This window comes from Zophobas morio, unplaced genomic scaffold (genome assembly GCF_036711695.1).
Source record: "Zophobas morio isolate AGI-343-1 ecotype UQ-CSIRO unplaced genomic scaffold, CSIRO_AGI_Zmor_V1 ptg000017l, whole genome shotgun sequence".
NCBI lineage: Eukaryota > Metazoa > Arthropoda > Insecta > Coleoptera > Tenebrionidae > Zophobas > Zophobas morio.
The window spans coordinates 11,435,412-12,012,127 of NW_026972122.1; the positions used below are offsets into that span (position 1 = coordinate 11,435,412).

General features: G+C 34.3%; 16 protein-coding genes and 2 long non-coding RNA genes across 26 annotated transcripts; 12 read left to right on the top strand and 6 right to left on the bottom strand.

Annotated features, from left to right (window-relative positions):
* The first annotated feature begins 11,328 nt into the window (after nucleotides 1-11,328).
* Nucleotides 11,329-19,661, top strand: LOC135129921 (titin homolog). Its single transcript, XM_064057190.1, has 22 exons — nucleotides 11,329-11,480; nucleotides 11,676-11,873; nucleotides 12,431-12,574; nucleotides 12,628-12,783; nucleotides 12,831-13,107; nucleotides 13,167-13,351; nucleotides 13,401-13,595; nucleotides 13,976-14,185; nucleotides 14,261-14,470; nucleotides 14,631-14,840; nucleotides 14,969-15,172; nucleotides 15,324-15,527; nucleotides 15,690-15,893; nucleotides 16,045-16,248; nucleotides 16,321-16,524; nucleotides 16,674-16,877; nucleotides 16,950-17,153; nucleotides 17,303-17,506; nucleotides 17,675-17,878; nucleotides 18,808-19,011; nucleotides 19,132-19,335; nucleotides 19,395-19,661. The coding sequence occupies exons 1-22, from the start codon at nucleotides 11,418-11,420 to the stop codon at nucleotides 19,659-19,661; spliced, it is 4,359 nt and encodes a 1,452-aa protein (XP_063913260.1). The 5' UTR covers nucleotides 11,329-11,417.
* A 4,965-nt stretch (nucleotides 19,662-24,626) lies between these two features.
* LOC135129922 (cytadherence high molecular weight protein 2-like) lies at nucleotides 24,627-76,725 on the top strand. Its single transcript, XM_064057191.1, has 10 exons — nucleotides 24,627-24,648; nucleotides 24,703-24,876; nucleotides 24,929-25,113; nucleotides 25,162-25,356; nucleotides 25,454-25,663; nucleotides 74,863-75,066; nucleotides 75,416-75,619; nucleotides 75,706-75,909; nucleotides 76,058-76,261; nucleotides 76,418-76,725. Exons 1-10 carry the CDS (start codon nucleotides 24,627-24,629, stop codon nucleotides 76,640-76,642), a joined length of 1,827 nt encoding a protein of 608 aa, XP_063913261.1. The 3' UTR covers nucleotides 76,643-76,725.
* Nucleotides 59,727-63,433, top strand: LOC135130032 (atlastin-like). Of its 3 annotated transcripts, none has more exons than XM_064057333.1 (11): nucleotides 59,727-60,006; nucleotides 60,145-60,342; nucleotides 61,062-61,205; nucleotides 61,259-61,414; nucleotides 61,462-61,738; nucleotides 61,791-61,975; nucleotides 62,025-62,219; nucleotides 62,318-62,527; nucleotides 62,609-62,818; nucleotides 62,956-63,165; nucleotides 63,318-63,433. In XM_064057333.1, the coding sequence occupies exons 1-11, from the start codon at nucleotides 59,944-59,946 to the stop codon at nucleotides 63,342-63,344; spliced, it is 1,875 nt and encodes a 624-aa protein (XP_063913403.1). In that variant the 5' UTR covers nucleotides 59,727-59,943; the 3' UTR covers nucleotides 63,345-63,433. The 3 variants fall into 3 exon arrangements, with proteins under 3 accessions (XP_063913403.1, XP_063913404.1, XP_063913405.1); XM_064057334.1 differs by having other exon boundaries at nucleotides 63,309-63,332; XM_064057335.1 differs by lacking the exons at nucleotides 62,956-63,165; nucleotides 63,318-63,433 and having other exon boundaries at nucleotides 62,574-62,743.
* On the top strand, nucleotides 72,920-74,749 carry LOC135130527 (uncharacterized). The gene is made up of 6 exons (XM_064057920.1): nucleotides 72,920-72,974; nucleotides 73,028-73,212; nucleotides 73,261-73,455; nucleotides 73,538-73,747; nucleotides 74,144-74,353; nucleotides 74,507-74,749. Exons 1-6 carry the CDS (start codon nucleotides 72,920-72,922, stop codon nucleotides 74,747-74,749), a joined length of 1,098 nt encoding a protein of 365 aa, XP_063913990.1.
* Nucleotides 76,726-86,733: 10,008 nt separating the features above from the next.
* On the bottom strand, nucleotides 86,734-335,985 carry LOC135130324 (zinc finger protein ush). Of its 3 annotated transcripts, none has more exons than XM_064057689.1 (4): nucleotides 335,949-335,985; nucleotides 215,774-215,830; nucleotides 87,888-90,082; nucleotides 86,734-87,826 (listed from the first exon to the last, which is right to left on the bottom strand). In XM_064057689.1, exons 1-4 carry the CDS (start codon nucleotides 335,968-335,970, stop codon nucleotides 87,227-87,229), a joined length of 2,874 nt encoding a protein of 957 aa, XP_063913759.1. In that variant the 5' UTR covers nucleotides 335,971-335,985; the 3' UTR covers nucleotides 86,734-87,226. The 3 variants fall into 3 exon arrangements, with proteins under 3 accessions (XP_063913759.1, XP_063913758.1, XP_063913757.1); XM_064057688.1 differs by lacking the exon at nucleotides 335,949-335,985 and adding an exon at nucleotides 305,802-306,136; XM_064057687.1 differs by lacking the exons at nucleotides 215,774-215,830; nucleotides 335,949-335,985 and adding an exon at nucleotides 122,647-122,911.
* On the top strand, nucleotides 150,052-150,834 carry LOC135130466 (uncharacterized). Its single transcript, XR_010280785.1, has 2 exons — nucleotides 150,052-150,183; nucleotides 150,396-150,834. It is a non-coding gene; the product is annotated as an uncharacterized LOC135130466 (long non-coding RNA).
* Nucleotides 335,986-342,481: 6,496 nt separating the features above from the next.
* Nucleotides 342,482-343,994, top strand: LOC135130333 (Krueppel-like factor 11). The gene is made up of 2 exons (XM_064057697.1): nucleotides 342,482-342,647; nucleotides 342,758-343,994. Exons 1-2 carry the CDS (start codon nucleotides 342,588-342,590, stop codon nucleotides 343,673-343,675), a joined length of 978 nt encoding a protein of 325 aa, XP_063913767.1. The 5' UTR covers nucleotides 342,482-342,587; the 3' UTR covers nucleotides 343,676-343,994.
* Nucleotides 343,995-374,795: 30,801 nt separating this feature from the next.
* On the bottom strand, nucleotides 374,796-389,892 carry L(2)gd1 (lethal (2) giant discs 1). Of its 3 annotated transcripts, XM_064058123.1 has the most exons (9): nucleotides 389,764-389,892; nucleotides 389,587-389,707; nucleotides 389,261-389,537; nucleotides 387,023-388,084; nucleotides 381,703-381,940; nucleotides 381,253-381,649; nucleotides 381,051-381,202; nucleotides 375,349-375,475; nucleotides 374,796-375,297 (listed from the first exon to the last, which is right to left on the bottom strand). In XM_064058123.1, exons 2-9 carry the CDS (start codon nucleotides 389,647-389,649, stop codon nucleotides 375,178-375,180), a joined length of 2,436 nt encoding a protein of 811 aa, XP_063914193.1. In that variant the 5' UTR covers nucleotides 389,650-389,707; nucleotides 389,764-389,892; the 3' UTR covers nucleotides 374,796-375,177. The 3 variants fall into 3 exon arrangements, with proteins under 3 accessions (XP_063914193.1, XP_063914194.1, XP_063914192.1); XM_064058124.1 differs by having other exon boundaries at nucleotides 375,349-375,439; nucleotides 389,587-389,892; XM_064058122.1 differs by having other exon boundaries at nucleotides 389,587-389,892.
* Nucleotides 389,893-391,042: 1,150 nt separating this feature from the next.
* On the bottom strand, nucleotides 391,043-393,763 carry LOC135130069 (mediator of RNA polymerase II transcription subunit 15). The gene is made up of 5 exons (XM_064057384.1): nucleotides 393,584-393,763; nucleotides 393,390-393,529; nucleotides 392,367-393,338; nucleotides 392,019-392,313; nucleotides 391,043-391,966 (listed from the first exon to the last, which is right to left on the bottom strand). The coding sequence occupies exons 1-5, from the start codon at nucleotides 393,640-393,642 to the stop codon at nucleotides 391,534-391,536; spliced, it is 1,899 nt and encodes a 632-aa protein (XP_063913454.1). The 5' UTR covers nucleotides 393,643-393,763; the 3' UTR covers nucleotides 391,043-391,533.
* A 113-nt stretch (nucleotides 393,764-393,876) lies between these two features.
* LOC135130070 (uncharacterized) lies at nucleotides 393,877-395,174 on the top strand. The gene is made up of 2 exons (XR_010280667.1): nucleotides 393,877-394,623; nucleotides 394,694-395,174. It is a non-coding gene; the product is annotated as an uncharacterized LOC135130070 (long non-coding RNA).
* Nucleotides 395,175-402,673: 7,499 nt separating this feature from the next.
* LOC135130033 (uncharacterized) lies at nucleotides 402,674-404,140 on the bottom strand. 2 transcript variants are annotated; one of them, XM_064057336.1, is made up of 6 exons: nucleotides 403,979-404,140; nucleotides 403,650-403,709; nucleotides 403,446-403,594; nucleotides 403,094-403,388; nucleotides 402,902-403,039; nucleotides 402,674-402,840 (listed from the first exon to the last, which is right to left on the bottom strand). In XM_064057336.1, exons 1-5 carry the CDS (start codon nucleotides 403,999-404,001, stop codon nucleotides 402,907-402,909), a joined length of 660 nt encoding a protein of 219 aa, XP_063913406.1. In that variant the 5' UTR covers nucleotides 404,002-404,140; the 3' UTR covers nucleotides 402,674-402,840; nucleotides 402,902-402,906. The 2 variants fall into 2 exon arrangements, with proteins under 2 accessions (XP_063913406.1, XP_063913407.1); XM_064057337.1 differs by having other exon boundaries at nucleotides 403,650-404,140.
* An 11,725-nt stretch (nucleotides 404,141-415,865) lies between these two features.
* On the top strand, nucleotides 415,866-421,026 carry LOC135129923 (uncharacterized). The gene is made up of 3 exons (XM_064057192.1): nucleotides 415,866-416,262; nucleotides 416,323-416,687; nucleotides 420,580-421,026. The coding sequence occupies exons 1-3, from the start codon at nucleotides 415,866-415,868 to the stop codon at nucleotides 420,952-420,954; spliced, it is 1,137 nt and encodes a 378-aa protein (XP_063913262.1). The 3' UTR covers nucleotides 420,955-421,026.
* On the bottom strand, nucleotides 417,074-420,590 carry LOC135130529 (uncharacterized). Its single transcript, XM_064057922.1, has 4 exons — nucleotides 419,663-420,590; nucleotides 419,534-419,611; nucleotides 418,282-419,475; nucleotides 417,074-418,230 (listed from the first exon to the last, which is right to left on the bottom strand). Exons 3-4 carry the CDS (start codon nucleotides 419,465-419,467, stop codon nucleotides 417,074-417,076), a joined length of 2,343 nt encoding a protein of 780 aa, XP_063913992.1. The 5' UTR covers nucleotides 419,468-419,475; nucleotides 419,534-419,611; nucleotides 419,663-420,590.
* Nucleotides 421,027-426,945: 5,919 nt separating the features above from the next.
* On the top strand, nucleotides 426,946-431,586 carry LOC135130446 (uncharacterized). The gene is made up of 2 exons (XM_064057831.1): nucleotides 426,946-431,318; nucleotides 431,494-431,586. Exons 1-2 carry the CDS (start codon nucleotides 428,139-428,141, stop codon nucleotides 431,503-431,505), a joined length of 3,192 nt encoding a protein of 1,063 aa, XP_063913901.1. The 5' UTR covers nucleotides 426,946-428,138; the 3' UTR covers nucleotides 431,506-431,586.
* Nucleotides 431,587-445,653: 14,067 nt separating this feature from the next.
* LOC135130289 (uncharacterized) lies at nucleotides 445,654-450,681 on the top strand. 2 transcript variants are annotated; one of them, XM_064057653.1, is made up of 4 exons: nucleotides 445,654-446,227; nucleotides 446,280-446,467; nucleotides 446,771-448,056; nucleotides 448,111-450,681. In XM_064057653.1, the coding sequence occupies exons 3-4, from the start codon at nucleotides 447,408-447,410 to the stop codon at nucleotides 448,287-448,289; spliced, it is 828 nt and encodes a 275-aa protein (XP_063913723.1). In that variant the 5' UTR covers nucleotides 445,654-446,227; nucleotides 446,280-446,467; nucleotides 446,771-447,407; the 3' UTR covers nucleotides 448,290-450,681. The 2 variants fall into 2 exon arrangements, with proteins under 2 accessions (XP_063913723.1, XP_063913724.1); XM_064057654.1 differs by lacking the exons at nucleotides 445,654-446,227; nucleotides 446,280-446,467 and having other exon boundaries at nucleotides 446,743-448,056.
* LOC135129924 (putative nuclease HARBI1) lies at nucleotides 448,315-449,471 on the bottom strand. Its single transcript, XM_064057194.1, has 3 exons — nucleotides 449,361-449,471; nucleotides 448,789-449,306; nucleotides 448,315-448,441 (listed from the first exon to the last, which is right to left on the bottom strand). The coding sequence occupies exons 1-3, from the start codon at nucleotides 449,469-449,471 to the stop codon at nucleotides 448,315-448,317; spliced, it is 756 nt and encodes a 251-aa protein (XP_063913264.1).
* A 70,265-nt stretch (nucleotides 450,682-520,946) lies between the features above and the next one.
* LOC135129926 (myb/SANT-like DNA-binding domain-containing protein 4) lies at nucleotides 520,947-523,779 on the top strand. Its single transcript, XM_064057195.1, has 5 exons — nucleotides 520,947-521,142; nucleotides 522,848-523,075; nucleotides 523,271-523,365; nucleotides 523,429-523,509; nucleotides 523,575-523,779. The coding sequence occupies exons 1-5, from the start codon at nucleotides 520,947-520,949 to the stop codon at nucleotides 523,578-523,580; spliced, it is 606 nt and encodes a 201-aa protein (XP_063913265.1). The 3' UTR covers nucleotides 523,581-523,779.
* Nucleotides 523,780-571,959: 48,180 nt separating this feature from the next.
* Nucleotides 571,960-573,114, top strand: LOC135130151 (heparan sulfate glucosamine 3-O-sulfotransferase 2-like). The gene is made up of 2 exons (XM_064057494.1): nucleotides 571,960-573,017; nucleotides 573,077-573,114. The coding sequence occupies exons 1-2, from the start codon at nucleotides 572,779-572,781 to the stop codon at nucleotides 573,084-573,086; spliced, it is 249 nt and encodes an 82-aa protein (XP_063913564.1). The 5' UTR covers nucleotides 571,960-572,778; the 3' UTR covers nucleotides 573,087-573,114.
* Nucleotides 573,115-576,716: the final 3,602 nt, after the last annotated feature.

Sequence of the window (576,716 nt, forward strand, 5' to 3'; positions counted from 1 at the left end):
ACACATATTCTACCTGTTCCATTATTCCAGTAAAGCAAAAAATTTTCGTAATCTATCATAGCTCCATGTTTAGCTAAAAAATCTGCTCCTATTACTCCATCCATTTCACACTCACACTCATTCATTACATGAAACTTATGCGTCAACACTTCCTTACCAACCTCAATGTCAATGTCAGCGGTTCCTACTGTGTAAGTAGTACCTGCTATACCGGCAATTTTTATTTTTGTACTTTCATCTACCCATTCATCTCCTGTCAAACTACTCTTAAAAATTATACTCAAAGATGCACCTGTGTCTACCAACAATCTCAGTTCACTCATTCCATATCTCACTTTTACAAAATTTAGCCCATTCGTACTAAGCACAACTTCATCATTCTCATTCGAAGTCCCGAAAAAACTGTAGTCTACTTTGTTCCGACTGATTCTCATCTGCAGATCCTACCTATTGTTCTTTTTTCTCAATTATTGTGTAAGCCTGACCTAGTTGTCGCGAATGTGACGCAGCATATAACCCACGACCACGGCTATCACCACTACGCTGACGATGCGAATTTCTGAAATTATTTCTTCCGCGTGTTTGACCTCGATTTTGTTCAAAATAAACATTTCGATTTCCATGATTATTTCCAAAATGAAAATTACCCCGGAAATTTCTTTGCCTATTTCCGAAACTATTTCTACCACGCGTATTTTGTCGTCGCACATTCTGATCTCGCGTATAGAATACTTGTTCCGAATTTTTGACGAAATTTGACTCTTCAACTGCACCATTGATAGCTTCTGCAAGAGTCGCAAATCCCCGCGCCCTGGTGATTAGGCGAAGATTTTCGTCTTGCAACCCATTGGCAAATGCCGAAATCGCCAATTTTTCATTGGTATTTGCTAAAATGCCGCTCGCGGTATCATTTCCATCTGCCTGTGCAATTGTTAAATTTAACATTATTTCTTCAATATCACGACCAAAGTCTTGCATCGATTTATTGCGTTGTTTGGCTGAAAAAAGTTGCCGATTTAGATTTTTTCGCGATAAGTTTTTCTCTCATATCTTTTATTAAATCTGAATTTGACGGATACGTTTTGTTTATTCGCAACTTTGCACTTTGTGACAACTTAGTTTTTAGCACGTACATAGTTAACAATCGTTTTCCTGCGTTCTCTAACATTGAATCATATAACTCAATACCTTCGATGAGTCGTAGTGTTACCTCTTCCGAATTATCCATATGTGGCAATAAGCCAGAGGCAACTTTCAAATCAAATTTTTCAGTCATATTTACTGAATTTTTCGCACTAGTGTTTTCCAACCTAATATTAGCTAACCTATGCTTCAAAATACTATCTATTTCCTCAATTAATTTACTAATACTACATACATACGTCTTGACTTTGGCAACGATTTCAGGGTCATGAGTTTCCTTATCGAACTTTTTTCTTAACTCCTCAAATTCTACGGTGAGTTTACTTAGTTTCTCACGTTTCCCGGTTATCTTACGAATATCCGTTCTTCTCTCGTGTGAATCTTTACTAAGGTTCCGCGAAAATACTCGTCATTCCTCTTTTAACTGTACGAATGATTCAATAATAAAACTCATTCTCCGTTTTTAAATTACTAACCATCGCTCCTTAAAATTATTCCTAATTTACCCTTTGTACTTAGTTAATCTACTTGCGCACACAGCAAAACAAAAATTTTTCGCTTACTAGTTTTAAACTCGGTCTCCTCCCAGGTCGACTCTACTCTTGACGATTTCCCTGCAAATCCTCTTCTCCAATTTCCTTTTGCACCTTTCATAGATGAGGAACGCCACCATCACCACCAATCCGAGAAACGTCACGATGCCCAATATCTCGAACGTCGAAATTGTCGCAGTAGCTGAAACGCCGCCACTGTTTCCTGCCTGCACGATGATGTTCTCTTCTTCTGTACCGTCTTTAGACACGGTTTTCCCCATGTTGTCAATTTTTCAAAATACGAACCGCCAGCTACTTTTATGGTACCAAGTCTTCAACCAGTGTTCCAAATCCAGGAGTTAGCAGGATCGCCATGTGATAACCTCTGTTTACCATGATGCCCTGATGGGTGGTTACCAGGGTGGAAACATACTAACAACTCACTTTCACATCTTTATTTCACTATTCTTTACTACACTAACAATAACTACTTCTATCACTCTACTTCTGCTTCTCCTACTCCCAATTCATACACACGCCTTAAATAAACTAAATATTGCTAACTCTACTATTTCATTAACCTAAACATTACACAACACAACAAAATCGAAACTTTTTGTTGTTGCATGAAATTTTTTTACTGTTTTTTACTCATTTGGGGTCGGTGGTTCCGAATCTACATTCAGAATTTTTCTAGCAGCTCGAGTTTTTGGGATATAGGTACCGTCTTGAGCTTTACTTATTAATCGATAATTACTATCAACAGCTGTCTAACTCAGCTAATTTCTGTTGAATTTTCATAATGTGTTCTTCAAGAAGGACGTGCTTGAACAGTCCCGATTGTTTTTGTGTGGTTTCCGCTTGAATGTGTCGGACTTTGTAAAACAGGCATACTTGGACTATTTTGGATTTCCATTGCTAACAAATGCCAAGCCCTGAGTACTTAGTTTGGTATGTAAAAGCTGTGTTGAGTCTTTGCGTTTATGACAAAAGTGAAAGAAGAGTATCCTACAATGTCCTTAGTGCTGGACAAAATCAAGTACATGGAACATAAGTGGGTTTTATGTGTAGATATAAAAATGTTCCGTAAATTAAGTAATGAAAAGTTAAAAGCCGGTATTTTGACGACCCACGAATCAGAAAGTTAATAAATGATAAAAATTTTATCAGCTATATGACAGTTAACAAGAAATGTACGTGGGAAGAATTTGTTTGGGTAGTAAAAATTTTTTTGGAGAATAGGAAATCTACGTTCAGCAGGTTGAACAATTACTAATGCACTTGCAGCGACTTGGATGCAACATGAGCATTAAGCTGCACTACCTCCATAGCCATCTGGACCGTTTTCCTGAAAATCTCGGTGACCTGAGCGAGGAACACGGGGAACGCTTTCACCAAGATATTCGTACAATGGAGGAGCGATACCAGGGTTACTGGAACATAAAGATGATGTCTGATTATTGTTGGAGCACTCAGACTAGTACTCCTAACAAGAAAATCATACAAAAGAAAATTTCATTGAAGCTAGATATATTTAACAAATTTTTATATCTTCAAGTAAGTGCATTTTTAGCAAAAACACTCTTCACCCCATATCTGTAAAACTAGAGCTGCTAAAGAAAAACGGTTTAATTATTTGGAATAAGCGTGGAAAAACTATTAGGATTCATGTAAAAAAATTCATGCAACAGACATGTTGTTTTCCTGTGTTATGCCACCTGATTTCGCCAGAGGGATGTACGGAAGTTGGCAGTTTGCTAACATTGCAACATTTCGTTTGTATTTTCGACACTACCGCATTCCTTACACTTTCTTTACTCGCTAACGGTCGAAATTGTCGACATGCATAACAAAATGCAGCATCCAGAGATTTGGAATATTCCAACCACTTAAATTTTTTGAACCAAACAGCTTGGAAACTTCTATTCTTATTTTTGGATATTCAGGAAATTTATGCTGAATTATGTCCGCCCCCAATTTTGCGAGATCATGAACATTATCTGACGAAGAATCAAAAGATCTGCAAGACTTTTCAATTGTAAATGATTTGGAAGTAGAAGGAATTTCTGAAGCTTGTGTTTTTGGCAAGGAATTTTCTTCTGAAAATGATCTTGAACTACAAGGTATTTCTGAAGCTGATGTTTTTACTTCATTTATTTTTATTAAATATTTATCCATGACCACGAATGCGCGCAACACCGAAGAAATTTCGCGACAAAACCAACTTCAACGATACAATTTAATCACGTCTTTCATGGGTGGTAGCAGAGATGCAACTGAACTGCGAAGCATTTATAAGCATTTTAAAGTAAATACGGACAACGCTTGTCTTTGTCTATACTGTACACGTGAAAATGAAACGGAGAAACTAAATCGAACGAATTTTTCCCCGAATTGCAATAACCGGATATAACACCGTTGTTCAGAATTTTATTGCTTCGACTTCCGCCTGTTAAATAAAACATTGTATTTTATTGTGATCTTCCATATAGTGGTTTGCATTTGGTGAATTATAACTTGTCTAGGTCTAGGGGAGGCAACAATTTCTCCAGGGGAGGCTCAGCCTCCCCTGGCCTCCCCCTAGCTACGGTCCATGCTTCGATTTTACAACGTGGTCAGGTCTCAGGTACTCCGTCGACCACCGTCTCCAAAAATCCTGGCGACAAGCCTCGATCAATTGCCAGCGAGACAATCGGTTGATGGGAATGGCGGTGTGGTCCCTCTCCATGGGGGCGGTTAAAGGATGCCCGATTAAAAAATGGCCGGGCGTAAGAGGCATCATATCGTTAACATCGTTCGACAGTGGCGTCACTGGACGCAAATTCAAAACGGACTCAATTCATACTAACAAGGTGTGCGATTCCTCGTATGTAAGATGATTTTCCCTGATAACGCGTTTAATATGGGTTTTAACGGATTTGATTTCCGCTTCCCAAAGCCCACCAGAATTTGGAGCTCGCGGGGGTATAAACTTCCAGATGATTTTTTTCTGTTTTAACCTATTTTGGAAATCTTTGGCTAGTAATAATTGGTTCAGTTCTTTTTTCGCGCCAACAAAATTGGTGGCATTGTCGCTTAGAATCTAGGCAACGTTGCCGCGGCGCGAAATTAGTCGTTTTAGCGCATTGAAAAAGGAATCAGATGTCAGGTCGCCCACAAGCTCAAGATGAACAGCTTTAGTACATAAACAAATGAAACGACAGATGTAAGATTTGACCGTCCGCTTTCCTCTACCTCTTCCTTCTTTAATTAGAATAGGACCTCCGAAGTCTACTCCAACTTTAGAAAAAGGGCAGGATGATTTTTACCTAGGCTGATTTTACCCAGTGGCGGCTCGTGGTGATTTTTGATGGGTGGGCAAAGCATTATAGGTAGGTTATAACATGTATGAAAAAAATTGGTCTAAAGAGTTTAGACAGTACTTCCCTCGCTGTCGGAAACTTGACGACTGCATGCCTATTGTGTTTTTTTTTCTCATTACATTTTTGTAGTGGGAATTTAAAAAAAAATTGCGATGACGTCATCAACATTTTTGCAAGGACACGTATATCAGTTGGGATAGATGTAGTGTAATACTAAGAATAAAATTATTATATTCTCAAATTTTCGGGAAAATGAATTGGGTCGTTTTGAATATTGATTTGTAATAATCAATAAAATAACGAAACAATTTACTCACGTATACGTATCAGAGGCAACTGAAAATCGTGTATGTATAAACATTCTTAATTTAAGATGACAGGCGTAACAGCATACGTGAGAGTCAAACAGAGAAACTGTAAACAAAACGACCATCGGTTTTATTGCTTCGACTTCCGCTTATTATATAAAACATTGGGTTTTATTTTAATTCTTGACGGTGAAATTCACAATTGGTTGATTATAAACATGTCTATTTCACATTCGCGGAACCAAGTGAACGCATAAAACAAATGCAGGTCTGTAATGTTAAAGTCGATGTAAATAAGCGTGCTACCCTTATGTTTCAACCGAGTTTTTCCTTTAACAAATTTTGTGTCTACCAAATTGGGTTGGTTGGGGTGTAATACTAATAATAAGTGTTGCCTTTAATTTAATCAATAAAATAAATTGACTTCATTAATTTTTTTGAACCACCTCTTAAGAAAATCTAAAAAATATGAATGGAATGATAAATCACAAGTACAAACTCATCATATTTTTTGCATTTTAGATAGGATTTATTCAGCAAAATTTAAGGGTGACGTCATCAATTTTTTTAGGAGGGATGAACAAATACATTTTGAACAAAAGTTTACCATGCTTATAATAACTTTAAAATATTCCCAAGATTTCAAAGCATTCGGTTTTGTAATTCCTGATTAAATCGATAAAATAAATTCACGCCTTCATTAATTTTTTTGAGTCAACCTGCATATGCAAATCCAAAAATATGAATGGAATGATAAATCACAAGTACAGACTCATCATATTTTGTACATTTTAGATACGATTTATTCGGCAAACTTTTGAGCTGACGTCATCAGTTTTTTGTAGAAGATAACCAAATATATTTTGACTAAAAATTTATTATGCTCTTTATAACCTTAAAACATCTGCAAGATTTCAAAGCATTCGGTTTTGTAGTTCCTGATTAAATCAATAAAATAAATTTACGCATTCATTAATTTTTTTGAGTCACCCTGTATATGCAAATCGAAAAAATTTGAATGGAATGATAAATCACAAGAAGAGACTCACCATATTTTGTACATTTTAGATAGGATTTATTCAGCAAAATTTTGTGGTGACGTCATAAATTTTTTAGGGGGGACGACCAAATACGTTTTGATCAAAAATTTACCATGCTTCAAATTATTTTAAAATATCTTCAAGATTTCGAAGCATTCGGTTTTGTAGTTCCTGAGTAAATCAGTAAAATAAATTTACGCTTTCATTTATTTTCTTGAATCACCCTGTATATGCAAATCCAAAAAATATGAATGGAGTGATAGATCACAAGTACAGACTGATCATATTTTGTACATTTTAGATATGATTTATTCGGCAAATTTTCGAGCTGACGTCATCAAGTTTTTGGAGGGGATAAGCAAATATATTTTGACTAAACATTTATTATGCTCTTTATAACCTTAAAACATGTGCAAGATTTCAAAGCATTCGGTTTTGTAGTTCCTGATTAAATCAATAAAATAAATTTACGCATTCATTAATTTTTTTGAGTCACCCTGTATATGCAAATCGAAAAAATTTGAATGGAATGATAAATCACAAGAAGAGACTCACCATATTTTGTACATTTTAGATAGGATTTATTCAGCAAAATTTTGTGGTGACGTCATAAATTTTTTAGGGGGGACGACCAAATACGTTTTGATCAAAAATTTACCATGCTTCAAATTATTTTAAAATATCTTCAAGATTTCGAAGCATTCGGTTTTGTAGTTCCTGAGTAAATCAGTAAAATAAATTTACGCTTTCATTTATTTTCTTGAATCACCCTGTATATGCAAATCCAAAAAATATGAATGGAGTGATAGATCACAAGTACAGACTGATCATATTTTGTACATTTTAGATATGATTTATTCGGCAAATTTTCGAGCTGACGTCATCAAATTTTTGGAGGGGATAAGCAAATATATTTTGACTAAACATTTATTATGCTCTTTATAACCTTAAAACATGTGCAAGATGTCAGAGCATTCCGTTTTGTAGTTCCTGATTAAATCAATAAAATATATTTACGCATTCATTAATTTTTTTGAGTCACTCTGTAATTTGGTAGACACAAAATTTGTTAAAGGAAAAACTCGGTTGAAACATAAGGGTAGCACGCTTATTTACATCGACTTTAACATTACAGACCTGCATTTGTTTTATGCGCTCACTTGGTTCCGCGAATGTGAAATAGACATGTTTATAATCAACCAATTGTGAATTTCACCGTCAAGAATTAAAATAAAACCCAATGTTTTATATAATAAGCGGAAGTCGAAGCAAAAAACCGATGGTCGTTTTGTTTACAGTTTATCTATTTGACTCTCACGTATGGTGTTACGCCTGTCATCTTAAATTAAGAATGTTTATACATACACGATTTTCAGTTGCCTCTGATACGTATACGTGAGTAAATTGTTTCGTTATTTTATTGATTATTACAAATCAATATTCAAAACGACCCAATTCATTTTCCCGAAAATTTGAGAATATAATAATTTTATTCTTAGTATTACACTACATCTATCCCAACTGATATACGTGTCCTTGCAAAAATGTTGATGACGTCATCCCAATTTTTTTTTAAATTCCCACTACAAAAATGTAATGAGAAAAAAAACACAATAGGCATGCAGTCGTCAAGTTTCCGACAGCGAGGGAAGTACTGTCTAAACTCTTTAGACCAATTTTTTTATAAATGTTACTTACAATGTCGGTCAGCAAGAACCAACGAGATCGTCGAAGACTCTTGCTAGAAGAGAAAAGAGGAGCAAAAAAACGGTTCGGCACATAAATAGATTTGTTAGGTGTTTATAGAACTATAAACTCAAATAATGATCCCAACATGTAAAGATTTTGAAATAACATGACGAGAAAACATTAAATTTTAAACCTTTGAGATAAGCTACACTTAGAAAAAGCAGCAATTTGGAAAATATGTACCAAAGTATGCACCAAATAATACATGGTGACATAACCTCACATTGTACCTACTGATGTTTTAGCGGTATTTGTGATTTATTGTTTTTGTGTGGTGTGTAATACATATTAAGTGTTTTATAATATTAAACTAACACTTAATATGTACTACACACCACACAAAAACAATAAACATCAGTAGGTACAATGTGAGGTTATGTCACCATGTATTATTTGGTGCATACTTTGACTAAGCGGGAACCGTTAATGTATACATTGACTAGTTCAAGCTTACACATCGTCCATTGTGAACACATTTACTGAGCAAATCAGTCAATTCCATACATTGGCTAGTCAATGTATACATTGACGTACGGTTTTGGCCAAAGTATTCACTGCGCATGGAAATGGATACTTTTACTAGTAAATGTATACATTCACTAGGCAGTGTATGCATTTACTGCAGTCCGTTAGTCAAAGTTTCAATAAAAAGAAATACTTAAATATCACAATTGAGGAGCTCAGAGAAGAAGTAGTACAAGTGACATTTTTATTAAAAATGAGTTAAGTGCTGAACAGTATATTCACTAATGCTTATGGAGAAATAGAAATAACATAAAAAGTTAAACTTTCTATGTTGTTCTCTAAACCTGTACAGATAAGATAGGATAAATGAAAAAACTTTCAGGAATTACTCCCACATGTAGCTAGTGTTTTTTAAGTTTGCAGATGATAATAAATTAATAAAAGAAAGGGTTAGCATGTCGAAATCGATAACGAAGAAGACAATAAAATAAACATAAAACCCTAAAACATCAGTAGGTACAATGTGAGGTTATGTCACCATGTATTATTTGGTGCAAACTTTGACTAAGCGGGAACCGTTAATGTATACATTGACGAGTTAAAGCTTACACATCGTCCATTGTGAACACATTTACTGAGCAAATCAGTCAATGCATACATTGGCCAGTCAGTGTATACATTGACGGAATGAACACTTTGACTGTAACATATACATTGACGGAATGAACACTTTGACTGTAACATATACAAAAAAGAATAAGAGAATATTTGACCTCACGGTCTAGAAGTGATTCAGTTAGTGCTCTATTTTAAATTTGAATATTGAATTCCTTAATCTACCTGGTGGTTCTCACCACCCTTATTTCAAAGTGACAGATGTCCCCGCCAGGAGCGCTAACAAACATAATACATAAAATATTTGTTTTGCCTTGTACCTCTTGAGATACGTCCCTGATGAAAGAACATAAAACTTAATTATCACAGTTTTTAAATACCGTGGGGAACAAACATAATTACCATTAGTTCTCAAATTACCAAAAATTAAGTGAAGCACTCCCTACATTTGTTTAATTTGCGCACAGTACTTTAAATTTAATTTTTATCTTTGCTATTGTTGTTTTATCATATAATAATTCATATATCAATAAATAATCTGATATTTTGTAAAATTAGGAATTGTTTTTTATCTGATTTCGAAATTTCACATATTTTTTTATCATCATCTTGAAAATCGTAAAACTTCAACCAAAAACTTGCTTAATCATCATCAACAACAAAAATACAAAAATGAACAGGGAATCATAGAATTAAATTTAATTCTGCGTTTGTTTGCCTTTTTGTTTTGTTAATCTGTACATCATGTGTCAATAGTGAATGGTTCTTTAATAAAATAACGATCACTAGTTAAATTAATAATTTTTTTCTACAATCGTGTAAAAAATGACTCATATGTCAATGGTTTAGAGTGCAAAAAGTGGCACTTTCTTGCACTAGTGCAAGAAAATTTTTATTGCACTCTAATGTCAATCTAATCAACGTCAAATTTCATGTTTATTCATATTTTCTTTCACCAAAAGGGAAGCACGTATCATGGAATATTCGGACTAGAGGGTAAAAGACTTTACCTTCGTTGACTGATTGGACAAATAAGCCAGAAGCACGGTTTCTGTTAACTACACAACATTTTTGTCCACACATCATTCTTTGAACCGGTTGTATGTCAGATCATATTGTTTTGTGGGATTTCTCGGGCAACAAATTAAATATTGACGCATTGGCCATCTCGGTAATTTCATTTTCACTCGAATCGCTCATTTTGGGGTCAGCACGGTTCAAAACACTCACTCACTACTTATTTCTGGTGTTTTATTTTACTTTGCAAATTGTTTTTTTTTTTGGAAACATTGTTTGGTTGTCATGGTAGTCACGACTAACTAACATAAGACAGCATGATGATACCTTTTGGTTGTTGTAGAATTTTATTCAAATCTCCAATAAAACTGGTGCATTATACCCACGATTGTAGAAAAAATGTTGTATGCAACACGTGCAAAAGTGTTCTTGCACTTGACGTATTGTCCAACTCGACCTTCGGTCTCGTCGGACAATTGTTACGTCGCGTGCAAGAATCAGTCACTTTTTGCACTTGTTGCATAAATAACTATTAAAGTGGTTTTGCGAAATTTTTCAGGGTGGCCGGTTTTTTTGCCGGTCAGTGTATAATAGTGCTTATATATATTTGTTACAGTTGTAGTTTTTTTTGCGATTAAAAATATGTACATGGTAATATCCGAAGATAAATTTTATACAATTTTGCAAAAAGTCATAAAAAAAAGAGAAACCATTCTGTAATGGGAATAATTTCCTTCCGTTAACAAATCATGACTTTCAGATATAGGAATAAAGAATAGTAAGTTTTAATTTTCAAAATAATTGCTTTTTAAAATTATTCCATAACAAACAATACATTTTAGTTTCAATAAAACAGGTTTCTTGAATTTCAAAGTAGTATTATAAAAAGAAATTCTATTTAACAAACATAACTGCCCTTAGATATTGCTTAAGCAGTAAAACAATAGAGTTGACGTTTAGTTTCACATGTAACGTTTACCGAAAAGTTGCGTCCTTGAACTATGGAATCATACGGCGATAATTTAATTTAAAGATAACTAAAGGCTGATAAAAAGAAATTTTTGAGTGTAAAAAAATAGTTTATGTGAAGCTCTTTTAAAGGAACCTGTGTATATATAATTGCGCCCGATTTCCTTGCTACGGAAATGAGCTAAAGAAAAGACACCAGCAGCAGCATTCTTCAGAATGGCTTCAAGTTCAGGTACTATGAAGAGTTCATTTACAAGTGTGTCCATCCTTCCAGATAATGTAAGTATTGAGCGGTGTCCTATCCTACATAATCAGAAATCTTAACATTGCACAAAGATATTAACAAGTGGTCGACTTAAATTAAAACAGCTTTATTACATCTTTACAAAATCAACTGAATCCTTGAATATCTCACTTTTTTATATTTGGAAATTAAATTTTACAAATGGCATATTTTTTGAATAATTTTTCCAGAGTAATCAACAAGATGCTATTCAAATATTCAAAATCGATGCAAAGAAGAGAAAAATGATATTTTACGAAGATCAACTGGAATTACTAAAAAGCGCTAAGTTCAAAGATTACAAAGTTTGCGTCATTTCAGTGACTGGAAGCTACAGGACAGGCAAATCTTTTCTTCTCAATTTCTTTTTGCATTTTTTGAAGAAGAAGGTAAAGTTTTATATGCTTAAAACAACTTTTAAAAATATTCCCTAATTTTTGTTTCCCGAGCCTAAATTAAAGAAGTAACAGCGTTGTATTTTAGGAATATCGTGTAGATGGTAAAACGGTAATCGAAAATTGTCTAATCATCCCCATCAACGATATGACGAAAAATTTCAAAATTTTGCGTTGTAAATGCTATTTACTTTTTATAAAGTATTATACTCGTAAACTTGTGTTCGGGTTCGATCTTCTCATGAGCCAAGTTTTTCTTAATTGCTTACATAAGATTTCTTAAAAAATATAAATTAATCAACTTATTTTCGAAGCAGCTGTGTTTGTTAGATTGTACTTTAGAATCGAGGGAATATGGTGCGATGAAATTAAAGTAGTACGATTAAAAACTGAACCAGAGTTGGCAATTAACTAATTTCGCAATCACGCGATGTTTACCTCGAAAGTATCTGCTGCCTTAATATTGTATTATTTAATTATTTTATCTATTAAAAAATTAAACTGTGTATTTTTTACATGCAGTGCTTTTCATGAATTTGTATATGTTTCAGTGTCAAAGTGTGGAACAAGAATGGATGGATGTCAACGACACCCTAACTAGTGGATTTTTATGGGAGAAAAGTTCACAGGGAGTTACAGATGGTATACTTATATGTCCCGAAATTTTTTTAACGAAAACAAAAGAAGGCGAAAAAGTAGAATCCTTCATTATGATTAACAAAAAAGAAGATGTGGTTCTATGTTTTAGATTGCTATAATTTTGATGGACACTCAAGGAATGTCTGATCACCAAACTTCTTACCCTGAGTGCACTAAGATTTTTGCCCTCAGTGCATTAATTAGTTCAGTTCACATTTACAACATCCAGAACAAACTTGATTTAGAGCAGCTTGGTGTTCTACAAGTAAAGTTTTAATTTCTACATACGCGAATTTATTTCTTTCTTTTTAGTTATTTGCAGGATATGGGGCGATGTTTAGCGACAGCGACAAGAAACCTTTCCAACATTTGGTCATTTTGATTCGAGACTGGGTAAATCATGAAGAGTACGGTTTCGGTTTTGAAGGGGGCGAGAACTTATTAATTTCCACTTTCAAGAAACACGAAAAATCCAACTTAAGTGAAATACAAAAAACTATTAGAGATAATTTTGCGAATGTTCGGTGCTTTCTGATGCCAAAGCCTGGAAGTAAAGTTGAGACAAGGGAATTTAAAGGCGGTTTTAATAGTAATTATGTTTTTTTTTTGTTCGTCGGAGAAATTATTTTCCGAATCTCCACTTTTTAGAAATTAAAGAAATATTTCGCGATCATGTGAAAACCTTTGTTGAAGATATTTTAACGCCCGAGAATCTAGTACCGAAAAAGATTGATAATAAATTTATTACGGTCGCAGAGTTACTTGGAGTTATTAATGGTTACTGGAGATGTATTAATGAGAATGATAAGTTATGCATTGAATCAATTTACATGGTACGCGTTTGAACTCCATGCTTTTCCAATAGTCATTTTCTATTTTTAGGCAACTACTAAGATTTCTTTTGAACACCTAGTGAATGGAAAGGTAGAAGAATACAAGAAACGTCTAGGGAGTTGTACAGATCGAACACAAGCTAACAATGAGAAAAGTGAAATTTTGAAAGCATTTGAAAAGCAAAGGGAGATGAAGTTGGGCACAGAAAAATTGCAAGACAGTTTTAAAAAACAGCTTGCACAGGTAAATATTTACTTTTAAAAGTTGGAAAATGAAGAAAATGAATAATTGTTTTCGGATTTGTTTTTTAAAGTAGTTGGAAAGTCTCCTTTTTCCAACTTATAAACTCCAGCCAACCAGATTTTAAATCGGATTTAATTATTATATATTTCCAATGACAATGAATAAATGTCAATTTTTGCATTTTAACTAGCTACAACATAAAACAAAATTTTATATCGAAAGTAATGAAACAGTTTCCACCTCGGTATGTAATGTACTATTTTAATTTAACTTCAACTCAATTTCTGTGTTAAAACATTTTTTTAAAACTTCCCACGAAATAGTAATTTTTCAGAACAATTTCGAGACTTGTTTAAAATGCCTACAAAAATTCTTTTTAGCTGCTTGATGCGCTATGCAAGGAGTTTCACAGAATTTTAAATCAAGAAGATGTACTAGGAAACGAATATATCGAACATGTAAAAGAATGTACAACTTTAGAAGAGATGGAGAAGATAAAGGACCGAATTTTGAAGAAATTCCAGAAATCAGCAAACATTTTTAACTCCCTCAAGGAGGTACAAGAACTGTCTGAGCAACGGTTAACAGGTGTAAGTTATAATATTTATTAAAATTTCATAAAGACAACTGTCTATGAAACGCCAATAATTCAAATTCCTTTTTAGCTACTTCATAAGGTGTATAAAGATTTTCATATACTTTTCGATCATGTGAATGTATTAAAAATGGAATACATACAAGTCGTTAAAGAACGTATAACATTAGAACAGACCTCGAAAGTGAACGAGACAATTCTGGAGAAATTTCGAGACAAAACCAAGAACATGGATTGCAATGACCAACTGCGAGATCGTTTTAAACAGCGGTTAACCATAGTAAGTTTTTTCGGTAGAAATAATAACACAAAGTAATCTTTAACAACTGAAAAAAGGAACTTTATGTTAAACAAGAGACACACGGAATATATAATATTCCACGATAAATAATTAGATAATTATTTTTATATGAAACAAGTGTAAGAAAACTCCCTTTCAGTTGCTTGATACGATGTATAAGAATTTGCACACACTTTTCGACCTCATGAATCAGTTAATAAAGGAATATTCCGAAAGCGTCAAAGAATGTAGAACTTTAATAGAAGGCCAGGAAATGATGAGCAGAATTTTGGCTAAATTTGAAGAAAAAAGCGACAACATGGATTGTGAGAACGAATTGCGAGATCATTTTAAGCAACGGTTAAATGAAGTAAGTTTTTATCAGTTTAATAATAATTAGGTAATTTTATCTGGAATCCTTGAAAAAAGAAAGTTTTTGTTAAATATCATAATCTTTCCCTAGATATAATTTCGACCCTGTAACAAAAGTATTTTTAGTCACTTGATAAGGCGTATAATGATTTTTGCATGCTTTTCAACCAAGTAAATCAGCTAATAATGGAATACTCGGAACGCGTTAAAGAATACAAAACTTTAGACCAAGCCAAGGAAGCAATGAAGAGAATTTTGGTGACATTTGAAGAAGAGAACTTGAACTGCGAGAAGAAATTACGAGATCATTTTAAGAATAGCCTAAATATAGTAAGTTTTTTGCAGTGTAAATAATTATATATTTTTAGCTGGAACAATTCAAGAAAGAGAATTTAGGTTAAACAATGGTTAAATGTATAATTTTCACAAGAAATAATTTTGACACTTGTGTCTAATGCGATTGTAACAAAAGCATTTTCAGCAACTTGATAAGGTGTATAATGACTTTTGCAAACTTTTCAACCATGTAATTCAACTAACAGAGGAATACTCTAACCTTGTTAAAGAATGCAAAACTTTAGAGGAAGCCCAGGAAAGGATTAAAGTACTTTTGGTCACATTCGAAGTAGAGAACTTGAACCGCGAGACGAACTTACGAGATCATTTTAAGCAGCTCCTAAATGCGGTAAGTTGTATTCAGGGTAAATAATTATACTTATAACATAACTTGAAACATTTGGAGGAAGATAATTTATGTTAAATATTAAAGCACACGTAATGTATTATCTCTTACAACAAATAATTTCCACATTTGTGATTAAAGTGACTGTAACAAAAGTACTTTTAGCCACTTGATGAGGTGTATCGTGATTTTCGCATACTTTTCAACCATGTAAATGAACTAATAAAGGAATATTCCGAACGTGTTAAAGAGTGCAAAACTTTAGACGAAGCTCTGACAGAGAGGCAGAGAATATCACTGATATTTGACGAAAAGAACTCCGACTGCGAGAAGAAATTACAAGCTCATTTTAAGAATCGTCTGAATGAAGTAAGTTTTTTTCAGTCTAAATAATTATATAATTTTATCAGGAACACTTGAAGAAAGGACATTGATGTTAAACATAAAAGCATACGTAGTGTATAACCTTTAATCATTTTGATACTTGTATATAATGCGACTACAGCAAGACTATTTTTAGGAATTTTATAAGATTTATAATGATTATCACAAAGTTTTTACTCATGCAAATCAACTAAAAGACGAATACTCCAACATTATTAAAGGATGCAAGGGCTCAAAGGAAGCCCATGTAGAGATGCAGAGAATTTTGATGAAATTTCAAGAAGAGAACTTGAACTGCGAGACGGAAATACGAGATCATTTCAAGAAGGCCCTAAATACAGTAAGTTATTTTTCTTTCATAACAAATAATTTTGACTTGTGTTAAAAGCGACTCTAACCGGAGTATTTTTAGCCACTTGAAGAGATACATAATGATTTTTGTCTACTTTCGGAACGTGTAAATCGACTGATAAAGGAATACTTCGAACGCGTTAAAGAATGCAAAACTTTAGAACAAGCCGAGGCAGAGATGCAAGGAATTTTGGTGACATTTGGAGAAGAGAACTTGAACTGCGGGAAGGAATTACGAGATCATTTTAAACAGCGCCTAAATGCAGTAAGTTATTTTCAGGGTAAATAGTTATTTAATTTAACTGAAATACGGGAAATTTATGTTAAACATAAGAGCATACGTAGTGTATAATCTTTAATAACAAATAATTTTGACACTTGTATATAATGCGACTAGAGCAAGACTATTTTTAGGAATTTAATAAGATTTATAATGATTATCGCAAAGTTTTTACTCATGCAAATCAACTAAAAGACGAATACTCCAACATTATTAAAGGATGCAAGGGCTCAAAGGAAGCCCATGTAGAGATGCAGAGAATTTTGATGAAATTTCAAGAAGAGAACTTGAACTGCGAGACGGAAATACGAGATCATTTCAAGAAGGCCCTAAATACAGTAAGTTATTTTTCTTTCATAACAAATAATTTTGACTTGTGTTAAAAGCGACTCTAACCGGAGTATTTTTAGCCACTTGAAGAGATGCATAATGATTTTTGTCTACTTTCGGAACATGTAAATCAACTGATAAAGGAATACTTCGAACGCGTTAAAGAATGCAAAACTTTAGAACAAGCCGAGGTAGAGATGCAAGGAATTTTGGTGACATTTGGAGAAGAGAACTTGAACTGCGGGAAGGAATTACGAGATCATTTTAAACAGCGCCTAAATGCAGTAAGTTGTTTTCAGGGTAAATAGTTATTTATTTTAACTGAAATACGGGAAATTTATGTTAAACATAAGAGCATACGAAGTGTATAATCTTTCACAATAAATAACTGTGACTCTTGTGTATGAAACGACTGTAGCCACATTATTTTTAGCAACTCGATGACGTGCATAAGGATTTTATCACACTTTTCAATCTTCTAAATCAACTGATAATGGAATACTCAGAAAGCGTTAAAGAATTCAGAACTTTAGAGGAAGCACTGGCAGAAAGGTTGAGAATTTTGGGAATATTTGACGAAAAGAACTTGAACTGCGAAAAGAAATTGCGAGATCATTTTAAGAACCGACTAAACGCAGTAAGTTTTTTTTTTTCAGTGGAAATAATTATATACTTAATTTAATGTGGAACACTTAAAGAAAGGAAATTTCTGTTAAGTATAAAATCATACGGAATACATATAATCTTTCACAACAAAAAATGTTGACACTTGTGTATAAAATGAATGTAACAGGAGAATTTTTAGGCATTTATTAAGGCCTATGATGACTTTCGCATACTTTTCAATCACGTGAATCAACTAACGCAGGAATATTCCAACCTTGTTAAAGAATGCCAAACTTTAGAGGAAGCCCACGAACATATTATGATGGCTTTGGTGGCATTTGAAGAAGGACACTTGAACACTGAAAGGGAATTAAAAGATCATTTTAAACAGCAACTAAATGCAGTAAGTTATTTTCAGGCCAAATAATTATATATTTGAATCTGAAATACTTAAAAAAAATGAAAGCTATGTTACAAACTTATGTTAAATATCTATAAAAGCACACCGAATATATATTGTTTTACAACAAATAATTTTGACATTTGCATATAAAGAGACTGTAATAAAATTATTTTTGTTACAAGTCGATTTATACACAAGTGTCACAATTATTTGCTTTGAAAGATTACGAATTAATAAATTAATGAAAATAATAAAATATGTGCTTTTATGCTTGTCATAATTTTCCTGTCTTCAAGTGATTCAGATTAAATTATGTTATACCCGGAAAGAAACTTACTGCAGTTACGCGCTGCTTAAAATGATCTCGCAATTTTTTGTTGCAGTTCAAGTTATCTTCTTCAAACATCTTCAAATTTGTCTTGATCATTTCCTGAGCTTCTTCTAAAGTTTTGCATTCTTTAACAAGGGTGGAATATTCCTTTTTTAGTTTATTTACACGGTTGAAAAGTATGCAAAAGTCATTATACATCTTATCAAGTGTCTAAAAATACTTTTAGCTACTTGATAATGTGCAAAATGATTTTCGCATACTTCTCAACTATAGAAATCAACAAATAAAATTATACTTCGAACGGCTTAAAGAATGCACAAGTTTAGAAGAAGCCCAGGAAACAATTAAGATAATTTTGGAAATATTTGAACAAGAGACCTTGAACTGCGATAGGAAATTACGAGATAATTTTACACAGCTTCTAAATGAAGTAAGTTTTTTCTGTGAAAATAATTATATAATTTGATCTGAAATACTTGAATAAAGGGAATTTGTATTAAACATAAAATCATCCGAAAGGTATAATCTTTTATAATAACTCATTTTGACACTAACTTGTAACTTGTGTATAAAGCGACTATAACAGAAGTATTTTTAGCGTCTTGATAAGATGTTTGAGGATTTTTCCGTACTTTTCAAAGAAGCAGAGGAACTAAAGAAGCTATATTACGAAAGTGTTAAAAAATACAGAACTTTAGGAGAAGCTATGGACAAACAGACAGAAATTTCGAAAATATTTGAGAACCGCAACTTAAACTGCGAGAAGAAATTACGTAATCATTTTAAGAAACGTCTAGATGGAGTAAGTATTTTTCAGTGTACATAAGTATATCATTTAATATGGAACACTTGAGGAAATGAAAATGACAAAAAATAATTTTGATACTTGTCTATAAAGCGACTGTAACAAAAGTATTTTTAGCTGCTTAAGGAGGTGTATACCGATTTTAGCAGACCCTGCGTACATTTCAATCGTCTAAACGACGAATACTGCAGGGATATTCAACAATGCAAAAGTTTAGAAGAAGCTGATGAAAAGTTGAAAGCAATCTATGTGACATTTGCACAAAATACCTTAAATTGCGAGGTTGAATTACGAGATAAATTTATGGAATATTTGAAAAAAGTATATAACTCTTTCCGTTAATGTAAATAATATAGTAATTTAATAAACTGCAATTCTAGGAATGTTTGCAGATATATAATGATAACAAAACTAAAATTGAAATGAAGAGAGTTGACGATGTTTCTAATGGTATCGTCTTCTGGGGTGGAAACATTTTAGCAGCTATTGGGGGAGTTACTGGTGGAATAGTAGGTGGTCCCGTGTTGGGTGCTCTTATGTCAGGAGCTGGTAAATCTGTGGGAAGTGCACTCGGTGCAACTTCACGTGCAATTGGAAAAGTTGTAGTAAAAGTAAAAAATTATAATAACGAGGCTGCAGAAGAATAATCCTCGTATTCTAAATTGGAAGTATTTTTCAATTGGAAACATTTGGCAGCTTTTTTGATTTGTGAAATATATTATTTTTTTTATTATATATATATTTTGTTTCTTAGCATTAAATCGTTTATTATATACATTAGACCACACAGTATGAGTTATGCAATTCGTGTTTGGGGGCATGCTACCCATAGCAAGAGAATTTTTTAATGCAGTTTTTTTTTATTCTTTAATTATATTTTCTATGTATTTTTTGGTAATGATTACTTATTCTTGAAAAGCAAACAAAAACTGTTCTTTAAGATTTATTATATTTTTTTATCATTGATATTAACATAATGTTAGCGCCACTTATGCTGGATGTCGCGACTCAAGGCTGAGCTTGTGATGAGCATCGTGCGATTGCGAATATGAGAAACGGTGCGAGGTCAGGAGGCAGGCAAGGAAACTACCACGGACTGGTGGATGCGTCTATGGATGCGTCATTCAATAGCTGAGCTTGTATGGGATACGTTGTAAAGTAGCTGCGAATAAAGAATTTGTTTTGACGCTGTGTTTTTTTAAATTTGGGGAAAAACAAGCTAATATCAGAAGTGGGATTAAAGACCTGACAACAGATTATAAGTTAGTGCTTAGTGATAGTTTGTGGTTGTTCTGAACACGAAAGTATGACCATTGCCGAAAGAACAAGGACAAACACCTGAGGTTGATGACGAGGAACCTAGGCGTGCTAAGGACAAAAGTCATCGACGAAGTCGTCCTTGTAGTCGCACTCGAAGTTGAAGTGGAGACCGGGAACCGGGCCTGGAGAACACTCTAGGAAATGAGTTAACTAAAACACAATTGTCCTTAAAGTGCATATATAAAATATAAAATTTAAACTGAAGTACTCAGCGTCGGACGCTCGGACGTCTTATATTTATCGCCCTTTATAAACAAATACTTAACAGTAAAATAAACAGGTAAAGTATGGGATATGGTCGTAATAATTTTTGCCTTAATTAATATATCGAATTACAACACTCCCACTCAAAAATTAAAACGACGAAGTAAATACAGGTATCTTGACTTGGTTACCAGTTATATAGCTTAAGATATTTATTCTTAACTACAAAGGCGTCCTTATTGTAAGCCTATGTTATTTCTCATGGCTTCAAATTTTGCAACAGGCACCGCTTTGGTGAAGATGTCAGCTTGTTGTTCATCTGTGCAGACATATTTAATGGTTATGTTGCCTTTTTCAAGTTGCTCTCTCGTAAAATGATATTTAATATCTATATGTTTTGACTTTTTGTTTTTTGTGGGGTTATTTGCAATGTTTATGCACCGGGTGTTGTCTTCAAAACTGACAACTGGATTTAGAACCCGTACACCGATACTATTTAACAAAGACTTAAGCCACATAGCTTCTTTTACACTTTCAAAAAATTGGTCTAAAGAGTTTAGACAGTACTTCCCTCGCTGTCGGAAACTTGACGACTGCATGCCTATTGTGTTTTTTTCTCATTACATTTTTGTAGTGGGAATTTAAAAAAAATTGCGATGACGTCATCAACATTTTTGCAAGGACACGTATATCAGTTGGGATAGATGTAGTGTAATACTAAGAATAAAATTATTGTATTCCCAAATTTTCGGGAAAATGAATTGGGTCGTTTTGAATATTGATTTTTTATAATCAATAAAATAACGAAACAATTTACTCACGTTTACGGCAACTGAAAATCGTGTATGTATAAACATTGTTAATTTAAGATGACAAGTGTAACAGCATACGTGCATGAGAGTCAAACAGAAACTGTAAACAAAACGACCATCGGTTTTATTGCTTCGACTTCCGCTTATTATATAAAACATTGGGTTTTATTTTAATTCTTGACGGTGAAATTCACAATTGGTTGATTATAAACATGTCTATTTCACATTCGCGGAACCAAGTGAACGAATAAAACAAATGCAGGTCTGTAATGTTAAAGTCGATGTAAATAAACGTGCTACCCTTATGTTTCAACCGAGTTTTTCCTTTAACAAATTTTGTGTCTACCAAATTGGGTTGGTTGGGGTGTAATACTAATAATAAGTGTTGCCTTTAATTTAATCAATAAAATAAATTGTCTTCATTAATTTTTTTGAACCACCTCTTAAGAAAATCTAAAAAATATGAATGGAATGATAAATCACAAGTACAAACTCATCATATTTTTTGCATTTTAGATAGGATTTATTCAGCAAAATTTAAGGGTGACGTCATCAATTTTTTTAGGAGGGATGAACAAATACATTTTGAACAAAAGTTTACCATGCTTATAATAACTTTAAAATATTCCCAAGATTTCAAAGCATTCGGTTTTGTAATTCCTGATTAAATCGATAAAATAAATTCACGCCTTCATTAATTTTTTTGAGTCACCCTGCATATGCAAATCCAAAAATATGAATGGAATGATAAATCACAAGTACAGACTCATCATATTTTGTACATTTTAGATACGATTTATTCGGCAAACTTTTGAGCTGACGTCATCAGTTTTTTGTAGAAGATAACCAAATATATTTTGACTAAAAATTTATTATGCTCTTTATAACCTTAAAACATCTGCAAGATGTCAGAGCATTCCGTTTTGTAGTTCCTGATTAAATCAATAAAATATATTTACGCATTCATTAATTTTTTTGAGTCACTCTGTATATGCAAATCCAAAAAATATGAATGGAGTGATAAATGACAAGTACAGACTCATCATATTTTGTACATTTTAGATATGATTTATTCGGCAAACTTTCGAGCTGACGTCATCAAGTTTTTGGAGGGGATAAGCAAATATATTTTGACTAAACATTTATTATGCTCTTTATGACCTTAAAACATCTGCAAGATTTCAGAGCATTCGGTTTTGTAGTTCCTGATTAAATCAATAAAATATATTTACGCATTCATTAATTTTTTTGAGTCACCCTGTATATGCAAATCCAAAAAATATGAATGGAGTGATAAATTACAAGTACAGACTCATCATATTTTTACAGTTTGGATAGGATTTATTCGGCAAACTTTCGAGCTGACGTCATCAATTTTTTGGAGGGGATAAGCAAATATATTTTGACTAAACATTTATTATGCTCTTTATAACCTTAAAACATCTGCAACATTTCAAAGCATTCGGTTTTGTAGTTTCTGAGTAAATCAGTAAAATAAATTTACGCATTCATTAATTTTTTTGAGTCACCCTGTATATGCAAATCCAAAAAATATGAATGGAGTGATAGATCACAAGTACAGACTCATCATATTTTGTACATTTTAGATATGATTTATTCCACAAACTTTTGAGCTGACGTCATCAAGTTTTTGGAGGGGATAAGCAAATATTTTTTGACTAAAGATTTATGATGCTCTTTATAGCCTTAAAACATCTGCAACATTTCAAAGCATTCTGGTTAGCAGATTAAAAATTAAATTTCAAAATGTTGTTTTATAATTTTGATTTTTTTTCCAAAAATCTGGACGTTTCGGGTGAAAAGTCGATTCAGAGTTGTAAACTACATGTGTAGGACTATGTTATTTTATACAATTGAAAACCCATTTACTATGTACAATTTTGAAGTGACGTCATCGCATTAGTGGTGGGGATGATTAGACAAATTTTGGTTAGCGTTTTACCATCTACATGATATTCTTAATATAAGTACAAAATTTCACAACAATCGGTCGAGTACTTTCGGAGATTATCTGTCTAATAAAAATCCGGGACGGCAGACGGACAGACGGACGGACAGACGGACGGACAGACGGACAGACGGACAGACAGACGGAAATGGGAGACCTATTTCTTCGTCTTCTAGGGGTCATGAAAGATCGAGAAAACGTAAAAGTAGAGAGTCGGCCGACGGACTCGATTACAATACTTCCTTTGCTTACGCTCGGGAAGTAAAAATGCTATGTATTCAGCTTCAGTTGATAAAACTGCAACTGTTTGTTGTTTTCTAGTATTCCAGGTTATAGTACAAGTAGTGTATAATTTGTAAAGATAGCCACTTGTACTTTTCCGGTCAATGTCATTGTTTCTCCAATCTGAATCCACATAGCCAATTAAAATGTTATTAACGTCACCTTTTGTATGTATTAATTCTAAATCAAGAGTTCCTTTGACATATCGTAATACCCTCTTTAAATATTGCCATACAGGACGTGTGCAAACCATTGCGTACATTAAACATCCAATCAGATTTTTACATGGTGCATCATAACCTTCGTCTGAATTTAAGCCTATATAATCGATTTTTTCCGGCAAGGGCGTTTTAGTAGACTTGCAGAGACTCATATTAAATTTTCGTAACACAGAGTTCCAGTAGGACTTTTGGTTTAAAGAAATTCTAGTGTTTCCCCTTTTAATTTCTATTCCTAAAAAGAATCGAACCTGATTTAGATCTCTCATTTCAAAACATGTCATGAGATATTTTTTACAGGAGAACATTGTGTGTTTATCCTGTGTGGCAATTATTATTAAATCATCTACATATAATACCATATAATATTTACTAACGTGTTCTTTATTTAAGTAGTAAAGACAATGATCGACTGCTAAATTTTGAAAACCTTTTGCTTTAATTATGGAGTCAAAATGTTCAAACCACCGCCTTGACGCCTGTTTCAGACCACATAACGCTTTATTTAATTTGCACACCTGATTGTTTGCAGTTTTAACACCGTTCGGAACTTGCATATAAATTTCTTCATTTAATGTTCCGTTTAAGAAAGCCGTTTTTACGTCCATGTGATGGACTAACAAATTAAACTGATTGGCAATTGCTAACAGTAGCCTGAAAGCGGAAATCCTTGCGACTGGGGCAAAAGTCTCTGTAGAATCAGTTGGATAAGTTTGACTGAAACCCCGTGCTACCAGTCGCGCTTTGTACCCTTGTGGATTTCCCTAAACATTTGTTTTAATAGTAAAAATCCATTTACAGCTAACTATGTTTTTATTTAGAGGTTTAGGTACGATAGTCCAGGTATTATTTGCTTGAAGTGAATCCAATTCGTCTTTAATAGCTCCCACTGCTTCTTACCTGGAATTATTAACTTCTACTTTCAAAGCACATCAACAATCCAACCTAAGTGGAATACAAAAAACTATTAAAGATAACGGTGAGAAAATTCAGTGTTTTTTGATGCCAAAGCCTGGAAATCAAGTTGAGACAAAGGAATTTAAAGGCGATTTTAATGGTAATTTTGATTTTCGTTAGTCGGAGAAATTTTTTCTGAACCGAGTTTTTAGATATTAACAAAATATCTCGTGATCATGTGAAAACCTTTGTAGAAAAACTTTTAACCTCTAAGAATTTGGTACCGAAAAAGATCGATAATAAATTCGTTACTGTCGAGGTGCTATTTAGATTTATTGATGGTTACTGGAGATGCATTAATGAAACTGAAGAGTTATGCACTGAATTAATTTGCATCGTTTCGTTTGAAACCAGTGCTTTTTCAATAGTCATTAGGTACTTTTAGGCAACTGCTGAGATTTCTCTTCAACATCTCGTGAATATAAAGGGAGACGAATACAAAAAGCGTTTAGGCAGCTGTACAGATCCAACACAAGCTGAAAATGAGGAAAGTAAAATTCTGAAAGAATTTGAAAAGGCACGGGAGATGAAGTTGGGCACAAAAAAAATGCGAGGAAGTTTTAAACAACAACTTACAGAGGTATACTTTTTTAATAAAATTGCAAGCTAATTTCTGCGTTAAAACCCAACAAATAGTCTCGAGATCTGTTTAAAATGGCATCAAAATTTCTTTTTAGCCGCTTGATGCACTATTTAATGAGTTTCATACAATTTTAGACTATGAAGATGAACTAAAAAATGTATATATCGAGCAGGTACAAGAATGTACAACTTTAGAGCAGGTCGAGAAGATAAAGAATCGAATTTTGAAAAAATTCTTGAAAATGGTCAAAAACTTTAACTACCTAAAGGGGGCACAAGAAATATCTAAGCAACGGTTAACACGAGTATGTTATAATATACCAAGTGACATAAACCTAAAAGGGGTTGAAATATTTTGCTTAAACTCGGTATACGAACTTGACATCAATAAAACAACGTACCTATGATAAAGTTTTCATAATTTTATTAAATGTGGTTACCGTCTTTTTGAGGTCGTTTGCTTTAGTTTTCTTAAGTGAATATTGTTTATTAGCAACACTTTAGTCATCAATTTATGCTTGTTCTGACAATCCTCGTATACGAAAACTTCAACAGTACTACTAGTCTGATGCATTTCAGCAAGGTCGAATAGTTGCCATGAGAGAAGTGAGAAAGTCTTTCTGTGAAATTGTCGAATTGTGAATCGCGACCCCTCAACTGTTTTACGGATTTGTCGGGCCTGGTTTGTGGGAGGATGAAAAACACTGGACGTAGGAGGCACACAACAACTCGTCAAGACAGGCTCTTCGCGACCGTTTCTTCACTACCGGGCAGGTTGCAGATCAATGGTTTGCTGAGGATGCCTACCGTCGTATTGCTGGTGTTGCCGATGACTCCAAAGCACAAAAGCCAGAGGCTATAACGGTGTAGAGAACGTCAGCAGTGGAATGACGAATGAAAAAATGTCGTCTTCAGCGACGAATCTCGCTTCTGTTTGGGGACTCATGATGGTTGTAAGAGAGTGAGAAAAAAAAAGGAGAGGAGAACAGCAGCATACGCAGTTTGCAGCCGAAAGACATGTACATCGCACTGTAGGGGTAATGGTATGGGGCGCCATTGCGTATGGTAGCCGATCGCCCTTAGTCTTTGTTAGGGGTGTAGCCCGGTCTAGCCAGACCGGTGTGGGTCCCAACAATATTAATGTGAGAATAAACAAAATGATTGCTCTTACCTTTTTGATGGCGGCGTCGACACCAGGTCACACAATTCACAGCTGATGTTCACGAACCGTAAAGAGGGGTTGTCAAAAAAAAAAGGAAGAAAACTACAGAGTAGTTTCGACCAGCCTCCTTTATTAATCGCACACGTTTAGAAAATTATTCAAAGCAAAACACAAAAACAAAGACAACCTTAACTATATGAACACAAACTGAATTTAAATTAAAAGCTGACAATTTAACACAAACCTACACAAAAACACAAAGATCAACCCGCAGGAGAAGTTCCCGACCGACCACTTCAGAACCGAAACAGTAACTAAATTTTTGGACAAAATTTTGAAGCCAAGTCGTACCTTCCTGAGTTCCTGATTAGAGGGGGTACTTCTTAGCCAACCACCTCCGTTCGGGGGCGGTTTCGCGCCGGGGGCTTTTTCCCACAGCTTTGACCTAAAAAGCGAGCAAGGACTTTGAGCGGGTGGTCTGTCGGCAAATTCGTCCAATTCATAGAAATATCCTTCCCGTACAATCGGCTTACAACAACAAACACAAGTTACAGATGTACTCTTCGCCCATTGTAAACGGTGAGAATTTCCTATCTCGAACCCTAATAAAAATTACCTCGCTTCGGAATTTGCTGGCCGATTTCTTCGGCCCATGCTCGAAGCGGCAATGCAAAACACGCCTCTACAAATCCGGAAGTGAGACAATCTGTCCGGCCGAAACTAAAGCTCTTTTCTCAAAAAACCCTATTACTATTTACAATTATCCAATCTACAATCAAGGAAAAATCATCTATCTCTACGAATAAGTTCCGCGTCAAAGACTGACATATCTGGTGCTCAATGGCTTCGATCAAGAACGTTTCAATTTTACAACTCTAAACGATGGGTTTCCACGTTATTGCTAGGGCCCATTGTATAAAGTGCATTAAACCGAAAACGTGCTCGGTCTATGGGGATTTTTGGGAACTTGGGTACGGACGGATATTGCAGGGTAATTTCGGAATTTTGGGCAGTAAGATGGGACGGAGTAATAAACCATTATTCAACAGAAATGACATCTTCGTTTTCTGGAAAAGTTCCCATCAGAAAAATGCGTCGGTTGCCTCTAATAAACGCGATGGTTTGCAAGTGTTACAGGGGCAACATGACATCTGTTTGTTACATAGACTATATTCTTCGACCGTCTCTATTACGATACCTTCAAGAGCTTCCAGAAGCTCTTTTTCAGCAGGACAACGCCAGTCCTCATATTGCAAGCGAAACAATGGCTGATATGCATAAAAATAAGTATTTACTACAAGTAAAAACTTTTAGTAAAAGCATCTATTTATTAGTAGTTACTTCAAGTAAAAGTATTTACTGAAATTCATATGCATAATCTTTTACTTATACTTATAAGTAAATGCTTGCAATTTTCCAGTAAATACTTAAAAACTGATTAACGTAACTGTCATAAAAATAATTTTGTGATTTGTGTCATACGTACGAATTTGGTTGCAACATGAGTTCCTCAGACTCCGAAACCGGTGAAGAAAGTGTCGAACCTACTGAAATAAACAACAAGCAGGAAAGATTTATTTCGATTTTAAAGAAATGGCCGATATTATTAACCAAATCACAAACACCAAACAGCCGAGAGAAAAAAAAGGCTGCTCTAAGTAAGTTCGCAAGCCAATACGCTATAGATTATGGAGAATCTATGACGGAACCAAAAATATTAAAAAAGATCAACAACATGAAAACAGAAATTAAAAAAAAGACCGACTTGAAAAAAACAGGAAATAAACAAATTAAATTAAAACGATGGGAGGAAGAGTTCATAAAATTATTGGATAGTGGTGACCGCAATCCCATTATCCACCATGTACCAGGTAAGTTCATGAGTACCTAATTAGTCTTTAACTAAATTTGGTAAATACGCATTATTATTTTTGTCAGGCGCAACAGCTGTTGGAGGGATCCCAAAAAACAGTATGGAGCACGAAATACCCCAAGAAAAACGGTTACCACTACCACCAACCCCCAAAAAGCGGCGAGAGCTTCCGGAGACTGAAGAAACCAGAAATTTATCAAATCATGAGCTGCAGCGGCTTGTACTCTTGGAGCAACTTAAGCTCGCCCGCGTGCAGCAAGATGAAATTCGGCGAAGACGAATGGAAGCTGAAAGTCCAAAGGTCTTCGAATTTTAAAATTAATTACGTTTTTTAGTTTTCTTATTGTAGTGTTTTTTGAAAGGGTGTAAATTAAACTCTATACTTAACATTTTAATGTTTTAAACTATCTTAAACCATATAAAATATGTGCCAATTCATTTCGACGGCGCATTCCTGCAATCCTAATATTAATGTTTTCATCAATATCCGCTAGTTCGTCTTGATCTTCATCTAACGGGATATCAGGAAAGTCACCATCATTAACAAATTTTGCCACATTATGTAAAACAAAACACGAAACAATAATTTTTGGAACTCTGTTTAACCGCACTCGAATTTCGTTCATAAGAATTGGGAAACGCTTCTTTAGTTGTCCGAAACACCTTTCAATAACCACTCTCGTTTTTTTGTGCACTTCATTAAAATTTGCTTCTACGGGGTTTACCGTATTCCTGTATGGCGTCATGATCCAAGGCGCAATGGCATATCCTAAATCTCCCAATAAAATGGCTTGTCCCTGGTACTGCGAAATTATTGGCAATATAGCAGAATTTCTCCAAATTCTGCTATCATGCACAGAGCCTGGCCACGTGGCGTCGACACTTGTAAACCATTCTCTGGTGTTACAGGTGGCTTGCACATTAATGGAAGAAAACAATTTTCGGCATATGTATTCATCACCATGCACATACGGTTTTTTTATGGGAATTTGGGTACAATCTAAAGCACCAACAACGCAAGGAAAGTTATATTTTTCCAACCACTGCTGTTTTTCTGCATCAATTTCTCCCTGTTCTGCTGGAAATTTGATCCATTGATGGGCGCTGTCGTAAATTTTATTACTGATTTCGTGGACTGTCCGTGAGACGGTACTTTGATGGGTACCACTATCTTCCCCAACACCCACTTGAAATCCCGGATCGCCCATGTATCTTAAAAATATTTCCATTTTCTGTTTTGCCGATAAAGCACCCCCACGAGTTTCAGCTTGATCATGCAAAAATACATCCGCTAAATACTGCACGTTTTCTTCCTCGAATCTGTACATTGCCTTGTACGTATTCGGATAGGCTTGTCTCCGGGGTTTATATAATTTTTGTTGACGAAAAGGAAGAACAAATAGCGCCATTCTAAACTGTTCTAAACTTTAAATGTCAATCACCTTCTTAAGACACACTGCACGTTGACTGAATTGAATTTAGTATAATCACTAGTCTACTAAAAAGTAGCTTGAAAAATTTTAAGTACTTACTTGCAAGTACAAGTAAGTACTTGTTATTATGCATGCAACTTGAAGTATTTACTGAAAATTTTTCAAGACCAAGTAATAAGTAAATACTTATAAGCTTATACTTATTATTATTCATACGAAAGTCAGTATTTACTTGTAAATTTCAGTATTTAGTATTTACTAAACTTTATGCATATCACTCAATGATCTTTTTTACAAATTCCCACGTAAGCCTCTTAGCATGGCCTCTCAGATCTCTCTTTCTATCGCCCATTGAATATATGTGGGATATGATGGGTGTAAGAATATCCCATTTAATCCCCCCCCCCCACACACAAACTTTAGCTTCTCTACAAGATGTTATTCAGGTAGCTTGGGATGCAATGCCAAGGTGAGTAGCTGAGTGCTTAAGGAAAAGGGGAGGTGCGAACCATTATTAACAATTTATCAATATTTTGTGTTTTTTTTTTGTTGAAAATTTTATCGTTTACTTGGTGTATGTTATTTAATATACCACCAAAAAATCATTATTATGTAAATTTCGTAACAGATAGTTTTGACATCTGTGTATAAAACTCCTTTTAGCTGGTTGATAAGGTGTATATGTACAGATTTTCTCATGCTTTTGGACCATGTGAATGAATTAAAAAATAAATAAAAATAGAACACGTTAAGGAATGTATAACTTTAAAGCATACCTCGAAAGCAAAACATTTGAAGAATAGATATTTATGTAAGGAAAGAACACTACAACAGTACCTAGTAAAATTTTACAACTGCTACTTACTTTGAGGAATTGTCGGACAATGCAGGGGGAAAATGACGCCAATCAAGGGAGCGTGCCGCCAGTGTATAGTGGGCTAGAAATATCCAGGGTAACATTGAATTTGTGATTTATGGTTTTGTGGGTCCAACCTTCATGGTTAACTCTGAAATGCCTATAAAATTTTCCTAGGTACTGTTGTAGTGTTCTTTCTTATAATAAGTATATAAACAAACCAGGGCATAATTGACAAGCCGATTTTAAGTAATAGACGAGGGAGCGCAGCGATCCAGTCGATAAAGAAGGCGAGTCAGTTTATGTACGAATTATACATACAAAGCTTTATGTCCGACTACAGCAATTATATCTTCTACATATACAGTGTAAAATTGCAAAAAAAAGAAACCCTTAGTCATTCTATAGGGATGTCAAAACTGACAAATTTGTGTAAATTTTCATTTATTTCGAAAAACTGTTTTCGCATGTTGTATTGAAAATCGTGAAATTGTTCTTTATTTGTGAAAAATAATGGTGAAAATAACAAATATAACCTGGAAACCAAAAGAAACACTCCTCCGAATAAAGTCAAGAGATTTATACGAAGAAATTTACGACGCGTACAAAAAGTGATCGCGGAAAGCAGAAAATCGGAAAAACAACAGAAGATACTACATTGGCTTATCTGAATATTGAACTCGCTTCTTTGGAATTGTCCAGTCTATGGACGAAATATTGGCCAATTTCCGACCACTATTCTCTATTTGAAAAGGAACGGAGGAGGATATACTTCAAAAAAGTATCTTATATTATGTCCAGAAAATGTAGATTCTTTTTTGTTGAATTCTGATGATAAAATGCATTTATTGAAAAAAATATGTTAGGAAGTTTATTTTATGGAATAATTACGAAAAAGCTCCATTTTCTAAGTTATCCTTTTTTTTTTTGGTGTAGCAGAGGTCTGTAGATGTCAGAAATTAGTCTCTTCTGCTAACATTTTAAAAGACCAAGAAAAATATTTTTTAGTTTGGCTGGTCTAAAAAAGAGAATTCTTTTGTTATTCTTCCAGGGGAAAATTATTTGTTGTTCCTAATTAGAAAATACATGGCGTTAAGACCAAGAACAACCTCCCACAACAGACTTTTTGTAAATTATTATCAGAAAGAAAAATGTACAAGTCAATTTGTCGGAATCCACAAAATTGGTAGCGTCCCCTGTATTGTCGCCTAATTTTTGGGTCTACCTAATTCTGATTCCCCCACTGGCCACTGCTTCCGTAGGAGCTGGAATTGATATAAGCGCTCAGCTAATGTAGTGCAATTTAACAAATTTCGGCCGCAAAATATTTCCGTAACAACTATATTATGAAGTCGGACATAAAGGGAATTTAAAGATTATACTGAATTTACTTATTTCATAACAAATAATCTTGACACCTATGAATAAAGCGACTGTAACAAAATTATTTTTTGCTTCTTGATAAGGTTTATGATGATTTTTGCATAATTTTCAATCATGTGGAGCAACTGAAAGAGGAATACTTAGAAAGCGTTAAAAAATACAGGACTTTAGACGAAGCTCTGGCAGAGAGGCTGAGAATTTCACTGATATTTAACGGAGAGAAATTCAACTGCGAGAAGAATTTTTTTTTCTCAGGGATTAGACAAAAATGTAATTCCAAAATATCAAAAGATATAGAAGAAAGGAGTTGAAGAAACTTTGAATAGGTTAGAAATTAAATTAGTTCTATAACAGTGGCTATATTTGAATTATGAAAACAAAAGAAACCATTCTGTGATGGGAAAAATTTCCTTCCATTAACAAATTGCGACTGTCTATACTTTCAGATGTAGGAATTAAGAATAGTGAGTTTTAATTTTCAAAATAATTGCTTTTTAAAATTATTCCATACCTAACAACACATTTTCGTTTCAATAAAACAGGTTTCTTCAAACATCAAAGTAGTATCATAAAAAAAATTGTATTTAACGAACATAACTGCCCTTAGATATTGCTCAGGCATTAAAACGAAGAGTTGACGCTTATTTTCACATGGAACCGTTACAGAAAAGTTGCTTCCTTGAACAGTGGAATCATACGATGATACTTTAATTAAAAGATAACTAAAAGCTGAGCGTAAAAAAATAGTTTACGAGAAGCGTCCTTTAAAGAAACTAGTGTATATATAATTGCGCCCGATTTCCGTGTTGCTGGAATGTCGGAAAGAAAAGACACCAGCAGCAACATTAGATGCAAGATGTAAATAGTGCAACAAATTTAAAATTAAAGTCAGATCGTTCTCATGTACTGTATTTCTTGCAGTAACTACTAAATTTAATGAGCAAATGTAAATAAAGTGCTTCAGAATGGCTTCACTTTCAGCTATTATAAAGCGTTCATTTAAAAGTGTGTCCATCCGTCCAAAAAATGTAAGTATTAAAAGGAATCCGTATCATTTAAAATAATAGATGTCTAAAGATTACACAAATAAATTATCTTTGATTGAAGTCGTCCAATCCGGGACCGACTTAAATTAAAACAGCTTTATCAGACCTTTACAAAATCAACACACCACGATTTTTTGGATTATTTTCAGAGTAATGGACAAGATGCCATCCGAATATTCAAAATCGATACAAAGTCGGGAAAAATGATACTTTACGAAGATCAACTAGAGTTACTAAAAAACGATAAGTTCAAGGATTAAAAAGGTTGCGTAATTTCCGCCAATGGAAGCTACAGAACCGGCAAATCTTTTCTTCTCAATTTCTTTTTGCATTGTCTTAGAAAGAAGGTGAAGTATTGTACGATTAAAACAACTTTTAAAAATATTTTCTAATTTTTGTTTCTTGGGTTTAAATTTAAAGTAATATTGTAATAGGGTCCATCTGGCGAACAGCTACTGTCATTTTCTCGACGTATCTTGAAATTGTTCTTTCGTTTCCGTCTGTCAATCTTCTGTCGTCTGTGTCAGATATTAGACAGATAATTTCCGAAACTACCCACCACAACCGATTGTTGTCAGATTTTATATGTATTTTAGGAATATCGTGTAGATGATTAAACGGTAATCGAAATTTGTCTAATCATAGTCACGAATGATTTGATGCCGTCATTTCAAAATTTTGCATGCTAAATACTATTTACATTTTATGACATAAGATACTTGTTTTCTTAAATTGCTTAAACAGGATGTTTAAAAAAAAATGAATTACATAAATTATTTTTCGATCAAGCTGTGTTTGTGCCGTGCGTGGAGACTCGTAAGGTGGGATGAGGAATCCTGGAGGTTGAGCCCCCCTTGGTGCAGTGTGTCACCAAGGCTGATCAACACGCCTCTTTGGCCTGGATTTCCACCAAAACGGGAGGTCGAGATTAACCCATCTCAGATCAATCGGCTGTGTCGTCGGGTCAGACCGCCGACAGGGTGAGTCCTTGGGGGAAGTGTAGTCTGAGCACGAGTAACCTCACTAGTTGAGGCTGCGTACTGCAGGATGAGCTTCCCTGGGGGCTATATTCTTCTGCTAGCCCTGACGTCGAAATTCGACGTCCCCTTGTTGGACTCCGTGGTGGGTGGGGACGCAGGAGGACGAAATCAAAATCCAGATCATGGAAAATAATAATAATAAAAAAACCACTGAGGAAGTGCCTTCGGGTGCACCTCAAACAGAAAACCCGGCCAATGTGGGGTCGCAGCCTCCTAGGAGGAGGCGAATCTGCGGGGCTGAGGTAAAAAGGCGGAGGAAGGCTCGTTTGCAGGCGGAGGCCGCGAATACCGACCCGCCGAAACCGGGTCCATCCTCCTCCGGGATAAACCCCAAGGGTAAAGGACAGGCTACGATAGCCAACCCTAAACAACCAGCGGGGAAAAAGACCTCAGGGTCAAAGAAGAGAGTAAGGTCTTCAACCTCCACACCTCCGGCAGCTGAAAAGCAAAAGAGGATGAGGAGGCAGGAGACTACCTCTAGAGAACAGAGCAACAGGGAGGCGGCTGCAAGTCATCTCCGTGTAGCTGTGATTGATGTGCAGCATCCACTTGGTAAGCTGTGTGGTAAGGTGGAGATAGTACAAAAGGACCTGATGGGAGCGCTGGACAGGCAACTTGACCAGTGCTTGGCATCGGGTAGACAAGCAGCCACTTTCAGGGGCATGAAGTACACAGGGGAAATCCTAAGGATAACCTGTGAAGACGAGTTGTCCCTGAAATGGCTACAACAAACAGTGCGCTCCCTAACACCCTTGTGGGAGGGCGCACAACTTAACGTGGTCCCCTTGGCTGAGCTACCAAGGCTGGTGAGGGCGACCCTGTGGATACCGGGACCACTGGTGGATGCAGGAGTCGTACTTCGCCGCCTGGAGGGTCAGAACCAATGAGCCCACGTCAAAAAATGGCTTCTTTTCCATCGCGAGGCCAAACCTGAGGCTGCCTCTCCAGGCCACCTCTTTGTGTTTGGTCTTGAGATGGAAGAGGCCAAGATAATCAGGGAGAGAGAGGGCAGAATCAACTATATGCTGTCCTCTTTCAACCTGAAACTCAAGGAGAACGAGGCGTCGGCTCAGGAAGGGCGGACCCCTATGGAAGAGGTAGAAACCCCAGGGGGTGAAGCCTCTACCAATGGGGGCGGGCCCGCCTGAGACATATGCCTCGTGTCTCCTAGGACAATTATGGGATTTTTTTGGTTGCAGAGATGGCGCTGCAGCAGATAAATTTCATTCAGATTAACCTGCAGCATTGTCGCATGGCGACGACTGTTTTGTGTCGTCGTCTAGACAAGATGCAGAACACTATAGCAATAATCCAAGAACCATGGATAGTAAAATCCAGGATCGCAGGGTTGAGCAATTTAAATGGCACTGTTGTTTCAGGTACCACAATAGAATCTCCAAGGACAGGCGTCTACATTCCGAGGAAAATTAAAGCTGTCCTCCTACCTCAGGTCAGCTCCACGGATGTGACTGCGGTAAATGTTAAGTGTAACATAGGAAGAGGCGAAGAGCAACTGGTAATAGCATCCGTGTACTTACCACAGGGAGCACAGGAACCATGTCCAACATGGGAAATGGCGAACTTGGTGGAACACTGTGATACCGGAAATATAAACCTCATCGTTGGTGCCGATGCGAATGCCCACTGTCTGTCGTGGGGGAGCAAAGACACTAATGATAGAGGAAGAACACTAGCTGAATATCTTTTATCAACAAATCTAGAGATTCTCAATCGAGGCTGCGAACCAACTTTCGTAACATCACGTAGTCAGTCAGTAATCGATATTACACTGGCTACATGGGATATCTCACAATATACATATAATGGGATGGCACGTCTCTAAAGAGGCGTCAGTGTCAGACCATAGATGGATCATGTATACATCAAAATGTATAGACATGGAGACAAAGATGTACAGGAACCCTAGGCTGACGAACTGGGCTTTATACAACGAAGAACTGGACGACAGACTGGGGACCTCCGTGCAGATCGACAGAAGACATAGAGAAAACCTTGACCATTACCAACGACTCTTTAATGTCAGCGTATGAGAAAAGTTGCCCCCTAAAGAAGGAAGGTCTGGGCAAAGGTACACCATGGTGGAACCGAAGGCTCAGCCTACTTCAATCGGGGCTAAGAAAACTTTTCAATAGAGCAAAAAACACTAAGAAAACTGAAGACTGGGAAGCCTATAAAGAGCACCGGAAAGAGTTTAAGAAAGAATTAAGAAAGAGGAAACGGGAAACGTGGAGATCCTTCTGCAGCGACATAACGTCGACTGCTTCAGCCGCAAGGCTGAAGAGAGTTCTCTCGAAGGACCACACACATCAACTAGGTTTCCTAAAGAAAGAAGATGGTACCTTTACAGCCACCTTAGAAGAGTCCGCAGAACTTTTGCTGCAGACCCTGTTTCCAGGCAGCACAAGGACTACCTCCCATTCCAAAAGGGATGTAGCCGGTACTCAACCTTCCCCGAAGGACTGGGCGCTGGCGGCAAAGGTAGTCACGGAGGCAAGACTGGAGTGGGCAGTGGACAGCTTTTCCCCATACAAATCTCCAGGAGTTGACGGTATTTATCCCGCCCTCCTGCAGAGGGGAATGAGCAGACTACGCCCTATTTTGTTGCCAATGCTTCGGGCGTGTCTGGCTTTCAGCTACACACCGAATGCATGGCGAAAAGTAAAGGTTATCTTTATACCTAAGCCAGGACGACAAGATTACACCTTGGCTAAATCCTACAGACCAATTAGCTTAACATCATTCTTGCTGAAAACGCTAGAAAGACTAAGCGAAAAAGAGATTCGGGAGACTGCTTTGAGCAAGCAACCTCTACATCCGAACCAACATGCCTACATCCAAGGAAGATCCACCGATACGGCCCTACACACAGTTGTAAACCGTATAGAGTAGGCGATGGAGAACAAACTCTTCACCTTAGGAATGTTTTTGGATATTGAAGGAGCGTTTGATAAAACGACCTTCAAAAGCATAGAGCTAGCCCTACGAGAGCACGACGTGGACTCCACCCTAAGTAGGTGGGTGGCCGGTATGCTGAGGAATAGGGAAGTAATGATTAATGTAGGTGGCACTGAGATCGAGGCTGTTGTAGACAGGGGATGTCCTCAGGGAGGAGTTCTCTCTCCTGTACTGTGGGATACTGTCGTTGACAGCCTGATACGACGCCTCAATGATCTTGGCTACCACACAATTGGATACGCGGACGATCTAGTAATTCTGCTAACAGGAAAAAACGCAGATACATTATGTGAGATAATGCAAGCTGCAGTAAAAATAGTCGAGGAATGGTGCAGCAGACATACCCTCTCCGTTAATGGAGAAAAGACGAAACTAATCCTGTTCACCAGGAAAAGGAAAATTGGCACACTACAGATGCCAAAAATATTTAACACAACGCTTCAACTTTCGGACGAAGTCAAATACCTGGGAGTTGTATTGGACTGGCGACTGAATTGGAAGAAGCATGTAGATGATAAAGTAGAAAAGGCACGCTCGGCTCTTTGGCAATGTCGTAGGGTGGTGGGAAGGTCGTGGGGTTTAAATCCCAAGATCGCTCTCTGGATCTACACGGCAATAGTCAGACCGATGCTGTGCTATGGAGCTTTAGTTTGGTGGCCCAGAGCCAAACAAAAAACAACAGCCCTGCAACTTGAACACGTTCAGAGAATGGCGTGTCTCAGTGTTACAGGAGCAATGAGCACCACTCCCACAGCGGCTCTGGAGACTCTTCTTTGCTTAGCACCTCTTAACCTTTACATAGAGGAAGCGGCAATGACGACGTCTCTAAGACTCCACTCTCTGGGAATATGGAACAAGCAAGGCCGCACAACGAAGCACACTCGGATCTTAACGGAGGCGTTCAACAGAATACCCTTGTTAAGGATGGGTTGTGACCGAATGGGCACAAAATTAATATATGAGAAGACATATAGAATGTCAATGAATGATAATTCAGAAGGACGAGCTGACATAGATATCTATGTCGATGGTGCCAAAACAGATAGTGGTTTGGGAGCCGGCATCTACTCCGAACAACTGAACGCACAAATCAGTGTACCTCTCGGCACCCACACGTCTGTCTTACAAACAGAACTGATGGGAATAATGCTGGGAGCTAGAATCATTGCTGAACGTGTAATCGGCAACAAATCAATACGCATACTTACTGACAGCAAGTCTGCACTACTAGCCCTGGACAGCTGTATGGTTCGATCCGGGCTGGTTTGGGAGTGCAGACAAACGCTAAAGTATGTAACGCAGAGGAATAGTGTGGAACTTTGTTGGATCAAAGTACACAGTGGCAACGAAGAAAACGAGAGGGCAGATGAGATGGCGAAGCGAGCCGCGCGCATGCCCTTCTGGGGACCCGAACCTGCAATCATGCCTTCGGTCGCCCTCTCGAACGAACTCGTAAAGCAATATACCCAGAGACGGCATGAGCAGATATGGGTGAAGTTGAGCAGCTGTCGGCATAGTAGAGCTTGTATGGCGACACCAGACGAGATTAAAGTGGTACGAACAAAAACCTTTTGAATCAGAGTTGGCATTCAACTAAATTCGCTATCACGTGATGTTTACCTCATATTGTTATGTTTATTAAAAAAATAAACTGTGGATATTTTTACATATGATGCTTTTCTTGAATTTGTGTATTTCTCAGTGTCAAAGTGAACAAGAATGGATGGATGCTGGCGATACCCTGACTCATGGACTTTTATGAGAAAAAAGTCCGCAGAGAGTTACATATGGTATACTTATATATCTCGAAATATTTTTAACGAAAACAGTAGAAGGCAAAAAAGTAGAATCTTTCATTATGGTTAACAAAAAAGAACATGTGGTTCTATGTTTTAGATTGCTATAATTTCGATGGATACTCAAGGAACGTCTGATCACCAAACCTCTTACGCTGAGTGCACTAAGATTTTTGCCCTTAGTGCATTAATTAGCTCAGTTCACATTTACAACATCCAGAATAAACTTGATTTAGAGCAGCTTGGAGTTCTGCAAGTAAAGTTTTTATTTTTACTTACGCGAATTTATTTATTTATTTTTAGTTATTTGCGGGATTTGGAGCGATGTTTAGCGACAGCAAAAAGAAACCTTTCCAAGATTTGCACATTTTGGTTCGAGATTGGGTAAATTTTGAAGAATATGATTACGCTTTTGACGACGGCAAGAAATTATTATCTTTTACTTTCAAAGCACATCGACAATCCAATCTAAGTGAAATACAAAAAACTATTGGAGACAATTTTCAGAAAATTCAGTGCTTTCTAATGCCAAAGCCTGGAAGTAAAGTTGAAACCAGGGAATTTAAAGGCGATTTTAATGGTAATTATGGTTTTTGTACGTCGCAGAAATTATTTTCTGAATCGAGCTTTTAGATATTAAAGAAAAATTTCGCGATCATGTGAAAATCTTTGTTGAAAATATTTTAACGCCCGAGAATTTGGTACCGAAAAAAATTGGCAATAAATTCGTTACGCTCGGAGCGTTACTTGGATTTTTTAATGCTTACGGGAGATGTATTAACGAGAAGGATAAGTTATGCATTGAATCAATTTACATGGTGCGCGTTTGAAGTCCGTGCTTTTTTAATAGTCACTTTGTATTTTTAGGCAACTGCTAATATTTCTCTTCAACATCTCATGAATGGAAAAGTAGAAGAATACAAGAAGCGTTTAGGGAGTTGTAGGGATCGAACACAAGCCAGCAATGAGAAAAGTGAAATTTTGAAAGAATTTGAAAAAGCAAGGGAGATGAAGTTGGGCACAAAAAAAATGAGAGGAAGTTTTAAACAACAACTTGTAGAGGTAAACCCAACAAATAGTCTCGAGATTTGTTTAAAATGACATCAAAATTTCTTTTTAGCTGCTTAATGCACTATACAATGAGTTTCACAGAATTTTAGACCATGAAGATCAACTAGTAAACGACAATACCGAGCAGCTACAAGAATATATAACTTTAGAGAAGGCTGAGGAGATAAAGAACCGAATTTTGAAGAAATTCCTGGAAACAACCAAAAATTTTAACTGCCTAAAGGAGGCACAAAAGCTGTCTAAGGAACGGTTAACACGAGTAAGTTATAATATTTATATGATCTGCGTGTCACTTGAAAAAAATTGACATTTATGTATATAAATCTCAAAATAGACAATTTTGACAACTGTACATAAACCGCCGATGACAAAACTCCTTTTTAGCTACTTAATAAGGTGTATACAGATTTTCACACATAGAACACGTTAGGGACTGTATAACTTTAAAGCAGGCCTCGAACGCAAAGGAGACAATTCTGAAGAAATTTCGATTTGACATGGATTGCAACGACCAATTGCAAGATCATTTTGTGTATAAAATGATTTTGATATGCTTTTCAACCGTGCAAATCAACTAAAAGAGGACGTGTTGAAGGATGCCAAACTTTGAAGAAAGCCGAAGCAGAGATGGAGATCATGTTGGTGATGATTGAAAAAGAGAATTTGAACTGTGAGAAAGATATACGACATCATTTTAAGAAACGCCTAAAAGCAGTAAGTTTTTTTAGTGTAAATATTTATAATGGGTGTTCAATTGGAAAACCACTCACAATAGGCGTAGGAATTTCATTTGACACTAACGACATGTCTATTCTTATAACATATAGCATGTAATAATATGTTATGTTTCTGTCAAACAGTTGTTATAAGAGTGCAGTAGACATGCCGTTTGTGTCAAATGGAATTCTAACGCCTACTCGAAATGATTTTTCAATTGAACATCTGTTATAATTTAACTTGGAACACTTGAAGAAAGGGAATTTCTGTTAAACACAATAACACACGATATTTATAAACTTTCACAACAAATAATTTTGACACTTGTGTATAAAGCGACTACAACAAAAATATTTTTAGTCACTTGATAAGGAATGTGATGATCTTCGCAAACTTTTCAACCATGTAAAAAAAGGAGTAGAGTATTACTCTAAACGCGTTAATGGATGTACAACTTCAGAGGAAGCCGAAGGAGAGAGGCAGAGAATTTTGGAGACGATTGAAGTAGAGAACTTGAACTGCGATATTAAATTAGGAGGTCATTTTAAGCAGCGCCTAAATCAAGTAAGTTTTTTAGTGTAAATAATTATGTATATAATTTAATCTGGAACATTTGAAGAATAGATATTTATGTAATAAGTACGAAAACAAACCAGGGCATTATTGACAAGTCGATTTTAATAGACAAGGGAACCCAGCGACCCAGTCGGCAAACAAGGCGAGTCAATAAAGTCGGTTTATGTACGAATTATACATACAAAGCTTTATGTCCGCAGCAATTATATTATATCTTTTATAAAAATGTAAAAATGCAAAAAAAATAAACACCTAGTCATTCTATAGTGACAAATTTGTGTAAATTTTCATTTAATCGAAAAACTGTTTTAAAAAGTTGTATTGAAAATCGTGAAATTTTTCTTTATTTGTGAAAAATAATGGAGAAAGTAACGAAAATAACCAGGAAAACAAACGAAACATTTCTCTCAATAGAGTCAAGAGAAGAAACTTATTCCGCGTATAAAAATAGTACGGAAAGCAGAAAATCGAAAAAAACCACAGAATATGCTACATATATTGGCTTATCTGAATACCGAACTCGCTTCTTTGGAATTGTCCAATCTATATATATATACTCTATGTTACGAAGTACAATTCATTTATAAGTATTTATGTACATTAGCAAATTTCCCAACATTATTTCCTATCTAAGAAGGAAGCGACTTAAAAATTTCTTGTATTATCTATAGAAAATGTAGATTGTTTTTTGTTGAATTCTGAAAACAAAATGCATTTATTGAACAAGGATGTTACTAAGCAAAAGACCAAGAAAAACACTTTATAATTCGGCTAGTCTAAAAAAGATAGGTGTTTTCTTATTCTTCCAGAGGAAAATGAGTTGTTGTTAAAAATTAGAAAATATACGGCCTTAACAGATCCCACAACAGATTTTTTGTAAATTGTCAGCAAGAAAAATGTATAAGTCAACCTCTGGGAATCCACAAAATTGGTAGTGTCCCCTGCATTGTCGTCAGTACAGTTTTACCTAATTCTGTTAAGGTGATGTTATCGGTTTAGTTTTCAGTGAATTTACAGTAGATTTTGTTTCACAAATACTAGACAACTACTTGGAATCTGAACCCAAATCTTTGATATGCTATTAGTGTCCGGAACATATAAAATTGGAGAAAAAATGACCTGTTTTGCTCTAATAAAATCGCAAATATGCTCAAAATCACGCTAATATTACGTCCGACTGTGCCGACTATAGTTATAAAATTCACATTAAAGGAAGTCATGGACATTCTTTGAAGTGTTTACTATGATATTTCAAAAAAAAAGCCCGATTTGTAAAACTTCATAATTTTGATTTAAAACTGATCATGTTTGAAGCTTTATTTTATTCGTTCCATTTGCTGTCTCTTACTGCAGTCTCACTCGGACCGGGGTATAACACCCACCGAACGTTCTTGGACCGATGGGATAATTTATTACTTCCGACATCTTTTCGATGACAAATTTAATTTTTGCATAAATTTACTTCAGTGTAGTTAGTGAACTCGTTGTGACCATTGAAATATATAAAGAGTAAATTTTGAAATGGGACGAAAGTCGAAGATTCCACTTTCAAAGCCACGAAAAAGTCGAAAAAACTTTTATCAGAATTATTATGTCAAAAACCTACTAAAACTACAGACAAAAAAATGCAGTTTAATCATCATTTGATTAGTTTTACTATTATTATGCTTTTATTTCCTAATTTCTGTACATATAAATATTATTGTTTTTTAGACCCGCCGCTGTTTTTATACACTTACATAAAGTGTAAGTCAATGTTACTAATAGAAATTTTATTATTGTTACTTTATATAATCACCAATCCTATTGTTTATCATCTTTTTGCCAAAGATCAAAGTGTATTACCTGAAAGAATTTTATTTTGTTGAATAAAAGATTACCATAAACCTTATAATTAGCCGGATAACCATTCAGTATACACAGGTAGTTTCTATACCTCTTTAGTTTGAACTTAGCCGATACCAACCAGCTAGGGAACCAGTTATAATTGAAATATGTAAACCAAATAATTGAAGTTTTAAGTAAAACAATTGGGTATATTTATAAATACGCATAAATAAAAACGAAACAAATATTGGTCTCTAGTTTATTTTATAATTTGCATTACATCATGACATATAGGTACATACGTACTGATGCAGAAATTGGTGATTTTCTCGTTGCCTTTGAGCATAGGGACACACTCAGTAGAACCATTTGGACACTTGAAATGGATTTTGTTTTACTTGCCACAAATCTTTTTAAGTGTTGCGCAAATGATTGTTTTGTGTCCGAAAAATAACTGCATTTATAATTATTCGGCTGAGTGCTTTTTTTGTTGTAAATCAATCAGTTTCCCAATTAGATTATAATTGCTTGGACTTACTATTTGTTGTCGTAATTTTTCGAAGTTCATTTTTGTACACATTCAGATTTTTATTTCTTATTAATTTCTTGTGGTCATTTTTATAAATTCGTATATGAAAATCGAACTGTTGACGAACAAAAATCGAACAATAATACACGACAAGCGGGTGCCGAACTGTTACCAGAGATTATGGGTGTCATAAATTACACCCCAGCTTTCCTGAGTTTCAACCAGCTTACCACTACTTCTCGTCTTTATTTTTCTACACGCAAACTTCTTGTGAAGACAATAACACGGCAAAATTAAAAATCCGATAGTTTTCTTTTAGCAAACATCCCCTTAATGTTTTGGTAAATTTTGGGGTTGATATGAGCGATATCATGCGGCATGGTGGATGGTGTTCAGCTAATATAGCACAGGGATACGTGGAAGAGTCGAAAAGCAAGAAAATTTGTAGGTACTACAGCAAAAATTTTGGTGAAGTCAAGTTGTTCTGGTATTGACAGTGCTAGGGACTGCACAAAAGAAGAACCAAAAATAAAAGAACCTCTGGGGATTTCGAGCAACATTAATTGTGTTATTAATATAAATAATTATGGTTACTTGTTTTTTATTTAATTTAATAGATATTTATTTTATTAGGAGTTTAAGTGATACTTTATGTGACGGAGTATGGACGATTAAACGCCGAGCGATAGCGAGGCGAATTAAGTCCATACGAGTCCCATAAAGTCACTTATAAAGTCCGAATGAAATACAATATTTTATTTTTAAACGATTAATATTATTTTGAAATGATTATTTCCTGTCTTCTTGCTTCATTAAAAAATTGCCTTGATTTGACTTACGGTTACTTACTTTGGTTTTAAAGTTTTAAAGTTTGGCATATTAAGTTGTTTAATAGACATCGGCAATTTATTAAATAGTTTCACACAAAAATAATTTACACTATTTTGATTTTTTTTAATCTAACCACGATGATTTTCACCTAAATTTATAAATCCGACGGTGTATAAGTTAGTGTTTTATTTATACTCTGGTGGTGTATAAGTAGTACTTATGCGCTGCTTAAACACGCTGTCATAGAAATTGCACTAAAACCCCATATCAACATCATATAAGTGTCAATTGTATGACGTTTGAAAATAAATAACGTTTTACTTTATGATTATGGTACTAGTCCATAATCTAATAAATTTCGTCCGCTAAATATTTCCGTAACAAGTATTTTATCATGCAATCGGACATAATAGTTATTTATGCATTAAAGGCATAATTGTTAAATAACTCGACTTTCAAAATGCAAACTGAATAAGCGGAAAACGTTTATTCAAAAGAAATTTTAGAAGATTTTGAAATCCGCGAGGGAATAATTTGATGAAATATTAGTTTCTCAACTTTAATAAAAATGTTGCATATCGAAGCATGTTTGAATAATAATTAAATATCTGGTTGACCGAGCTTCACTCGGCTCGTTTGGTAGTATTAGATCAGATTAGGACAGATAAATATGCGTATAGTATGCATTTTGAAGTACACGCGCTAATTAAAAATACACATTAAAAAAGAAATTCCATAAGCAGTCTTTGTTTTAAATACTGATGAGTGACATGTAGAGATTAAAGAATAGAAAACTGGAATTATTGTTTGACATTTATTAAAATCTCATTTGTTACCCAAGTTCTCTCTCTGTCGTTCTTTTTTTTTTTCCTAGTTCTCTCTCTCGACTCTAGAAAAAGGTCACAACCACATTCTTACTGCCAGAAGAATTTCGCCACTGGTGTGGTTAACATACTGAGTTACCGTGATCTTTTTCGTTATTCCTAATTTCTCAATAATTTCAACCCTGCTCCCGAAGATGAAGATGCCACTTACGAAAGTGTGCGAAACGTTGAGCCCAAAAACTCAAATAACACGGTCCCATCCCGGAGAACGTTGACATATTGACTCTGACCGTGGAACCTCTGAAATGAATGCTTGACAACATAACCTTAATTCAACGCACTTTCGTGTGCCTTTTATCCGCTCACTGTTTAGTTTTCCGTAAATTTTCTCACCTCAGAAGGTGAATTTTAACGTCCTCTATACATTGGAGTATGTTTCGGTACGTACAATTGAAGATAAAAAGGTACGTCAAACGTACTGTCAGACTGTCACCCAAACTTCTCTTATAAAACAATCTCGTGTTCTTGTAGTGTCATCTGACGTTGCCTAGCAACAAATATAATTCACTGCCTGAAAATTGCTGAAAATGAAGCTGTAATTTTCAGAAGTTAAAACTACGATCAATCGATTTCTTGAGCCAAAAAACCCCCAACCTGTAAATTTCATCGAAATCGTTAGAGCCGTTTTCGAGAAACCCATATTATATATATATATATATACAAACTTTGCTCGTTTAATAGTATAAGATTAATGTAAATGAATAATCAATTGTTGCTTAGCAATTTTTGATTGATCTGTGCCATTTATGCCCGCATTTGAGTGCTTATAAATAAGATTATGTTTCTAAAATAGAATAATAGTTATTTATGCATTAAGGGCATAATCAAGGAGATTGTGGCACGAGGGAATGTTAAAGCCCGACGAAGGAGGGCTTTTAATTTCCCGAGTGCCACAATTGACAATTATGCACGTGGTACATACAACGTTTTATTCTATTTTAGTTTCTAAACTATTTTTAACGAAATATTGAGTATTTTCGGCAAGCTGTGTGAATTGTGCCGATGCGAACTTTAATACATAGCTGGCTATTATTTTGATGTTGTTATGGATACCACGTTGATTATTTGATAATTTGTTTTCCAAAATGCAAATTAAAGAAGCGGAAAACGTTTATTCAAAAGAAAGTTTAGAAGATTTAAAGTCGGTCAGGTAAGATTTGATAAAATATTATTTTTCCAACTTAAAAAAAATGTTGAATATCGAAGTTTGTTTGAATAATTAATTGATAAGTGTAAATGAACAATCAATTGTTGCTTAGCAATTTTTGACAGATTTGTGCTAAAAAGGCCAATTTAAGCCTGCATTTGGGTGCTTATAAATGAGATTATGGTTCCAAAATAGAATAAAAGGATTTTATGTTAAACATAAAATTATACGGAATGTATAATCTTCCATAACAAATAATTTTGACACCCATGCATAAAAAGACTGTAACAAAAGCTTCTTAATAAGGTTTATGACGATTTTTGCCTACTTTTCAATCGTGTGGAGCAATTGAGAAAGGAATACTTCGAGAGCGTTAAAAAATGCACAACCTCGGAAGAAGCTCTGACAGAGAGCCTGAGAATTTTGGAAATATTTGATGAAAAGAACTTCAACTGCCAGAAGAAATTATCAGATCATTTTAGGAAGCGCCTAAAAAGTGTAAGTTTTTTTTAGTGTAATAATTATATATTTTAATATGGAACAATTGAAAAAAATGAATTTATGTTAAACATAAAACCATACGAAATTTATAATCTTCCACAACAAATAACTTTGACACTTGTGTATAAAGTCATTGCAACAACATTATTTTAGGCACTTGATAAGGTGTATAGTAATTTTCGCATACCTTACGACTACGTCAATGATTTAATCGTTAAATATTCCACGTTTGTTATAGAATGCAGAACTTTAGCAGAAGCCGAAGAAAGGATGGGGGAAATTTTAGTGACATTTAAAAAAAAGGAGTTGAACTGTGAGGACGAATCACGAAATAAATTTGAGAAACATCTGACGGAAGTAAGTAACTTTTTTCGTTAATGGAAATGATATAGTAATTTAATAAATTGCAATTGTAGGAATGTTCCCAGATATACAGAGAGTTCATAAATGATCGAGAACCACGTGATCAAAAATGTATGCAACCAAACATACACAATTGGCAATAGTGCAGATTAATGTCCCTAAATTCATTGGCGTCACAAAGGAGTTAAGAATAAAAAAATAAAGCATTTCATAAATTGTTTTTATTTAGGTATTTACAATAAATGTTGAAAATGATTTCCTTCGTTAGCAATACACATATTAACTTTTCTTTTCATATTATCAAATGCTCGTTGAAGAGTGTAAGGAGTTATATTTTCAATTTCATGGGTTATTGCTTGTTGTAGCTCATCAATGGTATGCAACCTATTTTTGAAAACATTGTTCTTCAAATGACCAAACAAAAAAAATCCGGCGCGGTGAGATCTGGCGATCTTGGGGGCCACAGTCCTTGACTTATAATTCGATCGTCATAAACTTCCTGCAAGAAACGAAGTGTGCTTCCTGCTGTATGTGCCGTCACTCCGTCTTGCTGAAAGTAACCATACTGGCATTCGTCATCATGCAGTTGTTCGAAAAAGGGTTGTAGAATATTAGTGCGATATCTGTCAGCATTCACCGTATCATGAAAAAAAATCGGTCCTATAATTCTTCTTCTTGAAATGGCTACCCAAACTCCAACTTTTATTGGATGCAAACTAGTTTCTACAAAAATATGAGGATTCTCAGTAGCCCACGTTCTATAATTTTAACTATTCACGTATCCACTCAAATGAAACCATGCCTCATCAGTGAAAAACAGTGGCGTAACAATCAAACTGTGGGCCTGTGTTCTACAACACTGTGGGGCCCTTAATGAACAGCGAAATAAAAATATTTAAAAATACGTATATAATGAGTAAAGTATGAGTAGAATGCAATTAGGGCTTACGTTTTTTTTAAATCATTTTACCTGAAACGCTGAATTAAAAAAACAAAATACAATAACTACCTGAATACATACAGTGCATCTTTTTTAAAAGCGGGCATAGGGATTCCCATGTTATATTTTATACCCCGTGTTAACTCACTTATGTTTGAGTAAAGATTCAGAGTTGAAATTTTTACTGAATGTAATTTGGGTCATCTTTTGTCGATTTTGTTAAAGGTTACGCTTTAAATTAAAGGATATTTCTTTAAAAAAATTAAAATATTTGGGTATTTTTATCTGTAATATTGTAGGCAGCCATGTAAAACAGACATTTACCTGACCTTTCTAGAATTTGATTACTCGTTCGATTACTGGTTTTTAGCGACCGAAATTTGTCAATATGCTGCAGTACACAATTAAAGAAAAAGTGGAAATGCTCACTGATGGATACATTAAAGCATATCCACATCATCCTACACCCGGGAAGAGCACAATTCAAAAATGTTACATAGATTTATAAACACAGGTTTTCTCGATCGCGGACATCAAAAAGGAAATTTCAGTTTAAAGCACAAATTAATAATTTACTGCAAAAAGTGGTAGTATAAATTAAAGCAGAACCGAAAAAATCATTTCTGGGTTTTCGCACTAACAATAGTTAACATGGGATCTAAAATTTAACATGGAAATCCCTATGGCCACTTTTAAAAAAGATGCACTATATAATTAAGATATATACATATTAGAAATAATAATGCCCATTTTTTTTTATCTCAAAATTGTTTTCATCTTGCTTTACAATGGGCACAATACGTACAAGATTTAACACATTAAACTTCTGGCAATTTGATTTTTAATTGAGAGATTCAGTGAAGATAATCTGCATTGGCCCATTGTGTTTCTTAAAAAATTTTTAGTCATTTTTATTTTCGAAAAAAATCTTTCCGGTGAAGCCACCGAAAGAGGTATTGTAAGAAAAATGAAACATGCTGTGATAATTTCAGTGGAACTAGTGCAGGTAGGTCATTCTGTAATAATTTCCCAGTCCAGTTTTTTTCTAGTTAAAAAATTAGTTGTAACATACATCAGATATATTTTATTATACCAAAAATGCACCACAAGTACAAAAGTAGAATAGTTTTGAAAATACGAAAGTTTTCATAAAACACAACTGAAACTGAATTTTTTTCACGCCTTATTACAGCATAAAGTTTCACTGAAGATCTGAGGACAAAATTTAAGTATTTTGTCATCCTGCGTCATAAATTAGTCATACTTTTATTGGATAAAGATTGGTAATTTACTACATGGGTTGTTAGATTTGCCACAATGCCACTGCGACACTGCGACAGGTTTATTAGAAACATTTTAGTGCTGCTGCAGTTCGGCCGCCGGTGCCGGTGGCTAAAACCGAGTTTATTGAGTCTATGATATTGAGATGCCGCCAGAGGTCCAGCCCTTTGCAGCGAAAAAATAGTAAATAGCAATGAACGATAGATCCTGGGATTATCGCACATTTTCGAATTTTTTATTTCGGGATCTAATTTGAGCAATAATATAAAAAATCCAATAAAAAAAAAGTTCATGTGACCGGACCGGGCCTTTTGAAGAAGCGGGCCCGTGTTCCAGCGAACACATGGAACACCGGTAGTTACGCCACTGGTGAAAAATGTTAAGTCTAATAAGGCATCATCATTTAAATTATTATTAAACCATTGGCAATAATTTATTCTTCGCTCAAAATCCGGTGGAAGTAATTCATGGACAACTGAAACTTTATACGGGTGCATGTGCAGAACTTTATGTAGTGCTTTATGGCAACTTCCGACTGAAAGACCTGCAACAATTTAACTTTTAAACTGTATCATAAAATCTCTTTAATTCTTATGAAAATATTAAAGCCTTTAAAAAATAAAAAATCTGACAACCAATCTTTACCTGTCTGTGCTGATAATTTTCGTATATATTTATTTCGACTTTGTTCTAACCGATGCTGGATGTCTTCTGTAACTTCTTCAGTCAAAACAGTTTTTCTGCCAGTTGTCTTTCCTTTGCAAATACAATTTTTAGTCTCAAAACGATGAACAAGGACCCCCTTATGATTTGCAAATGTTTGATACCCAACATTGGCATCTGGAAAGGCTTCCGTAAATTGGTCAATACACGACTGCAGTGAATAAGACCAGGGGGTCGATTCTCGAACTCGTTCGAATAAGTTCCGCATACGCAAGTGGCCAACTTCCGAACGGTTTTGAAGATTCGGTATTCTCGAAGCGCGCGCACACGTTCGTATACGCAAATGTTCGAGCGTATACGAACGTCAAGTTACGAGTGGGTAGATGCGATCGCATTTTGGTTTGCGAGTGGTGAAAGCTAACCTAAAACTCTGTTTGGTTTTGGTCGTTTTGTTGTAACTCAATATAATATCTTTAATATGATGTATCTGTTAATATACATTAATAGAAAGGGTTACCATTCCAAAAATACACAAATTGTAATGTATCAATTTGATTGTGGGAATTTTATAATTTCATTTACAATTTTGACATTTGTGATGCAAATTTAAAAATTTTAAATTGAAACAGCCGATTTCTGTGTAGTACACATAATAGCTACATATGTATGAAGAAACAACGGACTATTGCGATATTTTGGGTAATTTCTAATAATACACTAACACGTTCTTATTATGGTTGTAACAATAATTTTTAGGTGACTCTGGCTAGCCACTGGGAACATTTCAAATATACGTGCAGTTGTTTCAAAAATAAAAACTAAAATGAATTCTCAAAGATCATTTACTGTACAAAACGGTTGTAATGGTATGCATAAATATACCTGAATAAATATCGGGTAACCAAACGCTAAGAATTTTCTATAAACTAGGAGAGTACACGCAGCAATAAAGGTATTAATATGCAAATACCTGCTGGCTGCGGTGGTCCCACTCAAAAATAAACATTATTAAGTTTGTATCTGCATCATTGTAAAAAAATCACAAGAATTTGTATTAAATACGTAGGGTTGCATAAAATCATAAAATCAACATTTTTTTTAATCACGATTTTTTTATGTTTTTTTAGTCTGTCAATTATTTGGAATTAAAATCCTGATTAAAATAGTAAGTATCCGACTTAATGTCATCCTTGAGTCGTACTTCTTAGTTTTGAACAATAAAGAGAATTTATTGTAATTTACATTGCAAAAAAGGAATCGATAGTGTTATTTATAATATGTACTCCTATAATCTTTAAAATACAATTTAAAAGAATTATCGTTCCATTTTGTTGGAAATATTGTATTTTAGTTAAAGTTCAACTTATTTTGATATAAATTTGCATTAAAAAGGCCGTAATATGCATTGCTTATTCCAAACTGTAAAGAAAACTTAAAAAAAAACAATAATACTTTAAAGCAATAATTTAAATCGAGCCAATCCTGTTAATACGTGTTTTGCTGCTTAATAAATTTGGAGGCAACAGATTAAAACAGTCCTTCTTAGATTCAAACCGACACCGCGTGAGTTCTGCCAACCATTGCATTTAAATTTCCTCTGTATTTTGCCGCTGTTGCCATATCGCCACTCGAACAGAGGCGTTCGTATGCGCATCGAGTTGCTATTCGCATTGGATCTCGTTCAAGAAGACGGATTTTCGTTTCGAATAGCATCTTGGCATGCGCATCTATTCGTATTCGCATCTTTGCGAACGAGTTCGAGAATCGACCCCCAGGTTCCGTCTGGGTTTCGGGTTCCACTTCGAAAGTGAGCCATCAGAATGAAAGCATCCTGTTCGGGTGTGAAAACCATTGTTAAACAACAAGTTTTCCTGAAAATGTCAAAGTAAACGTACTTAATTTTATATAGACATTTGGTGTGAAACTTCACACAACGCACCATTCGCTTTCGCACAAACCGTTTCCACAGAACTCTTCTGCAGCACCCCCTGAACACGTTTCTAACCTTCAGATGTGTATAAATGACACCTTGTGTCAGAAAAACACAGTGGCGGCTGGTGACATTTTGAAATGGGGGGACACAATTTGATTGATGAGTTAAATATGAAGAAATAAAACAGGTTGTCATTACCAATTAATAGACGAAATTGTGTGACGGAAATAAATACAAAAATACGTTCAATAACAATAAAAAAGGATTTCTCCACATACCTTTTCGCCTTCGGTGTTCATGGCATCTAAAAGTTCATTTTGGACTGTTTTAGGCGTTCCTTTAAAAACCGTTGCTTCTTTCAAATGATTTGATAAAGTCGAATTCAGCCATAAAATCAATCAGACCTCGAAATATATCTGGATTTTGTGATTCCCTACTTTCGTCATGTCCACGTAAAGCAAATTCAAACACTCCACAAAATTTTATGTACATTATCAATCGGCGTAATATATGGCCATTTTTGTCGACCCTTGCGTTATGTGCCCGAATATTATTAATATAAGCGGTGTGTAGTTGTTTCCGAATGTCTGTATTACCGAGAAGATTATCCAAGAATATTTATCATACGTGTTCGCGCAGAAGGAAAATTAAAACCCGCAGTAGTAACCCAATCCTCCAGAGCACGATCACAATGGGCTCACAAGCCAGTTGTATCAGGCGCATATCAAGCGGCCACGACGTGTACTTTCCATTGCACCGGTGTAAACAAAACATCTAAATCGGTCATGATTCGGTCCATTCGGTCTCTGTGCTCGGCTTTTATCAGCATTTCATCAGAAATAACATATCATATATCCAAGGCACATCTTTAGATGCAAGTGGAAGTAAGTTTTGATACATTTTATACAAGTGGAGCGAGATAAAAAAATTAGTTTTGATAATTATGACACAAATTTCCGGATAATTTTTTAAATATTGAAAATTACTATTTTGCTATGTCCAGTGTGTTTGTAGACGTTGTAATTTTGGGGGGGCACGTGCTCTTGTGCCCCCCGGCACCAGCCGCCCCTGGAAAAACATATTCAGTGTTGGCACCCTATAGTTGCGGCCGATATAGGCCATACACTACACACGCAATTTAACTGGCACCAATTCCAACAACTAAATGATCACGGAGCAAGAAGTTCCACGTTAAAGAGTATGTTTGTGATGGGGTGTATGGCGCGAGGGGATAGTCTGTGGGCGCGAAGAACCCGTGTGTCTATTAAAAATCAGACATTACCCTTCCGCGCATCCACGCGTTGGTGACTGTAAAAAGTTAGGTTATATTAGCAACGGCTGATATTAAAGAGTGCAGGAATGCAAAATTTAACAATTTTTTGTGGCACAACATTTGAAGGTGAGGAACGTGATCAGGGGGTGCTCTAGAAGAGTTTTGTGCAAACAGTTTTTGTGAAATCGAACAGTGCCTGCGTTTTGTAAAATTTTACCAAATTTGATTACGTACCACAAAGTTGTTAATTTCAAGTGGTTAGTTCTGAAAAGAACTGATTTGTATGTAAGTAAACAATTAGAAAACACTAAAAACAGAACGAGAATGGGAATTATTACTACAAGGACGCTACTGATCGTAAATGACACTAATGGCAGATAAACAATAACAATTTAGTAAAAATAATTTATCATTAATCAATAATGCCAATCGATTTATTAGTTACAAATAATTAACTGGTCACGTGGTTCTCGATCATTAATGAACTCTCTGTATAAAAATAACAAAACTGAAATTGAAATGAGGCATGTCAAACACGTTGCTGCAAAGATTGGTAAATGGAGTTCACATATTTTAGGAGTAGTTGGGCAAGCTTATGGCGTAATAACAAACAACCACAAGTTGGGTATTCTACTGTCAGCAACCAGTCAATTTGGGGGAGATGCACTCAGTGCAGCTGCACGTGGAATTGGAACACTCGTAGTAAACAGTAAAACACTAATAATAATAATAATCCTGAATAATCTTCGTATTCTAGCCATAAGACATAAAATAATATTACGCAGCTTTTTTGATTTGTGAAACTTGTTATATTATTATTATTATTATTATCTTGTTTCTTATATTAAACCGTTTATTACACACTAGCTTTTTTTCGCAGCTTGAGCTCTCGTCTCGACAGACATAAATTCCTTAGAATTCTTGTCCAATCTGACAGGAAGCCGTCGAAAACGAGTCATTAATCTCATTAATCTAACAATATATTTCCTAATAACTCGAATTACACGACTAACTATTGCAGCGATTATGTACAAACATTATTCCGGAGAATTTCACTGGACGTTCTTGACTCAACTAACTAAATCCTCTTCTGTTCCCTCTATTTAAACCTATGCGTGCCTTTGTGGACCGCCGCGTCGACACCGTTAGCAATGATGACTCACCTACCAACGCCGTGGGTACGACCAGAAAGTTCTCGACGCCCATAGGCGTCGCACGGGTGTATTTCGTAACACTGCCCCCTCCTTAGTTCTGATCGTCCCGATCAGAAACGTCAACGACGCTGCTGTTGTACTTCATGAGGCAGCGTAAGTGAATAATCTTCATTTTTCTCTTCGGCCGTCGTCGAGTCCTGTAGACGACATCGTTGATCCTCGTCACAACAGTATAAGGACCTTCCCAGTCTAACGACAACTTCGGGCAACAACCATTCCTTCTTCGGGGGTTATAAAGCCAAACCAAATCTCCCGCCTGGAACCCTATTAAGTTGTCCCGAAGGTCATAACGTCTCTTCATTCTACCAGTCGTCGTTCTATCCTGTTGGTGCGCAGCATTTTTTAAACGCTCGACAGCTTCTTCTGTAAGCCATCCCCGGAACCTTTGACCTTCTTCGTGTCCTTGTTCCTTTCTTCGGGTATTGGGAGTGGATCCGCTACTTCTCCTGCAGTTCTTTCAAAAGGCGGGCCGACGTTTTGTGGTTGCATCGGCCCTCTTAGGTCTTTTAACCGCTGCACAGGTCCTACAATTCTTGCACCAGCTCTCGACGTCTTGCCGGTAATGGACCCAGTAGAGACTCTCCCTAATTTTGGAAAGCGTCTTGTTGATTCCAAAATGAGCACCAGAACCAACGTTGGTTATTTTTCGAAGTACTTCCTTGGTTGTAATGGCCGGAACCACCAACTGCATGATGGTATGTTTCCCATCTGGACTCTCCCAAGCTCGCTTAAACAATTCATTCTCGACACGATGGGAGTCCCACTGAGCTCATAACGCCTTGAAGCAGGATGACTCGTCTGTTATTTCCGACCTACCAGGCCGGTCCATCCCGTCTTCTTTCCATCTGAGGAGCGGCCCAATATCCCTGTCTTCGTCCTGGTCCTTTCTACACCGAGCTGTAGTTCATTCATCATCTTCCACGACTGCTTTCTTCCTGTGGTTGAACTGTGCTTTCGGCTGCTCAACTTTATCGCAGTGTTTGCAGTTCTGATAAGCGATCAATCTTGCAGGCTTCGCTTTAATACAACGGTGATTCAGCTTGAACTCTTCATTTTCAAGAGGTAGGACTTCCTTCACTGCATCAATTGTCAATCCATGCCGGCTAATCAAATCCATTCCCAAAATGAAGTCATCTTCCATGCTAGCCACGAGAGCCCTATGTCTTATTCTTAACTGAGGTTCTACATATTCAGCTCTCACGAGTCCTTGACGTACAATTGATACCTCAGCACCAGTATCGATGGTGATTGCTGGTGGATTTTCATAAATCTTCCCCGGTATAGTTGAACCACTACCTCTGGTGAAACTTCTTATTTTCACTTCGCGGGCGGCATTATTCTCACCAGTGAACCCATTCCCCAGAGTACTGGCTCTTTTTACATCTCGTTGAGATATCTGTTGTGTGCTTTTTCTTGGAGCTGGTAAGCGAGCACGACAGTCACGTTTGAGATGTGCCTGGCGCCCATCCCTATAGTATTCCATGCTTTGCTTACGAGATACATCATTCTTCAGTCGTCGAAAAAGGCCATCTATTTGTTCCAACAATTTTTCTAGCAGCTTCCCTGTCATGTTGTTTTCTTCTTTCTCTATATATGAACCAGTGGTTGCTGCATTTTTCATTATGTGTTCAAATTTCTTCATTTTACTCTCCACGTGATCTTGTATACATTTCTTTTTTCTTGCTTCCATTTTCTCGTCCATTTTTTCCATTTTCGCGTTCATTTGTTAGCTTCTTGCATCCATTTTTTGGTTCATTTCTTCCATGTTTGCGCCCATTTTTTTCATTCTTGCGCCCATTTCTGCAAGCATGGCCATGATCTTTTCCTCCATTTTCGCAGTTTGAGCTCTCGTCTCGACAGGCACAAATTCCTCAGAATTCTTGTTCAATCTGACCGGAAGTCGTCGTAAAACCAGTTATTAATTTCAAATCTCACTTCTGACACCAGTGTCATGTTGCGCGGCCGAGTAAAATCGGTATCGTAAAACTCAACAATATATTTCCTAATAATTCGCATTACACGACTAATAACTATTGCAGCGATTATGTACAAACATTATTCCGGTGAATTTCATTGGACGCTCTTGACTCAACTAACTAGATGCTCTTTCGTTCCCTCTATTTAAACCTATGTGTGCCTTTCGATAGATCCAGAACGCTGCTGCGAGAGTTTTCTGGGCCCGCAATCGAGATTTCCGGTAAGCCGTTCCAGACTTAATTTTCTGGACCGCTTACCGGACATATAATATTATTTCTATGGGTCCTACTGTATGGAAGGGCCTTTGGAAACGCTCGTGAAGCATAACGTCTTTATAGGGACACATTTTCGTGGACGAATTGTGCCCGATCATCACACATTTACCGCTACCGTTCAGCATCTTAGCGACAACGGTGAATATCGTCCCCAAATGACAAATCGTGGCCGACAGAGAACTAGAAGGACATTAGCTGCTGAACCTGAGATCTTAAATATGGTAGAAGAAAACCCAAGTATCAGTGTCAGAAGGCTGTCCTACAGAGTTGGTGTTTCCCCATTTGTCGTTTGGCGTACATTAAGAGAGCAAGGACTCCATCCGTATCATTTGCAACGAGTACAAGCTTTCAAAGAAGCAGATTTACCTCGTCGGATTAGGTTCTGTGAGTGGTTATTACAAAAAAATGATGAAGGTCAACAGTTTATTGGAAACTTGCTGTCGACGGATGAAACAACATTTACGAGAGACGGGTTATTAAATGATCATAACACAACGTTTGATGTGATGAAAACCCTCATGAAAATCATGGGTCATTTTCAACAACGATTTAGCGTAAATCAACGTGTGGGCAGGTATGGTAGAACATCATTTGATAGGTCCATATGTTTTACCTCCACGGTTAACTGACGCTGCATATCTTAATCTTTTGAACAATACGTTGGAAAATATTTTAGGGATGTACCTTTAGCTAGCCGGAGGAATATGTGGTATTTACATGATGGAGCCCCTGCCCACTATACACATGACGTGCGGGAATGGTTAAATCAAACATTTCCAAGAAAATGGATAGGAAGAAACGGTCCAGTAGTACAGTAGCCTTCTAGGTCACCAGATCTAAACTGTTGTGATTATTTTTTATGGGGACATATGAAGCAATTAGTCTATGCGGCACCTATTAATTCCACTGAAGAATTGACAAATAGGATTCATGATGTTGCGGCTACTATCAGAGTAAATCCAGACATGATATGAAGAGCGCAAGAATCATTAGTTCGTCGAGCTCGGGCATGCATTGCGAATGATGGTCGGCATTTTGAGCAATTTCTATAAAAAATAAATCGTTTTCGTTTCACTACTCGCTGCTGTAATTATTCAATCTTAATTTAAAAGGCAAGATTACTTTTCAAAATCCAAGGATTTTCGGCTTGTTAAACCTGACTTTACTTTTACTTACTATGCATTTTGCGTAGTCTTCGTTGATTCACTACTAATAATGAATCAACGAAGACGACGGCATTTTGATTCAAAATAATTTTAAATTCGTTGCTAGGTTTGTATTCAAATTAAATGCAATCAATTTACGTGGATATTTTCATCAGTGGTGTTCTAAGCAGGTGGTTAGAGGTGATTTTTTTCATCATTAAAAAAATTGAGACTTACTCAATTCGATTCCTTAAGGATGCCAAAGACCTTCATTAATTTTTGGTAACGTATTTCAAAAACACCCTGTACAGTGAAAACGTTTTACTGGCGTATTTTTTCCGATTTATCTAAAAAATGCTCTCCTTCTTCAATTTGATCGTATTATTTCATGGTGTGCGACGAAATTCCGGTTGGGACGAACAGTGACGGTCCGGAATCTCGCCGATAACGTGTGGTGGCGGCGTACCTGGGTGCCAAGCTTAGGGCCCACTAGTGTCGCTGATATAACAAACACGTCTGGCCGACCTAGCTTATGCGGCGACCTTCACGCCGCCGGGGGTGGCGCCTTCGGTCAGGAGCGGCGGTCGCTCGGAGACACGGATATCATGAAGTGAGCGCCCGCGAAAACACAAGAATAAAAATAAAATGGCAAGGATTTAAACAATAAATAGGGTTTATTCCCTGCCACCAGCTACACGGCTAAAATCATAATCTTACGGCTAAGTCTTAATTAACTTCAACAAATTTAAACAAAAAGAATTAAACGTCCGGCACGGTCAATCCTCCTGGGCGGCGACTTCCTTCAGGACGGGTTCCTCCTGGACTTGGGGGCAGCGACCTTGATGCTGGAAATCGCGCGAGGACGGTACGGCGACCCGGGAGCGGAGCGCGGTGGCCGTAACGACGCGTGCACGACGGTTTCGACTTGTGGCGGCGATCACAAAAAAAAAACCGGTGACGGTGATACGGTTTTACGCTCGGGGGCGGCGATTCCAAAGCCGGTACAAAAACGGGCAGACGACCCAAAAGCTACTTACGGAGGTCGAAGGGTCGAACTGCAGTTAGAAACTTCACACTTCCAAAAAACTCACACCTCAAGCACAGCACTTCTCTCATGAAGACTTCAGGTAAGAATCCTCTTCCGCCGCGGCGGCGCGGCGATCGCGGCTTTATCCCCGGCTCTCGCGGTGCGCGTCACGGTTTCCGGCCCGCGAAAATTCGCTTCGTTACAGGTGGAAGCAACCCTTTCACCAAAAAATGTCGACATTAGTAAATACAAGAAACTTACGGTTTTTTTAACACAAAAAGAAGAAATTATATTCCAAAAAAGTCTAAAACTCTTTCACAAGATGAAAGTCTTAGATTTCTTTTGTGTTCATTATTATTATCTGCTTACTTTGTTATAATAAAATGTAGTAAGTCATAATATTTCCATTATTTTTAATTATCAATTTTAAAGGTTGGCGATACAAATTTGTATGCACCAAGTCAGTAAAGGATTTTCATCGAACTCGCCTGTTACTCGCCTCGCTCGCTTTGCTCACTCGGCTCATAATCTCATAAAAAAGATAAAGAATCACTTTACTGACTTGGTACATAAATAACTATTAAAGATAACAAAAACTGATAAAATGAATTCTCGAGCGTAAAAAAATAGTTCACGAGATGCCTTCTCTAAAGAAACCAGTGTATACATAACTGCGCCCGATTTCCTTGTTGTGGAAATGCGCGAAAGAAAAGACACCAGCAGCCAGTATTCGGTGCGAGTTGTAAACAATGAAACAAATTTAAAATTAAAGTCAGATTGTTCTCATGTACTGCATTTCTTGCAGTAACTACATTTAATGAGCAAATCTAAATAAAGTGCTTCAGAATGGCTTCAAGTTCAGGTACTATAAAGTGTTCATTTAAAAGTGTGTCCATCGTTCCAAAAAAAGTAAGTATTGAGAGATATCGTATAATAGAAGTATAAAGATTACGTAGATATATTATCTTTGATTACAATCGTCCAATTAAAACAGCTCTATCAGATCTTTACAAAATCAACACAGCACGATTTTTTGGATTTTTTCAGAGTAATCAACAAGATGCCATCCGAATATTCAAAATCGATACAAAGACTGGAAAAATGATACTTTACGAAGATCAACTGCAGTTACTAAAAAGCGATAAGTTCAAGGATTACAAAGTTTGCGTCATTTCAGTCAATGGAAGCTACAGAACCGGCAAATCTTTTCTTCTCAATTTCTTTCTGCATTGTCTTAAGAAGAAGGTGAAGTATTGTTTCATTAAAACACCTTTTAAAAATATTTTCTAATTTTTGTTTTTCGGGTTTAATTAAAGTAGTATTGTATGAGAGTCCGTTTGGCGAACAGTTACTTTCATATTTTCTCGATCTTTCTTGAAATAAGTCTCTCGTTTCTGTCTGATGTCTGTCTTTTGTTGTCTGTATTATTAGATAGATAATCTCCGAAACTACCCAACCGATTGTTGTCAAATTTTTATATGTATTTTAGGAATATCGTGTAATGTAGTCGAAATTTGTCTAATCATAGCCACCAATGATTTAATAACGTTATTTCAAAATTTTGCATGCTATATGCTATTTACATTTTATAAAATCACATATTTGTGAAGTTGTGTTTGGGTTGGTTTCATGAGCCAAATTTTTAAATTGCTTATACAGGACGACTTAAAAAAAATATGAACTAAATAACTTAGTTTTCGAAGAAATTGTGTTTGTTAGAATGTACTTCAGGAGCGCGAGAAATTCTGTGTAAAGTCGTTAGAGCAATTTTCTATGATCCAGTGAAATTAAAGTGGTACGATCAAAAATCTTCTGAATCAATGTTGGAATTCAACTAATTTTGCAACCACTTGATGTTTACCTCAAAAGCGTCTATCTTACTATCGTATTGTTTTGTCTATTAAAAAATTAAATTGTGGATTTTTTTACATCTAGTGCTTTTCTTGAATTTGTATATTTCTCAGTGCCAAAGTGTACAAGGAGAATGGATGGATGTTAACGACACCCTGACTCGTGGATTTTTATGGGAAAAAAGTGCGCAGAGAGTTACAGATGGTATACTTATATATCCCGAAATATTTTTAACGAAAACAAAAGAAGGCGAAAAAGTAGAATCCTTCATTATGGTTAACAAAAAAGAATATGTGGTTCTATGTTTTAGATCGCTATAATTTTGATGGATACTCAAGGAACGTCTGATCATCAAACCTCTTACGCTGAGTGCACTAAGATTTTTGCCCTTAGTGCATTAATTAGCTCAGTTCACATTTACAACATCCAGAATAAACTTGATTTAGAGCAGCTTGGAGTTCTACAAGTAAAGCGTTTATTTTTTCTTGCGCGAATTTATTTATTTATTTTTAGTTATTTGCGGGATATGGAGCGATGTTTAGCGACAACGAAAAGAAACCTTTCCAAGATTTGTACATTCTGGTTCGAGATTGGGTAAATTTTGAAGAATATGATTTTGGTTTTGAGGGCGGCAAGGAATTATTAACTTCTACCTTCAAAGCACATCAACAATCCAACCTAAGTGTAATACAAAAAACTATTAAAGATAATTTTGAGAAAGTCCAGTGCTTTTTGATGCCAAAGCCTGGAAATCAAGTTGAGACAAAGGGATTTAAAGGCAATTTTAATGGTAATTCTTGTTTTCGTTTGTCGGAGAAATTTTTTCTGAACCGATTTTTTAGATATTAGGAAAATATTTCGCAATCATGTGAAAACCTTTGTTGAAAAACTTTTAACCTCTAAGAATTTGGTACCGAAAAAAATCAATAATAAATTCGTTACGGTCGAGGAGCTATTTAGATTTATTGATGGTTACCGGAGATGTATTAATGAAAATGAAAAGTTATGCATTGAATCAATTTACATGGTTTACGTTTGAAACCAGTGCTTTTTCAATAGTGATTGGGTATTTTTAGGCAACTGCTGAGATTTCTCTTCGATATCTCGTGAATAGAAAGGTAGACGAATACAAGAAGCGTTTAGGCAGCTGTACAGATCGAACACAAGCTGAAAATGAGGAAAGTAAAATTCTGAAAGAATTTGAAAAGGCAAGGGAGATGAAGTTGGGCACAAAAAAATTGCGAGGAAGTTTTAAACAAAAACTTGTAGAGGTAAATATTTTTCAATAAAATTTCAAGCCAATTTCTGCGTTAAAACCCAACAAATAGTTTCGAGATATGTTTAAAATGATATCAAAATTTCTTTTTAGCTGCTTGATGCACTATTCAATGAGTTTCACACAATTTTAGACTATGAAGATGAACTAGGAAACGAATATATCGAGCAGCTACAAGAATGTTCAACTTTAGAGCAGGCCGAAAAGATAAAGCATCGAATTTTGAAGAAATTCCTGAAAATGCTCAAAAGTTTTAACTACCTAAACGGGGCACAAGAAGTACCTAAGCAACAGTTAACAGGAGTAAGTTATAATATTTTATAATTTATGTATATAAATTACATTACAGATAGTTTTGACACCTGTGTATAAAACTCCTTTTAGCTGCTTGATAAGGTGTATACAGATTTTCTCATGCTTTTCGACCATGTGATTGTATTAAAAATGGAATACATAGAACACGTTAAGGAATGTATAACTTTAAAGCAGACCTCGAAAGTAAAGGAGACAATTCTGAAGAAATTTCTGTACAATACCAAAAACATGGATTGCAACGAACAATTGCGAGACTGTTTTAAGCAGCGGTTAACCAAAGTAAGTTTTTTAAATAATAACATAATTTAATTTTTAACATTTAAAAAAAGGAAACTTAATTTAAATAAGAAGTAGATGGAATGTATAATATTCGTTAACAAATAATTTTAATATCTGTATACAAAACTGGCTTTTAGCTGCTCGATAAAATGTGTAAGAAGTTTTACACACTTTTTGATCTCATGAATCAGTTAATAGAGAAATACACAAAAGCTGTCAAAAAATGTCGAACTTTAAAGCAAGCCCAGGAAGTGATGAGTGAAATTTTGGGTGAATTTCAAGAAAAAGGCGAGGACATACATTGTGGGAAGGAACTACTTGATAATTTCAAGCGACGGTTAAGTGTAGTAAGTTTTTGTCAGTATAAATAATTATACCTATAAGATAATCTTGAAAAACTTGAAAAAATAGAATTTAGTTCAAACATAAAAGCATAACCTTTCACAAAAAATAATTTTCACAATTGTATTTAAAATGACTATAACGAAAGTATTTTTAGCAACTTGATAAGGTGTATAATGTGTAATTCATATACTTTTCGATCATGTAAATCAACTAATAGAGGAATACTCCGAACGCGTTAAAGGATTTAGAACTTTGGAGGAAGCCCAGGCAGAGATACAGATAATTTTGGTGACGACTGAGGAAGAGAATTTGAACTGTGAGAAAGAATTACGACATCATTTTAAGAAGCGCCTAAAAGCAGTAAGTTTTTTCAGTGTAAATATTTATAATGGATGTTCAATTGGAAAATCACTCACAGTAGTCGTTGGAATTTCATTCAACACTAGTGATATGCCTATTCTTATAACATAATAGCATATAACATGTTACGTTTATGTCAAACGGATGTTAAGAAGAGTAGACATGCCGTTTGTGTCAAATGGAATTTCAACGCCTACTCGGAGTGATTTTTCAATTGAAGATCCATTATAATTTAACCTGAAACACTTGAAGAAAGGGAATTTTTGTTAAACGTAACAGCGAAATGTATGCTCTTTTACAATAAATAATTTTGACACTTGTGCATAAAGCGACTGCAACAGACGTATTTTTAGTCGCTTGATAAGTTATGCGATGATTTTCGCATACTTTTCAACCATGTAAATCAACTAACAGACAAGTACTTCAACCTTGTGAAAGAATGTAGAACTTTAGAGGACGTCCAGGGAAAGATTCAGAGAATTTTGGTGACATTTGAAGAAGAGACCTTGAACTGCGATAAGGAATTACGAAATCAGTTGAAGAAGCGCCTAAGTACAGTAAGTTTTTACATTGTAAATAATTATGTAATTTAATCTGGAATTGAAGAAAGGGAGTTTATTTTTAAACACAAAAACATGCGGAATACACTTGTACAATCATAAAGCGACTGTAACAAAAATATTTTTAGCCACTTGATAACGGATATAATGATTTTCGCATACTTTTCAACCATGCAAATCAACTAAAAGAGGAATATTCAAAACATGTTGAAGAATGCAGAACTTTAAAGCAAGCCCAGAAAGAGAAGAAGAAAATTTTGGAGACATTTGAAGAAGAGAATTTAAACTGTGATAATGAATTACGAAATCATTTTAAGCAACGTCTAAATGCAGTAAGTTACTTTGGGGGTAAATAATTAAGGTAACTGGACCCTATATGGCCTACCTAAATTTTGACAATGTTTTTAATTTTTGTAAGAACTTGAAATGGAATGGTGGGAGTTGAATGAGATTACATTTTTGTATATAATTTTCAAATTTCAGACATTTTTAAAATTATAGAGCCCAACAGTACCCGGTTTAGTTAAAGTGTGTCTTTAGGCCAAATTGAGTACTAGATACCAATATGGCCTACTTTAAAAAATCGAAAAAAAAAGCACACAATAAGGAGAAATAAAAATATCTTTTTCTACCGCCCACGTTTTTTGGTTTTCTAATAGAGCTATTAACGTACGCAAATGACGTCACAGCAGTTCGTTAATAGCGGAAAGGCGTTCTTTAATAGATCTGGTGTAATTTAGATCGGTAAGATTGGTAGCAGTGACGAGAAATGTCAGGTGAATGTCAGTGGCAAATCTAAACTTAAAATTTCCCACGTTTCCGGACGCGTAACTTCTTCGCAAGACATTTTAACCAATTTTAAATTACAAAAACTCGAATTGATTCGAATTACAATTGTTGTTGTGAAAATTCGAACCTCAAATATTTCGTGGTTAGTGTCAGACCAACTCATCACCAACCACGACAAAAGTCCCCAGATTAAAAAAAATGCAAATTTCAATTAAATTTTGGGAAAAAACGTGTGCGGTAGAAAAAATAGTATAAATAACTCGTTCATAAGGCCATTGAGGCACTCATCCTTTATATAACTCGCGGCTTCGCCGCTCGTTCTATAAACTTGGATTCGTGCCTCAATATTTGCCTTATGAAACTCGTTCTTTAATATACTATTATCATTTTTAGTGAGACCCACGCACTCCTCGTGTACGTATATATTTCTTACATATGGAGCATAATCTCATATCTTTTACAATATCTTCTTGGTACATCTCGCAAAAAGAATTTTCTTGTTTCTTTCGTGAGTTTGCTTTTTCTTCATAGTAATTTAAATCACCTTATTTACAAAAAAATCAAACGGGAACTGCAGCATGTACCCAACAGGCCAACAACCCATCTAGGCCATATTGATTAAACATCACAAGCGAACATGTTATCAGTAATCCCAACTGAAAAGCTGTTAAGAAAGTACAACTAATGCACATCATTTAGAAGCGGAAAAAAGGGGCTACACAATTATAGAAATATGAAATTGATAACTTAATTGAGATTAAAACTATCCAGAGAAAACTTGCCGGGATAAAATAGAGCGCATACTGACTCGTCAAATCAACATCACAAATAACTAAACGAAACGGTGTACTACTTTACTGATTCCTTTTATATGGTATAAAAACTTTCCAGAATATATCCCAGTCCTGATCTAGCACATTTCGTTTGAAACATATGAGAAACAGCCAATATGCCATATTGGGTACTAGACCATATTGAGTTCAGTTACCTTATATAGTTTAATCTAAAACACTTAAAAAATAAGAATTTAAGTTAAACATCAAAGTATACAGAATATATAATCTTTCACAACAAAAGTATTTTTAGCTTCTTGATAAGGTTTATGATGATTTTTGTCTACATTCCAATCATGTAAATCAACTAATAAACGAATACTCGGAATGCGTTAAAAAATACAGAACTTTAGAGGAAGCCGACGTAGAGAGGCAGAGAATTTTGGTGACATTTGAAGAAGAGAACTTGAACGGCGAGAAGGAATTAGGAGATCATTTTAAGAAGCGCCTAAATGCAGTAAGTTTTTTCAGTGTAAATAATTATACAGAGTGTCTTAGAAATAAGTACATTAACTTTAATCAGTTATAGACCTCATCAAAGTCAACAACTTTTTTTAATTAGCAAGTTAAATCTAATTTAATTTAATCTAGAACACTTGAAGAAAGGGAATTTATGTTCAACATAAACGCACACTCAATTATAATCTTTCATAAGAAATAATTTTGACTTTTTTGTATAAAGTGACTATAACGAAAATATTTTTAGCCACTTGATAAAGTGTATAACGATTTTCGTATACTTTTCAACCATGTAAATCAACTAGTAGAGGAATACTCCGAACGCGTTAAAGGATGTAGAACTTTAGAGGAAGCCGAAGGAGAGAGGCAGAGAATTTTGAAGACTGTGGAAGAAGAGAACTTGAACTGCGATATTGAATTAAGAGATCATTTTAAGCAGCGCCTAAATGAAGTAAGTTTTTTCACTGTAAATAATTACATAATTTATCTGGAACATTTGAAGAATAGGTATTTATGTAATAAATATATATTTAAAAAAACCAGGGCATAATTGACGAGCCGATTTTAATAGACGAGAGAGTGCAGCGACTCAGTCCATAAAGTAAGCGGGTCAATAAAGTCGGTTTATGTACGAATTATACATACAAAGCTTTATGTCCCACTGCAGCAATTATATCTTTTATAAAAATGTAAAATGCAAAAAAAAATTAAACACCTAGTCATTCTATAAGGATGCCAAAAGTGACAAATTTGTGTAAATTTTTATTTATTTCGAAAAACTGTTTTCGCAAGTTGTATTGAAAATGGTGAAATTGTTCTTTATTTGTGAAAAATAATGGAGGAAATAACAGTAATAACCAGGGAAACAAAAGAAACACTCCTCCCAATAAAGTAAAGAGATTTAAACGAAGAAGTTTACGCCGCATATTAAAACTGGTTGCTACAAACAGAAAATCCAAAAAACAACAGAAGATACTACATTGACTTTTCTGAATACTGAACTCGCTACTTTGGAACTGTCTAGTCTATGAAGGAAATACTCTATGTTGCGAAGTACAATTAATTTAAAAGAAGGTACAGATATTACCAATTTTCCCACCATTATTTTTTATCTGAGTTACTCTATGTTAGGAAGTTTATTTTATTATATGGAATAATTACAAAAGAGCTCCATTTTCAAAGTTATCCTTCTTTTTGGTCTACCAGAGTTCTGTAGATGTACGAAATTAGTCTCTTTCAACAGTTAACATTGTAAAAGAGCAAGACAAATATTTTTTAGTTCGCCTAGTCTAAAAAAGAGAATTCTTTTGTCATTCTCCCAGGGGAAAATGGTTTGTCATTTTGTAATTTTCCGTATGACATCTGTTAGTCTTTTGGCAAATTCTGCAGTTGAAATGAGTGCTCAGCTAATCTAGCGCAATGTAACAAATCGCAACCGCAAAATATTTCCATAACGATTATGTTATCATGCAGTCGGACATAAAGGGAATTTATGTTAAATAAAATTATACGGAATGTACTTATTTCATAACAAATAGTCTTGACACTTGTATTTTCAGGCACTTCATAAGGTGTATAGTAATTTTCGCATACCTTGCGTCTATGTCAATGAACTGATAGTTGAATACTCCACGCTTGTTAAAAAATGTAGAACTTTAGCAGATGCCGAGGAAAAGATGCAGGGAATTGTGGTGACATTTGAAAAAAAGAAGTTGAACTGCGAGGATGAATTGCGAAACATATTTGGGGAATATTTGACGGAAGTAAGTAATTTTTTTTAATGTATATGTTATAGTATTTTAATAAATTGCAATTGTAGGAATGTTCCCAGATATATGAAAATAACAAAACTGAAATTGAAATGAGCCATGTCAATGATGTTTCTGAAGGTATTGGTAAATGGACTTCAAACATTTTAGGAGCAGCTGGGGGAGTTTTTGGTGGAATAAGAGGCAGCCCCGCGTTGGGTAGTTTACTGTCAGGAGCCGGTAAAGCTGTGGGAGATGGACTCGGTGCAGGTGCACGTGGAATTGGAACACTCATAGTTAAAGGAAAAAACAGGGATAATAATAATCCTGAATAATCTTCGTATTCTAGTCATGAGACATAAAATAATATTTCACAGCTTTTTTAATTTGTGAAATTTGTTATATTATCTTACATATTATTAAACCGTTTACTACACATTAGATCACAGAGTATTGAGTTTAATTTTTTTTGGGTGTATGTTGCCCATAGTTGGAGAATTTTTACGACGCAGAAAAAAATGCTAATAATTATTGCGGTCTAGCTTTGTAATCAATTTGTGCTACGAAATTACAGAAAACAAAAACAAAAGCTCTTTTGTTTCGGGGCACAAGCTTGATTTTTTGACCCAAATCAATCACGTTTTCTTGTTGATGTGTGTTTCGGCTAGGTCTTTGAAGAAGTTTCTGTGCAGTTGTTTTTATTTCAGCCCACTTACATCTAGTATTAGATAGATTTAAGGGTATGTGGAGTTCAAGACTGCCCTTGTTATGGCGCAAATTATTATTTTTTTTTAGAACTAACACTAACCCGGAAATGATTACCACTCAGGAAAGGCTTCTATCGTTACGGGTACAGACACCAAGTAATGATATGCATTGTCCTAATAATATAACAATTATAGCATCCAAGAGCCTATGGTGTAAATTGTGTAATCTAGATCTCGATTTTTACTTATGACATCAGCATTGATTAAAGTTATGTAACATAATATATAAAATATTTATTTTGCCTTGAAGTAAGTACCTCTCATTGATCTAATAAAGGAGTGGATGGAGCCTTGTATACGTTTCCATACGCGAGTGAGTGTAATCAACATAAGAAAGAAATAGGTAGAGCGGTTATGCATCAGTGGGGAAAGAACGGGTGACCACGTATCACGTGCTGGGTGGCAAGAAACGCTTCTTTTAAACGGGAATTAATACGTTTTCTTACGAATTTGTTCAAACAATCAATTATAACAAACGTCTGTTAATGAAAACTATATTTTTACAGTTTACATTAAAATTATGTGTAATGTGAAACAACAAAAATCATGTTAAGTGGTGGAGATAGTCTTTTAATAAAATGAAATGAATAGAGAATCTACAATATATTACGAATTCAGTTAGTACAATAACCTTCTACAAGTTAACTAATCTTGTTGTGTATGTTCATTGGTAATTCTGAAATTTTTAGGATAAAAATAATTAAACTTTCGATAAAAGTGACAGGGTGCCTAATTAAATTAAACATATTAAATTGTGTGGAATTTTCTACTAAAATCTATTTTCTAAATCCACGTACAAATAACTAAAACAATAATAAATCAATAGATATAAAATTCCCTCTTTTTGTAGCAATAATCCTTTTTTTTCGTAACACGGAATGTTTAGGGAATCTAACAATTTTTTAATTATTTACGAAATCCTTCGTCTGTGTATGTGATTATTACCTATGAAATGAAACAGGATTGCTTTCTTTGCACGTTCTATTCAATTATACGCACAACACGATTTCATGATGTTTAACCAATAGTCCAATAAAATACAACTTAAGAAGACTGTAGACATTTAAATAAGGTAACTTGAGTCTAAAAAACGTAAATGTGCAAAAATACACCTTCAAACACCATGCGACAGTACGAAAGAAACCTCCAGAAACACAGTGCTCTGCAGTTTCGTGTCAATGTTTTGCCACCAAGAGAGTCCTATCTCTGTCCCACAGTGTTGACAACGCGCGTCTCTCTCAAAGTTACTTCCATATAATATTATTTCTATGGTACCTCTTGATACGTCCGTGATGAAAGAACATAAGAAGACTTGATTATCACAGTTTTTAAATACTGTGGGGAAGTTCTAAAATTATCAAAAATTACATGAAGCAGTCCCTACATTTGTTTAATTTGCGAACAGAATTTTTAATAGATATTTTTATCTTCGCTATTGTTGTTTAATCATGTATCAATAAATAATCTGACCTTTTTTAAAATTAGGAATTGTTTAATTATGATTTTTATCTGATTTGGAAATTCCGGATGGTTTTTTATCATTACCTTGAAAATCGTATAACTTCAGTTACAACTCGCCTAATCATTATCAACAACAAAAATACAAAAATGAACAGGTCGAGACGACAAACTGGCTTTTGAATTCTCTTAGAAACCAATCACACAGGGAGTCATAAAAAAATTCCCAAGAAACTTTTTAATAAAAAGAGGATACATTTTTCTCAGGGATTAGACAAAAATGTAATTCCAAAATATCAAAAGATATAGAACAAAGTAGTTGAAGAAACTTTGAGTAGATTAGAAATTAAATTAGTTCTATAACAGAAGCCATATTTGTTGCAGTTCTAGTTTTGTGACAATCTAAAATACCTGATGATATCCGAAGATAAATTTTATAAAATTTTGCAAAAAAAATCATAAAAACAAAAGTAACCATTCTGTGATGGGAAAAATTTCCTTCCATTACCAAATTGCGACTGTCTATACTTTTCAGATGTAGGAATTAAGAGTAGTGAGTTTTAATTTGTCAAAATAATTGGTTTTTAAAATTATTCCATAACAAACAACACATTTTCGTTTCAGTAAAACAGGTTTCTTCAACATCAAAGTAGTATCATAAAAAAATTGTATTTAACGAACATAACTGCCCTTAGATATTGCTCAGGCATTAAAACGAAGAGTTGACGCGTATTTTCACATGGCACCGTTACCGAAAAGTTGCTTCCTTGAACAGTGGAATCATACGATGATACTTTAATTTAAAGATAACTAAAAGCTGATAAAAGAATCTCTTGAGCGTAAAAAAATAGTTTACGAGAAGCGTCCTCTAAAGAAACTAGTGTATTTATAATTGCGTCTGATTTCTATGTTGCTGGAATGTCCGAAAGAAAAGAGACCAACAGCAACATTCGATGCAAGATGTAAATAGTACAACAAATTTAAAATTATAGTCAGGTCGTTCCCATGTACTGTATTTCTTGCAGTAACTAATAAATTTAATGAGCAAATGTAAATAAAGTGCTTCAGAATGGCTTCACGTTCAGCTATTATAAAGCGTTCATTTAAAAGTGTGTCCATCCGTGCAAAAAATGTAAGTATTAAGAGGTGTCCTTATGATTTAAAATAATAGAAGTCCAAAGATTACACAAATAAATTATCTTTGATAACAGTCGTCCAATCAGGGACCGACTTAAATTAAAACAGCTTTATCAGACATTTACAAAATCAACACACCACGATTTTTTGGATTATTTTCAGAGTAACGGACAAGATGCCATCCGAATATTCAAAATCGATACAAAGACGGGAAAAATGATACTTTACGAAGATCAACTAGAGTTACTAAAAAACGATAAGTTCAAGGATTACAAAGTTTGCGTAATTTCCGTCAATGGAAGCTACAGAACCGGCAAATCTTTTCTTCTCAATTTCTTTTTGCATTGTCTTAGGAAGAAGGTGAAGTATTGTACGATTAAAACAACTTTTAAAAATATTTTCTAATTTTTGTTTCTTGGGTTTAAATTTAAAGTAATATTGTAATAGATCTCATCTGGCGAACAGCTACTGTCATTTTCTCGACGTCTGTCAGTTTTCTGTCGTCTGTGTCAGATATTAGATAGATAATTTCCGAGACTACCCACCACAACCGATTGTTGTAAGATTTTATATGTATTTCAGGAATTTCGTGCAGATGAAAAAACGGTAATCGAAATTTGTCTAATCATAGTCACGAATGATTTGATGCGGTTATTTCAAAATTTTGCATGTTAAACACTATTTACATTTTATGACATAAGATACTTGTTTTCTTAAATTGCTTAAAAAGAATGATTTAAAAAAATAATGAATTACATGAATTATTTTTCGAGCAAGCTGTATTTGTCATTCTGTACTTTAGGAGAGAGGGAAGTTCTGTATAAAGTCGTTCGACTTATTTTCTATGATGAGATTAAAGTGGTACGAACAAAAACCTTTTGAATCAGAGTTGGCATTAAACTAATTTCGCTACCACATGATGTTTACCTCAAAAACGTCTTATAATGGTATTTTTATGTTTATTAAAAAAATAAACTGTGGATATTTTTACATGTGATGCTTTTCTTGAATTTGTATATTTCTCAGTGTCAAAGTGAACAAGAATGGATGGATGTTGGCGATACCCTTACTCATGGATTTTTATGGGAAAAAAGCCCGCAGAGAGTTACAGATGGTATACTTATATATCCTGAAATATTTTTAACGAAAACAAAAGAAGGCGAAAAAGTAGAATCCTTCATTATGGTTAACAAAAAAGAACATGTGGTTCTATGTTTTAGATTGCTATAATTTTGATGGATACTCAAGGAACCTCTGATCACCAAACCTCTTACGCTGAGTGCACTAAGATTTTTGCCCTTAGTGCATTAATTAGCTCAGTTCACATTTACAACATACAGAATAAACTTGATTTAGAGCAGCTTGGAGTTCTACAAGTAAAGTTTTTATTTTTACTTATGCGAATTTATTTATTTATTTTTAGTTATTTGCGGGATTTGGGGCGATGTTTAGCGACAGCAAAAAGAAACCTTTCCAAGATTTGCACATTTTGGTCCGAGATTGGGTAAATTTTGAAGAATATGATTACGGTTTTGACGGCGGCAAGAAATTATTATCTTTTACTTTCAAAGCACATCAACAATCCAATCTAAGTGAAATACAAAAAACTATTAGAGACACTTTTCAAAAAGTTCAGTGCTTTCTGATGCCAAAGCCTGGAAGTAAAGTTGAAGCAAGGGAATTTAAAGGCGATTTTAATGGTAATTATGGTTTTTGTTCGTCGGAGAAATTATTTTCTGAATCGAGTTTTTAGATATTAAAGAAAAATTTCGCGATCATGTGAAAACCTTTGTTGAAAATATTTTAACGCCCGAGAATTTGGTACCGAAAAAGATTGATAATAAATTCGTTACGCTCGGAGAGTTACTTGGATTTATTAATGGTTACTGGAAATGTATTAACGAAAAAGATGAGTTATGCATTGAATCAATTTACATGGTGCGCGTTTAAGTCCCTGCTTTTTCAATAGTCACTTTGTATTTTTAGGCAACTGCTAATATCTTTCTTCAACATCTCGTGAATGGAAAAGTAGAAGAATACAAGAAGCGTTTAGGGAGTTGTACAGATCGAACACAAGCTAACAATGAGAAAAGTGAAATTCTGAAGGAATTTGAAAAAGCAAGGGAGATGAAGTTGGGCACAAAAAAAATACGAGGAAGTTTTAAACAACAACTTGTAGAGGTAAATATTTTAAGTCAATTTCTGCGTTAAAACACAACAAATAGTCTCGATCTGTTTAAATATCATCAAAACTTCTTTTTAGCTTCTTGATGCGCTATGCAATGAGTTTCACACAATTTTAGAGCATGAAGATGAACTAGGAAGTGAATATATCGAGCAGGTACGAGAATGTACAACTTTAGAGCAGGCTGAGGAGATAAAGAATCGAATTTTGAAGAAATTCCAGAAAATGGTCAAAAATTTTAATTACCTAAAGGGGACACAAAAAGTATCTAAGCAACGGTTAACACGAGTAAGTTTAATATTTTTTGCCCTCCCGGGACTAAAATTGATATTTTCGTCCCTGTAAATCGGGACTAAAGCGGCTCTTTTTGACCCTAGGGATAAAAAGTGTTTACATGACAAGCAAAGTACTTTTTAACTTAAAGTGGTAATATAAACACATCGAAAAATTCAAAATGGCTCGTCTTATTTATACTTATATCGAATATTTTCTTTCAGTTTAAAATTTAGTATCTATAGTCATAAGAGGGCAAAAAATAGTATATACACCACAAGAATTCATTGCGATGTAATAATAAATTAAATCGTGCACTTTAGTCTCTTGGTATCTAATATACTATTACAATTTATGTATATAAATTTCATAACAGATAGTTCTGACACCTTTGTGTAAAACTCCTTTTAGCTGCTTGATACGGTGTATACAGATTTTCTCACGCTTTTCGGTCACGTGAATGAATTAAAAATGGAATACATAGAACACGTTAAGGAGTGTATAACTTTAAAGCAGATCTCGAAAGCAAAGGAGACAATTCTGGAGAAATTTCAAGACAAAACCAAGAATACGGTTTGCAACGAGCAATTGCAGGATCGTTTTAAGCAGCGGTTAACCAAAGTAAGTTTCTTTTAAATAATAACATAATTTAATTTTTAACATTTGGAAAAAGGAAACTTATGTTAAACCAGAAGTTGACGGAATATATAATATTCCATAACGAATAATTTTGATATCTGTATACAAAACGGCTGTAAGATAATCCCTTTTTAGCTGCTCGATAAAATGTGTAAAAAGTTCTATACACTTTTCGATCTCATGAATCAGTTAATAGAGGAATACACAAAAGCTCTCAAAAAATGTCGAACTTTAGAGCAAGCCCAGGAAATGATGAGTGGAATTTTGGGTGAATTTCAAGAAAAAGGCGAGAACATAGATTGTGGGAAGGAATTACTAGATCATTTCAAGCGCCGGTTAAATGCAGTAAGTTGTCAGTATAAATATTACATAAGTTAATCTGGAACACTTGAAAAAACAAAAGAATTTAGTTCAAACATAGTAGCATAACCTTTCACAAAAAATAATTTTTACATTTGTGTATAAAAGGACTATAACGAAAGTATTTTTAGCAACTTAATGAGGTGTATAATGATTTTCATATACTTTTCGATTTTGTAAATCAACTAATAGAGGAATACTCCAAACACGTTAAAGGATGTAGAACTTTGAAGGAAGTCCAAGCAAAGATGCATATAATTTTGGTGACGATTGAGGGAGAGAATTTGAACTGTAAGAAAGAATTACGACATCATTTTAAGAAACGCCTAAAAGCAGTAAGTTTTTTTAATTTAAATATTTATAATGGGTGTTCAATTGGAAAAACAGTCACAGTATGCGTTGGAACTTCATTTGACACAAACGGCATGTCTATTCTTCTAACATACAACATATAACATGTTATGTTTCAGTCAAACGGATGTCATAAGAGTAGACATACTGGTTGTGTCAAGTCCAACACCTAATAGGAGTGATTTTTCACGTGAACATCCGTTATAAATCAACCCCGGACACTTGAAAAAAGGGAATTTATGTGAAACATAAAAGCATACGAAATATATAATCTTTCACAATAAATAATTTTGACACTTGTGTATAAAGCTACTGCAACAAAAGTATTTTTAGGTACTTGATAAGGTATGTGACGATTTTCGCATACTTTTGAACTATGTGAATCAATTAATAGACAAATACTTCAATCTTGTGAAAGAATGTAGAACTTTAGAGGACGTACAGAAATCGATTGAGAGCATTTTGGTGACATTTGAAGGAGAGATCTTGAACTGCGATAAGGAATTACGAAATCATTTTAAGACACGCCTAAACACAGTAAGTTTTTTTCAGTGTAAATAATTATATAATTTAATCTGGAATTGAAGAAAAGGAGTTTATTTTAAACACAAAAATATTTTTAGCCACTTGATAACGGATATAATGATTTTCGCATACTTTTCAACCATGTAAATCAACGAAAAGAGGAATATTCAAAACATGTTGAAGAATGCACAACTTTGAAGCAAGCCGGTACAGAAAAGAAGAGAATTGTGGAGACATTTGAAGCAGAGAACTTAAACTGCGATAATGAATTACGAGATCATTTTAAGCAGCGCCTAAATGTAGTAAGTTATTTTCAGGCTAAATAATTATATAATCTAAGCCGAAACCCTTGAAAAATGGAAATTTTCGTTAAACATAAAAGCATACAGTATGCTCTTTGACAACAAATTACAGTTGAGTATAAAGCCACTACAGTAAACGTATTTTTAGCTTCTTGATAAGGTTTATGATAATTTTTGCCTATATTTCAATCATGTAAATCAACTAAAAAACAAATACTCGGAATGCGTTAAACAATACAGAACTTTAGAGGAAGCCCAGGCAGAGAGGCAGAGAATTTTGGTGACATTTGAAGAAGAGAACTTGAACGACGAGAAGGAATTAAAAGATCATTTTAAGAAGCGCCTAAATGCAGTAAGTTTTTTTCAGTGTAAATACTTGATTATATAATTTAACACTTGGAGAAAGGTAATTTATGTTAAATATAAATGCACACTCAATGTATAATCTTTCACAAGAAATAATTTTGATTCTTTTCTATAAAGTGACTATAACAAACGTATTTTTTAGTCACTTGATAAGGTGTATAACGATTTTTGCATACTTTTCCACCATGTAAATCAACTAATAGAGGAATACTCCGAACGCGTTAAAGAATTTAGAACTTTAGAAGAAGCCGAGGGAGAGTGGCAGAGAATTTTGAAGACCGTTGAAGAGAACTTGTACTTCGAGACTGAATTAAGAGATCATTTCAAGCAGCGCCTAGATGAAGTAAGTTTTTTTCACTGTAAATAATTATATTATTTAATATGGAACACTTAAGGGAAGATATTTAAGTACATAAACCGGGGCTTTATTGGCAAGCCGATTTTAATAGACGAGGGCGGTTTATCTACGAATGTAATAGTAATTTTTTTTGTCATTCCGATGTATTCTTGTAATCAATAAAACTTAACAGTTGGCGGCCTTTTAAGAGGTGGCGCGATATTTTTAAAATACCAAAAATATTTGTCACATTATTTAGGGTTTAGGAGAAATGACGATTCGCCTTTCACCGTACCATTGCCAGTACAATGCTACGGGGCTGGGATAGGGGCAGTGCAAAAACTTTTATAATGAATACATAGCATCACAAGATTTTTCGCAATTTATGGCTGATAGCCATACTACCGTGCACTTCAAGCATTTGGAAAAAAAAATCTTTTGGAGTGTGATATCTGATTCGCGAAGACTCGCAGAGGTTAATGGGAAACTCACCTGTGCATAATATTCCATCATGGTTATAAAGTTGGCGGGATCAGATTCGGATGAGCCAGAATTTGAGTTTGTGGACGAATTCAATTAACTTATTTAGACTAATAAATAATTGATAATTTATGGAGAATTAATCATTCGGCTTGACCTTCTAAGCCGATTTTAATGTGGAAAAATGATGTCCATAATTACAATTCTATGCAATGAAAAAGGGTACAACATATTTATTTAGACTACTGAAAACAAAAAAAGTAATCTAATATTAATTAGCCCATATCATCCTTGTATTCAACTACAGTTTTAAACATGCTCATGTGAGTATTCTTGAGAAAGTTCAAATTATTTCGAGATTGGAAGACGGTTGGTCAATTCGAGCTGTTGCAGCTGATCATAACTTAAACAAAAGTACGGTTTTAAGCATCAAAACACCTTGGGAACAGGACCGGTCATTCCGACCATTATTAAGAACAGCTAATTCAGGTAGGGCTAGAATATCTAATGCCGAAGAAGATGCTGCTCTTTTAAATCAGTTAAGAGCCAATCCTTTCCACTCTGCGAGACAAGCTGCTACTGAAACAGATATTCCCGGGCCTCAACCAACAGCTTTCCGTAGAATTCGGGCATCAGAACTTATAAATCGTGTTCCCGTCAAAAAAAAATTTTCTTACAGAAGAACGCAAACAATGACGATTATTGTTTGCCTTAAATTATATAAATCGTGATTTGCAATTTTGGGAGTAGATAATATGTACTGACGACCAGAAAATGCAAGGTTTCATGAACGGTACACAAATAATTTACCATATCAATCTAGCCGCTTTTCAGTTAACGTGTGGGGGTGGTTTAGCTTCCGTGGACTTGGAGTGTGATGGAGGATAGACGACAGATTTACTGCTCACAATTATGAAAGTATTTTGAAAAATGTGATGCTGCCATCAGTGGAACAGTTGTTTCTAAATAATGAATTTATTTATCAGCAAGATAAATGTCTAGTGTTAAGACCAAGAAAAATACATTTTAGTTCGGCTAGTCTAAAAAGAAAGTTCTTTTCTTATTCTTCCAGGGGAAAATGACTTGTTGTTCCTAACTAGAAAATACATGGTGTTAAGACCAAGAATAACGTTTCACAACAGAGAGAAAAATGTACAAGTCAATCTGTCGGAATCTACAAAACTGGTAGTGTTCCCTTTATTGTCGCCAAATTTTTGGGTTTACCTAATTCTGATTTCTTCACTAGTCACTGCTTCTGCAGGACATCTGTTAGTCTTTTGTCAAATTTTGGGATTGATATGAGCGATATCAAGCGGCATGGTGGATGGCGCAGGGATACGTGGAAAAATCGGAAAGCAAGACAATTTATATGGCAACAAAAATTTTGGGACAGCCAGGTTGTTCTGCGATTGACAGTGCCAGGGACTGCAAAAAAGAAGAACTAAAAATAAAAGAACCTCTGAGCATTTCGAACAACACTAAAGTGTTATTAATATTAACAATTAAATAAATAAATTGGTTATATTTTATACATATTAATTAATGATATTGACAGGTGGCCGTTTTACTTTATCATTGTGGGCTAGTCCATAACCTAACAAATTTCGGCCGCTAAATATGTCCATAACAACTATATTATCATGCAGTCGGACATAAAGCGAATTTTTGCACAATCGTGTGTTTTCGAATAGTTGTTTCCCAGGCGGTAGGGTACGACAGTCGATTGGTAAAGATTTTTGTTTTTCATGGGCGGTCCTACATGCAGGTTTAAGTTGACACTGAATTGAACAATTATTTTTTCTACTCCTGTTGAATAATGTATGAATTATTAAACAGTTTTTAGTTGGCAAAGGCCACCGGGTGACGATACCAGTGAGTAATAATTCTGAAAGCTTCCTATTGGTTCTTGCTAGTGAGTAATTATTTATTACTCACGGGGGGCGTGGCCAAATCATTATTTTCGAAGTCTCAAACTACGCGATTAATTAATTGCAAGACCATGGGAGCCCGCACATCGCGATGCGGCAAACCACCGCGATTGCGATTCGATAATAAGGCAACGGGAGCCTTGCGAACTCGAACTTCACAAATTGTTTGTAAATTTGATGGGTTATTAAATTGTTGTAGAAAAAGTACAGTATTTTACTCACTCAGATGAATTATACACTCGCCATTCGGCTCGTGTGTAAAGTCATCTTCGTGAGTAATCTCCATTAATACGCGCTCATTGAATAATATACAGTTGGCTCCAGAAAAAACGGGAATGGAATTTTACCTGTCTCTTACTTGTCAATTTGACAGATCTGTTAAATATTTGTCACTATTTTGACACAGTTTGTAATGTCATTACTGTTCTAACCTACATATTTCAAAATAGTCCCGTTTAAAGTAGGAAAATTCACACAGTAATCTGTCATGCTAACTTTCACAGTTTCCGTTTTTTCTGGAGCTAACGGTACTATTATTTTGTCTCAAATTGTTATAGTAACTATAACTCCTTAGAGATGAGTTGCGTTAAGGTACATTTAACAGAATTAGTGTTGTAAAAAAAACATGACATTACCAATTTTTATTATCAGTCACCTTTACATTTTAATACTAAATGAACAAAAAACAATATAATAGTCTCTAAAAAAAAAAGGGGGGGGGGGAGAGGGAGCGAGAGAGAGAGAAAACTAGGGAGAAAAAAAAAGAACGATAGAGAGAGAAGAAGGAGGGCGAGCATTCGGTCTGCTTGCAGCTGACATAACTTCAAATAGCTTCCTTTTTAAGTGTCACAGATTTGACAGTCAAGTCTGAATTTCTAATAGATAGCGGAGTGAGTTAATTTATGGATACAACTCTCTAACGTTTGCCATCTAGGTTGCGTAGACATCCGGTAGAGAGCGTAACTACTGAGCTACAGCTAGTGTCCCTAGATTTTCTAAATCTAGGGACACTAGCTACAGCAACGCGTGGCTGGGTCAGCTAGTAATCAGGAGGGTATTCTATGGCTAGTAATGATTTATTTTAATATCGAACATTTGAATCATATGGAATTTATAATCTTTCACAACAAATAACTTTGACACTAACTTGTGTATAAAGCGATTGCAACAAAAGTTTTTTTAAGGAACTTCGTAAGGTGTATAGTAATTTTCGTATACCTTGCAAGTCTGTCAACGAACTGATAGTTGAATACACCACACTTGTTAAAAAATGCAGAACTTTAGCAGAAGCGGAGGAAAAGATGCAGGGAATTTTGGTGACATTTGAAAAAAAGAAGTTGAACTGCGAGGATGAATTACGAAGCATATTTGAGAAACATTTAACGGAAGTAAGAAACTTTTTTTATTAATGTAAATAATATAGTAATTTAATAAATTGCAATTGTAGGAATGTTCCCAGATATATAAAAATAACAAAACTGTAATTGAAATGAGGCGTTTAGGTGACGTTTCTGCAGATATTGCTAAATGGAGTTCAAATATTTTAGGAGTAGTTGGGGTAGCTGTCGGTGGAATAACAGGCGGCCCCGTGTTGGCTGGTCTACTGTCAGGAGCCGGTATACTTGTGGGAAATGGACTCGGTGCAGCTGCACGTGGAATCGGAACACTTGTAATAAAAAGAAAAAAAAACGGATAATAATAATCCTGAATAATCTTCATATTCTAGTCATAAGACATAAAATAATATTTCGCAGTTTTTTTGATGTGTGAAATTATTATTGCCTTGTTTCTTAGTATTAAACCGTTTATAATACAGTAGATCACAGAGTAATGAGTTTAATTCTTTTTTGGGTGCATGTTGCTCATAACAGAATTTTTACAATTCAGAAAAAAATGCTAACAATTATTGAGGTCTAGCTTTGTAGCCAATTTGTGCTACGAAATTATAGGACTAAAGTGTGCTGAATCGTTTCGGATTTTTCTTTACAAAGTCGAGAACAATATTTTCTGTTATTCTTGATATTAATTACTTGGTCTTGAATAGTAAACAAAAACTCTTGTTTCGGGATACAATTCTTGTTAATGTGTGTTTGGTCTAGGTCTTTGAAGAATTTTCCATGTTTCAGCGCACTTATGTCTAGTATTAGATGGATTTAAGGATGTGTGGTTTAATTCTGCCCTTGCTATGGCGCGAATTATTAGTTTTTTAGACCCACCACTGACCCGGAAATGTTTGGCATTCAGGCAAGACTTCTTTCATTACGGGTACAGCGACCAATGGAAACACCGAAAACACAAAATATTTGCTGACGAGTTTCGCCAACCACGTTTAGCTTTGTTTTCGTAAAGGCAAAGCCAATGGCTTAACAGGCGAAAAGGAATCATAGAAAAAAATTAGTTTCATTTCAGTTGAATACAAATTACAAGTGGGGAGCAAACTAGTTAATGGAGAATATAAGGCATAATATTGATCACAGTAATCAATGTAAAATAAAGAAGCAAGTCTGTTTGCGTATTGCGGCATATTGAATTTTATATAATTGAGAATGTCCAGACAGTCACATGAGTTATTTAAGAATTTGTATATAAAACACATTTTAGAAACACTCTCCGGTTTTGTAATGTACTAAGTCCTAAGCAGGTTTTAGAGATGTCATAAGAATTTCCAAGAGTAGCTGGAATATGATTAGAGATAGGTATAATTCATAAATTTATTTAAATAATTTATTTTGAATCGTTTCAATCCTTTCTATATGGTACATGTGGTACGGAGACCAGACTATTCAAGTACAGGTCTTGCCAACGAGGTAAGAAGAACTGTAAAAGTACGTAGACTGTGCAAGTCTTTACCATACTTTTTGATGCAGCCTAGAGTTTTTATCGCTTTGGAAAGGATATGATCCTAGTGAACTTTAAAGGAGAATTTGCTATCTAATAAAATGTCTTTAGCTAATGAAGAGATTTTGATTTTGTTACCGTTGAACCGGTACACTGGAACTGATGGAGCTAATTTACGAGTAAAATGAATCACAAAACATTTGTCGTAATTTAAGATCATTTGATTCATTTCACACCAATCGAATAAATATTAAGATCATCCTGTAAAAGTTTGACATCTTTTAAACTACGAATTACTCTGAAGAGTTTATTATCACCAGCGAAAAGACTATATTCAGAGGAAAATTTAACGCCAAGATCGTTTAAATAAATTCAGGATAGTATTGGTCAGAGTGTAGAACCTTGAGGCATTCCTGAGAGTACGCGTCGAGTAGTGGACACGTAGTTGTTCAGTTTCAACTTGATGAGTTCTATTGTGAAGATAACTTCTGAACCAATTTAGAAATACCATCTGCTGCCATTTTTTCAAAAAATGTAAAATGAGTGATTGTGTTAAAAGCCTTGCTAAAATCTGTATACACAGCTGTAACCTTCATTCCTACCATTCATAATTTTAAAGATCTGTCGTTAACATCCTATATCATAATCTGTGTTAAATGACTAGGATCAATAGAAACTAACGGTTGATCACACATGACTAGTTCAAAACTGTTACAGTTGGAGAAACAAGTTCTAAGACATTATTATAACAAATTTTGTAAGTTCCAGAATTGACCTTGATTACACGAGGAAAAGCCATTGGAGATGCATGTCTCACGTCTGTTACCTGAGTAGCAAGTTGGAAAAAACTCAGGGCTGTCATGGATTGGATAAAAGCGGAACCAGACCTGGCAATTAACTATTTTCGCAACAAAAGTGTCTGCTGCCTTAATATTGTATTGTTTTATCTATTAAAAAAATTAAACTGTTTTTTTACATGTAGTGCTTTTCTTAAATTTGTATGTCTCACGTCAAAGTGTGGAATAAAAATGGATGGATGTCAATGACACCCTAACTAGTGGAATTTTATGGAAAAAAGTTCGCATGGAGTTACAGATGGTATACTTATGTCCCGAAATTGAACATGGATTGCAACGACCAATTGCGAGATTGTTTTAAGCAGCGGTTAACCATAGTAAGTTGATGATATTTCTAATGATATTAGTGTCTGGGCTGGAAAAGCTTTAGCAGTTGCTGGGGGATATGCTAGTGGAATAATAGATGGTCCCGTCGTGGGTACTGTTCTGTCAGCAGCTGGTAAATTTGTGGGAAGTGACCTCGGTAGAGTTTCACGTGCAAGTGGAAGAGTTCCGATAATAGCAAAAAATTATATGGACAAGGCTGAACAAGAATAATCTTCGTATTCTAAATTAGAAGTATCTTTCAAGTGGAATCATTTCGCAGCTTTTTTGATTTGTGAAACATATTATTTTTTTTATTATATATTTTGTTTCTTAAGTATTAAACCGTTTATTATACATTGGATCACAGAGTAATGAATTATGGAATTCGTGTTTGGGGGATGTTGCCCATAGCAAGAGAATTTTTTAATGCAGTTTCTTTTTATTTTTTGATTATATATTTTTTCTGTATTTCTTGGATAGAAAACAAAAACTGTTCTTTTAGATTTGTCAACTGGTGTTTCCTATTTACATATATTTTTTTATCATTGATATTAATATAACTAGTTTATCCAAGCGAATTTTATCTATCACGAACAATATACACGTGAAAAAACACATACCAGACTTTCTGTTTTCCCAAACGATCAACAGAAATTTAGTTATTCAACTTATTAACTTAAGTTTTACAGCAGATTAAGATCTTCCACCGCACACAATAACATAGAACTAAAATACTGTTAATAAATTCACTGTAACAGACAACAATCAACAACATAGGTGCTAAATTAAAAAAAAAAATGGTCGACACAACTTCCCATGTCCTTGAAGTATAGCCCAACAAACCCCGTTTCTTTCAAAAATGATAAAACTTGATTTCGCGATTTTCATTTTATGATAACCTCTATAAGTAAAAACCAATAGTTTTTTGCGTCACGGGGGCGCAAATTCCAAGGAGGCGCGGTCCATGCAAGTGGGGAAAATAAATATATAAATTACAAATGCAGGAGCATGTTACTTTCTAAAATGTAAAAAACTTTTATTCAGCAAAATTATAAAATGACGTCATCATTGGAGAAAAATTTTTGTTTAAATGATGATTCACATTCCTTACGATAACGAAATGTTTGCAAAATTTCAGAGCACTCGGTTTTAAAATTTCAACATTGCAAAATATTTTATACAATTTAATTTTTTGTGATAACTCCGATAAATTAAAATAAAGAGATATGTGTGGCCTGTTAACTTACGTATAAAATTTGACCAACAATCAGTTCGGTAGTTTCGAAGATTATCTATTATCTGCCTAATAAAAGTTAACAAAGGCAACAGATAGAAAGACAGGCTGACGGAAACGGAGACTTTAGGGGTCCTGAAACGTTGAGAAAATACAACGCATATGTCCTAAGCTTACGCTTGAGAAGTAAAGATTGATTTAAAGGTGTTTTTAGACAGAATTTCTCTCGTGCCTGAAGCACAATCTATTTATAAGAGTAACTTTTGTTTTTTCATTCTTAAATCTTTAATAGAACATTAATTGTTGATTCATCTCGAAACTAGCATAAATTTAGATTAACCCAGCAGCTTATGCTTTACTGAAATCCGTGTCACAACTTTAAGTTTCATTGGAAGTTTTTTCTTGTTGCAAGAATGCTTCGTAGACATCGTGCATTTTTCAATTACGTGGCGTTTGTTTTGCTACTTAAGCCATCTGACCTCAAACGCACCTTGCATGAAAGATGCAAATTACCTCTATAGATTTTTATGTATTTTGCATAAATATTTAAAAAAGAATCTAAATTACTTCTTGCGTTATTTGAAAATAATCTCGTTGATCGATTCCTTTGTTATTTCACGCACTTACAATTTATTAAGCCAATTACGTAAGTAATTGTAAGTACTTATTATTAGAGAGTCAAGTACAACATAAAATTCTTTGTTCAAGCCTATTATCGCGGGATCAGTTACATTGAAGAGAGCAGGTAAATCTCAATAAATATCACAATCTTTAATCTTTCACCTTTAGATATGTAAATTCTGAAAGTTCTTAACAGTGTATTATTATTCTGTTTGTAGCTTGTCTTTTCATAATTTAGTCGTGTTCCCCAGGAATGAACACTTTGTGATGAAAAATAAATGCAATTATTTTAATATGTTTTAGAGAACCGCAGTTCAGGCACTAAATATTACAGGAGTGACAATCTGGGTCTCATGAGTCGAAAGAGAGGAACCTAGACTAAAATCAAGTATTAAGTACCAAATTAATACTTTTTGCATTGTTGATTGGGCAGCCGTGTCGAGACAGATCGCTGTGTCATACGCTGTTTGTACACATCCAGTGAGATCAACTGTGTGATTAACTGCAAAAGAAAATAGCTTGTGTTGTAGAGTGTGGTTTCATCACTCATCTATGGTAATTTTTTTTACAATTTTAAAATATTAATTATTTAAAACTTATTTAAGTTGACGGCTGAGGTGGATGTCAATTTACATCAAAGATAAGATCTTGTGCTACTATTTAGCTACATGCTATCAGTATTATGGAAATTACGGTATTTTGTAATATAGCGGAAACGAGAGACCTAGTTTTTCATACTGTATGAGCTATGAAACGTCTAGAAAATATTAAATTAGTTATTCGCTAAATGAATCTGACGCATAAACAATTTTTTTCAAAAATTAAGATCACAACAACCTTTTCATCGTTAGTATATCTAACCCGTATCTTATCGCAAAAAGTAGAAACTTCTCCGAGCTCAAAACTGATAATAGAATTATTGTAAAAGTCAAAATTAACTACTAGGTAACCTGAGAAATTTCAGACATGAGTGATCTAGAATCAACAATACATAATCAAATGATACTTTGATCAATCTTTTGCTGAGCGTCAGTACAAAACTACTTTTATTTAAGTTAAGAATAGGTACAATAAGGCCGGATAAGAAGAAAAGCGAAGTATATTCGTTTGCGTATGTAGGCAAATACTATAGTCAAATGAGTTATCATTTATTTGTTGTTTAAGTACCTATTCGATCCACTCAATTTTATGAGCTTCTACAACTTTACAGTCAGTTCTTAACTCTTAATGGGCCTTAAAGAAACACATTGACGCATTTTTGATAATCTTATGAGAGGTAAATCTGTTTGCAATAGTGGAAAAATAAAATTCGTTGTACGATGCGGCTTCCATGGACTGCTCAGAAAAGAACAAGTATGGTACAAGTGGTGGAGGCGCCGGGTGAAAATAATTTTGTGACAACTGACTCCGTATATCGTCTTATCAAGATGAAATTGCAGAAATTGAAACTTGGTTAATACATAGTGGGTTTATAGGATGTGTTGACTTTGACGTTACTAATATAAATAAACTATTTTAAGTAGAATTTTAATAATATCAAAAACCTTGGAATTTATGTCTATATGCATTATTAATCTTATACTTACCTACAACAACGTTGACTCATGCAGGATAAAATGTAGCTTCCTGGTTCCTTAATAAACTATGTTGTCTTAAAGTTCTTCGCAAATTTTTGAATATTTTTTAATTATTAAAATTGCAAGTATTTCAACACAATCTACACATCAAATTTTTCAAGACCGTCGCTCATTAAAGGCATTGTTAACCCTAGCCTCAAACCTATCAAGTTGTTTCAGAAGTGAAAGGTTCATTTTCTTTAGATTACTTCTTTTGTTGCTGTTCACAATAAAAATAACGTTCTACAAATAAATAATTTATTGTCTCCAAGAAGGGTAATCACTGTATATTTATATAACCTTCAGTGGGTGTTTTAAACACCAAACAACTATATAATTATATAACATGAATTCACTTGTACATTATCTATTTCCATTGCAACTCAGACATAGTCCCTTAAACGATATGAATAAAAGAGGCTTACGCTTATGTATGTCCCTACAAAAATTTCGACAAGGAAAATCATACACTACAGCTTTGGCATAACATTATGTTATTTCATATGATACAACTTAAACCTATAAAAAATATCCATAAATCTTTACTTTATACAAAACAAAGCTTAAAAACTTATCAATTTTTACACTCAGTTATATTAACGTATTGCGATTATGTGTCGCTTTGCGAAAATCTACAAGATACATGATAACAAGTACGCGTATACAGAGGACTGGCCCAGATTTCAACACTTAAGAATCACTTGTTTCTGTCACTATAACACTAGATCGGATGCTTACAATACCGAAGTTTCTGCTGCTCTTGTGGAATTGTTGTTATTATTCGTCGAGGCGGCGGTAATTTCGCCGGCGTGACTCGAACAGTAGAATTTTTTATGCGCGATAAACGTCGAATAGTAATTAAAGGATATATCACAAGATTTGCAGTACTTCGGCCCGGCCTTTGAAGCTTCCTGTAGAATTTCTTCTTCCTGCTCTTTTTTCTTCGCAATTTCCTCCGCAATCTTCTCCTTCGGCGAATCTTCTATGGGTGCTATGATCACTTCTGGTTCTATGGCTTCCTTCTTGATGATGATGTCGTCGTCATCTAGCGAGGGCATTGATCGGGTAGTGGCTTTGTCAGAGGAACCGTTGACTGTGACTTCTTCATTCTCGCGAGGACTGTGGGCGATTTTCGCGTGTCGGAGGACGTTCGCTTTGTAGGGGGAACTATACATGCATTGGGTGCAATGGTGCAATGGCTCTACACGGTTTTCCGAGCTTGGAGATGCCGCCCGATCGTCGATCACGCCGGGGGCAGCGGCCGCCGGAGACACGTTTACTTCCATTACATTCGCACCGTCGTCTTCCAAGATGTAAGTGATGTACTTCTCCTCCTGAAACAAAGAAACCACTGTAAAATGACAGATTCCGGCCCTAATATATTTAAAAATGTACCTGCAAATCTGGAGACCTCTTGTCGAAATGCATTCTGATGTGAGTACGCATTCCTCTCAACGTATTACCCTTGTATCTGCATATTGTGCACCTGTACGCCTTGACACCAGTATGCGATTCCATATGGCGCTGAGCAGCACTAGCAGTCGGACTCACCACGTCACAACACGGGCACTTCCATCCAGACAAAGTACCAGCAGGTATACACTGATGACCTGGTTCGGCTACACCTCTACATTTGCCACATCTCCTGACCTCCAACTCTCCACGTTTCAAACAATAGTACGCTTGATGTGCGTTTAGATTGTCAAGAGATGTGAACTTGATTCCACAAGCTAAACAAATTAGTTGCTGGTACTGTCCCGCAGGGCTCGTGGTACCAGCGCTTCTGGGACTTATAGGCGGACTTCCCGAGGTTTTTGATCCATCATCTTCCTGGCTTCTTGCTGAGCAGTAATGTTTCTTGTGAATGACGTAGTTCTCATGTTTGCAAAATACTATGTTACACTCTTTACACTTGGAAACCCCTTGTTTCACCAGAACCTGAGGAGCTACTGGAGGTAAACTCGGAAGGTCGGCTAGTCGCATCTGGACATCTGAAAAGAGGGATAGAGGACCAGCTCGCATCAAAAGAGGATGAAGTACTGGTGGAATGTCGAATAAGGTTGGATTGGCTTCGGGACTAGTTCTTGAACGTTCGTTCGTGGAATTGGACTTCGGAGTTGATCGTGACAGTCGCGGACTATTGCTCCTGGATGTTTCATGTTCGTGTTTGCGTTTTGGTGAAACGCTCAAAACCGGAGAAGCACCTATCTGTGAGACTGGAGTCGAAGGGGGTGACCCGTGTATGGATGGCACGCATTCAATTTTCTCAGGTGTCGGCGACCTGTGTTTTAGATTTTCCTTCTCTTGGTCGTCTCCCAAATCTATAACCAAGTTTTTTAATTCTGGCGATTTCCTTATGCTAAGATCTAGAGGTGCCGCTGAAACTTCCTTGTTGATTGAATTCTCTTTGGGCTTGTTAACAGCTTTCAGAACTTCAGGCGGCTGCGGCGTGGGATTGTGATTGAAAGCTTGGGTCATCGGTTGCAGAGTTCCATTAGGTAAGAGAAAGCAGGGTGTATCAGGATTTGGAAGGCCCGCTGATGGAAGTAGACCCGGTAGAACGCTGGCACTACGAAACAAGGAGTATGGCACAATAATGATCGGATTTGTTGGTAACGCTAAGAAGGGTTGCTGTGGTGGAATCTGGGTACTTGGAGACGGAGGAGTCCGACATGTCGTATCTACTGGTGACGTCGGTGAAGATCCCGACGTACAACTCGACGTAGTTTTCGAAGGGGCGTTCGCAGACGACTTCACTACGTGCCTAGAATTGCAGTAGTGCATTTTGTGAGCCCTATATGTTTTCTGGGAGCTGAAGCGTATGTCGCATTCGGCACAGTAACGATCCTGATTATCATTGGACGCATCTCCATTAGGAATGGTTGTGGTGGCCACATTGACGGGACTAGGCGATACAGTATGCATCCTCATGTGTCTGTTGAGACTGACTTTTTTATCTGCACTGTAAGTACAGTGAGTACAGGTGTATTGTTTGCCGGTGCGGATGTTCTTTACTGATGGTTCCGACGGATCTTGGTCTGATTGACTACCGCTCGCTTCGACACCGGTGACTGATTTGGCATCCTCGTCGACAGGTTTGTTAGCTCTATGAGAACAATAATACGTTTGATGCGCTTCCAGAGTGCTCAACGAAGAAAAGCGGATGCCACAAGGCGGACATATGAAAAGAGGAACGCTGGGTTGCCTGGCGACTTCGGCAGTTTCGACCGTCCGTGCTTCGGATAGATTAGGTAAAAAGAAACCTCTGGAAGCTAGTGCGTTTTGAATGGCGGATGGCAACGCCGCTAGATATTCGCTGGGCGACTGACTCGTTTCGATTTCGGTTTTTAGGCTAGGGATGGTGATGTGCTGCGACTGAAGTGCTGGATCTGTGGCTAGGTTGGCTTTGAGTCTAATACGAGGCGGCGATGAGTCAGCTTCGGTTTTGATCGTGGTATTCTTCGAATCGTCGTCGTCTGATCTATCGGGAGTCTTGCTTTTGGCCGGAGGTGTGGCGGAAGAAGGTTTATCCGTCGAGTTGGTAGTGGCAGTACTGTTTTCATCTGTGTTGTTCACCCATTCTTCCTCCCCTGAAACAAAATGCAAATGTTAACGGACGAACGTCGACGCTTTACCAGGAAACATGAGGAAAGATAGCATCGGGAGCGAGTACTTGATACTCTTAGGTGATAAGTAATAAAATACTGCTCGGTCGGCTTAAGTTATTGCTGGTCTCCGATAGATGGGAACGGGAGAACAGGTTGGTACAAATGCATCAGTGATAAGAGCGAGCAGTACACGGGTCGCGCATGTCGCAGCCCTCTTCTAATGAAGCAGTCCGTCAGGGCTGCCCACGCAACGACCCGTACACAAACGTACATACATCACTTTGCCACCAAGTGTTAACGACGCCCATTCCGAAAAGCGATCGCCGTGATTGAATCTACTTTAAACCTCCCAGAAGTTTCCATTGTTGTCAATTTGGAAACAATGGCAATAACACAAGGCAAAAATGCTGATAGCGTTCGAGATTAAAAGATATTAGGAATTAATAAGACTCTGGATGGGAATTCTCGCGAACGATAACAATCTTTAATTAGAGTTCGGAATGTGTAGCCGAAGAGATTGGGATCTGTATAGGTATAGGCAGGGTTGGCTCGTTCGGATGTGTATGTGTGAGACTGGTGCGTATGTGTGTGAACTGTCGATAACATCGAAAACTGTTATTAATTACATGGCCTCCGGCTTGAACCAATATGTACAGAGCCGCCGTACGTAACAAACTGCATTAACCGGTGTCAATCAAGAATGTCGCCGTGATGTGGTTTGTTTCTCGTTAGTACCGTTTTACAACTTGTTAAGTGTCTCGCTGTTTACGTCAACAATTGTCCGACATGATACTACACAATAACATTTAAATATGAAAACATCACAATGCTTAATTCATCACAATTTTTTTCTAACAATGACTCTGACAATGAATTATTACACTTCCTAGTATGAACAAAGCTTACAAGTAGGTAAATATGGATATCAAAAACTATGTCGATGTTGGTAACAGTAAAAGGTAAGAGATGCGTGTCTGGGGAGATCTAAATTAGAGGACAACTTCATGTGTACATCAGTAATAACAGACTGGTTTCACTGTTAATTACCCATGTGAAGAATCTACATACGTATTGCACTAACGAAAGCATAAGAATATGATTTTAAAAATAACCCCGTCGACATAACCAACAAGAAAATCGAATACGATACAAACATCCAGCCCATAAGCGTGTCAGTTAAAAAGTTCAATCGAATGGGCGTAACAATTTTTCACTTTCAGCCAGCTGCTAAAACAATGCTTTCCTTTCAATCTACTAAAATCAGCGCGACGGACGTTACATTACGAGGTGTTATCGTAATTTCAGCGGCAGCCATCAATCTAAATTACTTTATTTTCGCAAACTGACCAGTCTCATGAAAATGTAATAAGCAGCAAGTAAATGATTGTGTTGTGGAATGAATCTATTGACTTAATTAGAGCGGTAGCGGTGTGTCGTACAGTGTCGTGCGTCACGATCTTTCGCATTTGCATATCGCTTGGACGTCGCGTGGCCCACCTCGAGACGCCATCAGGGCCATACGTATAACTACAACCTCCGACTTCCTCCAAATAACACACGAAACTCACTTTCAATAAAAATTTACACTGAACTTTGCGTCGTCCGCTAGTGCTGAAGGGTCAGTCTAATTTAAACTAGTGCGACTGGTAGAGTCGTCAGAAGTCTAGCTGGAGACTTGAACGGGCGATAAGTACACGATCACATCCGCTCGATAATCGCTTGTAATGGCTCCTGCAAACGTTATTCGTACACGCACAGCTTCCTCGCAGGAATGCCTGCTAGTGCGATCTTGGAATTGCCGGTTACTGCAACTAAGATCGGTAAAGCGTGGGATAGTCGTTGCACACGGAAGCGTGTGCAGTTCGAAAAATCAATAGGAATTAACAGATTCATCGTAAGCATTGTAAGAAATGTTAATAAGTATCGGATGAATACGTCTTTGTTGGAATTAGAAGAGACGATTAAAAGCAATTTCGCATTTAAAATGTGTGTGGAGAATATGTTTAAAGTGACGGTTAACCATCGTCCTCTTATTTCTCTCTCTCCTTACGTTCACTTTTGAGATTCCTGAGGTTGGCAAATCAGCACGGGCCTTTTCCCAAGGCGCCGAGAAGCTTTATTGACTTTACATCGTCAGTTCGTCCATTTTCGTCGAACAGTTTATTTTTCTACTATCGTTTCAGTAAGTCATTACTACTTAAGTAAAGATACTCTGTACCTCTGATAATCTAAATACATAAGGTGATGAACTTACTAATTAGTAATAACGCCCCGTCCATAAAAAAGTTACTTATTCATCAGTTAAATGTTAACAACTTCGAATCTAATAACGCTTTTTATTAAACACAGATTTAGCTGTTGCCCATTATAGTTTTTTTTATAAAGCTAGACTTCAGTCTTCTAAAGCTAGGTAAAAAGTTTTCCACTTGACATTTGACATTTACTTACATGCTTCTATTTATGAACCTTTATCCTGTCCGAATTGACGAGGGTGAAACTACGACAGCCGTGTCGACATGTAGTTGCTTAAACATCATAAATCGAAATAAAATCATGGCCATATACCGAAATGGTTGTCTCTATTTTTAAGAATGTCGTGATAATGGTGTTACTATCATCTCTATCAATTTTTTTTTATAACAAAATATTCGATTGGGAAAAAAGGTTACTTCTGAGTATTCAATATCTACGTATAGTGTGCAATAACTAAAAGTGGGTAAAATATGGATAATCTAGGCTTTAGTTGTGTCAGTGTAAGACCAAGGAAACACTAAAATACTTTTAATGCAATAAATCTGGCTAATATGTGAAATATTTCAGGATTTATTACTGTTACTTTTCGAATAGTGAAAAAGGAAAAAACAACAGGTAGAAGCAAAAATATAAACGACTATAGTGGTTCTAATAAAAATAATACACCACTTACCGGTAGGCAAATGTGTTATTGAGAAAAAATGTTGCAAAAAAAACTCAAGAGTGTAAAGTGGTAGTTACCTGCGACAATTATGTATGTCGATTAGGTTTGATAAAACTTAATACAACGACTAACGAGCCTTTATCTGCATATTTTATAAGCCATGAAAATTGCTTCAATTTAAAAATAAATTGCTTTCGACATGTGTTCGTGTATGGGAAATTTTCGTAGTTGTGAACGCGGTTCGAATCTATTGTAAGTAAAACATGTGCAAAACTCTAATTGGAAGTAAACACTGAATTGGGGTAGCGGGGCGTCGTGTGAACGAACAAAGCGAAACACAAAAACGTGCTGGCTGTTGTGGCAAAAGCGCGAACAGCGCGAGCATTCAGGTCTGGTGGAGGAGGCGGCAGGTCGGTATGATTTGTGAGGGTAAGTGGATGTTTCCTCCAATTCATGAAAAAGTCCGGGTTGAGCGGCGCGGCGGTGGCGGCGGTGCGGGGAATCTTACCGTCGGTATAATTATAAATCAATGTCTTATGCTAATGTAGCGTGATCGATAGATGGTATCGAGTGCCGCCGCTGTATAAGAGGAAGTTATAAATCGTTTCAAATCTAAAATTGATCTGTGAATTCTATCCGCATTAAATCGGCGGGCACACCTCTGTCATCTGCAGACATTTTATGCGCTATCGAGCTCACCAGCGAAACTTTTTTAAAGGTTTAGGGAGATAAGGTGAGAAATGTGTTAAGGGATGATTAAAAGGCCGGAGCGACGCTGCCAGAGCAGATAACACCGCCGGGTATGGTTTATTCCGTCGCACGTATCTCGACGGGACTCAATCACTCTCTCTCTCCGGTTGAGCTACTAATCACCTGGCCCGCCGCGCCGCCGCCCCCGACCGAGCGGACTTCTCTCCTTACATAATGGACCCCGCAGCCGAGGTCCCGATAATGATAACGTTTTTTGTTGAATTAATCCTCACTGGAAATGCATTCATACTTCATATCTCGGCTAATGGACGCCGTTTTTCATTTGTCCGGACAACGTGCTCCTCCACCGCATCGACGCACCGCCCCTTCAAGATCGTTTAGAATCGGGCGCTCGCCACCCCTCCGCCCTTTTTCCCTATTCGTGGCTCGCACAATAGACGTGTGCTTAATTACTTCATTCCAACGGATGCTATGCGGTCAAAACGGTGTCCGTACAACCATCACCCTAGTCGTTTTTCATATTTCAATTCCGATGCTACCACCGAGGATAATAAGACGATATTCATGAACTGATTTCTTCTTATCGCACAGCTTTGGATCGAATACCAATCGCCGCTGATTGCTCCTTTGCCATTTTCAGTAACGCCTTTGGAACGTTTCGGTCGGACTTAATTGGCAGCAGACAAAGCGGTATCGTCATATTGCAAACGTATTGACCTCGTTTAATTTTATATCCACTTGTATAACTCGCGAGATTACCGATAGTGATCGAGAGTGTTCCTTAACAGTCTTGGTGTGATGGTTTCAATAGCAGCCGGCGCCACAGTAAAAGAGTAGTAGTCAGTCCACCATTCCTCCGACGAGATAATAGAGAAAAATTTCGATAAGGGACCATAAAAGCATTTAAATGATTAGTGGTAACGTCGATTTTTTATTTTTAGTCGTCTGGATGTTCGTTTGCGCCATCATCGATTGAATGAGATTCCATTAATCAAGCAGTAGTAACGAATTCTCTTTTTGGTCCGAATGACCGGGAGCTGTGGACTAACACGTGTTCCGGGGAAGGTTAAGCTTTAGTGACGTTAATAATAGTGCGGCTGCGACACGGCCCACTAATAGTGGCTACCGTTCAACGCCCATCGCCGCAGGACCACTCTCGGATTAACATCACGAGATTTAAAATGGTTTATCCCGCAGGCACGCAACTAATTTCTGTAGTAGCACAATATATCAAAATCGGGAAGAATGCATAAATACTTTCCGTCTTTGCCAAAACTACTACCTGATCATCGGGCGTGTTACACAAAACGCATATTTAACTTAATACATCGTTTGTTTTCTAGGCGCAGCAAATGGCTATAAATACAGGCACACCACGTGATACGCATCTCATTCATTGTCTGGTTGGGCACACACATGGTATCTCGTCATCTTCGTCGTAAGGTCTGTCCGCCAATTAACATAATTGTAATTATACCGTAGTGTCACGCAGTGTCAGTGCGATTACACATCTCCTTTAGTGAATCAACGGTGAGTTGAGGACATAACGCCTTCGTCGCGGTGAGAGGACGAAGGAGTTGCTAACAAGGCTGTCCACACCTGCTGAGTGCGCTCTCCTTATCAATCAGCAATCGTAAATTGTCAGCGCCGTACAACACTGGAATTAAATAAAGGAAGCACAGTAGTAGTCCGCGACAAGCACCTCATAAATTTCGTCCGACAATTTATTTTGACATAGAGAAGCTCTAAATTTTAATTACCGCCAAGTTATTAGACCGATCAACACCTGAAACCGACAATTTGCATTTTTGATTGGATCGTACTGGTCTCGCGATAGATTTTTTTTCTCGAAAGTCCAACATAAAAGTGTTATCTCGACACAGTGGACTTAATAAATCTAACGAAGTTGCAGGCTGGATGGCCGCGAATAACATCTGCGATTTTGAGATATCACCACTCGATTCGTCTTCTTTGACATTTCTGTTTCGGTCAGGGGCGACGACAGTTCAGTTTCGTTTAATTTTGGCGTGTTTCTGACTTTTATGAATTATTTATGTTGTGTACCAACTAACACGTCTATTTTATGTCGTGTCTTTACTATCACACCTGACGATCGATTGGGAATGCGTAGGTATTGCCAATGCGGACCCGATTGGATGTTCCAAGAATGAAGCGTAATCACTGCTAACCCTCGATGCTCGTATACCGTCTACCGTTTAGTGGTATTTGCAACAGCCACACACTTTGACTTTAAATTAGGGAAACGTTCTCTCACAACTTAATAATTTACGGTTGCCCCGACGCACTCTCCGCTGTTTCATTGAAAACGGCATAAATGTAAATTTATAACCAACATATACACGTTTTTTAATGAAACAAGAAGCTAATTCCACGTAAAACTGTTATCATTCGCAGCTGCTTTACTCTAATTATCATCTCCTATAGCACATACTCATTTATGTAGTAACTTATGTGATAAAAGGGTTGACTTTAGCTCCGGCTCGAAACACGGAAGACGGTTAGGTTAGGTTAGTATCTATCTATACAGTAAGTATCATATAAATTGTCTAAAGGATGGCACGTAGCTTTAAGTTTAACACGTCACATAGCGAGCGTTTTTTAAGGTGAGATTGTTAAAGAATTAATTTTATTGCAATATTCGCATTTTTCAGGTCACGAATGGCTAACGCAATGGCCTGGCAGTGAGCAGTTCAGGCGTGCGATTCCGGTTAAAAATGCATTCCTCACACATTGTTAGCTCGCTCCGTTGCAATTTGCTCCACCTGGTAATAAATACAACGGGATAAATACGGCCACCGCGTATAATAGTCTACAACGCCATAACTCAACGATCGACTATTACTTTGAGCATACAATTACGCAGTCTGGGAAACGCGAGTCGATCTAAGATCAGCATAGCCACAATAGCTATTTGTAAATAGCGGACTGGACCAAGATGGTAGCGCTGATAGGTAATCTCCGCGTTGCAGGCTACATTAAAAAATCGATGCCGATATATGGCGGTGGTCCGACCATTGTATGTTAAATGGAAGGACAATTAGAACGGCAACAGCGTTCTTTGCCAACTCCGCCACTTCAATATGTTACTTTGGCAAGTTGGACGACATCGAAGTTTTTAATTGCCCCATAATCTGAGGCACCTTGCGATGATGGATTAGACAGGTCGACCGACGAAATTAATAATACCACGAGTCTTCCTTTTGAGCGACGTCGCCTTATCGTCCATCACCTAGACTCGAATTAAAACAGTAGCTGGTTATTCTCGCTGCTGTATCAATGGGAAATCAACTATAACCAGTCATGTCAGTCGGAATAATCCTGCGGGACGTCTTAATCAATTTGTACAAGAAACGGAATCATCTTTTATGGGCGACAGGCAATTAGTTGGACGGTTAAAAACAGATCATAGCCCAGAGGAGATGGAATGGTCACCGGCCCCGCCGATAACTGATGCAGACTGCCAATGGCCAAGGTGGCCTAATTAAAGTAGATTCTCTGGGAAGAGATAGCATGCGACTATCGGGGGGAGATAAGGAAGCCAGCGACTTCGAACAGCGCGACTGACAGCTTCCAGACGGAGCTCATTACAGTGGGGCTCTATCAAGATGGAAAAGAGACACTGGGTGGGTGACTGGCCATCACCGGTTCGCTAACGTTGCTCACCACTCCTCTAATTACGCGTTTGTTTACAAGGTGAGGAGAGGCCTCGCGGGACCGTAATTTGGCACACGCTGAAGCGGCAATCATCGGCATCGTAGTGTCGATACGCTTTAAGGTGGAAAGTGCGAGAATCACGCAACAGGCAGAACTCCTTTCGTTAAAGATTACACGCTCCAAAGAGATTAGATACTCTTTTTAGATGCATTATTATTTAGACAAAAGAATTGCTATGAATGCTTGTTAAAGGGTTTTGTTCTTAGGAGATATTATGCTTAGTTTTTGTATGTACTATTTTTCTTATTTGTTATTCTTCAAAAAAATTTAACGAATATTTTACACTCGTAATAATCATGTCCAATATGTTCTGTTTTTCATAACTAAGGAAAATAAAATAATAAACAAATTTTGATAGAACTTTTATTTTTTATCCACCAACACAGTAATTTCTGCGTAAATATAACGTTGGCAGTTTTAGTGATTAATTCTAGTGTAAAATCATTTAATGTTATGTTTTATCTCATTTTTATTGCAAGCTTCTCTTTATTATTTAACTTCAAATTGACAAGTTGTGACAGGAAGTTTTGTAGTGATGACAATATTAGAGTAATTAAACAACGTAAGTCCCGTTAAACTATATAATCTGTTTTTTAACTGAATTCAACAAGTGCTGGGTTTTTGATTCTGGAATAAATTATAATAGTACACTACAACTGCTATTGTTTTTATTAAACATGTTATTCGTGACAATCTCCTCGACTAAGAAATTCAAAACGCAACCAACAATACAGCTGCACAGCAGTCACTGATATTTATTATTATAATTTTTTTATGAAATGTCAATTTTAACATGGTAGTTACATCAATGTTGTTATAACAAAACAGATAGCTACGGTTTGCCTCTTTATTTACTATATGAAATATCGAAGATGGTTTTGAAGTTGTATTTCTGGTTGCGTCGTAAATTTTTTAGACGCGTAGCTTCTCGTAAATAATCATTGTATACATCAAATATCAGTTAATAGGTTTGTAACCACAAGCTGATATTATACAAGAAGATCATACAGATACGTTGAGCGATTATTTAGTTCATCAACTTGTTACCTATTGGCAACAGAATCAGTGATATAAACATAAAATTTTCCTTTTTATGTGGCTGAAATTGTACTGCTATCAATAGTGAGATGATCAAATACTTTTCCTTAAGTAAAAGATTTAGGTGTTCAATTGATAGAGAATTGTTCACATATTTCATACAGCGAGAAGCCATTTGGAACAAATTTACTAAATTTGTTTAATAAACATTTTTCTGGTCACGTTAACAATCAACTAAGAATTTTGGTACGACATTTCCGTCAGACATGTCAATTAATTTTAATCTTAATACCCATTGACAGTGTGATATGACATCACAGAATGGGACTACCAAATGGAATATTATAATCATAACCAGCTTTAATTCTTTGTTCGTCCGCTATAAGTGTATATTTTGACAAATAGTGTGCGTGTGTTCTGAATATCCCTCCTCGGGGTTAAGACGGAAGCTTGTATATCAACCTTCGAGGAAGACAAATGATCAAATTACGAGGTTATTTCCAGTTGGAAGGTGTCTGATTGTTGTCCATACTCCGCAGCCTGTAATTCACTTCGGTGTAATAGCCGAGTAAACACGTCAGAATGGCGGCACGGCGTTCAAAAATCCGCCTCGAGCGAGACACCCACAACGTCAACTGATAACGAACTCATTTTTTATCGTGGCCGTGGAATGCTTAAAGCATGTATGATTTATAGTTGTTTATATTCCCCGCGGTCGATGCGTTTATGTAACGATTTTGATGTATCGATTGGACACAGTTCCTGGCCGTAATGATAACCTGTTCGCATCTGATAACGAAAATGTGCATTTACTAAACGGGCATTTATCGAGTTTTATCCGCGATACCATCTAGAGAGGCTATGTCAATAATAAGTGCGCAGTTGGCGGTCGGGGGGAAGCGGTGATGATCCTGTTTCTTTTCCTCGAAAGATTTAATTATCGTGCGGTTTATTCGAACGCCTATGGAACAAGATACAATTTGTCTCATTAAATTTCCGAGACTGTTTTGTGCCGTTCCGTTCAGGGTAAATCCCTAAAACAAGTTAATTCATTTGCTACATTCCGGCCCTGGCTTTGTTATGCAGATGCGTTATCAAGAGCTTCTATTCTCTGGTGTTCCTGGCGGTGATTCCGATCGCCTGGTCGTGTTTATCTCTGTTCAAAAAACTTTCCAAATATGCTGTTCCTGGTTCAGATAGCGCGAACCGGAATTCTCGTTAACGCGCTACCAAAATGAATCTAATTTTTGTAAAATAGTCCTTCGGTTCGGTTAGATGCCATAACCGCGATTTCGTAAAACAGGATTGTCTTGTCGCAGCGAAACGAGGACGGAACGCGTCCCATATTCAAACTAATCTTTCCACGAATCAAAACACTTTTAAAATATTATATAGCGGCATTTTTCTTTTATTCCCTTCGTTTGTTTGTGCTTTTATCTTAGTTTAGATATATTTGAATTTTTAAACGCGAGATGACTAAAACGGGAAGGAGATATTGTAAAATTGTTGAAATAATTTCCAGTCCTGATGTTTATCAAACAAAGAATGATCCAGAAATGGAATTCTCATATACATAGAAACAACACGCAAAAACACAAGAAATGTTTTATCAAATCCTATCAGATCGCCGCTATTTTAATTGAGCGGCCTCAGGCCGGGAGCTACCGCTTTTTCCAACTTCTTCGAATACATTTTTGCAATCGATAGAAACGCATTCGGTTCATAGGTGCGGCCACAAAATTGTGAAACCAGCTCTCTGTCAACAAGATAAAACGATAAAATGGCCAAACTGATGGCCGATAAGGTATTATTGTGAGTTTACAACGGCGCGATGCATACAAACAGACTGACATCCTGTGTCGGTATTAAATCTTCATATGCGATAGTTATACAATATTTACAAAATGTTACGTAAGTCTGGCTAGATCGAATGGCTCGGCACTGAAAGCCAATTTCGGTGGGAACTCTGCGATAAATGCACCATCGAGATAAACACGAATGCAACCATGTGCAATTTTTGATTATGGCGATTGTGGCGTGCCATAATAATACTATCGTGCGTTTTTCCAACGATTTCCTTTTGCATTGTTTTCGTTGCGGGGCCACATTTCGGACTCCCACCGAAAAATTACGAGCCGCACCGGCAGTTGTCTACAATTGCGCCAGATAAACTTTTGCCTTCTCTCGAAACAACCTCGCACTTTTTATAATGTATCATCATGTGGTTTGTGCTCTAACAATACACCACCACACACATTCACTTTGAAATTTTGTCAACAATTAACAACGTGGAAACTGTAAGATATCGTGATTTTCGTGTCACAACAAAAAGTGTAGGTCACACTCTTTCTTATAGCATTAGATTGACTAGGAAATGGAGAGGAGATTTCCAAAGGGGGACGACAGGAACCTTTTTGCTAAAATTTTGAGAAGGTAGTTTTCGTCATAAATGTTTTTAAATTTGGAATAAATAAGTATGGCATACATGAGCGTCATATTACATTATCATTTTTGTAGAAGGATGGGACATCTGAAACCTTCAATGAATACACATTCATCACTGTAAGACGACACACAAGTCAGGTCAGAGGTGTATACGGGTTGTATAATGTATATATCATAAAAAGCAAGTGAATGATTATGATACAGTAGAAAGCAACAATGAACAAAACTGGCTGATCAATCAGTGACAATGCTTTTGCAAATCACATACATCTGTAGTGCATGAAGTAATTTTGTGTAAGAAATAAACAATTTATTCAAAAGCTCAGATTAAATAAATATAGGAGTAATACTGAAAATTAAAAAAAAATGTGTACAAAAGGAGGAAATAAGCGCTTACACAAAGAAGTAAATATTTGAAGACCTAATCAAGATTTCCTCGAATAACGGAAAACGCAATGAAATAGATATTACGAGGTAAAAAAACCATGCACCCTAGACGATAGCCTGGAAATTTTATTTCAGCTATTGAAATTGAAACGTCTTGGAGAACAAGCACGCATATGGGAAAACATTATAAAGAAGGAAAAGTGATTAAATGTGTATATATCTTAACTGGAAATATTGTGTGTAATAAAAAAAGTGTGTGTGTATGAGACAGCGAAATAAAACTTAATTATTGTATAAATAATGAGAATAATAAGACAATAAATTGCACGATAGTTTAAATTTGTCTGCCTGTTGTTCTTCCAAGTTTTTTCATATTTCATTGCATCTTTCTCTTTAATTTCTGTGCGTTCTTTGTTTACATTTATGATTGTAAGAATTCATGTAATTCTATTTTCTACTATTTGGCACTGGCTTTGGATAAAAATTCTTTTAATATATTTGTCTTTATTTTGAATTTTTTTGATAAATAATGGTATATTTTCTTTGATGTTTCTTTCGCTTTTCTATTTTTACTTCTCGACGTTTCATGCCCCCTAGAATATGAAAAAGTAGGTCTTCCGTTTTCTAATCATGTGTTGTAAGGGTCATTTTTTGTTAGATCCAAAACTCAGAATTGACCGAATTGTCAAATGTTATATATATCATTCCTACCCACATGTACTGATGCCACTTTTTTCAATTTTGCTTTGTACACGCCATTTGAATTTTCTAAAATAATATACTCCTGTACTTGTGTTGTATGAATCCGCCTTGTTCTTGTTTATTATTTTGAAAATTTTTATTGTTTCAAACTCCTTCTGTAATCACATAATACGTAGCTATATGTATAGGTCGGCTTTGCAGATGAAATGTCCGAGGTTTGATCCCCGGTGGCGTTTCCAATTTTTTTTATTATTAGTGTTATACTGCACGTGTCGGAATTGACATACGTGCCCTTGTTGAAATATTGACCGGAACATTTTCCAATGGGAAAACGAACTAGAAACACAGCTATAGCCTTGGCTTTATGACTTCATTTTTATTTTTGGAGCAATTCTTAATCGAGTCTTCGTCTTCTATGTACACAGTGTGTGTTCGAACATAATCAAGGGTAGTGGCGGAGTATGGATGGCTAAAGTATGACAGATTAATGAATTCAAAAAACAAGTTCTATACGTTTTTTTTCTTACAGTGTAAATGGTAATATCTATACTGTTGTTTTAAACAATTGGATTTATTTAAGTGTACTTCAAGAACAAGGGAAGTTCTGTTCAATAACATAAGATCAATTTTTTGTTCATTTACATCAAATTTTTGAACTGCTTTATTTTCGAATATGACTCCTTAATATCTAAATTCTTTGATTTGTTTTATATTTCTATTTTCGTTTTTTACTGCTGTGATTTCTTTCGAATCGTTCATCTTCTGCACTTTTCTAAAGTTTAGTTCCAAATTTTTGGATATGATACTAGATCTTTTTTTGTATTAGTCAGTTAACTATGTCACGACAAAAATACACTCAATGGCTTCTCATGGTTGAACATTTCTGTAGTTTATGTTGAGCTTTTTATTTTATCCTTGTATTTCTTTGTATTTATAACACCAGTATTAGTACATATAAGGTTTTATTGTAGTCATTTCAACATTTCTGGCAAATTGTACCTTCATCGTGTTTTAATACCGTTATTTCCTTCTATTTCTATTTCTGATAGTACTTAAAAGGCATATTTTGTTTTTCTGTTCGAAATTCTTTTAAAGACTTGTTTGCTTTCTTCAACTGTTCTGTCTACTTCTTTTCCAACTTCTGCTTGAGTTTGTCACTTTATTTATTCTTTTCTTATTACCGTGTTTGCGATGTTGCCACATTGGTTTATGACTTTTTTGTATTAAGATTTTGTCTTTTTACTTTCCGAGTGTACTCGTATTAGGGTCCATCCGCCAAATTGTTACGTTCAGATTTTCTCGACGTTCCATAACACTAACAATACGAAAAAGTATGTCTCGAGTTTCCGTCGGTTTGTCATCTGTCTGTGTAGACTTTTTGACTGATAATCTCCGAAATTATTATAGAACCAATTTTTTGTGTATGTTAAGAATATCGTGTTACAAATGCTAACCACAATTTGATCATCCCCCACCAACAATTTGATGACGTCCTTTCAAAATTTTTCATTGCAAGTAGGATTTAAATTTTACAAAATAACATACTCCTGTACTTGTGGTTTATGAATTCGCCTTGAGGTTTTTCCCTAGGCATCCAAATTTTAGCAAAAATAGAATTTCTTACTGCAATTATCTACAACATATTTTAATATAGTTATAGAGGTTACCACAAATAAAATTTTGTAAAATCTAATTGTCCAATTTTTTTAAAGAAAAGAAACAAAAATTGGTTGGATTGTACTTCACGGGACAATTTTTTGAACTTTTGAATTTTTCGAACTTATTATTGATATTTGGTAAGTACTATATATTTTTTTTATAGTCTATAATGGTAATTTGTTATCTAAATTCTTTACGACATTTGGGAAGATTTAATGTTCTAAATAGTGTCTAGGAAAATAACCGATTTACAAACTTTTTTGTCCGTTAATACGTGTCTCGAATCAACAACATTGCCCTTTCGTGATAGACAAAACTTCGTTCGTTTTCTGACGTATAGTGCAACAGATTCAGCTTTTGACAACAATCGGTTCGGTAGTTTCGGGGATTATCTGTATAATAAAAATCGACACGAGCAGACAGACACACAGACAGACGAAAACGGTAAACCACTTTTTTCGCAATCTAGGGTCATGGAAACGTCAAAAAAACATGAAAGTGCCCAGTCTGTCGATGAACTGATTGATATAGTTGTAAGTAAGAAGCTTTAATAAGATAAAGGGGTTTACATAACAGTTGTTACACTATTATTTTTAATATTCGTGTTTTTACGTGAGTGATAAAAAAATCATTTTGCGATGTTCAAATCTCAGTTATTGAATTTCACATGCCAGAAAATTAAAACTGATCAGAAATAATTTCAATAGTATTAGATTGGTTTTCTGTCTTGCTGAAGTACACGTTTGATCATATGTAGAACAACGAATGAAAATTATTGATAAGTTTCAAGTCACTTAACGACGTCTAGGTATGGAATGGAGTTTAATAGTAACTGTGGAAGTAGATTTGAATTTAAGAAAGGTCAGTATCAACGGCAATCGATGCCTCAGCGCACCACGTCTGGCAAACTAAAATCTATTCGCCGAATCTTGCACCTGGAAATTATTTTCTTCTAAGCAATTACCCGCAGCTTCTGGACACGTTGCACGTACCTACATTAAAAAAGTGCTCCTTGTAAAATGTAGCAACTATGTATAGTTGCACGCTGGCAGTGGTGCAGGTCGTATCAGTCGTTATCTCTTTGCACCAGCCGCCATATTACTTTCTTATCTTGCTGTCTCGTTTCCTACTTCCAGGTCGTATCTTTCGCGCTATCGGACGGCGAACAGGCCCGTATACCCCCAACAGCTACACCCCCACATGGAACGGTATCGCCGCCAACATCGCCCCACATACACATACGTGTGTTTATGTGCCGTAGATAACGCCCCGATTAATACCGCGACATCGGAGAAAACAGGAGACCAAGGCGGCCCGCACTCGTAATTCTGGAATGGCTGGCTGTTTTCGGAGCTCGAATTATTGAAAGCTGGTCTACGTATGTGGCTTACTTGGAAATGGTAGCGCTATGAAAGTTGTTCTCAGATAAGTATAATTTCTGGAACTTATCTGATTTTTTATACGGTGAAAACGACGGAGGTGTTGGAACTTTTATCGCGGAGATGGTATCTCGTTGTTACATCCTGTATTTAAATCAGTCATTATCGCTGAGTGAAGGACCTTCACAACAAGATTGTAGAAGCCAAAATTAGTTTTTCTTGAAAGTCATTTAGACAAGTTTCAGAGATCATTGCCATTAGTAGTGCGATTTGCTCAAAGCAACAACCGCTGCCATGAAAAGACCTTTTCAAAATTTTAGCTTAGTTGCGGCAGTTTTGGCGTACTTTACGGAGATGCTTGCTCACTTCGAACAATTGTAATTAATTTATTTTGTACGCTTGCATTGTTTTCATATAAGCCATATGAAAACTAAGTATCAAAAATTTGTGGCATACGGTAAATTTGAAAACCAAAAATTTTGGAAATGAAGTGAGTTATTGTGTTTATGTTTAATACCCCAACTGCTACAGTTAGTTACTTTTAATTTAAAATGGTGTCATTGTAATGCTATTTCCAGTTTTACTTGAAAGAAAGACAACTCTTCAACTCTTGTTGTTTTACGTATTACATCCTTTTTTTAAGAGTCTAGGAATTCCTCGACACTCAAAAAAGGTGTTGCATTGTAAACTATTCCCACTGTAAAATTATATCAAACCATTTATCCTTTGACGTAAAATATGAAAATTAAGTGTTTTTGTTAACCTGCATAACTGATTGCCTGCAAATACGACTTATCATTACCAAATCAATTTCAAATAATCTCAATTTTCATCATTAACATGAATGACCACTTAATCCTATCTGATTTTGTAGCAATTTTGTTCGAAAACATCACACATCTCAACCTGCTTTGGGTACAGTGCGTTGAACGATAAACAGTGCTCCTTCTATTATTTTTTTGAAATTCGTAATCAGTGCCAGTTAACTACAAAGAAACGCTACCGAGAAATGTTCTTACTTCCTCTTCAATTGCCTTGAAATTGTCTTTGACGTGTAACTAATCATCGTAATCTAGGTTCTGATGTCTTTTCAAAGTATCAATTTTCAATATGAGGTTTTTGATTTCCTTCGGCAACAGTTTCTTCCGTTGATTTCTTGAGCAACTGTCAACCCTTTGAACAGATGTAAACCACTCTGTCTTCCACAACAAATTGTGACCATTTGGATCCCTTTCTTTCACTTTTAAACCTTTTCTTAGACTTAGACTAAGTCTTAAAAATTTGTCAGATGACTTACTATAACAATTTTGTTACTATATTTTCTTGAAAAAAATTTTTTTGTATATCTTTTAGCTTCTAATTTGTTTCCTGTACAGTTTGCAGCTCTAAGGCAATGTTTATAAATCAAATGAGATGAAGCATCCGGTACATAAAACGTGTTTTCTATACATACAAGTAATAAATTAAATAATTCTTTTATATTACCTAACAACGACATTTTGCTAATTCTGGATACTACATGTTAATTTAAAATTCAGCCTGGTTATATACAAGGTCATCAAAATTGATTGAGAGAGTTGTCAAATTGGGTTACTAGGTTGTGGAACAATTTAGCTGAGCTCGATAAAAACAGTTAACAGATTTGAAGTTTCTAATTTGAGATTTATCATTTCTTCTCACTCAAAACCCTTAAAAATTCATTTTGAATTCTGAAAGTTTAAGTGTGGGCTTAAATTATTCTAGTACTCTTTTATCGCGACATAACGTTAACAAATTTGACGGCAAAAATACGGAGTACCAACTCTCTCAACCAATCTTAATGATTCGGTAGACGATTATCGATTACTTCCGTGTCGTCTAAACGGGAAGTCAAATTAATTTTTTCTCAATGATTCATTTCTACACTCATTATCCATTTAATACACTTATCTACACAAAAAGATGTGTCTTGTCATTGTTTTATTGTTTGTTTGATTAGATTAAGTTCATTGATTGCCATCCCTATAGTATTAAGTGTATAAGATGTATCTGTAATTCTTGTAAATTTTATCGTATTAATAAATCTTACGTTGATAAATTCACATACACTTGATGTTGCTGCACGCAGAACGCGTGATACTTTTGTTGTCATTTTCGTTGTCAGATAAAAAATCCGCATAGGGTACAAGTACAAGAGTATGTTATTTAATGCAATTTAAATAATATTCATTACGCAAAGACATTTTGATTAGTATTTTACCGTCTATACATTATTCCGAAAGTGCATATAAAGTTTGACAACAATTGGTATAGAAAGACATACAGACAGGCAGATAGACAGATAGACAGACAGACAGACAGACAGGGAGATAGACAGATAGACAGACAGACAGACAGGCAGATAGACAGACAGACAGACAGACAAGCAGACACACACACAGGCAGGCAGGCAGAGAGAGAGAGAGAGAGAGAGAGAGAGAGAGAGAGAGAGAGAGAGAGAGAGAAGCGATAGATGACAGACAGTTAGACGGAATATCAGAACTATTCTTTCGTAATCTTCATCAATGTTAGTACATAATGAAAACAGTACGTCACATAGAAATCTGAAATAAATAGTTAATTAAAAAAATTAGACGAAGGTTCTTCGATAGAACTTTCCTCGTCCTTTAAATACAGTCAATCACGTTTCTTTGAAATCTGATTTTGTAATTTTTGTTTTGTGATCACCTTCATAAAGCAAAAACAAGTGGTGTAAATGACACCCCCACGTCCACACAAGTGCGGACAATATGAAATATATTTGAAACAAATAACAAACGTAAAAACCCGTTTCCTCAATATCTCAGTACATGGCGTAACTTCAACTGTTTATGTTTATACTTCGAAAAAATTTGACTATTGGCACGTTTCGATAACCAGCATCTGCATTAAAAGAAAATGAAATTCGATTATATCTCCTTACAACAGAGAATGGACTAATTTAATTAATTACGGGGCAAAACGAGCCAAACATAACTTTGGTTGAGCTGTTTTTGATTCAATCCCCGGATCTTGAATCTGGGAGGCGTGTGCGCTGCCAATGAACTACACGTACTATGTGTTTAAAGAATAAAACGAATTAACCAATAAACAATATAATAATAATAATAAACAAAATCCAGAAACCAGAAGTTACTTCGGGGAAAATAATCTATTTAGAAATAAGAAATCATGCACGTAAATTTACACTAATTAAAATCTGAATTTGCTTGTCATATCTGAAAACAATATTGTGAACACGAGCACGTGAGAAATACTGCTTGTTACGGGGACACAATTTCCATTGATCGTAAAGTTTGGTGCGTGGCCGTCAAAATCTTATTTAGTTGTGTAACTGAGCCATCAGGTGTATAGCAACCTCTTTGACGTCAAAGAAAACGGCCTGTTTTATTTCGCCTGAATGCGGTTCCGGGGGTGAGAAGTTGTGGTAAGATGTTGGAACGTGTTCCGGGGAGTCCGGTACGGTCAAGTGGTGGGGAGACGGCCGGAGCCGCCGTTACCTGTGTAGGTGCGCGCCTCTTACAAGTCTCGAAACGGCAAGCGAACAGCGGCCAGAGAATACGATGTAAGATATGCATGTCTTCAGACAGACCACAGAATAGTTGGCGATGTGTAGATAAGGCGCAATGAGAACACTGTCCCGTGGTATATTCAACATTCGAGATAAGATTACAGTGTGCGCTCTTCCCCATCTCCTCCCAGGACGGACTCTTCCTCCCGCAAACTTGGAGATAAGTAACCTATATGAAAAGTTACAGTTGAAGTGTGCGCTTGTTTCCGATAAAAATGCCAACTTTTATCTCGCGCCCTTGTTTACCGGGTGAGTTGAAACTTTTGAATAAAGCGCTGACCGACTGACATAACTCTCCGTCTTGTTCATCTCGAGGACTGTTATGAAGGCGATGCAAGACCGAGATAAATTATGGAGAGATTTGGGTCAAGAGATTAGAAACGAGATTGCAACGAGATGTTTGCGTAACTGCGGTGTATACCTGATGTTTTCCAGATATAAAAACGCTCAGACTCTTCTAAAACACATAAAGCGACACATAAAACGTGCGGCGTACACAACTATAACCGGACGAAATTACCTTGTTTTATAAGCCTGGCGAATTAAATATGCATGCAGGACTTCCAGACGTTTTCACCGTTCCTGGGTACGTGGACGCAGTACAAGCGAAGATATAAGTTCGCAATCAACACAGGAATATTTGATCGCTTTCTTCACTAGCAACAGATTGTTGTTTGTCAAGAAAAGTCAGCAGTGTGACCAGCAATTTAGACAAAGTTAAGTGGTAACGGAGATTTGCGTTGTGCTGACACAATGAGGTCGTCGACGAAAGTGTATCTCCCAAAAAGTCTGGGGTCGACCATAAAACAAGAATTTTGCTATTATAAGTGGGACTTTAACTTGTCAAATGCATTTACTATGTTTTATTTAAGAGCGACACCCCCGAATAAGGTGATACTGTATAGATATTATCATTGGGTTATCGTCTATTGCGCCGCTGACAGTTTCTTCGTCGTAGACGCTAGTTGTTTTAAAAGTATTTTTTCAGTTGGTGTCTACAAATATTGCTTGAAAATGGCAGAACTGTTACCCCACTCTACTTTCTCTTGTCAAAATTGACATGGTTGACAGCGGCGAATTTAATTTAAATAAAAATTTGTTATAAAATGATCAAATTATCTATAACGTTTTAGTGAATTTTCTGAATTATCCTTTTTAAATTGATTGACGTAGATTAATTAATGATATTTTGCACATTTTATCCTTTGGAGTATATGTCGACTGAGCATACAGTATTTCATACCTGATATTGGAAAGCAGTAAAAATGAGGAGAACAATCTGACAAAATATTTTTAATTCATTCATAACTAGGATTGAAGAAGGCCGGTGATAGTAAATTTTGTGAAAAATGCCCGAAAACAACTTTAATAAATTCATGCATAAAAGAGGAAAATGTTGTCTGCAAAGCATGTGGGAAAACAACGAGTGTATAATTTTTAGGATCGTGCTATAACTGAAGGAATTAATTTAGTGATATTCGCTAGGTTGAAACAGTCTTTCTAAATTATCTCTTGGGTGTTTCTACAATATAAGCGGAAATGGAGACCTGAAGTAGATTTAAGCGCGATCGATGTAAAATAGGTGATTATTTAGTATTATTAGTCACAGCAGTAACCAAAATTGAAAAAAAAGACAAATTATCACTGTCGCAGTGATAAGGATATCCTCCAAAACAATAACCGGTGGCAACAATAACCTGGATCATAAATATTCTAATCGATGGGTGTCAGGCGGGTGCAGAGGATATCGTTTTAATAAACCGTCATGGTTGGGAGCTGCTAAAATAAGAGCGAAAATGTGATCTATCTGTCATCGCGTTTAATGACATAATCAAAAGCTGAACGCGTTAACCTCTCGAAAGCTGGAAAAGGTAGATTCGACATGCGCCCTCTTCTAGATGGATTTATCGCAAATCAGCACCAATTTAGGTCGTAATTATTGTGCTAGAGAGATGGAGCCACTCGTGGGGACTTTTGCAAGTTTGCACTTTTTTACTGAATCTACTCTTTTGCAATAAATTGGTTAATTATTTGTTAACTAGCGTGTTAAGCTTAATGTTTGGCGAGAGGTAGTCTTGTAGTAGAACGGGGTTGTTACGTCATGTGCTGCATTGCATAGATTACATGATGTGCATGTTGATAATTCGGTATTATGCCTTGCATTCGGTTATAACGTCTTGGGCTGAATACCTCCGGCGACGAGACGCCCCCAACGTAGCACTGATAACAGGCCAGCCATTGTCACGTGGCCCTTGTCTTCTTACCTGATACGACAACTATATAGCTCCATTCAAATATTATTACATTTATAACGTTTCTAAGTTTGATGTTTGTTTCGTATCAAAATCTCATGTAACATATAAGGTGGAACATATTTATAGATGCCCTATGATCTGACGTGACTTGGTCAACAATTTCTGACGAAATACGTCTTCCAACATTCGCATCAATTGCGGCATTACAGGTCCCTGTTTCGCTAACGTTAAACGCGGGGTTTGTGTATTTTTCGGAATTTTTAATGGTGCTCCAGATAACATGAAGAAAATATGGCAAGGTGTAACAAAACCTTGCCCCCAGCAGTACATAACTAACAATTTAAAATCTGATTAAGCTGCTCCCTATTTTCTTAAATTACTTTGTTTTAAGATAACACCCTGGCAGGCCGATCTTAAGCATCCTTCAGGGAGTCGAAATCTGCGACTTTTTATCGAAATAACGCAACACTGGCTTTATGTTAGTAGGGTGCGAGTCTAGCTTAACAGCAAATAAACCTGTGCAAAGCCTTATCGGCGGCTTTCCGTTATTTATTTAGTTTGTTAAAAATATCGAACTAATAGTGTATAATCATATCGGTCACGCTATCGTGCCGTAAAATTATGAAACATAATCGTCTACAAACTAATGGATTTCGACAATAAAAAAAATCGGCGGCACGACGCACCGAGGTATTGTCCGCCGCACTCTAATAAACATTTCTGCTCATAACTGATAACGCTCCATTGATGAATATAAATAAGGCGGTGGCGGCAACGTTATCGCAGCAGTGCATTGGGGGCGGCGGGCGACAGGAGGCGGCGTCCCCGAGCGGACTCGAGCTAAGGATATTTAGATATTCTAATAGTGGCGGCGCTCGCTGATAACATGTATGGTAGTGCTGGCCTGGCGCGATAAGCGCCGCGACGGAGAGGTCTGCTGCTGATAAAGACGCTCTGCGTCGCTGTTCTGTTTCTCCGACGCGATAACGGCAGATATCGGCCGCGCCGCAGAAATAATAAGGCAGCCGGAATAAATGCGGCCTTCCGTGCACTCTCTCGACGTCTACCAACACCCACTAATCCGAAACCATAATAATTGAATTAGCAGATACGCCACTGGCGGATTGGAATAACACCGGCCGACCTGGGTCCGTGCGGACGATTGTCATGCAAAATTCCGGAATACGGATCTCTTGACGATTCTTTCCAGTTTGACGAAAACCGGAAAAAGTGAGTCTGTATCTGACCGGATAAGATACGCCACCTGACAAAATCTGTAATATGCCCCTTATGGTTGTTCCTTCTGAGAACTGGCGTCTATTGACAACCGGGTGGGAACTAGGTGAACTAGATTAAATTCTGGAAGTGATAAGATACATCATCTGGGTTTATCTTTGCAAAAATATCACACATCTTGCGTTGTGTATCGAGACTTATTGTCTTTATCTGCATGAACTAGTTTACGGTGAATCAGCTGAATCATAAAAAAATGGAAAAGTTTGATAATCTAGATTCGCTGCGGTCGCTTATCTTAAATAGTATTATTTTCGGCGAAAAACTTGACGGCGCCGGATTTTTGGAAAAATGATGCATTTGTTTGATATGTAAATATCCAATGTCTTATTTGACATTTATTCCAGTCCGTTTTAAAGTGGTTGCGTTAGATTTAATCTGTATCAGATTAAATTGGGCGAAGAGAAATTAATTTTTGGCATGAAAAGATATATTCCGTTTGACTGCAGTTGGCAATTTGGTCTATCAAGGTCAGGTCAGGTTTGAAGGTTAAAATTAATTGACATTTCTATGACGATAGAAATTTTTACGGATCAATGTGACAAATAGCCTTTGATTTTTCGTTTTTACTTCCTGAGCGCTATTTGTTCGTTTGTCTGGATGCATATTAGAAGTGGTAAACGCTAACCAAAATTTGGCTAATTATCTCTTCTAGCAATGTAATATGAATCCGTGTTGAGTTTTCCACCTAGACATCCACATTTTTAGAAAACAAAAAGTCGATTATCCCTTTCAAAAAATTGATCCTCTCTGGATAATTATATCAATGAACTCATTGTTTTCAGAATTTTTGAGGACCCGGGTGGGTTAGTTAGCCCAATACACCTTGGGCCGTGGGTTCGATTCCCGCCTTGCCTCTGGGTGTTGGGTCTGTCATGTTTCCTGTAATTGGGCCTCCGGCCTGTTGTAATTTTCATTTTGATCTTTTTAATTCCCAATTCGTTGTTTCTTCTATTGTTCGATTTTTGATATTTCGAGTTCCCAATTCTCGATTTTCCGAATTCCCGATTTTTTTTAATTTTCAAATTTTTGACTTTTCAAATTTCCAAGTTCTCAATTTCTCGATTTGAGATTTTTAGGTGTTTCAAAATTTTCCTTTTTTGGTTTTTCGAATTTTCGATTTTCAATTTGCCGATTTCTCTTTTCTCAATGTCTCCATTTTTTGATTCTGCATCTTCTGATTTTTTGATTTTTCAAGTTCTCTATTTTCGCTTTTCGATTGTTTGATTTCTCAATTTCTAGATTTTCAGTTTCTCGATTTCAGGGTGGATTTTTATTAGGCATATAATCTCCGAAAATATTGAACCGATTGTTGTCAAATTTTGTATGTACATATAGTAGGAACATCAACCAAAACATCCCCTCAAAATTTTCAAAAATAAACATTTTTTAAATTTTATAGAATAATATACTTTTACATTTCTAATTTACGAATTCGCATAGATTTTAATCACAAGTACTTTACAAAAATGTTCCTAAAATATTCTTTGCGTGTTGTATATAACCGTTCGAATGAGGTCTGCACGAGTGAGTTCGAATATCATTCTCGTTTTTTTTTAATCAAATCAAGAACGCTTTACCCCATTTTTTCGAAAATTAGTCATGTCGCTCGCGCCCGCTTATATTTAATAATAATAAAATTATTAATATTACAACAAAGCTTCACACTCAAAATAATATTCGGACTATTTTGCTTCATTACAGCTTAATTAATTAGTCAGTCCTCTCCTCTGTCGTAAGAAGAGAAAATCAAGCAAATTTCATTGTCTTCCATGCGGCCGCTGAAGATGCTTAAAATGGGAACATGCTTGGTGTCGAATTACTTCGAAGTATAAGCATAAACACTCGAAGTTAAGCATATATTAAGTGTATATTTTTGAATGGATTCAGAGGTTTTCACGGCAATTGTTATAAAGACATTTTTCGGGTTTGAACATTAAAATTTAAGGAAAATTGCAATAGGGTCCAGGTGGCGAACGGCTACTTTCGTATTTTCTCGACGTGGCCGTAGAGTATGAAGAAATAGGCCTCATGTTTCCGTTTGTCTGTCTGTCCGTCTGTCTGTCATCTGTGTCGATATCTATTAGACAAGTAATCTCCGAAACTGCAGGACGGGTTGTTGTCAAATTTTATACCGTATAGATGGTAAAACGCCAACGAAAACTTGCCCGACTATTTACACCAACAATTTGATGACGTCGCCTCAAAACTTTGCAGGATAAATGCTATTTAAATAGAACAGGTTGTTACTTGTGGAACTTTTGACACTTTTTTATAACCCCTGCAACCTTGGAAACCAAAATTCGGAAAAAGTATTAGTTCGTGGAAAAAATTGGGGTCTTTTGGTAGTTTAGCCATATCTTCTTTCTAAATGTTTCTATGTCTTTGTTTCACAGCTTCATTTGTGATTTTTTCAGTTAATGACTCCAAACTTGAGACAAGAAAAAATAGCGTCTTAACTTGAACAGCTTCATACAAAAAGTTTTGAATTTGTTACAGAAACATCGATCGAAGGAAAAATTTTTGAACAGCTTTGTCATGTAAGTATATTGACATTTTATATAATGTACTTGTTAAAAAAACATTTATACATTTGTTCTTTCGTAAATAATCCAGAGTGCAGATGTTAATATTTTGTCCTCATAAAGATTTAATGTTTTTTACCCTTTCTTCGATTTTAATTTGCAACAACTCTTAAGTTTTAAGTCCAGTAGTACAAAAAATTCCTACTAGAGACACAGATTCCATTTCTTTGTATTCTAATGTTGTTAAAGTTCGCGATGATCGACGATCTTTAGATTTAGAACTCTAATTCAGAGTCTAGATACATCTATAATAGTACACACCGAATGTTGCTGATATATATTTCCATAACAATAAAGATGATAAAAATCTAACGATAAATTGATTACTGATGAAAGTCGTCTTATAGTGACAGTTATTCGGCAAACACAATACCAGTGATATGATAAAACCGCCGCAATCACCTTCTCAGCATTTTGATAGATCATCCTCAGATATAAGTGAGGCAAGTCAAGGGTTATCACTACGATCTGCAGAATAATACTGACGTAATCCTATGTAAGTTTTCGTAAACCCGCTCCCGTTGGAGAGAGAAACAAAGGCATGCTTTATTACCCAGAGTTTCCTGGGTGTGTTATCGCTGGCTGTGGAAAAATCGCCGTATTCATAATTCATAAAGTATAACATGTGATAGAGGGATCGAGAGGATGTTCAGGGCATCTACTTATTCGCCGAAGAAACATATAGCCAGTACACATAAGAACCGATACGAGGCTTATCACAGGCCGTGTGTATAAACGTGTTCGGAATCACTTAGTTCCGACACATAAAGAACAATACCCAGAATACATCATTAGAGATTCGGGTCGTGTCTAAAGCGAAGCGATCGCTATGCTCGTAACTCGATGCACTTCCCTTCCCAGACCGGGCGACGACTACCGTTTCTTGCATTGTACATTGGCCATTTCCATTACGGGAGATTGATTTAAACGGCAACCAAAATACTTGATGGTTTAATCACATAAAGGCAATGAATCAGTTGCGGAAAAAATGGACAAGTGATGAACTGCACTGGTAAGGTGTATCTAAAAAGGAATCTTAATTGAAAAAGATCGATAAAAGGGATACTGAAAATTCTTCGTAAGTAGGCCGAAACATGTGTTCAGCGTCACAACTCCACCGAATTTCGTGGAATATCAGATAATAAGGGTGTGACCTAAAATGTATCACGGACCACAGACAACAGGTGGTCCTCGTTCTTTCATATTTTCTTTTTTGGGCTGAATCATGAGAAAGTTGCGCACTGACCTTACTCGTGTGGAGACAGTGTAAGAATGGGTGAATGATTTTAAAAAGCTGAATCAATGAGGTATTATATTACCCTCTTTTTTGTAAAAATGCGACTAAGACTAACAACAAATAAAATCGTGTCGTATTAGACGCACTTTATTTAAATCGTCTGTTCTTTCTGGTCAATTTACACTGCGATCAAGTTCCTCTACAAAAAGTCATTAATCTGACCGAAATTGTTTTCTTAATGCAAAAAAAAAACTTAAAAACCTGCGTACGATAAGTATGTAAATTAGTTACGAAATGTTAAAGAAATCAGCATTCCTTTTACTCTCACCACAATCATTTTCATCAATTAAAAATATTAGCGAGCAAAATCAGCTAGTTCAAGGTTAATACTAAAAGCATGTTTTGTCATTAGTAACGTTGTACGATAAAATAGATCTTTATCTTGGTTCACACCAATTATATTTTAATCCTTTTTGCTGACGTCTAATTGACATAATTATCACGCGTCTCCTACGCGTACGTTCAAGGAATTTTTTGTCATGAATAATTTAGAAAAAAATCAAAATTAATGGGCGTTCAAGGTTGTGCCTATTATTATTATACTGTTTTTTCGACATTTTCTAGAGTGTTTGCGATAAGTCTAAGAAAATTACTAACGACATTTTTCCTAATTGAGCACTATAATGTTACAAGATTATCATGGTTTGGTAATAAATACACTAGTTTGAAATATCTAGATAAACAAATTTTTATACAGTTTTGCTTTTAATAGGCCTCTAGGAGTTCAAGTTATTAGAAAAAACTATGAGGATTGATTTTGGCAATTTATCACACATCATGGAGCAGTTATTTTTTCGCTTGTAGAATATCGACTACGTCTCAGTTTCCTAAACATTTGAAAAGTAAAAATAAGAACTGTCCACAAAAACTGTAAAAATAAACAATGTTCATTTTATGCTTCACACTTGACTTCGTTTATCGAAAGAATTCGATTATTAAGTACGTACAGATAACCAGCATTAGCAGCGGCAGATTTAAGTATGCATTTGTGTTAAGAGAAACTTGATTGATTTTGTCTCTTCAAAACAGAGGAGAGGACTAATTAATTAATGAAGCTAGAATGATAAAACAAAAAAATATTTCCTCATTTGGCGTTAAATTTTACATTATTTTTTCTTGTCTAAAAGCAGCACGTGCGTTTTCTATTATCGAACCTACTACACGATCCTCAAAGAAAAGTCAACGTTCTAATAAGTTCTAATTTTACTAGTTCTATAAGTTGAAATTACACTTTCTTGCGTGGCTTCTCTTACGAGTGGTCTGCACGTGTTTAAATTGTAAAACGAGTTCATATTCAAATGAAAATCTTAAGTAGAATCTAGCGTAATGTAATTATAGTCATTAAGACAGTGTCTATGATAATTATCAAATGCTTTCTAAAGATTAATCAATTAGCTTGATTTATGTAGATATCAATAACCCATTAAAGCTTTAAGGCGCAGTTCTTATCAAGCCGCTTTTTTTCAACTTATATTCCACACACTAAATCTCGTTTTGATTCGAATTTTTCATTCGGCCCGAGATAACATTTCTTTTGTTGTAAACTCCTCAATATCTCGGAAACCCGCATAACGTAGCGACCGATACGGACGAAAGCAATCTGAGATGATTTTTGTCCGTTAGTCTTCTCATTATGGGTCAATAATTAGTCTGCGAGTTCCATCAAAGCTCTCGATATCGCTTTGAGTCGGAGCAGACCGCGACAGAGCTTTATATCTCCCTCTTCGTCCAGAAGAGATACCACCAGCACCAGGCTCCGCTAATGCGATCCACAGATAACAATGTACTCAACTCGTGGAACTTTTATAAATCTGACAGGCGATAAGTCAATGTATTTACATGAGCCACTCGGTTACGCCACCCCTTCGCCGCCTCCGCGTCTTCTTATCCGTCACGAAAGGGAGCGATCGACGAGATCCCACCAGACAGTGACAACTTGGCAGGCGTCCTTTGTGGCGAAGGAAAAATGAGCGGTATTGAATATTTATGATTCAACTTTTCGGGGATTATCTTGTCTTTTTTCCGAGATGATGAGACCGAGATTATTAACGCCATATGGAGGTACAAAGAGGTAACCGCGAAGTCAAGAACTCCTCATATGCTGTTAATTCTGCACCGAAACCCCGATCTGAAGATAAACCGCGCCGTTAAGATATGCATATTGCGATTGTTGTTGAGATCCGGTGTTGCTTCCCATTCCATCTTTACTTAACCACAATACATTGTATGTGGGTACATACGCAATGTCTTATCAGACACGGGATCGTTCAAGTACGAAAACCACCCAAGCAGGCGACTTATCTTTTTACAAGTTTAACATACAAACTGTATGTCAAGGAGAAATTTACAGTCAAAACCGTCGAACCTGCTTGCAGATAAATTATTTATGATTTTTTTTTGTATCAATTATTTATTTGACTTCACCACAACGATGTGTCGTTAAATATTGGTATTTGATGGGTTTATCGCGGCCAACATCGCTTTATTGCAGGCTGATAGGCAAAACATACATCGAAACCGTTGACACAAGATAAAAGACTCACCGGGTATCTTGTTTATGAGAAAACTTTACGACGACGCATTTAAATCATCATACAGAATAATATTTTAACGGTTGAAAACGCGTATCAATAATGCCAGGTGTCGATCCACCGATTGGTGATATCATTAATATAATATTTAATTTTCCGAAAATATGAGACCAAGGTTACTTTTTCGGTCTATACGCACAATGGTGTTGTACATTATAATGCCTGTGTAAGCATGTTAATGATAAAGTATTGAGAAATACATATATTGCAAAATACCTTTTTTTATTGCGTCATACATTGTTCACAGTGTTTTATACACTAAGAACAATTATAAAAACGTTCGCCTTTTAATTTCTTTATTGTTTAGTTAATAGTTGATATCTACATGTTCGAACGTTTTGAGCGTCGAATTAATTATGAAATTATGTAGTAGACATTTTCTGTTTTTAAAAAACCATTTTTATGTATAAAACATGAAATTTTGTTTGAGATATAGGTAAATCTTTCAAAGAAAAAAATATTTTTTAAAAATAATAAATATCATCACCATCGATTACGATGTGAATTTAAAAATACTAGAAATACTTAAGTTTTTATAAGTGATTCGCCTTAAATATGACATGAACAACTCTTATTTCCTCTGCTACTATGGATAGCTATTAAAAACATGTTATGTTCAAGAGCGATGGTTTATCAGTCATTATCAATAAGTATTGATACGTTCTCAGGACCAACCATGGAACGTACAATATAATTAGTTCTCACTTTCAACAACGACGATCTCTGCACAATCTTATGACACAAAACAATAAAATCCAAGAGTGCCTATTTTTCATTATAAGATATTAATTAACTCAGTATAAAGTGGCTGACTTGTAAGTAGTTAAATTATTGTTTTGCTGATAATCACCTCAATCTGACAACCGCACTCATTTTTTCCGAAAAGTACAACGCAGTTCATTTTTTAAATAAGCAACGTATTTTTTCTGTGATCCTACCCATGCATAGTACGGTCCTTAGTGTGTGGTATTCACTATTTCAAAACGGGAACTATAGTCGACATTTATTAAAAGTTTTCAGCACCACCGAAGAAAACCAACACGTTTCCATTGAATTGTATGACTCCGCTGCACACTATAATAGGTTTCTAAACCACAATAACTTTACTTATCGGGTGATTTCGTTAATAAAATAACACCTGTAAATCATTAGGTGCTTGTTTTGTGCGCGATAATGTGACTTTTTCTATTGTGTCATGTGTGCAATTCAATCATAAAACTTTTTTTGTTAATGTTCAGTGCATTCATCATTCACTAGATTATATATTACTGATTTTAATAGAACTACAGTCGAACTTCAACAAGTAGAATCTGGAAAGGAGCGTAGAGTTATTTCGAATTAAAGAAACTTCGAAGTAAAGAAAAAACAACTTTATTAGAAACTGAGTTTTGTTATGAGGGATGCTCCCAAACTAATGTATGTCAATTTAATTTTTTTGCTATTTGTTATACATATATAATTTGTTTAAGGCATTATTCTTATTCAGTAAAAAATATGTCTGTATATACACAATGAATGAAAAATCCTTAGTGTTACTATATGACTAAATGAAATTGTGCATATTTAGACTAGCAACGGAATTTCCAGGAAAACTCCTATCATAATTGCCATTGCTGAGTAATCGAGTAAAATGGTCGAGTTGGAAGTTCCTGAAAATTTACTGGGAAAATTTTTTCAATTTAAATAAATTTTCATGTCAATTTGATTGAAATCCATAGGGAACATAGTCACGTACGAGTTATAGAGAAATTCGACTAATGGAAGTTCGATTGTAATATGTTATGTTCTTCAACAACGTCTCAAATGTATTTAAACTGCTTTTTATCTAATCATATTATACCCAGAGAGTAACAAAAAACACGATCGAAGAGAGCCCTGGATTTCTGAAAGTTTGTCTTTAAACGTTGCATTTTCAATTCAAACTTTAAGTGATGGTAATCTGACAAAACAACTATTCTATCAAAGACAAACCTTCAAAAAATAACAAAAAATCTCCTCTTATCCGTGCATTTTAAAAATGCGCTGTAATTACTTAAGCACCTAAAAAAAGAATTCTTAACGTCTGGTCCATAATGATAAATCCCTCCCAATCAGATAAAGCGAAAATAAATATAGCAACGGCGGTAATTTGGTATGTACGGGAACACGCCGTATATTACGTCGGGAACACACGTTGGGCAGGTTGCAGAGTTAAAGCGTTACGTTATCTATCGGCAGCACCGTAATCAGAATTACATGAAGAGACCGCGCATGGAGACCACAATGATTTATTATTTTTATCTGGCGTTTAGAAAAAAGTGCTGCAGATTACCTGGGCCCCTAATGATCTGCCATTAGTGGCTTCCAGACTCGGCTCCGGTCGAACGTTCAAAAACTCCAGATATACTCTTCCGATTCACACATCCGAATGTGTATAAACATCGATTACTTTGCTTCCCCTGAATTTCCAACTGATCGCTGAATTGTGAAGCGCGTTCAATCATATTTCCTACTCCAAACAACCTGAATTTATTTGTGCCTATTTGAGACGCGGCAATTATATTCACTGCCTTCGCAAAGGGATGGTTGTTGATCCGGCTCGAAGGAGCACGAGCATGAACAAGTAGAATTTCGTGTACACGCTGAATGCACTCGATGGAGTCGTGGAAAGTATGAATATTCATACAATGCGTATATTTCTTAGTAGAGCATTTTCCCATGGAGTGATAAAAGAAACAAAAATGCCTATCGTAAATGATAAGTGTTGTAAAATAAGCATATACTTTTAAATTCTGACACGTGTAGTTCAAGAGTAAACAAAAAAATATTTGCAAATTAAAATTGCGATAAGATAACGATTGAGAAAATCTAGTTTAGGGAAATAACTGGTGCACAATGCTAATATGTAGCTAATTAAAGTTATTGGTTATTAATTAAGAGGTGACAGCGAAAATTTTTGGCAAGGTTTTATTCTTTAATATCATGATTATGATCTTGATAATACATGACCACCAATAGATAAAAACTTGTTTATGTATATATCAATCAGGGTACACTAGCACCGAACATTTCTGATTAACGCGAATAATATTAATCTTGAAAACAATCAGAGATAGATAATTAAAAAAAATGGATAATATCGGAGATTAAAGTGGATTATTTTATTGATTTCTGGCTATATCTTTATGATAATCATCATGAAAACAATATTCCCTGACGCGCCGATAATCCATTTGAAGAATATTTCCTGTGGTGTTATTTATCTGGTTTTCGAAAAATTTTCCCGAAAATATCACTCCGGTAATGACAAATGCACTAATGTCGATAAATTGCCGCAGATACGAAACACGAACGTCAAGATTTATAGAGTTGTGAGGTATTTGCGGCAGAATGTATAAATCAGTCGGTAAAGAAGCGAGTGTAAGAACCGGCAGAGCGTGATTCACATTACCGACCGAGTTGGCGTGATATAGGAAGGAACGTCTCTCGTAATCATTTTTGCTATGCCATTGTGATATGATATATATACCCCGGTCTATCTGATTGTGCTTATCATTGTCTGCAGGGTGTTATTACCGCACCTCACACGCCGCGACGCCGAAAGCCGGGATCCCGGCGTGCTGTAGAAAAAGACAGAGACGCTCCGTCGCGACGATTATTACGTACTCATATAAGCGGGCTTTTTTGTCGCGCGCTCCTTTCGTTGGATATAAATTTGTTAACTGCAATTTATCCTTGTCGAGTCGGCGGTAAAAAGGACTTCATTTGTACTTCAGGAGCTGAAAAAGCCGTAACGACGATCACGTGGACGCAGACTTCAGATCCACCACCAAAACAAACAGATAAATCCGATAAAGCCGCGAGGAAACAGAAACGCAATTTATAAAGTCAATATACAAATAATGAGGGAAGATTAAAATGTTTGCATAGAGCAGCACATATGTCGCTTTTTACAATGGTAATACGTAGCTGTTGTGGACTTACCATAGAAACCACTCTTCTTGATCCTAGCAAACTTGTGCGAACCGGATCGCAGATACCGGTTCATCAGAAGTTTGGTAGGACCATGTCCGGTCTGCCAAGTACTGCACGTGTCTAACATTGTTCACTTTTCAAGTTATCCACTTCCGAACTAATGTTTCAGGGCGGTCAAGTCCGTACGACACATCCAAGAACAGTCTGATGCAGAGTATACTCATAGCCGAAACTAGTTGGCAAATATCAACTCTACTACTAAACCGTTGTAACCGATACCTCACCTTTATATAAGTTTCTTATCGAGTGATAAAGCGATAAGGGATATTAGTTTTAAGATGCGTCTTCACAAACAACTCTCAAGCGACCACTTTTCTCCAAAAAAAAACCTTATTTGAAAGCTGCTGATATAACACAACCCACATTTCCAAAAAACTATAGCCAATACTACAATTTACAATACTTTGACGTTTGTTATAATAAAAACATATTAATTTTTGTAAACACTGCAAAATCAAAAAATACACACAAACGATATAAGTAAAAAGTACAATAATCTTGAAAGAACAGAATTTTTTGTCCAAATAAATCAGCATTTGATCCCTAGAGCCGGATCACCCGTCACACAACGTAGGTAACACACACTGTTCTCAGGAAATTATAATTATTACCAAATTATCACATACATGTTTTTCTAAACCTTGCAGATAACACATTTCTTAAGCCTTCAAAGCCTCTAACAAACTTTGGTAGTTGCCTTTGCCGCAGTAAATTTCCCGCGTATTAGAATAATTAGGCGTTTTATTTTGAATTTCCCCGTAACAGTGGCGTATATTTTTACATTATCGAGTTTTTAATCTCTCCGTTCCGTGAATGCGGTCTCATATGAAGCAGGGGTGTAAATAGGGTTGGCCGCTGATAAGCTGATAGGAATGTTATTCCCTTTGATAACAACAACCTTGGGAACGACCGACAACTGTCCCATAAAAGCAAACATCGTCCTGATATTACGTATGAAACCGACGATTAAAAAAATACAAGCTTTTATAATAATTAATTTTGTGACAAACGAGCGCCACGAGAAGAAAATAAAGCGATAACAATCACGATTGTTAGTTAGATTAAATTGTGAAACCAATGTGTGCTAATCGAGTCGTTTGTCTTTTTTGATGTTTAAGATTATAAAAAATTCCATCAGATAAGATAAACGTGAGTACATCGTAACATGTATGTGTGAAGTAAATAAATAATAAAAGTGAATTTGCTTTTTTGGTAATCTTGAGCAAGTTTTCTTATAGTGACAAGTTGAAATAAATAGAGGTCTAATGGTCTTTTTAGAGAACTGAACGTAAGCTGTTTTTGTCGTTTCTCACGGTTAACCTTGCGGAATCATCTAAAAAGATAATTGAACTATTTCCTATCGGGACATCTAAATTAAGTGCGAGATATAGTAATCCAACTGAAACCAGATCGATCTAATAGCTACTTGGAGTATGTCCCCTGATAATATCATGAATCTTGATCAACGGTTCAAAATTTAATGAAAATAACAACTATAACAGAATAACAACCATGCTATCGACGTTCAAGCACTTTTGAAACAAAAAAATACTTTATTAAAATATAATAGAATGTTACCAGATGTGTTTAAAAATCAACGTTTGATATTTATCTGGTGTGTTATCTTCGTGATTTGAATATCTAAACATACGAGTTCAATTAAAAAAAAAACTATTATTGAGCAATAAATAACTATCTGTCACGTAATTTTTCTGTTATGTATGAAAAATAAGGCACGTTTAAATTCACTTTGTACAAGGCACTTTTTTGGTTAACTGTGTATGCAATTTTTGCAACGTTAATAAAATAAAATATTGAATATAATTGTTAGAAATTTAGTTTAAAATGCCAAAGTGCTTGGCACATATTAGTTGACAGCATTTTTCATTTAAGATCTTTAAAAATCAACAGTAAATTCTTGTCAAAATAGCGGCGATTGTCACATAATGCCATTACCAACAGAGAACGTATTACTAATAATATATGCAGCTTGTATATCCCGTATTTTTGATTTGACAAATAAATGCTTTAGTACGTATCTGAATTATCAATGTTTAAATTGATTGATGTAGATTAATTATTGCATATTTTGACGAACCATTGCATATTTTGTCGGTTTGAGAATATGTATGCATATTTTTATGTGTTTTACTTTGTCATTTGAAAAAAAAATTCAAACTACCTCTTTTCTGAAATATACATAATGCATATTTTTTAATATGACTGTTTTAATTTGTTTTTGTCTTGAAATAGAAAAAAATTAGATAACATGTGAGCACAAGTTCCAAATATCACAATGTTTCAGTACAGAAAGTGTCAAAATCTCCACGAATCAAAACTGTAGCAAATTTCCTTGAAGCAATCTCGTGCCGGAACTTCAAAGAAAAATGAGTAGTAAGTATTTAATTCAGATGTATAAAAAGTGATGCTTAATGGCAATATTCCCCTTAAAAAGTTGCAAGACCCTTGTTTCAAATCCTTTTAATGAAAATATTGTTGAGTGTTATACCTGACGAAATTTTGCTACGAAAAAATGATGTACCAGATATTTACAACGAGACTTTTCTGTAAATAAAAGAGATACTTAATAAAAGTACTGGTTACAACCTCTTAGAAAATATCGGTTTAATTTTAATTAATATTAAGTGGCGAATCACTAGTTATTAATGTAGAATTAAGTCCGGGCATTACTAGTGCGTTAAAATTTCAGCGCTTTCCAAATTTACAAAAAAAGTATTTTTCTTAAATTCAGAGACGTTATGAAACAACACTTTGGATTGCTACTTGAGATAAGACATAAGCTTCATTTTGATCTAACAAATTTTACTGTAGCATTATAAATGGTACTAGAATGACAAGGTAAGTGGAAAATTTTCTTTTAAAACAAATTATTCTAGACATGAAAACAAGAAAAATGATTTTTAGTATGTATGCAGTTGAGACAATGCTACTGCGCTCAAATCTTGGGAAAAGAAGTATATTTGAAGAAAGCAACCTTACAGACTGTATTGATACTGTCAACTAGATCGCTCGAAATGTTTTTTGAAAGAACACTAAATAGTGAAAAGTCATCCAGAAATTTAAAAAATTTATAATCAAATTTTGATAACAAATCTGACAATTCTATGAAATTACCTTGATAAAGAGAGTTTTGTGATTCGTCATGATTTCGAAATGTTTGTTCTTATGTAGCTAAGAAAACTATTAGGAGTATTATATATAGATTACCTAAAAGTTTAATAATGTGCCTATTTTTTTAACTGCCTTATTCTGCTTTCAAATATATTCAGGATAGGCTGAATTAACAGAACTCAGTATAATTTGATTTCACTTTTCAAGTGATTTTTAAATCCAATGAGGCAAATTCTTCTTTTTTTAATTTCTCGTGTTTTTATTTATAAACCGCCATCGACATGTTGTATATCCCTATAACCTATAGATTCCAAAGAGGAATTTCCAGCCGTTGCAAGGTACTTCACGATCAGTGGTACCGGGCAGTATTCATTTTTTATCACGTGTGAATAAATCAGTTAATGTTGTGTATATAAGTGTAAACAAATTATTATTCAAGTTTGTTGTTTTCATATAACATCATAAAATTCGCCATCGTAATTTATTAACATTTTTTATCCTTCGAGCCGAATTAACATTTTGGTCCGTCGAACCGGATTGATTGATATGATTAGAAAAATTATTTATTAATTTTAGTACCGCTATTTTCTATAAATAATTATAATTCAAGCATTTTGACATAATAATTATTTCCTTTACCAGTAGTCATATTCATTAACATAATTACCTACTTATTAATAAAACAACATCTACCTGAACTACTTGAACATGTAGGTATCGAAAATATAACTAGTTTAAAACCAACCGTATATTGAAAAGTATTGGTTTTAGAAGGTTGGAGAATTCACTAAGATCAGAAAGACAAAAATATCAAGTGTGAAAAATTCTTATTATTCTCTCCATTTTTCATTTATGTCACATTTCGCGATTTTCTTAGATGTCCTATTTTTCTTTTGTCAGATGGTTTAAACGGCCATTTTTGTGGGATATCTATTTACATTCTAAATAAGAAGTGGTGGATCTATTTGTTGTCATTTCCTAATATGGTAAAACATCTTAGGCAGTCCATTACAATTAAGTTTCGTGTAGTTTCTTTTTTATTTCAGTATTTAACCTCCAAACTTCACAAAGTTCTTTAGTTCTTTTAGTTTAATTTTGCAGTCAGATAGTACGCACTAGTCACTTTATTCTCGCTATAGAACTGTATGCCTTTTCTAGGTTTACAAACAGGCTATGAATTTCCTCCCAAGGGTTTTTTCTTGATCAGTTGAAAGAATGAAATCACTTTGGTTTTCACAAATTTTATCATCTGTTTGTACTGATAGTCGAACTTTGGTTATCTTTCGAAAAAATTTACACATGGTACTACTAATACCTAGTTCTGCACCATTTTTTGAATCGATTTTTTTTCTTTAACCATAAATTTACCAGAGTCGTAATCCATTTAAGAGAAGTGCCCACCTTTGGCTCCTATGTCATTATAAATACATTTTCAGGACGTAATATTTCTATTGTTAACAAATTTTTGTTATGAAATTTTAAATACATATAACATGTCCACAACTTTCACTATACAATGCTGGGTCAGTTTTTTTTAAACAGTGTATGATCATTTTTTTTTCATTTGATTGAAATTTTGGATTACGTATTTTTAAAAATCAATATTTCAGTTATTTATGGAAATTTTGGAACGCAGTTTCCATCACTGTTTTCATGTTACAAAACTCTAGAAACCGTACCTCATACATTGTAGACCTCTTTTTTTATTTATTTGTTTAGTTTGGTCAAAAAGAGAAGAACATAACGGGTATAATAAGTATTCTGACATAAAATTCATAAAAATTCAGTAAGTTAAAATATTTCTAAAATTTGACCTTTACACTGCCAAATTTTTAAATTTGAATAGTGAAATTGAAATGAGAAATATCCCTCATTGCACTAAGCAATTGAATCCAAGGATAATTAAAATTGTTATATGAAGTGAAAGTTTTTGGCTTGTTATGATTGAAAATTGACATTATTTTCCTATTTCTAGGAGGTGAAAAAGTAAATTAAAATTATCTCTACAACAAGACAAATGAAATAAAAATTCTTTTGCGTCCAACTGTCAACAATTTTGATTTTAAGAGGAGTGCCTTTTAAAAAGTTGGACATACTTAGAAAGCATGGGATGCTGGATATTGTATTGGGGTTTTTACTTACGTAAGGTGATATGAATTGTGTGCAATCCTTACCTGTAACAACAAAATACAAAGTTAAACTTGATTAAACACTAGAAAATACATGACAATTGTAATATCAGGATTAATAAAATAACAAAAACAGGTACACTTATCGAGTTATCTCCAAAAACGAAATGTACGTGCTTACAATAATAATAATAATCATCATCATCTTTGAAACAGATTATAGTAGTGGTTTTCCAAGGTTTAATATATAATTTTTTTGTAACTGCAATTACCATATAAAATTACACATCTACTACTTGATGTAATTCATGATCACATATTCTACTGACTCTACATTAGTGCATCTTCCATAAAAATATCACATACAAGTAGTACCTAGATATTAATTATTATAAATAACAAATTAACTTCGTTAGTTAATTTTATACAATAGACGTTCGTATTATCAATATTATTATTATCTACTAGGTTCTCGTTTGCCACTTATTTTTATCTATCAAACATCTATTATTTGCTGATTATTACAATTGTTGTAAAATGAACAGTTAAGTGAACATCGTTTTTTTTGCAATCTGAATGAATAATCACAACAACAGATGGTGCATACAATATGCACTCTTCTTTTATCGCCTCTCATCTTATTTCACAGTCTATTTAGACCAATCTTCAATTAATTTATATTAATATATCAATTTTGCCAATCATCGCAGCAAATGAACACTTTTTGTTCACCAACCTCTCCAAAACCTTCAACACATGTATGTAATTGGCTCAGTAGGACAACCATTTAAAGAAGTTGCCTCAACCTAGCGAAGTGTTTTTCTTCGTAAAGTAGCGTCATCGAGTCTATCGCGAAAAGTATCGGTGTCATGCAACGGAAGTTAAAATCGGGGTTTTAGGAAAATTCATCAGTTGCGAGATAGCGTCATACAATATTCCCATCCTACTCATAAAATTGACCGATAACAATCAAAGATTTGCCAATTTGTGATAAGCAAAGAACAATGGCATCGTTTCGACCAAGGCAAATAATAATAAAAAACGAGTTCAGCGATATTTTTAGTGCGGTGGTCTGAATATTCAAAAATGCAGAAAGGTTAGGTGTATTAAAATGGGGGAATTAGAGGGACAAGCGGAAGTAGGGAGGAGGTGAAAAAGAACAAGACAGAAACAGAAATTTAGTTCAAGTTTTGGTTGGAGATATATTTTGTGACTGACTCATTTTCAGACATAAACTTATACGTCAAACGTTTTTAAAGCATAGTTAATGAGAATTTAGAAAAACAATAGCAGTAATAAATTTATGACTAACTGCTACTATATTGTATGAAACACTTGCGTGGATTGAGATAGCCGCGTTGTATACTTCTTCAAAACTTGTCTAGTTAGGAAAACAGACATCAAAATTTTCGCAGCATATTATACAGGGCATGACTTCGCTTTCCGGGATACCCCTCGTAAAAATCGTGTACGGATCTCCAGTGGTTGGAATGAAGTCCCCAGAGTGTTAATGGAAGGCCAGACTGTTCGATAAAGATCGCATATTTCTTTATCGTGCGTGGAGGGCGCAGCAAACAAAAACACTGGTTGAATTCTCACACTCACTGGCTCGTCCATCATGGTCAAATTAACAGGGCTTCACGCTGCCTCCTTATACCTTTTTAATATCACGTTTTGGGAAAACGACGGTATCTATCGGCCTAAATCACCGTCATCAGTCCGGGTTTCGGCCGGCCTTGTTTATTTTAATGTTTACGGGTTCATAATTTGGTCGAACCAGTTCCATTGATGTTATCTCGCCATGTAGGTGGCTTGTACCTCGAAGACCGTTCTTGGCTTAAATATTATTGCCTTAATGTCCCAACAAATTGAAAATGGCTCTGTTAGGAACAGATTTATAAGTAAGGTCTGACCACCGCCGAAATGAGGTGGAGAACGTTTTGTAGGCAGTATTTACCACCAACGGTCTATATTAAAAAGAGCAAGACTAATCTTTATTGCTTCGTTTATAGGACCTACCTGTAAATCTGGAGACTTATGGTTAGATGTTGAATATTAGCACTGTGACGCAGCCGTTTTTCACGGTACCTTGTAATGTGGTCCTATATTCGTATAAAACTTAAAAAAATAACTTTTTCTGATTAGTTCGGAGATGTGTTCCTCATGTAAGTATTTTCATTTTTGTTCTATGATATGCTGTGTGATTTAGGTGATTGTCAAATTAAAAGCATATCGGCCGTGGGACACTATAAGTACTACTTACATACGTAAAATTTGCTATAGTGAGAAATGTATATGTTATGTGAATCGTAGGTATACGTTTTTACAAGAATTATTTTTCTGCCCCTTTTGAATTTTGCACAATTATGAAAATTTTATCTTTTTTAAAAGTTGAACGCTTTTTTACAAAGTTGTCTTTTTTAGCTGGAGCTGGAATAATATAAAAACTGAAATGTAAGTACTTGAACTTAATTTTGCAACTGTGCTAAATGTAGTTTAAGTTTAAGTAGATTTAAACCACTTTTTGAAAATTAGGTTGCCGATCACCAAAACAAAAGTGCCTCGTGAGTTCACAGTAAGAGAAGAAAATTTCAGAGGCTTAAACGTGGTGAACATCCTTGGCAAATAGCGCTCACCTCATATTTCTCATCAGAGATTTTTTGTAAATTACAAAGAGGGAAGATGTATCTTGCAACCAGTGAATATCAATACCTTCGGTGGCCTTCCAAGTAAAATCGCAAATGGAACAATATACCGGCTATTGTTTCCGAAGGATTTCAGCCTCTTCGTTGGGCGACGCTGGAGTGGATACGTGGGTTATAAAGAGACATGGTACTTGCAAATTGTTAAATATAATTGAAGGATACATGAATGCTTCTTTGAGAACAAAAAGAAGATATGATGCAAGTTGATTGTGGGTGGAGAAGACAAAAAAACTTTCAGGTTGCGAAAAAGGTAAACTTATTAAATTGTTATTACTTCATCTTCAGGAATTCAGTGAAATGTTCCCATATCAGATGAAGTGCGTGCATCTTCTGGAAATGGTGTTTGTTTTTCTAATTTATGGAACTGCAGTTTTTATTTTAATTCTAAATAAAATTTTCTCAGACATCATAAATATTAATTTTTAATATGGACACCAGTTGCATATGAGAGTTTAATTTAGCACTAGTCATAAAAGGATGCCTCATTTAGCACTTAAAATGATAACAAAATGTCATATTGATTCAAACCTGCAAAAATTGTAGTAATTAAATTTTATTTTAACTTGATCCAGATTATTGGTTATTTATTATTCTAGTTGTAAAGAGGAAATCAACCTTGACGATCTTTATTGCTAAATTAAAGTGAGATTTTCAGTTCCCACCTACTTACCTACGTTACCAGCGTTTTTTTTTTCGCCTATAATAACATAATTTTCTGGTAGGAAAAAAATGCTGATGACGCCATACTATAACTATGAGAAGACCTACCATAAACATCTAATAATAGAAAAATTGGTCGAAGGTTAATTCCACAGAACTTCCCTTGCCCTTGAAATACACTCCCAACAAATCCCGTTTTTTAAAAAATTACAAAATTTGATTTTGCGTTTTTTGTTTCTTGAAATCACTAGCGTAAATAACACCCTCGCAGTTTCTGCGCAAGGGGGTGCAAAATTCAAGTGCGGATAATATTAAATGTATTTAAGACAGATAAGATAACCAACGGGAAAAAATGTATTCCCAATTTCTCCATACATGCTTAACTTCAACTGTTTATGTTTATACTTGGAAAGAATTTGACTCTAAGCACTTTCAGACAGCAAACATCAGCGGCAACATTTATGTTTAAGGAAAATGAAATTTGATTGATTTTGTCCATAAACACAGAGAAGGGGAATAATTAATCAAGCACGCTTGGTTTTTTTTCCCAAAAAACTGGATATGTAAACGCTCATAACTTTGAAGAACTTGTAAGATGACCTCGCCATTTGGGGGGAATGCTGTAATTTTTTTGATTTATGACGAAATATTCCAAAATACTTGGCGAAAACTGTGATTGGAGCTAAAGAAAATAGATATTAAAGACATTTTTGTTATACGCTATTCTGTTCCTTTGTGACTTTATGAGCAAATCGCAAACGGTCGATACCTGGTATAGCTGCTTTCAAAATAAGAGAGTAAAACTACCTGGAAAACTGATTGACTTTTAGGGTTTTCCAACCCTAAGCGGTAGATGGGCCAATAGGAATGATTGACAGCTTGTACCAGGTATAATGGATTAAGCTTATGGCCCTATTATAATATCCTAAAAGTCAAGTCAGTTTTCCACGTAGTTTTACTCTCTTATTTTGAAAGCAGCTATACGCAAGGATACATCTACCTAAATTGGAAATCTTTTCCACGTTTTAGGGTTTGTATAATGTTGGAGTCCCATTTTCACAGTATTATCTGTACAAAATCAAAAGATGTTATTTAAAAACTCACTTGAAACATACGCATAGTATGCTTTTTTACCTGCAGTTTTATAATCCTAGCCCTATTTAAAGATCATAACTGAAAATACCTCTAAACAGATAAGCCGGTCCTGCTTAGGAGAAGCGTGCCTGTTAAACACAACAAAGAGGTCAAACCCAAGTCTGAGGTGGTGTCATAAATTTCCATCTAAGCTGTATTATTCGTTGCAAGGGTGGTGAAGGAGTCAAAGTCGTAAAGCTACTATTTTCGGGGATGACCTATACATAGCTATAATAAAAAAATAAAATTCGAAGAATCAAATTTTATGATTTTTTTATTTTAACTTAAAGGTGTTACGTATTATGAAAAAAAATTAAATTTGCAAAATGAAGTTATATAATTTATTTAAGAAGTTAGATTTGTTTGAGTGTGTGTAAAGATTATCGTCACCTCAACATTTCGCAAACAAAATAAGCAGAGTGGTTTGTTCCTTTATTATTTAAGAATTGTGTTATGTCAAAAAATTAAAATTAATTAAATACATCTATATCAAAAAACGCCCTCAGTTGGTGTTTTATCGCATTTATTAAAGTTACTACAGATATTCCCCTCAAAAATTCTGTGACGTCATTTCAGTATGTAAATAAACCTTAAAAATACGGCCCAATATAATACAATACAATTGGTTGTATTATGTTGTACGATAGTAGAATTATTTATTTTAAAAATCTCAATAAGAGTACCAAATTACAGCGTAACACTACACTAAATTTAAGTCTATTTATAATTTATACGTATTTAGTTATTATACTTATGCGGAAAAAACGAAAATGGCCATCGGTGTTTAGTTTTATTTTTGTTTTCGTTATGCGGAAATTGTATTTGCTCTAAAATTAGTGTCCTATCCATGATTTGTCTTTACACAATTGGTTGTGAAAATACCTATAATATTTATCATGCGTTTCAACCCATATAATAAAATTATTGACAAAAGTAACGAGAACAGAAAACATAGTATAAGAATGCTATCACTAAAAAAATATTGTGATATAGGTAATAGTGTGTACACTGCAAATCTATAATTTATTTATTATTTACTTTAGATAGGAAATATTCAAAAGAAACTTTGTGAAGACTAAATATTTGTAAAATTTTAAATAAAAAAAGACGTATATACAATGAAGCATTTCATATAACAGTTTTGATATCATAGACTTTTGATAACGTACCTATCTGAGTAAACATCGACATAAGAAATGCACACCTTCTTTATTCTAACACGAAGTTATTGCGAAATTTGTTTCCTGTACTGATTACTTACTATCAGTACCAAAAGCGTCGAACTAAAAGAAAATCGACAAGAATCAGTATTACAAATATCATTTTCCACATGACAGCACAACCATAAAGTAATCAATAAGCACGGTGTTGGCCGTAGACCACCTCCACGTTACCACCAACACTATAACTCAGCGCATTTAAATTTGTCTTAAGCTTGCAACATTTAAAAATTTTACTGCCTCACATGAATATGAGAAAGTTACGATGATAGCAGGAATTTAAACAGCCCACCGCAGCGTCGTTAGTCGAGTAAAGATAAAGATCTCGTAGCAGTTCTTCAGATATTTAAGTGGCGAGCTTTTCGAAACAAAAACTGTTAAAATCTGAAAGGCGAGACTCGGCTTGAAGAATTCCTCGGCGATGGTGAGTGCGCGATGCATTCGAAACGGACCAAAGCGGATAGAATTAGATCGGTATCGTGCTCACCACGCCACCAAAAACAAACAAAAACCCACGAGCTGATGGCATACTATGGGCTTGTTTCCGCCCATCGAGATCATTCCGTCAGATCCTCTTTTAACACACATCATCAAAACGATGCGCAAACTGATTTATCGATCCGAATCTACAACAAACCGATTTCGGGGAAAAAAGCGTGAAAAATTCATGGGAAAGCGGGACGGAAAACCCGGACATGTGTGATTTTCATTTCTGAAAAGCAGGTAGGTCCGGGATTTAGAAGTGAAGTGAAATCAAGAGAAATGATGAAGATGTCAAAATATTTACGCTATATTTGGGAATACCAAACAGAAGTGACACATTTTATAATTGTCGTATGATTTATAATGCTCGAACTCGAAGGATCTATTTGTGTTTAACTTCTGGAGCATAAACTCAGGAAGTATTGTAATAGGGATCGTCGAATAGCATGGTAAACCTTATTTAAATTTTGTAAAATAATATATTACTGTACATGTGTTTAAGAATTCGCCTTGGTTGGACACTTTTTTCCTACTATTTTTTTTTATCTGATCTTGCTGACCATGCAGATGTCTAAATCGTAATTTCTTAGCGTTGCAAAATACGCAAATGTATGTTTCCTATTTCCACCTTTCTATCTAATGTGATCTATCTATTTACTTACGATTTATTAGACATACAATTTCAGAAACTATGATTACTTTGAAATTTTACGATTAAATAAGATTTAAAAATTATCGCGAAGAAAGTGAATTAAAAATGGATAATCCATTTCTTCTAAAAAGTGATGACTCTTTCCAATACATCATTAAATAAATATCACAGGAAATGTGCAACGTATTAAAGCATGTTCCAAATTTCCGGTTAATTTTATATGTGCAGAACTGGAGATTGTTAAAAAATACAACTGTTGACCATTAGATTTCAGAGATTGCATATCGGACTTCGTAGAAATTTTAGTAAGATATTAACATTAACCTTGAAATGACCGAACATTAATTAAATTTGATGACATCAATTTGTGGTTAAGTATTCTTTACAGCTTGCAAACAACTTCTTAAAATACGAGTAGTTGGTGAACTGGCTAAACTTATTCACTTCATATCAGACTTATGTATTTACTGTATCAAAAAAGGTATAAATCAGGGCAACTAATTATGACTAAGTTATTATCAGTCTTTTTGTTTTAGTAGTAAGGACATCAAACTACATATTAAGAAGATTTGTCTTTGATTGTTGTGAAGTTAAAAAGCGTTAATTTTATTATACGAAAAAGTGAGATTATTTAATAATTTTAGGTTTACCGTAAGCAAGCTTCATAATGTTTATAAAAAATCAAGGCCAATTTGTCTTTGTAATATGAGACATTGTATTTAACACGTATTTAATGGTACGTATTGCCATTTATATATTTAATCAATGTACAAAAGCAACTTGTGCCTTTAGTGTTTACAATAATTGTCTCTTAGTTTGTGATAACCGCGATAAATTCTAAGCGGTATATAATTAGTCTAATCAAAAAACAGCTTTTTAGCGTTTTTACCTTTTCTACTACTTTGAATTTAAGTTAAAATTTTTTTTAAAGAAGGCAATTTACGATGGATTACGCAGATCACGTTTGTGTCGACGTAGAAACAAATTGTAACCATTTACATAAAAACGACTCAAAGTCATACATACATTCCATTAAATGATAATGAGTTGAATTGATTTGTAAAATTATAGTAAATAGTCGGAATTGTTTTTGAAAACCATCCCTTTCAATCTTTTGTAATTTCAAAAATAGTCATCTAGACAGATAGTGTTACGTTGATCGGTGAATAAAATCGGCTCAACAATTTTATTTCTCAGTAACTTCAATTTACACGACTAACTAGACAGCGATTATGTACAGAATAATTCCGACTGCAATGGATTTGACTAGACTTCTCCCATTGTCTGGGCTACACTAACCCCTCCCGAAGGTGATTCCCATTTAAACAGACCTGTAGTCCTTCTCGAAGGTCTGCGACAATGAGTCATCAAAGCCGTACATACTAGAACCCATAGGCGTCGTACCGGGGCGGTGTATGGGTTTATTTCGTAACAATAGATTCTGAAAAGTCGTAATTGACTTGGTTTGCAAAATCGTTGTTGAGAAAAACCAATCGAATTTAGTAATAAAAGTAACAGCAAATTGTTTTAAAAATTAGTCTAAAAAATAAATCAAGTCCAAAATCTTGCCCCACATATTGAAAAATATTTTTTTAAAGCAAGATGTTTTGTCTGTTAAGCCACCTTCACGCTACAGTTTATTAAGTAAGCTAACAAGATGTAGACCAACATTTACGGTTGCTTTCCGTGTGAAGGCTTCGACTTCTCGTCATTTTAAAAATTTTTCGATTTTTCCTTAGCCTTTAATCGTAATTAGTAATAAAACTAAAGCGCCCAAACTTAATAAATAAGCAACACTATGTTAATAAAGAAGAAGAAATTATAAGTCTTTTTTTTTTATTATCCGTGTTGTAATTATCGAAACTAATGTTTTTATCACGCTCCATTTGTATGAAATGTCTCAAAACTTACATTCAAAGATGTGTCTTAGATATATGATACGTTGCCGAAGTGCTGATAAAAGCGGAGACCAAATCATGCCTCAGACGTTTTGTTTACACCGTTGCCATGGAAACCGTGCGTCTAGTCTCTGTATTCAGCTGGAATCGGGTCATGCTGGAATAGGGACCACTACCAGTAACTCAGTTGCTTGATTACATTGTCATTCTGCGCGAGCGAAATTGTTTGATTTTAAATAAAAATAATCAATTCAGTTGAATATTTTATAAAACAATCGTCCTCTGTCTCACGACTGTAAAATTTTGGTGAAAGATTTAGGGAGAACCACCCCCGATTTATTTATAAAAAAAAATGTTCATGGCAAACAAAAAGGTATGAAAAAACCAAAGGTATGTGGACAAGTAGTTTTTTACTTTTCTTGAATGTATTTTTGTATTTATTTCCGTCACACAATTTCGTCTACTTATTAATTGGTAATAACAGCCTGTTTTATATCTTCATATTTAACTCATCAATCAAATTGTGTCCCCCTATTTCAAAAGATCACGAGCCGCAACTGCTACAACATCTGTTAGGCGGAGATATGGAAGGCTAATAATAAATTCTAAAAATTCCTTTCTTTCTTTCTTTATAATAAATAAATTAAATTACAGTGATTCGTATTTATGCGATAATCACTTCATTACACGGAAAATCGAAAATCAGTTATGTATTTAAACATGAACAATTCAGTTAGCACTGATGTGTTGGTGTGTTTAGGCTAATTCAAAATTCGAAAAAAATATAATCATAATAATTTATGCATTTTGTGTTGTGTTGTGTTTTGCTATTTAGTTCATTGTGTCTAGCAATATTTTATAAAAGTTCATATTAGTAGATTAGTACTTATTTGTTCAATCCACGTATATAGTTCCTACACTACATCAGTACCTCATAAAATTTTATTGGTATTTAAAATTTAAAATTTTAATATCGTAATTTATACACAGAGTGAGTCATTACACCCAAAGTTCTATGTTTTTTTACGGAATAAACTCTAAAATTATTTTTAACTGTGTAGTGTTCTGCTTTTAAAGCGTAACACATAAGTTCGATTTATTAAATGAAAAGAATATATTTTTACATATTCTCATTAGTTTCTTCTTAGTTTTTATAACCACAGTTTATTTTTGAAATTCTGATGCGACATTACTACGTTATTCCAAATTTTTTTGAAATTTTTAGCAATGCAAGGTTTCGAACAAGGGTTAAAGCGTTAAATCACACACAATATTTTGTAGAAAAATAAATAAAGATATGCGCTTTGTTGTGATATAAATAAAATTGAATCTTTATACACAGAGTGCTGAAGTGTATAAAAAAAATATTAAAGTTTTCAAATAGGAATATTTCAGTTTTTTCCAATCGAACACAACAGGAGGCCTATTTTTCGTCTAGGGGCCATGAAACATCGAGAAAACATAAAAGTAGCCAGTCGCCCGTCGACTCGATTACAATATTTGCTTAGCTTACTCTTGGTAAGTAAAAAGTTAGGGTTATGAACACAATAATATATAATAAGAATTTCTTTAATCTTTTTATGATATGCCGAAAAATTCAACGTTTATATTTTCACAGAAACATAATTGAAAATTTTGACACAGTAATAGTTTTGTTTAGCCTTGCAATTTCTGTCTTAAGGCAATGACGATATCTGGTGGAGTGGGAATGCCCGATGATTTGTACTTATCTGTACTAGTGTGAATATATAGTAAACATTGTAAAATATATACACATGGAGCTGTTAAAATTTTACGAAAATTGCCTTGTAAAGTAATTATTTAGCACGCGCTCCCGGAGTCAATTTTGTGTCAAGAAAGTCATTTCTTACTTCTAGTTCGCTTAACGAAAAAATTATATTTTGGGTTTTATTTTGATCAGAAATTATTTTCAGTGAACCAGTTCACACTTCATTTCAGTATAATGTGATTTCAATTAATTTACAATTAGAATGTGCAATGCATATGGTCGTATCATCAGTGAAAAGATCTTTTAGCAGCTATTGCTTATGGTAAATGATTAAATTACAATAAAAATAACGACGGGTCTAATATAGAGCCCTGTGGAACCCCATAAGATATAAGCAATTTAGGCAATGTATTTTGATTTATATTTACGCACCATTGTCTATTATTGGTAAGATAAGTTTTGATTAGTTCAATACAATACTCTTTCGTTAATAAAATGTTTTTGATGAATAGATGTTTTATACGTATTATTAATTTCAATTATATTGATACTGTAATATTAACTTGGTAGATAGGCAACATCATTATTATTATTACTATTATTATTTATAGAACAGTTTTATGATTTCAATCTAACAGAATTCTTGATGGCAGGCTAAAGAAATGAAGATCACTGCAAAAGTTCTAAGTTCCGCAACTTTCTTTGATCCTTTGTCTAATTCTCTTAAATTATACCTCAAACTATCCGAACGTAAACATGCTAAACCACTTGGAAATACACTTTGTAATCAATCTAAGCAAGCAACAACCGGCGTAAACGACATTAATTAAGCACTTCCGCTCGACGATCCTTCGGAACGTAACACCAGTCAAAATCTCCGCCTTAGGTCAAAAACAAAAGCCTCTTTGAAGTGGATCGTCAGCTTCTGACCACCCACGATTAGCACGTGCTCAAAGTAAAACTTTTTCATGCGAATAATGTAAGGGAAGATGATACTCGAGGTACACATCCGCAGTCACAATCAAAGTAGGTACTTAGGCAGAAATCTTTTTAAGGAAGCTCTTTGAGTTTCATCCAAGCTCTATGAGTGTACACCTGTCGACGGCCGTGTTCATACACTCAGAAGTAATTAGTTTTCTGGTTAATAAGCGCTGTTAAGTGAGCAAGAAAGGCGCAATCGGCGTGGCGTGCTTCAGTGGATTAAGTTGTTTGACATACTAATGCCGGGTTAGGTTAAACAAGGTGTGGTTCTACCTTTGATGCAATTAATTATACTCAGGAACTAGTTTACTCTTGGCTGCTCCTCGCACTTCATGTCTTGAACATCACATGTACAGATAGAAAGGATGATAATGCAATAATTACTGATCGGGGTTCGAGGATGTCGAGAGATTATTGTTTGTATTGACTTAAGGAGAGTTGATATTGGGCGTTCGATTGCTGTAATTATAGTAAAACGAAATTGCAAGAATTATGAGCGATGGTAATCTTAAAATAAATCATGGTTAATTGAGGAAGACAACGAAGTCGTACATCAAATTTGGGCGGAAAATTAGGACCCACTACATACAAATTATATAGACCGGTAATTCGACAGTAATAACTGCGAAATTCAAAAAATTATACTTTGAGATTATGCAAATTTAAGGCAAAATGATTGCAGATTGTTCGAAAGCACTGTTATAAATAATGACATTTGACGTCCATATTAACTACGATTGAGAAAACTTATTAAGTGACTAACATTTATTAACTACTTACAAAAACAAGGACTACGTAAGTAATCGCTGTCCTCAAGAGTTAATTATCCACGATGTATTATTTTATCAATTCTAAACGAGTTTGGACTTCATCACGTTTTAAAAAACGTTTGTGTCTTCATCAGTCGTTGAAATCACTCCGTTCTCTTATGGAATATGAGTATACAAATTATGGTTTCTCGTTTCAAGGGATAAATGAACAATAATAAATTGAATCAATATGAGAAAATTAAACGAACATAGTTTTCCTCCATTTTATAAATAAATAATCTACAGGGTGATTCATCCAAACCTATACCTCATTAACTAAATTCTAACTTTTTATTTGTACAGAAAAAATAATAAAATTCGGACAATCTATATATTATCCAATCATGAATTGATAAGTACATCAAACGTCAAAAAATATCTTTTTCAATTCGGGTTGAGTCTTTTGTACATTCAAAAACATATGTGTTAATCGAAGGACAGAATCGACTGACATTTGTCACCATGGAACGATTTTAGGAAGAACGAGAACACAAATCTTATATCTTTGTAATTTAACGTCAATATTGACATTTGTCGGAACTCGGGCATTTTACAGTAACTTTTTGCATGGTTGCCAACTAAGGCTGTCAAAGTAACTAAATATATATAAAACTTTTTTAATGTTTCGTAAGGCATGTTAGGAATATGATTAAATTATGCGCATACTCCATCTTTTCGTAGCCAACTACTTTGTTTTCATTTTTATTTATTATATAAACTTAATACACTTTTTTAATTTTAGAATATAAATTGACAAAAAGGTATTTGTATTTTTAAGTTGCCTAATATTAAAACATTGGATACTACAATAAGATTTTATTTAATTTTAGAGTTTGTTGTTTTATTTTAGAATTTTTTATATATACCTACTTTTTCCGACTTACATTAACAGTGGGAACTTTTAAATGACAACAATTTAAGTTTTAAATTAATAAAAATATACGCATTATAAACCACTTCATAGATAAATATTACGTTAGACATTTATATATCTCCCTACCCGGCTCAAGAAAGTAGATAAAAGTAAAACGCCTTAAACCCACCTTTTACTGACGACACTTTGCTGATCGATGATAAAAATTTTATAACGTCAGGTAATACGTAGTTAATATTTCTAATTCCATTTGTAAAAGTTGAGAAATGCAAACACTTTATCGACGTTTAATCTCGACGATCTAATGTGAAAAACATGCATGTTTTTAGATAATTTTGAACAACCTATAACACCATAAGAAAAATGTGAAATTATTAAATAAAATGTGGAAAATGTGTGTACAAAATAAATAAATAACATCTAATAACAGCCAAGATCAGGAAAAGTGTGAGATCAGCGCAGTCTAAGCGAATACTTCGAAAGTTTGAACTTGTTGAAAAAATTGTTTATTGAGGATTAAGATCAGACGATAGTGTGTAAGGTGTTACTCGGAATTTGAAAAAGATTTATCTAAATAAATTCAACAAACGTAAGTTTATTTAACGCTTCGAAAATATTTTCGAATTTAACCAAAGATATGAAGGATAAGAAAGTTTCAAATATCAAAGAACACCGATTGAGCAGTAAATATTTCCATTTTTAAAATACTTGGGTTATCACTATCAGTGTAATAAGTCTGGTTGTGTAGCTAGCGAAGATTCAGACGAATTTGTGATAAAAAATATCGGCAATTAAGTTTATTGTTTGCTTTGATGAGACATTTTTAGGCTTAAAGTAGACAGATGTTTGAAGTGTTTGTTATAAATGTGTTCTAGAAATACTCGAATTATATTTACGATATTTTGATAATAATCTTTGTAGTGTTTGATAAAATAAATCATGATTAGCCTTTAAGGTTCGTTATATATTTAATATTTGTGCATTTAAAAACTGATTACTAAAATTATTCTCCACAAACATAACATTTACAAACGTAGATTACAAAAATGGCATGTTTAAATGTTTCAACGATAAAAGTATCTTCAAAATAAAATTTTCAAAAACATGTTATGTCGACATTTAATCTTTCGTTTGGGGTGGTGGTGCCACATAGGAGTACGTATTATCTGTCCGTCAGTAATTGGCATTTTCAAAAACTCATTGTAGCAAATTTTGCTAGAATTCAAATACCGATAAATTTACAGATTACTTCCAATAAAATCGGTTGTATCTGGTAATTGCAACCTTATTTAAATAACAAGTTCATAAAAGGCAATGAACTACAATACAATCACAATAAATCGATATAAGATAAAAACAGGATATGAGTGACCATAAGTTATATTTTTTTGTACTCTGTGTAATAAAATAATACGATATCTAATGGGATTAATCCAATATATGCTATTAATACCGTCTGCTTTTTTTTACTTATTTTGTCTACTCGACATTATTGCTAGAAAAATGATTCAACAAAATATCTGTTTAACAAAGGGTTTTTTATTTTTTCATCTTTGCCAGCGTTGTGTTGAAAAATGTGCCAAGACTTACATTAATAAACAATAATATCACGATAATATAATTAGAAAAGATATGATGAACATCTGCACAATAGATCTGTTTTGCTCGTTATATAATAAAAAATAATGAGTATGCTATATTTAAGATATCGCAATCAGCACAAAAGTGTGTTCCTTTTGTAATGTTTTTTTTTTTTCGAAAATACAATAGCTAGTAAAAAAATATCCATGATAACGTATTTATCAGACCCAAAAATCATGTATCATCATTTAGGTGCACCATTTTGGTTTACCTGTACATAGTGTGTAACAGTAACATTTAGATGTTGAAGTATTATTGAATTAGCAGCAATTTAAAAAAAATAACTAACATATTCGAATAAAACTCATAGACTTGTTCACATACCTTTTGAACATCGTAAGTGAATGGAAAGACGTAATTAAAAGCAGTTTTGAAACATTTATCTATGTATTATTTTTAGAGATCATGGTACCAGATAGTAATGAGTAAAACATCAAGTGATTCTGCGAAACTTATTATCTCTAATTGTCGCCAATTTTTTTTTAATGTAGACTCTCCTTGGCAATTAAATGATGGAGACAGTCGACAGAATGAATAATAAAAAAATATTTTAAAATATAAACAAGTTACCTACATAAACTGTAGGGTTGTTAAAATTCCATCATGATATGGTTACTGATAAGTGATAATATATATTTATTTATATTTAATTTTTTTATTCGTAAATGATCAAAGATAAGTTCCTAGTTTAGTTAATGTTGTAATAAAGCTGTTTAACCCTTTATTTGACAGTTGTGGTAACAGTAAATTGAACTATCGGTAGAAGTCGATATAATAAATGCTAATTTGTTGTATTTTACAAAGACAACAAATTAGCCATAATTGCCATGATCCTACCACATTAACTTTGGAGCTAAAATAATTCCTACGTATTTACTTCACGAAACATGTTTGATTTAGTTCCGTTTAAACAGAAAACTAGATTTCAATTTTGGTATTCAGTTTTTAAACAAGTAATCATACATTGAGTATCAATTACGCTTTTGCTAATCGTAGTATCACCTACGTATTGTTCAATAAAAATTGAGGCCGATCATTAACATAACACAAGAAAAGCACGGGCTCAAGATCGAGCCCCAGGAAACTCCATAACTAATTTTTCTTATGTCAGAGGAAATACCGTTAATATTTACTGCTTGAACGATATCTAAAAAATATGACTGAATTAATTTTGTGGCTGCCTTGAATATAAATCGCTGGCAAAGACAAATATGATACCTAAAATGTTTACACTATGAGCTGATTTTAAACGAGATTTAATTATTAGATTAGATTGAGATGTTCTTTTTGGACAAAATATAGTAAGCAGCATTTTTCTTTGGTGGATCAAAGTACACAAAAGATATAATCATGGTCCTAACAGTCATCCTTGCGGGTCGCCTGAACTAATTGTTGTTGTTTAAATAAGATAAGAAAAAAATTAATACAATATGCTTGCAAATCACATATAGGTATTCAAGTTTTGCATGGTTAATGCTATCAAAAGCTTTGGAATAATCCAGTGAAATTAGCGTCGCGTTAAGACCTCCCGCTATGATTATAATGCCTAACAAATACGTAAGTGCCCCTGTCGTGCTTCCAAAGTAAGTAATTAGAATTTGGCCCAACATAAGTCTTTCATAATCATCAAGAGCATCACGAACTTGGACCTCACTCAATTCAAATGAAAAATACATGTGATACTAGAATCTAAATTAAAACAGTATCTCCAAAATCTCGAAAATTACTGGACCAATTGTTGTCAAACGTTGTGTGTATATTAGGAACATCATGTAGATGGTAAAACGCTGACCAAAATTTGTCTAGCCATTTCCACCAACAATTTTATGACGTTAGCTCACTAATTTATCTACTTCACAGCTATACTTCGGGAGGGTTTGCCATCGTCGCTTTCGAGGTTGTTCTGGAGCACTTCCGGGGTTTTCTTTATTCGAACTCCGCCGCCACCGATAATGAGTCACAGGTCATCGCCATTTGCACTAAAAAACCCATAGGCGTCGGGCCGGGGTGGTATATGGGTTTACTTAATATTTAAATAAATAAGCGTTTAAAAAAAAATCGTTTTGACTACAATTTCGTTCATACGTTTCATTTAAACTACTTGTATAGTTTTAAAATTCACTCTTTGAGCTAGCGAATTTCGGCATTTTGTAGTTAGTTCCAGTTTAACACAAGAACTATGTAAAAGATTGCAAAGGGTGAATCTATTTCCACTAATAAACTATGACCAGACGTACAAGAGCTAAAAGGATTAATAAACAAAAATTTTTATTACAGAAACAAACCGAAATTTTACCAAATTTCTTTGTTTACCAACCGTTGAAAGACTTCTGTTCATAACCAGTCTCATTCGTACCTATGTACTTCAGTTCACTACCTGATCTATTCAATATCCAAAGGAAAAATCTTTTAGAAAGAAATATAAAAGGAAATTACAGGACATTACAATAAACGTATCCTATTCCATGGAACAAACCACTGATCGTTGCTAAACAAGAGTGTCTGTTTATTTCTAACTGTAATAAAATGAATGCCGATGTACTTTCAAGAATATCCTTGAGACAGAATGTTATTGTTTTGCTACTTTAACTAACGTTTTAGCTACCTCAGAACGTCGTAAATATATCATGAAAAATGATAATGGGTAAAAACAGTAATAAATTAAGAAATTACAACTAAAACGGCATAAAACCTAAATGCGAATTGAAAGCGGCAAATCGATGGATCTATACTTTTTAGACCACCTACGACATGAGAAACATAAACCCTGTTTTATGTTGTTCATTTGGAAAGAAACTACTTTGACATCTACAAAATTCAAAATTGAATTGAATGAATTGAATTGGACGATTTTAATACCCTATATCCATTAAAATAAAACAAACAAAAAAAAAAGATTTTGAGACAATGTACCTTCCTTGATGTAAACAATGGCGGTAACATAATGTAGCTATAACACCTTGTATACACAAAACGAGGATGATTCGTTCTCCCGTTACTTATGGTAATTTTGGAACATTATTATTACCATTACCGCTTTCGTCCTTTTAAAAGCATGATAAATTCGTATGATTTTTGTCAAATGACAAGTAAGTGTGACTATCTATATCTGCTACTTTCCCTGACGTTGTAAACAATCCGAGCGTAATAAACACAGTGACAACGAAAAATACTCCGTCGCCATTCTGTCACTTTTCATTATCTGCAAATCACCTCGCAGCAGGTGAGTAAAAGAATCACATTCGTTACGCCGAAACGCGCCGTCATTATCTGCGTTGGTCTTGTTCAACACGAAACGTTCGGCGAACGAACGGTGGGTAGGTAGGTCGGGGTCCCGTCGTCGGTGCGAATCGGCAGTCACTATCATTTTTCCACACGAGTGGTGACCGACTAGGGCTAGGCCAGCACAGCACCGCCTGCCAAAGTGTGATAGCCCGGTCCCGTGGTCGCCTTGCGTCCTACAGATAAGCAGTCAACGTGCGGCGCACGGGGAAATGTCGCCCTCGACTGTCACAACCCCGCTGCCGAATGCAGAATGCCTGGCGACGCGAGATATGTCACTCATTCGATCACACGTGACCGACTTTATTAGAGACAAAAGTGTCGAACACTGAAAGACTTCGACGACGTCAGATCGAGCCCGAAGATAGAGCGGGAGGAAACTCCCAAAGAGGCTCACTCGTCACGAGGTGACAGCTCGAATCAAATATTCCGTGATATCGGGCTGAAACGGTGGGGTGGACGGAATTTTTCGCGATGCGGGACGGAAATCCTAGTTCCATCCTCATTAAACAGAAATGGAGTATCGCTCTTGTTCGCTTCTTTTGATTAAATAAATTAAAATTTGTTACTTTGTAACTCGTTAAGTACTAACGAAAACGTTACTAGAAAATCAGTTACTGTGAGGCCGAGCATGCAAATTAACTTAAAGTTTATTGAAACTCAACCTGAAGTAAAATTACTGGGTTTATGAATAAACATCAATAGGTTATAGACCCACTACACGCGTGAGTCGTGACAGCGTTGTACGTTGGTGCTGACCTTGGTGAAGATTTTTATGATAGACCGGCTTGTGGGAGTCCTAAGTAGGAAACATTTTATCAGTTTTAAAAGCGAGTGAAGAACCTGAAGATGGGAAGATGAGTAAACCAGAAACGGGTATTCCGCTAGACTTAAGATGTTAGCGAAGTACTAGAGTTCGGTATATTATACAGTAATGACAGTGGGTAAAAGGCATACATTTACATGCACGACTGAGAAAGAAATATGAGACATTTTTTATTTTAACTTTGAGCAGGCTACCCATCTGAAGACTTTAGTAACTTTTGTAATTACTAGAAAACTGATACAGGCAATACAGTTCTAAAAATCGTTCTATGTTGTGGATTAGAATGTTATATAAGCTCTTTAATGAATACCTATATGGAGTTTCAAAATGCGTGAGCATTAGTTTCAAGTTCTTACAGAAATACGAGGTAAGCGCCAAATATTCTCGGCCTGATATATTTGCGATTGCTCGTCGGGAAATTTGTACAACTCATAAAAGACTAGAGGGTCCCCGCAGTATGTGTGTAAAATTTCAAGCCCCACGGCCCATTAGTTTTGATACATTTGAGAAGTAAACTTTGAAAAATTATGGACTCATCATGCATGTTTAAAATTGAAAATCGAACGGCAATAAAATTCTTAGCAAAAAATGAGATTGCTCCAAAGGATATTAAGGACAGGATGGTTTTTGTGTTTGCTGAAGCTTGTCCTTCATATTTTACTAAAAAAATGATCACAATTATTTCGCATGGGGTAAGAAACCCTTGAAGACGAACCATTTTTCCAAAAAAATCATGGCCACAATTTTTTGGGTCTGTGAAGGCATGTTGTTGATTAATTTTAAAGGACGAAATACCACTGTCAACGCTACATATTATGCTTCCTTATTGCATAAATTACGAGAACATCTTTGGGAAAAAATGCCGAGAAAACTAACAAGAGGCGTTCGATTGTTTCATGACAATGTGCCCGTTTATACCGCATGTCTTTCTCAAGCTGCTATAGGGGCCTGTGACTTCGACTAACTTGATCACCCACCCTACAGTACTGACTTAGCTTCGAACGATTATTAACTGTTCTCTAAGTTAAAAAAGCCTTGCAGGGAAAATGTTTGGGACGGATAAAGAAGTGCAAATGGCAGTACTACATCATTTTAGTGATAAAGATTCAAATAGTTTTTTTAAACGGATAGAGCTGTTAGTTGAACGTAGTTTTGAATGTATTGAAGTTAACAGAGATTATTATGAAATATAAATATTTAATTTTTTTCCATCAGGTCTCTTTCTTTGTTAGGCCGAGAATATTTGGCGCTTACCTCGTATATCTAGGTTAGTGGACCAATGCAAATTTCATGAATACAGAAGAAATTGGTCTACAGTTAGTTAGGCAGAACTTCCGTCGCCTCTGAAGCACAACTAATGCTTGTTAAGGCGTATTTTTAATTAAAAAATTATTAGTAATTTTTGGTAAATATGCACATGTTAATTTTAATGTGTACCATGTAACGCAATTAATGGAGGTTACTCTGTTCTAAGAATTGCCGAGAAATTAAATGGACGGTTTTTGAAATAACAAAAAAGGTGTTGTAATACATTTTTCACGTTCAAAACAGATAATCTACCTTTGTATTATATTATATATAATCATACAGCAAAACTTCTCTACAAGGGACACCTGTGGTGACTCAGAAAGTGTCCGTTATTGAGAGGTATCCGTTGAAGAGAGGTTGATAAAAAAATGAACTTAAGTGAAATAGCCGCCATTTTTTTCATTAGGAAATTCCTAACATAGGTGCGAGAAATGTACCTAACAATAAGAAGCTTATCGAATTCCAAAAACTTAGCAGATTTAAAAATTTACGCAAATAATGAATTACAAGTGCAGTGCTGCCGCAATTATTTGAAAGAATTTAACATACAATTTTAAAATTCATTTTTGGGAAAATAGGTAAACCCTACAATACATTAAATGGAATAACGAGAAAACCATTAGTACCCCGGTATCAAAATTAGTTAATCCGTTAACAATACCTGAGCTGTTTACAAGGTAAAATCTTGGTAAGATCTTGGTAATCTGCTCGTTTTGTAGAGGTAAATTTCTGTGAAATTTATTACAATGGTACCAAATTTTACTGCCCGCGTCCACTGTTGAGAGAGTCCGTTGTTGGGAGGTTTTACTTCATTACATTTTAAACACACTTTCGGTTTCTTGCGAATATTAAGTAAAGTTAAGGTAACTGGTGAAAACAATTATGAAGGAAAACGCAATAATATCTATATCAGCTCTAGACGGAGCAGCTCACAAATTTAACAATTGTCTGAACTGTTCTCGTAAGTTCACAAGAACTTGGGTGATTGACTCGGATTTTCACAAGAATTTCAGTTAATGTAGCCAAGGGGTATGTCTCAACCCACGCCTCTTGCTGGATTCTCTTGTAATAGATGTTTTAATTCGAGGGGACCATTTGAGCAAAACGCACAAAACCTTTTAATCCATGTATTCACCACTTTCCTATCCTATGTTAGTTGCTGACTTATGCTATATTAATATTTTAATAATAATATTTGTCAAGATAAGACTAATGATTTACTCTCTAAGAAAATGAAGGACGAGTGGACGGGGCCAGCACTTGCCAAGGTAAGACTGATTTTGCTAAAGGCAAGTATTGGCCCCGCCCACCCGCCCTTTATTTTTTCGAGAGTATGCCATTTGGCAATATCAGTTTTATCTTGGCAAGTACTAGCCCCGCCCACTCGCTCTTTATTTTCCTAGAGGGCTACTACTTGTTAAAATAAGACTGATTTTGGTAATTGACATATACTTACTATATTACAATAGATGGTGGATTAGTACTTGCTAAGATAAGACTGATTTTGGCAAGTAACATACCTTCTAATAAAATACAGGGCGCTTGGGCGGGCGTAATACTTGCTAAGATAAGACTGATTTTGGCAACTGACAACCTTCTAAGAAAATAAAGGGAGGGTGGGCGGGGCTAGCGTTTTATAGTGATTAGACTGATTTTGACATTTTTGATATTTTAGACCATTTTTCAACCATTTTCTAAAATTAGCTAAAACGCTTACTCTACAATAGATACAATACATGCTTTCTCTACACTCTGAAATTCTTGGATTTGGTTTTATCGTTAGTGGTAATATTCGCCAATAACGAGGTGAAGACAATCTTCAACGTCAAGTGTCATCATACTGTACCCAGTAATTAAACGAGCCGATGAACTTTAAAATGAATTAGCCAAATACACTGACGTCATCCGAGGTCACCAAGATGGCAGCGTTTGACAACTAGCCGGTTTTCTCATAAGAGTCAATGCTAATATTTTCGGAATTCATTTAAATTTGAGAGTGTGACAACTGTGTTTTTATGGTTTGGTAAGTTTGTTACAGTTTCTACACTGTGTAGATATCTGTAAAACGAACCATAACGTTTGAATAGGCTTAAAAAATAATGTTTTCCAATGTGATGTACAGGTTAACTTCGCTGCATCTTATATCATTTGTTTTGCAAATTAATTCTTTGTTAATGTACATCAATGTTTTTTAAATACACTAGCATCTTAATATTATAATATTTTGTATTTTAGGAGAAAATGCCTAAATTTTGTGCTGTTGTGGGTTGCGCGAATCGAAGCACCAGAAATGCGGACAAATTTTATTTTCCTTTCCCAGCAATTAGCAACAATAAAGGTAAATATATACAGGATGGGAAAAAAAAGCGGAAGCTTTGGTTAAAAGCCTTGAAACGAGTGGATTTAACGAAGCCAAAGTAAAGTATTCCTATGTTTGTTCGGATCATTTTATTTTAGGTACAGTAACTACCTATTAGATTTACAGTTTCTAATAAATTACTACATTGGTGCTCTTTTAGGTAAACCTGCAGATTTGTCGGATGTGGACCATCCTGATTATGTTCCATCACAAAATTTAGGATATCAAAATAAATCCACTCATAATACTTGTAATTTTGAAAGACACAGTTGTTTAAAAAAGAGAAAACTGAATAAATGCCTCTAGACTTTTGAATGCACGAATTTCATTGTGGGTTATTTTACTTATTCCAAAAATAAAAAAGTTTAGAATGGTATTCATTGTTATGGTAGGGGCATGGTCTAAACACAAATTAAAATCACTTGCACTCATTGTATAAGGATCTCCGCCGTTTAAATTGTTTAACTTTTGTACATATCTGTTTTTCTCTTTGAAAGAAAGACGTCGTGCATAATCACTTAAATTATCCATACTTTAAAAACAAATCACACACCTTCACTTAAACCCGTCACATTAACCTCAAACGAAAATATTAATTTCCGATTTACCGCTTAAAACACACGGATGTATTTTGGGTGACGAGGAATTCAGACCAAAACAGCGTTCTGTATTTTTATTTTTATTATGTATTTTTAAACTCAAATCGCCAAAAAAAGCACCCTGATACACAGAAAAGATATGAAAGAAGCTATTCACGTGTTTATTTTCTAGATAAATACCTACACTTTTAAATGAAATGCGAAAATGTTAACATTGCCACTTATGGAGTTTCACGGCGCTTGTCAAACGCTGAGTTCCCGCCACAGCGTGACGTCACGTGTTATTGGCTAATTTGCTAAACATGAATCAATACGGTTGGTAGAAAAGAGGCTATAAGTAAAATAAAAATTGTTTCGATTTTTGATAAAGTTGAGACTTGGGAATGACATGAGGATCTCCTAGCCAATAGTGATAAAGGTTCTGTAATGAAGAAGCACCTAAAATTACACAAGAGGAAGAACACAGTCGTTTCTATGCTTTTTGGTTTTGGACGTTTCGGAACAAAAATCGAAGAAATTTTATAGGGAAACGTAAAAAAAGGTGATTCATTTGGTTATTCTTGACAAGAAAGTGGTTAAAGAAACGTGATTACCTGTACAACGGGTCTGAATTTAGTTAAAAGTGTTATCTTTAATATACATGGTATAGCTGAAACCACTGAACATTCCCAGTGTTGTTTTTCAAAAAAATTAATCAAATATTGCCATTTAAAAATTGATCTATTTTTTCTTTTTAAGATTTTCGTGGAGCTTATTTTTTTGCATTTGTTAATATATCATACTTGAACCTCTCATACTCCATCACTGCCTTTGATTTGAACGCCTTATGTTACGAAGATATACTTTGTGAATTTGTTTCTACATATTTCGTCTGGCGCGGAGTGCAGAGGAAATCGGGTGAGCGGTCGAACAATTGCTCCAAACGTATGAATGCATTGATAAAGCGCAAGGTTGTGTTTTTTCTAGCGAGTTTTCACATTGGAAAAAGTTTGGATCAACATTTCAGCAGGAACACGTACATCAACGTGCAGTACCTACACGTGAAATACTAATAATAAAAAAATATACATAATATATGCTATACCAAGGGGATTATATCAAAATAACCCCTATCGAGAGGTTTGTGACTAGTATAGGGTGTGGAGTTCGGCTCGAAAACCAAAAAAATGATGATGTGGCGGTTCGTAGGCCCCAAAAAATGTTGTTCCGTTCTTGTGATGCAATTCAACCTGGTGAATCGCGTCGTACAAATTGAGTGGAAGAGGGTAGTTGTGTCCCCCTCCCTTCCGTCGTAGTTGCACGGCGGGCTTCTCGATTGGCCCGAACATAGGGAGAAGTTGACAATAGATGAATAAAATTTCTACAATAATTAATTAGCTTCAAGTTTTTATGGGAACTAGTTCCTTGAAACATTAACAAAGCTGAATTCTCAGTATGGGTATCTAATTTAAAGTACTCACTCCACTGATAAAAAAATTGTGCACTGAATCAGAAATAAGTTTCAAGGTTCCTCCTGGGACTTCATTTATCCTTTTTCTTAGAAAAATGAGCGCTAGTGACTAGTGGTCTTATAAAGCCCATGATACGTCCCACAGAATTTGTTTCTGAACGACGAAGTGACAAAAGTTGTCGCTTAGAAAAGTTTGTTCGTTCTTAATTCTCTTACAAGCTCAGCAAGTTGAGTTTCCATTTCTGTGAAAGCGCATTTAAAAGGTCCTAAAGATCTTGGAATAGTACCACATTTTAATAGTTTTCTTAGTGTGGCTTCAGGAATGTTGAGCTCTATGGCGATTTTCCTCTTTAACTTGCCCTCTGCAATTTCAGGTCGAATTTGTTCTATTAACGGCTTCGTAAAAACAAGCTTCCTGTGACTTTTTCTTTTGTAGGGACTCATTTTTCCAACCGAAAATAAAAGTCTGCGTTGAAAAGTCATTGTTTGCTAAGAGTATGCATACCCACGCTTGGGAATATATTTATGCGTACTCTTAGGCGTAGTTACATTTTAAAATCAAACACGCGAGTAACGAACAGGAAGCATATAAATATAGTATAGTAATGTAGAAATGACAGAAAGTATCGGTCCAGAGAAAGAAACCTGTTTTACCAACTATATCTACCATGCTGGGGGAGTGCTCAGAAATTTGGACGCCTAGAATGAAACTCAAAGCGGATTCACAAGCCATAAGTATAAAAATTGCTGCTGGAGATAATTTGACAAATTTTGATTAGCGTCTAATCTACCAGTTTCGGAGATTATCTATCTAATAAAAATCGACACAGATAAACGGAAAAGCGAGACCTATTTTTACATACTCTAGGGGTCATAAAACGTCGAGAAAACATAAAACTTTAAATTTTCTGGACTTATGAATGTAGTTATACTTTGACGCAAAGAAAGTAGATGCAACACTTAAATTATCGGCACTAAATTCAAACTGTACATCGACTTCAAATCGATGACGACTGATCGCGCCAGAAGATACAAGAGTAGGAAACCCCAAAAAGAAGTTCCCCGGCCGGGGATGACAGCTGGCGTCTTCATTCCATCACATCGTGTTCCAGCGTTGGCTTACCCGATGGGACACACTTGAAAGTTCAACCGGAGGGAAACACTCAATAAGCTTGTATTGGAGGCAGCAACCCTTTTTTCGTCAGACACGTGCTAAATGGTCGAGAAGAAGCGGGCGTTTGGCACGATCTTGAGGTAATGAGTTGACGAAGCTGTGAGGAGTTTTTATGAAACAAGCGGGTGGGATGTCACTTCTGGTCATTTCTTTTTCCGTACTTAAATATTTTCAGCGTTGAATATGCCTATATAACTCATGGGACAGTTTTTAATTTGTTAGCACTGAATAGAAGAGAGAGAATTTTCTTTTCTAATACTAATATTACAGGCTGTATAAACATGATAACAGAACGAAACAAAACTGCTCATCTTCTTTGAGGTCACAGGCTATTCTTTGAATTGTATCATAGGTTTGAAATTACCGCACATTAGCGTCGATTGCGTTATTAGGTGAATGATTCGATTAGCCCCGGAATTGTTTTGAGTAAACTGTTTAGAAACATTCTATAAATAATAACAGCCTGTAGTTGAAAACACGAGTCTGCAGTTGAAAACGTGTCGATTTTCGCTGTCTTACGTCGACACGGGGCGAGAACGGCCAGTTTTATTGTTCGACCTCGAATCGGTATTGCACGATCAGGCAGCATAACAAGAGCGATATGGCCGTAATCTGATTAGCGGTGATAAATTACCCGGGCCGCTGTTAATAGATATCTTTGCAGACTCACGACGTCGAAACCGCCCACATTCACTATTAAACGCCCCAAGACACCATACTCCTTCGCGACTTATCTTAATATCTTCAAAAATACGCTCAATTTATTTTAGGATAACATTGTTTAAAGTTCAGAGGTGATGCAACGCAGATATTCGAGACTTACTCGGCAGTTTCAGCATCATGCATTTGCTTGTTAAGTAATTACATCCCACTTCTGACGATGTTGAAAGGGCCGCCGGCCAGGACCTGGAATCAATTTCGACGATCGCAAGCCGCAATTTCGGCGAGACCCCGGTACGGACTTTCAGTCCAAAAAATCCGTTAAGCAGGTTCCTCATAATTTCTGTTTTACGGGAAGCTGAAATACCGGATTATGACTAAGACTGGCACCCTTGAATGTAACCCTCGTGCGCAAATAAAAAAATAAGGCTACACTTATTTCGAGAATTTGGTAATTAGTGATAAAGCACGTCGGATGGACGCCCCATAAATCAATGCAGCATTCACATGTCGCTTGATCGAAGAGCTAGAACATTGTGTAAACTACTCTAAGTATTATCCGAGAGGACGAACAAAAGGTAATAATGGTGGCAAGCTTTTTGCCGCGTAGATTTCGAAGGCGGCTAGGGCTGAATCCTGCAGATGAACGACTGGAGATTACATTATATTCCCGATTTATCTATTATTTCCAGCACCAGTGCATTCTCAGCCCGAGGTATTGTTAGTCTTTCTCACCCGCCTATTGTTTCAACGTAAATCATATTTTAATTCACTGATATGTACACCTGTTCCCTTCGTTTCGCAGCATTCAATTGAGAGACGCATCCATTGTTCGATTCTGTTCCTTTTCCTTATTGTCAACAGATATCGTTTAACGTCTAAATTTCATAAGCCGGTTTTTTCAGAAAATGTGACGTTAATATTACTAGGTTTACCGTCATGTCGTCATTTTATAATTTCTTACAGTTGTGTTATCGTTATTTATCCGTCAAATATTGAATTCCAGTGTGATTGATTTCTTCCAGAAAATCGTTTCTTTATCGGTACTGCATTTCACTTCGAGTGAGTACCATAAAACAGTGGCGACTCGTAGCTTAGTCCAGGGATTAAGAGGCAAAAAATCGTCAGTCGTTTCGTCAACTTGAACAACTATAAAATCTGAGGCAGTGATTTAAGATTTAATAATTTCTGTTCCCCACAAAATTAATTTAAACCATGGAATATATCGGGTTCTCGGATCTTCATTTTCCTCATGTCCTCTTAATGCATCACAAAATTTAATACAATCTAGATTTTTTTTAATGTTCATTGAGTTGAATTGGATTTCTGTGGACGCTATCACCAGTAGTTGTGATTGCCGAACGCAATTTGTTGATCTTCGGTGGGACGTGGTCATTGACCACGTTGCTTCTTATGGGGCTAGTTTGACTTTGTCCGCCTTACGCGAATTTGGTCAAGGTTTATTTCACTCCCACTTAAAGGAAATCTCCACGTATAGTTCTTTGCTTTTGTTCAGGTCATGGTATAATATATCCGAGTACACAACTAATCAATGTAATTTTGCCAAAAAATATTTTATTCAAGTTTTTAAATTTTAATTTTTTTGGGGGTGTCGTAAAGAGTGATCTAGTTTGATTTGGTATGATTGATGAATATAAATGGGCTTTTAGGAATCCATTGCAGAGCGTAACGTTCCTTTCCGTATATATATTACATCATCCAACGTAATTTACAAATTTACAAAAATGTAGAAATTAACTGCAACTTGATAGGTGATAACAATCTTAGATTATATTATGATTACGTGGAAGAAATAACAAGGTAAGTTCAGCAACTTAAAATTATTGCAAGATAACAGGAAATGATTAAGCGATTTGCTCGTCTTATCAGGTCTTAATTATTACCTGTACTTGTAACTACAAATCCATTCATAATACCTGTTACAAAAAACGAAAGAAATTTATTATAAATTGAGTGTGGATTTAGAAATACACTAATCATCGCCATGCTATTAAATCTAAGTACACGTACTTCAATGTGTAAAGCAATTCACGATAACAGGGATGAGTGTGAGTTAAAAAATGATCTGCAAAAATTTTCTTTTGAACGGAAACTAATAATAATAATCTTTATTTAGGCCTCAGCGATTACAAAGTTTAACAAAATTATAGCGACAAAGTCAATATTGTTATGTGAATTAACCAAACGCAGCAGATTTGCAGCTGGTGAGTACTGATGATACGGTAAAAAGGTACTTCTAGCAGTCGAGAACCTTTAAATGCAAAGCCATGTACAGAAAAAGACTATCAATTGGTTAAATGAGCGGTAATTTTTGGAAAATTTCGACGTGACCTGTTTTTGAGTTAATTTTGGAACCCCGTTTTTTTTTAATTTAATTTCTTGAGGGTCTAGGTATTCCTGTTTGGAAAGAATTTGAAAGTGCTTTGGAGCCTTTAGTGCCTTTTCTTACACTAATTTAATTAAATTTCTTAGAGGATATCTCAGTTGCCAAAATCTGTCTTATTTTACCAACTACTAGTCCCGCTCACTCACCCTCTCCTTTCTTAGGGGGTATGTCATTTGCCAAAATCAGTTTTATCTTAGTAAGTACTAGCTCCGCCCACCTGCCCTCTCTTTTCTTAGAGGATATCTCACTTGCCAAAATCAGTCTTATCTTAGCAGCTACTAGCCCCGCCCACCCACTCTCTCTTTTCTTAGAGGGTATGTCATTTGCCAAAATCAGTTTTATCTTAGTAAGTACTGATAACTAACTTACAAAAAAAATGATCAAAATTTGGAAACATTAGGAGCTTGCTAATATGCACAAGGCAGGAGTTTTGAACATCTTCTTCAGTGTTTAGTTGGTTATACTTTAATGGATTTTTCTTCTGCTGGTTTTGTTTTCGTTTATAATTTACAAATGTCTTATAAAATGTTTTTTTTTTTTGGTTTATTTATTAATGAAAAATAACAGCTTGTTTAATGTTTATGGTTATTGTCCAAAAAAAACTAGGAGGTGAATTTCAGTCACCATCATTACTAAGAAATCAGAAAGTATTGTACTGTTGGGCAATAAAGTTTATTATTATTATTATTATTATTATTATAAAGTAAGCCGAAGGTAATCACGCATTTGGTGCATGCAGTGTTGCCAACCTTACCAATTATAAAATTACGTTTTTTTCGTAATCTATATCATAAAAAATGTTATTATTTTTTTGGGACTCAAGAAACTCACGTACACACATAACGTACTGAAGAGTTAATCCGCCATTTTCCAGACACCCGGTATAGTACCTGCTGCATAAAAGAACTGGCGCTGATCTCATTTTAATACAAGATAATGCTCAAGTAATCGGGGAACTTTGCTAACGCCATGGATTCAGTTGATGGCCAGCATTTAGTCCAGACTTGAACCTAATCGACATGTGTCGTATATGCTCGGCAATGTGTTCGCAATTGGTCAGTTGTTCCACAAACTCTCTCTCCAGTGACTAAACGAAGTTCTTCATTTAAATGTTGCTAATCATTTTTGATTTTGACTCCAAGACATGATACCATTAGATATACTTAGTGTAATGAAACGATCCAACTTCTTGAGTAGATTCGTATTGTGATTATTAGTGAGTTCTGGATTTGGTTACGGACCATGACAAACGTAGGGAAGGAGGTGAAGCGATAACTCAGGATACTTTAAATTCAGACTGCTCTAATTGTAACAGTTAAACAATCACCCTCTAATCTGTTACTCACTGAACGTTTTTGTCTTAAAAGTGGCATCGGAATTGGTGCACTGTGGCATCCGCCTTCATTTTAAATTAACTTTGATGACATGTTTGGGTAGTTTGAGACTATATACTTCAACATCAGAGAGAAGATCTAATTTCATGCAGGCTTAGGTAGGCAGTGAATGTGCAAGAAATGATGGAAGATAATTACGTATTTCCTGGAGTTTAGAACAACCTATTAATATTTTCAGTATTAGAATTTTTGAACGTTCTTACTTTTAGTGTTACAAAATAGAGTCTAAGAATATACACTGTCGCACAACAATAAACATACTTCCAAAACGTCACCTTTTACTCGTGTAATCAGTGACACACTTTTGGGGTTTACGCTGAAACATTCAAAAGGGATTTTTTTTATGAAAGAAAAATTATTGCTGAGTTTTTATTTAGTAGTAAAAATAACCAATGCTCAATGACAACAACTTATTTGAACTAAAATAAGTCAGCTGTTGAAACCAATACTGAATACATAACTTGAAAGCGGATTCCAGGTATCGCTGAAAAATTCTTCGTGTGTCAAGACTGACCATTTACAGAGTGGTTTTGATTTGCGCAACCGATAATCGAACCCAGCTGATCTCTTGTGTTTTAACCATTAAAATAATAATAACCGTTACGACAAAACCCCGCAATGGTTTCATAACTTGGTAGGTCATTAAACATTGTTTTCTTGTTGCTCGCATCTGTACTATAATTTTCGCTAAAATCTGAGTATGCATCTGCAGTAAAATGTCAAGACAGCCCGTCGGTCCCTTCTTTCGATTGTTATCGGAGAGCGTTAATGGTCGATATCTTTCCAGAGTGACACATCTAAAATCACTCTTTGGTCATCACGGACGATTCTGATAACGACGGTCCACTCTATTTACACACAGATGTCGCGATAAGTCATTGGCTTTCAAGGTTCACCTTGCATTAGGTGGAATTCCGAGTGTCACCTTAATGAATAATTATATCACTGTTGTTTATATTCTCGATGATAAGAATTCGTGATAGTGTCCCGACGCCATAAAAAATTACTTAAGACGAAGAGTCGCTTGGCGCTGATACGATTAAATTATTTTCAGCTGACTCATCATTCCCTATATCTAATTAAATCCACGATTCTACTTAAAGGAGGTCCCATCAATTAAATTATCTCGCCAGGGTGTACACCCATAATGACAAAGAAAGAACTGGTGTACCGACTTGTAATGACATCCGCGTTATCTGTGATTGAAATCTCATACTTTTCTTGAGTAACTTGATATCGACAGACATATACAAGCATGCCGTGGGCATATATCGCGTTATAAATATCAGTTTTTATTAGATAGCAGAGTCAGATTACTGATTGCAGATAAAAGCACAATTAAAAGTCAAAAGAGATAAAAATAACCACCTTACAATATGACTAATAATGGGAGGAAATGTACAACAGGAGTCGATTAGATCTAGTAACTTCAAAAGTTTTCTTAATGAAAATATCTATTATTTCACTCAGAACAGATATTTCAAGATTAAACTGATTACTGTTGCTGGGCTTCTGTAATAATTAACTTAAAAAGTTAAAAAAACGGGGCCAAACTAGCTCCCAGACATAACACGATAACGATCAATAATTTTGCGAGAACAGTCCAAGTATTTCACAATTTCAAACACTGACCAGATAGCATCTGTTTAATTGTAGGGGATCAAAACAAGCAACTTCTTATGACGAAAATAAAATAAGTCAATTTTAAAACAAAACAGAAGCGAATGCGCTTTATAGAACAGAAAACACTTGTTAAGAAGCCGAAAGAAAAAAATTCTTATCACAGTAGCAAGCAGCTAAATGTTAATTGGTTCTAGTTGTAGTGCCGAGATTAATGTATCCATAGTAAATTAAGTCTACTTGTGTAACAGACGTTATCGGACTCATTACTAATATTTTGCAAAAACCGTGGTCCAAGAATCAGATGTATGAGATCACGTTGAGTTCCAGATAAATCTTTATTACTCTCGACTCGATTATAACATAATTTGTGGCTGGAACGCACAAGCAATAAATTTTCAATAAGACGGAGATTGAAATACTCCACCAGTAAAATAAATAGTCTGAAACTCTTACCAGGTTCCTGTATTCTTGAAGATATTGCAAAAATCACGAAATCATGTAAAGACAAGCTCGTGCAAAACTAACACAAGAGTAATAGTCGGTGAATATCGGACTTAAACATTTATACCATCTGCTTCGGTACGGTCGAATGAAATGCAGACTTTTAATGTTAGTTAATTTAAAATTAATTGATAATTTTATGTCGTTACTTTGTATAATAATAATCATTATATTACCGCAAGTTGAGTTGCAATTAATCCATAATCGCACTATATCTTTAGCCGAACTATACCCAAATTTTTCTAATTTTTTTTAATATATCAATTAAAATTTCAAAGTAGTGGAAAGTGTACTCGTTTGAGAGGGATGATAGTGATCCTTCATTATTAATATATACTAAACATCATAAAATGTGTGATCAACAAACTCATCGTCTAGTTAGCGCTGTCTTTCTCATCCCTCGATGTGAGTATCAGACGATGAGAGAGACAGCTTGCTTGTCTAATTTCAAATAGAGTGTCATTTTCCCATGTCAATATTCTTTAAAATTAACAAAGACATGTAATAAAAGAACGATAATGAAACTATTACAATAAAATTATGTCAAACAGAAGGTAATAAATCCATCTGAATGGATTTCAGTGCTGTCAGACACGGAACAACGGCGAAACGTTCATAAATAATAGCTTATTGTAAAATTTTATAGTGGTAAATAATCTGTCAGTAGTTCACAATAATGCTAGTTTTAGATAATAACAAATGAGTTTCTCCCGAAAGTTTTTTTATTCTCACACAGGTGCCGGATATTTTAATTATACAGTACCGGAGGTATTGTAGACGATAATTAACAGAAACCATGTTTTTTATCAAGTTTCACAACATATCGTATTGTTTATCAAATTAAATTGGTAACACTGATTCATGGGAAAACATAGTATGGTATATTGCCAAAATCATAGCACACCTATAATTTTTTGCAGATGTCACCATTTGTGTCCTGAAGTAACAGCAACTTAAACACTGAAAAACACATTCAAGAAGAAAATAATGTTTATAGTTTTGGAAATTTCATTCTACCCTGTAAAATTTTATTGACAATAAGGACACGGACAGTAGTACAATGGTAAGAAATATTTATGGCTCACACCAGTTCACCCAAATTTGTCGGAGAACATTTAGCAGGTAGTTGTACTCAAAAAATAATGGTTATTTTCGTTGGTGAGTAAACATGGTCTCTGTCCGGACCTGGATTATTCTGCTTTCTAACATCTGGGGATTAACGGCACGCGACAACTTTAAGTTGTAAATATTTCTTGCTATTGTACTACTGTCCGTCTCGTTATTGCCAATAAAATTTTATAGGGTAGAATGAAATTTCCAAAACTATATATTTGTTTTTTTTTTTGAAGCATGAACCATGGTACACATGGTTAAACGACAAGCGGTGCAACGATATATTTCTTACTTATTCAACGAGGAAGAGAGGATACACGGGAGACAAATAACATTTTTGTAGAAAACATATTTTCGGTTGCACATTCTCCAGATACCTCGTCACCTTTTTGTTCAGCCTGTTCTCCCCTCTACGCAATTTTAATTAAATTAAATAAAAAAAGAGTTTTTGTGATTTGTATTTTGTGATACCTTCTATAAAGTGAATATTAGTGGCGTAAATAACACCCTCGCAACGGGAAAAAAATCCTTTCAGTACTAACATGCTTAACTTCGATTGTTTATGTTTATATTTCCAAAGAACTCGGCGATTAGTACGTTCAGATGTTAAAAGAAAATGAAATTTGTTGATTTTGTATCCTTAAAACATAGTCAGTATTAAGTATTTTGAGTGGAACAGTTAATATGGTAATTATTATTTTATTATTATTAAATCTAGGCCGGCGCGACGTTACGGTACTATTACATTTTCCAGAAAATGGGGTGAACCATTCTCGATCTTATAAAAAAAAAAATTAGAAACGCTGTGGGTTTGAACCGCTGACCTTTCATCTACAAACCAGATCTCCCTACCCCAGAACCGTTAGATTGGTTTGCGTGGCTACGTATTATCAAAGAAGTATTATTGTACAAAATATTGAGGGATGTCATCTCATCACGTTGTCGATGCCTAATAGTTGGTCGCCCATCCAAGTCTTGACTCTGAGTGGGGTTGCTTAACTCGTACGATCGCCTCGCCGTTTCATTTTAAAACAAATCTAACACAGATCAAAACGTCAAAATTTATGAAGTGTCAATCTGACAAGAAACAACTTCAGGGCGTGACTAAAAACACTGTGCCTAACGACAGCCCGTGGCTTAGGTGCCTGTTTAGTCATGGCTTACGCTCGTTTCTAAAACTTAAATTGGCGCAGTCAAGATGACAACTTGAAATGACATTTTAGACACCAGTGTAGCGTTTAAATTATAGGTGGTAAATTTTTTTACCATAAAACACTAAAATAACTTGATGTTTGATTTTCTATACATACCTTACACCTATATTATTTTTTAAGTTTAGTTACAGCAAATGTGTAAAAGTTTTCCCCGTAAGAATTGCATGGTTTAATATTTGACCTTTGGCGATATAGAGAATGTTTACAAATCATTGTCTTGTCAACAGTGTGCAATCTACATATTTGCACTCTGCAGAGATTTCTTAGTATTACGGATAGCTCAGTCTGACACTGTGTACCCACATTAAAAATACATATATGTATCCTGTATTTCTGTCGCAATATATGATCCTTCTTTTTTGATAAATAACTCATTTAAGGGTTCCGAATTGTGAATCATCGTGCCAAGTCGCAAACTTTTTAACTAACTCTCCGCATAAGATACATATTATCTAAAAGCGTTTTTATTTTCACATAAATTAATAACATATTTAATATATATTACACGAGAATGAAGTTTACACACGAGCTGAAGGCGAGTTAAATACGCGAATTAAATATTTATTTCCAAAACTGCCAATTAAGTAATTTTAAAATAAAAAAGTAGATCAATCTTATTTATTTATCGAAATGAAGAGTTTGAATTTAGCTTAAAATTTTTCTAGCTCCTTTCATTTTATTTTCTTGATGTTCGTCTTAAACAGTGTCCGGTGTATTTTTTCGGATCTGGTAGTTACAGAAATTTTGAAATTTCTTTTCCCCTTGCTCCAAATTTGTTGATACCAATGATTCGCTTCTTCGCAATCATTGTAAAATTGAGATGGACTTTAATTTTAGTAAAATTATAACACTACTATTATTTAACTATTTTCATTCATTGATGTAAACATTTTGTTAATTGTTGACCATATCAGATTTGGTAATTTTACTTACAAATAACCATAGGAAAGGAGCAAAACAATGTTTCTTGCTTATTTAACTAAAAAAAAAAGTATATTCTGATGTGTCGTACGTTAACAGTAACACTCAGAGCACTTTTACAAATCATATTAAAACGGAAAACGGTTGGTATCTAGGACCCGTAAGTAATATGCGGGAATTATTTTACATATCCTTGATATTTTCAATCTATGAGCTCAGTTTTATAATAATTTACATCGAGACAATACCATATGTTAATTATAGGAAAACTACGTGTTTGGGATATTCTACGACCGTACCCTTATTTTGAATTCTCATTACTTTTTTGGTCCAAAATAATAATAATAATAATAATAAAAAGCACTTCATATAATAAGTTATGCACACCGATAAACTTAACTCAGGTGGACCGAAGAAGATAATCTTTTGAAAAAACATCTGCTTCAATACTTCTATCTGTCAATAATAGCCACCATTTTACAAACACCTGAGTCAATTTGATTAAATGATACGGTCGCGATTACAAATCCGTGATATTGATACCGGCTCGATTCTGTCAACAACGTGATCCTCTTATTTGAGTAAATTTAAAATGACGTTGTTACCCCAACAAGGGCGTACCATCCGAAATGGTCGGCCTTGCCTAGCGCAATTTTTTATTTTTAATTAAAATCGAATGTGGGCGACCGAAGGGTGGGCGGGTGCCGGGGTGGTGCCTGCAGACTTTATAGATTGAAACCGTCGAGGCCGATAAGCGGTCCCCCAGCGTTCAAGCAGAGTTTGTTTATCAGTTACTGGCTGATTGATGAGCAGTGATAAGGCTCGGGCCGGCCCTTATCAGCGGCATGCATCGCTGACGTACCCCCGGCGCACCCCGCCCGTTCCGCGACCCAGCACCAGCTCTTATCGCCCAACGAATCGGGCTATTTGGCCTCTATAGAGCCGATCTTATCGCCTTAACTAGCTTGGCCAGCCCAGGCCGATCCTATCGCAGAACTTGAATTTTTCATAAAACACAGAGCATAAATCATACTAGCACCTAATAACACAACAATCCATTATCCGGACTGGCGGAGGTGTGAAGCTAAACATGTAATAACTATATTAACAATAATTATTATAAATGGCGAGAGAGAATTTACGCGCTTCACATCCTACCAAACTCGGATTTCGTGGTTTACGAACCGTTCGGACTCGATCTTACATCGGCGTATCCTCTTCGCCACTCAATTAATTAAGACTTCCTCACAAACCATGTTACCGAACATTTATGGTCATTTTTATGGTTGTTCTTAGTCCATTATTAAGCTTAAATGGAAGTCATTAGAACTGCTTTTGGAGAAAATGGTAATTATTTAGAAAGAGAAACGTTACATTGCGTATGGCGTCTGGCCACATTTCATGTGCACCTAATACTTTTATGTATACATACATATTTACTAGCTATAGCTTTTTTATCGTATGATCTTCAAAAAGCTGAACTTTTCAGATGACGTGAGATTATATTCAAGTTGAAAATTTTTAAACTCATTACGTGGGGTCTTGTACGCAATGAATTTTTAGATAAAACGTATTTTTTCTTATCTTTTTCCATCCAAACTGATATCTACAAAAGTAACATACTGGAACAGCACATGTGACCCAAATTACGCAGTGGGTTATGAAGGTATGGCTATTAACAAGTATAACTAAGGCAATTTAAAAACGAAAATTAACTTCGAAGTTCGTGAGAAAATACTTACAATTCCAACTGTCCATCTGTTGCACTAAAAAATCTACTTACAATGGGTTACTTTTAATTCAAAAAGATTAAACAGTTTGTAATGACTTATATCGTCATTAAATCATAACCTCACATTTTTTTCTAAATGATCTTAAACACTTTATGAGAATGTTTGATTAATGTAGTTTTTTTTAATAGAACTTAATGCTTCTTTAGTCAAGCTCGCCAAACTCGGTTTGTTTTTCGGAATTCATTAGTATATCATACTTTAACCACCCATACTCGGCCACTACCTTTGATTCGACGCATTATGTTACAAAAACACACTTTGTTAACTTGTTTATATCTGGTTTGGAGTACACTTCTCTACCAATGATAGGAAACCGATTAACAATCGCTGCAAAAATATAAATGCATTGAGAAAGAGGAAGACTATGAACGGATTTCTAGTGAGTGTTCCCATTTGAAAATGTCCCGGTCAACATTTCAGCAAGGAAACGTATGTCAATTCCGACACGTGCAGTGTAATACTAATAATAAAACAATGGGCTGTACCGTCCCTGATTTGCCCATGCGACAGCAGAACGTGCGCGGTCTTCGCCTTACAAGCCTGAAATCGCACAATGGACCGAATGAGCGGACAAATAACCTTGTGAGAGCTCCGCTTGTAAGTACTAATATAAAACTTTGTTTTGAATTTTTTTTGCGACATTTGGAAGTAAAAACCCAAGGCGGATTCATAAACCACAAGTTCAAGAGTATGTTACTTCATAAAAATTTAAATCCCACTTACTATGAAAAATTTTGAGGTGACATCATCACGTTTTTAGAGGGTGATTAGGGAAATTTTGGTTAGGGACTTAACGTACATATAAAATCTGACATTCAGATATCGTTTGTCTGATTAAAATCGACACGGATAAATGGAAGACAGAGAGACGGAAACGGGAAACGTCGGGAAAACTTGAAAGGAGCCATTCAGCCGATGGACCCTATTACAATACTGGAAAACGCTTAGTTCAAGAATGGAAGTTGAAGAAAAGTCTTGGGTGATGAAACTTTCTTCAAAAAAATTATTTGCATACTGCAAAGTTTTCGTGTTAGCAATGCATCCAGATAAACATGAAAAACCTACCCATAGCTTAGCTCATCAGTCTAGTAAACATCAAAGCTACCTTTTTCTAAAGATAACGTGAAAATTAAAAATACAACAGCATTATATTTTCACATGAAAACGACAAAACGATTCTAGTGATTTTGCGTTTTTCGCATAATCTATCGTTGTTATCGAGCGAAACATGTAAGCCTTTTATTTGATCCTGAATAATAATAAATAATAGGCCACCAATAAACATATAATCACCTGTGATCATTTTAGTTTAGCTAAAAATAATAACTCCCTATATGGTGCACATTAATTTATCAAATGTTTACTTAATGTGATGTAGAGGCAAAGGCTGTATGTGTATATTAATAGTATTTTAATTTATCTTATTTAATACAATTACAATTAGAGCCACCAAAAAAAGAACGAGGAAAAAAATTTGTCGAAGGTTATTAAAATTTAAAATTATTTAAATCTCGACAAACGACGCACACACACACAGAGAGACAGAAACGCGAGACCTAATTTTTCGGAAAGTCATGAAACGTCGAGAAAAAATAAAAGTAGCCAGTCGCCCGATGGACTCGATTACAACATTCCATAGCTTACGCTTAGAAAGTAAAAAGAGCAATGGAGACAAAAAAAGCAAACAATTTGTATGAACTCTTTTTTTTCATTCTATTTTTGATCAGTCACACTATTTTATTATCATTATACCAAGAGGGCAATAAAAAACACGATCAAAGACATGGATGTCTGAACATTTGTTTCTGATTTCGTCTTTGTCTTGTCAGAATAGCGTCAATTTGAAAGTTTGAGTTGAAAGTGATCAAAGACAAACTTCTCAAAATTTTTAGACCCACCATTGACTCGAAAATAATCGGCAATCAGCAATAATCCTATCATTACGGGTATCAAATAATAATAATAATATGCATTGATGAAATTACTAAGCAAATAAATTAACTTTCCAGACTTTAGAATTACAGCATACAAACAGGTCTGCTTTAATCTTGACCCCCTTCATGAGCTTTGCGTGACTAACAATCATTTATTCTTATTTCTTATTTATTATTTGAAAAATGATCTACACTCTTCTGATCTAGTTGTAATAACGTATCTTGGTCAACATCATCAGACTCTTTGAGAAACTTATCGACAATATGACACATTTTTAATACAACAACTTTCTGAATTTTTACTATTACTGATTGGTTTAAAGTTTGACTGACATTTCATAATTGTGTATTCTCAATCAAATGTCATTCCAAAAAAAAACAAAAATGAGTGATATATTGTAGAAGACGTTCCACAAGGAATTTTAAACACAACTAATACTGCATTTTCAAATTTAATTCCTGAAATGTCAAAGGACATCTACGAGTTTTGCACAGAAAGTTCATGGACTGGAAAGATAAAAAGCAGTGTAAATCATTTTCTGAAGAGGTCGTGGGCATATTCTCTAGAACTGGCCAAATGAAGACAGCCATCAACACTATGGGCTCAATCTTCGATGAAACTGTTCAGTTACAACTAATCTTTCTAAAAAATAATAAAAAGAAAACAATAAGTTTATGTTCCAAAATTTACTAAAAAATCACTCTCACCGTTGAAGTTTTATTTCAGTGACTTAATAGTACTTAATGTACTATTATAATTAACTCACACTACATGCCTTTTCTTTCCTTTTTTCTTTTGACCGAATTTTTCACAAGTGTCTGCTGAGGGTGGTTGTTAATTCGTAAGCATAATACAAGTTTTGGAAGACACAAGAATATTTTAATTATTGGAAAGAACGGCAGCAATTTATTTATCTTGTTCGAAGTGTGAAAATTATGGTATAATAATCAGTGCTGAAACTAGAGAATATTTAGATATAGGCGAACCTTGCGTTAGGCGCCCCTCGTTTACATATAAAAAATGCAATTTTACCAAATAATTTTATCTACATTTTTAATAAGTATACAAAACTAACACTATGATAAAATATAAAAAAAAGAAACAAACAAATCATTCTTGGTTAGTACAACATAATTTTTGGACGAATTTGGCGCCCCTTGTCGTTGGCGCCCCTAGGCAAGGGCCTGCTCCGCCTATAGCTAGTTTCGGCACTGATAATAATAATGAATAATCACACTAACTTGATCGACACGGACAGCCAAAAATCTATTAGCACCAACTTGAGAACAATTGTTGACAATGGTAGAAAATGATGGTTTCCTAAAAGCCAAAGTTAACAAATATTTTTCTTAAAACCTATGATTACATACAATAATATGCACAGTGATTGCACTAATAAATTGTACAGTCACAATTATGAACTGTATTTTTCACAGTCAGATTAGTTATATGCGTTGCTGGAGGGAAGTATAAATAATTTTGAAATTATTAAATTATACTGTGAACTTTTAAGTTTTACATTTAACATTTACAAAAAGAGTGACTGTGTTACAATTCGGTAATAAAAAGTTTCTTATAAAATACGACCAGTTGTAATTTAACTTGAGGCATTAAAATGAAAACTTACAAGATTAATCGATGACGTCATACGGTGATCAGTTTGCCCAGAAAAGATGGTTTTGCTTTTTGTCATTATCTTTGAACATAAGATTTTGTCTATTTCTAGTGAACATTTTTTATCACGTATTATAAGTTACCGCCAAAGATTTGTGTCTTTGGATCGTTGCCATTTTCTATGTGGTAGCAACTTAATATTTTTAAGACAGTTGACGTAATTCTATGTATAGCGAAACATTAAGATTTTAATCATTCTTATCTGGACTGATATTTTGGTTTCAATATTGTGGGTCCACTAACTATAAAATCTTAATAACTAATTGTGACAAACTTAATAGGTGCATTATGCTTAAATCAGAAAAAAACAAGTAAATCTGGTAGAATATCATAAAACGAAACTGTGTATTAATTAACTCTATAATATCCGTTCCAATCAACCCACACCTACCATGTTTAAATTTAGCTTACACTGAAGAGTACAACATATTGCAGACGACATACTAACGATTCGATATTATCTCGTCACCTTTTCAATATCCACCCAAATCCACCACAGCGTGACATTAAAAAAAAAGATTATATTTGTCAATCAATATTTGACCTGATTAGCGTTCAACACGTGTTGGCGTAATCGCTGCATATGCTCGCTTTTGATAGGCGACATCTAATCACTTTCCGAAAGCGTCACCTGGAAGCAGTCGCTTTCCACGGTCGAAGCTGCCTCTCGCTTCCCTCCTCGAGTAGACAGTCCGCCATGCCATCGTCATCATCTGATAAAATCTCATCCCATTTCGCGATATCTCGAATCGCACCGACTCCTTATCACCTTTCTGTCATCTTATCGCTACCATCTTCTTCCAACACAGGCGCGCAGCCGGTACCGGTGCGCTGGTGCCGTATCTCCTTATACCATCTTCACCAGTGTATTGTCTGCTGCAATGTGTGTATATCTAGGATCAGTTTCGTTGCCATGTAAAACGCCAGGACTTGCTCCATGGGATAATTATTATTCGATTTCTTTGGCAAATTATGTCGTTGTTAAGCTGATTTAGTCGCAAGAGGGTGGTAAATTTTACAGGAACTGCGAAGAATGCTTCAACAAAAATGTTTCATGCGGAAAAACACCAAAAGTCTATGATAAAAAGATCCAGAAAGGTATAATGTGCCTCACAAACACATAACAATTGTTTTTGAGATGCTAATGTACCGTGATAAATGTCACAGGTTTATTGTTGTTTATTGCACATGACAACTCGATAATAGCGCGAGATGTGTATGCTTAAGGATACAAAGTCAACTCCAAACGTGGAACTTCCTGTGGACGTAAAGTATCATATAAACTCTAAGGTCATGGAAAAAAGGAGTGAAGTTCTTCAGTCAAAGTTTTGACACACAATTCATAGATCATTTTAATTTTAATATATTTGTGTTTACACAATTATATTGTGATTAAATATTGTCAGGTGTTCAATTGAAAAATCATCAAGTTGGCCTTGGTTTTTTGTAAACATTGTGAAGTATGTCTACAATAAACCTAAAATTTAATGGATGACATCTGACAACGCGGAATGGTACAACTTAACCTCACTTTATCGTACTTTTAAACTAGAGGTCCAATTTAATACAGTTTTAACTGTGTATCGGCAAACAAACAGCATTTAGTCGATCTCTCATTCATTATTCTAAAAAACATAATTTAAAGCGAATTAAGTCTTATCTTGTCATAAAACACAGAAATAGTTTTTTAATAAATTGAATCATTAATATCTTTTTGCTTAACATTATCGTAAAAACTGACATGAACAAAATGAAAGTGATAACAATCAGCTATAAATAATTTTTTGAACTGATCATTAATCATTAAGTGCATTGATTAGATTTACATTTACCAGTAAACAAATGAATATCATATTTTATGAGGAAGCATATGCAATGCAAGCAACCTAAACTACTGTAGTGTTTATAGAATTTTTGCACTCATGACCTTTTTTGATAGCTTTCGCGCATTCACCAGAGTGCGGGAGGTCGAACTTCCCGCACACGTGCATTTAACTTCCCGTTGCCATGGTAACCTTAAAATACTCGGGTAGTGTCAACATTGTGACGTGTTGACGGCGCTGTCAATGGCGTTGTTTATAAATAACTCACAGTTAATCTCTTCAGTTTAAAGGTTTATTCGTCGCAAAAAATATTGTACACAACACGTTCGTGAGCCTGCTTCCCGCATTCACGCAAATGCGGCACTCCCTTCGGTCGTGCCTCAAACAAGCGTTCATGCGGGAAGCAGGCTATCCCGAACTAGTTGCGTAAATTACTATTGTGACCCTATTTTTACAAAAGACACTTCGAATTTGTTTTTTGATTCAATATAAACAAACCTTTGTAGCCTATATTTTTCACTACGACTGAAATAAAATACAGCTAGTGAAGTAGGTATGTACTTCAAAGGGAAACTCTAGCTTTATAAAAATATTTTGAAAACTCCACCCGAAATCCGTTACCGACCAAAAACTCACACCGAAACGGTTGCAGTTTAGTAATCTGAAAATTTGCATTTATTGCCGCTGTATAAGCCATTACATCCAACAATTTCCAAACACATCATAATCCGTGTCTTATCTTAACTTGCAACAACACGTCTGGTTTTAGTTGCGATTGCATTCGTACTAATTTAATCATAGACTTTAAATTTGGTTTATCTTTTTAGTCGAATGCCCTCACATAGTTTGTATTTTGTGGAGCCGGAGGTACGCGAAGAACAATTCTCTCGATTTAAATTAGGATAAGTGCAGATCCGGCACTGGTAACTGAGTTGGTCCCTTGATGCTGATGTTTAGCGACGCGAACGTAGTAGAATAACACGGGGAAATGACGTGTAAGAAGAATGACTAGAATTCTAATCAAGTTGACGAGGGGATGACCACAGAGGAACCAAAACGCGGCGATACGACGATAAGAAGGGAAGACAAATTTTCGAAATGAGGTTTGAATCGGCGTAGTTGAAGAAGACTGGTGTAGAAGGAGGTACCCCAATGAGAGTTTATTAATGTGGTATTAGATCAAGCGATCACCTTGATGAATAAGAGCAAGAAAACGCATTTTCTAGTTATTAGCTAAAATTTGGAAACAAACGGTAATAGAATCGTGCAATGGCGCGAAAACTTTCGAAAAGTTCTAAAATTATATTGTCTGTATTTGGTTGTATTTTTTTACTAGATTTTATCTGCTACTTCATTTCAACGTTTAGGACATTTCAAAGATTGTAGTAGGCAACTATGTTTTATCCCGTTCATAACTGCTTTTTACTTTTAGAAAAGTGTTTTATAATACTCATCTTGACAAATGTTTCATGTATGTAGGTATTTCGTATTTTTTGTAGAATGTCAATCTCCCGTTTCGCTTGCCTCTCTGTTCTCTGGCGGCGTATGTCTGTTCAAAATTTCATTGTTGAGAAATTTGGAATGTATATATTTTAAGATGAATATATAACTGTATGGTCAAATTCTAAGCAAAATGTGTCTGTCTGCCAAAAGTTTGACGATGTCTTTTTAAATTTGTGTTGTATTTTAATACTATATTTTTAACCATAAATGAGTTACAAAAAAATAAATAAATTTTGATATCTTGGAAAGGTTCTAGCTTAATTTACTCATTACAGAATATCGACTAAAATTTGAGTATCTATTTCTTTCAATATCAACAAAAACATATTCTAAATAAATGTTTATTAAGATAATAAGTAATAACATATCTTATGTGGTTGAGTGTTGTTGTGTCATGAGAAAATATTTGTATTTTTAGAACTACTTACTACTTATTTGTAGTTAAAAATGGTTTATCTAATTTTTCTGAAAATCTAGGAATATAATATTATTTTCAGTGGAGATACTGTTAAAAATTTTTGTTAAAAAAAAGACTCCATCGGGCAACTTGCCAGTGTCATGTCTTCTGGTCGTTGCATGATCGCAAGAGTACGAAAAAATATGGTTTCCGTTTCCGTCCATCTGTCTGTCTGGCTGTCTGTCTGTGTCGTTTTTTATTAGAGAGATAATCTCCGAAACTACTAAACCGATTTTGTATGTATATTAGGAATATCATGTAGATGGTAAAACGTTAACCAAAATGTGGCTAATCATCCCCACCAACAATTTTATGACGTATATTCCTACATTTGTAGTGTATGAATCCGCTTTGAATTTTTTCCCTAAACGTCAAAATCTTCGCAAAATAATTAACACAATATAATAACTTCATACTAATCGTCCATAGCCTTGTGGGTTACGAGTCGGTACGCTGACAGGCGGTCGTACGGCTGATGCCAAACTTGGCCGTTTCTTTTTTTTCCTCTTGCGCTGTGACTAGTATTATCTGTGTTGATGACGTCGTTACAAACTTTTTATTGATCAAATCAAAAATAAGTCACCCGATTTTCTCGAAAATGTGACAAAACGTACGCCTTTATTTAATAACAATAAAATAAGGATTATAATAGCAATTTTCTGAACATTTGATGTATAAACATCAACACATGAAGTTAAGCATGTTATTAATGCTGAGAGGACATTTTTTCCGTTGGTTATCTGTTTAAATATATATTTTACATCGTCCGTAGTTGCGCGGTGTCCTCTTGGAATTTGTGCCCCCAAGCCATAAGGGTTGCGGGGCTGTTATTTTGTTATTTACGCCGTTGGTTTTTATTTGAAATTATCACAAAACAAAAATAACAAAATCAAATTTTATAATTTTTCAAAGGAGCGGAATTTGGTGAACTTGTACCCTTGGCAGAAAGGAATTTCTGTCGAATTTAACTTCGACCAACTCTTTAGATAACAATACTGTCCAAAGGTAACGTTATTGATGACTGTATTTTTTCTAAAGTCAACAATATGCCTTACGCATCTCATTTGTTCTTTTTTTATTTCTTTGTTGTACTTGGTTAGTATTTTCTAAATTTTGTATATGTGACCTTTGAATTATACGTCATATCTTCACATACATTTTATTTTCTTTTCCATGTCCTTGCTTATTTTCTATGTATGCTCTTTCCTCTTGTGCTATCTTTATTTTCTTTATTTTATTTTGTCTACTATTTGCTCATCAAAGTAATTCTTTTTAGCTATCTTTCTGTCATTTCTAATTCTTTTCTGTTTCTTTCTTTTAGCCGTTCTCCTTATTTTTACCTTACACTACAATTTTACCTTAGGAGAGATGTTATTTATGTATTCTGTGAATTCACAAAGAGATATAAGAAAAGGTCCAAAAGAAGAGTTTACAAAGGTCACAGAATACATAAATCACATCCATCCTAATAATTAGATAAAGTTCATAGTAGAAGTAGAACACAAGGAGAAAATACTACAATAATTAATTTAAAAATAGAAATAGAACAGAAGTAGCAGTATATATAGGAAACCATCACATACGGAGACAATAATAAACAACAGATCAGATCATCCGATTGCACATAAATACGCAGCAATTAACAGTTATCAGAAAGAGAACAAGAATTAAATATGATAAAACCGATAGGTAAAAAGCACGACTTCGTCAAGTAATAGCAGACAAAAAGATGAAAAAGAAAATAAAAAAAAAAATCAAAAAGAAAAGTAAGGTTATTATGACACTAACAGAAAGTAATAAGGCAAAGTTTAAAGAGTAATACTAATTTAGGGACTTTGGTTATAAAATGGCAAATCAGAGTAGCAACGTGGAAAACAGAAAATAACCAAAATTAATCAAAATTAAAGCCTAACAACGACGTTATTTTGGAAAGCTGGGATAAAAAGATTAGTTTAGTCAATAGTTTTACTCTTTTGACTTTAATTGCAAATTTTAACGCAAGCGCATAAGCACTAAGTAAAATTGTAAAGAGCCTTGAAGATGTGACGCATGCAGTCCCGAAACACGAATAAACAGCAATCTGGTGTATAATTAAGCACACAAAAATAGGAGTATACATCGAATTTGAAGGTGGAAACCGTGACAATGAATAGAGATACAGCTTGATCAACTATTTCATTTGGTAATGTTGGTATCAACAAATTTTGCTTTAAATTGGAAGAACTGTCATCTAACTTTACTTTCTATTGTCAAAACTGACATAGTGGCAGCGACATTTGCGTTAAAACAATGTCATAACCTAACTTTCTTCAGCTCTTGAAAGTGACTTAGCGCCAAGCATTTGAATCAGCTGCTGAACAATTTATGAAGTATATGGTAAACGAAAACAGTATTTGTTGATGGGTTCTTAGCCTCATCTTGCGTAAAATCCATATCTAATATTAAAAAGAGTTCAATGTTCCATGAAATGCACACAAGGGGTCTACATTTACGCCAAATTCCTCCTAAAATCTTAGACAACAATATACACAATTTTTAATTTATATTTATTAAACTCATTATTTTTTTTTATTTGCATTTAACTTACGATTTAATACTTTATCCGATGATCTAAACCGTCGTTAGAACGAAAGACAGTGAAAGACTCCCAGCATTGCAACGACACTAAATACCAATAAGGACAAAATTACCCACAACACATCTGCGTCTTGTACATGTTGTCATCGACTAATCTTCCGGTTTACTTCTTCCCCTTTCGTTACACTGGTACCTTTAACGATGCATCTTACACGTACCCGCATTAGTTTTACTACTGCGCCTAGTCATTCCATCGACATTCTTGTAAGAAGGTAAAAACTAAAATAAAAAAGTCATTAACTTACCCATGCAGCTGACGTAAACCACCATCTGAGTAATAAAGGACCTAAACTCGGAACACGTTCTCACAACTATCTAGCCCCGACGCGAGTTTGTATCTGCTGTCAAAAACGGGGCGATCAAAGGGACCGGCCTCGTGTACGACCCTCTGCCGGTTGTAGCGGAGAAGGGAGAAATGGTGCGAAATCACCTGTTGCATCGTAACACTATTCAATGGAATACGGGGGGAGACGAGACAATCAATTCCTAAATTTGTTGTTGTGCTAAAATATCAGGCTTTTTTAGAAGTGAAGTTGTAAAAGATTTATAGCTTTTTGTCTGGATGCACTTTTCTTCAGATTCAAGACTGAAAATGTAGGTAATAAGAAGAGTTTTTATGAAGAAGGGTAGCGAGTAGCGCCCATGTATCTATAATATACAGTTCCTTGTTTCCTTGATTAAAATTTGATTGCAATGTGGGAGAGGCAACTCCACGTGCCGTATGCAGTTTATTCGCAGTATAGCGACGTAACGGTAATGGTGTTTAAGTATTCGGTACGCGGACTGCAATTAGCCGCACTTGCGGGAAATCAAGGTGCAAGTATGGTGTAAGTTATTTATACGTCCAACAAAACAACAAAAAATCGGGAGCCCACTTGACGCCCTTTTTGTTCGTTTATTATCATTATCTTAAATTTACTGCTTGGCATAAATTTTTAAATTAAAAATGTATTCATACGGAAGCAGTTTTTTTTTTACTGTAGACGTCACATTTTAGCATGCAAATAAAAGAAAAATGAAGTAACAACAATTTCAGACAAGTCTGAGCTCCTCTAGTAGAATCTAGTAGAGAATCAGACAACAAAGTTAAGGCTTTAATATAATTGTAAATTTAAAACATTTATGTCGACATTACAAATTAAATTGTTGGGTTTAACTGATTCAATAAAATTTATTTTATTGTACGACTTCTAGTAGCCATATTCACATGACCGTCACGTTAATTCTTCCGTTTCATTGAATCACTTAAGTTCTACAATGTCATTTTTATTGCGTTTTAAAATCACAGTTTAATATAAAGTCAATATGAAAAAAATGCCGTGAAAGTATTATTCAATTTCAAAAATGAAGCTATTTTTTAACAACGCGAATTTGGAGAGTTTCATAAAAATCTATTTTTGATCTAATTTAATTAAATTAGCCTTCATCGCATACGGACATTTCAACTATGTATTTAATAAAGGAGTTCATTAAAAAAAAGTCAGACAATAAGGGCCAGTTTATAGAATATTGTAATTGAGATTAAGTTAATCACGCATTTAACGAGGCGTTTAGCGTCGTCTGATTGGCGTAAAGTCGGTCACGGGGTACTTTAAAGCCACATTAAAAATTTAATCGCGATGAAATATTTAACTGGACGTGTGTAAACCGGCTCTAGTTAAATACAGTGAAACGCCGAGACAAAAAAAAATGAAATTTTTTTAATTAATAATATTTAGACTTCACTATAGCAAAATATTCTAAGTGAAATGTGGGTACACTTAAGATGCACTACACTTTTTAACTATCAATTAAAATACCAGATTACACAAGAGGATCGACTCAATACGAGGTTAAAAATATTATCTGGTATTAAAATAATTATAATATTTCGAAGATACATATCTTCATCTTTAACTTTTAGATGTGTAAAGCTACAATTTGCCTGATATTATCTCCAATTATCAGAACTGGAAGTTTTTTACATGAATGTAATTTACATTCTGAAAATAAATGGGCACAAACGTCAACGAAACAATTAAGCTGATGAACTTTAGTGACTCTTATCTCTATACTTTTTTATTATTTTTAATCCACAAAAATTACTTCTAGGAATATGAACAATAATGAACATTAATTTAGTAAATCTTTAAAATTTCGTAAAAAACACTTTAACCGATAACTGAAATTTATGGATATGAGTAAATTGTGAGAACAATACAAAAATATCAAAGACAATCAGAAAAATGATTAATGTATATTAAATACATAATGAGATGCAGGTATTGTGAAATTTCACAGCTCGATAACATATAAAATAGCGAAATTAAAAACTTCAAAAGGTGTTACAACAATCAACAAGTAACACTAATGGCTTATTATCAATGCGTGACAATTATTATTAAAATTATGACCCACCACCTGTTATTATTATTATTAGCTATTCAAGGTATGTTTTCGCAGTTGTGAATTAGCGTTCGAAAAAAAAATATATATAAAAAGCCACAATTATGTATTATTAATTTGCGTTTAATTTAATGAATGTCTATTAATTCTGTTTTTTACAATTTTGTACTTTAAAAATAAATATACTTCTGTTTCTTTAAACATTTTACCTTGTAGACTACATCAACAGTTAGGTTTGTTTAAGTTTTAGAACTTCCAAATCATACTTTGGTGGATGCGCCGGTTATCAAAATATTAAGTACATTCTATTTCGGTCATATTTTTGTCAATAATATTAATATGTAAGTGATAAATAAAAATATTACAGCAATATGCATTTTCAGCACTTTGTATTTCTTAATGATGATTTTGTAAAATGTGTAATCATTTGACGGTGCAGTCAGTAATAATACGTTTGCTAATTAATAACTCTAAAATTGTTTGGTTTTTATAGAGTCTTGTGGAGCTTGTTTTTTCTGAACTCATTAATGTATCATGCTTTAATAACCTATACTCTGCCAGTGCCTTTCATTTGAACGCATTATGTTTCCAAAACAACCTGGATTAGAAACTTCTGTGTGAGGAACAAAAATCCTTAAAGTGTATAACATAACCATCGGTCATTTTCTGGAAATTTTGTTGTGGATATTTATTATCACATTTTTTTATATATCAGAAATATTATATCATTTATATTGTTTTTCCTTCTCGGGGTTATTACAATTTTATAATTTTTCAAAAAAACTTTGGTTCTATTGTATATAAGGGGCGAAGGAAGTTCTATCAAATATCCTGGGACCACTTTTCTTTTAATAAAATGTAAAAATTAATATAAAATTTGTTTCAAGTCTTTCTATATCCAAGTTTTTTATAACAATTGTCATGTATAGCCGAATCTTACAGTACACTGTCTATGCAACCAAAAATACATTGTAATTATCTCTTATCTTTATTTTGTCTTTGTGATATAAGAGGATTTTTTCATGTACATGTATCTGAATTAAATAATACATTATTAATATATACATGACTAGTATTTAAATTGTTTTCGTTATCACTTTCACTACAATACTTGCGATTAGTATAATAATACACTTAAAACTCATTTCCGCATTACCATTTGCAATTAAAAATTGTGTCCGCAAATGACTCCTAGAATTTAACTTTTGGCACTACCTCCTTTACAAAATGAGAATTATTTTAATTATTCTTTTATATAAAAAATCCTAGAAGTTATTTATAAATTCAATTCGGCTCAATTACGTTAAGAAAAGGTTTTTCTTTGTTCTTCTCTGTTTTCACTATGCTGTACAAAAAATATGATACATATCTATAAATGAATAGCTAGACAAAAGTAAAGAGGTTATACAAGGTTAATAATAGTGTTGATATTCGCACCCTATTTTCACCTTATGGAAAGCTACAATTACATTAATACACTTGTAACAGAACATCAAAAGCAAAATTACAAGTACATTACTAAAGTGAATCTTGTGAACATTCGTTCATAATAATAGTGTCGGAGTTGTTTTCGCTACTGTAATAATGCTTTTTATAATTAAACAACACAGAAGATTTCACCGTAAGATAACCGAACTACTTCATAGAAACGGAGATAAACAGCATGACCGTAAATTATAAGATCGTATCTGCAAAAACCTTATTTTTACAAGAAAATATCAACTCATCACTTTTCCCCATAACACAACAGCGGACGATCCGTGGGATAACAATGGAACGAAACTACATATATTTCCAATTAAAATTATCATATGATAATTTTTCTTTTTTAATTAAACCAATTAATCAAGCGTTCCATTAATAGGCCAAGCGCACAACCGATTAGAAATCAGGTTGATTGGGGCCGGTATTTTTTTAACAATAATACGTATTTGGATATTTGTCATTAGACCGAGCCGCCATACTTTTATGTGTAATTCATTTTAATCGGACAAAGATCTGTGTGTTTGTAATGATAACGGGTCGGGTCGGGTCGACATACCGGATACCGATGCAGATAAGCAAAATTAAAGATCTAACGATAAACGTACAACACACGGCAATGCATTTTTGTTATATTACATACGTATTACGGCTTACATTTTTATGTGCTCTTTTGCAAGTCGCGAACGAACAGCGTGAAAGCGCACGGTTGCGCAAATTTCAGCAGATGATTGAAAAGTGATGGGTTCCTACAGCGATCTTATCGGCGTACGTCTATCAAAGCAAACATGATGAGCCAAGATTAATTGTTGAAATTTACGTATCATTATGCCGATGTTATCAAAGAAATAAAATATTTATTCATTTGATATTCTGTCGGTTATCTTTAAAATTCAAACTTTGTAACTTTCAACACAGATGAAAAACTTTTCCAGTTATATTTAGAACATTATCAAGATTGTTCTCTGATCTCTACATCTTGTTATAGTTTTCTGTACACAACAATGTGACCTGTTGTCGTTGCGCCACTATTACGACACGTGAAATTTTAATATATCGTCTTAAGTAGCGTCTGTTCTGAGACAAGCGCATATTATAAAAAGCGTTGATGAAGTTTGAGCGGCCTGTGATTAATTATACCAGTGGCGGTTCGTACGAGTCAACATGCTGATGACTAGATTTTTACTTACGGAACGACGATCATTAAAAATGTTAAAATAATCGTCATCAATTATCCGGAAACCAACATAGTCCACTGCAGAACCAAATGAATAAATATTTATTTTTGTTTGATAGTATCACAACAAATGCTCCACGTCGCATCATTGACTATTGGAATTTTGGAAGGAAAGTATGAATTCCTCGATCACTGTTTCCTCACTTGTATTCAATAATAGCCATTGCGTCTCTAATGCGATTTCTGAAGTGGTTCAGATTATTTCCCTTGATTATATATTTGCACAATACTTCATGTAAGTTTTAAAATATGATGGAATAAGCCCTTCAATAAATCATAAACGATTTCAAGTTTATTCCACAAATAAAATTATTAAGTATCTTCTTAATATTTTCTTTGCTGAATTGTGATAAAGTAATAACTAAAGTCATATGAGACCTAGACAAATACATGCTCCGCCTATGGTGATGACTAATAAGTACAAGAAACCGCTGGCGATAAACGACTCGATACACGGAAGCCCTCCTAAAAGGGGTCAAGAATCCACCCCCAAAACCTCCGTCAATCGAAACACGGGTGTCAGAAGTCGAATCCGATGAACTATTGGGATTAGAAGAAGCGGATAAGCGACAGCCCGGATTAGAGAGGTTGGAGAAGAATTGAGAAAACTAGAGGTTTAAAAAAATCTGTTTGAAGATTAAAATAGATACAGCAAGACTACAGTGTCGACTTACTGAAGGATTGAGGTTGAAATTGGAAATCAATTATATGAATTCGAGAGTATTTTAAAAGAATTATACTTAGTTATTTTGCGCAGAGGACAAAAAATAATTTCGATTACCGTACCAAAAAAATAGTTTCTTGAAGTTTCTAGAATATTCAAATAGGGGAACATATTACTTGAGTAAAAATGGATCAGTCTCAAGACAAAGTTGAAAGTTTGAGGAAAAGTCTCTAAGATTTGGAGAATAAGTAGATAGAAATATTTAAACTTTTGATTAGATGATTAGATGAGGATGTTTAGAGAAGATTCGAAAGAATTCCATTCATAATGACAACTACACTGGAAAACGTCGATAGTATAGAGGAAGTCCAGTATCCAGAAATGAGATCTCTAAACATACGATCGGTAGGGACCACATAAAAGAAAATTATCAAATAAGTCAGAAGCATTTTAGACGATGACCCCAAAACATTCTGTTAAAGTAATAGAGGGGAAGCACTAAATCGATTTTTGGAAGTTTCTGTTTATAAAAATTATAAAATTTTATAAACATATGATTCATGCAACAAAATTTTGAGATGACGTTATAAATTTTTTAGAAGGGGGTAAACATAAATTTTGGTTAAGGATTTACTATGCTCACGAAAACCTTAAAACGCTTGCAAGATTTTAGAGCATTCGATTTTGTATTTAGTTCTGAAATTAAAATGTAAAATGTTAAATTATAACTTTTTTTTAATCTGGATCTCCAGAGTAAAAAATCAAGGTGGATTCATGAACCATTATTGTTTTACAAAATTTAAATAAAACTTCTTATTATGCAAAAATTTTAATGTGACGACATTACATTGTTGGTAGAGATTCCTAAAATAGACGAGATTTCTAAAATCTATGGAAAATTTGACAACAATCAGTCCACTAGTTTCGGAAATTATTTTTCTAATACACATCGGCACAGACAGACTGGTAGGCAGACAGATAGACAGATAGACACGGTAGACCTATGTTTTATAGCCTGGAGATCATGAAACATTGAGGAAATAGTAAAGTAGCTATTCGTCGCATGGACTTTACTATAATACTTCTTTACCTTAAGTTCTGGAAGTAAAAAAACAATTCATCAATTGCTGTATTTCTACATATTATGATCTATTCATTGCTGATTCGTTTTTGGCCAGTTAATTTTACTTGATTTTTATTTTTAGTATTGGCTGCTGGCCTTTGATTGAAAATTAAAATTGCTAAAAATAAAAATCAAGTATTATGATTTTACGATCTATAAACTATAAAACTACTAAATGTCATCCGCTTCTATTAATGAGACGATGTTTTGTTTTATTTTGTGTAAAAAACTTTGTTACTTTATATTGGTGCCACTTCACACAATTCAATTCGAGAGATCTTTTCTGTGGGAGTTTTGAATGTTTATACTATTATATATAAAAAAAAAATAGTCTAAGGTTCTTTAAACCTTTCCTTGTCCCTGAAGTACAAATCCAGTTTCTTCGAAGAAAAAATTTTGCGAAATTTTATTTTCTATGTAATAACGCCTGTAAGTCAAAGAAATATAGATAACACCAGTTGCAGCGTAAAAAAAAACACCTAACGTAATCGAACCTAACATGCATATAAAATTTGACAACAATAATAGATCCAGTAATTTCAGTCATTATCTATCCAATAAAAAGCGACATTGACGACAGACAAACGGAAAAAAGAATCTATTTTTTCATACTCTAGGGGTCATGAAACGTCGAGAAAACATGAAAGGAGCCATTCGCCAGATCGACCCTATTGCAATACACATGTGATTCAAAATAGAATAAATATGAGCAACCACTAGTCATCAAATAACCTTTATATTTTTTAATTGAAAAGGCACTGGTTCCTAATTTTCTGTGCGTTATTACGCTAAAAAATCAATTGACTTTTATATACTAATGATATTAATTTCAGCGTAATAAGCAGACTTCGGCATCGCGGAAGTGATGCTCATTGCCGTCCGATCGCCAGCGCTATTGCAGTCGTGGCCTACAACTTCGGGAATTCTTAATAACAACTACTTTTTCTAGGTTTTCTTCAGTTAGACGAGTTCTCCTAGAGGTTAAAAATTAAAAATGACTGTTCAACATCACAATTTTCGTGATGCTCTTGATCAGATAAACCCTGAATTGCATCAAACGCCACTCCCATTGTCTATACTTCACTTGTTGGCTGAGACTGACTCGTTTCGGAAGGTGGTCTCTATTTAAACTCATACTTGCCTTCTAGATGTTCTCTCATCGATGTCTTTCTCGAATACCCATCGCGACTTTCGGTTCCAGGTTTTACTTTAGCGAACGCTGCCCGTCTGGCGTCACCAACGATGAGTCATCGCCGTACATACTAGAAACCCCATAGACGTCGTACCGGGGCGGCGTATGGGTTTATTTCGTAACAATATACATACATTTTATATCTACGAAGTGAATTTAAATATATTCATTTTGGAAAAAACAAATTATTGTTGTTAACTAATTTAACTTTAATTCAGTGCTTTTAGAACCATATTAAAGCACCGTTTCCAACTGAAAGGAATGTTTTAATGGACGTTCTTATTAAAATATTGTTCTGTAGGTTAGTATCCCTGATTTCATAATGTGGCATAATTGAAGTTTGACAAATAATTGACACTTGGAACGATTTTCATGTTATTAACGCGTCTTTTGCACCCAAGCAAGATTTTTCGCCTATGATGACCAAATCTGTAAGATAAACTTCCGTTTCGTTGCTTTCAAAGTGCCCAGAACGAGGTAGGAAGAACGAGAACACAAATCATATCTCTTGTCAAAACAACTAAATTTATTTTGATTTTTTTTAATAAAGACGTTCTTTGTAAAAACTCAATTTTGTACTGGTACGATAATCATGTACCTTACAAAACATGTAAGAGTATTTTAATATACAGCTTTACCATAACTCCTATTGTCAAAATTGACATGGTTGACAGTTGCGTTATTTTAATTTCAATCAAAATTTGTTATTGATTATTAAAATGTAATGTAATTTTTTCTACTCCTATCATATAAAACTCAACTTTACGCACACACATCAAATCACGTAGGTATTTAGACACCCAAAAGTGTGAGTAATATTTGCGAAAGCACGGTTTTTAAATCAAGTAAGTAGTAATGTCAATTTTGACGTTTCAATTTGGATATAGTTTAAATGTTGTGTTCCATTCATGTTTTGTTATATTTGCTATGACATAATTTTGTTTAAAGTTAAAAAAATATATATATTTCTTTACTTAAAGGATAAGCAGTCGTAAAAAAGTATAGTACAGAACTCGAGTGGTAAACCCATTATTACACACTCTTTCACTCGCTATCGCTCGTGGCTCTTCTTTCGGAAATCGTGTGTAATGGGCACCTTAGCACTCTTGTTATCATAACAATGTTATGTAATGTACTATTATTCATCATTAACGTTATTAGTATAATAGCAGTGATCTGATTACAATGCTATCTGTATAATCCAAAAATATATGCAAAAATCTTCGTTCGTGGTGGAGAATTTGTCTATTGAGTAACCAAATGGATGTAGTGTAGTGTTCAGTGTCTGTGCGAATTGAAGATTGGCAAAAGTACGGAGGTGGCAGCAATTGATTTCTTATAGCGTTTTAGGGAGCAGGGGGTACGAGAGGTGGCGGCAGCGTCGGCCGGCTTATCTTCAACTCCCAGATTGAATATATTTCATATGTTTTCATTGAACTGCAGCTGGCTACCGGCGCTATCACTCACCACCACCGACGTCCATTATGAACGCCATCACAGCCCCACACCGCCATTTTTAAGATCGTTAAATCCACAAAGCTGATCTCGTCCGCGCTACTCCAGTTACAAATTACTGTATTCGCAATGTCACCTGAGCCACCAATCATGCGTTCGCTGTAATTTTTCTACAAGATTAAATCCGATTTTTAAATGTCCGATGTGATTTAAACAAATTCGTAATATCTCCTCCACCAACAATAATAAAAACAGCCATTATTCGTAGGAGCTCAAGGCGACTGCATATCAGCACAATGGCTTTGTTGTGTTCGTTGTGATAAGGAATCTGCGCTGATAAGAGGCGAACGGTCGTGTTGCGATAACCGTTTCAAAATGGAATATTCGTGCTATTCGTATGTTGTCTTATCGGGTGATATCGCCGCCCCAATGACAGAATGTTCGGGCTCTTATCAGGACGGATAACGCTTTGCGATTAAAAATGTTGCTCGCTCCAACCAGACGCTAATGGCTTGGTACTTGTTTTGTAAAAAGCTAAATATAAACGGACATTTTTATTTATACGCAACTAAACTAACATGTAATTTCAATTATTTTGTATCTTAACAACATTTTTATGGCAATCGAGCGCGATGGGCATTAACTCACTTTTATCATATCGGGGCGCAATTTACTTACGTATTCTGAATCAAATCTACTCGGTTATCGCAAAGAAAATTTTTATTTTGAGACTGATTGTCTGCTTAACTTACAATTAAAACAATAATTGCTGACGCAGTAAGTAGTTACTTTGTATGAAATGGTATTTAAACAATGTTAGTTTGCGGAAGCGCTAGTCGAGGCTAAAAATTTTATGAGGGTGCTAAAGGCATTTCGCAAACGTTTTATTATTATACACAAATTTTTTTCTACAATTGCGTTGTAACGACAAAATCACTTTGTAACACTAATTTATACCCAGTTTTTTACAAAGACATCATTATTGAACAAAGCAGAAATGGATACAAAAATGCTTCAGTTTGTTCTTTGCATTAATGCTTACGTACCTAGTTATGGAACAGTCAATATCATTTATATTCTAGACACTAAAACCTATCGAAAAACGCATGTCTTTTGTTAATCCGTACTGCTATGTACAACTGACATTTGACAGAGTTGGTGAAAAAGGTTAACCTTAATTTCGGAGGCTTCCACGGTCGGAATCAATACATGATCGTTTTCCGGGTTGGAACCGTGTGAATTGAGTTTTTGGGCTCAACGTTTCGCACACTTTCGTAAGTGGCATCTTCAGGAAACTCAAAAAAGAGTTTCGCCTCTGGTATGGTTGACATACTGAGTTACCGTGCTCTTCTGCTCTTGAAGCCTATTAATCTATTCCATATTCGGAAAACGATCATATAAGGTTAATCTTTTTATGCGAAATAAAATGAGGTTAGGTTGGACCATTCCGCGTTTCCAATCCAAGATTTATTGTAGACATCCTTCACAATATTTACAAAAAATCAAAGCCAACTTGATTTTTTCATTTGAAACCCAATATAGATATATCAGCAATGCTAAAAATATGTTATTTAAAAAGTTGGAGTCTGAGAAATAAGCGTTGACACTAAAAATGTTTTGACAGCTTATGAAGGGATCATTTTAAATGATCGAGATAGTAGTATTAAAACAATATGCGCAAATTTCATCATTTCAGACTCAATCAACAATCGGTGATGTTTTTTACAAAAATCTCGTTTTAAAAATTCACGTATAATTTGAATATTGATATTTCATCGTAGTTAATTTAAAGCTATGTAAAAATATTCACATTCTTTTTATTTTTTATCTCGTTTTATTTACAAACAAAAAATCGCATTGTGCAACAAACAAATTTTGTATACCGAGTGATTCACTAAGGGCGTGGTCTTCGATAGCTCGTTAATTACTAGAAATTAAAAAAAAAGTCCCAGACCAAAGTTGAACGGCTATTTGAGTAGCAAACGTTAAAACTATTTTCGACTATACATAGCGCTTTGCTTTCGGGGTACAGCACATAAAAGATTTTTTTAAATAGAATACCCTATATATTGTGGTCTTTTCCTAGGCTTGATAACCATTTTCGGTATTCTGATGCGATGTTGCCAGGTTATTCCATTTTTTTGGACTGTTTTAGGAAAGCAGGAGTTCACAAAAAATCGCAATAACGATATTTTTAAGATCTATGTTGCAATATTTTACGGAGAGATAAGGAAAGTACGAGTTTTGTTACGCTACCAATTAAAAAAAATTTTAATATACAGAGTATTCATAAAAAGGTACACAATGTTCAAATATCGATAATTCAGTTTTTTAAATAGAACACCCTGTATTTTACTAACGCATCTTACTCTATTTTTTGTTATCTTTCTTTCGACATATTGAGAACAAAAGAACAAAAAACAAAATCAAGTGCACAGCGGTTCTTTTTGAAAAAACCGAAATATCTATACTTGAAAATTTTTAAAATGTATTTCTTTTTTAAAGACGCCTGTATATTAAAACCCAATTTTATTTGCACCACCATAAATCTTTATTTATCTCTCCATAGAATATTGTAATCCAGGTTTTAAAAATAGCCCCATTGCGTTTTTTTTTGTGAACCACTACATTGCTAAAATATTTTAATAAACTTGGAATAATTTGGCAAGGTCGCATCGGACTTTATAATATAAACTATGATTATAAAGCCTAAAAAGCAGTCCATCAACATTTCTGAAATTATATGGGGTATTATCCATTTGAAAAATCCAAGTTGTGTGTTAACACAAAAAATATAACACTCTGTATAGTTGAAAATATACTATACTACTATATACTACTTGAGACCTATTCCCAGTTTTTGGCAACCACATCTTCCAATTTTTTGAAGGGAATTGACTGAAGATAAACTTCGATTAACTTCTTACATCTTCACAACAATTGCAGATTATTGGCCTGCAGATGGATTTAAAAGATAAACTTGCAATTATCCAAGAAAACATAAAATCCAAATTTAGCAAAAAGAATTAACTGTAACAGTTTTCAAATTTTGTCAATTCAGGAGCCAAAAAACAAGATAAATGTACTGCTGCTGCGTACACGGTTGAATGCCTGGTGGTAATTCAGTATCAGCTGACAGTTATTTAGTTTAAATAGATAAGAAACTGTAGTACAATTGTAAATGTCTTCCACAAAACAAATAACCTATTTTGTTTAAGGTGCGGTTTAGGACCACTAACGGCAAGTGACATGTTTTAAATGATGTTAGTTCAGAAGCTTCTGAGAACGATAATTTGTTTTCTAATAAATGATGCTTTGTTTAAGAGTGAGAAGCTCATGCTTCTTAATTCCACCACTTTAAATCCGCTAATTGCTTCGTACTGTACCAAAACTTGTAGAAAAATTTGTAAATTGCGTTACAAATCTGTTACAAACATAAAAACAGCGTCACAAAATTAAAGTTGAGCTACGAACAACAGCGTTGACAACATTTCTGTATTACAATTCACATTGAAGATTTATGACAACAATAAAATATTTTTATCTGAGAGAAAGTTGAATATATATGTGTATAAAATCAATTTTATTTAATTAAAAAGAGAAAGAGGCCCGTCTGCATACCTTATCATGCATTTTGTAATATCGAGCAGGTAATGGTGTGCAAATGTGCGATATGCATCCGAGGGGTAAAGGAAAGGCTGCATTAACATACAGAACGTAAACCGGGCGTCACACATCCTTTATAGTCCATCCGCCGCCGTTCATCGGCCCATATTCTCACCCCTTTGATAGATCGACGGCGGCGGCGGTGGCGGCGACCATAACGTCACAGTTGGAATTTATAAGTAGATTGTCGGCCAGCCCCTTCTGCTTAGCTCTTTAACTGTTTTATTTTATTTAACGAGTGGTCAAGTGAGCTTTTCCCACTTCATCTACTGGCCGGACCCTCCGTTTCGCCTTATCTCCATCTGGCCGAGAATAATCTGTTATACCCTCTCCAAACCGGCAGATAGGAAAGCCAAGAACTATCAGATGCTGGTACCGCCACTACCGCGCCATCAAGCTTTTCTATTTCTGAACTGATAAGTGCATATTTTAGACGGATCCGGCAGTAACATCAAAAACACTGTTTCCTAGACCATTATAATTGCACGGGATAAAAGGGGGTTATCTCGTGTCATTTACTTTCAAAATATCAAAGCTACGTCGGGCGAAAACTGGGTAAGCGAAACTACATTAACTGATGCACTTTTACAAATAGTTTTTAAACATCTGAAAACAAGTTTTCAAACATTTTTGGAGTTCATGCAGATACTACTTATTTTTAATCCGAACGTGTACAATTTAGTGTGACTGTAATCGTTAAATCAGTTGTGCTTTGCCGCCTATAACTGAAATTTACATTTTCACTGTATACTAAGCAAATGAAATACGTACCGCTTGCATAATATAAATTATCATTTCTTTCGCCACATCTGATTATATCTTAATTACTTTTCCTTTGTAAATAATTTGTTAATTTGTATTCTCTAAATTTAAACACTTTTGTTGTTATCACAGTGGAAAATGTGCTACGACCATTTTTTATTATTCGTTGTTACGTTAACCTCATAACTACTAACTATACGTCGTTTACTTGAAAACAGTGGCTATTTTTGTTCCATTATGAATAATTTACTAACTTACTGCTGTTAAAAACTGATATTTTAAAGTTAACGGGAGTCGGTATTATTTTACACACAGTACAGTATTCTAATAGCACACATATTTCATCAACAAGTCAAACAATTAATATTAAAATTAAATTAAAAATCTATAAATCTGTCGAGTTTTTGCGCCAAATTTCCCTTGCCCTTGAAGCATAGCAAAGACCTGAAGCTTGACAGGGCGCATTTTTCATTAAAACTTATTTAATATTATTTTAAGATGACGTTATCAACTTATTAAATTTTTATCAAGTATTTATAGAAGCAAGCAGGTGAAAATCGTCAGCATATTAATGCAGACATTCGAGTCAGAATTAGAACGTTAAAGAGTTTGCAAAATTATTTTTCCACCTGACCCTATTGTGCGACACGTTTATCTAGAAAATTTATGACTTTTTCACAAATAAAAATACAATAAAATCATCAACATGGTAAATTATCGGGTTCGGAAATTCATGCTTTTTAAAAAATTGTACGATATCAATTTACATCCCACCTACAAGCTACAAACAGCGGCGTTTTCAAATTTTCGCTATCTCGTGTTTTTAGTATGTAAAGCCTGTGTTGCTGACATGACAGAACTGCCAAAGATTTTGTGGCCGAAACTGTACACTAAAAGTGGTTCATTGTCCTTTATTCTACGAAATTTTGTTCTGGGATCCCTCATAAGGTGCTGGGCGGTATTTGTAACAATTTGTCTAATTTTTTGGTAGATGCGCCTGCTCAATTCTCCATTTTCGGCTTCCCAGCCATTATCATAAATCTTGCTGCTTAATGAGAACCTGAACTCCTCAATGGGACGTGCCTAGGGAACGTTTGGGGAGTTGTCATTTTTGGGCGCAAATAATATGTCAATCGCTTCTAACCAATGACAAAATGTTAGATCGGATCAAAATATGTTTTCGTCATTTCGATGGTGTTCATCTTGACAAAGATTACATGGAATATGATAGTGTAGACATTCATTACCTGGTCATATTTCTTTATACAAATTTTCCATTTTAAACATGTTTTAAATTTCTTCTTGTGAAAAGATGGCCATGTATATTAAGAAAAAAAAAAGGGAAAATACAAGCCCCGCCCACCCACCCTGTCTCAATTGTGATGATTTTTTTTTATTCGCCGCGAACCAAGGGGGCAGAGCTTAAAACTGCAAAATACTTATTAATTTACAATAAATTAAAAACATATTTTTGAGTATCGTGTTGTTGAAAGAATACAATCTATATTAAGAAAAAAAAGTAAAATATAAACCCCGCCCACCCACCCCATCTCAACTGTGATGATTTTTTTATCCTTAGAAACTTAAACCGCGTTTAAAATGCTAAATTTTTGTAAAGAAGTATGGATTTTGCAATTATGCTCCGCCCCTAGGTCTTTCAATGAATGAAAACTATATTACTATTTAGATCCGGGCAGGTATGGGTAGGGCTTAATCTTTTTCTTTAATTTTTTTTTTAATATACATAGTATTCTTTGAACAACACGATATTCAAAAACATGTTTTTAATTTCTCGTAGAGAAATAAGAAATTTGCAGTCAAGTGCCGCCCCCTTGGCTCACGACGAATAAAAAAAATCATCAGAATCGAGACCGGGTGGGTGGGCGGGGCTTATATTTTGCCTTTTTTTTTAATATACGTAGCCATCTTTTCATAAGTGAGGTTAAACTCACTGGTCTATAGTACGAGGTCTCGAATTTGTCTCCGTTTTGTTTAAAAATAGGCCGTACAAATGTCATCTTCAATGCGGAGGGAAGAAAACCTCTTTGACTATTCCATTAAGATCGTAAGCGGAGTAGAAATACGCTCTACGAAATCCTTTAGGACCTCGAACCGGACCAGACTCTAGAAAATCTACCTCAGAGATGTAATTACAATTGAGAGTAGTTGACAATCTGGAACGTCCCCAAGAGGTTCTTTCGTAAAAATTCTAGGGCAAGTCTCTGCAAATACCTCTGCCTCGTTTTTATAAATGTTAACTACTCTGTATACTGGAGGCATTCCTAACATGGACGCTCCTCACTGAACCCGACACCGTCGTACGGGTCTGCTTATACAGGCATTTAGGGTCTCTATCTTGGGCAGTACCTACTCGTATTTGATTCTAACCTCTCTAATTACAGATGAAAGTTGGTTCAAAAAGAATAATAATCTATGAACTATATTCAAAACTTATTTTAAAGACGGGCGAAAATACTTGTTTTTTTTATGGACTAAACCCAAAGTTCTACCGTTAAGCAAAGGCTTCCAAAAGGATCTTTTTTATAAACTTGGTTTGATTTCCAAAGACTCGTTCTGTCAGCCCCGCCATACCCTGAAGAGCAAACTGGGTACGCCCATTTCAGTGAGATTGACTCACATATTTATATATATTTCGCTAATTCAACGCACGATTAACAACTTGCCAAACACAATATAGTTGTTATAAAAATCTATAAAGTTTTTATACAACATTTAAAACTGACAAGTGTCGGTTTATCAACGTAAACCTACTGTGACTTAACGAGGTGCACCCAAAATGCTTTAATTAGAATAATATCACGCAAATTTAGATAATGTACATTGTGTAGTCGTGTACTGCAAAATCAATTTGTGGGTGGTGTTGCAGGGTAGCGTAAGCGACAGTATATTGTAATGGAGTCCATTGGGGATCTCGACGTTTCATGATCCCTAGAGAACGAAAAAAGCGGTGCCCCATTTCCATCTGCCTGTGTCAATTTTTATTAGACAGAGAATTTCCGAAACTAAATATCAGACCGATTATTGTGAAATTTTGTAACTTGGAATTTGTTGCAAACCACTTTAAACTGCGAATTTAGACGCAGTAACCATGTTTTAATAAAGAGGGAGTGAAATAAACTACAAACAATAATTATAAGTAATTACATACAAATTAGATTTTCTGGCATAGAAAAATTACACATTTTTGTGTTGCTATTGTTTCTAAAATTTCATTTTTTCGAAAAAACACACTGTTACAGGCATTACTTGTCTACATTTATTATTCTAATATTTAGAGACTATCACAAAACAAAAATCGCAAAATCAAATTTTATTCTTAAGAGCGGGATTTGTTGAACTGTACTTAATGAGTGAAAGAAGTGCTGTCGCAATAACCTTCAACCAATTTTTTGTTTTTTTTAAATTTGCTTATAAAATTTCAAAGGTCTTATATACATATATATGTACTTGGTATTCGTAAATCTTGCTTCCCCAAAAGCTAAGAAAATCTGGTCATTACTCTGGAGAGTACAACTCTCTTATCGTGTAAGTTACACGCCAAAAAATTGTCATATTTCAAAATTGTAGAAATTATTCCAAAGAAACCGCAAAAAACAGAGCGTTCTGGAAAAATCAAAGCTCTAATCAAGCGTAAGGTGGCCCTCTTATCTTTCTGCAACGGCAAACAATTCGGGTCTTGTGTTAGTTCCGATTTCAGTAGTGGGAATTAATCTGAGATGGCTGATGAAATGCGACCATTACGGGTGATGCACTTGAAGAGACCATTGGCCCCTTTCCCCCGAAAACTGTGGAAAGACGGCTGCGTTATTGATGAGAACTCATGTGAACCAGCCTTACTAATCGAGATATCACGTCATGGTGTGAGAAGAAAAAACTTGCTTCGGATGAGTGTTCTTCTGCTTTAATTCACAGCTAATAACAATGTTTATTCTTATCGGGCGCTGTTATCTACTCCTAAAATTATTATAATTAACTACATGCACATTTTGGAAATTAAATTTGATGTATTATGTATTCACTTGAAAATTTAATGCGTGGTAATAACAATGTGAATTGATTTTTATCGTCTTATTGGATGGCCACTATTTGCGTTATGCTTTTTTTTCTCGTAAGATAAGAGTGATAATTTATAGATATCTAAGTCGCTTTGGTGGCGTGGGCGTATATTAGAGGGCAGCGAGGTTTTAAAAGAAAAGATTTCTCGGAATTATCTTTCCCGCAGATCAAGTTTGTCTTAATATAGTGAGTCGAATGTAAAATTTAATCGGGGATATTCCAGTTACTGGTAAATTTTGGAAAAACCAGTGATGTTTTGTTGGTGAATGAGTAATGATTCCTATAATTTAATAATGATAAATACGATAACAGCCAATCACATAACGTGGGATTAAAACGTTCCTCCCACAATATGTGTTGCAAAATTTCACTGATTTATTAACTATCTATTTTTTAGAATTTAAAATTCATCGTTAATCAATCTAATAAGGCTAATGTGTTAAATTGACTTGTATTTAAACACTGCACTTTTTTGTTGTAATTCTGCAATAACCAACAAGATCTCCAATTCCAAAATAGCTTAATGGAAAAATTCCTTTCATGATTTTTATTTCTGTATGACGTAAGTTTATTACATTTTTTCCATTTGCATTGTATCGATATTTAGCACAAAAATGAATATTAACTATTTATAAATTAATTATACCCAGTATGTTTTATAACCTTGCCCATATTTCACCCGTTGATTCTACCATTGTTTTATAGTATTGGTATTTATTCTTACACATTTTTAACGTATGTTTTAATAAAGGCATTTCCTCCATATGTCACAGTTCTTTGTACATGTCAGAATAAACACTTTTTCCATACGGAATGTATCAATTTTAAAAAGAGTGACGACTTTTCGTCCACTTTTGTTAAAGAGCATCTTCGAAAAATTCTTCTGAAAAGATTTACTTGGAGTACCGTGCTCTTCACTGGCAAACTTTTCGTTCTTCTTGTGCCTACATTTTCTTTTTAAACATAATTGTTTGAATTTTTTTTTAAGTATATCTATGGAATTACTTCACTGGCAGGGCACGTATACTTCGCAATTTTGGGATAACTCTATTTTTGGTCTAAGACCAACTTTTTTTTATAAGAATAACTTTTTACTACAAATGTAGCTCAACGTAATTTTAATGTACTCCTGTGATTTTATAAATTCGCGAAACCTGATAAATACCTAGAAAGTTTCGTGTACTTTCTCACATTCATGTTAACAATAGACATGACCAGAGGCTTACATTATTATAAAAAATTTTCGGAGCTTATTTCGAGAGAGCTTCCTTCGCCCCTGAACTATTGTAGTCCAAAAATTCCGCTTCTTTGAAAAATTATAAAATTTGATTTTGTGATGTTTGTTTTGTGATAACCTCTATAAAGCAGAAAACCAGTGACGCGCCGCGAGGGCGTCCGTTCCAAAGGGGTGCGGTCCGCACAAGTGCGAACAATATAAAATATATTTAAAGTAGATAACCAACGAGAAAAATTAATCTCACCAATAACATTGTTTAACTTCGACTGTTTATGTTTATAATTCGAAAGAATCGACAATTGGCACGTTCAGATACCAAGCATCAGCAGCCGCATGCATTTGTGTTAAGAGAAAATGAAATTTGATGGATTTTGTCTGCCTTAAAACAGAGGAGAGAACTGATTAATTAATTAAGCTACAATGGAGCAAAACGGTGCGAATATTATTTTGGGTGAAGAGTGTTAGTATAATTATTAAGTGATTAAAAAAAATATTAAAAAAAAATCGAAAAGCTATGGAATTGAACCGTAGACCGAAATCTGCAAAACAGACCTCCCCACTGCAGGACTAAAGAACAAGTAGGTTCGAACAATAACAATTATAATAATAATAAAACATGGCGGATTCATAAAGCAGAAATATAAAAGTATACTATTTTATGAAATTAAATTAGGTTTACTGTACAGAATTTTGAGATATCATCACGTTGTTGGAGGGAGCGATTAGATTATTTTGCTTAGCGTTTTACACAATAATCCTAATAATATACATACAAAATTTGATAACAATCGGTCCAGTAGTTTCGGAGTTATCTGTCTAATTAAAATCGACACAGACGACAGACAGACAGACAAACAGATCGGCAGACACAAGGAAACGCCAGGCCTATTTTTTCGTACTTCAGGAGTCATGAAACGGCGAGATAACATACAAGTAGCCAGTCGCCACATGGAATCGATTACAATACTTCCCTAAGGGAAGTCAAAAACAAAAATACATTTGTGAAAAAGACTTAATTAATTACAAAATGGAATACAAACCAAAGAGAATTTTGAGCTCGATAATATATAAATCCAAAACCGTTTGGAATATTACACATACTGACACATGTTTTAATAAAAAATTTCAAGCAATCACACATGTTGTTGATGCTCAGCAAATATCAGACCTATATCAAATAGCTGAAATGTTTAATATACAGTTCTTAAGTCACTCTGATGTTGATGCCGATTCAGGTAGTAGCACTTTTGGTGATGTCTCAAATTGTAACTTCGTTTTAAGTCCTACTGATGTAATGGAAATGGACGAAATAAGTGTAAGTTTACACAGTAAACACTCGTCGACACCTGCTGATATTCCATATTCCATAGTTACAAACATTGCCAAAGAAATTTTTCATCTTTTACTTAGATGGTTATTTTCCGGAAGAACTGAAATATGCCAAAGTTATTCCTGTTCGTAAGAAAGGATCTAAATATAATATCAAACATATCTCTGTTGTGCCAGTTCTTTTTTAATAATAGAAAAACTGCTACCTATATAATCGAATCCTTCAATTCTTAAGCGTTAACAAACCAAGTGTCAATTTCGATTCATACCGTTTAGATCCACGACATGGTTGAATTTATAAAAGTGAATTTTTGACTGATGCATACTTTGACCTATCGAAGTCATTTGATAAGTATGTATTTTCAAGTCAAATGAAAATTACAGAAGGGTTCCACAAGGGGTCTATATTGGGTCCTCTTTTGCTCCTTATATATGTCAGTGATCTGGCAGAATATGTAGCCAACTACTCGGTGTCAATAAGCTGATGACACTTCATGCATAATAAATATAATCAAAAGCACGATAGGGTCTACAACTAACATATTAGTGCTCATTAATGTTAAAACAGTCCTCTTGTAAATTAAAGAGTGTATGTAACGGAGAAAGACAATGTCTATATTACAATGAACTCAAAATCAATGTCTACAACTGAAAAAATAAAATTCCTACCTTCAAACTGATTGATTATATCATTTGAATGTACTTCCTGTATCGTATTGTTGTTTGATTCTTTGGCAATATTATAATACTTAATTATTATGCTGAATTTTCTTTGACTAAACTCTATTCACTAGGTTGCAAGTTGTCATTGTCAAATGTATCAAATTTTGGGAAACTTATTCTTAACCATGCACTTCTTTTTATTAAGAATTTATGTATATGATTTAAGCTATTATTATTTACTTAAAAACTAATAAATTCATGAAGAGTAGAGTTTTATATGGGTATATGATACATCCGGAAAAGTGAAAATTTTATTTAGTTTCTACATTTCAGCGGTTCTGTTTTAGATCGGCTTCTTCCAAAATTTTACTTGCAGACATTTTCACTAAATTTTCTTAAATCATAAATATTTACTAGCAGTATTTCAGACCTCAGTCATATTGTGCTTTGTCCTATGTATCTTGGCTTTGTCTAAGTAAATCGGTCCAAATTTCGAAATGGATAGAATTCGGAGTATTAGTTCTAATATATTTTCCTACGTTTCCTAAAATTTAAGACACCTTATTTTATCCACCTCCTTATTTGCAATTCAATAATGTTGCTGAATCTAAGTTTAGTATGTTTGGCAAGCGACGTAACAGATATGTGTCTGTCTTTTATAGTAGTTGTTTCAGGCAACACTCCTAACCAATGAACGGCTTTCACACTGATTCTTTGTCTCGCACGATGGTTAGATTCCTCCTGTTCATAATCAGGCATCATTATTCCCAATCTTTCGCAATCTGTGTGGTAATCTTAAATCTTAAGACCCCTAGGGAACTGGATAGAGGGGAACAACGGTAAATGGTGAAGAGATAAGTCTTGGTCCTTTATTTTCATGCATAAACTGTGTAACTTCTTTTCCTTATTTTTGAAAAGCAAGAATATATTATGTTGGCAAAATCTGCACTGTCACAGGTGTGATCATTTATCATTTTCTTGCTTGACTCCATTTTGGTAATAAGTTCGGATAATAAAAATTGTATGGAAAACAGCCGTAGTTGTTCAAAAAGTAATTCCATGGCTGACTAGACAAGGTTTTTTTTTCGATCATCTGGCATTAACTTTAAAATCTCGATTCTAACGGCGTCATCTAGTGGTGGTGTAAAGATCTAAAAACTTAAAATAACTTCCTTGATAGGTGTTGCCGGTGTTCGTAAACCAACTCCTGAAAAACAGTATTACTGGAAATAGTCCAGCAGAATCGAAAACTTCAACATTTTCCTCTTCCTTGCGAAGTGCACTTTTCTCCAAATAAAAAATGAGCATGTTTGACGAGCTGACACGCAAATGAATCCAGCGCGTTCGCCGAGATCCGCTAATTTCCCCACTTGTTGCTCGTTGTTGCGCCCATTTTGTTTATTGACGATGCCTATCTTCACCTAGTAACTGCATTTTTCCCGTGTTCCATGAATTTGTTTTGTGGAAAGTCGCATAAATTCCAGATCGCGGATAGACACGTCTGTGTTCATAAATTCTGATCCACCGTGTTATCGTCAAGTCCAGCAACATATCGGCATTATAACGTCCATCAGAGTGTGTTTGAATGTAATCGCTAATCTCATCGTATCATGTATCGGTTGGGTCTCTTGTCGTCCAGAAACAGTCGAGCATCCATTAACGTTAGACGAGTAATGGTATCGACATAAGCCATGTATCATATTCGAGCTGATGGCATGGTGGGCCACTACACCGCATCGTGCTGGATCTCTGTCGATGAAGATTAGCAAGCCAACATGTGTTCTTAAGTGACGGGTATGGATGTTGCTTGGCACATTGCCATACACGGACTGACGGCCGCGGGCAAATATTAGCAAAGTCTGACGATGATGGTAATTAATTGCGGCAACCGAGGCCAATTAACGATTATTGGCACAAGCACGGTGTGCTTTTATTAAAACCTGAAGTTATATGCGCTTTTTTGCTACTCTTCAACAGAAGCACTGGTAGATCATGATTTTCTAGTAATTTCCAGGTAAAGAGATACTACTGTGCGGATAAGTATAAAAAGTGGATATCAACTGCGTTAAGAAGGCCATTAGGAAGATGATAATAATAAAAATAATATATTTACATAACACAAAAATACTTTTAAATACATGTTGAGACCTAAAGCTAAACAGAAAAAACGAAATTAAGTAAATAAACAAAATAAGAGACAACTGACAAACATTGCACGAAAATCGTAAAAATATACTAGAAAATCTAAATTTAAACCTAAATTTTATAATATATTAACAGGATATCTTTCATATTATACACGAAGTGTAAAGTATTAATTTTCTTGGTAGAAGACATTATTTTACACTTTTCAAGGATATCATTAAAAAATAAGGTAAATAAAAAATTTGCGGACCAAGATTTGTTCCTTGTGCAACACCACCATAAACTTGAAAAATTGGCGAGGAACACCATTGCATTCGACGCATTGCCTCCTACCAGTTATTACAGTTGTCACTAGTGACAAGAGCTCTTAATAAACCCATGTTGTTCCAGAATGATGTAATTTTCAACGTGTGAATAAACAACGCTTGACAGTACAAACTGTAAAAGTATTGAAAACTTAAATAAAAGAACAATGGGCCTGTAATTTTTCAAAAGATAAATTAAGATTATGACTTAAAAGTAGTAGAAAGCAACTAACACAATCTACAATAATAAATCTAAGAACGTAGTCAGGATCAGACATTTAATAAACCTTGCTGATTTGTTGCAGAAGACTTAGATAAGTAGCACAGAGTATCATAGAATGAGCAACTTATTTTAATATGACACGATTATGTTGATTACATTTATGTTGATTTTGCCGAAAGATTGAAGCACACTGTTTGATAAACGAATTTAGGTACCATTCGCTGACGATGTGATATTTCTTCGCCCTTCACCATTTAAAGCGGTGTACCACTAGGTCTACTCTTCGTATGTCTCAAATTCCAAAATTTTTTAGGTCATTTTAAAAAGAAATCTCATTACTTCTGATAGATAAAGCTTTGATCCTCTTTTCAAGTAGGTACTTCATTCTCTTAAGTGGTAATAAATATAAAGTTTATCCGGCACAATATCGAAAATACGCAAAATGTTTACATATTTACATCATCTGTGTTCTTAAAAATTTTCAAACTTTCGTGAATATTTAAAATTTTATAACTACTGACAGCTTTAACTAACTTTAAACAATTTAAATACATCTATTTCACAGCAAAGGAAATTAGGAAAAATGGTTTGTTGAGATTAAGCAATCTTCCTAAATTTTTAATGACAATAAATTAGAACTTTTGAATTGTTGTTTGAAAGACTGCACCCAATCCGTCCGGATGTGGAAGAGGTCACTGCTGGAACAGAAACATCTATTCAGCAGCTTAATGAGCCTATGAAACATTTTGTTCGAGATGCCAGTAAACAGGTCATAACGAAAAATGTAAAAACCGGTAAAAACTTAATTACCCCGTTGATAATTATAAAGTCATCAAAGGTTTGCGAAAGAAAGATTACTTTTACGTTGAAGCTGCCAAGGATAATAAAATCATTATTTTAGATAAAGAAGATTATTTTGATAAACTCAATATTTTTATCGCCAATGGTTCTTATGAGTCAATTGTTAAAAATACATTACCAAAGACGGTCAGAGAAGTAAACAACACATTTAAAATGTATATGAACCTCATTACTCCAGGACTAAGATTCAAGTAACATGTTGCTAACCCTGTAGTTTCCAAACTGTATTGTTTGCCTAAAATTCATATATGTATCTGGTACATCGATGCGCCTAATTGTTTCTGGAGTTAACACACCTACTTGCAAAGTTTTAAAGTGGTTAACAAACGAATTTATAACTTGCCAGTCAAACCGCCAAGCTTTGCTATTAAAAATTCCCTAGATTTCATTAGCCACATTAAAGACATTGTTTTTGGAAGATACTGAGATATTAGTTTTATTCGATGTTCCTTCTCTTCTTTCGAGTGTCCAAATACCGCAAACCTTAATCTATTTACAAGAATTGTTGGTTTAAAACGGCTTGGAGCAACAAATCCTTAGGAAATATGTACAACTCACCAAAGTCTCTATGAAACAGTATATTTTTTAATTTAACGGAAAATTTTTTCAACAGCTGGACGGACCGGCAATGGGCAACTCCTTGTCTCCTGGCTGAGCTTTTCATGAGCCCTTTTGAAAAGGGTTTGCAAGATAACTTAGAATATTTCCCACGGATATGTCTAAGGTATGTAGATGATATTTTTGCCATTCTTAACATAAGTTAATGCAATATCCAAAACTTCGTCAAAGACTTAAAAAGTTAATTAAACAGTATCAACTTCACTTACGAAGAAGAGAACAACAGGTAACTACCTTTTCTTGATAATAGTAATTACTAATTAAAACTAGTAATTTCCATTTTTTTGGTTAACCGACTCCTTTCAATAAGGAAAGATTAGGTAAAAATCATCAAAGATCTAAACAGATGTAACGGTTTTGATAAAGTGGACTATTTGATAGAGTAATTAATAAATTTAAATTTAGAAAAATCAAGCGTTGCTCAACACATTTTTGAAAATGATCACAGAATAGATGTAAACTGTTTAAAATTCGTTAAAGCTGGCAATAATTTAAAAAAAATTTAAAATTCACGATAGTCTGGAAACTTTTAACAACAAAGACAATGTAATGAATTCCAATCACCGATCCAACCCGAACTCGTCCCTCTAGACTATTGTGGGTTCGAATTGACAAATCGCAAATATAGGCTCATAACTTTTTAGATGCGATATATCGGACCAAATTTGGCGATAACGTCATCAGTTTACGAAAAGTGGGGAGATAAATTTCCATTAACGCTTTACCATGCTAACAATAACCTTAAAACGTTTGCGAGATTTCGAACCATTCGGTTTTCCGCTTCATTAAATTGTAAAATGTTGTTTTGTACAACTTTGATATTTTTTTAAGCATCTGGATGTCTAGGGTAAAAACTCAACACAGATTCATAATGATAAAAAAAACTTGACATACGAGGGCTACATATTTTTTTTAAACCAGTGGAAATAAGAAAATGTACGATTTTGTGTAAACTGTATGCCAACAAAATTGTACAGAAAAGTTACCTTGATAACATTTCGGGCAATTTTATTGTGAAGTTCAACACGAAAAACTTTTAGGGAACAGTATAAGTATAAGTTAGATCTACAAGAACGAGGATTACAACTTTACCGAGAGTTTAAGTAGAATAAGAGGCAAACAATATGTATAGAAATACCGTTGTTGCGATGCGTTTAAGCCAGATATTTATTTTTTGCACAATTTCTCTCATGTTATTAAAGACGAAGTTTACCATTATTGGCGAATATAGAAATCCAAGAGGATCTGGACGACAGTATTTGCTAACACTTCCGATTTCATAAAATGGGAAAGTTATTAACGCACAAAAAAAAATCTGATAAAATTAAAATTTACTTATCGACCCAACTCGCAAAAATTAAAAATGATGTTTAACTAATAGATCGATTCTGTAACTTATTATGTTAATAACATTCTGTTATCACTATGTAAACACAGCTAACATTATGTTGTTGCTATGTAATAACATATTTAACATAAATTGCAATTCGTTAAGCTTGTTTCTGTTATGTTAATAACATTATGTTATTAAAATACTCTGTAAAATAACAGAGACATTTGAGTCAATGTTATTAACATAATACGCTTATTTTAACGTTTATTAATTAATAATATCACAAATTTGACTGCGGTGGCAAAAGAAGTTAAAATGGCAGAAGTCTACCCGTCTTCGGTTATTTATTATTAGAAGACGAAATTCAACGATAAGTCTTTCATATCATAGTATTACTAATAAAAATATCACAATGCATGTATTATAGGAACAGGATGAGAATTCGGCGGAGGGAACCTCGCGACAATCAAAAACCCTTTGAAAGTTTAACAGAGACGGAATTTAGAAAGTCCTTTCGTTTCAGCAAAAATCTGACCCGTTTCTTACTGCAGAGGTTGCAACCTCATTTGGGAAATCTACGTGCCAATGGTATTCCTAAATACTTAAAAATTTTAGCCACATTGAACTTCTTAGACCATGGCTCATACCAACACTGCTTCGGAAAGGAATGTCTTCTTCTACTGCCAGGAGTCAACCATCGGTTAGCAGGGCCATGACTCAAATTTGTCGCCTAATTAGTGAAATTTTAATGCCTCTCTTTTACGAAAAAACAAATTTTCGTGATGTAATTATTTGTTTGACAGTGACAGATGATGAAAATGGTATCATTACTTCGAAAAATAACATTTTCGGACAAATGACACATCTGTTATTTAAATACTAACATAACGGTTTAGAGAATACGACATTTCTTGTTTTATGTTAACGTCGTGATAACATAGCAATTTTAATAACAGAAATTTAAAATAACATAATGTTAACTGATTGTTACAGAATCGACCTATTAGTTTAGATAAAATATCTTTTAAAACTGGTCGGAAGTATTTACATCTAGCTTTCACGACGATTTTATTAGTGATCATAAAATCATATTTTGAAAATGTGCACATCAAAAATATGAGCAATTTTGTAATTTATGGCAATTAATGAACAAAATATCTAACCCCTACTTCTTAAATACAGAAATTACATCACAAAATGACCCATAAGATTTCATTGGGTCACATTGTCAGTCATTATCACAGGTTTTTTCTTTTTTTTTTCTTGAAGTTTTCAGTAGATTGAAAGATATCCATCCAACTTGACAGCGTTGAACTTTCTTTCCACGGAAACTGTTGTCCATAAAACTAGAGGTATGTGCAACTGAATAATATTTAGTGTGGGTCAATAATAATCAGTAAACATTGTTCAAGAGACTACTAAAGAAGTTCTGTGTACAATATTTTGAACATTCTTTACGATAATTTTTACTTTTTGGTAATTCGCCTCCCCTACGCAAAGAATTCGTTTTTAAAAAATTTAACGTAAATTATTTGAGACCATGAGTATTATTGATGCAGTGTGATTATTTGTAAGTACTGAACTCAAAAATAAAATGAATAATTAATAAAATATACTGAGATTCTCAAGGATGTGAATGTTAATGATTTTTTAATACGACATTTAAAGATCACTATCTGTGACGGAATGTACAGCAACACAACCAATACATAAACAATAACGTTACTTGCTATAAAAAAATATAAACCTTATATGTGGTAGCTAGTTCTATCTAGTTGTTCCATTTTCATGAACAGTTCATGAAACGTAACATAACCTTATAAAATTGTCACATTAAGCAGACAGAAATGTTATCTTGCTTATGATTTTTTTTTAGTTTCAGGAAGTTCAAGATGCTACATGACTCGCTATATCACAAAAGGCAAAAGGAAATCGAGTTGACATATTTTTTTATTTTTGAGAGCAACAACAACAGTCACTTTAAGTTTCAACCGAAACTCAATAGAAGACGATCACCTTTGAGATCACCTTTGAACCTCCAAAGCATAATTAAAAAATTCTGAAGTTATTTAGAGAAAAAAAAATGCATTTTTTTATAACAACCCCTATTCCTTAAAATAAATATATGTTTGGACAGCTCCAACTCCACGGAGGACTTCGATTGTGTATGTTTATACATCGAAAAAATGCGACGATTAAGCAGGCAGCAAACTACCTCCACAATACAGAGGAGGCGACTAAAGTTATGAATTAATACGCTACAATGGAGCCACATGTTCTGAATATTATTTTGGGTCAGTAGTTGTTATTGTGATAATTCTTGTTATTATTATACTGGCCGCAAGTGAAATCCGAACACCCACAAAATAGGAATTTTTATTAACAAAATTTTGTAGAAAGGGAGAATAATAATTAAGGTAAAATAAACAAAAACCATCTAAAACAAAACATAACTTTGAAAAAAACTAATAATGTGTGGGACCGCCACGTAGGTGAATGCACTCCTGCAGTCGACGAGGGATGCTATCAATTTGGTTGTTGATGTACTCTAGAGGTACAGCATCCCAAGCATCTTCAACTGCATGACGCAGTTCATCCAAAGTCGACGGGGGCTGTGGTAAATTTTGAATATGAATACCCATCCACCCCCACACTTTTTCAATGGGCGATAAATCCGGTGATCGAGGTGGCCAGGATAAGGTGGGGATACGTTCCTCTTCTATATTAAATATAGGCGGGCGCAACATTACTGTATTCTCCAATTTTCGAGAAAATTAGGTGAATCATTCTTGATTTGATCAATAAAAATAAATTGTAACCCATCAGTCCATAGAATGCACTTTTACAGTACGACCACGGAATTCACAACATGTCAGTGCTCTTATACTGGTATTATGCAATTTAGATCTTTTTTAAAAAATTTGGATGCCGTGGTAAAAAATCGAGGCGGATTCATAAAAAATATATTTATTTTATAAAATTTAAATAGTGTTTACTACAAGAAGGAGGGAATTATTGATGGGAATGATTTGCCAAATTTTGGTTACCGTTTTACGATATACACGAAATTCGTAACACACATTTGGCAATAATCCTCCAAAAGTTTCTGAGACTATGTGTCTAAAAAAAATTGACACAGTATCTATGTGTCAAAAAACGTCGACAAAACATGAAAATAGTCAGTCATCTGATAGGGCTTAATACAATACTTGGTTCTTTCAAATAAATGATACATTTCTTTACCTACTTCATATAATTATGGACGACAAAATGTAATATCCAGAGATTTGTCTTTGATCGAATTTTTGAGTTATCAGGTTAGCGTCAAATTAAAAGTTTAAGAAGACAAACTGCTAACAATCCACAGCTGTCTTTGATCATACTTTTTATTACTACCAAATAATTTGGAATTGTTCACTATTTGCTTCGTATTTCCAATTTTGATTCAAATATTCAGATCCTTCTTTATTGTTGATGTGGCTACTCTGGCAGTCGAGCACTTAACTCTCTTCTATTATGTTAAAGTTATTACGCTACAACAAAGATCGATGCAAAAATCTAGGTTGCTCCAATTTGGTCAACTATTTCTTCTAATTTTCGGGTACCAGCGGTCAAATGTCGCGATATTTATCAAAAATAATTAGCTACTACTTTACATCACTATCCAGTCATAAATCGCAGACAATTTCTCTAAAATTACACCAAACTCACTGACCAAGGCACAAATTATGCGTGGGGACCCGCTAACAAGTTTCTTTATAGTCACAGTTAGCCAGTGTTCACTCCACAACAGGTACCTCAAAAACGCGCGCCTTATCCCCATCTGTTGTTTTATATCTTCCTGATCTTAAGCAGTAATAAGCGGGACAACCAGGTGAGCTGTCAGCGGTTAAACACTTCTGGTGTACCAAATGTTGCACCATCCGCTAGAATTAACAATTCCACGGAAAAAGATCAGATAAGTAGTAAGAGTAGAAGTCGAAGAGCAACTCAACATGGAAGTGGCATTCAATGCGAAATAAATAACTCGTATAATAATATTCTCTTATCGTTGTTCTCGTCGTATATTTGTTCATTTTTAACGGTCCGTTCGCGTATACATACTGTAAAGAGTTTTATCAATCGTTATCAATCTTACCCTACAGCTTAGGTAATATCCATACAATGTCACGCATACTCGACAATGCTATTGCTTATTAATGAGATTCCGGATTGAATGTACGAGATTGTGGACGAAAATGCGTTTGTAACAGGTAAGTAACGATAACTTGTCGAAAGCATATGGTCGTTGGGACTATCGCCGGTGAATATCAAGGGTTCTGTTATGTTTTACTGCCCAAACGAAATACAGATTCTTACATTTTTTCCTAATGACGCAATTACTTCTAGAATCGGTTCAAAATCTCCACTAATTATGAACGCGGTGATAAGAAAACCGAACAGGAAATAGACTGGTCGCTGTTCCATTTATTGCGTAACCAATAGGATAATACCTTCAACATAATTTACTAATCGGATTCGCATACGTTACATGATGTTACTTCCAAGCTCTCACATTTAAATAAATGTCGATTTAATCAACAATCATCATTGTGACACTCCTACTGACAATCGTTAAACGCAATACCACGGCATCTTGTCTATTGCGTTGCAAACAGTCGAAGAATTGAGTTTTTTTAAGCGATTCTATTCAATATCCACAGTGACAATCTTTGAACACTGTTTAATAGTCAATCACAGTGTTTAGGAACTCTAAGAATCTAGATCACCAAATGAGTTTTAAAATTAATCGCTAATCAGAATTAATGTTGTCCTCCCTGCTAAAAACTTGATGACGTCATTTCAAAATTTTGCAAAGTAAATACTAAATAACATTTTTTAATTTCTATGTAACTGGATTTGTTTAACTGTCACAATGACTTGAAGCCAGTTTTTTTTGTCAAATAAAATCCAGACATGTTTTTCAGAGGTTAACATAAATTAACCTTTACGTCTGTTAAAAATTCAGTGCTTCATGAAATATTCTCCACAAATACTATGCGACTTGCGAGGTTTGAATCGATAACAAATTTTCTTGAAATTTTATACTTAAACATTGTGACATAGAGCCTTACTTGTGTAAAACCGTTTCAGTAATAAAAAATTGTATGCAACAAACATCATAAAAGGATAATATAATACACAAATAAACGATATCCGTAGCGTCTAGAATATTATATTGGCGAAGCAACCCGTTTATGGCAACAGAATTGTAACAGAAAGCTCCTGACCACGCTGTAATTAATTTGGTCCGAATTAATTACCTGCTACTGTTATACACATTTCCACCGAGAATTCACTACATCCGACTGTCCTGAAAAGCTTTCATCATTTTTCCATGCAACAAAACACAATGGTGCAATAGAATCCTAATACTGTAATTTCCATTCCGTCATATATTTCACATCATTTGCATACTACTATAATAAACGAACAGCGTATCTATCCCACCAATGCAATTAATCTTAATATCAGAATTCGCGATAAGATGTAATTACACTTTTTAATTAATTAAAATAATTATATCCATTCCTTCATTTAGGCTGCTTATAAATTAGTTTTATAACTCAATGCTCTAGCTCGTTTAAATTTAATTATCGTGATCGTAAAGCGCGTACTAATAGGTATAGCCGTGAGGTCGCATTTTTCATGCTGCCATCAAATTTGCACTTTAGTATGACAAATAGGGGTTGGACTGTCACTTTACACTTAAAAATAACATACATCTGGAAGTAATTTATCACCTTATTTTTTACAACGTGCCCAACACGAAAGGTGAGACGGTTGTACAAGTTAACGTAATGAAATTAATCACCTTCAAGATGAACACAATTCGTTGTTTTAATTTGAATTTTCGCACACACATCTAGAATGCAAAGGGTGGTGGTACCAAACACAAAATCAAACATAAAATTTGAAATTAACGATTCAGCCGCAACACTACAAATATTTTGAGTAAACCTCGATTAGCCGTCGAAATTTAATGCACCGTTGCACAATAAATAAAATCTTTATCTGCTTTGCATATTTCTACGCCACAAACAAAATATTTCACAATTTTGAAAACATGGCAGAATTTAAAGAAGTGACATTTAGATCGACATTAAGATAACGAATTTATGTAAAGAATTTAATGTTGGAGTACCTCACGTTGACAAGTGTGAATACCAATCACGTTTATTACAACTACCATGTCGAACAAGGGTTAGAAAAATGTTATCTGCGAGATCAGAAAAAAATCGGTGCTTTAGCTGTCTGCGTAAACATACCGCAGGAAAAGTTTAAGACCAAAGATTTCCAGATAGGTTTTACTCTTTTTCTGTCAAAAATTTTTCCAAAGAATTCAATTAAGTACTAAACGAGGAGTATACGTTTATCTTGACCTCTAAAGATGTTCGATTTCATCTCTTATTCAGTTTTGCCTTCGGCGAATGAAACGAGTTCGAATTGCCTCAGGGTTGATTTTTGGATGACAGTGACACCTGCATTCGAAATAGTGCTGAACAAATACTAGAGAAGATAGCATAAACTGATAACCACATATTATCATGGAAAAGCAATAGTTTAGTGCGAAGGGTGCTTCCAAGGAGATCTATTTTACCAATAATGAAGACACGACGTAATAATCTGACACCTGTCAAAATGACAAAACTTAATTTTGGGGCAAAATTTACATACCAGTTTAATTCTATAAACTAGAATCGATAAAACTAATAATTAATTATTGTATAATGGCAGCGATAACATTTTTGATCGACATTTAGTTCATTTATCTGGTGCATATCTAATGCAAAAATATATATTTAGTATAAAATAAATAATCTCTAGTCAAAATACCTGCGTTGTGTACTACTTTCATCAGATAGTGATTATTGACCAACGATACCTAGTTTTCTGTTTCCGTTTCTACTTAGCATTGGAATGACATCAATTCAAATATTTAAAAGGTGCAAAATTATAGAGTCGAGATAATTATCGAAAATTTTATTAGACTATTAATTAGTGCAAAAAGTTTATTAAATTATTTGTAGCTAGTGACATATTTGTTCTAAATATTTATTACAATCTGAATACAAGCTTATTCGGTCGATAAAATCCTGGCAAAGCTTTAAGGCAAGATTAAAAAAGAATGTATCTGCCTGTGTGCTCGACACATAAAATTGGTTTATTGCAAAAAACAGACGACCAGTAAAACCAACAAATTTCTGAATGGGATTCAGCAAGAATTCTGCAAAAACGTATCTACTTTACGAATTGAATATTTAACGAAATAATGCACAACATGTAAAATGTAAATTCTTTACATCAAGTTTTCATACGTATGTATTTTATAAAGAAAATTTTGATCATTATATTCCAAAATTACAATAGTAATATTTAATACTATTTAACAGTTGTCATCTATATTAACTTGTTTCATTTATAATTTATATACACAATTTTTTTATTTTTCTTTCATAAAAACATATTTGATTACAAATATTCTTGTTCACAATAACTGAAATAGTTACAAAATACTTATAAACAATATACTCGTCCTCTTTAAGCAAAACTGGTCATACCATGCCAAAACGAAAAATAAAATTACAGCAGGATGTTGTTTTAACCTTTAGTAATATCAACTTTATTACGCGAATATGAGGTCAGAATGTATTCATATTTTGGAGTTAATAATAAATAGCGGCGTCCTTATCTAATTAACAAATATATCCAAAAATTGACAACAATTTCGTCAAAACTTTGGAGAATGACATGACACCCACGAAACAGAATTTTCAATTGAAGTTAGAAAATTGCCACAGAACGTCGAGGCGTGTCCAACTTCGTTCAAACTCTGCTCAAGGTCGAGCATTTGCATTCAAACAAGCGTTTGCTCGAGATTTTCGAGAATTGCAATGGCTACTCGACGCCTATGCATAGGTGTTTATTATAGTAATATAGCCAACGAACTAACGCATGTGCTGATTCTTAGAGTTTTTAAACTCTTTAAAACGGGCATCTCTCAACAATCTCAAAAAAAAAACGTACTTAAATACTCAACTTCATACATAATATCGAAATTTGTACACCTCAATTTGCACTTCTGGGGGTCGATTCTCGAACTCGTTCGAATAAGTTCCGCATACGCAAGTGACCAATTTCCGAACGGTTTTGAAGATTCGGTATTCTCGAAGCGCGCGCACACGTTGGTATACGCAAATGTTCGAGCGTATACGAACGTCAAGTTACGAGTGGGTAGATGCGATCGCATTTTGGTTTGCGAGTGGTGAAAGCTAACCTAAAACTCTGTTTGGTTTTGGTCGTTCTGTGTTAATGTCAATATAATATCTTTAATCTGCTGTATCTGTTAATATACATTAATAGAAAGGGTTACCATTCCAAAAATACACAAATTGTAATGTATCATTTTGATTGTGGGAATTTTATAATTTCATTTACAATTTTGACATTTGTGAAGCAAATTTAAAAATTTTAAATTGAAACAGCCGATTTCTGTGTAGTACACATAATAGCTACATATGTATGAAGAAACAACGCACTATTACGATATTTTGGGTAATTTCTACTAATACATTAACACGTTCTTATTATGGTTGTAACAATAATTTTTAGGTGACTCTGGCTAGCCACTGCCAACATTTCAAATACGTATACGTGCAGTTGTTTCAAAAATAAAAACTAAAATGAATTCTCAAAGATCATTTACTGTACAAAACGGTTGTAATGGTATGCATAAGTATACCTGAATAAATATCGGGTAACCAAACCCTAAGAATTTTCTATAAATTAGGAGAGTACACGCAGTAATAAAGGTATTAATATGCAAATACCTGCTGGCTGTGGTGGTCCCACTCAAAAATAAACATTAAGTTTGTATCTGCATCATTGTAAAAAAATCACAATAATTTGTATTAAATACGTAGGGTTGCATAAAATCGTAAAATCAACAATTTTTTTTGATTACGATTTTTTTATGTTTTTTTAGTCTGTCAATTATTTGGAATTAAAATCCTAATTAAAATAGTAAGTATCCGACTTAATGTCATCCTTGAGTCGTACTTCTTAGTTTTGAACAATAAAGAGAATTTATTGTAATTTATATTGCAAAAAAGGAATTGATAGTGTTATTAATATAATATTCACTCCTATAATCTTTAAAATACAATTTAAAAAAATTATCGTTCCATTTTGTTGGAAATATTGTGTTCTAGTTAAAGTTCAACTTATTTTGATATAAATTTGCATTAAAAGGGCCGTAATATGCATTGCATATTCCAAACTGTAAGGAAAACTTAAAAAAAAAACAATAATACTTTAAAGCAATAATTTAAATCGAGCCAATCCTGCTAATACGTGTTTTGCTGCTTAATAAATTTGAAGGTAACAAATTAAAATAGTCCTTCTTAGATTCAAACCGACACCGCGTGAGTTCTGCCAACCATTGCATTTAAATTTCCTCTGCATTTTACCGCTGTTGCCATATCGCCACTCGAACAGAGGCGTTCGTATGCGCATCGGGTTGCTATTCGCATTGAATCTCGTTCAAGAAGACGGATTTTCGTTTCGAATAGCATCTTGGCATGCGCATCTATTCGTACTCGCATCTTTGCGAACGAGTTCGAGAATCGACCCCCTGGTACTATTTGAACACTATAATATATGTGTACAATTTTTCGTTTCTTTTTTTTTAATCACATTCATTCCAATTTCCATACGATAAAAAACACAATGTATGTAATAATTAATTTACGAAGACTTATGTTACAAAAATTCCGTACAGAGTGTGAAGTTGTTTTCAATTAATAATTGCTTTTACAATAGCATTCAAGAACTCTAATAACGCGAATAAACAGTTTCACTCGCCCTTAAAATACAGCTTCTTCAAAAAATTATAATATTTAATTTTGAGAATTTTATTCCTTTTTACGATAACACATGCAAATTAGAAAACAAAAAAGTGTGCAGATAACCAATAGTGTGGCAATAGATACAAAAAACAGAGGAGGCGACTAAAATTATTAATTAACGTAGAATGGGGCAAAACGTTCTGAATATTATTTTGGGTAAGTAGCTGTTCTTATAATAATTATTATTTTACTATTAAATATATACAGGCGCAACATTACTGTATTCTCAAATTTTCGGAAAAATGCTGTGAATCATGTTAGATTTGTTCAATAAAAAAGGTTACTTTGACAGAACTTCCTTCGCCCTTGAAGTACAGTCCACCAAATTCCGCTTCTTTGAAAAATTATAAAAAAAAATTTTTTTCTGGTAATCTTTTTATATTAAAAACCAGTGGTGTAAATGACACCCCGAACCCCCTGCGTCGCGGCGGCGCAAATTCCAAGGAAGCAGATAACCGACGGAAAATAGTATATTATTATCAGTGTACATGCTTAACTTCGGTTGTTTATGTTTATATATCGAAAGAATGTCACGCAATTCGTATAATTTGAATGAGTTGTCTCCTCGAAACAGAGGAATAAAATTATTAATTAAGCCACAATGGAACATAATGTTTTGAATATCATTATTATTATTCTTATTTGATCATAATTAAATAGAGACATGGGTATTCTCACACTTTCTCTGAAATGAAGTTCTTAATTTGATCAATAAAAAACTGGTCGAAGGCTATAAGTGTAATCCGCCAAAACCAGCTCCGCCAAAATTATAAAATGTGATTTTACGATTTTCCGTTCTGTGATAACCGCTGTAAAGTAACACCCCCGCAGCCCCTGCGCCGTACGGACAATGTGGAATATATTTAAAGCACATAACTAACGAGATAAAATGTCCTTCAGCACTAGGTAATAGCAATCTGAAGCTCAAGTGTTGATTTATGTTTATACATCGAAAGAATGTCACGTAGAAATTGGTTTGATTTGAACGAGTTTTCTTCACATGTTCGAGAAAATGGGGTGACGGTGCAGCACTTTCGGAGATTACGTGTCTAATAAAAATGGATACAGACAGACACACAGACGGAAGTGGGAGACTACCTTTTGGTACTGTTGGGGTCTTAAAACGTCGAGAAAACATAAAAAGGACAATTCGTCCGATGGAGTCGATTACTATACTCCCTTAGCTTAAGCTCGGGAAGTAAAAAGTGAACCATGACTCAATCAAACCAGCGACCTTCGTGTTAGTACTTATTACATTTTTAGGGTAGAATCACGCAGATTATCACACAGCAGTGCTCTTATATGGTATAAAATGTTAAGATGGAATTTAATCAGGCGGATTCATGAACCACAAATCTAAGAGTATGTTCATAATATTTAAATAGAAGTTACTATGAACTACACGACTTTCCTACAACATATAAAATTTGACAACGATCGGTTCGGCAGTTTCAGATATCATTTGCCCAATAAAAATAGACACAGACGGCAGGTAGACAGACAGACAGAGACATGGAAACGAGAGACATATTGTTTCGTATTCTAAGGGTCATGGAAGGTTCTGAAAACATGAAAGTTGTTATTCGTCGGATGGACTCTACTACAATACTTTCTTAGGAATAAAAATTTCGGAACACTAAAAGAAAAAATATTTATTAAAAAAAAAATCTTTAAATAATCCGTCTCATTTTCAAAAAAACATACTTTCTGATATAATTTAAGCACAAGTCCTAGCAACATCAAAAGGGCATTACAACATGTAATTACAATCTAGATTAGTTGTTAGGAATGTAATAAAACGCAGTGAATTTAAACATGAAAAAACAAAAATTTAATACCTCATGACCACTGATCTAAACCCCAAATTTAATTAAATTTAACACTGAAACCTTTTCTGTTAAAAATAGTGAAGTTGATGATCTTTTTCACAGCAAAACCCAGTGATAACAAAAAGTGATTATGTAAACACAAAATTTTAGAGCAAAATTTGCCCAAGGTTATTTAGATGGATCTTCCCTCGCCCCTGAAGTACAGTCTAACAAATCCCACTTCCTCCAAAAATTATAAAATTTGATTTTGTATTTTCAAGTTAAACAAAATATATCTACCAGTCACAGCGTTAGAAAAAAAAGCCGCTAGCCGGTATGGTACCAAGATGTGGTTACCTATAGATGAATTTTTTTGTGAAAATTTTGATGCCTAACATAAAAACTCAAGGCGGATTCATAAACGGCAGACATGCTTTTTCGTACGCTTGGGGTCATGAAACGTTTAGAAAACATGAAAGTAGCCATTCACCCGATAGACTCTATTACAATATTCTTGACTTCCGGGGTTTTTCTAATTTTTTTAAAACAATGTAATTTTCTAATTTGTTTAAATTACCAAAAAACAACTTCTTTTTAAAGTTAAAAATACCTACGGCAACTACTTCGTTCCACTTCTGCCTAAAAACGGTACCGTGTACCGAAACACGCGTGCAAGAGTGCCCTAGGATAAAATATATATAGTTTAAATTCTAAAAAGTTGTTTTTAGTTTTGTAATAATTAATAAAGCTCGATTTTAAACAAGTAAACGCCTCATCAATACAAATACCAAAAAGATGATTACATATTATGTAAAAAATAAAAAGAAACTTTTATAGATTTCTTTAATTAAACAATTATTTTTCAACTTATTTTTTGTAATTATGTATCTAACTATACGTCAAAACGTGAAAACCTGGTTCAGGATTCACACACTTTCATGATACAGTAAAATAGGAAAAATAAAAAAAAAAACAAAAAACAAGTAAAACGAAAAAGCACTCGTCGACATTTCACATTTCTTTTTTTTTAAGAACGTGACACTTTTTTAATGAAAATTTACTTTACTGATTTTTAACTCCTTTTGTCATAATTATTGAACATTTTATAGTTTTCGAAAATATGTTTAAAAAAATGGAATACTAAGTACCCAAACATTTTTAAAATTACATCATCCCCTTGCCGCTTTTGAAAATTATATTGTTTTGAAATGTGAATACGATAGTGATTAAATTTACAATCAAAAATTAAATTGAAATTGAAAAACACTCAGAAATAGAAAATAAGGAAAAAAATGTACCTACATAGGTACATTTATTACACTAGTATAAATTAAACGCCTACGTAATTATAATTACTTATATCGAAACCCTAAAAACAAAATCTTCTCATTTTTATATTTTGTTCATGTCATCTTTGTAGCTTCACGTATTTTTCAAACGAATTGTGTGCCTAATACTTTAATCACATAAAAAATGCAGTAACACTTCCTAATATAAAATGCAGGAAAGAGATAATGATGGTACAGCATGCAGTTTTGCGCATGCACTCAACTAGTTTTCGAATAAATTAGAATTTATTATTTTCGATACGGTTTTATCATGGCACCTTCTGTTAAATTATACATGCAATTACCGGACTTATTAGGGTCTGATTATATTCATGCCCGACCTTGGTACGATAAAAAGATCTCACTCATATTCATTTGCATTTATAAATATTCCGCGATAGATGCTATCTGTTGTTTGATTAGCGGATTGTTTTACTTTTTCATTTACTTTTTATCGGTTTAATTTATCACCCTGCCCTGCGTAGGAGTCCGGGAATTAACACAGAAAAAGAAAACAACTCGATTTTTAAGCTTACCTTTCCGTAACTCGGTCTCATTGCGGAAATCCAGAGGCAGCTTCTCGTGAGGATCACCTGCAAAAATTAGACATGTAAATTAATTTGGCATAAAGCAGGTGACAGTACTAACGATTGAATTTGTTGCTAGACCATACATATTAAAATCGATTTGACAGCTTACCTAGGAAAGCCATAAAAAATGTAAAAATGTTATTTGCTCTTTTTGCGAGCCGTCGAGGTTAAAACCATAAAAATATATATTTAACGTATGTAATTTTAATTTAGTACTTTCGATTAGCCAAATCCAAGTTACAAATCACTTGATCTGGTTCTTTTCAATCCGTCGCCTACGTGCTAAACGCGCATGCTTTCAAGAAACGAAAAGTTTACCTCGTGACTTTCAAGAAAATTTACAGACTGGAAAGTTTACAAATATGATGTTAATTCATTACATTGTATGTACTTGCATGCCGATCGTGCCGGACTTGAGCTAATGTACCAAGTGTCTATAATTTAAAAATCACAAGTGTGATAAGGCGGAACTTTATAGCTGTGCAATAAATAGTGATCAAGTAGTAAAAATATTATGTATGTGACGTTCCGCCAATCAGATACGTTTATCACTGCATAAAAGCTTCATAAATCAAAATGCTTCTAGTAAGAATTCGAAGCTCTACCGATAAAGCTGAAGATACGTCAGCCTTATCATTATTCATAACAATTCTTTCTTATCTTGGAAAAATGTGTAACGTGTTGTTAATTTCGGTTGCTAGAATGTCCATTAAATTCGAATAAATTAGTTTGCTTCCTTATCGACAATCTATTCTGAAAATTGTTTTACAAAAATATAAATACGAGTATTAAAAAGGAACAGTTCCCAGAACAAATAAACGAATCGGTTCTCCGACATTTTCGCCGGGCCGTTATCGATAATCAATTCAATCTGTATCAGATAACGTTTGTATTTAATAGTTTTATTTTGCATATAAATTACCTTGTAAATGGCTATTATCAAAGCAAAGTGATGTAACTTGTGATGTAAACTTTGTGAGAAGTGGCACAGAGATTGATCTGTAAACCTTCCTATCAAAAAGTTCACACATTAATATTTTCTCATTACAAAATTACCACTACCTTACAAGTGCACCGCGAGATAGCAATCAATAGATTGACTTGGCAAAAAAATCGTCTGCCATGCTAATTTATTATTATAACGTCTCTATAAATGCAAGGACTTCAAGCTGCATCGCTTTGAAAAATTGCTTCCGGTTGAAAAAGTAGAATCCACATTAGAACTGCCGCTGTTTTCGTCTAATCAATCTATAATCACAAGTCATTAATTTTTTGTTTGGTAAACCGAAACGGCGAGTGTCCCGCAGAGTTCTCATGGTGACCCAATTCTTCGTCGTTAAATTATTTCGCGACGATAACTGTTGCTGATGTGGTGATAACCATCTGATAACTACGTGCGAATAGGAAAACTCGCACTGGAAGGTTAGCAACAACATTGGTCAAGTTATGACAGGACTAGTTGTCAGAACGGCAAAGCTGAAGGTCGTGGGAAGGGTTTGTTGAAGATCACATTACAAGATAGTCGGGAATTCATGTCTATTTGACACAAAGTTCCCCCATAATTATTATCAAAAAACGATTTAATTTGTTCATATATCTACTGACATATGCATATACGTATAAAGCAGGTTCTGGTTACAAAGTGATCCTTATTTCTTAAACCACGTTATTAAAATAAATCTATAATCCTATCCAAATTTAGTTGTATATAATATGTGAAGGAAAAATTAACCACACCAAATTAATTACATATTAGCATACATATAAAATATAAAGCATTAGAGAAAATTTTTCGTATTTGCCTTTAACTAAATAGAGTTTCAATGTGATGTGTTATCTACTGGAAACCACGGAGTTTTGCACTACTGTGAAAAAAAAAATTGTCCAAGGTTATTTTTCGAACATTCATTTTATTATTTATGATAAATTGATAACCTTTATACGTTGAAACAATTATATACAATACCAGTAACAGTGTAAGAAACTAAATAGCAGCCTGTAAGTGAGTTTTAACACCCTATAATTTTTTTATGTTTGTCTACGACCGAAAAGTTGAAAAATCGAGAAATTTGGAAACTTGGATAATCTAAAAATTTTGAGATCGCAAAGATAATATGATTGAAATATCGAACAATTGAAAAATGAAAAATCGAAAAATTGAAAAATCTGAAAATTGAAAAATCAAAAAGTGAAAATTAAAAACTGATTCCTTAAAAACCGGATAATTGAGAAATCGAAAAAATCTGAAAATACAATATAAGTATAATAAAAATGAAAAACTGGATAATTGTAAACTATTACACTGTAAATCTAAAAAGTTGTATAAAGATAAAATTGAAAGTCGAATAATTTTAAAATCGAAATTTGAAAAATTGAAAATCGAAATTTAAAAAAATTTAAAATCAAAAATTAAATAACTGAAAAAACGAAAAATTTTAAAAACCGACAATTATAAAATTGAAAATTGAGAAAATGATCAATGAAAACCGAGTTAAAAAATTGCAAAAATGTAAAAGTGAAAAATAAAAAAAATGTAAAATCGAAAACTGAACAATCGGGTACCTTCAAAAACGAAAAAATCTAAAATAATGAAACTTAAAAACTGAAATTGAAATTTTGAACAATTTAAAATCAAAAAATTGTAAAAGTACAAAATTAAAAAATCGATAGAAAATTTGTTGTACTGTTAAATGAAAAACTGCAACATTATAAAATTGAAAAATCGAAAAATTGAAAAATGCAGAAATTGGAAAATCTGATATAATGAAATATTAAAAACTAAAAATTGACTCATTAAAAACCGGATAATAAAAAAATCGAAAAAATGTAAAAATACCACAAAATTGGAAAATTGGCTAATTGAAAAATCGAAAAATTATTACACTGTAAAACTAAAAAATTGTATAAAAATAAAAATGAAAATCGAATAATTTTAAAATCGAAAAATTGAAAAATCAGAGAATTGTAAAAAATTACAAAATAGAAAAATCGAAAAACAGCAAAAACAAAATTAGAAAATCAAGAACTTGAAAAACTGAAAAAGTGGAACAATGAAATTCGGATAATTGAAAAATAAAAACTGAATAACTGAAGAAACGAGCAATTTTAAAATAAAGAATTATAAAATTGAAAATTGAGAAGTTGATAAGCATTAAAAAATTGTAAAAATGTAAAAATGTAAAACCGAAAAATCAAAAAAATATGAAATCGATACACTAAACAATCGGATACTTTCAAAAACGAAAAAGTGTAAAATAATGACACATAAAAATCAAAAACCTGAAAAATTGTAAAAGTACAAAATTAAAAATTCGATTGAAAATTTATTGAACTGTAAAAATGAAACATTGCAATATTATTAAAATGAAGAATCAAACAACCGAAAAATGTAAAATCGAAAAATTGAAAAATCGATAAATTGGAAAATCTTATATTGAAAAATCAAAAACTGAAAAACTGATTCATTAAAAACTGGACAATTGAGAAGTCTAAAAATTGTAAAAAATATAATAAATATGAAAAGCTTATAATTTTAAAATTGAAGTTGAAAAATCAGACGATTGTAAAATAGAAAAATTGGTCGAAACTTATTTCGATAGAACTTCCCTCGCTTCTGGTTTCACTTTCTTTAATAAATTGACTGATTCATTAATTTTTTATGGTCATCCTGTATAAGCAAATCTAAAAAATATGAATGTAATGATAAGTTACAAGTAGATATAGTCTCACATATTTTGCACATTTTCTAAAGAATTTATTCCGCAAATTTTTGAGATGACGTAATCAAATTTTTGGGGTTAATAAACAGATACATTTTGATTAAAAACTTAACAATAACTAGAGGACGAAGAAATAGGTCTTTCTTCGTCCTCTAGGGGTCATGAAAGGTCAAGAAAATGTAAAAGCAGAGAGTCGGCCGACGGACTCGAGTACAATACTTCCTTTGCTTACGCTCGGGAAGTAAAAAAAGCAAAGCTGAAAAATAAAAAAATTTAAGACAAAAAATTGCAAAATTCTGAAACTGAAAAAGCTAAAACTTGTAAAATTGGAAATTGAAACTGAAATATTAGGAAATCATAGATTGAAAATCGAAACAATGAAATTCGGATAACTGAAAAATCAAAAATTGAAAAATCGGATACCCTTAGAAATGAAAATTTGTAAAATAATTCAACTAAAAAATCAATATTTTGAAAAATTAAAGAACAAAAAATTTAAAGTTTGTAAAATTACAAAACTGAAAAATTGGATAATCGTAAAATCGAAAATATATCGAACTTATTTAAAATGAAAAATAGTAAAATTATAAAGCTAAAAATCGAAGAATGGCAAAATCGTAAAATTGAAGCATCATTAAGTTGAAAATATTAAGAAATTGAAAAAATTGATAACTGTATTCGTAAAATAAAAAATTTAAAAATCTAAAAAATTTTAAATTGATAAAATTGTAAAATTCAAATACCAGACAACTGTACAATTGAAAAATGGAAAAATTGAAAAATCGAGAAATTAAATATGAAAGTAGCAATTCGCCCCATGGATTCGATGACTATACTTCTTTAGCTGATCCTCAGGAAGTGGTAACTTAACAGTACATCGTTCTAAAGAAATTAAAACTTCAATTATAAATAACAATATTTACAGTAAAAAGGTGAACAAGTAACCAAGAAAAAATGAAAGAGAATAAAACAACTTCCTAGGGATCATTAAAAACTCTTATAAATATAGTTTATGCTCTTTAGGTATAATTAATAATATTTTGACATATTTACAAGGAAACGTTTCAATGTAGGTAGAGGTGTTTTCTGCACCAGAACAGGCTGGTGATGCGTTGGTTTAAATGCCGATTGTCCCACTATTTTATCGAGTGTTTTTTACTTCATGAGCAACACTTAAGATAAACTGTTTTAGTCATTACGACTAATGTACAGTTTATTGTTTTCTGCTGACCATTTTATCACGCAGATAATCTCAGAAACTACAGAACCAATTACATTCAAAAATTATACCTACCTAGGTACATCGACATTATCGTTAAGATGACTTCCAAAAACTGCTGACGTTATTTCGAAATTTTGTTAAGTAATTAATCTTGAATTGCAACTTGTTGTGTTCCTTTATACGTGGTTTAATCATGCATCCATATTTATATCTTTGCGCCATAAATTTTTCCTAAAAACATGATATTTATACAGATAGATTTCACACTTTAATTTAGAAACCACAAAAATTTGAAAACTTGTATCAACATTGTCAGTGTCGCAGATATAAGTATGCGCTGTACCTATTAGACTCATAACTCTTTAAGGATACAGGATGTCTCAAAATAAATATAATGTACCGATACATAATATTTTATCGATTGTTTTAGAAAAGGAGTATAACTTTTCTTCCAATCTTGTGTAAATTTTTCAATTTCCTGGAAAAGAAATAATAGAACAAAAATGTACACATTTTGAGAAATCCCGAGTGAAGATTCCTCCCCTCTCTACGCAAAATACTTGGCGCAAAACCCCATTTTTTTGCATTATGAATTTATGACACCGTAAACAGTCAAACTTGAACCTGCAGCATCAAGTGTCCCCAGGGTTTTCCTGTCGACCCAATTTTTCGCTATTAAATTGTTTCAGCGACGATAACTGTTGTCGATGCAGAGATAGCCATCTCGGAATAACGTGAGAATAAGAAAATTCACACTGGAAGGTTAATAACAACATTAGTTAAATTATGACAGGTCGCGTTAGTTTCGAGCATGTAAAGTGCGATATAATAAGAATTTTACGGTCTATCTCCGTTTTTATTATGAAATTAACTTAAGGTATGTGGAATGGGTGTCGGAGGGCGACGAAGCGCTCGTCATGATGTGATGTGACTGTAGCGGTGTAGAACAGAGCGATGAGACGATAACGACACTTAAAAGGTATCGGGACAAGACTATGATGTGGCACAGCACAGCGGGCCCAGCGTCGACAGAAATTCAATTTAAAATCCATTCGAACAAAAAGACTACCGCTGTGATTCAATCACGATCGACTCTTACCAATTACCTATCGATATAATATTGCCGGAGCTCGGCTTGATGCTTGTAACGTATCCGAGAATCTGCTTTGCTCCTTAACGCGATTTACTAAGCAACAGATTAAGAGAAAACTCCTTACATGGGATCTTTAGTGTTCTGGTTATGGACTGTACGAAGCGATGAATGCTGCGAAGCTGCTGCGAACAGTTAAAATATTGACGTCTTATACTAATCTTCCAATCGACTTCTGAGTTGACGACACTATAAGCAATTAAATGACTTTTTTGTATCATACAGTTCTGACAACTCTATATGGGCTGTAGCGGTGGGCTGCTGTGTTGCCGATTACAAGATTTCTTAATTTATACTCCATACTGTACAATCGTATTTGCATAAAACTATACTACAGTACTCAGTCGTGTTTTTCATGAAAATATACTACAGTACTATGGTTTCTTGGAATCCTCATCTCAACAACATTATGGTAATAATAATAATGAAACATACATTCAGTAGGACAAGTCAATTTACACAGAAAAAACAGTGCACAGTGTTAGATTCCTTTAACTTTGAAAAATTGGTTTATAGGGTGTATAACATGATGGAGCTACAGCGCATTCGATTCGGACCACAACAGCAATGTTACGAGAATAGACAACCGGATCATTATTTGAAATACCGTGAATATCTGGCCCCCGAGATCTTGTGATCTTACCCCTGCTGACTTTTTTGTGGCCCTATTAAACAACACAATTTACCGAACACCTGTCAACGATTTGGAGGAATTAAGGTTGAAAATTAAAAAAGAATTTATGTCGTTAAATAATGCAGAGATGTTGGAGTTATACGAAGAGCTTATTTATGCTTACAACAAAATGACCAACATTCTCAGCATTTACTCTAATTTATTTTTTTTATTTAATAAAATTAATTAATCTTGTACCAGTTTCTTGTAATTTCACACTTATCCTATTAAAAATTTTATTAAAATGTGTTTGAAATTTTTGCTCTAACACTTACCATTTTTTACATTTATCAGTGTTGTTTAATCAATAATATATGCTACATATTTTCCCAGAATGACTCGATTACAAATTATGTATATACACAATTTTACAAAGTGCCAAAAATTATTTACCTGGAAACTATTCAAGGTGTTAAATATACAGATATAATACATTTTGGACTGGAAATCATCATAATTAGGTGTACAAATGAAGCTCGTATTATCAGCCAACATTATACGTAGTTTCCAGATTAAATCCTGTCATATCATTTGACAACTCGTAATATACAGGGTGAGTCACTACGCGCATGGTGTTCGATATCTCATAATTAGAGAGGTAACGAAAAGTCAAGGCAAATGTTGTACGATTCATGAAGGACTATACTCTAAAATTATTTTTAACTGTATGCAGAATGTTTTGTTTTTAAGGTGTAACACACAACTTTTTTTTTTAAGTGAAACACATTACATATATATTTTTACATATTCTGATTAGCCTCTTCCTAAGCTTTATAACTACAGTTCATTTTTTAAATTCCGATGCGATGTTGCCACGTTATCCCAATTTTCTTGAAATTGTTTGGCAATGCAAGGGTTAAAACAAATTTAACTTTTTCTTCCATTTTTAAGAACTAATGAGATATCAAGGAACGCGCGCTTAGTGACTCACTCTGTACAATTGAAACAATAGGGAGCCTAGTATTGTCCCTTGAGGTTTGTAGTTGAAAGCTTAGAGTGTTAGATACACAAATATAAACTTGGTAAATGTTGTATTTTTTCAAAAATGATGTCACTAGGTGGAGCAACTTTTTTACGTGGGTGGATTCTTATTCCTTATGGTTACCAAAAAATCACCAATATAATTCAACAGGTGGCAGATTTTGAAGAAAAAATTAACCGTTAAGAACAGGAACAGCATCTAAATGTCATCAATCTCACTTTATTAACTAAGTCAGTAGAAATATGCCGATTTTATGACCTTCAACCAAGTGTGAAAATGTATCAAATTACCAACTGTCCACGTCTTTATTTTTTTCTATTATTTTTTTTATACGTTAGCGACTAGCTACTGGTAATTTATGATAGTGAACTTAGTATTTACGTGTGTGCTCTGCTTAAGGCAGAAATGCACAAATTAGCCAAGACAAGCCACATATACGTGTGTCATAAATTGGTCGACAAAATTAATTTCTTCTTTCTTTAATGAACACGTTTCAACGTGAAAAATGTGTTGAAAACGCTTTCAACACATTTTTCACCGGGAAACGTGTTCATTTACAAGGTTGGTAGTTGAAGAAATTATAAAATGTCGTAAACCTGTCTAGCCGATTAATTGTTTATGAAACTTGCTTGACAAACGCATGGCTGTATAAGAGGTATTTTAAAGGTATCCTGATTATGTGTAGATATGAAATTATTACTATACATATTCATCCATTGTTAATTTTTCTGCGACGCAAACGCAATGGCTATTACAAAATTTTTTGCAAAATATTTTTATGCAAAAAAATAAATAAATAAAAACTATGCACTATGAAAAAGCTGTAATTTAGAAACGATTGTTGTTTTTTCTTATTTGATTTTTTAACTTAAAATATTTGCGCCATCATTAAATTTCAGAATGAACGTTATTAACTGTTAAAAAAATCTGTCGATAATACCACCATTTATTTAGTATCTACTTTTACAGTTTTGCAGCTGACATAGTTGATATTTGACATAAAAAAATCTGGGACAATTTTTGTGGCCCTTGACTATTAGTTACACCATGTAAAATATTTAAACAGCAATTACAACAATATCAACTATTTCTAGTAAACGATTTTCTAGAAACACATCAACAATAGAATCGACAGTTAATACCTCATTTCATTCAAACAATGTGTAAATCATGTTATAATTCGAACATTAATGGCATGCACTTAAGTTTTCTGAAAAATATTTTTAAATGATCTGCGTTGTTGCGCAAAAGTTTTTCTTATTTAAAATGAACTTATTTTACTTTAGTGTGGAAATTAACAAACTACTTTTCGTAACCATATAGGTCACCTGTAGTGACGTCATTAAACATTATGTACGCATTTTGAACACCTCCAGTTAATGTAAACAATTATAACTTATCTTTTAATAATTATATAGAATAACCTCGTGTAGTTACAATAATTTACAGAATCGAAAATTCGCAATCAGCTCAAATAATGTGCTTTTTATAAGACAAAAAGGCTCGAATTTTCATCAAGTACATCGAATTAACATTCAAACTAACTACAAAAACTACAAAAGTGAGTGTTTATCGGAAATATACAGTGTATAGTTTTAGAAGACGTTTGGGTCTGTCGATGTGATGAGGTTTTACGGGTCAACGTAAACGATACTGAAGATTTGGTTAGCATTATGTAATTATTAATAACATTCTCTGGCATTAGAACAATTGCTCATTTAAAATTACCACATACTAAGAAATATACGAAGCCCCAAAAATCGACGACTTTCTAATTAAATTAATGTGGAAAATACATACGAGTTTAAATAACAAAATAACAAACTGACGAAATTAACAAACACTTCAAAATTACTCTTTCTCTTTTAAAACTAACGCTACAAGTATAGTAATACTGATAAATATGAAAATAAACGACACACAAAATAAGAAGTGTATAAGAATGAAGGGCGTTTCATATCACTTGGATGAAATAATCTCTAAACTGTACCGGAAATAAGCAAAGCAGAATCTTTAAAATAAGATCTATTTAGGGGCATCATAAAACCGAAGTAGCCTTTATCGTTCTAGCGGATTCGAAGGCAACTTTTAATTTGAATCAGAACTGTCCCTTTAATAACACGATTATTGTTTCTTCCTTACTATAATAATAGGCATTTTAAAATGTCACAAATGTCATATTTCTGGGATGTCAAAAGCGATTTTCAAAGCGTATCTAGTTGACAAGTTTTTCTGTGTATCTTATTACAAGTTTTTTTTTTTTCGTAAAATCTTCACTATTTTATTTTGTATACGTATTTTAGTTTGAAGTAATTTAGCAATCAGTTGGCATAAAACCCTCTGTATACATAAAACACCCTTTTACAATTCTTTCCAAACGCTTATTAAACCTATACAACTGCAGACACACGCTCGGTTCTTCTTCAAAAGTAATTGAAACTCCATGCTGATAGAATTTCTAAAAAGGGGGCGTCTGCAATTTCAGCATGACATTAAAAACACCGCTAATGCATCTATCTATTCATCACACAAGAAGCGCTACAAACTTTAGTTTCACCTTGTGGAGAACAGTTAAACCAACAACAAGCAGATGGATGAACCTTATCACGCATTATAAATTAAAAAAAATCACTTATAAATTCGGACGAATCATAAAATAAATTATACAATTAAGAAGATCACATAAAACTGACATGCCAGCATGAAGTAATCGCCTACAGATAAAAGATAACATATTTCTATCTCACCTGCTGGCCCATCGCATACTTAATCACCAATAAAGAAAAATGCAAAGAACATCCACTGATAACGATCACGATGAGAATCAGAAAAAATTCACCATGTGTCACTATGTTTATAAGTATTTGTGATACGAGTACATGGATATCGACACCAAAGCGACTTCAACCATTATTGTCGATGTAATCACCTGAACAAAGAATTTTGACAACAGTGTGGGTGAAAACATTTATTTATATGGTAAGTATTTAAATGATCGTGACTTTTTAATATTCAAACAACGTAAGATTGAAAAAATATGTTTCGTAGTGTGAATGATTATAATTTATTCGCCTTTAAATTACAGAGTCAATTTTTATGATATATCACATCGCGATTGCTGAAAGGTTTCACAAGCGATAAAGCTGCCAAAATTTTGGCAAAAGCGTTGCGCTATAAAATTTTACGAGCGCAAGTTGCATTTTTATGATCGGATTAATCTTTGATAAAAAGAGCGCAGTTTGTGCGAGTGGCTTGAAAAAAATACTTAAGCAAAAATTTGGAAAATTTAGGCAGTAAAATCTTGTAGAGTTAAAATTGCGAATCACGAGTGGTATTTGCGACAAATATTTCAGTAATCGACGCCTGGATTTAGATTAGTATATATGGCCTTGCATTAAATTTATTGAACATGGAAATCAATATGTAATGGTTATAATGCATTGTAAAGTGGGCATAGTCGACGATGTTGGAAAATTGTTCCCAGATTTCATCCCAAGCTACTTAAATCGACGACTTCCACATTTACCTTCTGTCTATTTCGAAAATATAGCTCAGTTATAAACAAAATCAGAAAAATTGATTTTAACTGCAAACATTTTGAATGTTATAAATGTGACAATTTATAATTAATTTGACAGAAACATGAGGGAAATCATCGATCGAATAGTTGAATGTGCCGCATACCCCTTCTTGAATCCTTATCGTCACATTGAATATTTTGCCGCTGTTGGATTTCGGTGTTCTTAATTACTAAGAACGAGTGACCACTTCATGCAATCATTCTTAACCACTGTATGTAATCTATTTATGTCAACAAAAAAATGTGTGGCAGTAAATCTATTGTCTACGCGTGACCAAATAATACCACTGTAAAATTCCACAATTTCGAAAACAAACAAACATTTTACATTTTGTCCACAGTATCGGCGTTTAGCAGTAAACATAAACACCTTCCCATACGGAGGGATGATTTACGAGGAACATGTCTGTGAGTAATGTCGGGTGTTGCAGGAACAGATAAGTCCGGGTAAGCCGGAGGACCGACCGATGCGAGGTTGCTGCATCGGCCCTGGGCAGGAAATGAGACGGTGGCCACGATCAGTTCTACTTATCTCCATAGAATATAACCGAGCCGCTGCTTTCAATTTATTTTAATAAATCTGCGAAATACATCAGCACATCAGCCAATCCGAGCACGACGCGATAAAGTGTACCATCGCCTCCACCATTCTGGCAGCGACGACGTTGCGAGTTGATTAATTCCACTCGTGGCCAGACATTTAAACGAAATTTGCGACGTTAATTACGATTAAGTGATAATTCCATTAATAAAGAGATCGACACGCTTGCCAACACTTTAAACGAATCGACTCGTGGTTCGTGGTGCGAAACGGGACACCACCCACGGCATGGAAGAACTGTTGTTAGGTGAAGCTCATCTGGAGTATTACTTACATACTTCATTATTGTGTTAAAATAATAACAGGTGTTATTTATTAAAAACAGTATTAATAACATTTGCGTTTGAGCTGGACTGTGCATCACTGAACGTATGTCGTATTTTAGTGTCACTGTTACATTAATTTGATACTCCAGTAATTCTAAATTAACGAATCGTAGCACACAAACTTGCTGTATACTAGTTAGTATTATGTAATGAAGTTACGTACAAGCATGTTATCTATTAAAACAATGGCTATGTTCGCTGCGTTACTACAGTATATTCACACATTCCTACTTAATTATACTAATACAGTCGCGGGCGTCACTCTATGTATCGCGTGATCAATATTGATTGTAATCGAGTTAGCCATGACAGCGTAGACGTATGTCTACGAATGAATCGGACGTTGTGGATATACAGCGTAATTCACGAGGAATAAAGCCTTTATGGTTAAGGTATATTTTCGCAATGGTATTTGGTAATTTTCTGTTGAGGAGACCTGGGATAAATTCCGTGCACAATTCCCCAATAATCTAGTGGATTATACACATTTCCCCGATGTCCAGAAACGTTGTTATTTCAGTTTCGAAAAATCGCAAGTTTAAAAAATATATCATTACTCTTATCTTATCAAATACTAGCCCCGCCCACCCACCCTCTCTTTTCTTAGAGGGTATGTCATTTTCCAAAATCAGTCTTTTCTTAGCAAGTACTAGCCAGCTGATTTTGGCACTTGTGAGATTTTCGACCATTTTTCAACAATCTTCGAAAATTAGTTCAAGACATTTTCTTGTAGATTCACAGAAATGTTCAAAATTGGTTTAATTGGGACAATAGAAAAGTCAAGTTAAGTCAGGCACCTGAAATAAGAAATAAACTTTATAGCGAATAGTATAAGAAAAAAAAAGTTACGATTGGCGTTTTTTTTACTTTTTCCACCTCCTAACCAACAGAAGAAAATAATTAGCCCCGCCCACCCAATATAAAACTAATTTTGGCACTTTTAACATTTTTGGACCATTTTTCAACTAGGTATTCCTGTTTAGAAAGAATTTGAAAGTGCTTTGGAGCCTCTAGTGACTTTTCATGCAATAATTTAATTAAATTTCCTGAAGGATACATCATTAGCCAAAATCACTCTCAGGTACTAGCCCCGCCCACCCACCCTCTCTTTTCTTAAAGAATATGTGATTTGCCAAAGTCGATCTTATTTTAGCAAATACTAACCCCGCCCAGCCATCCTCTATATTTTTAGAGGGTATATCATTTGCCAAAATCAGTTTTATCTTAGCAGGTACTAGCCCCGCCCACCCACTCTCTCTTTTCTTCGTCTCTGGGTCTTCGAGAAATTGAAAAATTAAAGACTGAAAAATTCTAAAATTATAAAAAGGAAAAAGTGAAAATTTTCAAAATCATAATTATTATGACACATTCAAAATGAAAACTAAAAAAGTTGAAACATCGATTTTTTAATTTGTTTCTTTAATTTTGCGATTTTTGAAATTGTTTGGGTTTTTCAATTATCAGATTTTTAATTTTACAGTTTGTCGAAATTCAAATTGTCTATTTTTCGATTTTTTAGGTTCTCAATTTTTATTATGTAATTGTTCTTTTTATAATTTTCAGATACTTTTTCACTTTTTAGCTTCTCCTTTGTCAATTTTCCGATTTTTCATTTCTTCAATTTTTTGATTTTTTAATTTTGCAATTTTGCAGTTTTTCGATTTTTAATTTTACATTTTCTATTTTTTTTATTTTTCGGTTTTTCGATGTTTGCAAATTTTTATTTTACAATTTTTCGTTTTTGTAATTTTTAGACGTTTAAATTAATAACGAAGTGACTTAGTGACTGATTGATTGACTTAGTAACTGATTGACTGACTGACTGACTTAGTAACTCAGTGACTGACTGATTGACTTAGTGCCTTAGCGACTCAGTGACTTCCAGATTTACTGATTTAATATCTATTAGTGATTTAGCGAATGAGTGACGTAGAAACTCAATTATCCCGTAAAAAAGTGACTTAGGGATTTAGTGTCTCCGTGACTTAAATCATTAATGACGCAGCAGTTTAGTGAATCCTTAACTAAGTTATTGACTGACCAATGACTTAGTAACTAAGTGACTTCTTGGCAGAGTGTTTTAGTGATCTCCTGATCCAGTGACTTAACAAATTAGTTATTTAGTGACTTATTGACTCTGTGATTTACTGAATTAGTGACTCAGTGACTTACTGACTCACTTAATTAGTGACTAGGTGACATTCTAGTGACTTACTCACTCAGTGACTTATTGACTTGGTGACTTAGTGACTTACTGATTCAGTGCCCTAACGACCTACAGCCTGTCTGACTGAGTCTGGCTTAGTGACTGATTGACTGACTGAAGGACGGATTTAGTGATTGATTGACTGACTGATTAACTGAAAAAATTGGAAATTATATATTAAAGAAACGAAAAATTAAAAATCCTAAAAGTTTAAAATTTTCACACCGAAAAAAAGGAAAATTATAAAATCAGAACATTCAACATCCAAAAAACTAAAAAAATAGAAAAAATAAAAAAATGAAACGAGAGAAATTGCAAATCTAAAAGTTACAAAAATTAAAAATTGAAAGCTCTAAAAGTTGGAAATTCAAAAAAATTTTGAGATATTTTTTCAAATTTTAGTTTCTCGATTTTCAATCTCTCAGTTTTTCACTTCTTTAATTTTTAGATTTTTGAATTTTGCAATTTTACCAAAATATTGAAAAATCAAAAGAACAAAAGATCGAAAAATCGAAAAGTCATCAAGACGAAAAATCGAAAAATTGAGAAACCAAAATAGGCCAAAATCGAAAAAACGAAAAATTGAAAGTTGAAAATTGGAAAATCGAAAAATCTAAAAGCGAAAAAGTAAAAAAACGAAAAAACGGAAGAATGGGACCACTGGGAAACCGAAATAGTCCAAAATAAAAAATCGAAAAGTTATAAATTAAAAAATTGATAAATTGAGGAACTGAACACTCAAAATATCCAAATATCCAAATATTCGATAAATCGGGAAACCAAAACATTGAAAAATATAAAAATTTAAAGAATGAAACATTATAAAAAATTGAAAATTTGAAGAAAAGAACAAGTGAAAAAACCGGGAAGTCAAAAAATCGAAAGATTAAGAAATCGAAACATTTGAAAAATTCAAAAATTGGTAAATTGAAATATCAAAGAATTGAAATGAAAAATCGAGAAATTGAAAAATCAAAACCTCGATCAAGTTAAAAAATCGACACATCTAAAAACCCAGAAGTCAAAAATCGAAAAGTTGAAGAACAGAGATATCGAAAAAATGAAAAATGAAAGAAAAACTGAAGAATGGAAAAACTGAAAAATCCCAAAACTGAAATATCCAAAAACAAAGAACGGAAAAATTAAATAGGAGTAATAAATAATTTGAAAAAACCCAAACCTGAAATTTAAAAAATTGAAAAATTAAAGAAAAACTGAAGAATGGAAAAACTCAAAATTGCAAAATCCAAAAAGTGAGAAATTAAAACATTGAAAAATTGAGAAATCAAAAGTCAAAAAAGTGAAGTCGAAAAATAAAAACCTTCAAAAATTGAAAAATCATAAACCTTAAAAACTTAAAAATTGAAGAATTGAAGAAATGAAAAATAGAAAAACTGAGAGTTCATAAAAGTCAGATTTGAAAATTTGCAAAAACCAAATACATATATATATGTCAAAATTGTAAAAGTGAAGAGGAGAAAAACTGGAAAAACAAAACTGAAATTTCCAAAAATTGAAAACTGGAAGAAAACCGAAAAATCCCAAAAGTAAAATATCCAAAAATACGGTACATCCGTCGGATGGCGACTTTAATGTTTTCTCGACATTTCAAGGCCCCTGAAGTATGAAAAATGGGTCTCCCGTTTTCGTATGTCTAGGATGAGTCACTAAGCGTGCGATGCTCGATATCTCATTAATTTTATTAGAGATGCAACAAATAGTTAAAGACCAAAGTTGTGTGGTTCTTTAAGGATTATACTCTAAAATTATTTTTAACTATACACAGTGTTATATTTTTAAGGTGTAACATAGAAGTAAGAGTTTTTAAATAAAACACCCTATATATTTTTTCAAATTCTCATTAGCCTCTTCCTAGGCTTTATAACTACAATTTTGTTTTGAAATTCCGATTTTCTTGAAATTTTTTGGCAATGCAAGGGTTTGCAAAAAATCGCAATAGGGTTATTTTTAAAGTACGTCTTACAATATTTTGTGGAAGGATAAATAAAAGTACGCGTTTTGTTGTGGTATCAATCAAATTAAATTTTACTACACACAGTATTTATAAAAAAAGTCTAAAACTTTACAATTTTCAAATTTCGATTTTTCGGTGTTTTCAAATAAAATATCCTATATTTTATTATTATAGCTTATTTATTATTCTCATTCTTATACTACATATATGGATGTCTCTCTTCCTTAACAAAGTTAAAAATGGCAACAACTATCAATTTTAAAAATCGAAAATACTTTAAAAACAAAAAGAAAGAGAACAATAATAGAATAAGATGCAGCAAATAAAATATAGGGTGTCCTATTTGAAAAAAAAAAATTGAAATACAGAAATTTGAAAATTGTAGTAACAATTTAAATAATTTGTATAAACACTCCGGATACGAAAATCTAATTTCAGTTATAATACCACAACAAAGCACGTACTTTTATTTATTTTTCCACAAAATATTGTGACACAAATGATAAAAATAACCGTAGTGCGATTTTTTTGTGAACTCTTCCATTGCTAAAAGTTCCAAGAAAATTGGAATAACGTGGCAACGTCGCATCGGTATTTCAAAAATAAACTGTAGTAGTAAAGCCTGAGAAGAGGCCAATCCAAATATGTAAAAATATATAGCATGTTTCGTTTAAAAAAACGAAGTTGTGTGTTACGCCTGACACTCTGTGTAGTTGAAAACAATCTTAGAGTATGGTACAACTTTGGCCTTTGACTTTTTCTTCTATTTCTAATAATTAATGAAATCTCGAGAAACGCCCGCTTAGTGACTGACCCTGTATATGTCGTCTATGTTGATATTTATTAGGCAGATTAAATAACATTCTCCTGTACTTGTGGTTTGTGAATCCGCCTTGATTTCAAATTGTAATAATATAAGAACGCAGAGTAACGATTGAATAGCTCCGATGATTAGAGCGAAGGTCGTGCGTTCGAACCCCTCATGAGCCACTTTTTTTTCTTACCCTGTGACTGGTATTATCTACGTTTTTAACTTATATGAGTAATAAAAAAATAAAAATTCACAATTTTTGGGAATTGCCAACAATGAAATTTAAAATATCAAAAATTTCAATAAGAATATAATTTACACGACAACATTGGCATCGTCATCGTGATTGCGCACAACGGAACAATATAGATATCTATTTATAGAAACAGCAAAATCAAATTTTATTGATTTATTGATAAACTATTGATAAACTTGTACGATTTACAGCCGCTTTGGAAAATACTAGCATATTAAAGTTTTGTATGTAAATGACAAAATATTAAAAATTCTGCAGCAAAGATTGGTTTGATATATTTGTAGTACGTTATCAGAAATTTATACATTACTATTATATATTATTATTATTATTATTATTATTATTTAGCGAAAAGGACTATTTTTATGACATTACTTTTAACTCATTGTCTTGCATTAATATAGATTGACTCCAAAACCAGTACGCAATAAAAACAGTATGCAAAAATCGTTATAAAGGAGAACTTTTTAATTAATTTAATATTTAATTTTCTTAAAATATGCGCAGCTGGAAAACGCAAAAAATGGCAGACGCTTTTTTTTAAATTCAAAAGAAATTGTTACTACATATATTATTACTAATGAAGCAAGTTTAAGTCCAAATATTTGCACTAATTATATTTTCAGTATTCTGTATACACTAAAAATGCACTTGTCTTCTAGGTTCAATAGATTATGTATTTCGAAAGGAGAAAATAAATTTTCCAAGATGTCTTCTCGACGTCTCATGCCCCTAAAGAATGAAAAAATAGGTCTTGTTATCAAATTTTATGAGTAAGTTAGGAATATCATGTACCTGTATGGTAAAACACTAAACAAGATTTGACTGATCATCCCCATCAAGAAAGTGATGTCAAAATGTTTCATAGTAAACATTATGTAAATATTATAAAATAACATACTATATCCTATACTTGTGGTTTATTAATCCGTATTGATTTTTTAACCTATAAATCCAGACTTGTTTTGAAAACGTTTTAAGGTTATCGTTAGCATGGTAAATGGTTAAAACACATTTATCTTTATGAGGTTTTGTTAAATCCGGTCCATCAGCTACTATTTATACCATTAAAAATAAATAAATAAACAAATAAACTACACAGGCCGCTTCTGAAATCTTGGTAAAAAATGAAGCTGGTCCAAAACGAAAACTGTAATGGTAAATTATGTAGCGTACATTGTAACAACATTGATATTATGTTATTTATAGAACAACTGTATTCGCAGAACAATATAATTATAAACACATAAATTTGATCGCTGTTCTAGTCAATAAATCAATGTTAGTGTCATACTATAATTTGAAAAGATTCCATTGTAAGTTTTAAGAAAAATTGTAAAAGTTCGTTCTACAATCGTGCCTCGAAAATTATTGATCTATTATCAAACCATGGATGTTACAACTTTGAGATAAATTCCTCAAATTTTTTATGTAGATGAAGAAATTCTAGTTAGTGTTTTATTATCATTTGACAATTTTGTTAGTCGCAGTTAGTAGTAGAAAATAAAGTTTTTTTTCGTAGATTAGTGTTACAAGAAAAAATAAATCTCTGCGAAATACGAAAGCGTTGTATTTTAGAAAAAACACACCCAATAAATCTCTTATTTTTTTGTCAAGATTTCCACAAAAATTAATTTCTGTTGGAATGCACAACACCCTGTACACTACAACACACGTGCTGCTAACCCACACCATTTTTCTTCGTTTCTTTCTACACGCCTATCCACTGTAACGACATGCTGTTGACATAATCCACGACCAGCCTCGATCATTTCTTTCGCAAATGGTTACAGTCTCACTTGTTCTCGTTTGTTACAGCCATTTAGCAACCTTCTTGATAAGTTGGCCGTCTACCTCCGCCAGCACAGTAACTGCAACAATTTGCACCAATACTGGAAAAACTCCTCTCACATAACGTTCGCCTCGAACTCAAAAGTTGTCCAACAGAACAGCGGAACACCCGCCATTGATCCTTCATCGCCTCTTATTCAGTATGAGCCGGCAATTTTTGTCGAGCTGAAAGAGTATTTGTGTGAGGATATACGAAATAGGTGATATTAATGTAGCGAACAGGATAACTCCATGCATGCGACGGTTGTGATAAGTAGTCGCGATGCTTTGTTTTCCATTTCGAGTCCGGATTCGTTTCCTGATCAAGCGCTGTACTGTGGCTGAAGACACGCCGTCGGCCAGGAAATGAATTTTAGCGCGGCCGTGCGCGGAATGTGTTATGCCTTTGCTCTTCTGTCGGCTCTGTGTCTATCCCTTCAAATAAATCTTTGCAAGAATCATCCCTCCATTATCGAAGTTTCGATGTTATGTTACGGTTGTGTTGTTATAAAATGAAACAATTTAATAAATGGTTTATGTTTATGTTTATGTTGCAGGATTTGTTTAATGCTGTTCCCGTTGATGTGATCTCAGATGAGAATCAAACAAACATCAAGGAGGATTAAAATTATACGATACAAAAATTATGAATTGTTCATCTTCTTTCTACTTTGCTTTTGTTACTGATAATGTCTTCCTTACAATAAACAAGTCAATATGGTAAGAAGGGTGTTTTCTTTTTGAAGATATGTGGTTCTAGAGTCACCTCCTAGCTTTAAAAAGACCAAACACCCAACATATAAAAAAAACTTCACTAATGTCACAAATTCACAGAACTATCTACTTACTTAGGAATTTTGATTAAAGAGCCACCGACTGCGAAAAAAAACTATTTCTTGAGCTGATTCCACTTTCAGCTCTCGTACCACAGAGATCTATGTATGTTCTACTCATATTCAGCATAGAATATATTGCATTGTCATTTTAAGAGCTGTCCAATATTTACCGTTTTTTGAGAATATCGTTCATTTTAGTTTTACAAACAGAAATTTTAAGTCTAATCAGAAAAAAAAATGATCGAAGATTATTTCGTATGTATTGATCCTTATCATCCGCCATTGAATATTCACCTTAACCCCAATAGCTTTCATCAAAAAGTATTCAAGAAAAATTTATTGTCACGGGAGTTCAATTACAAAACGGGTGATTACATTAATCTTTACCAGCACCTTTATGAAGTAAACTGGGATTCATTGCTTGTCACCAGTGTTGGGGACAGATACTTTTAAAAGTACCTAGATGCAGATACAGATGTATGGAAGATAAAAGTATCTAGATACAGATTGTTTTCGATTTTTTCCAAATGTATCTAGATACAGATACAAGATACTTTTTGAAGCTATGGCGAATAAAATAACTGAAAACATGTTTATGTACTGTTTAATGAATTTTTTAAAATTAACAACATTTAGAACGTATTGTTACCTAAATTATTACTTCTTGGTGTCAGAATTTGGTTTCCGCTACTAAACACCCGTTCCACAGGTGCAGAAGAAGGGATTGTGGTTTTAATGTAAAAAATAAACATTTTACTGCAGTATGGTTATTCAAGACTGAAAAATCTTTTCTTTTTTCCTGCAAATAGGCCATCGCTTCGCTCTTTGTTGTGTCGCAAATTGTGCAATATTTATTATGTACGCTTAAAAAGATTTTTTTTTTTATTCCCATACTACAGTATCCAAATTGTGTTTGAGTATATCTAATAATTAACTCCAGCATTAAAATTAATATTTTAAAAGAATACGGAAAATGATTATTCTGTGCTGAAGGTCTGTTGTCGGCAACCTGTCATAAATTATTATTCTTCAATTTCGGCTTACGATGTTTTTATGACCATGTCCGGTAATCGTCTATCCCGGTGCGGCAGGTATATACATTTTAGGAAGAATTGCTGGTTCCGTTTAAGGCAAAATAAATACAATTTCTTAGAAAGTATTTAAACCCCTTATAGGATCAAAGGCTGCCTGGCAGGCCGGAATCACGAGAGTGCAACTTTAAATTTTCAGATTTTTGTTGAAACTCATTTTGTTTTAATCTCGTTTCACGATTTCTGAGAATATATCACGATAAATTATTCTACCGAGGGTTGTAAAAATATTAATTTTATTGCCCAAGATTTACACTTAAACATACATATTCGGCACATTCTAGGGCAAAACGGACCTGCCAAGCCCGCCTCGCGTTAGGTCCAACAATGAAAACGTGAAGAAATGACACATGTGGCAACAGGAAAAGATGCTACATTTGTCTGAAAAATAAAGGTATAAAACAGTAACAAATATGCGATTTATGCGAGAGAAATGTATGTATTGAACATTCGGTTAGTCGATTACAGAACTAATTTGTGCTAATTGAAAAAATTAATCATTATGTAACACGCAATTATTATTTTCTAAAAATAATAACACACCTTAAACAAATATTTTTACTATTAAAATTACTCTTATTTAATAACACAAATACAACCAGCGGGCCTACCGGACCCAGGCTGCTCAGGTAAAGTTTGTCCAGAATTATAAGAATTTTATGGACTCCCAACGTTAATTCGTTTTACAGCCTTGTCGTCAATTCTATTGTACAGGTAAAGAGCCTGTCAGGAAAAAGCCGATGTTTACTGTACCTGAGTTCGCCCCGCTCATCAGCTGTACAATAAAATTGGCAACAGGGCTGTAAAACGAATTAACTTTGGGAGTCCATAAAATTCTTATAATTCTAGACAAACTTTACACAGATAAAATGCATTGCCCCGGATAAGGGTAAAACGCAGTGAATAGTGAATTGTGGTTTATGGTTTTTAAAATACCATCTTACCATGGCTTAGATTTCTTATCCCTCAAGATTATATTTAAAGATGTATCAGTACTGAAGGCTACAATGTAGGAAATGATGGTATTTAAAAAATGAAAATTTCCGTGACAGAACACTATTAGTGGACCTCTTACCTCTACTTTTGTTTATGTGACCAAAATCACCAACATGAAGTATCAAAAATTACTACTAGTATAACTCAACTAATAACTACTGAAAAAAAAGTGAAATAAAAAAATGTATCTGTATCTGCGCCATTAAATTTGTATCTAGATACAGATACTTTGTGCTTAAATTCGATTGTATCTAGATACAGATACTAGATACCCAAAAATGTATCTAGATTTTTTTTTAGATACAAGTATCTAGATACTGCCCAACACTGTTTGTCACTAACAATGTTAATATAATGTGTGACTTATTTTATTCCATACTCAGAGATATATTTGTCTGTCAACTGTGATATTCCCTTAAAATCTCGTCATTATCCGCCTTGGTTCTCCTCTGAATTGATTAAATTATTATTGGGAGCTAAGCTTTTAGAAGCTCACTACAGGAGTTTGGTACCTAGAGAGTTTTATCCAAACAAATCTTTTGAAAATTCCCCATATTACGCCGGTATATGAAAAAGGTGAAGCCACTGATGTGTCCAATTATTATAGGCCGATCTCTATATTATGTAATTTTTCTAAGGTTTTCGAGATAATTTTTCACGACACTGCCAGATTCGGACTAGTATTTCTACACAACAACATGGTTTCGTCAAAAGTCGGTCAACTTTGATGAATTTAGTACTTTTCTCTCAGTTCTCTTGATATTTTGAATAAAAGTAGCCAGTTTGATGTAATTTACCTAGATTTTCAGCAAGCTTTTGACTCAATTCAAGCCCTGGGATTTGTTGATAATTTTCTCTGTCTACGCAAAAGCTACTTATTTGGTCGAACCCAGTTTGTTGCCTATGGAGGTTTTGAGCCTGTTCTGTATCGAGCTACTTCTGGTGTACCGCAGGGATCCATTCTTGGTCCGTTACTGTTTGTTTTATTTATTAACGATTTGCTTAACTAAGTAAAGCTCTACAACAAGATATAATAAATTTCTCTGAATAGTTACAAATTAGTAGGCTCAAGATATCTTATGATAAATGCAAAATTGTTACTTGTTCTAACAAAAACCACACCATCACTAATAATAAGTATACCCTCGATGAGAAAGACATCATTCGTAATGGAATCAAGACCATTACAACTACATAACTGCCAAATCATGTAGGACTACAGGGTTGATTATACGTAATGCTAAACCGTTTAATGTAGAAAGCTATTTATTTCCTATTCACGTTCTGTTTTAGAATATTACTCGACCGTATGGTCTCCGGTTGATCGCTGTCATAAAGTGTTGATTTTAAGAAACAGCAAAGAAGATTTCTTAAGTATCTGACATCCAAGTGTGACAAGAAAATATCCTCCGGAGCTAATGTTACAAAGATATGGTTTGAAAGCTCTAGAAGCGAGAAGAAAAGTTGCTGCAGTGAAATTTTTGTATAACGTTATGCATAATTTAGCTGATGTGATTGATATTGTCAATATGTTAAATTTTCGTGTTCACAAAACCGTCTCAAAAACAATGATACATTTTATCTACCTCAATGTAGATATAAATATGCCAAAAAGTGTCTGTTGCAGTTTATGTGGCAATAATGATTTATTTTTTGATAAATTAGGAAATATCCTTAAACAAATTTCGGGTAATTATTATCATAGGTGTTTGTTGCATTGTCATGTAATTCTAATTACCTAGGAAGTTTTGTATTATGAGACCTCTGGAGTTAAAGTTTGGATTTTATAATTAGATTGTAAGTTTTTGGTTTCTATCGTAATTATCCTGTAATTGGACAAAAGTCCGTTGGATAATAAATCTTTATTATTATTATTATTTCAACAGAACTTCTCTCTATAAACGAATATGGATTTACATCCTTACGACGACCTTACAATGTTTCCCAGATATCACAGTTACAGTTTCAAATCTGGATGTCTTAGGTGAAAAATCAAGACGGAATCATAAACGTGTAGGAATATGAACCACATTTACTATGCAGAATTTTGAGGTGACATCATCACATTATTTGTGGGAATGATTAGACAATTTTTGGTTAGCATTTTACCATCTAACGATAGTCCAAATACATATCAAGTTTGACAACAATCGGTCCAGTAGTTTCGGAGATTATCTTTCTAAAAACAAAAATTGACACAGACAGACAGACAAGCGCCAGATGGCAGACAGATGGAAACGGAAGACCCATTGTTTCGTACTCTTGAGGTCATAAAATGTAGAGAAAACATGAAAAATTTTGACTCTACATTTGTATGATAAATGAATTTTTTTGGTAAATAAACATTTTTTTAGCAACATATGGATACAACTGTAGTCTGAAGATCATCCTCATGCAGCAGAAAAACTGCATAAGCAACAATAATTTTTTATCTGAATATTTCATTAAAGACGGCAATGCGAAATTTTTAGTAAACTCAGGTAGATTATGACTCCTCTAATTTGAAAACGAGAAATACTAATAAGAATGTACGCCACTCTCGAATCTAGAGATTTGTCCTACTATTTTCTTCTTCGTAAGATTAATGCAGGTATCAGATTATCCTTGGAAAGTTTCAAAATATCCGGATTCCGGTCTTGCTCTATCTTGCCTTACCTTCTCCTACTCTTTTTCCCTGAATTTTTCTGTATAACTTTTCGCTTTTCCAAAAATTTAATGGACCAAATACTTTACAGTTAATATTTAAAAATATAAAAGTGTTGTAAGGTATGTTTGTTATTCTTAAATATGTGAACATAAATTAATCAACTTGTTTTTGTTTTTTCGTAAACTACTGAGAAATTCCTATGTAAATACAAACTACTTACTATTGATTTGCGTTCGTCATTCTGTTTGTCCGCTGTTTCCAGATTTCCAAAACAGTGGAGGAAACAGCCAGTTTTTTCATCAACAAAGTCTACTCCTTAATATAACAATAGGTACAATGACTTACGGAAAATCTCCAGTCAAAACAAAAATGCTCAGACGCTCATTACAGAAATTCATTTCAAGTTTTTTTGTAACAACCAGTTCTGTGGAAATGTAATACATACGTAAAATGACGATAATTACAAACAATAAGTAAATGAAGTAATGCTAAAAACGCCAATGTTGTGTTGTTTTCATGTAAACATACTTACTATACAATTATATGTAGGTATATATGCAAATTCGTTTCAGGTACAATGTATTTCTCTTCATTTAAACAACAAATAACACTAATGAATTGAGTAACGTGCGATCAACAAAAATCGTCCTCTAGTTGGCGCTTTATAGTCAACATCATTATTTAATTGAATTCGCTATATGTTTGTACATGTTATAATTGACCTCTTCTTAGGCTTTACAAGCAGATTTAAGTTGTTCCGATTTTCTACAATTTTTTAACATTGCATTGCAAAGATTTAAAAATTTATTTTTTTTTAAACAAATACATATGTAAGTTTTTTTATGTGGCAATTTACTGTGTTTTTTGTTCTCTTTCTTTCACGCTAAATATTTTCTATACGTAGAACTCTGAGATTTTTCAACACACACCACCCCATAATCAAAATTATTTACTTAAAAACCCTATTTTGTATAAACTGCAAAATTTTGAAACAAATACGAAGACAATTAGTGACCGTACACATCAGTGTAATTGATGGCAAACTTTTTCTTTCAACAACTTCCTTGTACGTAAATAGTTCTCGATACTGCATATCGGAAAAATCTCACACAAGAACTAGATAACACTTCACAATTGAACGGTGAGCGTTGGCGGGAAGAATATGATTTGTTTACGACTCTCCAAGCAACTGCTCTGTCGCTTTTTTGTACCAATTGTCTTCTCTACCAAATTCTCCCACTTGTGGTAACGAAAGTTAACATAATGCAAAAGAAAACTAACCTAAACTCTAGCAAATACTGAAACAAACTAGGACCGAAATAACTTTAAACTCAAAGACCAAAATTAGATGTAGGCGGCACCACAAAATTGAAATCAGCTCTTTCAATCTTTTCCTTACAATAAACGACGTCATTATCATGCACAACACACTAACACTATAGGCACACACTTATTTAAAAAAATACAACGTTGTATTTATAATTCAAAAAAGAAAGAAAAATTTATTACTACGCAAGGTTTAACGCCTGCCTCATTATCATGCATTTTAATAATTCCAATAAGAATAAAAATATTGTATCTTTCAGTTCTATCGGTGAACGGGACATCATAGACATTTTAAATTCATATTCACAGTATGAGACTTGTTTAAAATTTGGTGAAGCCTAACTAATAGAACGGCACACCGGAAATGGTGATATTTTAAAATAAACAAATACCGACATATAATGATTTGTTAGTGTTCAAAGCAATAAAAATGCTGAAGGTATCATTTCGTACTGTAATATCCGTCTGTAAATTAATTATATTAAGCATTATCTTCAATCTAAATCTTATAAAAAACGACGTTCGAATAAATAGGTTAATCCAAGAAAACGTCTTCCACATATTAAAGTAAATATTATATGTAAAATGACATTAAATTAACATAGATATTGTTATTTATGTTTATCGAAACGTATAGGTCATTTTTTATGCAAACTATTGGCCAATGTTAATTTTTAATTAATAGTCATTAATCCTATCGGGCTACTGTAGGTGCGAAGGAAGAATTATGACTTTGAAGATCGATTTTTCTGTACTCATTTTTTAATGTTATCCACGCAATAATTATTTATCTTTTCGTGTTTTCGACTAATTGCTTACAGTTTATCCGTGGATTCCAGTAATTTCCTTTTTGTGGAAAAAATTTTTACCTTGAATCAAAGAGATTGTCTTGGAAGTGAACCTTTCCGTTATAAACAACAAGTCTGAGTAAGATAAGGCTTGATAGGATCTATGGGGTTTTTAAAAACTCCGCTAACTTTAGACTAAGAATCATTAAGATAAAGCCGCAGATTAATGGAAAACTGTAGCGGAAAATTTTATGTAAAAATTACACTACTTTATATCATTTGTGATAAGTTTAAAATATCGCTCGCTTCCAGGTATACTTGCGGCAACGAAAAAATTACAAAAATAATTACATTCTTAAAAAGGGCGCATAATGCTCTCATTTTTATTGTTTCGTTTCCCGCTGGAGACGATTTTAATGTGACTTTAACTGGCCATTTTAAACGATATTATAATTACGTGTTCATTTAAACAAAGAAACGTTTAGGGCCGGCGATTAGATAGACCGCTTAGAGCTAACGCTGACCAATCGATTAATCATAGCGTGATTTACCAGATGATAATTTACCAGTGGATTGTTATTGCATTTAGTGTCGGTTTTATGCAACACAATCACGATCTGATATGGGCATTTCATCAATAACAGTCATTTTGAGATACGAGCGCAAACAACATTTAGGAAAATATCGTTAAAAAACGTGAAATAAATTTATAATTGGACGTATTTGTTGCGAGATTCGCATATTTTATGGTCAAGGAAAAAGTAAAATAACTCTGTGAGAGAGATACAGTGAAATACCAAACGTCAACAAAAATCTGCAACCCTGATTTAAGTTGTTAGTTACTGTCAGAGTACATATTTTTTATGATTTTACACAGTACACTAGCCGCACAAAAATTAGTCTTAAATTAATACCTCGTAAAAAGATTTGAATTGAGAATGTACTATTTTGATATAATACAATGGGAACAACAATTATGAATTAGTAAATAATATTTGAGGTACTTAGTTCTTTGTTTGAGTATAGCTAGAAAACGCTGCATTATATTTATGTTATGTTATTCACTGTTGTTATTGTGGAATTAAGGAAATGTTACGGTACTCCGTCGCCGTAGGTGTTTAAGTCCTTGACACTTCCACGACTATGTTTTCAGACACTAAATTTGTAACGTACTTCGAAGGACCAAAATACACTAGTAGATACGAAAATGGTAAAAACATGGTAAACTGTTAAATCAGCAGTATTAGTAAAGGTTTGACAGTTAATTCGTGACCACCTGTACATAAAAATTGTATAGCGTCGTCTTAAAAAACCTGTTAATTGGTGCGATAATCCTAGACAATAGTATCTATTTATACGTGTGCATTTAAAAATGAGCCCGATCTGCATACATGCCTCTATTTATTGGCCGGTAATAAATACCTCATTATCTGTAAACCTTGCGAATATATTCAGATGAGGTAACAGGTAACGCTGTCATCATAATAAATAAAATTGTGCATCAGACTTAATTGCGAAATTACAAATGCTGCGAACATTCTCGTTCGGCGATAATTTCCTGTAGTTGGTGGGCGAGCAGAATGTTGATTTTGTAAAATCTTGTCATCGTTTCCATCATTAATCAGTTGAGGAGAGACAGCGGGATATTACATCTCTTGTAGATGCCGGCAACTTCCGCCGACAGATCGTAAACGAAATGGGAACGAATCTGCATATTTATACAAAATCATAAAGCACTGATATGATGCGTTCGTTGTTGCGATGATGCACACAGGACCGTGAGAGGTAATAAATGGACTTCGATTATATTTGCTTCGTACTTGGAGATTGGAATTATACGCCGCTATTTCCAGAGGAAATGCCACCGTTTCCACTGCTTCATGAAAAGCTCTCGGTACTTATCATTCAATTGCATTGCGCTAATCGCGCTGATCGACTCTGTCAATCCAGGAACATATCGACAGCCGGAACAAGACTTTCTAAGCGTGATGGAAATGACCCAAGACGACAGAGGTTCTTATCATCGGCAAGCCTTGTGTGCAATTCAAAATAATGCTAATTAATTTGCTCAACAATTGACCCAAGATAAATTTTTAGAACTGTCTTTAAAACTTCAATGACAAAGACTACATGAGAGACATTGCCTGAAATTGCCGAGATTTTGTTGATCTCCAAATTCTTTCTTGTCTTTTTAGAATAGACATCCGTTAAACTTTCAGTTTTTACTTTTACTTTTTTTATTCCACGAAACTGGTATCATTAACTTTTTACATTTTATTTCCTTGGTATTTCTTTTGCATGATAACTACTTTTAATAAAAATGAATATGAAACATTTTAAATAATAAATGGCGTAATACCCGTGATTAATCTTAAAATTTATTAACTGTGCATTATTTATTTCACACCAACATCTTCACTTGTTACCTGTCATAAATTTTTCTTTCAGGTTTTCAAAATTTAACGCTTCCAACAGGTTTGGCGTTTTGCACATTTAATTTTTATAAAGTTGCTTCTACATAGTCTTGTTTTGAAAGCGAATTTTTGAATGCCAATTCCTACAAACTTATTAGGATTTTCTTCACTTGTCAATTCAAATTCAGTTTGCAAATTCTTTAATAACCATTCCGTGTCTTCTTCATACTTACAAGTCATCATCTACAATGATTGCTAATAACAAGGTCCTTTCTTTTTTCGTAAATAAACATTAGGCCCTGATCATGGTTTCAAATCATTTAATTTTAAAGATGGTAAAACGTTCATTCCATTTCATAGGAGCTTGTTTTAAGTCTTACAGTGATTTAGACAATTAACATAATTTGTTTTCAGTTTGTTCGCATTTGAACCATTCTGGTACATGCACAAAAAATTGCTTCTGAAATATTTCCATATAAAAATGCTGTTTTTATGTAAATTTGGTAACCGAGCTCAATGGTTCATTAAGTTGTTAGCACCCTCTTACTACCAATCTTGTTCCATATTTTTCATTGTCTTGTATTTTGCACACCCACTGGCTCGTCAAAATTCGGTGTTTATCAGCTTCATTTATATTCACATAAAACCATGTAAGATTTTTATTCGGGGATTCTTTTTCTTCACGTATAGCCTCAAGCCATTTGTCTTTCTCTGATCCATTGATATCTTCCTCGTATCAATAACGCTTCTTTTTCAACAAGGTCCACAATATAATCTTTCAATTTTACAAGTTGTTTTGATTTTCTCGCACTTCTTTTTCAGCGGCGCCTTCTCCTTCTCCCAAATTTATATTTTGCACTTCCGTTTGATCTGGTTTTTGTCTATGGTCTTGTTCATTTTTGGTTTTCGAATTTTCACCCATATTGTCTTCTTTTGGTTTTGGATTCTGTTTCTGATTTTCTTCTTCGCTTTCTATAACATGTATTTTGCTTGTTTTTCTGTAATCGGCTAGGGATTGACTGTTTGATTTTTTCAAGTTAAAATCTCGATGTATTACTATTTTCTTAGAATTTTTATCACATAAGCGGTAACCATTTGGTGCATATCCTAGAAAAAAATTCTTTTTACTTCTACGTTTGTGCAACTGTCAAAATGTGTTTGCAATCATTTGAAAGGATTTAACATAAAATTTTAAAATTCATTTTTGGGAAAACCGGTAAACCCTACAATGGATTAAATGGAATGACGAGAAAACTATTAGTATGTCATAATAGGGTACCGCGGGTGGTACTAGTTAATCCGTTAACAGTACCTGAGCTATCTACCAGGTAAAATCTTGCTGACAAATAAATATGTCCGTTGTGTAGAGGTAAATGTCTATGAAATTTATTAAAATGGTACTGTCCGCGTCAGCTGTTGAGAGGGTCTGTTGTTGGCAGATTTTACTTCATTACACTTGCTAAACACACTTTCAGTTTCTTAAAAATTGTCCGTTGATTAGAGGTGTCCACCATGTAGAGGTGTCCGTTAAGGTTTTGCTGTATATGGTTTTTCATCCCAAGTTTTAGGATCTATTGGGCCGCATACGTCTGGATAATAAGATCCCTTTGACTGCGTACTAATAAAATTTTATGACATAATTAGGATTATTTGATGGACAATGCCGAATCGGCTTTTCGCATTAGGGTCCTTGTAAACTTGTAAACTATGTCGCGTGCCTACAGAATTTCCTGTGTTGTCCCAAGCAGACGGTCTTTGGCTGTCATACCTGTATAATTTATGGATTTAGAGATTTGCGGGTTGGGTTCTTTGACTAAAGTTATAAAATATTATTGGTACGTATTTAAATTGATCTTAGTATATGTAGAATTTTTAGCGGTCTTCTAGCCCTCTGTTTCGTTGTATTGAAATGAAATCTTGTTTGTATTGCGTCCATGCAGATTTCACAGATATCCATTTGACATTCCTTTTTATTTAGTTTCATGCCTGGCGATAGATATATTAGTTTTTTCATATTGTTAGTTCCCAAATGTCCTAGCTTTCTCTCAGTCCTTCATTGATGTATTTTTTGCAATAAATTCTCTTCTTTATTTTAATTTATGCTAACCATGTATAAACCATTTTCAATTTTTTTCCCTCGAGTATTTTTTCATTGTTTTTCTTTATTACTACCTTCTCTTCAGTAAATGTCACTTCAGCATCATTCTCTGTTATAGCATTCACCGAAAGTAAACTATAACTTTCCGATCTGCCTTCATTTATTCGTTTTTATTTGCAACTATTAGTATACTAGACTGTATATTTTCTAATGCTGCAAACATAACTTTAGAGTGGACCATGTGAGATGAGCATCCTGAATCAATTGTAAAATCTTTCGTTATCAATATTTTGTCTTCTGTAAAAAACGCTATTTTTTTTATTTTCTTGCAAATGTTGCATTGATTATTATTTGTCTCTCTAGAACAGTCGTTTGGAATATGTTGAAAGCACCCACACTTAAAGCATTTTATTTCGCTACCGCCGTTTTCTTTCAATTTTCTGTAAAATCTTGTGTGATGCAGACTACTTTGACAATGTTCACAAAATGTAGTAGATAGTAGTCTAGCTATCAATTTCGGGAAGATTTTATCATTTTCTTGAGCAGATTCCCAGGCAGTTCTGAAGAAGCCATAATTTTGAGGTCAAGATGACAGTATTTTTGACATTAGCGTATTAACATCAACTGTCTGAAGAACACTTTTTAATTTGTGTGCAAATTTCTCTATTTTACTTATGTGAGTCGCCATATCTCTGCAATAAATTTTATTAAAATCCCTCAACTAACTTCAAAAAAATCCCTTTCCAATAGCAAAATCCATTTTTCATTAAAAAATCCAGTTTTGAATAAATAGTCGAATAAATATAATCAATTTTAATTGTGAAAACATGCAGTCGCATCCAAAAAATTTTGGACGTCAGTATCATTCCACTCTCACAAAATGTGAAACATCTTTAAGTATTATAACCTTGTTTTTTAATTTTGTCAGTTTTGACACTGTGAGCATACTAATACTGGATGCGACATGACAAATCTTTTAAAGCTCACATGTCACAGTGTCATTAAAGCATAGACTACATCAAAGTTTTCAAAATAACAGGAAAATGACGTCCAAGATTTTCTGGCCGCAACTGTACATATTTTTATAAATAACAAACATAATCAGTAATCACATACCTACTTCTGAAAACAAGGTTATTAAACTTAAATTTGATAAACCATTGATTGATAAATTTGTCTTTTCCCTTATTCTTCCATTTTACTTAACAAAATCCCTTTATCTTTCGAGCAATCAAAAATCCCTCAAAAAATTTTTTCCCTCTTCGAATGTTTTTTTTTCAGATTTTAATAATTTTATTTCTAGTTTTACTGCCTTAGTACTCACCGAGTACTCTGGGTCCATAACCTGTTGAACTTTTTTTACTCCAAGAAATTGGAAACTTTGAGTTTTCACTTTTTACTTTCTGTTTATTAATTTTTTTACATGACAACTATTTTTAATAAAAATGAAAATGAAATATTTTAAATAATAGATGGCGTGACAAATCTTAAAATATAATTGTGCACTATTAACTTCACATCAACAAAATATACTCTTTTACCTTTGAAATAATTTGCTATCCAAGCGTAACTACAGGAAGTATTGCTATAGGGTCATTGATAAATTTTTTGCTTCATATTTTCTAGACACTTCGCAGGAAAAAATGCTGGTTTTCCGTTTCCGTCTACTTGTGGTCTACGATTTGTCTGTAGTTCGTCTGTTGAAATTTTATTGAGTAGATAACGTCCGAAGCTACCCAGGTCATTAGTTTCACATATTATTCATTTCCTCCGATGTGTCATATTCTCTTTATTTGTTTAGAACTATTACAAATGTACCCCAAAAAATTATCCATAAATCAATTTATTTTATCAATTATCTCAGACACGACTGATCTCCCTCGGAATGGTGTTATTGTTAGTGACACAATACTAATTCGAGAAGGTTTGATAAATATTATGAGCCATTTTTTTAAATAATTGGACGCTATTATTTTTAGTGTTATATTGTATACATATCAAAGTTATTGTCTAACTTATTTCGTTTCCCTTTTCAACTGATCATCATTTCAAAAACTTTTTGAGTACACTTTTATGATACGCTCCAAACATTTCGAAATAAAGATGGATTACTGCAAATAAAATTTGTTATCTACCATCTGTTTTTTTCCAAAATGTTGATTCTGTTTTTTTTGCAATATTTCGAACTATATATAGTCACTTGCATCACATCAGAATTCTTATCATATCATCCTCACCGGACAGTGTAGGAAGTTTAGTAGTAAATTGACTAACTGCGATATCAAGTAGATATAAGGCAGATTTCTCAAAAACCGATTGTGTAAGCACCTAATTAAGAAATCAACTATTAGTCTAATTTATTTACTGTTTACAACTCACGTTTGATCACTAGGCAAATTATTATTCGATTAGTCAATCAGTAACGATATCTGTAAATACCCAGTTTTAAAAATTCATTTATGATTATATGCTGCGCTGATAAGAAACTCCAGATTTATCCGATTTATTGAGACACGGTCATAAATAAATTAGATCGTTATTAACTCAGTTGTTTATTTCCGTGAAGAGTAAGATAGTGATAAGTATGTAGAGATTAAGAAAAACAAGCCCTTCGGCATTACATAATTTACAGTTAAAAAATGGAAATTAGTATTTAAATCACTTTTAGTCCAACCTAACGAACACTAAGCTACTAGTTTCAATACCTGCCTGTAGTTCTCCTTATTTAAAAGTTTCCCAACTCAGTAATTAATTCATTTTAATTTAAATAAATTAAGTGAACAATAAATTACTGGTAGCAGGTTTAAGCAGTACGAAAACTACTCGTGTCCATGGGTAGGTACGTGTATTGATTACCAGAATTACTACTATTTGTGCTACTAATTGGAAGATATAATTTGTCACAAAAATAAAAAAACCAGCACCCTGTATACATGTGGATATCACATTCCCACGCGAATTTGAAAACGTGTCTACATTTTAGTATGTCGGTATAAATTATAAATACGTAAATATAAAAGTGTTAGTTGCGTGCTAGTCAGTTTTATTAGCATGCATATGATAACATTCGATAAGTCGTCTGAAGATATCTCCAATCTAAATAAATATCTTTACACTTTTTTATTGTATGTGAAGAAACTGTAGAAATACAACCGACTGGTCTGAAAGATATGATTTGATAGCAGCAAGGACAGTTCGGAATTTAATCTTTTGCTTTAATGGTATAAATTATTCAGTTTGATAAGTAAATAGGTAAAACTCATTCCATAATCGCTGGGTTTCTCTTGCTTTCGATAACGTCTTCACAGCCGTGTTCACTTGGGAACGGCTTTTTTACATTCACGCCAGGACGAAGTGTAATTATGATTATTTTTAATTAATTAGTTCAATGAGTCTCTCGCTAATTGTTTGTATTGTAAAAATTGTAAACACCGAGTAATTAAGCAAATGTCGACAAACAAAAGATAGTGTGAATACAGAGGTGCGTCTTGTTTGACAACATTTGCCACTCAGTCTTTACACTTTATACAAAATTGAATTGTAGGTGAAAATTCAAAAGCAATTATATTTGGTTTATAAAAAAACATATTTTCTAGGGCAATTATAATTTTTTTACTATGAGGTAACAGTCGTGAAATAATTATAGGTTGTCATAAATTTTACCAAAAAGTGGTGTGATAGTATGTGCGTCGATAATGGGTGACTCATCGTCGGTGACGGCGGCCGGACGGCGTTCACTAAAGAAAAGGCTGGAAGCGGCAGTCGCGATAGGTGCTCGAGACAAGTCTAGAAGCGGTAACGGAGGCGTTTCAAAAAGAACCGCGTGACTATTTAAATGAGAACCACTATCGGGAGCGGGCAGTGAAGTCCAGACAATGGGAGAAGTAAATCTAGTCCAGTCAAGTTGCGCCGGAATTATTTTGTGCATAATCGATGTGTAATTAGTCGTGTAAGTTTGAGTTACTAAGAAATAAATTGTTGAGCTTTACCCACGCCGATTTTATTCACCGAGCATCGTAACATTATTTATTAAAGCGCACCGAGTGATCAAAAAGATTCCGTCACTTCTAACATATAATGGATTAATATTTTTGTCATCTTGATTTTTTGTCATTCTAATGATTACTTTGATTAAGAAATCCCCCTGCACTACAGCACAACTCCGATTTTTTTGAAAAACTATAAAATTTGATTTAGCAATCTCTATTAAGTAAAAAATATATAGATAATGCCAATCACAGTGTAAAAAAGAACGCGCGACCGTTTTCGTGTTGCAAGTCCGAGGTCGACGACTTTAAATTTTTGCAAAAATCTGGAAGCCTAGGGGAAAACTCACATCCGATTCATAAACCACAAGTGTGCGTGTATATTAATTTATAAAATTTAAATGTTTAATTTACAAATTTTTGAAGGGATGTCATCAAATTGTTGGTCAGAAGAATTAGACAAAGATTTGACGATATTCCAAAAATGTTAAAAAAAATTACGTATGATCAACAAAAAAAAGTTGCTTTTGGGAAAGCAGCTAAAAATCCGGCGCCGTTTAGAGGAAGATTTTGGTTGACAGCACTTTTTTTTTATAACCAAAATCTAGTTCTGTAAGTGAAAAAAGACAACTAATCCTACAATTATCAATCAAAATTTTTATCATGAAATTGTCAATAGGCTACTATGGGCATAAAGATTTTTATTGTGTATATGGCGGTCAATTAAAAAAGTTGGCAAGTTGGTAGGTGTCTATCGTCTTTGTCAATTTCAGTGTCAGGTAATCTCCGAAACTACTAGGTCAAGTGTTGTCAAAATTTATCTGATCATCCTCACTACCAATGGAATAGATACAATAGTAAATATTATTTAAACTTTGTAAAATAAGATGCTGCTATACTTGTAGTTTATAAATCCGTCTCGAATTTTTACAGCAGACATCCAGATTTTGGAAAACATAATCGAAATTGTATAACAACATTTTACAAATTAACTTTGAAACTGCAAAACCGAATGCTTTGAAATTTTGCAAACGTCGTAAGGTTACAGTAAGCATGGTCAGACCTATTTAAATGTACCTTACTAAAATGTTGATGACTTCACCACAACATTATTTATGGAAAAACTCACTTGAAATATATGCACAACATGCTTCATTGTACTCCACTTTAACAGTCCATACCTTCTTCTTTTTTCACTTATAGGAATTATCACAAAAAAAATTAAATTCTAAAAACTAAATTTTACAGTTTTTCGAAGAATCTGTATTTGTTCACGTGTACTTCAGGAGCGAGGTAAATTCTGTCTAAATAACTTTAGACCAATTTTTTTGTTCACCTATCATTATTAGTACATATCTACAAGGTTCTTGTTCTAAAAGTAAAATTAAGATCTTTTTATCAAAACTAGAATGTTTATTACCCCATAACACCAAAAACGCGAGTCCTTAACTACGTTGATATTGTCTACACAAAAGTAAACGAAAATGAAATTACAACTACCCTCCCCCGTCTCCGACTTCAACAAGGACTTAGAGGGACGAGTTCGGGATAGGTCCTGATGACATAATTTTTGTTTTCGAATATTTCTAGACTTTCGTAAATGTCCAGAAATTTACAATTATGGACAGACGTAAAAAACCTTCTGAATTTGAGCTGAGCCATATGCTCTTTGAATAGCGTGACGAATTGACCTTTTTGTTTACACATTATATTTTTGCTTACTTTTTAAATCCTCGATTTTCATTGCGCCCTACTTTATCCTCAGGATTTCCAAGAAGACTCTGTCCAGTTGTATAAACAATCTTAATAACGAGTCCTTTGCTCCTTTGAAAACTTTTTGTAGCCTTGTTGTTACTGCAGAGACAGAAGGAATCGTGGCCAAAAACGTCTTATTTCGGTTTTCGGTTTGAAATGTGAATGATTCAGCGGTCAATTTCTTAAATCGAAACTGTAATTATTTAATTTACCAACTGATCCTATTTCGAGACCGTTACATCTGGCTACATTTTTAATGATTTTGAACCCCTTGTTAAACCTTTCTTTATTCGAAGGAGTCGATTGACCCAAAAATAGGGGCTTGCCATCTGCTCTGGAGGACAGCGATGGGAGTCAGCAGTGATGTAGCGAAATATACTGGTATGTTTTCTATAAACACCAAATTCTAACTTATTATTTTTAATTACTAGTGTATCAAGAAAAGATAACTTCCTGTTGTTGTTTTCTTCATGAATGAACTTAATGCTTTTGAATTGACTGTTTAATTTGGTGACAAAATTTTGAATGTCGCATTTACTTGTGTAGAAAATGACAAAAATATCACCCACATATCTTGGCCACATCTGAGAGTGATAGTGTTATCAATTATCATGCACCAAGTGATCAAAGAAGATTCCTATTTATCAGAGCTCATTCCAAATTAGATAGTTGTAAATGGTGAAATGCCAACCTTTGGCCTAAGTAAGATATAAAACCTCGTTATAATTTTTAATTCCCTGTTTTAGTGCTAGCGACAGAAAAACTTAAACAGTGGGATAACACTTAAATTACTGAAAAACAAAATCTGTGTAAAAGTATGTATAAAAATGGAACCTAATCTTTAATAAATCTCATTAACGAATTTTAATAAATTCTAAAAATACAATCTATAAACAATTATCAGTTATCATAAACGACTAATAAAGAGTATGTAAATCTAGCTTAGCATCTAGACACAAATATCCACTAATAACCAACCGAAAATTTGATTTTTGAATTAACGATAATATTGAAGCGGTCCACCTGACAAATGTGCTGCTGACAGAGCACGGGAAACGTCATAAAGCACAGAGAGTGTTGTATCAAAAGCTGCTATTAATCTTGTCGACACTAGCGCCGGTCGCTCAGCGGGGGCGCGTTGAACTAGTCGCGCGGACTGCATATTGAGTGTGCGATGGTAATGAACCGACCTTAAGCTATCATGCCGGTACCGGCACACCAATAAGATTTATCATGGGACTTACGTGCGTAAACAAGAAAAATTCATTGATATACCTACAGGAAACGATAAAAAGACCCAAATGCACGCTCGTATTTATCGAAGAACTGCATTGAAATGCGGATGCTGAAGAGCTGTCGAAGCGTGGAATAGAATCGGATCAAAGCTTGCAATCAAAACGTGAACTAAGCCACCATTTCAGTCCTGGGTACGAACGGAACTTATCGGAGCGATTACGAGCCGATTTTAGCGCTCGGGGGTGTAGATTAGAGAGCAAATTGTCGTTCTAAGAAAAATAGGAGTGATAAACTGATAAATATATTAATTATTGGACCCATTATGACCAGGTTGTGGCTGAGCAAACAGTGCCTGACGGAAAAAGACATTTTTTTTTTGTTTTAGAATAATATTTCGGAGACAGTACTACTGTTTCACTAGCTAAACATGTAATCATTGGAGAACTAACTCTGACGGGACAACCGCTTCTAATGGAACCTGATGAAGCAATCTGATACATTTATAATGGGGGAAACGCCTAGCCGCTCTTAAATTCAAGCATCGATTGGAGCAAGGACAAGTTTTTACTTAGTAAGACGTTAGATGGTGAGATTAGATGATTATTTTATACGTCAACTTTAACGTGGCATCAAATTAGCTGAAATGTCAACAAATACATAAATTAGTAAAACATCACTACAGCTCGAGTACATGCAATTCACAGATCTCCCAGAGATTCGAATTCATGAATATTCAGCAAGAGAGAGGAGGAATCTACCTTTCAATAAATCAAGCTGTATCGAGTGCAAATATTCGTGACTCTACTATCGCTAATGCACTTGATCAAACCTCTTCACCTGTTCAACCTGGCGGTCTAACTAAGATATTTAACGATTTTATACAGTTACAAAAGGCGCGAAATAAAAATATGCGCCTATAAAAAGAAAACGGCCGAGCCAACTTAGCAATAAAATGACATTTAAGTATTTAAATTTGTGGAAGATAGCAGCTTTTCATTCCGGTGATCGAAGGATCTGATAAAACGGCAATAAAACCATAAGAAATTCCAAATTGGAATTGAGGAACTTTTTACAAGCTCGACTCGAGTGCGATATCCAAATCCTGGGAATGCATGTTGTGTTTTAATGCACTCGTGAAAGTTAGTCACGCCTTAACACCTAGTCTACACCAGGAATCGCAAAAGGCAAAACCAGTATCACTACACACCCACCAGAGTGTGATCTGGGCAGATAGCGCACTGAGGCGGCGACAATAAACGAACATAAGCACTTTTAATGCAACTTAAATTCATCATTCATGCATACCTTCAGAAAGACGCCATTACTACTGGAGTCTTTTTAGTTTTGCGTCACTCAACGGCTAAACTACTCTGTGCACGACGATAAGACTGTAATTTTTTCGCACGACTTGCGTCAAAACAAGGTCTAACGAAATCGACTCTACTAAAACGTAGTAGAATTTGATGCTCTAAAACCTATAACTTTCATATTTTTTTAAACATAAAATTAAAAATCGCTCAGGCCACACGTTACCGATTCGCGGCAAGGCGAATTAAAAGCTTTTAGAGTACTTATCACCATAAAATACCTCACACTAAAAACAGCAATTTAAGACAATGCACCATGACAATAGCAGTGCATTTTTGCGATAGCCATCTACAAGTGCTTAAAACCTTGAGGAGATAACATTTAAAATATTGTACAAGTCCGGTGTAGATCGATCTCGATTCTTTTTTATTTGTATGTATGAGCTGGTATCAAGATGACTTTAAACGCGGATATACAAAGTCTATATAATGGCAGCTTATCTACATCTCGAAAGGAAGTTCTAATCACTTGAAAATTTATCAAATGGTGAACTTTCGAGTATCCGGCATTGTTCCAAACATGATATCTCGAATCTTTAACGTAGTTTCAAGAGTAGTTCGGTAAATAACGCCACTAACCAAATCCATATTCACTTTGTAAAAGCCGCCAGGAGCAGCGGCACTGAAACAGAACAAGTCCTTCTGAAATTAGCATGGTCAGAGGTTTAGAGTTATCCCGAATATATTACATTTTAGGGTCTACGATAACAAAATAATTCAATATCGTCAACGTTCTAAATATTTGTCAGTAGCTACGTTCTTCCACAAACGTATACGTAATAGAATGATTCAATAAACTTGAAACCGTTTTAATATTGTTGTTCTTCGTGTCCAAAAAAGGCATGTTAAAAAATACAGAACAATTGTGGCAAAAATATTATAGTCCTAGGTGTCCCAATTTATCCAAAAACTTTAAATACAGTCAAAAGTGCAGCACGATGATCTACGAGTTCAGCGAGCAATAAGTACACAAGACCAGTAATTAACATTAATCATCAAATCATATATCTCCCTTCTAAGAGCCTACAGGTCCATCAAAATTTATAGGCAGCGTACAGTTATTTATTAAGTGTGGATAATAGTAGTTGTAGAAGTAGTTTCTATACGATGATAATAAATAATATAGTTCCACCTTTATAAATCAATAATAACAGCTCTGGTCCAGCTCGAGCAACTATCGTCCAATAAAGCAACCTTTCCCCATAAAGATAAAAAATAAAGTGACGGCGAGGAAAATAAGACGGAGATATTTTTTCATGTTTGTCGATAGATAGCTAATTTTTTTGGGGGCGTCATCTTGATGGTATTGTTTGGGTATTGGCTATAGCTGGTCGTGTCTGGCGCACCTCACCTTATCAGGTGCAATCTCGGGCAAACAGCCGGGGGCCGGGGATAGCCAGAACGGCTCGCCGTATTCAATATTTTTATCAGATTTGCGTATTCTCACGTTTTCCTAGCGAGGATGCGCGATAACTCTATGCTTCGGTTATCTATTGCTGTTTGTTTGCTGAAATTAATTCCAGGCACAGTCGGGAGATCGTTCATTAATCAGACGAGCAGATGTTGATGGCCCCGGTTGTGATATACAAGCCTGACGGCATCAGTCCTGCCACCATTAGAAGAATGTCAGGGTGCTTGTTAACATCAATCGATCTACGAATTGCTGCATTAGGTGTTGTCCTGTAAAAGCGACCAGCTTTGTTGTGCTTGAACTGCAAGTTGAGAATCATTTGATGATCCTGGTTTAAAACTGGAAAAATTTAAGGGGTGAAACACCTTTTAGTAACCCAATGCACTCTAGACAGCAGAGATGCTCAAAAATTATTGTTTATAACTAAGTTATCAATAATTTTAATGAGGAACACATTTTGTTACGAAAACACACTGTGTTGACTTGTTTGTTTGGTCTGGCGTGGAGTGTCAGTTCGCACTTCTCCACCGAGACAAATTTGACGACAATCGGTCCGGTAGTCTCTATTCGATCTTTAGGTAATTTCCTTGCAATCCATAGGTACTGGAACTCGACCCAGATGAATTTTTAATCCAGTTAAAAAAGAAAAAATAATTAAATATATATTTAATACATGACAAAGTAATCAAACTGGTAAATACCTTAAACGATTAAATTAATAGTGAAACATAAAGTGATTTATGCAAATTTACGTGGACACAATTTCCTGCTGGACGCAACTGCGTTTCAACTCATGTCGATTTTGATGTCGATTAATAATATTTAAACACAGAACTCGGTCTTTAACAGCCGTTTTGTGTGACTATAACGATGTGCTAAAATTGGCTTGATTGCAACTCCATATGCATATTTTAAACATCCACCAGTGCATATGTTAACAAGTAACTGAATAAAATTCTGTTCGATAAAAACAATGGCAGTAAAAAGGTAACTATTTATGTAAATTACTACAAATTGCACATATTTCGTAGCAATTAAACTTGATCCACATAAAAAAAATCCAGTTCTACTTCACAGTGTATTTTTCTGAAAATTTTTAATGCGTTACTCATTTACGTTGTCCCATATGTGTCAATTAATTAAATATGTAAATAAAACGGTGTACACCTATATAATTTCCACTTTAATTACAAACAATCTTGATAAGGAAACTCATTATTGCAAATGAAAATCGATATTATTACAAAATTAAAACTGTGAATATCAATTAAAATCATTTCACACATCTCAAACCCCGTAACAAAATCCGCGGAAACGTACCCATCCAGCATGCAGCTGTCGCTCCTCGAAAACACACTATGCCATGGCATCTCCGGCTTCCCCGGAACAAGTGGAACGTAAATTAATTAACAACATTATGGTCAGTATCCAGCGGAGGTCGGCAGTAAAATCGTCCATTCAGTATTGATGTAAATAACGCTGGTTGGCGTCCAGGGCCGTATTTACGATTTCCCGCCTAGACACTTGTTTAAATTAAATGCATCGATCTCCTGACCAAGAAGAGTTGACGTCGAAGTTTTTGCAGTAGCGTTTCACTTTCGGTTAAACAGAATTAAGTTGAGCAAATAAAATACAATCAATATTGCGTTCAACTAAACTACGGCAATTTTAAATAATTACAAATTTCACCCATTGGATTGTACCAAAGACCAAAACAGATTTTTCTATTTCTCTTGTATTCATCATTTTCAACGCTTCACTTAACGTAATACTGTATACTACATATAGGTATGTAGAAAAGATATGATGGAACAATATAAAGAAAATCAATATCTTATCTAATAAGTGATAAATTAAAGCACAAAAAAGCAGATAAAATAAAGGTGACGACAGTAGCTTTACATCACGTTCCTCTCACAAAATTACGATCAATTTTAACTTCAAACTGCTGGAAATTCTCTCCGTTTTCTTAAATTAATAAATGCTGAACGGAATGGGATTCGAACTAAAGCGCGCAGAGTTCAAGTTGCTCAAATTTAACGCTTTAAATAACCCACCACCAACCCGCTTGGCTCGAATGTGCGCAAGACATCGGTTGCTTGAAACTTGTGTCAAATATTGCACAAACATTGTTGTCAAATAATTGAGATTAAAAACCCAGGTGGATTCATTCACCACAAATGCCGGAGTATGTTATTTTACAAAATTTAAATAGTATTTGTTAGGTGAAAGGTTAGCGTTTTACGATTTATACGATATTACTAACGTACATTTAAAATTTGACAACAATCGATCCGGCAGTTTCGGTTAAAATTTTAAAAATAATCGACACACAGATAGACGACAGACAGACCGACGGAAACGGGAGATTTATGTTTTCGTACTCTAGGAGTCATAAAACGTCGAGAAAACATGAAAGTAGTCAGTCGTCGGATGAACCCTATTACCTTAGCCTACGTACAATACTACGTTAGATCGTTCAATAATAATGCATGCAAACGATAGAATGCTAACCAAAATTAGTTTGTTCATCTCCACCAAAATTCATGGCCCCATCTACAAATTTTGATAAGTAAATTTTATTCAATAATGTACTTGTACACAATTTATATTTCATTTATTAATCCGCCCGTATTTTTAACTTCAAGATGTCCAAATTTTTTGAAAATATCAAAGTTACATAAATTAGAGAACTCCTATAACAAAATACAAACCAAAATAAAATTGGTTGAAGGTTATTTCAACAGAACTTCCGTCGCCCCTGAAGTACAATCCAACAATTCCCGCTTTTCTGAAATATCAATAAATTTATTTTTGTGATAACACTGATAACCACTTCAAAGTAAAAACCAGTAGGGTAATAGTAGTAATAAGGTAAATTACAAGGGACGCGGTCCGGTGAGCATAATGAAATATAGTTAAAATAGATAACCAACGGGAAAAAAGTATTCTCAATTTCTCAATGGATGCTGAAATTTGTGGCAGTTAGAAGACAATGAAATTTTATTGGTTTTGTTTCCTCAAAACAGAGGAAACGATTAATTAATTCATAAACCACACTATAGCGTTTTAACATCTACATGATCGGAGATCAGCGGTCCAATCAAGAAGTCACACAGATGGACACACATACAGACGGAAATGGGACACCTATTGTTTTGTACTCTCGGAATCATGTAACATCCAGTAAACATGAAAGTAGCCATTCGTCAGATGAACCCTATTATAATTCTGCTTTTGCTTCTCGGGAAGTAATAATCGATGAATTTATTTCCTTTCAACAACTTAATGATATAATTTCAGTATTTTGATATAAAAGTCCTATTTACACCGTGCTAAACATTATCCGCCTACACTACTTATCAATTAAAAAAATCTACAAGTGGATTTTTTTTAATTGTACAACAAAATTTTGGAAACTACTAAACTACTTGCTCTGAAGTTTAGGACATAATAGTTGAAGTTTATCATCAACCTGAAAGAGGGCTAACCAAAATTTGTCCAACCATGCCGTTCAAAATTTTGATGATGTCCCGTGAAAAGTTTGCTAAATAACTATCGTGTAAAATGTGGAAAATCTTCCAAATATAATTTGTTAATATATAATCGTTAACATAATATATAAAAATAACAATTTTAAAATCAACTGTTACAATTTATAGAAGAACCTGGATTTATAGTTTTTTGCTACTGAACTAGTGCCATTTTATTTTCTTGGTAAATAATTTTCCTATTTTCATATATTTTACGAAATAATGAGTTATTTTTATATTTTTTTAATTCAGTGTCACAACTTTGTACATTTTTAACTCCAACACTATGTTTATACTTCGAAAGAATTCGCCTATTAGCACGTTCCGATAACAAGCATCAGCGGCACCATTTATGTTAAAAGAAAATGAAATTTGATTGATTTTGTTTTCTCAACGCTGATGAGAGGACTAATTAATTAATTAAATAAGTACACTCGTTTTTAAGAGATTGATTGCTTCCAATAACCTTAAAATAATAGCATTCGATTTTGCAAATTCAAAATTAAATTTTAAAATTTTGTTATACAATGTTTTTTTTTCAAAAATTTGGATATCTGCGGTAAAAATTCAACAGCGGTTCATACATCACAACGGCAGATGTAAATTTTGGAGATGACGTCACTCTATTGTTGGTGGGGACAATTAGCCAAATTTTGGTCAGCGTTTCACCGTCTATGCAACTCTCTAAAATATATGTAAAATTTGACAATCGGTCTAGTAATTTTTCATTGATGCGGACAGACGGCAGACAGACAGACGAAAATGACAAGTCGCCCGATGGATTCGCTTACGAAATTACTTCAGATATCAATAACGTGTTGCAAATACGAAAGATGCGTAAGAGAAAAGATAAGAAAAAACATATAACATTCTCGGGATATGCCAACACTGTATGGGTTTTATACGAAAAAAAAAGTGCAATAACCAGTTCTCATAATAAAAGCCGTTTTTGACCTGATTGCATGAACAGCTCAAGTCGTTGTTAAAAATTATAAAATTAGGGTAAAAAATTTAAAAAGGTACAGCTAGTAATACAGACGTGGTGTCTCTCGTAAAAGAAATGACAGACCCACTTTTTGTACTTGTAAGCTCAGAAGTACCAAAAAATTTCGTAAATGTCAAATATCTGAAGAAGTCTGGCTTTTTTTTTTTATTTGTATTTTAATGTTGAAGATATGTGCTAGTTTTTAATACTTTTTAAAGTAGCTCTTAGGTATTATTGACATAACGAACAAGCTGGCAAATCAAGAGCAATTTGTAAACGTTTTTTACTTTTTATTACTCTTCAATCTCAATAATATAAAGGAAGCGGAAGTGCATGCAGAAACAGTTTGAAAAATTATACTAATCAACTTTATTCTAAATCATGTAATATTTTAGTCTATGGACTATTTTTGAAGCAGAACTAAAATTAAGCAAAGATTTTTTTCCTGATGAACAAATTAGCTTAAATAATTTGTACTAAATAACAAACCAGCTTCCTTTTCATGCAAAGTAGCGTCAGTTTAACTTGTACTACTCTAGAAGATGGTTATTTGCAGGATAGTTTTGTTGTTTTATGATTATTTTTCTTTTCATTTAAACAAAAAAACTTTTTCTAAAATGACGAAGAGCAGAGTTTCTCCTGTCCCCTGAAATATGTCGTCTACTCCGCCTGTAAGTAAATACGGCCCTGTCCACGCTATATATTCCCGAGGACGTATCAAGCAGCAGTTTCCACGGTCCGGCAATGCTCCGGGCCCTGTATATCGGCTCCGGATCGCCATAAAACACGCCGTACGGCTTCGTACAACATTAGCAGCGATGATACTGCACGCCACTAACCACCTGCTAACTGATTCAGTTGCGTCTCGATTTGTACTGCTCTGTCGGCCAGTATTTATCACCTATCCTCACCCGGAAGATTTACGGCGATCGACGCCAGTTTAACGCGCTCCGGACCAAATATTTACGACGGCTAAGGATGTGGACCACGTCAAAATTTTAATTCGATATATCGGGAAAAACGAGCAAAGAATAATTCACCATTCGGAGGAAACGAGCTCTGCGCGGAAACGAATTCCAGTGGTCGTGCGGGACATTTGATATTTTTAGTTGGTACGTCTTACTAACAAAAAACTTCAAAACGTATTGACTTTTAAAAATTTTGTACTGACAAAACAAATCATTTGTTCAATTAATTTCCGACAAGTTTTGCCCAAAATGCCGAATAATAAACTCTGTAAACGCCACTGTTTTTAGCTTAAAGGCGGAAGCTTAATTTAATATTTTACAAATATAACGCATATATCTCCTGTGAACTGTACTACACAAAAACTGTTAAGAGTTACATTTCTTCTTTATATAAAAACAGCAGAAATGTGTTCAATATTTGATCCTTCTTAAACGCAATACATAATTTCAGATAACAAATTTGAAAAAGTCAGTAAAGAGGAACTATTTAATTGATGTTAGATCGTTAAGCCAGCAGGATAAATTTTAATGTTTCTATTGAAATCCGCAGTTAATTAAAAAATAACAATATTAACGAAGTAACTAATTATATGTTGTACTTATTACCATGTTTAATTGTTCATTAGAATATTAAATAATGATTCCCTATTATTTTTGAGTTAAATGGTGTTTCCAGGTGCTTTTTTTTATTTTGCTTCACCTAAACTGAGCAATTCATTTTTTTTCGATTATTAAATTCTCATTTTAATCAATTTTCTGCTCTTTTCCTTCTGTGCGAAAGTGCACACTCTTGACTTTCCAAATTAAAATTTATTTTAAAATTCAAATAATTTATTATTCATGTTTAACAAATTAATAATTTCGTATTCTTTGATTGTAACATTAACAAAGAAGCTTAAGTTCCGATGATTCGAGGTTAACTGTTGGATTATTACTGCATTTTTTTTATTCTTATTGTGTGATAATGTGTTATAAATTAATCCGCAAAACAAATTTTATTTTATTTTGTACTACTATTTTTGTCAAATTGGAACGATTGGGTGCTGAGTTAAATTGAACAATCTAACCCTTCTACAAGATCTGAGTTTCTTGAAAGTTAAATGTCAAGATAGTTTGGTTAGTGGTCGTCAAATCTCGTGAAAGTGATTAAAAGGGACGCAACCAAGTTGTTATCACGAGATAACAAACAAACAATAAAGGTTTATTAATAAACTGGAGTTACACGCAAGAGAAAAACAAGTTATTTATTAAAATGGATTAGATTTGGAACAAGTAAATACAAACGAAGGAATTACTGAAAGACGTTAATTCGTAAGTTATATATATAAACACAATTAGTTGGCAAAATATTTATTAACATGAATTAAATGGACAACTTAAACATCAAGATATAATGAGGGAAATCTAGCAAAGTTTCCCCATTGTAAGCAACTTCTGGTGTAGCAATCGAAAACAAGTTTGTGGCTGATGTATACAAGAAGTCAAGAACACTGGCCTTTCAGGAAGGGAGTTGGGTAAAGGACCGAAGAAGATGAGTAAAATATGGGAACAGAGAAAAAGAATTAAATTATGGTAAATCCAGAGTTTTATTAACGTTAATTGAGAAGCTATTCAGATTAAGTTCAGCCTATGCATTTAATTAATTTTTAAATTTAGTCAATGTTGTCTTAAAAAAGCGATATCCTACGATGGCATGTAGAAACTCTTGACGATACCCTATAGATTTGTTGATCGATACAAGATGAAAGAAAAGGCAGATTAAATTACATAATCAAGCCTCCTGCATATGTAATAGGTCGATATTAAATATGAAGAAAACCGAACACAATTACATATATTTTAAATTATGACATGGACAAACTTGGTATATAAACTGTTATGTAGTAAGACTTACCACTAAAATTAACTTATAACAGAAAAAAGTTAATATTGATAATCTGTTAATCGAGAAAGTTAAATTATGTAAGAGCATGAACGAAGCATACTACAATGCATTATTATTATGAAATACGAGTGAGAAGCAAAAAGAGTGGTGTACTGCGTTCTCGGTGTACTGTCGGTATGCGAAGAGTTCCTGGAGGAATTAGCCACCTACTACCTTTCACCTCACTTTGCTTATTCTGGAAATGTCATGAAGGAACTGGAGGAACTAAACAGGAACATTCCATCTCAGCGCAGCGCACATGAAGTTTTTTGTCCAATTTCAAATTTAGGCCAGCACCCACCAAATTCATATTTAGCTTTGCGTTACGAAAAATCGAGAAGAAACGGAACCTGGAAAAATAATTAATGGGATTCTAAATAAACGACGAAAAGTTACAACATTAACCGTAGAATTAACCACGAAAACGTTTCGGGACTTTACACAGAGAAAAAGTAGTCATGAAAAGACAAAAGTTTATGAGAAGCTTTTTCTTCGAACAAAAACTAATTGACTCTGACAACACAATTGCTTTTATAAACACAGTACACAGTAACATGGAAAATACCATTTAGTCAAACGTCACCAACATGAATTTAGAAACAAGTATACAAGTTATACAGCATCTAAGTTTGACTCATTTGACTACAAACAAATGTCATAATTGGCCTTGGGCTTACAATTCAAATGGGTCATAAACTGTGTATATATCTAAATTGCATCATTTAAAAATGCTAATAAGATCTTTCAAACCGAAATAAGGTAAGTTATTGAAAATCTCGATAAACGTTATATACATTGATTCACAGGATTGATCAAAAATTAATCATTGTGCATGCGTGATTTATGAATCCGTGTTGAGTTTTTACCCTAAGCATCCAGATTTTTGGACAAAAAATCAAAATATTACAACAATATATTACATTTTAACTTTGGAATTGCACAAAACGGAATGCTGTGAAATCTTGCAAATATTTTAGAGTTACTAGAAGTCTAGTAAATCGTTATCCAAATTTGTCCGTCATCTTACAATTTTCCCGAATAATGTTCTTCAAATTTATTTGTGTTTTTGGGAAAAAACGGAGTGTGATTACTGATTAATTAATTATTCAATCTTTTCCCTTGCGTTGAGGAGACAAAACCGATCAAATATATTTTTTAACCGCTTATGTTTGTAATCTGAACGTACTAGTACTCGAATTCTTTCGAAGTATAAACATGAACAGTCAAAGTTAAGCATGTACTAAGAAATTGAGAATACCTACATTTTAACTACTGTCCTTGGAATTTGGGACTCCGCGACGTAGGCGCTGTGGGGGTGTTATTTACATTACTGGTTTTATCCAAAACGAAAGTCGCAAAATCAAATTTTAGCATTTTTTAAAGCAACCGGATTTGTAGGACTAGGACTTCAAAGGTAACAGAAGTTCTGTCGAAATAGCTTTAGAGCCTGTGCGCATGTCTCAATTTTTGGAGGAATTTAATAATATATGCATACTTATATTGAAATTTTTATAAACCTTTACAACTTTATTTCCTGCATCTCCACCAAAAAGTCGATAACAACTTTTTAAAAAATTATTAAACAGTTAAAAAAAAGTGGGATTTTACAGGTATTTTAGGTTTTTTACAGATAATTAAAAATAATAATTGTGCTTCAAGGGCGGAATTTTTTGTCTAAATAACTTTATGTTTTTATACTTTATCATTATATACAAAGTTCTTATTTATATGACTCCTTAAATACAGCACATTTCAGCAGTGTTTGCTTTTTACATACGGGGTAAAAAAATAAATTACTGTTACCAACATTATTCTTATTGTGTCACTCGTAAAAACCGCCATTAAAACGGCACCAATGAAACGGTATTGGAACCGAAAATACAAATATTAATATCTTGTATCAATTATCTTGTATCGATAACTATTTAAATGTTAATCAGCGCCCTCGTGTGGAGAATTGCCACACTACGTACTAAGCGTCGGGAACCGAAGTCGAGCGAAGACCTACGTTCGGTACTACAAAAATGGTGGTTCTCCGATTTACTCGTAGAATACAGTTTCTGGAGTTGTTTACCTCAGTTGCGGATTTTTTAGGCTTATAATTGGTATCACAAGAAAGCTGACACTTTTCTTCGAGGTTCGATCTAGCTCAAAACGCATTTAAAGTGGTCTAAAAATTGATCAAGTGTATTTTTTTTATTAAAAACTCTACACTAGACATGAAGATCCCCCGGACTCAAGTTTGTTAATTCGAAATATGTATATATTTTTTTAAAGCCACGTATCCGTATTTATTATACTTTATTATATTTATTTACTACCGGACCAATTCTTGTCAAATTTATGTTTATGTTAAGATTGTCGTGTAAATGGTAAAATGCTTACCAAAATTTGTCTCAGTAACAGTTTCAAGACGTCCCTCAAAATTTTGCGTGGTAAATATTATTTCAATTTTATAAAATAACATAAATTCCTGTACTTGTGGTATATGAATGCGCCTTAAGTTTTTGTCCTACGTATTCAGATAGATTTTCAGGAATGAAGCAGTGCTAAGCGCGTCGAAGAAGCTGGATGTTCTGTTAAACAACCTTAGACATTTTTTTTCACTGAAGTTAAAATGCAAACTAAATATATCAAGACAGGCTTGAATGTAGTGTTTACATATCGACAGGCAGATATGACGAATACTCAAAATCACCTTAAACAAAGTTCTTTCGTTTTTGAGAAAAATTCGCTAAAAATTTGATAAAAATTTGGTGTGCCCGGCAATTCGTTAGTTGTTACACATTTGCGGCCGACTAATTTTACTTTCGAGGTAAAAAATTATAATGGTAGTTCAGCAACAGAACGGTTTCCTTAAAAATGTATGGTGTATAGTCCATTGGTTATTCATATACTATTTTAATACCACTCTCTCAAAACAATCTTCATGCATAATTCATGGCAAATAAATGGAATACAAAAATTTTTCGGTTGGTAATGTCCTGATAATGTCAACTTTGTTGACGAAACCACGTCTTCTCTATAGTATTCAAACTAGCTAATCAATGCACAATCCACAAGAAAAAGATAACCAAGTTGCAACACATAGGTACGCCCGAAGATTTATTATAAAAAAGTATTGGTGTAAAAATGTGGGTCAAGGAACACTATAGAGCCTTCAAGTATTTTTTCTTGACAAGGATTTCTACACATTTGTCGAACATTGCTTCAGATTCTCGATAAGGAAAATTCAAAATTGTGATAGTTTAGATCATACCAGATCGTATATATTTACTTGTCATGAATAGAAATGTGCCTTGCCAAACACAATTCTCTTCATCGCGATCAAGTACCTTCACAACACATGATACTCGAAGTACCAAAAACGAAGATTTATGCGGCAAACACGAACACGAATCGCCTTGTAGTTTTCGATTAACCCAACACCTATGCCCGACTCTCCTCGAAATATCCTTATTAGTACCGTAACGAGTCCCGCGATATGTTCGCTGTCAGCTGGCAGACATTGAAAGCAACAATCTGAACAAGTCGAGGTAATCTTCGGCGATGTGTGCAACACGCCCACAAGAACAACTCGGTAACAACAGCGACACGATACAAGGGGTCGGCTTTAGAATACTTGTATTGCGGGGAAACGAAGGAAATAATTTGTAGTGGCCGCGGTGATATATGATTTCGAGCTTATAAAGTAATCACGGCCTCTGCGACACTCCAAGGATTTACTGGAATGTTTGTTATGTTAACTGGACACGTTGAATGCATTCGTTAACCAGCGGTTGTTATTATTCACCGCTATGTTGTAGATTAGTCAGATCAAAGGGATAAAAACAAAACGTTGCGTGGTAAAATATCGCCCATCGTCGATTTGTCCCATCCATCGTGCGATCGCCTCGCCCTTTGTGCACCGTGCAACTTACCACTAATTAGTCGAGGAATAAAATTTGTCAGCAGTGGTACTTTTTACGGCAACATAAATTCCAGGTTTAAGTGCGATGGAACCTCGCCTTCCGATAACGCTACTTAACTTTATCTTCGATTATGCTGTACGCAGTAAAATACATTTATTTGATGCGAGATGTGGGAGTAATGTGCTTTTTATTTTGGCAAAATTACGGTCGGTAAACTGGTGGACCATTCCATAATAACTGACAAATAAGCCGCATTTTTATTTTGGTTTTTAGTTCAAACCTTTGTCAACAAAAATGTCTCTTTGTCCCATGTTTGAACAAATGTTAACAGTTAAATGTCTTGGATGTTTCAGCTCATACTATAAAATAATTGTACAACGTGTAGCATGTTAACTCTAATCCTAAATCAAAGGATTTACTCATCGAGAGGTAGAGTCAAATAGCGCTGGACAGCGGACAACCCCAATGTTACAATGTGGCATTCTGTATAAAAATGACTACAGGAAACTGTTTTATCGATATTACATGCAAGCTCTTGGAATATCTGCTGTAGGTAGTTCCCGCAAAATACACTGAAAACGTTTTACGTACCTTGATTTCCTGTTTAAGTGGTCAATAAAGGTAGTACCCTTCGAACAAATTATGTATTCTTTTAAATGTCAGCTTAGTAATAGTTTGAGCTCGTTCTTCGACAGTACCTAGTTTCAGACCCCTTTTTGAAAACCAGATATCAGTCGGCCAACGTTGGAGTCAATTCTGACGGGTAGTTCCGGACAGCTTACCTATTTTATTTTAATTATTATTTATAGTTGGGAAAATACAAAACTAGATCACCCCCAAGAGGACTGAAGAAACTATGAAACTGACCCGTCAAAATTGTTCTGGAAGCCAAAATGTCTGTTAGGGAAACCGGGATTCTCTTTAACATTCAAGAAAGCACTCTTCGAGATAAACTAACTGTCCATGATATAGCGTGGTGATAAAGTAAAATTAGCGACAAAAATGGGAATATTTGAAGCAACGTTTGCCGATAATAATAATAATAATTACGAAAAAGGACTGTAAAAAACGTGTAGAAAATTTCGACGTGAAATTAACGTCAACAAGAAAAAAGTTAGTGGAAGCTTATTCCCTTCCCCCCTATAGATAAGTCATATAGCAATAACAGTGTAAGAAGCTAAATGATATTCTATAAATGTGTTTTGACATCTTCTACAATTTTTTTGTGTTTGTCTACGACACTATGGGTACATTACGGATAGCCTACGTATAAAACGGCATCAGTTTTGCAAGGCATACAGACAAGATTTGAGCCTGCTTTTGTGTGGTGTGTTGACATGCACTATTGAATTATCGGAACAGTGAATACTCATCTATGAAGATAAGAATAACAATCATTTTTCAGATTTATTTTTAAAATATATAATATATAAAAACTCAAAGCAGGTTGGTCCACCACAACTGTAAGAGTATACTCCTGTATGGCATTTAAATCATTTTAAATGGTATTCCTGACATACATAAAAAATTTGACAACAAACGGGATATAGTAGTTTCAAAGATTATCTATTTCATTAAAATTGACACAGACAACAGACGACGGAAAGGGAAGACTACTTTTTTCGTACTCAAGGGGTCATGAAACGTCGAGAAAACATTAAGTAGCAAGTCGCCCGATGGATTCGATTACAATATATCCTTCGCTTATGATTGGAAAGTAAAAAAGAATAAAATATATACATACACAGCGTGATCAATAAGTACTGTTTCAATTGGTATCCATAAATGTGGCTTAATATTGGTAGACAAGTCACTCCACCCCACTTCCTGTTGTCAAAACTGACATGATTGACAGTAATGCAAAAGCAGCGCAATAAAATTCTCTCAGAATTGGTTAATTCCATTGCCAACTCAAACAGTACTTGCTTATCGCTGTAGAAAAAAAGACAGGAAACGAATTTTTTTTTTAATGAGAACTGTCGGATTCAATAACTCACTAGAAAAACTATTTTTTGATAAACTGGGCGTACGAATAATGCCATTTTTTATCCTTCATCGAGAATTTTTAAAGCCCATGAAATGGGTCTTTCGTGCGTGCACATAAAGAACAAGTATTATCTACTGCAGGTGCACGACAGGAGAGACACTGATCACTGCCGAAAGAGTAAAAAACGTCAACAGTATGTGTTGTGTGAATGCAGGAGGACAATACATTCCTGTCTTTATTATTTCTTCGTCAAGGAATTAATGAACCACATGAAAGTGAAGGTGTTGCACACCCAGAATATTTTTAAAATGGATGAAACATTTTGTAAAATACACAAATCCTACAAAAGAAAATTAATTGCAATTGTCTTTAAAGGGGATCAACTTCGGTACTAAGGTCATATGTGGTAACACTGATACCTGGAGTGCCTTAAATCCTCGTCTTACTTCCGGTTGAAGCTGATAAGAGTAAAGATTGTAAAATTTGCATAAATTTCAGCTGTACGTTTTTAGTTACAACTAAAATTAAGATACACACGTGACAATAAAGAGGAAACAGACGTATAGTAAGGTAACGAAATTAGACAACGGAGAACGTCATATCGCAAAAAAATTGTGCAATATAATGAAAACCGCACTTCTAGATACTTTGTAAAATGCGATTCATATGAATATAATACACGTCCTAATCCAAAATGAGTTGAATGTGTTCCCACACTAAATAAGTATAATTAAACTCAGATAAATATTTGCCGGACCGGAATTAATGCCATGCATGCCTAAGTAGACTAAGATGACCGCGGACAAGATGCTGGATTAGTAAACGCCGAATTTAGACCGGAGTTGAGGTTCGCCGAATTTTAGATGGACACAGTAAACTTGAAGCGAATTTGTGTGCTCGTCTAATCATATTAATAGGCTGAGTATTCCACCTCACATCAACTGCAAGATACAACCAACCCTTTGATAAAACCGTTCAAAACTGCCTACATGGACGCTTGCACACTTTGGACAAAAGGGAAGCCTGGTATAAGAATTACGGGTAATGACATCACTTCATTAATTTCAGAAGCATATAAGGGCGTAGTTGGCCATGGATTTAAAAACTTCCGCTTCGCTGAAATTATACCTCATTATGACAGTTCTCGCTTGTCCTTGGGCATTTAGTAAAATCCATATAAACTGAGAGGCGGCACGTTTCCATGACCCATTTTAACCCTATAATCATTTATAAAACCCTTGTACATGCAATTAAACAAAAAAATTATTATAGAAGGAAGTTGAAAAAAAACTTGCCATAAAAACTTGTACTTTTCCGGATTAATGGAAATTATTTAAATCTAATAATGTCAAAAAATACTCATTTACACCCAGCTACTAATAAAAGGCATCGTGTATGTATGTATGATTTGCAATGAAAGGTTTGAGGAGGATTGGGTCCATGCCAGAATTCTGAAGGTTGGGTTCATGAAGAGTGTTCAATGTTTTGTTTTACCTGATAAGAACTAAAATCATGAGAAATGTTTCTAATTAATTAATTATTTTAATTAACCTTATTATTTACAGTCATTAGTCTGTGTATGTTTAATGTTGTAAAAAATATTTTACAAATTCCCTTTTTAACTGTAGAATTGTAGAAAATGCTTAAGTGTTTCGCCGCTAGACGACCTTCCCCTACACCTATAATTAAGTGACTTCGCGATATTATGTATCAGTGTGTCGGTGGCATATTAACAATTTTAAAAGCAAAATATATCAAATAATAATAGTTTACCAACTAATGTGAACACATAGAAAAAAGCTAAATTTGATATAATTACAACTTAAGTTCCTATTTGTACCGCTATTAAAATTCCACGATATTGCCAAGTATAATTATGTGGTAAGTTGCGGTGTTGGTGAATTTATAATATACGTAGAACGACTACACAGCTTTAGAATATCTAAAATTGTTGATGAGGATTTCCACGCAAAAGTGTCAAAGATTAAAATCCTGCAAACATTTTTTTGAATGTGGCACAGTGCCGACATTCGGTTAATTACTTCAGAACTCTTTTTGTTGAACAAACAGTTCGTTTAAGGTCGATTGACTGTCCCGAGTGCGCAATTTAGCATAAATCCGATCTTATCTCCACATATTATCGCGTTCATTCCTTATTTGTAATAATAAACGGCACGCCCATCTACCGCAAAATCTAATCGCGGAATATATCGGATGACTGGTGACCGCAATTTTCAAAACATGGCGTCACCCATTAGCGCACAACGCTAAAACAAGCCTTTAATTATGGCGAAAAAAGCCCGTCTGCTGGCTGCTCCACCGGAGGATGGATCATTTGCGTTTCGAGATAAGTCCGAGCTACTCCTTGGTTCTAATCAGTTTAATTGGCAAATAATCAGTGACAGTTTCGGAGCGGTTCTAATCAATTAAGTGTCGATGGGAAAAAATTACGTCGATCTGGTTTTACCGGAAGACCTTTTGCTTCATGCAAACATGGTCATCAGTCGAGTCGTTTCCTTTTTATCTCATCTCGAATCGCGCCAACATCGGCTTTTTCGTCAACATAAAACCATAATTAAAGAGATGAATATGTATCAGTCCTCCATGGTAGATGGAATACGTGGCGTGGCCGAAGTTTTGGAATATTTATGGTGTGATATCAGGAATGGTTTTCATCGGTTTTTTAATCGCATGGAATTGAGCTAATCGCTTTGAAATATCGCTTCGTTATCTAAAATATTCATAATTACAACCGCTCCGGCCAAACCAAAAATAAAATACAAAATAAACAGATATCTAATCAGCATCACAATAAGTAATCTAAAATAGGCGTGGGTGGATCCACCCACCGAACGTCGTAAACTTAGAGATAAAAAGAAAAAATAATCATGATGAATTAATGGCACATCGATAGCGATCTAAATTAATATTGCCAAGTAAGAATTCAGGTTTTGGCGTAATCTTAGAGGAGACGATATGGATGTTTTATTTATATTCGCTATGCGGCGATTAAAATGATGTCAAAGAATAAATTGTTCAAAAGTCATCAGATAAGTTAATTTCCAGACGGGACTCTTCCACCGATATGGTGCCCACGTTTGATGCCCAAATAAAGGATGACGAACTATACCCGCCACTCTACAGATCACTTATCTGCATTATTTAAAGTGAACCTTCAGATGCGCTGATAACGCCAAATAAATTACAGCGCTAGTATCGTCATTTACTTAACACAAAAGCACGAAAAATCTATTGTTACATGTGGGCCAAACCAAACACATCGGCGATAGCGCTTTCGACATAAAACTTGATAACTTTCATATATCCATTTAGTTCCAGCTTATTGAGCACTTGGATTCTTCCATAAATCGCCGAGTGTAACCCAAAGATGTATCACATTCTATCTACATTTTGCAGAACCTGACCCCCTTCGCAGCCCGGCGGACATTATATAAATACATGATGATATATACCCCGATATCTCGCGTGGGCGGATGCCAACTCTATCGAACGTGAGATACATATTGATAAAAAAAAGGTGGGGAAAACGTCCATAAAGCGTCATGACTTATCTATGTTATCGACGTTAAGAGAATACAGTCGGGAATCCAAAGGGACGGGTTACTCTTTTCACTACATTTCACAACTCAAAACGTAAAATGCTTGTTTCAACGTCGAGCAGTTAACATTTATTTACGCATTTTACTTTCCCAAAAATTGCACACGAATAGGTTTGTCACTCACATCACTTTATGAACTACGACAAAATTTGCTTGAGGTCAAATGTACTACGATCAGTTTTAACTTGTATATACTGAAGAATTTATTTATTCTACAGTGGTATGAAAATCTCGACTAAAAACGAAACAGTAGTTGATTGACGACAACAATAAAACAAGGCTTTATGGAAGTCAGACAATTTTTTTACAAAAACTATGTATGATAGAATCCAATTTCTGTTTCTGGAATTTTATAAACAAATACAGTACGTCAACCATGTAACCAAACCGTGGCCCACATTCCAAGATATTCCATAAATTGATTTATTTAGTGAATTTCATTTTAAGTTAAACGTCACGACTCACGACTGTTAAAATTATATCCAACACGATCCTACATGGCTCGTCGTAGATTTACCCTATTCTATGAACGTCTGAGATGACTGAAGTGCTGGAGCATACTAGAACGCAATTTAAATTGCCAACTAAAGATGCTAAAAGTATGTGAACACAAAATTCTGAACTCTTATCCCGCTAGTTTTATTTTTTGTGCTTTTAATTAAAATAACGAGCCATTTGCTAAGCTAACGTTAATCCTAAATGTTATTTAATGGTTTTTCGAAACTACGTAATATATGTATTTAATTAAACCTCGCTTAATACTGAAAGTTCGTTACAATAATGCACTTTAACCGAGTTCTACATAAAAACAGACAATAAACTATATTTTTTACACTTTCTAGCTGAAATTTCATTAATAAATGCTATAATCTGTTGCACTAAATGGTTAAAAAAAATGATCTCTTTAAGCAACACCACGAATTTTCGGTCCCTTAAAATACTCTCTATTGGAATTTTATAACAGTTTTGACTAAACTATTACGAAATTTCACGATCAGTGCTTGAATATGTATGTTAAAAACTGTATACTTGGATTACATTAAAAAAATACTTGTAAGCAGTAGCGGCTCGTGGTCTTTTCGTTAGGTGAGGCAACAATTTCGTTTCAAAATCAGCAGGTATTAATTAACATGTTGGCAATTACTTTTATTAAAAGACAGATTGATTATTCGTTTTTATGAAAACAATACATTAGTTCTGAGTCAGTAACATATCTCTATATGGATACACTTCACGAATAAAATACATTTAACTGCTTCACACAAACCAACGAGGAGGTCTAAAGACGACAGAATTTGCTTTATTAGCATTAAATATTAATTCATATGATATAGGGCTGATTTAAATATACTTATTAATTAATTAATAAAATTCAGCTCAAATCTGCATGAGAGGTTCTAAATTTTTAACATACATAATTGTTCGTCGTAAGGAAACCGTGCTTAAATATTTAAACTTTATAAGAAATTCTGGAGATTATAGATTCTTATGTTGCCATCAGCATTGCAAAACTGACGTTTTTATTGTCCTACTGTTTCCAAGTTGACTTAAAAGTTTTAATATATAACCTTGACAATGCACATGCAGTGAACACCTTTCCTCGCGTCTAATTAACGCACAACTAAATGCACACTAAATGCATTCAGCATCCCTGTTCAACATTGTGCAGTTTCACCGGGAGATTAAAAAATTCGATCTGATTGGCTTAGGGACGGTAGGCGTTGGTGCCTCCGCTGGCGCTTTGATAAAGCACTGATGACTATTGTCTTTCTCAAAAACATATTAGCACCACTGACTAATCATACTGAAGATATCCGTCTATCTGAGGCATGCCTCCGTTTGAAGCTGGCCTACACGGCGATGATCAGCGGTTGTTCCTGTCGAAAGCGCGTACTTCAAAATATGTTACCAAGACGCGTTTTAATAAATCACAGTGTTCCATAAAGTTATTTGCTGTATCTTTAAAATATATTTGAAGTCAACAGATATTAAAACAAAAATTAATAGTCAATTTTTCCAGGGGAGGCACTGCCTCCCCTGCCTCCCCTGACGAGCCGCCACTGCTTGTAAGCTGCATGCGTGTTATTGCACCATAATCATCACTCCTGAGCCAACCTTTCCATCTAAGCTTTATGGTTTCGTTGACCTTGAATGCTTAAGTCCTTTAAATTGCGCGCATTGGAGAATTCGGTTTTAAATACAAAAGCACGTGATGTTCCTTTAATAACTCTAACAGCTTTTAAAGCGATATAGTAGATTAGCGGATGTCAAATTAGAACAGCGTAATCTTTCCAAGTACTTGTTAGAACTGGACCTTTTGGACCACAATGTGTCACATATTAGACCTTCGTTGTAGCTACTTGTTGTTTATCAATTGCAATTTTTTGCAACGCAAGTTGTCCATCTAAAGTATGGACTAGACGTAGTTGTTAAATTTGCAAAACTGCTAATAGCTGCAGAATCCTCAAAACATAAGTCTGTTCAACAAAAATATGCGGATAATAAATACAATAAGGTTAGTTTGAATCAGATTATGAAATTACACAAGTTTACATAGAAGCAGGTATTTTTAAATATTCAAAGGACGATAATTTAATTCCTGGATACATTTAAAAAATCAATTCGAACAAAATATGACCTAAAATAATTCATTTTAACCAACTAACCATATATCATATAATTTATTTTTAATCTGATGAAAATAATAGATACAATACATAAATGACTAGCACATTTCTGATAATCCAGAGTGGAAAATAAATTTAGCTTATAATGTATTCTAATAAAATATCTTTTTAAAAGATTTCTGTTTCAAAAAAAATTATAATCCCGCAGCAAATGGTGTTAGTGTGATAAAGTAAACCTACAAGTATCAATTTTGAAGAAAAATGCCTATACTTACATGGTTATGCAGAACCAAATTGCAAGGTTGTTAATGATCAATTTCAATCAAAATTTTTGGATAGTTTTAAAATTTCAAATAATAATTAAACAAAGTAAACCGACAACAAAATTTACCAGCTGACACGCACACTGTTTTGAAAATGAATATATCCATATTCGAGTGGAGAAATCTACTGCTATAATAATATATGACCATCTGACAAGGCACAATCAACTGCCACTAACAACATAAAATTTTGTGATGTAAAGAAAAACGAGACTTGTAAAAACTACTTTAAAGAAACCTAGTTTACAATGTTCTCTATGTAATGAAATTTTTTGATCCTTGTTTCTCCATTTCGTCCTCTTATGCATTTGGGTTTTGTTCTCTAGGTTCTACAATAATGCATATATGACATGGCATAGACATAGACAGCATTCTTATTATTATTACTTTTCGCTTCAAGAACAAAACAACAGAAATTCTATTACTCAGGCGTGAAATCAAGTCTAAAAATACAATTTTGATTACTTTACCGTACATTTTTTATTGTGGTCTACTATCCTTTGTTATCTGATTTCGCCTTAATATCTGATCCAAATGATTGAAAATGATATTAGTTGCGCTGTTTTAATTACATATATCTATAGTGCATTCATAAACTTTTCAGACCGCAGCAGCCTATGAAAACCTAGTTACTCAATTGGTAATCAACTGTAGTCACCTAGAGTTTCTTAAGATATTCTTGACATTCTTTACGTCAAGCTGAGTGATTGGCTGGTTATGAATTGCATCAAAAACTTAATCATTGTTCAATATCATCAAGAAACATTATTATTAAGCTAATTAATTAAACATTCAGAACTTGATAACTTTACTGAGTATATAAAACTTAGAAATATTTTTTTTTAACGGAAAGGTGAATGTAATAAATAGTCATTAATGGAACACAAACTGTTGAAAAATTGATTTCTGTTGACTAAAAGTTCAAGAATTGGCAAATTGTTCCATAATTTTCTAGTGTATTTTCACAAGAATGATCCATTTTTTCTTTATGGGTGTTCTGGAAGTCTAAAATCTTTTCCGAAAGGTAAATCTAGTATCTAACTAAAGTAAATTTTACCTGCCGCACTGTAATTTATCCTCTGGAAAAATGCTTTAAAGGTTTGGTTATTTTTACTTAATTCTACCTAATATTCAAACTCGGCATTATTTCGTTGTACAAATCTAAGACGTCATTATGTCATTTCTACTTTCTAATTAATAAGTTCTATACAATGTTTACAACAATTTTGCCACATCTATGGAATACACTTAGAAATAGCCTGAAGCCAAAATTTTCAATTTTATTTTTGGATGAAGGCTCAAAAACTATGTGCTTAGTACAGTAGGATTTACAAAATCCCCACGCCATTTCAAAAGAGTTGTATTGACAATGGTACGCAGGTGATTTAAGGACCTCATGATAACTTTTCCGTAATGTTTCGTCTGTGAAAAATTCGTTTGTTCAGTTTTATTTTTTCCTATATTTAATTCGCCATTAAAATTATGTAACAGTGCTCTGAATCACCCTGTATAGATGGTGGATACGAAAATGTAGAATTTCTGTAGTGATATGCCTATTGGATATTTTTATCTTTATCTCTAAACAAACCACGCAGATTGATTCAAAATTTTAAGAGTAGGTAAATATATGGAAATTGTTCTGAAACTAGAAATACTAAACTAAAACTTGTCTGCTCATTACGTCCAAAAAATTGTATCTCAAAATATTATTCATTAAATTTTCTTTTAAATAAGCAGCTTGTAATATGGTCCACCACTTGTAGTTTAATCATGCATTTCTATTTTTAACTTTAACATATTGGTTACAATAAAAAATACAAATTTTACCTTAAATTTGACTCACAAAACTGATTATAGAATGTTAACTAAATTATTTCTTTTACTGATGTGTAAACAACTTCAACAGCTTTCCATATTTTACAACTATCTACCAAGAAGTCTAAAAAATTATAGTATGAACTGATACTTACCGTTAAAGGTCTTATTCAAATTTCTTCAGATTAGGGTAGGCTTTGGAAATATTTTTCATTTCTTTGATTAAACCTTCTGCGTCAAAATTCAAACTTGGTGGATTAAATTTCCGATAAGATTATATTTGTTTTCCGACTCATGTATAAGGTTGCCTAGAGTAAAGGGGCTAAAACTGCGCAGAATGAGCCCGTGGCGGCAAAAAGTTCCTTTTAAATTCGTAATGAAAAATATTTCCATAGCCTACCCTAATCTGAAAACTTTTTGATCACACGTTATAATCATCATGAAATGACGCTATATTTCTCGTCGTATACTGTATCCTACCAAAAAGTTGATGACATCACTTTAAAATGTAATCCTTCCTAAACTGGGATACATTCTTTCTTTCTCAGTAGTGAGGTATTTTTTATATTTTAGAAATGGAAAAAGTGTTGCCTAAATTATTTTGAATATTCTTTTCAGATTTATTACAGAATAAATCTGAAAATGAAATAAAACACCCGTTTTATTTCATTGTGACAGTATTTCACTGGACTAATAGAGACAATACATACATACACATATATTTGCAGGTTTCATGTATTCATTATTGTTGTTGTCGGTTATTGGGTTATTATTACTAACCAAAATTATCAAACTCCGACAGTTGTTTTGTCGAAAAATTATACTCGATCACTCTTACATTTAACATTTTCTACTAGCAAATATGGGTGATTTGTCCAACTGCACTGAATGATATGGTGCATTGTCCATTACACCACACATATTCGTTACAACGTGTTCAAATCAAGAATAATCTGGTCAACCATCCAATTTTGAAAAGTGTCATCTCTGTCGTTATTTTTCGAAGTTAATAAAAATTTGCATCCTGCTAATGGCCTAAATGATAACCCGCACGCAAGATTGCCAATGTTGAACCTTTACTGGTAATTTTGCTGGGATTACTTTTCAGATCTGAATCGTGTACCCAACGTCGAATGCAAGAACCGTCTGCGTAAACCCATATTTCGTCGAAGTACCCAAATGTTGCATTTTCCATTGATTTTAGAAATTAATAAAGAAATTTTCTTAAAAAACTAATTTTAGCTGCAACATGTTTTTGTCCACATAAAATTTTGCAAGACATTTACTTCTTTGTGTTTGTAACTGTTATACATATTACCAAGGCAATCGTTGCAGGGTTTTCTGAATATAAAATCATTAAATCAAATATTTCGGTCGCTTCTGTTTCGCCAGAATAATTTTTGAGACAGTTGCATGACTGATCTATAAAGACATTTTGAAAACAAACATCTATGAGGTCTTTTGTAAGTTAAAAAAAAAAGGCTAGTAATCTTTAAAACTTATTTGCTCCGATCTTAAATCAGACCGATCTTTACGAAATTGCAAGCAACATTTCTTGATCGCAAGTTGAATTTAACATCAAATTACTTTTAGTATTTTGAACGTAATTGTTGATATTTTAGATATGATCTTGCTGTGGCAAAAAATGTCTGTCATATCATCATCATCGATCTCTTTTAAATAAATGTCAACGTATACAGTTTTATCTTTTTTGCATTTTTGACTACCACCTTTATAGGTCAGTAACATTCAGTCGTGACGAATCTGTAATAACACCATAAACATAATCCGAAAAAATTAAAATATGATTGTGATAATACCTTATAGAGTGTATAAGAGTCTTCACTTTATAAAATCTTACTGACACTATCTGATATCCACATATATAGATGTCATCAAATAGTAAATAGTTTATAATCGTGACTTTAAGAAGTAGTAGTAGAAAATAATATTTAAATTTGGTCATTGCATCTTGGTCGCTTTAAACATAAATAACGAAAGCAAAATGTGGTTGTACTCATAAATATTTTGTTTTTTCAAACGAACATACCTTCCTCTGCAATCGTTCTTTTAACAAAGTAATCTCCCAACAGCCACACTTTGCAGTTAACCAGTTTTATGAGATTAGATAAATTCTTTATAACTCGAAAAAATCGCCGCAGAAACCAATAACAATAAACTATCTGTATGTGACCATTATATTTCTTTGCATGACCAAGCCGCGATAAAATCTCTATGCGTCTATCTATCACAACCACCTCTAAGTTCCACGTATCCAGATTTTAATGGGTTCGGGCGCTCCCTTTTCACCAACAGATAAACGGTTCTGCACGAAACAGCCCAATGCGGAATCGAAACGGCCGTCTCGCCATTAATTACAGCCGTATTCTAAGATAGTCAATTAAGGCGATCATCAGCGACGACGAAAACAAACTGTTGCTGGAACATACAGAGCGCTATTACTAAATTAGACGTAACAGGGTACGAATCTGGCAATAAATCAGAAAGTTAACAAGACGCACGTTCATGAAGTGAGAGCTCCGCCCGTCGAGCACGACCTGTAGGTAACCCGCCTCCTGCATCATATGGGATGATAGGAAAGCCTCGATTCCGCCAGATAGCGATGCATTGAAACAATAAAAATATTTGCTCAGCAATTATTAGCGTCTATCTCGGCATCCTGCTATAACCCACACTAAACGGTACAAAACGAGCCCATTGCGAGGCGTAATTCTCTCCTCCACGAACCTGTTAGAAGCGACTACCATCATCGATCTACACCTAGGTATTGTTGTAGATACCTATCCATTTATTGGTTTTGATTACTTGACCTTGAATTTCGTGGGCCAGTTCTTTTGCTTGATGGTTTTGCGAGATGTTGGCAAAAATTCCAGAAAATTAAAAAACCTGAACTGGAGTACAACGATGACATAGTCGACTTCTTATTTTATTACACGTCACTCGGTCACATATTTATCACGAAATTAATAGCCGTAAAGCTTTTGTACATGCAAAGAAGTTGCCTTCTTGAGCTATAAAATGCAGTGTTATATTGCAACTTGTTTTAACCTTCACAAGCGCTTTGTAGTGTGACCTGCACTTAACCAATTTTTCCATTTTTTCTAAATTAATTTGTGTCATATCTACCTGCATACTTTGAAACGAGTAAAGACTCTCATCGGAACAGTTTTAGTAGCAGATTTGTGAGATGACCACTTACTTCTCTTGTCTTTGTACTATTTTAGAGAAGATTACATTATTATAGTTACAACACTTCTTACACGAGGTACAAAATACATACATGTAAAGTTTGTCTAGAATTATAAGAATTTCCCCCCCAAAGTTAATTCGTTTTACAACCCTGTTGTCAATTTTATTGTACAGCTGATGAGCGGGGCGAACTCAGGTACAGTAAACATCGGCTTTTTCCTGACAGGCTCTTTACCTGTACAATAGAATTGACGACAGGGCTGTAAAACGAATTAACGTTGGGAGTCCATAAAATTCTTATAATTCTGGACAAACTTTAAAGTAACCTCATTTGACATACACCTGTTAAAACTTGTATGACTTAAGCGGCTTAAGCCAAACCACCCTTATAAGTCAAACTGGCTATTGTATTACTTAACTCAGTTCACAGCTACATTATGCCAACAATGGACAGTAATAATCCTGCAGTTCGGGTCCACAAAACTTACAATAGCCGGTTTGATTTATAAGGGTGTTTTGGCTTAAGCCGCTTAAGTCATAAAAGTTTTAACAGGTGTATGTCAAATGAGGTTTGTGTATATGTATTTCTTACGGACACCTCAAAATGTTAATGTGATATTCACGGAATTTTCTGTTATGACTGATGGATGTCTGCTATTTTAAGATAAATCTAACACATTTCAAAATAGTACATCACAACACAATCAGATATACTAGAATTCTTTTCATTTTGGCAAGGTGTTGTAAATTGATATGTTTATGTTTCTGTTTCTGTCTTAATGACTGTATTTACGCAGTATGGTTTCCGCCCCTAAAATGCGAAGATAGAAACCGAAACATATCAGATGCAGTAATTGGTAGTTTTACAACACCTTGCCAAAATTAAAAAAACAGGGGTAAATTTCGTTTAGTTGAAAAGTAACACAAAATTCATCAAAGCTAAAAAATGCATTTCTCGGAAAGATTATTCTATGTCTTCTTAGGAAAATGACCTTACTCCAACTCTGTATAACAGGAAGGAAGAGAGCTGTAAAATTTGACAGTAAAGTAGTCAGAATCTCTCGATTTATTAACACGCCTGTATTCACGGCGAATGAGATCATAGGATCTTGTCATATCCGTGTAGTTGGCAGTATTGAATGCTGAAATATGAGAAGTTCTTAAGTCTTTAAATAGATGTACATATATATGCACTTCCTTTAAAATAAAAAGATTCGAAGCATGGGGAAAATCTCCTCAATCGAAGAATACCATACAAAAATTAGGCTACCGATGATACACAGTCTATCTAAAATAATACAATCAACATGAATATTCCAACACACAATAGTGTCTAACGTAATACTTAGTAGTTTAATACTCTTCTTTTCACACAAATTTGACCCAAGAAAGGAAATTAAAGTTTGCGTCTAATCTTTAATGATCATTAGTTTTTACTTAATGTCCTTCGTGAGAAGTATTGTCGTTATTAATTAACTTTGCAATATCGTTAATAGTAAGTGTTTGTAATTATGCTATCAACCGAAAAAAACTTAAATATTTTGCCAGTTGGTGCAGCTGGTGGTAAGTCAATAATACATCAGGAATAGGATAGGTTCCAAAACTAATCCTGGTGGAACACCTTTTTACTTCCTGAGCGCACGCCAAAGAAGTAGAGTAACAGGGTCCATCCCACGAACAACGGCTTTAGGTTTTCTCGACGTTTCGTAATCCCCAGAGTACGAAAAAGTGATCTCCCTTTTCCGTCTGTCTGTCTGTCTTTCTAGCTGTATGTCTGGCATCGGTATCGATTTTTATTAGACGCGTAATTTCAGGACCGATTATTGTCAAATTTTATATGTGCATTAGGAATATCACGTAGATGGTTAAACGCTAACCAAAATTTGGCTAATCACCCCCATCACCAATGAGATTGAAAATTTACAACAGTATTTTTTTTTAAACAGTTTCGAAGGTTTCCACGGTCGGAATCAATACATGATCGTTTTCCGGGTTGGAACCGTGTAAATTGAGTTTTTAGGCTCAACATTTCGCACACTTTCGTAAGTGGCATCTTCAGGAGCAGGATTAAGATGATGTATAGTATTTTTTTAAATTTTACAAAATATAATACTCCTTAGCTTGTGCTGTATGAATTCGGGTTGAGTTTTCACCCAAGTCATCCATATTTTTGTAAAAAATCAAAATTGTAGAACAACATTTTGTAATTTAACTAACTTTAACCAAAACCGAATGCTCTGAAACCTTACAAACGCTAAAGTTATCGTAATCGTGATAAATCGTTAGTCAAAATTTATATTGATGATATAATCTCAACATTTTTCCGAACAAACTCTCTGAAATATGCAAAATATTATGGCTCTATACTTGTGATTTATCAGTGCACTCATAGTTTAGAATTACCTATAAAGGGTGACTCAAAAAAATTAATGAATGACGCAGTTTATTGTTTTGATTAAATCAAAAACGACTCACTCCATTTTCCCGAAAATTTGGGAATATACTTAGTACTTTTATCACTAGTATTATACTGCATCTATCCAAATTGATATACGTGTCCTTGCAAAAATGTTGATGACGTCATCACAAAATTTTGTAGTGGAAAAACTCACAAAAACAAACGCACAGTACGCTTCTTTACCTTTATTTTAACATCACTTACATATTTTTACTTTAACTTATGAGGGTTATCATAAAAAAATTAAATTCGTATGTAAAATAAAATCTTAGAATTATTCGAAAAGTCTGGAGTTGGTGTACTGTACTTCAGGGGCGAGGGAATTTCTGTGGAAATAACCTTCGAACAATTTTTTGATATGTGGTATCATTGACTTACAACTGTTAACATAGACAAATTAGACCATTAAGGAAGGTAAATTGTATAGTCGCAAAGACGAAGGACGTGAAAACAATGAATTCATTATAACATTTGACACGATGATAATTTTTATAAAAATTTTGTATAAACCTTAAACCAAACCCATGAGTTTTAGTGATCAAACTTTTGTTACCACATCTATTACAAAAGTTCTCTATGCCACTACATAAAATTTTGTGTCACATTTTGACATAACCTTGTTCGTAAATTTTGTGTTACTTTCCAATGGCTTTATTGTAGACACATTAGCAAGGATTTTTTTCCAAGTCATTTCTGGAATGTTTATTTTTGTAGAATTGATTTCGTATGGTATGAGTTGCGCACTTTTCCTGCAAAATTTATTTAGTTTTTGGAACGGGTTCTAAATAATTTTGACAGAAATTTTATGCAAATTCTGTGTATGAGATCCAAAATCCGGAAAAACATTTGAGTTTGCTATTTTTGTTCTGAGGCCATCTGTATAAAGTAAAAATCAGTAGCGTAAAAAACACCCTCGCCGCCCCTGCATCGCCAGGAAGGAGCGCAGTGTGCCCAAGTACGGACACAAAACAGTTAACTAACGGGAAAACATGTTGTCTCATTGTCTTACAGTACATGCGTAACTTCGAAGAATCGACTATTGGCACGTTCCGACAACAAGGATCTGCGTTAAAAGAAAATAAAATTTGAGAAGATTATTTTCATTAATTAATGGCGAAAAAACGGGTAGAATATAATTTTGGGCGAGCTGTTATTATGATAATTATTATTTTATTATTAAATACAGGCGGGCGCGACATCACTGTATTTTTACATTTACCAATTTTCAATTGTAGTATTATACCTCAAAAGGGTTTTTAAGTAAATAAAAAAAATCAGGTACTTTCGGAATAGAGAAAATTGAGGAAATGACGCTAGGCAAAATAATTAATTAATGAAGAGTTACTAATTTAATATCAGAATTACCAGGAAAATGTTTCAGGACAATACAACGAGGAAAATTGATCATGATCAAAAAAATATTTTCGGGACACGTTTTTCTTTGAAAAAACAATTGACTAACGCCACAAGCAAGGTCATTTTATAAGCGAAAACAGTAATACTAGGTAAATCTTGAAAACTGGTTTGCTAGAACGAGAGATTTTGTTAAGAAGGTTAAAAATCCAATAAAATGATGTTAAAAATTGCCAGAATTCAACTTTGCTGAAAAAAAAAGATTCTTATGATGTTATTTAACCACAGAGCAACAATATGAAACTGTCTTTATTGCATTTATTATATCATATATTTAATTTAATTATACAGAAATCTATTTATCCTTGTAACTGGAAAAAGACACGTGTGCTCCTGTATTTAAGAAAGGAAATAAGACTGATGTGAAATGTTATCGGCCAATAGCATTACTCTCCAACTATGCAAACTGTTTGAATCCATTGTGTCGAATATAGTATATTCACATGTTGAAAAATATATTGCCATAGAACAAGACGGGTTTGTGAAAAATAATCTATGTGAATGTACTCACTTTGTATCAGAATCACTCAATAACAAATTACAGGTGGACGTGATATACACGGATATGTCTAAGGCATTTTACAGGGTAAATCATTGTATTCTGTTACACAAATTGAGAAGCTTTGGTATTTGCAGGACTCTTGTTTTAATGTTTCAGTCACTGATTAGTAATAGGATTCACTATGTTGAACATAAAGGATACATTTCTGCAAGTTATGAAATTACTAGTGGTGTATGTCAAGGCTCAAACTTAGGTCCATTAATGTTTATATTATTCTTTAATGATGTTGTAAAAGTATGTCCCCCGTTCCCCTGTAATTGGGCCACCGGCCTGTAGGGGAACGTAATCAACTAAAATTAAAAAAAAATAATAATAAATAAAAATAATCATCAGTTTTCTAAGGAAAAAAACAATGCAATTTTTTTATTACAATATGAATGGTAAGATACTGAAACGTTGCGATGAATTTTGTGATCTAGGAGTTGTAATGAATTCAACTATGTCTTTTAAAACTCATATCGAAAGTGTCACCAAACGAGCAATAAAAATGTTAGAGTTTATAATTCGAAATGCAACAGACTTTACAAACCCTGTTAGTATTAAACTACTTTTCTACTCGCCTGTTAGGTCTAGACTTGAATATTGTTCTGTTCTGTGGAGTCCATATCAGAATACTTATATATATATTTTACTCTTAGAACAAGTTTTAGGGAAACTTCGTAAATTTTTGCATTTTAAAATGCATGGTGTATACACGGTACGACACTGTGACCAAAACGAATTGTTGGTACTTCTACATGAGACGTCGCTTGAAGCTAGGAGAAAAACGGCTAGACTGATATTTTTACAAAACACAATTAATGGTCGTATTAAAAGCTTGTTTTTTTATCATTAGTAAAATACTACGTCAGTAGGAACTACAAATCTTGTTACGTTTTACTATAATTCACCAAATTCGATTCACCATGCCAATAGCCCGCTTTTGTCTTGTTTCACCTTGTATATTACACTAGTACGCCAGCATAACTGTGATTATTTGGATTTGTTCTATCGTGATTTTGTTAAAATTAAGCATAAATTACTTTTGATATGTTTGTAATACTCATATATCCACTATGAACAGTGGTTCGTTGGATCAATAAATTCATTATTATTTTTATTATTATTATTTTATATCTGATCAACAACAACAACAATGAATTAAGTTAAAACCATCTTGTTAATTATTATCATTAGGAAGATAATGATTTACAAAAAGGAAACACTTGTGTAAATAGGTTGAATAGTAATGATTTAATACAGATAATCATCCCCGAAACTAGGTATACAACACCGAACAATAATTATAATAATAATATACATGGTGTTCATCTTATCTGTTCACGCCTGAATACTTCTGAATTTTACGTCGATTTAAACGGACCTATGTGTCTAAATTTTTTAAAGAATATTTTACCTGAACTGTTGGAAAACCTAGAGCTAGACATACGAAGAATATTTTGGTTTCAAAATGATGGCGCTCCCGCTCATTATTATCAGAGAGACGTTAGGAACTATTTAGACAGACTTATTGCTAGAGAAGAGTACGCTTGACCTGCACGGAGCCCTGATTTAACGCCATTACATTTTTTTTCTTTGGGGGAAGGTGAAAAATGATGTATATAGTGTCCGAATCGCAAATGAAAACCACTTACGTGAAAGGATAATAGCGTCAAGCAGATCTATAATTCCCGACATGTTAGATAGAGTTCGTAGAAATTTTGAACGTAGGATAGGACTTTGCGAAGATAGTGGAGGCAGGCATTTTGAACATTTATTATAAATTCGTTTTCGTTGTAATCTGATCCATTAATAAATTGAGTATTAATTTTTTCAATTTTGTCATTATTTGGCACTGATATCTTTGTCATTTTTTTTCTGTGGTTACTATGATTGCTTATTAAAAAAAAAATTAAATTGGACAAAGTCGTTTCTGGCGTGTATAATATGTTGCCTATGCGAAAATTGTCAGGCGCGAACAGATACAATGAACACCCTGTATATCAACATTAGAAAAGCTTTTGACCGTGTAAATATTTCAAAACTTCTTGCAAAAATAGAAAAAACTGATATACTTCCAATTATATCGAATCGTATCGTTGAAGCCGGAGTAAAATATGAACACTTTAAAAAACGATCCCGTTTAATAATGTTACCTCGGGAATGCCTCAAAGATTCTCACATGGGACCTTTATTATTTATTAATGACAGGAATCAGCGTTAAAAAATACATTTTGGTGAAACTGAATGAAGCAATTAACTCTCTTAATGAATTGGGTATTAATTTTAATTCAGATTTGGTTTTAATTGTCACTTTAAAAAAATGTCAGTCCAACTTTTCAGTCTCGAAATATTCGTATTACTGTTTGAAACTTTGATCAGGCCTGCCATGGAACGTGGTACACTGATTTGGTCGCCATATCAGTTCCAGTATTTCGAGATTAGAAAAAATTCACAAATTATTCATTAAACACTCACGTTATTTAAAATTTCATGACAAGAAATCTAGTAGTTACAAAAATATGCTTCATTACTTTGACTTATATAGGTATGTGACTTAAACCCGTTAGGCCTATTGTGATTTATGTTTTGTTTATAAAATTTTAAATGGTTTGTGTTGATTGTCCTACTTACAATATTATCGATATTTAGAAAATATACTTATAATCTAAATATTTGTGAAAATTTAAAATGTGTCGCCGTCTGCTCATTTTACTTTTTTTAACGATTAAAAATACAGGTAGGTATTGCAAAATTATAAATGAAACTCAATCTATATATTATGTGCACTGTGTCCAGTCCAGTAACAGCGTAAATATGGGCAGTTTCCCGTATCTTGCAATGGCGGCTCCTAAGAGGAGGCAGGGGAGGCTGAGCCTCCTCTGTTTTTTGGAGCTGAGCTTCCTCTAATTTTTTCGATGAAAGAATTTGTATTTTTATAGACATTTGTTACTTTTTAGAATATTTTGTTTGATTTAATTTACTTTCATCATATATCAGGTTAAAATATCAAAGAAAATTATATTTGCGCCCTTAAATCATAATTCACACCACTCCGCGTTTGGCTTCAGCGATAAAGGCTAGCCTCCGCCGAGAATGCATCTTACTATTGAGATCGCAACCTTAACGCATCGTCATTCAGTACTGCATTGGCTAAAACGTTGATCGGGGTGCCGCTTCAGGCCGCTAGCCTCCGGCGAGTGCATCTCTTTTCAGATCAAGTCGCACGGATAATTTTATCTCTTTCTTATTAACGAGCGCGATCAGGCGTAAGTTGGAAAAACATTGAGGTGGTTTCGCGTGCTCCCTATTCAGTGGTGAATGGTGTTTAGGCTTTAGTACCTACGTAAAGCCTAAGGTGTTTTTTATATCATTTATTTGCGTTTTATTTCTGATCGTTAAAAACAGCTGGTATTATTGGCATATTAATACTACTTATACTTAACGAGAATGAACAACGAAAATAAGTCAGTCTCATGTGCAGTGTAAAGGCATGAAAAATCACAGGAACACATACTTTCTTCCACTACTTTAGATTCCGCTCATAAGAGGGATATTGAGAACTATAACGAGAAAGTTGGTAAAAATAGGGCAATTTTGAAAAGACTAATCGATGCAATAGTTTATCTATAGTGTTCTTTTCGCGAGCATGACAAAAAAAATTATTCAGATAATGAAGGATATAAAAAGTAGTGGTTTTCAAATTTGAGCCTCCTCTGAAGAAAACTTCACGAGCCGCGACTGGTATCTTGCATCCTTTTCTGAACATATATAAGTAATTCAAATATTAAACCGATAAAAGGAACATAAAACTTTAACGCTTCACGTCTCATAATTCAAACAAATGAAGTCCGATTTGAAGGGAATTGTTTCTTATAATTTTACATTCTCCACTCCTGATTGTTGCCTGTTTCATCATATGAGTGTGAACACATTTCGCTATTTTTCGATCACAATAATACGTCACAGAGTATTCGGCACTTAATGCGCAAGCGTGAACTTAACTACGATTTGAACTTCAGTTTTTTATTTTTCTGAATTAAGCAAAAGTGTCAGCATAACACACGACCCATGACCTGGAGGTAATCCGCCTTCTGTACCACACGACTTGAGAAGAAATGCCCGATTTCTCCAGACAGCACCGCATTGAAACAATAAAAATATTTACTCAGCAATTATTACCGTGTATCTCGGCATCCTGCTATACCTACACTAAACGGTACAAAACGAGCCCATTGCGAAACGTAATTCTCTCCTCCACCACAAACCTGTTCTTCGCCACAGTCCTGCTGATCCCGATCTTAACTATTTCTCGGTAACGGCGTGTTATATATCATGTAAGACTTTATAACAGATTGTGTTTCTTGCCGTGAGTACAAGAAGAGACTTGCTTATCGCCATCAAATGGGACACTTATTCTGAAATTTCGTTCGGTTCTTGTAGGTCTTCGTCTTACTGATAACCGGTTGGTTGAATTCTCCTGGGAGGAAGATTAGCGATGTATTGAAAGAGTAACGCAGTAAACACTAGAGAAAACGTCTACTGCTCGGAATCAACGTTTCATTAGTTCAAGCTAATCGTTTCTCAGTTACAGTTATCACCACGGACTCTTAACAATGTTCTTACAAATCCGCTATTAACAGACTAAAGAAAACAGACACAAAATAGTTGTATTAGGTATTAGTGGATGTTCAGGAGGGCCGAATTTAAAACTTTGAATTGGAGCATCGTCGATTTTTTTAATTGATAACTTTTTTATAGCAAATAATTTTAAAAGGTATCAAAAATCTCCAGATTCTAATTTAATACAGTTTAATAATTGTTCCCCTACAATTACACTTCCCATTCGAATGTACGTGCTAATAATTCCAATTTGAATATCTGAGCATGCCTTTAGTCCGTTTCCCCCATGCTCTGATTCCTGATAACAAACAGAAACCACAGCGTCGCCGAGAAAAAATATCAAATTTGGTGTTACCGACTTTGATTCGGGCCGATAAAATTCTTTAGTGTTCGCGGTGTTTTATTTTTGATTCCCAACAACAAGGGATTGTTTTGTTCGGTTTTTGGCTCTAGTTCTTCGGAAATTATTTACGAGAAAAATCTCGCTGAAGGATCTTGAATGATGTTTCGGGACGAAAATACTGCGATGCGGTGATAGTTAGTGGCTTGATTAGAGGTTTTATCAGAAGGGGTAGAGAATGAGGCTGGTTGTTAGTGTGACAGGCAACAAGTTGTCCTGGCGGCAGCACGACACGCTGCAGGTATTCAGACATGCGTGTTTACAATACCTACTACACGGTACGAACATTATATACACAAACTTACAGCTGCTGATGCGACCCATTTATTTATAGAAAAAATGCAAGTGATGGGAACGTATTTTTGACAGGTCGTGTCGTATTGGTGGCTCACTGATTAATTTGCGATTAACCAAAAACAAAATGCGAGTTGGATTTTATCATAACTGGTGTTACAAAATTGTCATTTTCACTAATAAAGTAATAAACTACCATCCCCTCTATAGAGTTTCTAAACTAAAATTGGATGTGATGCAGATTTGAATTCTAAGTAGTTATATTAAGTTCAAAACAATGTTCAGGAGATGTTCGTGACTTGTAACTGAAAGTTGTAATATTAGACGACATGGCCAATCCAGATTCTTAAGTTTCTTGTCTGCTCAGATGCAAATTCTGTAACAATTATTGGTTTATTACTGTTGCTGGGGAAAATTCGTTAACAAACTACGTACTGACTCGTAACTCAGCAAACCATAAATTAAAAATATAAATGAGATGAAAAGCGAATTAGAAATACATTAGATTACAAAAGTCAAGATAGAAAGATTTTCACAAAAAAATAGAATGAAATTTAGGTAAAAAACGTGTCAAGTTTTGCTTATTCTGTACCACTTAAAAACTGTGATATTCTTCTTCTCTCAAAATACGCGAAAGATAAAAATCAGAGAACTTTGATTCTCTAAACAAATATACTGAGGCGATGTTTGCTTTTAAACACAATAATCAGCCAACTGATTAAGATAAAATGGAGATTCACTACAATAAGAAATTCCACTCAGAGTCCTGTAGCATGTAGAACCGTAGTGAAAATTGGTCGAAAGTTATTTGGGCAAAATTCCTCGAGTCCGAAGCACAACCAATACATATTTAAGGGAACAATATGTTCAAGACCTGCCGCTGCGTTTGGCACATGCTATTTTCAGAATGTAATTATTAACAGACTTGTTACACAATTTTCAATATAACCTGTTCACAGCTTTCTTAATATAATCCAGTTACAAAAAAATTTTATGACTTAAAAACCAATATCTTAATTGTTTAAGGAAATTTCGGAACACGGTTTTCACCAATGAAGCGTAGACGAAAAATTATAAAATTTAATAATTTCAAATTTGCAAATTTTATTTTGTTTATGAGTTAAAGAAAAGATAGGTGTGGACAGTTAAAGTACAGGTAAGAAGCATAATATGCGTATCTTTCAAGTGAGCTTTTCCATAAAAAAAAAATTACGATGACGTCATCAACATTTTAACAAAGACACGTACATCAGTTTGAATAGGTGCAGTGTAATACTAACAATAGCAGTAGTGCATACCCAAATTTTCGAAAAAATGAGGTGAGCCGTTCCTGATTAGATTAATAAAATCGATTACATCATCATCAATTTTTTGGGAGGGGATAAACGGATAAATTTTACTCAACGGTTTACCACGCTTACAATAAATAAGCTTGTAAGATTTCAAAATGAAACTGGAAATCGTTGTACAATTTTGACTTTTTTCCGAAAATTTTCCAAAAATAAACCACAGATACAAATAAGAGTATCTTATTTTATAAAATACTAGCTCTTCGCCCGCGGCTTCGCTCGCGTAGACGATTCGTTGTGTTGAAGAGCACTATTATCAACCTTCAAGTAAAAAATGTGTTGAAGGACATTAATACAATTCCCAATACAAATCGACATAATAAAATGTTTGCTCGTAAAAACTTTGTCACCCCCTTTCATCTTCTTTGGGGTGAAATCTTGAAACAATCTGAAATACGTGTTTCATTATTTGTGTTGAAGAGTTCCCCGAAAAATTTAAATTTACAGCAGAAATATTTTTCCCATACAAACTTCGCCATCACTTTTCACCCCCTTATTAGAAGTTGAATCTCGGAAAATAATTAAATACGTGCTTCATTATTTGTATTGAAGAGCATTAATACCAAGGTTCACGTAGAAATTTAAATTTACAAATATTTTTCCCATACAATCTTAGCCACCACTTTTCATTCCGGAAAATATTTAAATACGTGTTTCATTATTTGTGTTGAAGAGCATTAATTTAATATCAAGTTTCATGCAAAAATTTAAATTTAAAATAGAAATACTTTCCTATACAAACTTAACCAGTACTTTTCACCCCCTTAGGGGTTGAATCTCGGAAAATGCTTAATGACGTGTTCCACTATGCATTAATACTAAATTCCATGTCAAAAATTTACAATAGAAATAATTTTCCGATATAAAGTTAGCCACCACTTTTCATCCCCTTAGGGGTTGAATCTCGGAAAATGTTCAAATACGTGTTTCATTACTTGTGTTGAAGAGCATTATTACCAAGTTTCACGTCAAAATGTAAACATACAATAGAAATATTTTCCCATACAAATTTAGCCTCCACCTTTCACCCCCTTTGGGGTTGAATTTTAGAAAATGCCTAAACACCGGTTTCATTATTTGTGTTGAAGAATATTAATACCAAGTTTCACGTAAAAATTTTAATTTATAGTAGAAATATTGTTCCTATACAAACTTAGCCGCCCAAACTTAGAGACCACTTTTCACCCCCTTTGGGGTCGATTCTCCGAAAATGCTTAAATATTTGTTTCGTTATTTGTGTTGAAAAGCATTAATACCAAGTTTTAAATAAACATCACCTCAAGATTTACAATAGAAATATTTTTCGCATACAAAATTAGCCACCACGTTTCACCCCCTTTAGGGTTGAATCTCGGAAAATACGTGTTTCATTATTTGTGTTGGAGACAATTAATGCCAAGTTTCTTGTAAAAATTTAAATTTACAATAGAAATATTCCCACACAAATCTAGCCACCATATTTCACCCCCTTACGGGTTGAATCTGACAAAATGCTTAAATACGTGTTTTATTATTTGTGTCGAAGAGCATTAATACCAAGTTTCACGTAAAAATTTCAATTTATAGTAGAAATATTGTTCCTATACAAACTTAGCCTCCCCAACTTAGACACCACTTTTCACCCCCTTAGAGGTCGAATCTCCGAAGATGCTTAAATACGTATTTCCTTATTTGTATTGAAGAGAATTAAAATGTACCAGGTTTCACGTAAAGATCTAAATTTACAGTAGATATATTGGTCCTATACAAATGTTATCACCCCTTTTTAACCCCCTTAGGGGATGAATTTCGAGAAATCGCTTCTTAAACGATGCCTACAGTATAAAATGAACATTCTCTGCAAATTTCAACTTTTTAGCATTAGCGGTTTGGGCTGGGCGTTGATAGGTCAGTCGGGACATTGCCTTTTATATATAAAGATAAATAAAATTTACTTTTTTTTCGAGATGACGTGATGCCATTCTTGGTAGGGGTGATCAGACACGTTTTACCATCTACACAATGTTCCTAACATACATATAAGATTTGACAACAATCGGTCAGTTGTTTCGGACATTATCTGTCTACACAGAGGGCGGACGGACGACAGAAATGGGAGACCTATTTTTTCATACCCTACAGAGTCAAATGTCAAGACAATATAAAATTAGCCGTTCTTCGGATGGATCCTATTTATCTAAAATTATTTAGACAAAACAGGGGCACAAACACCGTTTGTTAACACTAATACACTATCAAACCACAGAGTGAACAAACAGTAATCAGGACAGTAATTTCGAAAATTACGTGTCTAATAAATTCGCCCACAGGCGCACACTGCTATAAAACCTCAGAAAAATATCAAATGCTATCAATTGCAAAAATCTCGATGAATAAGTGAAAAATTCAAGGCGGATTTGTAAACCACAAGTACAAGAGTATGTTATTTTATAAAATGTAAATAGCATTTACTGAGCAAAATTTTGAAGTGACGTCATCAAACTGTTAGTGAGGATGATTAGACAAATTTTTGTTAGCATTTTATCATCTACATGATATTCCTAAAATACATGTAAAATTTGACGCTATCCGTCCCATAATTGCGAAAATTATTATCTGTCTAATGAAATTAACAGACGGATGGAAACGGGAGACCTATTTTTCCGCACTTCTAGTGTAATGAAACGCCGAGAAAATATGAAGGTAGCTATTCGACGGATGGACCCAACCGTTACAATATTTCCTTAGTTTACGCTTAAAAAGTAAAAGGACTCCTATTTCATCTGTTCAGTAAAGAGTAAAGATTTTTTTAAATAAATAAGATTCTGACACCGATAGTAATAAATTACCCAATTTTTGCAATATTTTGGTGAAAATAATTTAACTCTTATGCTAGTTTTAGAAGTGTTCATCTCTAATTAATTCTTATCGCGAATTCCTTCTGATTTTATTTTATTACTATAACTTAACTGTTGCAACTGTCTGCAAATATGTAATAGTTTAGTTGCTGATTAAATTAATTTATTTAAAAACTGTAGAACTTTTGATAGTTGTTACCTTATAGGGTCGAACTAGGTCATGAAAACGTGCCGCCTCTCAGTTTTAGACTTTACTAAATGCCTAAGGACGCACGACAAATACCATACGCATCTATATAACTGGTTGACTAAATGCTTCATATCTTATTAAAAAATAAATCCAATTCATTACAATAAAAAAAAACAAATTTATTGCGATTAAATATCACAGTAAATGTTGAAAATGTTCATTGTCTTTTTAATTTCAAAAATGTTCTGTAATCCTGTCATCAATACCCATTGTTCAACAGGAACTCCTGACTGCCGAGAAAATCTTGTCAAAGATGTTTGCGGATTCTGCTCAAGTCGTCTCAAATCATCAACAACTTCCTCAGAAACTGAAGGTCTTCCAGATTTCCCTTTGGTGACACTTTCAGTTCGAACAAATATGTTGATTAAATCTCTAATGTGAGCCTCTAACGATGTTTCTTCAATTATTAAATCAAGGGATTTGTTTGAAATATTTCCGATTAGAATTTAAATAAGAAAAGTAAGGAAAAACGTTTTTCTTAAATTGTTGTTATTGCCCAGAAGAGCAAAATTCCGTATTGATAGAATTAAGCGATAATTTTGCTATCTTTATTACTTTAGTCGCTACGAACATACATTTCAAGGAATGGCTGATTAAGAATAAACAAATGATCGTGAAAGGTCAATAAATTAAACAACATTTTTAATTTAGCAATAGTATCTTCATATCTACTATCTCTGGGAAGTCATTTAACAAAGTAATGTCTCATGTGTTTACTCGTAGATTGTAGAATACAAAAAAGCAAATTTTGCATTTTCGTCTGTCAGTGGACAATTTTCTTAGCCAGATAATGAGTGAGAGTAGATATTAGACTCTGAGCAAAATTTATCAGACTGTTTCAAGTTATATTATACATATTATATTATTCCGAATTATTATATCGACTGTTTCAGAGAGACTTACCTTATTTCTGTGAAAAAACAGCAACTCATGTTTAATGTGACATTGTACAAAACAAAATAAATATTTTATATCCCCTTCTGTCAAAAACTTGAAGACCTCATTTTAATAATTACTGTAAGTCGTATGTCCTTCCTTTTTTTGATTTTTCTTTTCTAAATAAAATCTTTAACTATATTATTTCAGGAGGATCTTGACATTGGCAAAACGGAAGCAAAGGATTCTATTTTGTGTGCGTTAGTAGCGCATCCGAACGTAACACGAAGTAGTCAAAAGAGATGCAAACAATGTCCGTACGTGTGCATTTCGTATCGTTGATATCTTTTTCCGCACAGATAACGAAAGTAAACGCAACGTTGTGAAAACAATTACTACCATATAATACGGCATGTAAAATGCAATGTCACATGGCTGATATATGACTTCGTCTACCGACTTGATATTCCAACACTTAATGCTCGAATAATGGACTCAACCGTGAAATTAATGGAAAAGCTTGATATATCCGTGATATATCTCGCCTTTATGTACCGAGGGATAGATGGATAATGAGGTGGAGACGGCGTAAAAAAATTAACAATACATGCCAGTCATGACGCAAGAGAAAGACAACCCAGAGGGTGGTAACGGTGATGCAAGGTGGGCTTTCACTCGATTCGGACGGTTTGTCTTCAACTTGTAACATTTCGATACAAAACTTGTTTATTTAAACAGGATGACATGTAAAACCGACACATGAATAAAAGCTTGTTATATCAGAGCATAATGAGAAATCTTAATGGAAGATTTAAATCTAAATTATCAGCAGTAGCAGCGGTGGCAGTTCGAGGCCAAGAAAATAATAATAATTATCATTTGTAATCACTCATATCACATGGTGTTACAGTGATCTACACATCGGACGGGTCGCTGAACTCGACAATAATTAACAGTCCTGAAATCCGTTCAGATTTGAGAACGCCGATAAAATCAAGACGTTCGCTTATTACCAATTAATGAAGATTTGACAATTTAGCGTGGGCACTCGAAAAATATGCTAAATTGGGCCGGTTATGGTCCTCAGGATTGTAAATTTATACATTTATCAACCGTTAAAGTTTATATTCAATTAAAAATTTTATTAGACGTTTACGTCGTTACTCAGCACGAATGAATCGTGAACTACAATGGATCGTTCAATTTATCTGCTAACCTTTCACCGTAATCCCAAAAATCAAATCTTCAACACACTTCTTGTTATATAAGAAACACCACGCGCGCAAATAAAAGTGATGGTCTTAGACAAAAACACACAAATCAATCCATGTCTAGTTTCAACACTTTATAATCATTATTAGAAAATGTTCTGTATTAGAAAAATTAGCCCTAGTTTGATGTACAAAGGTTAGTACTGAGTTTGATAAACCACCAAACTACATTGAGAAACAGTTAGAAACTTTATAATAATATATATATTTGTAAAAAAAATAACAAAAAAGCAACGGTTTATTATCTACACTCTAAATCGCTTCATTAATTTCATGCGCACTTTTGCATTAAGCTAAAACGAACACTAGTTTCAAAGCGAGTAAACACCATTTACTCCCTTTGAACTGAAGCTTTACGATACCCTCATTTTCACATACAGTATTTAGACTTTTATTTCCCTTTAGTACAATGAACTACGAAAAGGTAAAGTCCAGCATTTGGACTATCTTCCAAAAAAATTATCAAATGACCCGCTTATCTAAAGAAAGTAGATAGAAAAAGTCAACAGATCATTACTGAGATAACAGCGAAGAGATTATAAACTTAATAATATATACAATAACAATATTGTTCCGTGATACATGAACGAGATCTATTTATGTTTTAAAATAAATTGATAACAGCCATACTTCAATTACTTTCAAAGTTTTCACGTCGGGAAATCACGTGATAGTTGTGAGTTTTTCTGTTTAAGTTGGCAATGTTGACGTAAAATTACGAAGTTACATTTTTATACAAATTATTTTATATTATGTAAAGGTTACACGCACATGTAGAATCCAGGTTTCTTTGATCTGGCACATACGATGTGTATACACTTACATTACTGACACAAGGAAATCCTTAAAATCTGCATCAGTTGTTAATTAAAAGTGATTGACAGTACATAATTCGTATTTACATATTTTGCACATTTCAATTTTTGCATATTTTAGTTTATATTGCGTGTTTTGACAAATCGTGCCAATATTAAATATTATGTTAATTCTGGGAACCATATTTTCTTAAAATTAGAGTATTTTAAAAATATTTTACCGGTTTCTGTCTATTAAATACCTGTTTACATTTATAGAAGTTGGCTGGTAGGAAAGCCATAACTGTATCTTGCATGTAAAATTATATTACCGAGAAATTGAAAAGCAATGAATATGAAAAGCACTAATGTAAGTAACTTTACCGGTTTTATTTAAACCGTTTAATGCTTGACTGGCTGCATTTTTAACATTTTCTGGCAATACGTCGCCTAAATCCATCATTTTTCTAATTCTGTTTACAACATTTTTTTTAATAAACACAAACGTGATCAACCAAATTTATTTATTTTTAATTAATTTTTGGATTATTGGATTAAAATGGGCAGAAACCGATAAAATCTTGAATACACCACGAATGTAAACAAACGGTGCCATAACCGCCTTAACCGTCTTAAAATCCTCGCTGACGCTCGAATTTCAAACGGACGGCTGCAGGTCACTCTTTACATCCTAGGTATATTAACAGCTATTACAATATCCGCTATGATTTCAGTTACATAACTAAAAGTTTTACTGAACTGAACAATAATTATTTTCACTCAATTTTGTACAAAAGTTTTATTAAACCACATTCACAATATCCCCCCCCCCCCCTCCCTCCCCAGTATTATTAACTCTATAACAATCTGTTAATTTAGTACATAAATTGAAAGAAAACATTCTGAACATTTTTGAAAAAATTGTCAAGATTTTTGTTTATATTAAAAAACAGATGTATTTAAATTCTTGCACCTAGTGAATAAAGTTTGCAGTGGAGATTTCGAAAAGGTTGAAGTTGTTCTAAAAACGGCCGAAGTATTAGTACTGTTGGCAGGGAATTAAGAATTTCAACTGCAAAATGACACAAGGTTGGAAAAATTGGGATAAAAAAAATTAAAAATCTATGCTTTTTTAAATCACGATTTTTTTTTTATTTTTTAAGCAACATGGCCAACTAGAGCAGAAATTTAAAAAATCATCCGATATTTTATTGGGTTATTTTAATTTTCATTTTCCACTATTTTAACACTCATTAAAAATTTAAATAGCATTTATTATGCAAAATTTTTCGCTGAAATCAAATTGTCAGACAAATTTTGGTTATCGTTTTATCGTTTACATGATAATTCCTAAAATACAAATAAAACTTGACAAGAATCGGTCCAATAGTTTCAGAAATTATTATCTGTCTAATAAAATCAACACAGACGAGAGAAGACGGACAGACAGTGGGAAACGGGAGACCTATTTTTCATACTTTGGGAGTTTGGGAGAAAATTCGCGCTTTAGTTTGTTAGAAATATTTTATTCAAGTCAGTGTTCAATTTATTTTGATTTAAACTGCATTACATTTTCGTAATTTGAAAAGAAAAAAAAAACAAAAATGATTTATTTTATTTATTTATTAAATCAAATTATTTAACTCGAACCAACCCTGGTGTATTGCGCATATTATGCCAATAATGTTTCTTAATAAATATACAGGGTGAATTATTAAGCGCGCGCTCCTCGACATTTCATTAATTATTATTATTAGAAATAAAAAAATCAAAGCTCAGAGTTGCACATTTATTTGAAAAATGTGCTCCAACATTATTTTTAACTATACAGGATGCTGAAAAAATGACGTACCAACTCTATGATACGTTGTTGAGGACTGTTTATAAAGCAGAGAAAAAATAATTAAAAAAATTCTTGGGCCCAAATGTAAAAAATATAGCCCTTCAAATTTTAATTTTAACTTATTTTTGGAGGTATCTTGTTTTCATCCACAGTTTTCTTCCTTTTATAATATAACAAAAATCTTAAACATTGGTTAGGATGAACTGGAAAAGTGATTTATCGGTCTAAATGGGTATTTTGTTTCTGTAAGTGAACGTCAAATTGACGTAAGGAATTTTTTAATGATTTTTCCCGACTTGTGAACTAATTAACGTAACGTTGAGTTGGTCCGCCATTTTTTCAGCATCCTCTATTCTATAAAACGTGTTATTTTTAAAACGTAATTCAAAACTTTTTTTTACGTAGTTTTACATATTTTGATTGACCACTTCTTCGATTTTATAATCACAGTTTATTTTTGAAATTACGATGCGATGTTGCCACGTTATTCGAATTTTCTTGAAATTTTTTAGCAACAAAAGGACTCCCAAAAAATCGCAATAAAGTTGCTTCTAAAATCTGGGTTATAACATTTTGTGGAGATATAAATTAAGATGTACGCTTTGTTGTGTCGTAAATAAAATAAAATTTTCATATACAGAGTGTTTATAAAAAATGATTATTACAACTTTCAAATATGCATCGACATTTCAGTTTTTTTCAATAAAACAGTCTAAATTTTATTACTGAATTTTTTGTTTTCTTTCTTTCTTGTTAACTATTTTCCATATTTAAAATTGATAAATACTACGATTTTTACTTTTCTAAGAGGCACATCGACATGTTCTAAAAATAAGAACAAAAAATAGAGTAAGATACATTAATAAAATACAGGGTGTTCTATTTGAAAACACTGAAATACCGATATTTGAAAACTATAAAGTTCACTTTTTTCTGTATAACCCTATTGCTATTTTTTGTGGAGCTTCCACTGCCAAAAAATGTCAAAAACCTTGGAATAACGTGTCGCTTCAAAACGTCAAAAATAATCTGTAGTTAAAGCCTGGAGAGGTTATTAAGAATATGTAAAAATACATAGGGTGTTTAATTTAATAAACTAAGTTGTGTGTTATGCTATAAATACAGAACACTCTGGTGATGAAAAACTAACGTATGTGCTCGATGTTAAGAAGACTTTGAAAATCTCAAAAATCGGTTCCAAAAATCCCTGCCCTAAACTGAAAATATTGAACATCAAAGCTGAAGAATTAACTTCGTAATTCTGATTTGTTTTAATGAATTGCATTATCTAATAGACAGTTTTAATAATTTAAAATAATTAGTTAAAATACCATTCACAACCTCATTCTTTACTGTTGACTGATGCGATTTTTGACAATTTTTATCGGAATTTTAGATTTTCAGTTAAATTCAATGAATTACGAAGTTACTTTTTCAATTTTGAAGTTTAATATTTTCAAAAATTTGGCTCAGTGATTGTTTTTAACCATTTTTCTCGAGTTCTGCAGAGCCTTCTTGACAACGTACCATCGATTAAATGCGTAGTTTTGTCATGACCCTATATAGTCAAAAATAATTTTAGAGTATAGTTCTCAAAGAACTTTCAACTTTGGTCGCTGACTCTTTTATATATCCTATAATTAAAGAAATATCAAGGATCGCTAATGAGATATCGAAGACCGCGCACTTAGTGACTCACCCTATTTACAATCATGTGGAAAGCATTTACACCATATTTTTACATAATTTCGTACATACAATTCTGCATTTTAATTAACACTGATTTATATCAATGAAGACGTAATAATTCTAATAACAATAGTAGTAATATACATAAATTAAGCTAAATTCGAATTTATCTTGTTTTCTCAGTTCTAACAAAATATTTTTTTTCGACAAGTTGTGTTTCGATCAACACCCAGATTCCTAATTTGTTGTCAAGTATTATAAGTACTAAATTGTTGCTGATCAATGAATTTACAAATTAATACATACGAAGATTTTAAGGGAAACCTTTTTTAAAAAAGTTGGGCATGAAGTCGTATAATTGATTTATTACTTACTTATTACACATAATTCCATTTTAGTACGACTTCTCGACAATTTTCGACATTCAATCATCTACGTTTTACTCCATTTTTTTGTTATTTTTTTTTTCTCTGTTTATGATAATTAATTATCTAGAACATAGTGCGAACAACAGTGAAATATATGAACATAAAGTTTTAAATTATTTAGCGACAAAATTTGATATCCTGATGCTGTATCGATTTGGAGTGGGTTTTAGAGAATATAATGCAGGCATCAAGTGAGCTTTATTAAATGATTTTAAATGGCCTGAATCTGATCGGCAATGGGATATCTCACAGATAATAAATCCATTCATATATTGATGAATTTTCATAATAATAAAGTGAAGAAAAACTTTTGTCAATTAGCAAACCCATAAAGTAGAGTGAGTTAAAACAGAACTCTGTAATTTAAAAACCATTATTTACCTTATAAATTTGCTGATGTGATATGTAATTTACAACACAATACACAACTGTATGGAATAAGATTCTGCTTACTAGCATTAACAGATACCTTCACCTACAAACATTTCATCGAGCATTTCATCTGCAATTCAAAAATTTGGATTAAAATTTTTTGTTCAAAAACAAATTCCACCATAATTTTGAACTATTGATGTTAAACAGGTCTCGTTTAAAATGTTTACAAGTAGGTTCTAACAACATAAAAGTAGAAAAAAAGCAGACACATCCTGTACGAAACGTAGATTTAAATGTACGATTCGCAAACAAGCTATCCACCCTACCGAACAATTCAGTTCCCCACGTAATTCTAGGAACATTTTAAACAAATAATCTATTCCAAAATAATTATATCATCCGGGTGCTTTGCATAAATATTGGTTATCAAAGCGATAATTACCGGTTAAATAGAAAAATTCAATAAGCTAATAACAGGTTTCGCCAAGAAAAACTCGGTGGACGAAAAATTACCACAGCTAGGTGAAAACCGGGAACGAAATAATTATCGATACCGGAGGCGTTACATCTTTGAGACTACCAAATTATTATGGTTAGAAATTTACATCGAATGGACACGAAGCTCAGCAAACCCACACTTTGCTTCCACTACCACCACTTGCTGCTTGTCGCAGGTGTGTGAAGGAACAATAGAATGGATGTGAAACTATATAATACATGCTGAACACAGTTTAACACTTTACAATACAAATTACAAAACGATAAATGGGCGGCTTGGTATCCCTTAAGGTAAGAAACCTGGCTGGAACGTGCATTTGAGGTAGTTTCCGATTATTTTAAAACTACAATAAACGTGTAGGTATTTTGATTTAACGATTACTGTAACTTTCTATAGATGTTATCGGTGTATACAGGTGACCAGTACGTGGAGGCAGACAGTTGCTCTGACACGATATGTCCCACTAAGATATGGGACCTTACGGAGCGGGGTTAATTTTTAACACTACATATAACGAGCGACCAAAAAAAATCTTGTAGTTACTTGTATGTGTCAAAAAAGTGAGGTTAAGATGAAATACAATAACTGTACGAAACACGGAAATCCAAACGACAATGTATCTGCGCATATTTGTTCTCGGGTACCTGCATTTTTTAACGCTCGTTAGAGTACACATATGAAGGTGCAAGAGTACTACTGGAGCGTGAGCTCTATTTCAAAAACACATATAATGGAACAGACATTAACAATTTAAATGACAAAAGTGTTTACCCTGACAATTGCTATACCGTTTTTGCATGATGGAAACATGAATATCCCCTAAAACCCATCATATATTTACTTCAAGCTTCCCCATGATCAGATGAACTGATATGTGGATCTGTGCACTGACAAACTGTCGACTTTCACTCCATTGTCCATCGCAATTAGGTAAACGAGGTCAAAGGTGCTGATACAATCTATGATACAAGTTTTAATAAAATATGACCGTGCTGCTATTGGAATAACGAGATGACATGTGGCTTTGTGTTTATGGACGGTATTAATTTAAATCCACTTCCTGGATAATTTTCACATTGAATCGAATCCTTATCACTTCGTCGTTGCTTATCGACATCAGACGAGTCAAAAACACCATAAATACCAAGAACAAAATAAAAATACTAAACGGTATCTCTTATTTATTGACACTAAAGACAAAAATATTTCTTTATCTTCTTTGAAATAAGATTAGAATTAATAGCATCGTAGTTTGTTTGTTGTTTAAATTGAAAGTAAAGAGCTCCGGTTTATAGCCATGAAGTATTTATCAGAAGCCGTATATTAGCGTACTCCACATATTACAATAGATTTAAATAAATCACGTTGGAAAGGAATCGTTTATTTCATCTGATATACACACCTAAGTTGCTATAAACAAGTAATGTTTTGCAAATAACTATAACATGAAGCATTAACTACAGACTGATAAAAATTAATGAATCATTCCAATCACACCGATCTGAAAACGTTTGACAGGTAGGCGCGCCTGTTTCAGCAGACTCTAACAGTGAAAAGATTATCTTTTCGGTCGCATCTCAACATTCACGGGGAAAAAACCCCAATGAGCGATGGTGTATACCAAAAATCACAAAATAACAACAGATAATAAAACGATAAGAAACCGGCCCGATGGGCGTACCGCGGTAATTAAAAATAAATCGGACAATAATTGTCGAGACTTTGAATCTTTTGTGTTGGCCAATAACGAGCACATTATCGTCTTATCAATTCAACACATACACACATACGAAACAGTGGATGTCAGCAACAATTATGAAACAACAAACAAAACGAATTTAGCACCTACTTTTTAGCGGCTTGGGGTTGCTCTGCTTTCGCCTGGACATCGTCGGTAATTCCCCGAAAGCGTCAGTTAAAGCCGAAAGTCACATGGCACGGACATGGTAAAAAGATATATGTAAAAGCACAAAAAGAACACAAAAGCACTGGACACTAACAAAGCAACAAAACAGAAAAAGGGGATGAACAGTCCAATAATCGGTGTCGACGACAATGGGTTGTCACGACAGGTATTTACATCGTAGAGGTTATGTTTTGGATAATTTGACAGTTGTTCACGTGTGTTCCTCGGATAGCGCGCCAACAGAACACTCTCTCATAACGTTTCGGAACGACTGGCGAGTGACTCACTGAAGTTTGTTGATTGTTGCTTTCGCGCGCATACTCTGTGAAACTTGGTGTGTGCGCTCCTCTGTATTCTTCGGCGCTTATCAGACGACAACAAAGTTCTTATCAATTCAAAGTTTTACAAGCATTTGTTCTTTTCTTTTGCTTTATCGTCGCGCAATAGAATACCATTGATGGCCGATACCGACCGTGAGTCACGGATATACGCATAAACGTTTGTCCTAATCACAGGTGACATAAATAAACCTGAGCTAAGGCGATGATTAACAAATTTGAAACACATATTTTAAGTAGAAATTCAAAATTGATATTAACTCTCGATTCTCGAATTCGGAAATTTCCACTTAGCACCGGAGTTTCTGCTCGCAAATACCTATAGTGCATACTCAACTTGGTGAATTGTGAAGTAAGATCATTCTTAAACCTTGATTTTATTTGTTCCCAGTTACCTAATATTATTTATAATGAAGTATTGTTTAAACAGACTACCTGTATCAAACTACACGGAAATATATACCTACTTTCCATTATAATCAGAGTGTGGTGTTACAGATCAAATCTATCTGAATACTCTCATATAATTAGAAACGATGTTTTTGGAATTTAAGCTCAATAAGATGTCCATACTCACAATTTTTTAAAAACTCAAAACTACATATATCGGTAATTACGTCTGTTATAGATCATCCACGAAAAGACAAGCCGGTCCTGTTTAAAAAAAGCGTGCCGGCCAAACACAACAAAGAGCCGCTACCTAAGTTTGTGGTGGAGTCATAAATTTACCTCTAATAAGCTCCATTATTTGTTTGACAAGGATGGCGAAGAAGTCACAGTCGTAAAACCACCATTTTCATGAATGGCCTACACATTATAAAGCGTATGTATAAAGTTTGGAACAAATTAGACAAAAACTTCAAGAAAATGTCATTTAATTTTAACATGAAGCAGGGTTGGATTTTTTTTTTTTTTTTTGGGTAATTACATCAAAGTTAGTTATGACATCGATTTTTTAAGAAAATCGTACTTTTATGGTAATAAGGTCTATTTAACGCCTTTTTTTCTAGATCTTTTATCCCCATAGAATATAAAAACTCATTTCTTTCGTTGTTTATACCCGTTGTCCCTCTCACGTCGATCTGTCTGCTGGTGGTTTGATTATTATTATTTCATTAATAATGAACAGTTTAATGTATTTTTATTTATATATATTTTTACGACAACTCTTGTAATTATCAAGGCCTGAGGATGGCTAGTCATGAGCGAAATCGGTCATAAAAATAAACTCAAGACGGATTCATAAACTATAAGTGTAGGAGTATATTACTCTATAACATTCAAACAATATTAATGTACAAGTTTTTTAGATGACGTCATGGTAGGGGTGATTGGACAAATTTTGGTAGGCGTTTTACCATCTACACGATATTCATAGCATGCACGTAAACGTTGACAACTATAGTTCCAGTCCACTAGTTTCGGAAATTAAATGTCTAATAAAAATCTGGAAAGACGGTAAACAGCAAACAGACAGCAGAGAGAAAGAGAGGGAGAGACGGAAATGGGCGGTCTACTGTTTCGTATTCTAATGAATGGTCATAAGCATGACACTTATTATTTCACAGCTAACGCTTATGAAATAATAAGACAACACGGTGCAACAAAATTTTACACTGTCTTTTGAAAATAACTAATCTGATTGCCCTTTAACATTACCTAGTAAATCATGATGTAATCGGTATGGTAAACAGAATTTGTTTGTTGCACTTTCAAAAACGTATAACATTTCAAAATTTGCAAAATAAATATCAGTTAACCAGGAGACTTCCTCTTACACATCCCTAAAAATTTATCTTATAATGAATAAATAAATAATTGACTTTAGTATTTAAATCAATAACGGCTTACCCAATTTTCCCAAAAATTAAATGCAGTCACATTATTATTAGTAATTAAAGAAATATTCTAATAGGGTCCATCCGAAGAGTGACCACTTTCATGGTTTCTCGACGTTTCTTTACCCCTGGAGTACGAAAAAGTAGGTCTCGTGTTTCCGTCAATCTGTCGTCTGTCGTCTGCCTGTGTCGATTTTTATTAGACAAATAATCCTCGAAACTCGCGGACCGACTGTTATCCAATATTGTACCTATGTTATGACAATATCGTGGAGATGGTCAAGCGCTAACCAAAATATGGCTGATCATCCCCACCAACGATGTGATGACGAGTCCTTATTTTTTTTTTAGTGAGCTCCATTTTATTTTGTAAAATAATCTACTCCTATACTTACGTTTTATGAAACCGCCTTGATCTGTTCCTTAGGTATCCAGATTAAAAAAAAAAAAATTTAAACCAGTATAAAACCAGTGACGTGTAGTGAAGTTGGTGGTCGTGCCGTAAACATGTTGAATTATTAACGTGAAGGGCACTGATTCGATTGACTCATAGATATCACAATTTCTTTTTTTTATTGATCAAAATAAAAATGATTCATCCCGTTTTCTCAATAATTTGAGAATATAGTAATGTTGCGCCCTCCTGTATTTAGTAATAATAAAACAAGAATTATCTAATAACAGACCCATCCTCTATTTTAAGGAGACAAAGTCACTCAAATCAGACAGATTTTGCTACATGCTTAACCGTCGCATTCTTTCGATCTATAAACATAAACAATCAAAGTTAGGCATGTACTAATAATATATGTTTCCCTGTTGGTTATCTGCTTTAAATGTATTCGACATGGTCGTTGCCCTGCAGACTGCACCCTCTGTGGCGCAGGGGTTACTTTAACATTGTTCGAGCAGATTTATACTTCTTATATTGTAGCAATTGATACCTGCCTTTAAAATAATAGAAAATAAGAGCAGCTACGTTATTAGAGAATCTAATATGTTTGAGATCGTACCCCGATCAAACGCATTTGAGAAATCATCATGAATCTGTTTCTTCTGATCAAGTGATTAACATAAATATTGGCTTATTGCCATAAGATCTGGCAATGTAGATTGTAGATCTTCCAGTCAGAAGTTCCTTCTGATAGATTGAAATTTGACTAGCTTTGACTAGCGACATGATTGTAGATTTTTAATATCCGAGCTGTCTCCCTTTTTAAAGGGATCCTCCTGAAAGTTTCCACTGAGGATGAAAAACACTCGTTTTTAATATTTGGCCAAAAATTACTTTAAACAGGTACAAACATACAAATACTACAAAAGACGGAATGGAATCAGGATTAGCAATAAAACTCCATTTAATTTTGATGCAACTTGTTCTGGTTCAACTTCGGTTATGTCACTTTTTATGTATACTTAATAAATTAGTCATATGCAAATTTCAATGCTACTTAAATTCACATTTCTCGGAAAAAGAGTTAAACACTTTGAAAAATAAACCGAATTATGGTAAACAGTTCCTATGAGTTCAGAGTAATTTGTTATTAAAAGTAATGGTATATGGAACAGAAGTAGTATTGTTTCCTAAATATTGAAAGCACCAGAAACGTTTCTGAAATTGATCTTCTTGTGCAAAAATTATTGAAATTTTAATAAAAAATTGTTGTGCGACACAGGGATAAAATAATTCTGTAATCAAATTTTTCTTTCCACAATTAGCTTCGTTTGAGAGTTTGAGCAACAATTTTGACGAGTTAAATTCTGTCAGAGTGGCAAATAATAATTATACTCGTACCAACGCTGAAATGGCCGATATGGTCTTTATGTATGGAAAGACTGAGTGGAACGATCGTGAGGCTGAACGTTTCTACCATGAATAGAAGCATTTCCAAGACCAAAGGAAATTCGGCTCTCTTTTCGGGCGGCCACAAGTTTAGTCCTCGCACTGCCGACCATAGTCGTGCGAGGATACAACGTGTTTTAGAAACTGCGTCAGCAATATTAGACGTTCAGATGAAAAGTCTACTGTCAGCAAAGCCTTCGCCCTTACCACGTTCAAAGTGTTTAGAACTTGAAACCACAGGATCGATTCCGAAAAGTTAAGATTTTATGAGTGGTTAATCCAAAAAAATATAGACGATCCACATTTTGTAGAGAAGATCTTATCTACAGATGAAGCAAACTTTTACGCGAAACGGGGTTTTCAGTCTCTATAACACTCATATTTGGTCAAATGAAAAGTCCTATGCAGTTCAAAAGACACATTCTCTGGACTGATTTAGCGTGAATGTATGGGCAAAAATAATTAATTGATAACAATTTAATCGGTCCATATATTATACCACCTCGGTTGACAGCTGCCGCATACTTGAAATTTTTAAACAGTTTTAAGAAACCTACTAGGACATATTCCTTTGGTCATTAGTTAAGATATGCAGTATCTCCATGTTGGAGCTTCGGCATATTAAGCTCGCGAAGTACAGAAATGGTTTAATCACAACTGCTCAAAAAGGTGGACTCGAAGAAATGGTCCAGTGCTGTGGCCACCTCGCTCCCCTGATTTGAATCCATCTGATTTTTTCTTGTAGGGCCACATGATATATACCCAAACCCAATACAGTCGAAGAAATCCGGAAAGGGTAAGCCCGACACAACTTTAATCGGCAGAGCTGATGCCACTTTGAAAATAATTTTTTTTTTGTTTTTGTTTTGAATTTATTAAAATTATTTTTATGGTTTCTTTATTGTATTTTATTTATTTTTTTTTGTTTTGGGATGAATGTTAGACAAATTAAAAATCTCCCCTCACAAACTTCCATTACAGCTTCCCTTAAGTATGTATTGCGCTCACAAGTTAATTTGATCCACTGTTCTGGTATTTTCTGCAATAAGATTCACTCGACTAGAGTATCACAATGTCGCTTTTCTACTTCTGATACATTTTACAGTGTTTGCAAATAATTCGTCACCAAAGACGACATTTTTTGCCATTTTGTTTTTTAAAATTTGTAGTAAAACAGTAACGTTTTACTAGAAAACCATTACGACGTCATCAACAAAAAAATAAAACTTCACGGACATACTGTATACTGTATATTTGATTATTTCACATTTCTGTATATTTTCCTGGGAGTGATCTATTAGATTTTTATATAGTACTTATCGTCTTCTCTGAAATAGAATTTCTGATCACCATTTGGTTAAAAAAAAACTGCACAGTTTGTCCTGGAATCTACATAACCGGGTCCTCTGACATTCAGTTAGTTTATTTAATCTTGTAACTTAAATATGTACGTTAGTATCAAGGCGCTCCACTAGTACCTTTAGAGCCCTGCCATAGAGCGAAACCGAACCAGACGCCAGCCTTAACCATTGCCTGATTTGCCCTAACTGAATGCCCGCTTTAGGCCTCCCCCTAGGGCAAAACGGGCAATTGTAAAGATTTAGTCATCTGCTTCTAGCTTCTTTTTTAATAAACTTTCCGCAATTTTAATTATGCATCACTGAAAAGTGTTAAATCAAGTATAAAAATTTTAAGGATCTAGATTATCCATAAACTTTTTTTTATATTTTTCCTTATGGTGCCCGCTTTGGGCTCTCTTCCCCTAAATATCGAGCAAACAAATTGTAATCGTGTCGTCCTTGAAATTGAATCCGTATGTCCCCTCTGAAATATTACGTTTAACGTTGTACCTAAAGTTACGTCATAGAAAAGTTTTTAACAAAGTGACCTTATTAAGAACACTATTGAAAATCAGTCAACAATTTGGAGGGATTAAGTTGAGAATAACAGAAGAAATTAACAACATAAACAATAATGCAGAGATGTTGCTCACTTACGCTTACAACAAAATGGGCAATTTGTTCCAGATTTAGTTTTATTTATTTTATCAAATTAATTAATGTCGTACCAATTTTCCTTTAAGCTTCACACATATTTCATTAAAAATCCTATTAAAAAGTGATCACCATTTACATTTGATATAGTTGACATTTATCAATGTAGTTTAATCACCGACATACTAAATCTTTCCAAGAATGACTCGATTACAAACTATGTTACTCGTCCGATATAATCTAAGTAAACTTTTAAGCTTTTCCTTAAAACACTACCATGTTCCGTTTTAAATTCACCATCCTTAACTCTGCTTGAGACCTCACGTAAAATAGTTATAGTTTAAAAAAAATAATAAAAAACACGACTTAGGCAGATTGACAGTAGACAGACAGATAGAAAGGATAAACCTATTTTTCGGAAAGCATTGCTTTTTACTTACCGAACGTAAGCTAGGTTCTAGAATATGAAAAGATAGATCGCCCGTTTCCGTCTATCGTTTGTTGGAGATTTCATTGTAATCTTCGAGACTGTTTGGTTGTTGTCAGATTTTAGGTGTAGGTAATTTAAGAATATTGTGCCGGTGGTTAAACGCTATATAAAATTTGTCTGAAGATCCCTATGACAAGTTTCATGACGTCATCTCAAAATTTTGCGAAGTAAATCTCATTTAAAATTGGCAAAATAACATGCTTCTATATTTGTAATTTATTAATCCACTTCTAATATTCTTATGTGTATTATAGTATGACTTAGAAACCGATTATCAGATATCATCTGCTGACTTTTTCCAAAAACTTCACCTCAAAATTATGCTAGGTAACTCTTATTTAAAATATGGAAAATAAAGTAGTCCAAGAGCTATAAGATTATATGACCATCATAAAAGTAATTGACCACAAATAAATACCCCCTTTTTGTGGTTCGCACTAAGCTTACCGGTTAGCAATAAATCTAATTCTAAATTTTTCTTGCTTAGATTTAGATATTTAGTGAAAGCCACCCCTAAACGAACCGACAACAGCCGGTTGAGCTGTAGTGGACACGTTATTTACGACCCTAAAACCTTTTCTATTATAAATAACTTAACTACAATGGGATAATTTTATGATGGCCATATAACCTTATAGCTATTAGACTACTATAATATGCTTCTACATGTTAGGTTTTTCGAAATAAATTCATAAAGGTTCAACAAAATTGTATAATTTCACTTAGAAACGACAAAACCGATTGCTAAATCTGGAAATAACTAATCTAGTAGCTAAAATGAATTAATTTTATGAATTAATCAATATTAATTTATGTGAACTTCCTAAAATTCTAGGAACAGTACCAATTTTTTTAATTTTAATTTATAGGCGTTATCCAGAGAGCGTTATCACAAAAAATGTAAAATGATTGGACTTATTTTACTACTCTTTAAGAATGAGCGAAGTTCTATCTAAATAACTTTAGATCAATTTTTTTACTTATTAAAAAATTATGCGTTTGCGAGTTCTAATGACTTTCGATTGAACGTGGTGGTGTTAAATTTAATACAACATTTATTTCACAATTAACTTGGAATAAAATACACAATAATATATAAAAGGCAACCACAATAATTGTATAAATTAATGGCCAAGCTCCATAAATGTTTTGGCATGAACATCTTCAAACATCTGAGTAACTTCCATTCTTTCTTTTGCCACTTCTTCAAGTATTTTGTATAAGCTTGAATTGGATCTAAAGCAATTTCTGAAAATTCTCCGATCCAGTTTATATACTTCGCAAATTTCAACAGCCACAATGTTAGCTGTTCTCCTTTTATCTTTAAATACTAAAGATATCTCCCCAAAGTAAGCACCGTCTTGCAAATGGCACACCTCTTTTCCGGATGGGGTCCAAACACCTACTGTGCCGCTGGCCAAAAAATACATGCAGTCGCCCACGGATCCGGCTTTAATGATAATATCATTGGCTAAATATATTTCAGCTTTCATATTAAGAACAACTTGCTCCAAAAGCTGCTGCGGTAAATGAGCTAATAATGACACGTTTTGTACCAATTTACTGCATACATTCAGATTGATTTCTCCTTTCAATTTTTCTGAAAGCAAACCGGTGATACCTCGTTCTTTGAAAAATTTCTTGTTGTATTTGTAATCATAAAACTGAAGCAATCTAGTCTGCATCGAAATAGGAAGTTGTTTCTGACTCATGTATGCCTGTACTTGACTGATGGTTTCAAAATATTTTATCTCCAAAGACCTCTGTCTAAGAAGATAGTTCAGAATAAGAACCGTAATGTAAAAGACGTAGACTTTCCCAAAGATAAAAGTTATTATGGCCACCAGTTTTTCTTCCCAAGCTTCTAGTTTCATTTCTTCAAAACTTATGCAGAAAAGGCTGCCTGCAGCTCGATAAACGCACACAATGTACCTCGAGACGAAGTTGACTTCCGGAAGGTCGGCTTTTTCTACCCAAGATTCAGCTACTAGTTCTCCGTAAGCAAAAAAGCGTATCTGAGGGATCATGTACTGGACACAAGCAAACCAGTGAAATACCAGATAATTAACCACCACGTTTTTAAAAATTTGAATGGAAATCCTTCTCAATCTAAAAATTTCCAAAGTTCTAGACATGTAATAATACAGAGTTGGAAGTCTAATTATCCTTAGAAAACCCATAGCGGTGATCATCCTTTGGTAAGTATATTTAGTTATAAAAAAATCCATAGGAAAAGTTGCCAAGAGGTCAGTAATGAAATAAATGCTCATAACGTAATGCTTGGCTATCTTCAAAGAATCCATAACAACTTTCCGTTTCTTTTTCACGCAGTATCCGGTGAAAAATGTTATGATGATATCGATAAAACCAATAAGACGCAATGTAAAACCGAAGTAGTCGGTCTCAGCTGTTCCTGAGTAGGTCTCTTCCAACAGAACACCACGCTGGTTTTCTGGGCTGATTATATCAAAAGCGGCATCAGCAGGCATGTAGAAGAGAATAATAAGCCATACAAGCGACATCCATATTTCGTAATATGCTCGAAAGTCACTAAATGGATGAATTACGATATTTTTGGTCACCACGTGCTCTTTTCTTGCACGAAAAATTTCAGCTTTGCTTCTAAAATACTCGTAACTCTGAGGGTTGTATTCGGAGATGAGCGTACTTCTCTTCAACAGTCGCCGAAAACGTCGAAACCACGTTGCCTTCCTCTTCAGAGGAGGCAGATAACTCATGGATCCATCGTGCCGAATGGCACATTTATGTGTTTCGCCTTCAAATGATTTGTGAAAGTTGCAAAAGAAAGGCATTTTTTTCACAGCAAAAATTACTGAATCGGTGACAACTAACTTTCAATATATTTAGCAGTTGTTTTCGCGTACCTTGACAAATTGATTTAACAGAATTTCATTACAGCACTGTTTAATTTTAAGTTGAATTGATCGATTACGTGAATCATTATGCGGCAATTTAATATTTACTTTCAACAAAATCGATCTAGAATATGTAAAAAAATTAAGGAAACATACATACCGCTACTATAAATTTGGTAGATTATAAAATTGAGAATATCATAGTAGTCGGTTTTTCTAAACAAAGTAGTAGGAGTTCTATTTAAAAAATCAACGACGGAAGTTAATAACTTGTTGAAAGAGTTTCAAATTTTTACATCCCGAACCTAAAATAAAAAAATATTGCAACACAGTTATTTTGACGAATACAGGAGAACACGAAAACACTGATTTGTGTAATATCCATTCACCATTTTTTCGATGTAAAATAGGCAGTGATACTTTTCTTCATCAATTTATCCAAACGGATTAGATGGTATAATTTTTTTTATGTCAGTAGTCTGCCTTAATTGTCCCGACACTTACCTACTTCCCAAGCAGCACACTGTCGTCTAATTCACGTCAGTTTTTGGTCATAACTCGTCGGCGACGTCATTCGCCCAAAAAATCACGTGAAAATGACGAGATTTTTATGACTTACTTCTGACGTCAATTAATGACGTCAAAACGCCGTCCTTTCTTCGTCATTTTTTATAGATTATATGATCAATTAGATGTGGGTCGTCGTATTCTTTAAAAAGTGGCCTTCATAATGCTTGATTATATTTAGAGCAAAAAATTGGTCTAAAGAGTTTAGACAGTACTTCCCTCGCTGTCGGAAACTTGACGACTGCATGCCTATTGTGTTTTTTTTCTCATTACATTTTTTTAGTGGGAATTTAAAAAAAAATTGCTATGACGTCATCAACATTTTTGCAAGGACATGTATATCAGTTGGGATAGATGTAGTGTAATACTAAGAATAAAATTATTATGTTCTCAAATTTTCGGGAAAATGAATTGGGTCGTTTTGAATATTGATGTGTAATAATCAATAAAATAACGAAACAATTTACTCACGTATACGTATCAGAGGCAACTGAAAATCGTGTATGTATAAACATTCTTAATTTAAGATGACAGGCGTAACAGCATACGTGAGAGTCAAACAGAGAAACTGTAAACAAAACGACCATCGGTTTTATTGCTTCGACTTCCGCTTATTATATAAAACATTGGATTTTATTTTAATTCTTGACGGTGAAATTCACAATTGGTTGATTATAAACATGTCTATTTCACATTCGCGGAACCAAGTGAGCGCATAAAACAAATGCAGGTCTGTAATGTTAAAGTCGATGTAAATAAGCGTGCTACCCTTATGTTTCAACCGAGTTTTTCCTTTAACAAATTTTGTGTCTACCAAATTGGGTTGGTTGGGATGTAATACTAATAATAAGTGTTGCCTTTAATTTAATCAATAAAATAAATTGACTTCATTAATTTTTTTGAACCACCTCTTAAGAAAATCTAAAAAATATGAATGGAATGATAAATCACAAGTACAAACTCATCATATTTTTTGCATTTTAGATAGGATTTATTCAGCAAAATTTAAGGGTGACGTCATCAATTTTTTTAGGAGGGATGAACAAATACATTTTGAACAAAAGTTCACCATGCTTATAATAACTTTAAAATATTCCCAAGATTTCAAAGCATTCGGTTTTGTAATTCCTGATTAAATCGATAAAATAAATTCACGCCTTCATTAATTTTTTTGAGTCACCCTGCATATGCAAATCCAAAAATATGAATGGAATGATAAATCACAAGTACAGACTCATCATATTTTGTACATTTTAGATACGATTTATTCGGCAAACTTTTGAGCTGACGTCATCAGTTTTTTGTAGAAGATAACCAAATATATTTTGACTAAAAATTTATTATGCTCTTTATAACCTTAAAACATCTGCAAGATTTCAAAGCATTCGGTTTTGTAGTTCCTGATTAAATCAATAAAATAAATTTACGCATTCATTAATTTTTTTGAGTCACACTGTATATGCAAATCGAAAAAATTTGAATGGAATGATAAATCACAAGAAGAGACTCACCATATGTTGTACATTTTAGATAGGATTTATTCAGCAAAATTTTGTGGTGACGTCATAAATTTTTTAGGGGGGACGACCAAATACATTTTGATCAAAAATTTACCATGCTTATAATAATTTTAAAATATCTCAAGATTTCGAAGCATTCGGTTTTGTAGTTCCTGAGTAAATCAGTAAAATAAATTTACGCTTTCATTTATTTTCTTGAATCACCCTGTATATGCAAATCCAAAAAATATGAATGGAGTGATAGATCACAAGTACAGACTGATCATATTTTGTACATTTTAGATATCATTTATTCGGCAAATTTTCGAGCTGAAGTCATCAAGTTTTTGGAGGGGATAAGCAAATATATTTTGACTATACATTTATTATGCTCTTTATAACCTTAAAACATCTGCAAGATGTCAGAGCATTCCGTTTTGTAGTTCCTGATTAAATCAATAAAATATATTTACGCATTCATTAATTTTTTTGAGTCACTCTGTATATGCAAATCCAAAAAATATGAATGGAGTGATAAATGACAAGTACAGGCTCATCATATTTTGTACATTTTAGATATGATTTATTCGGCAAACTTTCGAGCTGACGTCATCAAGTTTTTGGAGGGGATAAGCAAATATATTTTGACTAAACATTTATTATGCTCTTTATGGCCTTAAAACATCTGCAAGATTTCAGAGCATTCGGTTTTGTAGTTCCTGATTAAATCAATAAAATATATTTACGCATTCATTAATTTTTTTGAGTCACCTGTATATGCAAATCCAAAAAATATGAATGGAGTGATAGATCACAAGTACAGACTCATCATATTTTGTACATTTTAGATATGATTTATTCCACAAACTTTTGAGCTGATGTCATCAAGTTTTTGGAGGGTATAAGCAAATATTTTTTGACTAAAGATTTATGATGCTCTTTATAGCCTTAAAACATCTGCAACATTTCAAAGCATTCTGGTTAGCAGATTAAAAATTAAGTTTCAAAATGTTGTTTTATAATTTTGATTTTTTTTCCAAAAATCTAGACGTTTCGGGTGAAAAGTCGATTCAGAGTTGTAAACTACATGTGTAGGACTATGTTATTTTATACAATTGAAAACCCATTTACTATGTACAATTTTGAAGTGACGTCATCGCATTAGTGGTGGGGATGATTAGACAAATTTTGGTTAGCGTTTTACCATCTACATGATATTCTTAATATAGGTACAAAATTTCACAACAATCGGTCGAGTACTTTCGGAGATTATCTGTCTAATAAAAATCCGGGACAGCAGACGGACAGACAGACGGACGGACAGACGGACGGACAGACGGACAGACAGACGGAAATGGGAGACCTATTTCTTCGTCTTCTAGGGGTCATGAAAGATCGAGAAAACGTAAAAGTAGAGAGTCGGCCGACGGACTTGATTACAATACTTCCTTTGCTTACACTCGGGAAGTAAAAATACAACGGCTTAATTAGAAATACACCAAAGACAAGTTTTTTCATTCTAATAATTTCTAATAAAATCATTATTTCTGAAAACTTGTTTAATCTGGAAGTGTTATTTTGTAAGTAAGTTGTAAGTGGCAAATTATAAATAGAACATTTGGGGTTGAGCGAAAAGACCCAACGACACAAACAAAGTCATAAAAATTCTTTGTCCATTGTCCCTAAAACGGGACAAGGTTTTGAAGAATTCCTTCGTCGAATTTTAATTTTATAAAAACGTTTATAGAGTGATGACGGTTACCAAAAAAATTCGAGAGTAATTAATATTCAGTTTTATTAAATTTATTCTTATCCGTATTTACTATACAATACATCAGATGTTTGGGGTGTGCATTCGGACTTCCCCTTTTTTCGGTATTTATGTTTATTGCACTTCAGAGAGAAGCATTCCAATATTTCCAGTTGGTTCTCAACCACCGAAACTTTCTCGTGTATCCGTTTCTCACTTCATTTTTAACGGAGTTTTGTGCAAATTTATGCCATTCAGTGTGGGTTGTACTTATTTATAGTAGGTAAGTTAATATCTAATAAAGTAATTATTTTAATTTTTACGTGTTTCTGTTATTTTTGATAACTGTACGTAGATAACAAAAGCAGTTTTTTCAGATAAGCTGGAAAGACCACCATTAATCACTGAAGATACTCCCACTGATTATGAAGAACTTACGGTGATTGTTTTTGAAAATGAGGAGCTATAAAATATTGCAAAGGTATGTTACTGCAATTTCTTATGAACTAATGCTAATGAACAAAATTTTATTCTAGATTTGAAACAAATACAAAACACATGTGCGAAACGAAAGAAATGCTAAAGGAAACGAGTGAAAAAATCTCCAACATGGAAACGTCATCAAATCTGACAACTGAAAAAGAAAACAAAAATAGAAATTATGTCGCCAAAACCACACCTAAACAAATTTTTATGAATTACAAGATTATGTTTGCATATTAGAACAAGCAGATTTCTTTGTAAGTTAAAAAAATACAATGAATTCATATACATACATATATAACATTAATATTGGATATGATGTACCGGTAGATGCCTGTAATACTACGATATTTTTTGGTAACTTACTATTTACACATACACATTTCGCTTCATTGTAAAAAGTATTGACAACGAGATTTTCCTGATAGGCTGTACGTTTTTGTCAATGCAACCATTTTACGATTATCCGTTAAATTCAAGTAAATTTAGCATTTTTAAAATACAGAATTTGTCTTCTGCTTTAAGCTGTAAACCCTTATCATTTAATAATAGTCAAATGCTTAATATTGCCCATAGATGAAAAAATGATTGCATTTCCATTAATTCATGCACTCTAACGGGTTTTTCTTTTCAGTGCAATAAATTGAGGCAAACTTAAAAAACTTAGGTTATTGATTTGATTGTTAAAACAGAATTAATTCTTAACGGTACTTTTTTGTGTGTTGGGGACAGTCAAGTCGCCGTGAATTAGATAGTTTTACATATACTGTGGTTTTACAGTGCATTTTCAATCAAGTAACTTCAACAATGCGATTCAATTGTCTTTTCCCTTTATTCTAGTTTTTTTTAAATATTTTTTGTAAACAGATTTCTTTGTGTTTTTAAAACTGATTTTTCTTTAAATAGCATATTTTATTGCAACGTTTATTTTTGATTATATATTGTACAATATCCTTTTTTTTGTTTATACTAATTATACTCGTAATTACCTGTATGTAGATTTCTTTGTGTTCTTGGGAGTGGTTTATCTTTAATTTGTTTAATTGACATATTTTTTCTTTGTTTATTGAAGTTCATTGTTGGTTGTACAAAATTGTAGTAAATTTAATTTTTTTACACTAATTTGTTTTAACTTTAATTAATAAATACTTTGTTTTGGGCTTTACTTGGTGATTATAACGAATTATAATATTTTATTTAAGCTAAACAATATAAAAAAATAAAATTATTTCAGCGTTTTATTTATTGCATATTTTTTTCTAAAAATCAAAATATAAAAAAGTCTTAAAATGGACAATAAATGCCGTCTCTAGGACGTCAGTCCATCACGTCAATAGTTCGTTACAAAATGACGACTCTAAGACATCAGTACATCACGTCAATAGTTCGTGAGAAAATGACGTCATCTAGACGAGACATTTGACCGTCATTGGTACGTCAATATCACGTGAAATCTTTGGTCACTATGACGTAAATGATGACCATTTATTCACGTGAAAAAGACGACATCATGTTGCCTGGGGACTAGCGACATCATGTTGCCTGGGGACTAGCGACATGATTGTAGATTTTTAATATCCGATCAGCCTCCCTTTTTAAAGGGATCCTCCTAAAGTTTCCACTGAGGATGAAAAACACTCGACTTCAATATTTGGCCAAATATTACCTACTTTAAACAGGTACAAACATACAAATACTACGAAAAACGGGATGGAATCAGGATTAGCAATAAAACTACATTTAATTTTTATGTAACTTGTTCTGGTTCAACTTCGGTTATATCATTTTTTATGTATACTTAATAAATTAGCCATACGCAAATTTCAATGCTACTTAAATTCACATTTCAATACTTGATAACAATTTAATATGTCGATATATTATACCACTTCGATTGACAGCTGCCGCATACTTGGGATTTTTAAATACAAATTTAAGAAACCTACTAACAGATATTCCGTTGGTCATTCGTCAATTTATGTAGTATCTCCATGTTGGAGCTTCGGCATATTAAGTGCAAAAATGGTTTAAGCACAACTACTCAAAAAGGTGCCGTGGCCACCTCGTTCTCCTGATTCGAATCCATCTGATTTTTTTCTTGAGGGGTCCCATGAATTACTATACCCCAACCCAACCCCTGTCAGTACGGTCGAAGAAATCCGAAACGGATAAACCTTATACAACTTTTGTTGTTATTCTGCATTTATTAAAATTATTTTTAGAGTTTATTTATTGTATTTTATTTAATTATATTGTTTTGGGATAAATGTTTTATGTATTGCGTCGACAAGTTAGTTTTATTCACTGTTCTAGTATTTTCTGCAATAAGATTCACTCGACTAGTGTATCACAATATACCTTTTCTACTTCTGATACATTTTACAGTCTTTGCAAATAATTCGTCACCAAACACGACGTTTTTTGGGATTTTCTCTTTTAAAATAAGTAGTAAAACAGTAACGTTTTACTAAAAAACCATTACGACGTCATCAACAAAAAAAAAAACGTCACGTAAACACTGTAGATTTGTTTATTTCACATTTCTGCATACTTTCCTGGCAGTGATCCATTAGATTTTTATGTGGTACTTATTGCCTTGCCTAAAAGTTGGTGCTTGCGATTTTTGATCACCATTTGACAAAAAAAATTCAACATTTTGTCCTGGAGAATCTACATAACGGGGTCCTCTGACATTCAGTAAGAGTTTGTTTAATGTTGTAACTTAAATATGTACGTATCAGGGCGCTCCACTAGTACCCTTTCGACAGCGCTGCCGGTTCAAGGTCAGAAAACCACAAAGGACCATATTATATCAACGGAGACCAGAGTTGCGTTTGTCTGACACACCTCCAACCCCCACGCCGACTTAGGATTGTGCTTGACAGGACTTACATAATCCTATCTCCTATTGTACGAAATACACTAACGGTCACTACCGCCATTACGCCGAGCGACGCAATTCCTTCTATGACGCGCAGATCGCGCAGAGAGCCGCACTTCCACTCCACCCGTGACGACGAGAATACTACCTTAGCGATGCACGTATTCCCGCTCCGCGAAGCTGCATATTGCCTAAGGTAAAATTTATCTATTCATCTCAAAAATTTGTTAAAAACGTATGCATGTTAAAAATATACGTTTTTAGAATTATGTAAGTATTTATATATCTATAAATATCGAGCAAGCAACAAATTTAATCGTGTCATGCTTGAAATTCAATCCGTATGTCCTCTCTGAAATATTATGTTTAACGTTGTACCTAAAGTTACGTCATAGAAAAGTTTTTAACAAAGTAACCTTATTAAGAACACTATTGAAAATTAGTCAACAATTTGGAGGGATTAAGTTGAAAATAACAGAAGAAATTAACGACATAAACAATAATGCAGAGATTGCTCACTTACGCTTGCAACAAAATGCGCAATTTGTTCCACATTTAATTTTATTTATTTTACCAAATTAATTAATGTTGTACCAATTTTCCTTTTAACTTCACACATATTTCATTAAAAATTCTATTTAGTGATCGCCATTTACATTTGATATAGTTGACATTTATCAATGTGGTTTAATCACCGACATACTAAATCTTTCCAAGACTGACTCGATTACAAACTATGTTACTCGTCCGATATAATCTAAGTAACCTTTTAAGCTTTTCCTTAAAACACTACCATGTTCCGTTTTAAATTCACCATCCATAACTCTGCTTGAGACCTCACGTAAAATAGTTATAGTTTAAAAAAAAATAATAAAAAACACGACTTAGGCAGATTGACAGTAGACAGACAGATAGAAAGGATAAACTTATTTTTCGGAAAGCATTGCTTTTTACTTACCGAACGTAAGCTAGGTTCTAGAATATGAAAAGATAGATCGCCCGTTTCCGTATATCGTTTGTTGGAGATTTCATTGTAATCTTCGAGACTGTTGGTTTGGTTGTTGTCAGATTTTAGGTGTAGGCAATTTAAGAATATTGTGCCGGTGGTTAAACGCTATATAAAATTTGTCTGAAGATCCCTATGACAAGTTTCATGACGTCATCTCAAAATTTTGCGAAGTAGATCTCATTTAAAATTGGCAAAATAACATGCTTCTATATTTGTAATTTATTAATCCACTTCTAATAATCTTATGTGTATTATAGTATGACTTAGAAACCATGAAACTGGTAAATCGATTATCAGATATCATCTGCTGACTTTTTCCAAAAACTTCACCTCAAAATTATGCTAGGTAATTCTTATTTAAAATATGGAAAATAAAGTAGTCCAAGAGCTATAAGATTATATGACCATCATAAAAGTAATTGACCACAAATAAAAACCCCCTTTTTGTGGTTCGCGCTAAGCTTACCGGTTAGCAATAAATCTAATTCTAAATATTTCTTGCTTAGATTTAGATATTTAGTGAAAGCCACCCCTAAACGAACCGATAACAGCCGGTCGAGCTGTAGTGGACACGTTATTTACGACCCTAAAACCTTTTCTATTATAAACAACTTAACTACAATGGGATAATTTTATGATGGCCATATAACATTATAGCTCTTGGGCTACTATAATATGCTTCTACATGTTAGGTTTTTCGAAATAAATTCAAAAGCGTTCAACAAAATTGTATAATTTCACTTAGAAACGACAAAACCGATTGCTAAATATGGAAATAGCTAATCTAGTACCTAGAATGAATTAATTTTATGAATTAATCAATATTAATTCATGTGAACTTCCTAAAATTCTGGAAACAGTACATTTTTTTTTTATTTTAATGTATAGGCGTTTTCTATAGAGCGTTATTACAAAAATATAAAATGATTGGACTCGTTTTACTACTCTTTAAGAGTGAGCGAAGTTCTATCTAAATAACTTTAGATCAATTTTTTACTTATTAAAAAATTATTCGTTTGCGAGTTCTAGTGACTTCCGATTGAACGTGGTGGTGTTAAATTTAATACAACATTTATTTCAGAATTAACTTGGAATAAAATACACAATAATATATAAAAGGCAACCACAATAATTGTATAAATTAATGGCCAAGCTCCATAAATGTTTTGGCATGAACATCTTCAAACATCTGAGTAACTTCCATTCTTTCTTTTGCCACTTCTTCAAGTATTTTGTATAAGCTTGAATTGGATTTAAAGCAATTTCTGAAAATTCTCCGATCCAGTTTGTATACTTCGCAAATTTCAACAGCCACAATGTTAGCTGTTCTCCTTTTATCTTTAAATACTAAAGATATCTCCCCAAAGTAAGCACCGTCTTGCAAATGACACACCTCTTTTCCGGATGGGGTCCAAACACCTACTGTGCCGCTGGCCAAAAAATACATGCAGTCGCCCACGGATCCGGCTTTAATGATAATATCATTAGCTAAATATATTTCAGCTTTCATATTAAGAACAACTTGCTCCAAAAGCTGTTGCGGTAAATGAGCTAATAATGACACGTTTTGTACCAATTTACTGCATACATTCAGATTGATTTCTCCTTTCAATTTTTCTGAAAGCAAACCGGTGATACCTCGTTCTTTGAAAAATTTCTTGTTGTATTTGTAATCATAAAACTGAAGCAATCTAGTCTGCATCGAAATAGGAAGTTGTTTCTGACTCATGTATGCCTGTACTTGACTGATGGTTTCAAAATATTTTATCTCCAAAGATCTCTGTCTAAGAAGATAGTTCAGAATAAGAACCGTGATGTAAAAGACGTAGACTTTCCCAAAGATAAAAGTTATTATTGCCACCAGTTTTTCTTCCCAAGCTTCTAGTTTCATTTCTTCAAAACTTATGCAGAAAAGGCTGCCTGCAGCTCGATAAACGCACGCAATGTACCTCGAGACGAAGTTGACTTCCGGAAGGTCGGCTCTTTCTATCCAAGATTCAGCTACTAGTTCTCCGTAAGCAAAAAAGCGTATCTGAGGGATCATGTACTGGACACAAGCAAACCAGTGAAATACCAGATAATTAACCACCACGTTTTTAAAAATTTGAATGGAAATTCTTCTCAATCTAAAAATTTCCAAAGTTCTAGACATGTAATAATACAGAGTTGGAAGCCTAATTATCCTTAGAAAACCCATAGTGTTGATCATCCTTTGGTAAGTATCATTAGTTATAAAAAAATCCATAGGAAAAGTTGCCAAGAGGTCAGTAATGAAGTAAATGCTCATAACGTAATGCTTGGCTATCTTCAAAGAATCCATAACAACTTTCCGTTTCTTTTTCACGCAGTATCCGGTGAAAAATGTTATGATGATATCGATAAAACCAATAAGACGCAATGTAAAACCGAAGTAATCGTCCTCCGTTGTTCCTGAGTAGGTCTCTTCCAACAAAACACCACGCTGGCTTTCTGGGCTGATTATATCAAAAGCGGCATCAGCAGGCATGTAGAAGAGAATAATAAGCCATGCAAGCGACATCCATATTTCGTAATATGCTCGAAAGTCACTAAATGGATGAATTACGATACTTTTGGTCACCACATGCTCTTTTCTTGCACGAAAAATTTCAGCTTTGCTTCTAAAATACTCGTAACTCTGAGGGTTGTATTCGGAGATGAGCGTACTTCTCTTCAACAGTCGCCGAAAACGTTGAAACCACGTTGCCTTCCTCTTCAAAGCAGGCAGATAACTCATGGACCCATCGTGCCGAATGGCACATTTATGTGTTTCGCCTTCAAATGATTTGTGAAAGTTGCAAAAGAAAGGCATTTTTTTCACAGCAAAAATTACTGAATCGGTGACAACTAACTTTCAATATATTTAGCAGTTGTTTTCGCGTATCTTGATAAATTGATTTAACAAAATTTCATTACAGCACCGTTGAATTTTAAGTTGAATTGATCGATTACGTGAATCATTATGCTGCAATTAAATATTTACTTTCAACAAAATCGATATCGTATATCGAAAAAAATTAAGGAAAGCATACACACCGCTACTATAAATTTGGTAGATTATAAAATTGAGAATATCATAGTAGTCGGTTTTTCTAAACAAAATAGTAGGAGTACTATTTAAAAAATCAACGACGGAAGTTAATAATTTGTTGAAAGAGTTTCAAATTTTTACATCCCAAACCTAAAATAAAGAAATATTGCGACACAGTTATTTTGACGAATACAGGCGAACACAAAAACACTGATTTGTGTAATATCCATTCACCATTTTTTCGATGTAAAGTAGGCAGTGATACTTTTCTTCATCAATTTATCCAAACGGATTGGATGGTTTATTTTTTTTATGACACTTACCTACTTCCAGTTAGTTTTACCAGTTTTATGCTTCATTTACATTTACACACTGTTTAATTAAATAAAAAAAAAATTGGTCTAAAATTACTTCGACAGAACTTCCCTCGTCCATAAAGTACAGCTTGTCAAATCCAGCTCGTTCGAAAAATTAAAAGATTTGATTTTGCGAATTTTATTGTTTTTTATGGCAACCATTAGAAGCTAAAACGAAAATATGTCTCTAATGTTTGAGTAAAGGTAAAGAAACATGCTCACCGTTTGTTGCAAGTGAGTTTTTCTGTCACAAAATTTTGTGTTGATGTCATCCCCATTTTTGTACGGACGCAAGTTTGAATAGATGCATTGTAATACTAATAAAAAAATATTGCATTATTGACATTCTTGAATCGTGATTTATAATCAATAAAATAACGAAACAATTTAATCACCTCTGCCGTATGTAATAGCAGCGATGCGACTGAAGACTGAACGGAAAATTATTTATGGTACTCGTAACTATAGACAAATAGCGATAACACTTATCAACTTGTAGACGTGAGAGTAAAACAGAAACTAAACTAACAGATGCTTTTTACGAATTGTAATAACCGGATCACAGTGCCGACGGTCCAGCCATTTTTATTGCTCTAACTTCCGCTTATTGAATAAAACACTACATTTTATTTTGATTTTCGATGTTGTAATTCACATTTGGTTAATTATAACTTGTCTAGAGGCTCAGCATCCCCTAGCCTCCCCCTAAAGTACTTAGGTTATCCTCGATAAGAAAAACAACTTGAAATTGTTTATGTTTATACATCGGAAGAATGTCACGTAGAACTTAGTTTGATTTGAATGAGTTCGTCTCCTCAAAACAGAGGACAAAATTACTAAGTAGTAAGCTACAATCGACAAAATGTTCTGAATATCATTATTATAATTCTTATTAAATATATAAAGACGTTTGTATTTTCACATTTTTGGGAAAATGGGGTGACTCGTTCTTAATTTGAACAATAAAAAAATTGGAAAATTGAGTAATCGAAAAACTAAAAAATTGGTCTAAAGAGTTTAGACAGTACTTCCCTCGCTGTCGGAAACTTGACGACTGCATGCCTATTGTGTTTTTTTTCTCATTACATTTTTGTAGTGGGAATTTAAAAAAAAATTGCGATGACGTCATCAACATTTTTGCAAGGACACGTATATCAGTTGGGATAGATGTAGTGTAATACTAAGAATAAAATTATTATATTCTCAAATTTTCGGGAAAATGAATTGGGTCGTTTGAATATTGATTTGTAATAATCAATAAAATAACGAAACAATTTACTCACGTAAACCTACGTATCAGAGGCAACTGAAAATCGTGTATGTATAAACATTCTTAATTTAAGATGACAGGCGTAACAGCATACATGATAGCCAAACAGAGAAACTGTAAACAAAACGACCGTCGGTTTTATTGCTTCGACTTCCGCTTATTATATAAAACATTGGGTTTTATTTTAATTCTTGACGGTGAAATTCACAATTGGTTGATTATAAACATGTCTATTTCACATTCGCGGAATCAAGTGAACGCATAAAACAAATGCAGGTCTGTAATGTTAAAGTCGATGTAAATAAGCGTGCTACCCTTATGTTTCAACCGAGTTTTTCCTTTAACAAATTTTGTGTCTACCAAATTGGGTTGGTTGGGGTGTAATACTAATAATAAGTGTTGCCTTTAATTTAATCAATAAAATAAATTGACTTCATTAATTTTTTTGAACCACCTCTTAAGAAAATCTAAAAAATATGAATGGAATGATAAATCACAAGTACAAACCCATCATATTTTTTGCATTTTAGATAGGATTTATTCAGCAAAATTTAAGGGTGACGTCATCAATTTTTTTAGGAGGGATGAACAAATACATTTTGAACAAAAGTTTACCATGCTTATAATAACTTTAAAATATTCCCAAGATTTCAAAGCATTCGGTTTTGTAATTCCTGATTAAATCGATAAAATAAATTCACGCCTTCATTAATTTTTTTGAGTCACCCTGCATATGCAAATCCAAAAATATGAATGGAATGATAAATCACAAGTACAGACTCATCATATTTTGTACATTTTAGATACGATTTATTCGGCAAACTTTTGAGCTGACGTCATCAGTTTTTTGTAGAAGACAACCAAATATATTTTGACTAAAAATTTATTATGCTCTTTATAACCTTAAAACATCTGCAAGATTTCAAAGCATTCGGTTTTGTAGTTCCTGATTAAATCAATAAAATAAATTTACGCATTCATTAATTTTTTTGAGTCACCCTGTATATGCAAATCGAAAAAATTTGAATGGAATGATAAATCACAAGAAGAGACTCACCATATTTTGTACATTTTAGATAGGATTTATTCAGCAAAATTTTGTGGTGACATCATAAATTTTTTAGGGGGGATGACCAAATACGTTTTGATCAAAAATTTACCATGCTTATGATAATTTTAAAATATCTTCAAGATTTCGAAGCATTCGGTTTTGTAGTTCCTGAGTAAATCAGTAAAATAAATTTACGCTTTCATTTATTTTCTTGAATCACCCTGTATATGCAAATCCAAAAAATATGAATGGAGTGATAGATCACAAGTACAGACTCATCATATTTTGTACATTTTAGATATGATTTATTAGGCAAATTTTCGAGCTGACGTCATCAAGTTTTTGGAGGGGATAAGCAAATATATTTTGACTAAACATTTATTATGCCCTTTATAATCTTAAAACATCTGCAAGATGTCAGAGCATTCCGTTTTGTAGTTCCTGATTAAATCAATAAAATATATTTACGCATTCATTAATTTTTTTGAGTCACTCTGTATATGCAAATCCAAAAAATATGAATGGAGTGATAAATGACAAGTACAGGCTCATCATATTTTGTGCATTTTAGATATGATTTATTCGGCAAACTTTCGAGCTGACGTCATCAAGTTTTTGGAGGGGATAAGTAAATATATTTTGACTAAACATTTATTATGCTCTTTATGACCTTAAAACATCTGCAAGATTTCAGAGCATTCGGTTTTGTAGTTCCTGATTAAATCAATAAAATATATTTACGCATTCATTAATTTTTTTGAGTCACCCTGTATATGCAAATCCAAAAAATATGAATGGAGTGATAGATCACAAGTACAGACTCATCATATTTTGTACATTTTAGATATGATTTATTCCACAAACTTTTGAGCTGACGTCATCAAGTTTTTGGAGGGTATAAGCAAATATTTTTTGACTAAAGATTTATGATGCTCTTTATAGCCTTAAAACATCTGCAACATTTCAAAGCATTCTGGTTAGCAGATTAAAAATTAAATTTCAAAATGTTGTTTTATAATTTTGATTTTTTTTCCAAAAATCTGGGCGTTTCGGGTAAAAAGTCGATTCAGAGTTGTAAACTACATGTGTAGGACTATGTTATTTTATACAATTGAAAACCCATTTACTATGTACAATTTTGAAGTGACGTCATCGCATTAGTGGTGGGGATGATTAGACAAATTTTGGTTAGCGTTTTACCATCTACATGATATTCTTAATATAAGTACAAAATTTCACAACAATCGGTCGAGTACTTTCGGAGATTATCTGTCTAATAAAAATCCGGGACAACAGACGGACAGACGGACGGACAGACGGACGGACAGACAGACGGAAATGGGAGACCTATTTCTTCGTCTTCTAGGGGTCATGAAAGATCGAGAAAACGTAAAAGTAGAGAGTCGGCCGACGGACTCGATTACAATACTTCCTTTGCTTACGCTCGGGAAGTAAAAATATGAATGCTATGATGAATCACAAGTAAAAACTCATCATATTTTGCACATTTTGACTAGAATTTAGTCGGTAAAATTTTGAGATAACGTCATCAATTTTTTGGAGGGAATAAACAGATTTATTTTGATTAACAATTTACCATGCTTACGTCTGTAAGATTTCAACGCATTCAGTTTTGCAATTCTTGATTTATTCAATAAAATTAATTGACTGATTTTTTTATTTTTTGAGTCACCTTGTATAAGCAAATCTAAAAAATATGAATTGCAAGTATAGTGTGATCATATTTTGCACATTTTAGATCTAGTTTCTAAAACAAGCTCTAAGATTTTGTTATACAATTATTTTTTTCTTCAAACGTCAGAAATACGGATCATTGCATACCTCAATTGATAAATACAAAGTCCCACTTCACTGCCTTGACAGGAAAAAAAATTTCTGCTTAGGCTGCAAAAATTTTTTGCTGCCGCTGAATCAACCAATGAAATTTAAGCCTAGCCGTCTTATGTGTTGATGTTGATGTTCTCACTGTTACTAGTGTTTTGTGCTGCCAATGTCAATCACAGACAACTGTCATATGTCATTTGTTACAATTCAGTCGGTCAGAGCCCAGAGCCGAAGATTCGAATTATAACTGTTACCTAAATTAACCAATCATCATGCGCAATCAAGAAGTCTTATAATAATATAAAAAGGTAAAATTTTACAAAGGGCACTTCACGATTTCGCACAAACTGTTTGCACACAACTCTTCTACAGCACCCCCTGAACACGTTCCTCACCTTCAAATGTTGTAGAAATCCTTACTTTTGCCACAAAAAAATTGTTAAATTTCCCACTTTTCAATGGGAAGCCGTTTCCAACATAACCTAACTTTTTATAGTCAACAACACGCGTACATGTAACGTCGGGTATTTAGTGAAGGCAGGGCGCTTCGCGCCCTGCGCCCCATTGCATACATACTCCTAAACGTGGCACTTCTTGCTCCGTGGATCATTGTCGTTGGAATTCGTGCGAATTCAACTATGTGTGTAGTTGGTTGCCTACATGTGGCGCAACTAATAGGGTGCAAATCATAGGGCGAAAGGGGCGAACACTAAATATTTTTTTGTGACACAAAGAAGCATTTCCACAACTTTTGAAGGTAAGGAACGTGATCAGGGGGTGATGTACAAGAGTTTTGCACAAACAGTTTGTGTGAAATCGTGAAGTGCCCTTTGTAAAATTTCACCGAAGTAACAACATTTAAAATATTGTAAAATGATAGTATTTCTAGGAGTACGTGATGGAATCAAAGGTATTTTGATTGCTAGAACTTGTCCTCTACAGATTTTAAAGGTGGCATATTTAGGTGAAGGTTGTTTTAAATAGCTGGAATTGGAATATTAAACAAGAAGAAAAGGCCTCTCGGTGAGTAAATTTGCCACTGACCTATTTTCACATCAAAGTGAAAAACTATATCGATACTGAAAGAAAAAAATCACACAGTTATAGAGTATAGTGACTCCAATTTTTCTGCCTAGGCTGTTTTCGCATTTTTTCTGCCGGTCATCAGCGGCAGAAAAAGTGAGGGGTAGGTACCTACCTGTTTGGTGATTATGATTTATGATCAAGTGTCTGAATGTTTTAGACCTTAGAATACAAGTTGGTTATCGTATTAGTGCTTTAAGAATCAGTTCTAAGTGATTTTTGTCACAATTTCATAGATTTCAACATTTTCATGTCCAATAAATTGGATCCAGTTTCACGTTTGAAGAAAAAATAGCATGTTTTATACGGAGAAAAATGACTTTTCGTGGCTCATCTGTAATTGCCGGCCTCGCGCGCTCGGCCGTCAAACGTACAGATTCGCCACGAAAAGTCTCATTTTTGCTCCTTATAAAACAATATACTATTTTTTTGCCAAAACCTACATGTGAAGGTCAAAAATAAAGCTAGACTAATAAACCACAAGTAATGATCATACTATTTTGCAAATTTAAAGAAGAATTTACTCAGAAAAATTTTGTGGTGATGTCATAAATTGCTGGGTGGGGTGGACAGTATTGAGTTCTGTCATATACACGACATTATTAAAACATACTTATGTGAAACTTCACAACAATCAGTTCAATAATTTGGGAAATTATTTGTTTACTTCAAATGTTAAACTTAAAACCTTTGACACAAAAACAACGAACCCTTACAGATAAAATGAAACGGTCCAAGAACCATCGCCACCTTCGCGCGAACCAGCTGATTCTAACATCATGTGTCATGAGCTGATGATCTTGAAATGCTTGAAGAAATTATCATCAAACATAGCTAAGAATCATCATGGTTAAACCAGCTTTCAAAAAAAAAACCGCATTGAAATCGGTTCATTCATTTAGGAGCTACGATACCACAAACAGACACATAACGTTATTATAATATTTCTCTTTTCGTGTCGGGGGTTAAAAATCGGCAACAGACGACAGACAGATTTATCTAGTAAAATTTTGAGATATCGTTATCACATTTTTGGTGGTGAATAACATAAAAATCTCTAATAAAGTCGTCAATAGACGACAGACGGCAGACGACAGACGTAAACGGAACTTTTCATTTAGAAATTATAGCAATAATATTCCACTATGATTTGGGAAATGACATTAAATTCATAAAGCTACAATACAATTTAGTCAAAATACCGTGGCGGCCAAAATAAAGTAGGACACTTTTCTTTCCCCAGTCAACTTTCAAATTTTTATTGACGTTTAAATGTCATTTTCAATGAATACCTATTCAATTGATTCCAGTTTACCCAACTAATTTTTTTGAATAAATCCTTTCAAGAGGCGTCCTTCTTTATTTTGGTCTCCACTGTACCTACTTTAGTTATAGAGAATGAATTTCCATTTCATAGACGTCTGTGTGCAAGATAACAGAAAAGTAGGAAATACAAAATCACTACATTTTGACAAAATTATTTAATTTTTGCTTTCAATGTTGGTGTAAAATATATAATATATGGAATGTAACAAATTCTAAGCTCATAAGTTTTTTGAATATTTTTTGGGTCAAAATTTTCTGGAGATTTATACAGCCTGTTATTGAAAGGTACGTACAAAATAAAGTCGGCAATTGGTCTGGAAGTATGGGTGCTAAAAGTTAAAAAAAGTTCAGGTAAAAGTGTTCTCCTTTTACAGATAAAAATTATTAAAATTTATGTCCAAATTCGTTGTACGCCTCTGATAAAAAGATCATCTTTCGTTTCTATAGCAACATTTAGTCTTGAGAAAAGTTTGATTGTTACAGTTGCTAGGATTTACTAAAATAGATTTATTTTACCTATTTATCCTTCAGTAGGGTCTAAAAAGGTTGGATAAGGGTTAATCTTCCCCTTATAATTTTGATAACACAAAATAAGTTTTTCCGACTTCTTAGACTTCGCGAAGAACTGTCCATTTTGTTGTACGTACTTTTCAATAACATCCTGTATATTATAAGCTATATTAGATGTAGGTTTACCCACAGGTCAATGTGGTAACAATTTAGGTTAACACCACAGTGTTATTTTTACAGGATCTTATATCATACGTCAAGTGTATGCTCAAATACACATCAAATCTGTCATTGGTGTCATTCTATTGTGAGACTTAAATGTAGTGGTTAAAGCTTCACAATTTTGATAAATTAAGTAGAAGCTATTGTGCAACTTTAGAATAGCTGTGTTATTTTATTACACAGAATGTAGGATACGGTTCCAGAGAATATAGTGAAAATGAAAAATGCGGAGATCTGTTAAAAATTGTGCCTATTGATTAAATACATATGTACTTATTATATAGGTATGTATTTAATCAATGTTATGCCGTAAAATCTTCCTGTACCAAAATGATGTTTTGTTGGTTGCATAACGCAATGATCGAATGTGATCGAATAGTTTCTTATTTACAGTCCCCACAATATGAATATAAGGTATAGACATTCTGTGATAACTGCGGTAGCACCGTGAACGTAACTTATACCTCTACAACAAAATATTTACAATATTCTAGTAAAACGTTGAAAAGAAACAGAAAGTTTTATTTATTTCAAGAAAAATAGATTGCCTTGTATTAGTTGTAATATGGTTTATGCGAATGTTTAAATTTTATTTAATTCCAAGTTTTATTTCGTTATTTTGAATTAATTGTATCTGTAATGCTAGTAATGACATCCGACTGATGAATCATGATATAGAAATAAAATTATTTTGTAGAAACCTGTAATGTGACACGATTTTACATAAAGATGGCGACACACATTCGAATAGAATTATTCAAATATGTCCATTTAAAAACACGATGTTTATCAAAACTCGTGGAAATTCCTACTCAATTTATTCATTGTTTATAAAGACAAACTTTGCTCTTTCATTGTAGACAATTTAAACTTTAAATAATGTGTTTTTAACTTGTCTACACGCTATACACATTCACACGTCACACATTAAGCAACGATTATTATTTATTAAATTAAACACTGATGAGTAGGTACATATCTACTCGTCAAGCTAAAGTATCTGGATATGAAGTTTTTTACACAGAGCTTCCCTCACTCGTGAGGCACAAACAGTATTTAGCTAGCCAAGTTTCAAGTTACTTGGATCAGTTCTAAGATACTCTGCGGGTTTTTTTATGACAATCCTGTATATGTATACCGATGAAAATAGTACTACCTACATAATTAATTGATTAATCTAATTTATAGCCAAGAACCCATTTACCCTTCGGTATAAGAAAGATATACCTATGATAGGTAAATAAAGGATCTTGTTAATAAATTTTGTAATGACGTCATCAACATTTTAGTAGGGGCAAGTATATCAGTTTTGATACCTTCTGTACATATAATAATATTAATAATTACAATATGTTCGCAAAATTTCTGGGAAAAACTATAAAAGGCCTTTTTTAATTTAAACAGTAGATAAAATTAATAGCATCTTCATTGAGTATTTTATTGGGTTGTTTCACAGACCTCGTGGATTTTTGATATTTTTGGGAATCCTAGTGTTAATCAAGGAATAAATGAATAATGTATTTCGGGTTTCGCTATCTAGAAATCACATTCGCCATTTAGGCCGAATCAATCTGTATAATAAAAACGTAGGTGCGTAACAAACAAATTAATAAACCGTGAATACAAAAGCATTATTTTACACACTGTAAATAAGATTGACTTAAAAACAAAATTTTGAAATTACCTCAACAATTTTTGAGTGGGCTTACGGTTGGAATTTAAAGATAAAGTATTTGGTTTCATATTTTATTGGATTTTTTTATAAAACGAATTTTATTTAGCAAAAATGTTAATTTCAGAATCTGGATACCTGTGTGATTACGACGTACCATCAGGAAGACATGCGAACATCGAGAAACTATACGGGACACCGTTTTTTGTTAACCGCACCTTATAAAACGCATTAAAAAAATACATATCTGTAGCTGAAAAAACTACATAAGTAATAGAATATCGACAATAATTTATTTTTAGATGTATGTACTATAAATAATTACATGTGGCGATTAAAAACCACACAATATGAGATTAAAACCGGTTCTACAAAATAGTTTTATATTAGACCCATTTCTATCAAGCTCGTGACACTGACACACAACGGAATCTACAACAAAATCCTTCCAAATAGTTAGAAAAATTTTAAAATATTGTTAATCTAAGAAACAGTATACCGTCGAGGTAAAAATACAAAATTTCCGATATTACACATATTATTTATTAAAATATGATAATTGGGTAAACCTGATGCTGCAGAGTTAATTAGCGATAGTTCGTTGTGCGCAATATATTTTAGCTGTCAATGTCACTCCTTAAAAAGTTGTCTCTTGTAGCTCTAACGACCAAAAATTGCTAACGAGGCTACATTTCAAGATAATAAAGAGCAATCATCTCAAATTTCATTCAGTGTGTTTTCTCAATAATAATACGTTGCCAGGTGCACTGGAAGGTCATAGCGTCACTTGTGATATACTGATTGTGGACACAATTTAATTAGAATTCTGAAACAACCAATAATGAAGACAATATAAATATACCTATGATGTTATTAATTATTATAATAATAATAATCTCAGCATGCACTTTGTCGAGTGCGTCAGTAAATTAATGCATCAATAATGACTATATAACATATGATCAACAAAAATTGGCTTCTAGTTGGCGTTGGGTTTTTAACTAAATATCTTTTTGATCCTCCGTTGTAAGTATAGTTAATAGACGATGGTAGACAGCACTTTCTTTATGAATTGTCTGTCTGAATTATGAAATAGTAATGTACCCTGCCTTCGCTAGTATCCAGCCTTGGCCCACAGTTTTGTGCCTGTGGTATTTCACTAATAAACTCAATAACTAACAAAAATCTCGTTTATACACAAAAAAACGTATTATAAAATACCTGTTAAGTTGACTAAGTTCTTACAAATTTTGTGTGTAAATTACAAAACATTACATACAATGGAGCGACTTTTGTACCGAAATTCCCAATACATCATGAAGCCATGACTTTAGTAACCCTGCTTGTTGTACTTTGAAACTAAATTTAAAATGCTAAAAACACACGCTGCGTCACAGCTGCCTGCGTGTTACTTTAAGTTCTAAAATCAGTGCTAGTTAGTCGTTAACACCATTTTGTCAAATAACTTTAGGTTATCTCATGACATAAGCATAGGATTTCATGTTCAAAAATGGCAATATTTTGTTATATTACCAATATTACCTTAGTAATTAGAAAGAAATTTAAAATTCCTAAACTATTAATACTGTTGTATGTAGTAAAGATTTCCTATTATCATGATTATTGTCATCAAATTAAAATTCTGCAAAGATAGTCGTGTCTTACGACTTTGTACGATTGTACGTTTACATTTATTATAATTATAAATTAATTATGATTTTATTATAATTTATTATGGAAAGTACAGAGAATGTAAAGTAATTTAACTATTAATTGCAATTCACCATCATGTGTTTTTACAGAAAAATAAATGAGTCGTGGAAACTTATTAAGATATTAAGTAATTACTCTGGAATGCTAAACAACCATTGAAATGAGTTGTACTGACAAGTCCAAAGGAGGTCGAAACAACAATCTGCAACTTTTAATTAAAATGTTGGAGTGAAGTTTTGTTTGTAAATAATTAATAGTACCTAATTACACACATGACGATTGATGATTTGTACAAAATTCGACACCAGTATATCAGTTGTTACAATTGTTTCTATTTTTTCCCAAACAAAACGTAATTCAATAAAAACAACACAAACATGTTATTATTTTTGTCGAAAATAGCACGGGATTACTCAGTTCTATACAAGCTTCGACCTTCGATTTCGCGCCGTATTCACGTTTATTGTTATTCTTCTGTAGAGTATAAATAAATATTGTAGAATGCACTAAAAACATTGCAAATTAGTTTTAGTTTAATTGTTAACCTTTATTTGGGATGAATACTTAAACAAATATATAGCTACCATAAAGAAGATAATGAAACTTAAGGTAGACATTTCAAACTTTGAAGAATAAATAATTTACTAATAAATAATAATACTCGACTTGAAGGCTGAGAAACTTTCAGTTATTTCGGGGAATGCCCGCCAGTTGAATTAAACTGATTCTATCTGTAGCGGCTTTCGCATTTCTATTCCTATTTTTTTTCATTTATAAATTGGTCACGTCATATATGTCAGAAGAGATTACCGTATTCTCTTCATTAATTTATTCGAGAAGGAAATACTTTCTTCATCCTGTGTGACAATTCGGCTACAGTAGGATCTGAGATTTGATTTCCTGTCATTTCTCTCATTTCAAATTTCTCCTGAAATAAAAATCAACCCAAAACCCCTTGTAAGATGAAGTGACAGAAAAACTAATAGCATTCATACTTTTTGAGCTTAGCGGCTCACATGTCTATGATGAGTAATCAAAAAATCAAAAACAAATTGTCTTTAATATCAAAATTTTATTTTACCAAAAAACTTTAGATGTCAAAGATGCTAAATTTCCTCAGCCGCAATTTCAAGATGTCTCGATTGTTTTTTATTATCCTGCATTAAAATTAAGAATTAATAAAATTTGTACATATATTCCACATTCGATTTTGTGTCAAAACATATTCAGTTTTCATTATTCTAGTGATATCGTACATATAGTAAAACGCTATTCAAAATTTGGGTAATCGTCTCCACCAATAATATAATGCCCTCAAATTTTTTGTATAGTAAATGTTATTTGAATTTCATTGAATAACATATACACTTGAAGTTTATGAATCTGTATTCAATATTAACAAAAAAAAAAAGAAAAAATCTAAAGTGTAAAACGACATTTTACAATTAAATTTTGAAACTGCAAAACTGAATGCTCTGAAATGTTAACAAACATTATGAGATTATTCAACTGCTCACCCCAGAGAATTTGGGAATACAGTATTATTATTAGTATACAGTGTTGGGCAGTAGCTAGATACTTGTATCTAAATAAAGTATATAGATACATTTTTGGGTATCTAGTATCTGTATCTAGATAAAATCGAATTTAAGTACAAAATATCTGTATCTAGATACAAAATTTTTTCAGTAGTTATACTAGTAGTAATTTTTGATACTTCATGTTGGTGATTTTGGTCACATAAACAAAAGTAGAGGTAAGAGGTCCACTAATAGTGTTCTATCACGGAAATTTTCATATTTTAAATACCTACCATCATTTTCTACATTGTAGCTTTCAGCACTTATACATCTTTAAATATAATCCTGAGGTGTAATAAATCTAGGCCATGGTAAGATGGTATTTTAAAAACCATAGACCACAAATCACTATTCACTACTTTTTATGCTTGTCGGGGCAATGCATTTTATCTGTGTACCTGAGCAACCCGGGTGCGGTAGGCTGGCTGGTTGTATTTGTGTTATTAAATAAGAGTAATTTTAATAGTAAAAATATTCGTTTAAGGTATGTTATTATTTTTAGAAAATAATAATTGCGTCTTACATAATGATTACTTTTTTCAATTACCACAAATTTTTTGTATCTTTATTTTTCAGACAAATGTAGCATCTTTTCCTGTTGCCACATGTGTCATTTCTTCACTTTTTTATTGTTGGATCTAACGCGAGGCGAGCTTGGCAGGTCCGTTTTGCCCTAGAATGTGCCCATTATGTTTAAGTGTAAATCTTGGGCAATAAAATTAATATTTTTACAACCCTCCGTAGAATAATTTATCGTGATATATTCTCAGAAATCGTGAAACGAGATTAAAATAAAATGAGTTTCAACAAAAATATAAAAATTTAAAGTTGCACTCTAGTGATTCCGGCCTGTCAGGCAGCCTTTGATCCTAAAAGAGGTTTAAATACCTTTCTAAGAAATTGTACTTATTTTGCCTTAAACGGAACCAGCAATTCTTCCTAAAATGTATATACCTGCCGCACCGGGATAGACGATTACCGGACATGGTCATAAAAACATCGTAAGCCGATATTGAAGAATAATAATTTATGACAGGTTGCCGACAACAGACCTTCAGCACAGAATAATAATTTCCCGTATTCTTTTAAAATATTAATTTTAATGCGGGAGATAATTTATTAGATATACTCAAACACAATTTGGACACTGTAGTATGGGAAAATAAACAAAAAAAAAATTATTTAAGCGTAGGTACGTTTTAAATATTGCACAATTTGCGACACATCAAACAGGGAAAAAAGAAAAGAGTTTTCAATCTTGATTAACTATATGCTACAGTAAAATGTTTATTTTTTAAATTTAATACCACAATCCCTTCTTCTGCACCTGTGTTTAGTAGCGGAAACCAAATTCTGACACCAAGAAGAAATAATTTAGGTGATAATACGTTCGAAATGTTGTTAATTTAAAAAAAATCATTAAACAATACATAAAAAATACATAAACATGTTTTCAGTTATTTTATTCGCCAAAGCTTCAAAAAGTATCTGTTTTCTTGTAACTGTATCTAGATACTTTTATCTTCCATATATCTATATCTGTATCTAGATACTTTTAAAAGTATCTGTCCCCAACACTGTTAGTATAACAATGCCCATCCAAATTGATATACGTACCCCTGCTAAAATATTGATGACATCATCACAAAATTTTGTAGCAGTTTACAGTGACTTTAATTCTACACACATAGGAGTCATCATAAAAAATAATAAATTCGCAAAATTATCATTTTTGGAAAAAGGATATGATGTGTACTGTACTTCAGAAGCGAAGAAAGTTATGTTTAAGTAATTTTAAAAATAAAGCTAAAAGAGAGTAACAACAACTAAATCAAAGCATTATTTTAACATCAGGTACTTAAAGAATAATAAATAGCGAGCAGTTATGTTTACAGTTTGACAATCGTTCTTCAGAAATTAATCATTTAAGTAGTAGCCGACCTCACATTTTTGAAGTAAAAATACTTACAGGTCTTCCATTTTTTTTTTTGCTTCATTAATTACATAATAATATACCAACTCAGTTCATCATTAAAAAGTGAAAAAAAAATCCTTCACTAGATGAGCTTAAAAAGTGTATACTTGAAAAAAAATTGATAGTCACTTCCGGAGAAACTTGATATGTGGTTACAATTTTTCTGTGTATTAGAATAGGGTAGATTTTTAGGTTGTTTAACGCGATGTGCACAAGTCATTTTGTATTGTTAGTCCAGGGATAAATGAAACTTAATAACAAGGCCAACATTTTTCTACAATATAATTATGATGTACCTACGAATAATTCATAATTCAAACATTTGCACTGCATCGCTTAACAAATGTTGTTCAGTCTAATATTAGTTTTTTGCAATTACAGATTTTGGGAAATAAAAATAACACGCAAATGGAGAATTTACCTTCAAATGAGGCATTTTCCATGGCTGATATGAGTCTTACCTTGCGCTCGTTGTGAAATAATGGTCTGTGAACAAACACAGACATATAAACAACGTTTTTGTCATGCTTTTAGTAAATAAGATAAAGCCGAGAAAATTAATATCGTGTAATAGTTGTCATGAAGTCCTGCGTGTTCGCTCTGGAAACTTTCATAAAGTAAATAAAAAAGAGGTACAGCTATTTATTCAATTTGAGTCGATATTTATATACTTAATTAAACAATTTCTAATCGCCTACGGTGATACTCAATAATTAAATTGTTGCAACGATTTAACTGCAAATATTAACAAAAAAATGTACAATGAACACGCACTCAACGTGCATCAAAGCATGATGAACGATGAATCGCCGAAAACAATCAGAGCTTTTAATAAGTTAGTAATGTCGCACATGTCAAGGATACGAATATTTGAGTACCGTTTTATCAAAACCAGATTCGCGTGTAGTTCCAAATTTCATTACAGCCACGTCAAAAAAGTATGATGGTCATAAAGGAGCGTCTTTGCCGCCCAGTGACCCCAAAACACGCCCGCCGACGCGCTGACAAAATTCTCTTTTATGGGGCGTTCGACCAACTCACTCCCAATCCCGAAAGCCCTCAAAGAACGATAAAAAAAGCTCTCCCTCTCCAGTGCCTTTACGTTTTGCGTATTTTAAAAATACCAGCGCCCACCCGCAGCTGTAACGCAATGTTGTCATCGATCGCTCAACGCAAGACACGCTGGGGCTTGCCTGTGACGTAGAAACGGTGAGACACGCTTTCGTGACGTAAGCATCACGGCCGTGGCCGCGGATATCAGCCGGGTAGCACGTGAACGTCACGCTCGTGATCACGCGTTCCATGCATGATCACTCGACGTTGATTGGACGAGAGCGACGAGCCCCCGCTTCTCATTGGCTGGTTTGGCTCTTCAGCGCCAAACACACCCCAAAAGCTCATGCCAGAGCAATAACATCACGAAACGCACCGATACACAGATTCATTTTAATGTGGCCACCACACCGAAGCAGTTTACTATTCAAATCAGTGCAGTTGTGATCAACCAAGATGATGAACCAAGAAGTCACACATCTGCTGTCACCCCCCAGCACGCCCCCCTTAAAGAATGTAAGTTGTTGCACTACATTTCCCTTTTTTTTTTCGAATTATCCCAAGTTTGAGATCTCGCGGGTTTTGTGTTTGTGTCATCACTAATTTTTTCTTTCAATTGTCATTAGATGTCCGACGAAGAATTGACTCTTCAGGAAGTGCGGACGATTCTCGAGAGGAAGCGTGCATCCCCAATCCTCCTGACGCCCCAACCCTCAGACTCCGAAAGCGAAGAAATAGAATACCCTCCTAAGAAGCGCTTCTGCAGGAATGAGACCGAGTTGGCCCGCCACCTCCTCAGCAATACGCCGCCCCCAGAACAACCCCGCACCTTCTCCGTCATAATGCATGCCAACAAGGACGGTTCCTGCACCCGCAGCCCCGTCCCAGTCGAGCCCATTTTCAACATCGTCAAAAGCCTCAAATTTAAAATGGGCACTCGCAAGGAGGAGATCTTCGTGAACAGCAAAGACACCGGCAAAGAACCGCCGAAGCCGCCTCAAGTCGCTCCTCAGTCTCCCCCGCAGTCGCCGCCACCCAAAATCATCCTGCCCGCCATCGCCCCCAAGTTCCCTGCCCCACATCAACCGCACACGTTCTTCGTGGCCGCGGACGGCAGCACGACTCTCATCCCCACGCAGCTGTTCCTGTTGGCGCCGCCACCGACGCAGCAGCCGCCGCCTCCGGCTCGCCGCAGGGTATACGAATGCACTTTCAAAGGTTGCAATAAGAATTACTTCAAGTCGTCGCATCTCAAGGCCCACAGTAGGAAACACACTGGGGAGAAACCCTACAAGTGCGAGTGGCAGGACTGTGGACGGAGGTTCTCGCGTTCGGACGAGTTGTCGAGGCATAAAAGGACTCATACGGGGGAGAAGAAGTTCAAGTGTAGTGTTTGCCAGAGGAGTTTTATGAGGTCGGACCATTTGGCTAAACACGTCAAGAGGCACACCAAAGAAAGATCCGGGGTTCAGACGCAGAGGATCAATCTTGTACCTGCGTTGTTGCGACCTCTGCAACCAGCGCCTGTGGGGGTTGCTGGCTGACCTGTTTCTCTCGATTAAAGCTCTCATCACAAATTTTATGTTTGCCCTAATTTAATGCCGATCAGAAAGATCTTGTTTATGTTTAGAATATGTATCCAATCGACTGATTTTATCACTACTGTACATACATTCCATTTCATCATCATGTCGATCGTCAATTTGAGTAGATACATTACAATGTTATCTGTGATTTTTTATATTATTTATTTTAGAATAGTTAACACTAACTGTATTACATCTCACGTATTATGTACCAACGTTATATTTTTAAGAATTCAAAATATCTTCGGAAAAAATAAATTTTCTAATAACACTACAATTGTGTTTGTTTTAAATATTCATGAAATGCAACTTGAATGGGTCACTTGGACTTTGCGTTTTTACCAGGTAGCATTCCCATATATTCATGAGTAGAATTAATTACAGCCTGAATTCTAACGAATGTCGTATTTACGATAATACGCTTTTTTAAGAATTTAATTGGTTATAAGTCCTTTACTGTACCAGCGCCACACGCGATGAACGGTAACTACAAATAAATACGGAACCTCCAACTGAGGAGTACATTAACCACACAACGCGAAAAAACAAACCCATATAGGGGAAACCCGGACAAAATATTTGAAGTAAAAAAAAAGAGTGGAGATTCATAACCGACAACTCTAACAGTAAAAAATCAATGCATTAATGAATTTTACAAAGACATTTCCATAGGTCACAAATATTTTTTTTGTAATTCGCGTCCTTTTCGTTTTATAATTGTCCTGATTATAAGTGGCTGAAGAACTTGTGCAATAAAGCTATTGTTATTGTCATTATTTTTATAAGTTAAATAGCTCATAGTCTATTCATACTCTCACCGCAACGACTAAGCACAAGTTGTAGTTCTATCTTAAAATTACTTAATTTATAAAATTCCCTAATATCATCGTCTGAAGTGTTTTACTCTATCTCTGTACTATTTCTGTTTTGATCCATGTGGTGCAATAGACTAGAAAAATTGCGTAATTTGCTATTTGGTTTGATGGCCAATAAAACACGTTACCTGTTGGATGTATGCAAATATAAAATGTAAATACCTAACGATAAAAAACTAGTCTAAAATTACTTACATAAAACCTCCCTCGTCCTTGAAGGGCAATCAGACAAGTATAGTTTCTTAGACAGATTGGAAAAGTTGATTCAGCAAATTTTGACTTTTTGAGGACGCCTTTGTTTTAATTAATAAAATCAATTCATTACTTTATTTCCTATAACCTGCTTAAAGCATTCAAAAAATAAATACTCTACATTATTAAAATGTAAACAACGTAAAAATTTGTAACAACGTCAGTAACTTCCTAGGGAGAATGAATAATCGTGCCACAATTAAATAAAAAAATCGTTCTGGAGAATATCGCATAAATTTCAAGTAAGATTTACTTAATAAAATTTTGAGGTGACGTCGTTAACTGTTTGGAAAAGATGAACAAATGAATTCTGATTAGCTATTTATCAAGTTCCCGATCACCATGAAGAGTGTGCAAAATTTGAAGTTAATTTGTTTTGTAGTTTCTAACTTAAACTGTAAATTGTACAGTTTTGAATTTTTTACAAAAATCTAGATGCCTAAGGTTAACGTAATATTTACCTTTCGGTTTTTCCTTACCAGAAAATTTATGCTAAAGAAAATTTAGCCTCATTAATCCAACTTGTTTGATAGTTGCACAAAAATAAGAAAGGAAATAAATATACGTGATTTTCGAACACAGAAACTTTATCGACTTTTAGTCAATTCCACTTTCAAAAAGTAAAAGCTTACTTAGGTTAAACAAGATTGTATTGATAAAACATACACAAAAATTTTGACAGAAGAACGGATCGACGGACAGACAGACAGACGACAGGCAGAACGAAACGGGAGATCATTTTTTTCGTATTCTAGAAGTTATAAAACATCGAAACATCATGAATTTTCCCGATAAACTCGGTTACGCTCAGGATACTCAGGAAGTGAAAAGGATGATTTATATTTGACCTAATTGATAATGGCAACTATCATGCACTTTGGAAATATCCATTACAAAAGTTACCTTTTTACTTCCAATTTTTCGATATTTCACGTGTACGATTTTTCAAATGTTCGATTTTTCAATTTTTTTTATTTTTCGACTGTTCGATTTTTCTACTTTCCGGTTTCTGGATTTTTCAGTTTTAGAAATTCTCAAATTTTCGATGTTTCAACTATGGGATTTTGCACTTTTGCGATTTTTCAATGCATATTCCGATTTTTCAATTTTTTGATTTTTTATCTTCTCGATTTTTCAAAATTTCTCGATTTTTTAAATTTTAGTTTTTTCAATTTTTCGATGTTTTGATTCCTCGATTTTTTAATTTTTCGATTCTTCATTTTTCGATATTTTAATTTTTCGATTTTTTAAATTTTAAATAATTCGATTTCTCGACTTTTTATTTTTCAATTTTTAGATTTTTTCAATTTTCCGATTTTTTGAATTTCACATTTTTCACTTTTTTGATATTTCGCCTTTCCGGTTTCTCGATTTTTCAGTTTTACGATTTCTCAAGTTTTCGATGTTTCAGTTATGGGATTTTTCACTTTTGCGATTTTTCAATACATTTCGATTTTTCAATTTATTGATTTTTTGATTTTTCACTTTCTCGATTTTTTAAAATTTTCCGATTCTTCAGTTTTCAGATTTTTTAAATTTTTCGATTTTTTAAATTTCAGATTTTTCACTTTTTTGATGTTTCGATTTCTGGATCTTGCGATGTTTCAGTTATGTGATTTTTCACTTTTGCGATTTTTCAATACATATTTGGATTTTTCAATTGTTTGATTTTTTGATTTTTTACTTTCTCGATTTTTCAGTTTTTAGATTTTATCAATTTTTCGATTTTTTAGATTTCAAATTTTGCACTTTTTTGATGTTTCGATTTCTGGATGTTTCAATTTTTCGACTTCCCGCTTTTAGATTTTTCGTTTATGCAGTTTTTTAATTTTTTAAATTATGTATTGATTTTTCAATTTTTAATTTTTCGGTTTTCAATTTTTCGATTTTTTCATAAGTTTTCGTTTTTACAATTTTTCCATTTTTCGATTAATCGAGATTTCGATACTTTGATTTATCGGTGTTTAAGTTTTGCTTAAATTTTTCAATTTTGAATTTTTTGTTCCATTTTTCGGCTTATCGACATTTCAATGTTTCTTCAATTTTTCAATTTCGATTTCTCGGTTTATCGATTTTTCGACTGTTCGATAGTCCAATTTTTTTTTTCAATTTTTCGAATTTTTAAATTTTACATTTTTCGCTTCTTAATGTTTTGATTTCTTGAATTTTCGACTTCTCGTTTTTAGATTTTTCGGTTTTCAATTTTTAGATTCTTTAAATTATTGATTTTTAGAGATGTACCGACTGTAGGTCTGGCCTGGCCGACTAACCGACTAGCCGATTGTTCGGCCAGTAAAAACCGACTAGTCGGCCGACTGTTCGGCTTTGCTAAAACCGGTTTATAAATGCGACAGTGTGTTTTTTTTTTATTTCTCTGACTACCTTAAAAATTTGTTTTATTTTAATAAAAGGAATAACTAAAGTTACTTTGTTCTCCAAAAAAGGTGTTAAATTTGTTTGGATAATTTTAAAATATTTAATTTTTTTTAGTAACTCAGTACAAAAATAAAAAATAACACAATTTAGGGCCAGTTTATACAATATTTTAATTGAGATTAAGTTGATCACGCATTTAACAAGGCCATTAACGACGTCTGATTGACGTAGAGTCGGTCACATGGTACTTTAACGCGGGGTTAAAAATTAAATCGCAATTAAATATTTCATTGAGGTTCTGTAAACCGGGTTTAATTGTTTTATATACTATTTTTATTTTAATAAAAAAAGCCGACCAATCGGCTGTTTAGCCGACCAGTCGCCGACTGCCAGCCGACGATGAAAAACGGCCGAATAGTCAGCTTATCCGACCGGTCGGCCACTAGTCGGTACATCCCTATTGATTTTTCATTTTTTAATTTTTCGGTTTAAAATTTTTCGATTTTTTCTTGGGTTTTCGTTTTTTCAGTTTTTCGAATTTTCCAATAATCGAAATTTCGATGTTTGAAAAATGATTTATCCTTTTTTTTAAAGTTATATTTTTCATTTTTCGACTTTTGGATATTCCAATTTTTTTATTTCTCAATTTCTCTACATTTTCAATATTTTAACTTTTTCGATTTTTTAATTCTTCGATTTTTTCTATTTTTCAATTATTCGAATTTTTAATGATTTGATTTTTCGATCTTTACATTTATCAACTTCTCGCTTTTGATTTTTCGGTTTTTAAAATTTTTGATTTCTTGATTGTAAGTTTAAATTTTTCAATTTAGAATTTTTCAATTTTTCAATTTTTTAACTTCACGATTTTTCAATATTTTCATCTTTGTACTTCGCGACTATTCGATTTTTCAATTTTCCAATTTCTGGGTTTGTCGGTTTTTCGATTCTTCAATTTTTCGATATTTTAAATTTTAGATTTTTCAACTTATCGATTTCTAATTTTTTGGTTTTTTAGCTTTTCAATTTTTAAAATTTTACATTTTCGATTTTTCCAATTTTCGATTTTACGATATTTTGATATTTCAGTTTCCCGATTTAAATTTTTTTGATATGTATTTCAATTTTACGAATTTTCAATTTCATGATATGACGATTATTCAAATTTTAAAATTTTTCGACTTTTCGTTTTTCCGATTTCTCGATTTTTCAAGTTTTCAATTTTTCAACATTTCAATTTCGGGAATTTCAATTTCTGGATATTTCAGTTTTTCAATATTTTCTTTTTTCAAATTTTCTAATTTTAGATTTGTCGATGTATCCATTGCACTCAATCTTTCGATTTTTAGACTTTTCTAATTTCGATTTGTCGGTTTTTCAATTTTTCGGTTTTTTTTTTTTGTTATAAGAATAGTTTTCAAAATTGTACACCACAAAAATGTATCGGCAGTTTGTTTTTTTTTGACAATAAAAATTTGGGTTAAATCTGATTCCCTCCACATAACTCTAAATTCCTAAAATGGAACCTTGTTACAACAAACTAAACCAGGAGCCAATTATCTACCTGTAGCCGACAAAGCAAAGTGAATGGAAACTAATTATAATATCATCTCCACTAGGTACCACGTAAGTGTTAGATGTTTCTCGGAAAAAATACTACTTATTGCATGTCCAGTGAAACTGTTAGATGTTTAAGTCATGACGTCCGCTTGCCATCATTATTATATTCAAAATAACAAAAAATAGGTAATAAATAGAATTATTTAGACAAGGTTCATTGCACGAACCTGTTTTGTACCAGTCTTTGTGACTGAATACACGTGGTAAAACAACAAACTAAGAGCTTCGTCTGTTTATATAAGAAGTATAAAAACGGCTAAATATGTTCTTCTAGATCAGCTTTCATGGTCCAAAATTCAAGGTATACTTTCGTAAAACAGGAAATAGAGCGATTAGTTTAAGCTGATAATCTGACAAAATTTGACAATAAAACTGAATAAGTGAGCCACTACGGACTCACAGTTTCCTTTAATTATTCAATTTAAATACCATTTTTCAATGGCATAGGTATTCCCTTTTCACCAATAGGTTGTTCAAAACTAACTCCACTGATTTAAAAAAAAAACAAATAGCCGTTCTTGTATGTAAAAATTTTGGGTAACACGAACAAACGAAAGCATCCAAAGTGATTCATCAATCACTATAATCTGGCACTGTAGGGTAGAGTGATAGTTCAGTAAATCATTAATTAACTTAAGTGCGCTTACAAACTGATCACGCATCCTTCACAAGGCTGTGTGTCAAATTTGCGCAACAATACAATAGTGCGGTAAGTCCAATTGTGATGTTCGATTGTGCTGATAAATACCGCATGTACACAGAATCCACCAATTAGAACAAATTTCTCATTTCTCACCCACTCTGTTACGCAAATGGTGATTTCATTAATACGCTTCATGCTATCCATACTATCCAATAAATACATCAGATATTGGGGGCTTGAAAGCCTATCACGCGAAAAACAAGTGAATGCGGATGATAAATAATTGCTGTTTTTAACCTTTATCTGGTTTATGATTTTTAGTATCTATTAATAGACTACACGAAAACAAAGAGCCTTAATGGATTGTCACGTATGAGTTAATAATGTGCAAATTTACACACGTAAGAACATGTGTAAATGTTTGATTATCACTGACTTGATGTTCTAACACAATTAAAACAAAACCTGGTATGTGTGTTGTTATAGTCTGGGATTTACACTCCCTGTAATATGGGGAATCGGACTTTTGGGTAATGAAAGATTTCTTTGAAAAATGTCAAAGTGGTACTATGTACCCAAAACAGTATTCAAAACCCTTTCGAAGCGTATGTCAACAAGAAAGCCTTGCTACAAGTTTTTATTAGACGTGGTATAACGAATGCAACAAAAACTATGTTTTGAAATATTCCAAACTATCCGCCTAATTATAATAACACAATAAACGATATCTACAAGTTGTTTATTACATTTTGATGGTAATAGTGGTTTGGCTGTTTTATATTCAAAATTCGCGAAATAAAATGACGTGTTATTAGGATGTGTATATAGTGGGCACACAAAACGTTTAATGTTAATTATGATATTTCTTCGTGTGGCGTATATGGATGATAATTTGTTATTAATATTTATGGTAAACAATTCATTAACATCCATTTAGAACTACACACATACCAAACGAAAACACGTTTCTCTGGCTAAGTTTGTATTGTAACTCGTTTGGTCGAGGCTTTTACAGCAAAGTTTCAGTTTAGATCGTTTTCTGCTAAGAATTAAATTGCTACAATTTTTTTTATATTTCACATAATGATAGTAATAACAGTAGTAATAATGTAGATCATGAACATGATAATATATAAATCTGGTCAATATCGGGGTGTGGAAGATCGACCTCATTATGTGAAATCTGATGTACCGGCAGGTTAGGTCTCCTTAAAGTTTGGATTAACTTTTCAGTTAGGCAATTTTAAATGAAATATATCGATAAGATTTAGATAACTACACATTTTAAGTTTGTATTTTTCCATCACACATGTGTCCACAAAGTGCACCGGATTATAATCTTAAACAACATTAGATATCCAGTTTCGACTGAAATAATAGGAATTTTTTTGTGTGATGAAAATTTCAAGTCGGTTACACGGTAACTGCAATTCCTTTGACACTAAAATGATTAGTTTACTAGTTCCCAATGTGCTAATACAGATTTTCCTGTAATGGTGTCTGAATTTGAATTTTAAAGTGAGAATATGAAAATGAAATGAAAAATGTCGTCTATCGGTCGTTCGTCTGTCGTCTGCACAAAGCGGACATTATGAAACATATAGCAGCGAACCAACGGAAATAAATTATTCTCAGTTTCTCAATACACGCTTAACTTTGCCTATTTATGTCCATGATTCGAAAGAAATCGACTATAACCACGTTCAGATAACAAGCATTTCTTTGTAAAGGAAATGATTTTTTATTGATTTTGTCCTCAACGCAGATGGGAAGACTAATTAATTCGTTAAGCACACTCTTTTTTTGGATATCTAGAGTAAACACTTAAGTTTGAAGAACGTTTATTTGGAAAAATTGTAAGACGAGACATTATTTTGGGGGAGGGACATTAACGGATAAATTTTGATTAACGATTTACCGTACTTGCAAGATTTCACACCATTCGGTTTTGCAATTTCAAAATTAAATTAAAATGTTATTATACAATTCTGACTTTTTCCCGAAACTATGGATGCCTAAGATAAAAATTCAACACGAACTCATGAATAAATTAATCACACTTTCAGGAGTATGTTGTTTTATAAAATTTAAAGCTGATGTTACCAGTTCTTGATAAAGCCACAAACGAATAAATTAGGATTAACGATTTATGTATTTATAACCTTAAAACTTTTGCAAGATTTCACAATATTTAATTTGTACTCTATGAAACGTCGAGAAAACATTAAAGTAGCCAATCGCCCAATGAACTCGATGACAAGAATTATTTGTTGTTTAAAATTTCACAAGATTGTGTGGAGAATTTACATGTTGTTTATTGCTCTTTTTGAAAACGCAGAAACACGTGGTGGAAGCGGAGTGCGCGGTTCCTAGTCGAGTTGGCGGGATTTATCGCGCCATCTGCACAAAGGATGTAGGTTTTGTATAGAAGTCAGGGGCGGTCGAGTTGACGTAACGCGGTCGACTTGACCCAATAGTCGAGACCCAACTGCGACCGTAACGGCGTGCTCGTCTAGGCACGTTCTTCCTGCTGGACGGCAGTGCTTGCGATAGATAGAATCACCGTCGTGGGTAGGAGAACAGCCACGACCAGGAGCCCCAAACTCCGCTCGTGCTACAACGCTCCCTATGGGTATTTTTACGGTGCTCTAGAATGAAATTGACATAGTTCGATCGCCACACTCTTGTAACGCTCTGGTGTCGCTGTCGCTGCATAGTTTTTATTAACGTCCGTAATAACTTGTGTATTTGCATTCAGTTACTTCAGATTTTGCTTTGTTTTGATTAAATTTGTGATACCTATTCAAATATTTGCATTGATTCAGAACGCTTAATTTGATTTCATTCAACATTTTTTTGGAGCTGAGCATTAAGGGGTGCTTTTTTTCTTTTTTTTTTTTTGTCAGTGGAGGAATAAATAATTTTGTGTCCCCGATGTATTTAGTGTTTTATTTTGCGATACTTTTGCAACCTTGGGGCCCACCACTTGCATCTGAACGCATTTCGCCATTTTTCAAAAACACAATGTAGGGTTCAATTTTGTTAGACGATCACGGCCTAGGCCAAATTTTGAATTTTTGAATTTTTCGCGGGCTTTTCAATTTTTTTCAAGTGTCAATTTAAGGCGGGATGTTGGGGTTATCACAAGATAATCTCCGGACCTACTGGCTAATCATTCCTACCACCAATTTGATGACGATCGCTCTGTATATGGCGTTATTAACATTACCTAAATTTTATTAAATGTGTAATATATATAGTCCTGTACTTGTGGTTTACGAATCTACCTTGATTTTGTTTATTATTATATATTTTTTGTTCTTTGTACACATAATAGGAACTTCTACAAGCGGATCGGTGGTTCATTGGTCTCTGTGGCGAATGAAGATCCGAGGTTTGAAGCCGGCGGGCGGCAGCTCTTTAACAAATATATTTAATAAAATTTAATCACTCTCTAATTTTTTATTGACTACATTAAGAACGAGGCATCCATATTTAATAATAATGAAATAAGAATTATAATAATAATATGGAGAAAATTTTACTCCATTGTAGATTCATAATAATAATAATAATAATTTTAGTCGCCCCTCTTTTTTTGAGGAGACAAACTCATTTAAAATAAACAAATTGTTACGTGCTTAATCGTGACATTCTTTCGATGCATAAATATAAACAATCAAAGTTAAGCATGTATACTGATGATAACACACTTTTTCCCGTTGGTTATCTGTTTTAAATATATTTCACGTGTCTGGATCATGGCGCTTTGAAATATGCGCCACTGGTTTTTATTTTATAGAGGTTGTTACAAAACAACAATCGAAAAATCATATTTTTGAAATTAGTGGATTCTCTTCAGGGGTCAGGCAAGCTCTGTCGAAATAACCTTCGACCAATTTTTTTTTGGTAATACTTCAATTTGCTTAAAATTAGACTTAAGCGCCTTTATCGCCAAGCTACAAAAATCTGTCTTGATTTTTTTACCCTATTATCAGTTTATACCTTTCCCAAAAAATTGATGGCGTCATCTCAAAAATTTGCTTTGATTAGTCCCATCTGACATTTGCCAAATTTCGTGAGTCTATAGTTGTGTTTTTTAGAAATGCTTATACAGGGGACCAAAAAATAATTAATGAAGCAATTTACTTTATTAATCAAATCAACCCATTTTCCCGAAAACTTGTGAATACAATACTGTGATTATTAGTATCAGACTGCACCTATTCAAATTGACATACGTATCCTGATTAAAATGTTGATGTATGATGATTGTATAGAATGTTATTGAATAGGATAATTCTATATCTCTAACAAATCGAAGATAAAATTTTGTAAGTATGTTGTGTTTCCAATTAAGGTAAAGTAATACGTTTTTTGCTGTGTTTTTTGAGGTGTTTTCTTTAGTAGTTGTTCTTTGATATTTAAATATTTGCAAAGTTTTCTTAAAATTTAGAACCATTATATTCTCAACATTCGTGTTAAAAAACCTTCAATTATCGAGTTAATACATACGATAAGTACATGAATTTTAGTGCAGGAGAACTCTAAACGTTCCTGTAATTTTGTCGATATCGTTAATGACATAAAAATGTAGATGTTGAAAAAACACAAATGATAAGAAAACCTGAATTTACCACAAGGAAAAACGGAAAAAAAGTACCACTTTATTAAAAAACACAGTTATGACTTTTATAGCTCCCTTGTTAACAATTCCACAATTAAATAAATAATGTATGTAATTAAAAGCAATGAAGCGTTCAGGTGTATTCAAGTGCTTGGTGAAATATTATTTTTAAATTTTAATTTATTCCCCAAAAGACTGATTTATTGGAAGGAATTTTTCAAGTTATGAAATTTTAGAAATTTGAAACAACTGGTATTTCTTATTTTCCTAATTTCTTCAATACTTAGTATTTCGTTACAGTGAACTCACTGTTCAAAACCTCAACAAAAAAGATAATTTAGGTCAATGACTGTCTACACTTTAACTAACTTTACTAACGTTCGCAGAAAATAACTATTTTACACCTTTTTGGCAACATCCCTCAGTTATTTGCAGAACACTTCAGTATTTGGCAAAAAATCCCAGTCCCAACTTCTGTAACAAAGTGACACTAATTCGGCTTCAAGGTCTTGTTTATTAAAAAATATCACCTATAATACGGATATCCTGATGTTGTTATATGTTATTTGCCTTATTTATATGCAGTGGTTTTGACCACTTGTGGATATACAAAACTTTCTCTTAAAAAGGAAAACGAATAATCATTTTTATAAAAGTGAGAAACCTACTAGAAACCGTGGTGACTTCTTTTATATCGTCGTTTTCCATTACCGAGTCTGCTAAAACGTTAAAATAATACAATCAATTATTTTATCATGTAAAATGGATCAATATGCCACTAGACTGAAATTCAGTTTCCAGACGGCAACAAAATCCACGTTTTCGACACGTGATTCAATTGTGTGAGTTAATAAAGCATTTAAGTTTCCATGTTTTGGTTAAAAATAGAATTCGCGAATTTATACGAACAAAACTCAAGAAAAATAGTCGTAGTGATTTAACCGTGTTGACGCACGTTTTCACGCTTTCGCCGAGTGGTAATCGTGCATTTATTTACTGGAAGATACAGTAGATAAAAGAAGGAAGATTATTTCGTACACAACTGACGTTGAAACTTTATTCTTGTACCAACAGATGTTAGATAAAAAGGTCTAATAAACGATACAGATTAAATTGAGGAAGAGTACAGTCATGTACTGCCGACTTCACGATGTTGGCACACCGACGAGCAATAAACCAACGGTGTTAGGTGAAAGCTATTGTTTCAAACGATATTTCTATGTATTTTGCGTGGTATTAAATTGCTTTCAAATTGCTCTCTACACTCTCACTCTTCATGGTGTTCGCTTTCGTGGATTCCGGCAAATACAAAACGCATCTACTGGCCTTCAACTATAGGATAATAATAACTATATGGAACTAATAATTTACTACGTTTTTTCTTGCATTTAAATATAACTACATCAACAACTTTTCAAAATTTGTAAAATTCAAGGAAAAACATAAGGATGTGAATCGGTTGCCAAATATTTTTTATTCCACACTTGCTATGCTTTTCAATTTTACCATAGTGATTTCAAACAAGGAAAGAAGCTGCTGGCCAATTACTGTAAAAAAAGCCATGTTGCCAAGGGTAACGCTGGTAAATTCCTCAAAAAGTCACTAGTGAGTTTTTGCATTACATATTTTTTTGACGATATAAAGGACAATACAAATGTACACATTATTTATTTATTTATTTTTTTTTAATACAAATTAACAGATTCACATTATTTATGCAAATTTTTTTTGTGTAGGTTCATTATATTCTTTCAAAATCTTATTTGCTGCATTTAACTTGGTGGTTAGCGACTCGGCAATATAGCCTTCGTTACGCTACTAGAGTAGACACCCAGCCGCCATGCCGCTTCAAGGCTCAGTAAGGTCACCACTAGCGTTGACCAATAATGTGGCCGAGGAACGCCGGTAACAATGGCCTGTATATGGTTTTATTCTTTCTGCTTGCCCACCCCTTGCCGAAGTTCCCTTATCTTCCGTACTTCTTTCATCCAGTCCAGTCCTCTTCCATCCTCGTTTAGCACTTCTTCCCTACTTTCCTCCGATTCTCTCAATCCTCCACATCCTTCCAGCATATGCTATATTGTTTCTCCCTCTCTCCAACATATCCTACACCTTCTGTCAGTTTCATCCATCCAAAAATTATTCTCTTTCTCTTCATTTCCACACCTAAATCTCGCCATCATTCTTCTCTCCTTTATACTCTCTCTGTATGTGTAGTTTGGTACTTCATCCTTTACTATTTTTCTATACTCTGCATTATATCTAGGCTCCGATATTCTCAATCTGTGTTCTTGCTTATCTATACCCTTATCTCTTACACTCAGTTCTTTCATACTCCTTCCAATTTCTCTCATTCTCTCTATTTCTTCACATGCATATCCCTTTCCTTCATAACACTTATCTCTTTCGTTCCAAACATGTTTTCCCCTTCCTGTCTTATTTCTTTCCAACATTTTTGCAATATTTTGCAATCACCACTCTCACTAAACTTCTCTTCAAATCCAACCGCCCTTTTACCCGCTTCCACTCTCATTTTCTTCCTTTTTGTTTCCTCTCTCACTATATACTCCAGCGTATACCTTTCCAATCCCAATGTCCATTTCAAGTATTTTTCTTGCACTCTCTCTATTTCTTCATATTCCCTCCATCCCCAAATCTCACCTTACATAAATACATTTTTGATCAAACTATCAAACATCATCATTCTTCTCTTATAATCATGTCCAAATTTCCTCTCTCCTATTTCCCATACTATTCCTATCACTTTGTTCGCTTTTCGGACCATTTCTTGAATATGCGCTCTATCTGAGTTATTGCTCTTTAATGTATATCCTAAGTATTGGAATTCTTTCACCTGTTCAATGTTCTTCCCTCTCCATACCCACTCTTTCTTCACCACCATATTTGTTTTTTCCACATTCACTTCCAATTCCTTACTTTACACACTTCTCGAAACTTTTAATCATTGCTTTCATTTCTTCTCTTTTCACTACCACCCCTCCTGTCTGTGCTTTTCTGAACATTTCATCTATATCTCCTAGATATGCTGCAAACAATGCGGGGCTGACTGGGCATCCCTGTCTCACTCCTCTATTTATATAAAAATTTTCGCTCTCTATTCCATTCACTCTCACCTTATTTACTATTTCTTCATATATTTCTTTCATTTTCGTTACGAGGTACGCATCTACTCCCTTTCTTCTCAAATACTCCCACATTTTCTCTCTATTCACGCTATCAAACGCTGCTTTGAAATCTATGAACAATGCGTACATTGCGCCACTCTCTTTCCTTATTTCTTTTCCCACTAAATGCCGCAGGACGTACACATTGTCCATAGTACCTCTTCCTTTCCTAAACCCTGCCTGACCGTCTGGTAACAAACCCCTTGCTTCCGTCTCCTTTCGTAACCTCTCATCTAGTATCATTGCGTATATCTTGTACGCCGTATTGAGCAAGGTGATCCCTCGGTAGTTCTTCACATCACCTTTTTGCCCTTTTTAAATAATGGGATTATTATACCTTCTTTCCACTGCCGAGGAGCCCTTTTCCCTTCCAAACTCCATCTACCCCTTCTCATATCCTTTTTTTCAGTCTTTCTGTTCCGAACATCCACGCTTCGTTCTGGATTCCATCCCCTCCTGGTGCCTTTCCTCTTTTCAGTCTTTCAATCTGTCTTCCTATTTCATCTTCTGTTATTTCCGAACCTATCCACATTTCTTCCGTCGTTGCGATTCCTTTATTTATTTTGCAGCATTTTTCCTCACAACCTCCCAATAATTCCATAAAGTGTCTTTTCCATTCATGTATTTTGATTTTCCTACTGACTTCAGTCTTCCTTCTCCGTTCCTTGTTTATATATCTCCATACTTCTTCTGTTTTCAGGGACTTTATTGTTTTCTCTTCTTCTTCTCGTTTTTCTCTTTTTCTTTCTTCCCACTTTCTCCTATAATACTTTCTTGCTTTTAGGTACTCTTCTTTCCTTCCCTTGTTATTCTTCCATTTTCTTAATTTTTCCCTTGCTTTTCTCTTCAACTCACTACATTCTCCGTTCCATCCATTATTCGTCCCTTGCCATATGTACATCTTTCTTTTTCCGTAGCTCCTGTAATTAGGTTGCTCAGTTCTGCTATCACAGCTTCTATATTCTTTCACTTCGAATTTTTTTTTCTTGTCTACTTCTCTATCTTTGAATTCCCTCTTCATCCCATATTCCTTTTTCTATTTCTTTTCTTTCGCTTCTTCTCTCTTGTTTTTCGTACTTTTGCTCTTTTACTTTGATTTCTATTTCTAGTGGCCATAGTCTATAATTGATTCTCCCCTAGCCCCTACGTACGTCCATTCTCTTTCTTCATCCCCTTCCTTGTTTCCATTCAAAATTTCCCATCCCATTTTTTCTATTATCTACCACAATATTTTCCCTTCTTTGTTATTTGCTTTATCTTTTGATCCTCTTTTCGCTCCCTTTTCTTTATCTATTATTCTTGTCCCCTTATCGCCCAATCTTGCGTTAAAATCCCCTCCTATAAGTATTTTGTGAACCCACTTGTATAACAGATAATTATTCTTTAGATTATATCATCGTATATTTTAAAAAACTTACTACTAATGTTTTCAAATCTTAATTCGCAATTAGCACTAAAACTTATTTTTTTTTAAATATGAATGAAAAAATCTGGCATATCGCGTAGTTTCTACTTTCAAGTCTGTGACGCTCACAACCATGAACCAAGTGAACTAACAAAATTCTTGCAGATATTTTCTCACTGTGCAACAACACAGACGTGTCTTGAAAACTGAAACGAGATAAAATTGTAAATGAAACTCCGACGAATCCAGAATTTATTTTAAGATTTTTTTTTCACCAAATAAACTTTGTGTGGCGAGAACGCAGACAATTAAAATAGTAGACAAAATTATAACACGTTTTCCTTCCTTGAACGACTACTGAATTCCTTCTGGTTATTCGGAAAGCCTGTGATCCGCAGTATTACGAAAGTTCAAGTCGAAGCATGCGAGATTTCGCTTTATGATTATGTCTGCATGTATCTGAATCATTCAGAAAATTTAATTTCAAATCCGATAATAGCGTCAAGTTTAAATTCGATTTAGATTACGAACATACTTCATTTTACTTCGAATTGAGTTCTAATAAAATGAGCTAAAATGAGGTTATACTTGCCGTTTCTAATAAAACTTTGCTATTCCACAAAATACCGTATATTTTTCAACAGGTTAAATTTGGCGGAATATAAATAATTTTAAAATAACCAAAACTTTAAATGTAAGTGTATACGATGAATGATTCAGCAGAGGTTTTTAATAATCGTTCAGAAGACGTAAATTTGTATAGTGAATGTTTGAAAAATTCATTATTAACTACCTGAGGAATTAAATTTATCGTTGTCGCCTAGCTACACGAGTTTTTGTGTAAGCCGCAGTGCAAATTAATAATGCTGTCAATGCTATGCTGTAAGTTTTATGTACAGTATTCTTGTTTCATATGCACATTTGGCATATTAAATTAAGTGTAGCAGCATGAAATTTTAAACACTCCTGTTATAATACACAGAAAATAAAAATAATGATAAGATAAAAATAGAAAAGCCAGAAAATAAAAAGTTAAACCATTTTAGAAGTTAGAAAACTATTTTGTTTGTACGAGTGGTCAGTTTTTCATTTCTCGCTTGATTAAACGATTGATTAATTGATTAATTCTAAATTATGTTATTTTTTCACATTTTTTACTAAATACGTGTGAAACGTTGATACAAGTGCTAAGATTATAACGGGTGATCAAAAAGTTTTCAGATTAGAGTTGGCCGTGGAAATATTTCTCAATTTTTGAATTACAAATGAGGTTATGCATGACATTTGCAGTTTGATCAAAGAAATGACAAATATTTCCATGGTCAACTCTAATCTAAAAACTTTTTAATCACCCGTTATAAGCTAAAGAAGTGAGACGATTGGCTCTATAAAACTTAAATACCGTTTCTGATAGGTCACAGCTTATTGCTCTTTCATCTAAGGATCATAATGAATAAATGAAATATTAGAATTTTATCTTTATTACTCGTGTGTATTTTTATTAGCCTTTTGTAAGACAATAGTATGTAGTTATAAAGATACAATCCGGCTAGAAACAGAGGGCCTATTTAAAGGTCAGTTTTAACGTACAATAAAACGATTTTATGAGAGAGATAATCTTCGAAGCTACTGGACTGATCATTGTGAAATTGTAGGTGGACTTTAGAAATATCATGTATGATGTAAATTGCAAAAATTTGTAAAGTAAATTCTACTTAAATTTTATAATGTAACACGCTTTTGTGTATGTGGTGTTTATATCTACTTGTTACAAATTAACTGAAACTGTATAACAGACTAATAAGGCTATCGTATTGATATCCTTTTTTTTTTGTTTAACCCATTCAAAAATTTAATGACGTTATCTCAGTACCTTCCTGGATAAATCTTACCGAATATTCTATTAAAATATAATAATAATGTGAATTTACACTAATTTATGGTTTTTCAGTGCATTTGTATGTTTTAGAATTGTATGTAAAAACTAATAAATGAAGCAATTTATATTGTTAATTAAATAAAAAATTCCTGAAATTATTTTCACTTATGGTTGGTTCAGATTAGGTCAGGTCATGTCAGGTTATCACAAAAGACTGAAAGAATCTTAAGAGCTCCTGGTGTTTTATTTTTGAAATAACTAATTTAAAAAAATGGCTGTGCTGCAGGAGCTAGGCAAGTTCTGTCTAAATAACCATAGGCCATTTTTTTAAATCAGCCCACACTCGTCAAAAAACTTAATTTTGTGCTGTATTTACACAGGTAATTGTAAAATCTTTCACCATTTCGTTTATGTTCTATGTTCACAAATACAATAACTGCAGTAGAATTCTTTTCATTTTGGCAAGGTGTTGTAACACGGTATGTCTCTGTTTCTGTCTTCGTCTGACACACTGTGTAGGTGCAGCATACGTTTCCGCCCAGGCATTCTTTACAGTGTATCGGTCGAATACATAAACAGAAACGTAAGTATCAGATTCGTAATTGGTACAGTTTTATAAGACTTTGCCAAAGTTAAAATTCTACTTAAATAACGAATGGCTAAACCGGTAAGTATCAATCTTACCCTTACACGATCAATCAGATTGTTAATCCTTCATGAGACTGTCAATCTGATTGACCGTGTAGGGTACCCATATGGTTTTTACTGACATTTTTAAAGTCGCAGATAACATAGCGACAAAGTAGATTCGCACTTCATTTGTCAAAATTCTGAAGCTTCAGCCGCTACATTCAAGTGTCAACAGAATGACACAAGTGACAGATATAATGTGGATTTGAACATTCACTTGACTTGTATGTGGTACTATCGGGTTAACCTAAATTTTCATCGCACTACATTGTAGTTAAACCCACGTCTGTGATATATAATAAACGAATCTCCTCAAAATGTTGATAACGCCAATAGACAATCAAAATTTAACGTTGTGTGAAAGTGGTACACAAATTTCTTATCATTTATTTAGCAATTACTTTAGAAACTTTGTTACCATTATGGAAAAAAAAACGGGCTAAACAATGGACTATATTTTTATATTAGAAATTTAAAGAATCGCACGTAATACAATGGCAAAAAATACTTGGTAATACAGTGTAACCTCTATAATCCGACCCCACGATTATCCGAACAAACAGTAATCCGAACAGAGGCTAGTTGAAGTCGATGCCTCTTTAATCCGAACTGAACTTGAAAATATGCACCTACTTGCAAAAATGACGCAAAATCATCTTTCTGCACTAGTTGTACTGAATTTTTTTTATTTTTAAAAATTGCAATATTTCAATGCACTAAATTAATTAACTAATTCTGGAAAAAAGGTTGAAGTTATCGAAAAAATGAAGCCATCAGAAGTGACTGAGGCCCAAAATCTACAAGAAAATGTATTTAGTTAAATTTCGAAAATCGTCGCAAATGGGTAAAAATTTGCATGAGGGAAGGTATACATAGCGGAAAATTTCATTTTTGAAAAAGTTGTCTAAAAATTCTGAAAAAATTCAGGGATATAATATCCCGACGTGCTGATTCCAAAATTATAGCATGTTTATGGTAACGGAGCAATATTTTAGAAAAATTCGGTGTGAAATTCGATTTTTCAAAACTTTTAAAAATTGCAATATTTCAATAGACGATTCTGGTTTAAGTTATCGAAAAAATGAAGCTAGAAATGACTTCTGCGGCCCAAAATCTACAAGAAAATGTATTTAGTTAAATTTCAAAAATCGTCGAGAATGGGTCGAAATTTGCATGAGGGAGGTAGTACGACTAAGTACATAATGGAAAATTTCATTTTTGAAAAAGTCATCTAAAAATTCTGAAATAATTCGGGGACATAGAGATCCCGACGTGTTGATTCCAAAAACACGGCATGTTTATGGTCGCGGAGTAATATTTTTTCGAATGTATATCTATTATTATCCAATGTTGCTTAAGAATACTTTATTTCTGTTTAATAAAATTAAGGTTTATTTCTTGACGTTTGTTTTGAGCAGTGTATGAAGTTGTTATGCAATTCCCTTTCAGATTTTTGGGAAGTTCGCTGATCCGAACAAATCGCTAATCCGAACCCCAATTAATCCGGATTTCGAGATTCTACTGTATTTTAAATACCAACTAATTAACTCTGTGTACTACTAGATACCATGTTTTGTTAGAATTACTAACGTATTCATGTATTTACTCCATGGAATTTTTGAAATATTACATTTACTACGATAGTTTTTTTTTACGGAAAAATGAAAAAAAAAAGTTTAAACATTAGCCCCAAATGGTCTCCATTGCAATTGGACCAGGCATTAATGGCCATATGGAAAGGAGAATCTCAGAGAAAGGTGTCACAAAGATTTGGCATACCCAGGCGAACTTGGAGGAACCATATCAAATAATCTGGAAGTAAAGAAAGGAAACTTGGACGAGCCAGTATTTTTACACCAGAGCAGGAAACAGAATTATTCGATTTTGTGCATTAGGAATTCCACTGAATAAATTCTTAGCGAGACTACAAGCATACAGATTTTATGAGTACAATAATATCAAGCATAATTTTAACAAAAAACAGAAATGGCGGGAAAAGACTGATGTAAAAATGTATGACTATAGAGAACATGATCAGTGGTTCCAAAGCAACTAGCATTTATCCCTTTAACCCAAATGCAACCCCAGAGTCTGCGTTTGCTCCATCTTTGCTAACAGACACACCTGTAGAAATAGTGCAGACCATGGATGAAGAATTATCTGGAGAAACACCAAAAACAACAACTGAATAAATCTTTTTCACAACTTTTACCTACCCCAAAAGTCAAATCTAAAAGTAACAATACGTCTCGAAGAAAGTCATTCAATTACAAAGCCTTACAAGTAACAAAGGATTTGTTTGCAAACACTCCATCAACCTCGGGAATTCAAAAACAGTCAAAAACAGCAAAGATGTCAAAAAAGTCAAAAAGACGTGTTTCAACAAGCAATGTCGAAGAATGGTACTGCCCTGCGTCTAAAAGTGATGCAAAATTAGACATACATTGTTGTGGCATATGTAAAACATGGTTTCATGAGTAATGTGTAGGTATTTTACACCAAATGACAGTGAAATTATATGCACCAATTGTGAGTAAATTTCGGGCCTTATTTACCACAATTTAAGGGCCTTATTATCAAACCCATTTGGTAATACGGCTCATTTACTATTTTTTATTTATTTTAACAATACGAGAAAACGGTATTTAATTTGTTTATTTATTTGAAGTATACATATGTTAAGTTTAAACGTCATATTAAAGAATTCTAACATTAATTTTGTTTATATACATTTATGTAACAGTGGATTGACATTGACGTCCAAGATTTTCTGGCCCCGACTGTCGCTCTGAATCTGTCGTTTAGATTTGAAACGTACTGTAGTAATATTACCGGTTTTAATGCATTATTGTAAATTGGGTTATATTAACCAATATAATTCCGAACGACATAAACACTTTCCAGCATTATTTTTGAATCTGTGTCAGATTATATAACTATTCCAAATATTAAAAGGACCGATGTCAAAAGTAGCTTTTTTAACATCTTGAAAACCAAATCATTTCGCATTTTTTTCTGTTGAATTTCCAGGAATTACTTTTGAATCGATGTATATTACCAAGTCGGAGAATCACTGGAATTTGTCAGACTAACTAATTTGGGATTTAACTTATATTCGTCAGCACTACTGATACTCGTATTTTCCAAAAACACTGCACTCGACGTGTAATCATTTCATGGCCTTGAGCGGAAGCAACAGAAGCGTCTGGGTCTAGACTGCTGAACTGTGAAAGAATTCGGACGCAGAGGGCGGAAAATACTTGCATCATGAAAACACGAGGATTACCAGACACATATCATCAACAGATAATAAATATGTATGTGGCGCTGAATTCATTTTCATTTTTAATTAATCTCGCACTGTATTCACTTTGTGGAATGGTTAACTGCACGGTATTTGTAGAAAATTTTTGTTCAACTTTCAAGTTTAATGAAACTATCCAGTACCCGCAAAAAAAGGTGTCGTTAACATGACAGACGACACCCAGCAAACACCATTTAATTGTTGAATTCTGTGAAGTAACAAATATGAGATTACTGTGTTACGAATTTTTTTAATTAAGTTGTGAAAAAACAAAATCATTAAATAGAAAAATGTACCAGGATTAGTACTCTTTGAGCTATATATACACAAAGTTGATACATCACTCGAAAAGTGTGTTTACAATAACACTTAAAATGTGAACGCCAGTACCAACACTCCGCATTCAAAATCTCAGGTCAAAGGACAAGAGGCAGCTATTTAGTTACTTGGAAAGTGTACTGCCAACAAGGTAGTATCTTAACTTTGTTTTAATACACGATTTAAAAAAAAACAATGATAAAGCAAATCTTAATCACAAAATGAAAAACTATACCTATTTTGCAAAATTTTTTTTACCACACTGTAGATTGGAAGTGTATTTATTTTTGCAAAATAGGTATAGTGTGAAGAGCAAATTTTATTGTAACAGACTGTAACTAAAACTACAATAAATATGGCGGAGCGCACTCATAATTTATTGCGTCACTGATGATCCTTATGATCCTACCATAACTTACGCTGAAACAATAACTAAGACTTGCATTGGAAAAGCTGTCCTACATTTCTCACCTAGACTAGCGATAATTCTAGTAATTAACCAATATGAAAATTCCTGTGACCGGAATAACAAGATTTTAAATACTGGTCAAAGTTAATTAAACATGATTCAGTAAACATTCCTCCTTCTTTCACAAATAAATTAGTTCTGAGTAAAATTTCTTTTTGTATTTAAGTATAGTTGCGTTCTGTTCCTCGAAGTGACAACCACCATCACATTAAATATACGTTACTGTAAATATACTTGTAAAACTTTCCACATCACCCAAGTGGCACTTTCCAAAATATTCCTGCCATTCCTCTGCCAAATCCTTGAAACAACCCATTCCCTGAAAAAGCCAGCAAACCGTAAACAACACTTTTCTGGTTGATCTTTGACCTCCATCCACGCGATAAATTTATCGCAGTTTTCAGTAAATTATCAACACTCGTAAGCTATATGCGTTCCAAAAGCCGAACCCGAGCACGCCTTCGCCTTGGGAATCCTGCGTTCATGTTATTGGAGTAACGGAGGCGTGTTATCCTTGCCGTATGCGTCACTCGGCGATACTCGACAGACCGGACTTTGATCATCTTCACGACGTGAAAGCGTGCTCGCTGACGTCACCCGAAGCTGCATGCATGCAGTGCAGGTTAGAGGCCTGTCATTGACATAGGAAATACGCTTCCTTTTGTCGTTACGCTGAGAAAAAAAACGGAGGATAAGCGCAAATTGCACTTAAAAAACCTGCAGTTTTATTCGGTTTAACCTTCGGACAGTGGCGTAGGTACGACGAGGCGCCTTTGAGCTTGTTTAGCACCTTCGGTCGCTAAATCGCTGTCATCTTTTGAAAAACTAGCTGTAATATTAATAAACTTGTTGGACATCCGGTTGGAAGGACTATTTTGTTCAAATGACGTGGATTTGGGTGGAGTTACATATGAAAACTCGATTTTAACCTTTTATTTAAATAAACAACGCAGCTGCCGAACACCAGGGGCATAAATTGTACCACACATTATTATAATTGAGTTTCAAATATTACTATTATGTTGACACAAAGAGTATAAATATTTTTTATCGTGTTATCATTTTTAAAAATGATTTATTTATCTGTATAAGCAGGTAAGTATACGTATTAGAAGAATTAGTTTTTTAGAGAACATGTGTTTGTTGCTGTGTGCCGTAGAAAAAAAGTTCTAACATAATTATAAATTGCTGCTTCAACTAACAGAAAATTTTTAACACTGACAAATAAACGTTATTCGCATTTTAAATAAATTAACTACATGAATAATGCAGGTATTAGGCAAAAACAACAACAACAATAGTAACTTTTGCATTCTTAGTGTGGCACTAACGACGCATACAACAAGTACACAATGAGATAGACCGGAAAAAATACTCGTTGACTGAAAACTTCAAAACACGTCTTGAAAGGCGTTAATACTATAAAAATTACGTTCTTAGAATCAACAGTGTGTATTTAAAACACCAATATCCTGTTATATAGAACTTCCCTCGCCTCTGCACAATTTACATAGCCGAATTTCTTAGACAAATTGTAAAAGTTGGTTTTTTAATAAACCCTATCAGTTAAAATAAAAACGGATGTGGATTATTAAAGTGAGAGTTTCTTAATAAAATTTGATGATGTCATCAACTTTTATTAAAGACAAATCGATTTGAGTGGGTAAAATGTTACATACTAGAGGCAGTGTGTGTACGTCATTAATGACGTCGTTCCTTCGCTAACAATAGTAGCTCAGACTATTACCTTGTAAAAATGCGCATCTTTATTTACGGGAATATACACAGCGAAATACCTGCTTCTTAGCTATTAACAAGAGTCTTGCGGTTTCGGAATTTCAGGAAAATAAAACAAACCATTTTTTATATAATTGCTGCATGTATTAATTTCTGACACATCTTATATAAATAATTAAAAAAAAAGTAGTACGTGAAGACAATACATGTATAGGAGCATGTTTTTTTCGCATTCTAAATAAAATTTACTTCGCAAAAGTTTGAAACGACGTTATTGAGTTCTTGAAATTAGTTGTGAAACTTTTTTGCGAATTCGTCAACACGTATAATTTTTATTTTATTATTAGTAATTTCACAGTTGTTCATATCAAGATTTTTAACTGTTCACGGTTCTAATACAGAGAGAACAATAAAAAACAAAATCAAACACAACCATGCAACGATCAAAGACAAACTTTCAAAAATGCATGTCTGTCTTTGATCTTGTTTTTTATTGCCCTCTCGGTACAATTTAACTACAATCACGTAAATATTCACATAAAAGACGTGGCGGAAATCCATTTACTCAGACTAAACTTATTTTTAGTAACGATATATCTAAAGTTCTGGATGTTTTTATTATTTAAGTTATTATTTTATTCACACTTCATAACTCTTCACTCGAGATTTGAAATAATTCACTCAAGGCATTTAAACAAATCTTACACATCGATCTATTTTGAGAGATAGGACCTTGAAAATATTATCTGTTAAATTAATATCATCGTGGACTCGAAAACGGGAGGACTTTAGTATTTTCTTACAGATTTAATCATTTCTTACAGACTGAATTTGAAGATTTGATCTCGAAGTACGTTGAGCGCTTTCCAAGATTACCTTATTTTGATTCCGATCGTATTATATATGTGCCTATTGTGTTTATTTTATATGTGCTTAGTTTTATATGTTATGATATTTACTTTTGGTCAACGACGATGTAATCTGTTAACTCATTTGGATTTAATCAATAACTTGAATTAATGCATAATTTAAATAATTTTATATCATATAAATTTTTTGTTATTCGAAATTCTTGATAGAGTGTAGCATTATTAAATGTTGTTTATTTCTTTTCTTGGAATTATTATATTACAAAGTGACATACAAATGAAGAGTTTTTGGCTCAGTCATTGTTGATGTGAATGTTTGCCTGCAACACCGGATTTTCGATGCCAGTGAATCAGGCCGTCTAGCTGACTGCCTCCTTTGAAGACAGAGCTTCATTCGTCTCTGAAGCAAAGTAAATTTTGATTTTGTGAATTTTATATTTTTTATGATAATCTCTAAAATAAAGATACGTGATTTTGTGACATCGTCAACATTTTAACAAAGACACGTATATTTGGATAGGTATGTTTTTATTTACTGTGACCCCAAATTTTCTAAATTTTCTAAATTTTGATTAACGATTTACCATGAGTATGATAACGATTTCGGAGCAATCGGTTTTGTAGTTCTAAAAATTAAATGGTACAATTTTGAGTTTTTTTTTTTTTTAATTTGGATGTCTAGAGTAAAAATCAAACGAATTCATACATAAACCACAAGTGTAGGAGTATGTTATTTACTATGTACAATTTTGAAGTGACATGGTGGGGATGATTACACAAATTTTACAAAACTTTTTACCACCTTCATGATATTTCTAAAATACATATAGAATCTGAAAATAATCGGTCCATCAGAAATTATCTGTTTAAATAAACATTGGCACAGACGATAGTCAGACAGACGGAAACGGGAAATTTTTTTTATTCTCTAGGGGTCACGAAATCTCGAGGAAATAAAGCAGCCATTCGCAGAATTTCTTTTCGTAGGTCGGGGAAAGTTATAAAAATGTTTTATTTTACAGAACTATTATGATACACCTGATTGGCTTAGGTAGAACACTTCCTAAACAAAGGAAAAATTTCTAGTTTCTTTTGTGGATGACAGTAAGAAAAAAATCAGTTTGAAAAAACTAATAAAGAAATGTCGGTTACGTTCTGGAAATTTTTGCATAAAAGCAGTGTTGAGAAAAATACACCAACGTAGGTATTCATTTTGATATCGGCAATATTTTATATCCATCGTGTAATTTATGCGCGACTTTAAATTCTAGTGCAATACTTAGGTGATTACAACAATCATAAATTACCTATATTTCTTATAACATTATTATCAGTAATAAAGTGTGAATGCAATAAAAATTTTATTATTTTGTACAATACAGCCTATGATTATGAATTTTCTTGTTTTAAAAATAAATACTAGCATGGTTGTACACGGCTCTGCATGTTCATTACAGTTGTGATAAAGAAATATATACGTAACTATCTGCACGCCATTGTTTATGTCCTCCTTTTAAATATTGTAGCTACGCCACTGTCTTTGAACACGAATGCTAAACACGGATCCGTGTGCCTTCAATCTGAACAGTAAACAGGCGTTCCTGGTTACTATTTATACGCATCGGATGGGATTAGCGGAAAATAATTTATACCATGATACAAAGTACAAAATGTTTATTTTCGTAAGGAGTATCCAAAACAACAAGTTCGACTTCTCCGCGATTACTTCACACGAAAATCCAAATGTTTGGTTGTCGTGTACCCAATAATTTCGCATTTGATGCGGTGTTATTTTTTTAGATTTAGGGTGGAGTAGCTACAGGTTTTGTATATTCACAATCAAGTGGCTTTTTGCAAAATGACCTCAAATTCTCAAAATATAGTCCAGCCGGTTCATCTAAATGTTATTATGGAGAGTTTCAACACCAGTGCCTTTAGAATAAAATAAAACGAAAACATGTAATAAAGTAAACTTATTACATCAGTGGAACGATCTTTATAAACATAATAGGTGTGTAGTAGCTGTGCAACTAGTGGCATTTACTTGAGTATCAAGGAGGAGTGGTTCGCGATGACCCTTTTTATCAAGGGCGGGCACACCCTCCAGAATCAATGTTTTTATTTATTATTAAATGTTGCTCTTGTAATAGAGATTGTACTACATTGAGCAAAAAATGTAAAACACCTACCATTTCGCTACACATTCGAGTGCATACCGATGTTTTTTTTCATTCTAGTAGCAAAGTTTGCTAGTAGAATTTTTTGTTTTTTAGTTGTGCAAAGTGAAAAGGACACTTGAACAATGTTATAGTGAAAGTTATTAGTGCACAACAATGTTCTCAACCTGACGAAATAAATTTTATGTTGACTTTAAATATCTATCAGTACACTTTTTAAATTTTATTGTAACACGGTAGCAGGGCTTACTATTTAGTTATCCAGCACTATCACTAACACAGTGGTGTAGTTAGTCTAGAAGGAATTAATTCATTCATCACTATGCTGGAAATATGTTGTCGTATTTTTTTCATTAATTATTAAATCATTCATAATCAATAGCACTGACAGCTGAGCCAGTAGAGTTGTAAAAACAAGATTTATAATTTGACATTTTAAAGAGAAATTTTAGTTCTGATCGAGGTTGCACGTAAGAAATTGTCTGTGGGAAACGGAAGAAAACTAAATGAAACGAAGAAGGCTAGGAAGCCTTGGTGGGAAAAAATTATCTACGTAATGTTAGAATCAAACTAATAGGTCACCTTATTTCATTTTATCATAAACAACTACCATTTCTCGTTTAGACGATTGTATTTAGTTCTACGATATTTAGTGTAATTGTTTTCCATAATTAATATTATAATGATAAAAATACACACAATAATAACTTTTTGCAACAAAATAAAAAATGTAATTTTTGTTTAATAAATCTAATTATTAAATTATTTATTTATTATTTTTCTATGTCTTTCCGAAAATTTCCAATTTTTACGAAAGTTTTTTTTCCCATTTTCTAACAAACAACTGGAACTGTTTTTAATTCTCACAATGATCAAGAATAACCGACTTTTAGTTCTCTTACTTTACTGACTTTTTATGAAAGCTAAAATATGAAAAAGTAGGTCTTCCATTTCCGTATACCTATCTGTTGTCTAAAATGGACGGATTGTTCTGAAATTTTAGATACATTTTAAGAATATCGTGTAGACTATACAATGCTAGTTAAAATTCATCTATTCATTTCCACTAAAAATTTTGCTAATTTTTTTTTAAGTATTATATAAATTAATATGCTTGTACGTTTGTGATTTCTCAATCCAGTTTTAATTTTAATTTTAAGCACTTAAATGTTTGGGGGAAAAATCATAATTGTACAACTATATTTTGTTCTGAAATTTTGCACTCGCTTTAAGGTTATCACGACCATGGTGAATCAATGATAACAATTTATCTGTTCGCTTCTTTCAAAAACTTAACAATGTCCGCTGAAAATTATGCAAAATCAATTTCATTTGATGTGTTCACAATAGCATGGTTCTGTATATGTAGTTCTTCTTTGCAATCTTATTTTTAGAATTACTTCTGTAGATGTTTCGAAAAATTAATGTTTATTTTATGGATTGAATCAATAACGGTTCATTGTTACTAGAAACACTCTGTAGCCTATGCAATGTGGTGTCCCAAGTTTAAAAAAATAAATTTCGGGCCGAGACTAAAAACACCGCAAACCGGGTTTCAAAAAAAAAAAAAAGAATTTCAGTAACGTAGGCAGGTAACCAACCCATGGATGTTCTCGAGTTATTAGGAAATTAGTGAATGTCACCCTATGGGTTGGTAGTTTGGGTGAAAAGGCCCTAAGCCTCAGCAGCGCCCCACACACCATGCCATGTAATATCTTAAGGAAAACTGTACCAACCAGCTTAAATAAATGTATTTTTGACTTGACTTTGTTGAACACGTATTAAAATTGATACATAGAATTTGATTGTGATTTCAGGAAAGGGCAATTTTTTACACAAAAACAAAATCGCATTCGACGCCATGGTCCCCCTTCAACGAGAATAATGGTAGTTTATTAATGATTTTCTAATCAAAAATGTGTAAAACTTTGACTATTCCATCAACACGTGTATCTTTTGTTTCATTGTTTGTAAATCCAGACTTCATGTTATGATTTTTAACTGTTCATGGTTCTAAAAAATACAATTTAATAATAGCAGTAAATGCAAATGTTCATAGAAAAACATGTGACAGGAAATTCATTTATCCAAGCTTGACTTGTTTGAACATGACATATCTACAGTTTTGATGTTTTTATTAAGTTATTCTTATTACTTATTCACACTTCACAACTTCTACTCGACATTTAAAATAGTTCATATATAGCATTTAAATTAATCTTCAACGTTGATCCAATTTGAGAGAAAGGCCTTGAAAATTATCATCAGTTAAGTTAAATTAATATCATCATGGACTCGAAATCGGAGATGTAGTTTATGTTTATGTTGTTTTGTATGAATGTGTCATTTTCTTACATCCAAACTATTTTCTCAGAGTGAATTTGCACGTTTATTCTCACTACTAGTAAGGCCTCTTCAGGACACAACATTTTTTTAAAAGTCAAAATTTTGAAATCTACCGTTTTTCCACACAACCTTTTTTTAAAAAATCAAAATTTTAAGGAATCTATCCTGGTTTTCGAAAGGTGCATTCGATTTCGACCAAACAAATAGCTACATACACCAAAATATGGAAGAAACATAAAGTTTTCTGTAAAATGATATAATCGGAAGATATGCCAGAGTCCGATGTTTCTGATATAATTATGACAAAAATTACTATCATTCGAGAGGGATTCACAGCAATGATTGATACAGTTACAAAGAAAATTAATTTTAAGCAAGGAGCAATAAACGATTTTTGTCTTCAATATTATGTGTTTTATTTAGGGGCGCTTTTCTAACCCGGGGTTCACCACTTTGCATTATAATGCACTCCGCCATAAAAAAAAAAACACACAACGTAGGGTTCCTTTTTGTTGACAATTATTATGGTTTGAGACCAAATTTTTGAATTTTTCGCGAATTTTAACATTTTGTTTACATGTCAAATTTTGGCGGAATGTTTGCGTCATCACGTTATAACTGAGTTTTTACAATTTTTATTGAGGGTTTAAAAGAACTTGCTTTGCACTTACTATCAGATTCCTTACCACAAGCACTGTTGGTTGCCGCAAATCTCTTCGTCTACACTGCGTATACCGAAAGAGCAATAAAAAAAAAGACGATCAAAGACAGCTGTGGCTTTTTGAACTTTTTTCTTTGATCGTTGCATTTTCATCTCCAACTTTCAAAGTGACAGTAATCTGACAGGAGGAAAATTTTATCAAAGACAAATCTTCAAAAATCCATGGCTGTCTTTCATCGTGTTTTTTATTGGTCTTTCGGCATAACTCATTAAAAGATAAACCTGCAACGTGGCATTTTAATGATGAATAACTTAACTTTTTGCATCAATTATATCTTCAATTAATCACAAGAAATGTTGCTTCTATCTAATGTTCGTCTAAATCAGGAACTATTAACTCAGGTGAATAAAAAATATATAAATACCATTATGCTCTCGAAGGTAACCTAACGGTAACATTTTTTTTAAAATAACTTTTAACGAAACTACATATATGTAGGTACAGATATTCGACACAATAATTAGTACGTTTCGTAACGCTTTTGGAAAACATGTGAAAAAGTAAATCTCGTTTCTCAACGACTTAAACTGTGTTTTTTCTGCATGCACTTTGTGCTAGTTCTCATTTTATTAATAATATTGTATTAATATTAACAAAATTGCAATTGTCTGGCAGTTTTCAAAAATAATAAAATATTTATATTAAACTGTTTCCAAGATGTGATCTACCACCACTCCATTCAATGCTGTGGTACAACGGATGTTTGGCATTAACTCGGATGTTTAAAAAACGTGATATTATGCATCGAAGGAGATAATTTTAGATGTCAGTCGTTATTAAATATTAATTCTAATTGTAGTGTACTACGAAACAAATCAGCAAACTTCTATTTCCAATCATACTTTAGTCAAATTTTAACCATCGAAACTCACATTTAAAATCCTAAAACAAACGTTTCAAATAGTTAATGACTTTACAAAAAAAAAATAATGGATACTTGTAATGTACTAGCATTAAAATTGTTCCAATCACTGAATTATTCGTGGTGCTTGTTATGCGCAATTACATTTCTCAGATTTACACAAAACAATAAATCGTTTCATATTAAAAATTCATTTTATGTAACACCGCGTATTGATTACGAATAGAAAAACAATTTTCTCGCAATCGGAAGTGTGGCGTAGGAGACAAATTATTGTAACGTCGTATGTGGAAAAATGTCATGGCTGCTGAAAAAATATTCATGTTTACAAAGGAAAACGACATTTTTAACGATGTCCCAAAAACTTAGCAATAACATAAAAAGTTACATCAGGTGATTTCTAGGATTATTTATACTATTTTTAATATATATTACCTGTTTTGTATGATGCAAATCCATATATAATTAGGTCATACAGAATGTGCCGGTGAAAACGTAAACAACTTAATAATTCCATCTAGATTCTCTATGCAACGGATTAATTTTGATTATCAATGCAACGATTAGCAATATTAAAACACTAAATTATATTCACCTAATTGTACATTCTGAACATAAGTAAATTTAAGCCTTGTATATCAAAAACTTTGTATAGATAGAAAAACCTTAAAACTGTCTCAAACGTCACGCTATGAAAGAATACCAAATCAAACGATGTAAAGAAAAAAGGCATTAACTTAATTTTTATTTTTTCAGCTTTGGTTACAGTATTCAGTATGCCACACCTTTATTTCTACATCTGCACGGAATAAAATTCACCCAGAAAAGTGAAGCTGTACAAAATACAAAAAACGCAGAAAAACAATTTATAATTGCACTTGTAAGGTTTTACTTGAAGGACTGACAACAATCAATAAAAGATTACCATAAGGCGTGTTACATAATAAAGTTAATTTTACACGTTTGGTTATTCAATATATAAAAAAATTGCATCACTATGATATATATAGGATAGGTACGCTGATTTAAAGCTTTACTTTAGCAAAATAGACTTCCTATATAAAAAAGTACGGTACAGGTATTATATTTCGCCAACTGACTCTTCTAATTATCAATAATAAGCCACTTTTCATGCAACTGCTCTACTTGTTGAGCTACTATTGGATGTCGAAGTCTGAAGCGCACTTCGAGTTTACCTCCAATCTTCTTCCTTCCTTCCAGTAGCTACAAAGTACGTTTTCTCAATTTTTTAACAATGAGCTACAAAATACTTACGTCAAAACTGTCGTGTAACTCACATTGAGTTTCCAAGGGTTGTAATTTAACGGCAGCTGTACCAATTAACGTGTCTCCTCGGAACCAACCACTGAAACAACAACCAATGTTGCTAGCGCACCAGCAGCTAGCAGATACCATATATGGCACCCTCAATTTTGAGCAATAATAATTATTATAAAGCCACCACCAACAACATTAGGATAGACGAGAATGCGTGACTAAGCCGTCAACTGAGTCAATTCACAGGACGAAGTGCCAATAAGCATGCAAAAGCAGTTAATGTCAAAAATGTAGCTACTAAAAATATACACTTTAAAAAAATGCGAAAAAAATACGACTGCCTTTTTCTAACTATGTGTGAGTACAGTTTTTTGGTTTTTTCAGTATGGTTTCGCTATGTATATGATGTTTATAATTAAACTAAATGTGTACTGTTTTAAATTTTTTTCTAAATTTGGGAAACACATTATTCATACAATAAACTGTGTCTTGTTGGTCCGTTTAATATGGTAATAAACAATAATAGTAGTAATAACATATTTCATTTTATCACTATTTGTGGAAGACATTTATGAAATAAATATTTCGCTATAGGAAAAATAAATAAAATAACCACAAAAAATTAAAGATACGTACTGATTTTGTTGGGGGTTATTTATTTTTGGATACATAAGAATTTTAAGAAATGCTATAAAATTATTGGCAATAAAAGTTAGGGCTCATGTGATTAACATTACATGTCCTTTTACATCACACTCATCCATGAATGTAAAATATTTTAATAAATTAAAAATTAATCATATTCGAAAGTTGCAACGGTGACATTTTAAACACTTAAACAGACAATTTTAGAGCTCCCGTTCTTTATCTAAAAAATGCAGATAACGTCATAATTGACATGACCCTGATATTTTATACTTTTCTGTTCAAAGTGTGCAGCCTTACAAGTGTAGCTACACATTATGTAATATTCATTACATGACATCTAGAAATTTTCGTTGTATTATTATTATTATGCAAATTTGATGTAAGCAATCTGATTTACGACCAAGAGGATTGAGTTACATGTCAAACGCTAGTATTCTCTAGTCATTAAATTGATAATTAAATATACTGTGATATTTGTTGATCAACGAATAAATATATTTGTACACGTGGTATGAACTTACTTTAAAAAACACATTTAAATTTTAAATAAACTTCAACTTGTATTATGATTATTAGTTCATTAACTTTACAAGTTTTTAAACAACTAAAAGGTTCAATGAAATTTATAAATTTTCGATGACGTTTACCAATTAAATTTTAAAAGTCTCAATAACATTCTACACATCTAGCATTGTTTTTGTCTTATTTGTTTTCGATTACTGTAACGAAATTCGACGAGCTGCTGCAACATACAACAACTCCCATTTAAAGCACCCTCGCATCTTATTGGATCTTGGTCATTGACCAAGGGTTTCGTAAAAAAAAAACTCTAGAATTGTCTGAAAATAGCCCTTCGACTCTACTTAAGATGCTTTAACCTGGTCTCTCGTATAAACAGCTTAATCATGACGTAAGCCGAAGTCGTTAAAATGTCATCTGAAATTAAATGCACCAAATTTTGCCTAAAGTAAGTTGTTAGCCCAAATTAAGCCTGTGAACGCGGAGAAAAAGCAAGTGGATTTTATTTATGGTCTCTGATCGAGTTCTCCGCAAAACCGTCAATAAATTCGCCGACCTCGCTGCAGCTGCACACCAAGTGGGAGTTGCTCTCAAAGATAGAGGAACGAGGAGGCAAACATAAAATGCAAACAAACAAAAAACAGGTCGAGTATAAGCACCGCCGTGTTTATGATCACGACGTAACCAAATGCCAAGAAAGACTTACAAGTGAAGCAAAACGCGGAACACCTTGCCAACCACGGTTCCGGAGAAAACATGTTTCGGCGAAAAACATAAGTTGTTATGGACGCAGACCTCCTAAGATAATTCGTAGAAAAAATAACTGCTACTGTGATGGTGGCGCTAAACCAGTTTTCCTAGCTGCTTAATGGAGTGATAAAAAAGGCGGTGTATGTTTTATGCAAAAGATCTGCTTATCACCCAGAGAAACTCTACACGCATAACCGTACTTGTGACTGTTAAAAATAAAACCATCAATAATCGATTACGAGATATCTACGACTTTGAGCATACCATAAGGAACCCCCGAGCCAAGATAGTGATCATACTCAATAAACACAACATATTAATTTCATTAACGCTATTTTCTTGAACAACTACGAAGTGCGTCGTTTTAAGGTTGAAAATTATGACCTGGATTTCACCCTTCAAAGGGGTAAAATTTGCAGGTGTGAAATGGACAAAGTAAATGCTGTACCAACCTGAAATGGCAACCTTTGTGCATTAGAAAGTCTAACAACGTCGTATCGATATCGACGACCGCCTACCTGTAGCTAGTCGAGATTACTAGGTGTGATGTACCAAAGCTTACTAGAGCTTCATCAACCGAAAACGCAAAGTAGCCATCAACAATGGACCTCGATCCGAGTAGAGTCAGGTAAAACCGTTTTTGTTTCTCTACTCAAGATGGAACGATTCCTATGAGTGAAGTTTTGACATTCCTAAAGGTTTGCAGGTTTGCTAGCATGTTAAAAAACTAGGAATGGGGTTTCAAAAATGAGATATGACGAAAGCAAGCTAAACCCCGAAAATAAGTCGTGTGTAATCTTTGTATTGATGCGAACTCATTAGACCTTAAGAGTAGATCTTCTCCAGAGTCGTAGTCCTGTACACTTTCTTTGCATTAACACCCCAGATCACCGAGCAAGTTCTTGACGTGCCCGAAAGATCATGATGCAGTCGAGCATCACACTCGTTGATCTTTCTTAAATTACGCTGTTAACAGAGCCGTAACAAATGAATTATTATATTGAAGTGTTCACTACATATTCTACCCGATAACTACCTATTAACGATTGAAGCAAATTTTTGTGTTGGCAATTCTGAATAATTGGCACTAACTGAGTGCACACTTGTTCATTTTGACATGATCGTGCCACATAACAAACGTGTTGAGAAGATGACAGCTGGCAGGTACTAATGCTTCGTTGTAGTATATTGCCTCAACTAGCTAAATTTGCTCTCACTGCGTTCCCGAATTCACATTGAAATGCGAGCGTAAAGATTTAAATGTCAAAATTGTCAATTACAAATCAAAAATGTAGGTTATGTGTATTATCTGCAGTCCGTACTTTTACATTTTTCTTCATATAAAACATTTGTAATAATTTACATTAATTTCAAGTAACCTACCAGAAATGAGTTTAAAAAATTGGTCGAAGATTAACTCGACTGAACTTCCCATACCCTTGAAGTACAATACAACATATTGAGCTCTTTCGAAAAATGGTAAAATTTTATTATGCGATTATTTTTTTTTTATTTTTTATGAGAATTCCTCTAAGTTAAAATAAAGGCATGTATGTACTGTTAAAGTAAATGTAGAGAAACGTGCTACCTGTATGTTTTAATGGCCTCCCCCAAAAATGATGATGTCATGGTACAATTCTACCGAATAGATAAATGTTCATAATTATAAAATAACATGCTCTTGCATATGTGATTTATGAATCCGTCTTGAGTTTTTATCCTTGGCATTTAAATCAAAATTTTACAATTTAACTTTGGAATCGCAAAAACCGAATGGTGTGAAATCTTGCGAATATCTTAAGGTTATTGGAAGCATAGTAAATCGTCAATCAAAATTCGTCCGGCATCTTACAATTTTGCCGAATAAATGTTCTTCAAATTTAAGAGTGCTTTTAGCAAAAAAAACAGAATGGGGTTAATTAGGGGTATATGAAATCAATTGGATTTTCATTATACAAAATAATTGTGAAGGTATTTTGTCTTTGTTCATAAATTTCTTAATTTCATAACATTACAAAAAACTTAAAAATTTTTTGGGATGAATCTGACGATAGTGGCTTAATTTTCACGTTTTTTGATTTATCTACATATCTAAATCTTTATTTTGTTTTTTGTAAGGAATAGTTTAATGGTTTTTCTCGACCTTAAGACTTTTTGACAACCTGTATAAATATAAACAGTCGAAGTTAAGCTTGCACTTAGACATTTAGAATATCTATCTTAAATATATTTCATGTTGTCCATATTTGTGCGGACCGCGGGGTGTTAGTTACGCCACTGGTTTTTACTTTATATAGGCTATCAGAAAAACGAGAAGCGCAAACTCAAATTTTATATTTTAAAGAAGAGAGATTGTTCGGACTACACTTCAAGGGCGAAGGAAGTTTTGTCGAAATAATTTTCAACCAATTTTTTATTGAATGTTTTTAGAGTAAGTCAGGTTAAGTAATTACTTTTAAGTTGACAAATTTTTGATAATTACAAATTGCGTTCTTTTATTTGTTCAGAACTTTGTTTCATCGATCACCTTTGACACACAGAGCCACTCGCTGTCATTTTAATCTAGATGTAATTTTAGAATGTAGAATGACTTGGGGTCATAAACGTGAATTTGACAATTAAGAAAATTAAGTGTGGCATCATAAAATTTTAAATATGTTGCCAACCTAACAAAATTCACAAACATTAATAAAAATGTTTTTGTTGTAAAATTATATTTTAAAAATTTTTATTTTTGAATCACGTTGCATTTCGAAAAAGCTGGTTTGCCAGTTTTCTATTTAATTTATAAGACACGTTTTTTAATCAAGTAAACAAAAGGTTCAATTTTGTCAACATGTTTACGTTTATTTTCATTATTTTGTTCTGACTGCCAAAAAAATACCGGATGAATAATATCAATGTTCACAGCACATGAATTTATTTAATGTCCAAAAAAAAAAAAAAGAAAAAAAGATTTGAAGTGAATCTTAAATAGCAGTCGAATTTTTGTTAATATTACTAATAACCAACTTTTGCTTTGTTAGGTAAAACTTAGAACACATGCTAGTTATGAAGTGTCTAAAGGCTTGAAAAAAATCTACTTCATAATAGTGAAGGATCTTTTGTTAGCCTTGCCCAAGCGACTTATTTATTTTGTTCGCAAGATACACTGCTGTATTAAGAAAAAGGAGCCACTCAAATATGAATCGCTATTATTAATACAGACATTCTTTAAGCAATTCGCGTTGCAGAAAAAACTACACTCCACAAACATTTAATACCCTATGATGGAAAAAGTTGTCTAGTAAGCCATGAAAAAAATATTTTTAAAATAATGATCTTGGTATTGCAGTTACTTGACACTTTTTTTTATAGTAAAATCAAAATGTTTGAACAAATAAGGAAGGCATTATGTTACCAACGTATTTTTTTTCAACATTAAATTTCAAAAATTTAGCTGACTTTTTCTATATCATATAGATCATTAAGTTTTTAAATACATTATGTGGCCTACTCAAACCATTAGAAAAGATTTTGTTACTTACCTCTACATAAATATTCAATTTCTTAATCTACACATTTCTAGCTACGTCACTAAATACCAACGTGATATATGAGTAAATTAGTGTTAGTGGCCAGAAGTTAATAACAGACTTTAAATTGCTCAAAATAGTTCTTTGAAAGCAAGTGAAGAATGAAACACAAGTTGCAAGCACAAACCGCTTTGGTACTGAACAAATTGCGGCTCGAAATACGTTGGGAGTGGATTGTCCATGCATGAAAATTAATTTTGTACCTACCCTTTAGCATATACCTCAAATTTAACCGACTGTCTTTTAAAAACTCGTTGACAAACCCTAGCCGTCCTTAGTATAGGTATAGTATATGTAGCATTGTATTCGGGACTATTCGTATCTTTAACGGTAGTCGTTCTTTGACTAAATGGCTCATCCTGTAAATCAAAGTCGCATAAAACCAGTACTTTCCATTATATTTACTTACTTGTGGATACGGAAAATCAAATTTAACATACGTATCAATTTCCTTGGGATTACTGCAAGTGTAACTTATCCCTCTAACTATAGTTAATTCTAAATCATTATCACCCAACTCCGTGAAGCTCTTCACAATGGAAAAATCTTTATTTTCGTAATGAAATTTCGGAACTCTTGCATCGGGAGTCCGACGTGCTAATCTCACAATGTCCAAATCTTTAGTTACGTTCAAGGCTAATCTCTCAAAACGATTAGTGCCGGCAACGTCGCCAAGAGCCTTATGATGATCCCGAGTACTAAGACACATCTTCAACTGTTTGGTAAGTTGTTGCTCTAATCTCGTCATAACATCGACGTTGGAGTTGTCGTCTTCTGTGCATTCGTCAGTCATGACGATATCGTACCTTCAAGAAAATTATCTTTATTGGCTCTAATGACTATATGTAAAAGAAAATACTCGTTTTCTAGCTGCGACTTAGCAGATGGTGATACTGGTAATGTCGCCAGATCAACAGGTAGACCACAACTAGCTGCATCAATCAAGGGATCGAAACCTTTGGCAGTTCGCAGATATTCTTTTGCCTGATCGATTTCCCCTTTGCGTTTTGCCTGTAGAGCTGCTTCTTTAAACTGTTTTTGTTTTGCTAGAAGTAAAGCCAACTGCTTGTCGGCTCTTGAATTTGGAGCTTGATTTCCTGAAATAAATTAATATGTGTGGTATAAGTGGGTGATAATCAATGATATTTTTAACGATAAAAAAAAAATTTCGTAGACAAGAAATTTTACTGTATTAAAGAAATTTTCGTTAATTTTTGAGGAAATTTAAATATGTATAAACTGTAGAAAAAATACATATTTGTTAACGTAAAATAGTAATTAAGTATTATGCATAATAGTTACATTAAAGTAACGGTCTAATTGAACTAATTATTATCAATCAATGCATCAAGGCAATATTTAATTGAAAAATTGGATTTAAAAACACGACTTAATTATATTTTCATTCAACAACATTCTGAGTCATCATTCATCTATAACATGCAAATTGTATTACGAATGCTTTTGTTCTGGTATCACAATAAATTACAAAATATATCGTTGTTTTAACACTAATCGAATTTTTGGAAGATATTAAATTCGTTGTACACTTGTTACAAAAACTTATGGTGTACACTAGTTCGCTGATTTTTGTATTTTTGCATGTTCGCGCTATATCAATGGAGCAAAAGTTGCCAAAATATAGGCTCCACAGTTTCTTCTGAAGAAATTGGATCCATCATGGTTGACAATGGGTTGGTGTTTGTGTTGGGTTTCTATTGTTATAACTGTACATACCGTGGACCCCTGGTTGTATGAGTCACTTGTATATCTGCGCGATTTTCATTTAATTGTTTATTATTTCAAATTTTAACAGTTAGTTCTAACGGTTTTATATGTGACTCAAACATAGAACAAACATTGATCGGTTAGAGAAAATAAGCTAACAACACCAAGTGAAAACGAATTTTTTACGTTCAATGTACTAAACATTCAACGGGATAAAATTATCACATATGTTGTATCAGAGATCGGAAATTGTATTTACAAACAATTGAAAAACTACTAAACGGTAAAAATTTCTTTAATGCCTTCATTAATAGCACACGTATTATTGTTATGAAATTTGAAATATAACTTCCCTAGAACTTTCTCCATATAACATAAGGGCTTTTTTTATCTCTTTTTTTTATTTTGGTCAAACTTCATCACTTATTTAAAAAAATCAACATCTCAATTATTTACGGAAATTTTGGAACGCGGTTTTCACCACTCGAACAAAACTCTGGAAACTACAGGACAAATATTATCGACTTTTATTGCAGGAAATGAGGTATAGTAAAAGCAACTCGTGTCGACGAAATTGCTTTTATTGTATCTTATTTCTGACAAAAAAAAAAATCGGCCATGTTTTTCCTACAGTTTCAAGTGTTTTGTAAGCTGAAAATACTGATGAAAACAGCGTTCCAAAATTTCCGTAAATATTGAGATACTGATTTTTAAAAATACGTGACAAAAAATTTCACCAAAAAAAATAATACAACGTTGGCACCTGGTAGATATTTTTATTGATTATTAATTTTAATGCTGCTAAAAATCAGTGTGTAAATATAGGTGGAAGCCTGTTTCGATGATCAATTATTTCATCAACCAATTCCACCTGCGTAAGAAAAAAAATCTACATAGTATGGAAAATCTACAAGATCGTATTATAGAAATTTCATTCTCAACACTCTAAGACTTAAACAAAATATAACAACATCTCTGTACAATCATTTCAAGACCCGGTATATACAGCGTCTTTATTTAAATTTCGAAAACCATCGAACGTTGGTCGAAATATTCAAAAAAAGAAGATACATACTGAAAAATTTTGCTTTTGAAAAAAATTGCATAAAAATCCTAAAAAATTCTGGCACGTAGATTTCGACGTGCTGATTCCAAAAACAGCGTGTTTTGCTCCCGGTGAAAGAATTAAAAATATTCGGTTTGAAAATATATTTTTTTGAATTCAAAATATTGCCATATTCAGGTTGCCGATTCTGGAAAAATGGTAGGAGTTATTTACTGATGAAATCAGTCCAAAACTAATTTCCGGAATACAAAATCTAAAAGAAAATATCTTTCGTTAAATTTTGAAAATTGTTGAAAATTGGCCGAAATTTTCATGGGTGTTATGAAAAAAATTTACTATTGGAAAATTTGCCAAAAAATTCTCAAAAAAATATGGAATATAGATATAGTCGTGTTGACTGCAAAAATATAGTGCGTTTATGCTCCCGGTGCAAGATTTAAAAAAATTCGGCCAGAAAATATACCAAATGTAGAATCGTTTTTGGAACATAGGGATCTTACATGCAGAAGTTGTAAAATATTGGCTCCGTGAATTATTTTAAATACAAAAGTTAAGTGAATAAAAAAACTGTATTTAAATCATTCTTTATTCTTTTTGTAAAATCTTATGGCATTGAAATAAAAAGAAAAAGGAATTCACAATGTTTTGCTCTCGGTGAAAGAATTAAAAATATTCGGGTTGAATATATATTTTTTTTTATTCAAAATATTGCCATATTTAGGTTGCCGATTCTGGAAAAATGGTAGGAGTTATTTATTGATGAAATCAGTCCAAAACTAATTTCCGCAATACAAAATCTACAAGAAAATATCTTTCGTTAAATTTTGAAAATTGTTGAAAATTGGCCGAAATTTTCATGGGCGTTATTAAAAATTTTTACTATTGGAATAGTTGCCAAAAAAATCTCAAAAAAATGTGGGATATAGAATTCGTAGTGCGTTTATGCTCCCGGTGCAAGATTAAAAAAATTCGGCCAGAAAATATACCGAATGTCGAATCGTTTTTGGAACATCCAGAAGTTATAAAATATTGGCTCCGTGAATTATTTTAAATACAAGAGTTAAGAGAATAAAAAAACTGTACCTAAATCAGTCTTTATTCTTTTTGTAACATCTTACGGTATTGAAATAAAAAGAAAAAGGAATTCACAATTTGTGGTAAAATTGTTCTAGTCATAACATGTATCAACCAAATAAAATTCATTAGTTTGACATTTTGCTATTTAGTTTAAATTGTGGGTTCAAAACAAACTTTAAAGCATGTTTTATTTGCAACCACAAACATTACATTAACTTAGATTAATGTTAACACACCCGAACAGCTTCAATTAATTATCATATGTCATACCTAATACTCCCATTATTTTTATCACAAATTGTGAATTATTATTTTTCTTTTTATTTCAAAACCATAAGGTGTTACAAAATAAATTAAAAAAGATTAATAGATACAGTTTTTTTATTCTCTACAATTTGGCATGTAATATTTTGGTTTAAAATTATTAGGGGAACCAATATTTTCAAGTTTCTGTTTTTACATGTAAAATCCCCATGTTCCAAAAACAATTCTAGACCTGGTGTATGTATTTTTTTAAATGCAACAAAGCTGCAATATTTTGCTTTTGAAAAAGTTGCCAGAGAGTCCCTAAGCGCGCAATGTTCGATATCTCATTAAATATTATTATTAGAGATAGAAAAAACTCCCGATTCAAGATACATTAAAATAATTTGACTACGGAGGGGGTTTTGTTTTTAAAATAAAATACCCTACATATTTTACATATTCTTATCAGTCTCCTTCTAGGTTTTATAACCATAGTTTATCTTTGATGGGATGTTGCCACGTTTTTCAATTTCACTGAATTTTTTTTTAATATATTTTTTAAAATATTTAAAAAAAAAATAGTATCAACTAAATACAATTTTATTTAATATATAGTGTTTATAAAAAAATAAATTTTACAATTTTCAAAAATCGATTTTTCAGTTTTTTCAAACAGAACATACTATCTGTTTTACTGTATCTTATTCTAGTTTTCACTCTCTTTCTTTCAATGTCGGTGTGTCCCTTAAAAAAGTAAAATTATCAGTAACTATCAACTTTAAATATAGAAAAAAGAAAGAGAAGAAAAGAACAGAATAAGATGCAGTAATAATTTGGAAAAAAACTGAAATATCGATATTTGAAAATTGTTGATTTATGTTTATTTATTTATCCCTTCACAAAATACTGTGACCCAAATTTTAAAAATAACCCTATTGCGATTTTTTGTAAACCCTTCAACTGCTAAAAAATTTGAAAAAAATTGCAATAACTTGGCAACGTCGCATGGGAATTTCGAAAATAAACCATAGTTATAAAGCCTAAGAGGCCAATCCGAATATATAAAACATATAGGATATTCTATTTGAAAACCAAGTTGTGTTCCACATAAAAAACAGAACAGCCTGTATAGTTGAAAATCATTTTAGTGTATGGTCCTCAAGTTACAACTTTAAAATATTCAGGCCGTTTTCAAAGTTATGCACCAGTATTTTTTTTTTTTTTACAGATTTAAAATCTTTATCCAAATAACAATAACAACATGATAGGCGTAGGCTTTTTGATTAGGAGTTTTGAAGATACCTACAATTTCATGCAAAGAAATGGTCATATTCCAAAATTCTCAACATGACCACATTTTGCACGAAACTTGTTAATAACCTTGCCTTGACAAAAGTATACCAAACTGGAGGGTATATTCACCTATTTATCCAGGGTGATCAAACTTGCAAATCATGGTTTTCCCATACTGCTATAGGTATTTATATATGTATGTATTTATGTTTGTTTTACACAGAAGTTCAAATACATACATTAAAAATTAGTGATTAAAAAAACCTTGTATACATATATCTACATCATTTCCTCCTCTTTTCACAAAGGATATAAATTTGCAAAAATATCTAACACATTTCATTTAAAAAAATACAATGTTGATAGTTGTAAATTATTAGTACCGTACCCGTAAATGTTTCATTGTGATCCCGAAATATATCTATCGAAAACCATTTCGTTAATGTTGGCTATTTGGGCGAACACTAAACTGCCGACTAGGTACAGGGAATACGTGAAACTAGCATGAAGAACAAGATTCTATTGCGACACGCATTTTCTAATCAATAGAAACGGTAGATCTATTTTTTACGTGTTTTTATTATTGGAGAATAGTTATCAAAACAAAAAAACACTTAAGTTTTTTTTCACTTATCCACAAACTTAACACATACTCAATCCTACTACAATGACTTCAATTGCTAAATTACCACCCAAGTTTGCCAAATTGAATAATCGAATATTTCCACAATCTTAATGTACTAGCGTGGGTAATGATCAAGAAAATTACCTGTTATTCTGGTAGTCTGAGAAGTTGATGGTTTACTTCTGGGTGGAGCTGGAGGTCTTTCAGGCGGACTCGGTTTCTCGGCAGTTGCTGCTGCCGGTCTGGAAGGAGCAGGTGCTGGTTTTGCAGATTCAGCACCGGCCACAGGAATAGGGCCATATCCAGGAGGTGTCGGCAGTTCGTCCACCGGAATCGGTTTTCCCGCTTTATGCGCTTTGATAGCCTGCTCATACTGCTTAACAATCCGTCCCATTCTTCTAGCTTTACTAGAATTGCCCTGTTCCTTCGCACTATCTTCTTGTTTCTTGTACACCGCTAATCTTTGTTCGAGAGCTTCTTCTACCGACGACGCCATTATCAAACTTTCCTCGCCATCGTCGCCTTCGGCGGCAGGAGGCTCCGGGTTACTATCATTTTGAAGTCTACTTTCTTCGACTTTCTGCGACGGATCCGGAGGAGGTTCTGGCATTCTGCTTATATCGACAGGTTGTCCACTTTCCGCTGCCGCAATGACCGTTTCAAACTGTTTGGCAATTTTAATGTAACTAATGGCGGTTGCGGTATCACCAGATTTCTTTGCTTTTAAGGCAGCCACTTTGTATTGATTTTTTCGTTCATTTAACATGTTTACTAGTTGGGTATCTACTTGAATCGGTGGTGATGAAGGAATTTCTTCTGCGGTTTTTTCTGGAGATGGTTCGGGTTCTGGTTCTGGTTCAGGCTCTGGTTGTGCGGGGACGGGAGGAGCAGTTCTTGTTGGTTGTGGTAGTGAGGGTGTACCATCTGTATCAACAGGAGCAGGTTTTTTAGCGCCGGTACTGACTTCTGGTGGTATGTCGTCATTGTTGATTGGCCGACCCGCGTTTGCTTGTTTTATAAGATCCTTAAGTGTTTTAATTCCCCTAGTAAATCGACGTGCTCTGCTAGATTGTCCTGCCGTTTTGGCGTTTTTCTCTGCTTCTTCGTACATTTTTAGCCTGTCATTCAAGAGTTTTACGGTGTCGTCGGAACTATCTGCTGATTTAGTTGGTGATTCCTGTGGTTGCTCTTCTTCTATTTCTTCACCTGTATTGTTAATTAATTTGTTAGTGGCAATGTAGCCATAATAAACAGAAGTTTATATGTATTTTTTATGATCAAAGATGAAAACTATTTTTTAAATGTCTTGTCTCTTGTTTCATTCTCTTGTTATTATTTTATTTCTCCTCTTGTTTCAAAAGATCATAGGGAAGCAATATTACTAGAAAGACCAACATACTTAACCCTTAAGTGTGGCACTACTTATGGAATGAATTCAACAATTTAGGAACTAATATTAAAAAAAAAAATCAAACAGAGTAATTCGTTTTCTTAATTATTTTATTACTATATCTAAACAGCAGCGATTTCCTGGTTTTTCTTTTTCAAAAATAATTACAGCCTAAACGTTACTGCTGGTTACTTTTAGTTTTCAAACCTGTGAACCAAAAATTTTAATATTTTAATTATAATTCAGTGGTAAGCAATGCAACGATCCAATATAGTGCAAAAGAACAAAAAAAAATTGGTGCTTAGTGCTCTTAGAAAAAAGAAAATACCCTGGAAAAAGTAGATTATTTCGTACTATAATGACCAATTAAGGTTCAAATAAACTCAAAAGATGTAGGTACTTTGTTTAATGGCTATTTTTGATCCAGTTTTTTATTGCTCTTTCTATAGCAAGAAAAAATGACAAACATTAATACGCACTCGGTATTTCTAGTAGACGTCATACTTTTTGATTTCTTAAAAATAAGATAGGTTAAATTCTATAGTAAATAAAACTTTGGATGTTATGTATAGGTAGGCCAACGCACTATTATCACATTTGTATGTTTACACAATTGATATGATGGTTTGTTGTGAACAAACTTCATAATTAAATGGTAACAATAGCTACTATGTATCCCACTTCTAACATAATATGTACTCTTCAAAAATATCAAACTACACTATATTTAAAAAACTTTTCAAGCAAAGTGGCATCTTTTTTCCAGTATTTACATAAAAATTCGGTGAAAAATTTAGAAAGTATGTAATGACAGAAAGCTGTAAAAATAATTGAATGAAAAAATCAAACTGAATGTTCATCTAAGTGGGCTTGCGTTACAACTACAGACATTTTGAAACAAATAAATAAAAAACAAATACACATATAACAGAGTGGAAACTTCCGTAATTAATGCTACATTTCCAAAGATCTGTCAAATAAAAAATTACAACCTGCAATGTTGCTCAATTCATTTAGCAAGTCAGGGTCGTCGTCATCCCCAGACAATTCTTCATCAGATGGAATATCTTTCATACTTGCTGCCACCATATTATCTAAATCTGCATCTGGCACTGGCTGTCTTCGTGGAGTCGCTCTTTGCCGATTTCCTCCACCCCCAGTTAACGCTGCTAACTCAGCTTCCAAATCACTATCACCTCCATCATCCATTGACCCCCCATTTAGGCCGCCATCAAGGTTGAAATCAGTCGACACATCAAAAAGACCATACTGTGAAAATTATATGACATGCAGTATTTAACATAATATGAAAAACTACCTGTGATAAGTTCTTTCCCGAATGATCCCGTTTCGTTTTTCCTGTTTTCTTTCCGCTAAACATGGTACTTTGTTACAACTTTTTTGGTGCAATGACACTGAGACGGTATTTCACAAAACTGCTAAAAATATAAAAAAAGAGGGTTCTTAAAATGTGTTTTAAAACTGAAACACGCACTTTCACATGATAGGACTCTGACAACTTGTTAATGCAAAATTGTTCGTTAAATTTGTAAATGACTCAACCAACAATCTAACGTCATTTGTTTGCGATTTTATTGGTTGCGAACACATGACATTGACACTATTGACAGCGGTGCCATTTCAGTTACCAATCAAATAAAAAGAAAATGAACTAAGTAATAATGGTGCAGTTGGCAACAGTGGGTAGAAAGTCAAAATATTTAGGTGAAATTTCTTTTTCGCGGTAAATGAAGAATACAATTTGCAGAAAAAAACAATATCTCATCAAGGTCAAATTTTGGCTAAATGCATTCAATTTTAAATGATTAATTAGAAATTGACAGTACAAAATTTGGCACCAATTTTAAAAATGGTGTTGTTTGATAGATTTTATCAAATTGTAATATAGGCAAGATTATGGTAATTTCTTAGTCACACTTTAAACTTTTAGTAAATGACCATGATACAAGTTATTCATAGAAAAATGAACAATGAACAATTTATATATGTGGGTCATTTAAAATTCATTTTTACTATATGGAATGTTTTGCTTACAGAGGATTACTTAAACGATGGTTTTAATTTTTAAATTCATTGAATAAAAAAGTTTATTAAATTAGAATTGAATGTGGAACTTTTTAACTTATTGCATATATACCTTGGATTTTGGAGATGAAGTGATTAATTTAATACGAGTAATAGTAAATTTAATTACAATAGTGAATACTGAATATTATGTTGTGTCAATTTTTTGCTGTAGCATTATTTACTTTTTCAACGAATGAAACGTTTTGATGGAGACATACATTTTAATTTTATAGACAATGTAACACTCATAATAACATGTCAACATTTAGAGGAAGCTGTAAGTGAAGAGTTAAAACATTCAGTGTAAAACAAGTTCATAAAATAAAAATATATTGCGCAAGTACAGGAAAAAGTAGACGTCGGCGTTTTGTAATCCATAAATAAATGTTTGTGCCTTACCAAAATTTCACACAAGTCCGCCATGTAAAGTAATGTATCTTTTACAAAGATATCTGGAGTTAAAAAAGTGATGGATTAATAAACAACCATTCCATAAAATTTCACAGCAATAAATACATTTTCGAACATTATTCGTTAAAAAGATTTCCATGAACCAAAAAAACACAAAAAATTGTCTACAAATCGTTTCGTTGAAGACACCAGAAAATAAATGAAGATTTTATTGCTGAGTTCCTCTTGTGTTTGCTGACAAAGAGACGATACACGTAATACAGAAAAGAGAAAGAGAAAGTTACATTTTTTATTCATATTACCTTATTGCGAAATGCTAAAAAACTATCAACTACGAGTTCTGCCACAACGCGGCAAAATATCTTTTCAAAAGCTTACAAAAAGCGAGTATCTATCTTTATTCCCATGGTGGGATATATCCTGTATAAATGTAAAAGATATGGAAAAGGCTTCACGTCTGCAACTGACTGCGCTTCCTTAAACTAGTGTGATGCTATATTTGTTTGCTGAAAAAATATTGTCATAAATCACATTAAAGAATGACTTGTTAAATCTTTAAGATTCTAATTAGAGTGTATTGCGATATGCAGCTAAATACAACTAATACATTAATCAAGAAGTACATATAGTATACATAATATTTACAATAATAGAATACCTACTATTTATTTCGACTATTTAAAATGTCTTATTGGTTTATCATTGTTACTTTATAAAATTTAAAAACCCAGATTCTATGTAAAAATTAAATTATACATCTTTTATTTTACAGACCCATCAAAATCGTTGTTGGAAAGACTGGTACACTGGTTGGTGCTGAAGCTTGCCTCACACTCATTTCCCAAGTATCTAATAACTGAGAAACTGAAAAATATTTCGGTAATTTCTTAATTCTTGCCAAAAGAGCGGTTTGGACAGCAGACAGAAACTGAGTCGCGTTATATTCATGAGCTGCCATATGGCAACTAGGAGCTGACTTTGGATAATCCTCAGGAACAACCAATGATATTGGAGGGACACAGGGTAATTGTTTATCATCCAACCAACATGTCAACTGTATGGATTTTGAACCAGGTTGCTGATTTGGATCAAGAGAAACCTTAAACCTTTGGTCAAGTCGCGCGATTTCACCTTGAAGCACATCTGGAATGTCACTGGTGGGTTCCTCAAGTTTAATTTTCTTCAATGGGGGCACCAATCTAGCAAAATTATACACAATAAAATAATTCAAAACAACTATTTTCAGCTTACTTTATTTCAGGGCCAAACAACGCTTCTAATGTTGGTCCAAAAGTCCTGTGCAATGTGTGATTGATCACAGAGCTCTGTAAATTATTACTGACTGCTTCAAGGAGTGGATTGAACACGTGATGTTCTTTTATGGGCAAGTGAGCGCTTGTAGACGTGGGAACGCTACCATCACCTCTCTTAAAATCCAATTTTTCCAAAACCACCTCACATTTCTTTAAAGTTTCCAATGGCATTCTCTGTTGAGGATTTGATAAGATTTCGAGTAACTTTTTCATCTTACTTAATTTTTCCACATCTATAATTATACTTTAATCAATAAATTCAGGCTGAAAAAATTATTATACTTACGTTCACCATCATTTCCCATTCGAGCTATCATCTTCCTAAGTGGTTCAATGTATTTGCTTAGCTGTCTGACTTTTTCACGATATGCTTGTTCATCTTGCATCCCCATGGGGCTCTGGTTAGGCTGCCCTGGAGTGTTTAAAGAACTTCCAGGGCTTGGTACCATGCCAACAGACCTTGGAGGTCCTCCTGCCCCCAATATGCTCATTTGAGAGCTGGGTGATGGTGCTAATGCTGGAGACGCCACCATTTGGTTACTAGTTGGCGCTCCACTCAAACCAGCTGGAGACTGGACCGAGGGCGATGGGCTGCGTTTTAAGAATGAATTTGGGGTTGGATTCCTAGGAAATCCTGTATTAGGAGCATTCACCATCATCATTCCTGCAGGCTTATTGGCTTGCATTTGTCCCAAAATCTGGTTCTGCATTTGATTTCCCATGGGGCCATTAATAGCACTTTGCATGGGCCCTGCCATCTGTATTTGCCCAGGCAATTGGTTTGATATTTGATTGCCGATTTGATTTTGTACTGAACCTTGCATTTGATTCCCCATCTGACTAGGCATCTGATTCATCCCATTATTAGGGATTTGGTTAATGCCATTGTTGGGCATTTGGCCACCTAACTGACTGGCCATTTGATTTGAAATTTGCGTGTTCATTTGACCCATTTGATTACTCATTTGATTTGGCATTGGACCCCCGTTTGGCCCCATTCCTATGTTGGGTCGTGGTTGTAACCCTTGCTGCATGTTATTCATGGGTTGGCCTGGACCACGGTTCAAGTTTTGTAGCAAGTTGGTTGCAGTAATTTGTTGCTGTGCTCCCATGGGACCTTGCTGTTGTCCTCCCATTGTCATCAGAGGGTTACGAGTGCCTTGTATTGCTAATGTTTGTAAAGCGTTTATCGGATCTGGTACACCAGGGCCACCTTGGTTTGCTCCAGGAACACCCATTCCAGTTCCCTTTTTTGTGTCTGGAACGTTCCAATATTAAATAATTAAAATTTCCTTTTAAGCAAACTTACTCATTTCTCGAACATGTAAAATTAATCGTGCCACATAACCCAAATATTCCTCCTTGCTTTTTGCTTTCTGGAATACGTGGTTTTCCATTTCCAAGCTGTTTCGTGACGTATTCATTCCTGATTGACGAATTGCTTCCTCACTAATAAAATAAACAATTTTTAACACGTACTTGTGAAGAATAAATATCACCTACATTTTTGCAACTACACTCTGCCTAAAAGCCGATGTTCTCCACGATCCGTCGTCCCCCATTTTGTGGTTAATGTATAAATATTCCGGTAATTTCTTGATGAACTCTTTTGTGTTTCAGAGATTGACGAATCTGTTTTAACAACTTTCAATTCTGCAACCCCACCACCACAGAACAGCAACACTGCTGCGCTTGAATGCTTGATAGGCTATTGTCGTTTTAGTGCCATTTAGGGATTGTCGAGCGATATTGGTAATAGACAGTATTGATATTTCAAAAAGGCGGTAATTCAAATGTTGAGACAATTTTCATGTTTAAAACAAAAGTAAACACCAAAGACAAAACAAACGTCCTTGAAATAACGATTAAGGCAGTAATTGACCAGTAAAGTAAGGTTAGAATTTAGAATGCGCGGCAGTTCATAATTCAAAAATTCTACTATGGGTTTCTTATGGGAGCTTGATTTTACAGACAAAATACATCGCACAAGTAGAAATCTTAACTAGTTCATGCTACAAGCGATAAAGACTGTTCAATTATCTTCCTGTTACTGAAGGCTTAACTATATAAAAAGCTTTTGTTAAAGAAATATCGCAAATTAAAAACAACGATGTTCATCAAAGTAACGTACATCGTTTCTAATGCCTTGCGCATGAGTGAAACGGAAAATCCAGAAACACGCCGGACAGAAAAAGAACGCGAATATTTTGCGGGGCTAGTGACGTTTGGATCGTGAAAATCCCCAAAATATGACAGTTGATTTCGTATTTTCATCACAACAAACAATCATAATCACAATTTTTAGATGGTATATCAGTTCTGTGATATTGATTCACATTAGGTTGTATGTATCTGTGGACTGGTTTTTTTTATATTTGTTATTAATAATGACAGAAAGACATGTGTTAACAATAGGGGCAATTGCCATTTTTTTTTTGTTGGAGAAAATTCTTTACAGTCAAATGATGTAGTGAAAGTCAATTGGTATACTGAATTAAATGTGCTTGAACAGTTTATTCGAGCTATAATGCGAGAAGATTATGGTAAGTTAATGTATATTGATAAATTCTGTATCAAGTAAAATTATGACGTATTTTGTTTTATTATGCATAGATATTCCTTAAGAGAGGCAACATGTGAAACCCCAAGAGGTGTATTTGTATGTCACCATATGGCTACACCTGCCCCTAAACGGACGTTATAATGTATGCATTTTGGACCAATAATTTGCGTGCTTGGGACGTACATCTGAAGAAAAGTGAATCAGCTGAAGTCAGAGTTGTTGTCTCTGAAAATTCTTTTAATCCCCAAGTCAGCCTAAAAACAGCTAATGTTGAGGTACAACTTCATGAAAGCTTACGACAAACTGATGGGAGCGAAGCACTGCTTTGGCTATTGGGCCTTGAACCAGAAAGATCTGAAGAAAACCTACTTCGAAGAACTATTAGTGTCCGAGGACTATTTAAATGGCCCATCAAGATAACAGTTTGTGGGTCAGTTTTTCACCAAAAGTGAATCAGATTATTTTGCATTAGGAAGTGCAATTTTTTATTGTAGAATATTTTTTTTGTTTTGAAATAAATTGTTCTTTAAATTGTGATTTTTTTTTTAATCGGTGTTTCACACCCAATTCGTACTAAAATGAAAGTGATTTTTACTTGTACATGAAAGGTTTAATCAGGAATGCTAAGTTTTTCCTTTTCTAGCAAAAATGTGTGAAAAGAAAAAAGCTTGGGATTGATGATGATTCTTAAATCAAAATTTGGCAATTGATTGAAAACATTTGCAAATATGAGATCTCCTTTATATATTATTTTCAATTCACAGCCGTATCTGTAGCATCTGAAAATCAAAGCCATTTATGTGGAGGGGGAAGTCAATGGCAGTATGAACCACTGTACGACATACGTTCGAGGCAAATGTAGTGGTAAAAGTTGAATTTAAATATTTATTAAATACCACCGGTTCCGCTCATGTTTGGCATCAAGATCAACAGTAAAAATATCAGTCTTAATGGTACAGGTAGTGGGATATATAAGAAAATTACTTTAATGGTACAATTTAAGCGTTAAAGTGACGCCTCGATTTCACCCATAAGGATTACACGGGGAATTGAAATACGGCTCTCGTGTTATGAACTGAGTTCAAATTTCGCGCGTCATTCACTTTACTGGTCAATTGTATTTATTTCCCGAGCGGAAATTATACTCACACTGGTTCCTAAAGTGGGCGGTACCGCCCCCAGGGGACGCTAGAAGGATTCAGGGGGGCGCATCAAGATTCTGGGGGAAATTAGGGACGTTTAATCAATTTAAGGAAGTGGCACAAAAATATCTATGCTAGTTAAATATGTTTAATTGTTCAATTTATTTATTACATTTCTTTGAATTAATATGTTGGTGTTTTTTCAAAATTTCATTTGTGAAATAATATTGTTTTTCCGTACTAAAATACTCCCCTATTTTTTTTGTAAGTACAATTTGCTGTACTTTTAATGACAAAATGAAAAATATTTTTGACACATTTGACGTTTCTCAAAATTGGATAACTCTGATATTAAAGAATTATTCAAATTAAGGCTCCGCCACAGAGTCATTAAAAGATGCTAAAATCAGGCAAAACGCAAGCCCATTTTGCGCCTTCATTTTAACAGTTGAAGAGCAGGACGATACATGTGCGTGCTCATGACATAAAAATCTTTAACGAAGAGTCTTGTATTTTTTAAAAAACGTAGCAGTTTTTAAAATAAAAAATAAAGTGCGTAAAACCCCAGCGGATCTTTAGCGAAAACTATAACTCGGTGTGCTTTTAAAAAATATCGAGGTGATAGAGAATTTTTTCTACTTTAGGCGCCATTTTTCGTTTTCTGTTAAAATTTTACTTCTTTTAGTTATTGTAAAAAAACTGCAAAGCATTTGGGACAAATTTTGGTAAGTTAGGCAACCCAAAATATTAGCTGAGGCAGTAAGCTGTAATTTATGACCCAACAATAGAGCACCTTTTAAATACCTTAAGCTTATTTGACCACCCCTTGAAGTACCTGACAATTGCAATGAAGGATAAAGGCGAGTAAAATTTTTACAGAAATATGATGACATTTCTACATTGTTGTTTTGATTTGATTCCCCCTTTTAATTAAATGAATGATATTAATTAAATTGAATTTTATTATTGGAATACATTTATTCAAGATATATTAGGGATGTAGGATATGTCTATGACAATATGTGCATTGTGCAGTAAAGCAAATAAAAATTGCAGCTATAAATTACTACAATTTCTAAGAGAGGAGTACTTATACTGCACAAATGGAAACGGATACATACAAACTGGCTGACGCGGTCGATTTTTTAATCCGGCGCCGAATATTGTGTATAGGTACGTTGGCTCTGACAGTACGAAAGGCAGAGATAGATTTTATGATACCAGGGTATGATGATACCAAAGAATTTTCAAGCAGAAATTTATAGATAGCAAAAAGGTGTAATTGTTTTGCGTTTTGTGAGTTTGGTAAACAGAGTGCTGACATCCCTGCCTCTATACACTGCATTTAAATATTAAACAATCACAGGAAAATATCATCATTAATAAAATCATATTAATAAAATAAAAATAATAACAAAAAAACAAAGACCCCTTCAAAGCATAAAATTCAACATTTTACAGTTATTGCCAAAAAAAACTTGACATTTGTAATCAATGCATTTGTCTATAAATCTTTTTTGAATATATTTCGAAGTTGTTGATTTCGACTCCACCACGAGTCAACACTTTCTGGTAGCATGGCATTTCAATAAAAATTTTCTAATGCATTTACCATATGTTTATTCCAGAAGTCATCATCTCTTTCAATCAAAAAATATTCTAAATCTACGTTAGTGTACACTGATAAAATAACACCATTTTCTTTTAGTTATATGCAGTGGATCCTGTTATACCTGATACATATAGTTGTGGTTCGGGTTCAAACTAATTGTATTATCTGAATTTATTGAACAATAATTAATGATTTTATTTTTAATAGCTCTTTAATATTCTTACTGCAAGCCGCATATGAACATTTAATCTCTGCAATTGAATTAGAATTTATTAACTCATCTGGAGAAGCGGCTAAATTTTTTTTTCAAATTTGTTAGAGCTTCAAATTTTTCTTTGGCCTTTTCTTCATTGTCAATACCAAATTGTATAGACTTGGGCAATTTTTTCATAAAGTGTTAACGGAATGCACAATACTTTTAACGGTATTTGCGGTGTTAGTTCCGTCTCTCACTTTGTCCTTTCTTTACTCCATTCCCTACACATTCGCTGACCACAAGTACCTTTTTCAATAGCGTTTACGTTACTCTGTGACAGCTTTATTAATAAATCCGATTTTTTTCTTTCATACACTTCAGGTAATATATCTGCAGTTTTCGTTTGTTCATCGTCGACGATATTATTTTTGCCGGAATCCGCACTTCGGATACGCAATTTTTTAATAGAGGTTTTAGTTTTATCAATCGTTTTTATTTTTTTCAATTATTTTCCGCAAACGCCTTCGTATACTAACAGTGGCCTCCCCAAAATTTTTTTCTGAATAACGAAATTAGGAACGTACCCTTATTATTATAAATTATTGCCGCAGCAAAGCATCGCCCTTGATACGATCCTCGTGCAGAAAAACTTATTCTTTTTCCTCCCACAAATTTATTAACGACATAATTGTAGCATTCCACAGCATTGTTCTCAATATCAAAAAGTAAACTAGACGACAAAGTTGCAACTCGATTTAAAACTTGTTTGTAAGGTTAGTATAAAACACCATTTGCGGAAGTATAAAATAAAATATCATTTGACTGTACACTTTTATAACTAAAATAGCTTGCGCATTGTTCGTGATTGCCAAATATATGCTGGAAAAAAAAAGAAGAGGCTCATTTTTACTAAATTTAATAGCACTTATAATAGCTGTTCTAAATTTTAGAATATTATTTTTAAAAACATTTTTACTAGTGATATTTGCTTTCGTTGTTTTAACTATTTCTCTAATTTTGGAACAATAATTACGAAGTATGTGATTTCTACATTCAATTTTTTCTATAAAATAATATGCACCATTTGGTTTTGCAGCCCCAACTTTTTTTAATACACTACTATCCTCGATGCCTATAATTCTCCTATAATAGTTATTTATGTATTAAGGGCATAATCAGGGAGATTGTGGCACGAGGGAATGTTTAAAGCCCGACGAAGGAGGGCTTTTAATTTCCCGAGTGCCACAATCGACAATTATGCACGTGGTACATACAACGTTTTATTCTATTTTAGTTTCTAAACTATTTTTAACGAAATATTGAGTATTTTCAGCAAGACTGTGTGAATTGTGCCGATGCGAATTTTAATACATAGCTGGCTATTATTTTGATGTTGTTATGGATACCACGTTGATTATTTGATAATTCGTTTTTCAAAATGTAAATTAAAGAAGCGGAAAACCTTTATTCAAACGAAAGTTTAGAAGAATTTGAAGTCGGTCAGGTAATGATTTGATAAAATATTATTTTTCCAACTTAAGAAAAAGGCTGAATATCGAAGCGTGGTTGATTAATTAATTGATTAGTGTAAATGAACAATCAATTGTTGCTTAGCAATTTTTGATAGATTTGTGCTAAAAAGGCCAATTTAAGCCCGCATTTGGGTGCTTATAAATAAGATTATGGTTCTAAAATAGAATAAAGTATCTAAAGTAAATCCCTCTAAGATAATTGAAGCTTCCATGGACATCGATGTTTGCACCTAGTTTTATAAAACAGTTATGTGTTGGAATTTCTTTTTTCTGTTTCATATAGATTTTATAGAAACTACAAAGTTTGTTTTTGACTCCAACATAAAGTATTTTTTAGTTCTGGCACCAATTATGCGTCCTACCCCAGACAGTGCATTGTAATTGGATTTGTAAGAGCATTTGCTCCAAGCTACATCGACAATAACTCTTTCACAGCTAATCGGTACTCTTCTTTACCTGCGTTTTGGTTTGTTCTTCGAAAAGTGCTTCGATGCTCTTTAGAACTCTAACCTCGGCTTTATGATATGTCGCGTGGGGCATTTGAGGGATATCTAGAGCTGAACAAAATTCTGAAATTTGAGAATAACCTACGCCCGTTGATCTAGCTCCACAAATAGCTGAGTAATTGACTTTGTATATATGATTTTCAGGTTCAGTACAAAAATTACCGAATATTCCGTACATATTACATTTGTAGTAGAAAACATTTTTTAAACCATAACAATTTTCATGAGTTTTTTCAATATTATCTAAAGTACAGCCCAACATATTATCACTGATTGATTTCAGTGTTGTTAATAAGTGGCCTATGCCAACAATTCTACGTCCAGTACTAATTTCTCGACGTGTCATGACCTCTAGAGTATGAAAAAAGTGGTCTCCCGTTTCCGTATGTCCGTCTGTCTATCTGTCTGTCTGGTGTCTGTATCCATTTTTTATTAGACAAGTGTTCTCCGAAACTACTGGATCGATTGCTATATTTTATATGTATATTAGAAATATCATGTAGATGGTTAAACGCTAACTAAAATTTGGCAAATCATCTCCACCACCAATGGGATGACGTCATCTCCAAAATTTATAATACAAAGTTTTTTAAATTTTATAAAATTAGATACTCCTGCACTTGTGGTGTGTAAATCCGTGTAGAATTTTCACCCTAGACATCTAGAATTTTTGGAAAAAATTTTAACTTACCCGGGTTCTCAAAAAATAAATTCGCATAATCAAATTTTATAATTTTTCGAAAAAGCTGGGTTTGTTTTATTGTATTTCAGAGGCGCTAGATGTTCTGTCGAAATAACCTTCGACCAATTTGCTTCATTCAAAATACATTCCGAGAGGTAACTAGGTATGTATCTACTTAGATTACTAAGAAATACTCACAATAACGTACCTTCGTACCTACAATAAAATATTCTTGGAAATTTAATTTTACTTTTCTACCTACTTACAGAATATGCTCAACACGTACGAATTTTTATGGAAACAGGAATTTAAAAATAAGACTAAGAATTATGGTCGGAATTATACAGGGTGTCTCAGAAATAAGTACATTAATTTTAACCAGTAACAGAACTCGTGGAACGGAACAACTTTTTTATCTAGCATTTTTTCGAAAACTCAAGTCGAATTTCGAATTTTTCCACCCATATATTCACGAGCCGTCTATGTTCACCTTAAATAATAATTTAAATAATAGCAACACTACAACAATGAAGAAGGTACCGTAGCAACCGTTTTGACACTGACAATCATTTTTATGTCAATGTTTTTTTTAAACGTTGTCTCTTTAAATTTTTTTTGGCACAGATTTCTAATTTATAGACGAAATGTGTTGAAATGGCTTTGTTTTCAAATCTGGAATGCACCGATATCGTTTTAACGTACGGTGAAGCTCGGGGAAATGGCACTCGCGCCCAAGGAATTTTTTCAGAAAACCTCCCAAATCGTCTGCCAAATGTGCGCAGTTTTAAGAACGTTGCAGCATTTTCGAGAGTACGGATCTTTTAAACCTGCACCTCAGGATCGGGGTAAGTTACGTAGTAATAGAATTGCTAATATTAAAGAGGCTGTTTTGAAGAGTGTCGAAGCTCGACCGGGCACTAGCACGTATCACTGTCTAGTGTGATGTATCGGAGAGTAGTATTTGGAGGATACTCAGAGAACAAATGTGCCCCTTTCAGGACCAGAAAGCTCAGTTATTGAAACTAACAGACTTACCACGTAGGCAAAACTTTTGTGAATTGGTTAATAGAAAAATAAACGAACAAGCAAATTTTGTATCTCTTACACCATCAACTGATGAGGTCGGTTACACGAGGGAAGGTGTTCAACAGCCACATTTGGGCCGATGGAATTCCGTACGCCATTAGGGAGCAGGATTTTCAATTTCTCTCTAAATGTTTGTCACATTGACAAGATTAGGAAAATACGTATCCTAGTAACTGTTTTTGACCATAAATTATTAATTATAATAATTATTAGTGTCCATGGGTGACTGAGGATCCATGGGCGGGTAACCTTAATTGGGGTGTAAATTTAACAATTTTTAACTTGATAATTAAAAAGTTCTTGACAAAACTCTACTAAGAAAAGTTGTTGAGTTCAATGAGCTCTATAACTGATTAAAATTAATGTACTTATTTCTGAAACACCCTGTATATACGACCAAGCATTTTTTTGTTTTGAGTAAAAATCTCCACAGTCTCTGACAATGATTTTATTAATTTATTTTAAAACATACATTTGGCTTTTTTCATTTCTTATGACAGTAAATTATGTTAAACTGCATAGCAAAAATTTTCTTTCAAAGGACTTTATGCTACAAAAAAGTAGGAGGTGCTATTAAAAAAATTATCGATGACGTCATACACCTGTCAAATATCGCTCAAAACTTTTGAAACTAATATTACAAAATGGCAATTTTTATATACCAGTAGACGTGTTTTTGCGTTTTTACTTCTCGAACGTAAGCTAAGAAATATTGTTTGTTTTCTTTCATAGTAGATAAATATTTTAGTTCCTTACTCTGCTCTACCTGCAAGCAGGGATACACTTCCCCCGTTGACAATAACAGTAATAAAACTAGTTATTATTGTAAACGAAGTCAATGATTTTAACCCTTAGAGATGAGTGGCAGCTGTCATAACGAGGCAGCATGGGTTGTTTTACAAGTTGCATATCTTTTAAAATAGAAATTTTCTTGAGGTGTGGTGGAGCCAAGTAGTCTGTGAAAATGTATTTTGGGTTGCATAAACACAACTATTACAGCACAGTATAGATATCAATTGACGTCTATACTGTAATTACAGCGACATAATTCATGAATCACCCTGAATTTTTAAACAGTAACATTCAGATTACGACGTAAATATATTGTATCACACGCAGTCTTTTTGATTTTCATAGTGCTAAATAGTTGTAATTTGTATTGTGTGGATTTACTAAGTTCACGGTTACAAAGTTACATTTGTCAATTTCAAAACAATGTTTGTACCTAAATATTTAGGAGCTACATACATTATCTATAAAATCAAACACTTAACTGTCAATGGATTATGGAAATATATATTTATAAAAAGTTAACAAGCTGTGTTTAGCCAAACAACAATGTAAAATATAAAAACTGGTCCTTATTTATGGATAAATTCGGCATACATTTTTTTTCACCTCTATGAAACATCCATTGCCGTTGTTTTATTCACCTCCGTACCTGCGTTCAAAAAATTAAAGAGGAAAAAATAGATTTAAAAACGTTCATTGCAGATACTCACGTATTTCACGAATATGTAGTATCAGCTGTGCTACAGATCTCAAGATATTCCTGTTTATTTTTTGCTTTTTGAAATACATTGTTTTCAATTTCCAGGGTATTGTTAGATGTTGCTCCCACCTGTTTAATTTCTTCCTCACTAATAACATATTAATATAACTTCTTTGTTAAGAATATAACATATTTTATCTACATTTTAGTAACTACAGCATGCCTAAAAGCTGTCGTCTTCCAAGAGTCATCACTATGCATTTGATTTTGCATTAAACCTCTGTTGGGTTGTGTTATGTTGTTGACACAGGATTGCAATCCTTGTAGAGTACCATTTACTGACTGGTCATTACAACAACTACAGTGAGGGTTTTGCAGCAAATTGCTTTCACTTGGTTGCTGCTGTTCCGATTTTAAGAATGGATTATTATTGGTTTCAACTGTTAATTTTTCCAAATTATTCATAAGACTTTGTACACCATATTCATCTTGTATCTCTGCAATGTCCGAAAATTGAATGTATAAACAGTTCTAATTCTGATACACAAACTTACTGTTTCGCATATACAATATAATTCGAGCTACAGATGTTAAATATTCTTCTTTGTTTTTCGCTTTCTGAAACTGACGTTGCTCTATCTCAAAACAGGATCGGGTTGGTTTTCTTCCAGACCATACTGTCAGCTGCTGAATTTCTACATCACTATTTAAGTAAACAGCAGTTTATACTTAATTGGTAAATAAATATTTCTACTTACATTTTTGAAGCCACACTTAGTCTGTAAGGTATTGTCCTCCACGATTCATTGTTTTCCATTTTGTAGACAAAACGTAAATAACGATAATAATATTAATGTAATTATTATAGTTTGGTTATACGTTTTGTATAAGATCCAAATGGGTATGTTTATTAAAGGTTAGGGTTAAGATGAAATAGGTGCAACGCAAGTAAAGTCACGATATTAACATTATTAACACAAAAACACAACAGGTACAGACGATACAGTGTATGGTCTGTGGATATTAACTAATTAACACAAGGGCGGAAGACGGAAGGAATTTGCAGTGCATTCAATAAATCATTGACCTATTATTAACTGGACTGCGCATTGCTGTTTGGAAACCGTGTAAGTAATGTTGTCAACATGATCAGGTAACCAGTAATATCCATTCGGGACAAAAGAGTACTGAGCAACATAGGAAAATTAAGGAATATTTGTTTTTACATCAAACACTAGAGTTATTTAATGTTTGTTTTGCTTGTAATTAATATATAATCACAAAAAACATTGCTTGAAACAAATATTTATTTAATCTAATAGCTAATACGCAAAAATAACATTTTTTTGTCGTTACAAAGGTAGAAAATTTTATGTTAATAAATTTGAAACGAAAAAACTATTGAACAAACTTTATCAATCTCAACAGACTTTGAGAAATCTGTTAAGACTGTCATAATAATTTTGAAATTAATTACTAAAATGATTTAATATAATTATACATATACTTACTGAATTTTAAATACCTACAGGTGTTTGCGAAATGCACCGACAAAAAATTGAAAACGAGATGTGGGAAAAAAACTAGGGTTGATGGTGCCGGGTACCCGAAAATTAAAATGCAATGCTATTCCTACAATTTTTGTTTGCACTAACGAGGGTTTTTCAATCACTCCTCTGACTAAGAGGACTTCTGTAGAAGATGTAGAACCTGAAACTAACTGAAACTGTTAACGAACCTCCTGAAAAGATTTCTAAAATCTCTGAACACTTTCCACCAGGATTGCCAATTTGTACAGATCCTTTTTAAAAGAATCTAACCTGTCCTTATTTTTCTTTTAGAATGATGAACGAATAAGTCATATTAATATTACAAATGCACAAATAGGCACAAATATGATAAGCTATATATTAAAGCAGTACAACGAACAAGAAAATATAAACGTTTACTGAAAACAGCAAACCAAAAAATTGCTAAAATTACTGCTGAAACTGAGGGAGAAGACAGTAAATTATTACGAAGCGTTTTTAATCAAGATCAAATTATAGCTTTAACAAAGAGGAATTTAAAAAAATTAACAAAATTTATGAAATGGTCAGAAAATACGGTTATAAAAGCATTAAGACTAAAATTTAGTTGTGGAGATTCGGGTTACAAACACTTGTTACAACAAATGATTCCACCTCCGTCGATTCAAACACTACAGAGAAAATTGGAAGGTTTAAAGTTTGACTCTGGAATTTTACACGAAGTGTTCAAATTTCTTAAGATTAAGGTAGAATCATTTAAAAATGTTGAGCGAGATTGCTGCTTAGTTCTGGACGAAATGGCCATTACGCCAGGAAAAACGTATGACAAAAATATAAACAAATATTTTGGTAATGTAACTCTACTAAATCATGAAGGATTAGCAACTCATGTTTTAGTATTTATGTTAGCTGGAATTAATGCAAGATGGAAACAGGTTGTTGCCTACTACTCTAATGGAAATTCTGTGAACGACTAGTCATTTAAAAACATCATCGAAATCATCTTTGAAGAATCAGAAAAGCTTAATCTTAATATTTTAAACATAACATCAGATATGGGTGCCGCTGATCAGGCTTTGTGGCGGTCATGGAACATATCTGCTGGAAGATATACGACAGAAATAAAATCAAAAATTGAAGATCTTTTGAAACTTGAAGAAAATGTGTGGAGTTAGGATGTGTGTATCTGCCCCCACCACACACCACTAGGTGGACAAGGGTAGCGCTAGTCGTCACTGGTCCGCTGCCTGCTTTGTATCTACAGTTAGTCGGTTATTAATAAATAGTAATTCGAAATATCGGACTTTGAATGTTACCCCGCCTGGTGTACAGGCGTCGCGACATTGCTCTGCGACAAAAAAGGAAGAAAGGAGTTAGTGCAAATTTGCAGTGGATATCAGGGTTATAAAATAAACATTTAAAACAGTGCAGTGACGAAAATGGCAAACGCGTTACCTCGCCTTGTTCTCAATAACGGAGGTAACCCGGGTGAACAGTGAAAACAGTGGTTAAATGGGTTCCAAATATATTTAGTAGCCACAGAAGTAAATAAAAAAGATGAAGCCATCCAAATTGCCCAATTGTTACACTTCGCGGGGCCGGAAATTCGGAAAATACACACTACTTTTAAATTCGAAGAGGCAGAGAAAAATAAACTCAATGTAGTCATCGAGAAATTCAACAAACACTTCGCACCACGGCACAACTTAACATTTGCACGATATAAACTTTTCCAATCAAAGCAGACACCGGACACATCTCTTGAAGAATTTATTACAGATCTGTGGAAACAAGCTCAAGGATGCGAATTTGGTGAATTGTGTGACGATAAATAATTTTTTACAGTTGAAATTACCTATCTCAGTTTTGAAGCCAGCAAAGGTGACTTTAAAATCTTATACCGGAGATATATTACTAATGCTAGGACATTGTAAACGTAGTTGTACACAGCAAAATAAAACATATGAAGTTGAGTCTTACGTAGTTAATGCAGTCGAAAATATAAAACACAAATTAAATAATAGCCCAGTACTTCAGTTTTTTAACTCTGATAAAGAAATACTTGTGTCAGTTGATGCTAGCCAAAATGGTCTCGGAGCGCGTTTAATGCAAGATAATCGGCCGGTGCATTATGCGTCAAAAGCTTTAACACAAAGTCAAAGTAACCAGGCCCAGATTACAAAAGAGTTAATGGCGATATGGTTCGGGCTTACCAAATTTCATGAGTATGTTTTTGGTAGGCATGTCACTGTCGAAACAGACCACAAACCACTTTTAACTTTGCTTAAAAAACCGCTCAATTCAGCTCCAGCTTGTCTGCAACGATTATTGTTAGCATTACAACGGTATCATTTCACATTAAAATACAAACGTGGTAAAGATCTTATAATCGCCGATGCTTTGTCTAGGGCTTGCAGACTTGATACTGCTAGCAATGATCTAGAACTAACAGATCACATATGTGTTGTCTCAGAGGTCAATGTTTCAGAATCTAATTAGGCCATATATATAATTTAAAAGTGATCTCGTAATTGAAGATGTAATAGTTTATAGAAATAATAGCTATGTAATCCCCAAATCATTGCGAAAAGAGATACTACAGAAAATCCATTACAGCCATTTAGGGTATAACAAATGCATAAAATTGGCAGAGAAATCACCATTATAACACTTCTTAATTCTTCACACAAGATTGCTAATAGTTCATTTACGGCAGTTAAATTAACAAAATTCATACCGCGAACTGACGGGGGGTTAAAATAATTTCTTCCCTTAGGCTGTTATCATCGTTACCATGATTACACCACCGGGGCATGCCCTCACAACGCTCAAGGGTTCAAAGTTTTGCAGGAATGATCAACTATTATAGCAAGTTCGTACCAAAATTAGCGATATTAATGAAACCTATTTATAATCTGCTAAAAAAGAACGTACAATTTCGCTGGTCCGCGGAATGTAGTCTAGCTTTTAGGGAAATAAAAGCGATAATCGCGTCAGACGAAGTGTTAACGCATTTCGACCCCACTCTACCAATAGTACTCACAACCGACGCATCAAAGGACGGTATTGCGGCCGTATTATCACACCAAATAGATACTGGTCGAAAAAAACCGATTGTTTTCATCTCAAGAACGCTAAGCAAAGCAGAAAGCAACTACGCCGTAATCGACAAAGAAGCTTTGGCGATTTATTGGGCTACTAAAAAATTAGCATATTATCTGATGGGAAACAAGTTTGTCATAGAAACTGACCACAAACCATTAGTATCAGTCTTCGCGATGAACAAGAGAATTTCTCAGTCCTACTCAAGTAGAATGCAAAGATGGATGCTACATTTGGCAGGTTTCAGCTATGACATTAAATACATAAAAGGGCAAGAAAATCATGTCGCGGACATGTTGTCAAGGCATCCGCTACAGACAACTGAAGAAGAAGAAAATCAGGAAGAGTCAAGCAACCAGTTGAACCTGATTGTCACAGAAGGGATTCCAATAGATTCAAAAAGAATTGGTATAGAAACTAGAAGGGACCCCGTCCTGGCTAAGGTCCTAGAATATGTCACAAACGGATGGCCGACGAACGTAAAAGAGGAAAATATGAAACATTTCACATGTAGAAAAACAGAAATCACATGCGAACAAGGATGCTTATTATGGGGTTATCGGGTGATAATACCAAGTAAGTTACGAAAAAGACTCCTCGACGAGCTCCATGGGGTACATTTAGGCATTGTAAAAATGAAAGCAATCGCAAGATCGTATTTCTGGTGGCCAAAATTAGACGAAAACATAGAAAAGGTAGCGAAGTCATGTAGGGCGTGCATCATGACGTCTGATGATCCCCAAAAGGCGATTCCAACGCCATGGAACAAAGCTACAAGACCCTGGCAACGTGTGCACATCGACTATTTAGGCCCGATAAACGGTAAATATTATTTTCTAATGCTGGACGCATTCAGCAAATGGCCAGAAATATACGAAGTCCCAAACATAACTGCGGATACAACAATACGCAAACTAAGAGAGACATTCTGCAGATGGGGAATCCCGGAGTTAATAGTCTCAGACAACGGAACGCAACTAGTTTCACGAGATTGCGAACAATTTTTACGAAATAATGGAGTACACCATGTAACCATAGCACCGTATCATCCGGCATCAAATGGTGCAGCAGAGAACGCAGTGAAATCGTTTAAAAGAGGGCTGAAAACCGCTCTTTTTGACAAACGAAATAAGAACACCCGCACCGACATTCTCGTAAGCCGATATCTAATTCATTATAGGAACGCAAAACACGCCACAACGAATGAAACTCCTGCTTTCCGGATGCTGAATAGAAACATCAGAACTTTATTCAATTTGATTAAACCGCAGGAAGAGAGAATAAGTTACGACACGCGGAAAACACCAAGAACAACGAAATTTCAAATAGGCGAAGTAGTGGCAATCAGAGATTATAAAGATACCAACAAAAAGGCGTGGATGGAAGCCAAAGTTACTCAGACAATTGGCCAAAAAATGTTTTTGTGCAAAATCATCGGAAACGGGAGGGTAACAAAACGACATGTGGATCAAATGAAAACAATCATACCGACAGACACAGAATCTGACGATAAAGGAACAGAAAAAATTATAAGAAAGGCATTAACAACGTCAAAGGTTCCAGCAATTATATCAGACAAGGAAACAGTAAAGGAGACCACGAGCTCTACTAACGTCGAGACACGCCATAACCCAACACAACCAGATCCCTATATCCCAAACGAGTCAATCCCTGAAACATCTGGTCAGCACGTGAACGCGGAATCTAATCAAAAGAGTAACCGACCTATCCGAACGAAAAAACCCCCATCACGATGGCAGGCAAATGAATGGATAAGGTATTAATTAGGAAACATGTAGGTTGACTAAGGGGGGAGATATGTAGTGTAGTGTAAGCGAGGCTTTACGAGAAAAAAGAGGTAAAGCCAGCTTTAGCGATAAGTAAGAAGGGGAGGTTAGGTTTAAGACATGTACGCTTGAATGTATGAAGAATCGTAGGATAAACAACTTTAAACAAATAGAGATTTCCTATAAAAGTTAATATACAACATAGACATTTTGTTTTCGGATAATGGCTCACAGTTTATTAACAACCATTTTCAGAAATTTTTAAAAGATTGGGAAATTTTGCACAAGACAAGTTCGCCCAAATATCCACAATCTAACGGGCTAGTTGAAAGGCACATACAAACAATAAAGAAGTTATTTTTAAAGAATTTGCATGATGGTAAAGATCTTTATCTAACGCTACTAGAATACAGGAACACACCAATTAGCAAACATTTACCATCCCCAGCAGAATTGTTGTTTGGTCGTAAAATCAAAGGATTAGTACCTATTAAACAGTCACTCCTAATACCCAAACATAGTACAAAGCAACACCATCAAAATCTTTGCAGTCAGAAACAAACTCAGAAATACTATTACAACAAGTCCAAGAAAGCAATGTCAGAGTTAAAATGTGGTGATAAGGTGGTGGTGCAGGATCCGGTTACCAAGCGGTGGGAGCCTGGTGAAATTATAAAACAAGATAGTTACAGGCCAAGAGCGTACCATGTTAAACTTCGTAGTAATGGCAATGTATTAGTCCGAAATAGAAAGTATTTAAAACGGGTAGATAGGAACACTTTTCAAACTAATGTACACACAGGTGATCAAAACAGGCTATTTGACCAACTGCTAGAAGACAATTTAGTTTGTGAGGACACGCAATCGGTTCCAGCTCATGTACCTGAAACTGAAACCGTGAGTAATAGTCCTCAAGCAACCATAGCGCAACCCAAGGTCAACCAAAGACCTCAGCGGAACAGGCGAGCACCATTAAGGTTTCGCGACTACTATGTATAAATTGTAAATAGTTATAAGTAGTTGTAGTTATTTTTTTATATAGAAAGGGGGATGTCATAGTAATAGATTTGATGCCACACAGATATGTAGTGTGGGTGGCCTACGTGTCACTAGATGGTGGGGAGAAGAAGTTTAAGTTGGGAGAGAGGGAGTATTGTACAAAGCTGTAATTAAGAAGATTAAGATTTGTTAGTTGAATAAATCAGATATATAGTTTATGGAGCATTCAATACCATAACAGTAGTCATCAAGGATCACAACTGCTGCCCAATAATTTACTATTCCTTTCGTTATCTACTGTGAATTATTTATAAAATCAAGCTGTCAACATCTTTCTTCCGAAGTTAGTTCAGACATACTTCCTAAAATTTAGGCGCGCAAAATTCAAATAGTGATCAGGCAAGGATAGCTTCATTGTAATCCCTCCATGCACGAGAGAGATGTGTGACAGGAGGATGTCGTCACAGGCTGTCCTAGGGAAAGAACACGGCATGGTGGTATCTATGTATTATATATATGATCTAAGGCCGCCACACGCCCGTAATAACTTGTGTATTTGCATCCAGTTACTTTAATTCAGATTTTGCTTTGCTTTATTAAATTTGTGTTATTCAAATATGGGCATTGATTCAAAACATGTGTAGGATTTTGTGTTTGTTCGGTTTTCATATGTGTATGTCTGTCAAATCGCGAGTGTCTTTTCTTTCATATTTTTAAGGTGTTTCGTTTGAAATGTAACATGTCGGTGAATATACGATAGGGGGTTTTTGGGGCTGAGGAGTGGATGCTCGCAGGTCTTTTCCTCCTAGAGAGGGGGTGCGAATTTTAGCCCCCTCCTAAAAATTTTGTCCATTATTTCTTGCGCTCTCTACTCGCACGCAGTGTATGCGCACTTGTATGAAAGAACGTCTTCCCGCCACTACAACGTGTTGTTTAGAGAGATGAAAGTAGGATCAAAATATATCTGGAAACCATGTCAAACAGGGGTATTAATTTCTACGCAGGTCATTTTGGAATTTCAATCCATTTCAAAAGTAAGTCTAGGCGTATTTTGGTGTTAATCGTCTAGTGTTAATCAGTTTTTTTTTTTTTTCAATAATTGTCCCCTGCAATTATGTTTACGTCCATACCTCCGGTCCAACCAGACGTTCGGGATCACCACGTCTGTCATCCTCACATGTGTGTGAAAAAAATGGATGAAAATGGCGAAGAACAACCAATTATTTTGCCTTCGTAATGGGCCAGTTCGATAAAACACCCCTGTGTGTCGTCTCTTATTAATTACTTTCGTCGCTACTCATCCCTCTCATCGCCATATCGCTGACACACACACACATCACATGTAAGTTGTAACTTAGTGGAGGCCATTATTTTTCCCATTAGTATATTTTCGCGAACATGGGCTATCATGAAATTCTACGGAAACCTCCCGTCTGGAAATTCTGCCAAGCGCAGAAACTCAAATTCCTACAGAAATTTCTGTGGCTTCTTAGATGAACTTTCTGACAGAGAAAAGAAAAACAGGCAAACAATTGTCTCCTGTTCGTTCATTGGGGCTGGTGTTAACGTCCCCCTTGCTTGTTTCGTACTTGGGGCTTTGGTCGCTGTTGGAAGCTAGATAGCAACTTCGTCGAGGTCTCTCGTCGCCGGGCTCGGTTGTCCTTGTCTTGGGTCGTGGTTGTGTCATTACCGCTTCGGTTTCGGCTGCCTTGTCTGTCGTTGGGGTCTAGCCGTCGTCGTTAGTTGTCCTCGCTTGGGCTCCGATTACATGAAACAAAACAGCAAAACGGTAGTATACGAAAACAACAATAAAATAGACAAACAACGCATCGTGGTGACATTGCACCATTCTGTGTTAACATAATGTCACAGTTAGCAACAAGTTACGAAACCGATTTGCCCTCAAAAAGTAAGTTTGGCTGATGCCAAGTATTTCGCAAAGAAACTGCGAAATGCTTGGGCCAGCAGAAGGAACTTGGAGAGTGGGAAATCGAGGACAGTGAGTGACCGTTAGAGTTAGAGACGGTGACAGGGTGGGTCCCTTCAAGACTGCCAAAGACAACCGTAATGATTAAGTAAGTACCAACTCCATATACTTAGTTTTGTAGTTAGTAGGTAATAAATCATAGAATAAGGAGACAAATGTTTTTATATAACACCCCTAAAGGTCACAGGACGTGACAATAAGCACAAAGTTTAAAAACCCCGCGAAAAATTAAAATTTTTATTCTATTCTATTCTATTCTATATTATGTCTCCAACAGGCCGGAGGCCCAATTACAGGAGACAGGACAAACACAACACCCAGAGGCAGGCCGGGAATCGAACCCACGACCCAAGGTGTGGCGGGCAAGCACGGAGCTAACTAACCCACCCGGGTCCTCGCTTAAACCCTGGAGGTAGAATGACAGGAGGGAGCAAGCCTTATGTTGCCGTCGGAGATCGATTGGTATGTTTTAGTGTGATCTGCGAAAATATAAGTTTGCAATTTGTTTCTAGAAATTATGTTTAGTTTTTAATTTCAAAACTATTGTAGATGAAATCAGTTTATTTAATAAAGTTTTAGTTGTTCCCGTGATATAAATAGACTCTGGTATACCAACTCACCGCCATTTTGTTTTCCAAAACGAAGGTCTAGTTGGCAGTTTGAACAAAAATTGCTAGATGGCAGCACCATATGTAGGTACGTCAACACTGCTTCTAATACTACCTAATGTCAGATTGTCAAACCGCGTCAAAATCAGACTGATCACTGATCTAGGCGAATTTAAAGTTTACTAAAAACAACAACATGACGAAGTGTGCGTTATGCGGCTTTGTCAAAGTTTCCAATACCGATTTATCCTTGTTCCAAGTTCCAACGGTAAAACATTTTGCAGAAATACTCCTAAAAATAAAACAATCCGGTATTTTTTCCTTACACGTTATATGTATTTTTAAACTTGATTTACAGGATACACACAAACTGCAAACATGGAATGAGGCTTTGGGCACAATTTTGTCAAAAAATGAGCATGTTAGCATGAAACATTTTGCTAAACATTTCATACGTGAATTTGTGAATTATGGCAAAATTAGACGAACTCTGATGGTAGATGCCATTCCATATTAAAACTTAGGAACCAGCAGTCCCCGTCTCCTCCTGTAGTTCCTGTCCGTCCGTTAAAATGTCGTCTTAAATCAAGGTCTGTTTTCTCCTGTTTTATAGTGCTTAAAAACAATGCATTCCAGTATAAAATTTAATTCGTACAAGCGTAAAAGTAACCAAAAGACTGTTGAAACTAATTAGGTACAATCTGTTTTAGATCTCAAGGTTCACATACCTAGGTACATCCCTGCCTCTGAACCATCTAAAAGTCCTACACAAATAGAAAAAAAACTCCTCTCATCTTTCATTTCAACACTGTATGAGGTTTTGAAAGAAAATTTGCAGAAACTAGTTGGGTTGCTTCCTAGAGTGGGGAATTCATGCAGGGATTTCTAAAATCACAATATATCATATTTCTGGCACAATTCTTGCAATAGATAAAACCATCATTATTGACAGTAAAGGAGACCTTAAACTGATGATCAAAAATATTTGTCGCACTCCTGATTTTCTACCTGGTACCTGGGAAGAATTAGTGACGCTAATTAAATCGGTACATTCCATAAAAGTATGCAATGGTTCATGTGTTGACGGCAAAGTTAGTTCTTTTTGCACTGGCGAAAACACCCAAATGAAGTCAAGAGAGATGTAGGGCATGTGCTTTAATCAGAAAAAAAAAATGCAAAAACCCGAAAAAACGACACAGCTGATTGTAAAACAAGAGCGTAAACGAAAACGATATTCCTACTTGTTGTCAAAACAAGTTAAACAAAGTCAGAAGATTAGGGATCTACAAAAATGTGCCAAATTAAAATCGGCAATGGGAACTGTTCCGAACATGGCTTTATTGCGAGGTTACCTGAAAACCAGAAACTGGCAGTAAAAACTTGTTTTGAGACTGCAGGCAAAGCTCCTAGAGGAAAACGATACACCAAGGACTGGATTGATACTTGTCTTCTGATAAGAATTAAAAGCCCTAAACTTTACAGGCATTTAAGAAGCAGGGAATTATTGCCTTTATCGTCGCCCAGTACATTGTCAAACTATATCAGGAATATGACAGTTCCTATGGGTTTCAAACCCAGTTATTCAAAGCCCTGAAGAAAAAAACAAAAAATATTCCTAAGCGGGAATGTCATAGGACGTTAATGGTGGATGAGTGCAAAATTAACCCTTGCAAATATTTTGATAAGAATTGGTTGGAAGTGATGGGATTTGTAGACCTAGGGGAGTATACACCTGAACCTCAAAAAGATCAACTTGGTGGCCATGCCCTTGTAATGATGTTCCAATCATTTGCAGGAAAGCATGTATAAGCAGTTGGATGTTTTCTGTCCAGAGGCAGTGTGTTAGGGACAATTCAAGCAAAACTTGTTTTGGAAGCGGTGACACTCTGTGAAGCAACTGGGCTGTTCGTTGATGTAGTTATTGCTGATGGTGCTACATGGAATAGGGCCATGTGGAAATCATTTAATGCTGGGAATCCACAAGCTCCATGGTGCATCCATCCCTGTAAGAACAACAGAAAATTGAGAATGTGTTCTGATTTTTCGCATCTGTTAAAATGCATACGTAATCGTCTCGTGGCCTAAAAAGAATTCCATGTTCCCGAAGGGCGTGGTCGGTTGGCCGATTTTGAGAATTTGTTGGAATATTGTGAAATATCCCGTTTAATTGGGGTTGCTGCGGCACCATGTGCAAGCGTAGTTAGGAAGAAGCGAGTCCGAAGTTAAGCTGAGTTGCATTTCCTTTTCCGCGATTGCAAAGTATCGATTCAATCAAAATTGAGGAGGTCGTGTCATTACTCCGCAACTATGGCCGGTCACATGACTATAGTTGTCAATATATAACTTTTGGGTCGCAACCTGAAGGGGAGTAGTTGAAGAAGCAGTTGTAGGAGTAGTTGTAGTTGTAGCAGACAAGTGATAATTGTAACCAACACCCGTACCAGCGACATTTTCTTCCAATAAAATTGGTATAGTGCCCTATCTGTTTCAATTGCCAACCCCTACGCGCAACAATATGATGCCAAGAACCATTTTAAATACGCCTACAAATTGACACGGAAACATGTACATCCAGAACAGCACGAAAAGATGACCACCAAATATGCCTTTCAATTATTTAGCGGTACTGTTGCATATACCCTAACGGCGTTAAAAGACAAACAGATACCACAATTTGTCAACTGCCAGCCGACAATCCAATTTAGTAGACGCCTTAATGAGTTGTCTGATATTTTAAACTCAAGTAATCGTTTTAATAGCCTAAGGCAATCTTCTCAGCAACAGGCGGCCTTAGAAGATTTCTTGATTGATTTACTGTAGTATGTGACTAGTTAAGGATTTGTATATAGGAGGTTGTATAACTTATTGTAACAACCCCACTTTGTGCATTGCACCAGCACAATCGCCCTCTCAAGGGCAATTGAAGCAAGAACAACGAAAAGGAAGAAAAGGATAATTAAAAATGTACATCGGAGCGATATCGGAATTTAATCAAAATGAAGATTTTACTTTATATGAAGAGAGGTTTGAGCAATTTTGTTTGGCGAATAAGATTGAGAGTGAAAAGTCGAAGACCGCATTGTTACTGAGCCAGGTTAGTCAGGATGTGTATAATAAAACCCTGCGCGACCTAACCTTTCCGGTATTACCAAAAGACAAAAAATATGAAGAGTTAACGGCCGAACTGAAAACACATTTTAGCCCACAAGTCAATGTTTACCGAGAGAGAATAAAATTTTATCACGCATTTCAAGCAACCGATGAAACTACCACGGAATGGCATGCACGGTTGAGAAGCTTAGCAGTGAACTGTAATTTCAGCTCGTTAGAAGAAATATTAAAAGACAGATTCATATCAGGTATGAAGTCAGGACCAGTTCTAGATAGAATCGTAAAAGAACCAACCTCACAATCCTTAGCAAGGTTGATGGAGATCGCAGCAACAAAAGAACTAACGATGACCTACAATGACGACGGAAGAATCAATGCTATTGGCCCTACTCGCAATACACAGATTCAAGAGACTTCAGTTCCAAAGCAAACAGGACGGCATTCTGGTGAAGGAAGAGCAGGAGAACCGACATTTATGCGTCCAAGGCAAGGCACGAATCAAACTCGTGCATGGAAACCAGCTTATGGGAGACGAATGGAAAATGGCAACGCAAGTAATGGCGGTGTCACGTGCAAATGTTGCGGCAAGAAACACGGCGGAATCTGCAGGTACAAGGAGTACCAATGCAATAGCTGCGGCAAAATTGGACATCTACAAAGCGTGTGCAGAGAGGTAATGTTTCGTACATATGTTTATGGTTGCGAAAGATAGGCAAGCAGCAATTCCCGTCCACCCCCTTATTGCCTACCCTTAACTACCACCCGCCGATAATCCCCACCCACACAAGAAAGCCGCCCTCTGGGAGAAGAAAATTTAAAAATATTTGTAACGAATTTTCTTCGTTGTTCCATAAACAAACTACTACTATAGACGCTGAACGGACTTGAAAACAAAATTGACACAAATCACAGCGCCTCTGGTGTTTGTGAGCGCACATAGGAAAGAATAGGATATGAGGGAGGGATATTCAAATTTTTTCATGGTATAGGCAGAGAGAAATAAATGATCGAGGAAAAGTAAATTTATTAATATATTAACAAAGAATAGCATAAACATACTTATAAAATTTTTATACTTTGTTTCATTCTTCTGTGACGTTTTTTGAACATATTAAAAGCTTTTATTTTCACAGGACAACTATTAGTTGGACGAACCGTGTTTTTACCGCACAATATTAAATTAATTTCTTTGCACCAGGCATGCACCAAGGTGCGAATACACATGCTATTAACAAATAAACGGACATCGTTTTGATGATTTTGGCATGCTGGTATTAATTTCACATCTCTATTCAGCATGCCGTTTTGTAAATCAATTTTTAACAGCATATTGGATGGTGCGTCTTTTAAATAATTATGAATAAATTGCTGCGTTTCATAAAAATATACAGCAAATCTATGGGACGGATAGCACAGTCGCTGATTCCATCCACCACCATATTCCCTACTTTTGATGAGAGCATTATTTTCATCGTGTGAAGCACCAAACATCTCATCTTTGCATTGTTCACAATGCATTACTTTCTTCTTTATTTTTTTAAGAATGAACCCAGCAACATAATTGTTGCTAAGTTCACTTAAAGCTAATTGTAGCACGGCCCCATCTAAATTTTCCACTTCAAATTCGTTCGAATGAGAAATTGTTTCTGATCTTCCCAATTCAATCAACCTCGGTTCTAAATTTGGTTTAAAAAAATGTTCTATACCTCCAAATAGCTTTTCACAATTATCGTTCTCGCAGTTGAAATTTCCACTATATATCTTCAAACTCGAATTGATTAACATGCTTTTAAAAATTGCAACAAATGCCGACGGCGTTGGATTATTATTAAAAACGGCCTGGCCCCTCACTTGTCCAAACAAATTTTCTAGTGGATCTTGATTTAAATGACGTCCGAGTAAGTAATCAAAACCATTTCCTTTGAGAACATTCCAAATATTCATAAAATTTTTAATTGTGAATGACCAATTTTTTAACGAAGGTGGTCTTTCTTTGTCGCCTGCATTGACAGAAATGAATTTCATTGAACTCAATACAGGTAATGCTTCCTTCGTCCAAAAATCAAAATGCTTGCTTTTGTCGTTGATTCCGCAACGCAGTAGCTTTCCTTTTTGAGGGGTGGCGCTGCTTCCGTTCACGGAGTCAAAAAGCCGATCAAAAAAGAACAATAATTCAGCTGTCTGTTCTACGCCTTTAGCCAAAACTTCTGCTGAATCTGAAAAACAAATATTCATAACAAGTTACAATTTTTATATAATTTTCATACCCAGAGAACTTGCGAGTTTAAGAGTTGACGCCAATCGTTGACTAAAAAGTTGGGTGGCGTATTTCACCTTCATTTTTTTCATTTTTGATGCATAAATGTGCTCGTCATGCAAATGTGATAGAGCTCGTAACCCGTCAACCGTATTTGGACCGTTGTCCTTCTCATATAGCTTCACTATGTGTTCCCAGTTGGCGACCATTTTTTTCCCGTTCATTTCAAAAGAAATCTTCTTATTGAGGAAATTATTTCTAATTCCTTTAATAAGGTGAGGCGGATCAAAAATTGGGTAAATTTTGTAGCCATTGTTCTCAAAAAATCCTCCTTGAAATTCCAGTCCTTTTTTTAAGTAATCTGTTTTACTATCAAAAATTAATGAATTTAGGACTTTAACGTTGGTAGTTGCTTGATCACATATAGTTGCAATCGGTTTAAGCCCAATATCAATCAACATTTCAATAATTCTTGAAACCAGATATTTAATTTCCGACCATTTTGCACCCCCCTTACAAGAAAAAGCATAACAAATAGGTTGTTTGAATTTCTTCTTTATCCCCCTAATTATAAATACCAATACGTGGTCGGCAATGTCATCAACTCTTTTTCCGTTCCCCATATCACCGAAGCCTTCAATGTAACCTTTCCTTTCATTAAAATGTAACCCCGGTCGTATAGCCATTTCATCCCAGATCAGAGACACGAATTTTTCAGAGGGACTCATTGTTTCTGTTGAAGTTTTCAACGCCTCAAAAATGTTGGAATTTATTCCAGCATCAACACTTACTAACTTCAAAAAATTATTTAATGTTGATTTACTTGGCAATGTGAAAATTTTGGATAAAAATCTATAAGCCTTGGGACCTTGATTATATAATGTCAAAGCCAAAATTTTCTCTTCTGTTGTAAATCTATGTTGTCGGGGAGCTTTGCCAGTTTCGCGCAACTGGCAGTTAATGAATTGCGCAGCCAGCGCATTTAGTTTCGAAATGTTTGTGTTTAGCGCGTTTTCACTAGCAAATCTTTCGGCTTGAAACAATCTTTGCCTAAAAGACTGTTTTGCAGCGGAGGTCCTCTTCAATGTTTTCGATAGTCGCCTTACGAGACCATAAAGATTCTTCTTTTTTGGTGTAAAATTTTTAGTATTTGGAACACCAATACTTTTCAACATTTTGAGTGGTGTATCATACATCCTTAGCTCTGAAATAATTATAATGTTATAGGTATTTATATTACTGTCTTTGCTGGCAAACTTTACCTTTGATTTCATTGGGCGCTTCTTTTAACGTGGCATTTACTTCGACGCTACGAAGGATAGTGTTCTGCTGATCAGCGTCTAAAAATTTTATAATTTATAAGAATGATATAAATTCAATACCAACATTACCTGAACTGTTTATTTCCACTGCTTCATTTTCAATGCTATTGGGAGCTGCAATGTAATACCAAGTTAAACAAATTTTTTATCCTGATAAAGTATTTCTAGAAAAATAGATTTAGTAATTATTATGCTTACCACATTCTGGCAAAAAAAGCGTTGGTACAGCATTCAAGTGAAGTCTTTTTGCACCAGGTGAGAAATATTGCGTTTCAAAGTGGAGATGACACACTTGCATTAAATTATAAATTTGCGGTGGTTCTAGCTCCAGAAACCTGGAATTTCCAATCCTTGCTTTCCACTCTAAAAATCGAGCCATGTGCTTTTTCGGATTTGGAAAGCGATGTCTCGACGATGTTTTGTCCAAACAATTGGGTACACAACATTTCACGTAACCCATAATTTAAAAAACAAACACCTACACTTCTACTTTTCACGTGGATTTTGAACGAACAAAAACTACGACGTGCTGCGCGTAATATTGCGCGTTTCAATTCTAATCTGAATGAAATCTATGAATGAAATGAAACGTACGATGACAAATTTAACAGAATTTATCCGTCGATAAAGTCGCACGCTTCCAAATGATCTACTCCCAGCGTGATAGCGCCATCTCATACTTGTGAGCGAATTCACTTTGCCAACCGTGTTCCTCCCATTTGTGTTAACAGTCTATAGAGTGGTTTGTTTATGCGTTGTTCGTTAACCGTCGAAGTGAGAACATCTCGTGGCGGCCCGTTGTTATTGTTATTGTTGTTTCATTTTCGTTGATGCAAGAGGCCCCAGCGCCTTTTCTTCGTATCTACAAAAGGCCCAGGTGCCTTCAATCAAGAGAAATCGTCGAGGAAGATCGTTGCAATTAGGGTGAGTCCGTTGTCCATTTTCCTCATATTGTTGTTTGCTTATATGACTTGCGTCGTAAACAGGTAAGCCACATTAATTCATTGCAAAACGCTGAGAAAGAAGCCAAAATTATAGTAAAAAATAACGAAAATTTTATCAATCACGACGAGAGTAACGGTAACAACGAAAACAACGTAATTAATGTAATTTACAATGTAAGTTGCAATGTAAAACCAATAGAATTTAATGTAATAGTTAATGGTAAGAATATTCTAATGCAGCTAGCCTCAGGATCGGCTATATCTGCAATCAGCAAACAATTTTATTTAAGTAAATTTCACGATCTCAATATTGTACCAACCACAATGACATTTAAGGGTTATATTGGCGAGATCATAGTTCCATTAGGATATATAAAAATGCATTTATTGAATATAAAACTATTGGTAGAGAATTGAAAATATTTGTAATAGAAAAGGCAACAGCAGCTCTTTTAGGCAGAGATTTTATTCAAAATTTTAACATTATGTTTAATCCAGCAGGTATGAACGCGGTTGACTCAATGGATGTGAAGGCAACATTACAGGCAGAATCTGAAATAGAGCCTGAAATTTCACACCATGTTCCAGATTCAAGTTTGCCAGATGCACACGTTGAGCCAGCCAGCAATCCGAGAACAAGTCATAATAGACCTATCAGAATTGTAAAGCTACCTAACAAATTTACAGACTTTGACAAGCGTTAGTATCGAACATTCATATGTATAGTTATACTTATTGATTTTATATTGTTAGTTAAGGTTATTATTATTTTGTATTAACAAGGATATTTAGAATTAATTTCGAACATAAGGGAGGAGATATGTAGTATATGTGACTAGTTAAGCATTTGTGTATAGGAGGTTGTATAACTTATTGTAATAACCCGACCACCAGTAAAAACGCACTTTGGGCATTGCACCAGCACAATCGCCCTCTTTTACCACCGACCGTCTCAACGAGAACATGTATCCCAGAGCCCAGACTGTTGTAAATAAAGATTGTTAATTCGTAACGGCCATCATCATTAAATAAACCAGACATAACATTTACAATGTGGGAATCTTGCTCTGAACCTCAGTACTTTTTAACAAAATCGACAGCTGAAGGGCTCAAAGCCACTATTAACACAACTTTGTATTTACTTGAGTAATGGACCAACGAATTAAAATTTGAGTACCTAATGACTACCAGAATTAATCAGAATCCTTTCAAACATTTTTTTGGGTTGCTACGTGCTAGCGGGAGAGCCAATAGCAGTCCTGAATCTGGACAAATTGCACAGATTTTTCGGCTGTTGTCACTATATTCTTTAATTAAACCCCCAAAAGGAAGCAACGTGTCAGGTGGTAGTATGTTGGAGGCCCTCATAATAGCGCTACACTGCAATAAAGATCAAGCAATGAGTATTAAAGAAAAATTTGACCTAGAACTTGACAAAGCATTGCAAAATGATATTAATTTTGGGACTACTGTAAGTTTCAGAGATAATGAAGAAGCATTTGCATATGTATGTGGTTTAATTGCTAGGAGGCATAAATTAGAAGAATGTGCAAATTATGTTGAAACTATTATAGGGGATGGGATTGAAGAATTTAATACCTTCATCATTTTTCGAAGTAGGGGTCATTTAACATTTCCCTCTAATCAATTAATCACTTTCCTACAAGAAGTTGAATCACTCATTGCAAAAACACTTCATCAAGAAATAAAGCGAAACACCTTACTTGAAGTAATTCAAATAACACTATGCAACAAATTAAAAAAAAAATAAAATTCACAGAATGTACAGTATGTAGTTAAAATTTCTTACCTCAAACTCAATTGAGGATTATGCTTGAAAGAATCGTATCACATCAGGTTTCAAAATGAAAAGTGTTTATTGAATTTTTTGAAATCATACAAAATTAATAAAACAATACTTCATTTTTCATTGAAAAAGGTCTTTTTTTTCGAACGATTGGCATTCCTATTGTAGCCAGATCTTGCAGTATCCCTCTGAAGACACCAACAGAAGTCTGCAAGCATGGGCGGATACATAAAAGCGATATTTTTACGATTAAATGCAATCAAGTGTCCCAAAAAGTAAGAAAAACAAAACACCCGTTATCTATGTTTTGTGATATGATATGAGTATAAAACATTTTTTCTTTAGTATATGGAGTATAGGTACCCAACCTATCCACATCAGGTATCACAATGAAAAGTGTTTATTGAATTTTTTGAAATCATACAAAATTAATAAAACAATACTTCATTTTTCATTGAAAAAGGTCTTTTTTTTCGAACGATTGGCATTCCTATTGTAGCCAGATCTTGCAGTATCCCTCTGAAGACACCAACAGAAGTCTGCAAGCATGGGCGGATACATAAAAGCGATATTTTTACGATTAAATGCAATCAAGTGTCCCAAAAAGTAAGAAAAACAAAACACCCGTTATCTATGTTTTGTGATGTGATATGAGTATAAAACATTTTTTTCTTTAGTATATGGAGTATACCCAACCTCAAACGCTATCTGAACTTTCTGTGAATTTTTTAGTGTTGCATAGTGTAATTGGTGAACATGGACTGACCAGTTTTCAAATTATTATAAACATTTTTGCTTATCGGAGATACACAAATTATGGCTGAAGCTAAGAAAAAATGTAGGCAGTATAGCACTGAATACTTGATGAATTACGGCTTTATTTACTCGCCTTCAAACAAGACTTTGCCAATGTGCCTGATTTGTCAGCACAAAAAATCTTGAGACTGATACTATCAATATTTCACTCAGTGGAAGCATTTAAAAAAAAAATCCTCTGAGTAATATCTTAGCAGTAGCTACAGATGGTGCTCCAGCAATGGTAGGACGATGTAGGAGTTTTCTTGCATATTTGAAACAAGCAGTAAGCAGTGCCAAATGTATTCACCGTACACTGTGTCATTCATCGTCAACATTTAGTTGCCAAAAATGTGAGTAGTCGCTTACATAATTCGCTAAATGATGTAATTAAAGCGGTCAACAAAATTAGAAGTAACTCATTAAAGAACAGATTGTTTGCACAACTTTGCAATGAAAACGATGAAGAGCTCAATCGTTCGCTGCTTCACACAGAAGTTCGTTGGCTCTCAAAAGGTGATTGTTTGGAGCGATTTTATAAACTTTTTGACACTGTTTTGGAGTTTCTAGAACACAAAGATGGAACTTTGCTTGAAAATCTAATTGCTTCGAAAAATGATATCGCATATTTACCGGACTTACTTGGCATATTTAATAAAACAAATTTGCAGTTACAAGGTGATGATTTTAATTTAATAAAAACAAAAGCCATCATTTCTGCTTTTGTTTTTATTAAATTTTTTAAGGCTGCTTTTGTAAGGCTTATAAGCGAGTAGGTGACCTGTATTTGAATCGAGATCTAACACCTCGTCAGCAAAATATGTCCTATTTGGTTCGCTCTGAATTCAAAACTCGCAAGGAAAACGCTGAAAATGATATCGTGTTAAAATATAAAAGGGGGGTTCCTGAAATAGTATAGAAGGAAACAAAAAATGCATAAATATCCAACAGACACAGAGTGTGCACTTATTTAATTTAGAACTATACTGTCAGAATGTTAGAGGATTAAACACTAAGGTGAACACTTTTTATCCAAATGTTGTTGCTAATGATTTTGACGTAATTGCCTTAACCGAGACCTGGCTAAATGAAGATGTTTTTAGCAGTGACTATTTTAGTCCTAACTATAATGTACATAGATTCAATAAGTTAGGACGAGGTCGTGGTATGGCTAACTGTGAACACAAAAATTTAGCCATAGATGCGTGTGTTCCAACAGGTGATGGAGTACGAAATGGTAAAGTTGGATTCACGATTGTCTCAGAACAAAAGACGAAGCATTGCTATGGGACTGGTCCTAGTGAAAAAGCAGGAACTGAAGTTAGCGAAGAAGAGGAAGGAAGCCGAGAAGTCTAGAAAGAAGGCCTTGGACTGGCAAACAAGACCAAGGAGAACCGTGAAAAGCATTCTCAAAAAGTGCTTGTTCAAGCAACACTGGGCGAGAGAGGAGCGTGAAGAACAGATTAGACTAGGGAAACGAAACTCAACTTTTGAAATAGCAATTGTCCTAATAATTTTTGTTTTCAGAAAATGAAGAAGAGGAAGCAATCCATGAAGAGGTCAAACGGATGGCGGGCGGAGTGTCTGGAAGAATGTCAGACGACTTTTAGGTTTATTATATTTTTGTATATTATATTGTGTGTATATAGGGCATTGTTTTAATTAAATACGATTTAAATTACCTATGACCTTGTGTGTGTGTGTGTAAAATTCAACAATACTGTGCCAACTAAATTTGAACATATTGTATGTCTAGTGAGTTCGTTCGGAGAGTAACATTCCACTACGGCAGGTGGTACTGTTTTGCTGAATATCGCATTCGCGCCAATTCAATGCGCCGCGGAGACTGCTACGCAGCGCTGGTAATACATATAACGGTATTTATATGACATATTATGCAACAGGATTTAGAGATTATTTTGGCAAAAACAAGTGGAAAGTTGGAAGTATTGCGGAGAAATTGGGAAATTTAATTTAATTAGTTAAAGTTACTGACGGCAAATTTTGGAAGCGTCATCTAAATTCTGAAAACAAGGAATATGAAAATGACATTACAAAATACAAGATTGTAACTTCGAAGATAATAAAAGATAAATCTAGGCGTCGTCGAACCAAAAAATTGAAGAAACAGAGTTGGAACGATTGGCCCTCCAGGCTACCTTCAATGAAAAGGAAGAACTTGAAATAAAAACGAAAAGGAAGCATTCAGTGGATTTGAGTGAAATTATTAAGAGGTGTGAAGAACATCGCGATGACATCACAAAGAACTGGTTGTTAAGACAAGCTGCAATGCGATACAATATTCCTAAAAGCACTGTACATGACAAAATAAAGGCGCTAAATCGAGGAGAAGAAGTACTGATGAAACCAAAGTTGGGTAGGTTCACTAGCACCTTCTCAGCAGAGTATGAACAAGTCTTGGTGGATCACGTTAAAGATTTATCTAACAGACGTATGCCGTTCATGAAAAATGAGTTTCTAAAGTTAGCCTACGTTTAGCTGAAGTCATGAAGATCCATCATGGATTCAATAAAGAGAAAGGCAGTGCTGGTAAGCATTTTTATTAAGACTTCATGAAAAGGCATTCTGACATTTCGCTGAGAGCACCGGAATCGACAAGCATGATGCGGATTAAAAATCAAATGGGAGCAAAGGATGCCTGGGAGGGCGTAAACCAACTTTCACCCCAGAAGTTGAAGAAGAAATTTTGGAACATATAAAGAGACTTGAAGAAATGTTTTTTGGTATAACCAGAAGAGATCTGTGGAAGCTTGCGTATGATGTTGCTGAGAGAAACGGAATAGCACATAGTTTCTCTAATAAGGAACAACTAGTAGGATGGGACTGGGTCAAAGGATTTCAGTCGCGTCATCCTATCATTTCACTAAGAATACCAGAAGTTACATCGGCAGCGAGGGCACGCGGATTTAATAAGGTCGTAGTTAGTAAACATTTTGAAAATTTGTCACTGGTAATGGATAAGTACAAATTTGAACCGTCAAGAATTTGGAATGTGGATGAATCTGGACTAACCACTGTTCCGTCAAAGAACTCCAAAATATTTGCAACAAAAGGGAGAAAGCAAGTAGGTGTTCTGACTAGTGCAGAAAACCTGATTGAACACTTTCACCACTCTAAAAAATGAGACAGACAGTGAAGATTTCCCCATATCGAATTTATCGCTGACAGATCTAAAAACATCAGAGGTATGTAAATTCTACATGGTAAAACATGGAATTCAGTTTTTACCGATATGAATCTGGAGTAGCCAGTAACCAAAGGACTGCAAGCACTTGTTTTTCGGTGCTGATGGCTTGACCTCCAATATCTCCTTTGCGTTGCAAATGAGGTCCAATTCTTTGTACAGTAAAACCCCTCTTATCCGTGTCTCAGTTACCCGTGCTGTTTGGACGATTTCACAAATCCGTGCGATAGCCCGATTTTTCCAAGAATCAGATTCAGTTATTCGGGCGGATGTTGTGTTATTTTTAAGAATTCAGTCGTTTTGAAGACACAGATCGAACCATGTCCGGTGTGCGGAAAAAAATTGTTTTGACTTTAGAGAAAAAAGCAGAAATAATTCAAAAATCTGGACAAGGAATTCCGGTACACCAACTGGCTGCTGACTTGATGAGTGTTCGCAATTTACAAAGAAAAATAAGAAATCAAATGATAAAGAAACAGGCATTAATAACTGACTATTTTAAATAAAAGTTAATGTTTATTTGTATTTTTTTGAATAAATTCGTTAAATTTATCATTTTTTAAATCAATCCTATTATCCGTGTTTTTCTCTTATCCGGCGGGGGGTCGCGCACCCATTAGCACGGATAAGAGGGGTTCTACTGGAATAGGGCCTCATAGGCTTGGCGTAATAATCGAAAATGTTGCTAGAATTGTGGTTCGCTATAACCTGAAATGGTTCGTTCTACGTATAACTATTCGAGTCATGTTTTGTTTATGAAAGTTTTTATTGGCTTTTAGAATGTTTAGGGTCATATTCAACTCTTCATTGTCACTGCCACTATCACTCGTGTCAATCATTTCGAGCAGATTTACCACATGATTTATGGAATTAACAACTAACGGGCCAATTTCAAGTTGGATTTACAATTTCGCAAGTCCTCGTTGCCATGGACGATGCAATCACAGCAGTCATTACCCCCTTAAGCAGCTTTTTTATTCATTTTGTTTCAAATGCAAACAAACTTTTGAGGTTACGTTTATTCGCGTCACCTAAATAGTCCTTTTACCGTTCAGAAAGCAGCAACTTTAAAGCGCACTCCTAGAGTAATTAATCCGCATCGGCATACGCTGTTTATGGCTCTTTCTACTTGTTCATTCGATAGACCAGTGGTGGGTTTGTCACCCCCACCCTGCTCAGGTCTCACTTGTAATTTTAAGATAGAACGTAATAAACCATCGAAGGGACAACAAGCCTATTACTCATCCCTTCAAACGTTCCAACATTTTTGGTCCTTCGAGCCGGATGGAACCATCCATCTGAATCAGCAAAAACAAATAAAACCCGATCAAATGATCCAGGCGTTCTTATAAGACCCGATCAAATGATCCAGGCGTTTTTATTCAAATCACATCTTCACGGCGTCGACACATTCGTAGTGTGTGTGTAAAAGTGAAGGTGTAAGAAAACCAGGCGAGCCAAGAAGAAATCCAGTCGACTCTCACTCCCGGAATTTCCCAAGAAGAAATCCAATCGACTCTCACTCCCGGAATTCGTCAGGAAGAAATCCACGCAACGGTGACGCAAAAAGAATCCATCCGATTTCCACGTCCGGAGTTCGTCGGGAAGAAAAGCAGCTGCCGATCCCGAGCCCCGAGCCATCTCAGCGTCCACACCGTGTCCGAGACGTTCAGGTCAGATCCTTCCTTTTTTTAATTACCTTAAAGCGCAGTTTAAGCAAGCCTCAATTTTTGTTAAATATTCGATTTTGTTGCATACTAGGTTTATATTTTTTGTATTTATTATTTTTACAAAATGGCTTTGGATGAGTTAAAAACACAGCGAAAGGTCATTAAATATAGCATTACTCGACATCAAACTGCGGTAAATGCCTTTAAAGAAGGAAGTAATGTTGTAACTTTAGAGACTAGACTTTCAGACCTGTCGGAATTATTTAAAAAATACAATGCAATTCAAAGCGATATTGAATCGCTTCAGTTTAAGGAATTATCGGATAGAGATGATTTTGATGAGGCAGCCTGGGACGCGGGAAACGATAAAGAGCGCACCGGGGTAGAAAATCAGTATTATGAGGTAGTGGCGAAAATTAAGACGTTTTTGTTGAAAACTGATACGTGTACGGGCCCTGGAGGGTCAACTACAGTAATAAATATTAATAAATCTGCATCCGATTCTAATGAAAACGTGACAAATTTAAAACCGTTGCCTTTACCAGTCTTTTCAGGAAAACTTAGCGAATGGTATAACTTCTATGATTCGTTTAAATCATTAGTGCATGACGATAAAACTATTTCGGACATTCGCAAATTTCATTATTTGCGCGGTTGTCTTAAAGATGAAGCGTTCAGAGCTATTGAATCACTCACAATTTCCAATGATAATTATGTAACTGCACTAGAACTACTCATTAAACGCTTCGAAAACAAGCGGCTAATCGTAAACGAGCACGTTTTAAATATCTTAAATATTACACCGTTAATGAAATCATCTCATGTAGAATTGCGCCAACTTTTAGATGCGGTAAACAATAACATTGCAGCGCTCAAGGTTTTAGAATTACCGGTGGACCAGTGGGACGCCCTTTTGATACCTATTATAACTGAAAAATTAGACTATGCCACCAAACGGGAATGGCAAACAGTTCTAAACAAGGAGGTTCCAAAATACGTGGATTTTAACGAATTTTTAGAAAAACGATATCAAATTCTTGAAGCATTAACCACCATCAAACCGCAAATTTCAAATAACTCAAAGCCAACAAATACATTCAAGAATAACAACAATAGTAATAATAATAAGTATTGCAATAACAGATCATTCTCTAATCACCTAGTGTACAAGCCCACTTGTAGTTTTTGTAAAAAAGGCCACAGTATTTATCAGTGTGACGATTTTTTGAAGCGGACTGTAGTTGAAAGACTTAACGAAATATCAAAATTACAAATGTGTGAAAATTGTTTGCGCACCAATCATAAGGCCGAACAGTGTAAATCAAAGAGTTTATGCAAAATCTGTCGTGAAAAACATCACACTTTGTTGCATATTAATGAATTTAATCCAACTCAAACATCTTTGTACACTGTAGGGCCCAGTCAAGTCCTATTAAGCACTGTAACAGTGCTAATCGCGGACAGACACGGTAATTTTCACAAATGCAGAGGCCTACTTGATCAAGGATCACAGGCAAATATTTTAACATCGAAAATGTGTAAAAAACTTGGCTTGTTTACAACAAAGGTAGCTACATCATTAACAGGTATTAATTCAAGGGCTATCTCCATAAACGAGGGTGTCAAGGTGACAATAAAATCCCTTGCATCAGATTTCGCCTCTAACATAAATTGTCTAATCGTGCCGAAAATCACAGAGCCGACTCCATCTTTTTCATTTCCTAAACAATTAATTAAAGTGCCCACAAATGTAACACCTTCTGATCAGGATTTTAATTCTCCTAAGGATATTGATTTGTTAATAGGAGCGGGATTGTATTGGGATTTGTTAATCGGTGCCGCATTTCAGTTAGAAGTTAATCAACCATTTTGGCAAAACACAAAATTGGGCTTTGTAGTAGGGGGCAATTTTATGATATCCGTAACATCCGTCAATAATAATGCGTGTAATTTATTATCGAGCAAATTAAAGGAAGGGGACTTAGAATTGTGTTTAGAGAGTTTATGGCTAGACGAAGAAATTGAAGGCGGTACGACTTTGTCCGGAGATCATTTACGATGCGAAACTCATTTCGGCGAAAACTACGCGAGAAGTTCTCACGGTCAGTTCATTGTAAAATTTCCCTTTATGGAAAATACCCAACTCGGTAATTCCTACGACATGGCATTAAACAGATATTTGGGTCTGGAACGGAAGTTGGGCAAAAATCCCTCACTAAAGGAGGCTTATGTCGGTTTCATGAACGAGTACCTGAATCTTGGCCACATGGAACCGGCAGCAATAAAACATCTTGAAGGAGACAATATTTACTACCTTCCACACCATGCCGTTTTTAAAAACACAATTAGTGGCCCTAAAATTAGAGTTGTTTTTGATGCGTCGGCACCGACATCAAATGGTCTTAGTTTAAATGACATTTTGTTAACGGGTCCAACTTTACAGCAAGATCTTTTTTCTATACTATGTAGATTCAGAACATATAAATATGTAGTTTCAGCTGATATAACTAAAATGTACAGAATGATTTTAATGCACGAAAATGACCGCGATTTCCAAAGAATCCTCTGGCGGAATGAAGTTTCGGAACCTGTACAAATCTATCGATTAAATACAGTGACATATGGAACCACATGCGCACCATTTTTGGCAGTCAGGTGTTTATTTCAATTAGCGCTCGAAGCTGAATACGATTTCCCGTTAGCTAGTAACATAATAAAACGCGATTTTTATATGGATGATCTATTATCAGGTAGCAATTCAAAGGAGGAAGCACTCCTCATCAAAGGTCAGGTTACGAAAATTCTAAAAAAAGGTGGTCGAAATTCAGTACGTAAAATAATACATTCTTGTTTTAAATGCAACAGAGCTCACCCTAAAATAACTTTTTACAAAATGGGGGATTTACCAAAACAAAGAGTCGAGCCGTCACGGCCCTTTTACGTATCAGGGGTCGATTATGCAGGCCCATTTTTAATAAAGGATGGGCGTACCAGAACACAAAGACGTGTGAAGGCGTACATTGCGCTATTTGTTTGTTTTGCGACTAAGGCTGTCCACCTGGAGTTAGTAGGTGATCTGACTACCGATAGTTTTTTAGCGGCGATGAAGCGATTCACATCGCGTAGGGGAAATGTGCGAGAGTTATTTTGTGATAATGGCACAAATTTTGTCGGAGCCGAACGAGCCTTGTTTAACTCCAGACAGTTTGAGAACAAATTAGCGAACCATTTTTCCGAAAAAGGAACAAGTTTTCACTTTATACCAGCCAGATCACCACATTTTGGGGGCCTCTGGGAGAGAGCCGTGCGTAGTGTAAAACATCATTTGTTTCGAGTAGTAGGGGATGCCTCACTAACCTACGAAGAATTTTATACCTTTTTAGTTTGCATTGAGGCCTGTTTAAATTCACGACCCCTCACCCCTCTATCTCCTGACCCTAATGACCTGAACGCTCTTACACCAGGACACTTGCTTATAGGGGCTCCGTTGACGAACACCGCAGAAGAAGACGTTACACCACTACCCATCAATCGTCTCTCACGATGGCAGCGGGTGCAGCAGCTCCACCAACAGTTTTGGAAGAGGTGGACCCAGGAGTATCTGTCCGAACTACAAAGGCGCCCTAAAGGTCAACAATCCTCCACATCCCAAGTCGCTGTCGGTTCCTTGGTGGTAATCATCGAGGACAATTTGCCACCATTGAAATGGAAACTGGGACGAGTGCTCCAACTTCATCCGGGGCTAGATGGTGTAGTGAGGGTGGTTACAGTGAAAACATCGACTGGGGTTTACAAACGAACCATAAAAAAGGTGTGCTTACTTCCAGCAGACGCAGACTAATAAGTGAAGGACCTTTAACATTTCTGATATTTGTAATTTTTATTTATTTATGTCTCAAATTTTGAAGCCTATCCTTCAAGGGGGGCGGTATGTTCATTCGATAGACCAGTGGTGGGTTTGTCACCCCCACCCTGCTCAGGTCTCACTTGTAATTTTAAGATAGAACGTAATAAACCATCGAAGGGACAACAAGCCTATTACTCATCCCTTCAAACGTTCCAACACTACTTTTGTTATTTCCGAACGCGCTCCTGCTGTCCGACATAGCAATTAAGCCGGCCATGACATTGGGTCGCATGCGCGCGGGGTCAAATGATCCACAGGTGGTCCTAACCCCACGCGCAAACTACCTGTGGAGCGAGGGACAGGCCAGGTCAGACACAATTGTACATATCTATATCTTTTCAGCATTTTTCACATTAAATTTTTTTCTGAAAAACAACAAAAAGTCATAAAAATTTGTTTTCACATGATGTTTTTAATTTCAGCTCTTGATTTTCATTTGTATTTGTCAAGCAAGTACTTTTTTACCTGCTAAGTAAAAAATGGTACTACGTGAAGTCCAAATTTTACGATTTGCATGGTACGGCAATAAAACATCCGTATAACAACCTGTAATGTAAACCCATTAGTTTTAAGAATCATCCTGTTATCATCCACCCCTCATTGGTCATCTTTCATTATCACCAAACCATCCAAGTATATATAAGCGCATATCATCTTTTAGAGGATACCAATTCTGTACTGTCTTCGTTCACATTAATAAACATTGTGAAGCTGCCGATATATTATTTTCATAAAAGAACCCACAACATTTTGGTGACAGCGGTGCTACTAAGTTTTACAAGTGACCATCATTAGAAGAAATGCTGAGGTGAGTACCGAATTTCCGTACGCATTTTGTAGTTTTTGTGATTTTACTTACTTTTCGTACCATACCGTGTTAAATAATAAACTTATATAAATCACCATCGCTTCACAATGGCCAAAGAAATTAAAGATATCATAGCATATATTAATTTAATACCACCTTTTGATGGTGATAAATCGTCTCTACCTCAATTTATTTTTCAAGTTGAAGGTATGTCAGCACTAGCTGACGCAACCTTACAGACTACATTTTTAAAATTACTCGTTAACACAAAAATTACAGGTAAAGCCTTAGAGTCAGTACGAAATAAAATAATTAATAGTTGGTTAGAACTTAAAACGATTTTGTCGGAGCAGTGCAACGTTAAAAGTACCAACTGGCATATGCGCCTCATGAACGAGAATCAAAGATTAAATGAATCGGTTTCCGAATTTGGCAAACGTTTAAATAACATTTTCGAGGAATGTATTAACCCAGGTTCTACATTGGCACCCGATGATATCGTGGCAGTAAGAGCTAGCAATGAAGAATTTCTTTTACTATGTTACCGTCGTGGATTAGTTTCTGACGAAATTCGCGATTGCTTAACGAAATCAAGCATTACCACAATAACTAAAGCTATCGAACTTGCACAGACAATTGAAAATAACCTAAACTCGAATAAATTATTATCTCAGTCGTCCCTATTACATATTAATAGCCGTAATCCTAAACATTGTGCCATATGTAACAAAAACAACCATAGTACAAAAGAATCTCATTACAATTATTACGAAACTCGTACAAATTTCTGCCGAAAACAAAACTATACACAACCCACCAATAATCAAGGGCCAAATTCTTCAAACACGTTTCCTTTTTCGCAACATACCAATTTTTCAAATAATCCAAATAGGTCAAATAATTCAAATAGGTTCCACCAAAATCAGCCTAGATCAACTAATTCTCGATTCCCTGAAAATCAGCCCATGTCAAATTCTCGATCTTACCAAAACCAACCCATGTCGTCAAATTCTCGATTTCATCAAAATCAATCTAATATGTCGTCAAATTCTCGATCTTATCAAAACCAACCTAATATCTCGTCAAATTCTCGATTCCATCAAAACCAGCCTAGGCCATCAAATTCCTCTTTTCGATCGAATCCTAGATCATGGAACCGTACTACTGATAATACGACCAATCACTCAAACGTTTTTTATGCTTCAACTCAGCCCGGGAATTTATATTTCCCATATCCATACCCATATCAATGGCATAATTTTTCTGACAATATTCCACAACCGCCAACATCATCCGAAACCCAAATTAATAATAATCAGAATCAGGAAAACTAATAATGTCTCATGCGACGCCGCCAAACATGGGACAACAAACTTTAATCTCGTCTTCATCAAATTTAAAATCAACAAATTCACAAACATTTACTATGAGCGGCATGTCTTTAACTTCAGATCATGTCGATAGTAGCAAAGACAATATTATAATAGATATTGTACACAACCCTTTGGATAATTTCAATAGTAATTATAGCCCACAAATAATTATAGACAGAAATAAGTTCAACTTAAACCCTATTCACCAAACAAATAATTTAGATAACTCACTAAACAATTTTAAACCAATTACGAATACAAATATGCAAACCAAACTAATCGTTAAAGATAATTTAATGTCCGTGATAAAAGAAACTAGAATATCTCACAATAACACAAATATATTAATTTTATTAGTTTTAACATTTCTTTTAGATATTATGTCTCTAATCTTATCAGTAGATGTAGTAAACTTAGTTAAAAGTTATATTCCTAAAAAGAAAAATAGATTTAGAATAAATAATTTTAACATTAGAAATTATTATAAAATAATAGGTAGTAAAAATCAAAGTAACTTGATAAATAATAATAATTTAATTAATAACAATAATAAAAACTAAATCACTTAAATCAGTTCCTTCTTGACCCATCCTCCTTTCCAACATTCTTATGTCATGGTGTAACATACTTAAAACCTAAAGATAACGACACAAAAAATCCATCAAAATACAGACCTATCACATGTTTACCAACAATCTATAAAATATTAACCTCATGCATTACACAAAAAATCTATCAACATTGTTTTAACTCTAACATCATTAATGAAGAACAGAAAGGATGTATTAAAGGATCCTTTGGTTGCAAAGAGCAATTAATCATAGATTCCATCATCTGTGAACAAGCTAGAAAAGAAAACCGAAACATATATACTGCTTTTATTGATTATAAGAAAGCTTACGATTCTGTCCCTCATTCCTGGCTATGCAAAATTCTGGAATTATACAAAATTGATACTAAAATCTGCACTTTTCTAAAATGTTCCATGGAATTTTGGAAGACCACCCTTCAAATAACCTTAAATGAACAAACAATTCAGTCAGATCCAATAATGATCCGAAGAGGAATTTTTCAAGGCGATTCTCTTAGTCCGTTATGGTTCTGCTTAGCAATAAATCCCCTCTCCGATATCCTGAACAGTTGCAATTATGGGTTCAATATAAGAATTAACAAACAAAGAGAAAACAGAATAAGTCACTTGCTGTATATGGATGACATAAAAATATATGCAAGTACACAAAATCAGTTAACAAACCTATTAAATCTGACTGAACAATTTTCCGGTGATATTGGTATGTCTTTTGGTATTGAGAAATGTAAGACCCAAGCAATCAGAAAAGGCGTCCAACACCAAGTACCACATATAACCCAGAATAACGAAATAATCGAAGCACAAGAACGAAACGATACATACAAATATCTGGGTTTCTGTCAATCATCACACATCAATCATACCAAAACGAAAACACAGTTGAAAGATCAATACCTAGCGAGATTGAAATTAATATTGAAGACACAGTTAAATGGAAAAAATTTAATGAAAGCAGTAAATACATTCTGCGTTCCACTACTAACATATTCTTTTGGAGTCATTAAATGGTCCAAAACTGATCTTGAAAATTTAAACATCGCAACAAGGAAAATCTTCACACAGTATAGAAGGCATCATCCAAAATCGTCGATTGAAAGATTCTCATTACCAAGACAGAATGGAGGAAGGGGTTTCCAGAACCTAGAAAACTTATGTCAGAGACAAATCTCAGATTTGAAGAAGTATTTCTTGAAACGAGCGGAAAGAAATGAAATGTTTCGCACCATCACAAGAGCAGATTTGAACCACACACCCTTAAATCTGTCGAACACCGAAGAAATCCACACCCCCCACACAATAGATAAAATAATAAGTGGGCTAAAACAAAAACAACTACATGGAAAATTCTACAAAGACTTAGAAGAAACTCATATCAATAAGAAGATGTCATTGATTTGGTTAAAAAAATCAGGTTTGTATGCCGAAACAGAAGGATTTGTGTTTGCTATTCAAGACCAAGTAATCAATACCAAGAATTACAAAAAATACATCATCAAAGATCCGAACATAAAAAACGACTGCTGTCGCCTCTGCAAAGCAAAACCTGAAACGATCCAGCACATAATCTCTTCTTGCAGCATCCTAGCACAAACTGACTACAAAGCTAGACACGACAACGTCGCCAAAATCATCCACAAAGAATTAGCAACACTTATGAACTTAATCGAAGATACGACACCGTATTACACTTACATTCCATCTCCGTTCCTTGAAAATAACAAATACAAATTATACTGGGATCGCACAATACTTACAGACTTAAACATTACAGCTAACAGACCAGACATCATACTTATCAAGAAACACACGAACGAAGCCATTCTCATTGACATTGCTGTTCCCAACACAAACAACATTATTCAAACATACCACACCAAGATTTCAAAATATCTACAGTTATCGATAGAAATGAAATCCATGTTGAATCTTAAAAAAATTTCAATTGTACCTCTAGTTATCTCTAATGTAGGTGTAGTTCCAAATAGCTTAGTTGAGAATTTAAAGTCTTTGCATTTGAATGATTCAATAATTATCAAAATTCAAAAAGCTGTTTTGTTAGGAACATGTCATATTGTTCGTAAGTTTCTTGAACAGTCTGATCATGTTAGTCAGATTAGGTTAGCACCAGTAGGTCAGAGTAGTGTAGGTCAATTTTCAAGTGATGCGCGGATAAATGGTCGGTAGTTACGCTAGACTTTTGGGGATGGGGTGAGATTAGAGAATAATAGCAGACTAATTTGTATGCTGTAATTCTAGAATCTCGAAAGTTGTTCTGTTAATCTAATCAATGCATATCATTACTTGGTCTTAGTACCCGTAATGATAGAAGTCTTGCCTGAATGCCGGTCATTTCCGGGTCAGTGGTGGGTCTTAAAATTTTGTACTTTTAAGCACTGTAGAAAGTAACCTAAATATAGTTACATTTAAGTTTAATTTTCCGTCTAACATTCACAATAAAATTAGTGACATCATTGTTTTTGCGAACCTTATTGTAGATACAGGTGCAGAAATTTCACTAATAAAACGTAGTAAAATTCCATCTAGTTGTCACGTAGAGAGCTACAATATCAAAGAACTTAGAGGTATTAGCAATAACTCAGTTTTTACTATGGGAACATGCATTTTGTTCATAGAAAAAAACGACACTGTAATAAAACATGAGTTTCATATCATTCCCGATACTTTTCCAATTAAAAATGATGGTATTTTGGGTAACGATTTTATTAAAATAAATAAAACACTAATTAATTTTACGTCAAACATCTTATCAATTGATCAATTAGAATGGGAAATGCATCCTTCTAATACTAATTTAGTCATTCTACCAAAAAATTCGGAAGTTTTCACAATAGTAAAAAACAATCTTCAATTTGGTGACGGCATGTATGAAAATACTAACTTACAAGACAATGTATTGATTAGTTCCTGCATTACTACATCAAACAATTATAAATGTTTAGTGTCGATTTTAAATATGTCCGACAAAGATGTAATCATGGAACAACCAACAATTCATCTCATGTCAATCAGTTCAGATAATATTTTATACGTAAATACTAACAGTAATTTGCAAGATACTTTAAACGCAGTTAGCAGTGTTGACAGACACAACATCATTCTTTCAAAATTGGATTTAGAACATCTCAATGGTGAAGAGCTAGCGTCAATTTCAAAAATTTGCGATGAATACTCTGACCTGTTTTTGTTAGAAAATGATAAATTGACCCATACGAACACCGTAATGCATACTATTCCCACAAATTCCGAAGCAGCCATCCCTAACATCAAACCGTATCGCCTTCCCTATACTCAAAGACAAATTATTCGCGAACATACGGCAAAAATGTTAAAAGAAGGAATTATCGAAGAAAGCAACAGCCCCTACAATGCGCCACTTTTGGTAGTTCCAAAAAAATCAGATACTCACTAAAAACAGTATCGAGTAGTAGTCGATTATCGAGCTCTCAATAATATCACTAAAGATATGGTATACCCCTTACCTAATATAACAGACATTTTGGATCAATTAGGCAGATCAAAGTATTTCACAGTTCTCGATCTTGCCAGTAGTTTTCACCAAATATTAATGGACCCAAATGATCGTGAAAAAACAGCCTTTAGTACGCCATTTGGACATTATCACTTTAAACGTATGCCCTTTGGTCTTAAAGGAGCACCTTTAACTTGTCAACGACTTATGAACTCTGTACTTGCTGGACTTCAAGGAATCAGATGTTTTATCTATATCGATGATTTAGTCATTTATGCATCCACTTTAAAAGAACATGACGAAAAATTATATGAAATTTTTGCTAAACTCCGCGCACACAATTTAAAATTACAGCCCAGTAAATGTCATTTTTTGCGTAAAGAAGTCACATATTTAGGACATCTCATAACAGAATCTGGTATTAAACCTAATCCAGACAATGTTAAAGCCGTAATTAACTGCATAATATCAAAAAACGTTAAACAAGTTCGAGCTTTCTTAGGCTTAGCTGGCTATTATCGTAAGTTTATCCCTAATTTTGAAAAAGTCGCCTTGCCACTTTATAATTTGTTAAAACAAAATGTCCCTTTCAATTGGACACAAGATTGCCAATCCGCATTCCAAGAATTAAAAACAAAAATAACTTCTCCACCAATTTTACAATTTCCGGACTTCACACAGCCATTTATTCTAACAACAGATTCCAGTGGTTCTGCAATTGGCGCCGTACTATCACAAGGCAAAATTGGTAATGATTTACCTATCGCATTTGCATCCCGAACCTTAAATTCTGCAGAAAAAAATTACTCTACAACGGAAAGAGAACTTTTAGCTATCACGTGGGGAGTTACATATTTTCGTCCATATCTTTTAGGAAATCTATTTACGATAGTTACAGATCACAAACCTTTAGTTTACGTATTTAATATAAAAGATCCAGGCACAAGACTTACTCATTTGCGACTTAAACTGGAAAATTACTCATACAAAGTCATTTATAAATCAGGTAAAACTAATACAAATGCAGATGGTTTAAGTCGACTTTTTCTCACTAATGATAACCCAACTAGCTCATACGATCAATTTTTAGAACATTGCCAAACAAGCATAATTATCAACGACAAAGTCATTGATAAAAACATTCCAGTTTCGTCAGTGCCCCGGGACCATACTTTATTCTGTTTTGTACCAAAACTATTGACTGATCTTCAAAAAACAACATTGAGATCACTGGAAAACCAATTTAAAATTTGCGAAATCCTAAAATCTAAACCTAACTTAACAATAGGAGATCATATCTTATTGTGCCATAATAACCAGAATTTATATTGTTTTATAGTCAGTGAAACTGCTAACGATAATGTAAATTATGAAACTATTTGGAACCAAATTGAATTTCTCCGAAATGTCGCGATTTCCAACCAAATAAACAAACTAACATTTCTTAAAATTTGCCCTAAATTACACTTAAAACAAGATAAAATTCGCGCAATGCTTAGATACACTTTTAAAAATCTAAATACAAATATTTATATCAATGATAGTTCAAACTATGACGAAATCAGTAAGGAGCAAAAGCTAAGTATTATCAGAGAATATCATGACACCCCATTAGGCGGCCATCAAGGAGCCAATAGAACGTACAAACGCATCAGAGAACGTTTTAGCTGGCATAATATGCGGAAAGATATCAAGAAATATATTAAAACTTGTGACAGTTGTCAGCGCAATAAAATCCTAGGCAGAAAAACTAAATTCCCCTTAGAAATAACAACTACCGCTAAAAGTCCTTTTGAAAGAATTGCTTTGGACATTGTTGGCCCACTTAGTGTCACAGAAGCCGGGAATAAATATATATTAACCGTACAAGATGATCTAACAAAATTTTCCGAAGCAATCCCTCTTCCGAATCAGGAATCTAGTACTATTAGTTCAGCATTTGTTGATCATATTGTTTGCAAACATGGCACCCCACAAACAGTTCTAACAGATCAAGGAACCAACTTTTTGAGTGAACTTTTTAAAAATGTATGTAAATTACTAAAAATAAAAAAAATCAATTCTACAGCTTATCATCCTCAAACCAACGGAGCGCTGGAACGCAGCCACCGTACTCTTGCTGAATATTTACGTCACTTTATTAATAACGATCAAACAAATTGGGATACCCTTATTCCAAAAGCAATGTTTACATATAATACCACTCCACATACTACAACCGGTTACACTCCATTTGAATTATTATATGGCTATAAAGCTAACATACCATCAGCCATATCACAGGTATCAACCCCTAATTACAACTATGACGATTATCTAATGGACTTAAAATATAAATTCCAATATAGTCATCACATCGCCCGTGAAAATATTATTAACAAAAAAGCCGCAAGTAAAATAATCTACGATCAAAATAAAGTTACTCATAACTTTAACATCGGTGATAAAGTATTACTTTTTGATGAAACACCTAGACGCGGTCGTTCGAAGAAACTAGACCCTATTTGGTTAGGCCCTTACACCATAATATCAAAAGACACACCAGTCAATTATACTATAAAAATGGGTAGACGTACATTACAAATCCATGCTAATCGGATAAAACCCTTCTTTATCTAACGTCAAATTAACTTTCTCTAAATTACTTTCTTCCATTAACTCTCCACCTTGTTTCAGGTACCTGTGCTTGCTCGCCCTTTGTGGTGTACTCTCTATTACCAATTGTTCTCCTCCACCGGTAAACGTGACCCAATTTTCTAATAACCCAGGCATTCATTTCGAAACTATAGGACAAGTAAAATTATATAATAAGGAATGGCAAATATTAACTTATGTCAATTACAACGAATTCAGAGAACAATTATCTGCATTACAAAAATATAGGGAAGTTACTCTCAACTCTTGCCTATCCGTGAATGTTATATCAAATACCACCTGTCGTATATTTAATAAAACATCAGAATTATCACTTTTAAAACTACAACATCAGTTGCAACAAATTGATGGTCTATTAGGTCATACTACACGTATTCGTAGAGGTTGGTTCGACATCATAGGTAAGGGAGCTAAAGTATTATTTGGAACAATGGATTCTGATGATGCCGAACACTACGACACCCTAATAAAACAATCAGAAGAAAGTTCGCGCGTGGTCACAACCTTAGTAAAAGACCAAATAAACATAGTAAGAACAACAATTTTGACCGTAAACAACACGTTAAAAGCCGTTACTGACAACCAAAAAATTTTATTTCAAAGCTTAGGGAATATTACAAATGCCATAAATAATAACAAAGAGCATATTGAACGAATCTATCAAGAAGTAAGTGCAGATGAGCACATCTCACTTTTTAATACCTATCTTAGCCAATACAGTTTTGATGTTTTAACACTCTTTCAATCGATTCTTGACGCTCGCCGTGGTAGCCTACATCCTTCTATACTATCACCAACAGAGGTCGTCGCCCAATTAAAAATCGCTCAACAAAACTTACCAACAGGTTTAGAACTCCCGACAACGCCTGATGAGGAACACTCTCATCTAATCTTTGATGTCGCATCTATAGTGTCATTTTTTAATAATAACAATTTCGTTTTCGTAGTCAAAATTCCACTTTTAGATGTAACGCAATACTATATCTATGAATTGCAACCCTTGCCTGCTCACGTTTTAAACAACAATTTTATAACAATTTTGCCAAATGACAGATACATAGCAGTAGATGACTCCAAACAACTTTATTTTTATCTAAATGAAGCCGAAATTTCACATTGTCACAAGTTTGAAACTTCCACTTTACCTAAATTTATTTGCAAACAAAACTCATTTGTAAAAATTGCTCACGTAGAACAAAGCTGTGAAATAGCTCTAATTGTTAATAATAATATTCAAACTATTCCAAATTCTTGCAACAAAAAGTTGATACATCTAAACAATACACTCTTTATTAAACTTCACTCACTTAACTCTTGGGCCTTTGTGACGACGATGGTGGACACAGTTATCATCTCATGTATACACATGACGCCATTTGACGTGAAAATTAATGGTACAGGGAGTATAACAATTGCGAATAACTGCAGGGGGTACGCAAAGTCCGGTACTCTCAATACACAAGCCAGCATCCAGAACCAGACGAGTCCAGCTTCATTTGTACCCACATTAAACATCTCAACGATTTGTTGTAGCCAAATACTGCTGAAAAAATTGAATTCGACAAAGCTACGACATCCGTCTATTGGGATGAAGGCATATGACAACTTTATCCAAGATATAGGTGCTGCCAACCATAACCTCGACCACCTAGAAATGGAAGTCCTCAAGGAAGAGGAAGCCCAGAAACACGCGACGACCCTAAGACATACTTCTATCATGGGCTATGTCGTTGCTTCTACCGTAATCTTCGTTGGTGTACTCATTCTAGTACATCGTGTCGTGCGAAGAAGAAGACGCTTGCCGCCCCCCACAAGGCCGAGGCAATTTCTAGCATTGGCCCCGCTAGAGGCATCAAGTCCAGAGGAGGAGGCAGAAGCACACTACATGACATCTACATCTCAGGATGTTCTGGAAGACGCACCACCGGCCGAACACGGCAACATTTTCGCACCTCGACGATCCGCACGCGTTGCGCAGAGGAGGACGAATGCGGTCCTTTAAAAAATACAATAACACCTACATAATAAAAATAATATGTAATCATAACTGTAAGATTCAACTTTTCAACTTCTTAAGTTGAATCCTTTTTTAGGGATAGAGGTGTAATGTAAACCCATTAGTTTTAAGAATCATCCTGTTATCATCCACCCCTCATTGGTCATCTTTCATTATCACCAAACCATCCAAGTATATATAAGCGCATATCATCTTTTAGAGGATACCAATTCTGTACTGTCTTCGTTCACATTAATAAACATTGTGAAGCTGCCGATATATTATTTTCATAAAAGAACCCACAACAAACCGTAAAGTAGACGGTAAGACGTAAATTTTTCTAACGTTCAGATGCTGTACAGAAATTATGCTTACTAAAACTAGATTGGGGCGAAAGTTTGCCTATTGAACTACACACTATGTGGTGCGAATTCCTAGAAACCTTTGATGTCTTCAGATTTGTGGTGCCACGGCCCTAGTTTTTTAACAACGCCATACATACCATATATACAAGATGAAGTCCCCTCAGGCACTAATTTACCAGAACCGGTGTTGATTATGCAGGGCCATTCACACTAAAAAAGCGGTCATGGAAGGACGGTAAAAGCAATAAAAGGTTACCTCGCCGTCTTTGTGTGTTTCGCTACCAAAGCGGTTCATATAGAGCTTGTGTGTGACTGTACATCAAATTCATTTTTGAACGCAGTAAAACGGTTTATCTCCCGTAGGGGTTATCAGTTATTCCAAACAAGATCATCTAAGGATGTGGTGATAAGCAATCTTTCAAATTTAGGCACTACTTGGAATTTTATCCCTCCAACCGCTCCCCACATTGGTGATTTATGGGAGGCTGCTGTAAAGTTAATTAAAGGACACATTAAACGAGTTTTAAGTAATACTTTGTTGAACTATGAGGAAATGAATACGGTGTTAATTAAGATAGAGGCATGTCTAAATTTCAGGCCTCTCACCCCATTATCAAATGACCCGAACGACCTCGCCGCACTCACTCCGACCCATTTTCTAATCGGTGGTCCGCTGACCGCCCCGGTAGAAGAAGACCTGAGGGACCTTCCCACCAATCGCCTAATTCGCTTCCAGCTTCTGGAGAAGATGAGACAAGATGTGTGGAAACGGTGGTCTAACGAGTACCTGCACCAGTTACAAACCAGGTACAAGTGGAGGAATATCCCAGCATTGAAGCCTGCCAAGGGGAACCTGGTGGTAGCCCGTGAACCCAGCACTCCACCGCAGCAGTGACCTTTAGGATGAATCGAGGAGCTACACCCGGGAAAAGACGGACAGAGTAGTGACGATAAAACAGTGCGGGGTGGGTTTAAAAGACCGTTAACGAAAATTTACATTTTGTCCATCGACTTTAACAAGGACTGTTGTGAGTGATAACAGGGCGCAATCAGTTTATTCGTATATGTATAGTCCGCATTCAGTTTGTTTGCGAATGAACTCATGTATGATCAACGTTAATATGTATTGTATTTATAACTTATTATGTAGTATTTCTAAGTATCTTTTACCTATACTATTGTTAGTCATATTTAGCACATATTCTGAATTGTAATCGTCCATTAAATTCAGCGGGGAGAGTTATGAGACTATACAGCCTGACTGCGAAATATGTGCAAAAAAAAAAATGGGGAATAGCTCACGATACGAGTATGTCACTGTATAAAATTCACGGTCCTAAGTGGTAGCAGCGTCGAGAAAAAATTATTTGAAATTACATATAAATTGTTACACACGCCGCTGGTAGTGTTTCTTGACCTACATCATTACTACAATGAATGGCACACAGCGACGAAGTTTAAGAACCAAAAAACTAGTGCAAAAAGACGATAAGGACAGTCGTGTATCAGTTACTTGCCGTAGCTGGGTGTGTTCGGTTGTGTTTGACAATGGTGAGTTTTACAAATTCAGAGCGTGCCGACATGGTAATGCTGTATGGGGTAGCGGATGGGAACTCAAGCTTGGCCCGCGAATTGTGGATCGAACGCTTTCCAAATCGCGCCATTCCATGTGCGCGAACATTTATGTCAGTGGTACAGCATCTCCGAGATCATGGTACCTTCAACCTCAAACTCACGATCGTGGTCGTGATGGGACAAAAAGAAGAAATTGGATTTTCGCAGCTTGTAGTGCATCCTACATTAAAAGTACACGGTCACAACCATACCATGTTGACAAAGTGCACGGTTTGGAGTCCACTGATTGTCCACGTTGTGTAACTCACTTTTTGTCCGATGGAACTTCACGTAGTCGTCAACAAATCAAATTTCAAGAGACGGTTTTCGAGAAACGTGTATTGGTTGGATGAAACAATTCGTTTGTGGAAATCAACAGTGTCCAGAAATAATCGAAGAGCTTCAACAAGTGAAAGTGGCAGCCGCTACTCCGGTGTTTTTTTACCTATCAACAAACGCCCTGCGACGCTCTGACGCTTGAATTGCTAGTCAAGGACAACATTTTCTACATTTCTTGTAAAAACGTAGTAGCATTCTAAGTTGCTCTTATTTCTGTTCCAATAAACAATGTAAAATCGTTGTGACAAGGACCAAACATCCGTCAGAATCAAAATTACCAAAAAACTTTCACACTGACCTTTAACAATGAATGACTAAATGAAGAACGAATGATAAGCAGCAAAAAGTCGGTTTTACTTTTAACTGAAACTGAAAGTGTTTAGGTCGTTTTTATTCGAACGTTTTTCCAACTCTGTTTACAAGGTGGCTCAGTGCCTTCGTATCGAAGGTGGTTCATGTGGGTTTTGCCCCATTCAATTTTTAATTTATTTTTTCTATATTTCGGCTCTACTAGGGTGGGGGATGCCGTGGTTAAAATATTTGCATATATTTCGCAGTCACCCTGTATGTGCGCATGCTTTTCCCGATTGGAGAGGGAGGAAGCAAGCGGAACGAGTGGTACGAGAAAAATTCGGCCGTACCGTACATAAATGTCCATATTTGTGATTTTTCAACGACACGTTTTCTATTCCCATCAATCCCCCTGAACGCTATATCCCCACTACTAAAGAAAAACCCGTGTTCATTCCTTCCTCCTCCTCCTCCCACCTCCCTCATGCGATAATGAGTACCTTGGGAGGTATAAATTGTTCAGTGGACCCTTTTCCATTTATTGTGTTTTTAGTGCTTGTGGTGACAATTTTCACAAATGGCCAACTGTGAATACAAAAACTTGGCCATAGATGCGTCTGTCGACAAGCAAATTCAGATTTGCTTCCAAGGAGTCCGTTACAATATTTGTTGTTACAGAGCCATTCTGAACACGATGTCTTCAACAAGATATTTATGTCTGGTTTGTGGATGTTCAGAAACGGAAGTAGAAAGGATGCACCATTTTCCATCAAATGTGGAGAGGTAATTTAATAGTTTGATGCGACATTAAAAATTAATAAAGTTGTAATTGCAGGTCAAAGATATTGCAGGAAAACATGGGAATGACGTATTCTGGGGAATCCCATAAGAACCAAAGAATATGTTCTCGTTATTTTACTGCAAATAGTTATATGGATTCTAAACTTCGACGAGATGCTGTTCCAACACTCTTCTCTTGTAAGCCAACATTACAACCAAGAGATGAAGAAACTGGAAGTTTTGGTAAATAACATCGATGTAGTATACAAGATGATAAAGGAATATTGGAACTATCAAGTGCATGATGTTAATTGACAAAAAGCAAAGCCATCAGTGAATGATCTTTGTGGAGAAGTTAAGTCCCTTTATCGTCATCTACAATATTCGACTTGCTTCAAATTGTTCTTTGATCTATCACAGTTTTTTTATATTGCGAAATTTACTTTAGCTAGATTTATTACAATTACAAATCATGATTATTAGTAAATGTTATGTATTGTGTTCAAATATATCACAATTGGTTTAATACATACTTTGTTTATGCAGAAAGATCAACAACTGTCGACGTAGCTGCTTCCTCACTTGTAGAAGATACACCACTAGTGCCCAGTTCCTCAATACAACCATTAATAGCCATTCCCAGAATATCGCAAGAAATACCAATCGCGAGTACATCTCGAAGTGAAAAACGAAAGCACCCGTTGTTCAAGGGCATTGAAGGCCTATCACGTGCTGAGAGTACACCAAGAAAACGCTATCTAATGGATGTGGTAACAAAAAAGGAGGATCACATCCGGAAACTGAAGAGGCAATGCAAGCAACGTGGACAGGATATTAAAGCATTGCAAGATTTGTCTGAGTCAAATGTTGCACGGACCCTTTTTAAAGGATTGTCTCAAGAAACGGCTAATTTTTTAATTGCACAGTTGAGGTGTGGAAAGCGAGCACCAAAAGGAAGAAGGTGGAGTGATGCAGAAAAAGTTGTAGCATTGGCGATCTATAAAAGGGGGCCAAAATGTTACAACTTTTTACGCAAAATTGTGGCCTTGCCGTCAAGAAGGACAATTCTTGCACTGCTAGAAAAAGTGCCTTTGGAAGTGGGAATAAATGAACATTTGTTTAGATACTTAAACCAATCCCTACACGAGAAACTGATAGGCTGTGTGTCCTTCTGTTTGATGAGATGGACATACAAGCTAATTTGTATTATCATAAAAGTGCGGACCGAATTATTGGTTATGCAGATTTCGGGGGCGAAGACAACAGACTTGAAGTTGCCAACAAGGCATTAGTTTTTATGTGCCAGGGTGTGTCACGAAAGTGGAAGCAACCTGTGGCATATTACTTTTGCCACAATGCCTGCACTGCAACTGACGTAGTGAGGTGCCTTCAAGAAGTCCTGCATGCAGCAACTACATTTGGGAGATTTGATGTTGTTGCCACTATTTGTGATATGGGGAAAAATAATGTGAAGGCCCTTAAAGCAATGGGAGCCTCGATACAAACTCCATATTTTACATTTGGCGAAAAGAACATCTACACAATGTATGACCCTCCGCATTTATTAAAATGCACCGTGGCATTGTTCCGCAAATATTCTGTTTTGCTACCAGTTGAAATTGGAGGCCAAGAACAAATTATGGAAGCCAAGTTCCAAGACATCATTGATGCCCATACAACTGACAAAAATACCCCATTTATTTTCCAAGCGATGCGGAAAATCAAAGATATTCATTTGGCACCTATTATGCAGTATAGTATGAAAGTCTGCATAGCAGCGCAAGTAATGAGCCACACAGTTGCGTCGTTTTTATACATCTTACTATCCCGAGGTAAGAGTCATATAATTGTATAATCGTAAAGTAATTTTCTATTACAAATTTTAGGTGAGATGGAGCAGCGTACTGTGGCGACTGCAACATTTGTTCAACAAGTTGATGAGCTGTTCGACAGCTTTAATGGAAGCCAACTTACACCAGGCGACAAGGAGTTGAAGTGCGCAATTTCCCAAGAGTCAAAGCACTTGTCGTACTGGGAGAGAGCATACCAGACTGTGAAAACATGACAATTCCAAAGACATACCAAAACGGCTAATTTAAAAAACAGCAATCCTCTATCACAAATTGGTTGGTTGATTTCCATGCGAGCGATAAAAGCGATTTGGGACTGTGTTCGGCTTCAAGGGCTTGAATATTTGCGGCCCAGGGCGCGTATTCTCTAATTCAGAACCAAAACGTAACGTTTTGAAAACGCTTAGCGTAATGTGAGACGTCAAAGTCATGACAAAGCGACAAGCACATCGTCAGTCAATTGAATTTGGTATTCTGTATTGCCAACCGTTTTCCAATAACCAGTCGTTTCGAAAACGGTGAGCACTTGCTGGCAACACAGCATAACTTCTCTGTCAATTCTAATTTTTTTTATTGTTGACAATCGTGACTTTTCTAACTTTATCTAATGTCGAACACAAAAAAGCATTACTCCGCTTTGCAAAAGCGAATGTTATTAGAATTCATCGAGGAGAACCCGGACATGGTAAAACAAAAAATTTCAAACCAATATACGGCTTCCGATATAAGGACGCTCTAAGGGGATATCCAGACTCGCCTAGTAAATAGTAACTGCCTCTGTGTTCTCGTGGGAGGTCCCGCAGAAAAGTAAAAATATTAGAATTTTGCCAAACAAAACTGTCGTGGGTACTGCCCGGAAATCTGGCATTCACATTGGTTATTTTGAGTTCTTCATCACAAATAATTTGGACATTTAAAGAATGATACCGTTTCCGATTTATGTACAAATGTTCGTTTTCGATGGGAGTAACGATCGAAACATGAGTGCCGTCAATACACCCAATAATACCCGGTAATCCAAATTTAATGAAAAATCTTTGCCGAATGTTTGTTAGTTCCTCAATTGTTTGCGGAAATTTAATGAAACGGTATAACATAAACGGAGTGTTAAAGGCGTCTATAATTTCGTGAATTGCCCGCGACACAGACGGTTGGCTGAGTCCAACAGTGTAGTTACCTCCTACGTCGAGTTGGTAACTACCGCCGGCAAAAAATCTTAGAGCAGCAAGTAACTAAATTAAGAGATGCAATGATAACTTTTTCGTAATAAAAATAAATGTTTATACCTTTGTCCGAGTAGTTAGGCCTAAACAATTTAATAAAACGAAAATCAGACAAGTCAAACGGATCGACCGCTTCAATCCGAACTCTTTGCTGATTTTCACCTTTTTCAACATTTTCTATAACATTTTGGATTAAAAACTCATTCAGATTTGCCATTGCAAGAAATTATGATTTTTTTTTAAATGTCACATACGAAAACGACGAGCAAAACGCAACCTACAGCTTACCGTTTTCAAAACGGTCAGCGTTTTTGCGAATGCGAAACGTAAGACAAATAGAGAATACCAAATTTTAAATTTGTTACGTTACCATGCGAAAATTGACGTCATAAACGCTTTGCGTTCTAAAACGCTAAACGCAAATGAGTTAGAGAATACGCGCCCAGGTCGCTAAATCAAGACGCACTAGAGAATCTGTTTGGCGCTGTGCGAGGAGGATGTGGCAGCGGAGACAACCCCACATGTTTCCAGTTTATTGGAAGTTTGAAAATTCAAATATTAAATGGATTAACAACTCAGAAATTGGACGGCAACTGTGAAGCTGATGAGCATGAGTTGTTAACCAATCTCCAACAATTTTTAAGTGTTGGACCAACAAGTCAGAGTACTGAGGAATTAGGAGTAACTCCGTTAGCTCCATCGTCTCAGCCCACATCATCAGCAACCGCCACATTACCAGCAACTGCAGCAGATATTTTCAACGATGCTGCCGAATGTGTAGCTGGTGGAAATACGGAAATTTTGTCTGTGGCATACGTAAGCGGGTACATAAGTGGTAGAATTTTGTCCAAAATAGAATGTGATATGTGTCATGACCTCCTCACTGCAGAACCAGATCAGCCACACAATATGTTTATAACATTTAAAGAGTGGTCTGAGAAGCAGCAGAAATTAAGCTACCCTTCAGACAGTTTGGTAACATATGTGTGTGCTGCAGTAACTGCATTGGAAAACTTTCTACCAGCTTTTGGTGGTAAAACTGGTGTGACAAAGGATACTATTCAGCAAATTATTCAAACAGTTCCGTCTGCCTGGTTTACATGTGACCAACATAAAGAATTTTATTTTACGGGCTATAGCAACAGGTGTATGTCTAATAGGAATACCATGGTACTGCAAACGGCAGAAGGCTGAATCGATACAAGCTAAAAAGGCAAAGAAGTCCAAATCCACGATGTCAAAAAAAATGAAAAAGCTGCAGCACATATAAAATTACATTCAGTTTAACGATTCCTTATATTTGGGATTGAATTTTTATAGTCGTTAATGTCACATTATGCTTCATGTAGCACTTGTTGCCATATTATACTCTCCTATTTATGAAGTTTTTGCGTAATTAGTCCTATGACACAGTGTTTTTTTTGTGTACTGAACATCAGATATGTTACTTCCGTTTAAAGTCATTTCACTGTTGAGCTCAATTGCAATGACGTTGAACCGAAGTGAGATATTGATGTTCAGTGCAAACGATAGAGAAATTAAGGCAATCAGTGCAATCAAATTTCAAAATCTTCGCGGTAAGACGCCAACAGCGCCATCTGCTTTCACTTGAGATTACAATCGCCCAGCTAAGTTGTTAGGAGTAAAAATTTACACACAGTTGCACATCTCGAAGTTATCTCTGCTCAAACCCAGTCATAGACAAGGGAGTTGTTGGTTGCGCTGATATATTATAACCCAGTTCAATATACGATCTTAAACAGAGCGGACGTTAGTTTTTGCTCCGAGTAATCGTCAAAATTCCCAACATTAGGGACATATAAAGTAGCCCAAAAGCTATAAGGTTATGATCATCATAAAATTAGTTGACCGTAAATAAATACCTCCTTTGTGTGGTTCGCACCCAAGATTCGTAAAGTATATAAAGTTGCCTGGTAACTAACGAGTGGTGGGAGGTGTCGCCATATTGCTACGTTATCCAGCGTGCCCACAGCTTGCAGACAGCTTGTTTACTGTAGTGAAACTGAGTAATTTTGTTGAAAATTTGTTGTTCTACCGGTGTTTATAGTAGTATTTTATGGTAATAGGTATTAATTGTAAACAAGTGATGTGTTAGCTATATTCTTTTAATTTATTAGATGCCTTACACTATCCATTACCAGGTTTGTCTACATTACAGCAGTGGGCTGCAAATATAAATCTGCGCAATGGGGTGCTTACGGACGTTTTAAGAATCATGGAGACTATGGGTAAAAGCAAAACGTTATTACAGAGGACCACTGTTTTATCATTTGATGAAGTCAAAATTGCGAGTCTGTTTGAATATGATCAGAAAGAGGATGAAGTAGTGGGGCCTCATTCGTACATGCAGGTCATGATGGCTAGAGGTGTGTTTGATGCATGGAAGCAGCCGGTGTTTATAGCTTTTGACACAAAAGTCACTAAAACTTTAATTAATAACATTTTAACATGTTTACATGATATTGATTATAATGTTGTTGCTTGCACATCTGACTGTGGAGGAGGTAATCAGGGACTTTGGAAAGAATTAAATCTAAGCATTGAAAACTCCAGTATCTTACATCCAAGCACTCAAAAACCTGTTTATTTCTTTGCTGATGTTCCCCACCTATTGAAGTTAGTGAGAAATTGGTTCCTAGATACAGGCTTTCTTTAAAAAGATAGAACTTTAATTAATGTGGAGCCAGTGAGAGCACTTGTTGATGCCACAAGTAGCGAGATAAGTTCTTGTCACAAACTTAAGTCAACACACGTCACCTGTGAGAAAACACAGCGACAAAATGTAAGGTTGGCAGCCGAGGTGTTTTCAAACACAACAGCGACGGCGCTGAAACGGTATTTTTCTACCGCCCACGTTTTTTGGTTTTCTAATAGAGCTATTAACGCACGCAAATGACGTCACAGCAGTTCGTTAATAGCGGAAAGGCGTTCTTTAATAGATCTGGTGTAATTTAGATCGGTAAGATTGGTAGCCATGACGAGAAATGTCAGGTGAATGTCAGTGGCAAATGTAAAATTAAAATTTCCCATGTTTCCGGACGCGTAACTTCTTCGCAAGACGTTTTAACCAATTTTAAATTACAAAAACTCGAATTGATTCAAATTACAGTTGTTGTTGTGAAAATTCGAACCTCAATATTTCGTGGTTAGTGTCAGACCAACCCATCACCAACCACGACAAAAGTCCCCAGATTAAAAAAAAATGCAAATTTCAATTAAATTTTGGGAAAAAACGTGTGCGGTAGAAAAAATAGTATAAATAACTCGTTCATAAGGCCATTGAGGCACTCATCCTTTATATAACTCGCGGCTTTGCCGCTCGTTCTATAAACTTGGATTCGTGCCTCAATATTTGCCTTATGAAACTTGTTCTTTAATATACTATTATAGTAGCCTGCATAGATATTGTAGCCGTCCAGAGTCGAAATTTGCGAATAAAAATAAAATAAAACCGGTTCAAACGGAGCCGACAGTGGCTTGCAACTTCTGACGTCACTCTGGCACACGTTGCACAGAGACGTATTTAATATTAAAAGTCATCTTTTCCGTTATGATATAATCTGTTTCATTTCTTAGCTCAATCTCGTCAATAAAAACGAAGCTCTGTTCACTGTACACAAGTTGTGGTATGGTATATTCATCGTTGCGGAGGTAGGTGGAATGAAAAACCTGGTCATCTTAGCAGCAAACACGGCTATAAACTAGTCCACGTGGACTGTTTGTTTCCTGTCATATTTTACTTTGCTTGAACGAATTGCGTTGCACCAAACGCAATTTTTACACTTGTTGAAATACATTTTCAAACTTCCATCTTTCTCTAGATCGTAGCTGTGTGACAAATCGTTTGTCGTAGATAGAAAATACATAGTAAGATTATAGTGACCCTAAAATTTTGTGCAATCGGCCTTAAATACACCCCTGTGTGATGCGACGCGTGCCGTAGTGACAGAACTTGCAAGCCGTCGTCGGCTCCGTTTGAGCTGGTTTGATTTTATTTTTATTCGCAAATTTCGACTCTATGGACGGCTACAATATCTATGCAGGCTACTATACCTGGTTCGAATAAAATATTGGCCAGAGATGTTGGAGAATTTATTGAACTGGTAAATAACTGGTTCGATATCATGAACAGTTATACTCCGTCAGCTGTCGTTCCTACAAAAAGACCTTTTGGATTGAATATGATTCAACAAAATGCTACATTAGAAGACATGAAGGCAACTATTAGTCACATGACTTGCTGTGGGAAAAAAAGCCTGCAAACCTTCCAGAGGGGAATTGTAATGTTAATTCATTGCAAGGTTTGTTCCAGCACCTCAAGGAAACCATGAACATAACTTACATCTTAACCCATCGCTTAAATCAAGACTGTCTAGAAAATTTCTTTTCTCAGGTATAGACTTGGCATAATTTTTTAATCACATTTACAAAATATTTGTTTTTAGCTTAGAACCAGAGGAGGCCTTCATGATCACCCTTCGCCTTTGAATGCGTTGTACCGGATTCGCATGATTCTTCTGGGTAAGAATCCAGGCCTAGTCCAAAAATCTGCAAATGTAGGAATCCCTGTGGAATGTGAAGACGATAGTTATGTTTTGGCTGCAGCCTTGAAACGTGCTAATATTGAGAACATACAAATTACTGAACCTCAACCAGTGAATGTCGAGGATGATGCCAGCTCTACAAACAGTCCCACTGGATCTATTTCTTCGACATCTGCTGCGGAAAAAGATGGTCTTTTGTATGTAGCAGGGTATTTAGCAAAAAATTTTTTAAAGGAGTACTCATCTCTTGGTCGATAAACGCACGAAACACAGGGGGCGATGAATTTGCATTCATATATGATGCCATCTTGGATAGAGAGTCTGTCATTTGGAGGACTAATACAACCCTCAGAAATTTGGATGCATCAAGTGGAGGCGATGGAAAAATATTTCCAACGTTTCCACAAAAACGATATAGTGAAAGGCAAAAACATTACCAACAACACAGCTATGTATATTAAAAAAAAAGTTTATAATTTGATGATTCCAGACAAGTTGGTTAAAGCTTTTGCTCGTCAAAGGATCTTTATTAGGATCAAATTTTTAAATTTTCGAAAAGAGGAAGCTAAACTACAAAAACAGTAAAAAAAATGAAGAAAATTCTAAATTAAAACGTCTTTTCGTTTATCGTAGTTTTATTGTTATTATTTTAAACCCACCATTTACCCAAATAAACGACCGGCATTCAAGTAAGATTTGCACTATTACCTGTAACAACACTAACGATACCAATAATTTATTCTAATATAATTTCATGTGTTGATTTAAAAAGATCACAAGTTGCTTAAAAAATATGTTGAAGTAGACACGACAAGTTGATACATGACATTTTTAAACGAATACAGGATATACCCAAAACTGAGATGACTTGCAGTAGAACTAGATTGTTGTCTTTATAACAGTAAAACATGTCAATTAACTGAATAAGTAAATAATACTAAGGTATAGTGAACCAAGAGCTATAAGGTTATATGGCCATCATAAAAGTAGTTGACCGCAAATAAATACCCCCTTTGTGTGGTTCGCACTAAGCTTACCGGTTGGCAATAAATCATCTTCTAAATATTTCTTGCTCATATTTAACAGGGCTGGCTTTCAAAGCGAGTGGTTATTTCGGAACCCTCAGCGGCTGCAGGTAGTAAAGAAATAGTGGAGTGGTGGATTTTCATATTTAATGAAAGCCGCCCCTGAACGAAACCACAAGAGCCGGTCGAGCTGCAGTGGACACGTTATTTACGACCCTAAAACCTTTTCTATTGTAAACAACTTAACTTCGACACAATGGGATGATTTTATGATGGCCATATAACCTTATAACTCTTGGTTCACTATACTAACAAATTTTTTTCGGTCACCTATTACTTCACTCCAAGAAATTTGTGATTAACAGTGTTCACAGCGTCTGTGAGCTAAATTTTATTTGACGATAGTACACTTTTTTTCACTTAACATAATTATTTTTGATTTGACAACAAAATTTGATTGTTTCTGAACAGTTAGCGAGTCACGTTATGCATAACGTTGTTTAAATGAGGCTGCTGAGTGACGTCAATTCCCGCCAGTTTCCGCCTCGCCCTGATTGGCCCATACTTACCAGGCAACCTATATACTTTACGAATCTTGGTTCGCACCAAGCATATCGGTTGGCAATAAATCGTCTTCTAAACATTTCTTGCTCACATTTAACAGGGTCGGCTTTCAAAGCGACTGGTTATTTCGGAACCCTCTGCGACTGCAGGTCGTAGCCGATTAAGTGGTCGATTTAGATATTTAGTGAGAGCCGCCCCTGAACGAAACGACAACAGCCAGTCGTGCTGCAGTGGACACGTTATTTACTACTACAAAACCTTTTCTATTGTAAACAACTTAACTTCGAGACAATGGGATAATTTTATGATGGCCATATAACCTTATAGCTTCTGGACTACTATAAATCTATATATTGTACCAAGTTAGAATTTGGTGCCAGGTAAGTGAAGATATTTTTTTCAATTCTTTCATATCATTTGTTTGACATTAGCACAATAGTTTCACTTTCACTTTTTGTTGATTTGTTTCGTCTTATAAATAGATTTGGAAATTGTACATAGGGTTTATAAATGATTCATACATCCTACTGTAGTAGGAAAATTTTAAGTAAGAAGCGTTGCTCTTCCATACAATTTTAATTTCACTATTAAAAGTTAAATGGGTCACAAAAATTTCGGAAGTGACCTCCATCTTTCAACATACACTGAACGGCAAAAAAAAACCGGCCACCCTGAAAATATGCATAGCGCTGACTACGAGCATCCTTGATCAGAGCGACAATCTGAGAGACGTCTGTAAGAGTTAACGGCATTGTTTTCGCATGAAAACGTTTATTAACAACCAAACTTATAATCAAATGATGAAAAACACTGTTTACAACAGCCTCTTTTATTGTTTTAATTAAGAAAATATCGTACTTGGTCTGTTATTTTGTTAAATTAAATTTAATTCTGCGTTTGTAAGTATGTCTTCTTTTTTTGTACATGTGTCAGTAGTGAATGTTTCTTTAATAAAATAACGATCACTAGTCAAATTAATAATTTTTAAAGTAGTTTTGGGCAATTTATCGGAGTGGCCGGTTTTTTGCTGGTCAATGTATATCATGTTTTGTTTTCTCAGTAACATCTTAAGCAGTACATTTGACCTGTCTTTTAGAAATTGCATTTGTATTAAGGTCACGCTATCATAATTTATAAGACATCTTGCTGTTAAAACAATATAAACTTGGTTTTTGCCAACTACGAGCCCTAACAACTAAATATTGGGACACCAAAATTTTTTTATAAAAAAATCACCAAACTTTTTAACAAAAATGTAATTTATTTTAGATAATTAAAATTTTAAAATTAATTCATTTTGCAAAACTGTTAATGTTTACAGCACAACAAAAACTGATTTCTAACTCAAACAGTGACATAAAACTCTAAAACAACGTAACATTTTGTGACACATAAATATTGGGACACAGCAAATTCAGTAACTGGTCATATCTTCTTTTGCCTTAATAACTGCAGGAATTCTTGCCATCATACTTTCAACTAATTTTCTACAATACACAGGAGTTGTTACCGTGTCCTACACTCGCTTAATTTCCCGTTGAAGATTGACAATCGCTTGTGATGGATGCTTTCCTAAATATTTTTTTATTTCACGCCATACCGTCTCTACTAGATTAGGATCTGGGCTATTCGATGATCAGGGCAAACATTTATATTATTATTCTTTGTAATGAGTGTTGTAGGTGTGTAACTTGAAGCATCATCCTGTTGAAAAATATAAATATCAACAGGATAGACTGCTTCAGTAGTTGTTAATATTTTTTTACAAAGTCTCTTGATATTTGTTTGAATTTGTAATTTCCCTTCCATGAACGTTGTTAACTGGTCTTTAAATTCCGTTAATAGACATGCACCTCCAAACCATTTTTCCGCTTGCAAACTTAACTCTTTGTTTGAGATAATCCATATTAAAATTCCTTTTTTATTTCAAAACTCTTTTTCGACTATTATCTCACCCAGACATCAAATTTGGACTCAGCGTTATATATTACTTTTCTCCAATTTTTATTTTGGTCATATTAACCGATTTTTCTTGTGGGCAGTTTTTAATTGTGGTTTTACTTTAGCCTAAAATAATATAAATAAATAATAAATTCCATCAAAGATAGCTTTATTTAAGATTTACAATGTAAAAACCAAGGCCTGATTTGTGTATGCATTCGCGACAATATTGTCTTGAAAAATTTAGTTGGTTATCGCTATTCCAGCAAGTAGTAATTTCTCTTGAAGTAGTCCGTCGTCCACTTTTATAAATTTTCATCAGTTGTCGTTGATCACGCGGCTTCACAAGTGGAGGCCTACCGGGAATTTTACCTTTTATTCCGATGGTACCTCTGTCTGTGTAGTATTTTACGACATTTACCATCGACGACTAAGTTATTTGGAACAAATCTTCACTTTTTCTTAGCGATTTTCCCTTGAGGTACTGAGAAATTATTATTTTCAGAACTTTTACTAAAATTAGCCCGCCGCTAACTATTTTTTTCTAAATAAAACCAACACTAGCATGAAATGCTACGATCCCTATAATAATGGCAGCATTTACCAGCTACTACGTTTGTATTTCGATGGTATACTTAGCAAATTTTCTCGGGTGTCCCAACATTTAAATGTCAGCAAAAATTGCACATTTTTTAGTTAGGTGACAATTTTTGCGCTCTAAGAAAATTTATTAAATTGCAAAATACCTCACTCTCTGCCAAAATAGATGCCCATGCAAAATTTGCATTTAGTCCAAACGAATTGAATGATATCAAAAATATCTACCGGATTTTATTGAGAAATTGTCTGTGTCCCAACATTTAGTTGTTAGGGCTCGTACTCTAAAAACATACTAAATTTTAATAATAATGAAAAAACTTTCAGAGTTTAAATAATATATTTGTAGTCACTGCTACACGTGTTTCGGTACACAGTACCGTCTTCAGGCAGAAGAGAAACAGTTTCTGTGTACCGAAACACGTGTAGCAGTGACTACAAATATATTATTTAAACTCTGAAAGTTTTTTCATTATTATTAAAATTAATATGGAGTTTAAACATGTATCAGCCTCATCAATACAAACACATACTAAATTATTCTTCACCGCAAAATTTAATGTCGGTCAGAAAATGTGCAATTTTTATTAATCCCAAATATTTTACACACTGTCTCACAATTTCAGTGATAATAATTATTGAAAACCGCTATCAATGAATAACTTGTTTTTAATACCTGAAATACGAATTGTCAATTTATGCGCGAGTATAAACTGACAAAATTTACCGAAATAAATGTACTATAAGTGAGACTGAAAATTTTCCCCGTGGTCACAACCATAGGCTTTTTTGAGCGTTCCATAATTATGAGCAAGATTTTTCGTGTTCTTGTATCGTACTTGTACCAATGACTCATATAAATAGCGTCAGTTAAACTCTTATTCTGAAAATTAAAAAAATCAGAACGAACGAACAGCACCGGTAAAAGTACCTCCTCATGCAAAAGTGTCCCGTAATGGCAGTAAAAAAATAATTGGAATGACAGTACAGCATAGCTTATGAGGAACATCAAACCATTCGAACTCGAGAGAGAAACCTGAAGAGTGTATGAGAGAACTTTTTAATTAACAATTTTATATAAGGTATATCTACCGTAGTCATCCCTAGACAGCAGTAGCATAAACCAAAAGTCGTCCCCGCTACTTGCCAAAACATCAGCCAAGAAAAGCAATGTTCAAATTCTGCAAGAAAACTAAATTTAACTGCATATTAAATATAATCTATTAATCCAAATAACTTGCCCTAAAACATCATTGTAGTGAGATATGCACCTTCTGAGGTTGGAGCCAATACCAACAGTAAATTCCGCTTTAAAATTTTCCGCCACGTTGTCATCTAGATGTGATAATTTATATTTCAGAACTTTAATTTGAGCAGTCGCGTGGTAAATTAGTCCTCCCATCAGGGGCTCCAGTGACGTGGTAACAATAGCAAAATACAAAAGGACTGTAGATTTTAGAAAAACTAAAAGGGAGTATTTAAAAAAATAAAACATACCAGTGGTGATATATAAATATGTTGCGTAAAAAGTAACAGGCGTCAATTCATACGGTAACCAAATGTTCACAGGAAGTGTATTCTGGTCGTTCCAAAGTGGCGGAAAATTCCAAAAAACAAGTGCAGTAGTTAATGCGATAACAAAAGCTGTAACATTTCGCTGACACAACCCAACGCACTCGTTCAGAATATTTTTTTCTTCGTTATTTTTTCGGGCAAGACGGTTTCTGTCGAAGAAGTGAATACACGTTTTGATTCTGGGGCCGTTTTTTATAAACAGCAGCATTTTTAGACAAGCGGCTGTTCCGTCCGATATGAACACCACCAGTTTATTTAATTGCATTGTATCGGTGATTTCTTCAACAAAAAGGTTGACAAGTGCAAGTGATACTCCACTGACGCACAAAATGTATAAAAAATGCTTCCAGATTCTCATTACCGTGGACTGTTTTCCATCGTAATATAAACCGGCACACTGGAAAATTTTTATAGTTATGTGAAAACTGTCTGTGATAATACCTGTCATGATTTCACTACAAGTAACTAAATGTTGACCGGAGAGGTGGCTTTTATAAAGATACAAGTCTTTGATCTTCACTTTTCTGTTAGGCTATAAATTATGAAAAAAAAAACTTTTATTAGTCCGACTGTATTTAGTGGAGTTGTTTGCTCTCGAAGTAAAGAACCGAATTTTATAAATTATATACTGGAGCTTTAACCGCTTCATCTGAAAACCAACAAACTAATTTATTATGCCAATTGTTACTCACTTTCATGTCTCATTCTTTATTCAGATGAAACGAACATTTTACCATTTAATTACCTACTGTGTCAATTAATAATGCATAAAGATTTAGCGGCAAGCGTGCTGCACTTTTAGTAATAAAATATTATTTGCTTAACATAGACAGTTTCGGTTGTGTAGCAGAAATACTCTTATTGCGTAATGAAAATGATGCTTACAACAATGTACGCTGCCCAGAAATTGGCTGTAAATAAAATTACAAACATTCATTTTACGAACATCACCTACTTACTGCTGCTTTTCTGCTTTCAAATTTCACAAGGGCAATTTTAATCTTATTTGCTGACACCACCAAAGCATTAACATTTCCATACTTTTTTATGGTTTATTAACGGAAAACTCCAATTACATAAGAAAAGAAATATAAATAATTATTAAATAATTTACTGTTTTGAGGAATTATTTTGCGAATTAAAGTTTTTAGTGATGTAAAGTATGTTCTTCTTATACCTTAAAGTTATATTCTTTTCACCCTTAGAAAACCTGTCGTTGTATTCCTGTCTCATATTATTATTAAAGTCTCCCTGTAATTTGGTTAAATCTGGACGAAAATGTTGTTTGCGATTAGAATTATTTCTATTGGAACGTAAAACATCTTTAACAGTAGCCTGAGAATCGTATGTAATTCTTAAAGAGCGCACAGCATTTGGCTTATGTTGTCCAATACGTGTAATTTTTTCCGTATAGGAAACGAACCTAAAGGAGATAGAATCGATGTAACATGTTGCAAATCGTCATCAATCTTTTGCGCGATCTCGGATGCAGAAGATTCCGGAATATTAAATAACAACACATTATTACTACGTAACTTGCGTTCGTCAATTTCAGATATTATAATTGTACAAATCAGCTGTCGTATAATCCCTAGTAGCATTAGATTTTTTAAATTCCACCCATTCCTCCTGAATTAAATAATTAATTCGCCTGTACTTTTTGACGTACAAAAAAATTAGTGATCTGTCAAATTTTTATAAACCTGGTCATATATTGCTTAAAGGTTCGTTCGAATTAGAATTTTAATAACACTGTGCAAAATGGCGAGAACCGAAAATGAACAGTTTGCTAAAAGAGTTGTGCATTATTATTTAAACCAAGCCGATCGACTATATACACAATTTTGCAGCGGTTTGACGTTACCAAATCACTTGCAAACAAGAAAAGTCCTGATAAGTCAGCTACACAAGCCATCCCAAAAATAAAATTTAAAGTATTAAATGCCATTTCCAAGATGTTTGAAAAAAATCCTACACTTTCCGTCCGAGCTGCTGCAAGACGATTAAATATGTATTGCGAAGTTAACTCTTGGCGACATTAAAATTAAAAAGTTAGGCATCAAAGCACGGGTCAAACAAAAGGCCCCTAAATATACCGGGTGTCCCACGTAACACTTTCGGGCGCAATAACTCAGGTATTTTTGAAGGGATTTTTATGAAATTTAAAGCAGGTGTAATATAATAGGCAAGGATTAGGCTGATAACAAAAAAACTATTTTATCGTACAAAAAACGAATTTTAACACAGCTTCCTGTTGTTAAAAATTATTCAAAATTGCGTTATAACTTTAAGCAACTAAAATAACGCCTGTGTGCGAAAACTAATTAAATCACTGTTTTTGTTTAAAAGAATTACGTTAATAAAAACGCAAAAATTAATTAATTTGTTTTTTTAAATTTAATAGTGCTATCGGTGCAAAACAATTGTCTGCGTCGCCAAGTTCAATTTTGTACACCCCTGACCTTTTTGACAAAATCTGACAAGTTATTAAAAATGGTTCGCTTTTCTTTAATTATTAAAACATAAATCATTTTAACCTACGGAGAATGCCGTACAGAGCTAGATGAAACCATCAGGACTCTTATCGAACGGTATCCCGATGACGAATTTACCAAATTCAAAGTACAGAAAATAATAAACTTATTTGAAGATAAGGGAAGTGTACAAGACCTAAAACGAGTGAAAAAACAAGATGTTAAATACACCTAGCAAAATTATTTCCATTCAAGTTAGAATTAATTCCTGAACCTAAAGCAATTTTGCGCCTTCGAAAAGGTTATAGCCGAACAACTGAAAATTAGTGTTTTTTTTAAATTCATAAAATAACGCTTGGCAAGCAGGTATCAAATTCCTGCAAGGGTACCCAAAATGCGAGGAATGCAGTTTTTTGTTTCAAAATACCTAAATTTCAAATTTCATAACAATCCGTTCAAAAATACCTGAGTTATTGCGCCCGAAAGTGTTAGGTGGGACACCCGGTATAAAACAGCAAAAAGAACGTGCAAAAACTGCCTACCGAAAAATTTATAAAACTGGACTTCGTAAAATTCTTGTTCTTGATGACGAGACTTACGTTTCTATAGATCCAGCAGATATCCCGAAACGAGAATTTTTCCACTGTTCTGACCCAAGTAAAGCGAGTTGTGATGATAAAGTTAAACAGCGTGCAAAATTTGCGAAGAAATATTTAGTCTGGTTGGTCATCAGTAAAAACGGACAAATTTCGGACCCCTTTATAACAGACCAAAACATAACTTCTCAAATGTATTTGACTGAGAGCATTAAACGTAGGTTAATTCCCTTTATCCAAAGCATTGACAAAAATGATGTATTGTTTTGACCCGACTTGGCAACAGTACATTACGTCAGATCCTCATTACCACCAGCTGTGGAAGAATATTTGTAAAGTTGATGATTCTGACAGTTCAAAAAATTTATTTTGTTGTGAAGATCACTTTGTTGATGCGGATTATGTAAACGAGGAAAAAAGAAGGTTGAATCCTCGTGTTGTTCCAGCTGCCGGTAGCGAACCATCAAGTGAAGTAAAAATGTCTTCATTGTTTGAAGAGCTTCCATTTCCAGATGATGCTGCAGTAACTGAGAATGACGTCGCGTTTTAACAGAGGGTAATCAACCCTCAACTTCAAAGTCATGTATGTGTGAGGAATTTGTCTACTTTCTCATTTGCAAGAAAGTGAAATAATAAGCAATTTTGAAAATATTGTGAAGCAACTCATATTGAAGTGCCGACTAATCTTAATAAATTTGCGTTTTTGGATGGAAAGAATAGTGAAAATGGAATTTTATCTAAAATTGGTCTTTCAGAAAAGGAACTAACACAAAAAAAGAAATTGATGTACAAAATTAACCGTAACGTTCAATCCAAATTGTCAAAACTTCAGAAAGTCTTAGAAACAAGTAGAGACAAACTTAAAACTTTAAGTAACGTGCATAAAGCCGGAAATTTGAATTGATTAATGATAACTTGAATTTTGTCACACAAAAGTTTATAAATTCCCAATTGAGAAACTGTACAAAACCCCCAACTTCGCGGAGATGGACTGCCCAAGATAAAGCGTTTGCTTTATCTTTGTACAAAAGAAGTCACAGACTCTATAAATATTTGAAAATTTATTTCCAGTTGCCTTCTTCCAGGACTTTGAAGGCAATTTTAGCAAAAATTCCATTTGAGACTGGACTTAATCCTGCAATTTTAAACCATTTAAAAACAGAAGTCAATAAATGACAAGTGCAGATCGTTACTGCACATTGCTTTCTGACGAAATGTTAGTTTCTGCGGGATTACACTATGAGCGTGAAAAGCAATATATAAGTGGATATGAAGATATGGGCTCTTTAGGCCGATCACAACAGCCCGCGAATCATGTTCTTGGATTTATGATTCGTGGAATCAGACTTCAATGGAAGCAAGCGATTGCTTATTATTTTACTGCAAACACTGTTGAAGCAAGCCAGCTTCAATTATTGATCAAAGAAATAATTTCGAAAATTACTTGGAAAACGAAGTGAAACTATAGAAAATTCTCTTAAATTCGGCGTTTATTCGATATGATAATTTTCTTGGCTACACAAAAACATACATTTCGGGGAGAATATAATTCATGGATCACATGACCCCATTTCTTCCAATAGAATTTGTCCATGCCCTTAGTTACATGTCTATCACAGCGATAATAATTTTATTGCCTTATTGTGGTCTGTTGCTACCTAAATTTAAAAACTGTTAAATTTGACAAATTTTAGAATTTCATAAATTTTTTTGTCTATTATGGCTTGCCAACGTTGGGGGCAAGCTCAAAACGACGAAATCAATTCTATTATCAAAAAATATGTTCATTTATTATATTCTCATATTGAATATAACTCGTGATATGATTAATAATCGAAGAAATGGCTCGTGAAACCGAAGCAGCACATTCAACTCGTGCTTCGCACTCGTTGAATCTGCAGCTCGGTTTCACTCGAAATATTATCGATAATAATCATATCACTTGTTATATTATAATTGACAAAGTAAATTCGATGATAAATTTAAAAAGTTTTTTGGAGGAGTCTTTGGTAATTAGTGGTCTTCAGAACGATTATTTTGGAATTATTTTTATTTTATTTGTTATTGTTAACTTTGTTAGTATTTTGAGAATTTATGTTTTGTTTGATTTGGCATTTTCCAAATTGCTGCTTTTTCTAAGTGTAGCTTATCTCAAAGGTTTAAAATTTAATGTTTTCTCGTCATGTTATTTTAAAATCTTTACATGTTGGGATCATTATTTGAGTTTATAGTTCTATAAACTCCTAACAAATATATTTATGTGCTGAACCTTTTTTTTGCTCCTCTTTCCTCTTCTAGCAAGAGTCTTCGACGTTCTCGTTGGTTCTTACTGACCGACATTGTAAGTAACATTTATAAAATAATATATATGTAATATACATAAAATATTTGTTATATTATATTAATTGACATGCAGCACCAAAACAAAAACACGTTCTCACAAAAATGATTAATTATATATATGTATATATATTTTTTTCATACATGTTATAACCTACCTATAATGCTTTGCCCACCCATCAAAAATCACCACGAGCCGCCACTGGCTGCCACGCTCGTTACAAAATTAAATAAATTTAATATTTTTCGGGTGCTGTAACTAAATAACCACTGCAAGTGTATACTGTTAACGGAATTCAATATAAGTACGTAATTTACGATATCATTGTATGTGTTGCTACTATTATTTTCAGTGTTTGTCTTAACCGATTTTTTTTGTTTGTTGTGGTGAGCAAAATGTTCATTTGAGGTTACCTTGGGGCAGAACCGTACGAGGTAAAATCGGTTAGCATAATAATTACATCATCTCCATATAAAGACGAGCTTCTAAGTAATTCGCAGTCGAAAATTAAAAAATCAAAGTTGAATCTGTCAGAAACCAAGAAAAAAAATAAAGATAAAGTAGAAAGTAAATCTGGAGATAGTAAAGATCTTTGCCTGTACTGTCTTGAAAAATATGGTCAAAGTCGCATGGATGAGGGTTGGGTACAGTGTACCTCCTGTAATGGTTGGGCCCATGAAGGTTGTACAGGTTATGATTCCGATGATCTTGATGATTTTTTGTGCACTAAATGTTTGGTGTGAATGTTGGGGCAAAATCGTATCAATATACACAATTGTACGGTTTTGGACAGTACACGGGGTAAAACCGTAATTAGAAGTGTTTTTGTTTTAAAAATTTTTAATTTCGTAGATACGTTACATCTTTCGATTTTTGTTCTTACAATTATGTACCTGATAAGACTGGCCAATAAAAATGTTGATTTGACAATTCTATTGTGTATTATTACAGAGATATATACATTTCCGCTTAGCTATACGGGTTTGGACAGGTCTCCTCTACATATACAGATTAAAAATTAATGAAGTAGTTATTCATATTGACTTTTCCGAAAATTACGTATTAAAATATGGGACACAAGAAGTTCAATCAGTGCATTTTGGTGCTACACAAAAACAACTTTCGTATTTTACGTCAATACAAATGAAAAAATGAAAGTGCCAACAGTCTGCACAATATCAGATAACATAGCACATGGAGTTTCCGAAAAATTGGGCTCATTTAAGAGCAATAATTCTTTACGTGAAAGAAAATTATTGATTAACTGAAAAATATTATTTTTTGTCAGATGGATCTTCCTCACAATACAAAAATAAATTTACCATATACCTAATTTAATACACCAAAATTAAATAAAAAACGACCGAAGTGACACGGAACTACTCCATTACAGGCCATGGAAAAGGACCTGTCGAAGGAGTTAAAAAAAAAAAAAAACTGCGGACCGTCTACTTGCACAAGGGCAAGATATTTTAAACGCTGAGGACTTGATATTAAAATTAAGTGAAGCTTGTCCAAATCGTCGCCTGCGTTGACAGTTGCGCTGATAAAGCCTGCCGAATAGCCACCTTTGACAGATAATCCAGTAGTTACTTTCGACGCCATTTTCCTTCTGAGGGCGCTAGTTATCCTTGAATGACAGTTCAAATTTGAATTTGACACATTTGTTTGTAGATGTAATTTTCGTAATTTTGAACTAATAAAATACGATTAAAAATGCATTGTTGTATACCATCCTGTTCAAACAGTGATTCAAATGTTACCTACCACGAGTTTCCAACGCAGAAGCAGAGGTTTTCTGCGTGGATAAAAAGTATCACTCTTGAGGAAAATTTGAAAGGTTTGCATTCTTTAACTATTAAAAAATAAATAAAATTCTTGATATAACGTAATAATGAACGTTAATTTCATTTAAGAAAACTTTGAACCTCCTTCGGAGAGGCCAAAAGTCTGTATTCTTCATTTTAATAAAAGTTATTTTTTCTACGATTCTGTGGGTAGATGCAGGCTAAAAAGCCATGCAGTTCCCCAGTTTAACAAAGGTGTAAGAGAGAGGTGTAAGAAGGTGTGTAACTGATTAACCGAAACCATTTTCATCAATCAATAATAATCAATGAAAAACTTCACCAACAATCCTAAACCTACACGGAACATCATAAACCAACAATTTCTTCTGTACATTCAAATTGGTCAACTGTCAACGAAGGATAACTAGCGCCCTCAGCAAAATGTGTCCAAATTTTGCATATCGTCCAATTTCGCTATTCGGCAGGCTTTATCAGCGCAACTGTCAACGCAGGCGACGGTCCAAATATTAAATTGTTCCTTATAACTGGAGAAGATATTGACAATGTAAAAGAACAGCTTTCCAACAATATTTCCAACCTTTTAGATATCTCGTCAATGCACCAAATTATGTGTCGGAAAAAAAAACATATTTTGTAGAGAATTAAGTTGTTTTGAATGCTCATTTAATTGTGTTGTAAACACTTCCCTTTGAACAAAGGTCAAATAAATTTAAAATATTAAAATTTATTGTTATTTCATACGTAAAGACGGTTCCTTTTTCTCATTTTGTAACTACCTTATGTTTTAACTCTATTATTCGAGAAATCGCATTGAATTTTCGGGGGCTATAAAGCAATTGTTTACAAGATTCAAAATCCAAATCCAGATAATGTCAAATTCTAACGAAAACGACTTACCTTTATCACAAATAAGTTTACAGATGACAGGACAACAAAGTTCTGATAATTACGAGCATAAATCAAGAGAAGTATTCGCGAGATTAGAAAAAGCTTAAAACTGCAACCACATAAGTGCAATTTCATGCAAAAGCAAGTCATTTACCTTGGACATTTAATTACGAATGAAGGAGTCAAACCAAATCCTGATCGAATCACAAGCGTTGCCGAATACCCAGTTCTCAAGTGTAAAGGAAATCAAATCGTTTCTAGGTTTAGTAGGATATTACAGAAGGTTTATGGAGTCTATTAAAAAAAGACGTGATATTTAATTGGACACAGAGTCAACAAACAGCATTTGAAACTAAACACTTAAAATCAGACAAAATTCTTCAAGATTCAAATTTCTCCAAACCTTTTATCTTAACAACAAATGCTTGTAGTTACGCAATAGGAGCTATACTATCACAAAGCGATGTACCTGTTGCTTATGCTTCCAGGACTTTAAACAGAGCTGAATCAAATTATTTCACCACAGAAAGAGAATTGATACCAAACAACCGTATGGCCAGTGAAGCATTTTCGACCATATTCCAGAAAATTCATAATAGTAACAGACCATCGACCACTTACATGGCTTTTTAACGTTTGTGATCCATGCTCTCGTTTAATCCGTTGGAGATTAAAATTAGAGGAATATAACTACCGCATTGTTTACAAAACAAGAACTTCTAATACTAATGCTGACTCTTTCGGATAAGATCTGCAAGCATTTCCCAGGACGATTTTCTCTGCTCACGCTCAAAATGAATCGTAGGATTCCATTTTAGAAGAAAAAGACATTACATATTGCATATCGTCGGACTTCGAAATGTTGGACGACCTTCCATTACAAATCCACGATATTATTGATAACTACGAGGTAATAAAATCCATAACTGACGAAATTTATGAAATTTTGGAATTTAAACCGTGTAGCGCGATCAGTACCCCTAGCGCCCTCTGTCACGCCCACGCACCACCACTACCATGCAGCAGCACCCCGGTACTCGCTCGCTCCCTTACCAGAGGGCGGTGCGCCCTCTCACTCCCACGCGACGCATTTCCAGCCGCATTTACATAGGACTCGAGCGGCCAGATTCGACAAGTTTTCCATTTGCGAAACTTCGCCACTCATCTGTGTATCACCTTGTATCCGAGGGGTCTTGGAGGTCTAGATTGAGCGGCAAGACGGCTTGAGTATCAGCGGCGTATCCGAGGGGTCCCGCAGGTCCGGCTATGGAAAACACTCCGGTTGAACGCGAGTGACATAAGTGCGTCAGAACTGTCTATCCGTGGAGCGATCGCGAGTGAACGAGTTATCGTACGTGCGTCAGGACTGTCTATCCGTGGAGTGACTGTTTTAAGAACTCTTGTAAAAATTCTATGTCTCATGCAGTGTACATATTACGTATTCTTGAATAAAGTTTCCACTGAGCAAACCGCGTGTTATAAAAAGTGGCGCCCAACGTGGGACTCGAAGAAGAAGGCAAAATGTTATAAAAAGTGACGCCCAACGAAGCGGCCCGAAAACGACCACAATTTCGCGAAAAACGAAGATTCCGACGCGAAGAAGTCCGCGAACCAACAACGGGATGACGATTCAAATGTCCGCAGAACAATTCAACGAACTGATAAACGGCATCAGGGATGTCGCGAGGCTCCGAGAAGCCGATCCGCACCCATCTTCAGGAACGAGACACTTCAGCCATTGCCCGGCTCGGTTCGACGGCTCCCGCAACGCCTCGAGTGTAGAAGAATTCATTACAACCGCGAGCCTGTTGGAGAAAATTAGTGGCGAAGACGCCAGCGCTTACGCCCTAGGAGCTGCTCTACTCCAGGAGGAGGGCCCTGAGGAGCGCCCAATCGAGTCCGAGCCAGACCACCGAAAACGCGACCAGGACCGTTACCGCCGAGCAGGCACTACTTACGCTCCCGGAGATTTGGTGTTAGTAAAAACACACCGATTGAGTAAGGCCTCCCAGGGGTTCACGTCGAAATTCGCCCCCAAGCAAGACGGACCGTACGTAATCTTACGAAGGCACGGCCCCACGAGCTACGAGATCGCCGCCCACCAGCAGCCCGATGAAATGTTAGGGCTCTATCACGCCTCTGACCTCGTCCCGTACCAGCCTCCCACGCAGGAAGCCGCCCAGCCCATGCCGCCGGTACAACCCTTGCGACGACGAGGCCGCCCCAGAAAGATCCAGCAGGACCAATAGGCGGGGACGCACCACAATGGTCCTGAGGGGGAGACTGTAGCGCGATCAGTACCCCTAGCGCCCTCTGTCACGCCCACGCACCACCACTACCATGCAGCAGCACCCCGGTACTCGCTCGCTCCCTTACCAGAGGGCGGTGCGCCCTCTCACTCCCACGCGACGCATTTCCAGCCGCATTTACATAGGACTCGAGCGGCCAGATTCGACAAGTTTTCCATTTGCGAAACTTCGCCACTCATCTGTGTATCACCTTGTATCCGAGGGGTCTTGGAGGTCTAGATTGAGCGGCAAGACGGCTTGAGTATCAGCGGCGTATCCGAGGGGTCCCGCAGGTCCGGCCATGGAAAACACTCCGGTTGAACACGAGTGACCGAGTTGACATAAGTGCGTCAGAACTGTCCATCCGTGGAGCGATCGCGAGTGAACGAGTTATCGTACGTGCGTCAGGACTGTCTATCCGTGGAGTGACTGTTTTAAGAACTCTTGTAAAAATTCTTTATCTACTTTCATTATGTAATGTGCCAGATTACAGGTTTTTCTTTGATATTGTAATGGTAGTTTTTACCGCACTAAGTGCGGTAAAGGAACAATTACCGCACTAGTGCGGTAAAGAGTGACTTTTAGAAAAGAAAGTTGCAAAACCATTTATTAACATAAATTACACAGTTTGAAACATTTATAAAGTTAACTCCAGACGCTGTTCCTATGTTAAAGCTGGGCTTCTCCACCGTGGCCTAATTTGTTGAACCCACAGTAACTGAAGAACCCATTATTTTCGCAGCAATTATTTTCTTATTTTCGACAGATATTTCAACATATCCTTCTGCCATGCTATCCGACTTCCAGCCTCTATGACCAAGCAACATGTTAATTATTCCCTGAAAATTTCCTCTCGTTACAGCAAATTCTACATAATTTTAGTTTTTGAATTCAGTAAGGTGATCTTGATAAATTCTTTTTAGGCTCTAACGTCTCGTGTCGTCAAATTTGTCATCTCCTCGTGTCGACAAGCACCAAGCACTTCGACTATCAAAACAACCTGAAACTATATAAATTTGAGATTGTTTTTTATTAATATGAGCTGCAATTTGCCTTCTTAAATAAGAAATCCTTATCATTTATTTTCTTAAGAAATTGATTTATCTCTTCTTTGGAAAAAATAAACGATTTTCTGGATCGGTAACCTTCTGATTTCCGAGAAGAAATCCACAACCTGATGATATTCAGTAATATCAATATTCTTCGTAATCAACACTAAAGTTCGCAACATGGACTATCGTCACCATAAGGAGGATGGTTTTAACTTCTCTGCTTGTTCAGCAAAATAGGAATGCATCACCTTGTTCAGAAACGTCACCAATTTTCTTAACTTCCATCCATTCATCAAAATATTTGTACGCTATCTCGTAACGTTCTTTAGATTTACCAGGAACTAACGTATCGATAGCAGATAGCAGATTGAGCAGCCACTTCAATATCAGAAGGCAAATTATCCTCTGAATCACTAATTTTTGCACATAAATTGCTTTCACTGAACGTTTGTGAAAAACGTAAACAAATCAGTAACTAGGGTTACTGATTTAGCCGCCTTATTTTTTCTCCATAAAAACAATTTAAAAAATTACAAAAATATCTGTGTTAATTATTATGAAAATTATTGAAAGTAGATAAAACGTTGTACAATATTTGTATCGTAATGTTTCTTTACGATACTTGATGGATTATCCAACTCGCCTTCGGCTCGTTGGACAATTTTTCCATCGCGTATCGTAAAATTCCACATTACGATACACATATCGTAAATATCTAATGTCTCATGCAGTGTACATATTACGTATTCTTGAATAAAGTTTCCACTGAGCAAACCGCGTGTTATAACCGACTAAAAACAGATAATTCCCTCAACACACCAAACATTTCATTACCAACCACATCACGCGGTAATTAAAAATTCTAGTAATAGTACCCCCTTAAGAGTAGTGTTCGATGCAAGCGCGAATTCGTCAACGGGCATTACTTAGTCTAAATGACTTACTAGCTGTTGGAGCGAAATTACAAAATGATCTATGCGCGATTATCTTAAGAACATGATTGTATAAGTACGTAATGACCGTGGATATTAATAAAATGTATGAACAGATTTGGAGGACCTGAGGACCCTAAATATCAACGCATACTTTGGTGGGACGATTATTAGCACGGATAATAATCCTCACATATTTTCAATTCAAACTCCGTCGACTGCAGGACTTAATTTTTATGATTCGTCAGGTTGTACATTTACATTTAATATAACAAGTAATAAGTAGTTTTCTTTGTATTCGTTGTTATTATATGTTTACGTTGTCATAATAAAATGTGATAAGTCATAATATTTCCATTATTTTTAATTATACATTTTTAAGGTTGGTGATAAAAATTTGTATGCATCACGTCAGTAAAGAATCTTTATCGAACTCGCCTGTTACTCGCCTCGCTCGCTCAATTCACAAAGGCGCACTATTTCGATAAGGAAGCCCTTTATTAACTTGGTACATAAATATATATTATAAACAAGATAAAAAGCAAGCTTATAGGTGTGCTCCTAAACTTACAGATGCTCACACATTCCCTAACAATTTTCAAAAAACGAAGGTAAAACTTGCAACTCAAGTTATAAGCAATACAGTTGCAGCTGGAATGAATACCTATCTGACTTTAGGTGCTTGGAATGTTTGACAAACTCTTTGATATATTAAATGCTACTAATAAACGCTCGCAAAATAAATACAAAAATTTTTTCGAAGGCGCAGATTATCAAATACAGTTTTTGGCTGATACATTGACATTTTTGAAAAATTTGAAAATCTTAAATAAAAACAGTGCATATGTTACCTCTAAATCAAGAATTGTACCATGTTGGATAATAACTATAAATGCAGTAAAACAGCTGTGGCAAAAATTGAGGAGCAGATGTGCAAAACGCAAGTAGGATTGTAATGAACGTTATTTTTCGTTATATTGTTTACATTAAAAATGGTATCATTGGACGCTGAACATGTTGTTGGTGACAGTGACCGTGGGACAAGAAAAACACAAGAGTTCAACGTGGCGAAATCGCAAAAAAAGGATAAGGTATATATTTACGAAACATTTTAAAGGTTACGCCATTCCACAATAGAGCACACCTCGTTGTGTCAAAACTTGACATTGACGATCAGAATTTTTTGCTGGCGGGTTAAGTCTCGGTATTAATTAATTCTGCACATTTTTTAGATCGGGCGCCTCTAGCTAAACGAAGTAGACAGCACTTACTTCCTGAAACAAAAATTGTAATACGCCATATTTACAATTTTTTCTTGGAACAAAGAATGAAGGTCCCTTTAAAATTAACTAGTCAAGCTACAAAAATCCCATATTCGACAATATCAAAATTAGTAAATGCTAACGTCGATGATTTACCTCGTTCTACCAGAAAACCAAAAAGGGTTCTTGATTCATTCAGTAGTAACGAAATCGAATAAATAAAAATCATTATCTACAAGATGTACGAAAACAACAAAATTCCGACCTTCGAAGAAATTGAAATTGAAATTAATAAACGTGGATTTGAATTCAATTATTGTCTTAATACTTTAAGCAAAATACAAATACAATTACGGAGAGTGAACCATTGAAACGCTGGAGAACGCAGTTTATAATCAAACTCCGTCAGTATCCTGCAGAAGGTAGAGATGTGGTATATCTGGATGAAACGTGGTACTGCACCCATGATGTTTTAACACATGGAAGGACAGATGGATCATAAAACTGCCAATTTAAAACACTAGACTAAAACGAATCATTATTTTGAATGCATGTACAGAAACTAATTGGGTACCACCAAATGCCCTTCTGCCTTTTTTTGCGCAAGCAACAGTAAAAAAAATTACGAAGGCAACTAACAAAAGCAAGACAACCTGTTACCGTTGAAGATCATCATAAATATAATCTCGAGGGCTTTGAAAATATGTGAAAAGTTTTTGTCAAAACCATTGGCTGAAATTGTGACGGTTCGAGCTAAGTTACAGAGTAAAAGTGTATATAGTTTTAGTTAGCCACTTGTTTTTAAATATAATCTTCAAGTGAAATGTTATACTTTCTTTAAATGTGTTTACTTCACTCTATCCAGTGAAACTATAATATTTCTTTGTTATATTTTTTGTGTATAAAGACGTCAGAATAACAAGTGATTTTCTCTAAATGAAATATGTAAAACTTAGAAATAGATTACGTACGGTTATTATGATGTTGAATGCCATTGGTCCATAAGGAAACCAAAAGGTAAGGCTCCAAAAACCATCGAAGAAATATTCCAACTAAAAAGGCATAGGTCAACAAATAAGAATTTGACTCCTGAGGAACTCAACAAATGCAAAGATATTTTAAAAAAATTTAAATTCCCCATTGGATTAACATGGCTTCTTCACAGAACCCGAACTTTTTATTGTCACTAAGGGTTTTACACAACTTGCACAGTCAAACATTGAAAAAAAAATCTTTGTTAATAATATTATCTTAAATTTTACCTGTGACGATAAGACTGTTGGGAAACTGTCACAAAATTGAATTTATTATTTTAATACTGAAATGCTATATTAAAATACGATTATTTAGTCTTGGGAAATTATTTTATCAACACAAGATGCCCGCCGCCGTACGTAAGCTTCACTTTACGCAGCGCAGTTGCGCATCTAGAAGAGTAAGGCCCGGTATTTCAGTTGTTGGTTAAAATCATGGTTAACAAATCATGGTTACGTTTTTACCAAAACTTTAACCGCGGACCGGTATTTCAGTAGCGGAAACTTGGTTAAGTATATTCTGGTTATCTAACTCTAACCAGTATTTTTCATAGGTTGGTATCACTATTGGTCGTACCAGTTCAAAAGAGCATGCGCAAGGATATATTCTTTTTCTTTCATATTTTGAGCGGCATAGACTGTCAGCTAAATCCTACGACTCAATCGTTTTTATAACCTCACTTTTGGTTTATTTACATTTTGATTGTGAAAGTGTTGTTTCTTTTTAAGTGAATCGTGCGAAAAATAATTAAAAAAATGGCAAATATTTACTCTTCTAGCGATAGTGACTCTGACGATGAGCAAGTTATTAATTTGGTTGTCCGCTTGGGACTAGGGTTACCAACCGTACACTTTAAAGAGTGCATGTACTCTTTTAGAGCTCAAAATATGAAGTACTCTTACTTTTTTATTTTAACTGCAAATGTACTCTTTTTTGATCAACAACAGCAAGTCCGACATTTTAGCCAACAGAAATGAAACTAGTAAATACCAAATATGGTAAAAACAGTAAAGTAAACGAAATAAATATAGTAACTATACGTAGAGAAACGGAATGTTGAGCGCCATCTGTGAATTAGAAAATAAGGTACTTCTTTCGTGATAACCTCACTTATGTATCCTGTGATTCCCGTGTGTTAAATTTTGTTGTTACTTTTTATCTACCTTTCCTGGTACGTAAAATATAAAGGCGAATTGATTACGGACTCTGAACATTTACTGAAAGGTTTAAAATCTACTATAAAAATTATATATCATATTTTGTAATTTCAATCATTGCTCATAGGTATAGGTTAAGTTCCCGGACATAGTTTCGAAAGATGAATTGGCTACAAAATACCTCGTGTTTAAAAAAACCAAAATAGAGTACGAAGCATATTGTGAATCGTGCAACGTAACGGTTTCGGTGGCAAATAAAGGGAAGGCTGATTTGGACCAACATGTTTCGTCTGTGAAACATAAAACAACAATACAAACTGCGGGCAGTTCAAAAAAAATTGACGGTTTTTTTGTAACACAAAACACCAAATTAGAAGAAAAAATATTGTGCGCAGAAGCTACACACGCTTTTCACACGGTTAAACATCATGCAAGTTATAAATCATGTGATTGTACAACAAAAGTATACAAGCACATGTTTTCGGATTCTGAAATTGCTTCCAAAATTTCTTCTGCTCGTACTAAAACCGAGGCTATTGTCAATAACGTGCTAGCACCACATTCTCTTCAGAGGGCTATGGAGACAGTTAATGGTATTCCCTTTATTGGAGTATGTACCGATGGTTCGAATCACGGCGCAACAAAGTTATTTCCAGTTTTGATTCAATTTTTTGACAAGAAACTGGGCATAACACACAAACTCATAGAAATGACGTCAGTTCCAGATGAAAAAGCGGAAACAATTTGTGCTTTATTAACCGCTACATTAGAAAAAAACAATTTAAAAGAAAAGTGTATAGCATTCACTGGTGATAATTGCAACACGAATTTTGGAGGTGTAAGCAGAAAAGGAGTTAACAACGTTTTTCAACATTTACAAAACCATTTACAAAAGTCTCTTATTGGTATAGGTTGTCCAGCTCACATTCTAAATAACTGTATCCAACATGCTTTAGATGGACTTCTTATAGATATCGAATCCATCGTTTTGAAAATATACAATTATTTCTCTATATACACTGTTCGAACAGAGGCTTTAAAGGATTTTTGTAATTTTGTTGAAATACAGTACAAGAAACTCTTGTTCCACTCCAAAACAAGATGGTTATCTTTATTTCCTGCTATTAACAGATTGCTGGTAATATATCCAGCTCTAAAATCGTACTTTTCATCAATGGACCATCCACCTGTAATAATTATAAATTTTTTCGAGAATCCTTTGAATGAGGCTTATCTGTGGCTCATACATTCTCTTATGTATATTTTTCATGGAAAAATAGAAAGCATGGAAAAAGAAAGTAATTCACTAATAGAAGTAATGAAAATTTTAAGTTCAGTGGAATCTAGTTTGATTGAGAGGAAGCAACAGGAGTTTCTGCCTCTGAAAGTGAAACAGATCATAAACAGTCATGTACAAAATTTACGAAACACGACAATGAAAGACGAGTTGGTACATGTATATGAAAGAGGCATACTCTATTTACAAAAGTGGACGGCATCTTTCCAGGAATTTAAAATATTTGAGTGGTTGTGGATAACATTGAAAATTGTATTTTGTACCTGGTTGAAGAAAAGGGCTTACAGATAAACGATTCCATGCTGTTTGATCAATTAAAGAATTTAAATATTTTTTTAGACGAGATTAAAAAGACAAATAATGAATTCGCTACGCTTTCAGCTGATTTAAAATGGGTAAAATATTTTGAAGAGAGAACATAAGCAGCAAGTTCTGAATTTTTAAAAATATGTTTCTATTTTTTTGCCATTCCGGGTCATAACGCAAATGTTGAGAGAATATTTAGTATGATGAAAGCAACCTGGACTGACCAAAGAAACAGGTTGATGCCAGAATCTATTAAAAAGATATTGATGGTGCAATATAATTTCAAAAATTTGACTTGTGAACAATTTTATGATTACTGTCTTCGAAACAAAGGACTCCTAAAAGAAGTGAGAAGCAAGGCTAAATATGACTTTTCAGTTGGTGCTGCTTCTTCTTCCTGTTAGTTTTTTACTGTTGTTTATATAGGTTTATTGTTAACTTACTTCGAACGAATATGATATTTTTGTTTTATTTTTTTTTTTTTTAAGTTTAGAACTGTTATTCAGGAGAAATACATGTATACATACATACATAGTGTTGTGGTTCTTTAATAAAATAATACACAATATGTGTATATACCTCTATGAATACTTGGAAATTGTAATAATAAAAATTTCAATTGTACTCTTTTTCATCTGATGCAGGTTGGTAACCCTACTTGGGACGAATTCGCAAAGTTCCTAGAATACAGATACGAAAGGACCATTTTAATTACTGGGACGACCAAGAATTTTATTGTAGGTTCAGACTGTCAAAAGAATCTGTAACAAATTTGTTACATTCAATTCATGATGTCATAAAGCATCCGACAAATTGGTATAAAATATACAATTTAAAATAATATAAGCTGTTTAATGAGTTTATTTCAGGAATCACGCAATTACATCAATGGAAATGTTGTTAATTACACTCCGATTTTTCACGACAGGTAGTTTCTTAATTGTAATTGGAGATTTTGGAGGTGTTCACAAGAGTACTGTGGGAAAAGGAATAAACAGAGTGGGTGAAAGACAAAACTAATCATAAAAATGTTACAATAAATTGAAGGTTACAAGAGCTATTGCAAATTTGCGGGAAGAATACATTAAATTTCCTCAAATAGGAGAAGAAAGCTCTATAGTGCAACAAGGTTTTTATCAACTTGCAAGATGCCCACGAGTTGCTGGTGCTTTAGATTGCACACATATCAAAATAAAGTCACCGGGTATGTTAATAAGGTATTTTGTGTTAACGGACATTAGTATAGAAAATTTTGCAGGTGGAGAAAATGCTGAAATTTATCGCAATCGGAAAATTTTTTTCTCCCTGAATGTGCAAACAATTGCTGCTTCTAATTTAAAAATAATAAATATTGTAGCAAGATGGTCCGGTTCTGCTCACGACTCAACAATTTTTAGAAATTCTGAGAATATTTTGCTAATTTGTAAATTTACATACTGTAGGTGTAGAACTTTATAAATATAATTCTTTATATTATAGTTCTGAATTTATTAAATACAATTTCAACTTATGTTCTGATCTGTGCTTTAGTTAGTTTAATATTTTTTGTTGTTCACATCACCTATGTATTAGTCTGATCATTGCCTGTCCGATGCTACATCTGACAAAGTAATTAAAAACGAAATTATATAAAATTATTTTATTATATCTCACAGATTACTATCAACATTTATTGATGAACTATTTTGCCTTAATAAGGTCATCTTCAATGTATGCTCCTCCTGCATCAGTTTTAATTTTAAATTGTGTTCCTCTTCTCGATGCCCCAGCTTTTGTTCATACTCTTCCTGTAAATGTTTTTTTTATTATGTCAATCGGTCCCCTAAAATGTCGCGGACAATTGCGTCTACTGACGTCTCACGTGGACCTTTGGAGGGACCACCACCAGTTCCTCGTCTGTAATTTTTGTCTTTTGAAAAATTACGCACCGCATTTTTTTTTAAATTCGTCCATTTCTCTTTTAAATTTCTGGACGTCCGTGGAACAGTTCCAGAAATAGCGTTAAATTTTTCTGTTAACTTCTCCCACGCTATGTTCTTCTGTTTATTAGTAACAATTCCACTTTCCTTACACTCAATCACGTTCTTGTTTTCTCGAACCAAGTCCACAAGAAGAGATATTTCTTGGGACTCAAAATTTTGGATCTAACACGGTCACTATTCATCTTGGCTCTTGGCTTAGGATACATAATGCAATCAAACACAAAACACAAGCTACCCCCGCTGAACAAAAATAACAGAATAACAAGAGATTGAGGTTAGAACCACGATGAGCCACGATGATACATTGTCCGTAAAGCGCATGTGTTAACCGAAAAATAATTTGTAACCAACCTCCTTCGGCTTGGTTAGCTAACCAAGAAATTTAATCCTCAAATATTCTTAACTATGCAGTGAAATACGCTTAACCAAAACTTTTTTTGGTTAACTATAATTTCTTGGTTTAATCAACAACTGAAATACCGGGCCTAATACGGTTAAAATCTATGGTTTGTACTGGGGTTTCCTTCCTTGTGGCGATCTTACGAGTACATTTTCATTAGTGTGTGCTAATTTGATTATCTCGACTATAACATACAAATGGATCGTGAATTTTAGGAAGCCAATAGTCACAATTTACCTACCCTCGATGCTGATACGGTGTTTGAATATTTTTAAAATAATAAAAATTATCAAGATCCTGCGTTAAGAAATATGAAAACAACAAAGTATTTAAGTTAAATAAGTTCATACAAAATTTTGATATTTATTTGTAACATTTTAGAGCCACTCGACAGAGTTATGGGAACAGCGCTGTTGGTCACGTCCAACAAAAAAGAAAAGGAAACATTTCTAGAGTAAAAACGTGTGTAACACCTGAACACAAAGTTCGTCAGCAGGGATACCAAGTGGAAATTAGTGTAGATGAAAAAATGAAAACAGTCCTACGTTGTGAATGTTTTGTCCGTAGTGTAGCAGCAGGTTTATATACCTTCAGTGGCACGGAAAACGGGCTGCCCGTATTTTTTTTTTAAACTCTTCTGAAGAGTTTCGCCTCTGGTATGGTTGACATACTGAACTTAACCTTGCTCCTGAAGATGCCACTTACGAAAGTGTGCGAAACGTTGAGCCCAAAAACTGAATTAACACGGTCCCAACCCGGAAAACGATCATGCATTGACTCCGACCGTGGAAGTCTCCGAAATGATTTATAAAGAAGTTTGTGCTTTTGTTATGAACAACGGGCGGAATAATATCTCAGACGCTTGTACCAGTGCTGCCGCGTCGATATTTTGATTACAAATATATTTTTCTTTTGGACTATATCAACATAATATAACATTTCAAGATCACAAATCAGTGGTCCTGTGGTTGAAAAATTAATAAGGGCACCGAGTATTATTATTTGAAGTAATATAGTAATATAGAGGTAGTTTTTTTACTAGCTGTGAACAATCCTAGAGACGCACTGGCTACGACCTTGTGGACCAGATCAAAGAGTCCCCGCTACTCGCCCTAAAACACACCTTACTTCAACTGGGGAATTGCAGCCGCAAGATAAATTTCCGCGCACTGGTTATGAACGTTCAACTTTACAATTAAGCCCATAACTGAGGATTCCGCTGATAACTCTATGCGATGGTTAAAGGTATGTAGCTTATTGCGCTCGCATAAAATGCTGAATTACTTAATACATATTTTAATTCGATTTTCAGAAAGTCGCTGACGAGCTTCTTCGCTACACGTGCAGGAGTTTGAGGCATGTGATCTTGTCGGAATCGTGCTGAAAAATGACAACTTTCCCGATAGGCAACTAGGGATTTCATTCCGGAAATAGTCAGAATAGTGATTTTGCCTATGATAGCTGTTGTTCTCCAAAGCAACGCTGATTTCTTCGCACGCGACCGCGTGAGGCCCCCTATCGGGTATCATGATATTCAACACTGGACGTCAAGTGTACGTTTTTCGGAATATAGCCTGACTAAAAATAGCATAAATGTAATAGACAACGACGACAATACGTGTTTGGCAACCGTTAGTAATTGTAAAAGAATATTGTGATATCGGGTACAATCAGTGATATCGGGGTTAAAAGGAAAGGTATATTTGAAAAATCGCGTAGCAGAACTATGGAATTCAGCGAGAGTAGACCTAAATAACGGCGCTCACTACATGACGACTTCTAGAAATATTTTTGCGAATACACTTTTGTTGTGTATGACAATCGCTCCGGAACGTCCGTCTACTATGAAGGTCAGTAATTTTGAAGTTTGATAATGGAAGAAAATCACTTTAATGTAATTCCAAGCTTAATAGAGGCATTTTCTATGCACGACTATTGCAACTTGTGTCAGGTGCGATTTTCTGGAGCGGATTATCACAAAACGTGTCCATACATTTGTCCTGTACAACCACCTTGTAATATCGGTAATAATTGAATTAAACTGTAACCTCTTCTACAGGTTTTTTCGGGGTCTCCAATATTTCAAAAATCACAAAGAAAAATTATGCGGCTAACTGAAAATATGTGCAAACTGCCATAAGCACTTTTGGATTAGCAAAAATTCAAAGCAAGTTTGCGCAATTTGTACAAGTGACAAATCAATTAGATATTAGAAGAAGAAAACAACAACATTCATTTATTTTTATTTATCTTTTATGATCTGGAGACAATGCAGGCCAATCAGACCAGCGATAATATGGATTTGCATGAGTCAAATGTATGTGTTCTACAAAAAGCGTGCAGTCTACATTTTGAACAATAACGTTAGTGATTTCTGTACTAATTGTGGCTGACGTGAAATATAATTTATAAACAGCAGCCGGTAACACTATTGTTAGAACATATAGAGAGATGTTAAAAGGTTTATTTAACAGCAAATGCTCACAACATGAAGGATTTCGACGGGTGTTTTATTCTCCAAAAATTATTTGACAACGTGAGTAGATGGTATACCGGAACAAAACTTATAACCATAACATGTGAAAATTCAATTAGATTCATATCTAGCCTAAATTTCATCGAGTTACCTTTATCACGTTTTTCTTCCGCGTTTAAAATACAAGGTTGTAAGGGGTAGTTCCCCCATATTTTAATTATTTAAAAGAGCATGCTGCTGCAACTTACACTAATCATATATACTATTTAATGGAATCCATTATTTTGCAGTATTCATTTTATAAGCAAAAGGCAGTCTGAAGTAACAGATCGTATTAGCAGCCAGTACACTAAGTTAATTTTATTTAAGGGCCAGTAAGTTGAATGTTAATGGTTTGTTATTACATTTGCTATGGATTAAATAAACTGTTAGTGCTATAAATATTTTAAGTTGTAATTGCCTATAAAAAACAGTATTATGGATCTCTTTAGTGAAGTATTTTTTTTTTAAACTCCTTCCTCGGATTTCCCTTTTAATGCACTTAAATCGCAAAATATTGCAGGTAGTATGTATTGTTTTTATATGTAACCTTCTACATGTTCTTAAACATATTTTTGTTTTGTAACATAAACACTGACATCACTGAAAGTGGTTTTTTTTCACTTTTTTTATATTTTATATTTATATTACAAATAAATTTTAAATCATCAATAAATTGTTTTTTTTTTTCAAATATAGCGTTCATTTTCACCAGAAAAATGAGGAGTGGACGCCTGCCGCTGGCGACTTTTTGGGGGACTTGACCAATGAATTAGACAAGTATGGAGAAGGCAGTTTTATAAAAGAATTCGCATGCGAGTGTCCAAAGAATTACGGCGTAGGTATCAATTTTGGTCAGTCAAAAACCAAACACATAAAACGGGGTCTAAAGTCAAAGGTGTTACGCTCAATTACGAAAATTGTCTAATTTTAAGTTTCGACAAGATTAAGAGCATGATTTGCAACGACTCTGATGAAATTGTTCGCGTAAACGATCGGGCCTTGCCAGAAACGGAAGATAAGACCTCCTAACAACGTTGGGTTGATCTGGGTAAACAACACCTCATAAATGCCACTAAACGCAAGTGTCTCGAAAATTCATATGATCCATTGCCATACGGTTACGTGGGTAACGAAATTTTAACGTTTTAGGTTTTTTGCATTTATTTTTTTGCTGTGTTTAAATGTACATATAATTTATGTACAAATGTTGTGAAGTTATGTAAATAAAAATGTTATTTGTATTTTTCCCCTCCCGTACCCGCTAAAGCTTCAGTAAATCCTACTTCTAATCTAACACTACCGTTTTTTGTAAGATTCCAGTGGGTTAAAGACCCAATTTGGATATGAGTCTCGTGTTTTTTCCTTCATTAAGAAAATGTATTCCTGTCCTGGAAAACAATGTGTGATACATTATGATGTATTTTTTACTTGCACAGTCTGGTTGAAGAAGTTTGCAGGGCATCTGGTGCCCGTCAATATAGAAAACCATAAAGTTAAAATTAAAATGTACCTATAAAGGCATTGGTATATTCTAGGAAAACATTCAACCAAAAGTCTTAAGCAACAACAAAAATTGCAAGGAAGATAACGCCTGCAAATTAATTCAACCATTAGGTGGAGATGAAGTTTGTTTAACTGTACCCCTTTTCATGTCATTAATCCGTATTTCAAACGAAGAGTCAGGCAACCAAGATTTTGACGATTTTGCACATTTGCAGTTCACTGATGATAACTCTAATATTCATGTCTCTTTACCATCCACTATTGTTAGCGATGAAGGTCTCCACTATCTCGCTGGATATGTTGCCCATCGTTTTCGTACAAAATATTCTGATCTTGGTGTCTCATCACAGAATGTTGTAGCTTCTAAGTCTGTTTCTGAATGGATTCAATTTATATCCAAAGGGCAAATTAATACAGCCATCGCCAGAATTTTTATTAATTTAGTTAAAATGAACATAAGACTGTACAAGTGTTCCTGATGAAGTTCTTACCTGTTTAGTCCGACCAAGAACTTCAGAACAAGAGGAATGAACAAGGTGTTTGATCAAGACAGTTTAAAACACAAGGGTTTTAGCCAGTTAAACGAAAACGACTGTTTTTTGTTATATATACAGCGACAGGAAATTACTTATTACCCTGTTATTAGTGAAATAAGTATTGTGTTGTTTTAACTGCAGTCAGTTCACGTGCAACTTTTTTAGGTTATGGATGGCAAAGGGTAAAAAGTGTGTGTGCACCAAATTTATCCCCAGACGAAAAATTGCGGATTTTAGATATTATCCAAAAAGATAAAGATGTAACGGAAAACAAAAATGGTAGTGCATCTCACACAGTGGAGATATCGTAGATAATCCCACATTTGGGATTACTTTGGAAATTTTGAATAAAAAAGATATTTACGGTTTGGAGAAAGGTTATAATAGAGATGTCGAGGATTTAGATCCCGGTAATTCAAATGTAAAAATAAAGTTATTTATGTGGAGGTGTACAATAGTTAAACCAAGACATACATATTGTACATTGAAGAAGAAACACTCCAAGGAAAGAATATGAGGATAATTTACAAGGGCTTCCTATTAATTCAACGGTAACGTTATAAAGCAAGTATTGCTAAAATGTTATTCCATTTTATACTTTTTTTTTTTTTTTTTCAACAGATTGGGGCAATCCATGCCCCGCGCTGTTACAGACCCCAATGGATCCCAAACTGGCTGCACTCATTGGCAGGCAAACCAAGAGACAAATGGAAGTCCCTGCAACTTCTCCAGCGCCGACGCCAATATGGCCAGAAAATACGAAGAAGTGGCGGAAAGGAAAAAAACTTGTATGATATTCAAATTTCCATTTTATGAAAATTTGAAGATCAGCAGGAGCAAATGGCTCTTAACTATCTCCATGACTTGGTGTATACGGACTTCCAAAAAGCCTTTGATCAGATTGATCATTTTGTTTTGCTTAACAAATTAAATGCCTTGGGTTTTTCTGCGGAACTACTAGCTTTGTTAAAGTTTTATTTGCTTGGTAGACAACAGTATGTGAGATATCGCAACTATACTTCTTCGACATTTTCACCATCTTCGGGAGTACCCCAGGGGTCCAATTTAGGACCTCTCCTTTTTTTGCTGTTTATTAACGATTTGCCAGAAGTTGTTACTTGTGAAAGTCTCGTATTTGCCAATGATTATAAATTGTATGCTGAAATTAAATGGACAGAGGACGGTGAAGCTTTACAAGAGAACCTTGATGCAGTTTTGAGATGGTGCAACTTGAATCGACTGTCGCTAAATGTCTCTAAATGTAATGCTGTAACTTATTCTAGAAAAAAACAAATCATTAACTATCCATATAATATTAACTCTGTCAATATAAATCGTTTAGAGTGTATCAAAGACCTCGGCATTTTGTTTGATAATCAGTTTACTTTTGTTGGACACATACAAGACATGGTCAAAAAAGCTTTCGGATTCGGACCAGGACATGACACGACACAACAAATAGTAAGAATCGTGACTGATATCATAAACAATTATAACAAAGACAACGGGACCCAACTTACGCTACTAGACATTTAAAAACCGTTTGACAAAGTGTGGGTTGAAGGACTGATATTTAAAATATCAAAACAAATCTCCCGGTAAACCTCATTAAACTCATACAATCATATTTAAATGACAGAACCCTAAGAGTTAAAATAGGAAACGCCATTTCCTGGACCAAAAGAATTATAGCAGGCGTACCCCAGGGGTCAGTCCTTGGGCCCAAGCTCTTCTCGTTTTTTTTCAAAAACAAATCTAGCGCTCTACACAGACGACACTGCATTCTACGCCAGATAATTTTTGCGGATGTTGCAAACAAGTGCAAATACACCTAAATAAGATTGAAAAATATTGCGATTGGATGGTGCAAATAAACGGGGCAAAAACTGAATCCGTATTGTCATCAAGGAAATTCACAAATAACAGAATAATAACAAAACTTAGGGTTGGGATCAACACAGCCACAAATTTGCTTTGGTTGGTAGCGCGTAAACGAAAATTTGACAGTTGACAACAAGTTGTTCATATTATTTGTAATGAATTCTCCAAAAACAATGCGTTTTGAACTTCATTGGGGTACGTATATTTTTATATATATAATAGTTTTTTCCATAAAAAGTAGATGATTGTAGTGGTTCTTATTAACATTTAATTCATATCGCACTCCGGCGAGAATAACGTCACAACTAAAAAAAACGTGATGTTGAGTTAATACTCTAGTGAGATGTGTGTAATTATTATCTTCAAGGTGGAAAAGTGTCATTTGTCAACTAGCAAAACACACCAATAGAGGGCAGATATGTCGTTTTTCCGCTTGACAGATTTTACGTTACATCAAGCAAGAATAGTGTCACTTCTGAGTTCGTACACGAAATTTCATTTCGGTTAGTCAAGAAAAACGACACAACTTAAAACAGTACCCTTTTGTTGCAGGAGGTAAGTTAATCTTTAATAATTCTAAGTACGTCCGAAGTCTAAAAGTGTCACTTTTATTTTATAAATACACAAGTAAATGATTCATTTTCTAACAGAAAAGATAATCAACTTTTGAGATAGAACAATTATTGTACTTTGGACCCAATTTTCAATTGATCACTATTTCCCTTAATATTTTTCTTAGAAAATGAGTGTCACGTTGTTTTATTTCGTGTTGAGTCAATTTCTAGTTGTGTTTCGTTGACATTCGTAAAGTTTGTAGAATTCAGAGTTGTGTAATTATGCTTGATGCTCTGTATTCATTATTACAGAATTGTAATAGTTAATTGATTATGCATTTTGTTTTCCTTTAGACCAATTATTATGACTACAAGAGGGAAAAAAATTGTCAATGCTGCTCTGTTACAAATGGAATTAGCAAATAGAAAAAAAGATAAAGGTGAAGAAAACATCAACAGTGAACACACAATCGATGAAATACGTTTAGAACCCGCTTTCGACGACATGATTGACGATATTGCCAAGGTTCAAAACGAGATTGGAGAAGCTGCAAAAGATGAAGCTGAAAAGCGAAATAAAACTGAAGTAAACAAATTCTGTAAAATGTCACCGGAAAAATCCTGTGAAAGTACAATTTTGAATGTAACAAAAAATCTAAACCAGATTGAAAAAACAAAAGGTTTACAGACTGCAAGTGAGAATGTTAGGAAGTTTAGTCGGAATAAAGAAAATAGGAGTCCAATCGATCCTCAGAGTCCCCAATGTTCATTTTGGAAAAGTTCCGGTATTAAACATGGAACAAAATTAAAGTTAAAAAAAATTACGAAAACCGGGAAACAGCAGGCATTTGAATCCGATGACTTTTTCTCGGCAGAAAATGGTGATGATTCAGACGCAGACCCGGATTTTAATGGTACATCAAATAATTCTTCAACAAGCGACAGCAGCTTCTATGAAGAGAAGAAACTGACGGAAATAGGACATGAACGTGGAAAACGCAGTACGGCTGAAGATGTAGTTGTTGAGGAAGAAGTTAGAGTAGTACTCAATGAACTAGCAGAAAATCAAGATCTGCCAAAAAAAACGAAAAAGAGAAAAGCAAATCTAACAGAGTGGAAAAAAGAAAAAGCAAAAATTCTTAGAAACAGCGGAAAAGGTTACCTTTCATCTGCAAAAGTTCCAAAAGAAGTAAGAGGGAGGGCCATTCAGCAACCTTGTAGCGACAAATGCAAAGTAAAATGTGCAAATAAGATCAGTCAGGATATGCGACAAAGAATATTTGATCAGTACTGGAATCTAGCAAATCTTCAACTGCAGCGAGAATACATCTCCAAAAGTATGAATGTTGTTCGGCCCGCGTATAGGTACCCGAGAGAAGGAAGTCATCGAGGTTTGAATCATGCTTTCTATTTCACAATTTCTGGAAAACTCATACGTGTCTGCAAAATGTTTTTCAAGGCTACACTAGATATAACCGACCGGACAATCAGAACGGTAATTAAAAAAAATACGGATGGTTTTGTAGCTGCTGACCAAAGAGGGAAACATGGAAAACATAGAGTATTAAATCCTGACTTGGGAGCGAGCATTCGTGAACACATCAATAGTATACCCAAAATAGAAAGCCACTATTTACGAGCCCAAACCACAAGAGAGTACATCGAAGGCGGAAAAACAATTGCAGGATTACATCGTGACTACATGGAGCAATGCATTCAAAACAACGTTTCTTATGGAAATTTGACACAATACTCTAGGATTTTCAATAATGAATTTAATTTAAGTTTCTTCACTCCCAAGAAGGATCAATGCGAGCTCTGCGTAGCTTATAACAATGCCCAAGATGCAGAAAAATGTGAACTCAAAGAAAAGTATGAGACACATCTCAGAGAAAAAGAACTGTCTAGAGAACAGAAGAGAAAATACAAAGAATTAACAGCAGTAAATAAACGTATTATACTGGCAACCTATGATCTCCAAGCAGTTCTACCCGCTCCACGTGGAGAAGTTTCTGTTTTCTATTACAAGTCCAAAATTAACAGCTATAATTTCACAATTAGTGACATGCAGTTCAAGAATGTCGCATGTTACTTTTGGCACGAAGGAGAGGCGAACCGGGGTGCAAACGAGATCGGGACATGTGTGATGAATTATATAAAACAGACAGCTGAATTACATAATGATGAAAATGTCGAAATGATCTTTTTTTCCGATAATTGTTGTGGACAACAAAAAAATAAATTTATTATAAGTATGTATTTGTATGCAGTTCAAAAATTTACTGTTAAATCGATAACCCACAACTTCCTAATAAAAGGACATACTCAAAATGAGGGCGACAATGTTCATGCTGTCATTGAAAAATCTGTAAAACAAGCTTTGAAGTCAGGACCAATATACCATCCAATGGAATATGCCAGAATAATCCGCTCAGCTAAAAAAACAGGTGTACCTTACAAGGTAATGGAAATGTCACATTCAGATTTTACAAACCTGAAAGATCTTGCGCAGCAGATTGGGCCTAATTTTAGCAAAACTACTGAAAACGAATCTATTAAAATGGGTGACATTAAGATCATCAAAGTTTTGAAGGACGAGCCTGGTGTGATTTATATAAAAACATCGTATGAGCAGGAGTTTTTTAAGAAAATAAATGTTTTTGGTAAACGAAAGCATCCAGTGAATTTCACAACGCTGAATTGCAAACCAGCATATTCAAGAAAAATTAATATTCCCGACAGAAAAAAAACCGACATACAGGATCTCATAAATGGGAACCACATTCCTAAATTTTATGAAGCATTGTATAACACAATTTTAAATTAATGGTTAAATTAGTAATTTTAATATAAGGATAAGGTGTTATTATAACTTTTTCACAATAAAAACGTGTTTTTTACGTTTTATAAATATTGTCATAAAATCTTTCACAACCTTCCCTCCATTAGGTATAACTTGACAGTGATAAATTTAGTTTTTTTTTTTAAAGTGCTGCAGAAGATGATAGAGTTTTGAAATATTGAAGCGAGAAAACTGACACAACTAGAAAAGAAAATGTCACAAGTCAGAATATAGAATATTGTTAAGCAAGAAAAGTGACACAACTCAAAGTACCTGGCTTATTCTACCCCTGGGAAACATCTGGTTAGGAACAATTTTTATATTGTCTATTATTACTATAGTAATAGTAGAATTATAAATGATTATAATAGCAATTGAGCTCCCAGAATCAATAAATGCCTGGTAAGCGCGTTTACAGTTTAAGCAATTGGATTTTTGCTAATACTGACAATTTATGTTTTTTTAGATGTGACGTTATTCTCGCCGGAGTGCGATATGTAATAAGCACAAGTGCTCCAAATTTTTCCAAATCAGAAGAAAACTTGCTGCCATCATTAATGAGCAAGATAAAAATTTTTGGAGTGCAAGTTATTCAACAATGAATCAAACCAAAAAAAAATTCAGTGATGGAAAAGACGACAAAGTTAAAAAAAATATGACAACATCAAGAAAAGAACAACCAAAAAGTTTGCTGATGAAAAATGCTACGTAGGTGGTACTGGGGGAGAGCCACGACCACTTATCGAAGTTACCAATGCTGATGTGGTTGTGAAAGAAATTTTTGGGACCACATTAACAGGGCGTATATTCACGCGCTCCATTAGTCGATAAAAGTCGGAAATGACAACAATAAATCCCGGCGCCAAGGTCTGTAATCGTAACTATAATACCAATTTCATTATTGTAATCCAGGGAACATGCTGTGAACTCCAACAATAATCCGACTGGCCCGGAGCAGATAAGAAAGGCTGGGGGTGGCGGCCGTTACCGATCGGAAAGGATTAAGAAAAATATAAACACTACTATAATACAAGTACCAATAAGTCAATTATTGAATTATTACCGTTTTAATTATCTCAAACACAATAAAAGTGTAATAGATCGAGAACAAATCGTCGACAACTAGACACGTTGGCAGCTATAAGACAAAAAATTACATCAATAAACACTTCTTTTAATAATTTTTTTTTTTAACACGCTTTTATTAGCTTGGGTTGTATGTATCTATGTATGTATGTAACGGAATCTTTGAGCTTAATTTTCATCGGTTTCTAAAAGTCTGATCATCTTGAAACTTTGCACACGTCTCAAGGATCGATGACAATGTAATAATTTGATAACAGTTTCCCATTATCCTTATTAGGACCGCCAGGATTTATAAATTCTTTTATGGATCCTGTGTAGTGGAGTAAAAGAGATAAAGCTAGCGCGCGATCTGCGCATGCCTGTAGTATCTGGTTTACTCTTCGTTGTAATTATAGTCTTGATTAAAATACAAATAACGGATATTAAATGAAAAAAACAAGAACGGACTTTTAATTAACTAAACGTGTGCAAAAATGGCTGATCGCATCTTAATTGTGTCAGTATATACCACGGTTATCTCTCTCCGTGTCGATTATACCGATCTATACCGATTATTTCTGTTTCAAGGACAATTTCTGCATAGCTTTGGTTTTACAGTCGGTAAAGAAGGAATTAATTATAATTAAAACATATCTAATCATGAATTCTCACCTACTTAAATAAAGATAACAAATTTTGATTCAGAAATACAAACATGGAGGAAAATTAACTATCCATATGAAAAAAGTCCAATTGGGTGTTAATCATTTCGGTATATTCTGTGGCTACCTCATCGTTTCGGAAGTGAGTAATTTGCGCGCCCGCTGCCTTCCTTGGATGTGGTAGCCGTCTCATTTCGTACACCCAATCCAAGGTGAGGAAAACGTGCCGAGGGATGAATGGCAGGGGGTGTTTAAAAATGTCATGTCGCTAGCGCCAATTTCAGGGCACCAGGCCGCACCCTGTCGAATGAAGGCCTTACCCTTCTATCGGACCTCTGGGAGGGTCGATTGTTTAATTGTCCGTTACTCGTGGGAACAAAAATGACACTTGAAACTACAACACAAAGAAAGAAGAGATTGGCGAAAAAGAGACAAAAACTGAAAGAAAAACTTTCAGGACTGTCGAATGACGAAATGGTGGAAAGGCAAAATAAAAGGCGACTATATATGAAACAATATAGAGCTTTACAATCAGAGGAAGAGAGAGCGGCTCGATTACGGCACATGCGGCAACATAGTGCTGAATATCGAGCCTCACAATCAGAGGAAGATAGAGCGGCTCGATTACAGCACATGCGGCAACATAGTGCTGAATATCGAGCCTCACAATCAGAGGAAGATAGAGCGGCTCGATTACAGCACATGCGGCAACATAGTGCTGAATATCAAGCCTCACAATCAGAGGAAGACAGAGCGGCTCGATTACAGCACATGCGGCAACATAGTACTGAATATCGAGCCTCACAGTCAGAGGAAGACAAAGCGGCTCGATTACAGCACATGCGGCAACGAAACACCGAGTCGAGAAGACTAAGTAGAGCCAGTATAACAGGCTTCATGCAGTCAATTAACACGTTTTGTGATAAGATCTGTGAAGTTTGCACTAAACGGTGCTATAAAAATCAAATCTCTAATTGGATTGTAGACACTAAGTCAGCACCATATTTACCTAGCGAATTAAAACAAAGAAATTGCTTGATCGTTTGTAAGCGCTGTAAGACTCATTTGAATTCAAAGAAAAATTTTGCACCGTCTAAATCTTATTGGAACAATTTGGACCCAGGATCCATTCCAAAGGTAATTGCGGATTTGTCACAAGCCGAACAACGGCTAATATCACGCATTATTCCATTTGTAAAAATTATCAAATTAAGTGGCGTATTTGGGCAATATAGCTTTCGTGGCCAAGCGGTATTGTTCGCACAAGATGTTTTTGAAGTCACTGAAAACCTTGCGAACATGTTACCAAGAACCGCAAATAATGCTGGAATAGTCGTCATTACTGAGCGTTTGGAGAATATTAACGTAACACGACAGTTTTCGATATCCAAACAAAAAATTTATGATGCACTCAATTGGCTGACTTTGAACAATCCACTTTACAAAGATGTCACTATCGATCAGAAGGTTGTAATTGAAGAAAATGATATTATAAGAGTAGAAGAAGCACCAGTCGAGATTGCTGTAGAGACCAATGAAGAACCTATTGAGAATGTTAGTGCTTACATGTAAATCAATGATTCCTCGAGAATTGTACGTGCTTCATGGCATCAAGGCAACGATATCATATTCACATCAGGATTTGCAGGAGTACAATGTTGTGCGATGGCATTGGCAAACATTCTCCGAGCCTGCATTCTTTCACCACAATATTGGTCTACAAACATCCTTAATCTAAATATGATAACAGGTGACCAAATCTACAGCAATATAAGATTTCAAACGGAGAGAAATGCCACAGCTTATCCTATAGAAAATGATCAATACTTGTTAGTTCGGAATTTCGCAGTCATCCAAGATGATTTGGTCGCATTTGGCAAAAGATTTCGGATCACTTTTGACGAAGAACCAAGTATATATGGATGCTTGAACGACAAATTAAATGAAGCAAACTTTGGAAGTACTCTTCGTCAAGGTTTGGAAGATCTGTTTATGGTATATAACGCAGGCATACTAATAACAGATGGTCAATCATTTGGAGTAATGCATCATGATGATAAATATTACTTCACTAACTCTCATTCTTGTGGCCAAAAGGGATCTAGAGCAAAGGACAACAATGGAAAAGCTTGCGTTATTGAATGCGATAATTTAGACGAGTTCGTGAGGATATGTAAACGTACAACAGGCAGCAAAAATGTACAATTTACACTTGATTACATCGATGTTGAAGTTTTGGGTATATATGATGATTCTGAGGTAGAGACTCATCAGAGCGCTGAGAGGGTAGAAGCAGCATCCCAAACAATCACTTCCCAACAGAATTTAACTAACCAAACTATTCCATTGCAGGCATCAATGATGGCACCGATTGATGCCATGCCTCCTAATGTGGAAGATGAGATACAGGTTTCACGAAATCTCAATGAAATTACCCGCAAGACGAAAGATAATATCGTAAATGTGGGTCATGAACTGAAAGCAGAAGAATTTGCCTGGTACTTTTTGTTGCCCTATGGGAAGAATGGCTTTAATGAGCAGAGACCTGTAAAAATTACAGCATTGGACTACTATCAGTTTAGAATTTTGGGAAGTGACACAAGATTTCAACGTACCGATTACCTCTTTTATGCTTTATCGTTCTTCGAATATTATCGAATCAAAAGCACTATATCAGCATGCGGTAAGAAAATTGTTAATCAAGAGGGAGCAGTTGAAGACGTCCATCTTTATCTCAAGAATCTGAGAGGTTCTGCAGCCTATTGGAGATCAGCCTTAAACGAGCTATTAGCTCAAATCAGATGTATAGGAGCCCCAACCTATTTTGTAACTTTTAGTTCAAATGATCTCCATTGGTTAGATCAGCGAAAGGCTTTGTTAATAGCCGATGGTAGACCTGATGTTGATCCAAGTACACTTGACATTTATGAGACTCAACGACTCATCGAAATGTACCCAGTGATTTTGAGTCGACATTTCATGATCGGAGTAAACGCTCTAATGAAATTCATTCAAAATAATGATGAGGTATTTGGAGGAAAAGTAAAAGACTTCTGGTGGCGTATTGAATTTCAGAATCGTGGTAGTCCTCACCTTCATATGGTAGTTTGGATCGAAAATCATCCAGCATTTGATACAGAGGAAGGAATTCTTCTACTTGATCGTAACTGCTGGTGTAAAATTCCTACAGAAGAAGAAGATCCAGAGCTCTTCGAGCTCGTGAAAAAATGTCAAATTCATCGACATACACAAACTTGTACGAGGAATAATACCTCTGTAAGATGTCGATTCAACTTTCCACGTCAAGAATGTAACGAGACACGAATAGTATCACATTCTTCTGATGACTTCCTCCGTAATGGGGGCAGAATTTGCTTACTCAAGCGTCGTAAAGAAGATGCTTGGGTAAATAATTATCACCCAGAGTTATTGAGACTGTGGAAAGGTAATATGGACATTCAGCCGTGCGGTTCGAACGAAGCGATAGCATACTATATTGCAAAGTATCTATCAAAAGCAGAACCTGAGGGTGTCGATTCTGGAATTGCACAGGCAATACAACAAATCCAACGCGAAGAAACTGATCTTTCACGCAAACTGTTCAAAATATGTATGAAGATTCTTCGTGAACGACAAATATCAGCTGCAGAATGTGCATATCGGCTTTGTCATATCCCATTGCGGAACAGTTCGCGAAATTGTATTTTCTTGAACACAAGAAAGCCAGAACAGCGTTACAGAGTATTGCAATTTGACAGAAGTGGACACGCAATTGGCTACTACAGCAATATCTTTGAAAGATATGAAAAACGTCCGTTACAACATCCTGACTACGATTTTGAGAACACGAGTCTTACAGAATTTGCTATGTTGTTTGAACCTCACTATCCGAAAGTGGTAAATGATACTGAGGAGAGTGTTGATCATGATGCTTATGAAGAACAATCAAACACGCGTCGTCCACTCATCACTCTGTTGAATGAGAGCAAAATGGTTGTGAGAACTGTTCCTGCAGTTGTCAGGGTCCCATATTTTATAGCAGCTTCGGATCCAGAAAGTCTTTTCTACAGCTTACTCCTTCAATATATGCCACATCGTTCGGAAACTGAATTACTTGAAGGCTTCGATAATGCAAAAGAAGCTTTCTTAGCTCGAGAGAGTCATTTAAGGGACACAAGTAGACATACGTGCCAACATCGAGAGCGGGACCAACAGCTTGAAAACGCATTCAATCAGATACATGCATTCGAAATTTTAGAACAGCCAGAGATTATAAATCATGAAGCTGAAGAGGAAGAGTTACCAGAGACAGAAATGAGCAATGATCAATTCCAAAGAGCGCAACATGCTATGAATGTTGATCAAAGACAATTGTTCATTCTTATCACAGACAGTATCAGGAACCAACTCAATGGTGATATTAAACGAGAGAAAATTTTCGTAACTGGTGGAGCAGGCACCGGGAAAACATTCCTCTTTAATCTATTGAAAAACCAAGTAAACCGATGTTATGGAAAACCGGTGGTAAAAGTTGGTGCTCTAACTGGAGTTGCAGCAAGGTTGATCGGTGGGTCTACGCTACACCGTCTGCTAAAACTACCAGTACAAAAAGATGGAGTGATTGTGAGTATGCCACTTCTTACTGGTAATTATTTGAGAGGAATGCGTCAATTATGGCAATATGTTGAGTTCCTGTTCATAGATGAAATTTCTATGGTGCCCTATGAGATGCTTTGTATGATCGACTCTCGTTTGCGACAGCTGAAAAAGCCAGACGCTTGTTTTGGAGGCATAAACGTGATACTCTTTGGTGATCTAATGCAGTTACCACCTGTTCGAGGACATCAAGTTTTTCAGCAACCAGAACATATGAAGCCAGCTACACATTTGTGGCGACAGTTCCGTCTGGTTGAACTCAAACAAAACATGCGTCAACAAGGAGACACGACATTTATAAATGTGCTTAACGCCCTTAGAGTTGGAGCAATGACGTCTAGGCATCTTGAAATCCTTCTTGAAAAAGTTTCAACAGATGTAACTAATGAATTCGCGATTGAGAAAGCGTTAAGAATTTACCCAACGAATGATCAAGTTGCTAGACACAACGAAAAAGTTCTCCAGAGTTTTGAGAATAAAGGGACAGTTATTTATACAATAAAAGCACAAGACCAACTCATTGATGCTACTCGAAATCTAGGTAACAAGGACTTAGATTCTGTGATACCTAATGATATTAATAAAACCGGAGGTCTTCCGAAAGTACTGAAAATATTCGTAGGGGCTAAAGTGATGTTAAGGTCGAACATTGACATGTCGAAAGGTTTAGTGAATGGCAATATGGGTTTCATCACTGAAATTATCTGGCCAAATTTTCGCAGAGGCCAACTATACGCGGACGACATCCCATCAGTCCGTATCGATTTCGGTTCAGATGGTGTACACATGATTAAACCGATATCGATACAGTTCCCAGCGAAATACAGCTATGGGACTGCTGAGAGACCAATGTTGCCATTAATCCTGAGTTGGGCTTCGACCGTCCACAAGATGCAAGGTTGTACAGTTGATCATGCAGTCATTTATCTAGGCTCGCGACTGTTTGCTGCTGGACAAGCTTATGTAGCACTTAGTCGTGTAAGATCTTTGGACGGTATTCGAATTGAAGAACTTGATTGCTCTAAGTTAACAGGAAAAACTCCATGCAACAGTGAAGCGTTAAATGAAATGATTAGATGACGAAATGATTCGTAAAATATTCAATAGTCTATACCCTAAAAAAACTGATTGATAAATTAAACTTGTTCATAAAAGAGTTCTACAGTAGCAGCACCGAAAGACTTTTGACACCTTAACGACGTTAACTTGGAATTTTCCATTAATTGGGGGGTAAAACTAACCACAATGATGAATTGTGTCCCGTTGGTCCGTGAGGGCGATTGATTTCGAACTAATTCCTGTTGATCGATCATACGGAGACCACTGAGTGGTTCTTTCTAGAAAAATCTAAATAAGTAATTAATTCCCCAATTTATGAATTTGTCGCAGACTAAAAAATGAAAAATAAATAATAGTTTAAAAAACTAAAAAAACACGCTTTTATTGCTAATCGAACTAAAAACTAGAAAATAATTTTTAATGACAGAGTTTAATATTACAGTAGTAGAAGATCAAACAATCAATTATAATAAATCACCTCAAATTAAAATTATAATAAAATTTAAGTTATTAACAGAATAATTCAATTCAGAGTAAAAAGCGTGGGGTGCATTTTACTGCGGTTCATAACTATCCTCTCATAGATAGTTGCCAATAGAATGATTGTAATATTTAAAATATCAAGCACCCCACGCTTTTTACTCTGAATTGAATTATTCTGTTAATAACTTAAATTTTATTATAATTTTAATTTGAGGTGATTTATTATGATTGATTGTTTGATCTTCTACTACTGTAATATTAAACTCTGTCATTAAAAAATATTTTCTAGTTTTTAGTTCGATTAGCAATAAAAGCGTGTTTTTTTAGTTTTTTAAACTATTATTTATTTTTGTATGCATTTATAACATCCAAAACTAACAAAACTTAGATTTGGAAAGGTTCTGGCCAGTAGCGGCTCGTCAGGGGAGGCAGGGGAGGCAGTGCCTCCCCTGGAAAAATTAGCTGTTAGTTTTTGTTTTAATATCTGTTAACTTCAAATATACAAGGTGATTGCGAAATACATGCAAAAAAAAATGGGGAATAGCTCACAATATGATTATGTCACTGGGTAAAATTCACGGTCCTAAGTAGTAGCAGTGTCTAGAAAAAATTATTTGAAATTAAATGTAAATTGTTGTACGCGCCGCTGGACTGTTTTGTGACCTACATAATTACTACAATGAATGGAACAGAGCGAGTCGGATTAAGAACCAAAAAAGTAACTTTATCAGGCACTTTTTTAATCGCAACGTGAAAAACACGAAAAGGGCCAGTTAGCATCGAGCGGTCGGTGAAATCGGTTTATGGTGGAGTTTTCCCATGCAGATTGTGTCGAAATGGTAATTGGTGTGCGTGAACATTTGCATCAGTGGTACAGCAACTCCGAGATCATGGTACCTTCAACTTCAAACTCACGATCGTGGCCGTGGTAGGACAGAAAGAAGAAGTTGGATTTTCAAAGCTTGTAGTGCATCCTACATTAAAAGAATACGGCCACATCCATACCATGTTGACAAAGTACAGGGTTTGGAGCCCGCTGATTGTCCACGTTGTGTAACTCACTTTTTGTCCAATGGAACTCCACATACTCGTCAACAAGTACGATTTCAAGAGACGGTTTTCGATAAATGTGTATCAGTTGGATGAAACAGTTCGTTTGTGGAAATCAACAGTGTCCAGAAATTATCGAAGAGCTTCAACAAGTGAAAGTGGCAGCCGCTACTCCGGTGTTTTTTTACCTATCAACAAACCTCTTGCGACGCTCTGACGCGTGTATTGCTAGTCAAGGACAACATTTTCAACATTTCTTGTAAAAAGGTAGTAGCATTCTAAGTTGCTCTTATTTCTGTTCCAATAAACAATGTAAAATCGTTGTGACAAGGACCAAACATCCGTCAGAATCAAAATTACCAAAAAACTTTCACATTGACCTTTAACGATGAATGAGTAAATGAATGAACGAATGATAAGCAGCAAAAAGTCGGTTTTACTTTTAATTGAAACTGAAAGTGTTTAGGTCGTTTTTATTCGAACGTTTTTCCAACTCTGTTTACAAGGTGGCTCAGTGCCTTCGTATCGAGGGTGGTTCATGGGGGTTTTGCCCCATTCGATTTTTAATTTGTTTTTTCTATATTTCGGCTCTACTAGGGTGGGGGATGCCGTGGTTAAAATATTTGCACTTATTTCGCAGTCACCCTGTATTTTAAAGGTATAGCAAATAACTTTTATGGAACACTGTGATTTATTAAAACGCGTCTTGGTAACATATTTTGAAGTACGCGCTTTCGACAGGAAAAAGCGCTGATCACCGCCGTGTAGGCCAGCTTCAGACAGAGGCATGCCTCAGATAGACGGATATCTTCAGTATGATTAGTCAGTGGTGCTAATATGTTTTTGAGTAAGACAATAGTCATGAGTACTTTATCAAAGCGCCAGCGGAGGCACCAACGCCTACCGTCCTTAAGCCAATCAGGTCGAATTTTTTTATCTCACGGTGAAACTGCACAATGCTGAACAGGGATGCTGAATGCATTTAGTGCGCATTTAGTTGTGCATTAATTAGACGCGGGGAAAGGTGTTCACTGCATGTGCATTGCCAAGGTTATGTATTAAAACTTTTAAGTTACCTTGAACACAGTAGGGCAATGAAAATGTCAGTTTTGCAATGTTGATAGCAACATAAGAATCTATAATCTCCAGAATTTATTATAAAGTTTAAATACTTAAGCACGGTTTTCTTACGACGAACAATTGTATGTCAAAGATTTAGAACCTCTCATCCAGATTTTAGGAGAACTTTATTAATTAATTGATTAATATATTTAAATTAGCCCTAGATCATATGAATTAATATTTAATGCTAATAAAGCAAATTCTGTAGTCTTTAAACCTTCTCGTTGGTTTGTGTGAAGCAATTAAATGTTTTTTATTCGAGAAGTGTACCCATATAGAATAGAGATATGTTACTGACTCAAAGCTATTTGTATTGTTTTCATAAAAACGAATAAACAATCTGTCTTTTAACAAAAGTAATTGCCAACATGTTAATTAATACCTGCTGATTTTGAAACGAAATTGTTGCCTCACCTAACGAAAAGACCACGAGCCGCTACTGGTTCTGGCCAATTTGTTTCAATTTCCTAATATGGGGTTTATCAAACTCCAGGTCACCAGTTACGTTATAAAAATTTCACCTCATCAGTTATGGGTTAAACAAATTTCTATGTGACATCATTTCCATGTATAAACATAAACAATCGAAGTTAACCATGTACACTGATAATCATACACTCTTTTCGTTGGTTATTTACTTTGAATATATTTCATATCGTCCGTATGTGTGCGGATGGCACCTCCATGGAATCCACAGCACAGGGGGTTCGACGTGTCATTTACACCACTGGTTTTTAATGCATAAATGTTATCAGAAAACAACATTTTTTTTTAATTTTTCGAAGAAGGGGAATTTGTTGGGATGAATTTCAAAAGCGGGGGAAGTTCTGTCGAAGTAACCTTGGATCAATTTTTGCATTAGTGAATAGCTTGTTTGATTGATCGAACATTAGTTCGCAGTATTCGTCAAACCAAACTGTGTAAAAGGTTGAGGTTTGGAATTGGGGCTTTCATGACGAAACTATAGTAACAGAATGTATAGTGTTTGAAAGCTCTGAACGAAGTAGTTGTACGGATCTATAGTTTTTGTTTTGAACACATTAGCCATCAACAGCAGCTAAAACAACTACTACTGTTCCCCATAGGAGTAGAGGCATAATGCATTCGAAATACAACTCTTTGCAAAAGTGTTTATTTAACAGTTTGTTTACGGATTTTTATAATAAAAGTGCCGATACGCACCTCGAAATCGTAGAAATGAGTTTTGAGTAGCCTCAGCCCTACTCAAATTGCATTAAGTTTTTTTCACGGTTGAGCGGCGCCCTGCAAGTCCTAGGTAAGTTTGTGAGAACCCGCTCACATCTGAGCGTCGGCATGGGAAGGCAACCCCAGCAGAAGCTGCCACTTTAACATCGCTACAACTGAGTTTATACACCGATACTGTTTTTATAAAGACACTGTGAGACACATTATTACTTTGATCGAAGATAACATTGCCCCTATGACATTAAGAAATTATTCGCTATCTGCTGCGGCAAAAGGGTCCTTGTGTTCGACGTAACAGTTCGCCATGAGAATGAGAACTACTTACTTAGAAAACGGCAAGGAGAAAAAAGTGCACAAAACTCGCAACTACTGCCTCAGGTGAAACAGACGTTTGGTGCATCAGAGGGGGCTGTGGTACCCATTGTGATCAGCACTCGGGGGGGCATGCCCAAATTTACGATGGAAGACCTTAAGCAATTAGGAATAAAGCATCAACGTTGTCACTGATAGCCCTCAGGTCATCTATCTATACAAGGTGACTGCGAAATACATGCAAAAAAAAAAATGGGGAATAGCTCACAATATGATTATGTCACTGGGTAAAATTCACGGTCCTAAGTAGTAGCAGTGTCTAGAAAAAATTATTTGAAATTCAATGTAAATTGTTGTACGCGCCGCTGGACTGTTTTGTGACCTACATAATTACTACAATGAATGGAACAGAGCGAGTCGGTTAAAGAACCAAAAAAGTTACTTTATCAGGCACTTTTTTAATCGCAACGTGAAAAACACGAAAAGGGCCAGTTAGCATCGAGCGGTCGGTGAAATCGGTTTATGGTGCAGTTTTCCCATGCAGATTGTGTCGATATGGTAATGGGTGCATCAGTGGTACAGCATCTCCGAGATCATGGTACCTTCAACCTCAAACTCACGATCGTGGCCGTGATAGGACAGAAAGAAGAAGTTGGATTTTCACAGCTTGTAGTGCATCCTACATTAAAAGAATACGGCCACATCCATACCATGTTGACAAAGTGCACGGTTTGGAGTCCACTGATTGTTCACGTTGTGTAACTCACTTTTTGTCCGATGGAACTCCACGTAGTCGTCAACAAGTACGATTTCAAGAGACGGTTTTCGATAAATGTGTATCAGTTGGATGAAACAGTTCGTTTGTGGAAATCAACAGTGTCCAGAAATTATCGAAGAGCTTCAACAAGTGAAAGTGACACCCGCTACTCCGGTGTTTTTTTACCTATCAACAAACCTCTTGCGACGCTCTGACGCCTGTATTGCTAGTCAAGGACAACATTTTCAACATTTCTTGTAAAAAGGTAGTAGCATTCTAAGTTGCTCTTATTTCTGTTCCAATAAACAACGTAAAATCGTTGTGACAAGGACCAAACATCCGTCAGAATCAAAATTACCAAAAAACTTTCACACTGACCTTTAACGATGAATGAGTAAATGAATGAACGAATGATAAGCAGCAAAAAGTCGGTTTTACTTTTAATTGAAACTGAAAGTGTTTAGGTCGTTTTTATTCGAACGTTTTTCCAACTCTGTTTACAAGGTGGCTCAGTGCCTTCGTATCGAGGGTGGTTCATGGGGGTTTTGCCCCATTCGATTTTTAATTTCTTTTTTCTATATTTCGGCTCTACTAGGGTGGGGGATGCCGTGGTTAAAATATTTGCACTTATTTCGCAGTCACCCTGTATATGTTTTTTTTTGTGTCAGAAAGGAGATGGCCAGTAATTCATTGTTCGAACCAGGTTCTAATTTTATCAGTTGTCCGGAATTACTTAGTGAGTTAAGATTTTGTATACCCAGAATAAAGGCGAAACATGCGGTCACTTTCTTTTGTAATACTCCACATATAAACCTAAGTAGAAGGGATCCACTTTATGTTATTTACTCGTTAATGAATAGGTTGGGGAAGCATTGCAATATTAGTACGAGTACATTTACTTACTTGCAAATTATTTTCTATAAAAAATACTGCCTCAGTCTTTAAGTAACTTAGATGTAATTTGGCTAATTTTACCAGTGAGTATTAATTTGTTGTTTTGGTAAGATTCCTTTTATTTTTTTAGATGAGACGTGGGTCTTTGCGAATGGAACCGTGCGGAGGTCATGGCAAGATGAAGACGTGCGTGAGTAAAACGAATTACTGGAGACGGGGGTAATATCAGGAATAATGCTTTGGCATGTGTTTTTTACTACTGATATACATATAACTACTATTTTAGATCGTTGTTGTTCATGCTAGTAATAATGAGCATGGATTTGTACAAAACTGCTCAAAAAATTTTAAAAGCAAAACCAAATTCTTGGACTACCGCAGTGAAATGAATGCCGAGACGTTCGAGGAATGGCTTCTTCAGACACTGCTGCCTGATTTAAAAGAACCTTCAGTCATTGTGGTAGATAACGCTAGTTATCACAGTCGACTAGAGGAAAAGAGACCTTCTTTGACGTGGAAAAAAGTCGATGTTTTATGGCTCCAGAAGCGAAATATTAGCGTTCCAGAAGGAAGAAACACGATTTTCTGTCACTGTGTAAAGTCAACTATAAAGGACCAGTATATATTGTAGAAAAATGACGTGTAGCGACGTATTTACACTAAATTTTAATTAATAAAGGATCTGTTATTGGAAAACAAAGAGAATGAGTACCCAATTGTTTTGAAAACAGATGAAAAAGAAATGAATGACTATGAAGTAAATTCAATTTATTATTTGTTGTGTAACGTTTTATATAAATGCAGAGAGAAGTATGTATAACCACTGTGACGATTGCTTTAAAAACTTAATAGCAAAACAGGATGAAGTAGAATCATATGAATTCACAAGTCTATTAAGATTGCAAGCTTTCAAGGAAGATGCTCTTGTGTGTCCAACACCATTTGTTTTTAAAAAATTTTTAGATACAGAACGTGTTTTTAGAAATATGTATTGTAAAAACTAAATATCAATAACTATGCTGATGTTATATGTAAATTAGAGAATTTAATATTAGGATTTGCTTTTGGAAGAACTGTATGTCAGTGTAGTGGAATTTAAGAAAAATTGGAAACCAGTATTTACGTACCAGTATGTTTTTTGTTATCAAGGCAAGCGCGTAAACGAGAATTTGACAGTTGAAAACGTGTTCGTTGTTGTCACTCGTGTGCATTGATTTAACGTTATTGATATTATTTGTGTTAAATTCTGCAAAAGCAATTCGTTTTGAACTTTAGCGAGGTACGTATATTTGTATATATAACATTTTTTCCATAAAAAGTATGTAGATGATTGTGATGGTTCTTATGAATATTTAATTTCAGATGAGTAATACACGTGCTGCAAATTTTATCAAGTCAGAAGAAAACTTGCCGCTGTCTTTAGTGAGCAAATACAAAAATATCCGTGAATGCAAGTTATCCAATACGGATGTAAACCAAAAAAAAAATTCAGTGCTGGCAAAAAATTGCCACAGACTTTGATTCTTTGTCGGGCCAAACATACCGGGACGACAAAGTTTAAAAAAAAAAATGAAAACATTCGTGTGCATTGATTTAACCTTGTTGATATTATTTGTCATAAATTCTGCAAAAGCAATTCGTTTTGAACTTTAGCGAGGTACGTATATTTGTATATATAACATTTTTTACATAAAAAGTAGATGATTGTGATGATTCTTATTAATATTTAATTTCAGATGAGTAATACACGTGCTGCAAATTTTACCAAGTCAGAAGAAAACTTGCTGCTGTCTTTAGTGAGCAAATACAAAAATATCCTTGAATGCAAGTTATCCAACACGGATGTAAACCAAAAAAAAAAATCAGTGCTGGCAAAAAATTGCCACAGAATTTGATTCTTTATAGGGCCAAACACACCGGAACAACAAAGTTAAAAAAAAATATATGAAAACATTAAGAAAAGAACCACCAAAAAGTTCGCTAATGAAAAGTGTTACATCGGTGGTACTGGGGGGAGGGGGGGCACAACAACTCATTGAAGTGATGTGGTTGTTAAAGAAATTCTTGGGGCTAGATTAACGGGGCATAGCAGCGAATTTGCTGGTTATACTGAAACAGCTTGTAAACGAGTTCAACTGAACTGAGGTTCAATTCATGCGTCCGTTTTACAAACACCGCTTTCGTACGGTTCAGCTGAGCCACAAATTTCCTTGGATTGGTAGCGCGCAACCGAGAATCTGACAGTTGAGACCACGTTGAGATTGTGTTGTTATTGTCATTTGTGTGCGCTGATTTGAAGTTGTTCACATTACTATAAATTATTTGTGACAAATTCTGCAAAGTAATTAGTTTTCTACGTTAGTGGGGTACGTAAATTTGTATATGTATATATATTTTTTTTCTTAGTAAGTAGATGATTATGATGGTTTTAAACATTTTGTTTCAGATGAGTAATGCACGTGCTGCTAATTTCACAAAATCCGAAGAAAACTTGCTCCTATCATTAGTGAGCAGGTATAAAAATATTCTAGAATGTAAGTTGTCCAACACTGATGCAAATAGAAAAAAAATCAGTGTTGGAAAAAAATTGAAGTAGAGTTCAATTCTTGTCGCCAGACCTTCCGGTACCACAAAGTTTTGAAAAAAAAGTATGATAATATTAATAAGATGACAACAATAAAAATCGCTGACGAAAAAGACAATGTTGGTGGTTTTAGGGAACGGTCACAACAAAGTATTGAGGTCACCGATGTTGATGTGGCTCTAAAAGAAATTCTTGGGGCCAGACTAATGGGGGATAGCAGCGAATTTGATGGTCATTCCGAAATTTTATTCTTCATTTTAATTGCCTAATCACCAAAACCACATTAAAATCCATTTTGTCCCCAAAAAATGCACAAACTAATTTGATTCAAACCACTCTAACCTCTCCTTACAGTATTAGATATCTAACATTGGTTCTCTTTTAGATTGTATGTCACCGTAATAGAACCAATTATGCATTTTTTCAATAATCTAGACAATTCCAATGATTACTCAAAATAACCTAACCAAGAATCACCGTAATCACTTTTAACAAGCAAACTCTACAAGTGACAAAAATTTACCACAAAGAATGGACGCAATCCAGGATCAATAAAGATGAAAAAGATATCCAAAATATCGTCAAGTATTTTATTGCTTGCAATCCGTATAATGATTGCGAAAATTGCGCACTCCGAAATATTTACACCAGTGAACTTGCTGATGAATCTTCTTTTCAATGTTTGTTAAATACATATTGTAGAAAATGGAGAGATTGCGTTAAGTGCGTAGGAAAATGAGCGGTTTGTACAAAAAAGTAAAAAGTTATCTGATCCTATTAAAGAAATTAAATTTGACAACTTTGTAACTATATCTGAGAAAGAAAGTAAAAGTACGCTTAGTAAAAAGTTACAAGACGCAACAGATATAAGTTTCTTCCAAAAAACATTCATGTTGGCTGATCAACGTGGATTTAACACAAGAATTTTAGCATCTTTCATTTCAACACTTTCGGCGATTTTGCCGAGGCATTCTTCAAAAGAATCTTCGATTTTTTCTTGCAGCCAAATGTTCAACGAGTGGACATAGTATTTGACAGGTATGACGATATTTCCATCAAATATTTAGAATCCATTTTACGGAGTAAAGATCAAAAAATTAAAAATTTTATTATTTCAAATGAAAATACTAAAATCCCAACTAATTGCAATAATTTCTTTTCAAGCACTGAAAATAAATTACAGCTTATTCAATTTTTCTGTACTACTGCTCCAAAAATAGGGTTTTGGAAATTTTCCCCTAATCTGAAAATCACGCAAACGCCAAGTAATAAAGGCAACACCCTCAACAAATAATAAGCAAGCTACAACTAGGGCCATCTGTGGCCACTGTCCCGACCATAAAATACCAGGGTTAGGCACCATGCAAGTACCTGCAATTAGGATAATTAAATTAAGTAGGTTAAGTCCATTATGTATTACACAAATTATTTTAAATAAACTCTTTTCTATTCTATTCTATTCTATTCTATTCTGTACTGCTGTTCCAAGATATGCAAAAATAAATGAAGATTGCGAGCTATATATTTGTGGAGGATATAATGATCCAACAAAATGCTTTAAATTACAAGGTTCTTTATTTTTTGAAGAGCCTGAATTAAATTCCAAGCATTTAGAAGCTGATACAGATGTTTTTATCTTGGGAATTTATTTTTGGAAGAAGCTAACACGTCTTGGTTGTTTAGGTTTATGACTTGATGGTTCCTATAAGAAGAAATTCATTTCAGGATGTCATTTAGCTGCTCAATCACTAGGCGAAAATATTTGTAATATTTTGCCAGCATTACACTCTCTAAGTGGTGTGATTCGACCAGCAGATTGAGTTCAAAAAAATAAAGTTTAAAAGCTGCATCGCTGGATTTTGTACAAAAAGCTCTATATCTAGGAAATCCAGATCTAACAGTTGAACAATTAATTTTATTAGAAACTACTTGCACTTATTTTTTCTAGAAAAAAAAAAAAATAATAACTGCTGATGAGCTTCGGCATAAATTAATTAGGTACGCAAAATATTGGCTTGAGTTTAAATTTATTAAAAATTATTTGCACATCAGGTGCTTTACATTTACATTTATTAAGAGCTTCAGCACAAACATATGTTTGGATAAATGCTGACCAAACTCTACTGCAGCCTACTGACTACACCTTATTTGGCTACGAAAGAAAAAATGGAAAATTGTACCCACGGCAAATGACGAAGCGACCATTACCGGAATTGTTGATCCACCCCTGTAAATGCTCATCAAACTGGCAAACAAAGGCTTTTTCTTGTAAAAAATTACAATTAAATTGTATTTCATTTTGCAAATGTATTAATAATGATTGTCAAAATAAAAAAACTTGATTTTTATACTTAGCTCCTAAAGACTTATATTAAAATTTGATTTTTGGTATTAAATAATTTTTTATCAACAATTATTGTTTTTATTTTTAATTTTTTTAATTTTAAGAAACAATGGGATATTGTTACTAGAATCATCATTAAAATGGTTCCGACACATTTATTTTATTCATTTACTTGATATCTAAAGGAGTGGGGTATAAAAAATAAATGGACCAATAAGCATCCTGGCAACATGCCAAATTATGATTTGCTAGCTATTCTGAGTTAAAAACGATCTACAAAATGCGGTCCTCATATTTTGCATACTCAACTCGCTACAGCTCCCGGTCTAAAGGAAACAATTAAACAAACCTGCAGTTCCATCATGTTTCGACAACTCAGAAATATATGGAGTTTCTGCAGATCTAACTTCGACTCTTAATAGTGATATTTATGATCATGAAATGTTTGCAAGTGTGAATAATAATTGTGTTGACGATTCTGGTTTGACAAGACCAACTTATTCTAGTTGTGACTTTGATTCAAATGTTCATTTATTCACAATGGAAAAATCCACAGTTGCTGATTCTAATAAAAGAAAGAGAACAAGGTTTGAATGACGATTAGGAGGAGCGAAGCGACGAAAAAGGATTTTGCAACAAATTAATTGCAGATCAGTTAAAAATTTAACCCCTAGAAAAAGCATTAAATTTGTATTTGTCGTATAGAAAGTTCAACGTGTAGTTACATAAATTAACAAATAAAATCATACCGTGAAAGGATTGAATAAAAGCCGCATATGATTTAAGCAACAGTCCACTTTTTGATACAATTGAAAACAATCTTGATGTATCTGGAGTCTCTTTTATAAAGTCACAATTTGTTAATGCAAACAGAAAGAGACCGCGTTATACTACACAAAGTAAGATATTTGCAATGGTTTTATATAAAAGAGGACCTAGATGTTACAAGTTTTGCAGCAGTTTGTAAAGTTACCTTGCAAATCCACTTTACAAAAGTTGCTAAGTACCATTTGAAACTGGTATAAATCAACAACTGTTTGAAAAAAAATAAGAGGGATGTAAAAGACTACTGTCAAGCCTACAGATTTTGTTCCATTATGTTTGACAAAATGGCTTTGTCAGAGGAACTGACATATTCAAAATCTACAGATAAATTTGTAGGGTATGTTGACTTGGGAACTCCTCGTCGGTAGAATATTGTTGTTAATCACGTTTTAGTATTAATGGTCAGAGGAGTACGTAAGTCATTTAAACAACCTGTCACTTACTACTTCATGAGGGACACAATAAAAACCAAAGATTTAACCACAATTTTATCTGAAGTGATTACAGCAGTTTAAATCTATAGGTTTAATTTCAGTAGCCATTGTTTGTGATCAGACTTTAACGAATACGCTAAGAAATACGTACAAAACGATTGGCTGGACTGGTAAAGTTAATAAACCGTATGTTTTTGAAAATAACAAAAAAATCTAGGCAATATATGAAGTTTCCATCTTCTAAAAAATACCAGAACAGCTCCTGCGAAATATAATATTAAATACGATACAAATAAAATAGCAAAATTTGAGTATCTTACAAAGGCTTATGATAATGACCAGCAAACTAGATGCTTTTCCCAGTTACCTCGAATATGAAAACCATCTTTGGATGTCGACAAAAAGAGTTATTATTATAATTATCAGTGACAGCTAAAACTACGAGTCATAGTATGGCTGCTGTTATTGATTCACACGTATGTACTGGGAATAATCCTCTACCATCTGAAGCTATTTATACTGCGGAATTCGTTGCTGGCATTTTTCGATTCATTCAATGGCACTTCTACGTACCCTGTCAAAAGTAAGCCTTTTAGATGTAGTATTAGCAAAAAGTCGAGGCACATAATGTTTTGGGATACAATTATTCAAAAAACAGATAACCGGCAATTTCAGCCGACAAACGGAGGCAGAACAAAGCAAAAAATGCCTGCTAAAACTGGTTGGACGAACAATATAACAGCGATGAAAGAGGTCTGGACAATATGTAAAGGTGCTGGCTTATTTACGCCCCAGATCATTTTGTCAAGATCCTCTTGAAAATTTATTTGGAACTAAACGTCAACATGGCCATGAAAATGTAAATCCTTCGTATTTCCAATTTATTGGATCTTTAAAGACACCATTTTAAATAATATTCAAATAGAAATCCAGGTAGTAATTGTGAAAAAGACGAATGTAAATTACTGGATAATTTGCAAGACTTTTTAGAACATGAAAATGAATTAGCCACATCTTTAGTTGACGATGAGAATAATGAATTATTCAATCTTGAATTACCTCTTCAGTGTCGATTAATGATAGCAATTTTCATACACAGGCATTAACATAATGGTTGTGGTTATTTTGTAAAAACAAAATTGTAAAATTTACATGTACTGAATGTAGGAATTGCTTACTTTCCTGAATAGTGTTTTTAATGAGAGTAAGATTTTTTTGCTTACGTATTTTATGTTACATGTTGAATAATAAAGTATTATTTTGCACCATACAACATTTTTACCTGTACTAAAGCAAATTTTCATCATTTTGATACTGAAAACGAGTTTTTAAAAAGGTCTTTAATTCACTTATATTTATTTTTCAAATTTGGTACTTTTTGTCGATTTTAGTGGCACGATTTGGCGGTTTTGCGACATCAACAAACTGGCAACCGTCGCCTGCGTTGATAGTTGAGCTGATAAAGCCTGCCGAATAGCCACTTTCGACAGATAACCCAGTAGTTATTTTCGACGCCATTACTTTATGAGGGCGCTAGTTATCTTTGTATGACAGTTCAAATTTGAATTTGATGTAATTGTTGTTTGTATGTAATTATTGTAATTTTGAAATAATAAAATACGATAAAAACACGCAAATGCATTGTTGTATACCTTCGTGTTTAAACAGTGATACCAATTTCACCTATCACGAGTTGCCAACGCAGAAGCAGAGGTTTTCTGAGTGGATAAAAAGTATCACTCTTGGGAAAAATTTGAAAGGGTTTTCATTCATTAACTATTAAAAAATAAATAAAACTCTTGATAACGGAATAATGAACGTTAATTTGAATTAAGATAACTTTGAACCTCTTTCGGAGAGGGCAAAAGTGTGTACTCTACATTTTACTGAAAATTTGTTTTTCTACGATTCTTTGGGTAGATTCAGGCTAAAAAGTCATGCAGTTCCCCGATTTAATAAAGGTAACTTTGTGCAACAGACACTCTTGTTCAATAGATTTTACTGGTATTTAGATCTCACTCTCCAAAATAATGAAACCCTACAAAACTCAAGTCCTTCCTGCAAGAGCAATGTGTATTACCATTACCTAATCCCGACAACCAACATGTAAGTGTTAAAACTACCGTCCATTCCAATTACCAAATTCATAATAGCATGACCAAACATCACCGCTGGACAAAATTTCTGAACTAGAAAAATTGTGTTGATTGTATGAAAGAGAAAATCAAATTTTAAGGAAACAATTGGACAAATCGGCCTAGCATTACGAAAACAAAATAAAGACTTACACAAAAAATTGCTGGACTTGAACTTCAAAAACAACATTTACAAGAATTTTTTGACCACTTTGACAACACCTTGAAAAAATTGGTCTAAACAAAAATTGGTTTAGACAGTACTTCCCTCGCTGTCGGAAACGTGACGACTGCATGTCTACTATATATTTTTCGCATTAGATTTCAAAGCAATCGGTTTTGTAGTTCTTGATTAAATCAATAAAATAAATTTGCGCATCCATTAAATTTTTTGAGTCACCCTGTATATCCAAATCCAAAAAATATGAATGAAATGATAAATTACAAGAAGAGACTCATCATATTTTGTACATTTTAGACAGGATTATTGGTCAAAATTTTGAGCTGACGTCATCAATTTCGAAATGGTATAAAGCAAATATTTTTCATAGAGTTGGATATTCAACAGTTTATTGATAAGATTCGGGAGCAATCTCAGATTTATGACAAACGAAGTAAAAATTATAAGGACGATCACATGAAACAGGCATCATTTGTTTGTTGTTGTATTTGTATTTGTTGTATTTGTGTTGTGGTCACATACTATATCTATACAATGTTACAATGTATAAGGAAGGGACTGTAGTGGTTAAGAGCAAAATGTCCCGGAATGCGTCATCCGAAAGGTGGCAACCCTACCTGGGAGCACATTTATCCACTGCAGCTTGATTCGATTTGATGGCAAGCCACATTCCATTTCGATAGCCATTTCTGCTGCTTTTCTTGTTTCGAATTCGACAAGCGCACTTCCCATCTTTTTTGCCGACACCACCAGAGCATTAATATTTCCATATTTAGATAAAAATCTGTGCAACATTTCAATTGTGTATCCCCCGTTTGTTTTATCACCTTTGGCAACATCCCACTTTATTTTTATTCTATGATTAGCGAATCATTTTCTGATCTATGTTTCTTCTGTGCTCTGATTTCCTCCTGAATTCTCTCTAACTCTTCCTCGACTTGTTTGGACCCTTCTCTGCGAAGCCTTTCAATCTCCGCTCTAAGTTTTTCATCCGCTGTTTTCTCTCTCTTGGAATCACAGGCGCGCTTTTCACGAGCTTCCAATTTGAAAATACAGGCAAGGAATTTCATATAACAGGTATTAAACTGAACACGAGAAGCTAGTGCGATGACAAACATAACTTATATTTCTAGGAGAAGAATGTCGCAAGTTGTGGAAAAATTTGCGGGACCGGTATGTCCGGGAAAACAAAAAATCGAAGATTCAGCACTCGGGGCAAGAACTCGATGAAAATTGTTTTAAGCAATGGCCATATCTCAGAAATATTAGTTTTTTGACGCCCTATATTAGGCCAAGAGCAACATACACTGCCACCAAGGCCATTATACCGAGAGGTATGTAGTAAAATGTTTTCGATGAATTTAATGAATCAAAGTAATTTGTAGAGTCAGGAGTCAAACGTCCACATGATGTGGAAGTTATTCTCAGTGAAGAAATCAACGACGATTGCACACAAACCTCCACTCAGTAAGTACATATGAATCTTGTGTTTATGGCAATAGTTATAACTAACAATTGTAGGGATCCGTTGGAAATGAATAATATGGAAGTGTATTATGAAACTGACGTTTTCGAAACGTCCACTTCATCCAGAATGGAGCAGGGAGTGCCAGAGTCATCTCTGTTATGAATATAGTCAAGACGAAAATGAAAGATAGAATGAATGCTAGAAGCTTTGTTAAGATCAAAAATTTTTTTAAGTAACAGGCAAATGTGTAGCAATAATTTTGAAATTCTTCCAGAAATGTACACTCTGTTTACTACAGACATGCATAAGGCTCAAGCAGCATCTGGTTGTAATAATGATGATTTTGATGAAGCTGTGACGCTAACAAATGATATGTAATATGTCATTTATTAGCACAGATGACTTGTTTATTAGTATTACAGCTTGTCAAAATCTTCTTAAGCTTGATTATTACGTAGATACAAATTATACTGTTATTATTCTGGTCACGCTGAGAGTGAGTGGTAAGCGGTCATTGCAATGTGTTCTTGGTAAGCATTTTAAGGTAATAATTCAATTTCAAAAAGGAAGTCACTAATTATTATCGTATTCATAATTCCAATCATGCAGCCAACAAACAGAAATTTGTTAGATGAAACTGATATCGTCGATTATTTGTTGAAAATACCATTCAATTCATTAGCACACCACAGCCGACATTAAATTCGTTAGTTTCTTCAAGACTGTAATTTTGTTATTTAATTTTAGATTGATGAAACTACATTGGAACGCTTAAGTGGAGTTTTTGCATGTACACGGTTTAAAGGAATACATTTCTATGACAGAGTGGCTGAACTCCTATACGATATTCATTCAACATATGGATTGAGTCATGATAAATTAGTATCAACTATTACTGATAACGGCAGTACCTTTGTAAAAGCTTTCAAGGAGTTTGGTTTGCAACTGGTAGCTGAAGATAACAATAGTGTGTTATTTTTTATTGTACAATCGGGGTTCAAAGTGCTTAAACTTAATATAGTTATTATTGTCATCACTCATCAGTGATGAGTCATCACAAATATCTTTCACACTATAACATATAATCATTTTTTGAAGAAGTGTATACACATAGAAAAATTCCAGTCTGTACAGAAATCAAACACACGACCTTCTAAGCTACTACTTTACTACTGATTCAATTTTTTTCTATAATAATATTAATAATGTTTTTATTATAATGTTATACAGAGAGGTATACATTTAGTTAACTATAGCAGGCGAAGTTCAGCTTGTGCCAAATATGTATGCAATTAAAAAAAAAACGCATCAAAATTAGAAATAGATAGAATTAAAATCAATTCATTGTTGTTGTACGTTTTTCTTACAGTAGGTGCTTTTTTTTGTGTAGCCTAATTTTTTATATTTGATTGTAGCTGATGAATCTGAAGCCGATGAGACAGAAGATATCTTAGAATTTCAATATATTTTTAGTAATAACGACATAACACAATGGTGTTACCAAATCATTTAAGGTGTGCAAATCACACTTTAAGTCTAATTGGTACCATTAACTTACAGCAGATTATAAGAGGATCTCCAGTGGCTCGAATCCATCATCCAGTATTTGCGAAGTGCACTGCTTTGTGGAACTCTTCGCGTAGACCAAAAACAGCAGAAATAACCTTTAATAGATTAGGCTGCAGTTTACAGTACCCTTGCCCGAACAGGTGAAATTCATTATTTGACTGTGTGACTCAGTTAATAAAACACCAAGATCAATTAAACCAGTTAAATAAGGATTTAAATTTAAATGAGTTTAAAGATTTTGAATTGGAATATTTAGAAGAATTTTGCACAATTTTGAAACCCCTTGCAACTGCATGAGACTGTTTACAGACAGAAACTCACTGCTATTATGCTCGATTATTATCACCGTTGTTTTCACTTAAAATCAGGATGCAAGCTCTGCAAGAAAAAAAATCTTCGCTATGGAAATTTGATTATAACTGGCTTAATAGCTTCACTGGAAAAAAGATTCAAGAATTTTTTGCAATTTTCACCAGAAATTAACCATGCAGTTATAGCAGCTTGTTTTCACCCTGCTTTTAAGATGAGGTTGCTACCAGAACATCTCGAGTCAGAACGAAAACGGCTACAAAATTTATGTCTAAATGCTGTGGAACAGCGCTTAGGCGGACTAAACGACCATCAGAATCGGAGTAGTGACAATAATGAAGATTTCTATATTTTTTCTGAATTAGAAGTCATTACCTTCCTCAATGAGAAGAACAGATCACTGACTATATTGAATAATTAACCTACAATTAGAAAAATGTTCCTTAGATTCAACAGATATTGATCTCGGTTATGACTATGAGACAAGAAAGAGCTGCACTAAGAACATGCACTAAAAATGTCACCGATAAAGACAAATTATTTTTCGACTGTAGAACTTGTCCCCAATTTCTAATTTCAAAACTTAATGAAAGATCACCTCTTAGGTATCCATTGACGGAAGCCTTAACTTTTCTGAATCCCACAATTGCAGCTTCCGACAAAAATGATGCGTTTAGAAAACTTACTCAAGCTTTAGAAATCGTTTTAACTGCAAACCTATTGCCTGCCATAACAATCCAAAATGCCGACAGAGAGTACCGTCATTTACTATCGGATAATAATGTAATAAACAAAATGAAAATGTACTCCCGGAAAGACACTAGATTGGATGATTTTTGGATGTCATTATTGGCACATCATTCTTCAACAGAAAATTTAGAACTGATCAAATTGTTACCAATCTTGTCGCACGTGAATGCAACCCTGGAAAGGGGATTTTCCGTGAATGATAGTATTCTTGTAAAAAATTTAAAACAAGAATCATTTCTAGCACAACGAGTTAACTGATCCTAGACAACACTTTAAACAATTATTTATTGAAACTTTGGAAAGTGTTATTGGACAAATTCAACTTCGTTTCGTAGATTTAATGAATTAGCAGTTCTTTGATTTGCTTGCCTTCATTTTCTGAAGATTTTCCTCAAAACTTACTGAAACTTTTAGTTAACCAATATTGGTGTTTTGATGTTCCTAGATTAACAAATGAGTTATCAGTTATTTACGGAGACCATGAAATTCTTGGTGAACGTCAGCTGCCGCACGAAATGCTTTCCTTTTTGCAAAAAACAAATTTACAACCCTGTTTACCAGAATTTTATAAATTGTTTAATTGTTACTATACCTGTAACATCAGCGTCGGTGAAGAGGCGTTTTTCATGTTTAAAATGGATAAAAACTTTTGCTAGAAACACAATTTGTAAGAACAGACTTCAAGAAAGGCACTCATAGCTATAGAAAAAAATTTAGTAAAGAATTTAACACAACGTGAAACTTTCCACAATGAAGTAATAGATTTTGTTGCAGAAAATAAAAACCGTCGCTTTAAACAACTTTAATACTGTGGGAGATGATAATAGAATATTTAAATTTGTTTTTATTGTGTTTTTTAATTTGTACATATTTCTTTATTGTATTAGAACATTATTTTTGTTGATTTATAAGAATTTTTATATGTTTCTTTTATTTTGTTATGTTATATTATATTATGTTGTTATATTATTTTTTATTATTTAACCACTGCATGACTGTACACATGTTTATTTTATTAATACTTTTTATCAAAGAATTAATGTTAATTTTGCTCAGTTGTTGGAGCAACATTTTAGGCAAGAGATGACTCTACACCTCCCCGTTGGTTCTTGCTGGGCAATGTTTATATGACTGGTGAAGTATAGTAACCGTATTCGAGATACACCCACATAAATTTTTATGGGACCAATCACTCAAAAAGCGGTGCTCCTGAAACCGCAACCATAAATTATGAAAAAGGTTTGACAGGTCATTTTATACAGAGCCGTATTCGGGTTGAGTTGAAAGTTTTACCTGCTTTCGGTAATGAACTTGTTTACTCAAATTCCCAAAAGGTACTTTGGGTAGATTTGAAGTGGTCTTCATTTCAATAACTGATTTCACGTCTTACTTGTAGGTCGTTATTTTTTAGTGTCTGTTACAGTTTCTTTGCTTTATAAAAACAGTATTTTTCAATACTAAAAATAGTATTTTTCAATGCTTTATATTTTACTGGATTTGATTTTGGCGGTAAGTTATTGACAACTTTTTTTCTTTTTTATATACACAGATAACTAATTTTTGCTATTATAGATAGAGTGAATATTCCTAAAAATAATGGCAATTTGGATGGAGACCCGTGGACTTCGAAAACATTTTGGATGCTTCAGATAGTCAGCGCCCTTCATGTAACGACGAAGCCATTATTTTAACTAGTTCTGAAGACGAAGAGATTCCTATTAAAAAACGAAGAGCGCAAACTCTATCGAATGATGCTAAGGAATTAATTATTTCCTGTTATGACACTCTTATTTCCGAGAATCATAATAATCACCAGTGCCTAGAGCTTCTGACTTATTGAAAATTTCTACAAATACTATCAAGACGGTGCTAAAGAAAAGAAATCAAGCACCAACTGTACTTAAAAGAAAATCTTTTCAACGAGTAACCGAGGGAATGAAGGAAGCGATTATATCTAAAATATATGGGTCATACGCAAGAAATTTCATTCCAACTGCAAGTTCCGTTTTTGAAGAACTTTCCGAAGATGGAATTATAATACCGTATAAGATGAGCCAGTTTCGGTATGTTACTTCTTAGTACAATGACGATATAAATGTATGTAATAGTTATCAATTTTTAGGAAATTGCTATCAGACATGGATTATACATTCAAAAAACTGAATCGCCGTCAATATATAATGGAATCCGAAAGAATAATTCGACTTAGAACCATATATCTTGAGAAAATTAGGGAATTCCGCAGACTTAATCGTAATAATAGTGTACTTAGATGAAACATGGTTCGACACACATGCTGTTAAAACTAAAGGTTTGAGTGATTCTTCGTCAAAGTCCGTGTTAAAAGCCCAACCATCACGTGGTAACAGAGTGATAATTTTGCATGTGGGTGGGGAAAACAGATGCGTCACCAATGGTGCCCTAATTTCTGCAAAAGAAATTAAAAATTGTAGCGCTGGTTATCACGAGGAAATGACCGGGGCCTTATTTGAAAAATGGTTTCAAGAGCAATTATTAAAGAATATTCCAGAAGGAACCGTCATCGTAATGGATAATGCCCCGTCACACTCAAGATTGCTGGAAAAGGTGCCGAATACATCCTTCAGAAAAATGGAAATTTTGGAATTTCTTGAAAGGAAGAAAGTGCCAATTCCACCAGAATCAAAAACAAAAAAACAACTGCTCCAACTAGTTGCTACTCAACATTTTCAAAAAACATATAACAGATGAAATGGCGCGATCAAGAGGTTGTGAGGTTTTGAGATTACCACCTTATTTTTGCATTTTTATCCCGATAGAGTTAATATGGAGTGACTTAAAAAGAAATATGAGAAAATATAATAACCATCCAGAAAGTTCTCCCGCTGTAGTAAATCTCATTAGACAACAATCAGAATTCATATCTTCTGAAAAATGGCAGAATTGCATTCGACATGTTACAAAAGTTGACTCAACATTTGTAAATACACGGCTTAACGAAATTATAATTTCAATAAATAACGACTCATCTGAGTCTGAAAGTGACTTATAATCTTATAAATATTATTTAACTAATACAATTTGTCTATTATTTCACCTTATTCTTTTAACAGAGTACGGCCCTGAAAAATTCTGCCGGAACGTGCCTATATCTGGTCGTATAGGGTGTTAAAAGCAATAAATTACTGTTGCCATTGTGCAGGGGTTTCACTCATTATCTGTCATAAAGTTTTATGTGGGTGGTATCTCCAATGAAAATAGTATATATAGTATATTATAATAGAGAAAAATGTAGTGCACTTACTTACATGACTTACACATTTTTGGAATCTATATGTATATGTTACAGTCAAAGTGTTCATTCCGTCAATGTATACACTGACTAGCCAATGTATGCATTGACTGATTTGCTCAGTAAATGTGTTCACAATGGACGATGTGTAAGCTTTAACTAGTCAATGTATACATTAACGGTTCCCGCTTAGTCAAAGTATGCACCAAATAATACATGGTGACATAACCCCACATTGTACCTACTGATGTTTTAGCGGTATTTGTGATTTATTGTTTTTGTGTGCTGTGTAGTACATATTAAGTGTTAATTTAATATTATCTACAATGGATAAAACTGCAATAAAAACAAAGTTTTATGAACGCATTGAAAAAATCCCGCAAAAACCCAACAGTTTTCGGATGAATTTAGAAAAATATCTAAAGTTAAAGGCAGAAATGAAAAATGCAAAAACTATGCCAAAGAAAGAAAATCAGGATTTTTGGTTACTAAAACATTACGATATAATATCTGTTAATGGGGTAGAAAAACTGATTGCCCCGTTAACCACAGAAAGGGTATTATATTACGTGGTTACTGAAGATTTATTTGACATATTATACGAGACCCATGTATCAATTGGCCATGGTGGCCGTGATAGGATGAAAAAGGAAGTACAACAACGCTACAAGAATATTACTACACAAGACATTCAAATATTTTTAAATCTGTGCGAGTTATGTTTGAAAAAGCGGAAAAGTGAGAAAAAGGGTTTGGTAGTTAAGCCAATGGTTTTTTCACATTTTAATTCAAGATGCCAAGTGGATTTGATTGATTTTCAATCTCAAGCGGATGGAGAATTTAAATTTATTGTAGTTTATCAAGATCATCTAACCAAATTTGTAATTCTAAATGGCCGGTTGCACCGCATGTACTAAGCCAAGCTTAACTTTAAGTCTGGCCTAAATTTGTAGATTTCAGTTGCACCATTGATGGATTGAGACTTAAAACGGATTTTCCGGAGTTAAATTTAAGCCTGCAAATTTCTAGACTTAAAACGTTAAGTGTAGATTTGCGCATGTTCCTTTTATTTGTCTCTCCACCCAAATGTTAGGTACGCCATGTGTCAAACAGAAGCTGTTTTTGTAAACAATGACTGGTAAACAGAGTGTGTATCATAAGTATCTTGTATTTCTCCCAAAGAACGTGATTTTATTTAATACAACAAATGAATCCAAGAGATTATGACATTTTTGAAGATGATTTGGACATTTTGGAAATTTTTGATCAAGGTTTTCCAAGAAGAATCTATAACAGAGCAAATGCCTTCGAGTCTTTGGACAACTGGGGATTTTATAGGCGGTATAGATTAACCAAAGAAACAGTTCTGGACATGCTGGACTTAATTGAGAATCAGTTAGAATTTCCATCAGACATGTAAATAAAAAACACTTGTGTAGTTATCGCTGTAATACCTAACAAATGTTAACTTTCAGGAATAATAGTGTAAGTCCAATTAACCAGCTGTTAACATGCTTGCGGTTTTTTGCATCAGCAGGATATTTACAAACAATTGCTGATGTACAAGGGATGCATGTATCTACTGTGTCACGCATAGTAAAAAAGGTTTCTGTAGCCGTCGCTAGAGAATCGTTTTATAAAAATGCCTGATACTCCTGCAAAGATAGCAGCAACACAACAAAAGTTTTTTGATATTGCTGAATTTCCAAGAGTGTTGGGGGCGGTTGATGGAACACATGTTAAAATTCAATCGCCAGGAGGGAACGATGAAGAAGTGTTCAGAAATAGAAAAACATATTTTTCTATTAATGTTCAGTGCGTGTCTGATGCTGAATTAAATATAGAAGATATTGTGGTAAGATGGCCAGGGTCAGCACATGACTCGACCATTTTTAACAACAGCCGTATCAGGGCACGTTTTGAAAATAATGAATTTCCAGACAATTTATTACTTGGTTTGTTATAAATTTATAGCCTGTAAAAAAATTATGACCCAGTAATTTTCAGGTGATATCCTGTGAGGTCTTATTTTTTTACACCTTTAACCAACCCACGTACTCAAGCAGAACATCGTTACCAAACATGCCATATTCATACTAGAAATGTGGTGGGACGGTTGGTGTGTGGAAACGTTGCTTCCCAGTGTTAGCATATGGTTTACGCCTGAAATTGGAGACAACGTTACCAGCTATTGTGGCTTGTGCAGTTCTGCATAACATTGCTAATCAAGCAAATGCACCACCACCTCTTGCACCTGAAAACATTGATCCAGGACAACTGCAAATTTTAGGGCCGGTCTTTTCACCTCCTGATAAAGTTCCTGATAATTTTTATCTGCTGGATAACGTCAAATGGTGTCTTTTCACCACCTGACAAAATTATCTCCCAGATAAATAGCTCTTATTCGGCAGAAACACCATTCGGAACTTTAAGTTCGATTCTTACAGATATCTGACGGCGACAGCCGATGGCGCAGCAAACTTACGCGATTGCTCACTTGTCGACGTGTCCATTTCTGCCAAAGACCGTTATAGGTTATGTGTTGTAGGTGTTGTTTTTATTTGAATCGTGAGTGATTTTATTATATAAAAAAAATGGGCAAACGAAAAATTGAAAATGAAGAAAAACGGAAGAGGGAGCCAAATTACACGAAGGCCGAAACAAGGCGGCTTTTAAAAATGATTGCTACTAGGGCGCATATTACTGAAAATAAAAGAACCGATTCCGTCACGTGGAAGCAGAAAGAGGAGACGTGGAAAGAAATTGCTGCCGAATACAATCCAATAACAGGCAAGTTATTTATTTTACATGTTATATAAATTATATTTTTATTATACGAGCCCTAACAACTAAATATTGGGACACCAAAAAATTTTTATAAAAAAATCACCAAACTTTTTAACAAAAATGTAATTTATTTTAGATAATTAAAATTTTAAAATTACTTCGTTTTGCAAGACTGTTAACGTTTACAGCACAACAAAAACTGATTTCTAACTCAAACAGTGACATAAAACTCTAAAACAACGTAACATTTTGTGACACATAAATATTGGGACACAGCAAATTCAATAATTGGTTATATCTCCTTTTGCCTTAATAACTGCAGGAATTCTTGCCATCATACTTTCAACTAATTTTCTGCAATACACAGGAGTTGTTACCGTATCCTACACTCGCTAAATTTCTTGTTGAAGATTGACAATCGCTTGTCATGGATGATTTCCTAAATATTTTTTTATTTCACGCCATACCGTCTCTACTAGATTAGGATCTGGGCTATTCAATGGTCAGGGCAAACATTTATATTATTATTCTTTGTAATAAGTGTTGTAGGTGTGTAACTTGAAGCGTCATCCTGTTGAAAAATATAAATATCAACAGGATAGACTGCTTCAGTAGTTGTTAATATTTTTTTACAAAGTCTCTTGACATTTGTTTGAATTTGTAATTTCCTTTCCATGAACGTTGTTAACTGGTCTTTAAATTCTGTTAATAGACATGCACCCCCAAACCATTTTTCCGCTTGCAAACTTGACTGATTGTTTAAGATAATCCATATTAAAATTCCTTTTTTATTTCAATAACTCTTTTTCGACTATTATCTCACCCATACATCAAATTTGGACTCAGCGTTATATATTACTTTTCTCCAATTTTTATTTTGGTCATATTAACCAATTTTTCTTATGGGCAGTTTTTAATTGTGGTTGTACTTTAGCCTAACATAATATAAATAAATAATAAAGTCCATCAAAGATAGCTTTATTTAAGATTTACAATGTAAAAACCAAGGCCTGATTTGTGTATCCACTCGCGACAATATTGTCTTGAAACATTTAATTGGTTATCGCTATTCCAGCAAGTAGTAATTTCTCTTGAAGTACTCCGTCGTCCACTTTTATAAATTTTTCATCAGTTGTCGTTGATCACGCGGCTTCACAAGTGGTGGCCTACCGGGAATTTTACCTTTTATTCCTATGGTACCTCTGTCTGCGTAATATTTTACGATGTTTACCATCGACGACTAAGCTATTTAAAACAAATCTTCACCTTTTTTTTATCGATTTTCCCACGCAGTACTGCGAAATTATTATTTTCAGAAATTTTACTAAAACTAGCCCACCACTAACTATTTTCTTCTAAGTGAAACCAACACTAGTATGAAATGCTACGATCCCTATAATAATGGCAGCATTTACCAGCCACTACGTTTGTATTTCGATGGTATACTTAGCAAATTTTCTCGGGTGTCCCAACATTTATGTGTCAGCAAAAATGGCACATTTTTTATTTAGGTGACAATTTTTGCGCTCTAAGAAAATTTATTAATTTGCAAAATACCTCACTCTCTGCCAAAATAGATGCCCATGCAAAATTTGCATTTAGTCCAGACGAATTGAATGATATCAAAAATATATACCGGATTTTTTTGAGAAATTGTCTGTGTCCCAATATTTAGTTGTTAGGGCTCGTATATTGTAATAAAAAATAGGAAATGTAATCCGAACACCAGAAAGGATTCGTCGAAAGTACCAAGCGACGAAGAGAGATATAAAACGCAAAGTTGCGTTCAATAAAAAAGAAACGTACAAAACTGGTGGCGGATCTTCCCAGTATGTGAGCTTCGAAGATTATGAGACCGAACTGTTAGAGTCCCTAACAGTGCCTGTCAATGGACTTCCATCAGAATTTTATTCAGATGAGGGATTGATTCCTATGGGTGAGAATACATGGGCTGCATTCACCTTTTTACTGTCACTATCGCTAATTTAAGCAAAAGTATCAAACATTCCTCCAAAATATGCAAGTTTATTGCTCTACATCAATTTTTTCTTCATAAAATCACAATAAAAATATGGATATTATATAAATAGATATTAATTTTGAAATATAAACAATTGTTTCAATGTTTTAGCAATGAATGGTGAAACATCAGATAACCCGAACATTGAAATTGCAGTCAATGAGGATCTAACATCAGATGCTCAAGTGCCACAAATAATAATTGATGTATAAGTTCTGCTTTAATTAGTCATTTGACTCTTTTTGCTAATCGTTAACTTGCATTTGCAGGAGGCACATGTTGATCCATCTGAAACAGAGGAATCCATCGTCCCGGGACTTTTGCAGGTTTGCTCAAAGGACGGAGGAGAGGTAAGGAGCCTATACTCGGTAAAATATCATTTAACAATTGCAATGATTGTAGGGTTCACGTACAGGAGTGAACTCAAATATTAAATGGACGGGATGGTCTCCTGCACAACTAAAAACAAAAAAACATCCTCTCCTAAATCAAAAAAAGGCAAAGGGGCACTGTACCAAGGACCAATTAACGGTGAAAGTGGAGAATGTGGTGAACTCACGTCATAACCTTGTAGAATTGCAGAAGAAGTACCTGGAAAACGAGGAGCTTCATCGAGTTGAAGAACATGAATTAAAAATGGCAATTCAGAAACAAAAATTAGCCGCTTTGGATTTAGAAATCGAGAGGGAACAGAAACTGTATTTAAAAAAAATGGAGTTACTAGAATGTGAATTATCGATTAAAAAAAAACACTAGAGTTGCTAGAAAAATAAAACATTTTTTTATTTTGCATTAAACAAATAATACATATGCATGTACTAAATTATAAATCCACCTGCAGTCAACATATTTCGAAAATAATCAATTATTGTTTCCCTTTCTTCAACACCACCATCGTTATTTTCTACACCATTATATACCACAGGCAGATCCTCTTCATCATCCCCTTCAAAAACTTCTTCATTTTGTTGGCAGGCAATGTTGTGTAAAATGGCACATGCCACCACAATTCTCTGTGCTAAATTCAGCCGACACCTTATACCCACACTTAGGACCGGAAATCTACGCTTCCAAATTCCAAATGTTCTCTCCACAACATTCCTAGTTCTTATTTGTGATTCATTATAAAGATTTTCTGTCTGTCCTTCAGGATTATGAATCGGAGTTAAATGATACCTTCGAGAAGGATAGCCACTATCTCCTAATAAAATTCCATTGCCCATCTCGCCATTTTCAGACCTCATATATACAGATGAATTTTGGGACATCATGTGTCGAACCTGGCCAACGTGTCACTAAATCCAAAATTTTATGATTGGCATCACAAATAACTTGGGCATTCAATGAAAAAAAGCCCTTTCGACATCGAAATAATTCCGCACGCTCACCTCCTGGAGATTGTAACTTTATGTGCGTACAGTCTATTGCCCCGATCACTCGTGGAAATTATGCCAAATTATGAAATTTAATAATTTTCTCGTGTCTTTGTTCCTCAGTATTCGGCATAAAAATATAAATCCTTCTTAACGTGCAAATTGCTGTTACCACACGTTGAACTATTTTTGCTGCTGTTGATTTATGGACTCCCATAAAATCACCTATACAAATATAAAAATTTCCGGTGGCCAGAAATCGCAACGTCAAAAGTAGTTAATCCATAGGACGAATAGCTCGATCTAAATTCATGTTTTAAATTAACACAAATTAATAGTACGTCTAATACTACCTATTTATTTTTGCCTTCCGGTCCGATGATGTAAATACTCTTGAATTTCGTTAAATAATAATCCTACTGTGGCTTTTGAAAGGCGAAAACGATTGAAAAACTCTTGGTCATTCCAAAAGTTGAAATGATCTCTCCTTTCGCGAACAGTATACAGGGTGTCCCAGAATTCGCGCCATTCCCGTGAATGACATGTTCCCTGTCCCGAACTGTGCCGTAATTCGCAAAAAGAATTTTCCAGGCTTTAACCGTGTGAGAACTGGAAGGCGATTAAGTTGACCAATAGAGAGGCTGCTTTTATATCCGAACGTTTCTATGTTCAAAGTTACCTATGCCAAGAACAAAAAATCGGGTAATACTAAAGTTGAATGAATTTTTTCCGAATCCCCCTCCGTCAACAAAAGGAAACAGAAGTGTGGTTATAAATTTAATCATTTTGACAATTGTTTGTCATAAACTGTCACGAAGTTTATCACTGATCTGAAGAGACGCTTCTGCGCCAAAGATGACTGATTAATGTACACAGAGACATCAAGGTTTACTTTAAGGCAAGTAGCATGGGACAGAAGTTATTTCTGCTGCCATTCTAGTTAAATTGTGTTTAACTGGGCTGTACATGTCATAAGAGAGGCTGTTTCATTTCATCGTAGGCAAATAATACATTTATTACTATTCTACATAGAGTAGCTACCGAAGAGCAGGTATTAGAAGTCATTTTCTTAGAGCCCCGTGAATAATCGTCGGCACCCAGACCAACATGTGTTTCACCGATTGTTACATCGAGCAAGAGAAGATGGATCTTTTCAACCTAGTCGGAAAGGCCGTGCTGGGGCTCCACGGAATGTACGTGTGGGTGCTGAAGAGCAAGTGTTAGAAAACATGGAAGCGGATCCTAGGAGAAGTGTCCTCTACGTAGCGCAAATGAGTGGATGCTCAAGATCGACCACTCATCGTATCCTTCAAGAGAGAAGACTGCATCCTTACCATTACACGAGAGTGCAGCATCTGCGACCAACCATTGTTGGAAAACGTTCCTTTGAATGTACGGCGGAATATGTGGTTTCAGCACGACGGCGCTCCTCCACATAATTCGATACTTGTACGACGAACATTGAAAAGAGTATCGTCATAGGTGGCAGTACTAACATCTGGCCTCCTAGATCTCCAGACCTTTCTGCTTTGGACTTTTTTTTTTGGAATCAAATTAAAAATTACGTACCTATATAGAGAACCCCTAGATATGTTAGAAGAACTGGAAGAGAGACTGCACGAAGCCTACGCTACAGTTACTCCTGAGATGTTAAATAATACACAACACAACATAATTCGACGAGCTAGAACTTGCATTGAAGTTAATGGTGGTCATTTTGAGCACATTGTTTAATAACGTTACAGTACAACGATTCCAGCCCATAGATTAATAGTATTGCTCTTGATATGCTCTCACGTTAGCGAAATGTGGATTTTCGTTTGCCCAGAAGTGCCAATTGTGCGCATTAAATATTCCTTTTCGGGAAAATCAACATTCGTCGGCGAAAAGAATGTGCCGTGAAAAATCAGGATTTAGTTCATTTTGTCGCAGTAACCATTTAGCAACATGCACTCGTCGCGCAGTCGGCTCGTCGCAGATGCTGCACTTTCGTTAATAGTAAGGATGCAGATTTTTCTCTGTAAGGATACGATGCATGATCGATCTTGAGCATCCAATCATTTGTGTCACTTGTTCTTCACCGTCTATGCGTATAATCCGTGGAGCCCCAGCACGGCTTTCCGAATAGGCTGAAAAGATCCACCTTCTTTTGCTGGATGCAACAAACGACGAAACACATGCTGGTCAAGGAGCCGATGATTGGGGAAAAGACCTGTATATTCGCGCACAGCAGTGGCTGCATAGGGTGTACATTCTCCATAAATTAACATCATTTCCAAATATTCTTTATACTAGTATGAATAAGACATCAATAACTTAGTGGTATTGGTACTGATTTGTTTATAGTTTGTATTGTTCTTAAAAAAAATTGCAACTAAACGATTTTTGTTATAATTTTTATTCGTATCTTTTCAATCTCTAGAAAGTACTCACAATTTTAAAGAAACTGTTTTAAATCATCATGTGCAACATCAATATTATTCTTGAATAAGTCTCAGTTTTCAGTATCTCCCCCACATGATTGACACCACAGCAGATACCTATGATCTTAATACACCAGAGAAGTGGAGTCTCGTCTCTTTTTTCGTTGCTTAGACTAGGTATCAGCAACAAAGCTGTTCAGTAAAAATTGATACTGTTTATTGAAAATCATAAGCACCGATTAATCAAAAGCGATATTTATGTTTTAGTATACTTAATAACGTTCTTTGAATGGACATGTGGTACTCTTTTTTAGAAATAACGATAAACTTAATATCAGGCATATGATGCATGTTGAAAATGTACTAATTTTCGTTAAAAAGAACAACACATTATTCACGGGGCTCTAAGAAAATCACTTCTAGTACCTGCTCTTCGGTATCTACACTATGTAGAATAGTAATAAATGTATTATTTGCCTACGATGAAATGAAACAGCTTCTCTTATGACATGTACAGCCCAGTTAAACACAATTTAACTAGAATGGCAGCAGAAATAACTTCTGTCCCATGCTACTTGCCTTAAAGTAAACCTTAACGTCTGTGTACATTAATCAGTCATCTTTGGCGCAGAAGCGTCTCTTCAGGTCAGTGATGAACTTCGTGACAGTTTATGACAAACAATTGTCAAAATGATTAAATTTATAACCACACTTCTGTTTCTTTTTGTTGACGGAGGGGGATTCGGAAAAAAATCATTCAACTTTAGTATTACCCGATTTTTTGTTCTTGTCATAGGTAACTTTGAACATAGAAACGTTCGGATATAAAAGCAGCCTCTCTATTGGTCAACTTAATCGCCTTCCAGTTCTCACACGGTTAAAGCTTGGACAATTCTTTTTGCGAATTAAGGCACAGTTCGGGACAGGGAACATGTCATTCACGGGAATGGCGCGAATTCTGGGACACCCTGTATGTTCGATGTGGATTTATTTCTTCGATCACATTTATTAAATCTGCATCAAATAATATGTCGATATCTTCGTAGACATCCATAGCGTAATCAAAATAAAACGATAATATACGAAGTAAATGAGGTTATGTTAGCAACGGTACGACTTCGAACGTCAAAAACTGTTGCAAACCCAGTTGCAAATAGTCTTTCTCTCTTATTCATGTTAGAATACCAATAGCTCCCACTCTCTCGCTTACAGCTGGACTAGCTGATTGTTATCGGAGACCCATGTCTAACAGTTGCAAAATGAAGACGGTACGAACTTATTTTTAGAAGATAAGACCGCCAGGTAAAGTTATCGGGATGATAGTTATCGGACACTTTATCTGGGACATGAAAAGACCGGCCCTTAATAGATGAGGGTCAAATTCCCCATGTACCTATTGTTGCAGTAAATGGCAATATTTTAGTTAATAATGCAAGGACAGATTTTATTAATCGATATTTTGCTAATTTGTAAGTTAAAATTTTGATTTTATAGAATTTTGTAAATAAACAACAAATTCAGTGTCATTGTTTTATTCATTATATAATGCACCACGTACACGTTTGTTGCTTAATGTTTGTTCTGTTGTCGACATTCTTATAAAAGTACACAAATATGAATTATATTGTAATGAAAGGATAAATTTAACTTACCTGAACGAATCGTTACCTCGCAGACAATGAAATTTAAAACGAACTACAAAACCTATGCAGGCAAAAGCTACCACAACAGTGAGGTAAACTCAACAAGGTAAGTATAAACCAAAATGCAAATTGCAAAATATAACCCTCCTAACCTCCAAATATTCAATTTGACGTTGCAAACTATTTCAACGGCTTCAAATTCCCTAAACAGGGTTGCAAAATTACTAAATGTTCCAGAATTTTGCTGTTTGCAACTTAGAAGCGAACTTAACTAAGCCGACGTACATCGTTGACAGTGCAAGCCAAATTAAATTAAGTTTAACTTAAAATTTAAGTCTGGCTTTGTTAGATCGAACTTAAGGTACAAACGGTGCAACCGGCCATTAGAAGTCTTAAAACTAAGCAAGCATCAGAAGTTGCAGAACAACTTCTTGACATATTTTTGTTATTCGGTGCCCCATCCATATTACAGGAGTTATCTCTTAGAACTGTAGCCACAGAACAATCGGTAGGATCGGGCCAAGGGTTTACAAAATGTCACTGTAAAACAAAATGTAATAGATCCAATAGATGTACGTGTTACAAAAAAAATGCTGTGCAATTCCAAATGCCACCAAAGTATGCCTTGTTGTAATAAATTAAATATTTATGTATTTTACATTATCTATGTACTTTGGTTTTTTATTTTTTGTTAGAATTATTTTTCTGTTTATGTGTTTCAAAATATTTAATATTTTTCTTATTCATCTACTTAATACATAGGTTTTTTTTAGATTTTTTGTATTCTGAAGTTGTTTTTTTTATTTTGTATTAGATTTTTTGTGTTTTGAATTTTTATGTATTTTATCTTTTGTTTTTTTATTAAAATTTTTTGCTTCGTATTTAGAAAAATTAATTAAATTGCAATTTTTTGTGTTTAATACATTTATAAAGAACAAACTAAATTGAATGGATCAGAGGAAAAGTAGTACAAGTCACATTCTACTTATTTTGAAATAAATAAAGGTAAGACTCAATTATTAAAAAAAAAAAATTGGACCTTAACAAATTTTATTTTATGCAAAATACTCGTCCTACTTTGTTACATATAGAAACTTAAAGTTAAAGTGCTACAAGTGACAAGAATATAAGAAGACAAGTTTGCAAAAATCACTAAATATTTATTGCGAAATTAAAAGATATAAATCAAACGGTATAAATAATTGAGTATAAAAAGTCCACATAGGTTCATTACTGGACAATATTTTATTGTCTTCTTCGTTATCGATTTCGACATGCTAACCCTTTCTTTTATTAATTTATTATCATCTGCAAACTTAAAAAAAACTAGCTACATGTGGGAGTAATTCCTGGAAGTTTTTTCATTTATCCTATCTGTACAGGTTTAGAGAACAACATAGAAAGTTTAACTTTTTATGTTATTTCAAGCATTAGTGAATATACTGTTCAGCACTTAACTCATTTTTAATAAAAATGTCACTTGTACTACTTCTTCTCTGAGCTCCTCAATTGTGATATTTAAGTATTTCTTTTTATTGAAGCTTTGACTAACAGACTGCAGTAAATGCTTACACTGTCTAGTGAATGTATACATTTACTAGTAAAAGTATCCATTTCCATGCGCAGTGAATACTTTGGCTAAAACCGTACGTCAATGTATATGTTACAGCTAATATCCGAAATCCGTTATTATGCATAATAACTAGACATTTTAGGAATTATGCGTAATAACTAAACTTATCAGTTATTATGCATAATAACCAGAAACATTAGGAATTATGCGTAATAACTGAAATTTTCAGTTATTATGCATAATAACGGAAACGTTTAGGTAATATTGATAATAACTAACACAGAAACACGAATTATGCATATTTTCCAAAAAGCTACCCACCCTGCCTCGCTTTCTCCTACATACCACATGTACAGTTGATTTAAAAAAAATGGACAAATTACAGTTATATAAACGTCATATTCCCATTGCTTTTCGTTGATCTATGAGAACCCGAATTGCTCATCTTGTCCCGTTTTTTTGAAATCAGCTGGACATGTTATAAGCCTTTGAAAATGGTAAAAAGTGAAAAAAAAAATAGAACAGGATGATACCCACTGGAAAAGGAAGAGGGTGAGCTTTTAAGGGTAGAAAACGGTTTATCACGATTTCCGGCAAAAAGTTAAATGGCAAAGTTGTAGGTAATAAAAAGATCTACAACTTTTGTATTTACACTTTCTTTCCTCAAAATCTATACGAAAAATGCAAATAACCGAGTTTTTGGTTTCTTATTTTTATCTCCCACAAAATTTTTTTTTTCACAAAATTTGGTGGGAGATAATATTTATGTATAACTCACTGTAATTTTTTTGATTAAAAATATTTATTTTTTTCCCTTATTTTGTTTTAAAATCGAAAAACCACCCTAATTTTCAATCGAAAATTCTCAAGTCAAAATATTTGCTTTTTTAAAAAAATCGGTGTGCTTTTTGTTCGCTGAAATCTCTACTTTCTGAAGGTGTAAAAAAAATTATACATTACTATGGCAAATTTTCACAGGAAATGCAAAAAAACGAAAAAACTCGAATTCAAAAATTTGTTTTTTAATTATTATCTAAAATTTGGAGCTATTTATTAAAATGTACACGTTAATTACTCGAAAAACGTAATATTTCATGTTACATTGATAAATTAAAAAATTGCAAATTGAAATATACTACTATAATTAACAACCAAATAAGTTAATACACTTAATATTTTATAAGACATCTACAATATTTTGTTAAAGTTGTAGGACAAAATTTGTTATTTTTATTTTTTTAAGATTTGGCTTCAAAAAATACAATTAACCCTAAATTTTCACCCTTCTACCACCAACCCCTATTTTGTAGTAACGATATTAGTATCTTTACTTTCATCCACAGATACGCAAGGCAGGTTTCAAGATGGCTGTTGAATATAATAATCATTGTCGTACGATAAATTTTTATGTATAATTTATAATTTAATTTAATTATAATTTATTTATTTTGATTTAATTTTTTATTTAACTACTAACATATTCACTGGGTCTGCTAGTCAGATGATAAAAATTTGTCAAATTTGGACAATATTTTTTATAAAAACATGCAAACAAAGAAGATATCGCAAAAAATGGATTACAATTAATCAAATATATTTATAAATGTGAAAATGATAATATAACACTGAATCAATTAAGATTTCGAAAATCAATTGGCAAGAATTAAATCATCTTTCATATTGACAAATCTCCCACCAACAGAAGGCGTTTGTTCCATGGATTTTAAATTTTTGAGTTTATCAGTGTAACATGGAATCTTACTTTTTTCGAGTAATTAAAGTGTAAATTTTAATAAATAGCTCCAAATTTTACATGATTAAAAAAAAAATCGAATTCGAGTTTTTCGTTTTTTTGGATTTCCTGTGAAAATTTGCCATAGTAATGCATACTTTTTTTTACACCATCAGAAAGTATAGATTTCAACGAATAGAAAGCACACCGATTTTTTTTAAAAAACAAACATTTTGAAGTGAGAATTTTCGATTGAAAATTAGGGTGGTTTTTCGATATTAAATCAAAATAAGGGAGAAAAATAAATATTTTGAATCAAAAAAATTACAGTGATTTTGGGACATAAATAGGTAAGTTGTTACCAAATTTCGTGAAAAAAAAACTTTTTTGTGGGAGATAAAAATAAAAAACCAAAAACTCGGTTATTTGCATTTTTCGCATAAATTTTGAGGTTATTTAAAAAAAGTCTAAATACAAAAGTTGTAGATCCTTTTATTACCTAGAACTTTGCCATTTAGCTTTTTTCGATAGGACTTGTAGTTTTGCCGGAAATCGTGATAAACCGTTTTCTACCCTTAAAAGCTCACCCTCTTCGACTTCCCGACCTCAGATCGCCCGTAAATTATTTTTCCTTTTATTTTTGTTATGTTTTCTTCCTTTTCCAATGGGTATCATCCTGTTCCAAATTTTTTTGTTCTCAAAAATTATCGGCCCTGGCCTATTAGACAATATGCTGAATGACGACTAATGTTTCAGGTATTATGCATAATTCCTGTTCCTCTGTTAGTTGTTATCGATATTACCTAAACGCTTCCGTTGTTGTGCATAATAACTGAAAAATTCAGTTATTACGCATAATTCCTAATGTTTCCGGTTATTATGCATAATAACTGACAAGTTTAGTTATTACGCATAATTCCTAAAATATCTAGTTATTATGCATAATAACGTATTTCGGATATTAGCTGTAACATATACATTGACTCATGGGGGTGTCACTCGAATACAAATTTAGGAAGCAAGCCTCAGCGCCCTCGGTGTCGAGCTGACCAAGTAATGAAAAACGCGCACTTTTGAAAACGTTCAAATCATCCAATGAGAGTGCGATGCCGTTAGCTGGCATCAGCTGGTTTTGTGGCGTGCGTACGTGCGATTAAAAAAAGCCGCTGCCATGAAAGTGTAAAATCGTGCAGCGAAAAAAGCCGGACTGAGGTAAGTATTTAGAATCGGTATATATTAATAGTTCTATTTTAGGCAACGAAGCATTTCTTAAATCTCTCGAACATGGAGAAACCAAGCCGTATTGCATATCGATGTAAATGTTATACAATTATATAACTTTTTTTTTGACGAGCTTTAATGTACTTCTGTTACATATGAGCAATAAATTTATTATTATTATTATCCAAACTGCGGGAATGTGTTCTACAAGGGTGGTGGTAATGACATTAGATTTTACCATTTTTCAAGGAATGTGGAAATGCAGGAACTTTGGAGACAAATTTGTAAAATTGATGCAAGTAAACCGTGTATAGTAGCCTGCATAGATATTGTAGCCGTCCATAGAGTCGAAATTTGCGAATAAAAATAAAATAAAACCGGTTCAAACGGAGCCGACGGTGGCTTGCAAATTCTGACATCACTCTGGCACACGTTGCACAGAGACGTATTTAATATTAAATGTCATCTTTTCCGTTATGATATAATCTGTTTCATTTCTTAGCTCAATCTCGTCAATAAAAACGAAGCTCTGTTCACTGTAAACAAGTTGTGGTATGGTATATTCATCGTTGCGGAGGTAGGTGGAGCGAAAAACCTGATCATCTTAGCAGCAAACGCGGGTATAAACTAGTCCACGTGGACTGTTTGTTTCCTGTCATATTTTAGTTTGCTTGAACCAATTGCGTTGCACCAAACGGTTATTACACTTGTTGAAATACATTTTCACACTTCCATCTTTCTCTAGATCGTGGGTTTCGTAGCTGTGTGACAAATCGTTTGTCGTAGATAGAAAATAGTAAGATTACAGTGACCCTAAGATTTTGTGCAATCGGTCTTAAATACACCCCTGTGTGATACGACGCGTGCCGTAGTGACAGAACTTGCAAGCGGTCGTCGGCTCCGTTTGAGCCGGTTTTATTTTATTTTTATTCGCAAATTTCGACTCTATGGACGGCTACAATATCTATGCAGGCTACTATAAGTCCTTATACTTGTGTCAAAATCATTTTCACTCGAGAGATTTTCATGATCCATTAAATCGAAACAGACTGTTGCCTAATGTGGTCCCAAAGGAATATGTCTCCAAAGAGGCCATAAGCAGTGAGTCAAGTGGTTGCAGCAGAAATTTACACTCAGTTGCTGTGGAACCCGTAGCTAGTTGCTCCTTTTCTGCTGAAACAGACTTTTCTACCGTAGAAGAAAGTAACGTTTGCTTAGAGGAAATTCCTTCAGAGTTGTTATGTTCTTCTACGGCAACGTGTACAACGGCTTCTGACAAACCTGGCTATGCATTTTTGTCAGAGAGCTTTCCAGAATCAAAAACACGGCCGGGCATTTTATCAAAGATTGGCGTTCATAAGAAAGATTTAACACCAAGGAAAGAACTGTTGTACAATGTGCATAGAACTGCTCAAAGTAGAATTACAAAGTTGAAAGACCAACTGGCGAAAGAACGAGATCAAGTAAAAAAGTTGAGAAAATTATATGAAAGTAAACAACTTGAGGTCATTGACACTGAATTAAATACAATTAATAAGACTTTTATTAATTGTCAATTGCAAAATTATTTGAAAGTGTCGAGTGGCAAACGTTATACCAAAGAAATGAAGCTCTTTGCCTTGACAATGTATAAGCGTAGCCCTCGTTTGTATAAATATATGCAGGCTCATTTCGAGTTGCCGTCACCACGAGTTTTAAAGCGGGTTCTCAATGGCGTAGTTTTTGATACCGGGTTTAATAATAATTTGCTTCAGTGTTTGAAAGTAGAAGTAAGTAGAATGCACGAGTTGGACCGATATTGCACATTAATGTTCGATGAAATAAAATTAAGTAGCATATTGCATTACGAAAAGTATCGTCAAATAATCATGGGATATGAAGACTTGGGTTATCTTGGACGATTCAATAAGAATGCCGATCATGCCTTAGTCTTCATGGCGCGCGGTGTTCGTAAACGTTGGAAACAGCCAATTGCGTATTTTTTTACTTGTAAAACCATTAAGACTCCACATTTGAAACAAATTGTTGTAAGATGTGTCCAAGAGCTTCGTTCCATTGGTCTTAACGTTGTCACAACAGTTTGTGATCAAGGTGCTACGAACAGAGGTGCAATGTCTCAGTTGTGTCGGGAAACAGTTAATGATACCCCATCAAGGACACATTTTGTTGTTGATGATGTTGCAGTTAACACAATGTATGATCTTGGCCATTTAATGAAGAGTACGCGCAATGCCCTGCTTGACAACGAAATTCGTTTTAAGGATCATAAATCAGCCAAATTTGAACATATTGTAACTGTTTTTGAATTAGATCAAAAGAATACATACAAAATTTTACCTAAACTCAAGCCTGAGCATTTCAATTTTAAAAATTCTTATCTAAAAATGAAAGTCAATGTTGCTTGTCGTCAATTAAGTGCAAGTGTAGCTGCAGCCATCAACGTTTGTACTTCATTAAGTGTTTCTCTTTTGCCAACTGAGGCGATTCACACTGCTGACTTTATTCATTTCACTGATCAGTTGTTCGATTCATTAAATGGATCACAGCAGTACGCTTCCGATGGAAAACCGTTGAGATGTGCCATAAGAGCAGATTCTCCCCATTTGGCATTTTGGAACGAAAGTTTATCAAAAATCTCAAAGTGGAAAATTATTAGTTTAAAAACGGGTAAAGATGTCACACATCAATTTTCTTTCATCAATGGATGGCAGGTCTCTATTAGAAGCGCGATTGCCGTGTGGAACAATTTACACCTAGCCGGTTTTCAGTATTTATGTCCACCAATTTGTTGCAGCTCTTAAAGCTTGTATTGTCAATAATTTAGTCACTCCAAAATATGTTTCTGCAAATTGTGAAGATGATGGAGAATCTGTTCTTTCAAATCTGCATGCGTTATTGGAAGGTTCACGTTCTGACGATGATGTCAGTAATTTCAGTGATGTCAGTGATTATGATAATACTTTTAAAATCGCCATTTCCAACGCGGAAATTTCTGAGAAAGAACTTACAATGGAAGACCGAGCAGCACTTAAATACGTGTCGGGATTTATTTTGAAAAAAATTAATTTGCCAGATTGTGCTTCTTGTAAGTCATTTTTCTTTTCATCAGAAGATCAACGAAATCCTTCCGATTTGTTAATTATATTCAAAGAAAATGATAATCAAGAACGATTAACATATTCTTCTGATAATTTTGCGGGCGTGGTGCATGACACACATCAGTTGCTGACAGCGTTTTTACAAAGTCATTCACACGAAACGCATTTGGAAGACAAGTTTAAAACTCATTGGCTAGCAAAATACGGAGAGAATGTATTCCCGTGCGGTGATCATCGTACTGAGGTGTGTCGGCAATTTCTCAATTTCGTTACCTCGTTCTTTATTTTTAAATATGTAAACGATATCAACAGAAGCTCGCAAGACGCGTTTGTTGCAGCTTCTGTTAAACATGTCAACAAAATGAAAACATTTCGCAATTGATTTTTTATTGTGTTGTTTTCTTTGTTATCATTATTGTTTATTAGTGTTTGGATAACAGTCATTATAATCATTGTAGAAATTGTGTCGGTTGTTGCATGTTTATCTTTTGAGAATTTATTTTATTTGGAGTCGTTTAGGATTTGATTTTTGAAGAATTTATTAATAATAATAATTTTAATAATAATTTATTTGCCCAACGGTAACCCAGTTAGAGGGCAATTATACACAATAAAAATCTTAATAACTGATACAAGAAAAGAAAAAACCTAAAAAACATAAACTTAAGTATCCATACACATTTGAATAACCTATATAAAAATATCACTATACAGTTCATTGGCCTGTCTAGATACTCTAACGATTGGAGAATTATTTAACAAATTTGTTCTAGACTGGGATAGCACGAAAGTACAAGCATATCTAGCACTTAACCTAGGCACATGAAAGTTGACATATTCCAGAAGCTGAGAACTATCCAGTTTGTTGTGTATCAATTTCCACATAAAACGAGCACCATGAAGCTTACGTCTGGCAGAGAGTGATTGTAATTCGTGAGTTTGCAATAAATAATTGTAGTCAACATTGCGAACAGGATACGTACCAGAGATTTTAAAACTTAGGAACTTCATAAACCGACGTTGCACTCTCTCAAGAATAAGTTCATGCCGCAGATAACACGGTGACCAAACCACCGAAGCATACTCCAGTTTGCTCACAATGAACGCAAAGTAGAGCGATTTAATCAACTGTGGATTATCAAAGTATCTGGACACACGCATCAAAAAACCCAAGGGTTTAAAAGCAGAAAGCGCCAGATTTTCAATATGTTCGACAAAACTGAGTTCAGAGTCAAATAAAATGCCAAGATCTTTAACTTTATTCATTTTTAACAAACTTAGACCGTTTATCGTGTAGTGTATAGGGAAATAATGGATTTTTCTTGTAAACGTTACATAAAAACATTTATCAATATTTAAATTTAAACGATTTAGTACACACCACTCACGAATTAAGTCAAGATTGTACTGCAAATGCTCTACATCATTACGACCAGCAATTGTTGTATAAATTTTTAGATCATCAGCATAGGCTAGTTTCTTACAAGTAAGTGACGTGAGAAGATCATTAATGAAAATAATAAATAGTAGGGGTCCCAAATTGGAACCCTGAGGTACACCAGATGATGCTGTATACGGATTTGATCTATACCCATTATATAATACATAATTAACTCTGTTGCTTAGGTAAGATTGAATTAATTTCAAAAATCGTGGAGCCATGCCGAAAGAAGAGAGCTTATTGAGTAAAATACCATGATCAACGGTATCAAAGGCACTTGAAAAGTCAGTATACACAACATCTACTTGGCCTTTTTTATCAAGTTCCTGAGATATAAATTGGGTAATTGTTGTGAGGTTTGTAATGGTTGATCTATGTAATGGTTGATCTACCCGACAGGAAACCATGCTGATCAGACGACAGATATGACCGGGTATTCTTACATAAAGCTGTGTAGATTACTCTTTCAAAAACTTTAGCAAAGTTAGAAAGTATAGAAATAGGACGATAATTCTGTATGTGAGTTATGTCGCCTTTTTTATGAACAGGTGTAATACGTGTATGCTTCCATATTTCAGGAAAAGCTCCTGTAGCAATTGATAAATTAATTATGACAGTAAGAGGGTATGCTAACACATATCTGGCATCACGTAATAAGAAACTCGGTATTTGATCATCACCTGCGGTGTTTTTGTTAGGAAGACTTGACAAGATATTCAAGATATGATATTATTATGTTTTATTGTTTAAAATGTTATTTTGTTATTGTTTGAGAATCTATTTTATTGTTTAAGAATTTATTATTTTGATTTATGGTTTGTATTTTTATTGGCTGAGAATGTATTTTCATTGTTATTGTTTCTGAATTTGCTTTTTTATTTTTTTAGAATTTTTTTTTTTTTGTTTGGGGTGTAATGCTAGTTCGCCTCCTCGTGGTGCACTCTGGGTAACGCTAAATGAATTGGCATATATCGATATTGACAGAAATATCTCCTCAAGTAAGTGGACTATTATTGTTTTCAAATTTCTAAAATTGTTTGTTTAGGTACGCAGTTGTTCATTTTCCTTACAACACAATCTGACAGGAGGGATGATAACCCTAGAAGCTTCACATTGTGAGTTACATATCTTTCTCTTATTATTATTGTATCTAATATTTGTATTTCTTGATTTGTTTACTTTATATGTATTTAGATGTATGATAATAAATAGGTTACATTACATTCTGTATACTTTTTGTAATTTCATATGAGAATTTACATTAAAATAACCCTCAAAAGTAGGTGGTTGCCTATACAGGAGTAGGTGGTTGCCTATACACAAGTAGGTGGTTGCCTATACACAAGTAGGTGGTTGCCTATACACAAGTAGGTGGTTGCCTATATGGAAGTAGGTGATCCGCGTATTCAAATTTACGCGCGTATAGTATAGTTGGCCAGCTGCACACCGAGGGCGCAAATTTGTTTCCATCGTTAACAACGTAGGTATCATTTCTTATATTGAAGTTATGTGCATTGACTAGTCAGTATATACATTCGCTGAAATGTACGCTTTGACTGTAACATATACATCTTTAGGACTGCATTGTATCTACTGTAGATTTTGAAACAATGTAAATTTAAGACTGCTATTAATTTTTTTTAATTGGTAAGCTTCTACATAAAATCTCAGGAGCCGCCACTGGTGGCATATATATATATTTTTCCCATCTCTGGCGACCCTACTTAGAAATCAATTTTCCAATCGAAAAACCGTTACAGTTCCAGCGTTGTTTGTGTATCATCGTCATTTACATAGTTAATTTCCCACATCAAAATGTTGTTAAAAATTTTGTCGTGAGGTTGTTACTTTACTTACATGAGAATACCAAATCTGTAACGTTTACCCCACGTGAATCCTTGTTCTAGTTCTAGTTTTTAACCGGCTAACGATGAGAGCAGGGAGCTCTCGAAACATATTCCGACAACTTTCATTTATATATTGAATAGACTTACAACCTTTTTTAACCCTTTGTGTTTTTAAGAGATTAATATGTCTCTAAAAACCAATGGTTAAACTAAAAGCCAATAATCTTGGCTACTAATAAAGCTGGTAATTAAACCGCAGTGACAAGTAATATAACATATAATAATTTCTATGTTTCCATAGATGTAACAGTTTTTTGTACGTTTTGCGTGCTGTAAATTCTACGGAACGTGGTTTCGCTAATTGTCTAATGTAAGTTTCGACAGACTCCGTTCTTTGTTTACAATATAATTCAACATACTGGTTATGTAAACAGTACAACTAATGTTCTTCTCCATAAACCCAATCGATCGTTTACCCAGACTGAAGAATGTTTACTACATATTTCCATGCAAAATAAAAGAAGTCAATTGATGCACTTACCTTTTCAACGTATTCCCTGCATGTGGTCAACAAATAAACAGCCGGCAGCCCCTGCATGTTTTTGAAATTCACACAGGTTGCACGCGAAATTCACTTTGGACTGTTCGAAACACTAACAAACACAAAACTGTTTGCTGCCATCACACACGTGGTCAGTATCACACTCTAAAAATGGTCAGCAAATTCCAGAACTAAACAAAAAAGTGCGCATGATCAAGGAGTGCACAAACACAATCACTACTTTCATGATCCGGTCTCCAGATAGGCTGGAAACTTTTTATCGGACATGCGCTTGTGCTACTGCTTTGACGTCTGTCAGTGTTGCCAATCATAGTATAATTATGGTATAAATACCACCGCTTGATCAGAAATGACTGAACTTTTTTAAACAAAAATGTGAACTTTTCTTGCTTTTATGCTGTTTTGAATACATTTTACAAATTAAAAATATTACCAATCTGCCAATCTTGACAGCTGACAACCAGAGATTCTACAAAACATCATGATACCAATTTCACCAATTTCAACAAATAATTCGGATTGCCAACAGACTCCATCATTTCTGTTCACGAGGTCACGAGGTACTTATCCTTTTATTAAAAATACAGCGATTTTGGATTTGGATACAGTAGAATTTTTACACGACTAAGATGGCCGGCGATTCAGTGGTACAAATGAAATAAAAAATATTGTAATATTTGTCCGTTCCTAAATTTAAGTTTGCGACAATGAATCTTTTAAATCAAGCAGCACATTCGGTTGGTGAATTTCCTGTTAATTTAACATAATGGAAAATGATTTGTACACAATAGCATTATGTAGGATTAACACTCAAGAATTTTCTCCTATTTTTAACATGTGTAGAAATTACAACGTCTTTTACAACAGTTTCGACATTTTTGACTGTAAAATTGGCAATATTAAAAACCTTCGCTTAAAATAACACCATTTGCTAATACACATATTTATTACGGATTTTTGCTGTATTACTAATTTATTTTTACTTTGTTTATTTTCTGAAACCTCATTGTATTCTCCCCAATAATTGGATTACTCTGCAGGGGAGCACAATAATAACAATAATAATAATAATTATTATTATTATTTAAAATGCGGTTTGCTAATATTGGAAACTAAACAACAGAACTGATCTCTGTCTAGATAAAGGACCACACTAAATTCATCTAAATTGTTGTCTAAATTTCAGTTACTACACTTCAAATTGGTGGTATAAAAAAACACATCGACGCAAGCGCAATTGAAAAAACGATTGAAATTTTAAAATGCCGAACAAAAATTTCTCGAAATACGCAAATCAGCGGAAAAAGAGAAGTTTGATGGATAAACAGCATTAGTAAAATGTTTTTTGGAACTTATAAATCTAGCTCCGTCCTGGAGTGGTCGTCAATACAAGGATAAACTTTCGGAAATTTTTTCAGTGATCGTTCGAGTGAAAATAAGCTTTCAACCGATAATAATTTTATTAATGTAATAAATAATGATGGAAACGATTGTACTTCTTTATAAGAAGTGTTTTTTTTTTAATTTAATTTTGAATTTAATAAAAAAACAGCATATAAGTTAATCTTTAACAAAAATTCACTTAAAAATAGTTCATATAACAATAATAAAAAAATTGATCCAAGGTTTTTCGACATAATTTCCCTCCCCCTTGAAGTACAATCCAACAAATTCTGCTTCTTTGACAATTTATAGAAAATTTGTGTTTACTGATAACCTTTATACTATAGTAAAAACCAGTGATGTAAATGACACCTCGAACCCCCTGAGTCGCGGGGGTGCAAATTCCAAGGAGATGCCGTCAACAAATATACAGACAAGATGAAATGTATTTAAAGCAAATAACGAACGGAAAAGAGTGTATTATTATCAATGCATCTGCTTAACTTCGATTGTTTATGTTTATACATCGAAAAAATGTCGCCTAGAAATTGGTTTAATTTGAATGATTTGTCTCCTCAAAACGGAAGACTAAAATTATTATTTAAGCCACAATGGAACAAAATGTTTTGAATATCATATTAGCATTCTTATTTGATCATAATTAAATGAAAACGCTTAATTTGATCAATAAAAAATTGGTCGACGGCTGTAAGTATAATACGATAAATCCAGCTCTTTAAAAAAATTATAAAATTTGATTTTACGATTTTCGTTTTGTGATAATCGCTGTGAAGTAAAAACCAGAGGTATACGCATAAGAAACACCTCTTGTCTTTTAGCACTAGGTAATAGCAATCTGAAACTCAAGTGTTTAATTATGTTTATACATCAAAAGAATGTCACGTAGAAATTAGCTTGATTTGAATGAATTTGTCTTCTCAAAACAGGACTAAAATTATTAATTAAACCACAATCGAACAAAATGTTCTGAATATTATAATTCGTATTTTATCATTATTATATAAAGAAGGGCCTAAAAATAAGAAATTTGTGATGACGTTCTCAATATGGATAGTTCAAGTCACAGCACAAAAGAAAAGTAGTCACAGAGCCAAGTTCTGCATCGAACCCACAATCGCAATACCGCAGGTCGCCGTTCTCTCCGATACACCTTGAAAATATTTTTACGAAAATTTGAAGGTTTAGCGAAAAAACTGAAAATAGATTCGTACACTACAGGTACCTAGTATGAGTATATTTTTGTATAATATTTAAATCATTTTAAAATACCATTCATTGAAATGACGTCATCAAATTGTTGCTGGGGATGATGATTAGATAAATTTTGGTTAACATTTAACCATTATATGATATTTCTAATATGCATTCAAAATTTGACAATAATCGGTCGAGCAATTTCGGATATTACGTGTCTAATAAAAATGGATACAGACACCAGCGACACAGACAGACAGACGGAATCGGGAGACTGCTTTTTTCGTACTGTAGGGATCATGAAACGTCGAGAAAACATAAAAGTGGCCATTCGTCCGATGGACTCGATTACAACACCAAAAATAACTATAAGGGTGTTCATTTTATTTGTTTACGCCTGAATATTTCTGCATAGGCAACCAATTTTACGTTTCATAAACAGCTTTGATTAATTTTTAATTTTAAATAATAATGAACGCATAATATGTAGATAGCAATGATCAGAACCAAAATTATGACACATTATTATTTCTGTCAGCCAAATATTTTCATTTTCGTTTGCTTTAAAATATTTTCGGATTCTGAAAGACAGACATGTTATTAATATTGGGAAAGTGTGACAAAAATTTTGATGCTTCTGTATAGTGTCCCAATCGAAAATGAAAACCACTTATGTGAAAGGATAATAGCAACATGCAGATCTATAACTCCCAATATGTTAGAGTTCGTAGAAATTTTAAACGTAGGTAGGACTTTGTGAAGATAGAAGAGGCAGGCATTTTGAACATTTATTATAAATTCGTTTTCGTCGTAATCTGATCCATTAATAAATTGAGTATTAATTTTTTCAATTTTGTCATTATTTGGCATTGACATCTTTCTCATTTGTTTTCTGTGATTGCTATGATTGCTTATTAAAAAAAAATAAATCGGATGAACTCATCTCTGGGGTGTATAATATGTTGCCTATGCAAAAAATGTCAGGCGTGAACAGATAAAATGTACACTCTGGATGAGTATACCTTCCGTAACTCCCTGCGAATTTGTTTTCCATAAAAACCCACAAGTTATTATTTTATTAATTAATTAATAAAATAAATGTCAGTTAATGTTAAATGTATTTATCACATGTGGAAATGGACCATCTGTGTAGTGTGATCTGAACATAATAAACTCGATTTTTACACATTTTAAATTTTGAACTCCACCAATCGAATGTTGTATAATGTATAATAGTAAATTCACTTGTTTTGTACCTAATAAAATTTTACAGCTCCATTAATTAAACTTTGAAGTTTATTGTCTTCTATTGTCCGTTAATGGGGTTGTAGGTACAATTTTATTGCGTAGAAAGAAGTTAAGTGAATTTACTATACTATAATTTAAAAGCTTTAATATTGTCACCAACTTAAATTTGAGTGGGGCCATATATTACAAATCTTTTTTACTTGATTGGTATCACTGAATCGGCGGTCATCTTAGTCGTGCACAAGGTCAATTTTTAAGCGTATTTTGAAGCTGAAATTTATATAATTAAAAATGTGCAGAATAATGGATAAGGTGAGGTGAAAAAAATTAAAAAAGCAATTCAAAAAGAATTGCTGTCATAGTCTGCTACCTGTTGGTCCTGTCACCTATTTCAAAATTTAGTAGCTAGCACAGGCGCGTGCGCATTGCACAATATTGATTCTGTTGTTCCTTGTCGCTGTGCATTTTCAGTTGTGTCCTTGGATTGCTCGGTTTCGATATGGCTTTGTTGCACGCCACAGAAAAGTTGCACACATTCGTGATAAAACGGTTTACAGTTGTAAAATGTAAATTGCTTCCTCTGGATTAGCGGCGGAAGCATCACAGAAGTTTAATGTGTATCTATGTTTAGACTATTTCAGTGTAAGTGGCATTGGGAAAAACATCTTCAATGTAAACACGTGGGACAATGGTGGTAAGATGGACGCTTTCCACATACACTTTGGAAAACGTTCGTGCTGTCAGTATTCTTGGCTGGATTCATGTAAGTTTTTAATTTTTTTAATAATATTAGGACAAATGATTGGTATTTTGTTGTATTTGGTAACACAGATTTTTGAGGTTATAAAATTAAATTTTATTACAACTGTTTAACAATGAATAAGAGTACTGTAAAACGGCATCACTTGGGAGCATTATAACTTACAAGGAAACCCTTTACATAAGAAAAATGTAATTTTAAAAAATTGTCGAAGATTTAAAAAAGTGGGTTTCCTGACAAACCCTTTGGGACAGCTCATTTTAATATACAGGGTGCCGCATCCAAGTCTGGATATAGGAAATTAACATGGGAATTGGTTTTTATTTTATAATATCTCGGAGGATGTGTTTTGTAGGAGATAAAAGACGGAGTGAATTGAATTTAATAATGAATTGTATTGAAAAATAATGAACGTTACACATTGCTTCACATTACATTTCGAACTGAACTTTTTGTAATTGACAATTGACAGAATGAAAGTAAAATTCCCTAAACATACATAAACCCGCGAAAATACAAATTATTATTTACTTTCAACAAATATTATCACATTAAGACTTTCTTGGTGGGGAAAATAAAAATTGGCTTTTATTATCTAAAGTAACTATGTCGGAAGGGCTCAATGGAAGTGCTAAGCAAACGTTTTTCAAAAAAATATAATCACAATGAGAAAGTTCAGATTTCACTAGATACACTTTCCTTATCCCACTGTGGAAATAATTATGTATGTCATCACTAGAGCTTGGAAAATATGCACTAAAAAACTCTCAAAATATGCATGCAAATATGCAGTAAAAAATGTCAAAATATGCACTTAAATATGCTCTTATGCATAATGCATAAATATTTTTTACGATGTATTGCGAAGTTTTATACAAAAAATAAAATACATACACAATATAATTGTTTATTTGAATAAGTTACTAAGAATGTTTAAAATATAATATCATCAATTATTTTTATTTAAATTAAAACAATATGTAATTAAATATTTTTCCAAGTTGTCAATCGTTAAACTTTGCCTGCGATCAGTTAAAATCAGTTTGTATTGAGAAAAACTTCTTTCAACATCACAGGAAGTAATAGGTGCGTATTTAAACCTTGATATAATTTCTGGTGCTAAATCAATTTCCTCTTCAAAACTACCCTTCAACACATTATTAATTTTTTTAAGTGTTTGAAAACCTTCATTTTTTTCTAATATTGTATCACACTTGCATCGTATCTTGTCAAATTCTTCACATGAAAGAGATATTTTGTTATATAAATTATTGACCACGTCTATGCTTTCACTCAAAAGAAAATCTGTGGTTTCTAATTTTTTTATTGCATGTGCAATGCAAACAAAATTACCCTGAATATATGCTAACTGATTTTTAACAAGAGGATTATTAAATGTGTCAATACATTTTTTAATAGCAGTAGAATTAGTACTGTCGAACTGACACACAACATCTTTGATTTCGTCAAAATATTTGCATATAAATTCTGCCGATTCCAACCATGTTCCCCATTAGTCCAGTCATTTTAGGATAAAAAAGGGCTTAATCTCGGAATGAGAGATAATAAGCTGAATTTTTGTATATACCTTAATTTTGGCGTTTTAAAAGTTGTGTCAAAAGTCTCATAAAATCTCGTGTCTGCGTCGTAAGTTATTCAAAGTCAAAGATGAAGAAAAACAGTTTTTTGCGATTATCTCGGTTTCTATTGCTCCAGTGATGTTAACATCTATTATCATAATTGTAGAGCACAAAATTTGGGACAAATTTTATTTGAAACATTTTTACATGCGCTCAATCGTTTTTGAGATAGAGGGCAGTGAGCGCGCAGCGGTCATCCATACGTACTGTAATGCAATCAACCGTGAATATCTATGAATACTACCTTGAATTTTGAAAAATTTATATTATTTATCAATTAATACATTGTATTTAAACATTTTACATATTTTCAACATATTCATTGAATAATACTTACCTACTTTGTGTAATTAAAAACGCATTTAATGAAATATTTATTGTATATCTCAATTTATTTATATCTTTAAAATGTGTAAGGTTTTAAATACTTATTTTTCTATCATGATTATAACTGGAAGGTCTGGAAACAACGATTCAGGACACTGAAGATGATGACGATGAAACAGAAATTCCCGAACGTCCAGAAGATGACGGTGAAGAAAATGAAAATTAATAGTTTTGTTCTTTAAATTATTAAAGATTTCTAGATTTTCACTGCAATTCAATTTCAATCGTAAGAAATGTACAGGTACTGAACAAAGATAAAATTAAAATACATTAACTCGTTTTACTTCCTTAAATTTTTACTTTGAAAAAATTAATATAACTTTTAGATATATAATAATATAACAAGTATAATATATTATCTAATATATAAAAACTTACACATTTGAAAGATAAAGTACTTAGTTATTTTTCTACTTAAAATCTACTTTCAATAAATTAAGATATACATACAATAAGTATTTCATTTAAAGAGTTTTTAATTCCACAAAGTAGGTAAGTATCATTATCATTAAATGAATGTATTGAAAATATGTAAAATGTTATTAAATGCAATGTATTAACTGATAAATAATACAAATTATTCAAAATTAAAGGTAGTTTTCACAGATATTCACGGTTGATTACATTACAGTACGTATGGCTGAGCGCTGCGCGCTCACTGCCCTCTATCTCGAAAACGATTGAGCACATGAAAAAATGTTTCAAATAAAATTTGTCCCAAATTTTGTGCTCTACAATTACGATAATAAATATTAATATCATTGGAGCAATAGAAACCGAGATAATCGCAAAAAACTGTTTTTCTTCACCTTTGACCTTGAATAACTTACGACGCAGACATGAGATTTTATGAGACTGTTGAGACAACTTTTAGAACGCTAAAATGAAGGTATATACGAAAATTCAGCTTATTATCTCTCATTCCGAGGTTGATCGCTAATTTGACTGGACTACATCTCGTTAAAATGGGTTCCGGTGGTAATGGTATGCCGGGCATTTTTTCTTTGTAAACTTGCACACGAAGTGGTGCTTTTACAAATACCTTTTTAACATTTGTAACTAGAGTGTTAACAAGAGGAAATTGAATTCGGACACTTTCCGCTACTCTATTAAGACCGTGCGCCAAACAGGTACAATGAATTAAATTTGGGAAAAAAATTTTTAAATTTGTTGCTGCTTTAATCATGTAAGAAGCAGCGTCACTAACCATTAATAAAACGTTATCTGTAGCAAGTTGCTTTGGCAAATAAAAATTCATTAAGCAATCATTAATAAATCTAGCGATTGTTACATTGTTCGTTTTTTCAAGTTCTTTGACATTTAGTAAATATCCTCTACCCGGTGCGTCTTGTTTTAAGCTACCTATGATGAAATTTGCGATATATCGTCCTTTCACATCAGTTGTTTCATCAACTGAAAACCAAATGGGGGAGTCACCAATGTCTTTGCGAATGTGTTTCAGTGTCGATTCGTAATTTATTCCAACATATTTTTTTCTCAGTGTTGACGAACTTGGGATAGTTACATCTGGGCAGTAACTCTTTAAAAAAGTTTGGAAAAGTGGTTGATCTAATTTAAACATAGGAATGTTTAAGCCAATAAAAAGTTTGCATAAGTGCCGTGAAAAATTATCATTGGAGCTGTTTTCATTTCTATCTGTCATTAATTGCTGAACAAATTGTTGAGGACTTTGTTTCTTGTTCTTGTGACTGGTCGTATTCAGATGTTGATCAATTTGAAACTTTTTTTCACAAGTAATCTGCAAGAAACAAATAGAATAAAAAAACTGTCTTTAATAATTTTCTAATTTATATGTATCTTGGTATTAAAGCGATATTAACGCTTATTGAATTATAAAAAAAGTAATGATTCAATTTTACGAAAAATAAAAGTTAAAGAAAATGTTTCATGCACAAAATTTTTGGCTTACCCTTTTTTCACAAATAGTACAGTAAATATGAGTAGAGTCCACTATTTTTAATTCGGTTCTATTTGCAATCCACTTTTTTAAAAGTTCCGACCTATTGGCTGCTTGTTTAGGCATCGCAAAAATTCGACTCGTTATACACAAAACAACACTCACTTTATCAAAGCAGATAAAATAATACGTTACGAGTTACGAAGTTGCTTCCTTAATATTAGTAAACGAAAAGGGGGAAGGGGGAGTCGAACCCAAAACATTCCCAAGAAATGGTCAGCTTAGTTGATTTATGGTTCTCAATTTTAACCATAAATATACAATTTAAAAATTTACTACTTATGTAAACTGACAAAATTGAAGGATGCCGCATATTTAAAGAGATTAGAGATTCCAGGTAGTGCCTTTTTCTTGAGGTAAACAGTCGCCGACAAATTTGGGGATACCTAATCTTTAGAAAAGAGGATTATTTTAGGTAGATCCAGAAATTACCAGTGATTCATGGCAAAACTTGCCAAATATGCATTTTTTTATTTTGCATATGCATTTATTCTAAACCTCAAAAATATGCTAATATGCACTTAATATGCATTTTGCATATAATCCAAGCTCTAGTCATCACTAATTGTCCCATACACTTTAGTTGCAATCTCAGCAACATTATGGCATTCTGCCTCTGCCATTCGCGCCTGGAACGCTTTTCCCGTATTTTCTTCCTGTAGAAATGCTTTCCACATCTCGAGGGGGCTTTGTTCTTTTTTGTTTTTATTTTTAAAAACTTAGCGTTTTTGAAATAACTGAAGAGCTCCTCTTGCAGATAGTTTTTGCGTCGCGTACAAGTATTCTAGTTGAATGTTTTCCTAAAATATTTACCAAGAAATTAGCAAATTAGTTTTAAAACAGATAGGGTGTTAATAAAATGTATCAATTGCTTTGTAGTGTACTATCTTACCAAAGACTGTTTCAAAAGTAATTTTTCCATTTCTAATTTGTGATTTTCCTCTTTTTGATTTTCATTTTTTAAAATTTGTTTTTCAATTTTTACCGAGAGTTTTTCTTTCTGTTTTTCATGTCTTTCTTTTTCTTTTTCATGTCTTTCGTTTTCTTTTTCATGTCTTTCGTTTTCTTTTTCATGTCTTTCTTTTTCTTCTATATATCTTTTTTCATGTCTTTCTTTTTCTTCTATATATCTTTTTTCATGTCTTTCTTTTTCTTCTATATTGCGACGAAATTCCGGATGATGGGAGGGACGGACGGTCCGGTGACGGTCCGGAATCTCGCCGATAACGTATGGGGTGGCGGCGTACTTGAGTGCCAAGCTTTGGGTCGACTAGTATCGCTGATGTCAGAAACACGTCTGGTCGACCAAGCTTATGCGGCTACCTTCACGCCGCCGGGGGTGGCGCCTTCGGTCAGAAGCGACGGTCGCTCGGGCGCCAGCTCCCTCTCCGGGGGAGGGAGCGCCGGGGTGCTCTAAAGCCGGAGACACGGAATTCAGGTGATGAGCCGCCGCGAAAACTAGAGAATAATAAATAAAACGGCGAGGATGTGTGATAACAAAAATAAGGTTTATTCCCTGCCACCAACTACACGGTCTAAGATAATAAATCTTACGGCTAATCTTAATTTAACTACAAGACAAATAAATAAAAATAATTAAATGCCCGGCACGGTCGTTCCTCCTGGGCGGCGACTTCCTTCAGGCCGGGCTCTGGGGGCGGCGACCTTGAATCTGGAAATCGCGCGAAGACGGTACGGCGACCCGGGAGGGGAGCGCGGTGACGGTAACGACGCGTGCACGACGGTGTCGACTTTCGACGGTGACAAAAAAAAACGCGGTGACGGTGACACGGTTTCTCGCTCGGGGGCGGCGATTCGAAAACCGGTACAAACACAGGCAGCTGACCCAAAAAGTACTTACGGTGGATCGGAGGGTCGAACTGCTCACTTGGTCACACTTCTCAAAATCGAACAAAACAGCAGCCACAAACTTCCGCACTCTCTGGAGTTTCAGGCAAGAGTCCTCCTACTTCCGCCGCGGCGGCGCGGCGATCGCCAATTTACCCCCGGCTTTCGCGGTACGCGTCACGGTTTCCGGCCCGCGAAAATTCACTTCGTTACAATATATCTTTTTTCATGTCTTTCTTTTTCCTCTATATATCTTTTTTCCATTTCTTTAATTTCTCTCATTAAAGAATCTAAAACAAAAAAAACGCAGGTATAAATTTAGCCAGCTTTATATGAAATATGATTCTTACAAATTGTATAGAACAGCGGTCCGCAACCTTTTTTGTCTAGCGACCCAAAAATATGAATAGAATTATAAGGCGACCTATACGATAAATAGAGGGGTGTGAAGGTTAGGGGGTATGGGGTTACTTAAAATTGCGGGACCTGTACAAAATGTCTATCTCAAATAAAATTAATTTCTAGCCTTTAGAATTTGTTATTTTTCTATAAGATACAAACTATAACTATAATAATAATTTTTACCTGAGCATTTATCTTCCGAAATTACAAAATCATTTTTTAAATAAGTACATATATTATATTATAATTATTACTTATATACTAATGACTTTTTTGCTCCTGGTTGTCGTTCACTAGTTTGTCAATCCTTGCTTCAATCGACTTTGTCAACGCAATTCTCATTGTGGCGTCAATGCTTTCAAGCCGATTTCTATATTTATTTTTAATCGAAGCTAGAGCTGAAAAACCACTTTCTGCTAAGTATGTTGTTGCAAACGGTAGTAGGAGCTGCATTGCTTTTTCACTTAAAGCTTGGTATTCATTTCGTATTTGTATCCAAAATTTTACCAAGTTTTTTTGACTGGTAAACTGCGTTTGAAGCAGTTTATCACACGACAATTCTGCTAATTGTTCTTCATCAGGTGAACATAAGATATTACTTGCATGTGGTAGAAACGGATTCTGTATCCACATGTTACCTAAACGGATATCTGCAGCGGGAGGAAAATAGCTGAGAAATCTTTCTTTTAATTGCAGTAAATGATTTTGAATTATGATACTTATATCACCAAATTTCTCATCTTCTAATATTTTGTCTTCGATCATTTGATGATAACATGGAAACATATCAAATTTTGCTTTACCTATTCGATCTTTCCAAATATCAATTTTTTTAATGAATGCTTCGATTTTGCTATTACATATAAATAAGTTAGTCATGGACCCTTGCATTGACAAAGTTAATTCGTTAACTAATGAAAAAATATCAGCAAGATAAGCAACTTTTGCCAGCCATGTATTGCTTTTGAAATATACTACTAATGGTGAGTTCTGATTATTTAAAAATATTTCAATTTCCATTCTTAGGTCGAAAAATCGTTTCAGCACTCTGCCTCTTGAAAGCCATCGTATATGTGAATGTAACAACAAAATTTTGTGATCCGAACCGATTTCTTCACATAATAAAGCGAAAATTCGAGTCTGTACTGCGCTGTTACGAATGTGATTTATTATTTTCACACACTGATCTAAAACTGCATCTAAATCTGTATTTATATTTTTGCATACCAACTGTTCGCGATGAAGAATGCAGTGGGTTTTAATAATATTTTTATGTGAAATTTGGGCTATTTGTGTAACAACACCTTTGTGTTTTCCTACCATTGCTGCTGCACCATCTGTGCATATTCCGATGCATTTGTTCCAAGAAATGTCTTTAGATTCGAAGTATGAATTGATGGTTGCAAAAATTTCGTGGGATGTGGTGTGGGACTTTAATTGTAAAGTACATAAAAACTCTTCTTTCATATCTTCCAATTCAAAATCAATATACCTGACATATACTATTAATATAGCATTACTTGAAATGTCTGTGGTTTCATCCAATTGTAATGCATAATACGGAGAATGTCCTAATTTTTCAACTAGTTGTAATTCCAGATCATTTGAAATAGTACATACAGGGTGACTGCGAAATAAGTGCAAATATTTTAACCACGGCATCCCCCATCCTAGTAGAGCCGAAATATAGAAAAAAGAAATTAAAAATCGAATGGGGCAAAACCCCCATGAACCACCCTCGATACGAAGGCACTGAGCCACCTTGTAAACAGAGTTGGAAAAACGTTCGAATAAAAACGACCTAAACACTTTCAGTTTCAATTAAAAGTAAAACCGACTTTTTGCTGCTTATCATTCGTTCATTCATTTACTCATTCATCGTTAAAGGTCAGTGTGAAAGTTTTTTGGTAATTTTGATTCTGACGGATGTTTGGTCCTTGTCACAACGGTTTTACGTTGTTTATTGGAACAGAAATAAGAGCAACTTAGAATGCTACTACCTTTTTACAAGAAATGTTGAAAATGTTGTCCTTGACTAGCAATACAGGCGTCAGAGCGTCGCAAGAGGTTTGTTGATAGGTAAAAAAACACCGGAGTAGCGGGTGTCACTTTCACTTGTTGAAGCTCTTCGATAATTTCTGGACACTGTTGATTTCCACAAACGAACTGTTTCATCCAACTGATACACATTTATCGAAAACCGTCTCTTGAAATCGTACTTGTTGACGACTACGTGGAGTTCCATCGGACAAAAAGTGAGTTACACAACGTGAACAATCAGTGGACTCCAAACCGTGCACTTTGTCAACATGGTATGGATGTGGCCGTATTCTTTTAATGTAGGATGCACTACAAGCTGTGAAAATCCAACTTCTTCTTTCTGTCCTATCACGGCCACGATCGTGAGTTTGAGGTTGAAGGTACCATGATCTCGGAGATGCTGTACCACTGATGCACCCATTACCATATCGACACAATCTGCATGGGAAAACTGCACCATAAACCGATTTCACCGACCGCTCGATGCTAACTGGCCCTTTTCGTGTTTTTCACGTTGCGATTAAAAAAGTGCCTGATAAAGTAACTTTTTTGGTTCTTTAACCGACTCGCTCTGTTCCATTCATTGTAGTAATTATGTAGGTCACAAAACAGTCCAGCGGCGCGTACAACAATTTACATTGAATTTCAAATAATTTTTTCTAGACACTGCTACTACTTGGGACCGTGAATTTTACCCAGTGACATAATCATATTGTGAGCTATTCCCCATTTTTTTTTTTGCATGTATTTCGCAGTCACCTTGTATTCGTCGGCTCACTGTTTCGGCAGACATAGGAATACTGTTAATTTTCATAGCATATTCTTCACCAAACATTTCTCTACAAACTTCTTTGAAACATGGTTTTATTAGTATCTCTCCTATATTATATGGTTTTTTGGACTTCGCAATATACAATGCTATTAAGAAAGAACATTTCAAATATTTTTTATCTGTTGCAACATATTTTGTCAAACTTGATTTGTTAGCTTTTAATTCTTTAAGTTTTCTTATGAAAAATTCCGATGGTTTATCTTTATATTCATTATGATGTGTTTCCAAATGTCTTAAGAGTTTATTACTTTTTAAAGATGCATTCGCTAATACATTTCCACAAATAACACATTGAGGTAAATCGGTTTCGTTTTCTTGAATACAGGTAAAACCATAATTTAAATATTTTTCTTGATATTTATAAACAAATTTTTCTACTTTTCTTCGTTTTTCTGTACTGGGAGTTGGTGAATCAGTTTGTCTAATATTCTTTGTTTGAAGATAATTAAACAATGTACTTTGTTTACTCATTTTTAAAATAAGAGTTGTTAACTACAAAATAATCATTTTAAAAAACAAAACTACACTCAGATAGTTACATACCTGGAACACTGTGAAACTAAATATTGTGTAACTTTAACGAAGAGTTTTTTTATTTGTGTAATAACACCAGCACTGATTACTTGTGAACTCAAGCACTTTTAGTTTTTAAGACTGGGTTTTGGTTTTGGGGAACTTCCTCGTTCTGTGTAGGCGAAACTGTTTTCGTGGTACGAATATACAAATACGGGTGCAGAATGAGAAGTACTTTTATTTTACTAAATAGACAAGGGTGAGTTTAAGCTGTTTATTCGACACTGCCAAACACTTCTTTTTTGTCGGGTCTGGGTCATTTGTTTTCTGTCAAAGTTTACAATTGTCTCCAATTCAAAGTGGACCATATCCGGATGTCGTAAATCTGGAATCCAGAAGCGGTACACTTGGGATGTGCCGTAGCTAAAGAGGATTTTATGATTGCCAAATGTTTCGAGAACAGACTGTTTTATATGTCGACATTGATTCTCTTCAAATATTGGCGACCCATTTTTAAAGTTTCGCGACCCAAAATTGGGTCGCGACCCATTGGTTGCGATCCGCTGGTATAGAAGATAATGACGCCAAAAGTTAGAATAAATGCGATAATAATGTACTCGCCCTCCATTATGACCACCTGAAAATCGTTTCATTTAATGTTGTAAAAATCTACAAATTACCATTGTTGTAGTTGTCTTATTTATAATTTTTGCAGTTATCGAACGATCATAATGCTGAAAATAATTTCCGCAGCTTTGTTGTGTACATACAAATTTTTTTTATTCAAAACATTATCTATTAATAGAAATGTTAGGAACTCTTAATCTTTTTATTTAATTAATTAATTATGTACTAGCAACTAATTTTATAATTGAGTATTTAAGATCCTTTGTTTAGAACATTCAAATAGTTGAATAACTGCTAGTCAATGTGTAAAGCGCGTTTAAAGACTTATATATTTAAACTTAGATATCGCTAACTAGAGTTCATATTTTTTCTTGTTTCTTTGTTCCAGTATGATAAATACTAACAAACTGATACACTAATTAAGATATTTTTCCGAACGTCATAAAAGTGACATTTTACTGACATAATTTTGCTAGTAGAAGTTTTACTTTTATGCTTAGACAGCTAGACAGATAAAGCCCACGTTACGATAAAGGCATTTTTTTTATTTTGTGATTTGCCAGGGAACTATCTAGAGTGGTTTTCAGGCATTTCGATTTATCGAACACAAGTTGTAATGTTTTCCTAAATAATGTATTCCATTATGTGTTATATTTTAATAGATTTAGAGGTGTTTTATAGAAGCGTCATTAAGTTAATTGTAAACAAAGGTGGGATTATAGTCAGTGGACAAGCTTTAAGAAACTCATTAAAAATTTCTTGAAATTGAGGGGTGTTACTTTAACAATGGTTTATAGACCTTGTGGTAAAAATGCCATAAATCCTCTCATTTTCAAACTTTCAAATGCTTTGTCCACGTACATTGGCTACTTACCACAAGTCATTCCAATCCTAATAAAGTAATAAAACTTGGAAAATTCTTACATAAGTCAATCTACTAAAGCTAGTTCACTGACTATGACTGATCATGTGATCAAATTGAACCAATCGTCAACTTCACGAGCTAACTGCGCATTAACATTTGATAGCAATTAAATATTTAATTCGCCTTCTGTAAACCGACTCAAGTGATAGTTAAGTGATTGTTTGAGTGTCCTTTTTCGAATACTTTGTACTGCAATGCTGAGTTGTCATGTTTGCCAGCGACCAGTAAGAAACTAACGTGTAGTACAAAACCAGTGATGCTTAAAATCCAAATCCAAATCGAATTATTCTTAACAGCCAAGAAAATATATATTTCAAACATCTTCATCGAAGGGTAGTAAATAATTTTAATACTAATTCGCTTAATTTTTACGATTACATTATTTTATTCATTTTCATTTATTCACTATACATCATTGTCCTTTCTAGCTTGCTTATTAATTATTTTCATAAACTATTCTTCCCTTTTTAGCAAATATTAGGAGTAATTAGGTAGTAATAGTTGTAGAGTAAGTAAAAAATTACTTAATAAGATGTTTTGATGTATATAATAAAATTTTTTTAAACAAGCAATTCGATTTTTTTTAAATTCTTTCTACCATTCTTGATCCAGAAGATTTATTATATCTATTGCTTCTAGACTTTTTACAATTAGAATTTACATATCTGAATAAATTTTTTATAATAAATAAAAAAAATGACCAATACTAAAGAGAACAAAATTGTAGCAGAATATTATACACCATTAAAAACAAGACAACCATCTGAACTCCAACAATTTAAAAACAGTTACAAATCTTTTACCCAAGATAAAAAAATAAATATACCAAAAAATATCAATGAAGCAACTCAAATGAGAAATCGTAATTTTTGCCATTGAATATCTCAATTCGACTGTAAATAAAAAACTAACAAAGACAGAATTTTGCAAATCTAAAAATATTTCTAGAAATTCCCTAAATATGGGACTAAATTCAGTTGGAATTAGGATTGCATGTAAAACTAGAACAAATGAGAACAAACGGGAACAATCCGGGACAAAAGAGAACAAATCGGAACAATTGGGAACAAAAGAGAGAAAAAATAAAATAAAAAATAAAAAAATATTCGGTAATGTAGAACATAAAGCAGGTAGTCGTAAAAATATAAGTTTAGATGAAGAAGCAGATAAATTAATTAGTAAATCTTTAGAAACTTTTCAGTCATAAATGGACAAACTAGTTTCATACATTCCCAACGATGAGAAAGAAAAATGGAAAAAAGATTTAAAACCTATTATTACTGAAATAGACAGATTAGAAGATGGAGCAAAAATAGTCGGTTTCAAACAAGAAGTAGTAGATAAATATATTGCAAGAAAAACAGCTAATTTATTCCTTGAACAATTAATTATGACAGACTGTGAACTAGAATCCGCTAATAATAAAATCGATGAATTGGAATATAAATTAGACAACTACAATAATTATGATCCTAAGAAATTAGCAGAATTAAGAAACAAAACAGTAGTAATACCATCAAACATCGATGATGTAAAGAAAAGAACTCTGAAAATATTTGAAAGACATACTAAAAATATGAGAGCAATAAATGAAAAAACTCAAAAATTGTAAATTAAATGGAAAGTACTGTATTCAAGAATTTAAATATATTCAATGAAGAATATCCAAAATTCAGAAAAAAGTTTTCAAGTCTTATTCAACAAGTTCGTAAATTAAAAATTATTATATTTATTCTTACGTTTATTATCGTAATTGTTATTATTGTTTTCTTAATTTATTACTTCAACGCTAATAAAAAATAGTTCAACAGTGTCCATGAACGTACCTATGATGATACTAACACGTGTCCATAAGCTAATGTATCTGTAGAATTAGGTAAAAGGTATCTTTTATCATCTTTCCAACTTAGAGACTTTTTCTTTACTTCTTCAGTAAAAATATCATGTTTATGACTCCTAATCATTCTCTGTCTATGGAAGTATTCAGTTTGATTGAATAAGCAATTTTTGTAATCTTCAAAACTTATTTCTTTCTTCAATACTGCTTTCTTGATACCTTTTAATTTTTTTGAAACACACGTTTCAGTTCTGTAACTGTACATTTTTGACCTTAAACCTATGTATTCTAATATCTTAATACCATTCAATTCATCTTTGAATTTCCCTATTACTTTCTTATTTTTATCAGAATATAATGGATGGTCCTTTGGATAATCAGATGTATCAAAATAGTCGGGATTGTTTTTCATAAATTCATAGAAATCAGCCATTTTAATCTCATATATGAAACTGTCGGTATCTCCATAAAGAAGTTTTATTTTTTCATTAAATTAAAATAGCATGTGTCCAGTTTTAACTGTGGTATTACGCCGAAGTAATTTGTCATAATTTGGTTCAACGGATGATCCATTTACACTGTCAAACAGTTTATCAACAAATAATGTAAAATTTGCTGTTCCAATAGCTGCTCTTGATAATACGTCTCTACTTGAAAAATCAAATAAAATTTACATATTTCCATTATGTAAAAATATAATTCTTTACCATGATATAATTCACACACACCTTCATTTTTTTAATTTGGTCACGTTTGATGTGTGCATCTGTTAATTTTGGTAGCATTCTAAAATCTACATCCACAGAAAAATCGAAATCATATAATTGCTCTATATGTTTCCACATTGCAATTTCTTCTTCGTTTTTACACCTAAACTTTATATCATAATTAAGCATATTGTTGCGATGGCCCTTCAAAAGATGTGGATGTTTCGTGGAAGTATCCATTCATCTCCCTTTCTTCTTTACTTTCTCTTACTAGAGATTGAATAGAAACTTTGTTGTACTGCTCACATATGGTAGCAGCAACTGTTAGACCAATTTCTTGTAGAAGTCTAATAATGGTCTTTAAATTTTTCGAAATTTCAACATTTTTCATACCATTTTGCGTGAAAAAAAAGCACCTGGTTGCTTCCATGATTTAGATAATCCTTTAATCATAAACACCATTGCATGATCAGCATACGTGCTACTGTCTGATCAGAGAATAAATCTTCGAATCCATCAATTCGTTTTTTATTTTTTGTATAATGGAGAAACGGCTGTAATGACATCTCGTCAAACATTAACACACAGTGCCTGTCTGTTGGCTTCAGATTTTTAATGTTTTCTTTTAAGCTGTCAAAGATTGGCTGTTGAATGCCGGAACCAAAAGGAATTTTGGAAAGCATCGACATTTTGTTTTTTTCAAAAATTTATAGCTTTTACTTATGTTTTAATAAAGACATTGCAAATATTTTGTGTTCATGGCTGTATCGTCGTCCTCGTGGCGTTTTTTTCTGTTTCAAAATCTGAGATCGAATAAATCTGAATGTTGCATTATTAATTTTAAAAAACAGCTCCATTTTCAACATGCTGGATAATGGTCTGCTACTTTTCTTTATTGCTTTCCACATCTGACTATAGTTTTTTGGCCACATGTTGGTATCCACTTGCAATTTTGTACAACTTTCCATCTCGTCTAATACTAACAAACATAATAAAGGTTTTTGTGTATTAGACACTTTTAATTTGAGGCTTTCAAAAGATCTCAGTAGTAAATCTGGGTTTGCAATTTACTGAAGAATACCATTTTGCTAAACTTTTGGGATGTGGCAAACAGTTACGAAATTTTTCTCTCAAATAGCAATATGCCTTCGGAGAATAAAAGTGTAGTGTAATTGCAAATGCCCTAACTGACTGTTCATACTTTTTCTGTTGTTTGTTGTCACATGTAGTACACCAGACATATCGCATTTTCCTACAATGGCCATTTGTTTGACTACATCTGCTTCTTCTTTTCGTGTGGTTTATTAAATTGTTTTTCCATTTCAAATCTGCTTGCCAGCAACAATTGTGTTGAGTGATGATTTGGTATCTACATTTTCGAATTCATTATGAACTGCAGTATAAAATTATGAGGTAATTCATAATAACTACTCGCTGATTTTTTTTTTTTTTCGCCTAAATGCACAGAAAATCAGCGCAACAACACAAATAACCTTAAATTCTGCCATCAACTGATATTTCCAAATACGTAAGTTTCACGATGCCTTCAAATTCGGCAAACTCATCAAAGAAAATGGTTGATGACTTTGATGAAGAAACAGTCCGGTGCAAACGTTAAGCATTGCTGGATATTTAGGAAGGCAATTTTAATTTGTCATTTTGAGCATCGCATTCTATAACTATTAAGATTTCAGGACAATTATTGTAACTTCAAAGTTAAATTGTAAAAGGTACATGTAACAGATTCAACTTCTTCGAAAATGTATTGTATTGTGTCCCACTAGTGTTGACGATAATTGGCTTTTCGTCTCATTCCCAAATAAAAAACAAACCTTACTTATATCTCAACATTTATTTATTATGCGATATTAATAACAAGGGAACATTTTAATTATCTACCATATTTAAAAAATGCACTGGTTGCAGCGACTGGACTGGTATACGCTTGACCAACCATGTTGCCACCCTTGTAATCAATGTATGGCTCCAAATGAATTTCAACAAACCTACGGATTACTAATTTATCAGTTTCTTCCAATAAATATACTAAATTTTGAAGTATCACTTATTGTCGATGCTCCCTTTCTCTTCTCAATTAATAATGATTGAGTTTTTTTGTATAATTCACTTTTTCACCAAAATATTTCTTAATTACTGTGTCAAACAATTTATGTGATTAACTCAGTTTCGCGCATTCTTAGGCTGTATGTAGCGTAAGTGCACCGGTTGTGGCCATCTTAAGCGGTATTTTTGCAGGATAAAAATCGTCTTTATATTTAACTATGACAAATGATCCCACTTCATGTGGGTCATCTTTTCCTCTACTAATTTTTTTGTTGGAGCTAATAATTTCATCAGCACAGTTCATTTTGTCAGTATGGAAATGCTGCAACAGAAACATTTTTTTAAAAGCATGACAAAATTGGATTGGTGTTGGATTAGTACAATTCGCATGCTGTTTGCAGCTTGTGAAAAGCATTATTAAAAGGTTTGTTTCCTCTTAATTTTGATGAATTGAAAATATCAAACAGATTATGAAAACGAGCAACAAACTTCACTGTTGCTGTCGGAAGACATTGAAGGTGTATGTATGTAATACCTGTGTTGTCAGTTTGACTTTTTCTTTTTGAAATGAGGTTGGTTCAATATGTACTTTTGTCAATTTTGGGGCTAATCGATTGGTTAGTATGCTATCAACATTATAAAATTTTACAATATGCTTCCATGATTTTGACATTCCTTCCCACACAAAATTGTTACTCAATAAATTATTTCTGATTGATCTCATTAAATGTGGGGGATCGAAAATATAAAACAATTCCTTTCCACATAATTGAAATTTAGTTTTAACAGGCGTAACATGAAGTAGTTTTGCGAGTTCGGTAAAATTTGAGCCTTGATCTGTCACTAATCCAACAACATCCAGTCCAATATTATTTATACTTTTTATGTATTGTTCAAGGATCATTTTCAAATCCCCAGCCTTGGAGGCAGTTTCTAAAATTAAGTACCCTAGCGGTTGCTTCCAGTTACTAAATATACCTCTCATCATAATTGCAGTTGCTGTGCTTGCCGGCATTCACTTTTCTTTAAGCCATTATCCGCAAACCCTATTATTTGGTCTTTGCGATAATCATAATACAAATGGTTTTTTATATGTATTTCATCAATATACAAAATGCACACCCTCTCTGGAAGAGCCATTTTTTCAATTTTCACTTCTAAAAAGTGAAAAAGATTTCCATTTATTCCTGTGGAACGAAGACTTTTTAAATTCTTGAGTGTAACGTCTTCCCTGCATCTTTCGATCCATTTGCTCCACCTGAACTTTCACAAACTTTGACAATTCTGGTGTTAAATATTGGTCACACAAACTTTTAAAATGTTGCACTTTCAAGTGCAATGTATCTTGCTTTTCCTGAATTTCCTTTTTGAACAAGCGATTTCCATCATGAAGTTGCTTCAGCTGTTTGTTTAGTTTTACTTTTCGAGGTGTCTCCTGTGATAAGCCTTTTGAAGTCGGTGTTTCTGCTGACGACATCTGTGATCTTGAAGATCCCATCGTGTTTGCAACTGGCATATCATCTCTTGATACTGTACAGTCAAGTGGACCTACTAGTAAAATAAACAAAATTTATGATACATAATAATCTAATAAAAAAAATCAACGTCATCCTTATGCAGGTAGTGCCGTCTGGGTTGCCAACAGAAGACCCGTTTGAAAAGGCTACCATTGGTTGTTAATGTTGAGGTTACGGACAGTGTCAATGAAGTTCATTAAAAATTTAAGCGTTTCCTGATAAATTGCCGCATTTTTATCGGATAGCCCCAGCTTCGGATGGCGCTCAGTCATCAACGAAAACTACTTAAATAATGTGGCACAAAACCAGGCAGTTGTCTCAGCTTCTTTTGGTAATTTACCTTGTGCCATGTAATATACAATGAAAGCTGCTGTATCGTGGTTTGGCAAGGCATACACGGTGTTCACATTCATTTTCGAGAAGTGGAAAGGATCGATTCTTTCCTTCTTGAGCTTCGGTGCAGATTTTAACTCCCGGTTTGACTCAGTGTCAAAAATATATTTTATAGGCGCAATGTCAACGTAGTTATTTGGCAGCCCATATTTTGACCACAATTTCATTGCAAAGGTGAAATTTTTTATTTTTCAAAAGATTATTCGCAATATTTTTAAAAAGGTGCACTGGGTCCAGGCGTTATATGCAACTTTTCGTTGCTATCGATACGGTTTTGGCAGTAATTATGGATCTTCCCATGTCGTGCGCTGATGTTAAAAAGCCTCCAAAAGGCACAATTGTGTGGTACCATATGAGAAATGACCACCCTAACTGTGACTTTCATACTAGCAGACCGTCTAACTAAGATCCGAAGTTTTTGCAAAACACAATACTAATTAGCTGTGAATTCATACTGCACAACTTGTTTCCATCTGGTTGTCTTGTGTCCCAGCATGAATACTAAGGCCAGTGCGTTGGAGCTGTCGCGATTACCTGATAATGGCATTGTTGGCCTGTCTACCATTTTCTGTAGACTGTTGTCATATTAGAGTCCAGGTTGTATCGCCATTCCATTTAGTAATAGTACTGCGTGCGTCTCTATAGGTTTAAATGTCTGAACATAAGCTGCATTAAAACCCAATAGTCACTAGATGACTAAATTAGTCGCCATATTGTGTCCCCGCGAAATTCTAAAATGTATTATTTATTTAAAATATATTTACTATTCAATAATGTTTAATTTTTAATAACAAGGAAAAACTGTGAACATTATAATTTCTATTTATTAACATTTATAGTTATTTTCTTTTTGTCTTTTCAACGGCTGCTTTCTTTGTAAGACTACGGCTACTGCTACTATTACAAGTGCGCTTCGTTGTTTTATTTTGCTCTCGTAACAAGAATAAATTCTACAGTTCATAAAAATATTTACACAGTGTTCTAAAATATTGCAAATACTCAAACAATGCGGACTTGAGAGACTTATGTTTTGAAATCTGCATATTTGAGGTATTTAACGAATCAAATAAATCATCAATTTTATAAACAAATTCCGCTGTAAAAATGGCTTCAGGTGGCAAAACTAAAAACGTTGTAAAAGTTTCAATGGCACTAGCTATACAGCTGCTAAGCTGGGCGGCAGCAACTTTCACCTTCATTTTCACATCGGAATCTGCGAAATTGAAATGTTTTCTTTTTAATTTTGGAAGCGATTTATACGTTTTCTTTTCGTCAAAATAAAAAGCAGATTCAATATACTCAAATTTAGGACAATTGTCCGCATTCCTAGTGTTCTTCAGCAAATGTGGCACGTCGTAAATCGTGACAATGGAATCTTTATTAACAAAGAAATAATGGGCATTCCTGCTACAAAGTTGTCTTAATGCAGAACAATTTGTGGTCCCTTGATTACAACCGGGGCACTACATTTAAACCAACTTCTTGCAACCATGAAAACAAGTGCTTCCTTGTTTGTTCGTCCAATTGAACCTAAATCTTCATAGCCACTGATATATTGTTTCATCTTTTCATAATGAAATCCTTGACTCCAAGACACTTCATCAAACAGCAGTGAGCAAAAACGATCAGCTGCTTTCATTTTTGAAACTTGACTTTTTTAATGATTCAAAATGCCCAAATTAACCCCTACATTAAATGGAATGTTAGATAATATGCTTTTTAGTGTCCTGAAAAAAATTTGCAAATATTTATATAGCGCTCGCCTGATCCAACACGGTAACAATTTTTGCTCATTTCAGTACATATTTTTCCCATAATTTGCCTTTTAGACTTTTCTTATTTTTAAATAAGGCCTTATATTTACGCATTATCTTTAAAACGCACTCCGTCGCCGCATTGTCGTAATCAGTTAGTTTCTTAGCTGACCAAATTTGATCTACAACACCGTACAATATTATTTATTGTTTGTGCCACAGGGCAGGTGGTTACTTTTACTCACTGTCATAACCGCCGTCAGTATCTTGCTATGTGGCACTATTACATCGCTCGTGAACTCCAGAGTCGTTATTGGTAGGAGTAGGCACTCGACAATACGCATTAACAAACTCCTCTGCAGCATCTTCATCTGTAGAAAGGAAGTAATAAGTTCATGTCCTTACTTTTTACTTTTTGTATTACCATGCTTTAATATAAAAAATGTACTTGCAGAAGATTTACTTACTATTTAAGGCGATTTTTTGCGTGTAACTGGTTACTACTGGTCAACTTATTTCAAATAACCGTCCAATTTTTGCGCTTGTGGGTTATAGAGGGGAAGTTTGAATGACGTCATTCGTGTAGTCATAGGTATTTACCGCGAGTAACCCAAGTCGGGATGTGAGTAACAGAAAGTGGTTAAGGTTTAAATGCTCTCTATAACCTCAAAAACCAACAGTAGTTGTGTGGTGTGTCCCGAATTTCTGGCTTCAATATTTTGAAAAAATTGTGAATTAGAAAAAACCTATAATTTAATAACAACAGTACGTTAAAACAAAATTTTTGTTAGTTTAGTAAATATACTTACTCTAGAATCGTGAGCGGATCCAGGAAAACCAATGAAGATATATGTTAGTATGTGCTGCGACGTACAAATTGCCATTAAATTAATTGAATGTTGCACATATCTATCAATATAGCTGTCATGTTGAGTTGTGGGAACTTTTAAATTTATGTGGGATCCATCAATAGCACCGATTACGCCTGAAATGGTATCGTTATTCTTAGTTCTACTTTGTTATACTTCTGTTTAATTTTGTATTGCATATTGAATATCAGTTAAAGTTCCCGCAACGATTTCAATAATAAGTTGGAGACTTACCTGGGTAAGTAGTAAATCCATTTTCAATATGTTCAAATTCTTCTGGTGTTTTAGGCCAAAAGATGTATTTATGTTTTAAACGCACCACAATATACAGACATGCATTTACAATTTTCATTACAGTAGAAGGTACAATATTAAATCTGTTACCAATTGAATGTAAAAAATCTGGATGAGGTATAAACCAAAGAAACACAAGTAGTGACTTCTCAGATGAGACTGGATACCGACCTCCAACATATTTTTTTTTAATTAAATTATGTTCATCATTTTCTATAATAATGTTGTGTAACTTCAAAAAGGTAGCTTTTTTTAAACGAAACAATTGAAAGAACGTTATTTCGTGCATCACTTCTATCCAGTGATCATCAGAAATTGTTGTTCTGTAGTGTGTTTCCCTCAATCTAAGACACAACCCCGGATTTTCAGCTGGTGTGCCAAATACACTTAACACCTGTAATATATTTTCCAGACCATTGTCAAACAAGTTATCTGCAAGCAAAGTTGCTAATAATGTTGCCATTTTTGTCATAAGTTATTGAGGTTATGTTATTAACCACCGACTGTAACCGTACTAGTTTTGCGAAGTTATCTACCCAGTTCCATATAATTCTTGGAGAGAGGAGTGGGAGCATAACCGTTTCATACCGCCAGTAACCGCAACGGTCACTCGCAAAAAATCACTTTATGTGTCACTATTACATCGCTCCTGAACTCCAGAGTCGTTATTGATAGGAGTAGGCACTCGACAATACGTATTAACAAACTCCTCCGCAGCATCTGTAGAAAGCAAGTAATAAGTTCATGCCCTTACTTTTTACTTTTTGTATTACCATGCTTTAATATAAAAAATGTACTTGCAGAAGATTTACTTACCATTTAGTAATTTGTTAGCGTTTGCAAATCAGTTACCACAATATGGCGGCCCGGGAGGGGAACTTCTGTTACCGCTCATAACCATTTTCGCGAAAATGAACTGGTTACTTGCGATTAGCACCGGTCACTTCGCTAAAAAAGCCTATAATTTGTTGTTGGAATGATTTGTTGTCTACAAAATAAAAGATTAGCTTAAAATGTCAAATAGCTGTGGATTCCATACCTTTTAGGTACTTTTACGTATCGTCAACGCAAGGATTTACATTGCGTTTATTTGTATATCACACATGTCCAGATGTAGAATAACGAACACTCACGAGTCACTGCATGATGCGTAATGGTAATGGCGCGAAACGCCGAAACACTTGTAGACATACGTAGTTTCTGTTCCTTTGCTCAAAACACCTTGCTGTGTACTTTCATTTTTTGAAGGATGATTTAAATCTTCCATGTGTTATTCTATCGGAGTTAAGAGGCATACGGTTTCATCATAGGTTCATGCTTGTTTATCGGAATCATCTACAAGCTCTCTGTAAAAAAAGTGAGTGATGAAGATCCACTTACCAGCTACGTTAGTACCACTGGAACTATTAAAATTATGTACAGCGTCTGAACATGTTAATAAAAATTGTAATAATAAAAACTCGTAATTACAATACCTACCAGGTAAAACATGTTCATCCACTTGCACTACTTTTGGTGGTACTGTAACTGCTCGAAAGATTATTTTACTCGACGACGAAAAGCTGGTGCAAGTGGGGACGGGGCAACGAAAAACTGGAGTAGATTGGGGTAAATTACTCTATCGTAATGGAACCATCATTTAACTACTCTAAGTTACTTGGAGCAGCTCGATCAGATAAATGGAAAGCGGCTTACATCACTGTGCAAACTCGGATGCGTTCCATTCATTGCGCAATATGTTTTGGGCTTGCATTTAACACTTTCAATCCGGATAATTTTCAATCATCCTCGTTAATATCAGCTTAAAATATCCGATTGAGTCAAGTCAGTCGGATGCAACCGCAAATCAAATAAGGTAATTTGTGATAAATAAAAATTTAAATAATTTAGTTCGCATTTTCTTCCTAGCTTCTAGTAACAGGGACAAGACATCGTCCTTAAAGTCTTGGAAAACGGCTTCAGGAAGCTTCTCCATTTCCGTTCCCAAATAACGGCAAAAAGCGTCTATGTCAAGTTGCATGGTCCTCTTATCTGGTTTTGACAACATCCTACTTATGTGTTCCAAGGAGTTACACACTCTTTCGTCGACTTTCCTTTTCTACTGATAATCTTGAATGAGCTAGTGCTTTTTTTGAATGTGAATCTCCCACCTGTGAAGGTGACGATGAGGAACTTGTCGAGGGACCTGAAACTCGCTTGGTCACAGGTATTTGAATAATGTTTGTACTCCACAGATAAAAGTTGTAAGCTATTTAATAAAAAACAAGGTACATGTTTCGAAGAACACTGGCTTCGTCTTCTTCTTATTGAAGAATATTCCACTGCAGAAAAGTGTTTTGTTGCTAAAAATTTTGGTCGTGAATGAATTTTGTCTATTTTTGTAAATTTTAATGCATTGAGACTACTTTGTGTTGTTACTATACAACTGTTAAATAAATAAAAAAAATATGATTGATAAAAATCTATACGCTTTAGCACTGCTTTTCAACAAAGACAAAGCTAATATCTTCTCATTCAAGGTAAATCTCCTTTCTTGTGGTTTTAGATGTTGCGTCCTAACGTGCTGCACAATGAACATGTAGCTGGCTTTATTTACAGAATTAAGGACATTCGTTAAATTTACGCAGTTTGCAGCTTTTTCAGCATTACGAAGTCTGTGCTTCATATTTATAGCCTTATGTTGCAGGCTATGTTGTGTGTTTGTCTAGTATTAATACGAGGAATTACTAAAGGAATGTTTAGTTTCTCATGGATTTCTTCTACTTCACTGAAAATGTCCTCAAAATGCTGTAATCTCTTCGACTAATGACTTTGCAAAATTTTTATCTACTGACTTTTTTTGTAATAGCGTACTTAAATTGATTGTTAAACCAAGAAAATACGACAAGCAAAAAAGAGACATAATAAAATTGGTCGTAAGGAGCGAATATGTTAATCTTTCAGCTTTCGACGAAGAATCATTGTCTTTTATCTTGAATATTGCTACTTTTTGATATAGAAATATTTAAAGAATGACTATAGCATGGACATTTAATTGCATTTTTTATTGTTTTTTGTATCTCCGAAACAGCACCTTTTTGATCAGATAACATTACAGAAGATGTGCCGGTACCAATTCCTATGCAATTTTACATTGGCAAACCGATTTTTTTAATGAAATTAACAACACTTTGCCCTAATATTTGTCCTGTAAGAACAGGTTCATGTGTAAAATCGTCATAATTTCCCTTATGACAATCAAGAAAACCAATAAAATCTTCTTTAATATTTATAGCATCATCTAAATAACGCAGTACAATAGACATTTGTGAAGTAGTACTGATGTCGGTAGTTTCGTCAAAAATTATACTGTAAAATTTACTTTTCTTTGCGCTTTCAACAATGCCGCTAAGAATTTCATCTCCACAACAAGTGATTATTTCATTTTGAATTGATGGACTAATATACTTAGTCCGAGCTGAAGCAGATTGAAAGTGATGTTTTAGCTTTAAGTCATCTCCGCAAGTTTCAATTCTATACCTGATAAGCTCTCTAAGATTCCCTTCATTAATGCTTGAAGATTCTATTAGTTCCGCTTCGGTACGATGACCACGTAAAGCAATATTTTGTTTTCCCAAATATGTCACAGAATTTATTATAGCTTTGATTTTTTCCTTGTTTTCTTTTAGTTGTTCAAGATGTTGTTTATCTAAAATATTTACTATTTCCATTTCAGGATGTTCGTATGTGCGAATGAAATTTAAAGCGTTAACCATTGCTTTGTTGTGATAATTACTTTTCTCGTGCGTTATTAAGTCACCACATTTTCCAAAAAGTTTGGAATATTTTTGAAGTATAGAATAGAAAAGAGTTTTTTTAAAATAATTTGTTTCATACATAGTGGACTTAACCTACTTATTTAATTAATCTAGTTGCAGGTACCTGCATGGTGCCTAACCCTGCTAATTTATATTCGGGAACAGTGGCCATAGATGGCCCTAGTTGTATCTAATTATTCTATAGAGGGTGTTGCCTCTATTCCTAGGCGTTTGCTTGATTTTCTGATTAGGGGAAAATTTCCAAAACCTTATTTTTGTTCATTTGGGGGGTGGGGGTGTTATTTGCAAGCTATGTACATTTAACATTACCGTTTGCACAATACGCAAAGGTAATGTTAGTATAATTTGGGACCGACTGAGAGCACTCTTTATTGTTGTCCCATACATTTCATTGTTTTAACTTAAGTATTTCATTTAAGATATTACTATGCGATTTTTAAGATATTACTATGCGATTTTTAATTGAGCAATAACCCTTTATGGCGCACGACGTCCAGCTTCTCCTCACGGATGCGACGGATGAACTCGTTTCTCCTGTTGGTGGTGAAGAATTTCTTGGTGCGCTCCCTTATGTAGTTTTTGATTGGGGGTAGTCCCGTGGCTGCCTGGAGTTCCCTAGGAATATTTTTGAAGAGGCTTCACCACAAATTTATTAAGAGGCGTATTTTTGTGCACACCACCATGTTTAGCAAATAAAATGCAAAATTTACAAAAAACACTTTTCAAATTTCGAGAATATGTTAACCAGTTAAAAGAATTGAGATGTTTTACTGAGAAAAAACACTTAATCTCTTTGTCGTTTTTATAATGAATTGAAAATGGAAAATTAAAGTCTATCGGGAACAAATGCATTTTTTAAAATATTGTATTTTTCTAGATCACCGATTTCTTGATTGACGTAAGTTCCCACATCCACCTCTCCTAGAAATTTACCAGAACTTGTTGGTTGTTCTTGAGAAGACAATGTTTACAAGGTTTCCTCTTGCATAATATTTTCAGTTTTCGCAGTAGGGTAGACTGGGTACGGTTGTGACAATTTTCATATGATCGCAAATAATTTTGTAATTATGCTATTAATCTGAACAAAAAATATATTATAATGTAGTTTATTCATTGCTTAACGTATAAATATTAAAGTTATATGTCTAAATCAAATGGTTAGTTCATAAAATAAAAAAAAAAAAGGAAATTGTCACAATATATATATATTATTATTATTATTAGAAAAAATGGAGCAGAGGTCAGAGACCTATTATGCTCCTTCAAATAGATTTCCCTAAGTAGAGTTACTGATCCAATTTGTTCTTAAACATATTAACACTTGTCACATTTACGATTTCACTATGCAAATTATTCCATTCATCAAACACCCTGTTAGGAAAGAAAAACCTTCGAACAATAGTTCTAAATGATTGCTTTTTTAATTTGTAAACGTGCCCTCGCAATTGGCTAGTATTCAATTCAAAAAGGTGGCCGTTAAGCAAAAAATCCCTCCCATAATGTTAAAGCAGACTTTAAATTACCTTTGAAGCTCCTTTAACTGAAAGGCCCGAATTCGGTGCTTTAAGTGACACATAATCTCAATTTTTAAGACAAATCAAAGCAGTTATTAGATTTAACTTAAAAGTGAATTTTTTGATATGGATCATATGAATCACCGTGTGAATCGCCACCTATCGTCATCATCAAGTTCAAGTTCGTCGGATGAAGAACCTGAAATATATTTACGAAGAACAAAATTATACAGAAGAAGAAACGATAGATTTGAAGAGTATGACGACGTTGATTTCTTCGAACGATTCCGCTTAACGAAACGTATAACTCAATCCGTGTTACGTCAAATTGAGAATTTGATAAAATGACCAACAAACAGGTAAACTATATAAATACAACCACTTTTAAGTAATTAGTATGTAATTTACTTTTTATTATTAACATATCGAAGATGCTTACTGTTTAACAATTTTTTTTTAGAGGTGGACGTATAAAGCCAATCACCCAATTGCTGCTGACTCTACGTTTTTTTGCCACTGGTAGTATGTTAATTGCAATGGGAGACTTTATGGGAGTATCCAAATCATCAGCAAGTCGCATAATTAAAAGAGTGTCAGAACCTTTGGTTACCTTACGTCCTCGCTACATTAAAATGTATGAAAATCAAGCTGAAATGCAAAGATCTGCTGAACAGTTTTATGACCTGGCTAGTTTTCCAAGAGTGATTGGAGCAATTGATTGCACACTTATACGAATACAATCTCCAGGTGGTGCAGATGCAGAGATATATATAGATGTAGAAAAGGATATTTTGCATTAACTGTGCAAACGGTTTCTGATGCAAGTTTAAAAATCCGCAATATCGTATGCAGATGGCCAGGCTCGGCCCATGATACAACAATTTTTAATAACAGTCGTTTAAAACATAGCTTTGAAAGTGGAAGATATGGTCGATATATGTTGATAGGAGATAGTGGATATCCTATTTTGTAGTATCTTATGACTAATTTGCAGGAAACTCATACTTCTGCGGAGAATTTGTATAAAAAAGTATTATTCGGACCAGAAATGTTGTCGAACGCCAATATGGTGTTTGGAAACGACGTTTTGCCGTATTGTCTGCGGGAATTAGGTTAAAATTAGATACAGCTAGAACAGTAATTGTTGCAACTGCAGTTCTTCACAATATAGCTGTTGACATGAATGACCACTTTCCAGAAGAATGGTTTGCTGATGACATATTTGAAGAAAATCACGAAGAAATCACCTACCACATGAAGCCAGAAGACAACATAACGGCAGACAGATAAGACAATTAATTATAAATAATCACTTTGCTCGGTTATAAAAACAAAATATATATTTATATTAATCATTACATTTATTTAATTGTCTCTCTAATAGCAACATTTTCATTTTATGTTCCTCTTCTTCCCTTTGATTTCTGCCTTTCTCTTGTAATACAGCTCTTTGGCCGTGAAAGTTGGATTTGTTATTTTTGGTCGAAGTCGCTTGTGTATTGGGGTTTTCATTTTTCTCGAGTTATAGTTATTCCACTAAAATCAAATATTTACTACTGTACAGCAGATACAACTATATCTTACATTTTCTTCAGGTTGTTTTCTGGCAATTGTTTTTTGAACTGCCTTTTTGACAGTGGGCACAACTGCTGGAATCAGACTTTGGTCTTCCATGTTAGATTCGTCACTATCCATATTCTCGTTAAAACGCATGGTGGCACTTGTTTCTTCAGGCTGTAATATACAGGGTGCCGCATCCAAGTCTGGACATAGGGAATTAACATGGCAAGTTGGTTTTTATTTTATAATATCTCCCCAGATCACTTTAAAGCTATTACTGAGTGATGCCTTTGTGGAGGTCGAAGAGGGCTATCGGCCAGTATTTTTTTCAAATCGTTGCATCGCGTTCATTTACTGTAAAAAGGTTTTAAAAATCGTATTTTGAAATTCGCGCCCGATCCGAGTTGTCGCGAAATGTTCCGTCGCACTGTCGAAGTTCGGCGATCGCGTCTTCAGATTAGCCATGCAAAATGCAAATGTCAAAGTGAAATTAGAAATTATTCTCAGAAATCAACGAAGAACTCAAACTGATTTATTTTATCCGGTGTGATGATTATTGTAGGACAAATTAAACGGAATAAATGCACAAATTGATCCATTCATTCGTCATAGTGCGCGAACCCGTCAAACGATTCATCTCGAACTACACTCAGGCTGTATCCAAAAAGCCCGAGATGAAGACTTCGAGTAGCTGGTCTTCCTGTAAACCCCATCGACAGCATTCTGACATGTCCTGGGAGCCCTTCAAGCTAGGAATGTACATTCGTACCGAAAAGACGAAGAAGAAGAAGCTAGGGATGTACTCGCGCTGCCTCACTCAGTAATCACTGAACGACTCAAATTGAATTATTTTATCCAATATAACGATTATTATTGTAGGTCAATTTAAACGGAATAAATGCACAAACTGCACAAAATATTTTATTAGGTTATGTTGGTGGTGCTGGTCGAGTCTTTATTACAAAATCTCATTAAAATGCCATGTTCTACTGCTATTGAGAGCTGGCGCTTTTGAAGAGAACCTTTTAATGAACCATTTAGATAACTACAAATAACAAAACTTAACAATTGTTGATGAATGAAGTAATGAAATATTGTACGAATCTGGAGAAGTATTGCACTATTTTCAAGAATTGCTCAAAGACTGCTCTCAGCAGCCGTACAGTAAGTATGCCAATCTTCAAAACTCCTACGCGTGTTGATTAGCATTTGAGTTGAAATCTGAAGACAATATTGCTGGATTGCTTGTTTCAGCGCGTCTCTGTTTGTATAGCTCGTATTGTTCGAATACAGATGCTCGTGAAGAAATCTCCAAAGAACAAATTGCCAGGGGTTTAGATCTGGCGAATGCACAAGCCAATGGGGCAGTGAAAACTTTCCATTCCAATATTGCGGGAAAATACTGGTTCAAATAAACAACATTTGTGCGAGTTGTATGGCTGGAGATTTGATCCTGCATGTAAAAGATCTGCTGCAGATGCCGCACCCTTCGAATCCTAGGAACTATTTGCTGATATTGTCCTACTTCTGAGCATTCAATCCAGATTCGATGAAAAAAGGTGCAATGACATGATGTCCTAGAAGCCCCAGTCACACATTGACAGTTGCACGCCATTGATAACGATGGTCATCGACCACGTGAGGATTGTGTATTGCTCAAATTTGATCGTTCTGACGATTATAACTTCCCTTAAGACCAAATGAACATTCGTCAGTAAAACAAATGTTCCTCAAAAACTCTCCATCAGCCTAGATTTTCTCAAGCGTTCCTTCGTAAAACTCCATATGTGAGTAGTCCTCAGGCTTTAATTTTTTGTCATGATGCTTTTTGAAACTCTTCTATCCCATCTGTTTAAGATCCCTAAAAGACGTCGTGCCCACCTGATAAGAATCAGAGCCAGTGAATTGTTTCTACCACGGATCGTACAAGAGCTTGAGATAATCTGATTGGTGCCAATGACACGGCATCCCTTACAACAGTTACAAATTAGTAAAAGTTCTTAAATGCATAATTCAAATTGTGGCGCCAAACATGCACCTGTTAACACCACCTGATTTTATGTAATTTTTATTATATTTGAAAATAAATGTAACTTTGTTTTGTGAAATATTATTTTTATTTTTGTTGTTGTTAACACAATAAACAAATAAAACAGTAATACAAAAGTTTCTGAATCCCAAAACACATTCGTAATACAGAAAAATATTTTAAAATGTTGATGAGTGAATGTTCTAGATTTCTCTCTCAAAAATTTCTTGTAACGAACATGTTTCCATGCGGCAAAAATTCCATCCCTGCTTAACGAATGTAAAATCAATTGACTTCCAATCTTTGGTGATTCAAAAAAAAGTGTGAAATTTATCCAAATTACCTACTAATTAAATTAACCGTCGAAGAACAAGCAGGCCCTCGCTTTTTCATCTAATCCCAGCTGTTCGAAGTCTTCATCTCGGGCTTTTTGGATACGGCCTGAATGTAGTTCGAGATGAATCGTTTGACGGGGTCGCGTACTATGACGAATGAATGGATCAATTTGTGCATTTATTCCGTTTAATATGTCCTACAATAATCATCACACCGGATAAAATAAATCAGTTTGAGTTGTTCGTTGATTTCTGAGAATAATTTCTAATTTCACTTTGACATTTGGATTTTGCATGGCTAATCTGAAGACGCGATCGCCGAACTTCGACAGTGCGACGGAACATTTCGCGACAACTCGGATCGGGCGCGAATTTCAAAATACGATTTTTAAAACCTTTTTACAGTAAATGAGCGCGATGCAACGATTTGAAAAAAATACTGGTCGATAGCCCTCTTCGACCTCCACAAAGCCATCACTCAATAATAGCTTTAAAGTGATCTGGGGAGATATTATAAAATAAAAACCAATTGCCATGTTAATTCCCTATATCCAGACTTGGGTGCGGCACCCTGTATATTCCGACATAATGCATCATGTATTGATAGTAAGAAATATGAAATTGGTAACTTACAATCTGCATATTTGCAGCCTTGTTACTGCAACTTATAGATGTGGTTGCTTCAGGCAAGTTCAAATCCTAAAATATGTATATGTTACAGCTAATATCCGAAATACGTTATTATGCATAATAACTAGACACTTTAGGAATTATGCGTAATAACTAAACCTGTCAGTTATTATGCATAATAACCGGAAAGATTAGGAATTATGCGTAATAACTGAAACTTTCAGTAAATGGGTTTTAAATTGTATAAAATAACATAGTCCTACACATGTAGTTTACGTCTCCGAATTGAGTTTTTACCGGAAACGTCCGGATTTTTGGAAAAAAAATCAAAATTATAAAGCAACATTTTGCAATTAAATTTTAAATCTGCAAAACCGAATGCTTTGAAATCTTGCAGGTGGTTTACAATTATGATAAGCATGGTAAATTTTTAGTCAAAATATATTTACTTGTCCCCTCCAAAAAATTGATGACGTCAGCTCAAAAGTTTGCCAAATAAATCCTATCTAAAATGTACAAACTATGAAGAGTCTGTACTTGTGATTTATCATTCCATTCATATTTTTTTGATTTGCATATATAGGGTGACTCAAAAAATTAATGAATGCGTGAATTTATTTTATTGATTTAATCAGGAACTACAAAACCGAATGCTTTGAAATCTTGAAGATATTTTAAAGTTATCATAGGCATTGTAAATTTTTAGTCAAAATGTATTTGCTCCTCCCCCCTAAAAAATTTATGACGTCACCTGAAAATTTTGCTGAATAAATCCTATTTCAAATGTGCAAAATATGATGAGTCTGTATTTGTGATTTATCATTCCATTCATATTTTTTGGATTTGCATATACTAAACCGATTATTTTGAAATTTTGGAGATGTTTTAAATTTATCATAAGTATGGTAAGATTTTTAATCAAAATATATTTGCTTTCTAAAATTGATGACGTCACCTTAAAATTTTACCGAACAAATCCTATCCTAAAGGTGTAAAGAATGATGAATCTATACTTGTGATTTATCACTGCATTAATATTTTTTAGATTTGCTTATGCGGGGTGTCTCAGTCAATTAATTTTATGGATTAAATCAAGAATTACAAAACTGAATACTTTGAAATACTACATACTTGGCAAATTATTAATCAAAATAAATCTGTTTAATTCCCCCACAAAATTGATGACGTTATCTCAAAATTTTGCCGAATAAATTCTACCCAAAATTATGTCGATTGTAGCTTACTAGATAATTGTTTTCATCCTCTGTTTTGAGGGGACGAACTATGAAGAAACATTCAAATCAAACTAATTTCTACGTGACATTTTTTCGATGCATGAACATAAACACTTTCAAGTTGTTTTTCTTATCAAGGATAACCTAAGGACGTCCAGTAATGGAGTCCATTGGGCAATTTGTTACTTTCAAATTTTCTCGACATTTCATAACCCCTAGACAAGGCCGTTGCTAGGGGGAGGTTAGGGGATGCTCCCCTAAATCTAGACAAGTTATAATTAACCAAATGT

Coding starts and splice junctions, on each gene's coding strand:
- LOC135130151 (XM_064057494.1), top strand. CDS start 572,779: ATGCACAAATTGATCCATTCATTCGTCATAGTGCGCGAACCCGTCAAA.
- LOC135129922 (XM_064057191.1), top strand. CDS start 24,627: ATGTTTTTATTTAGAGGTTTAG. Junction 75,067..75,415: donor TTAAGAAACGCCTAAAAGCA/GTAAGTTTTTTT, acceptor AAGTATTTTTAG/GTACTTGATAAGGTATGTGA. Junction 75,620..75,705: donor TTAAGACACGCCTAAACACA/GTAAGTTTTTTT, acceptor AAATATTTTTAG/CCACTTGATAACGGATATAA.
- LOC135130324 (XM_064057687.1), bottom strand. CDS start 122,764: ATGTTAGACACGTGCAGTACTTGGCAGACCGGACATGGTCCTACCAAA. Junction 90,083..122,646: donor CAAGAAGAGTGGTTTCTATG/GTAAGTCCACAA, acceptor ATTTTGTTTCAG/GGGAGGAAGAATGGGTGAAC. Junction 87,827..87,887: donor AGAGGTCTCCAGATTTGCAG/GTACATTTTTAA, acceptor TCTTTGTTTCAG/GAGGAGAAGTACATCACTTA.
- LOC135130033 (XM_064057336.1), bottom strand. CDS start 404,001: ATGCGCAGTCCAGTTAATAATAG. Junction 403,389..403,445: donor TATATTGTATATGCGAAACA/GTAAGTTTGTGT, acceptor CGGACATTGCAG/AGATACAAGATGAATATGGT. Junction 403,040..403,093: donor CATGCTGTAGTTACTAAAAT/GTAGATAAAATA, acceptor ATATGTTATTAG/TGAGGAAGAAATTAAACAGG.
- LOC135130032 (XM_064057333.1), top strand. CDS start 59,944: ATGGCTTCAAGTTCAGGTACTATAAAGTGTTCATTTAAAAGTGTGTCC. Junction 61,976..62,024: donor GCATTGAATCAATTTACATG/GTTTACGTTTGA, acceptor GGGTATTTTTAG/GCAACTGCTGAGATTTCTCT. Junction 63,166..63,317: donor TCAAGCGACGGTTAAGTGTA/GTAAGTTTTTGT, acceptor AAGTATTTTTAG/CAACTTGATAAGGTGTATAA.
- LOC135130289 (XM_064057653.1), top strand. CDS start 447,408: ATGGACATACAAGCTAATTTGTATTATCATAAAAGTGCGGACCGAATT. Junction 448,057..448,110: donor ATACATCTTACTATCCCGAG/GTAAGAGTCATA, acceptor TACAAATTTTAG/GTGAGATGGAGCAGCGTACT.
- LOC135129924 (XM_064057194.1), bottom strand. CDS start 449,471: ATGTTGAAAAAGGTGAAAATCAGCAAAGAGTTCGGATTGAAGCGGTCG. Junction 449,307..449,360: donor GCCTAACTACTCGGACAAAG/GTATAAACATTT, acceptor CTCTTAATTTAG/TTACTTGCTGCTCTAAGATT. Junction 448,442..448,788: donor GCGTCCTTATATCGGAAGCC/GTATATTGGTTT, acceptor GTTCTGAATTAG/AGAATACGCGCCCTGGGCCG.
- LOC135130527 (XM_064057920.1), top strand. CDS start 72,920: ATGCCAAAGCCTGGAAGTAAAGTTGAAGCAAGGGAATTTAAAGGCGAT. Junction 73,213..73,260: donor GCATTGAATCAATTTACATG/GTGCGCGTTTAA, acceptor TTGTATTTTTAG/GCAACTGCTAATATCTTTCT. Junction 73,456..73,537: donor TTAAACAACAACTTGTAGAG/GTAAATATTTTA, acceptor ACTTCTTTTTAG/CTTCTTGATGCGCTATGCAA.
- LOC135130333 (XM_064057697.1), top strand. CDS start 342,588: ATGATGAACCAAGAAGTCACACATCTGCTGTCACCCCCCAGCACGCCC. Junction 342,648..342,757: donor GCACGCCCCCCTTAAAGAAT/GTAAGTTGTTGC, acceptor AATTGTCATTAG/ATGTCCGACGAAGAATTGAC.
- LOC135130529 (XM_064057922.1), bottom strand. CDS start 419,467: ATGTATGATACACCACTCAAAATGTTGAAAAGTATTGGTGTTCCAAAT. Junction 418,231..418,281: donor TAAACTCGCAAGTTCTCTGG/GTATGAAAATTA, acceptor TTTGTTTTTCAG/ATTCAGCAGAAGTTTTGGCT.
- LOC135130069 (XM_064057384.1), bottom strand. CDS start 393,642: ATGGGGGACGACGGATCGTGGAGAACATCGGCTTTTAGGCAGAGTGTA. Junction 393,339..393,389: donor TTTACATGTTCGAGAAATGA/GTAAGTTTGCTT, acceptor GGAACGTTCCAG/ACACAAAAAAGGGAACTGGA. Junction 392,314..392,366: donor AATGGGAAATGATGGTGAAC/GTAAGTATAATA, acceptor GTATAATTATAG/ATGTGGAAAAATTAAGTAAG.
- LOC135130446 (XM_064057831.1), top strand. CDS start 428,139: ATGGCTTTGGATGAGTTAAAAACACAGCGAAAGGTCATTAAATATAGC.
- LOC135129921 (XM_064057190.1), top strand. CDS start 11,418: ATGGCTTCAAGTTCAGGTACTATGAAGAGTTCATTTACAAGTGTGTCC. Junction 12,784..12,830: donor AGCAGCTTGGTGTTCTACAA/GTAAAGTTTTAA, acceptor CTTTCTTTTTAG/TTATTTGCAGGATATGGGGC. Junction 15,528..15,689: donor TTAAGCAGCTCCTAAATGCG/GTAAGTTGTATT, acceptor AAGTACTTTTAG/CCACTTGATGAGGTGTATCG.
- LOC135129923 (XM_064057192.1), top strand. CDS start 415,866: ATGTACATCGGAGCGATATCGGAATTTAATCAAAATGAAGATTTTACT. Junction 416,263..416,322: donor AAAAGACAGATTCATATCAG/GTATGAAGTCAG, acceptor CACAATCCTTAG/CAAGGTTGATGGAGATCGCA. Junction 416,688..420,579: donor TACAAAGCGTGTGCAGAGAG/GTAATGTTTCGT, acceptor CGTCGTAAACAG/GTAAGCCACATTAATTCATT.
- LOC135129926 (XM_064057195.1), top strand. CDS start 520,947: ATGGGCAAACGAAAAATTGAAAATGAAGAAAAACGGAAGAGGGAGCCA. Junction 521,143..522,847: donor CGAATACAATCCAATAACAG/GCAAGTTATTTA, acceptor AATAAAAAATAG/GAAATGTAATCCGAACACCA. Junction 523,366..523,428: donor TGCCACAAATAATAATTGAT/GTATAAGTTCTG, acceptor TTGCATTTGCAG/GAGGCACATGTTGATCCATC.